Consider the following 576,716-nt stretch of genomic DNA (forward strand, 5'->3'; position numbering starts at 1 on the left):
GAATTGAGTGCAAAGTAAGCGGAAGTTGTGAAAAATGTTGGTAGGTGCCACCACAACTAACTTCTGCTGTTGAATATATGTAGCGCTTCACAGACTTGCTTTGCAGGCACAAAGATAAATACTGGCGCCAAAACCTCTGCGTCAGTAAATAAATTAAAAAAAAAAAAAAAAAAAGTGGAAGACGAGCTTTTTTCTCCGCGTCAAGTTTCAACCACTGCATTTTCATACATTATCCAACGAAGTAAATACAAATTCCGTATTGTTCATCTTTGAATGTAGCAGCATTTCAATGTACTACGAAAATCTGACTGGCAAGACTGATGGGGTTTTTGTCAATATGGCCAACTCTAAATTCTGAATTTTTTCCTACCTGTGAGAAGAGATGGTTGCTAATAGGAACTTTTATGCAGTATTCTCTTCACCATAAGAATAATACGAATACAAACATTTTGTCATGTATTCTTCCGTGTTTGCAGCTATCTCATTTAAATCCTGTCTGCCTAATAAACTACAAAACTAGAGTGAGACAACAGCAGATGCAGAAGAATATCCATATCATGTCATTTTTATATTTGTATTATTCTTATGCTCAGTAGTGATACAGTCAGAAATGAAGCACGGCAATTGACTAGATTTTTAAATCTGAGATGACTCTAATTTCTATGCAGAATGTAATGTACTAAAGAGGCGTCTGCAAAGATTTTCAAAGGGAGAAAAATTTTTGCTAAACTCTCATTCAGAACATCTTATATCAGACGCAGTCTATTATTTGGTTCTTGTTGATCATTATCAAAGAAATCAGCAGAGTAAGTAACAACAAATAGCAGTCTCTTGCCATTGTTTCGCTTAGGAGACAATTCCTCTTTTTCTTTTTTTCTTCTTTTCTTTTTTATTTTTCCGTGAGCGCCGACAGGCCGTAAACACTCAGTATCAGAATGCGACAAACAATGCACGACACAGTACAGTAATGCATTTTCAGCTTAGAGTGACGTAAACACCTATAACAAAGAGAATGGCACTTACGAGATCAAAGAAAAATAAGCAATCAATTCAAACCAGACGAAGCATGTGAAAAAGGGTACCTGTATAAATACGGACAGAGCGCCTAACGCATAGCAATGGCTACCTGTTAAAGCTTAACTGCTAAGCTTATGACTCAAACCAAACTACTGTAGCTGTATCATCATTCATTCGGCCTAAATTGGGTCTCATCATGGACCAACTTTGTTTCGATTTGGAGGTGCGGCCTAAAACTTTTCTCTCGCCTTGAATTTCGAGTCTCAAATTTCAGGTGTGGCTTAGATTCTAGTGCAGTTTTGATTCGAGTAAATACGGTATGCCACATATTTTGATACTCACAAACTCTGACATCAAAACCTACAGGGATTTCCTGTCAATCTATAGTCATGAAATTTTCCAAGAACTAAGGTTTTACTCTACAACCAAAGGAAAAAACCCAAAAATTGTTAATTTGTAATTAAATTAGGAGAAAAATTTTTCTTTGATTTGTTGTTAGACTGTCTGTCTGTCCATCTGTCGTTAAGACCCCTTTTTCTCTGGAATGGGTACAGGAACAGGTAGATGAATTAAATTTAAATTTATGTCACAACGTGGTCTTTTGGTGGTATGAAAATATTAGCTTCAATGTTGATGACAGGGAAGAACTGTCAAGATCCTCAATTCCTGGAATGTACGAACTGTCTGTATACATAATTAAGTTCGTACAGAATTCTCAACCCTACTCACACCTGGTCAAGTATTTTTACTGGACCGCATGCACACACATACACTCTCTCTCTCTCTCTCTCTCTCTCTCTCTCTCTCTCTCTCTGCATGTGTGTGTGGATGGGAGACGGGGGATGAATGGCCAGCTATCTTTCGGATGAATGGCCAGTTCTTTGAACTAGTTATTCATCCAAAAGCAAGTGAAGTTTTCAGTCTTGTTTATGTGCCTTCTGATTACTCAATGCCTCTATTATTTAGTTAGTTATTACCTTCATGCCTAAATTATTTATGTTCTGCCAGGGCATTGCATATCAGATCTAAGTCCACATTTTGTAGACCACACTCTAGATAAAAAATAAGATTTAGAATGTGTTCTGACATCTCAGCCATTTCATGTCATTGGTCAGATTGTGAAAAAGTTTTATAGCTTTAAATCACAGTCCTTTCTGTGACAATAGCTAGGCGATAATGATAACAACTACAATGACAACGACGATGATGATGATGATAACAATAATAATCCAGAATGAGATTTTCACTTGCAGCGGAGTGTGCGCTGATATGAAACTTCCTGGCAGATTAAAACTGTGCGCCTGACCGAGACTCGAACTCAGGACCTTTGCCTTTCGCGGGCAAGTGCTCTACCATCTGAGCTACCAAAGCACGACTCACGCCCGGTACTCACAGCTTTACTTCTGCCAGTATCTCGTCTCCTACCTTCCAAACTTTACAGAAGCTCTCCTGCGAACTTTGCAGAACTAGCACTCCTGAAATAAAGGATACTGTGGAGACATGGCTTAGCCACAGCCTGGGGGATGTTTCCAGAATGAGATTTTCACTCTGAAGAGGAGTGTGTGTTGATATGAAACTTCCTGGCAGATTAAAACTGTGTGCCCGACCGAGACTCGAACTCGGGACCTTTGCATTTCCCGGGCAAGTTTCTAGGAAAACCATTGTCTTGTTTCGGCCCAGCAGTAATTAAATTTTCTGATGAAACACTGTTCTGTGCTTATTTACATGGTTATTGTCTTGTATGTCGTACTATATTGGTGCAGATCACAGTTTATGTTTAGTTTTGTTGGTTTTACAAGCAGTATTCACTGGAGAGAAATGCAGATCACTTATCCTGCTGGTGTCGTATATGTGAATACTTCTGTTTCTGTCAAACTTACATGTTGTTGTTGTTGTTGTTGTTGTTGTTGTAGTCTTCAGACAGGTTTGATGCAGCTCTCCATGTTACTCTATCCTGTGCAAGCTTCTTCATCTCCCAATACCTAATACAGCCTACATCCTTCTGAATCTGCTTAGTGTATTCCTCTCTTGGTCTCCCTCTACGATTTTTACCTTCCACGCTGCCCTCCAATACTGAACTGGTGATCCCTTGATGCCTCAGAACATGTCCTACCAACCGGTCCCTTCTTCTTGTCAAGTTGTGCCACAAACTCCTATTATCGCCAATTCTATTCAATACCTCCTCATTAGTTATGTGATCTACCCATCTAATCTTCTGCATTCTTCTGTAGCACCACATTTCGAAAGCTTCTATTCTCTTCTTGTCCAAACTATTTATCGTCCATGTTTCACTTCCATACATGGCTACACTCCATACAAATACTTTCAGAAACGACTTCCTGACACTTAAATCAAAACTCGATGTTAACAAATTTCTCTTCTTCAGAAACGCTTTCTTTGCCATTGCCAGTCTACATTTTATATCCTACTTCGACCATCATCAGTTATTTTGCATCCCAAATAGCAAAACTCCTTTACTCATTTCTTAATCTAATTCCCTCAGCATCACCCAAGTTAAATCGACTACATTCCATTATCCTCGTTTTCCTTTTGTTGATGTTCATCTTATATCCTCCTTTCAAGACACTGTCCATTCCATTCAGCTGCTCTTCTAAGTCCTTTCGTGTGTCTGACAGAATTACAATGTCATCGGCGAACCTCAAAGTTTTTATTTCTTCTCCATGGATTTTAATACCTACTCCGAATTTTTCTTTTGTTTCCTTTATTGGTTGCTCAATATACATATTGAATAACATCGGGGATAGGCTACAACCCTGTCTCATTCCCTTCCCAACCACTGCTTCCCTTTCATGTCCCTCGACTCTTATAACTGCCATCTGCTTTCTGTACAAATTCTAAATAACCTTTCGCTCCCTGTATTTTACCCCTGCCACCTTCAGAATTTGAAAGAGAGTATTCCAATCAACATTGTCGAAAGCTTTCTCTAAGTCTACAAATGCTAGAAACATAGGTTTGCCTTTCCTTAATCTTTCTTCTAAGATAAGTCATAGGTATTGCCTCGCGTGTTCCAACATTTCTACAGAATCCAAACTGATGTTCCCCGAGATCAGCTTCTTTCAGTTTTTCTATTCGTCTGTAAAGAATTCACGTTTGTATTTTGCAGCCATGGCTTATTAAACTGATAGTTCGGTAATTTTCACATCTGTCAACACCTGCTTTCTTTGGGATTGGAATTATTATATCCTTCTTGAAGGCTGGCAGTATTTCGCCTGTCTCATACATCTTGCTCACCAGATGGTAGAGTTTTGTCAGGGCTGGCTCTCCCAAGGCCGTCAGTAGTTCTAACGGAATGTTGTCTGCTCCGGGGGACTTGTTTCGACTCAGGTCTTTCAGTGACAAACACAAAGGTGTGGCATTTTGTAACGTGATTCTTGATGCTATTGACAATGATAGCACTTTCGCACAACACATCGTTCCATGTTAGTGGTCAGGTAAACAAACACAGTGTTCAAATTTGAGGCCTACAGAACCCATATGCAGCCACTGAACATGTACGAGATTCACTCAAAGTCAATGTGTTTTGTGGGACATCCCAATAATCTGTTTACAGCCCATGCTTCTTTGATAGAAACACGGTTAACGGTCAGCAGTATCTCGCTATGTTACAAAACTGGTTGTTTCCAAGGCTGCACGAAGACAACTTCACTTTTGATAAAGACGGGGGCACCCCCTCATCGGAGTCGCCAAGTGCGTGAATATCTGAATGAAACTCTACCGAACCATCTGCTCCACGGTCACCAGATTTGACACCCTCTGACTTCTTTCTGTGGGGTTTTGTTAAAGACAGCGTTTGTGTACCACCATTCCCACAGAAACTCGAAGAGTTGAAGAACCGGATCCTTACTGCCGTAACATCAGTGACAAAGCACATGCTTGCCCAAGTATGGGAGGAATTTGAGTATTGTTCGTATCGCTGACGGAGGACATTTTGAACATCTGTAATCTGAACTTGGGATGTTCGTGAATATGTGTGTAAAGTTTCATATTCGTATGTCCTAAACTTTAATAAATATATGCATTCGAAATACATATATTCGTTTTGAAATGCCCTGTATTTTTGGGAGTGAACAGGAAAAATATTCAAGCTATATTCGGAGTTCAGGAATAGAAATACATATAATGATTAAAAGTGACAACACAGCTCACTGCCTTGAACTTTTTAAAATGCTGAAACAATAAATGTCCCTTGCGAAAACATTTTTTGTAGTGTTATGTATGTGAAAATATTGGCTACTATATTAAGAATTGTTTAGTACGTGATTTAGAAACTAAAAAAAAAACTATAATTTGCATATGGACATAAAAAAGTTAAAACTCCACAGAATTTATTCTACAATGCCACCAAATTATCTAATAAAATACCACAATACTGAACAACCAAACATTGCCCATTCTGAATTGCGTAGGTGGTAACTTTCCCTGCAATGCATCCTACGTTCCCATAACCCTTCTGGCCTCAACCTTCATTAGTCACTGTCCTCACCCATCTAGCCCCCTCCCCGTTCCCATTCCAGCACTACACAACCGTCTTTTCACCACCACACCCAGTCTTTTTATTTCTCTGCTTTTCCGCACTCCCTCCACCCTCTCCCCCTCCCCACCTCTCCCTTGCCCCCTGTCTAAACTGCAGCACTTCACTGTCCGCCACCCCCACCATACTATCCCTCCCCCTCCCCTCCCCAGCCTCCTCCTTACCCGCACCCAGTCGCCACTCCCGTCGTACACTGGTGCTGCAGCTCGCAGTGGGGTTTCAGTCGCCTGAGACTGCAGTCATGTGTGCGAGTCGCATTTGTGGGTGTGTGCTGTTGACAAAGGCCTTAATGACCGAAAGCTATAATTGTGAGAATCTTTTTGTTGTGCCTATCTGTGACTCAGCATTTCCGCTATATGATGATTAGAACTTTCCTTCTGTAATATTGTTACATTCAAACATTGCCCACTGCGAGATTAAATGCCGCCTGGTGGTGTTGTGAGTGTATAAATAGAGCAAAGGCGAATGAGGAACCATTCTAGCGACAATGTGGGAGGCAAATCTGCTGACATAAGTGACTTTAACACAGAGCAGATTGTCACGGCCCGACACTGGAAATGGTCATCCCGGAAAAGGGGAAGCCGGTCGACAGTTCTTGTGGCTGTATTGTGAATATCTATGCGAAGGGGTTGTAGGATGTTGAGACCACAAAAAGGCAGCAAGGCATCAGATGAGTACGTCTCGTCACATAACGTGGATGTCAGAGGCTTGTCTGATCCAAAAAGCAGGATACACAGTAATCTGTGGCAGTTCTGGTAATAGGGTACAATGCCGGTGCAGGCACAAGTGTTTCTCAGCACACACACTCGAACTAGGGGCCCGGCAGCAGATGTTTCCTACATGTTCCGACGTCGAGACAGTAACGTAGTCAGTTACGACTGTAGGGGACACGGGATCATCGAGATTCGAGCGTGGATCAACGGAAACGTATCGTCTGGTCTGACAAATCGCGTCTCCTGTTACACCAGGTCGACTGATGTGTCCAGATATACAGTAATCCAGGTGAAGGACTGTTCAAAATGTTTACTTCGTCACACATGCAGGCTGTCAGGGACAGCATTGTGCTGTAGAGGACATTCGCCTGGTCTTCCACCTATCCTGTGGTAGTAACCGAAGCACGACAGCTGTGGAACGTGTGAAGATTACAGCGGCTCTATCCCTTCGTGCCCGAAGTCCTCCCCAACAGCAATGACACCTACCAGCAGGGTAACTGTCAGCATCACAAAGCCAGAATCTGCTACAGAGGTTTGGTGAGTATTATAGTGAACTCACGTTCATGTATTTGCTACCGACTTCACCAAATTTGAATTTTATTTGGGACACTTAACAGGTGACAGCTGCCACAAACCATCTGGTGTGTAGGCATATGGCACCATACGCCTCCAGAAAACTATCGAAGACTTGTCGAATCCGAGTGACGCAGCACCACTATTGTATTGCATTCCTAGGGTGGAACATTAGGCTATTAAACAGGTGGTCATAATGTTTTAGCTCATTAGTGTAAAAGACATAGTTCAACTTCTCTTTCAAAACAAAACTAAAACATTATTTACAAAACAAAAGTTTTATACAGCGTACCGGAATTAAACGTGTTCCTAATTTAAGAAGTACTTTATTATAATACCTGTAAAAATAATAATTAGCTGAGATTACATCATCATCATCGGGTTGTCTGCCTTGCGACAGGTTTTGACTGCATAGCCCTCCGTGCTCCTCTGTCTTCTGTGTTCCTCTTCATTCTTTGGTACCCTCCTTGTGGTCTGCTGACATCATCCAACACCTGGAACCTTCTGCCCTTCCCTCTCTTTCCCGGAATGAAACCTTTAGTTGCCTCTACTAGAAGACAATCTCTTCTCAGATTGTGGCCTATCCAGTTTAGTTTCCTGTTCTTCGCCATCAGCAGCATCCTCCATTCTCCTCCAACTCTCCTCAGTACTACTTCATTCCTGACTTTATCAGCCCAGCTGATCTTCTCCATTCTACATCATATCCACATTTCACGAGCTTCAATTCTCTTCTTGTCCTGCTTTCTCAAAGTCCACATTTCTGCTCTGTACAAGGCCACACTCCATATTGAGCGCTTAACCAGTCCCTTCCTTAATTCCTTGCTTAAACAACTAGTTAGGGGTCTTCTCTGCTTTTGAAATGCCTCTTTTGCCAGAGCCATTTTCACTTTTATATCTTGTCGATCTGTGTCTTCTTTAATCCAACTTCCAAAATACTTACCTGTTCTATGATTTCTGACCCCAACTTAATTTTCACTTTTCTTTTATTTAGGCCTATCACCGTGTTTTTGGTTTTGTTTTTATTAATTTTCATACCATATGCTGCACAGGCTTCATTCAGGTCATTTAGCATTCGAGTCAGTGTCTCTTGAATTTCTGCGAGGATCGCCATGTCGTCTGCCAATCTTATACATTCAATTTTCCACCAACCTATCCCGATCCCTCTTGTCCCACCCAAACAGCTTTCCAGTACTTCCTCCAGATAGATGTCAAATAGGATCATCGAGAGACAACAGCCCTGTCTAACACCTCTCCCAATATTGCTGACTTCGGAGATCGCATTACCTACTCGTACCTGAGCGTTCTGATTCAGGTAAAGATTTTCCATCAGTCTTCTCTCCTTCCACTTTACTCCCTTCTTTTTCAAGATATCTAACAGCTTATCCCACTGCACTCTATCAAACGCCTTTTCGAGGTCTATACACTTCTTTGTCCTTTTCTATGTATTTTTTTCTGATGGTTCTTAGAAGTCCAATGGCATCTCATGTTCCCTTTCCCCTTATGAAACCATATTATTCTACACCAAGCGTTTCTTCCAGCATTTCATATAGCCTCTAATTCAGAATTTGAAGAACTACTTTTGCTGCCTGCGATATTAGGCTAATTGTCCTGTGGTCTTCACACTTTTTGGGATTATTAGTCTTTGGAATTAGGACTATTATACTTACGAGAAAGTCTTATGGCCATTCTCCTTTGGCATAGATGAAGTTGCAAAGAGAGGTCAACTCATTTTCACCTGTTTCTTTTAAACTCTTTAAGATTTCTGCCAGTCATTTACTGATTCTTCCATCTCAATCTGCAGATTGGAAGGTCTTTGATCCGCTTCATAGAGAGTTTCAGAATATTCTTTCCATCTATTCTGAACAGCGTGTGGGTCACTTAAAAGAGTTCCGTCTTTCCTTTCTATCTCCATATTTGTTTTGTTTTTCCTTCCCTGAAATACTATTTCCTTGGCTACTCAATTCATCTTTTCGTACTTGCCCTCTTTCTCCAGGGTCTCAGTTTCCGACCAGATTTCTTTCGTCCATTTTTCCCTGGTCTGATCAGTTACTCTTCTCAGCTCATTTTTCAGTATTGCCTTTTTCCTTCATCAGTTTGTGCATTTTTCCATTTTCTCCTTTCTGCCATCTTCAAGATCGTGTCATCGATAACGCACAGTGTCCTTGTCCGCTTGCACTTCACCAGACCAACAATGTCTTTACTGATTGCATTCAGGGTGTCTCTGATCTGGTTCCGCTGTTCATTTATGCCCTCTGTCTTTTCTCTAATTTTCCACTTGTCTCTGAACTCTTCTCCAAGCCTTTTGGTTATTACTTCTTCCTTCAGAACATCCAAGTTACATTTCTCTCTCACCTTACCTACCAACATTCTTTTCAATCTAACCTGCACGTCTACAGACAAATATACAAAACAAATGTAATTAGAGCAAAAGAAAATTCATTGTAAGAAATTAATTTAAAGCTGTTAAATTTTAATGTTTTGAATGATGAAACCTATAGAACGTAAATTTTTTCATGGATAAATAAAGAAATCAGTCAATCATTGTTAGTTCTTCTTGTGATATTTCATCTGATAATGCTGGAAGTTGTCTGAAGTCACTGAAGTTGCCGGCTGGTCACTCCGCATTGTATCTGCTGATTGTGTTTGCCCTCCAGCCTCTCCCCAAAGACGAGTTCGTCATCTGATAGTGCGTACATCAACTGTAGCATCTCTGTACACTTTCTTCGGCCTTTTGTGAATGTGATTGGACATTTCACTTTCTGCACTAAGGAATTCCATCACACAGTACACGATTGATGATGATATTTGGTTTGTGGGACGCTCAACTTCCCAGTTATCAGCACCTGTACAAATTCCCAATCTTTACACAGTCCATTCTTGTATCTTTCCCGAATGGTTATGAAATGATGAGGGCAACACAAACACCCAGCCCCCTGAGCGGAGAAAATCCTTGAGCTGGGAGGGAATCGAAACTGGGACCCCGTGATCCAGAGGACGCCGCACTAGCCAATACACCATGAGTTGCAGACCACAGAGTACAATCTCGTACATATGTACATCAGTGTTGGCCAGTTTCTAAACTTGCACTGTTGCCACCTGTTGATGTAGGGTACTGTTAATTTGCTGTGGGAGAAGCTTCACAGAAGTGTGGCGAATTTGTGATTATTACATGATCAATATAATGGGGGGCAAAAATAGGAAGCATTACTGACAGACCTGTCTACTTATATATTTGCAAGAAGTTATATCAGAATATTGTCCTGTACCACATCAAGGGGTGCCAACTTATAAAAAATATTGGGGGGGGGAGGGGGGTACTGAGGGTCTTGCCCCAGGAACTTTTCTTAATTGTACATGAAAAATAGTTTTTGTAAGCATTTTAGAGTCATATGATCAACATTAGAATTCCAAAAATCGGACTCTCGATAACTTGGCACTCTGAGAAACTCGACAAGCCTGACACAGTTTTTGGCTTTGAAAAAACCAACAAAACATCAACATGTACGGTATTTTTGTAAAAAAGTTAATTTAATTTACAGTAATAATCATGCTTATAGACTATTACAGAGCAGTGAATATATAGCTCTGAAAAGACTGAAATTATATTTAAATAAATCCTAAGCTATCATTAAAAGAATAAAACATAAAATATTACTGTCGCACAGTAAAAGCACTTTGATTAATAAGTTAAATAGCTAATTTAAGCTTACTTTGAATAAGGCTCAGCATTCATTAAATAAAAGCAATAACTCAAAGTTAATGCTTTAATAAAGTTAATACATTATGCCTAATACTTTCAGTCAAAAAGTATGTGAATAGTGGGTTTTAATTGTGCCTTACACCCTAAAAATATTTAAGTATTTGAAAATAACTAATACAGTACTATGGTGATATAGAGTAATACACTACTAAACTAGTACTAATATTTGGAAACTGAAAATTTAACATTATGTATGTATTTAATTCTCTATTTTATAAAGATTTTTCATGTTGCTTTAAATGCCATTATTAGGGCTAGAGTGTCTTTAGAAAGGTGCAAATGTCGACCGTCTGACTGCATTACTGAATATGAAGCCGTCAATGACTGGTCGGATATCCAATTCATCCAAAACATCTCAGGGGGCATGAAGAACAGCCAAGATGTTCAATCACGTCTGTCCCATTGTTGATCAGAGATATGACTTCAGATGTCTATGGGCGCTAAATGGCTGTTCTGCTGTTGCTGTAATGATTGAAACTACTTGGAGAAGCTTAATGTACTTCACTACTTCATATAACATTTTTCCAACTGCAGGCTCTTGTGTAATGTACTTTCTTACATCACACATTTTTTAAGACCAGTTCTTTTCTATTAGTGATATCGGGTAACATATTCAAGTGTAAGCACAGTCTCTCAATGTCTAGGTCATTTTTGAAAAGGTGTTGATTTTTCCAAATTTGTTTCCCCTCTGTTTACTAAAAGCAAGCACTCTTGTTTAACTGCAATGACCTGTGTGAGTCCAGTCGAAGCAAACCGCTCAGTAATGGAAGATTGCACCGTTTCACAAACTTCAATGTAAATAGCTTTGTAGTAATCCTTTGGGGTTTTGAAAGTGTGCAGTGATATCTGGCTTTGTTGTTTTCATACTTCTTTGGTATACTTCGATTCTGAGAAAGCGAAGGATCATCAACTTGTGAAGGTTTTTCTTTTAAACACAATTCCCAAAAATGTTTAAAACTATCACGCCTTCCATTCAATATACAAATCGAGCCCTCATATATTTTTTCCAGATCAGCAACATTTAGATGAGGGCATTGAATTTTTTCATTGACATCCTCTACTGGATTCATGAATGGCAATAAAGATGTAAAAAGAAATAAGTCTTGAATTGTAACATTGACTTAGCCTGCACGTTTGTAAGCTGCCTCTGTTTTGTCCTCTGCAGAAAACGTTTCAAAAAACTCTAGAATTTCTTCAAAGTTTTTCAATATTCTCAAGATACTAGGAGCTCCCATAGTCCATCGAGTCAGGCAAAGGGGTCATAGACCAGCTTGGTCATTGGCACTCACGTGGCGTATGCTTCTGAAAAGTCCCATTCATTTGTTGTATTACCTTACGGTGTTTATTAAGTCCTTGGCTAAAGCTATAATATCCCTCATAGACATGAGATGGCAGAGATTGTCTATAACTGCCAAGTCTAAACTGTGAGCAGTGCAGTGCATGTAAAGTGCTTTTGGTTGTATATCCAAAACTAACTTTTTCAGTCCTTAGAACTTACCTCTCATATTTGAGGCACCATCATAGCACTGTCCTCTTAAGTTATCCATCGACAAATGAAGACGAGCAAAAACGTCTTTTAAAATACTTAACAGAGTTTGTGATTCAGTGTTGGGGGTCTCGTTTAAGCCTATAAAGTCTTCGTTGATGAAACAGAAAAATGTTCAGTCTCCTTGATTGAAGTCAGTACCTTTCTCAACACAAACTTTCCTAGTAGATCAGTGATATCATTTTGAATATCTTGGGATAACCACTTATACGCCGAATGCCCTAACCAATCTTTAAACTCCGGTGTGCCAGTTCCAACAATTGAAAAACATTTGAGTTTACATCTTTGTGCCTTTTAATAGCTAGTCCTTGTCGGCATAGAAATTGCCCCAAGAGTTAAATGGCCTTTCTTCTTATCACTATCTAACTGTTCATTCAATTAGTGATAGAATTTAGTTCCGGAACACCTTCTTTATGTGTAAACCTATTTTCATGAAGACGGAATTTTTCCAAACCCTTTTTCCAGTTAGAAAACCCTACGGAAGTAGATGAATATTCCTTTTTTGAAGAAAATTGTAATAGATTTTTAGCATCTGCCTCTTTGCACGTTTTGTAAAAACTTTTTCGGTAGATGCTTTATATTTGATCAACCAAGACTTCTGAAATGATCTTCCCTTAGCGGATTGTCCAGGTTTCGGCTGTGAATGGTTCCTACCTGAAGACGACGAAGCAATTGATGACACAATAATTGTTGGAGGTTGACTTGCAGTATCATCAAGCACGCCTTTTTCGTAACAAATTTATCCATTGCGAACTTAATTCACAGTATACTAAGAGACTAAAGTAAACGAATAAAATATAGTCATATAAAATAGTCCACCAGACACTAAAGTCAGAACACTAAACATGTCCGCAGCATGCGCTGAATGAAACTATCCGCACTGAATGACTGTGACAGCTGGGTGTACTTTATATAGCCGCGCTGTTGTAATGTCTTGAAGCATCAAGGCGACATGAGGCAGAGGGTTCCAGGCGCTTCTGCTCCAGTCTTTTTGATGTCGCCACCGGCTCCAGACTTTACCCGAAGTTCGCGCTCTGGGACAAATTCTAAGCGTGCCCACAGCACCATAACACTATCATGATTCACACCACTTGTTTTCAGTTAACCTGCTTATTACCGTAATAATTATTTGTGTTAACTCATTACTGAATGTATTTTGAAAGGTAACTATCTACAAACAAGTAAAATAAAAAATTCCAACACAATTTTATGATTTTGCAAAGCATAATATAACTAATAATTTTCTTAAATTACTGGGGGGGGGGCAGAGGGGGGGGTTGCTTTGTCCCCCCTCCCCCCCCCCTCCAAACGAATTTTTGATGGGGCTCAGGCCTCATTGAGTCGGCATCTGTGACCACATCGTGAGTAAAAAATAAACTGCACCAAACTCCTCGGTAACTGGGGACTCAAAAACTATGGAGAATCGAATCCCGCAGAGAATCCGTAATTAAAGTACACAGTAATGTTTTAGGGTTGTTTAAAAACAAAAATTAATTTGTGTCATAATTAAAATGACTTAACCAGTGTTTATAATAAATTCTACTTTAATATCATGGCATGTTTGAAAATATGTCACTTACAATGAATACTATACAATCTAATTCCAAAATTGACATACCTGATAATTACTTTGGAAATTAAGGGCTGGCTTTGCTATATTCGATTAGAGCCAAATATATACTTTTAAGGATTCTAATGGTTGTTCCTCCAAAGGTTTATAATTAGTACAGAATTTATATTTGTTTGTAAGTCAGCATTAGAATTTAAGTTACGAAACAATTACTGATTTTACCCTGTAACAAAAGATATTAACTAGAAATAGTCTAAATAAATCAGGAAATTAATTACATGCACAAAGCTAGATCTGGTGCTACACTCCTGGAAATTGAAATAAGAACACCGTGAATTCATTGTCCCAGGAAGGGGAAACTTTATTGACACATTCCTGGGGTCAGATACATCACATGATCACACTGACAGAACCACAGGCACATAGACACAGGCAACAGAGCATGCACAATGTCGGCACTAGTACAGTGTATATCCACCTTTCGCAGCAATGCAGGCTGCTATTCTCCCACGGAGACGATCGTAGAGATGCTGGATGTAGTCCTGTGGAACGGCTTGCCATGCCATTTCCACCTGGCGCCTCAGTTGGACCAGCGTTCGTGCTGGACGTGCAGACCGCGTGAGACGACGCTTCATCCAGTCCCAAACATGCTCAATGGGGGACAGATCCGGAGATCTTGCTGGCCAGGGTAGTTGACTTACACCTTCTAGAGCACGTTGGGTGGCACGGGATACATGCGGACGTGCATTGTCCTGTTGGAACAGCAAGTTCCCTTGCCGGTCTAGGAATGGTAGATCGATGGGTTCGATGACGGTTTGGATGTACCGTGCACTATTCAGTGTCCCCTCGACGATCACCAGTGGTGTACGGCCAGTGTAGGAGATCGCTCCCCACACCATGATGCCGGGTGTTGGCCCTGTGTGCCTCGGTCGTATGCAGTCCTGATTGTGGCGCTCACCTGCACGGCGCCAAACACGCATACGACCATCATTGGCACCAAGGCAGAAGCGACTCTCATCGCTGAAGACGACACGTCTCCATTCGTCCCTCCATTCACGCCTGTCGCGACACCACTGGAGGCGGGCTGCACGATGTTGGGGCGTGAGCGGAAGATGGCCTAACGGTGTGCGGGACCGTAGCCCAGCTTCATGGAGACGGTTGCGAATGGTCCTCGCCGATACCCCAAGAGCAACAGTGTCCCTAATTTGCTGGGAAGTGGCGGTGCGGTCCCCTACGGCACTGCGTAGGATCCTACGGTCTTGGCGTGCATCCGTGCGTCGCTGCGGTCCGGTCCCAGGTCGACGGGCACGTGCACCTTCCGCCGACCACTGGCGACAACATCGATGTACTGTGGAGACCTCACGCCCCACGTGTTGAGCAATTCGGCGGTACGTCCACCCGGCCTCCCGCATGCCCACTATACGCCCTCGCTCAAAGTCCGTCAACTGCACATACGGTTCACGTCCACGCTGTCGCGGCATGCTACCAGTGTTAAAGACTGCGATGGAGCTCCGTATGCCACGGCAAACTGGCTGACACTGACGGCGGCGGTGCACAAATGCTGCGCAGCTAGCGCCATTTGACGGCCAACACCACGGTTCCTGGTGTGTCCGCTGTGCCGTGCGTGCGATCATTGCTTGTACAGCTCTCTCGCAGTGTCCGGAGCAAGTATGGTGGGTCTGACACACCGGTGTCAATGTGTTCTTTTTTCCATTTCCAGGAGTGTATATTCTTTAAGACTGAGGGCCAATCTTTCTCTTTTATGAAAATGCAGATTATACTCATTTATGTTATTGGTAATTAATCAAAAATAAAAAATGAGTTTAAGGAGGCATATGACAAAACAAGAGAGGAAGTAAAAAGATCCCAGCTTGCTTCGTACCAAGTCTACAAAAGAGATTGCTTACAAATCACTCGTATGACAGGTACTAGAATATTACTCAAGTGTGTGGGACACTTACCAGATAGGACTAACAGTGGATATTGAACATATACAGAAAAGGGCAATGCAAATGGTCACAGGTTTGTTTAATCCATAGGGAATACTGAAGCAACTGAAATGGCAGACTCTTTGACACAGACATAAAGTATCCCGAGAAAGTCTATTAACAAAGTTTGAAGAACTGGCATTAAACAATTACTCTAGGGATATATTACTTATTGCTCACACAGGGATCACGACGGTCAGAGTAGAGTAATTGCTGCACACACACAGGCACTGAATAAATCATTCTTCCCATGCTCTACATGTGAATGGAACGGTGGTTTGTAGAGTATAGATGTAGATGTATATCTCTAGCTACATGCCTACTCCACAGGCCAGCACACAATGAATGGCAGGGGTACCTTGCTCCTCTGCTGGTTGTTCCCTTTCCTGTTGCACTCACAAATGCAGCGAGGGAAAAACAGCTGTCCGTATGCCTCCATATCAACCCTACTTTCCTTTATCTCGTCTTTGCAGTTCTTACAGGAGACTTACACTGTTGGCAGATGCCATTGGTTTAAATTTTCTCAGTATCTTTTCAAAAAAATTGCCGTCTTCCCTCCGTGAATTACCATATGTGTCTGTGGAGCATTTGTGTAGTCCTTGTCAATCAAACCTGACAACACACCACTGAATTGCTTTGATGTCTTTCTGTAATCCGATCTGGTGGGGTTTCCAAATATTTGATCAGCACCTGACAATGTGTTACACAAGTGTTATATACGCAGTCTCATTTATAGATGAAGTGCACTGTCCTAGAACTCACCAAATAAACTGAAGTTGAACGTTTGCCTTCGCTACATGCTCGTTCCGTTTCGTATCAGTTTGAAACATCACACCTAGATGTTTAATCAGTGTTACTGTCTCTAACTGCACTACAATAATCCTATATTCGAACATTACAGGATTTTTTTTTCATACTCATCTGAATTAACTTACATTTCTGCACATTTAGAGCAAGCTGCCATACATTGCACCACCGGCTGCGGTGGCCAAGCCGTTCTAGGCGCTTCAGTCTGGAACCGCGCGACTGCTACGGTCGCAGGTTTGAATCCTGCTTCGGGCATGGATGTGTGTGATGTCCTTACGTTAGTTAGGTTTAAGTAGTTCTAAGTTCTAGGGGACTGATGACCTCAGATGTCAAGTCCCATAGTGCTCAGAGCCATTTGAAACATACATTGCACCAAACAGGAATTCTGTCCACGTCACCTGTATCCTTCTACAGTCACTCAACGATGACACCTTTCTGTGCACTTCAGCACTGTCAGCAAACAGTCACATCATTTATGTGTATAGAGAACGGGAGAAGTCCAATCTCATTTCCGTGGGATATTCTTGAGGAAATCTCACCGTAATGGACAATGTACTGTTTTTATTACTTACGAAGTATTCGAGTGACTCACATATCCTCAGACCTTCGATAACAGTCCACAGTGGGGCACTGTATCGAACACTTTCTGGAAATCTAGGAACTTGGAATCTGCCTTGTTAATCTTCATCCACAGTTGCACCGTGTAGCCACACATACAATAGATGAAAGAGTCAATTTTGCAGACAGTGAGGGTCCTGAACTTAAAGTGAAAGTATAATGGTGTTGGTCTGTTAAAGAACATGATCTCTATACATTGTAGAGGGGCCTGAAGATGGCGAACTGTACCACTGAAACCAGTTTTAAATAAATAGTAACTAATACATACAGCTGAAGGCATTATCATTACTGCACATAAACTTGTGTCAGTTTATATTTTTGTGTGTTTTTTGATGTATGAAGCCTGTAGTGTTAACACTTTCATGCTACAGACCCTTTTGCTGCTCTCCATATTGGTGTACAAAGCTTGTAGTGTTAACCCTTTTGCTGCTACAGACATGTACTTTGCATTCCGTGCTAGGCAGATTTTGTTATGGCTGTACTGCTCAGCCTGTGTGGATAGATGGCATTCTGGCTGATACGAAATACTTATTATTTGATTTTTCTAAAACTGTTCAGTGAAAAAGTTTTATTTTTGCACATTTTATAGCCTGATATCTTTGCCCGACAAAGGATTGAATTTCTTTTTGTTATACACTATAGTTAATGTGCTGGATCAAATTAACTAAAACATTGCGAGAATTTTTAAACATTTGTGTAAACTTTGCATATGGTTGATTTTAGCTCATACACTGCAGTCAATGAAATGTACATAAGATATCAAAATTTTACTTAAAATGGAAGCAGCAGGGATATCTCATTTTGTTCTCAAGTTATTGGGTCTTAAATCTGAAGGACGATGCGTCCATTCACGTCCTTGCACATCGTAAATGAAGTTCTCATAACAATATTCGTATCTCATAAACAATTCAAGATATCGAATGAGGTTTTTTTTGCAAATGATTGCACACAATGAGGCACATATATTGTATGATAAATACCACCTTAAAACTTTTTATTAACTGAGATATGGAAGTAACTTGTGCTCAGGATGCGTACTGAAGCCCACAGCAATGTAGGAAAACCCAAGCAGTGTGGATATACACATCCACAACACTTAAGGCACAGTATTGCAGAACATGTACACATGCCCACAGCAGTGAAACGGTTAAAGAGATGCCATTGAGAAGAACCTTCAAGGTTGAGAATGAGACGAGGTGTACATTAACAAAATAAAAGCAACTCTTAGAAATTTAATCTGTACAGTGTATTAACAATGCAAAATTACTATGTTACACTGTAGGAAATACCGCACCCAGCCACAAGTTTTTTTAGAAATGACTTTACTGTACCATTACCAGTTTCAGAGCCCATAGTCAGATGGTAGTGTTGATTTCTTGGCAAGGTTTACATGTGTGTTTTTATGAAAAGTTCTCCTCATAATATGTAAAGGAGAGCTTTTCATGAAGACACAAATGTAAACCTTGCCAAAAAATCGATGGTATCATCTGACGATGGACTCAGCCCCAAAACTAGCAATGGTACAGTACAGTAATTTCTAAAAAACTTGTGGCTGGTTGCAGTATTTCCTGCAGTATAATTTATGAAAACAGTTGTGGTGTTTCCCAACTGTAATGGATAAAATAATGACTACAGTGTTTAATAATATTTGAGCTTCTATTAGGTAAATCCCTATCCAGCCATCTAGATATAGATTTGCCACTATTTCCCTAAATCACTTAGGGCAAATGCTGGAAAGGTTCCTTTTAAATATGCACAATCGATTTCCTTCCCCATTCTTTTCTAATTTGAACTCTTCTCCATCTTTAATAACCTCAGTGTCAACGGGACGTTAAACTCTAATCTCGCTACTGTTACACAATGTACATTTGTAATGACAGAGGTGTGAAACAATACACTACTATTTGTTGTGCCTTATGGAATCACAAATACTTACTCAGTCACACGATTCAGTCAGAATTTTCTTGATGAACAATGGAAAGATGTTCACCAAAGGTAAACACTATTTGAAATATTTCCTGTAAATATCCAATCAACTCTATCAATTCAGTTTTCTTTAATGTGGCTCTGGGAGAACTACAGTAAAAACCATTGGAAGGATGACAAACTTTTGTGATCAAAATATCGTGTGCCAGACAGAAAGCTTTATTCAATGCAAAGAACTAGCTATAATGGAGCAATGTTCCACAATTCTTCCCTGCGTCATTGAAAGAGTTAAAGTTGTCGACTGTGGCCAAAAAAATTCAGAATTTCAAAAAGAAAGCAAAAACAGTTCAGAGCAGTGATCATCAAAATTTTTTGCTCAAGAGCCTATACTGATATTGTGGGGTGTCACCCTGAGCCACTTACATACTAATCTTACTGTTAATTAGTACGCTACATAAATTACAATAGAAAATTCTCAATTGCAAAACAATGATTACTGAATAATGTGTTTCATCCTTTCGGATCATCATCAGATTATGTAGTATTCTGCAAATTAGCATTCATCACAAGTTAGCGAGATAGGACGTTGACCTTAAATACACCAGCATCCGCAGATGTGTTTAAAGTCTTGACCTTAAATACACCAGCATCCACAGATGTGTTTAAAGTCTTGACCTTAATATTGACCATAAATACACCATCATCCACAGATGTGTTTAAAGTCTTGACCTTAAATATTGACCTTAAATACACCAGCTTTCGCAGATGCGTTTAAAGTCCACACCCTATGTCGCACATTTTTTGATGGATGCTTATTTGCAGAATACTAATAATCCGATGATGCTCTAAAAGGATGAAACGCTTTATTAAGTAATCATTATTTTGCAACCAAGACTGTTTTCTTTTTTAAATAATTTATAACTGTTGTACCTGCCATCCAATGGACTGGAAAGTATTTTACCTACATAAATTACGAGGAGGGATCAAATACAAATAGGATTTTTGTTCCTGAACATCAACAGTTGGTAGGACTGGCCCCATACTTCTGTTATGCTTAGGCGGGACCGTTAGAAGTGAGGAGTGCATGCTGTTAGATACTTCCTGCCATTTTGTCAGTAACGCTCACAAGGTCTGAGCAACAGGTGCACCCCTCCATTTCTTACTCACAAAAGGATTACAGCGGCGGAAATTTGCCAAAGATTGACTGCACTGTTCAGTGATAAAACATTATCAAGGATGCGTGTGTTTGCCTGGCATAAAAAGTTCAAGGAAGGACGAGAACGCTTGGAAAATCAGCAACACGATCACTCTCTTCAGACCGGCAGTACAGACAAAAACATTAGTGCAGTTAAAGACATTATTGACAGCGATCGATGAGCGATAGTATCAGAAATGGCACAAAAAGTTAGAATCATTTATGGGAGCTGTCAAGCAGTCACCACAAATGACCTACAGTTCTGTAAAGTGTGTTCCAGATCGGTCCCTAAACTTTTGACCAGAAATCTGAAGTTGAGACGTTTGGATGTCTGTCAAAGGCTTACAGAAAGGTTTGTGGTAGGTGATGCATTTTTGAGTCAGATCATCACCTGTGACGGAACTGGCTTCACCACTATACTCCAGAATCCAAACAAGCCAGCAAGGAGTGGTGGAGGGCACGGGAGGGAGCACTAGTGAAAGCAAAGAGTCGACTGTCAGCTGGCAAGGTTCTTCCAACTTTGCCGGCCGCTGGTGGCCGAGCGGTTCTAGACCTTTCAGTCTGGAACCGCACGACCTCTACGGTCGCAGGTTCGAATCCTGCCTCGGGATGTCCTTAGGTTAGTTAGGTTTAAGTAGTTCTAAGTTCTAGGGGACTGATTGGTCAGTGATTGAGTTTTTGCAAGAGCAATGCACAATCAATGCTGCTTACTACTGCACTACTGCAAAATGTTGAAGAAGGCGAGAGTTGCATATCGCCGCAAAAGATGAAAAGATGAGACCAATTGATTCGACTGGTCATCCTCCTCCACGACAATGTGTGACCCCGTACTGCAGCTCTAACTGTCTCCAAGCTACAGGAAATGCACTGGACTACACTCAATCACCACCCCCTTACATCCCGGACTTATCGCCCTGCGATTTCCATTTATTTGGACCGCTTACAGCAGCTCTAGGAGGATGACAATTTGAAGATGATGAGAGTGTGGAAGACTTCATGGCAACTGGCTGGTGTCACGACTCTGTTCTTTTTATGATGAGGGCATCAAAAAGCTGCCCATACTCTAGGACAAATGCATTTCCAAAGCAGGAGACTATGTGGAAAAATAAATTATAATTGCCTTGAGTTTTTCAATAAATGAATTTAAATAAAAAATAGAATCCCATTTTTATTTGATTTGCCCTTGTAGTATGTTATGAGCTACCAATAGACTAGCTTTAGTAATGGCTCAATAAATTGGCTACCGGCCCCAAGTACTGTTCTTTAAAAGTCAGCATCATGGGGAACACTGTGTGTCGAATATTCTGTGTTTTGTATTGCTGTCACTTCCTGTGACCCCAAAGTTGGGACTTGCAATTGGCTGATGAAGTATGGTAGAGAAGCTGAAGTAATTAATTAAAGTTTGTCTCCAGGAAAATGTAGTTCTATCAGATTAATAGACCACCTACACCTGAGGTACTGGCAGAATTTCCCCATTACGTACAAAGCTGGTGTGCTTTCCCAGTATCGGAGAGCCTCGGCAATACTGACAATTTAAGAAGGGGGAAAATCGTGATGAGCTGAGGGTGAAGTGAAGCTAGGGAGGGCATTAGACTGAAGTATTCTGTGAAGCTGTTTCAGCTAGAATGCCAGGGTGGCATCTGCGTAGTAGCAGGAGACTCAGGTACCATTCCTGGCCTTGGGGAAAACTTTAATTCATTACTTCAGCTTCTGTCCATGTCAAAGATAAAGGTTGAGATGCAAATGTCTCCAGGAAAATGTAATCCAGTTGCATCAACAATCACAAATGTTCACTAAATGTTCAAATGCCATTTTTCTTCTACTCATCAAAATGTATTATAACAGTCTTAATTTAATTTCATATTCCTTGTTACAGGTACGAGGTGCATTCAAGTTCTAAGGCCTCCGATTTTTTTTCTCCGGACTGGAAAGAGATAGAAACATGCGCATTGTTTTAAAATGAGGCCCCGTTCATTGTCAATACATCCCAGAGATGGCAGCACCGTACGGCAGATGGAATTTTACCGCCAGTGGCGAGAATCAGAACTGTTTTAAATACTTAAAATGGCGACGTTTTCCTTACTTGAACAGCGTGCAATCATTCGTTTTCTGAATTTGCGTGGTGTGAAACCAATTGAAATTCATCGACAGTTGAAGGAGACATGTGGTGATGGAGTTACGGATGTGTCGAAAGTGCGTTCGTGGGTGCGACAGTTTAATGAAGGCAGAACATTGTGTGACAACAAACCGAAATAACCTCGGGCTCGCACAAGCCGGTCTGACGACACGATCGAGAAAGTGGAGAGAATTGTTTTGGGGGATCGCCGAATGACTGTCGAACAGATCACCTCCAGAGTTGGCATTTCTGTGGGTTCTGTGCACACAGTCCTGCATGACGACCTGAAAATGCAAAAAGTGTCATCCAGGTGGGTGCCACGAATGCTGACGGACGACCACATGGCTGCCTGTGTGGCATGTTGCCAAGCAACGACAGCATGAATGGGACTTTCTTTTCGTCGGTTGTGACAATGGATGAGACGTGGATGCCATTTTTCAATCCAGAAATAAAGCGCCAGTCAGCTCAATAGAAGCACACAGATTCACCGCCACCAAAAAAATTTCAGGTAACTGCCAGTGCAGAAAAAATGATGGTGTCCATGTTCTGGGACAGCGAGGACGTAATCCTTACCCATTGCGTTCCAAAGGGCACTACGGTAACAGATGCATCCTACAAAAATGTTTTGAAGAACAAATTCCTTCCTGCACTGCAACAAAAACGTCTGGGAAAGGCTGCGCATATGCTGTTTCACCGAGACAACGCAACCACGCATCGAGCTAACGTTACGCAACAGTTTCTTCATGATAACAACTTTGAAGTGATTCCTCATGCTCCCTACTCACCTGACCTGGCTCCTACTGACTTTTGGCTTTTTCCAACAATGAAAGACACTCTCCGTGGCCACACATTCACCAGCCGTGCTGCTATTGCCTCAGCGATTTTCCAGTGGTCAAAACAGACTCCTAAAGAAGCCTTTGCCGCTGCCATGGAATCATGGCATCAGCGTTGTGAAAAATGTGTACGTCTGCAGGGCGATTACGTCGAGAAGTAACGCCAGTTTCATCGATTTTGAGTGAGTAGTTAATTAGAAAAAAAAATCAGAGGCCTTAGAACTTAAATGCACCTCATATGTATCACACTTGAGAATGACCATCTCTGTAATGCCCATCTACGCATCCATGTCATTACCTTTTAATTTATACCATAGTAGCTGATTGGTATGAGGCACACACACACCCTATGTAGTCAGTTCTGGAAGACAAACAATAATATATGCCCCCCCCCCCCCCTTCATTCATCTAACTCCACAGTGACCATATTACCTTACCACCCTCCCTATCCCTGATGGAAGTGGCAAGCTTACTTACCTCAAGGCTGAATTCACCACTGTCAATTAAAATTAAAAACATCTCAAAATATTATTGCCTCTTAAGTCTTTTTGTTTGTTACTGAGCAGGAAAGATACACCCGCCAGGGTAGCCGAGAGCACTAATGCACTGTTTCCTGGACTCAGGTAGGTGCGTCAGCCCCAGATCAAATCCACCTGGTGGATTAATGATGAGAGCCAGTCTGTCGGCCGGCATGGATGTGGTTTTTAGGTGGTTTTCCACATACCGCTAGGTGAATGCCGGGCTGGTCCCCACGTCCTGCCTCAGTTATGTGACTCACAGACATTTGCACTCTTTCATCGCTTACACCAGATGCAGACAGCTGGGATACACTGCTTACACCCTGGGGGGTTCAGGGTGGTGGCAGGAAGGGCATCTGGCCACCCTCTGCAACTGACACTGCCAAATCCGTAATAACCTGGCCGACCCCACTTTGACACAGGACAAAGGCCCAAAGAAACTGAGCAGAAAAGCTACATTCTTAAAAATCTCTTGTAACATTAGTTGATGTTTTAATCGTCTGTTAGTTGCTAGATGCTGATTATTATAACATATGACTGAGAACCGCAGGTTGTACTACTACTTTATTGGACTGCATGCCCACAGGCCACAGTTGATGATGACTGGTTTGGAGCATTATTAGTCACGAAACAAATTAACTAAGCAAGGCAAATGACATTAAAATTAATCACAACTGGCAGTCAGACATATGATATTAAATTCAAATTGATTGCTCACTACATGCAATTAACACTCCTTACAGTTGCCAAAAACAGAGGGACACAAAAAATCATTAAAACAAATCCATTAGATTTACTTAGAGAGGATTAGTTTAGTTATTTTCACTGTTCTGTGGCTCTTATTTGCCACATCTTGCTATGTTGTGGAATGTGTCACGAGGTTTACAAATGAAATACATGTTCTCTGTGAAAACACGGTTATGTGTTGGCCATTTACAAAACCTTATTCTTTTTTTAATTTGGTCTAGAACCAAATTAGATAAATGTAATACAACAACATACATAATACATATTCAGAAATCCCTCTACTGCATAGAACAGGTCACCAAGCAAAAATTATTTCAATTTGTTTACAAAACTTTTATCGTAAAAAGTCTTCACGGATTTGCCGCCGGATCACATTGTGCAAATTCCACAATATTTCCTCGGAGCAACTGTCCGACATCTTCAGGTGGTTCAACCTTGCTCGTGGATACATACAACTGACATTATCCGCACACTGACACCCCATTTTTCGAACATGCACGTGAAGAATGCACAGCCGTGAAAAATCGCGCATGCGCAGTGATTTGCCACATTCAGACTCCCACTGATGAAAATCGCAGAGCGGCTCTCCCGCACTTGTGCTGTACACTGCATTTGTCAAGTGAGGTCAGACATTACTCACCAAAATATGGCATGGTGCCATGTCATCAAGAATCGGAAGAGTCCTCGGGAGATACAGAATTAAGTGTGTTTTTCAGCCATCTGTGAAACAGAGAAACCTGTTGGGTTCGGTTAAGGATGACCTTGGACTGAGGAAATGTGGTGTGTACAAGATTCCCTGTCAGTGTGGGGCGGCGTATACAGGCCAGACATGCCGCACAGTACAAGAAGGCTGCGATTAACATCAGTATCGTACACACCTTCGTCAACCAGAAAAGTCAGCAGTTGTGGAACACTGCCTGAATACAGGACATCCTATGTGTTACGAAAAGATGGAAGTTTTATTCTCAGCATCATCTTTCTGGGACTGTGTCATTAAGGAAGCAATATACACTCCTGGAAATGGAAAAAAGAACACATTGACACCGGTGTGTCAGACCCACCATACTTGCTCCGGACACTGCGAGAGGGCTGTACAAGCAATGATCACACGCACGGCACAGCGGACACACCAGGAACCGTGGTGTTGGCCGTCGAATGGCGCTAGCTGCGCAGCATTTGTGCACCGCCGCCGTCAGTGTCAGCCAGTTTGCCGTGGCATACGGAGCTCCATCGCAGTCTTTAACACTGGTAGCATGCCGCGACAGCGTGGACGTGAACCGTATGTGCAGTTGACGGACTTTGAGTGAGGGCGTATAGTGGGCATGCGGGAGGCCGGGTGGACGTACCGCCGAATTGCTCAACACGTGGGGCGTGAGGTCTCCACAGTACATCGATGTTGTCGCCAGTGGTCGGCGGAAGGTGCACGTGCCCGTCGACCTGGGACCGGACCGCAGCGACGCACGGATAAACGCCAAGACCGTAGGATCCTACGCAGTGCCGTAGGGGACCGCGCCGCCACTTCCCAGCAAATTAGGGACACTGTTGCTCCTGGGGTATCGGCGAGGACCATTCGCAACCGTCTCCATGAAGCTGGGCTACGGTCCCGCACACCGTTAGGCCGTCTTCCGCTCACGCCCCAACATCGTGCAGCCCGCCTCCAGTGGTGTCGCGACAGGCGTGAATGGAGGGACGAATGGAGACGTGTCGTCTTCAGCGATGAGAGTCGCTTCTGCCTCGGTGCCAATGATGGTCGTATGCGTGTTTGGCGCCGTGCAGGTGAGCGCCACAATCAGGACTGCATACGACCGAGGCACACAGGGCCAACACCCGGCATCATGGTGTGGGGAGCGATCTCCTACACTGGCCGTACACCACTGGTGATCGTCGAGGGGACACTGAATAGTGCACGGTACATCCAAACCGTCATCGAACCCATCGTTTTACCATTCCTAGACCGGCAAGGGAACTTGCTGTTCCAACAGGACAATGCACGTCCGCATGTATCCCGTGCCACCCAACGTGCTCTAGAAGGTGTAAGTCAACTACCCTGGCCAGCAAGATCTCCGGATCTGTCCCCCATTGAGCATGTTTGGGACTGGATGAAGCATCGTCTCACGCGGTCTGCACGTCCAGCACGAACGCTGGTCCAACTGAGGCGCCAGGTGGAAATGGCATGGCAAGCCGTTCCACAGGACTACATCCAGCATCTCTACGATCGTCTCCATGGGAGAATAGCAGCCTGCATTGCTGCGAAAGGTGGATATACACTGTGCTAGTGCCGACATTGTGCATGCTCTGTTGCCTGTGTCTATGTGCCTGTGGTTCTGTCAGTGTGATCATGTGATGTATCTGACCCCAGGAATGTGTCAATAAAGTTTCCCCTTCCTGGGACAATGAATTCACGGTGTTCTTATTTCAATTTCCAGGAGTGTATATCTGTACAGCTGATAATCTCATCAACAAGGATACAGGATATCAACTGAGCACAGCCTGGAACCCTGCATTAGCTGCTATTAAATCAGAACGCGAAAATCAAGATTGTTCGGTAACAGGCCCGTCATAACACTGGCCTAGTACGGCCACTGGTGAGTAATGTCTGGCCGCACTAGACAAATGCAGTGTACAGCACAAGCACAGGAGAGCCGCTCTGCGATTTTTGTCAGCGGGAGTTTGAATATGGCAAATCACTGCGCATGCGAGATTTCCATGGCTGTGCATTCTTCACGTGCATGTTCAAAAAATGGGGTATCGGTGTGCAGATACTGTCAGTCGTACGTAGCCACGAGCAAGGTTGAACCGCCTGAAGATGTCGGACAGTTGCTCCGAGGAAATATTGTGGAATTTGCACAACGTGATCCAGCGGCAAACCCGTGAAGACTATTTACAACGCATCCACCGGGAAAGCTTGAAGAATCACAAATCTTTTATTATCTGACAGCATCTATAGTTCACAAGGTAGGAAATCAAATATGTTTATGAAAGCATGCCTTGCTCAGATCTGTGCAAGAGTGGAGGCTTTTTTTGTACCTAGTGCTGTACTTAAAGATTACTACTACTGTTTTCCAATTGTGTCTGTTTCTTTTTCTTTCATAAGAGAATAAATTAATTGTGATGCAGTTATTAGTACCACCACCTTGCAGCATTTCTCTCTTCAGCGAATTCTTTATGTCTGTGTGGTCTTGTTCCATAAATTTCTTCTATTTGACATCAGTGACTGAAAGTATAAAAAGTAAGCTAATTTTGTCATTGCAAAACTCAGCAATAACGTGCACAGCAAATGTTATTAAACTCAAGTGCTCGAGAAGGTTTGTGGAGTGTAACCGAACGGAACTGTGTAAACTGTTTTTTGAAAATAAGTGATATACCATCTGTCAAAAAACAATACTTCTGAATATTTCATTCACTGCTGCACCTATTGCTGCAGTTCTGTTATGCTTGATTACAATGCTTTAATTAGCAGCAAAGATCCACTGTCTACCTCATCAGTGTAAGAGGGAAAGTTATTTATACAGGACAATTCAGCTGCCCCTACCAGCATCGCTCTATGCAAACCACAATGTTACACATGACCTTCAAAAACCACACGTGAGATATTCATATTCTCTTGCTCAATATGCACAAACTATTAGTCCTACAGAAAAAATGAATACCACCTTTTGTAGAAAATTTAATGTAGTTAAGTTTTGTACTGGCATACGTTTTTTCTGGAGGCCGCGGTTTTCAAGTTATCAAGAAAAACATACGACAGTGATCCTCAAAACACAACTCCAGCCCACACTCATCCTTCATGTGTCAGGATTTCTAGTATGCTTTGTGTAGCACTCCCTCCTACCACCATACAAAAACTTCAGACTACATGAACTACTCCTGATATTTGACATTTTTTTGTTCTCTATTGATCGGGCTATTATGCTACCAGCACAGCCAGCTACTTAATTACCGTTATTAATTTAAATTTGCCTGTAATGAAAGAAAAACAACTTTTGAAAATGTTATGCTAAACTTGATTGCACTGACAATTCAATCCAAACTTAACTCTTAAAAGTACACTAGCTTCGCAGTCAGAAAGCCTGACAAATACAGTGATGTAACCATTTATTTTATGCTGCTGAAATTCACAAAACTGTTAGGTAAAATTTACACAGACATCAATTTCATAATTTGTAAGTGCTCCAATAAGACAGTGGCGTAATGAGACCAGTCAAGGATTACCAAATAAAGTCGCACGTAGGATAGACTTTGGGCAATCGCAAATTTTTGTGGAGCGGTAAGGAGGACTGCCGTGAACAACATACTAGAAATCCTGACCAGTTGGGGCTGAGTTTGGGAGTGGGGGTGAGTTTGACAGTCCCTTTTGTGCATTTTGCTTTAATAACTCAGAAATCATGGTCTCTAACAAAAACATTTCCAAGTACAAAATTTCCTACAAAAAGCTCCTATTTTTCCCCCCCAATAGGACTAATAGTCTGTGCATAGCGAGGGAGAGAGTACAAGAATCTTGCATACGGTTTTTGTAGGCTGCATATAATATTCCAGGTTGCATAAAAATGACAAGAAGCAGATCGTAGATGTCAGGCAGTTACCTTGGACCTCAGTCAACATAACCTCATTGAAACATTAGTCAATTTGTGTCTGCACCATAAAGTTGTTCTCGATTCAAAATGTCAGTTTATAAGCCTAATTCTCGTCATTTGTGGGAGGTGTTACTGTTTTGTATCAATACGAAGAAAACAGTGGCTGAGTCTCATCGAATGCTCTCAAATGCAAACGGTAAGGACGCTATTAGTAAAAGAACATGTCGTGAGTAGTTTCAACGCTTCAAGAATGGTGATTTTAATGTCTTAGACCGGCATAGTGGTGGAAGAGAGAATGTTTTCGAAGATGCAGAATTGGAGACATTGCTGAGTGAAGACTCCCGTCAAACTCAAGACAAATTGGCACGATTAGTGGGAGTGACACAGCAAGCCATTTAAAAATGTCTCAAGGCTAAGGGCATGATTCAGAAAGAAGGAACTTGGGCCCCGTGTAAGCTGAAACCAAGAGATGTTGAACGACATTTGTGTGTTCGTAAACAGTTGCTTCAGAGGCAAAAACAAAAGGGATTTCTGCAATGCATTGTGACTGTGGACAAAGAATGAGTTCATTATGATAACCCTAAATGCAAAAAATTGTGGGGATATCCCAGGCATGTTTCCACATTGATGGCCAAACTCCATGGCTCCGAGACATGCTCTGCATTTAATGGGACAGCTCTGCGTCGTGTACTATAAGGTGTTAAAAATGAGTGAAACAATCACAAGTACTCGTTTTCAAACACAAGTAATGCATTGAAGCAGAGCATTAAAAGACAAATGGCTGCAATACAGTGAGAGGCACGATAAAGTGATTTTGCAGCAAAACAATGCTTGACCCCATGTTGCAAAAGAGGTCAAAACATACTTGGAAACGTTAAAATGTGAACTCCTACCCCAACCACCGTATTCTCCACACATTCCTCCCTCTGACTATCACCTGTTTAGATCAATAGTGCATGGCCTGGCTGACCAACACTTCCAATCTCACGAAGAAGTCACAAATTGGATCGATTCGTGGTTCACTTCAAAGGATGGACAATTTTTTTGATGTGGGATTCATACACTGCCCGAAAGATGGGAGAATGTAGTGGCCAGCGATGGAAAATACACTACTGGCCAATAAGACTGCTACACCATGAAGATGACGGCTACAGACGCAAAATTTAACCGACAGATAGAAGATGCTGTGATATGCAAATGATTAGCTTTTCAGAGCATTCACACAAGGTTGGCGCCGGTGGTGACACCTACAACGTGCTGATATGAGGAAAGTTTCCAACCGATTTCTCATACACAAACAGCAGTTGACCAGCGTTTCCTGGTAAAACGTTGTTGTGATGCCTCGTGTAAGGAGGAGAAATGCATATCATCATGATTCCGACTTTGATAAAGGTCGGATTGTAGTCTATCGCGATTGCGGTTTACCGTATCGTGACGTTGCTGCTTGGGTTGGTTGAGATCCAGTGACTGTTAGCAGAATATGGAATCGGTGGGTTCAGGAGGGTAATACAGAACGCCGTGCTGGATCCCAATGGCCTCGTATGACTAGCAGTCGAGATGACAGGCATCTTATCTACATGGCTGTAACGGATTGTGCAGCCACGTCTCGATCCCTGAGTCAACAGATGGGGAGGTTTTGCCAGACAACAACCATCTGCACAAACAGTTTGATGACGTTTGCAGCAGCATGGACTATCGGTTCGGAGACTGTGGCTGCGGTTACCCTTGATGCTGCATCACAGACATGAGCACCTGCGATGTAGTCAACGTCAAACCTGGGTGCACGAATGGCAAAACATCATTTTTTTGGATGAATCTAGGTTTTGTTTACAGCATCATGATAGTCGCATCCGTGTTTGGTGACATTGTGGTGAACGCACATTGGAAGCATGTATTCATCATTGCCATACTGGCATATCACCCAGCGTGATGGTATGGGGTGCCATTGGTTACACATTTCGGTCACCTCTTGTTCGCATTGACGGCACTTTGAACAGTGGATGTTATATTTCAGATGTGTTACAACCTGTGGCTCTACCCTTCATTCAATCCCTGCAAAACCCTACATTTCAGCAGGACAATGCATGACCGCATGTCTGTCACCAATTGAAAACGTCTGGGCAATGGTGGCCGAGCAACTGGCTTGTCACAATACGCCAGTCACTACTCTTGATGAACTGTGGTATCGTGTTGAAGCTGCAATGGCAGCTGTACCTGTACACGCCATCCAAGCTCTGTTTGACTCAATGCCCAGGCATATCAAGGCTGTTATTATGGCCAGAGGTGGTTGTTGTGGGTACTGATTTCTCAGGATCTATGCACCCAAGAAAATGTAATCACATGTCAGTTGTAGTATAACATATTTGTCCAGTGAATACCCATGTATCATCTGCATTTCTTCTTGGAGTAGCAATTTTAATGGCCAGTAGTGTATTTTGAATGATTCATGTGTAACCAATTTGTTTCATTAAAGCCTCATATGTTGGGGGAAAATGGCAGAAGCAAAGTTGTACACCTTGTAGTTTACAACAGAATACTGAACCATCATTTTGAGACTAAATTTTTATCAACAGCTTCTCTGAAGAAAAAGTAATACATTAATTCTCAAACTCATCTCTAGTAGGGTTAAACAGGAAGTATTACCCTGTTGATATCTGTGATCTTGCCAAGGCCTTTGCTTGTGTATTTCGTAAAATTTGATAATAAATAATACAATGTCATAAAATTCTACTGATGTTGCTGTGGTCTTCAGTCCAGGCTGGTGTAATGCACCTTGAACTGTTTCTTCCTACTTTTCCTATTTTGGTGATAGGTGTTGATAAGTACAACAGTTCATTAGCCAATCTGTAGAACTTTTGTAGTTTAATCCTTCAAAGTACTTTCAATATATTTATCAGTCACCATATTTCTTGTGCTGAAAGGGCACCACTGATCAGTGCCCCTTTGACTGTGAATCAGCTCTTCTCAGCAGACTAGTACTGGTTTTGCATCGAAAGGTGCTGAAAGAGATTTCTATTGTTCGATGCATCCATTGGAATAACACATTGAGGTAGTTGGAACTCAATGTTTGCCTATAATATACAGTTAGAGATGATTGCAGATGGGCAACATATGGACGTATCCCAGTCAGACGAGATAATGTACGTGTGCCAGAGTTCATCGGGATAATAACAATTTGTACAAAAATATTTCAACACCATTCGCTCTCTGGCAAACATTTCTTTGGCGTCACAGTGATCACATTCCCTCTTTGCTCTTAACCTGTGGTACCACAGAGCAGATGACTCCACCCAGCAGGTAGAAGTGTCTGTTCACAGCCTACCTCCCCAATGGCACAGGATCAGTACAACTCCATAGAACACCTCCCAAAAGTATTTGCTTCCTATCAACTGCCTTACTAATTACCTTAACTCGTGAACACCTTTCATTGGCCAGTGGAAAGCGAGAAGTGGGGCATTCCTGAATGAAATGTCACACTTCATATCCCCCCAAGTGATGCAAAAGATGTCATCCTTCTAGACTTAATTTTATAAACATTTAACACATTCACAATAAGATGATTTTTAACAATTTTTTTAACATTTTATGTTTACAAAATATAATACTATGTGAGTTTTTGTCACCTTGTCACTCACATAAACACTCCTTTCAATTCAGTTACTATTTATGTGAATCCATTTACTAACAAAACATTTTCTTTTTCTACGAGGGTCACTCCAAAAGAAAGGCACACTAAATTTGTAAAAATACAGTTTTCATTCTGCACGTGTGAAAGTTTTACAGTTGTAGATACATCCTTCCCGATTGTTTTCAAACTTAGTTCAACCTGTTCCCATAAGTGGTGCCGTCACAGCATGTCTTCAAGATGGCTGCTACACTTGACATTCGTCAGAAGCAACGTGCTTTCATAGAATTCCTGTGCTGTGAAAACGAGATAGTGGAAAACATCCACAAGAGGTTGAAAAAGGTGTACAGAGATGCTGCTGTCAATCACAGTACAGTTAGTTGGTGGGCAAGCAGGTTACGTGACAAAAGCGGGCACAGGAATATTGAAGATTGTCCTTACAGCGACAGGCGTCGTACTGCACACACTCCAGACAATGTGCAGAGAGTTAACGAATTGGTGACTGCTGCCAGATGCATCACAGTGAACGAATTGTCATGCTACACTGGGATAGGGGAAGGAAGTGTTTGCAGAATACTGAAAGTGCTGGAGTTAAAAAAGGTTTGTGCTAGGTGGGTTCCCAGGATGTTGCCAGTGGCTCACAAAGAAACAAGAAAAACGGTATGCAATGAACTCTTGGAACAGTACGAGAATGGTGGAGATGAATTTCTTGGAAGAATTGTGACAGGTGATGAAACATGGCTCCATAATTTATCACCAGAGATGAAGAGGTGATCAAAGGAGTTGAGTCATACAAATTCACCCAACAAAAAAAAGTTCAAAACCACACCTTCTGCTGGAAAAGTTAAGGCTACGGTGATTTTCGATTCTGACGGACTCTTGCTTGTGGACATCATGCCAAGTGGAACCACCATAAATTCTGATGCATATGTGATAACACTGAAGAACTTCAAGCCCGACTGAGTCATGTTCAACCACATCGGCAAAAGCAGGATGTTTTGCTGTTGCACGACAGTGCAAAGCCACATGTCAGTCAAAAAACCATGGAAGCGATCACAAAACTCGGATGGATAACACTGAAACACCCGCCTTACAGTCCTGACCTGGCTCCGTGTGACTATCATCTCTTCATGGAACAAGGTTTGAAGATGATGACTCCCTTGTGCATGCTGCTAAGGCAGTTGAGAGGGATGGAAATTATGTGGAGAAATGACAATATTGTTCCTAAATTATGTATCTACACACTGTAAAACTTTCAAATATGTATGATAAAAGATGGATTAAATAAATAGTGTGCATTTCTTTTGGAATGACCCTCGTATATTTCTTATAATTGTCAATTATACTGTTCTATTTTGAATTCATTATATCTTTATACAACTTAAAATTATTCATTCATTCTTAATTATTTCTGTTTGTGTTCACCGTTTGAAGCTGTGTTCCCTACTCAAACATTGTATTTCAACATTTATCATCAGTTTCTTTATTTCCTCCATCATAATTCATTCAACCAAATATTTGTTTTAGCTGAGCAACATAGCTGGCACACATTTACTGTCAAAATTAATTTATTGTACATCTAGCTAAAGATGTCTTTTTTGTGCTCATTTACTACATAAACTGTTCCATCTGCTTCATTTATTTGCCTGAGGAGTTACTTCTGACATAGGAATCAACAATATGCTAATCTATATCCAATCTAACATACCTGAGTTTTTCAACCACAGTAGAAATGTACTCAAATAATGCAAATATAGTCAATCAGGTTCACAGCACATTGATTTGTTTGGGAGAATGCTTCTTCAATGTGAACATATTCCTTATACATGTTTATGTACACTCCATACTTTGGGTGGATACTCTGCAATTGCCTTTCCAAATGAGAGCACCCTTTTACCACTTGCCCTTCACTACAGTGATATGAGTCATTCCTCTTTCGGAACCAGCCAGCCTAAGGTGTAAGTTATCCTTTTCATAGTTCCACTTATCCTTTTTTACTAGTAAAAATCTGTACTGGTCATGCTATCCATTGATACACCTGACCTGGGCAGTCCTTTCTTTGGGTCCATTTACCCCCAAATTACTGTGTTGTATTGGATAGACTGCACTGTCATTTTTCCATTTCTATATGAACTATCTTACCCTACTCATAATATCACATTTAGAAGATGTTATTCTCCTCTGTCATTTACACTTTTTGGTTTATTACTATCTGTATGTGTACACCTTCCTCAGGTCTTCCATTACCACTTATGTCCCTTAGTATTTCTGTGCTGTGATTGCACTTAAATTATTAATTACCTTAGAATACTTTACACCAGTTGTGATACCTTCCATCAACAACTATGCTCTAACCTGTTACCCTATGATATTATTGTTTAATGTTATTTCTTCTTATCATGGGCGCTAAATACTACTTCCTTGACTTCATTCCTTCTTAAAATACTCGATATGCCCATGTTCACAGGTCACCTTCTTAACTGGCTTGCTACACATGCTGCAAAGTTCCTGTTCTCTACCCCACACAACATATGATATGTCCAACACGAGGCACGTAGACGAGCCACACACGTATGTCTCTCTCGCAGCAAGACTCGTAGCCTTACACTCAATTGTAAGATAGAATAGTAAGAGATTACAGGACAGAAAAGGAAGGTCGAAACTGTTTCACAGAAATTAAAGGGAAAAAAGATAATGTTAACTCAGTGTCTGGCGGACGTAACCCCATCGAACCTGCTCAGAGCGCAAGTTTACCTTAGGGTTTAAATTATTTTAACATGTTTACACAATATAGACTTTTATCTTGCTCTGTTTATAGGGTCTGCAGGATAGACAGCCTTTGGCTGTGGAACATAAATTATTTTGTATGGTCCTCAATATCTTGGTAAAAAAATTTCTTGTTTCTTTTTTGATATCTAAACTATAATGATGATCCTGAACTATAACTAATTCATCTATATTAAATTTTGGAGTATATGCATGTCTATTAAACATATGTACTCTTAAATTTGCATGTTTTTGTAAATGCTGTTCTAATGTCTTTAGTATTTCGCCTGAATCATCTTTGGGTGTAGGTAGCCATTTAAATAATTCTAATAATGGTTCCCCAATGAAGGATCTATCCATAATTTTAAAGGGAGATAATCTGTGGACACAGGAGGCAACTCATTTGTTATTACTTGAAATTCCAGAATCAGCTGCACCCACGATTTAAATAATTTGGATTGGGCTGTTCCCCTTTCAGCTGCATCTCCAATCGATTACCTAAGTGTAAAATCTATTTTTGTATGGTCTTTCTAGTACTTAAGCAAAGATTTTGTTTTACTACAAAAAGTAAGTAGGGTATACTTCATTGTCTGGCTTAAGACTTTGGAAATTGTTTTGACAAATTCATTCCTATCCTTCCAACATTTGCCTGGACCACTTGCACTAGTTACATTAGGTTTTTCTCGTGAAGTCTTGTTGTGGCTTTTCTGATTATCTCCATAATCTCTGTAACTCTTTCTGATTAGTAGGAGATTAATTTGTACCTTGGGTGTAATACTAGAGGAATCAGCTCTCTCCCATCCTCTTTGTTCTACAAATTCCTGCAATAGTTCTTCCAAACTAGGGAGTGTAGTAAGTGGACTCAATATTTCATTAAATGCCCCACCTCATTCTAATATATCTATCCTTTCCTTAGTATATGAGATTTATTTATTGATTATTTTTAAATCATTATGAATTTCATTGAGATTATTGTCTGCATCCTGAGGTACTAACTTACATTGCACATTTATTTCAGTTGATAAATCCTTAGGCAAGTTATTTATGACATTTTCTAAAGTAGTAATCCTAGTACCTTGTATCTTAATCACATTTATTGTTTCCTCTAGTTTATTACTTACTGTTTCCCCCTGTGCTTAAGGGTTTCCTCTAATTTTTTTATTATTCTTTTCCCCTCGTGCTTCGAGCATCCCTCTGAATTTCAAAAGTAGAACTGTCATATCAACTCCCTGTGCTTCAGTTGCCATTTTACGTGCAATGGTTGGCACAGTCTGTTAATAAAATTATAATCCTGAAATAAACACTACTTAACAATCAGCACTGAATTCCAGCTCTAGACACAATTTATCAATGTCACTTCTCAATAATGTTCACTGCTAACAAATCATAACATCTGTTGCAGACTGTGACCAGTACAGCTGACACTGACTTTGTGCCGCAGTGAACTGTTACAGATCTGGCAGCACACTGCAAATGTGTTCTGGAGATCATCTGTAGCAGGCTTGAGCTGAAACTGGTGTGGTGTAGCAGGCAGTAGGTAAACTGTGTGGAGCTGTAGACTGCATCCCGAGTTACACTTATGCCAACAGGTCCGTCAGCTGCTACATTATTTGTGTTAAAAAAAGTTTTTTAAAACTCTCCTTTTCTTCCCTTTCTTCGCACCTTTCACTAAGGTCACCAACTGAAATGTTTCCTATTTTGGTGAGAGCTATTGATAGGTAAAACAGTTCATTAACCAATCTGTAGAATTTTTGAAGTTTAATTCTTCAAAGTACACTACTGGCCATTAAAATTGCTACACCAAGAAGTAATGCAGATTATAAATGGGTATTCATTGGACAAATATATTATACTAGAACTGATGTGATTACATTTTCATGCAATTTGGGTGCATAGATCCTGAGAAATCAGTACCCACAACAACCACCTCTGGCCGTAATAACGGCCTTCATATGCCTGGGCATTGAGTCAAACAGAGCTTGGATGGCGTGTACAGGTACGGCTGCCCATGCAGCTTCAACACGATACCACAGTTCATCAAGAGTAGTGATGGCGTATTATGACGAGCCAGTTGCTTGGCCACCACTGACCAGACGTTTTCAATTGGTGAGAGATCTGGAGAATGTGCTGGCCAGGGCAGCAGTCAAACATTTCCTGTATCCAGAAAGGCCCTACAGGACCTGCAACATGCGGTCGTGCATTATCCTGCTGAAATGTAGGGTTTCTCAGGGATCGAATAAAGGGTAGAGCCATGGGTCGTAACACATCTGAAATGTAACGTCCACTGTTCAAAGTGCCGTCAATGCGAACACGAGGTGACCGAGACCTGTAAGCAGTGGCACCCCATACCATCATGCCGAGTGTTACGCCAGTATGGCGATGAAGAATACATGCCTATAATGTGCGTTCACCGCAATGTCGCCAAATATGGATGCAACCATCATGATGCTGTAAACAGAACCTGGATTCATCCAAAAAAATGACGTTTTGCCATTCGTGCACCGAGGTTTGTCATCGAGTACACCATCACTGGTGCTCCTGTCTGTGCTGCAGCATCAAGGGTAACCACAGCCACGGTCTCCGAGCTGATAGTCCGTGCTGCTGCAAATGTTGTCAAACTGTTTGTGCAGAAGGTTGTTGTCTTGCAAACGTCCCCATCTGTTGACTCATGGATCGAGACATGGCTGCACAATCTGTTACAGCCGTGCAGATAAGATGCCTGTCATCTCGATTGCTAGTGATACGAGGTCGTTGGGATCCAGAACGGCGTTCCGTATTACCCTCCTGAACCCACCGATTCCATATTCTGCTAACAGTCATTGGATCTCGACCAACATGAACAGCAATGTCATGATACGATAAACTGCAATCGCGATAGGCTACAATCTGACCTTTATCAAAGTCAGAAATGTGACGGTACGCATTTCTCCTCCTTACACGAGGCATCACAACAACGTTTCACCAGGCAATGCCAGTCAACTGCTGTTTGTGTATGAGAAATCGGTTGGAAACTTTCCTCATGTCAGCACGTTGTAGGTGTCGCCACCGGTGCCAACCTTGTGTGAATGCTCTGAAAAGCTAATCATTTGCATAGCACAGCATCTTCTTCCTGTCGGTTAAAATTCGCGTCTGTAGCACGTTATCATCGTGGTGTAACAATTTTAATGGCCAGTAGTGTACATTCAATATATTTATCAGTCGCTGTATTTCTTGTGCTGAAAGGGTGCTGCTAGTTAGTGACTCATAAACTGTGGATCAGCTCTTCCCAGCAGACTACTACCACTTTTGCGTCAAAAGGTGCTGAAAGTGATGTAGCCACTGGAATAACACACCGAGATAGTTTGAACTCAATGTATTGCCTATAATATGCAGTTATAGATGATAGGGGATCGACAGCAACTGCATGTATTCCAGACAGACAAAAGAATGTATGTCTTGTCAAAGTTCATGAAGACATAAATATTTCCATGTAATTTTCTCTCTGGCAAGCATTTCTTTGATGTGACAGATATCACGTTCTCTCAGTGCCCTCCAGCTACGGCACCACAGGGCAGACTCCACCCAACAGGAAGAAGTGTCCAGTGGAGATTTTCCCATACGAGCATTTCACAGCTGTACCATGAGTATCAGGAATCTGCTTAAACATCAAATCTCTGACATGGCTACAGCTGGAAAAAGATCCTGCAAGAATGGAACCAACGATGACTGAACAGAATCATTCAACATGACAGAAGTGCAACCCTTTCACACATTGCTGCAGATTTCAGTGCCGGACCATCAGTAAGCATCAGTGTGCAATCCATTTGACGAAACATCATCAATATGGACTTTTGGAGCCAAAGGCCCACTCGTGTATCCTCGATGACTGCACGACACAAAGCTTTACGTCTCGCCTGAGCCCGTATACACCGACATGGGAATGTTGATGACTGGAAACCTGTTTCCTGGTCGGACAAGTCTAGTTTCAAATTGTATCGAGTGAATGGACGTGTGTGCGTTTGGAGACAACCACATGAATCCGTGTCAGCAGGGGAGCGTTCAAGCTGGTGGAGGCTCTGTATTAGTGTGGGGAACGTATGCAGTTGGAGTGATACGGGAGCCCTGATACATCTAGATATGACTCTGACAGGTGACACATACATAAGCATGTTGTCTGATCACCTGCTTTCATTCACGTCCCTCGTGCATTCCAACGGACTTCGGCAATTCCAGCAGAACACTGCAACACCTCACACGTCCGGAATTGCTACAGAGTGACTCCACGAACACTTTTCCGCTGGCCACCAAACTCCCCAGACATGAACATGATTGAGCATATCTGGATGCCTTGCAATGTCTGTTCAGAAGAGATCTTCACCCCCTCATGCTGTTATGGATGTATGGATAGCTACACAGGATTCATGGTGTCAGTTCCCTCCTGCACTACTTCCGTCATTAGTCGAGTCCGTGCCACGTCGTGTTGCGGCACTTCTGTGTGCTCGTCGGGGCCCTACACGATATTAGGCAGGTGCACCAGCTTCTTTCACTCTTCAGTGTATAAATGTATGCTTTGTTCGTATCTACTTGCATTTACTGGAACTGTACTCTTGAAATAAGTTATTAAGATGTCTGATACTGAAAGGAGAAAAACACAAATGATCTCAATATGCCTTTATTGAACAATATAACATTGCAAAATGAAATATATAGAAAAAGCAAAAAACATATTTTTTAAACCAATGAACTAATACATAATTAGTTACATGTACCAAATCAATACTGTCTGCATTTGAGGATGACACCAAAGTTATAGAAAAACTATTGTCCTCGCTTTCTGGAGAGATGAAGTCCCTGAAATAACATGATACTGGAGATGGTTGGTTTTGGTTACTTCCAACAGTAGATGGCACAGACTGGTAAGATACAGGCATTTTTTGAAACCCCGAGTGATCGGTTGTTACAAGTTTTTGTTTTGTTTTAGGGCACAAAAACAACTAGGGCGATACGTGCCCATGTCAAAACTGTATAACACGATGACAAGGAGTTCAAAATGACTAAATGTGAATGCCAATTAACAGCTAAAAACAGGGGTGTGGAGAAAGGTCTATAAAATACGTCAGAGCGAAACGGAGGTCTTGAACGAGAGAGTAAATGTCCTTCACCGTATCGCTACAACGGATAAAAAGTAAAATGTGGTCGACAGCTCACGCACCGTTTGCTAAAATGGCTGGTAACTCAGACAGCAAACACAAATGAAGACGTAAGTGGTTAAAACAAAGGGCATGCTTTCAGGAAATGGCAGACCATCAAAGGTTCAGTGCAATGAGGCACAAAGCACCACTTAACAAATGGCCACGGCTTAAAAGACAGTTCCCGATACACAACCTAGCTCAAATGATCTCCTGGGCTGAGAGAAGACTGTCCAAGCCGCTGGGAAAGGATTAATTCCCTGGAGCTCATTCCCGTGAAGGGAGGATCGATGGGGATGCCAAAGTGACACCACTTGCTGACAGACGGCAACACAAAGATCATCAGAGGAAATATAAGTACTCGCGGGCTGAAGTACGAGGACTGCAGCCTTGGCAGCAGTGTCAGACTGACACGACCAGGAATCCACATAAACATCACAGTGGCTCCATCGAGAGCGAGCAAGTAACAGCTTTCCTGGACCTGTTGCACTAAGGAATGGATGGTGTACAGCACACAGAGGCTTTGAAGGGCACGGAGAGAGGCAGAGCAGATGACGCAATTGAAAATCCTGTGTCACCGGATGAACTGGTCAGCCTGATACAGGGCAAAGAGCTCTGCTGTGAAAAATAAGCAGTGTTCCGGAAGCCGATACTGAGAAACGTCAGTGCCAATGATGAAGGCCCACCCGAGACGAAAGTCAGTCCGTTAGCCATCAGCGTACAGTAGGGTACTATCGCGAAGTTCCGTGGGAAGGTCGTGAAACTTATGACAGCAGAGCGAGGTCGGAATAGTGTCCTTAGGAGGCAAATGAAAGCCGAGGTGAATACGGACCACCACACAAAGCTAAGGTGGTGAAGTGTTCACACACATTGGGAAAGTGGCAGGTAGCGTGAAGTTGTGCAGCCGGAGCAAGAGCCAAAAGCAAACTTCAGGAGGTAACAGAGAAGACAGGTGCGCCCCATACTGGTGATTGAAGGAGTCGTCAAAGAAGAAGGTATAGGATAGGTGGCCACGCGTGGCAGACAAAGGGCTCGCATATCTGCTGAGGAGAAAGTCACGGCAGTAGTTTGGCAACTTCTGCATACAAACTCTTAGCTGTGCTTGTTAAAAGGCGCCAGTGGCCAAGTGGATGCCACGATGATGGATAGTATTGAGAGGGTGTAAGAGGGACAGACATGTAGATGCATAAACAAAACGCCCATAGTCTAGTTTTGAATGGACAAAGGACCAGTATAAATGGAGGACAGTGGTTTGATCTGTGGTTCCCAGGAAGTACCACTGAGGACACATAGGAAACTGAGGAACCGCCTACAGCGGGCCACCAGGTAAGATACGTGGGAGGACCTTGAAAGTTTCCTATCGAGTATGAGCCCCAGGAATTTCGTAATTTCAATTAATGGAAGAGCAACAGGCCAAGATGTAAAGACAGTGGAAGACACCAATTGTGCCAACAGAAATACATACAAACGGTTTTGTCAGTGGAAAAGTGAAAGCCACTAACAATGCTACACAAGTAAAGACAATCGAGACATCACTGAAGATGCTGCTCAAGGAGACAGATGCATGGGGAACTGCAACAGATGGCAAAATTGTCAACAAAAAGGGAGCCGAAGATGCCCCGCAGCAGACAGGCCATTATAGAGTTAATGGCTATAGCAGAGAAGACGACAATCAGGATGGAATCCTGAGGCACACCGTTTTCCTAGGTAAAGGTGTCCGACAATGCAGAACACGCACATACCTCGAAAACTCGGTCTTTAAAAAATTCCTGAAGGAAACGGGGCATGCAGCCACGGAAGTGCCACGTGTAGAGAGTACAGATGATACGAGACCTCCAGCAGGTGTTGTAGGCCTTCTCCAAATCGAAAAACCCTGGCAGTCTGGGATTCCCACAGAAAACCATTCGTGAGACGGGTGGACAAAGTGACGAGATGGTCAACTGCAGAACGGCATGCTCGAAATCGACACTGTGCAGTGGTTAGTAAACTACGAGACTCGAGCCACCGTACCAGCTGGGCTCGAATCGTACGTTCCATCACCTTAGAAATGGGGCAGTAGCTAGAAGGAAGGTGTTCGTCTTTACTGGGCTTAGGTATGTGTATGACAATGGCTTCACGCCAGCGTCTGGGAAATGTGCCCTCTGCTCAGGTAAAGTGTTTGCCCGCAAGAAAAAGGTGCTACAACATCTGAATGTGAACATCATCTGGCCCTGGGGCGGGGGACTGGGATCAAGTGGGAGCATTATCTAGCTCCCTCATACTAAAGGTGGCGTTGTAGTACTCACTATCCTGAGAAGAGAAGGGTATCGCTTGAGCCTCCTCCACTCGTTTCCTACGGAGGAAGGCAGGGTGATAGTGGGGACGGCTCAAAATCTCTGCAAAATGGTGGCCCAATGTGCTGAAGATAACAATAGGGTCCACTATGACACAGTCAGATACTGTCAATTTGGAAATTTGGGAACAGACCTCGGTCCCTGAGAGACATCGGAGGTCGGCCCACGTGACGAAAGAGGGAGTGTGACAGTTAAAAGAACTAGTAAATGAAATACAGCTAGCTTTTTTTGCTATCCCTAAGAATGCAACGACATAGTGCAAACAACCATTTATAATGTATGCCGTTTGTCATCGTAGGATGACGGTTAAAAATGCGGAGAGCATTTTTCTGCAAGTGAACGGCAGTACAACACGCCTCAATCCACCGAGGGACCGGGACACGGCGACGTAAAGAAGAAGTGCAAGGAATGGAACATTCTGCAGCAGTAACGATAACATTTGTAAGATATTCTACCCGGTCATCGCAATTGTTGTTTGTCGAAGGTTGCCGGGGAGGGGTAAAGCCTCCAGTTGGACTTAGCAAGCTGTCATTTGCGTGTGTACATAGGCGGAGAAGGAGTCAGAAATCGGATGGCACACGAGAAATGGTCACTCGAGTACGTGTTAGACACAACAGACCACTCGAGATGATGAGTGCAGAAGGAGATGTCCAAATGGGAACAAGTGTGTGGAGGCTGAAAGGTACACGGGTGCTCCTGCGTTAAGGCAGAAGAGGTTAAGATAATTAAGGAGGTCACCCAAGAGGGCACCTCACTGAGAGGTTCTGGGTGAGCCCCAAAGGGGATGTTGCGCATTAAAGTCATTGAGCAGCAGGAAGGGGTCAGGGAGTTGCCCAATAAGCTGGAGGAAATCTGCGCTGGTGCCATTAAAAGATGGAGGGATGTAAGTGGTGCAAAGGGAAAAGGCCAATTGAGGAAGGAAAATGCTGACTGCAACAGCTTGGAGCCGGGTAGTCAGGGTGATGGGTTGACTGTGAATATCATCCCAGATGAGCAGCACGACTCCCCTACATCTACATCTACATTTATACTCTGCAAGCACCCAATGGTGTGTGGCGGAGGGCACTTTACGTGCCATTGTCATTACCTCCCTTTTCTGTTCCAGTCGCGTATGGTTCGTGGGAAGAACGACTGTCTGAAAGCCTCCGTGCGCGCTCGAATCTCTCTAATTTTACATTCGTGATCTCCTCGGGAGGTATAAGTAGGGAGAAGCAATATATTCGATACCTCATCCAGAAACGCACCCTCTCGAAACCTGGCGAGCAAGCTACACCGCGATGCAGAGCGCCTCTCTTGCAGAGTCTGCCACTCGAGTTTGCTAAACATCTCCATAACGCTATCACGGTTACCAAATAACCCTGTGACGAAACGCGCCGCTCTTCTTTGGATCTCCTCTATCTCTTCTGTCAACCCGATCTGGTACGGATCCCACACTGATGACCAATACTCAAGTACAGGTCGAACGAGTGTTTTGTAAGCCACCTCCTTTGTTGATGGACTACATTTTCTAAGGACTCTCCCAATGAATCTCAACCTGGTACCCACCTTACCAACAATTAATTTTATATGATCATTCCACTTCAAATCGTTCCGCACGCATACTCCCAGATATTTTACAGAAGTAACTGCTACCAGTGTTTGTTCCGCTATCATGTAATCATACAATAAAGGATCCTTCTTTCTATGTATTCGCAATACATTACATTTGTCTATGTTAAGGGTCAGTTGCCACGCACTGCACCAAGTGCCTATCCACTGCAGATCTTCCTGCATTTCGCTACAATTTTCTAATGCTGCAACTTCTCTGTATACTACAGCATCACCCGCGAAAAGCCGCACGGAACTTCCGACACTATCTACTAGGTCATTTATATATATATCGTGAAAAGTAATGGTCCCATAACACTCCCCTGTGGCACGCCAGAGGTTACTTTAATGTCTGTAGAGGTCTCTCCATTGATAACAACATGCTGTGTTCTGTTTGCTAAAAATTCTTCAATCCAGCCACACAGCTGGTCTGATATTCCGTAGGCTCTTACTTTGTTTATCAAGCGACAGTGTGGAACTGTATCGAACGCCTTTCGGAAGTCAAGGAAAATAGCAGCTACCTGGGAGCCTGTATCTAATATTTTGTGGGTCTCACGAACAAATAAAGCGAGTTGGGTCTTACACGATCGCTGTTTCTGGAATCCGTGTTGATTCCTACAGAGTAGATTCTGGGTTTCCAAAAACGACATGATACTCGAGCAAAAAACATGTTCCAAAATTCTACAACAGATCGACGTCAGAGATATAGGTCTATAGTTTTGCGCATCTGCTCGACGACCCTTCTTGAAGACTGGGACTACCTGTGCTCTTTTCCAATCATTTGGAACCTTCCGCTCCTCTAGAGACTTGAGGGACATGGCTGTTAGAAGGGGGGCAAGTTCTTTCACGTACTCTGTGTAGAATCGAATTGGTATCCCATCCAGTGGACTTTCCTACGAGATGGAATGCCATCCTCAGGGGGAAGGTCGAAGCGGACTGGGACGAAATGCGACAGCTCAAAGTGGTCGTGAGGACGCAATTTTGTTCCCTGGAGGCAGAGCATAAGCAGACACTACAATTCTGAGAGCAGCAGTAAGTCCAGTTTGTTGGATCTAAGGCCAGGGACATTCCATTGGAGGAGAGTCACAACGAGGAAAAAATCTAGGGGTTTCACATCAGCAGATCCTGAGTGGCAGCCTTTGAAGACGCGCTGCTACGAGGCACAGAGGCAGCAGGATCCTGCTGCACGAGGTCTACAGAGGCGTCGGCATTCTGTTTCTGTCGGTCTGCCGAGTCCATGGCGGAAAAAGGTTGACGGTGTGCACTGGTGACACGGAGATCGGCTGGGCGACGATATCACGTGCCGATACCGCCGAAGAGGATTTCCGAGTCGCAGAATGAGAAGACCGTTTCCCTTTGTTTGACTCCTTGGAGCCTTTCCGGTTGGCAGAGGAATGCAAAGGGAACTTCACAGCAAACATAAACATAGCCAAAGCCTTGCACACAAACAAAAATTACACGAAGTGAAATGTAGTGTGAGGAGGGCTATGCGAGAGGTGTTCAATGAATTCCAAAGTAAAGTTCTATGTACTGACTTGGCAGAAAATCCTAAGAAATTCTGGTCTTATGTCAAAGCGGTAGGTGGATCAAAACAAACTGTCCAGACACTCTGTGACCAAAATGGTACTGAAACAGAGGATGACAGACTAAAGGCCGAAATACTAAATGTCTTTTTCCAAAGTTGTTTCACAGAGGACGATTGCACTGTAGTTCCTTCTCTAGATTGTCGCACAGATGACAAAATGGTAGATCGAAATAGACGACAGAGGGATAGAGAAACAATTAAAATCGCTCAAAAGAGGAAAGGCCTCTGGACCTGATGGGATACCAGTTCGATTTTACACAGAGTATGCGAAGGAACTTGCCCCCCTTTTTGCAGCGGTGTACCGTAGGTCTCTAGAAGAGCGTAGCGTTCCAAACGATTGGAAAAGGGCACAGGTCATCCCCGTTATCAAGAAGGGACGTCGAACAGATGTGCAGAACTATAGACCTATATCTCTAACGTCGATCAGTTGTAGAATTTTGAAACACGTATTATGTTCGAGTATAATGACTTTTCTGGAGACTAGAAATCTACTCTGTAGGAATCAGCACGGGTTTCGAAAAAGACGATCGTGTGTAACCCAGCTCGCGCTATTCGTCCACGAGACTCAGAGGGCCACAGACACGGGTTCCCAGGTAGATGCCGTGTTTGTTAACTTCCGCAAGGCATTTGATACAGTTCCCCACAGTCGTTAATGCACAAAGTAAGAGCATATGGACTGTCAGACCAATTGTGTGATTGGATTGAAGAGTTCCTAGATAACAGGACGCAGCATGTCATTCTCAATGGAGAGAAGTCTTCCGAAGTAAGAGTGATTTCAGGTGTGCCACAGGGGAGTGCCATGGGACCGTTGCTGTTCACAATATACATAAATGACCTTGTGGATGACATCGGAAGTTCAGTGAGGCTTTTTGCAGATGATGCTGTGGTGTATTGAGAGGTTGTAACAATGGAAAATTGTACTGAAATGCAGGAGGATCTGCAGCGAATTGACGCATCGTGCAGGGAATGGCAATTGAATCTCAATGTAGACAAGTGTAATGTGCTGCGAATACAGAGAAAGATAGATCCCTTATCATTTAGCTACAAAATAGCAGGTCAGCAACTGGAAGCAGTTAATTCCATAAATTATCTGGGAGTACGCATTAGGAGTGATTTAAAATGGAATGATCGTATAAAGTTGATCGTCGGTAAAGCAGATGCCAGACTGAGATTCACTGGAAGAAACCTAAGGAAATGCAATCCGAAAACAAAGGAAGTAGGTTACAGTACGCTCGTTCACCCACTGCTTGAATACTGCTCAGCGGTGTGGGATCCGTACTAGATAGGGTCGATAGAAGAGATAGAGAAGATCCGACGGAGAGCAGCGCGCTTCGTTACAGGATCATTTAGTAATTGCGAAAGCGTTACGGAGATGATAGATAAACTCCAGTGGAAGACTCTGCAGGAGAGACGCTCAGTAGCTCGGTACGGGCTTTTGTCGAAGTTTCGAGAACATACCTTCACCGAAGAGTCCAGCAGTATATTGCTCCCTCCTACGTATATCTCGCGAAGAGATCGTGAGGATAAAATCAGAGAGAGATTAGAGTCCACACAGAAGCATACAGACAATCCTTCTTTCCACGAACAATACGAGACTGGAATAGAAGGGAGAACCGGTAGAGGTACTCAGGGTACCCTCCGCCACAAACCGTCAGGTGGCTTGTGGAGTATGGATGTAGATGTAGAATGTGCAGGGAGGAGACCCTCCCGAGAGGGATAATTGCTGATAAAATTTTATTAAACAGTTTTTCCATTCGTAATGTACGGCCGTAGCCGGCTCGGGCGTACTGTGGTGGAAGGTGTTGGCCGGAAGACCGTGGTCAGCATATTCGTGCCACGTGCTCCTCGGTCCCACGGGTCGGTCGCGCTGACGAGGGTACGCTACTAGCGTAGCGCGTCGGCAGAATCGACCCTCCGATCAGAGACTAGCCTTGCGATCACGTGGGGACGCGGCCAGGACTGGCGAGGGCAGCTCGGAAACAGCTCCGCACTCTCGCAGCTTCGGACCTTGGCCCCGAGTAGTCGCTCCTCTAGCCTCTGCCTCTCTCCTCAAACCTCCTGATGGACAGACGGCAACCCCTCTTGGGGCTGCTCGGCCCTACATAGGCACCTGTGTACCATCATTACATGAATAAACGGGGTCCGTTCCAACTTCATTACTTTTCATTTTCACAACGCCCACCACTCCTGACCTCTATCCTGACGAACAGGAAGACTCAGACGTTTGTTGGCTGGACGGACATAGGAAGTCTTCACAGGAGTATTCCTTCTGTCCTTTCTGGCCTGCCAGGTGCGAAGCAGGTGACTTCGCCCCGTGAGGCAAAAGTTTGGTGGTTTCTTGCACAGCTGCAGGAGGAGATGGGGACTGTGCCACGACGCTGGGCAATTTCACAAGTGCGGTGCTAAATTTGAGGTCGCATGTTTGCATGACTGTGTCCTTTGTGGCATGATATTTACCAAGAACAGTACTGCAGGTGCCAGATAGTAGAATGCAGGGTTTCTGGCTAGCCAACAACTTGCGAGCGACCAGGTAATGCACTTTTTCCTTCACCCCCATCTCTTGGACAACCTGCTCAGGAGGTGGTGTAGCAGCCCTTTTCCTGTTTTCGCTTTTTCGTCTAATACGTGAAAGTATGATTTTTTTTTTTACTGTCATTGAAGGGTTTTACTTTTATTTAATATTGTGCCGGCTAAGTATCAGTTTGAATACTTTTAAAACCCAATGTTAAACATGGGTCACTACACATATAGTTTTCCCAACTCTGAGAGAAAAAATCTTTAGTAGCTTTACTACCAATGTTTACAGACGATGATACTCTAACCTTTTGTTCAATTGTTTTAGTTACGAATCGCTACTTTGTTCTTGGCATAACCACGTAACCTTAACGTTTATTAATCTAAGTTAAATTAATGTTCAAGACTTAAATTATGTTTCAAATTAACAACGTCAGTTTATTGACAAGAATTATTAATAAATAGGTTCACTCATACGATCTCATTCAAAGAAGTTCTTTAATTAGATGTCTAAGTAGGATTCCCACTATCATCAGAGATGTTAGATAATATCCTGTCACTTTCAGTACATAAGTTATTTCTATTTAATATCTGCAAGCTGTCATTAACTGTGATCACTAGTCGCGTGAAATTAAAGTTTCCCACTATCACAATTCAAAGTCCGAATCCGGTTAAGATTCTCAATTCAGTAAGGCGTTTAAATATTCACACAAATTGACATTAAAGCCAAAGAGACTACTATTCACCTTCCCATTTATCTAATCTGATAAATGTCCAAATTAAAGTCTCGAATTGACTATCCTCAAAAACAATCTCGTCACGATCTATTGTCGATCCCCGTTTAATAAAATCCCAATTGTTGTTCTCTAAAGCTGTACGTCCTAAATAACTTCCGAACTAGAACAGACTAGAGACTGGAGTATCGTAATTACAACATATGGCTATTTATACTTTAATAAACTTTGGTGTCCCAGACCTACGTTCTATGACTATAATATTGATTTTCTTACGTATTGGAATAACTAATATTTTAATATTTTCTACTGTTTTTCCCATTTGCCATGTTTCTAAAATTTATAATTGAATTTTGCTTTTCTTTTCTTTTGCTTTCTATACTAGATTTTTCCCTCTATTTTGTTTTCTATTTATTGTTTGTAATTACTACTTGTAGAGGGACTTGGGTCATTTTGTGAATTGATATTTTAAGGACATGGGAGCTAATTTGGGAGCTATTTTTGTTTTTTCTTCACCGAGAGGCGCTGTAGGTGTTACAGTGGGATGGTTGCCATTGCAGAGGAGGAGGCCTCGTGAGGTTACACATTTGGCCGTGTGTCGACAGGACTCTCGGGTGTGATTGTAACAATGACAATGGTAGCAGCGTATCGGGTTCTGAATGTACGGTGGTACTGTGATAACTTCATAGCTTGCTCTGATCTTTGATGGAAGAATCACTCTATCGAAAGTGAGAAAAGGAGTGCGTGTGGGCACTAAGAATGCATTTACTTTTTTCATCGCCCGATGGACTGCAATGACACCCTGGTCAGAGAGGTACATTTGCATTTCTGCCTCAGTCAGACCATCAAGTAGCCTAGGTAGTGAAGGGAGACGAAAATTTAATAGTCATGGGTGACTGGAATTCGACAGTAGGAAAAGGGAGAGAAGGAAACATAGTAGGTGAATATGGATTGGGGCTAAGAAATGAAAGAGGAAGCCGTCTGGTAGAATTTTGCACAGAGCACAACTTAATCATAGTTAACACTTGGTTCAAGAATCATAAAAGAAGGCTGTATGCATGGAAGAGTCCTGGAGATACTAAAAGGTATCAGATAGATTATATAATGGTAAGACAGAGATTCAGGAACCAGGTTTTAAATTGAAAGACATTTCCAGGGCAGATGTGGAATCTTACCACAAGCTATTGGTTATGAACTGTAGATTAAAACTGAAGAAACTGCAAAAAGGTGGGAATTTAAGGAGATGGGACCTGGATAAACTGAAAGAACCAGAGGTTGTACAGAGTTTCAGGGAGAGCATAAGGGAACAATTGACAGAAATGGGGGAAAGAAATACAGTAGAAGACGAATGGGTAGCTCTGAGGGATGAAGTAGTGAAGGCAGCAGAGGATCAAGTAGGTAAAAAGACGAGGGCTAGTAGAAATCCTTGGGTAACAGAAGAAATATTGAATTTAATTGATGAAAGGAGAAAATATAAAAATGCAGTAAATGAAACAGGCAAAAAGGAATACAAACGTCTCAAAAATGAGATCAACAGGAAGTGCAAAATGGCTAAGCAGGCATGGCTAGAGGACAAATGTAAGGATGTAGAGGCTTATCTCACTAGGGGTAAGATAGATACAGCCTACAGGAAAATTAAAGAGACTTTTGGAGAAAAGACAGCCACTTGTATGAATATCAAGAGCTGAGATGGAAATCCAGTTCTAAGCAAAGAGGGGAAAGCAGAAAGGTGGTAGGAGTATATAGAGGGTCTATACAAGGGCGATGAACTTGAGGACAATCTTGATACTGCGTGAAGAGTTTGACAGAGCACTGAAAGACCTGAGTCGAAACAAGGCCCCCGGAGTAGACAACATTCCATTAGAACTACTCACGGCCTTGGGAGAGCCAGTCCTGACAAAACTCTACCATCTGGTGAGCAAGATGTATGAGACAGGCGAAATACCCTCAGACTTCAAGAAGAATATAATAATTCCAATCCCAAAGAAAGCAGGTGTTGACAGATGTGAAAATTACTGAACTATCAGTTTAATAAGCCACAGCTGCAAAATACTAACGTGAATTATTTACAGACGAATGGAAAAACTGGTAGACGTCGACCTCGGGGAAGATCAGTTTGGATTCCGTAGAAATGTTGGAACACGTGAGGCAATACTGACCCTACGACTTATCAGAAGAAAGATTAAGGAAAGGCAAACCTACGTTTCTAGCATTTGTAGACTTAGAGAAAGCTTTTGACAATGTTGAGTGGAATACTCTCTTTCAAATTCTAAAGGTGGCAGGGGTAAAATAGCCGCAGCGAAAGGCTATTTACAATTTGTACAGAAACCAGATGGCAGTTATAAGAGTCGAGGGACATGAAAGGGAAGCAGCGGTTGGGAAGGGAGTAAGACAGGGTTGTAGCCTCTCCCCGATGTTGTTCAACCTGTATATTGAGCAAGCAGTAAAGGAAACAAAAGAAAAATTTGGCGTAGGTTTTAAAATCCAGGGAGAAGAAATAAAAACTTTGAGGTTCACCGATGACATTGTAATTCTGTCACAGACAGCAAAGGACTTGGAAGAGCAGTTGAACGGAATGGACAGTGTCTTGAAAGGAAGATATAAGATGAACATCAACAAAAGTAAAACGAGGATAATGGAATGTGGTCGCATTAAGTCGGGTGATGCTGAGGGAATTAGATTAGGAAATGAGACACTTAAAGTAGTAAAGGAGTTTTGCTATTTGGGGATCAAAATAACTGATGATGGTTGAAGTAGAGAGGATATAAAATGTAGACTGGCAATGGCAAGGAAAGTGTTTCTGAAGAAGAGGAATTTGTTAACATCGAGTATAGATTTAAGTGTTAGGAAGTCGTTTCTGAAAGTATTTGTATGGAGTGTAGCCATGTGTGGAAGTGAAACATGGACAATAAGTAGTTTGGACAAGAAGAGAATAGAAGCTTTCGAAATGTGGTGCTACAGAAGAATGTTGAAGATTAGGTGGATAGATCACATAACTAATGAGGAGGTATTGAATAGGATTGGGGAGAAGAGACGTTTGTGGCCCAACTTGACTAGAAGAAGGGATCGGTTGGTAGGACACGCCCTGAGGCATCAAGGGATCACAAATTTAGCATTGGAGGGCAGCGTGAAGGGTAAAAATCGTAGAGGGAGACCAAGAGATGAATACACTAAGCAGATTCGGAAGGATGTAGGTTGCAGTAGGTACTGGGAGATGAAGGAGCTTGCACAGGATAGATTAGCATGGAGAGCTGCATCAAACCAGTGTCAGGACTGAAGACCACAACGACAACAGTGTAAATAATACCATGGGAAGAATTCAGTGTTCGATGGGCCTCGACAAGAACAGGATAGCTGTGGAGGAGTGAAGGGGCAAGCAGTTGCGATTGAGAATCAGTAGTAGTCTCAAAAACCAAAGTGCCATTTCGTAAACGAGAGCGGGATTTCACAGGGCCAGTAATTGCATCAATACCTTTCTGAATAATACACAATTTACCGTAGCAAAGGATTGACCATCTTAAGTACGTGAAACCACTAGGAACAGTGGTGCAACTGGGAGGGTCTTTGAATCGTTAGCCTCATTCCGTTTACATTTAATAAACATAGACTGAGAAGAAGATGTTTAGCTCATTGCAAGAAAATCCCCCACGATTTCCAGTGTCTGCGATGGCACGCTCCCTAAAAGTGGGGGCCCCATGCAGGAGGGGGTTCACTCGCCTTAGGTGATTGTTCACAACTCAGGTCACACCTCCCGAACACCTCACAGAGGGACCAATTGGCAATTTGGAAAGGTATCAGCTCAGGCTATCAACCCTCCCTGCGCCTGGGGATACGTGAGAACCTTCCTGTTGACCCAGCCTGGGCTGGCCTTCAGAAGAGCACAAGGAGGAAGAAGAAAAAGAGCAACCTCAAACACTGAAGCAGAGGAAGGATAGAAGGGGAACAAAAAAAGAAAGAAGGAACAACAGACAGTGGGAAGACTGCTCTGATATCGGTGACTGAATATGCGGAACACATTTCCAATAACATCCCAGACGTGTTCACCGAGGGAGGGGAAAAAGAAAAGCGAGAGGACAGAAATGCAGCTCGGAAGGTAAAAGATGCTACAAAGGCTATGTGGCCCCACAGTAGCCCAGCACGAACCGACCGAAGAGCGGTGAGCCCCCTGGGGGCTCTATTATCGGTTGTAGGCTGCTGAGATTGTTGAGGTATGGGGAGTTGGGTGGAAGGTTGAGGAATTTGGCCACGGATGTTTAATTGTTCACAGTAAAAAGGAGGTTGATTGAGGGTGTTGAGAAGTAGTTGGGAATTGAGTCTGCAGAAAATGCATTTGAGGATGACTGAAGAATTGGTGATTAGGAAAGTGGATGAGGCTGCATTCCTTTCTGTTTTTCTTTGATGTATCCTATGATGTTCAAAACTCCCTTCTGAATTTGCAGGAATTCGTCATCAGAAAAGCTTTGCGTATGAGGCAAAAGACTTTCTAAGAAAGCCATTTTACTACAAGATTTCTCTCATCCTATTGTTTTTCAAATTCTCAGCTCAATCCCATCAGATTTATGACGAGGTTGGTACACTTGATTTTTCAGTCACTGGAGCCGAAACACGCAAAATATCTGTGAAAGCTTGCAGTTGCAGTCCCGTGCCTCCTTTCCCTTCATTTTGTCGTTCCTTTCTCTGCTCCATACTATCAACAGTCTCCCGTTCATCATAGATTTTAGTTCAGAACTGCAGTTGCTCAAAATGGACATTTTTTTTCCAATTTTAACGTTTACGAGCCACTTGTCTTGTTGACCTCAATTTTTCTTCTTGTACACTGAAAACAAATCTCGAAGTTCAGTCCAACTCCTTACTACTTCTTCACCTGAAACAAAACAATAATTAAGGCTGTCTGTTCACTGTTGGTTAAATTTCAAAGTTTTGTATACAATTTTTCTTTTCTAGGTATCTTCCAAGTGGTTGTACTTTTACTGATCTACACTACAATTCTGGAACTGGAGTTTAAACAACAAATAAAATAGTACACGACATATGTAGAGCAATCTGGTCCATAATGACAGAGGATTGCCTTCCAGCACCACCGCCAAAGACGTGGAACTGTTAGCTTCTGGATCTGAAACTACAGCTAATTTCCCACGTTGCAGTTGATGGGAAATATACCTGTCTTACCTGCCTGTTTAACACAGAGTCAATGTATTTTAACTAATAAGAATTTAATTCTTTAATTTTAATGGCAATAGCATATTCCAAATAAATATTTATGTATGTCAATGTAGGAAGTTATGGTAAGGACTGCAAATCATCAATATCTAAGTCATCCAGTTTGTAGCAGTGAATAGAACATACAGAGCAAGAATTACTGGAAGAAAAATCTCTGCCAGGGACAGGAGGTCCAAATATAATTCACTTCTTTCTTGGGAAAGAACCATTTGGATTACATTGGTATTTGTTGACACCCTCTGGAGGATCAAATCTGACAGTGGAGAAAAGAATACTTAATTATTGGCTGTGCAGAGCAAGAAGCTATGTCAAGTGCGCCTTTGGAATCTTCACTTTTGAAAGAGACAGATATAGTGATGTAGATACAATGCATATCACAAACAGGTTTGTAAAAGTTACCACAAGACTGAACAGTAAGAGAAGGACCAACTGTAAACTATCTGAGAAATGTGTTTTGTAAATATTTTGTTTCTGATGTCAGAAGTGTGCCATGGCAAATATGTAAACTTAAATTAATAAAGTAAAATAAGCTTTAAAAAGCGTTTTTGTACAGTAGTTCTTTCTTTCAAGAATATAAATGCAAACCTATGAACAAATGATAGTACTAGTCAAAATTTACTTACCAGATATGTTTTTGTCCTCAGCAACAAGAGTACCAAATTCTGGGAGCAGCTGTACACAAAATTTATGCTGGGCACCTATTGTAGCATTTTTATCTCTCTAGATGTCAAGAAAATTGCCTGACAGCACAGATTGAGCTTCCGCAAGGGTAATCAAAACTTCTACATGATATTTTTGTTATTTAAACAACTAAAATAAATAACACACAATGAAAATGCAACTAAACACTCTCAAAGGCAACTGACTGCTGATCATACAGTTTAAAACCGTCAAATGTGAAAATGTATATTTGGCAATGTACACCACTACGTTATCGGTCACCGTGATTGCGGTGTTACTAGATGGTTCCTATACGGCACAGTTGCGGCATTTTGCTTTCACTGTGCAATGTGAAAGGGGCTAGACTCTTTTTCTCACCACGAAAAGACTGCTACCGTTCAGTACCCATATGGTCAAAACAATAAAGTGTGAAAAGAGCCTTCCTGTACTCTTCCCCCTACAACTTTTAACCACCACACTTCCCTCTATTACCAAATTAACAATTTTTTCATGTCTCTAGGTTTGTCCTTTCAACTGACCAATTTTTTAAAAGTTGTGCAATAAATTTCTTTTTACCCCAATTCATTTCGGTACCCACTCATTAGCTACTCAATCCATCTATCCAGTCTTCTTCATTCTTCTGTTATAGGCACATTTCAAAAGCTTTTATTCTCTTCTTGTTTAGACTGCTTATTGTCCACATCTCATTTCCAGCCAAGGCTGCACTCTGGGACAAATACCTTCAGAAAATACTTCTTAACATTTAAATCTAAGTTAGATGTTGAGAGGGAGGGAGAGACAGAGAGAGAGAGAGAGAGAGAGAGAGAGAGAGAGAGAGAGAGAGAGGGGGGGGTTCCATGATGTGAGTAGGATTTTGGGTACGGTATGCCTCATTGAAAGCCTCTATGAGGGAGAGGATTTGTCTGATGAGACAGAAGAAGAAACAGGAGTCAATTTAGAAGAGATAGGGGATCCAGTATTAGAATCAGAATTTAAAAGAGCTTTGGAGGACTTAAGATCAAATAAGGCAGGGATACATAACATTCCATCAGACTTTCTAAAATTATTGGGATAGTGGCAACAAAACGACTATTCATGTTGGTGTGTAGAATGTAAGAGTATGGCTGAATTTCAGAAAAATATTATCTACACAATCCTGAAGACTACAAGAGCTTACAAGTGTGCAAATTATTGCACAATCGGCTTAACAGCTCATGCGTCCCAAGTTGTTGACAAGAAAAATACACAGAAGAATGGAAAAGAAAATTGAGGATGTCTTAGATGACGAGCAGTTTGACTTTAGGAAAGGTAAAGGCACGAGAGAGGCAATTTTGACGTAGCGGTTAATAATGGAAGCAAAACTAAAGAAAAATTGACATGTCCATAGGATTTGTTGACTTGGAAAAGGCATTCGACAATGTAAAATGGCACAAGATGTTCGAAATTCTGAGAGAAGTTGGGTAAGCTATAGGGAGAGAAAGGTCATATACAATATGTACAACAGCCAAGAAGGAATAATAAGAATGTATTACCAAGAAAAAAGTGCTCATATTAAAAAGGGTGTAAGACAAGGATGTACCCTTTCGCCCCTACTGTTCAATCTGTACATTGAGGAAGCAATGATGGAAATAAAAGAAAGATTCAGGAGTGGAATTAAAATTCAAGGTGAAAGGATATCAATGATACGCTTCGCTGATGACATTGCTATCCTGAGTGAAAGGGAAGAAGAATTACATGATCTGCTGAACGGAATGAACAGTCCAATGAGTACAGAGTACGGACTGGAGAGTAAATTGAAGAAAGACGAAGGTAATGAGAAGTAGTGGAAATGAGAACAGCGAGACATCAGGACTGATGGTCACAAAGTAGATAAAGTTAAGGAATTCTGTTACCTAGGCAGTAAAATAACCAATGACGGACGGAGTAAGGGGGACATCAGACTAGCAATGACTAAAAGGGCATTCCTGGCCAAGAGAAGTCTACTAATATCAAATATCAACCTTAATTTGAGGAAGAAATTTCTGAGACTGTATGCCTGGAGTACAGCATTGAATGATAGTGAAACATGGACTGTGGGAAAACCAGAACAGAAGACAATCAAAGTATTTGAGATGTGGTGCTACAGAAGAACATTGAAAATTGGGTGGACTGATAAGGTAAGGAATGAGGAGGTTCTGTACAGGATTGGAGAGGAAAGGAATATGTGGAAAACACTGACAAGGAGAAGGAACAGAATGGTAGGACATCTATTAAGACATGAGGGAATGACTTTGATGGTACTAGAGGGAGCTGTAGAGGGCAAAAACTGTAGAGGAAGACAGAGGTTGGAATACATCCAGCAAATAATTGAAGATGTAGGTTGCAAGTGCTGCTCTGAGATGAAGAGGTTGGCACAGGAGAGGAATTTGTGGCAGGGCGCATCAAACCAGTCAAAAGACTGATGGAAAAAAAAAAAAAAAAAAGGCCGCATCTCTGGACACGACAAAAGGTAATTAAAACCCTGGCGGACCGAGTGAGGTGGCGCAGTGGCTAGCACACTGGACTTGCATTTGGGAGGATGACGGTTCAATCCCGCATCCGGCCATCCTGATTTAGGTTTTCCATGATTTCCCTAAATCGCTCCAGGCAAATGCCGGGATGGTTCCTTTGAAAGGGCACGGGCGACTTCCTTCCCTGTCCTTCCCTAATCCGATGAGACCGATGACCTCGCTGTCTGGTCTCCTTCCCCAAACAACCCAACCCAACAAAACCCTAGCGGAAGATGTGGCTGAGCTTTTGAAGGCCAGGGGGACACTGGGTAGTCAGAGGAGTGCTGGTCGGTGGCTGCTTTACAGGTGCCCGAGGAGGAGACGGCACAGATCTCTTCATAGATAAGCTAGATAGGATATCGTCTGTCAATAAAGGCACTGGTAAAGTTACATCTACATCTAAACTCTGCAAACCACCGTAAAGTGCACGGCAGAGGGTATGCCCCATTGTACCAGTTATTACGGTTTCCTCCCATTCCACTCACATATGGAGTGTGGAAAGAATAATTGTTTGAATGCCTCTGTGTGTCCTGTAATTATTCTGTTATCCTCACAATCTCCATGTCAGCAACAAATAAGCAGATTGTAAAGTAAAATATGATGTTTATTGTAATTATTATCGCAACAATTTTAATTATTCCTTTGGCAGACCCCAAGTGGGTGTCTGCTGTAAATGTGAACAGCTTGAACTCAAACTGAAAAGCCCACTTTTAAATGAAAGAGTCAAGCTTATCACCAGAGTGGAATTAAATGTTCATAAGCGTCGTAGTTCTAAATTTTACATCTCACCTCGGGATGCTAAGAGAAGAGCTCAATCTATTGATACTATGGGAGCCAATGTTTTTGATTATGTGCAAAACTTGCCATTTCCACATACATCTGTCCAAGAGATATTCTATCTGCTGTGTACTGTTTCAGCATACATGATTTGAAAAATGAACACTGCACTGGGTACTTGCACCATGAAGGCTCAGGAAGGATAGGTGCAAACAGAGTAGCATCTTTCGTTTCTGATTACATAAAAAATGATCACAGTAAAAATGTGACTGATCTTCTTTTGTTTTATGATGGCTGTGTCGGCCAGAACAAAAATCACTCCTTTATACACATTTGTATGGGCACAATTCAAGCAGGGATACTCAAGAGCATAATACACAATTTTCCAGAGAGAGGTCACTCATTCCTCCTGTATGATCGTGACCTTAGACAATATAAGAGGGAAATAAAAATTCATGACCGCATTTACACCCCTTATGTATACGCGGAACTGATAGTGAGCGGTAAAAGGGGTGTGACAGTAAAATTAGTTAATGGAGAGGAAATACCACATTTCAACAACTGGTGGCCAAAATATTTTAGAAAAAGTGTTGTTTCGTGTGAGACAGTGACAGAACAATGCAATAAAAAAAAATCTTCTTCACTCCGAGTAGCTTCAAAGAAATACAATATCTTGAGACCAGTGAGCCATGCGTGGCTCATGTTCCCGCCATCACGTATTTTACACAATGTTTTTAACGTGTTTCCATCTCACTACATTAATTTAAATTACTGCTGTCACTGAGTTGCTGCTTTGCATGACCGTGACTGGCACTCGCAGCGCGTATCGATATATCCCCTCTCGTAGTCTCTGCTCGACTGCTATTACTTCCCAGTCGTCGTCGGTCGTAAGCCAGTTCAGGTCGCGAGTTTGGGCTGCCAGTCAGTTGGAACGCGACTGTAGCACAGTCCGGGCCTGCCAGTCCGGGAGTTGCAGTGCGGCACTAGTGCAGTCGGGTTGGAGCAGCAGTGAGGTCTGCTGAACATGGCTTGCCCGACCATTGCCGCCACGCATCACTTGAGCCAGGCCACAGGCTTGGTGGATCGTTGGTCGGTTGTCCTACCAGACGATGCCACTGATGACTATGCTGTCGGCATTCTGAGGGCAGTTGGTCGGTTGCTGCGAACCAAGGAAGTTATCTCCACACACTGCAGTCAGCTGGGTCTGCTGGCGGTCCCTGCGCAGTGTCGGAGCGTGTGTGGAGCTGTCCGATTGCTACGAGCTTCGTGGTTCACCGACCCAGGACGTCAAAGTTGAGTAGTGGTCTCAAGTACCCAAGCCACGTCCATTCATGTTGTGTGGTTCGTTTCGATGGTTTGCTTTTGGTGAGGTTTTCCTGTGAACAACACTGAGTGTTTGTATTGCTGAAATTTAGCCGCCATGCTGTGGAATTAACTATATTGGTTGACTACAATTCAAGTGCACCAGCAGAATTTTCTGCCTTGTGGCCATTAATGTTCTGGTTACCTGCCCTGGCCACTAATGTAATTTCAGGCAGTGTCCTTTCCTCACCTGTTGTCACTGTCCAACACAGTGTGTAGGTTTGACAGCTTTATACATATACATATTTGATTGCAGATAATTAAGTCCGTAACATTTTGTGTTTGAGTTCTCATGTACCGATTGATGGCAACAAGTCGTTTGGTCAGTCGGTCTGTGGCTGACCCTCGGTTGGGTTCCAACGGATCAAGTGTAGTTGGGCTCACCACCTGTCTCACCTAAATGAACGAGGACAGACCGACCCCCTGGAGGCTTCTGAGTTCTGCTGTCTTTCCTGGCTTTCTCACCAGTGTTTAATTGTCTGTTTATAATCTATCGTAGTCAATGATAAAAGAAAAATTCTTGGTTTTACTGTGTTTTATGTAAGTAAGTTTGAATTCCAGCAGGTGGATATTTGCTGAAAGGTTATTGCCATTGTGTTGTCTTTTCTTTTAGTCTGATTTCGGCTAACTAAAACTTAAGGCTATACTTTTTTTTTAATTTTGGAAAATTAGTTGTGGGCTTTCAGACTTGGAACCTTATTCTTAAAATTACCTTTCAAGCTTAAACATTGCAGCTTGGAACCTTATTCTTAAAATTACCGTTTGAGCTTAAACATTGCGGCCTTCTGCCTTTGGAAGGGTATGGTAATTTATTTTAAAATCTTGAAAATTTTACTGTGGGCCTTCAGCCTAGCTTTTTATTTGTAATTGTAACTGCGTGTTTTCAGTTACTTGAAATTTACCTTTTTGATTTTTAAGATTTCTTGTTTGGAGGCCTTCAGCTGTGAAAGATTTGGAGTTTGAAACTCGTAGTTGAAAAGGTTTGGCTATGTGCCGCTTTGGTTGTAAACGTGTTACTAAACTACAATTTTAAGGTGAAACTGACCCCAACCTTATTTGGAATTTCCACAATCCTAATCACCTGTTCTGCCTAGAGGGGTTTAGTGGGCGCCTCGACAGGAAAGGTGGTTGGCCTTCGGTATATCGATGGTTTAATAAAACACATTTTTCACTTAAGAAAAAGACATGAGCCCATCATTCCAGGATTAATGGACAACATACCAATGGCCTACCCAACATAACAAGTACCTATTTCCAGAATGAAGATGGAAAATGTGAAGAAAGTCATTGAATATGTGCCTGCTGCAAAGAGATCATTCTATGAAGAAGTTATTTCTTGGCCTGTGATTGACTAAAATTATAGCTAATGTACAGTTAATCATGATAGCTCTTAAAATAATTCAGTCTGTTCTATTTTGTCAGACTATGCTAATGTATTATGAAGTGTTCACACAATTAAATCCTAAAAAAGCAAAAAAGTGTTTGTAAATTGTTGAAACCAAATAAGTCAAAAACTTTGAAATAATTAAATATCAAAATGATGTACTGTAAGTTAATTATTTCCCTCTCAATAAATGCAGAATGAAGTTACTTTCAGTTCTGAGAAATTCCAGTAACGTAGCAATAATACATAAGGCAGTATTCAGTTTTTAGTTTCCCCTGAAAAGTGTAAAAAAATGACTTATTTGGTTTCTACAAATGACAATTCAAATGTGTAATATGATTTTTTACAGTTAAATCAGTGATACTATATAAGACATTCACCACATACACACAACTGTTCAGTTGGGTCGGTGTACTGTCTATATGATAACTCCACGCCAAGGAATTTGACACAGCTTGTCCATGGAGCTTATTTCACTTAAACATTGTGTTGACTATTTCGAAAATGAACAGTTTCAGTTTTTGCAAAGCTTATTTTCACATTATTATTTTTGTCCCACGATGCCACTCCCCCAAGTGTCCACTCAATACGGTAGATTAAGTCTCCATAGATTTCACAGCAGACTATCGGTGTTGAGTCATCTGCATAAAGGATGTAATACAAAAACAGTAGTGGGCCTAATAATGATCCTTGAGGAACACCAAATTGTGTGTTTTGTGCCAGAAAGGGATTTATTGCCACTGTTATTAACAAATACTCTTTCTCTTCTGTTTGTCAATTATGACATTCAACTAAATGATTTTCCTTGAAAACCACAGCTACTCAGCTTCTGAAGAAGCAGGTTGCGATTTACAGTATCGAAGGCTTTGATAAGGTCACAAAAGATGTCTGTCACACACATTCAATTACCGAGACAACTGCTGATTTTTGTTACCAATTCATTTGTCGTGTGGACTGTGTTGCAGCCTTTCTCGAAATGATACTGATTGCACAAAATACTGGAGTCAGGATGAATTATAATTTTCTATTTGATCAGATGCAGCTCTTTCAAATACTTTAAAAAACAAAATAGGTGACAATGAGCTGAGCCTACAATTTCCTATTTCATCTCATTTTCCCTTTTCATGAACTGACCAAACTTCACCATATTTTAAGTGGTCTAGAAAACATCCCTCTTCAAAAGACTGGCTGATGAAGGAGAGTGGATGTGCAATACTATGACAAACTATTTTTATTATTCTATTTGGAACCTCATTCCAACCCACTGATATTATGATTGAATAGTGCCAAATCTTGAAATGGGGGAGAACTTAAAAAAACCCTTGCAGTTTGTCTCGGCCATGCTAGGATTTGTACTTGGTGGTGTGCAATCACCAGTTTTATTACAACTCATGAAGAAATTGCAGGCTTAATGCATAGCATGTGGATCTGTAACAGCTCTACTGTTTATCATTAGTCTAGAGAGAAATTTCACTCCATTTCACTGGCAACTTCACTTATTATAAAAGACCAAACAACTTTGGATTTGTTTTTGCATCTGAAATGAGTGTAGTGTTTGTAGTATGCTTATCTAGTTTAACTACTTGTCAAATGTTATTTTGTACGTGCTCACATATTTAACTTATTCAGGATTTCTATTAACTTCTGCCTCCATATGCAGTTTCCTCTTCTTGGTACTAGACTCTAATTCCTGCTACAAAAGGAAAGCATTCACTGAATATACTAATAAATTTAGTTGGAAAGTTATTGTTGTCATTTGTTGAACTGCATTGGCTGACTGACCATATGGTGAGGCTTAGTTTATTAATAAATATCTCCACATTTTCTTGACTCAATTTCCTACATCATTTTGTTGTGCAGCCTGTATTTAATTTTGATAGTCATACAAATAGTGCTGCTTGGTCTCCTCAGTCTAGAATAAATTTTTCTTTACACAGTAATTATAACTACTTACAATATTAGTACTACATGCTGCAGTACTTGCTGTAACTCTTGCGCTTTGGTCAAAATTCAGATTTTATATTTATTCCATTTGTGGCTATCAGGTGCTTTAGATTAAAATTTTGTTAATGGTAGGCGTGATAAGACATCCTGTGAAACTTTACTAAATGCCTTCTCTGAAAACTACCTAGAACAGATACTTAGGAACTGCACCACTCATGACAGAAATATATTGGACCTAATAGCAACAAATAGTCCTGACCTCTGTGGGGATGTCCACATCGAACTAGTATCAGTGACTATGATGCAGTTGTGGCAACAAATTGAAAAGAGTAGTTGACCACACACTGCATAGATATGTACCCAGTAGAACAGTTCATAATGGGAGGGAACCTTCATGGTATACAGTCACTGTAACGAAACTTCTAAAGAAACAGAGATTACTGTGTAATAGGTGCAAAACAGAGAGTAGGACTACAATCAAACAATGGAAAATCCAGGATGGAATGTAACAACATTATGAAAAGGAAAGTTGCCACTCACCATATAGCTGAGATGCTGAGTCACAGATAGGTACAACACAAATACTGTCACAAATAAGGCATCTCCGCTATATGGTGAGTGGCAACTTTCCTTTTCATAATATTGTTACACTCCATCCTGGATTTTCGATTATTTTATTTTTGGCTGACGGCTTTTCTTCAATCTTAACCCAGTGTTGTTTCCTTTGTTAGTATTTTCTAATGCGTCACTATACTCAATGTCTGTTCTTCTTTCTCTGCTTTTCTGTGAGAGCCATGCACGGCTCGTGTTCGTGCCATTTCTTGCTCGACAGCTTGACTTTACGGAACTGTCGCCTCGTTTCTTATTCGATTTATTGGCGTCGCTAAGTTGCTGGCTTGCCTGCCCGTGAGTGGCAGCAGCAGCGTGTATCAATAAGAGCACTGTAGTAGTACCTTTGAAGCGACCGCTAGTATTTCCGGCTCGTCGTGTGTCGTGAAGTCAGTCTGGATGGAGCTCTGTCAGGTCTGCACAGCCAGTACTTGGCCGACTGCTGGCGACACACGTGCACTGTCTGACGGAAGGTGACTTGAGCAGGGACGACTGTCGGTTGGTTGTTCAGTCGGTCGTCTCGTCAGGCGACGTGTATTTAGTCTTCCGACTGCTTCTGGGCCCCTCGAATTGGTCATCTTGTGGGGCGTGGGTCGCTTCCTTTTTTGTGCAGAGATGTCGGATGGCCAATGGGCAAGTGTTCCCTCTGCACGGTTGGGTCCGAGCCAGTGTCTCCGGATCGTCGTGTGTTCGAGTTGCAAAAGGACATCGAGGGAGTCGGGACGGAGCAGCAGTGAAGTCTGGACAGCCATGACTCGCCCGATCGTTGCTGACACATGATTCTAGTGTGGACGACCTCGGTTGGTCATTCGGTCAGTCATCTGACCGGACGATGTGTATTTGGTTGCCAATTTCATCTTTTACTGAGGAATGAACAAGTGTGCTATAGCCTGCATACCCGTTAGTTCTATAAAAGCTGGTGGCCAGTTTGTAGCTTGCAAGTTTATGCAGAAATTTATCCCCTCCTACAGTTACCCTTCAGTTTGCTTGTTCTTTTAGTAGTACCCAGAATACCACATAATTATGGAGACGTGTACGTGGGTACTACTAAAAGAATGGTTGAAAGACAACTAGAAGAACAGAAGGGCAACTGTGGAAGAAGAGAAACTGACACATCAGCTGTTGTAGAGCATGCTTTGCAGCCAGGTGATCACAGATTTCATTTGATAAGACTCCGGTACTGGCAGCTACAAGTGGATACTATGAAAGGCTATATAGAAGTAATATACTAACTTTCTAAATGCTCCAACAATTATAATCAGGAGGAGGAAAAAAAAGGGCTCTGAGCACTATGGGACTTATCAGCTGAGGTCATCAGTTCCCTAGAACTTAGAACTACTTAAATCTAACTAACCTAAGGATATCACACACATCCATGCCCGAAGCAGGATTCGAACCTGCGACCGTAGCAGTCGCGCGGTCCCAGACTGAAGTGCCTAGGAGGAGGAAGGTGTGAAACTAAATGGTATCTGTATTCTGGTGCTTGAGAAGATGTGTGCCAGTTCTCCACCAAGGAATGATAGCAATAGCAGATGATGAAAACTAACAACAGCCAATTGCGCTGTTTTCAAAATGGGTAAGTCATGTCTCTGCTCGGGAGCATGCAGAAATCGAATTTGCTTCAGTTAGTAGTGAGCCAGGATGTGCATCGGACATTCGAAAGAGCTAAGAGCCCTCTCGAAGACGTCCTCCGCTAATAGGGACAAACTGCCAGGTTTCAATAACAAAGCCATTCGAATGTGGCGTAAAAGTGTGGAACATTGAAGAGATTTCCGACTGTGAAGATTTACATTTTACAGTTACTGGACGGAACGTCAATCACTAGATTTCTGTTTAAATTGCAAGGAGGTGCAATTTCTTGGAGCGCCACTGCACAGCCCACATTACCCTATAAACTGCTGGGTCTGAATACCAGGCACACTGGCTGCAAAGTCTAGGAAGATAAATCTCTTCATTCTCAGAAAGTGGCCCACTTAAACTTTTCTGTGATAACAGTGATGTGACTGATTTATACAATGTAAGTAGTTACAGTAGACAAACCACATATCAACACTAGACATCATATTATTAAAGAAAAAAAAAATGGACTCTATTCGCATTGTAGTGAAAAAAAAAATCCAAGTGAACATACTTACTGGTACGTTGAGGAAATATGTCTCAACGATACAACATAATTGAGTGATTAAATAAGTTAAACAAAGTACAAACATCCTAGAGCCAAAGTCATTAAAAATGATAATACAAGTAGTCCACTTATTGTTGAAATAGTCAATGGGATATTTCAGTTAAATCTTGTTAACTATATGTGATAGGATAAAGAAATGAACAGAAACATGTACACGCTGAATTTTCTTTATTAAGATGCTTCGATTTCCACAACACTATAAGAGGTACCGAGCCTGACATGTTACTCTCTCTCTCTTTTTTTTTTTTTTTAATGGCAAGTTTCCCCAGTAGGCCTATAAACCGTGACAGACACACATGCATGCACAAGAATTGAGGACAGATAAAGTCAGTTTTTATTTATACAATAAGTGTGATCAGAACAACTATTACAGTATGTGTGATCAGAACAACTGATACAGTATGTATGGTCAGAATCAACATGCACAGTCAACACATCATTGTCAGATTGCATCATTAGATCTGCAACAATAGACTTCTCAGCAAGAGTTGGTTTTCTTATAATGCTCTTTATATGGATTTTAATCTGATCAGGTATTTCCTGCACTTTCACTTTTCCTTTGCTAACACAATGCGCACCTTCCCTACTGAAACCAGAATTAGTGCATGACAGCCAATGGTCCACTTCTTTTTCCAGTGTACCCACTGTTTCCATATCCAACGAATCAATGCGATTTACGAGGATCTGTAATTTAGTTTTTAACTGTGTTTTCTGGGGAGCAGTTTCATGAGAAGCAGTTTCCTCATCATTTTCTCTTTTAATAGGCGGCAAAATGACAGATGCCTCTCCAGTCACTGTAGTTTCCGTGTGGTATAACACCAGTTCCGTATGCTTCGGAATAACCCCACGATTTAACCTATGCCGAGAGAAGTTTACAAAATCGGCTTGGAAAAAATGATTTTCACACACAGAATAAGAGCCACAGTCAATGTCTTCAGCTATATTACAAATTAGTTTCCACTGTTTTAGCAGCTCACTCTTTGATGGAGCTGGGAATTTGTAAAAATGTCTATTTTGATGTTTTATGCTTGTGTTTATATTTGAAAAATAACCACTTCTACATCCAGGAAACTTACATGAGTATTTCAATCTTAAACCAGAATTTTTCTTTCCCATATGATCCATCTTCACTTGTCTGTTATTATAATCAAAAATTCTGAAAAAAAAGGAAAGCAAATTCAGACCACATGGATGACAAATTAATTTCACACAGTTTTCTTTAGTATACTTTCACAAATCAATTTAATTTTTGTTAAAATGTTGTGACTGTTCTGCTCCAGTTATTATTATGAAAGGCAAAACTTCTTTTAGGTATGATTTACCACCCTCTTTTCATATCTTAATGAAACAGTTTTTTGTACACATGGAAAAAGAATATGCCATGTAAAGATATATTGATCACTGAGATGGAAGAAATGGAATGCCGAGTTTTCTTTTTTTTAATTAGGGGAGTGGGAGCTGCGGAGAATGGTGATACATTTAAACTCATAAATTTCAGCAGTGGTGGAGGGTAGTAATGAACAGGTAGTGGAAAAGTGGTTATGTATTTATTTAATACTACCGCATCTTAACAATGAAGGTACATGCAACTCTCCCGTACTGAATTATATTGGTTATTGTCACTAAGTAGGCTTATGGCTCGTAATTTTGGTGACGTGCTATTGCTACAAAGCAAGGTGCAAAAATAATAAAAAAAATCTCATTTGTACTACATTTCTGTACATTCTGCTAATAATTACAGTGTGAGCACGCATTCAACATCACGGCATGTGGTTCCAGAACAGATCTGTAATGCAAATCCATTGAACAGCACTCCTCAAACAGTGGAATTTTAAAACACTGATAATTGTAATATTTAAGCAAATATCACTACATATCATGTTATAGACCAAATCCAAGTACATCTTATGATAAAAAGTTAGTGCTATAAATCTATATTTTAAACCATAATACTAGATTATGCCAAGCATTCCAGAGGGAGAAAATTTCAGTTGCTCTTAATATTACCACAATGTTATGTGTAAATGTCATTTGGGTTGAAGGACCTGTTTTGTGTTACTTATTGGCAGAAGGGAGAGGAGACGATCTAAATGTGCGCATTACAGAAGCATCCAATTCCACCCATCTGCTTTGACCCACGAGGTCCCAACATGGCAGACACCCGTACTTTCAGCATATCCAATATGGCGACCATAACATCACTGCATACACACGCGATCAAAAATAAAAACGACATGTGAATATTTCACCCCAGCAACACAATGAAGCTAATGGGACAACTATGGGAAGTAGGGTGCTTAGGAAGGCTACAATCTAAATATACAATTAAAAAAACAGCACCACCCGAAAACACATATTATCCACAAAGTCTAACAAACAATTTTCAAATATATCTGAAAACAAAGATGCTGTAACTTACCAAACGAAAGCGTTGGTATGTTGATAGACAATAAATATACAAATACACATACAAATTTCAAGCTTTCGACACCCACGGTTGCTTCATCAGGAAAGAGGGAAGGAGAGGGAAAGACGAAAGGATGTTTCCCTCTATTATATTCATATCATTAATTTGATTGTTTCCCTCTATTATATTCAAAGAATTTTCAAAGTACAACATAATGCTCAGAAACATAAAAAGCCACAGGAATTGCATATTCCACTTTATCTATATAGCTCAAACAAAATCGTAAATTTCACTTTACCTATACAGCTCAAACGAAGACCTCGAAACCAAAAAACCAATGTACACTACTGCAAAATATGATATCACTGACTTTACTACACAATATTGCTAACTTCACTAGACCTACATAACTCAAATGAAGTACTCAAACCGTAGAACCCAAAAATAAATAAAAAATCCAAGTACCACAGATTCCACATAACCTATGCAGCTTAAAAGCAACCAACGATACCAAAAACCAACACACAAATCGAGAAACCAGAACACCCATATTCATCAGACAAAGTAAAAAAGTTATAAAGCTAAAGCAAACAAAGAATAAAGGGGGCATTAAAATCAAAATAAAAAAATTACTTACTAACCAAAGCCATCAGCAAATAAAACTAGGTTGGTGTGAGCACTCACACACACATAATATCCTCCAAATACACCCCAGCCCTGAACCTACCTTCCTTAAACCAACTCTGTCCCACCCAACACCAGTCCTAATTAGAACACCCGCAAAAAAAAAAAAAAAAAAAAAAAAAAAAAAAAAAAAAAAAAAAAACCACCACACACACACACACACACACACACACACACACACAGTGGTCTTAAACACACACCATCTACCCAAAACCTGCCCCACTAACTCACAAACTATATGAACACCCACCCAAACCCCAACACCCCCCCCCCCCCCCCCCCCCCCCATTTTAACACCATTGACCTGTACATCCCATCCACTGCTACAAGCAATACTCATCTAAATGAGACTTCAAATAGGAACAGCATCTCTTCCCTCTCCCTATCACAGATCTCACGATCCCCAAAACCTCTCTATAGTATTTGTGCAAAATCCAGTGTCATAATCCTTAAACCTGGTATTATGATTTACCACCAGAAGGTCATACTCCATTTTCCCCAAACCACTCTAAGACAAAAATGCATCCGACATTGCAGCAGACCCCTCCTCAAAGCTTTCTTCAGTCAACCCCACTAGTTTCCAAACTCAGACTCGTCAATTTCCACTTCCTCCGCAGCTGCCCCCCCCCCCCCTCCCCAAACTTAATAAAAAATATACCCTGAACATGCCATTTTGTCATATGATGACATGGTTGGACACCATTGGCTGTTATTTGAAGACAAATGTCGATGGTGTAGAAACGGCAACCAGCTACAAATTTGTTTTAAATTCCTTTATTCAAAAGGTACCGTTATTGGTTTCGAATCATTACAATTCATCGTCAGTTGGCTTTTGTGCTTTCATTAGAACTTGTGGTGCATTTTTTACTGATTAGTTGTCATGATATGGCAGTTTGGAGTACTTGTTTTCATAGTTTTCATCCAGCAGACAACGTTCGTAGTTTTTACCACACTCCCATCATTGCACACATAAACTTGTATAATTGAACGCTTCTGATTTCCCATTGAATACATCTCCAGCCCATTCCTACCATTGCACACGTACATTTGTATCACTGAGCACTTCATATTAGTCGAAGAATAGACTTCTAACATGCACCGCATGTTTTGATAGATACAAAGTAAACACTTTGTATCTACAAATTAAACACTTTGTATCTATCAAAACACGTGGCGCAAGTCTGCTCTGTGACTAATACGAAGTGCTCAGTGATACAAATTTACATGTGCAACGGTAAGAATGTGGTGGAGATGTATTCAATGGCAAATCTGAAATGCTCAATTATACAAGTTTATGTGTGCAATGATGGGAATGTGGCGAAAACTACGAACACCGTCTGCTGGATGAAAACTCTGAAAGCAAGTACTGCAAACCGGCATTTCACAACAACTAATCAGTAAAAAATGCACCACACTTGTTAATGAAAGCCACCTGACAATGGACTGTAATGATTTGAAGCTGGTAACGGCACCTTTCGAATAAAGGACCTTAAAATAAATTTGTCGCCGGTTGCCGTCTCAACGCCATCAACATTACTTTCAACATATTTCCCTACAGCAAAAACCAATCTAACACACTCCCATAATAAGTCAGTAAAATTATCTCCCTCACGTCCTGCCTCTCGAAGTAGGTCCCACATTGAATTAATCTCCAAATATTTATCACGGCAACATCTCCACGTGTATAAGCCCGTGGCCCAAGAGCGTGGGACTCTATCAACTTCATACCCTCACCACAAAAATGACACATCACGTAATCTGCACTCAGTCTGTACAGTTGGAAGAATTCAATCATAATCATCATGTCATCGCCCAATGCAACACTGAGAGAATAACCATTGGATTTATCAGTCATATCCATTGCTAGTGAGAAACAAAAAACCACTACTACATTTTGTTCCGCAGAACACGCAAAACCAATCACATCTAATAAAAATAACGACTTATAAACCACAGAACAAATAAACTAAAATGGTGACAAAGCATTCTCTTCCGAAAACAAGTTTACACAATCATTACCCAGAGTCAAATGGCGACACAAATAACTTCAAATCTCAACTTCTACAACAAGAGTGCACCAACAAATACTACAACACAACATCACAAACACAGACAAATCCATAAACACCACACCAAAGTGACATCACACACCATACCACACCAGCATTACATCACGGATCAAAGCAGGTGGCTGGAATTGGACACTTCTCGTGACCCCAACTACAGGCTACCATATTGTTAATAATCAAAGAATTGAAATAGCCCTGAAATTGTACTATAGCATGTGCACTTCAATGTTAGGAAGGATTAAATAATTTAAAAGCAAACTATTCATTTAAAATAATTTATTTCGAAAAACATTACAAAAATGCCAAACTTTTTCTTGAGTCAAAATACAGTCTACCATCAAATTAAGAAGAAGAATTTAAAGCACAAGCTTTTTGGAATAATCACAAATGTAAATGTCAATGTCTACCCCCAAAAGCTCAGTATGCACCCACGTATGGCACTGGATACTTCAAATCCAAGTTTCTCCGCTGGTGTCCATTGAGAATGGGATGCCACCAGAATATGCACGTTCCACCTTATCCAGAAGGTGTACAGAAAACTTTGCTCATCATCTAGGGGAAGTCCATTATTGCATGATTCGACAGATGAAAACACTTTCTTCTTTTTACATAGATTTTTTATTTCTTTTGCCTTTTTTTACACGATTTTTCATTCTGCTTTACTTTTGGATCAGAAAAAAGCAGTGGTGTCATCGAGTATCTCGAGAAGTATCAACCACCGCAGTGATACTGCACACACAGCATGGTGGTATCACGAGGTCCCAATGAGATGCTAGGAAGAAGCCGTGCCTCTCGTAATTTTGAGGCACCACTGCCCTGAAGCTGCATCTCCAGAGGTCAGGAGGACAGTTCTGTTCAAGGTCAGATCTACATCTACATCCATACTCCGCAAGCCACCTGACGGTGTGTGGCGGATCATGCCCACTTCCAGGAAGCTCCTGTCAGAGTAACATCACCATGCTACCTAATCGCAGTGACACAGCCCGTTCGACCATCGGGAAGCGAAGAGACTCCCGTTTCCTGTGAATTGTGCCTATGCGCCAACACTATCAGAACTGTATCAACAAGTGTCTAGGAACTTGCATCTTCTAGTGGCTGTAGTGAAGCTCCAGTACGGCTAGTCTGAACTTGTGTCTATTCACCACTCAGTGATGGTGACTCATTTAGTGCATTCTCAACTGTGTCTAGGAACCTGCATCTTCTAGTGGCTGTAGTGTAGCTCCAGTACGGCTAGTCTGAACTTGTGTCTATTCACCACTCAGTGATGGTGACTCATTTAGTGCATTCTCAACTGTGTCTAGGAACTTGCATCTTCTAGTGGCTGTAGTGAAGCTCCAGTACGGCTAGTCTGAACTTGTGTCGATTCACCACTCAGTGATGGTGACTCATTTAGTGCATTCTCAACTGTGTCTAGGAACTTGCATCTTCTAGTGGCTGTAGTGAAGCTCCAGTACGGCTAGTCTGAACTTGTGTCTATTCACCACTCAGTGATGGCGACTCATTTAGTGCATTCTCAACTGTGTCTAGGAACTTGCATCTTCTAGTGGCTGTAGCGAAGCTCCAGTACGGCTAGTCTGAACTTGTGTCGATTCACCACTCAGTGATGGTGACTCATTTAGTGCATTCTCAACTGCAAGTCTACACATGCAGTTTCGTAGGCGCGGCCTGCAAGTTAACGAGCATTGCGCTCCCATTTAAATGTACAGCCGAAAGAGTCGTTCTACAGGAATTGTGAAATGAACCCTGTCATCCAGGACTGCGAGTCACAAAGGGCACAGATTCACCACCAGATGGGGAAATTCACGGGCGTCTATTGTCTACCGAGGCCTAAGTGCTGTTGTGTGCGAGTGAGACAGAAGAGAACCTACGTTGTAGGGTAACCCAGTAGAAGCCGTTTGTGGTCGAGGAGACGTAGCAGTGTTAAATATGGCGGACCTAAGGTCGGCTATAAATGGAAATACTTATGGAAACTATTTAATTCTATAGTAATGCAGGGAATTAAGCCACAGTTATTTTAATCCACCGTCCTTCACAAATTTTCATGGTGATCCCAATAAAACTTGAATGTTGATCATATCTATACTAGTTTAGGATTTACTGTTAAAGTAAAATTAGAAAGCTTTGGGGGGGGGGGGGGGGGGAAAAAAAAAAAAAAAAAAAACGCTGAATGCTAAAATCTGACTGCTTTGGTCGATCGTAACGATCGACATTTCGTATAGAAGCTCATCATTAACATGAAAAACATTGTAAATATCAACTCTGTAACTTTATTTGTTTAAAATTATCAGTATTTTCAGTTAAGCATCAGATCATCATTTCCCCCACAAAACACAATGAACGGCGACAGCATGACACCTTACTGAATCATTAGGTAGTAGAATATTTGTTGTAAGGTTTAGTGCATAATAGTTACTTTTGTTATTTATTTATTTATCAGAAAGCACATTGGTACAAGGCTACTAGTCGTGGCATTCAAAGCTAAGAAGTAAACTGTACTGGTTTTATGTAAAAGAATTTAACGTTATTATGTAATGGATATTATTGTTACTTTATTCAGAGCGTGAAAGTGGTCATGCTTTGATTATTCAAACATGTTAAAATGTAAAATAATGTAGAATAAGCTGTAGCCAATCAGATGGACGGCTTCAGGAAAGGGAACTGCCCTAGTCAGTTGAGCAAGGATATTCGGAGCACGGGAAACGCGGCTGGGAACGGGAAGAGGGAGTACTGGGGCAGACGCTAAAGCAGACAGTTCAGTTGGAGACACCAAAGGGTACAGTTTGTATGCAGATGCAAAAGCGGACCGTTGGACTTTAGGCAGATAGGAAGCGAAACGACAGAAAATTTCGCATTGTGTGGAATCACAGGACTTTGTCTCTGTGCAGTGAGCAGCCATGCGCCTGGTGTGAACTTTAACTTTCCATGTAGATAACTTGTATTTCGCAATGAGATTGTGAATGATCGAACTGTGTCAAATGGATATGCACTCGAATGTAACCGTAACTCTAAATACGACCACTTTCACTTTTAGTTTGCTTTCTGAATAAACATTTTTCTAACCAAATCGCAACTATCTACGTGGCCTACATCATTTATGGATCATTAATTTAGTTCCTGATATTATCATTACTGTTATTATATGTTATGTTAACCTTGTACACTCCTGGAAATTGAAATAAGAACACCGTGAATTCATTGTCCCAGGAAGGGGAAACTTTATTGACACATCCCTGGGGTCAGATACATCACATGATCACACTGACAGAACCACAGGCACATAGACACAGGCAACAGAGCATGCACAATGTCGGCACTAGTACAGTGTATATCCACCTTTCGCAGCAATGCAGGCTGCTATTCTCCCATGGAGACGATCGTAGAGATGCTGGATGTAGTCCTGTGGAACGGCTTGCCATGCCATTTCCACCTGGCGCCTCAGTTGGACCAGCGTTCGTGCTGGACGTGCAGACCGCGTGAGACGACGCTTCATCCAGTCCCAAACACGCTCAATGGGGGACAGATCCGGAGATCTTGCTGGCCAGGGTAGTTGACTTCCACCTTCTAGAGCACGTTGGGTGGCACGGGATACATGCGGACGTGCATTGTCCTGTTGGAACAGCAAGTTCCCTTGCCGGTCTAGGAATGGTAGAACGATGGGTTCGATGACGGTTTGGATGTACCGTGCACTATTCAGTGTCCCCTCGACGATCACCAGTGGTGTACGGCCAGTGTAGGAGATCGCTCCCCACACCATGATGCCGGGTGTTGGCCCTGTGTGCCTCGGTCGTATGCAGTCCTGATTGTGGCGCTCACCTGCACGGCGCCAAACACGGATACGACCATCATTGGCACCAAGGCAGAAGCGACTCTCATCGCTGAAGACGACACGTCTCCATTCGTCCCTCCATTCACGCCTGTCGCGATACCACTGGAGGCGGGCTGCACGATGTTGGGGCGTGAGCGGAAGACGGCCTAACGGTGTGCGGGACCGTAGCCCAGCTTCATGGAGACGGTTGCGAATGGTCCTCGCCGATACCCCAGGAGCAACAGTGTCCCTAATTTGCTGGGAAGTGGCGGTGCGGTCCCCTACGGCACTGCGTAGGATCCTGCGGTCTTGGCGTGCATCCGTGCGTCGCTGCGGTCCGGTCCCAGGTCGACGGGCACGTGCACCTTCTGCCGACCACTGGCGACAACATCGATGTACTGTGGAGACCTCACGCCCCATGTGTTGAGCAATTCGGCGGTACATCCACCCGGCTTCCCGCATGCCCACTATACGCCCTCGCTCAAAGTCCGTCAACTGCACATACGGTTCACGTCCACGCTGTCGCGGCATGCTACCAGTGTTAAAGACTGCGATGGAGCTCCGTATGCCACGGCAAACTGGCTGACACTGACGGTGGCGGTGCACAAATGCTGCGCAGCTAGCGCCATTCGACGGCCAACACCGCGGTTCCTGGTGTGTCCGCTGTGCCGTGCGTGTGATCATTGCTTGTACAGCCCTCTCGCAGTGTCCGGAGCAAGTATGGTGGGTCTGACACACCGGTGTCAATGTGTTCTTTTTTCCATTTCCAGGAGTGTATTTTGCAAACTTGCCATCAGCCAGACAATGTAACCAAAGGGCCACAAGTGTCCAATTTACAGCGTGCGTGTAATGCGACACGTGTGGTTCAACCCTTAGACGAGTTTGAGACAACACATTTCGACGAAGAGGAACCACATGTGAGCCCGAACATCTTTGGGATGTTAGCTCGCAGGCCAAGCCTGGCAAGCAAAGACAAGTTCCGTTGTAATTAATAAAGTATTATTTATTCGTAGTGATCTAATTAACTGTATTACTACTAGCCATCTCGAAGTCCGAGAAGTTGGACACACCATCTTCCTCTTCACTGGTCTATTCGATGAATGCGCGGATTGATTTACAGTGATCTTGTAATACGAGGTGCATTCAAGTTCTAAGGCCTCCGATGTTTTTTCTCCGGACTGGAAAGAGATAGAAACATGCGCATTGTTTTAAAATGAGGCCGCGTTCATTGTCAATATGTCCCAGAGATGGCAGCACCGTACGGCAGATGGAATTTTACCGCCAGCGGCGAGAATGACAACGGTTTTAAATACTTAAAATGGCATCGTTTTCCTTACTTGAGCAGCGTGCAATCATTCGTTTTCCGAATTTGCGTGGTGTGAAACCAATTGAAATTCATCGACAGTTGAAGGAGACATGTGGTGATGGAGTTACGGATGTGTCGAAAGTGCGTTCGTGGGTGCGACAGTTTAATGAAGGCAGAACATCGTGTGACAACAAACTGAAACAACCTCGGGCTCGCACAAGCCGGTCTGACGACACGATCGAGAAAGTGGAGAGAATTGTTTTGGGGGATCGCCGAATGACTGTTGTACAGATCGCCTCCAGAGTTGGCATTTCTGTGGGTTCTGTGCACACAGTCCTGCACGACGACCTGAAAATGCGAAAAGTGTCATCCAGGTGGGTGCCACGAATGCTGACGGACGACCACACGGGTGCCCATGTGGCACGTTGCTGAGCAATGTTGACGCGCAACAACAGCAGGAATGGGACTCTTTTCGTCGGTTGTGACAATAGATGAGACGTGGATGCCATTTTTCAATCTAGAAACAAAGCGCCAGTCAGCTCAATGGAAGCACACAGATTCACCGCCACCAAAAAAATTTCGGGTAACCGCCAGTGCTAAGAAAATGATGGTGTCCATGTTCTGGGACAGCGAGGGCGTAATCCTTACCCATTGCGTTCCAAAGGGCGCTACGGTAACAGGTGCATCCTACGAAAATGTTTTAAAGAACAAATTCCTTCCTGCACTGCAACAAAAACGTCCGGGAAGGGCTGCGCGTGTGCTGTTTCACCGAGACAACGCACCCGCACATCAAGCTAACGTTACGCAACAGTTTCTTCGTGATAACAACTTTGAAGTGATTCCTAATGCTCCCTACTCACCTGACCTGGCTCCTAGTGACTCTTGGCTTTTTCCAACAATGAAAGACACTCTCCGTGGCCGCACATTCACCAGCCGTGCTGCTATTGCCTCAGCGTTTTCCAGTGGTCAAAACAAATTCCTAAAGAAGCCTTCGCTGCTGCCACGGAATCATGGCGTCAGTGTTGTGAAAAATGTGTACGTCTGCAGAGCGATTACGTCGAGAAGTAACGCCAGTTTCATCGATTTCGGGTGAGTAGTTAACTAGAAAAAAAATTGGAGGCCTTAGAACTTGAATGCACCTCGTTGAACAAGTTTTTGCAGCTTTCCGGCCTCTGTCATACATTTTCTTTCTGATACAGCACAACTGCTTAAGTCTTTCCTGTCTGAGGAAAGGATAATTGTGAATACGGTGGGGCGCCTTGCTGCTAAAGGTCCTGGCTGATACGATAAAGTGAGAGAAGGCGCGTCAGCAGCATTTGACAGCACTTTGACAGAAAAAGGCAGTGAGCTTCCTGCACAGAAGCTAGAAAATCAGCATCAGTGAAAAGGTGTTCATTCAGTGGGTCAATACCTGTCGCTTTAAAACCACTTACTGCATCTGACCAGTTTGAAACTTTCAGATAAGCTTTCCTGAAAGTTCCATTACCTCATGTGGTATAAAAGTTTTCTTGCTTCCTCACTATAGTAGGCGTTAAATGATCCTAAGAAAGTTTCATCTAGGGGCTGGAGCTAGTTTTTTGGCAATGGCATTATGTAAATTTAGTTCATCCTGGCCTTATGAATCATTTCAGGGTTGTGAACAAGGCAGTAAAGCTAGTCTAAAATGAGGAGAATGGATGAATCTTTAATTGCCTTAACCATTTTGATGAAGTAGTCAGACCATTCTGGAAATATGTGAGTCTGAACCCAACCAAATGAGTGGGCTTGGCCAATACCTACAGGAGAAGCTCCTTTTATCAACCAGTCTGACATTCTGAACCTGGGAAAAATAATATAATAGGACTACAGTATCCTGATGCACTCATACAATCTACGAATGTGATAGCTGAACATCTTTCGGCAATGTAAGGGATGCAACTTGAAATGTTCCTTTTTTTTCGATTACTTGGTATGGTCTCCTTTGCACAATACTCAAAACCTGTCTCATCAATGTTATATATGTGATCTGGTGGATAGTGCTGTTTATTGTAAACCTCTTCTAATAGTTCATAAAAAGCTGTGACATTTTATTTGTTCAAACCCAATGCTCGTGAAAAATACATGCCACAGGACTTACAAATTGATAGGCTCAATGAACGGCGATTCAGAAACAGATCTGCCCAATTACTACCATCTTCGTTAGTGGTGAAAGGTGCATTAATGCTATTCTTCTCAGCTAAAACAAATGCCATTTGTTTTCAATCAGATAAAAAAAAAAGCTTTTCTTCCTCGATAAACACATATGGAACAAGTTCTTCCAGGCGTGATCACGAGTACGGGGGGGTTTCTATTGCTTAAAATTTGCAGAGTAGAGTGACATACACTACTAACATTTTTAGAGTTTAAGAGTTCCCATTTCATTTGCCCTCTCGGCAGTGATGGCTTCACCCATCTCAAAAGGGTCCCAATGTCTTCCTTTTGCCTTTGGATCGGTATTTATGCTTGGGATATGTCATTTCAAAACAATGAAAAGGGTGTTTTTTATTTATTTATATTTAAACTAAAATTATGGGATTGCAAATTGGTCCAAATATATGGGATTGTTCATAATTAGACTCATTATGGTAGCCAGATTTGTGCCACACTCCGATTCTCAGAAAATGGTCATGACAATCATTACAAAATGTTGGTAAGAAAGTGGCTAACAGCTAATTCAGATGTAAGTAAAACAGTTCTACGAACAAACTGTATGCAGACATAAGTAAAAAACTGAGTTTTTCAAATGTGAAAATCAACTGCACCCAAACAAATTACAAGTTCCATCTATTAACTGCTTATAGGCAATATGTACTGGTGGGACCGCAGGCCTCCTAGCTCATATTTAGATCAGCACCCATATTTGGACCTTCTCCTCCAACGTGTTACCGATTTTTTTAAGCATCATTTCAGCAGCAAGATGCACTTTTTAACTATAAATACGGTCATGCCATCTGCAGAATATCAAACAAGGGGAAAAAAGGACACAGTTTGGACACCATTGCAGATCAACTGAGCAGCATGTAACGACATTCAGTGAAACACAGTTCAGTTCCAACTTTCAAGTTCGCTAGCGTACTACCAACTTATCGTGCTCATGCAGTAGTGAATTATGTATAACTAAGAGTTTACTAAATGGAGAAGCATTCAGCATGGTGAAGCACGTCCACCAAGTACAAGCTTGCACCTTGATGTAGAATATGTCTGCTGTGCAATAGTTCCTGTCACAATAACTATTTATTTTATCATTAAGATAACACAGCATACTCAGTGGTGAAAAACGACGATATTCAATGCAGAGTTACATACTCATTCCGTGACAAGACGTAATAAAGTTGAATTCCAACTCTGTAAAACCTGCACACAGTTCTGCATTAAATTCAACAAAAACCGAAAATTTGGTGTTAACAATAATAATGCGTAATAACAGCAATATACTTACAACACAATTAATTCGAGAAATACACACAAAAGGTCTTCGTTACCAGGAACAAATACATGCGACTCCAAAAACGAAACAAACACAAACATGAGAGTTATTTACATCACTCAACATCGTGCATTTAAAAAATTAGCAGAATATCCGCAACACACTTAAAATGCAATTTAATTAAGACGATACACACAAGAAGCAGTTCACATTAACAAATTTGCCCCTGTCCGTGGTGTATAAACTGCTGTCAGCTGTTTTGAACGAAGCGAAAACAAATATTGAAATGCTTACAATCAACCAATAACAAATAGACATGATAAAACTTGCAGCGCCAGCGCTCCAAGTGGCGTGTGAGCAAATTTCAATTCCCTGCATGAAATGCTTTGGCCTCATTGGTAGCTATTTCCCATTAACATATGTTCTCAAAATTTCACTGCGCGTTACACACAAAGTGAGAACTGCTTCAACCGTGAGATTTTGTTTGACAAACTGGGCTGGTACATTTGCACGTTTGTTTGATAATCCCGTGGAAATCAGACGACGAATTTAACAAAGAAATTTTAACGTTTACACGGACCTTAAAAGACATTGTACTGTCGTACGCTTTCATATATTTTATAAAACGTCTTTTATGAAATAACTTTGAGGAAGTAATTCCTGGGAGGCCTACAAAAGAGTCACAGAAAACCACTTTGATTTGTATAGTAGAATATCTTTATGATGAAATGCATTGGAACGAATATTCGAGAACAAGAAGTAGGTCACTTGTAAGACGTAGGGACATTACTCATTAGGGAGAGAAAGGGAGTTGGAATTTCCTGGCTGCACTTTTGTGTATGGAATTTCTTAATATCTGCGAAGCGTCTGGTACTATCTTATAATGTTCAGCTAATGTTTTGATTGGGTTTCATTTAAATTTGAGTACGTTCCTAGAGATTTAAGTGTATAGATTACTTTAGTCAATACCGTCAGTTACTGACAAAAAGATGCCAGTGTGCTGTCCTTTACGCGTAGCCGTTATATGTTCGAGTAATATGAACAGAAGCATGGAAGCCCATGCGTTTTTGAGGTTTGTAATTTACAAATTAGGTATAATAGTAGCAAGATACGTCTCGTGATTTTGAGCCAATGTGTTCAATGGCGTCGATTGCGTAATAGTTCCTTTAAGGGATTTGAGGTTGAAATAAATTTATTAGAAAAATGTTTAGAGATGGATTTCCACAGGCTCTTAATTTCGTTGTTCATGTTTATGTTTAAATAGACTCTTTTTTTATGATATTGCTTTGATTTTGTACAGCAAAAAGGGCTTCTTGGTGAAATCGTTTGGCACTGGAGACAAAGTAAAGCTTCCTGGAACAGCCCCAGACAAACCTAATTGTTATGAATTCGGAGTGACATACGAAGAAATATATCAAGATCTTCTCCTCAAAGATAAATCTTTGTATCCTTTGACACCTGCTAATGAAATTAGGAGAAATGAATACCTCCTCGGATTTTTTTTTTTTTTTTAATTTCACTCATAAAATTTGACTGTGATGTGTACTATTTTCACGAGTGATTGGTGACTGATCGTATGTTTCCTTTGCTCTCGCTCACATGTTTTGTTTTATAGGTCAAGGCTGCTGAAATGCGGTGGCTGGTTCGTGGGAACTTCGACACCACATTGGCCACAGTCATCCAGCTGTTCTGGCAGACGTTATAATTAAGTTTACCTATTTCTATTTTAAAATTTTATTCTTAGTATAAATTTTTACTTAGTATAGCATTACATGAGATCATGTATTGCATCAATAAAAAAAAAGTCTGTGAATAATATCTTATAATTTATTTTACAGAACACCTGTACTGCATTAAGAGGGGTGGGTGACTGCTGGTTTGTATGATACTACATCAATACACATGGCAGAAATGTAGAGCTAAAAATTCCAAAGCGACATTTTCTGTTAACATATTTACACTGCGAAACACGTAATCTACCTGTGTATGCTCATGCATGAACTGTTTTCTTTGTGGGATTGGAATTAGGGTTTCTCACGTGAAGTGACTTGCTTTCATGGGAAAATGCTTAAGTTAAAGTGAGTAAACTTAAAACAGTTGAGCAAGAAGACATATAAAATTGGTAATCAATTGATATACGTAACAGCAAGGGAGAGTAATGTAATCTAAATGTGCACACACATTAAACAAGAAAATACTGCTTATATAAGTGTGAAGAGTATCAAACTTGGATACAAATCGATAATCGTGTCGGACATGTTTGAAATGCATCATTTAACTGGAATGCTAAAAACATAGGATTCTACAGTGTAATTAATTGAAGATGAAACTAGTTATGTAGAGCCTATATTCAGCAAACATATTAACACTTTTGGCGTTATTTTTCTCAGTGGTATGAACGGCAGAGAGAGAGAGTGTGAGTGAGTGTGTACGGACTACTATTAGTTATAAGGTAACGATATTTTATAATCGGTGGAGGCTTTCGCTGTCTTCAGTTATCTGTAGTAAGATAGGTGAGATGCTGATTAGAGAGATTTTGGTTTTTATTGATGCTGCTAAATCTGATTTGGGCAGAGTATACTGTATTGTGGACAACTCCCAGCAGGTGGTACATTAAAAACATAATTCAGCTGAATTCACCCACATGAACATGTTCTGCTTCTTGTGTTCATGTAGTCACTGCAAAGGATCAGATTGTGGTGCGTGAATGCATAAGGCATATTCCCAGTTTAGTTGCGTCCAAGAAAATCAATGTTTTGCTGTGGCAAGATTTAGTGCAAAACACAGGTATTGAAGCGAACACCGTAATTCAATTGACAAATATGAAAAGACCCACAGGGAGTTATTTTTGTTTATGGTACAGAGTGGCATGGCAGAAGAGTAGAAACTATTGGATTGAGATTTGTGTTAAATTACAGTATTGTATTCATGTGCAGGAAAGCATTTAACTGTAGTAGTAACACCTTGTTAAGAAGAGGTAGAGATCCAGGAGAAAGTATTGAAGCTAAAGTATTATTTTTAAAATCCAGGGTGTTCTAATAGAGAACTGTTTTGTTGTATGTGGGGATTAGATTTTATCATTTTAGGATAAAAATAAGCTATCTCAGTTCAAATGTATGAAAACTAGGTGCCATTATTTTGAAATATCTAGTGTATTCAAGGACATAGTTCATTGTTGCAAGGCAAAATTACTTTGTGGTATCTAGTGTCTCAAGACTTTTTAGTGGGCAGTTGAATCAGTGTCACTTTAGGTCTTGTATTTGGAGGGAGCAGGATGAAAGCAAATAATGTGTGCAGTTTATTTATTTATTTATTAGTAGTTTGACAATGGAAAAAAAATGTTAGCTTAAGGTAGAGGTGAAGATGGTCATTCTTTTAGACACAAGTGGGATCCATGGTCTCCTGAAATGTGTGAAGATAGCTGCTAGTCATTGAATAAAAGAAATATATTATTGTTAAAAGTGCTTATGACTTTATTGTGGATGTGGTTAATGAGAAGTTTCCGCATTTCTGGTAAAATGCAGTTGTAGCTGATGAGTGTGCAAGCAGTATGATTATATGAATTGCTCAAATTGAAATTAGGTTGAACAGTTTAAACTATTTAAGCATTGGAAATGCAGTGAAGCAGCTACAAGCAGTAATTGAAGAGGTGACACCCAACTGATACGTTATTTAGTGTTGTGCACTCGTCCAATATGCCATTGGTGGTGATAGTGCTAACTAACTTTGGGAAGATATTGTAAAAATGTTTTATCAAACATAGTTTTCTCTGTTTTGAAAAATTCTTAATTGTCAGTACTGTTGTTTCATCACTAGGCAGTGTATCAAAGATCAGATTTATATTACAACAACAACTCCTGATAAGTTTTGCAGAACCTGGTAGGACGTAGGCTATGAAAATAGAAAAACATTTTTATATTTTTGGGTATTAGATGCCCCTAAAAAATTGCTCATTTCAGGTTCTATATTGTGGTTATCAGTAACAATTGAATGGTTTAAAACATTGTTCAAAAAACTCAAAGCTGTAAAGGTGATTGTGCATTCCTCTCTCCCAATGAGAATTAAAAGCTGATAAACTTTGTTTTTAGTAGTTATGAAAATTGTTGGTTATGCAATTCGTCTACTGAGATGTGGAATATACGCTGTAATGGTTGACTGCCTTTTCACTCATACCATGGTGATTCCTTGAATCATCAGTGAGCCCAGTTAGTGAATGCAACACACACTTCATGTTGGTACCCCTTACAAACATATACTCCAGTGAAATATTTGCTGGTAGCTCTGTGGCTTGTTAAAATTCTTTGGTAATGCAATGAAAGCAACCATTTTGACATAAGATTAACGTAGTCCATAATTTAATGTGCAACAGTCTAATCAATGATATTAATCTGTTCTGAGATTCTTGTGTGAAAAGTACAGATTTAACTTTAAAAATATGCAAGTTATTTGAGAGGGAAAGCGAGGAAGTACCTCAGCTGTCAAGAGATGAATCTGAATGGAATTAAGTCAAAAGTAACAATATACAGTTGTGTATGAAATGAGTACTAACAATATACAGTTGTGTATGAAATGAGTACATGGATTAAGACAAGCAGAGAGGCAAGCAGCCTGAAATAAAGCAGGAGTAATGTCTGCATGAAATTTGGCTTTTATTTATATACAGTGAGGAAATGATGAGATTGTCATTTGCAGATAGTAATAGTGTTTAAAAAAAGATTGTTCTCAAAGCAAATTTGCTAAGGCACCCAACCCTTTCTCCTGTATGTTAGAAATAGGTGTAGACTTGACTGAAAAATGGTGTAACACTATATAGAAGACTTTTGGTTAAGCTTTTTAGAAAGTGGTTGTTATGAAGTATACTGCTGTATGGGAAATAGTTGCTGGAAATATGTTCACTAGGTTTAAGTGGTTACTGCAGTGCAGACAGAAATGTGTGTAATAACTTTCACACGAGAGGCGGACCAGCTAAAGAATGTGCAGAAGTATACCTGTCTTTCTGCATTAAAAGAAATGTGCCCTTTAGTGAGGTAGACTATTTGATTTTAGTGTTTCTGCTATAGATTTGGGAAAGGAAAGGGGGGGGGGGGGAGGCATGGCAATAAGTATCTCTTAGGTAAGAGTGAACCTGAAAACTCAGATGGATGTTGCTTTATTTGAAATATTGGGGGCCATTTACAAACTGATTAGATTAATATGTCGAAACTTTGTTGATGTGGTTGGAACAACTTTGGCAGCTCCATCCAGAATAGTGAGAGTTAGAGAATGCACCATAGCTATATAAATGAGAAATTATCACAGGTGATGCAGCTCCAGTGTTGGCACATCTAGGTTAATGATAAACAAACCTCAGTTCAGTGTGTGTGTGTGTGTGTGTGTGTGAGAGAGGGAGAGAGAGAGAGAGAGGTGGGCAGACTGACTAAATCATCCAAGGGCTGCAGTTTGAAGGGTTGTCTGAGTGGTGACTGCTGGAACATTCATGACTTGATAAAAGTGGAAAATTATTTGGTTAGAAAAGGTAGAGAGAACAGCAGTAAACGGGACTGTAGAGAGGAAATTGTTCATGTATTTTAACACAATAGCTCCCACGAGGCTGCCAGTAGTCTCTGCAGAACCTCACATCTGATGCCATGGCGTCTTGTGGTGATAAAATGTCCATAACTATCCATGCGGCAGTCAGTGTGTTAATCGTGTGGAGTGGGAGGCCGGGGGGGGGGGGGGGGCGGGGGGGGGGGGAGATCGTGATGGAAGTGGATGTGGGGCTGTATCATGTTGCATTTGAGAACATAGGAACTAGTCAACAAAAATGCAGTCTCAAGTGTAGAAATAGCAAACAACACAGATTCCCCAACTGATTCAGGTTTAACTAATGAATATAAAAGGTAAATGATGCTATATAGTGAAATGAGTTTTCAGAAGGATCAGGAACTTGAATTTTAATGGCAATTGGCTAATTTAATGAGACAAGGTTAAAGACCTCCCGAGGCATAAAGTAAAACTGTTAAGTACGATTGCTGATGGGAATAAGTGGACTAGAAGAGGAAAAGGAGTTAAATATTATTAAATTCTGTGGCTGTGAAGTAACAGTTATTACAAAGCATTAAACAAACCATGTAGAAAAGTTCGCCCAATGTAGCAACACATTTCAAGGTTATATTGAACTGTCAGCTTCTGAATCTCACGAAAACCACTAAAATTTCATAGCAGTTGTTGTATAAAGTATATTGATCAAGGTTTTTGAAGTGTTGGCAGAACAGCCAACACTGTGTTGCTAGAGGAGGCCAAAATGCACGCGTTTAATTACACACTGACTGGCGTGAGGTCTGGAACAGTTAGGGAATTAATAGTAGCAAGTAAAGTACGTAGTTGATATAATACTTAACTTTAATCCACAATTGGTGTACATCGCTCTTGACGGTACATGTTATAATCTCAATATCAAATGCTATGGTGCCTTGCTAGGTCGTAGCAAATGACGTAGCTGAAGGCTATGCTAACTATCGTCTTGGCAAATGAGAGCGTAGTTGTAGGCTATGCTAACTATCGTCTCGGCAAATGAGAGCGTAGTTGTCAGTGATCCATCTCTGGCTAAGTCGGCTGTACAACTGGGACGAGTGCTAGGACGTGTCTCTAGACCTGCCGTGTGGCGGCGCTCGGTCTGCAATCACTGACAGTGGCGACACGCGGGTCCGTTGTATACTAGCGGACTGCGGCCGATTTAAAAGCTACCACCTAGCAAGTGTGGTGTCTGGCGGCGACACCACAGTTTTCATGCTGTTGCCTGGTCCCACACAATTGACACTGAATATGACCTGCTGTAAGTGGTGGTGTAGCTTTGGTGAAATGAATGGGGGGTTGAGGGGGAGGCTTCAAAAATGTTGCTTTGTTATTGGGGGGGGGGGGCAGGGAGGTAGAGGGACTGAAACAGTCATGGTAGAAGGAACTGGCTTAAATACTAAACTTTTTAATGTGCTTTATATTTAGAGCTGGGTTAGCTACTTTTCAATATTTTGGTTGTGTTAGGGAACATGTAAACTTTCATTGCCCCCTCTTGTCCTAAAATTTCACAGATAATGTGACTTCTGTTGCTTCAAATGATGTAGATACTTAAATGACATGCTGTTAGTATTAACTATTTCTTGGTGAGATAAATAATCTGATCTCCTATCATTACAAGTGCCTGAGTAAGTTTTTAGAAATTGTACACATGAAATGGTTAGTTAGAGAGCAGCCTATCCATTGCGAACACTGACAAATACGAATGAAATAAGAGGATTGCAGTTTCAGAACCAAGGAATCCTTTTCTATTCCAATGAAGGAAAAAGCAGAGAGGGAAGGGAAATAAGTGATTATTTTAAAGCAAAAGCTAAACATTAGACTCGGTATGGAAAGAATGATTTGACAGAAGTGAAATTTGTAGTGGACTGCACAAGATAAGATTGAGAATGGGAGGGAGGGAAGGAAGGAAGGGGGGTGGGGGTGTCCAAACAGAATTCTTTGTGAGGTAACAATTAAGTTAGAGATAAGAATGGAGAAATTCTAAAAGGCATTCAACACTTAATAGGTGAATAATAACGAGGATGTGATCATACAGAATATTTTTCCACAAGTGGTAGTGTATCTTTGACTGACAGAACCAAACACACGGAATATTTAACAGAGACTGATGTAACAATGGGTATGCCTCAGGAAAGTGAAATATGGCAACATACATAAACAGTTCATGAGGTAGGGTCAACAGAAATGTCAGATTATGCACTAGCAATGCTGTTTACAGGACAGAACCATCCTCAGATGGTTGTAAGGTAATGCAGATATTTCCATTTGGTGTAGTCATTGTCAGCTGTCTTTAAATGTGGGTAAATGTAAGGTAATATCCGTGATTTTGAGTTAGAACCTGTCAAAATTCAGTTACTAGATTAATACTAAAGATCAGGTGGTATCGTGTTCTAAGTGGTATGGAATGAGCAACACACACAATTACCATGGGGAATGAGAATTGAAAGACTTAGGTTTATTGGACAGTACTGTACATTCATAAAGTAAATAGTATAGGGAAATTTAGTGTGGCCAATTTGAAAGTATTGGTGGTATGTTAAAAGTCCTTATCAAGTGGTGGTGATAGACATGGAACAAATTTGTAGATGCACTACTAAGATTGTGGCAGGTCAATATAGCTTCTGTGGGAGAGTATCAGAGATGCTCGGGGAACTTGAATGCAAGTTTTTAAATGAACACACTGCCACTCACCTGCATTGTACTTTAATTTTGATACAAGTTTCAGCCTTTTATGCCATTGTTTGTCACAAGCTCAATCACGTGAGAATGGCATAAAAGGCTGAACCTGGGTCATAATTAAATAAACAACAATACAGTCAAATAGCAGTGTGTTCATTAAAAAACTATTGTACGAGTGTTGCTCAGCAACATCAAAAATTGTTTACTGCAAGCCTTAGGGAGAAATATAATATTCTTGTGAAATCCTGTTTGGATAACTCGAGAGAATCAGTATTTTAGGAAGTGTGTGCAGCAGTTACTCTGCTATTGTATACCTCACAAGGATTTTCAGATAAAGATAGTATGGGACACACTGAGGCATTGAATAGGACGAAATCGCCTATACCGGTGTAAAGCACCTATCTCCAGGCACTGTACCATTGCTTATGGATTATATTTGTAGAAGTAGAAAATATAAGAAATACAGATGAGGTGGAAAATTGAAACATATCCAAACAGGAGCTGTGTCTAATGACCTCATTGTTGACAGTATGTTAAACCCTAATCCTTTTAGAGAAGGAAAAAGGAAAAAAAGGCTGTGGGGGGGAGTGCCAGAAATAGAATAATGAGGAGGGAACAAGATATTTGTCTTAGTTGGTAGGACACAGAGAAAAAGAGGGAAAGTGTGATCAGGTGAGGTATAAGCAAGAAAAATGAATTGCTGCAGTATTCAGATACGAAGCAGGAAATCTGTGTCCCTGCTGTTAAATAGTGGAGTGCATATATTTCCTAATACTGCATGCTTGTCAATTCCCTTGTACGAGCAGAGAACTTTACGGTCATTATGAAACACACAATGACTGAATGCAAGCAATGCGTAGTTACAGTGCGTTGTAGTGTGTGCCCTGTGGTAGAACAGTTGAAGTGAGTGCATCACGATACTAGGTGTCCGGACGATCACAGGTGAGAACTTGCTTCCCAGCATGGTTCGTACCTTTTAACATCTTGGTATTATCTTCTGAAGATCTCTCCACAATTGATACCACTGCTCAATGTTGACAGAGGTGTGTCAAGTTTCTTAGTGGACATACCAAGGTCACGCGTGAGAATGTGGACAAACTTTGAGAATGGTAACTGATTTTGCAAGGGCTAAAAATAATAAACTGTACTTAAAAGTACATCATATGACATTTGTAGATTGTACCTGCCATCAGAAATGTTTAATTTTGACAGTTTGGTGCCCAGGATGAGATTAAGAAAAAAAAGTACAGCAGTGATTTTGCTGACCAGCAATAGAGTTAGAGATAAGAATATAAGTATTTGAGGAACTGCGAGGAGAAGTAATAATAGGGTGACAAATTGAAACTGTGGGAGGAAAGGGGGTGATGGAAAAAAGAGGTAGCCAGAAAAAAAGGGATTTAACAAAAAGAGCAATAAGGCATTTTTATGCACAGTATACCAATACCATATGTGCATCGTGGGTAATTTAGTGGGTTTGATTATTTTAGGTGCTTATGGTTAGAAGACCTTAGTCTTCAACTTTTCCACTAGGAACACTTGATAATGACAAGGTGGGTTGAAATTCACTGTTTACATCAGGTAAAGAGAATAGCCTTAACAGAATGATGGATTCCCTCAACTTCATTTTTGCTTGTAGTGCACCCCCCCCCCCTCCCCCCCCCCCTCTCTCTCTCTCTCTCTCTCTCTCTCTCTCTCTCTCTCTCTCTCTCTCTCTCTCTCACACACACACACACACCACTCTCCCCCCCCCTCCCCTTTCCCCTCATTTTCCTTTCTATTCCTGTCTTTCTATTGCTTTGTATCTTATTTCCTTTTGACTTGATATTGCGCATGCAGTACACTATTCTGATGCCCATAGTTCCAAAATGATCTATGCCACTTTGATCAATCATATTTCAAAAAAATGAGGAAATAGAGAAAGGTGTGTTTTGTGGCATAATGTTAACAAACACCTCAAGTTTTAGTAGCTGCTCAGCTGTCTTCAACTTGTGCACCATCTGTAGCCTGCAGGATATCTACTTTATTTGTTGCACTTGTTCTGCATCTGCATTACTCTTGTTTACACACCCAAAACTCATCCTCATTTTGACAACTCCAGTTTTCTTGAACCTCCTGCATCACTGTCTGATTGTGGGAGGTGAAAGTGGCATGCTTCTGTAAAGTGTCCAGTATCTCTGCTATACATGGGTGTAAAATTTTCTCTCTATTAACCGTTTACAAATGGCACAATCTGCTGGGGAGAGGCCAGTTTTGTTGATCTACCCTGGAAAGAAAGAAAGAGAGAGAGAGAGAGAGAGAGAGAGAGAGAGAGTGAGTGTGCTAGCTTTAGATGTGTGATAATATTATGCTGCAAACACCACCTTTCTACCTATCCAATTTCTGAACTATATTGATCAAAGTTGTGAAGATCATTTTGGAACACCCTGTATTGCTTTGTTTTTCAATCCTATTTGTTGTGTTGACTGTAGAGAGAGAAAAATGGGGAGAACAGCACAATAGAAGTGGTGCTCTTGGAAAACTGAGAAAGGAGAGCTTTTATCCTGTTGACACATTTTTCACATTTTGCTTTAAATATATGATATATTGTTACGTTTCATTGTTCATTAGGTAATTCGTAATGTTCTGTCATTGTGTAATGGCTGATTTATTTTTGGTAGGAATTTTCAATTTTGAGTGAAAAAATTAAATTCATTTTTTTATGTCTGTCAGGTTAAAAAAATGAGGATCCAACGTGTCAAATAAACTGACATATCCTCACATAATTAAACCAGAAGTCAGTTTGCAGCACTAGTTTTTATTTTTATTCATATTTTATTTTGTTTTTTGTTCCTCTTCAAAGAAAAGATATCTTTTTGTGGCATAAGGTTCAGGAATATGTCTGTCTTAGAGTAATTGCCCCAATAATTGTAAGTGCTGAATGGAATTATATCTCAATGACAGACTGCTGCTCATCTTATTGCTCTTCAATGTAATTAAAGGCAGGAGTTAACTGAAACTTGATAGTGAGCAAGGTGATCCAGTGATGACACTTCTTTCTGCACACAGTCACGGTGAGGGAGGGGTGTGTGAACAAGAGAGGACCAATCAAAACTAATACTCTCTCTCTCTCTCTCTCTCTCTCTCTCTCTCTCTCTCTCTCTCTCTCTCTCTCTCTCTCTCTGTGTGTGTGTGTGTGTGTGTGTGTGTGTGTGTGTGTGTGTGTGTGTGTGTGTGTGTGTGTGTGTGTGTGTGTGTAGGGGGGGGGGGGGTTAAGTAAGATTAAGATTAGAATGGAATGAGTCGGGAAAGGAGAATAATGGTATGGGAGTGGATGAAGGATTGTTGCATGTTGGAATGTGCTGGATGGACACAATCGTCAGTCTGGAAACCTATGGATAGGTGACCCACAAGAGAGCTGTTAAATGTACTGAAAGGCAAAAATTCTTAATGTTTCAAGTATGCCCTTACTTTCAAATTTATTGTGGCCATTGATTGAGATGACTTGGTAATGTCACACATTGCCCTTCATTTGCTGGAGTGAGATTCAATCATTCATGATATCTTCAATAAGCTGTCTGACATGGTTATAACTCATGTTGAGTAGGCTTGATGTGAGGATGAAGTCTTTAAGTGGTGTGTCACACACAATGTGTGGTGATTTCTCCATCCAGAGTAGTGTTTCCCCTCCAGCCAATCTGTATGATACGCTGGCCATTTACCACCACTCCTGATCCCCATCCCACACTCTGTGGTCTTAAACACCAATGAGTTGCAGGGCACATTGTGCAGTGTTGCTCGCACATTGCACAGCTGCAACTGGCATGGGGGGGTACTCCAGTGCTATCTAGGTATTGCCAGATAAGAACTTGATGTTACTGAGCAATTCCTCCTGGGGGGCTGCAGTAATTGTGAGCACATACAGCCACATGATAATAGTGACTGCAATCTTGTTAAAGTGGTGAACAGCTTCATTAAAAGAAAATATGACACCCACACATGTTAAATATGCAAATAAACTTAAGACGTGGCTTTGTATGTCTCAAGTAGCTTACTGTAGAAAGTAGGACTGAGAAAGTGAATGGATCAGCCTGAAGATCAGCTTGAACACTACAGTGCTTTATGTACGTGGTCGTACTATAAAAGGTTCACCATTGCCTTCCTCCAATCTTTAAACTGACTTACCCGTGTAGTTATAGGTTAATCTACAGTTTAATATTGTCTCCAAACAGTGGCGAAATCATGCATTTATCACATAAATAGATCTTGTCAGAAGTGATAGGGGAATGACAGATAAGTCATAGTCTGCCGACCCACAATTTGAGTATGGCATCGATTAAATTAGTGTTTGTTTATTGAAGAAAAAAATACAGTGAATGACTGAAGGAAATATTTGTTCTCCTCATGTTATTGGGTTTGTTCCTTGTAAGCTCTGTAAAGCAAGTCCATAGGTTTTCATATGTCCTGCTTAACTTCTTAGGTTGTATTTCTCCATCAGTATGGAAGCATTAGTTTTTTATCTTGTCTGTGATGGATCTTGTACTTTTTCGTTTCTTTGTTGGACATGTCTTATTTATGAGTACAAAGTTGGTAATGAAGCACCACAAATAAACAACTGCTATCTGCATAAACTCAAAGTAGTAATGATGAAAGTCCACAGAAGTGAAGAGGTAATCGAGTCAGCTGGTCCCACAGGTGCAAAACATCATCTCATTTTTCATTGTTGAAAAGGAGCTAACAATTTTGGCACTTCTGTGCACTAGATGTGATACATGTCCCATACAGCATCTTCGTAAGCAAATCTCGTAGGAGTCAGCTTATACCAATTAAAGGATTGTGCGGACATGATATTGTCAACAATCATTGTGCAGCTTTTTAAATGAATGTGGTAACCAAGTTGGCTTCTCCATATGATAGCCAGTGCTATATGGTCACGAAGGATAAAGTTGGATGTGGCACTTAAGCAGTAGTATCAAACCCGGATTTTTCGATCTGCGTTTTAACTTGCCATTCACCTTTTAGTGCTGTGGAAATTAACTAGCACCACAGTTGGAGGGACATGCAAGTCAGCGAAGTAGAGTCCAAAAGTAATTTCTTTGACTACATCATCAGTGTGGCCAGTGGCATTTGCTTCATCACCACCTTTCCACAAAAACACAAATTTGCTAGGTTCATGACTAGCATGCCCATTTTTAATACTTTTATAGAAAGGCCAATTTAGGTGAAACGTTATTCTTAGCTTTAGGAATTGACGGTGTCTTCTTTAGGAAAGGAAAAAGGAATCTGTTATTCCTAAAACTTTGATGTAGTATTTGTATCAGCAATACTGGGAGTTGTACCTACAATAACAAATCTGCGTCTTTCCCTGACTTATAGGCCTTGTGTTCAGTTGTATGACCAATTTCCAATGGTGATATGATGTTGAGCATTGGTGCAGGAAAGTGAAGTACAAGTACTTTTAAAACAATGGAAAATCCAGGATGGAATGTAACAATATCATGAAAAGGAAAGCTGCTACTCACCGTATAGCGGAGATGCTGAGTTCCAGATAGGCAGGACAAAATAAATAAAGCTTTCAGCCATTAATGTCTTTGTCAAACACACACACACACACACACACACACACACACACACACACAGTGTGGTTTCAGTTGGCTGAGACTGCGGTCGTGTGTGTGTGTGTGTGTTTTTGACAAAGACCTTAATGGGTGAAAGCTTTATTTCTTTGTGACAGTCTTTTTTTTTGTGCCTATCTGCGACTCAGCATCTCCACAATTTGGTGAGTAGTCCTTTTCATATTGTTGTTACATGTACTTTTGAATGTCTGTGGGAACACATACACATGCACACCACCTCCCACAATTTCATTGTTCATCTCTTTCATCTTCTCTTTAGCTTAATTAATCAATATAGTTTCATGAGTTTCTTCATTTCCCTTTTTGTTTTGTACAAAGTTTGTTTGATGTTCTTCTCTGGGCCACAGATAATAGTTTCAACATATTAAAGTGGAAGATAGTGAAGTTCTGGAGTGATGTTGGCTTCTGTAAGTCATTAGTTATGTATTTCAAATTTTTTTATTGATAGAAATAACTTAATTTCATAACATAATGCGAGCCTTGGTAGGTGTTTTGTTTGCCATAATGTGACAGCCGGTAGATACTACGTTTGAAAATACCTTGTGGCTTTTGTAAATTTAATGTGAGTGTAGAATGACTCAGACTGCTATGAATAGGGTTGACAGTGTTAGAATTTTTTACCCTGAATCCCTAGACCTTTATAAGACTCCACATTCCCCCTTTAAAGCAAGATATTATGGAAGGAGCCAATGATAGTTCAGACCGCAGGAAAAAAGGCCCTATGAACATGTATTCGGAAATGGGTTTTTGCCATGTTAGATGACGCTGATGAAGGACTGTTCCTCTGACCATGTGCCGTGCGTACCTTGTGTGATTGATGCTGTGTACTGTAAGCAGCAAAATGAGACTGTATTCATGCTGGGAACAAGCCGAGGTGATGATTGTGTATGGCCAAGCAGATTAAGACTTGAGAGGCAGCACGGCTATACCAAAACAAGTACCTTCACACACATCACACAACATTTCAAGGTGTTTTTCGGCATTTGTGTGATCATGGGTCCCTTCAGACAGATTAACGTGCAGGGAGCAGCAGGATGTGCTTACACCAGATTTGGAAGACTGGGTTCTATAGGATATTGAGACAAACCCTAGTACAAGCTCCAGTCAGGTGTCCCGCCAACATGGTGTAAGCCAAAGTATGATTGTGTGTGTGCTGCATGACAATTCCTACTATCCCTATCACCTACAACAAGTGCAAGGACTATAGCAGTGGACTTCACTATACGGGAAGGATCTTGTTAATTGTTTTTGCACCAGACCATCAAATTTATGGGATTTCTGTCATCAGTCCTCTTTACCAACAAGGTAATCTTTATCAGAAATGGCATCCTCAATCCTCATCTGCATGATGATCATCTGAGGTCTGTTGACAGTCTTGGAGGAATGGTTGAGGTGTCTCACATACTTGGGCCAATTGTTATTCCACACGGCTCAATGGAGGACCATACCTGGACTTCCTGTGGAATACTCTCTGTGGGCTGCTTGAGAATGTGCCTTTGGTGATATGACAGGTTATGTGGTTTCAGCATGATGGAGCACCACCCCATTTCTGCATTACAGTTTACCAACAGCTCAACAACGTGTTCCCCGGACGTTGGATATGACGCAGAGGTCCTGAAGCATGGCCTGCTAGATCACCACACTTAAACCCCCTGAATTTTTACTTCTGGGGGCAACTGACAAGCATGGTGTATGCTGAATGGGTTTCTGACATGTAAACACTTCAACAGTGTGTTCACAACACTTGTGACACTATTCGGAGAGGGGCCAGAACGTGTGAAAGAGTGCGCCAATCCGTGATGCAACATGTGAACGCATGCATTGCATTGCATGAAGGCCACTTTGAACATCTGTTGTGACGTGGATGTGAGACAGGTCTGTACCGTGTTCCGGAATGATTTGTTGTTATTGCAAGCACACGGTCCATTTCCAGACACATGTTCATAGGACCTTTTTTCCTCCATTTCCAATCAGGAAACCAGCCCTGTAGTTTGTCAGTTTTAAAAACGTTCTCCCTAGGTGCCTGCGTGAATTAAATAAGTCAGAGTCGGCAGGGAGCAGTTAGTGAGAGGTAATTTTGAAAACTTGCGAAGCAAGATTTTTGGGAAATAGTTATCAGTTAACCAGAAACAAAAATAGTGTAGACCAGAAGTAAAACTGTAACTGTGGGAAAGTTGGGCAAAATGGTGGAGTATAGTGGAAAAACATTCTGGAGAAGAAATGGAAATAGTGCAGGCAAAACTTGTTTACTCGAGCAGGAGTCACACAATTGTTGCTCTGTAATTCTAGTTTCGGTCATGAACCATGTTATAATCGTATTACTGCCAATTGAATTAACATCTTTTTTAATAAAACCTCACATTTCAGTTTAGTTCATTATTGTGACAGAGTTGTGCTTTAAAATTATTTTTGTGCGGTGTCAATGTCTTCAGCAGTAGACCATCCTTAATATCATAAAAGTAAAGAACATTGCCTGCATTCAACTTTGTAGTAGTGCATGCTGACATTAAAAGCTAGACAGTAGCTGCATACCAGCTGGTATAAGTTGTGGGTACTCCCTTCATGCTCTGCCTTTGGTGTGTGTATTGCTAGTGATAAATCTGGATGAGGCAACCAAAGGCAAAACTGTAATGGAAGGTAAGAGGAGCACAACATGTGGGATGGATCTCATTTTGGTACATAACATTCTGAGATCACAGTTGTTGTGTGGAAGTCATTCTGTTCATTTATACTGATATGTTTTAAATTATTTCTCATCCTTGTTCTGGTAGTAGCTAAGATAGCATAGGAGGTTGTTTGTGTTCCCCCAGATCGAGTAATGGTAAGAAAGCAGGCAGAGTATCTGTGTAGCAAATAGGCATTGTATCCCACACGATTATGAAAAATGCCAATGCGATATGGATTCCTTTAGTAGGTCCAAATGGCAACTGTTGCAGTAATATTCTTTCTCAGTGGACAAGTACAAAATTATGGAGGGAGGTGCCATGTGACCCAAGAGGACCGAATGAAACAAGTTAGGTTGTTCCAGGAAATATCTACAGTGCTTTAAAAATCAGCGCTAGGCAAAATGTCAACAGTTTTAGATTTAGTAAAGTTCATCCCAAGCTGCATATGAGGGAATTAAGGAAAAGGCTGCTGCTGTGAAAGATAAAAATTATCGGTGAGAGGGAAATGGAGGCATAAGGGTAGGACTGCTTTTATGTTTGAGCTGATTGTGGTCTGTTCAGCCAAGACCAAGCCGTACAAGTGGAGAATGCAAAGGGTTTCACATAACTGCTGATTATCCAGATGAGAATGTGGTTGATACAAGTTTTGTCAGACTTGGCAGTGCTTTGCCATAAGAATACAGCTTTTGGAGAATGGGTTGCAGCTGTTATTTTGTCTAACCTGTGGCACATTGAGTTTGCACTTTGACTCCTCCATCGGTAAAGCAAACAACGCGGCTAGGTATGCTTATCTTCTGAATAGACTCAGTAGGAAGACATGTAGTAGTAGTAGTAGTAGTAGTAGTAGTAGTAGTAGTAGTAGTAAGTTGAGTGGATTCAGATGTGAGGTTCTGGAAGGAGCACATTAGTTTGAACCATAGAGACATACATGGTACTAGACTGCATTTTCAGAAGTGTCAGTTTTTCTACAAATTGTGATTGTTGAGTTGGATAACCGTGGTCCTTTTATCCAGTTGGAAAATATTAATTGTCAGCTCTGTTGTAATGCTTGCTTACAATTCAACAGTTATAGTTGACGTCATATTGTGTAGGTACCTGTGGAAAAAAGTGCAGGTATTCTCAAAAAAAAACACAATCCTGTAGTGTGTGTTAGGGCTGAAGGTAAAACAGTAGTTGTCTGGCTTCTTATTATGAATCCTCTAAAGTTGTTCATAAATGAAAGCAGTTTCTTAAAACTAACAATGGAAATTCCAGTTTGGAATATCAACAATATTAGCAAAAGGATAGATCGCTACACATCATAAAGGAGACATGTTGAGTTGTAGGCAGGTACAACAGGAAGACTGTTGCACATTATAGCATTGATCAGAGCCACCTTCATCAAAGACCACATTCACATAAGCAAGTGGAATTCCCATTGGAGCTGCTGTTCGTGTGTGTGATGTGTGGCTGGCTTGTGTGAATGTGTGCGTTTTTTCTTTGTTGAAGATGGTTTTGGCTGAAAGCTATAATGTGTAACAGTCTATTCATTGTGCCCATCTGCAACTCAGCGGTTATCTTTTTAGTGAGTAGCAATCTATCCTTTTCCAAGTAAAGCAGCTGCTTAGTTAGGTCAAAGACTGATTGAATTTAGGATTACAACTACCATTAATATCTTTAAGTTTTTTTCATATAGCAGATGTGGCTGAGCAAAATTGACCTCACATAAGGAGATTCTTCTAACTGTAATGTTAATGTTGCTTGCTCTTGCTTTGGAAATCTGATGAGTAGGCTTCTGTTTAGTTTTGCTGAAGTGGTGTGTAGGAAGAAGGAGTTGATGGGTTAGGCGGAAAACTGAACATGCTGAAACCTTCAGTCTGCTTTGACCCGTGTTAGCATCAAAGTGATGGATGTAAAGCCCTTGTCAGAATGTGATGTTTGTAAAAGTCTTGGCATAACAAGAATTGTAGTTATACTCATGACATTATTTTTATTGGCTTTACCATCTTACAGCCAAACTGTCACCATTTTTTCTGACCATATAGGTGGGCCACGCTACACATCAGTAAGTCATGGCAAGATTTCGTGTTGACATTCCTCAGCTTGTGCAAAACGCAGCAAAATTGTCCTATTCCAATCTAAGGTAAACATTGGGCTACACAACAGAAGAGTCTGTTACCGCATCCTACATTCCAGAAAATAATATACAGGCAAAAAATTATCAATGTTCTGTTCTTGTTTGCGCCTGTCTGGTCTTGCACACCACATCATTAAAGTTACAGGTCAAAGCTGATGTTTAATAGGTTCAACCTACTCAGTAACATCATTGATTAGGTAATCTATAAAGGCCTGCTACTTTTTTTCAAATAATATGTAATCTGTTGCTGTAATACGTATTTAGTTCACATGAAATGCAAACATAAGCATGATGAAGAAAATCATCTGTGTGAACAGTGGCATACAACATACACTCTTTGTAGCAGGTTGGGTGTGGACAGGTGAATTAGGTCCTTTGTCATTTGGAAAAAATGTAGAATGGGTTCATTCTAAATATGGTTGGTACTCCAAGAATGGGCAACTGCAGAGCAACAACATATGAGTGTAGCTACAGAAGTGGAAAACCATAATAGCAAAAGAAGTTAATGCATTATATAGTTAACTGTTGCAAGAAAGGGGAGAGACAGAAAGGTACAGTAGCAATTGCTGGCAAGAGTGGAAGGAATTTGGGAGTTATGTACTTGAGAGGAATTACATGCTTTTACAAGAGACAAAGTAGATTGAATTGACATGATAAACAACTGCAAACAACTGGAAAAAGTGGAAACAAAATTAAATTATCGGAAAGAGTCCATTCAACTTCATGTACCTGGCAGCTAGACTTACAAATGAATTTAACAATATGCAGATTAAACAGCAAACATGCAGAGTGGGTTTACAGTGACAGAACTAAAGCCGTGAAACCTTTGGAGGGATGAACTGACAGTAATGAGGGCACTGGATTCACACTGGTAGGACCGGGTTCTAATTGTTGGTCAGCCATTCCTAGTTAAACTTCCTGTGCTTTAAATCACTTTAAGTATCCATTAATTGAGGATAGTTTCCTTGAATAGACTGGCGAAAATCGTTATTGATTCTTGTTTGCATGAGTTAGGGCTCATTCTAATGAATATGCCAGATACAAGACAAACTGATCCCTTTTAAATTGAAGTACTTATATCAGTTGCAAGGGGTTTAAGATGAAGTATGTCTTCTACCATTCAAGTGACAGATGTATGACAAAACGTAACAAACTGACAGACACCCTTCACTTTTGTCATTTTAACCTGTGATAGTCCCCTTTAGAACCCTTTTATTGACACATTGTCACTTGTGGCAGCTGACTGACGGCAGTTGTTTTCCGAAATTGATGCGGCGGCCCTGGTGCCCGCACGGCTAAGTATGCTGTGCATCTTGCACCCGTGACCTGGCCCAGATCGAATATGTCACTATCGCACGTCTCACCCATCCACACTGGACTGTCAGTCCGGTGACCATTAAGAGATCAGATTTCGTCCCAGTTAAGTGACTTGTCCACCTGTTCCATTTGCCTTGGTGAGAGGACAACACAGTAGCTGTCTTTATACTGTTTGCAAGTGAAGTAAAGGTGGTAAAAGTTTTAGAAATGTTAGTTCAGTTTGCAACTTTGATAGATGAAAAATATACATTTGAAAGTTAAGCAGAGCACCATTTCAACTGTCAAATGTGTAATACCGATAGAACAAATCCAAACATTTGGAATCAATCATGGTACTTATTCTGAATAGTAGAAATGTCAGGTCACTGACAGGCACTCGGAAAAGAATAGAGACTTCAATAGCTTTAGACACATTCTTTAATGAGCAGTAGTACATGCCTGTTGACAATTCAGTACGTCTGCTATCCAGTGAGTTGTCTCCTTTACTTAAAAATTATTTACATTCTACCAGAATTCTCCTTATTGGGATTTTTCTGTTGCTTATTGCACCTCTATATTACCTGTTAATGTTACAAGTGGCATGCTGTACCCTGTTTAAGGCAAAGGTGGAGGAAGGCAAAGGTGTACCACCTCCAGTAGGACAGTATCTAGTAAAGACCTGCAGAGCCATCCTTCAGCTGGATAACAGGTTTAGTGTAGAAGTTTCCCCTGTGTACATTGTAGTGGTCAGAATGAGTAATTTTGTGGTTTATGCATAGAAAATAAAATTTTGTCCCAGCATGGAGTCCCATCTTGAACTTGGGGTATCTCAAACCTCTTTCAAATAAAGTTGTTTCTCTTCTGCCAAACTACAGAATTTTTCCGTTTTTTGGAGCTTGCATTTATATTTCTCAGTATTTTTCCATTCTCTCCCTCCCCCTCCCTCTTCTTTCCCAAGAGTATGCAAGAATTTAACATTTTTCTCTTGCTTGGACCAATCAGTCTTTTGGATATCCTGTATCTGATTTTTCCATGTTCAGTCTTACTTCTTTTCATAAAATTTTGATTCTACATAAATGTCATTTTGATATTAAATCCTCCTCAATGCCAGAGTTTACTACTGACAGGAATTTCTTATTGAAAGTAGTGGTTTTAGTACTCTTATTTAGTTCAAGGAGTAGCGTTCCCCCATTTTTGCTTTATTCCAATTTTTGTATGGTACAGATACCTAGTCAAATTTGGGTGAAAAGAAAATTACTGGAACAGTTTTATTAAACGAAGAATTGGCAGTACACTTCCTGAAGCATCAAGAAAATTATTTAATACTGAGGAGAGGGATGAAAATTAAATTATAATAGTATACCAAGCCTTGAATACTTTAAGCATGGTTGGTGGTTTAAAAGAGGGGGGAAGTGGCCAAACTGTGTAAGCATGTCATGTGGGTGTAGGATGCAGTAGGTATGGAAAATGAAATAGTTTGGAGAGGATAGTCACTTGGAGATTTGGAGCAAACTGTTTTTTGGACTGTTAACAGGCATGTTCTACGCTTATTTGTAGTTTTTCTGTCATGTAGCAAATAATTTTAAAATATACAAATGACAAATTCAGTTTTTAATTTGTATGTCAGTCGAATATGATAGTTGCATTTCAGCATATGGAATGTAAAGGTCACTGTGACAAATATTTTTGATTTATTTTTTATTACTATAATTTTAAATGTCTTGTTTGCTGTATGTAAGAAGACAGGCCTCTGCACACACATAGCTGGGACCTGTGGCTGAAACATAGGTTGATACACAGATCAGACAATCACTACGTATGTGTAATCTGTATATGCGCTCATGCTTCAGCTGCAGATGGATGGTTGCACGATGATATTTTTTGTATCTTGTTTCCATCCTAAAATTTCTGTTGTGTTATACCTTCCCCCCCTTTTCATATATGTTGTTGTATGGCCAGTTTGCTGTCATTTTCTTTGCAACTTTGTTGCTCCAAATTATCTATGCTGTTATAAATTCTTCACGAATTTCTTGCTGCATAAGATCACAGTGTGAGCATGACATTTTGGAAAGACTCCTCTTCCTTTCCGCTGTCAAGTGAAGTGCCAGTGTATCACAGATCATCTCCTTATCTAGATATCAACAGTGGGAATTTAAATCTTGCACTGTAGTGAAGAGCAGATGGCGAATGTGGATTGCCAACTTTGTAAACAGTCAGATGGGTCACTTTTAAAATGTTGTGGAGTGGCTCTTATGAGATTTAAATGACCACAGCCGATACATGGGTAAGGAAGCAGACTGTATTACACCAGTGCTTTGCCAGAAGATAGAAAGTGGGAGGAATCTTCCAGAAAATCAAACGGTCATTGTGATGTTATGTGATGAGAAACCCTTCAAGATTTTATTGCATTGACACACAGTGAAAACATTTAGGTACATTATCTGTGTGGTGTCCAAACTCAAAGTACTTCCCAATCAGTATCGGAAAATTTTATTGATGTGAAAAATGAGCTTTGAGGCTGTGTTAGTTTGGAGGAAGTCTGGTTGTAGGAGGAGCCACTGCCTGAAATGATTCAGGGTGGAATAACCAAACAAATTCATCTGATTCGATGGAAGATTGCCAGACTTAGATGTAGTGAAAGAATCTTCTAGGAAGTGTAATTCATAATTAACGTACAAGAGGTCACTTATGTAACCCTTGTTCATCACTCTAAGACATTTACCAAGTTGGATGAGTGGAAGAGACTGAAAAGATAGACAGAAGAGCTGTTAAATTCGTGATAGGTTTGTTTAATTAGCATGTATCACGTAGGTGCTCAGTGAACTTCAATGGGAGACACTACAAAAAGGAATGTTACATGTCATGCAGGGCTTTACTAAAAAATATTCACAGAGCCCAAATTGCAAAAATGAGTATAGAAATATACTATTTCCAGTAGGCACACATGTTGTGGGGTAGGGATTTGCATCAGTACATAGCTGATTTTCTGCGAATGACAGTACGCAGTGAAGAATGATGAATGAATGCTTTGGCCAGCTGACAACTTGTATCCGTGAGAACACGGCAGCTGTTGCTAAATTTATTTTCTTGTATGTTTCGCCTAGAGCAATTATGATTCCACAGGGACCGATAGTGTGTCATCGCCACAAATGTAATTGGTATACAGAATGCTGAATAGGCCAGACCCTAAGACCGAAAAAACCTCAGATTTCCAAAATCGTCAATAACAAGACTCTTCTTTGCATTAATATTAATGATTAGTGAAAAACAATGCCGCTGTCTTCATACATATTTAATGTGTTACGACTAGTTTCATTCTTTTAGAACTCCATCAGAATGCTTAGCCCAGCCAGTAATGAGCTATAAAAGGTCTGGCTATCATGTGTAACGTGACACACATGTTCTGGAAACAAAGACCACAGAAGTATTCTGTTGATGACTAAGTAGAATTAGGTGAGCAGTAAGTGCGTTCAGCACAGTATGCTGGGTGCACTAGAGCTTAGACCTTTGCTGTCTTGATATTAGTTCAACTCAGCATCCTGACGATGATCTAAAAAAAAAACTATGACATAATAAGTATGTGTTAATACAGCTGTGGTGGTTTTCATTAGTCATCAACATTAGTCTCAACCAGCTTTGGAGCTCAACACAATCAAGAATATTGCAATGTTTGCATTGTTTGGTAATAATTGCATTGTTCACAAAGAATTCGAGCCCTCACGAAGTATTGTTATTAAGGAATTATACCAACAAGTGTTAAAATGCTTATTTTGCTTGAATCAAATGAATATTCATTTTTTTTCTCTTCTCTCTCCATACCGTGCAGATATTCCATACATATCTCAGCAAAATTGTATTATCAGTTACTTTTCGAAAAGTAAGTTTGAACACGGTAGTGTCCACCTTATATACAAAATTTCTTATTTCCTCCTCCTGAAACTTAAAATGTAAAATTCCCTCGGTAAATTAGACTCAACTGAGGAGATCGAGAAGGCTGTCATCACCAAATTTTGTACAGTTTTGAAGAAAGACTGCTCGCAGTCTTGCGAAGAATTTGTTGTACAAGCCACAGTGGAAGTACAATGAGAGGAAAGGCAAACCAAAAAATACATAGTTTCATCTGGCGGAAATGTTATGGAAAGTGTTTTCTGTGATAGCAGAGAGCTTAATTTCCTAGCATATGATAGAACAGCAGCTGGTAAAAACTACCCAAATCTTCTGGACAAACTGAGTAAAAACATTTACACTGTGTTTTGGTGAAGTGAAAAGCATTTGTTATGAATAAAACTCTGCAAAATACATTAGTATGTGCATTTGGTTATCAATAACTTGTGAGAACGCGAAAGAAAAAGTCTCTGCCGCAGTAAAACATGATAGGCTACCATTACAGGATAATGTATAAATGGTCTAACATAACCGTGTAATGTAAAATTAAGAATTGAATCAAGGAAACCCACTTATGATGGCACAGATGTTGAAAAATGTTTGGGTTACATGAAGAAAAAAAAAAAAAAAAACAGTAGTTTGCATAATAGGCAAATCTTATATCCAATGAATTAAAAAGCTGTTCAGACGCCTAGATTTGGACAGAACAAATAAAGTAGCACATATTGAGAATTATGTGCCCATTCATTGGTAATGTGAAAATCCAGTGAAGAATATTAGATGTGAACGGCCATAATTGTGTTATTGGTTCGAGAAGTGTGGTGATAACTTATAAAAGTACTAACCTCCTCATTTTCACGTCAATCTTGGCTTCTCAGTCTTTCGATCTCTTTAAATAAGTCATTTTCATGCATAGGATGCTTTTCTTTTTAATTTTTTCCATGTGATGTAAATACCTTATTGGGAAGGATATTTGTGGATACGTTCCAAGTATTTTTGTGTAAGGGAAGGGTGATCTCCATTCCCTCATTACAGAGTAATGATGTAATTGTGATTTATTACATTTGTTTTTTTCAAAATACTTTCAAAACAGTAAAAAAGCCAATCAAAGACAGTGTGTTGCGGTCGTTATTGCGTTATTGCTGTGGGAACAGCTCCTGCCACTCTTCCGTTGCATTCGGTGAACCCTCACATGAGGTGCAAGTTGACCAGCTCTTCACCAGTTAATCAGTGTATACTGCCTTGTACTATTGGCAATGTATAACTAATACTATTGGGAAAAAAACCTAAGGCAGAACTGAGCAGTACTGAATGGAAGCTTGATGGCAAAGTGTAAATTGGGCATTACTGTCGTCAACAGCAAGTACCGTGTGCAACTGGAACAAGTTCGCTTGCTAACAAGACACATTGTGTATCATTGACATTTACACTCCTGTACAGGTAGTTTCAGTGCGATAGTCACAAAACTAAATGGGGATAAGAAATCAAATGACATGCAATTACTCAGTAATGAGCCAATGGAGACCACTGGCTCCTTATACGAAAATACTCTGAAAATATCCCCGAACAACTTTGGGTTCAACTGTTGTATATGTCTCTTGATTAAATAGCAATTCCTGTTCCTTGTGGTCTGTTGATCTCCGGTGCTACTTAATGGTTACTAGATAAGAACTTGTAAAACCCTCACTGCAATTAGTTGCACCGGTGTCCGTGGGAATGGGAAGGGGCGAGAGATGGAGCATTTGCCGCCTCCTGGAATGTGTGTATAGAATTTTTATTCATTACAGAATTTTTGCTCATGATTGCCTGTGACTTTACTAAACTTTGTTTAACATTGCTGTGTGCACTGTAAAATACTGTGACTTTACACTGGCATGACAAAAGTCACAGGATAGTGATATGTACATGTACAGATAGAGGTAATATGTACACAAGGTGTAAAAGGACAGTGTATTGGTGGAGCTGTCGTATGTATTCTGGTGATTCCTGTAAAATGGTTCCCGACACGATTATGGCTGCACAGTGGGAATTAAGACTTTTAATGCAGAATTTTACTTGGAGCTAGATGCATGGGACGTTCCATTTTGAAAATTGTTGGGCAATTTAGTGTTGCCGTTGATGTGCTGTTGATACCACATTTCAGGGGTTAACTCTCTCACCTATCACCAGAGCAGTGGCATTTGCATAGAGTTGTCAGTGCTAACAAACAAGCAACACTGCATGAAATAACTACATAAATCAATGTGTGACATACGGCAGACGCTTCCGTCAGGGCAGTGCTGTGAATTTTGGAATTAATGGCCTATGGCAGCAGATTACTGATGTGAATGCCTTTGCTAACAGCATAACATTGCGTGCAGCGCTTCTCCTGGGCTCGTGATAGTAAAGTTTGGACCTGAGACAACTGGAAAACTGTTGCTTAGTCAGATGAGTACCGATTTAAATAGGTAAGAGCTGGTGGTAGGGTTTGAGTGTGATGCAGGCAGACCCAGCGAAGCCATGGACCCAAGTTTTCGACAAGGTACTGTGCAAGATAGTAGTGGCTCCATAATTGTCTGGGCTGTGTTTACACGGAATGGATTGGGTCCTGGTTATGTTTGGCTACGTTGAGACCATTTTCAGCCATTCCAGAACATCATGTTCCCAAACAACAGTGGAATTTTTATGAGTGACAAGACCACAGTTGTTAGAGATTGATTTGGAGAATGTTCTGGACAGTTCGAGTGAATAGTTTGGCCACCCAAACCATCTGACATGAATCCCATCGAACAATTATGGGTCATAATTGAGAGGTCAGTTCGTGCCCAAAATTATGCACTGACAACACTGTCGCAATTGTGGACAGCTGTAGAGGGAGCATGGCTAAGTATTTCTGCAGGGGACTTATGACAACTTGGTGAGTCCATACCACTTTGTGTTGCTGCACTGTGCCAGGCAACAGGAGGTCCGACACAATATTAGAATGTACTTCACGACTTTTGTCACATTTGTGTGGCAGTCACTATATATTTTGGATTATATTTTTGCTGTGAAGCTGTTCATGGGAAATGGCACCAACTCCTTGGCCCAATGTTGGTTTTGGTGCTGTTCTGTGAACTTTCATAGAATTGGGCCAAAATAATGTTCTCAATATTTTCTGTGGCACTTCTTCAAAACACACATATCGAGCTGCAAAAATGGACCGATATGACACCATGATGTGGGGAACCCCAGCACAACTTGAATATGGCAACCATATTTGTGGCTGTAGTCTGCACCAATACCCTTAAGCAAAAAACGAAAAAGGGCTGGAAACAACACACTATATCCAGTAATGTGATCATCTGTGAAGTTCTGTAGGTAACAGTTTGTTGTAGGATGGCATTAAGAGTTTGACAAGTATCCACCCCCACCCCCCATCCCCGAGGAGTATCTTCTGTTGGCTATTTCTGTTAGTGTTCAACACTATTTTGTCATTCTTTGTCTTTTTGATGTTCAGCTGCAACCTAACTTTAAGAGGATATGAAAACATATTTTTTGTAATTATTTTCTAGTTGTTTTCATAACTTGTTGGATACTGTGGGTTTAATCATAATTGCAATTAATTTCAGGTTTTTTACACAAAAAAGTGACATCCATTTTCATATTAATAATAAAAAAGATGCACTTCATACATAGTGTCTAAGTACAGTTATTAACTGCTGGTGAGTCTTTCAGGTTGTATGGCTGAGCTCCACCAGAGTTGCACTGGCCGAAATGTTAGGAACAGAAATGTTTTATGGTTCACGGCCATACAATCTAGAAGACTCGCCAGCAGCTAAGACATCCAGTAATGAAAACATTAATTTTATGAGTACCTTTGTTGTTTGTGTATCAACGTAATTTACCACAAAATACTAAACGGATGTCATTCATTTGAGATGCAGTAGGATTTGTGCATGTATTTTCATATTTCGTGGGCATGACATGTTTGCAAACTGACCAAATCAGTCATGCCGAAATTGATGATTTTAGAATCTTTACTTCTCTTCGCAAAATTTTTATGGTTGTCCATAGTTAGTTGTACACATTTTGTGTGCCAACATGCAACTGTAATAATTTGGCTGGTCAGCACAGTTTTAAGACAACTTCGTTGGAAATACTGAAACTATTTGCGCAGCATGATAAAAAAAGGGGAAATGGAATAGATGTTATCCCTTATGACAAAACAGTGTTGTAATTCTAATTTGTGAATATAAATGTAGAGAAGTAATTTAGAGCCAGATGCCATGCATGTTAAGTCTTTAAGGCTGAAGCATCATGTGTGAGAAAGTTGACGACTGTTCATGTTCTTTTCACAGAAGTATGGCCTATCGAAAACTTAAGTCTTTGCGCTATTGCTCAATCCTTACCAAAGGATTTGCTTGCATTGTGATAATAGACTGCTTGTTGGGAAGAAGTGACTGAGTGACGGGCCGCATTGCTTAAGACTCTCTGTTCTTGTTGAAGAGGATGGTGATTCATATTTCTGTACCGTCATCAGGATTTAGGTTTCCCGTGGTTTTCCTAAAAGGCATAAGGCAAATGCCTGGGATAATTTCTCTGATATGCTTCCTTGATTTGAGTTTAGGCCCTGTCTAATGACCTCTTTGTTGATGTGGGAGATGTATACTCGCCATTTTGTTTCTGTTTTAGAAGTGGTGGTTTCTCACAGTGTTGAGCTGCAAAAGGGATTGCGAAAAAATTTCTGTACAGGCTTGCGTCCTTGTCTAGTATTGAGAATGTATTTTTGCATTCTGGTGCAGAACTCTATAAAAGGTTGCCAGTGGACATCAGGCAGGAAGTTGAACATTCACCAATATTTAAAAACCAAAGGAAGAGAATACCTCAGTAGCTCCTCCTACAATTTATCAGAATACTTGGATTGGAAAGTGTAATTTCTGTATAACTCATTATCTACATTTGCACGATTCCTCTGCAGTTCATGAGTAAATGCTTGGCAGAAGGCTCATCAAACTACCTTCAAGCTATTTCTGTACTGTACCACTCTCAAACAGCATGCAGGAGAAACAGACACTTAAATCTTTTCATGCGAGCTCTAATTTCTCGTATTTTATTATGATGATCATCGCCCCCTCCCTCCTATGTAGACGGGCACCAACAAAATATTTTAACACTCTAAGGAGAAAGATGGTGATTGGAATATCATGAGAATATCTTGCTGCAATCAAAAATGCCTTTGTTTTAATGATTGCCACCCCAATTTATGTATCATATCCACGGCACACTCTCCCTTGTTTCACTACAATACAGAATGAGCTGCTCTTATTTGAACTTCTTCGATGTCCTCTGTCAGTCCTATCTGAAGCAGCTCTCACGCTACACAGCAATATTCCAGAAACAGGTGGACAAGTGTAATGTAAGCAGTCTCTGTAGTAGCCATGTTGCATTTTCTAAGTGTTCTGCCAATAAATTACAGTCTGATTTGCTTTCTCCACAACATTATCCATGTGATTGTTCCAGTTTGTTATTTGTAATTATAATCCCTAAGTATTTAGTTGAATTTACAGCCTTTAGATTTGTTTTTTTTATCCTATAACCAAAATTTAGTGAATTACTTTCAGTAATCGTGTGGATGACTTTGCACTTTTCATTATTTAGCATCACAACCCACACAGACATCTGCAAACCATCTAAGAGTGCTGCTCAGGTTGTCTGCTAAACCATTTATGTAGATGAGGAACAACAAGGGCATATAACACTTCCTTGGGAATTGTCAGATATTGCTTCTGTTTTACTTAATGACTTCCTGTCTGTTACTACAAACTATGACCTTTTCGACAGAAAATCGTGAATCCAGTCAAATTGTGTGCCTACTCAAGAAAGCCAATTTTTGAGCCATATAATAACCTTCAAATTAAATTCTTTGATGAGAGTAATTGTATAAGTAATAAAAAGTATAGCTACTGAGTTCTGTGTAAGCTCTGTTTGCATTTGCATGTAGCAGTTATTACAAGACTTGGAAAAGTTACGTTGAAGCTACACTACAATTTTGTGAAAAACTTTTGGTTTATGATTTAAAGTGGTGAAAACCACAACTTTCTTTGGAAACTGTCATTCAACACAATTTACATTGCAGTGCTGTAATATGCCACTTCTGGTTTCTGTAAGCATCTGCCCAATGTTTCAAAAACAATACCAAAGAACGAAATTTGCTACTCACCATATAGTGGAGATGCTGAGTTGTGATACACACAACAAAAAGATTCGCACAATCATAGCTTTTGTGTGTGTGTGTGTGTGTGTGTGTGTGTGTGTGTGTGTGTCCACGCACGCGCGCTCATGTGCCTACTGCTGACAAAGGCCTTAATGGCCGAAAGCTATAATTGTGTGAATCTTTTTGTTGTGTCTTTCGCAACTCAGCATCTCCGCTATATGGTAAGTAGCAACTTTCCTTCTCTGGTATTGTTACAGTCCATCCTGGACTTTCCATTGTTTGATCAGTGTTTCAAAAATCTTTTTGTATGTATCAGTCCACAGTCACTGTAAATTTCTTAATAGTAGTAATTTTCTTTATTTTGAGAAATACACAATGGTTATCTGTTCAACATATTGACCACTGTGTGACCACCAGTGGCTACAGCATAACTGTACACGTGAAACAGTGTGTCCGCTAAAGGCCACAGCAGTCTCACAGCTAATGCCGTGTGCTTGGGCTGGCATGGCATTGAAACATCTGTTGCTAAGCATGTGGCAGTCCACGTATTAAAACACGATATGGGACATGTGATGTTAAATAACAGCAGTTAATTTTGTATAAGGCTTGATAAATCTATGATGATTGTAAGCAAACAATAAAAAGTTTAATTGCTATTTCGTACCGTGTAACCCATAGCGTAATCATGGAGGCTAGAAAAAAATAAGACTTCGTGCAAAGTGTTTGTGTCAAAATGGTGACATATTTGAAGAAAAGTAAATAATTTGGGTAAAATAACTATGAACAGGTCAAGAATGAAAAAAGGAGGCATCTTACCACCATTACAAGATGGCTCTTCTCAAAGTAATAAGCTAAAGTGTCTATAGCTAATGATGCTGCTGTTGCAGAGACAGGTGATGAAACAATTGGGCAATGACATAGTTGCCTGCAGTTTTCAATGAAGTGAGCACAGAACACAGCAAGCCCAGAACAGGTGCCCATGCATACACCAGTAGCCATGTAGAGATTAAGCTGCACCAACTTTTTTTAAATTTTTGTCCATGGGCTGCAGCTGTTTGCATACCGTAGTCGGTCAATATTAATGTTTCAGAGGCAGTTTTACAACTATTTTATCAGCCGATAGGGTTGTTGTATTAAGAAGGAGCTCCTTTTGAACAGTGACCCTTACCAACTGAAAAATGTCACTGATTAATGCTTCCTTCTTGGGGGTCGATGGCAAAGCAACTTTGTCTTGAGAAATTAGTGAACACATTTGTTAGATATTTCAGTTTGGCATTAACCAGTTATGTTCAAAAGTACCAATTTGATCAACATATAAAATTCAGAACGAATTTTCACTTCACAGCAGAGTGTGCACTTTGAAACATTGACTTATTAAAGCTCTGTTGGACCTGGACCTGAACCGAGAATGTTTGCTTTTTGTGGACAAATGCGGTACTGTGTGAGCTATCTAAGCTCGACTCACTCTCAGAACTGTCATTGCACCAGTAACTATCTCCTACCTTCCAAAGTTCTCATACATGCCTAGCAGGTCTAGTGCTTCTGGAAAAAGGATGTTTCAGAGAAATGGTTTACCCTCAATATAGGGAATTATTTCCAAAATTAATTTTCAGCCTGCAGCACAGAAACCACTCCAGAGCACAAAATTCAACATTTTGTGCTAATATAATTTTTTTTTTTTTTTTTTTTTTTTTTTTTTTTTTTTTTTTTTTTTTTTTTTTTTTTTTTGCAGAAATATTGTTCTTGCACTTTTCATCCTCCCAAAATGCTGTAAGCTCCATCTCTTAAGAAGTCATCCCCTCCCCCAGATGTGATCATCAAATGATAAATTGTTCTCACTTGCAGAGATGATTAATGGGTATCAGTATTTTGACTGATAAATTGTCATTATTTTGTAAAATAAAAATTGTTTGACCTACTTTTTGTTTTCAGAGATTGTATCTGGTAATTGAAATTGCTTTTGGATGTGATTTTTTTTTCCTTGTAGTTGTTTACATTTCTCCTTGACTCACGTACTACAGCTACACTCAGAATGGATTGCTCCACATGTTGGACCGTAACAGGAGAATCAAACCGAGGCCCGAGCGCTTCCAGACGTCTAAGGATAAGTTTGACATCCTCGTCACTTGCGAGGAACGGGTCTATGACCAAGTTATTGAAGGTGAGAACCAATCACAACTTGACACTGTAATTATTGGAAAGGAATTCTCTAAGTAAATATATTTTTTTACTTCATCTTGCAAATTTTATTCTAAGTTACATCATAGCAGTCTCTTTATACATTACACCAGTTACCATTATATGTGATTTATTATCTGATGTAATTGCATGATTTTATTTTGTCTTAAAATTTTTGTGTATGTCTTTTGGCTGGAGGGAAGTTCACATGTCACAAATTTTCTAATTTTAAATTCTGCGAGTTAAACATGAATTTACTTTCAAGTAAAATAGCGATTGAGAAGTAAAAGGCTTTCACCAAACCATCAGATATGGTTTTGAAGACAGAGATAATCATCAAATTCAGATTTTGTTAAGCAGTATACATTTTTTTGTCCTCTGGTAACAGACAGGAACATACATGGAAATAAAACATGTTAGTCACAGAGAAAAGTGTTACTAAAAACTCACATGTAGAATAGATTCATATGGAAGGGAGAACTGGAAAGTGAATATGATGTAAAATAGCAATAATTGGGAATCAATATAGTAAACTGCTCATGAAACTGAAGTGTGGCACCAATTCTGGCATATCATTCTCTCATAATTGTAATGAATTAGTTCTCTTCCATTATTTGAGTTGAATAATTTCCACTTTTTCAAATAACTACTATCATATTCACACTAACAGTTACGATGGTGGCAGCAGGGGGGGGGGGGGGGGGGGGACGAGAGGAGAGAATTTTGTCACTCGTCATATCAAAACTTCCTTTACATTTAGAATGACCCTTGTACATTGCGTAGCACTATATGCTTTACTGAGAACTACGTTACATTAAATAGACTGGCCTTTATTTATGTCCTGATTAGTTGGATGACACTTGTTGCCACTGCCCTGAAAGCCCTCACTTTCCTGTCACTTCATGGAGGATGTGATGTATCCTGCCAATGCCTGTTTCAGCACTGGAGAGCAGAACACCAACTGACAACTCAGCAGTCCACGTCATCAACATTGACATCCAGGACAATCACGAGGAGGCGACGATAGGGGCCTTCCTCGTTTGTGAGCTGATTACGATGGTGAGTTTCCGACCATAAGATCTTGTGGGTCACTGATTAATAACCTGTTGGTTCTGGTGAAATAAGTTTTGTTAGTGTTTTTTTTTTTTTTTCTTTCTTTAGCATTTACACTTCGTTAGTAACAGAGATTAGACCAAAGTTAATTTTCAACTGTTGGTAAATATGGGATCCTGATGTTTTGTAGCCACAGTTCAGGCTATAAGGAAAGAATAAGTCATGTACTACACGGGAAAATTGAATTCAAAGGCAAAGTAAAAGAGTACCTACTTAGTTACTCCCATGATTTATGAGACCATTTGGACTTTGAGATCTTATTTATCATAAGGCTTCGTGACACACACAAATATGTAGAATGTAGAGCAATATACATTATAAATACAATATAAAATCTTATAAATGAACATGTAGAGCATTTAAGCACTTCAGGGGTATCTGTTGAGAGGCCAGACAAATGTGAGATTCCTGAAGAGTGGCAGAAGCATTTTCAATATTTGCAGGGGTAGCAGTCTGGATAACTGACTGATCTGGCCTTGCAAGATCAACTGAATTGGTATTGCTGTGCTGGTACTGCAAACGGCTGAAAGCAAGGGAGAACTACAGCTGTAATTTTTTCCTGAGGGCACGTAGCCCTACTGTATGGTTAAATGATGACAGCTTCCTCTTAAATAAAGTATTCTAGAGGTGAAATAATTTCCCATTCAGTTCTCCAAGCAGGGTCTACTCATGAGAATGTTGTCATCAGGAGAAATAAAACCGGCATTCTACGGATTGGAATGTTAGATCTCTTAATCATGCAAGTGGGTTAGAAAATTTAAAAAGGGAAATGTATAGGTTGATGTTAGATATAGTGGGAATTAGTTAAGTTCAGTAGCAGAAGAAATAGTTCTTTTGGTCAGGTGAAAATACATGGTTATAAATACAAAATCTAACAGGGTCAATGCAGGAGTAGGTTTAATAGTGAAGAAGAAAATAGGAATGCAGGTAAACTACTAAGAACAGAATAGTGAACACGTAACCAAGCATAGTGAACGTGTAGCAAAGATAGACATAAATCCAACACCCACCACAGTAGCACAAGTTTATATGCCAACTAGCTATGTAAATGAAGAGTCTGAAGAAGTGTATGATGAGAAAGAAGAAATTATTCAGATAGTTAAGGAAGACAAAAATTTAATTGTGTTGGAGGACTGGAATTGATAATAGGGGAAGGGACAGAAGGAAAATTTTTAAGTGAATGTGGACTGGGGGAAAGGAATGAAAGAGATGCCGCTGGGTATAATTTTGTAAAGACCATAATTTAATCATTGCTGGTATTTGGTTTAACAATCATGAGAGAGACCTGGGGACACCAAAAGGTTTCAGATTGATTATGTAATGGTAAGACTGAGTCTGGAACCAGATTTTAAACTGTAGGACATTTCCAGGGGCAGTTGTGGGCTCTGACAACAATTTATTGGTTATGAACTGTAGATTTTTTAAAAAAGGTAGGAAATTAAGGAGATGGGACTGGGATAGGTTGAAAGAACCAGAAGTTGTTGATAGTTTCAGATAGAACTTAGGCAATGACTGACTAGGACAGGGGAAAGGAATACAGTAGACGAGAAATGGGAAGCTTTGAGACATGAAACAGTGAAGGCAGCAGAGGCCTTGGAAGAGCCAGAAATGACAAAATTCTTCCATTTAGCGTGCAACATGTATGAGACAGGTGAAAATACCCTCAGACTTCAAGCAGAATATAATAATTCAAAGTCCAAAGAAAGTAGATGCTGACATGTGAAAATTACCGAACTGTTAGTTTAATGCGTCACAGCTGCAAAATATTAACAAAAATTCTTTACAGGAGAATGGAAAAACTGGTAGAAGCTGACCTCGTGGAAAATCAGTTTGGTTTCTGAAGAAATGTAGGAACACGCGAGACATTTCCGACCCTGCGAGTTCTTGTAGAAGATGGGTTAAGGAAGGGCAAGTCTAAGTTTTTAACATTTGTAGACTTAGATAAAGCTTTTGACAGTGTTGACTGGAATACTCTCATTCAAATATTAAAAGTAGCAGGGGTAAAATATAGACAGTGAAAAGTTGTTTACAACCTGCACACAAACAAGATGGCAGTTATAAGACTTGAGGGGCTTGAAAGGGAAGCATTGGTTGCGAAGGGAGTGAGACCAAGGTTGGAGCCTATACACAATGTTATTCAATGTATAGATTGAGCAAGCAATAAAAGAAACAAAAGAAAAATTTGAAGTAGGAATTAAAGTTCAGGGAGAAGAAATAAAAACATTGAGGTTTGCTAATGACACTGTAATTCTGTCAGAGATAGCAAAGGACTTCGAGCAGTTGAATCGAATGGACAGTGTTTTGAAAGAAGGATATAAAATGAATGTCAACTAAAACAAAATGAGGATAATGGAATGTAGTCAAACTAAATCAGATGATGCTGAATTAGGAAAGGAAACATTTAAAGTAGTAGGTGAGTTTTACTATTTTGGCAGTAAAATAACTAATAATGGTGGAAGAAGGGAGGACAAAATGTAGACTGGCAATGGCAAGAGAAGTGTTTCAGAAGAGGTATTTGTTAACATTGAATGTAGATTTAAATGTTAGGGAGTCTCTTCTGAAAGTATTTGTATGGCGTGTAGCCATGTATGGAAATGAAACATGGATGATAAACAGTTTAGACAAGAAGAGAATAGAAGCTTTCATAATGTGGTGCTAGAAAATAATGCTGAAGATTTGGTGGGTAGATCACACAACTGATGAGGAGGTACTGAGTAGAATTGGGGAGAAAAGAAATTTTTTGTACCACCTGACTAGGGATCGGTTGATAGGACACATTCTGAGATATCAAGGGATCACCAGTTCAGTATTGGAGGTAAGTGTGGGGGATAAAAATTATAGAGGGAGACCAACAGAGGAATACAGTAAATAGTTTCAGAAGGATGTAAGTTGCAGTAGTTATTCGGGGATGAGAAGGCTTACACAGGATAGAGTAGCAAGGAGAGCTGCATCGAACCAGGCTTTGGGCTGAAGATCACACACAAACTTCGGAGTTGCGAGAAGAAAGTCTTCTGGTATATCATTGTGTGATCTTTTGGGCATTCGTCTGTGATGTGTCTGATGGTCTATGGTTTTCCACAGCCATAAAGTGGGGATGGTTGCGAACCCCATCTGTGAGAAGAAGAAGGGCGGGGGGGGGGGGGGGGGGGGGGAATTGCACATCTGCCATGTTGGACTCTGATTCTGTACAGCATTAATGATATTTTGTGTGACAAATCTAAACCTAATGGATTTTGTGTGGTACACAACATATTGGTATATTGTACTGTTGATTCTGGAGCCCATGCATTAGTAACTCATCTTCCACTGTGACCCTTGCTGTTATTGTTGGTGGTCTTCTAGAGTGGAATTGGTTATGGTTCATGTCATCAACATCTTGATGGCTTGGTAGATTTTTATTACCCATGATCTTCTTGTACACGTTTGTTAGAGCACTTAAGCAATGTAGGGGGAGGAATGTGGCTTATACTGGCAGCCATTTCATAAATATTGATTTAATAATCCCAGCAGTTATTCTCATGACCTTATTTAGTTGGGAATCTTGTCTTTCGTGCTTATTGGCTGTTTAGCCAAAGTGAGGCACAATATTCAGTGATAGAGAAGATAAAACCCATAGCAGAAGAATGTAAGGTAGATGCTCCAGGTTATAGCTTTTTAGTTATTGTTCCTCGTTTTCAGTTTTTTGCCTGTTTTTGTTAAATGCTCACAGAAAGATTTCTGTCAAGGTTTACACCCATGTATTTTGGTGTTTTATTAAGAGTGAATGTAATGTTTTCAAACTGTATGTCTACTTTTCTTCCAGCAAGTTTATTTTATTTAGATGGAAGCTCAAGACCTCTGTTATGGTAGCATTTAGTTGGAAGTCTCCATTTGCAAAATTACTTTACTGCTACTTCAAGGTTTTCCTTTATGGTTATCTACTGACTGGTTGATTTAGCTATGTCTTGTTGCAAGTACGTAGTCATCAGTGTAACCAAACTGCTTTGAATTTGTTTTTGGCATTTCTACAGTGTACAAGCTGAGAAGTGGAGCAAGGACTGATCCCTGTGGTAGACTATTTTTTAATTTACTGTGGGAACTGATGTTGGATGTTGTGTCTACTCGGAACTCAATCTTTTAGCATATTCTCAAGATTGGACAAAATTTTACATTATGCCCTTCTCTCCATACTGTGTCACAGCTGCAGTTTCAAGTTGCCACTTTTGAGGAAGCTTTTATACAATTGCTCACTCTCTTGGGGACCAACAAGAGATATAATGGTTTCCGTAGCCCTCTTGGTATAAACTTTATGGTGTTCCTAATTATGGCACTAGCAAATCTTTTGTAGTTTATGCTGGTAGGAATACCCAGCCTAAGCATTTGTCTAGTTCTATAGTGTGAGGGGCATACAAGATTAGAGGAATTTGTGTTCCTATTTTTGCTGGTCGATGCTGGTTAACACTTAACATTTATGTTACATAGATTCTTATAATACGGCGTATACAATGAGCCACAGTGGGTATCGGAAATTAGCAAAGTTACACAAATGCTTAGAACGAAGGAGTAGATAAAAAAGAACAGCTTAGTAGTATAAGAGAAGGAGCAGGGGGTTCTTATCAAAATAGCTGTTTTTCCGCTAATGTACATGTATATGAGGGCAGTCTAGAAATTGTTTCCCAATTTTAAAGAAAAAGCAATCATATTAAAAATTTTGTATGCAATAGATACAACAATGTTTGATCTGTTTAAGGATGTAATCACCACCTGAATTAAGACAGTTGTCATACCATGAGATGAGCTTCTGTATTTCTTTGTCATAGAAGCCTTGGGGAGGAGAGGGGACATTGTTCAGGGGACAATAAAGGCATTCTGCTTATTGACTTCCTGCCCAGAGGTGAAACAGTGAATGCTGGACCACAAATGTGAAATACTGTGGAAACTGCAATGGCTCATTTAGAATGAGAGGTGTGTAAAGCCTAGTGCATGTAATCTGCTGATCCGTGACAATACCTGCCCTATGTAAAACTGCACACAACCAATGTTCTGAAGGAGTTCGGCTGGGCTGTCTGATCATCCACCATACAGTTATGATCCTTGTTCTCAATCAAGACATTTTTGTCCTATACTCAGGGACTGTCACTGGCAGAGAGCTGGACTACCACAACTTATTCGATTCCCGTGCGGCAGACTTCTGTGACACGGGAATAGAAAAGTTGATCCCTTAATATAACAAGTACCTGAATTCTGGTGGTGATCGTGTCAATAAATAGCGCAAACATTACTGCATCTGAAGTCTATCAAGTTTTTCACATAACTACTACTTTCTGGTCTAATCTAGTGTCTTCACAAGGTCAGCATGACATTTGTGGGTTTGGCATTGTTAAAGGTGGAGGGGGGGTCGGATGCTCTTCACGTTGGCAGTTTAAACCAGTTGTCATATAATTCTTCTCTTACTGCCGCCAACCCCCAGCTGATCCCATGATGTGCAGGGTTTCTAATCTACCTGATACACAAGGGGTGATAAATCCTAAGAAACATTTCTTCCCACCTATGCCCCCTCCCATTCACAGCTACCTAAGAGTAAGCCAAGCCTAAATGGTAACTTATACCATTTTAATTATTTCTCTCTCTCTCTCTCTCTCTCTCTCTCTCTCTCTCTCTCTCTTTCTCTTACACCCACCCACACACCCACCCACACACCCACCCACCCACCCACACACACACACACATCACACACACACACACACACGCACAAAGGTCTTTCATAAGTTCCATCATCAAAGAGAGCTGTCAGGGTAGTGGAGCAAGTATAACAGGCAGAAGCAGCCACTCCAGGCAATTCTGTAAAGTACACTAACAGTGTATTATGACTACTGGTAATCTGCTCATACTGGTATTTATTGGAAATATTTCTAGAGTACGTCATTTATGCAGCTGTATACGAGGTTGGATCAAAAAGCAATGTCTCCTGTGTCGTGTAACAATGAACATGTAACAGTGGAATTACTCTGTCCAGTCCCATTAATGAGACCACATACTAAAAGTTAGTCTTTTGCAGCGCAGATCATTGAGAGACATGCGGGAAGAATGTCTGTGAGGCTCTGGTGAGTACTGACAGGGATATGGAGCCATGCCACCTCCACCTGTGCTATGTTTCTCAGTTGAGGATCCATGTCGCTTACACCTGATCGAGGTGGTCCTATAGATTATTGATTGGGTTTAAATCTGGCCAATTTGGTAGCCAGGGAGTACGGTATACTCCCTCTGGTGCCCTTTGAACCACACCCATAGACCGTGAGCAGTGTGACACGTTGCATTGTCCTGCTGGTAGATGCCACTGTGTTGAGGAAAAAGAAACTGCATGTAGGGGTGGACATGGCCCCTGAGAATAGAGTTGAGTCGATCCATTGTGCCTTCTAGAACGATTAGATCACCCGAGGAATGCCACGGAAACATTTCTTAGACCGTAACACTGCACCCCCAGACTGGATCCTTCTGACAGTTGTTGTGGGGTGTTTGCTCTGACGTTTCGTGCCGTACATGCCAACAGCCGTCTGTCCGAAGGAGCATAAAACGTGATTCATCTAAAAAGGCCGACTGCCACCACTCGGTGGATGTCCAGTTGAAGTATTGCAGTGCAAATTTCAGCCCTTGTCACCAATGAACAGCTGTCAGCACGGGTGCACAAAGCAGGTACCTGCTACGGAAGTGCATATGCAGAACATTTGCTGAACGGTCGTTGAGGAGATGCTGTCAGTAGCACCTCAGTTCATTTGGGCAGTCAGTTGCTCAACAGTTGTACATCCACATTAATTAAAACTTCTGGGCTGAATTGCCGTGGTCCCTATATAAAACTACTTCTCCTTCCTGACGTATCGTTGCCTACTGCGGGCAACATCTTCTGAGGTGAGTCTGCGACTGGCTACTAGGCGCTGGTGGTCCCACTTATATAGAGCGCTTAGATGGCGCCACCACTCGTCACGTGCTTTGGACTTTAAAACTATCTCTGGCTAGTGCCATCTCTCTCGATTACAGGTAATCGATTGTCACTTCGTCGGTACAAAGTCGACCGCCATATCTTGTCTAGTTTTAATCCTCCTTCTTTTCTATTAAAATTATTTCCGTGCTTGTAGATCTTTATAGCTTCTCTATACATGCGAGTATAATAATGTGAGGTCCTAGCTATCACGTTTGTCTCACTAAATTTTATTTCGTGATCACTGTCTTTGAAAACGTGTTCTGTTACAGCTGATTTGTCAATCTGTCCAAGTCTACAGTTCCTTTTGTGTTCTGTTAGGCGGGTATTAACACTCCTTTTAGTTGTTCCAATATAAACCGTGCCACAGCTACACGGAATTTTATACACACCTGGGGTAGCTAAGGGGTGTCATGCGTCTTTCACCGATCTTAAACTTTCACTAATTTTCTTGGTAAGTCGAAAGATTGTCTCCACTTGAAACTTGGCCAAAACTATACCAATACGGTCCGTGATGTTATGAATAAATGGGAGAAAAACTTTTCCAGCCGGCGGTTGTTGTCATGTATTTTCGGACACTTTTCTTCTAGGTTGGAATGCTCGATCTATTTCCTTGTCAGTGTACCCATTTCTCTTGAAAGCTGTTCGCAAATGGCTTAATTCATCTTGCAAGATACCATCACGGACCGTATTGGTAAAGTTTTGGCCAAGTTTCAAGTGGAGACAATCTTTCGACCTACCAAGAAAATTAGTGAAAGTTTTAAGATTGGTGAAAGATGCACGACACCACTTAGCTACCCCAGGTGTGTATAAAATTCTGTGTAGCTGTGGCACGGTTTATATTGGAACAACTAAAAGGAGTGGTCATACCCACCTAACAGAACACAAAAGGAGCTGTAGATTGGGACTGATCGACAAATCAGCTGTAGCGGAACACGTTTTCAAAGACAGTGATCACGAAATAAAATTCAATGAGACAAATGTGATAGCTAGGGCCTCGCATTATTATACTCACATGTATAGATAAGCTATAGAGATCTACAAGCACGGAAATAATTTTAATAGAAACGAAGAAGGATTAAAACTAGACAAGATATGGTGGTCGACTTTGTACCAATGAAGTGACAATCGATTACCTGTAATCGAGAGTGATGGCACTAGGCAGAGATAGTTTTAAAGTCCAAAGCACATGACGAGTGGTGGCGCCATCTAAGCGCTCTATATAAGTGGGACCACCAGCGCCTAGCAGCCAGTCGCCGACTCACCTCAGAAGATGTTGCCCACAGTAGGCAATGAAACGTCAGGAAGGAGAAGTAGTTTTATATATGGACCACAGCAATTCAGCCCGGAAGTTTTAATTAATGAAGACACCGGCCGTGAAAACTTACATGTTATGATGTTGTACATCTGTTCACCCCTGTCATATGTGGCCTGCAGTGCACTGCAGTTGCCTCGATGTCGGTTTTGGATAACACTGTTTTGTCACACACAGTATGCTTTAACCTTTGGAGCACACGAACAGTTTAAAAACTTAGCCATTTCGGAAATCCTTCCACCCCAGGCTCTTTTGGACGGCAGATAAATCGCTTTGTTTCTGCATTACAACAATGGCTGCACTATCTCCTGCATCCTCTGACACACTGTATATACCGTCAAGTGCTAGTACTGCCATCTGTTAGTGGTTCTTGCATGCTGATTTCGAACATAGGTGGCTGTAACATTAATTTGACTGGACTGTGTAGAACAGATAATAGCCTAAACTATCCATTCAGCACAGCCATTGTGCATTTGTGGGTTATGGGGCACTGTAATGGACAGCAGCAATCTATAGTGTTGGGTGAAGAAGTTTGCTAACAGAGAAACAGTCATTGGAGGTAAACCATGTAGCGGCCAGCCAACAACATCTGCCACAGGTGCCAGTTGAGGACAGGCTGATGAAGTGATTTGAAGAGACACACGTGCTAGATTTCACAAGCGTCAGTGAAACCTATGTAACTACACTTAAGAAACTTACAGAGATATTATTGACTATGTGGTTACAGATTTAGTGACTTGGGTGAGGTAAAAACAGCTTTAAGAATCATAGGTCAAGAAGTAAAAACTGAATTGTTTTCAAGCTGGCTGTGACGTCTGCATTCAATGGTTGTGCAAATTTGTACAACTGTGTAGTGACTGTTGAATGGTACTGTTGTGTAGAAGACCATTCGGACTGTGATCTGTACTAATTCTGGTGTTCCATGTTCATTATTTAATTTTTATGACACAAAAGGCACTACTTTTAGATCCACCCTTATACTAGGAGAAAACCTACTGCTTCAGAGGAAAGCTACTGCTCCTTCTCATTCACTATGCAGCTGCTATTTTCATCCATACTTCATCCAAATAAGCATTTATGTAGATTTAGATGGAGCACTGTCACTTGTTTATACAGACTATGTGATCAAAAGTATCTGGACACCCCCAAAAACATACGTTTGTGCTGTCACCTACTGCCAGGTACTCCATATCAGTGATCTCAGTAGTCATTAGACATCGTGAGAGAGCAGAATGGGGCACTCCACGGAACTCACGGATTTCAAACTTCGTCAGGTGATTGGGTGTCACTTGTGTCATACGTCTGTATGCGAGATTTCAACACTCCTAAACATCCCTAGGTCCACTGTTTGTGATGTGATAGTGAAGTGGAAACATGGAGGGACACTTACAGCACAAAACATACAGGCCAACCTCATCTGTTGACTGACAGAGACCGCCGACATTTGAACAGGGTCGTAATGCGTAATAGGCAGACATCTATCCAGACCGTCACACAGGAATTCCAAACTGCATCAGCATCCACTGCAAGTACCATGAGAGTTAGGCAGGAGGTGAGGAAACCTGGATTTCACGGTCGAGCGGCTGCTCATAAGCCACACATCACACAGGTAAATGCCAAAGGACGCCTCACTTGGTGTAAGGAGCGTAAACATTGGACAATTGAACAGTGGAAAAACAATGCGTGAAGTGACGAATCACGGTACACAATGTGGTGATCTGATGGCAGGATGTGAGTGTGGCGAATGCCCAGTGTTGAAGAGCAATTTGGGGATGGCGATTGCATCTTTCAATATGATTGAGCATCTGTTCACATTGCACGGCCTGTGGCGGAGTGGTTACATGACAATAACATCCCTGTAACTGGCCTGCACAGTCCTGACCTGAATCCTACAGAAAATCTTTGGGATGTTTTGGAACAGCAATTTCGTGCCAGGCCTCACCAACCGACATCGATATGTCTGCTCAGTGGAGCACTCCATGAAGAATGGGCTGCCATTCCCCAAGAGACCTTCCAGCACGTGACTCTACGTATTCCTGCAAGAGTGGAAGCTGTCAACAAGGCTAAGGGTGGGCCAACACCATATTGACTTTCAGCATTACCAATGGAGGGTGCCACGAACTTTTAAGTCATTTTCAGCCAGGTGTCTGGATACTCTTGATCACATAGTGTATTGGCAAAGTCAAAACCCATTTACTGTGAACATTAGAGTTGAGCAGAGTTAATGTCCATAAGTCCAAATATTCTGATAAATTATGGGAGTAGCGACTAATAAGATATTCTTTTACCTTGTCTTTGAGTGTCTGGGGATTTCAGATTTTCTGCCTTGTTTGGCATAATCTTTCATAGAATATAAAACTTCATTCTAAAATGTAGACAGGGACAATGTCAATCCTAAATTCAATCTTATTGTTACCTACAAATACTATTATACAACAAATGGGCTGTTTTGTAAGTATGAGAATCCTCAAGTGCATCTGGACTTCTCTGCATAGTACTTGGCTATCACCTTTACATTATTGTTATTATTGTGCATAAATTGTTGTTGTTGTTGTTGTGGTCTTCAGTCCTGAGACTGGTTTGATGCAGCTCTCCATGCTACTCTATCCTGTGCAAGCTTCTTCATCTCCCAGTACCTACTGCAACCTACATCCTTCTGAATCTGCTTGGTGTATTCATCTCTTGGTCTCCCTCTACGATTTTTACCCTCCACGCTGCCCTCCAATACTAAATTGGTGATCCCTTGATGCCTCAGAACATGTCCTACCAACCGATCCCTTCTTCTGGTCAAGCTGTGCCACAAACTTCTCTTCTCCCCAATCCTATTCAATACTTCCTCATTAGTTATGTGATCTACCCAGCATTCTTCTGTAGCACCACATTTCGAAAGCTTCTATTCTCTTCTTATCCAAACTATTTACCGTCCATGTTTCACTTCCATACATGGCTACACTCCATACAAATACTTTCAGAAATGACTTCCTGACACTTAAATCTATACTCGATGTTAACAAATTTCTCTTCTTCAGAAACGCTTTCCTTGCCATTGCCAGTCTACATTTTATATCCTCTCTACTTCGACCATCATCAGTTATTTTGCTCCCAAATAGCAGAACTCCTTTACTACTTTAAGTGCCTCATTTCCTAATCTAATTCCCTCAACATCACTCGACTTAATTCGACTACATTCCATTATCCTCGTTTTGTTTTTGTTGATGTTCATCTTATATCCTCCCTTCAAGACACCATCCATTCCGTTCAACTGCTCTTCCAAGTCCTTTGCTGTCTCTGACAGAATTACAATGTCATCAACAAACCTCGAAGATTTAATTTCTTCTCCATGGATTTTAATACCTACCCCGAATTTTTCTTTTGTTTCCTTTACTGCTTGCTCAATATACAGATCGAATAACATCGGGGAGAGGCTACAACCCTGTCTTACTCCCTTCCCAACCACTGCTTCCCTTTCATGTCCCTCGACTCTTATAACTGCCATCTGGTTTCTGTACAAATTGTAAATAGCCTTTCGCTCCCTGTATTTTACCCCTGCCACCTTTAGAATTTGAAAGAGAGTATTCCAGTCAACATTGTCAAAAGCTTTCTCTAAGTCTACAAATGCTAGAAACGTAGGTTTGCCTTTCCTTAATCTTTCTTCTAAGGTAAGTCGTAAGGTCAGTATTACCTCAGGTGTTCCAGTATTTCTACGGAATCCAAACTGATCTTCCCCGAGGTCGGCTTCTACTAGTTTTTCCATTCGTCTGTAAACAATTCGTGTTAGTATTTTGCAGCTGTGGCTTATTAAACTGATTGTTCGGTAATTTTCACATCTGTCAACACCTGCTTTCTTTGGGATTGGAATTATTATAGTCTTCTTGAAGTCTGAGGGTATTTCGCCTGTTTCATACATCTTGCTCACCAGATGGTAGAGTTTTGTCAGGACTGGCTCTCCCAAGGACGTCAGTAGTTCCAATGGAATGTTGTCTACTCCGGGGGCCTTGTTTCGACTCAGGGCTTTCAGTGCTCTGTCAAACTCTTCACGCAGTATCGTATCTCCCATTTCATCTTCATCTACATCCTCTTCCATTTCCATAATATTGTCCTCAAGTGCATCACCCTTGTATAGACCCTCTATATACTCCTTCCACCTTTCTGCTTTCCCTTCTTTGCTTAGAACTGGTTTCCATCTGAGCTCTTGATGTTCATACAAGTGGTTCTCTTTTCTCAAAAAGTCTCTTTAATTTTCCTGTAGGCAGTATCTATCTTACCCCTAGTGAGATACGCCTCTACATCCTTACATTTGTCCTCTAGCCATCCCTGCTTAGCCATTTTGCACTTCCTGTCGATCTCATTTTTGAGACGTTTGTATTCCTTTTTGCCTGCTTCATTTACTGCATTTTTATATTTTCTCCTTTCATCAATTAAATTCAATATTTCTTCTGTTACCCAAGGATTTCTAATAGCCCTCGTCTTTTTACCTACTTGATCCTCTGCTGCCTTCACTACTTCATCCCTCAAAGCTACCCATTCTTCTTCTACTGTATTTCTTTGCCCCATTCCCGTCAATTGTTCCCTTATGCTCTCCCTGAAACTCTGTACAACCTCTGGTTCTTTCAGTTTATCCAGGTCCCATCTCCTTAAGTTCCCACCTTTTTGCAGTTTCTTTAGTTTTAATCTACAGGTCATAACAAATAGATTGTGGTCAGAATCCACATCTGTCCCTGGAAATGTCTTACAATTTAAAACCTGATTCCTAAATCTCTGTCTTACCATTATATAATCTATCTGATACCTTTTAGTGTCTCCAGGGTTCTTCCATGTATACAACCTTCTTTGATGATTCTTAAACCAAGTGTTAACTATGATTAAGTTGTGCTCTGTGCACAGAGCTTCCTCTTTCATTTCTTAGCCCCAATCCATATTCACCTACAACGTTTCCTTCTCTCCCTTTTCCTACACTCGAATTCCAGTCACCAATGACTATTAAATTTTCGTCCCCCTTCACTGTCTGAATAATTTCTTTTATTTCATCATACATTTCTTCAATTTCTTCGTCATCTGCAGAGCTAGTTGGCATACAAACTTGTACTACTGTAGTAGGTGCGGGCTTCGTATCTATCTTGGCCACAATAATGCGTTCACTATGCTGTTTGTAGTAGCTTACCCGCATTCCTATTTTCCTATTCATTATTAAACCTACTCCTGCATTACCCCTATTTGACTTTGTGTTTATAACCCTGTAGTCACCTGACCAGAAGTCTTGTTCCTCCTGCCACCGAACTTCACTAATTTCCACTATATCTAACTTTAACCTATCCATTTCCCTTTTTAAATTTTCTAACCTACCTGCCCAATTAAGGGATCTGACATTCCACGCTCCGATCCTTAGAACGCCAGTTTTCTTTCTGCTGATAACGACATCCTCTTGAGTAGTCCCCGCCCGGAGATCCGAATGGGGGACTATTTTACCTCCGGATTATTTTACCCAAGAGGGTAAAAATAAATTAAGGGTAATTAAAAGCTACAAATACCAAATGTGTCTATGTGACGCATGACAATGAAGTTTTGGAATGTGATTTGTCCACAAATGGGGATGGACAAATCACTGGAAACACTCATTTTACTGCTACGTTACTTTTGTGGCAACACATCAATCTGTAGCATAACCCAAGGTCTAGATTATGTTGAAGTTGCTTTGAGAATTGAAACCAATGAATGTGATGTCATGAGAATAACTAAATTCTTGTTATATATATCCTTTATTTTATGCATACAAATAGTTTATATTATGGGTCAGAGCATACAGGTGGTCTCTGTATAATCTGTTGATAAACTGAAGATCGAACAGCACTTTTGGTGGGCAACTGGTCTTTCCTAGAAGAACGCTCTACCTGCTGTACAGAATTACAATGAATCAGTTTCCTCTTTAGCAGTACGGTGCAGTATGTGGCAAGCCACATAGTTTCTATTGTGAATTCTTGTGTTAGTTATATTAAATACTGATGTAGGTGTTCATGCATTTATTGAGAAATAAAATGTCAGGAATATTTGAACACAGCAGTCCGACTCATTTAAAAGGTGGGCTGTGGAAGGGCTGGCAAAACATCATCAAACAGCCTGGGGGTGGTCATCATAACATAGTTGGATAAAGACTGCGGGGACAGGCATGTTCACTCTTCAGTTTAGGGACCGACTGTAGATTCAGTATTTTCTAAATTAGGGGTATTTGTGAAGATACATGATTGGTACTATTCAAATTGAAACTAACATCCATTGTTCCACATACAACTGATTGTTCTTCAGCTGTAATTTTGGTAAATGTGCCATTCTGTTTCAGATGGCACAGAGTGAAGACCTGGATAATGACATCGATGAAATGCTCCACGAATTTGAGTCGAAGTGCCAGCGTCCCATCCTCCACTGTGTCCTGTTCTACTGATGGAGACTGCATGCTGCACGACCAGAGGACAGATAGAAGTTTCTACTGACATGCGCACGCACTTTGTGACGTCCGGTCCCTTGGTGAGGGGACGTGAGAGGAGCGGTGGTGTGCTCGCACACCGATGCGTTTGTCTGTACCTCACTTTCTGTGCGAACCGGCGAAGAAATTTCTCTTCTCTTAGCAGGTTACCTTCTGGTGCTCCAGAAATGAGTGATATTTGTTAAGTTAGTTCGGATTGAGGAAGTCAGAATTCCTCTTATAAGTCTATAAACAAAAAGCTTTAATAAAAACTGATTTCAACAGTGGCACTGGATGAATTGGCCACTACAGCATTTGTACTATGACATTTTTATTTTGTTACATTTTTAAGAAAGAAGGAAAGAAATAATGTTTTTCTTGCAGTTCTGTGTAGTTATAGCTAGCAGTGTGCAAATGCCGGCACATTAATCGGTTTCTGTATCCTCCAGCCTGTGTCGTACAGAATCGTAATTGGTTATTGGGGTCCGCGTATTCTGAGATGACTGCCACAACCTGTTGTGCGAAAGACTTACTGTAGAGATTGAGGCATAATACATAGCATATTTAACTCTCATTTAAGCAAGCAGCCAGTAAGATTTCTCCGGGTTACCTTTATGTCCACCTTTCATATTGAAAAGTAATTGTAATCCAATGACAGCTAAATGCAGATGCTCAAATTATTGTAGGAATAAGCTTTCCAATTGCTAAAAGGCTGGCAGATATATACCGATTTGTTTTAAAATGTTCGGGAAAGTTTATAGGGCACCAGGAACTGAAGTTATTTTCAGGATATTGATGGGGTAGGATATAACTTTGCAGCCATCAGTGCAAGAATTTCACGAGAGATTGAGCTCTCAATTCAGAATTGTACTGTTTGACAGTGCACAGTTGTCATCTCAGAATTGTGTTATTACTGTGTTGCTAAGTGTAGTGTCACTTATTTTTTTTTTTACTTTAATAGATTAAATGTAGCAAATATGAGATTATCTGGAACTATACTGATAACTGAATACCTTGTATGAATGTTCCTGTGTAGACATTGTCTGTCCCACATACTTGTAGTTGCAGTTATATGAACTGATGCTGGACATGTGCTAATAACAAATGGTCTTGTCATCCTTTTGTTCGCTCAGTAGTGTACTGTGTGTCCAGCAAATGCAGCACAAATTGCTGATATGTTTTAATATCTCCTTAGTTCTAGATATTTGAAAGTCCTTCAGTACATATGTTTATTGCACTATAAGGCTTACTGAGGAGAAGTTGAATGCATAGAAGATGGTAACAGCAGGGGCAAGAATGCAGTTGGGTGAAAATGATGCAGAGATGACACACCTGTGATAGATTCTGGCAACAGTTTCAATGAAGAAAAGATATTAGGTGAGAGTGTTGTGGAAGTTACAGTAAAGTGTTGTGGAAGTTACAGCATAGAGTGCTGTGGAAGTTACAGCGCCATGACTGCTACAGGAAGAAACTTTTGTAGCAGATTGAAGTATCTAAATCCCCTGCCCTACTTATGATCTGTATTTATTCATAGCATCTCAGGAATATTAATATGTATTAGGTGGCCTTCTGTGACTGATGCAATTTTGTGCTTGCTTACCAGGGTGCTCGGATATTTATTTCTGATTTTAATGGTACATGCTGTGCAAAATACACTTGTCATCATTTACTCACTGCTAGCAGTCCTACTCTGGAACAGTAGTGACTCTCAGTGGGTATTTTTACTGTTGGGCATGTGCCATGTAGCTGTTGTACAAGAATTCCAGTTTCACTCCCATCCTTTCTGGCAATCTGCTTATTATGCACTCGATGTCCGATTTTTCCTTACTCCCTTCTTCCTTATAAAAATAAAGTATGAAAGTGAAAATATAACTTTTGTCTCTCTTCTTAATCAGAAGATATAAATGGAAAAGAACTTCCCGACATACATTTCATTCAATTCTGCATGTGAGATGTATCTGTGTAATTTCTGCTATGAAGTATGACATAGCTGTTGTTTCTGTATCTGTAATTATCAGCAAATAGTGTAGTATAAACCTGAGGTAACAGTATCTGTTTATCTTACAATGCTCAATCAATTCTACATATAACCACAGTGCAGTTTTAGTATTAAGGAGAAATGTTGAAACTTTTGCTCAGTGCTTCCATAAAACAATCTCTCCTCCATTCTGATGTTGCGATATGTATGCATTGATAAACAGATTACATATATTAACATTTAGTATTTTACTTTTTGTAAACTATGTCAGTCTGAATGAAACTAAAATTGAAGCAATTACGGAGCTGTATTTGCACACTGCTAAATGTTTTCTGTTTTTTGTTATTCTATTTATATTGCAAAAGTATTATTTATGTCATGTGTTTAGAATTAATGTCAGATTTGTTCTGGAGGGATGAGGAAGAAGTGAACTGATTATTGTACTAGCATGTCTTTTGCTTGTCCCTCCGTTCTTAGATTTTTGCCAATTTTTTACCTCAAGCTGTGAGACTACTGGATTGTGTGCAATTGCCTGTGTTCCATATGGAGGAATCCATTAGTACCATGGGCGATATTGTGAGACATAACGATTATATATATATGTATACAAATAACTTTTTGTGCTTATAATTATAAATCATTATTTCTGTAAACTGTTCTGGTGTTATTTTATTGTATACAATACCTCAGGGGAAGGTACCAAAGTTTCCTTCCTTTTCCCAGCCGAACGCCTATTTTTCCATATTATAAATAAACGACTGTAATTGTAATATGGGAGGTGATTCAGGTTTGATAGCATCACTGCTTGTGATGGCATACAATTAGAAACAGTGCCTTGTGGTATAGCTCAGGCAGGCACACATTACTGTTGGACCGCAATTTGCTTCCTAGATACCGAGTGGCGTGGTATGGTATGTAAGACACTTCACTCGTTTTTGGGAAGAAAGTGCTTAGCACCCTGTTTGGCTATTCGAATCTAGGTTTTCTGTTTAGATAAATTGTTTAAAGCAAATGCTGAGATTTCCTTGTTCAGTCTTGAGCATGTGCTCTGTCTATAGTGATATCATTGTTGAGAGAGGATATTAAATCTTAATCTTCCTTATTCTGCCTTTGTGTCACTGGACATCTGTGGTTAGCAAACCACTCATTCAACCAGTAATGTTAATGCTCAAACCTGTGCATTGGCGCAGCCTCATTTGTATAATGTTGTTAGCTGAGAAGAGTTGGCAACAGAGTACATGGGATTTATTTAAACAAACACGAACAGTGTGACCTCCAGCCTCGGGATGCATGGAATTAACTGTATCATCACTGTAAAGTGGGTTAATTTTTCTTTTTTCTTCCTAGCTGGAACTACCAAATTAAAAAATTATTGAATGAAACATCTGTTATGTATTATAACTTTGAGTACACAGTCCTAGAAATTAAAGCACAGAAATAATCAGTATGCTAATTTTTCCATATTTACAGATCTCTCCCCCCCCCCCCCCCCCTCCCCTGTTATGCAAAAAAACCACACTTTTCATCAGTTAGTAATTAGTTAGTAAATACAGTCAATATTTTGTGGTTTTGATCACTTGCTCAAGTTTACTGTTATGACTGCTCAGTTCCCCACATGGTATTTCTACTATCCATAGAAAATTTCAATGTCCACAAAAAAATTCAAAATATCTAAGTGTCATCCAAGATTAGCCACAAACTGTTGTGGATCAATATGACTTGCCATAAAGTGTATTAACACTTCCTTAACAAAAGTGGTTAGCGCTCTGAGCTACACAACATTACATCACATGACCTAACCACAGACTCATTGAGACATTTGTAAAATAATCTCCATATACCAAAGCACAAGAAAGAACGCCGATTGTTTGAATAAAACAGTTGCCAAAAGGCCTCCTGTTTAACTCGTACACCACAGTAATCTTCCCTCTGATGAGTGCCATTAACAAAATCAATTTGCACATAAACTCATATTAATAAATTCCAAAAACCAAATAAAATGAACCCCATCTTTATTCGTATGAAGGACGAAAGTAAGCATTACATTACCGAGTACCGCCAAAACTGGGTACTTTACAACTGTCATATCCCCCCTTTCCACCATCTATGTGGACAATTTCAATCACTTGTACTTTACTTACAAGTCATGTTTATTAGTTGAGTACTGGGGAAGTGCAGTCAGTCTACAAAAGAGATTGCTTACAACTCACTCGTGTGACCAGTTCTGTAATATTGCCCAAGTGTGTGGGACTCATGCCAGACAGGACTAACGGGGGATAATCTGTGGGAGAGAGTCACAGATACACTGAAGGAACTGAACTGACAGACTCTTGAAGACGGAAGTAAACTATCCCGAGAGAGTCTATTAACAAAGTTTCAAGAACTGGCTTTAAATGACTACTCCTGGGATTTACTACAATGCCCTACATGTTGCTCTCACAGGGATAGTGACAATAAGATTAGAATAATTACTGCAAGCACAGAGGCATTCAAACAGTCATTCTTCCTGTGCTCCGTATGTGAATGGAAAGAAGCCCTAATAACTGGTACAATGGGATGTATCCTCTGCCATGCACATCACGGTGGCTCGCAGAGTATAGATCTAGATGTATATTCACACCCCTCCCCCATTCACTCAGGCAGAGCAACGAATGAAAGTAATAGTACAGTATCCAACTAATAAAAAATAGTGGTTGTCTGAAACTGAAAATATTGTGTGAATTTTAGCGTTTTAACCAAAATGCTGTTTAACACAGTGACTCCCACAGTCATAGTCACAGGCACACGGCATCAGATGTGAGGTTCTGCTGCGGCAGCCAGTGGGCACACGGTGTCAGACGTGAGGCTCTGCTGTTGTAGCTGGGTGGGCAAATGGCGTCAGATTTGAGGTTCTGCTGTGGCGGCTACTGAGCACAAGGTATCAGTTATGAGGCTCTGCGTCAACAGCTACTGGGCACACGGCATCAGACGTGAGGCTCTGCTGTGGTGGCTACGGGGCGCATGGCGTCAGACTTGAGGCTCTGCTGAGTTGGCTACAGGGCGCATGGCATCAGATGTGAGGCTCTGCTGTGGTCACTAGTGGGCACATGGCATCAAACGTAAGGCTCTGGTGGCTACTGGGCACATAGTGTCAGATGTGAGGCTCTGCTGTGGTGGCTACTGGGCACATAGTGTCAGATGTGACACACTGCTGTGGTGGCTACTGGGTGCATGGCATCAGATGTGAGGCTCTGCTGTAGTGGCTACTGGGCGCATGGCATCAGATGTGAGGCTCTGCTGTGATCCACTAGTGGGCACATGGCATCAGATGTGAGGCTCTGCTGTGGTGGCTACTGGGCGCATGGCATCAGATGTGAGGCTCTCCTGTGGTGGCTACTGGGCGCATGGCATCAGACGTGAGGCTCTGCTGTGGTGGCTACTGGGCGCATGGCATCAGACGTGAGGCTCTGCTGTGGTGGATAGTGGGCACACGGTGTTGGACATGAGGCTCTGCTGCAGCTACTAGCTGCCTTGTGGTAGTCGATGTGTTTGTAATTTAGTGATCAGTTATTTAGAAGAAGTTCTTAACTGACTTTTAAACAGTACATATTGGCATTTGGGGAAGGTATTTATCAAAGTCTTAATTTTGTTTTAGAAGAATTCAGTTATTTTGGAAGTTACTTCATGTATTAAATTGAAATTCACGCAGTGGTTAACTGTTGTCACTACAAAAGATTATACCAAGCTTCACATATCGGTTTGCTAGAAATTCCTTTAATAATCCACAGTGAGGCATGCGATATTTGTTAGCTGTACAATACACGCACACAGCTTGACTAGACGATCCAGCCGGCTCTCGGACATCATGCACCCGGGAGGAGAAGGCATTATCTTGGTCACCAAGTTATGGATTTTTCCAGAGATTCTGACAGATTCTCTATTGGCAATGCATGTTGCTGTACCTCTCTCAAGCCATAACTCCTCATTGTCCTTAAAGTTGAGGGCAACACATTTTAGTACTTCCAGCTCTGAAAGCCTGCACAGAAATAACTTTTGCTTGTCAGTGTAAAACATAACCAGCTTTGATGGCTACATTTCAATTACTTAACTTGCCGATTGTCGAAGAGGTGTCGAGGTGTGTGTAACTCAGTTTTAATATAGTTCTTCCATTTAAAATACTGTCTGGGCTCCTTTGCCAACTCTCACTCTCACCTAACGCCACCAGGTATCTGCCGTCTCCCATTGGAGGTCAAACACAAATCTCAATCTACACTGACAGTTGGGGATTCGTAGCCCATCGAGGTGTATCAATAACGTGAATGTGTTTTCGAAATGTATGAAAGGACTGGCACGATGCAAAACTTCAGTTGTGATACTTATTACATACATTGAAGGTGAAGGGGGGAGAAAGGAACTAACCATACTAGTTGCATCGGGACTTTTTGCGGACTCAGTGGTGACGAGCAAAAGTGTAACATTCAGGGCCGGGACTTGAACCCGGGATCTTCTGCTTAGTATGCTGTCGCATTAACCACTGCGCCTTTGGATACGGTGTTAATTGCAAATACACAGACTATCGTGGTGTGCTCCTCAGTCGACTCAATTTCACATAGTGCCACCGCTTATCCACCATCCCCTTCTACGTTCTCGGTGCTCACTAATTTTAGACACCCATTGGAGGTTGAACATAAAACGTGTACCCACATTGACGGTTGCAGATTTGTAGCCCATCGAGGTGTATCAATTATACGAATGCTCAGCATCTGTTCTTTTGGACGTGTCTGAAAGAACAGACACTGTTCGTAATCGGCACATTTTCACTTTTCTCCACTGATTCTGCATAAAGTCCTGACACAGCTGCTGTAATTAGTTCCTTCATTTTCCTTTCCTTTCGTCTACCTCCACCTTCCATTTACATAATATGTATCACTGCTGTGAAGCCCGCACTGTGTCTGTTCTTTCGGACACATCCGAAGGAACAGACACCGTGCATCCATTCATATAATTGATACACCTTGATGGGGTATGAATCCACAATGACCTGCACAGATGCACATTTACATTTGACCTCCAGTGGGAATATAAAATTTTCTAGCATGGAGGATATGGACAAGGACTGTGGGTAAGGTGGCACTAGGTGAAATTGTGAGTCAGCCAAGGAGTGTACTGAGACAGTCTGTGCATTTGCAATTAACACTGTGTCAGTGTGGTGCAGTGCTTAGTGCAGCTGCCTGGTAAGCAGATCAAGGGTTCGAGTTCTGGTCCAGCACATATTTTTACTTGTCACTGTTGATTCCACACAAAGTCCCAATGCAGCTGATATTAGTTCCTTCCCTTTCTCCCTCCTCCACTTTCGCTTTGCATAATATTTTTCATAGCTGCAGATTTCGTGGGGTGTCTCTTCTTTCGGACATGTCAAAAAAGAACGGACATCATGCATTCATATAAAAAATCTTGTTGCTTCAATGCAGCATTTTACTTATTTAAAAATCGTTATTTGAATATTTATTGCACATTTATAGCAGTTTGTTTGGTAGATGGCCAAAAGTTGGTTACTGTGGGGGAAATTTGTAATATTTTTAGTTACTTACTGTGAGAATTCAAAGAAAGAAGAGAGAGAGAGAGATGTTGGTTTATGGAATCATCATCTTCTTCTACAGTTTCCTGCCCCTCTTCCCCTGCCCTCCCATCACATTTTTCTTTTCTCTCTGCATTCCTTCATTCTGACAGTCCCTCAGGCTTCCTCTAGGTCTCTTGCCTCTGCCTACCATTTCATGAGCCTGTCTCAGTATCCCGCTAACTATGAAACTTTTGACATGCCCAGATAATTTTAATCTTGTCTTTTCTTTGGTCTTGTGGATGGGCTTTTCTCTCATTATTTCTCTCACCATCTAATTGCTTGCTCTATCCATTCTAGTAAGTCCCATTCTAATTCTCTGAAATTTCAACTCACAACCCTATATCCTGCCTTCCCTTCATGACTCTCATTTTTGATAATATGCTTGGCATAACATTTGCTTGCTTTCTGGTGGTACATCATTGAGCCATCCTGGCTTCTTACATTGTGCAGGAAACCGTGTTCTTGCCTTCTGCCTTTCAACAATCTGTTTCTCATTACATTATGCAGCAACTAATCTTTAAGAAAGTAAGTTTTCATAGCCCAAAACTGTTCAGCAAGACTAACATGCAGTACTCATATAGCAGAACAGCCCTGTACAAGACATGTCGTGGGGGTTTAGGTAGACACATGCTCGCTCACAGCTTTAGGATCGAATGTACACATGTGGGGGAGTGTGGTGGTGTTCAGTACAATGAAACTTCATTCATTACATTCTGTGTTCCTTAAATCCCCTCATTAAATTGCATTTTATGGGTGTGAAACAAGCCAAATACACATTAGTAGACAGAGATATCACTTAGCAGAATGCCCATGAAAAATTCATATCTGTCTGTTTTGCTATAGATGCATAGTATGTTTAAAAATTTTTCATTTACAGAAGTTAAACCATCAATTACATTACAATATTTTTCACATGGAGGGTTATGTGCTCTTAGAATGTAAATCTGATGTTCAAATATTTATGCCGGAAGAATCATATTACAAATCTGAACTGTACCTTTTGGATATGCATGCCAAGTATGCTCACATGTCCCCTATGAACTTAATGATTTTATACGTAGGATGTAGGAGTAGGCATGGCAGTTGATCTCAAGTGACTGAGATAGGTGCTAGATGAGTGTGTGATACATTTATTTTGTAACAATATATTGGGTATACTTTTATTTTTTTCTCTTTGTCTTGAACTTTTTAATTTTTATATTTAATAAAACTTTTTTGTTTTTTGCATTTTTAACTCTGATGATAACTCATAAGAGTTGAACCCGGTAGAAATCTACCAAATGTGATCGAGATAGTTTTGAATACAGTACTATGTTAACATAATTGTTTACACTTACAACATTTATAACATAAATTACATATTTAAAAAGAAGTGTATTCGCTAGAATAGTTTAGCCCAGGAGTGGGCAATGTCAGTTACATTCAGAGTGCCCAGAAGAGGTCCTTGAGACCACTGGATAGGACACTTGGGCAGGAATACGTATGTTAGGTTGTCTGTACCTCACCACAGTGTCACAGGTTAGACTGTAGAGGCTAAACACATTTTAGAAAATTTGTTTTAAAATCCTGTTCCTTTCTGCAGTCTGTCTGAGGAGTCTCGAGACATCCCATGAGGTATTTCTTAAGCCAGTCCCATCCAGCGACACTCTTATGAAGTTGACATCATCTCCACTTCAGTCTGAGTTTGGCATTTGTGCATCTCATTTGCTCTGAGATGTTCTCAGTTTCAGTTTTTGGGTAGCAAGTCAAATACCGTTTAATGGTTTCTGTACAGATGTAAGGACTTCATTCTTTCTTTGTAGCAGAATCTGACTGAATGCTCTCTTTAAAAAAACACAAAGTAATTCTGGTGATACATAAAGGCTGTCATTGGTGCTACAATTAGTGCCCAGACATTCATGGACAACACTGGAACTAAAATCGATGATAGCAAAGCTAAAACAGACATGTTTTACTCAATTTCCAAATGTTCCTCTACTAAGGTAGGTATAGAAGTACTGCCACAGGGTGAGTAGTATATAAGAGGGTGTTCAAAAAGAAATGAGCCGGAGGCATAGTTACAGAAACCAGTACCTGTATGTTACAAATATTGACCCTGGCTGTTGTGACACTTGTCCCACTGTGACACAAGGCAGTGAATGGCTGTCTCGTAAAATTCCTGGGGCTGCAATGTTAACCAGTTTCACTCGTACAGCTGGATGTCATCATCCGAGGTCAATCGTTTGCCCCTCAGAGCCTTTTTTAAGGGGACCAAAAATGGCGTAATCACAGTGAGAGAGGTTTGGAGTGTATGGATGGTGGCCGAGAACCTCCCATTTGAATTTCTGCAGGAGTGCGACGACTGTGTTGGCCGTATGAGGCTTTGCTTTGTTGTGGAGCAGAATGACCCCACGGGTGAGATTGCCCGGTCATTTCGGTTTGATCGCTTGGTGAAGGGTGCTCGAGGTTTGCGAGTAATGCTGGGCATTCACTGTTGTCCCATTCTGCAGGAAGTGAATCAGAAGGGGACCATTTTTGGTCCCCTTAAAAAGGCTCTGAGGGCCAAACGATTCACATCGGATGATGATGTCTCGCTGTACGTGTGGAACTGGTTAACATTGCAGCCCCGGGAATTTTATGATACAGCCATACACCGCCTTGTGTCACAGTGGGACAAGTGTCTCAACAGCCAGGATCAATACTTCTAACATACAGGTACTGGTTTCCGTAATTATTCCTCCAGCTCATTTTTTTTTTTGAACGCTCCTTATAGTTACTAGTGGCAGTTGCTCTGAGGAACAGTTGAAACCACTAAAATTCAACATGGCTCCAGGGCTCCACAGAGTTAAAATTTGTGGGAATATTAAATGGAATGATCACACAGGCTTAGTCATAGGTAATGTATATGGGAGATTTTGGTTCATCAGCAAGACACTATGAAAATGTAGTGGGACTGGTTACGTATCAATTGAGTGTCCCTTCTTAGAATATTGCTTAAGTGTGTGGGACCCATAACAGGTAGGACCAGCAGAGGACACGGAATGTGTACACAGAAGGGCAGCACAAATACTCACAGGTTTGTTTCAGTCACGGGAGAGTGTCACGGAGATGCTGAAACACATGCAACGGTAGACACAGTCACCTGACAGCTTCGAGAACTATTGTTAAGTGAGCTGTATAAGAATATACCACAGGATCTTACGAATTGCTACTGTAGGAACTGTGTGGACAAGGTTGGTCTAATTACAACATCACAGATGCAATTAGTCATTCTTCCTGCACTCCGTATGCAAATGAAGCAGGAAAAAATACTGTGAGGTACAATGGAAAATACCCACTGCCAGCCACTTTACAATGGTTTGCAGATTATGGAAGTAAATGTTAGTTCTCTTTCTTGACAAGATGTATGGTACACAATAAGTCACAGTGAGTGAGTGGAGGAAACATTACACATGAAAAAGATGCAAAATATCAAAGTGCAATTACTGTGTACCCTGATCAGCCACAACATTCTGACTGCTGATCTACTATCGATACAAAACCGTCCGTGCGATAGCAGCATCACCTGGTGAGGTATGACTGCTAGTCAAACACACGCACACTGCATGTAGTATTAGTGAGCACGCTGTCCGTGCGTAGAATGGTGAAGACGTGTGACCTATCTGAATCTGACTGAGGACACATTGTGATGGCACGGAGGCTCCGCATGAGCATTTTGGAAACTGCACGATTTGTCGGGTGTTGCAGTGGTGAGTGTCGTCAACATGTGGTGAACCCCAGGTGAAACCACGTCCAGATGATGTAGGATTTGGCAGCCATCCCTTGTTACAGATACGAGACATCGTAGGTTGGGCAGGCTGGTAAAACACGACAGGCGGTGAACTGTGGTGGAACTAACATCAGATTTTAATGCTGGGCAGAGTACAAGTGTGTCTGAACACACAGTGCACCGAACACTCCTAACGATGGGCCTCCACAGCTGGCAACCGTGCCTGTACCACTGTTAACATCACGACATCTTCCAGTGGAACAGCTGCTCAACACCTGTATTGTGAGACAGAGGCAAGCCGGTGGCGGTTCCATTGCGCTCTGAAGAACATTCACATTGGCATCTGTGCAAGGCACCGTGATGGCCGAGGAGTATCGTACACTGGTTGCAGATCACGTACATTCCTTTGTGACAATCACATTTCCCAATGTCAGTGGCATTTTTCAGCAATACAATGCACCATGTCATAAGGCCAAGAATGTGATACAGTAGTTTGAGAAACACAGTGGCAAGTTCCAATTGATGTGCTGGCCTCCAACTCTCCAGATCCGAACCCGATCGAACACATCTGGGATGCGACTGAACGTAGCATCAGAACTCATCACCCCCTCCCCGGAATTTACGGGGATTAGGTGACTTGTGCGTGTGCGCATATTTGTTGCCTCTTCCCTCCAGTGGCCTAGAAAGGTCTCATTGCTTTCATGCCGTGGCACCTCGGTGCTGTTATCTGTGCCAAAGGCGGACACACCTATTAGGTGGGTAGACATCATGTTCTGGCTGATCGGTGTAATTAGATACATAAAAAAATCTACTCACCGAGTGGTACCAGGAGAACACACATATAAAGGTATTTAAATCTGCAAGCTGTCAGAGCCAGTGGCTCCTCCTGGCTGTATGGTTGATGGGAAGGAAGAGGGGTGAAGCAGAAAGGACTGGTGAGGTTTAGGAAATGGGGAATATTTGGAAAAGCCACCCACAACCTTGCATCAGGGAAGATTTGTCAGATGGGATGAGACGGAAAGACTGACTGTTGGGGCAACTTTTCCAAAATATCGCCATTTCCTAAACCAAACCAACCCTTTTCTTTCACTGCTCCTCCTCCTGTTTCAACCCTTCTGCCAAAAGGAGGGAGCCACTGGCTCCAAAAGCTTGCGAATTTAAATATCTTTATAAGTGTGTTCTCCTTCTGCCACTAGGTGAGTAAATTTTTTTATCCATCCAATAACATTCTATTTTCAAAAAGTGCAAGTACTGATGGTAGTTGATGGACATAAAACAGAACTGGATAGAACAGAATATTTATTTGCCTTTAAACATGTCTACATGCAACTGGTGCCATCAAATAAAGTTTGTATACATCTATAACTACATTACAGTGTTCTTACATGGCTCATCGGCTACATGTAACATTAGACACAGGCATGAACCTAAGTTATTACTTTACTACAATGTACCTCAATTATAACTTTATAAAATATTACAACTTATAGTCATATATAGATAATTCAGAAAAAAATTTTAGGTCACCATTACATTCTTCAAATTCCTCCACCACATATAAAGCTTTACCTTTTACCAGTTTTTGTTACTATATTCTTCAGTTTATTCACAGGTACTGAAACAGCATTGTTAAGTAATGTGTGAGTGAGACCACACATTATAACTGTAGTGGACTTTTGCTAGATTGGCATATGGCTTATCAATTGCATGTTCATTTCTTGAGTTATGGTGGTGTACTGAGATCCTAAGATCAAAGTTAGCCAGGTTTCCTTTAGTATCTGCTAGAGAGCTATAAACATACATACTACGGCCTGTCATAATATTAATTTTGTTTAAAAAGTTACACGATTCCTACGATGATAGTCCTGCAACACATCTTATAGCTTTTTTGTCATTTAAACAGAGACTTTGATCCAGGGTGGTTTCCCCATAGCAGAATTCTGCAAGTCAGGTGGGAATTGAAGAAAGAAAACTAGGTGCACAGTACGAGAGTTTCAACAACACAGCGTCTAAACTTATACAGCAGATAAATCACACGTGAGAATCAGGTGTGCAATTTATTTATGCTTAGGTATTTCAGGTAATACACTCCTGGAAATTGAAATAAGAACACCGTGAATACATTGTCCCAGGAAGGGGAAACTTTATTGACACATTCCTGGGGTCAGATACATCATATGATCACACTGACAGAACCACAGGCACATAGACACAGGCAACAGAGCATGCACAATGTCGGCACTAGTACAGTGTATATCCACCTTTCGCAGCAATGCAGGCTGCTATTCTCCCATGGAGACGATCGTAGAGATGCTGGATGTAGTCCTGTGGAATGGCTTGCCATGCCATTTCCACCTGGCGCCTCAGTTGGACCAGCGTTCGTGCTGGACGTGCAGACCGCGTGAGACGACGCTTCATCCAGTCCCAAACATGCTCAATGGGGGACAGATCCGGAGATCTTGCTGGCCAGGGTAGTTGACTTACACCTTCTAGAGCATGTTGGGTGGCACGGGATACATGCGGACGTGCATTGTCCTGTTGGAACAGCAAGTTCCCTTGCCGGTCTAGGAATGGTAGAACGATGGGTTCGATGACGGTTTGGATGTACCGTGCACTATTCAGTGTCCCCTCGACGATCACCAGTGGTGTACGGCCAGTGTAGGAGATCGCTCCCCACACCATGATGCCGGGTGTTGGCCCTGTGTGCCTCGGTCGTATGCAGTCCTGATTGTGGTGCTCACCTGCACGGCGCCAAACACGCATACGACCATCATTGGCACCAAGGCAGAAACGACTCTCATTGCTGAAGACGACACGTCTCCATTCGTCCCTCCATTCACACCTGTCGCAACACCACTGGAGGCGGGCTGCACGATGTTGGGGCGTGAGCGGAAGACGGCCTAACGGTGTGCGGGACCATAGCCCAGCTTCATGGAGACGGTTGCGAATGGTCCTCGCCGATACCCCAGGAGCAACAGTGTCCCTAATTTGCTGGGAAGTGGCGGTGCGGTCCCCTACGGCACTGCGTAGGATCCTACGGTCTTGGCGTGCATCCGTGCGTCGCTGCGGTCCGGTCCCAGGTCGACGGGCACGTGCACCTTCCGCCGACCACTGGCGACAACATCGATGTACTGTGGAGACCTCATGCCCCATGTGTTGAGCAATTCGGCAGTACGTCCACCCGGCCTCCCGCATGCCCACTATACGCCCTCGCTCAAAGTCCGTCAACTGCACATACGGTTCACGTCCACACTGTCGCGGCATGCTACCAGTGTTAAAGACTGCGATGGAGCTCCGTATGCCACGGCAAACTGGCTGACACTGACGGCGGCGGTGCACAAATGCTGCGCAGCTAGCGCCATTCGACGGCCAACACCGCGGTTCCTGGTGTGTCCGCTGTGCCGTGCGTGTGATCATTGCTTGTACAGCCCTCTCGCAGTGTCCGGAGCAAGTATGGTGGGTCTGACACACCGGTGTCAATGTGTTCTTTTTTCCATTTCCAGGAGTGTACATTAAAATATGGAAGCTATTAGTTTCCTCTTTGGTTACATTTAACATAAATAAAATGTTTTATATTTTGCTATTTTTATGAGTTTGGATTAGCATGAAATGAGAAGATAGCCCACACCTACTTATTGCAACTGCTGCATTATTTTCTAACTCACCTAGGTTGGTATTCTCAGAAAATGAGTGTGGTGTCATCCGCATAGAGTACTGTCTCATCGGGCAATATGGAGGGTAGACAATTTATATGTGCCCAGAATGAAATTTTCACTCAGCAGCAGAGTGTGCGCTGATATGAAACTTCCTGGCAGATTAAAACTGTGTGCCGGACCGAGGCTCGAACTCGGGACCTTTGCCTTTTCGCAGGAGAGCTTCTGTTAAGTTTGGAAGGTAGGAGACGAGGTACTATCAGAAGTAAAGCTGTGAGGATGGGGCGTGAGCCGTGCTTGGGTAGCTCAGTTGGTAGAGCACTTGCCCGCGAAAGGCAAAGGTCCCGAGTGCGAGTCTCGGTCCGGCACACAGTTTTAATCTGCCAGGAAGATTCAGTTTATATGTGCATAATAAACGGAAAGGGTCCAAGGGATGGCACAGCTTTGCAAACAGGTAAGAGATTTTTTTTTTTTTTTTGCCTGGAGCGATTTAGGGAAATCACGGAAAACCTAAATCAGGATGGCCGGACGCGGGATTGAACCGTCGTCCTCCCGAATGCGAGTCCAGTGTACTACAAATTATTGGGACATGTGAAAAGCATTGATAATTGTCAGATGATTATGCATTATCTTCCTCATGGATACGCTTGATTACAGACAGTTTTAGGCATTCTGGATGGGCACCTTCATGTAATGTTTTGTTTATTATTTTTGTTAAAGACATTATTTTCTCTTTTGTCATGTGTTTAACAACACAATTAGAAAAGGCATATTAGTCTTTAGGTCGAGAATGAATGAGTTTGGCTATTAATATTATGAAAAGCATAGTTGCTACTCACCATATATGCCGAGTCACAGATAGGCGCAACAAAAAGACTGTCACAAAATAATATTTCGGCCAACAAGGCCTTCGTCAAAAATAGGCAACAGAAACACACGCACACTGATGCAAACGAAATGCACACACACATGATCACAGTCTCTGACAGCTGAAGCCAGAGACAGTTTGGCTTAGCTGCCCGAGAATGTGGTCATGTGTTTGTGAGAGTTGTGTTTGCATCAGTGAGTGTGTGTGTCTGTTGCCTATTTTTGACAAAATTCTTGTTGGCTGAAAGCTTATTTTGTGAGAGCCTTGTTGTTGTGCCTACCTGCAACTCAGCATCTCCACTATACGGTGAGTAGCAACAATCCTTTTCTTAATATTGTTACATTCCATCCTGGATTTTCCATTGTTTGAGTTTCGCAATTGCTTCACTGATCTTACATAACATGTATTGAGCTAAGGTACCAGCTATGAGTGAGAAGGACCTCAGTGTTTAGGAAGAAATGTATTAGATGTATGCTGAAGGTGAAAAAACTGCTACGGAAACTTTAGTAGTTGTGGCCCTTGTGCATTTGCTATGGTTCAACTAACATGAAATGATGGAAGACAGAAAATCACTGCAGGGAATGTATTTTTTCAGTGTTCACTGTTGTCCTGTATTTATTTTCCAAAAATGGAGATGAAATATCACAGGCAGGCTTACAACACATTCTGAGTAATGAAGGGACAGTCATTTTGCTCATGAAAACAAGTGTGGTGAATAAAAGTTGTACAGGGAGACTAATGGCTGAATACAGTAAGCAGATTTAGGTTCAAACTGGTGTAGATTGCAGTAGGCCTAGTTATTCAAAGATGAAAAGGATTGCACAAGATAGTGCAGAGAGCTGCATCAAGCCAGTCTTTGCACTGACAACAACAAAACAACAGCCTTACTGTGTGGCATACACTACACTTGAATTATTCTGGATAATCCAGATTACGTAAAACAAGATATCTGCACACTAGTTTTAAGACTAGATCCTCGTACATAGCAAACCAGTTTTATTTGTGCAGCACTACAATTAATTGTCTTTAACGTTATCTGACGTATGTTTGCTTTGTCAGTTGCAAATTTATTTATTTGTGAACATGAAATAGCATTCAAAACAAATTACATAAAGGATTACGACTCGCAATTTATTTTAACGTGGGCGTAAGGTAGAGCCAGTAACCCAATGCATTCGCCTTTGAATAAATTAGTAAAAAAATTACATGCGATGAGATAAATTATCAACTATTAGTGGAAATAATTAGCATTTCCTAGTTAATCATGACAATTACAATAGTTTAGTTTAAACGTGATTTCATTAGTACTCCTTCAAGTCGACTGTGGCGCAAATCCCAATGACAATTATTTTATTTCTAAAACTCTAACGTTGGCTCATGGCTTACGTCTATTGTATAAAGCGTAAGGCTATGTCAAACTAAGGTATTTCTGCCATAAGAACTAAAAATTTTTATACACTTTAAAAATAGGCGCACGAAATCATCCAGTGTTACTCAAAATAAACATCATACATCATTCTTACGGTTTTATTTGCCCACACGTGTAGTTTACGGGAAGTTCTGAATATTTATGTTATTGTGCGTAGATTATTTTATTTATGGTGATAAGCTTGTACAATACATTTCCATCTCTTCTTTCCGTTCATTATCCAAACATAAACACATACAATACGAAGGCGCTGCAGAACGCAGCAGTGTCAGTGTTTTGTCCTGTCAATCGATTAGTTTCCCGCAGCGAAGCTCTCGAACGTCCTCAACTCCTCATAAAAATGGCCGTCGTGGGGTCTGGTGCGGACCAACCTAACGTGATTTGTGCTCTGTAAGGCAGCTGACATGTAACAAATTCAGCTTTAGTATCAAAAATTGGAGCCGTCGTCCGAAACGACGTGGCCAAAATGGAGTTACACGACGATAATTCCGTTGTTAAGGATCGCATCTTGGAAGACATCAGGAAGGCGATCAAGTTGGTGCGTAATAGAGCAGAAAAACCACCTTCACATAAGCGCTTTCGTGTCCATTTTTGGATTTGTAAATTGTCATCAGAGTGCTTTTATTTTGGAAGATCGTTCTGTCTAAACCATTGTGAATCTGGCGTATTGCGTATTAGCTGTTATGAATGCGGTCGATTGAGGAAGGGAAAAGAGAGAGAGAAAAAGTGTGATGATGATAGCAGACAGGATGACGTCTTTGTTTGGCGCAGCTGATGCTAAGTTTCCGATGACTAATGCTCCAGTTGTGTCATGCTTAGCGTGGGTGGGGATCATCACTAGTTAGTCGCGGATTTGAAGTCTGCGTGTACTGTAAACCGATATTAATGAGAAGACATTCGCACCGACGCGATAAAGCAAAATACCGTTTGAAGGTGCAATCGGTAGTGAACGTAAATAGACTGGGATTTGACAAAGAAAAGTAAGATCATCTAAGAGGGGGATCCACTCGTTCATTGATCGAGACTGGGTGTTCTGTAAGTACACATAATGTTCATGCAATGGCTTTGCAGAGTTGAAATAGCTTCTCAGAAGTATTGACGTTGCGGGATGTCAGTAAATAGAATGGCTGTGTACCTGTTATATATTTTTATTTCGCCTGACTGCGTGTGTTAGCGTGAGCTGCCGAGAGTACAAACAGCACGACGAACCATCGTCTTAACAGATTACCAATGCTAGAATTACGTGTTGGCACAAACTTTAATCTCACGCATCCTTTGTTTTGACTGCAACTGTTGAATCAGTAAAACGCTCTTCCCAACAATAGCTTTCGTTTACACCTGATATGTTGCTCTTTTCAATATGTAAACCGTTGTCCTAGCATTTTAGTGCGGTTAAAACAGTTAAAAGCGTGTTTTGTTTATCGAAACAACAAATATGACATGCAGTTCTCAGCTGATATTGACTCAAGTCAGGTTATCTTCTCTCTGTTTTTTTCATTATGGTTAAGAATGTTGTGACTTCGCCTTATTGATGAGGTGCTTTAAGTTTTCGAGCCAAGTAGCTTTATTAAAATATGCTACTCTGCTGGAAATCTGAGAGCTTTCTGTCAGCAATATATCAAGGCAATACGAGATACAGTTACTTTGCCTTGTCTCCTCTTGTACCATATGTTTTAGATAGCTTGGAAGTACTGCATTGGGAGCAAGGCAGTTAAATTACGTGAACAATCACTGAACATAACAAACAAATAAAATGAGGGTATCATAGGCCTACATGAACAATCATAATTCAGTTATATAAATGCATACCAATTGCTAGTTTCATTCAGTTTCTTGTCCATATTTTTCACAGATGAGACTGGGTAGAAACTTGTGTGTACTGCACCATATGTTGTTCAGTTTTATTTATTGTATCATTTTGTTCTGTTTGCTATACATGGTGGATGAAAATAGAATTCAGAAAATGCTATTAAAAATTTACAATATGTGTGAGACTTCTTGATCCAGCAGAATCTGACAAATATTGACTCAAATGACATGCTCATATGAACTCTAATCCTGGATTCAGTAATCTGTTGGTTGTGACAAAAAAGTTAACATTTACCCCATGTGCTCACATTTATCGTATTAGGTCAGAGGTAAGTGGAAACTGCAATCTGTGTGTGGACTGGGTATGTATTTGCCAGCAGGTATAACCATAAACTAACATTGTTCTACGACTTATGAACTGCCAACTTGCAATGAAAAAATCCAAAATGAACCATTCCTGAAATGAATTTATTATCAAATAACATTAAAACTAAGATAGTTGGTACCATACTTCTTGTCAGCTGCAATTTGCACGAAAGTGCCATTTGGATGCAGATGTCTTGACCACACTTTTTTTATTATTTCCAGAATCGCCTTACACTTTCAACTGTTCCATCAATTTCAAAGGCTATAAAATACAGCACAAAACACATATCAAGAGATATGAAAATATGTTATGTTTCACCATTGATTAGAGACATAGTACAGTGAGTAGAATATAGTTTTTAGCTTGTCACTATTTCAGCAATTACAGAAAACTCTTCAGTAGGTACAGTGTATCTTGTCAACATTAGTAACTTAGAGAAAAGTGCAAACTGCTACAAAGGAACAAATTAGAAACAAACTGGACTAAACCACTAGGCAGTGCTAGATATGTGACCACATACGTACCAGCGCATGATGCATTTGTTTATTCACTGTTACCTTTTCTCATCATTACCTGGTATATAACAATTTCATCAGTAAACAATTCACAGAAATCATTTTACAAAGACTTACAAAGATGCATGTTTACAAAACAGTGCATAACTGTTTTAGATCAGTTGAAAATATCACAGTGGAACAGGCCACTGGGCAGTGCTAGTGTAGATAAGGCAAATTGTTAACAAGCAATTTTTGTTTTTTAATTTTTAAATTTTTTATTTTTACAACTTACAGAATATCATCAGTGAAACTTCATAAATGCTTTAAATACTTTACAAAACATAGAAATAGTTGAGGGACAAGTGGCTCCCACACATTTTCGTTTCCACAAATGGAACAAATGCATGAACGCCATATAGGAAATTCAAACACTGTGAGATGATGTACTTTTGAGTCACCATATGTCAGTGTCATCAATAGCGTACGCCAAGCATCCACATTGCCTTGCGTAATAAAACTACATAACCACCAAACATCAGATTAACTAAAACACAATCCGGAATTAAAATCATATAAAAACCACTCAAGTATTAGTGTTAATGGTACACTGGAAATTGTGCAACCTTACATTACTTGTTCCTATTTTCTCATATTGCATACCACATTTTCTTATGATTCCAATATAACTCTTACAGACATATAAAACTCTTAGAGACATATAAAATATAAGCTGTCATTGTACATATGATAAATTAATAAAAATAAAAATTAAAAGGAGGATGAGAAGGGGAATATATTTAGAATTGGCGATTCAAAATAAGGTTTACAACATCTTGGAAGGGGCTGTTACTATGGAATTGTTTTTCTGTAAATAACAAGCATTATTTCATTCATTTCATTTATTTATTCATCCAGAAATCTTGTTGTGTTATTACACATAGATGTAGGATAAGTTACATTTAAATTGCTTTGATACATATACTTATTTTGTAGGTAGGCAGTTACATGCATAAGTGTAGACATTCTTAAGATATACATCTATATAAATTATATGCTGTACATAGTGAATCATAGCTTTTTTGGTATGTTAGATACTGTCATGAAGAATGCTGAAGATTAGATGGGTAGTTCACGTAACTAATGAGGTGGTGTTGAATAGGATTGGGGAGAAGAGTAGTTTGTGGCACAACTTGACTAGAAGAAGGGATCAGTTGGTCGGACATGTTCTGAGGCATCAAGGGATCGCCAATTTAGTATTGGAGGGCAGCGTGGAGGGTAAAAATCGTAGAGGGAGACCAAGAGATGAATACACCAAGCAGATTCAGAAGGATGTAGGTTGCAGTAGGTACTGGGAGATGAAGAAGCTTGCACAGGATAGAGTAGCATGGAGAGCTGCATCAAACCAGTCTCAGGACTGAAGACGACAACAGCAACAACAACAACAACAACAACAACGACAACACATACTGTCATCAGAGAATGATTACAGAGTAACACTATTTACATTGTGTTATCATAAGTGCAGATGAGCCATAACAAGGAACAGTTATATCTGTGAATAGAGTCAAATAAGTCAGTTGAAAGTAATATTTTAACACATGCAGTAAAATACATTACAAAAATTGTTTTAGATTACTATTCATAAATTCTTCCACTGAATAGAAGCAGTGCTTCTGTAGGATTGACTTTATTTTGGATCTGAATCCTTTCTGGCAAGACCTGACATTTTCAGGTAGCTTCGTATACAGAAGTACTCCCCTGTGCCTTACACTACTGTGCCCTTAATGTAGCCTTTGATCACCTATAAATATGTCATTGGAATGACGAGTATTATGATAATGAACATCTCTATTTTTTTGTAAATATATGGAGATTTTCATGAATAAAACACACTGTTTCATGAATATAGATACAAGGCACTGGCAAAATACTGAGCTCCTTAAAGAGATGTTTTGTGGTGGAAGACAGGGGTACTTGTTTCATTGTCTTTATTATTCGCTTCTGCATAATAAATACATTCTTATGGGAGAAGCCCCAAAAAGGAATGCAGTATGTAATTATTGAGTGTACTAATGCAAAGTAGGCACATTTTAGTGTTTCGATATCACAGATTTTACTTAAAATACTTAAAGCATAGCACAAACTGTTCATTTTACTTAATAATTTATCTTTATGTATGTCCCACTGTAGTGTCATGAAGCAATTAAGACGGGGGGGGGGGGGAGATAGGAGCAAGGGGATGGGGTTAATGGAGGGAAGGGAGAGAGGGGTGGAGGAGTAAACAGGATTAATCTTTTAGAGATTTTTGTAAAAGTGTTTGTTGTCCTGTGCTACAAATGTTTTATATAATGATAACTTCAATTAAAATAACATGAAAGCTTTGGGGAACAGCTGTGGTAGTGCTGTTGTAAGGGAATTTTGGGAAAAAAAGGGTTGAAATTCTAGATGTTGTTATAGTTAAACTGTTTGAGTATGGAAGGGTTTTAATTAGATAAGGCCATCTGGCTGGGTGCCATATACAGTTGACGACACTGGAATGTGGCGTTTAGGCATTTTCTGCCATGCAAGGGCACCAGTAGAAAACTGTTCCGTAGATACGTTGTATCTTGTCAACATTCTTCAGAGACACACATGCGTAGCTGCCAAGGAACAAATTAGAAACCAAGTGGACTAAACCATTAGGCGGCGCTAGGCACATGGTACGCAATGCCTTTTTGTTAACAACAAGCTTTTAGATTATTACATTGTATATAATGCTCTCATCAGTAAACAATTTATGGAAATTATTTCAGTGTTTTACAGACACACATTTTTTTTTCTACAAAACAATGTGTAACTGTATTTTTGAATGTCCATGAGAACAATACATGGTACATGGAAGGGGCTGCTGGGTGGCGATGCACTTGTTAACAGACAATTTGCCTGATTTACACTAGTGTCACCAAGTGACCTCATCCACATATTGTTTTTGACCATTCAAAAATACAGTTGCACATTTTTTTAATGATTTCCAGGAATTGCTTACTGATGATGTGGTTTTATACAATCCAGTGATGAAAAAAGGTTGTTGCAAACAAACAAATGTATTGTATTCAACGTATCTAGCGCTGACCAACAGTTTAGTCTGTTTGGTTTCTAATTTGTTCCTTGGTAGTAGTTTGCACTTGTCTCATGGTAAAGAATGTTGATGAGATAAAATGTACCTATTGAACGGTTTTCTGTGATTGACATAACACTGGTAAGCTAAAAAAAATCTTCTTCTTCTCACAGTATTAATTCTCAAATAAATGGTGAAATGTAACACATTTTCATATCATTTGATACCACCTTTCTATTGTATTTTATAGACTTTGAAAGTGGTAGAATGTTGAAAACACGTAAGGCTATTTTGGAAATAAGAAAAATTTTGGTGGAGACATCTGAAAGTTGTTAAAAATACTCCTTATCAGAACACACAAATGTGTGGCTAAGATTTTTCTCGATTTGTTTGAGCAGGGTTAGACGCAAATTTGTCAAGAGAGTGTAGTCTTTCAGATAAAATACCTCTGCAAGCATACTGAATGAATATTATTTTGTACAGCTGTTTCCACTAATTGTAGATCGATATGGCTAGCATTTCCATCAAATATTAAAATCACACTTTGGCTATGTAATTGGTTATTGGTATGAGGGTATTGTATGTGAGGTATAAAAGCTGCAGTGAAGCACTGATAAAACTCAGGCTCCTCCAGCCACCCATTTGTTAAAGCAGCATAATGTCACTGTGTACACGTTATACAAAGCCAATAGGTCCCAGACCATTCCACCCTGATTTGTGATAAATGGTAGCAGTAAGAGTCATCTGCAGCAACACAGGACAAAACAGCTGTAATCTCCATACCTGATCCAGCAGAGACTTTTTTTCAGTGGCTTTTCATCTTCCGCGAGAGCTCTTACCCTACTTGAGTCACTGCAAAACACAGACTCATCTAAGTTGTGGACAAAGCACGATTTCTCATAGTCTTTTGGACCACATATTTAATACATATTATTAGTTCATGTAGAAGCTATAAACTGCAAATGGGTCTCGAGCGGTGTTTCGGGACTGTTGCAGGTGCTAAAGTTTCTTCAAAGAAATAAAGGGGTTCTGTTTCATAAAGGCCTGATACCAATCCCCACCAGGATGATCATCTTTAAATGGAGTTTTCAATGTTTTTTGTTTAACATTCTGTTGTGCCAATGACTTTAAGTACCTCTTTGTCACATGGATATACCATTTCTGCACCAGCAGTTAAACAGTTGGCCATTGTAGCTTCAATATGTGGAGGAAGAGCTTAAGGATGCCCAAGATCTGATTTATCCAGTGGTAACCCTCTCACCTGAAGGAATCAGAATAAAATGGTGCAAATCATATATAAATGATGATGATGATGATGATGTTTGGTTTGTGGGGCGCTCAACTGCGTGGGTATCAGCGCCCGTACAATTTCCCAACCTTTGCTCAGTCCAATTTCGCCACTTTCCTGGATGATGATGAAATGATAAGGACAACACAAACACCCAGTCATCTCGAGGCAGGTGAAAATCTCTGACCCCGCCGGGAATCGAACCCGGGACCCCGTGCTCGGGAAGCGAGAACGCTACCGCGAGACCACGAGCGGCGGACGCAAATCATATATAAAGGGTCAGATTTAATTTCTTCCTTTCATTCTGGACTCTCAGAAAAATATAGTTTCCATCCTTTAATTTGGTGGCATATGACTGATTTTGTGACACCTCAAGCTGCTGCTGCTTCTGTAAATAATTTAACTTTAATTTTATAACATTATGAGCATCCCTTGGCATATCATTTACAGCATAAGTGCTTTCTGCATACATTTTAATGTAGGTCTTTGGTGTTTTTTCAAAGCTTGATATGGAGAAACATAAATTATTTTGCAATTGTCACTCAGTTTCTGTACCCAGTTTGTAATTTTTTAGGGGGTTAATGTAAATATGCAGTGGTTATTATTTAGCTTGAAAGCAAGTAATTTCATTATTATAATCTCATTTGGAAAGGATAAAATACAGGGTGTAAACAGTATAAGGCGCCAAAATTGTACAGATGGTACATCTCGGTGTGCTTGACAAAAAAGTCTAATGACATTTCCTTGTATCATGTACTTTATTATTGTGTTATTAAAACGTAATGTTCGTAGGATAGATAGTATATGCATTTCTGTTTACATAGTCAACCGACAGTAAATGGCGTACCGAGCTTATCACCTACAATGGCGGATCGGCCAGAGAAAGGCAACGAGCCGACCAGAGGATTGAAATCATTAGACATATACGACGACGTGGTGTGATAATGAAGTGCTACCGAAAAAAGGAATGTAAACAGTTTTTGTGCTTCAAGAATGTGTAATTTGCTTTAGGTGAATTGAATACAACCAGTCTGTTTCTCAACAAGTCGATAACAAAGGTCGTAGTAGTAATGACAAGCTAATATCAAACACAATGTATTTCCATTAGTACAGATTCAATCAATCACCAAGTAGATAGTTGTGCATTAGTTACACTCACCTGTTTCACCTTTTTACGGCAAAGCCATAACGAATACGAAATTCACATTATTTTCCTTCTATACAATGACATCGTGACAAAAAGAAAACCCATTACTTCATTTCCTCTTACACCAATACTACAATAAATGTTCGAAATGACCACCATTCGTTTCTACACATGCTTCATTACGGCGAACCCAGTTTTGTCGCACTCGTTTACACACATGCACATTGGCCTTTATGGTATGGGCAACATCTAAAATCTTCTGTGTCAATTTGTCCACATTGTTTACTGGTTCAGCATAAACAAGTTCCTTCATATGGCCCCAAAAGTAAAAATCCGGTGGATTTAAATCAGGGCTGTGTGCTGGCCATCGATGTGGACTCAAACGCCCGATCCATCGCCCTGGAAATCGACTATCCAAAAATCTGCGTACGCTGTGAGAACGTGGGATGGAGCACCATATTATGACGTATGCCTAACGGAATGTCTTCTAACAATGTTGGTAACAATGTTTCCTCTAGAAACAGTTACCAGTCAAACATGCAGGTAAAACATAGGGCCCAATAATGTAATTATCGAGCATACCCACCCACACATTTACGGAAAATCGTCGCTGAAAATGTGTTGCCAGTACGTGGCGAGGATTGTGTACACTCCACGTGTGCATGTTATGGAAATTAGTTATTCTGTCGCGAGTGAAACACGCTTCATCTGTGAAGAGTATTTTGTTGACAAAATTATGCTGCGCACTGTGTAACAAAAACCACTCTGAGAATTCACGTTGTGGAGGGAAATCTTGGTCTTCCAATGCTTGTATGCGTCGAATGTGGTAAGGCCACAGACGCTCCTCTTGCAAAGTGCAATGAACGACAGTGTTCGGTATACGCACGTGGCGAGCGATGCTTCTAGTACTCTGAGAAGGATCCTCCTGGATGCGGTCCAGAATTCTTTCCTCAGCTTCCAATGTACGATCGGCGGGCTCCTGCCTTCTGGGCAGGGCAGTAAAGAGCCAGTATCTCTCAATCTAAGGAAATTAAATATGTACTCGTCAGTTGTATTTTGTCACGATGTAACAAAAACGAAAAGCATATCAGAACAGAAGATACGTTTCGCATACGGACGAAAATTTACAAAGGTGCAGATAACTACTGTATTTTATTAAGATGTAAATGCATAATAATCGCATACAAGTAGAGAATTACATTGGCACAAACCTTTGGTGCACGGAAGTCGTCGTTGTGGGAAGCGTTCACGATAAATTCGTACAGCTGCTCTCGCAACACCTTTTTCCTCACCATAAATTAAATGCATATCACATAGCTCAGCTATAGTAAATCTCCTTTCCATCGTAACTGTGAACAGAGTTGCAATAACATCTGCACAGGTTACTCGCCTACTGTCGTCACTCGGTGTATTAAAATGACACAGCCACTCAGGCCGGAGTTGCCTATGTGTTTACGGTTTACGCTCGAAATGTCAATACACGCAGCAGGCAATGACATGAACCGATTGCTTACGTACATACGTGCACGGCCCAGTATCTACTTTTCCAAAACCATTATCCTGAGACGAACCAGAATTGGCATCACAATTGGGCAAAGTTGCCGTGAGCTTTGAGGCAGTCATTTCGCTGATGCACCAGATTGTAGAGGCTGTGTGAAGAAGTCCGCAATTGCTGTTACACATCTTCGTCTGACAGGAATTTCCGACCCCTCGAGACCTTTAAGGGACCGAAGGTGTTGTAATCGTAGGGGGAGAGATGTGGGCGTGGGCAGGTGGTAGTGTGTCTCCCACTTGACTTGGTGTAACTTCTGCACCATGACATTTGTGATAACGGCTGTGTGTTATCACGAAGCATCACCATCCCTTGACACACCATTCTGTGATGATGGTTTCCAACAGACATGCTGCCCCGTACACATTCTTCATTCTGCAGTGGATGTCTCTCCCTCATCTGCCAAGAAAAGAATGATGGCATGTTGCTTCTGTTTGGTGGACCATTTGCTAATAACGTCACCGTAGTTTACATTTCCACATTTACTGTATGCACTTTCGAAACACACAAATGCCACAATAACCCCTTGACTGCATGTCTGTTTTTGTATACCCACATCGGAGTCATACAAAATTGCATATATGCTGAAGCAAATCCCCTCAGAGGGAAACTTTCGGATCGCTGCGTATAGCTTAATAAACCATAAATAGCGTGTTTAAGTTACCAATAAATAAAGGAAAAAAAAATTTCTTCCTTCCCAAATCTGGAGCTAGGTACATCAGTATAAAAAGCTGAACAGTGAACAAAATTGAACAATAAAGAGAGGCAAGTGGTGTAGAATAAAAAATCAAATGTCTCTCCAGAAAAGTTTTTTCCCTCTTGTTTCCAATTACCCCTATTTTACAAATACCTCACCTGACACTATATACAGAGTTATTACAAATGATTGAAGCGATTTCACAGCTCTACAATAACTTTATTATTTGAGATATTTTCACAATACTTTGTACACACATACAAAAACTCAAAGTTTTTTTAGGCATTCACAAATGTTCGATATGTGCCCCTTTAGTGATTCGGCAGACATCAAGCCGATAATCAAGTTCCTCCCACACTCGGTGCAGCATGTCCCTATCAATGAGTTCGACAGCATCGTTGATGCGAGCTCGCAGTTCTGGCATGTTTCTTGGTAGAGGAGGTTTAAACACTGAATCTTTCACATAACCCCACAGAAATAAATCACATGGGGTTAAGTCGGGAGAGCGTCGAGGCCATGACATGAATTGCTGATCGTGATCTCCACCACGACCGATCCATCGGTTTTCCAATCTCCTGTTTAAGAAATGCCGAACATCATGATGGAAGTGCGGTGGAGCACCATCCTGTTGAAAGATGAAGTCGGCGCCGTCGGTCTCCAGTTCTGGCATGAGCCAATTTCCGCGGGCTACGCGTGAAACTTGCCCGCACGCGTTCAACCGTTTCTTCGCTCACTGCAGGCCGACCCATTGATTTCCCCTTACAGAGGCATCCAGAAGCTTTAAACTGCGCATACCATCGCCGAATGGAGTTAGCAGTTGGTGGATCTTTGTTGAACTTCGTCCTGAAGTGTCGTTGCACTGTTATGACTGACTGATGTGAGTGCATTTCAAGCACGACATACGCTTTCTCGGCTCCTGTCGCCATTTTGTCTCACTGCGCTTTCGAGCGCTCTGACGGCAGAAACCTGAAGTGCGGCTTCAGCCGAACAAAACGTTATGAGTTTTTCTACGTATCTGTAGTGTATCGTGACCATATGTCAATGAATGGAGCTACAGTGAATTTATGAAATCGCTTCAATCATTTGTAATAGCCCTGTATACATTTTCTGCTTTTGCAGCAAGCAGAAAGTAATGTAAAATGAAAGTATTTGCTTCCAGTCGAACCCAGGATTGTTCTGTTACACTTTAGATTCTGCCTTCGGCACAAAGTCATTAATAATGGCTCTGTCTGGCCATCCTCATTTAGATTTTCAATTGTTCCCCTAAATTAGTCCAAGTAAAGGCTGGGACGGTTCCTGTATCCAGGACTTGGCTGGTCACCTGTCCAAACTTCATAAAACTCACTTATGTACTAATGAAGAAATCATTAATAACATTTCAACATGAAAAATAATGCAAATGTCCTGCATACATACGAGGGTCACTCCAAAAGAAATGCACACTATTTTTGTAAAAATACAGTTTTCATTCTGCGTATGTGAAAGGTTTACAGTGTGTAGATACATCCTTCCCGCTTGTTTTCAAACTTAGTTCAACCTGTTCCCGTTAGTGGCGCCATCACAGCATGTCTTTAAGATGGCTGCTACACTTGACATTCGTCAGAAGCAACATGCTATCCATAGAATTCCTGTGCTGTGAAAACAAGACAGTGGGATAAAATCCACGAGAGGTTGAAAAAAGTGTATGGAGATGCTGCTGTCGATCACAGTACAGTTAGTCAGTGGGCAAGCTGGTTACATGATGAAAGCAGGCGTGGCAATATTGAGGATTGTCCTCGCAACACAGTGAATGAATTGTCACACTACGTTGGGATAGGGGAGGAAGTGTTTGGAGAATACTGAAAGTGTTGGCGTTAAAGAAGGTTTGTGCCTAGTTGGTTCCAAGGATGTTGATGGTGGCTCACAAGGAAATGAGAAAAACTGTATGCAGCGAACTTTTGGAACAGTACGAGAATGGTGGAAATGAATTTCTTGGAAGAATTGTGACAGGTGATGAAACATGGCTCCATCATTTTTCACCAGAGACGAAGAGGCAATCAATGGAGTGGCATCATGAAAATTCACCAAAAAAAATTAAAAATTCAAAACCACATCTTCTGCTGGAAAAGTTATGGCTACGGTGTTTCTCGATTCCGAAGCACTCTCGCTTGTGGACATCGTGCCAAGTGGAACTACCATAAATTCTGATGCATATGTGACGACACTGAAGAAACTTCAAGCTCGACTGGGTCGTGTTGGACCACATTGGCAAAAGCAGGATGTTTTGCTGTTGCACGACAATGCACGGCCACATGTCAGTCAAAAAACCACGGAAGCGATCACAAAACTTGGATGGACAACACTGAAACACCTGCCTTACACCCATGACCTGGCTCCGCATGACTATCATCTCTTTGGGAAACTGAAAGACTCTCTTTGTGGAACAAGGTTTGAAGATGGTGACTCCCTTGTGCACGCTACCAAACAGTGGCTCCAGCAGGTCGGTCCAGAATTTTACCGTGCGGGTATACAGGCGCTGGTTCCAAGATGCCGTAAGGCAGTTGAGAGGGATGGAAATTATGTGGAGAAATGAAAATAATGTTCCTAAAGGATGCATCTACACACTGTAAAACTTTCAAACATGTAGAATAAAAGGTGGATTTAAAAAAATTGTGTGCATTTCTTTTGGAGTGACCCTCGTATATAAACAATAACATGAAACATAATCATGTGGCAAAAGCAGATTAATGGCATCCTATAATGTCATTAAAATAACGTGCATTTTTTAGCAGTTGGCTTCAGAGGAAGTAGTGTGTGACATTGTTGCCAGTATGTGCTGAGTGACTTGAATTCAACTGTTGTTCTCATAATCAGTTGCTTTGGGGGAGACTTCATGATCTGAACTGTCTACATCTACATACGTACTCCACAAGCCACTGCATGGTGCGTCGCAGAAGGTACCTTGTACCACTGACAGTCATTTCCTTTCCTGTTCCACTCACAAATACAGTAAGGGAAAATGGCTGTCTAGATGCCCATGTGCAAACCATAATTTCTCTGATCTTTGTGGTCCTTGTGTATAATGAACTTTGACAGAGAAGAATTGTTTGGAATCAGCTTCAAAACCTGGTTTTCTAAACTTTCTCAACAGCGTTCCTTGAAAAGAATGCCACTTACTCTTTGGGGATTCCCACGTGGGGTTCCCAAAGCATCTCAGTAATAACTTCGTGTGCTGATCCAGCGTACTGGTAATGAATCTAGCTGCCCGCCTCTGAATTGCCTCAATGTTTTCTCTTAATTTGATCTCGTTGGATCCTAAACGCTTGAGCAATACTCGAGACTAGGTCACTCTACTGTTCTATACATGCTCTCTTTTGCAGATGACCCACACTTAATACCTTTGTCTCTCGACGAACACTCGCTGTCGAGGACATTGTACTGGATTCTATTACTTAAAAAGTCTTTGAGCCACTCACATACCTAGGAATCTGTTCCATACACTTGTACATTTGTCAGCAGTGGGGTACTGCTTTATCGAAATCTAGGAGTGTGGAATCTGGCATGTTGCCCTTCATCCACAGTTCACAGGATATTGTGTGAGAGAAGGGCAAGGTGAGTTTTGCACGAGTAGTGACTTCTAGAATGTGTGCTGATCTGTGGACAAAAGCTTTTTCGTCTCAAGGAAATTTATTGTATTTGAATTGAGAATATTTGAAGAATTCTGCAGCATACTGATGTTAAGGATATTGGGCTGAGTTTTTCTAGGCCATTCTTGTATCTTTCGTATAGAGAGAAGTCACCTGCATTTTTTTTCCCAGTTGCTTAGGACTTCATGCTGGGTGGGAGACTTGCAATGAATGCAGGATTGGGGGGGGGGGGGGGGGTAGTGCTGTAGAGTGGTGGCTGGTGGTTTTAAAAATTTCAAAGGAGGCCAGCTGATTGTATTATCACTATGCTGGAGAGAGAATATTGTAAATATGCTAAGCAAATTGGGGCAACATTGATTCAAAAATGGGTTTCCCTTTGTAGTGAGATCTTTCCACAAAATTTCACTCGCCAGCTTTCTCCTCAGAATGAATGCTATTGTTGACAAGGGATTTCATATTTCTGGATTTCCGGAAGGCTTTTGACGCTGTACCACACAAGCGGTTTGTAGTGAAATTGCGTGCTTATGGAATATCGTCTCAGTTATGTGACTGGATTTGTGATTTCCTGTCAGAGAGGTCACAGTTCGTAGTAATTGATGGAAAGTCATCGAGTAAAATGGAAGTGATTTCTGGCATTCTCCAAGGTAGTGTTATAGGCCCTTTGCTGTTTTTTATATATATAAACAATTTGGGAGACAACCTGAGCAGCCGTCTTAGGTTGTTTGCTGATGACGCTGTTGTTTATCGACTAATAAAGTAATCAGAAGATCAAAATAATTTAGAAAAGATATCGGAATGGTGCGAAAATTGGCAGTTGTCCCTACATAATGAAAAGTGTGAGGTCATCCACATGAGTGAGTGTGAAAGGAATCTGTTAAATTTCAGTTACATGCTAAATCAGTCAAATCTAAAGCCCGTAAATTCAACTAAATACCTAGGAATTACAATTACAAACAACTTAAATTGGAAAAAACACACAGAAAATGTTGTGGGGAAGGCTAACCAAAGACTGTGTTTTATTGGCAGGACACTCAGAAAATGTAACAGATCTACTAAGGAGACTGCCTACACTATGCTTGTCCATCCTCTTTTAGAATACTGCTGCGCGGTGTGGGATCCTTACCAGACAGGACTGACGGAGTACATCGAAAAAGTTCAAAGAAGGGTAGCACGTTTTGTGTTATCGCGAAAGGTGGGAGAGAATGTCACTGAAATGATACAGGTTTTAGGGTGGACATCATTAAAAACAAAGGTGTTTTTCGTTGCAACGGAATCTTCTCACGAAATTCCACTCAACAACTTTCTCATCCGAGTGCGAAAATATTTTGTTGACACCGACCTACATAGGGAGAAATGTTCACCACGATAAAATAAGGGAAATCAGAACTCGTACAGAATGATATAGGTGTTCGTTCTTTCCATGAGCTATACGAGTTTGGAATAATAGAGAATTAGGAAGGTGGTTCGATGAATCCTCTGCCAGGCACTTAAATGTGATTTGCAGAGTATCCATGTAGATATATAAGTAGATGAATGTGGAAGTGTTTTGTTGACTTTAACCTACTTAGGCAGAGATGACCATTGTGAGAAAATAATGGAAATCAGAACTGACATGAAAAAGTTTAGGTGTTCATCTTTTCTCAAGTGCTAGTCCAGAGTGGAATGGTTAAGAAATAGTGTGAAGGTGGTTCTGTGAACTGTCTGCCAGACATTTAAATACGTATTGTGGGTAGACGCAGATGTCTGGCACACACTATATGATCTGCAGGTAGGTAGAGATGTCTAACAGCCCAAAATCGAGACCTTATGCAATGCTACAGGTCTGTCTGCCACCACAAACTCCAGGTGTGTGGATTCTCTTTGACCACCCACTTGACAGTCAGTCAGAACTGGCACAAACTGGTGGAATCAGTCTATGTAACTGAAAGAAAGCATATGATGGCTGTAATGTGTAGCACATTGTGGTTTTTGCCCAGTGATTTTGTAGCACGACAACGCTCGGCCCCACATTGCAAGAGAGTTCAAAACATACCTGGAAACATTAAAATGCAAAGTCCTACCCCACCAGCCATATTCTCCAGACATTACTCCCTCTGACTATCACCTGTTTAGACCAATGGCGTGTGGCCTGACTGACCGACACATCCGGTCTCAAGAAGAAGTCACAAATTGGATCGATTCGTGGATCGCTTCCTAAGATGAAAAATTTTTTTGACTTGGGATTCGTTCACTGCCTGAAAGATGGGAGAAAGTAGTGACCAGCGATGGAAAATACTTTGAATGAATGATACATGTGTAACCAATTTGTTTAATTAAAGCCTGAAATGTTGGCGAAAAAAACGGCAGAAGCAAAGTTGTACATCTTGTAGTACAGTGCTATTTGAAATCAGTGTTGCTGAGAGCAGTATTGTCATTTAAAGGCATAACTGGTGAAGTTTTAATTCTTACCCAGTGTGAGTTTACTTCGTTTTCTTCATACTGTTATTTTTTCATGTAAAGTTTCATTGTGGCTTCTCACATCCTTTCAGAGACATTGCCGACAATTTGTTTGAAATTTGAGACTTCTCTTTAAAAGTGTCACATTTCATTTGGTAAATTCTTTTCTCGTGTCTTCTCTGTACGTTTAAGATCATTGTTGTTTGCCGAAGTGTATTTGTTAAGTAATTGCTCGTGTCTCAGTAATCCCGAGAACAGACGACGAGAATAGTAATTTCCGTCGTCACGTGTGTCGCAGCTCCACCAGCAGGAGGTGCAGCAGCTGAAGCGGGACGCGGCGAGCCGCGCGCCGTGCCCTGCGAGTGCTGCGCTGGTGAGCCACCTGGACGCCGGTCTGCGGCACGGCCTGCGCGAGCAACGCCCCGGGTACTGGCCGTTCGTCGCGGACGTCTCGCACTCGGAAACCCGGCGCACTCTGGCCGGCATCTCCTCGCCTTCAGCCAGGGGTGCGTGTCTGGTATCGCTTCTCTGTGAGGCGAGATTCTTATCGGACTACAGCTGTCTTTTGCTATTTACCGACAAGTTGAGATGACACTACAAATAACTACACTGCCGGGGGAAAAAATTAGTACACTGTAAAATTACAGGAGTATGTGCAATATAGTCAGATCTACTTTGCGTCACGTGAGCTTATGGGAGTCGAAATGAGTAGTGACCTATGACGTCATATCAACTTGAGATTTTTTTATACGTGTAATTCATTTCTAAATTTTATTGATTAGTTACAGAGTAAAGAATTTAATTATGTACAACATTTAATAGATAATGAGTTTTAATAAGATAGTTATAAATATGTTTTGACTTAGCAAATCACCTTGTTGCATTATGCATGATATGTTTTCTCTTTGTAAAAACAAAAACTTCAGTGTTTGCTCGAGTGCGGGATCAAGTAGTCGTCGAATGTGGATCTGCTGTAACTTTCATGAATGGGCATAGAATTGTTAATTTACAACTGGCACCAAGGCTTCGGACAAAGTGTATATATACAAATTTTAATAATTACGTTCTTTTACGTTATTATGTTATTTCATGTTTGATGTTACAATTGCAATAAGTTAATCCAGCAAAAACTGACATTACAGGGTTTTAGAAGAACTTAAAACAAGTACATTGATAATGCATATTTCCGAAATTAACAATCTTTTACAAGTGCAATTTTGAAACATACGTACAGTTAACACCTAAGTTCTTGTTATTCAGTCCAGAACATATCTTTACATAATGTAATCAGTTATGCAATTTTATGAAACAGTTTTGGGCTGGTAATATTTCTAAATCATCAGAATTGCAATTCAAATGTTCAAAATGACTTTTTACAACATTTGAAGGCTAAAATGCGGAGTAATTACATACATCGCAAAATCTTTAAACCGTATTACAAAAAATTGATGAATCATTCTTCTAACATTATTTATGATACAAATTGTCTTTCTGAATCAGATTATGTCTCCAGTTTAAATAAACCTTCTCTAGTTTTCATAATGTGTGGATATTGCACTGAATTTCTGTATAGAATGTTCTAGGAACATTAATTAAGAGTTTAATTACAGATTTTTAGTTAGTGATTTCCATAAGAATATGTTGTTTTGACTTGCAAAGATACATAAATGTTAAGCTTTTCCAAAATTAATAGTTTACACAATTAATTTGCATTTTGGTAAACAGTGAATTTTACTAATTGAATTATAATTACAAAACTGAATGAAAAACTTTACTAACAAGTGGTCAAATGGCTCTGAGCACTACGGAACTTAACATCTGAGGTCATCAGTCCCCTAGAACTTAGAACTACTTAAACCTAACTAACCTAAGGACATCACTCACATCCATGCCTGAGGTAGGATTCGAACCTGCGAGCGTAGTGGTCGCGCTTTTCCAGACTGAAGCGCCTAGAACTGTCGGCCACAACAGCTGGATTGCTAACATTTATACACTATTAACACTGATTCCAGAACTTGTTCTTTCTCTTTAAAACATCCCGAAATTTGTATTAAAATGATAAGAACTTATCCCAACTGTACATTACTTTACCTTTACATTACCACCTGTGACACAGTTTAAAATTTTCATTACAACTGTTTCACACTGTTGCTCTAAGTGTCCTTATACACAACCCACATCTGTTTTAGCATGTATCGCATACTACAGAACCTGCTGTATCGGATACTCCACACGATCCATACAGCCTATATCATTACAATGTATAGGCAGTATTTGACAGTCTTGAGTGGATTACAATCTTTGAAATTCTGGGTATCGCAGGGATAAAGTACAGGGAAGAATAGGTTATCTATAATTTGCATAAAATCCCAGAAACCAGTTATTAGAGTCAAAGAACGTGAAAGGGAAGCAGTGGTCGAGTAGGGAATGAGACAGTGTTGTAGCTTATACCCAGTATTATTCCCTCTGTACATGGAGCAAGGAAACCGAGTAGAAACTTGGGAAGGAAATATAAATTCGTGGAGAATTTGTAAAAACTTCGAGCTGTGCTGAAGAGATTGTAATTTGGTCAGACTGCAAAGGACTTGGAGCAGCAGTTGCACTGTATGAATAGTATCTTGAGAACAAGTTATGTCTGGTGTTTGTTCTTTCAGACATGTCCGGAAGAACAGACATCACACAGATAAGTACATTGACTGGGGGGGGGGGGGGGGGGGGGGGGGGGGGAATGCTGCACTGAGGAGTTGTGCAACATAAACAAAAGTTGGTAGGCATGTTTCTACAGCTGGAAGATGGTGTCTATTGAAATTTCATGCCAGTTGTATAGTAGTAGCACTAGTAGTGGCACTATGAGGCTGCAAATCAGTTTTGCTTTAAATATAGATGGTAATGGTTGTGAGTCTTACAAGGGAACCTCCCCATCGCACCCCCCTCATATTTACGTATAAGTTGGCACAGGGATAGGCCTTGAAAAACTGAACACAGATCAATCGAGAAAACAGGAAGAAGTTGTGTGGAACTATGAAAAAAATAAGCAAAATATGCAAACTGAGTAGTCCATGCGCAAGGTAGGCAACATCTAGGAGAGGATCAGCTAATGAGCGCTGTGGTCCCGTGGTTAGCGTGAGCAGCTGTGGAACGAGAGGTCTTTGGTTCAAATCTTCTCTCGAGTGAAAAGTTTAATTTTTTATTTTCAGACAATTATTAAAGTTCAGGCACTCAAACATAATCAACTTCGCTCTCCAAAATTCCAGGACATGTTCAGATTTGCTGGGACATATGCAGGATTTGACGGTCTACACACGGAAACATTTGAAAACGTAAAAAACATATGTTTTGACAGAGCACAGGGAAAACTGTGAAACTGTTGCATTCATTTGTTGCAGTTTATGTGACAAACTCTTATGTTTTCATCAATTTTTTGGGAGTGATTATCACATCCACAAGGAAACCTAAATCGGGGAAGGTAGAAGAATCTTTTTACCCATTCGCCAAGTGTGCAAGTTAGGTGGGTCGACACCATATTCCTGTCATGTGGCGCAGATGCCGTCACCAGTGTCGTATAGAATATATCAGACGTGTTTTCCTGTGGAGGAATCGGTTGACCTATGACCTTGCGATCAAATGTTTTCGGTTCCTTTTGGAGAGGCACGTCCTTTCGTCTACTAATCGCACGGTTTTGCGGTGTGGTCGCAAAACACAGACACTAAACTTATTACAGTGAACAGAGACGTCAATGAACGAACGGACAGATCGTAACTTTGCGAAAATAAAGAAAGTAAAATTTTCACTCGAGGGAGGACTCGAACCGAGGACCTCCAGTTCCACATTTGCTCACTCTAACCACGGGAGCACGGCGCTCCTCAACTTTGATCGTCTTTGATGTTGCACATGGACTATTCAGTTTGCATATTTTGTTCATTTTTTCATAGTTCCACACAACTTCTTCCCGTTTTCTCGATTGATCTGTGTTCAGTTTTTCGAGGCCTATCCACTGCGTCAATTTATAACTAAATCTGAGAGGGGGTTGATGGGGAGGTTCCCTCGTTAGTTACTTTTGAGTTCTGATGTGGTGTGTTGATGTTAATCGAGAATTCCCTCGAGGCAACAGAGACACCGTTATCAACACCTGACTGGGTTTGAATAAAGTCGTCTCATAGGCCTATGAGAGGCAGGATGTTCCTTCTGTGATACTGCACAAAGTCTGGATAAGAATGTAGCCCCGGAAAGACTTGGTAGGAATGTAGGCACTGTACACGATGGTCGGCAGTGGTGGTCACGAGAATGTTTGGTGGCAAGAATACCGGGCTACCGAGAGGGAAGACCGTCGTGTTCGGCAAATCGCTCTTGTCACATTGCACTGCATCTGCAGCGGCAATTTGAGCAGCAGACAGCGCCAGTGTCACAGTGAACTGTTACATATCGGTTACTTCGAGGACAGCCCCGAGTGTACGTGTCACTGGCATGAAACCACTGCGATTTCCAACTTCAGTGGCGTCAAAGCGAGAGGTCATTGGAGGGCAGGGCAGATGTCTGTTGTTTTTTCTGATGAAAGCAGGTTCTGCATCGGTGTCAGTCACAGCCGTGCGTCGGTTAGGAAGAGACCAGTTGAGGACCTGCAACCGACATCTCTGCATGGTAGACACACTGGACCGATGCCTGGAATTATGGTTTGCGCTGCAAATTTGTACACGAATCTGACAATTCAAACTGTCGTGCTGCCAGAACAGCATTCCGGGGGGTATTTTCCGACAGGATAACACTTGTCCGTGTCCGACTATTGTAACCCAACGTGCTGTACGAGGTGTCGACACGTTGCCTCGGCCTACTCGATTACCAGATCTATCCCCAGTTGAGCACATATGGAACATCAGCACACTCGCATCATCCACAACCGGCATTAACCGTCCTTGTATTGACTGACAAAGTGTGGGCATAGAACTCCGCCCCACAAACTGTACGACACGATGCTTGCACTTTTGCACGCTTGCTTTCGACATTCTGGCAGCGACACTGGTTAATGTACCAGCATTTCACAATTGCAATGGCTCGTGTCGCATTTACAATAAGCTGTGAACTCACAATGTTAATCACTTAAATATGTTACCGTCACAAATGTGCCTCCGACAAATTTCATTACTCTGTTAGGAGTACAACTTTGCTTCAGCTGTTTGCCGATAGGTGGCGACAGTGGTAAGTAGCAGTCAAAAGAAACAGATTGCAGACGTCGGGCAGTTAGCTTGGACCTTGGTGAAAATAACCTCATTCGAACATTAGTCGATTTGTGTCTGCATCGTAAAGCTGTTCGTGATTGAAAATGTCAGTTTATGAGCCTAATTCTCGTCATTTGTGGGAGGTGTTACTGTTTTGTTTCAATATGAAGAAAACAGCAGCCGAGTCTCACCAAATGGTCTCAAGTAAATACGGTAAGGACACTATTAGTGAAAGAATGTGTCGTGAGTGGTTTCAACACTTCAAGAGTGGTGATTTTAATGTTGTAGACTGGCATAGTGGTGGAAGAGAGAGTGTTTTTGAAGATGCAGAATTGGAGACATTGCCGAGTGAAGACTCGCGTCAGACTCGAAGAATTGACACGATTAGTGGGAGTGACACAGCAAGCCATTTCGAAACGTCTCAATGCTATGGGCACGATTCAGAAAGAAGGAACTTGGGTCCCGTATGAGCTGAAATCCAGATACATTGAACGGCATATGTGTGTTTGTGAACAGTTGCTTCAGAGGCGAAAACGGAAGGGATTTGTGCATCATATCGTGACCGGGGATCAAAAACGGGTTCATTATGTAACCCTAAATGGAAAAAATTGTGGGGATGACCCGGCCATGCTTCCACGTTGACGGCCAAACTGAATATTCACAGCTCCAAGATCATGCTCTACATATGGTGGGACCAGCTCAGCGCTGTGTACTACGAGGTGTTAAAACAGAGTGAAACAATCAGAGGTGCTTGTTATCTAATGCATTTAACGCGTTTGAGCAGATCATTAAAAGAAAAACGGTTACAATACGGCGAGAGGCACGATAAAGTGATTTTGCAGTGTGACAACGCTCAACCCCACGTTGCAAAAGAGGCCAAAACATACTTGGAAACGTTAAAATGGGAAGTCCTACCCCACCCGCTGTATTCTCCAGATATTGCTCCCTATGTCACCTGTTTAGATCAACGACACATGGCCTGGCTGACCAACACTTCCGATCTCATGAAGAAGTCACAAATTGGTACGATTCGTGGATTGTTCAGACGGTGAACAATCTTTTGATGCGGGATTCGTACACTGCCCGAAAAATGGGAAAAAGTAGTGGCCGGCAATGGAAAATTCTTTGAATGATACATGTGTAACCATTTTGTTTCATTAAAACCTCAAATGTTGGGGGGAAAATGGCGGAAGCAAAGTTTTACACCTTGTAGTACAATTATTTTTTGGTGTTTTTCGTTTTTTCTGGCAGTATCTATGCTCCTTGATGGTAATTAAAGGTCGTTCAGTGCAGATGCATTCTTCTTCTCAACTCTTTCAGGAATCAATTTGAGGCTGCGAGCAATGGACAGTGGGTGGCCGCATGTGTAGTGTGCGACAAGTTGGGAGTTAGGGTTGAATGGGAAGTGTGCTCAGATATCTGAAGCAGTTAAAGCAACTGCTCCCATAAAGTGAAAAATCTGTGTATGAGTCCTGGTCTGGCACAAATTTTCACTTGTTGCCATTGAATTTATTTTGATGCCCGATTGGGGCTAATATTGGAATTTTGACATAGAACAGACATTATAGAATGTTATCAAATTATACACTCCTGGAAATGGAAAAAAGAACACATTGACACTGGTGTGTCAGACCCACCATACTTGCTCCGGACACTGCGAGAGGGCTGTACAAGCAATGATCACACGCACGGCACAGCGGACACACCAGGAACCGCGGTGTTGGCCGTCGAATGGCGCTAGCTGCGCAGCATTTGTGCACCGCCGCCGTCAGTATCAGCCAGTTTGCCGTGGCATACGGAGCTCCATCGCAATCTTTAACACTGGTAGCATGCCGCGACAGCGTGGACGTGAACCGTATGCGCAGTTGACGGACTTTGAGCGAGGGCGTATAGTGGGCATGCGGGAGGCCGGATGGACGTACCGCCGAATTGCTCAACACGTGGGGCGTGAGGTCTCCACAGTACATCGATGTTGTCGCTAGTGGTCGACGGAAGGTGCACGTGCCCGTCGACCTAGGACCGGACCGCAGCGACGCACGGATGCACGCCAAGACTGTAGGATCCTACGCAGTGCCGTAGGGGACCGCACCGCCACTTCCCAGCAAATTAGGGACACTGTTGCTCCTGGGGTATCGGCGAGGACCATTCGCAACCGTCTCCATGAAGCTGGGCTACGGGCCCGCACACCGTTAGGCCGTCTTCTGCTCACGCCCCAACATCGTGCAGCCCGCCTCCAGTGGTGTCGCGACAGGCGTGAATGGAGGGACGAATGGAGACGTGTCGTCTTCAGCGATGAGAGTCACTTCTGCCTTGGTGCCAATTATGGTCGTATGCGTGTTTGGCGCCGTGCAGGTGAGCGCCACAATCAGGACTGCATACGACCGAGGCACACAGGGCAAACACCCGGCATCATGGTGTGGGGAGCGATCTCCTACACTGGCCGTACACCACTGGTGATCGTCGAGGGGACACTGAATAGTGCACGGTACATCCAAACCGTCATCGAACCCATCGTTCTACCATTCCTAGACCGGCAAGGGAACTTGCTGTTCCAACAGGACAATGCACGTCCGCATGTATCCCGTGCCACCCAACATGCTCTAGAAGGTGTAAGTCAACTACCCTGGCCAGCAAGATCTCCGGATCTGTCCCCCATTGAGCATGTTTGGGACTGGATGAAGCGTCGTCTCACGCGGTCTGCACGTCCAGCACGAACACTGGTCCAACTGAGGCGCCAGGTGGAAATGGCATGGCAAGCCATTCCACAGGACTACATCCAGCATCTCTACGATCGTCTCCATGGGAGAATAGCAGCCTGCATTGCTGCGAAAGGTGGATATACACTGTACTAGTGCCGACATTGTGCATGCTCTGTTGCCTGTGTCTATGTGCCTGTGGTTCTGTCAGTGTGATCATATGATGTATCTGACCCCAGGAATGTGTCAATAAAGTTTCCCCTTCCTGGGACAATGAATTCACAGTGTTCTTATTTCAATTTCCAGGAGTGTATATTAGGCTATGTTGAGGAAAGTGATACACTGAAAGTAGTAGATGAGTTTTCCTATTTGGGAAAAAACAGTGATAAAGTGATGATGGCCAGAGTAGAGTGGATATAAAATGCAGACTTGCAAGAAATGTATTTGTTGAAAAGAAAAATAACAAATTTTAGCGTTAGGAAGTCTCTTCTGAAGGTAGTTGCCTGGAGTAGGCATGGCTCTTGTTTACAGGCTGGGGAAGGGTGCAATATTTTATCAATTGTAACTAACTGAGACATTGGACTACACTATATATCAGTGTCTCACCATAGCGGAGGCCAGGAGGGCGGTGGGGGGGAGGAGAGGGGGGGCAATATGCAATATCAGACTCTTAACCAGAATTTCAAATATTGTATATTCTTTCCTTTTCATAATCAACCACTAAATATGCCAGAAGTTAATTCGAAGATAAGATCTTTAGGTAGTGCATTTATCTGCTGATTTTGCATTTCCTGATGTTTTATCACAACAAATCATAATAAAAGATATGATTTGGAGAGATACTTAATACTGTGTATGTTATCTTTGTTGCATGCTTAAGGTTTTTTGTTTTTTCAATTCTAAACTTTGTAGTTGGTTTTGTGTGTGTTCACTCCAGGGCATTTGATTTGACCTGCTGAAATGATGATGTTTCTGTGGCATTGTGGGTCTTGTGCTGTGATTGTAAATTTTGGATGGGTAAATTAATACTGAAGATTTTGCAATCGACTCAAGCAATGTCATGGAAAACAATCTTGGGTTGCACGTTTGCACGTGTTCTCTGGCTTGTTGATGCAATGGAAGCACCGCTCTCCTGAGAACAAGAGCTCTTACACGTACATAACATCTAATATTACAGTAAATACTTCTATGAAGTTAATAAGAAACTCCCAGAATCTTTTATAAAATGGAAAAAAGAAGGAAAAAAAAATGGAAATAGGAGGACGCAAACTCGTGAACTATGATTTCATAACTCTGCAGTGCGTGACTATACCCACTACACATTTGTGACCTTCAGATATTTTTGTCTTGTAATATGTGACGTGTCATTAACTGACATTTGATTATAACAACTTGTACTGAGAACACACATTTTTGATACATCTTCAATGTGCCATTGCCTTGAAATGGCACCATTTTATTTTTGTATTTGAATTATCCTTTTGGAAGATACAGTAAATCAACTTTGTTTTGATCCTTTGTGTTAGATATTTGTTGCTCCCAGGCTTCCTTCATCCTTTGAGAGAGTCATTTCTTCTCTTTCTGTGTACACTTTCTTCCATTTGAAAACTTCATTCTTTCCCGAAATCCTGCCTTTTGTGTTGCTTCTTTGAAAGGTGTTCAGTTATCTATTATGCCAATTTTAATGCCTATGTTTTTCATATCTCTGTCAATTTCAGTGAACTGTGTGGGTTTTGATTTGTTGCTGTTCAGTAAGCTGAAGATTTGCTTGGTTGGTCTGTTGTTATCCATTTGGTGGGTGGGTTCCCATAAAACTACAGTCTTCTTTTCCTCATTACATCAGTTAGCATTTCCAATTTCAAACAAAGCTCTGATTTTAATTTGTATTCAATGTTACTATTATTTCTAAGTTCCAGTATTTTTCTTGGAATTCTTCTTTCAACTCTCTCCAGTTTTTCAAGATCCCCCAAATCTTGTTAGTGTAAGTGTTTCTGATGCATACAGTGTTTCAGGCCTTACCACTGTTTAAAAGATATTAGTTTTTGTTATAGATTTGTGTTCTGGGACAGTTTGTTCATTTTTCTTTTTGTCATTTGGAATGCCCTTATCATTTTATGCACTTTGTTTTCTTTCATTTTCCTTGTTATCCATCCTCCTATGTATTTAAAACAGGTTGTTTTAGGTATTGTGTTGTTATTAATTTTAAGATTATTAGGGGCGTCATTGATATTTATCATAAAATGTGTTCTTTTCAAATGATATTTTCAGTTTAGTTTTGTTTGCTTGTTTCTGTAGTTCTGTTTTTTTTTTTGACACTATCCAGTGAGTCGATAATTAATCCTTTGTCATCTGCAAATGCTAGACAATTGATGGTGATTTTTATTTGGGCTTCTTCATAGCTGAACACGCTTAGTATTGCTGGATTTTCTCCATTCTCTGACTACCTTCTCCAATGCGCAGTTAAAAAGTAGTCGTGGTACACAGACTCCCTGTCGCGTCCCAAGCGTGGGTATTGCGGGGGATTGAGCGACACGGTTCGTGGATGGGATTTTAGCCGGTTGACCGTAGTGAGAGGGAGACTTTGATCTGGCTAAGATGTAGAAATCCCTGGTTGTCACAAGGCTAGGAAGGCAGTGGAAATTAAAGTCGTGATAACTTTAACAATTTGCAGTTTATTCTATATGAGTACAGCTCGCCCTATATGACGGTGGTTGCATTCACAGGAAGGCCAAGTCCAATACAGAGACGGTGACTGACTCCACCGTTCCGACTGCCTACTAGAAGTTCTGCAATGTCTCTTTAACACCCTACGTTAGAGTCCCGCGGCTACGCCCTGACGCACTCCAGCGACTATCTCCGGCTGCCTGCCTACAGCCCGTTCCCCAGCCCAAGTCGGCTGCCGCTATCACTCTCTAACTTGACTACAAGAACCGCAAGACCAGACCCGACAAAACAACTTAGCTTAGCTCCTCAGAGCGGCGTGCTCTCGGGTTTTGTTAGTGTTTCCCCTCCGACCCCGCCAGCGCTTGGCATGACGTAGCGTCGAAGGCAACTTGCCCTTATTTGGTCTCGTTAAAGCATTGTTGTTGCTATTGTTCTTCAGTCTGAGTGGAGGGATAGAGGCGCCTCTCCCTATATGGTCACACACTGCGTCCTGAGCCCTTCATTGGCTCCTCATGACGTAGTGCTGTCCCCACCAAGGGCCCTCTTTCTTTCTCTCTCCACTCCCAGACCTCTCTCTCTAGCCAGGAGTGCTTTCTGTTTATACCCCTTACTTGATTGCTTATCATGAGCCCTGCACAGACTTTCGTTTGTCTCTGCTGGCTGTTTACTTTCTTATCGAGCACCCAGCTGCCCAGCGGTTTGAGTGCCGCCTCGGCTGGCCCTTCGGCCACGCCTGGCGTCCCACGCTACAACTTTTAACTTCTTCCTACGTGCTATTCTCAAGGTACTGCAATTAGACTTGGCTTGTTCCTGCGGTTACAACATCCCTGTCTTACTCGTGATTTTGTTCCAAAAGGTGTTGACAGGTCCCCCATGAAGTTTGCTTCTGATGTCGCATTTGTTAAAGTTTCGTCAGTTATTTCTGTTATTTTATTGTCGAGTCCAGATTCCCTTACAATGTTGATTAGCATATTTCTATCAATTGTGTGGTGTGCCTTTTTAAAATCAGCAGAAGTTATCACATATTTCAAATTTCTGATTCTCCTCATTTCTGTTGTGTTCTTTAGGTTTACTGTTTGCTCTGCACTACACCTTAACTTCCCAAAAGCTGCATGATACTGTCCTAGTTGTCGCTCGAGTATTATGTTGGCTCTTTTTAAAGTACCATGTACGAGATCTTATATGTCACTGGCAAGAGAGAGATCTCTCAGGATCAGTTTTTTTTCCCCCTTTATGGAGTGGATTTATTAATGCCAATGTCCATTGTGATGGTAAGCTGTTGTCCAAATTTCATTAACGATTTCTGTTAGACATAGAATAATGTTGTCACAGGAGTGTTGCCACAATTCATTAATTGTATTGTCATCTTCTGATGCTTTGTTATTTTTGTTTTAAGATTTCTCTGGTTTTGTCTATACTTTTATAAGATGCAAATTATGATCTCAAAACAATGGAATACAAAAATTATGTAACCATCATTAGGACAATTGTACAACAAATTGTACAAACAACAATGCATTTTCAAGAGCTGCTCAATGTGCTAGGGCTTTGAAACAGCATTTATTCGTACGACGTAAGTCCTACCGAATGTGGACTTCAGCAAAACCCCGTACGGCATCTGTTCTGCCTGCGATGTAGATCTGACGAGGGATGGCTAGACTGAAAGGACTGAGCCTTCAGGGGGACCATAAGAAGCTGTGCCCATATATGTCTACTGTGTAGAACTTGATTGGCATTTTGAGGTGCAGTTACTGCTACCTGTTCAAAACAGTCCGACGATATCGACAGTTCCAAAATTGACTGCCATTATGTAAATCTGTGTTGCAAACATTCAAAATGTGTCTTGATAATTTAAATTGTTTGATCCATTATTGAGAAATGCATTCCAGTCTATAAGGTGTGCGATTCTGCCTCGGAGCCTTTAACTACAACCTGTGCCTAGCTTGGACTGAAGCTATGTACAGAAGTGAGACGTGAACGATAAGCAGTTCAGCTGTCGAGAGAATAGAAGCTTTTGAAATGTGGTGCTACAGTAAATTTAGAAGGCTAGTTGTGTAGATCAGACAACTAATGAAGATGTATCAAATGAGACTGAGGAGGAAAGAGCAAGATAACTGCATCATTAAAGAGAAGCCTGTTGCTTTAATTGCTACGAGTTATCAAACTGTCAGTCTCGCATGTGCTAGAAAAAAAGTGTGCATTTTTATTGACAAACAGTCCATTAGAGCAATGCTGAAAACAGTATTGGTGGTCCTTTGTTGCTGCTTCACTCACTACCTATTAATGCCAATACAGTTAATTTGTTGGCGCATGGATATAATAAGAGTGAAAGGAGTCTCACTGTAAATGTTGGCAGTTGCCGTAGATTGGTTGAATCCTCATGTATTCGTAGTTCTTCAGTTTAATCTCAAATTATTTCAGATTACAGGCAAAGGAAGCAATATTGCATTTAGAGAATCTACATTTTTGTCACTTCTTGATGATAGTTACTGTTACTTGCAAGGCAATGAAAGTAAATGAGTTTTAATTTAGTTGTTTGTAATGTTATTAATTTATAGAACATAATAAACTGACAAACTCCACTTTGCAACAGCCACAGAGTTTTCATTAGGTAATAATCACAGTTATTCCTGCTCAAAGAGCAGACCTAAAAAAGGAAAGTACTTCCCATGGAGATTAACCCATAAGCACATATGTGTGTGTTTGTGACTTACATGTGTGAGATATTTTTTACCCCAGTCAGAAAAGACAAATATTTCAGGAAATTTGAATGTACATTTGTACATCAGAAGATCAGTGTGTTTTAAACACATAGTTAATGATTTTTTAAGATGTAAACACTCACTTCTCATAATAAAAAAAAAAAAAAAAAATTAAATCTCTCAAACTGGAAATTAATGTTCTTTGGATATTAACCTACAGTAAATCTTGCATGTAGTTCTAGTTTTATCTCTTCCCCCCCCCCCCCCCTCCCCCCACATCAACAAAGTTTTACTTTTTGTAATGATTGGCTTCTTAGTGCTGCAGCTTTAATTGAACTCTAGAACTCTATAAAGATAGTAAAACTGATCATAGTGGAGATTTTGCCATGCTGAAGAATATCCTGTGGCCAATTCTTGGAACTGTGAAGAACCTTCACTGGACTAACAGCCACGCTGTTGTGAACCACAAAAATTTTTTGCTCATACTGACCAGAATGTGATTGTCCGCAACTTCTAACATTCACTGTTGAACCAGTTTTATTGAACATTGCAAAAACTCTGCGATCTTTCAATTCATTTGGTGCTTCTTTGTGCCCTAGAATTGCACAAAATTGTCTCACTGTTGCTGCATAACTTTTCCATTCTCATAAAATATATTATGTGATCAAAAAGTGGCACACGCTTTGAAGAACCCTTTAAGTGGTCAGTTGTTGCGTTGCTCATTTGATTGTGTCACGTAAAGGACAGAAAATGAAATAACAGCTTGTATAGGTTAATTACTGTCTTTTGCAACTGTAGTAAACGTCTTAATAATATCAGATGCCTTTTGCTTTAATCTAAAGCATCAACAGTGGTCACCAACAGTATGGTGTTTTCTCTTACAATTTAGTGTGCTATGGTCATGAACAGTTCACTTGCTTTACTTAGTGATACAAACAATTTTTATTCTTTACATTACTCATGGTTTTTTTGTTGTTTATTTCTTGTTCTTCAAAGTTTGTGCGCTGCGTTTTTGCATGCAGCACTTTCACTGCACTAAACATGTCCACATGTCTTGTGTTCCGAAGTATCATTGTTCTGTTGCCATTTCATGTGTTTTGTTTTGGTATTGCAGGATGCATTTGTCTTTTGTTTGTTTGGTAGTGATGGGAGCATCTGCTATCGCTCAGTCAGTGTAATTTTTGACTGGAGGTGGGTGGGGACAGGGTGAGGGGAAGGTATTATTTTGTGGTGTCTAGGGAGTTGTTCTTTCTCAGTAGTATGTTTTATCAGTTTAAACAGTGTTTGGTTGCTAATGTTTGTCTGTCCATTTATTGTGTGTTTCTGCTCTATTATTGCTTTTTGAATTTGAAAGATCTCTTGTAGGTTTTAGAGATGTTTCTTGTCGCTGAATCTGACAACTATTTTCGTGTCCTTTTCTAACGTGGTAAGTGTTTTTTAAGTAAGTACCGTTTTGAAATTTTATGAAGACATACTAAGATATCTCAATAATTTTATTTTTACACGAAAGCCTGTACCTTAATCTACTTTTCTACATAGTTTCTGTCAATATTGACGCACTTATCATAATGATGTACCAGTTTTTGAATACCCTCCTCATAGAAGTCTGGTGCCTGACTTGTTAACCACTACATCACCACTGTTTTGACTTCGCACGCTTCTTGAAGACCCTGACCGCCCAGGTGTTCCTTCAAGTGCAGGAACAGATGGTAGTCACTGGGCGCAAGATTGGGGCTGTACGGAGGATGATTTCGAGTATTCCCATTGAAAAGATGTGATAAGATCTTTGGTCTGATTCACCACATGCGGACAGGCTTTGTGTTGCAGCAAAATGATGCCATTGCTCAACTTCCATGTTGATTCCGGTGTAACATAGGCCACCCATGTTTCATCGCCCATGACAATTTGGCTTAATAAATCATCACCGTCGTCGTGGTACCGCTCGAGGAAAGTCAATGCACTGTCTAAACATTTGGTTTTGTGCACATCCGTCAACAATTTTCAGTAATTCAAGTGCTTAGTCACAATGCCATACAAAACACTATGAGAAACAGTAGGATAGTTGTCCCGCAAGGAGGAAATCGTAAAGCGTCTGTTTTCTCTCACCTTATTGTCCAATACCTGCACCAAACTTTCATTAACGACCAAAGGACGCCATCTCCATTGTTCATCGTGCACATTTGTGTGGCCATCTTTAAATGCTCTCACCCACTTTCTTACCATTCCATCACTCATAATGTTTTCCCCGTAAACTGCACAGATTTCACGATGAATATCGAACGATTTTTGGCTTGTAGCTCTAAGAAATCTTATAACAGCCCGTACTTCACAGTCGGCGGGACTCACGATTATCGGAGACATCTTAAATGCTCTGTACACAACGTAAACAAGCAAGAATCAGACTGGAATGGCGTCAGTGCGTAGATTAAGATACAGGCTTTCACGTAAAAATAAAATTATTGAAGTATCTTAGCACATCTTTTTTTAATTTCAAAACTGTACTTACTTAAAAAACACACCTCGTATATCAGAAAGCCAGTTTGAAACTAGAGACCAAAATTTGTCACACACACTACAGTAAATCACTACTTTTCCTCATTTGTTAATTGAATAAAGAAGGCAAAACGACCACAAATACACTGCTGAGAGTTGCACAACACGTATAATGGCAAACTTCCAACTGTCGGCACTCCCGAATGTGTTAGCGACAGTAAAACGAGAATAAAAAGTCACCCGTTTGATAGTGGAGAAGGAATACCAGTAACAGGTGAGAGTTTTGGCTAGGGCACTCGAGTGTAAGGTTCTCGAGACGGCAAAACTTTGTGCTGAGGGTATAGTAAGACAGTGGAAGGTCACCACACGTGCTGAGGAACGTCTGCGTGTGCATTCACAGGGAAGGCTTGGGTGCAGCTGGCCGTGTCGGAGGGATCGCTGCGCAGCCACCTGCAGTGCGCGCTGTCGGACCGCGAGGCGCTGGCGCGCCACTACGGGGACCGCGCACTGCTGCGCGACCACGCGCGCTTGAAGCTGCTGCTGCAGCTGGTCGGGGTCGCGGACGCTGTCGCCGGGGGGCTGCTACGACAGGTGCGTCTCTACCCCCGCAGGGGCCACTGAATGTCACCCGGTAGCCCTCTGACTTTCTCTGTACTTGTACTGCGTAGAGCTCAGTGATTGGACACGAGTTGACAAGAGCAGTATGGCACATTTCTGTAAAAAGAAAACCTCAAAAAATTGTCCCAGAAAGTGTTTCCGGTGCTGTTTGCAAAGAACGTTTCAAGTAATTTAACTTCGAAGCTGTCTGTAATTGAGTATATAGCATATAAATGCTGTAGTTGCGGAGTTGCCAGTTTGATTCTTTCCTGTAGCAACTTGCTTTTTAATTTCATTTGAATTCTGTGTTTATTCTTAAATGGAAATGCTGACTGACAAATACTGAATCAGAATTTTAAATAAAAATAAAATTATCTTATTTTTAAGTACAACTCACCTGAAAACAAATTAAAATTTTATTGAAAGACGTGAAACATATTAAAGTGAAGAAAACCACACATACCAGCAATACTGTTCAGCATATATAAACAATAAAGTACTTTATTTCTTTATTTGGTGTTTCACATTTTTGAACCAAATTCTAATTAATTTTACATGCAATTAGTAATTAAAAATGTAAAATTTTTAGTTTTATTAAAAATAGTCAATATGTTAAATGTTAATTAGCATCCCATTGGGTAACTCTCCCCCAACTGAGAGTTCTCGGTGACTTTTCAGAACCGTCCCTATTTCCTAAATCTCGCCAGTCCTTTTCCTTCCCCTTCAATTCTTCTGCCAGTAGATAGTCATGGGCTCTGAAATCTTGCAGATTTTACTACCTATATATGTGTGTTCTCCTACCACTGTTAGGTAAGTAGATGTATGTTAACTAGTTCTGCACGTACATCTGGATGTGCTTCTTTGACCGAGATGCCCCCTTCTGATTCACTTTCTGCAGCACGGGACAACTTTGAAAGCTCAGCAAACCTTGGCCACCCGTTACCAAAGGATAAAATCAGAATGACGAGGCAATCTGACCCGTGGGGTCATTCTGCTTCACGACAATGCAAAGCCTAGTACGACCAACACAGTCGCGGAACTCCTGCAGAAATTCAAATGGGAGGTTCTCGCCCACCCTTCATACGGTCCGGATCTCTCTCTCTGTGATTACGCCATTTTTGGTTCCCTTAAAAAGGCTCTGAGAGGCAAACGATTCACCTCGGACGATGACGTCCAGCTGTACGTGCGGAACTGGTTAACATCGCAGCCCCGGGAATTTTGTGAGACAATCATTCACCACCTTGTGTTACAGTGGGACAAGTGTCTCAACAGCCAGGGTCAATACTTTTAACATACAGCTACTGGTTTCTGTAATTATGCCTTTGGCTCGTTTCTTTTTGAATGCCCCTTATACATTACATTTTCAAAAATTGATTATTTTTGTTGGTATTTTAACAAATATTAAGTCATAATAAAGTTATTACAAGTGAGAATCAAACTGACGACTTTGCACTTTCAAAACAATGTGCTGCACACTCAACTACAGCCTCGGCTTTGTGCAGAGGTCCGCATTCATCTCGGACTCAGTTCGCTTCCCGAGGACACTACTCTAGATTTGACCTATTGCTGCAAGTTTCTCAGACTTTGCATGCAACTTGGAGACAGTACCTTTGTCTGCACTGACAGTTCCAAGATCGACTGTGGTGTCAGACTCTCCTTTGTCTTTGGCAACAAACACTTCAAACACTGGGTTCTAGACCAGTGCTCAATTTTTACTGCAGAGCTTTCAGCCCTCTTATCAGGTCACCCAGTACTTCTGACGACACAGACTTCTCAAATGTGTATTATGTTCCGATTCACTTACAGCCGTACAGAACCCCTTTGTACTATACACATACCACCCATTAGTACAATGAATCCACAAATGCCTCCACTTGCTCACTGATTATGGAGCCAATAGGACATTCTTGTGGCGCTCTGGTCATGTTGCAGTGTTGGGAAATAAAGTTGCCAATGCTGCTATGCGGGCTGCAATCTGACACTTAGATCTTTTGGCTATTCTCTTCCTTCAGATGATCTCTGTGTTGCTGTGCTTAGGAACATCGTGTCCCTTTGGCACAAGGACTGATCTTCCGTATATGGGAACAAACTCTGGGGAATTAAACACCTTGCAATGGCTCGGACAACATCCTCTCGCCCTTCTTGTTGTGAGGAGATACTTTGAGCTCGACTTTGTATTGGACACTGTCATTTCAGTCACCGTCATTTGTCAAGTGAAGACTCCACACTGTACTGCTTACTACCAATGACCATTGACAGTGGGCCATTTCCTGATCCAGTGCCAATTTTATAACTGTTTACATTTTAAATGTACATTTGCCTACTGAATTATCAGATATTTTAGCAGATACAGCACAAGCTGTAGATCCATTGTACCTTTTATTTGTTGTAGTAATATGGTGGAGGAAATTAATTTTCAGCCATTTGAGCATCCACTTTAAAGGGGAAGTGATTATTTTTAGCTATCCCTCTACTCCAGTCAGTTAAGCCCCGAGTATTATCGACTTGGACTTTCGTCAGGTAATTGACCATTTAAAGTAATGTTATGATAGGGGCGATTATAGCCTCAGCAGCTTGGTACCCTAAAGCAATAACGACACAACTCAGCTATCAGTAGGCACACAGCATTAATAAATTAAAAATAAAATTGTACTGTTTTTACTTAATTTATTTAAAATAATATCTGTTTCTGGTGCTACACAATGTGCTTGTACCAAATATATCCCTTAACCTGAGGGACAGATTTCTCAGAATGTATGTTTCAAACAAAACATTGTATACTAGTGAATTGTGAACTGTGGAAAAACTGGAAAAGAAGAGAACTGAAGTGTTTGAGAGGTGGTGCTATTTAAGGGTGTCTAGACTTAAGTTAAAAGAAACTGCTGGGATATATAGAAGAAAAAATCTCTTCTTATTAATCAACAAAAATAATAAAATAGTTCTAGATAGCATTGAGAAGGAAGAGATATAGGAATACTACATTAAGGACCCCTTTTCAGATGACAGACCAAATGTTGAGATTTCTAGGAACAACAATTTAACAGGACCTCCATTCGTGAAAAAAGAAATTGAGAAAGCCATCAGAAACTCAAAAACCAATAAAGCACAGGGACTGATGAAATTCCAATCAAACTTATTAAACTCCTTGATGAAGAAGGTATCAAAGCCTTACACAAACTGTTTAACAAAATTTACAACACTGGTCATTACCCTGCCGAATGTCTATTATCAACTTTCATTCCCTTACCCAAGAAGAGGAATGCGAGAAGATGTGAAGATCACAGACTTGTTAGTCTTATGACCCATTCTCAGAAAATATTTCTGAGAGTCATCCATCAAAGGCTACACGAAAAATGTGAGAAATTCATTAGTGAGACACAGTTTGGATTTAGGAAAGGTTTAGGTACAAGAGAAGCAATAGTCGCCTAAAAGTTCTAGTACAAAACTGCTATGATCAGGGTAAAAATTTAGGCCTCTGTTTTATTGACTATGAAAAAGCATTCGATAGAGTACATCATCATAAACTCATGGAAATTCTCAAAAGAATTGATTTAGATGAGAAAGATATCTGCTGTATAGAGAATTTATGTTGGAATCATACAGCACAGGCTAAATTTGATAACAAGGTCACAGATTTGGTCAATATGTGTAGAGGAGTCCAACAAGGATGCGTACTGTCACCCTTGTTATTTAACTTATATTCTCAGAGTATTTTCAGGAGGCACTTGATGACATAGAAAAAGGCATAAAGGTTAACAGAGAGTATGTTAACAACTTTCACTATGCTGGTGACATGGTACTGATAGCTGATAATTTAGATGACCTCCAACAACTCGTCAACATAGTAGGAGATTACAACAGTACTCTAGGTCTGAATATTAACATCGAAAAGACTAATTTTATGAGTGTCACACGAGAGTCTGACTCATTTAAACATGCAGATCTAAGATTTCAAGGGTCTTTCATACAGAGAGTCAACAAGTTTAAATACCTCAGAACATGGCTTTTTGAAGACTGGGGAACAGACTTGGAAATAAAATGCCACATAGAGAACGCCTGAAATGCCTTCATAAAATTTAAGAATATTCTTGCAAGCCCAGACCTAGACCTAAACCTTAGAGTCAGATGTGTAAAATGTTACATCTGGTCCTTGCTTCTATTTGGCTCACTAAATATGACAACAACGAAGAAGTTAGAAGCCTTTGAAATGTGGATTTATCGCAGAATGCTTAAAATACCGTGGACTGCAAGAATAATAAACATCGAAGTACTGGAGCGAATGAACAAGCAGCGAGAAATGTTGACAGTGCTTAAAAGAAGAAAAACTGCATACCTGGGACATAAAGTACGAAACACCAAATATAGGAGGTGGAATCCAAAATTTTCGGGACTGGTGCTGCCATCTGGAAAATAGGAGTAGTAGATCTTTGCACAGCTAGGTGGTGAGAGCTGCATACCTGACGAGTCAGTGTGCGGAGTGACATTCAGCTGGGAGGATGTGTTGTGTGTCCACAGTGATTTCCGTAATACTCTATGTTAGGTGTGTGACGATTTTACGATGGATCCGTGAACAGAACAGTGGGTGTGCATCAAATTCTGTGTGGATCTCGGGGAAAGTGCTCACGTGTTATCACCGGTGAAGAGAGCCGGATTTACGGTTATGACACAGAGACAAAGCAACAATCATCTCGGTGGAAGAGCCTGGGCTCTCAAAGACCCAAAAAAGCGAGACAGGTGAAGAGCAAACTGAAGAGCATGACCATCATTTTCATTGATACCGAGGGAATTGTGCAGAAAGAATTCATCCCACCCAACCAAACAGGGAATTCCTCGTACTACGGTGACTTTTGCGACGGCTCCGCGAAACGTGTGGCTACAGCGGCCCGAACTTTGGCGTCAAGGGAACTGGCTGTTGCATCGTGACAATGCACCCTGTCACATGTCCTTGCTCATCGGGACCTTTTTGGCAACAAACAACACAGCGGTTGTACCACACCCACAGTACTCGCTAGATTTGGCACCTTGCGACTTCGCGCTATTCCCAAAACTGGAACTCAGTTTGAAAGGCCGTCGGTTTCGTCAAATAACAGGACTTCCAGAAAACGTTTGACCAGTGGCAGATGTGCTGGGCCAGTGTGTATGTGCGGATGGGAACTACTTCGAGGGTGATGGTGACCATTAGGCCAAAGGTAAGGTTTTCAACAGGTGGCAGTCCCGCAAATTTTGGATAGCGTTTCGTATGCTTCTGCAGTTAATAATAGAAGGGTAGATTTAAAGAAAAAGAAGACAAGAGCAAAGAACAACATCCTGGTTGGACAATGTAAAGCAGTGGACAGAAGTATGAAATGTAGACCAGCTATTACATACTGTGGTTCACAGAAGAAAGATGCAACATGTACCGTATTTACTCGAATCTAAGCCACATTCGAATCTAAGCCGCATCTGAAAAATGGGACTCGAAATTCAAGGTGAGAGAAAAGTTTTAGGCCGCACCTCCAAATTGAAACAAAGTTGGTCCATTATAATATGAGACATGATTTAGGTCGAATGAATAACGATACAGCTACAGTAATTTGGTTCGAGTCGTAAGCTTAGCAGTTAAGCTTTACCAGGTAGCCATTGCTATGCGTTAGGCGCTCCGTCCATATTTATACGGGTACCCTTCCTTTTTCACGTGCTTCGTCTGGTTTGTATTGACTGATTATTTTTCTTTGATCTGATAAGTGCCGTTCTCTTTGTTATAGGTGTTTACGTCACTCTAAGCTGAAAATGCATTACTGTATTGTGCCGTGCATTGTTTGTCGCTTTCTGATAATGAGTGTTTACGGCCTGTCGCCGCTCGCCGCGTGGCTTGCTTATGTGCACAGTATCGCCGTTTACAATTAAAAAAAGAAAAGAGGAATCGTCTCATTAGTGAAACAATGGCAAGAGACTGCTATTTGTTATTACTTACACTGCTGCTTTCTTTGATAATGATCAACAAGAACCAAATAATAGACTGCATATGATAGAAAATGTTCTGAACGAGAGTTTAGCGAAAATTTTTCTCCGTAAAAATCTTTGCAGACGTCTCTTTTGCTTCTTTACATTCTGCTCCGAAATTAGTCATTTTAGATTTAAAAATCTAGTCAAGTGCCGTGCTTCATTTCTGACTGTATCACTATTAGGCATACGAATAATACGAATATAAACATGACATGATATGTCTACTCTTCCACGTTTGCTGTTGTCTCACTCTAATTTCGTAGTTTATTAGGCAGACAGGATTTAAATGAGATAGCTGCAAACACGAAAGAATACATGACAAAATGTTTATATTCGTATTATTCTTATGGTGAAGAGAATAACGCATGTGATTCACAATTCATAAAAGTTCCTCATCTCTTCTCACAGGTAGGAAAAAATTCAAAACGTCGAGTTTCCCATATTGAGAAACATCCCAACAGCCGTGCCAGTCGGATTTTCATAGTACATTGAAATGCTGGTACATTCGAAGATGAACAATATGAAATTTTTTATCTCCTCCGTTGGATAATGTATGAAAACGCAGTGGTCGAAACTCGGGTGGAGAAAAGAGCTCGTCTTCCACCTTTTTTTTTAATTTATTTACTGACGCAGAGGTTTTGGTGCCAGTATTTATCTTTGTGCTTGCAAAGCATGCCTGTGTAGCGCTACATATATTTGATGGCAGAAGTTAGTTGTGGCGGCACCTACCAACATTTTTCAGAACTTCCGCTTACTTTGCACTCGATTCTAAGCCGCAGGCGGTTTTTTGGATTACAAAAAACAGAAAAAAGTGCGGGTTAGATTCGAGTAAATACGGTAGTCGCCAACATCCATTAATGGATAAGCAGAAGGAGAAGAAGAATTAGGTATACTGGTAAGCTAAGAAATGAAGAAGCTCTCAGCAGAATTGGAGAAGAAAGGAACCTATGGAAAATACTAATGAGGAGATGGGATGAGATAACAGGACATATGTTAAGACATCAGAGAATAACTCCCATCGTACCAGGGGGAGCTGTAAAGTGCAAGGCAATACAGAGATTGGAATACACCTGAAAAGTAATTGAGGAGGTAGGGTGCAAGTGCTACTCTGAGATGAGGAGATTGGCACAATTGAGGAGTTCTTGCTGAAGAGTGAAAATTTGTTTCAATTCTATGAACATGTCAGGTTCACATCTCAGGTTGCTTGCATCTTTCTTTATTTTTATTTTAATGTTGTTACAATTAAATTGATTTGCAAACTAAGATATTTGGCAAATTTGTGAGGCTCCCCTGTCATACACTGTAGCGGGCACTGGAACTGCGAAAACCGGCAGAAGAGGAATCTGGGAAAAGTACTCCGGGAGCAGGTGCGACGGGCCCCGACCCTCTGATGATGGCGTCGGTCACGTCGTCACTGGCATCGCCTGTAGACTCCGGGGTCGCCCTGCTGGATAGCGACAGCGAAGCGACCACGGCCAACGGGGAGCCGGACGACGGGTCAAGTCTGCGGGAGGTAGGTCGCTCGCCGAACTGAGGACGATGGTGACGATGTCTCGGTCTTACGGGGTAGTACAGCACACTGTCAAGATAAAACATCGATTTCTACTGTGTTGTGAAAGTAGCCTGTAGTCTCCTACTACAATACTGTGCTGTGTAAAATTTGTAGGAGATTATAAGAATTAAGTAGATTTTTTTTAGTTGTTGGAATTGCAACTGTAGAAAAAGGGGGCTGCTCAGGATTTGCTAAGGGATCTTACACACTGCCCTGTTTACTGTATTTGAAGGTCAGTGCTGGTACATTAGTTTCATAAACGGTGTCTCAAAATTGCGTGGAAAAATCCGCCTCAAACGTTTCTGATTGCTATTGAGTATGAAAAATTTTTTAAGATTTTAAGTGCACGTAGCTTACGAAGTAGAGTTCTAGTCTTGTATTTGCATGGTACCTGGTTCAATTATCATTTGAAGCAACTTTCTTTTCCTAATTTCAAAGACACTCTCTCCCTCTCTCTCATTTTTGTACAAAATTTTAAGTTGTCATGATTACCCACATTTTCATGTAATTAGTAATCAAAATAAAGATACTTTATTTTTGTTCTAAATTATCATTCAGTATATGTTATTTTCTGATAATTGTAGAGTTAAAGTAAAAGTTTAAATATTTGAGCTACTGGGGAGAATAGAGCCAGTGACCTTGTAGAACACTATCCACTAATATGTACAAAATACTTTATATTAGGGAAAGTAATGTCCTTTTTTTTATCCAAGTCAAACAGATAAATTGTTAACCAAGTTTTATTTTTAATCAGTGATATAATCACCCTTGTTACCGACAGCCTTTTGTACTGTAGTGTGCAAGTTTTCTATGCTGGATCAATAAAAATCAATTGGTTTTTGAGGAAAATATCTAGATATGGCATTTTATACATCATCCACATTTTCAAATTTTTTGCTCCTTAGTAAATGTTGTTGTGATCAGAAGGAATGACGGCACAAATTGGGCGAATATGGTGGATGAGGCAATACCCCCAACCCAATTAGTGGTTTTTTTTTTCCCCCTGAGTGAAGGTCCCCATTCACTGTTTCAGCGTTTCAAAATGAACAACCCTGTGAATACTCCACCAAACAAAAAAAATGTGCCTTTTTTTAGTGTAAACGTGGCTTAGCTGTATCGGTGATTATTCACTTGAAGAGAGCCACTGCCTTTCATGTTGTGTGTTATTATAGAGGTCTCATTTTTGAACTACAGTGATCAAATGATGTAATAATGCTTATGTATTGTGCTGGTGAAGCAGTAAGTCAAATGTGGTGGATTGGTTAGTTTTATTTGTGTTTACCAATCTGCTGCAGATGTTCCCAGATGATCGTCTGAGATCAGTTAAGTGTGTTTGACAATTCCTTGATTGTTTGACATGAATTTGTTTTAACTTCTGCCCTTAACATGTCATTGTCTGAAGTTCTTGATCAGTAAGAATTGGTAAGATCAAAGTTACTGGATTTGAAATTAGAAAACAATTTTTGACATTACAAATTTGTAATGCACTTGGATGAACATTGCAAATTTTTCTGGTGGCAATTGTTGCATTATTGCTCCTACAAAACTCAAAAACTGTGCAATGCCAGATTCATACCTCATCTGGTATAAAATACAGGTTGTTTCATAATGAATGCCCATGTTTTAAGGCTCTGTAGCATTTATTACATTCAACTTACAATTATAAACAATACATCAAATGAAAGAGCAACCCAAATGCTTGTGTTCCTATACCTGTGCGCAAAGGCAAGAGTATGGAATGACTGAGAATAACTGAAGAAAATGTAGAACGAGTGAGTCTTTGACGCATGGCCCCAAGAAATCAGTTCAGAAGGCTAGTCGTGATTTAGCAGTTGCAGTGAGTCCTGTGTGGAGACTTTTAAGGAGTTACTTACAACTACATCCTTACTGTCCACAGCTGTTACAAGTTCTGAAACCTACAGACTCCGGTTTAACACCAATTTTGCAAATGAAATGTTGCTCTAGGACGACGACGATTTTTCTGGGTAGCATTGTCTTCAGTGATGAATCGACATTTCACCTAAGTGGAAATCTGAACACACATAATGTGTGTGTCTGGGGGTCAGCAAATCTCAACTACAAGGTGTACAACTTTGCTTCCACTGTTTTCTCCCCAACATTTGAGGCTTTAATGAAACAAATTGGTCACACATGTATTTTCCATCACTGGCCACTACTTCCTACCATCTTTCGGGCAGTGTACGAATCCCCCGTCAAACAAATTGCTCACCTTTTGAAGCGATCCACGAATCGATCCAATTTGTGACTTATTCACGAGATAGGAAGTGTCGGTCAGCCAGGCAATGCGCCATTGATCTAAACAGGTATAGTCAGAGGGAGAAAATTCTGGAGAATACAGCGGGTGGGGTAGGACTTCCCATTTTAATGTTTCCGAGTACGTTTTGGCCTCTTTTTGCAACGTGGGGTCGAGCGTTGTCATGCTGCAAAATCACTTTATTGTGCCTCTCACTGTATTGCGGCCGTTTGTCTTTTAATGCTCTGATCGCTAACGAGCACCTGTGATTGTTTCACTCGGTTTTAACACCTCATAGTACATGATGCCGAGCTGGTTCCACCAAATGCAGAGCACGATCTTGGAACCGTGAATATTCGGTTTGGCCGTCGACGTGGAAGCGTGGCCGGGATATCCCCATGATTTTTTGCATTTAGGGTTATCGTAATGAACCCATTTTTCGTCCCCGGTCACAATGTGATGCAGAAATCCCTTCTGTTTTTGCCTCCGAAGCAACTGTTCACAAACACACACATGCCGTTCGACATCTCTTGGTTTGAGCTCACATGGGACCCAGGTTCCTTCTTTCTGAATCGTGCCCATAGCCTTGAGACGTTTTGAAATGGCTTGCTGTATCATTCCCACTAATTCTGCCAATTCTCCTTGAGTTTGACGTGAGTCTTCACTCTGCAATGTCTCCAATTCTGCATCTTCGAAAACACTCTTTTCCACCACTATGCCGGTCTATGACGTTAAAATCAGTGTTCTTAAAGCGTTGAAACCACTCACGACACTTTCTTTCACTAATAGCATCCTTACCATATGTACTTCAGAGCATTTGATAAGACTCAGCTGCTGTTTTCTTTGTATTGAAACAAAACAGTAACACCTCCCGCAAATGACGAGAATTAGGCTTGTAAACTGACATTTTCAGTCGAGAACAACTTTATGGTGCAGACACGAATTGACTAATGTTTGAATGAGGTTATGTTGACCGAGGTCCAAGCCAACTGCCTGACGTCTGCGATCTGTTTCTTTCGACCGCTACTTACCACTGTCGCCACCTCTCGGCAAATGGTGGAAGCGAAGTTGTACACCTTGTAGATGGTACGTTTACAAGAGAGACCCCTAAATTGAATGTTTTTTGTGTCATATCCTGGTGGAAAGTTTACTGGCATTTCTTTTTTGGTGAAGCAACTGTAAGTCGTGTTTCTTATCTTGATGTGCTAGAACTATGGACGTTTCTCAGCTGGAAGAAGCTGAACCACAGAACTTCATTTGTCAGAAAGATGGTGCACTGCCTCCCTGACGTAACTCAGTAAGGGATCGGTTAAACGACCTTGTACTCGACTGTTGGATTGGCGCAAGGGGCCGGACGACAAGAGCTCGTTTCCCGTGACCTCTAAGTTCACGCACTCTCCGATGCCGTGCGATTTTTGCCTTCAGGCGTCTATAAAGAATCAAGTGTATGTACCTCTGCTACAAACTGAACTACTTAACTTTAGAAACAGCGTTGTCGCGACAATTACTCCGGACACACTGATCAAAGTTTGGGAAGCCTATCGATTCGACGTGTGACGAATGCCGATCGCATTGAACACTTGTGGGAGAAAAACTGTTAGAGTTGCTCTTTAGTTTGATGTATTATTTGTAATTGTAAGTTGAATGGAACAAATGCAACCGAGTCTTAAAATGTGTATATTCATTTTGAAACACCCTGTATCTCTGACAAGACTTTGAGGTACACAATGAGCTGGTAAGTGACAAACAAATACTGACATGTGCAGAAACATTATGTTTCGGTTCTTCTAATACTCGAAACATTTCGAAGTCTTCAAAGTTGATATTTTCGTGCATTTTTAAGACGGGGGTCCTGACGTTTTGGGAAATCGATATCTGTGCGCCGAACTCGAAATCCTGTAAGTACGAAAACCCACTCCACTCCCTCCCCCAAAGATCCACACTGCGGGGCCCGAGAGTGGTTTTCGGCATAAAATGTAACGTCCGGACGCAGATACGTCTCGCGGTGTGCTCGAGTGGTGTACCGGTGTGCAGGTGGAAGCCGCATTCCACGACACGGAGGGCACCACACCCACGCCGTCTCTGGCCTGCCCGCCGCCCGCCGCCGTCGTGGAGAGCTGCGGCTCGCCCGCCGCGGAGACTCCTGTCGGCAGCGAGGGCTCGTGCGACGCGTTTGTGTACCCGAACTCGGACCCCGCGAACGTGCAGGACGCCGTGGAGAGACAGGTGCTGAACGAGATCGCGCGACGCTTCAAGGAGAGCAACTCCCCCAGGAGGAAGGTGAGTGTGAGCGTGTCACTTCTCAAGCCTGCAAAATGAGAACATCCTTGGAAACCAGCTGAATTTATTCTTTGCAAAAAAAAAAAAAAAGTACTTTGTGCCACTTTTTATTATGTCCTGCAGTTTGTGATAATCATTATCAGCCATTAGACATGCACTGTTGGAGAAGGTTTACTGTAGACTTAACAGTACATTACGGTCTGCACCAGAACACGTGCACGTTGTACGTACATGTTTTCTTATACGAACTCCTGTTAACCCTTTTGATGCTACAGACAAGGTCTTTGCAGTCTGCAGAGAGTCAGCCGTTGTTACGGCTGTACTGTTTGCCAAAATCTATATAAGTGACGTGGGTGACAATCTGAGCAGTTCTCTTAGGTTGTTCGCAGATGATGCTGTAATTTGCCGTCTAGTAAGGTCATCCGAAAACCAGTATCAGCTGCAAAGCGATTTAGAAAAGATTGCTGTATGGTGTGGCAGGTCGCAGTTGACGCTAAATAACGAAAAGCGCGAGGTGATCCACACGAGTTCCAAAAGAAATCCGTTGGAATTCGATTACTCGATAAATAGTACAATTCTCGAGGCTGTCAATTCAACTAAGTACCTGGGTGTTAAAATTACAAACAACTTCAGTTGGAAAGAACACGTAGATAATATTGTGGGGAAGGCGAGCCAAAGGTTGCGTTTCATTGGCAGGACACTTAGAAGATGCTACAAGTCCACTAAAGAGACAGCTTACACTACACTCGTTCGTCCTCTGTTAGAATATTGCAGCGCGGTGTGGGATCCTTACCAGGTGGGATTGACGGAGGACATCGAAAGGGTGCAAAAAAGGGCAGCTCGTTTTATATTATCACGTAATAGGGGAGAGAGTGTGGCAGATATGATAGGCGAATTGGGATGGAAGTCATTAAAGCAAAGACGTGTTTTGTCACGGCGAGATCTATTTACGAAATTTCAGTCACCAACTTTCTCTTCCGAATGCGAAAATATTTTGTTGAGCCCAGCCTACATAGGTAGGAATGATCATCAAAATAAAATCAAGAGAAATCAGAGCTCGAACAGAAAGGTTTAGGTGTTCGTTTCTCCCACGCGCTGTTCGGGAGTGGAATGGTAGAGAGATAGTATGATTGTGGTTTGATGAACCCTCTGCCAAGCACTTAAATGTGAATTGCAGAGTAGTCATGTAGATGTAGATGTAGAAAATCGGGTTCTTGTGCTGAGAATAGGTGGTGTGTCAGATATGAAATGATAGTCCTGTTTTTCGAAACTATTACGTCAAAAAAATTTATTTTTGCACATCTTACAGATGGATATCTGCGCTTGATAAAGTATTGATTTCTTTTCATTATCCTTCATACTTCATACGCTGCTTGAAATTAATTAAAACTTTTCACGAAATTTTAGAGTTTGCAGAGGTAATAACCACATTGTGTGAACTTCGCATATGGTTAATTTTAGCTTATACGTTGCAGTAAATTCAGATCAAAATTTTATTTAAAATTGAGAGCAGAAAAATACCTGATTTTGTTCTTAAGTTATTGGTTTTTGTATCCGAATGTCGCGGATGATGTGCCCATTTGCACCCCGTGCATAGTAAATTGTACGGTTAAAACAGTTGTCGAGATTTGAAGTAGTGAAATGAGGTTTTCTGCGAATGATAGAACACAAAGGGGCACATATTTTGTGTGATAAATATGTGAATTTTTTGTTTGTTTGACAAGATATGGGAATAACTAGTCTGCAGCAGTGAGAGGTCAGCATGTGTATGCCCGCCGCTGTGCAGGAAAATCCAAGTAGTGCTCATACACTATGTGATCAAAAGTTCCGAACACCTGGCTGAAAGTGACTTAGAAGTTTGTGGTGCCCTCCATCAGTAATGCTGGAATTCAGTACGGTGTTGGCCCACCCGTAGTGTTGATGACAGCTTCCACTCTCGCAGGCATACATTCAGTCAGGTGCTGGAAGGTTTCTTGGGGAATGGCAGGCCATTCTTCACAGAGTGCTGCACTGAGGAGAGGTGCTTGATTGTGCTGAAAGATGCAATCGCCATCCCCGAATTGCTCTTCAACAATAAGGTGCTTAAAACACCAATGTAGTCCTGTGCTGTGATAGTGCCACGCACAACACGACCACTCCATAATGCCACTGCCTCAGAGTTTTATGTTGGCACTAGCCGTGCTGGCAGATGATGTTCACCGGGCATTTGCCATACACGCACCCTGCCATCAGATCGCCACATCGTGTACCGTGATTCGTCATTCCACACAACGTTTTTCCACTGTTCAATCGTCCAACCAGCATGATGTGTGGCTTATGGGCAGCCGCTTGACCGTGAAATCCAAGTTTTCTCACCTCTCACCTAACTGTCATAGTACTTGCAGTGGATCCTGATAAAGTTGGGAATTCCTGTCTGATGGCCTGGATAGATTTCTGCCTATTACACATTACGACCCTCTTCAACTGTCGGCGGTCTCTGTCAACAGACTAGGTCGGTCTGTAAGCTTTTATGTTGTATGTGTCTCTTTACGTTTCCACTTCTCTATCACATCAGAAACAGTGGACCTAGGGATGTTTAGGAGTGTGGAAATCACGGGTACACGGGCGTATGACAGCCAATCACCTGACCACGTTCGAAGACCGTGAGTTCCGCGGAGTGCCTCATTTTGCTCTCACAATGTCCAATGACTACTGAGGATGCTGATGTGAAGTACCTGACAGTAGGTGGCAGCACAATGCACCAAATATGAAAAACATATGTTTTTGGGGGTGTGCGGATACTTTTGATCACATAGCATATACACCACCTTGGGAATTACGTACCCAGCCCTCAGCAGGAATGAGTTATGGGGCCCTCACAAACTCAGCAACATAGTCAAACCGTCAATATACTTGATGTTTCAGAATGAGTATTTGAAGGCTCTGTAGCAGTTACTGCATTCAGCTTACAATTATAAATAATACATCAAGTGAAAGAGCAGCTCAATAAGTTTTGTTTACAGGTGTTAAAAAATAGAAGTAGAAATGTGAATAAACATAACGTGTGCGTTTGGAGGTCAGCAAATTCCCACAAGATGTTCCAGCTGCACTGAGACTTCCATGAATTGAATGTTTTTGTGCCATTCCCCAGCAGAAAGTTATGGGCCTTTCTTTTTTATTGAAGCAGTTGTAAGTGGTCTTTTTTATCTTGATACACTAGGACTATGGCTCTTTACTCAACTGGAAGGACATTAATCACAGAACTTAGTTTGGGAGCAAGCTGGTGAGCCATCCCACTGGCACAACACAGTACGCAATGTTGTACTGGACTGCCGGATTGGTCGCAGGGAGTCATATGGTAGAACTCGATTCGCACGGCCTCCACATTCACCTGATCTGAATCCACTGATTTTTTACTTTGGGATCTCAGAAAGGATTGGGTGTATGTGCATCCAATACCAGCTGATCCACCACACTTAATATACACGACTGAAGCAGTTGTTGCAACAGTTGCTCCACACACACACACACACACACACACACACACACACACACACACACACACACAGATACAAGTCTGGGAAGGACTCGCCTGTCGACTCGACGTGTGCTGTTTGAGGGATTGTGTTCACATTGAACACTCATAGGAAAAACTATTTGAGTCGCTCTTTCATTTGATGTATCATTTATAATTGAGGGACTGGAACTGTAAAGGTCTAAGGTGAATTGTTGTCGAGTGTGAGATTGTAGCATTTATTTGTTTTTCTGACATCTGTCAATCTTATGGTGGTCAGGTTTATCTGTGGTGTAGGTCCACGTTGCCTATATGAACACTCACAAAAAGCCATCTCACTGATTTCTTTGATATTCGCTTAAGTGTGGGGTCGATGGTGGTGTGCTTTAGGCACACGGTTCTCATCACCTAAATTGTAAGTTGAAAGTTACAAATGCTAAATAGCTTGAATTTATTTATTTGTTTGTTTATTTATTTATTTATTTATTTACGCATCAAATTCTGTAGGACCAGATTGAGGAGCAAATCTCCAAGGTCATGGAACGTGTCAGTACATGAAATAACAACATAATAGTATGTTTGTTTGCTGTTGTGGTCTTCAGTCCTGAGACTGGTTTGATGCAGCTCTCCATGCTACTCTATCCTGTGCACGCTTCTTCATCTCCCAGTACCTACTGCAACCTACATCCTTCTGAATCTGCTTAGTGTATTCATCTCTTGGTCTCCCCCTACAATTTTTACCCTCCACGCTGCCCTCCAATACTAAATTGGTGATCCCTTGATGCCTCAGAACATGTCCTACCAACCGATCCCTTCTTCTGGTCAAGTTGTACCACAAACTTCTCTTCTCCCCAATCCTATTCAATACTTCCTCATTAGTTATGTGATCTACCCATCTAATCTTCAGCATTCTTCTGTAGCACCACATTTCGAAAGCTTCTATTCCCTTCTTGTCCAAACTATTTACCGTCCATGTTTCACTTCCATACATGGCTACACTCCATACAAATACTTTCAGAAATGACTTCCTGACACTTAACTCTATACTCGATGTTAACAAATTTCTCTTCTTCAGAAACGCTTTTCTTCCCATTGCCAGTCTACATCTTATATCCTCTCTACTTCGACCATCATCAGTTATTTTGCTCCCCAAATAGCAAAACTCATTTACTACTTTAAGTGTCTCATTTCCTAATCTAACACCCTCAGCATCACCCGACTTAATTCGACTACATTCCATTATCCTTGTTTTGCTTTTGTTGATGTTCGTCTTATATCCTCCTTTCAAGACACTGTCAATTCCGTTCAACTGCTCTTCCAAGTCCTTTGCCGTCTCTGACAGAATTACAATGTCATCGGTGAACCTCAAAGTTTTTATTTCTTCTCCATGGATTTTAATACGTACTCCGAATTGTTCTTTTGTTTCCCTCACTGCTTGCTCAATATACAGATTGAATAACATCGGGGAGAGGCTACAACCCTGTCTCAATCCCTTCCCAACCACTGCTACCTTTTCCTGCCCCTCAACTCTTATAACTGCCATTTGGTTTCTATACAAATTGTAAATAGCCTTTCGCTCCCTGTATTTTACCCCTGCCACCTTTAGAGTTTGAAAGAGAGTATTCCAGTCGACATTGTCAAAAGCTTTCTCTAAGTCTACAAATGCTAGAAACGTAGGTTTGCCTTTCCTTAATCTAGCTTGTAAGATAAGTCGTAGGGTCAGTATTGCTTCACGTGTTCCAATATTTCTACGGAATCCAAACTGATCTTCCTCTAGGTCGGCTTCTACCAGTTTTTCCATTCGTCTGTAAAGAATTTGTGTTAGTATTTTGCAGCAGTGACTTATTAAACTGATTGTTCGGTAATTTTCACATCTGTCAACACCTGCTTTCTTTGGGATTGGAATTATTATATCCTTCTTGAAGTCTGAGGGTATTTCGCCTGTCTCATACATCTAGAGTTTTGTCAGGACTGGCTCTCCCAAGGCCGTCAGTAGTTCTAATGGAATGTTGTCCACTCCCGGGGCCTCGTTTCGACTCAGGTCTTTCAGTGCTCTGTCAAACTCTTCATGCAGTATCGTATCTCCCATATCGTCTCCATCTACATCCTCTTCCATTTCCATAATATTGTCCTCAAGTACATCGCCCTTGTATTGACCCTCTATATACTCCTTCCACCTTTCTGCTTTCCCTTCTTTGCTTAGAACTGGGTTTCCATCTGAGCTCTTGATGTTCATACAAGTGGTTCTCTTATCTCCAAAGGTCTCTTTAATTTTCCTGTAGGCAGTATCGATCTTACCCCTAGTGAGATAAGCCTCTACATCCTTACATTTGTCCTCTAGCCATCCTTTCTTAGCCATTTTGCACTTCCTGTTGATCTCATTTTTGAGACGTTTGTATTCCTTTTTGCCTGCTTCATTTACTGCATTTTTATATTTTCTCCTTTCATCAATTAAATTCAATATTTCTTCTGTTACCCAAGGATTTCTACTAGCCCTCGTCTTTTTACCTACTTTATCCTCTGCTGCCTTCACTACTTCATCCCTCAAAGCTACCCATTCTTCTTCTACTGTATTTCTTTCCCCCATTCCTGTCAATTGTTCCCTTATGCTCTTCCTGAAACTCTGTACAACCTCTGGTTCTTTCAGTTTATCCAGGTCCCATCTCCTTAAATTCCCACCTTTTTGCAGTTTCTTCAGTTTTAATCTACAGGTCATAACCAATAGATTGTGGTCAGAGTCCACATCTGCCCCTGGAAATGTCTTACAATTTAAAACCTGGTTCATAAATCTCTGTCTTACCATTATACAATCTATCTGAAACCTTTTAGTATCTCCAGGGTTCTTCCATGTATACAACCTTCTTTTATGATTCTTGAACCAAGTGTTAGCTATGATTAAGTTGTGCTCTGTGCAAAATTCTACCAGGCGGCTTCCTCTTTCATTTCTTAGCCCCAATCCATATTCACCTACTACTTTCCTTCTCTCCCTTTTCCTACACTCGAATTCCAGTCACCCATGACTATTAAATTTTTGTCTCCCTTCACTATCTGAATAATTTCTTTTATTTCATCATACATTTCTTCAATTTCTTCGTCATCTGCAGAGCTAGTTGGCATATAAACTTGTACTACTGTAGTAGGTGTGGGCCTCGTATCTATCTTGGCCACAATAATGCGTTCACTATGCTGTTTGTAGTAGCTTACCCGCATTCCTATTTTCCTATTCATTATTAAACCTACTCCTGCATTACCCCTATTTGATTTTGTATTTATAACCCTGTATTCGCCTGACCAGAAGTCTTGTTCCTCCTGCCACCGAACTTCACTAATTCCCACTATATCTAACTTTAACCTATCCATTTCCCTTTTTAAATTTTCTAACCTACTTGCCCGATTAAGGGATCTGACATTCCACGCTCCGATCCGTAGAACGCCAGTTTTCTTTCTCCTGATAACGACATCCTCTTGAGTAGTCCCCACCCAGAGATCTGAATGGGGGACTATTTTACCTCCGGAATATTTTACCCAAGAGAACACCATCATCATTTAATCATACAGTAAAGCTGCATGCCCTCGGGAAAAATTACGGCCGTAGTTTCCCCTTGCTTTCAGCCGTTCGCAGTACCAGCACAGCAAGGCCGTTTTGGTTATTGTTACAAGGCCAGATCAGTCAATCATCCAGACTGTTGCCCTTGCAACTACTGAAAAGGCTGCTGCCCCTCTTCAGGAACCACACGTTTGTCTGGCCTCTCAACAGATACCGCTCCGTTGTGGTTGTACCTATGGTACGGCTATCTGTATCACTGAGGCACGTACTCGACGCAAGACGCTTGGTGACAGCCGTACTGTGCGGAGATCGTGTGCTGGACTGTGGGAGCGCGTACGGTACTGCACCAAACCTTAGGAACCCGCTTGCGGGAACAGTCGCTCGTTTGTCTGCGCTGAGGCCGGACATTTACGTGCACTGAGGCTTCCGAGCTCCTGATTTTATTAAATCGGGAGCGAAGTTGCAAGAAGATTCGGACACCAGGGGCTGTATTACAGACAGCCGTTGTGCAAATTGTCGGTGTTGGTTGTGGGCTGCGGGTTGGCGCGGTCTGGGGCATGCCTTCTTGCTGCCGTGTGCTGCCTTTCCGGCCGCATCGAGCGCCTAGCTGCTGCAGATACTCCATCAGCCCCCCCCCCCCCCCCCCTCGAGGCGTAGGGAATTTCCCAAGTCAGGGCCTGGTCGCTGGCCAGTCACCCGCGCTTGGTAGGACGATAGGGTTGGTGTTGTCGCCTGAGACGGATAACGGTGACAACGAAAGCGACTCCCGACACTCCCTGGCAGCTTTGACTCCCTTTCCGACGACGGACATGAAAATCATCGGGGCGAAAGCGAGAATTGTCCCTCAGCGGCGAGTGCAAACAGGGAGCCCTCAGCTCCAAAATCCCCCCTAGGGTTATCACCACCAACTAGAGCTCTTCCACCCCCATCACAGCTTCCACGTGCAAGCGCAACTAAAGACAGGAAAAACCCTACCGTACTGCGACTGCTACTTCCGAAAGGACAAGCGTCGCCTAAGCAAACAATGAAACAACCACGTAAGGAGACAACCCGAGAGGAGAGGGGTGAAACACCGGCTGTAGAGAGGGGAGAGGGGGGGAAAAACCGGCCGGACATATCAGTAGTCGAGGATACAAACGCAGCAAATGTGGATAACTCCGCAGACGCGGGAATGGACGCGGCTAGTAGTAGCTTAGATTTCCTCACAAGTCTGATACCAGGAAGGAACCAGGCTGCGACAGACGGGGCGGCTGTCCAGCAGGGGTGCTCAGAGGCGGCCTCTGAGAAGACACTCCCCCCAAAACAGACCGATTTAGGAGAGGGGAATGTCCCACAAAAAAGACCAACGGCAACTTCCCAGACAACATCCCCAGAAAGGCAAACCACCTCTAAAGGAAAAGCTCCCAGTTTGCAAACGTGCAAAAAGGCATCACAGGTAGGCACAAAGACCACAAAAGGAGTACAGCTAACCGAGGACAGCTTCCAAGTGCCGAAAAAGAGGCACACGGCCAGAGCAGCGGTGCCCAAACAAGTAGGACCACTTGACACCTCAAATAGGTACGTCACATTCACGGACAAGCAGGGGGAACCATCGGTAGGGGAACCCACTGAGGAACTGACACAGAGAACAGTTCAAATCCCCCCAATAGTCATTGTATGGACCGAGGACTTCAAAAGCCTCCAAATACTTTTGAAGGGTGTGACATCGTCCACACTATCATTCAAAGTGGCAGGCAGAGATACCTACAAGGTCCTCACAAAATCTAGAGAGGACTACGACAATATCATGAAGGTAGTGAAAGATAAACGGCTGCACTCATATACTCACAGCACGGAACCATTGAGGCTCCTGAAGGTAGTGTTCCGCAGACTCCCCTTTCAGATGGATCCTGACCATCTGAAAGAGGAACTTGAGGACCTAGGCTACGAAATAAGGGCGGTATCACGCATGAAGACGCCGAAGACAAATTGGCAAACGCCGTTGTTCATGGTCGTCCTGGTAGATAACGTAGAAAACAGGAAGATATTCCAGGTAACTAGGGTCGCGAACATTACGAACGTGCAAGTTGAGAAGTTCCACGGCAAAGGGCGCAGGGCACAGTGCTACTCCTGCCAAGGGCTAAACCACGTGGCAAGATATTGCACAATGCCCCCACGGTGTGTGAAATGCGCAGGGGAGCACCAAAGTAGAGACTGCCCCACACCAAGCACGAACATGCCCAAGTGCTGCAACTGTGGGCTCGCCCACGTAGCAAGCTACAGGGGGTGCGTGGTCTTCAGGAAGGCTGACAACAAACAGGCTAGGAACAACATACCGGCGAGAAAAAACACCACACCAGCCAGGAAAATCGAAAATGGCGTAAGTTACTCCAGCATTGCCAAGCCGCGAAAAGACGTGCAAGCAACAGCGGGTGGCAAGTGCACAGGCGCAAGAAGCGCGAACGCGCAAGCCACCGAGAACGCGGCTAACACGAACGAAACAGAGACGACCACAGAACGCACCAATGACGCGAATAACACCTCCACAAACATCGCTGAGGAACTCCGCGAGATGCGCCTTCTAATGACATCGGTAGCCGAAATGATGAAAACCCTACCACAGCTCCTAGTAGCTGCAATTACAACAGCCAACAAGGCCCAACAACAATCTGGAACCAATATAACCAATGAATAACGCCATTCGTGGATTAACAGTTTGCGCCTGGAACGCAGATGGCATACGTACCCAAGGAGGGGAATTCAGACAGTTTCTCCGGGACGAGGCAATAGATATATGCCTAGTTTCGGAAACTAAGCTAAAGCCAGGTATTTACGTGCGCGCGGCGAATTACACATGCCACCGCACAGATAGGTTAACACATGGAGGAGGCACCGCCATTTATATTAAAAACTGCCTCAAACACCACATCGTGCAACTGCCAAGACTTCGCACGGTTGAAGCCACAGCAGTTGTAGTACAAACATCGTCAGGCGAAACGACATTCGTTGCAACCTACCCACCACCAGGTAAACTACTGGACCCGGCGGACTTCGCGGCATTGTTGTCCATCCGCGGTAAAATCTTTATCAACGGGGACCTCAATGCCAAACACGCCGAATGGAACTCCAGAGTGACCAACACGAGTGGACGTCACCTGTTAAATGTGGTTCGACAGCACAACGCAGTCGCCCTGGGACCGTATGATCCCACCTCCTACCCTGCAATAGGCGGCCGTCCCGACGTGCTTGACATTGCACTGCTGAAGGGAGTCGGCAACCGCACAACTGCGACAACCCGAAACGCGCTCTCGTCGGATCACTTACCGGTAATATTCGACCTGGAGGTTCAAGGCGAGCTACTCCAGAGCCACCGAAGGCCACTAGGTAAAGTCAACTGGGAACAGTTTAGAGAGAGCCTGGAAGGTACCCTCAATGACTTCCCAGACCCAGCTGACATAGGTACAGATGAGGCAATCAGAAGACTTAATGCAGATACAATACAGGCTGTAGAAAATGCGTCCTCCAGAGGCCCACAAAAAATTAAAGACTTCTCATGCCAGCTCCCCCCAGAGCTAATAGACGCTATAGCCCGCAAAAATAGAGTCTTTCGGGAATGGCAAGTAACCAGAAATCCTGTCACCAGGCGTCTCCTCAACAGGCTCAGGAGAGAGTTGAAAGTGGCGGTGAAAGGCCATCGTAATAGGGAATGGGAAGGGAAAATAGCCAGCTTGCAGATAAATGATGGGTCAGCCCGGAAAACGACAAAGTACTTTTTGAGGAAAGGTCAAAGCATCCCTCCCCTACAAGTCAGGGGTGACGTGATATGCGAGCCTGACGCAAAGGCCAGTGCCTTGGCTGATGTCTTTGCGGAGAATTTCACTCCTGTAGAAGATCCCATTGATGAGGAGCACATTCGTCTAGTGCAGCAATGGCTCCCAGTCTTCCTTGAAAGTGATGCAGGAGCAGACATAGTAGACTTCTCAGAGGAGGAAGTACAGGCACAACTGAAGCAGTTAAACCCGAGGAAAGCGGGGGGGTGCGACCAGCTAGAAAATGCCATACTACTTCAGTTACCACAAGCAGCAATTCGCCCCATCACCGTGATATTCAGTCAAATCATGCAGACTGGCAACTTCCCCTCTGCATGGAAACATGCAGAGGTGGTTCATCATCATCATCATCATCATCATCATCATCATTTAAGACTGATTATGCCTTTCAGCGTTCAGTCTGGAGCATAGCCCCCCTTATACAGTTCCTCCATGATCCCCTATTCAGTGCTAACATTGGTGCCTCTTCTGATGTTAAACCTATTACTTCAAAATCATTCTTAACCGAATCCAGGCACCTTCTCCTCGGTCTGCCCCGACTCCTCCTACCCTCTACTGCTGAATCCATGAGTCTCTTGGGCAACCTTGCTTCTCCCATGCGTGTAACATGACCCCACCATCTAAGCCTGTTCGCCCTGACTGCTACATCTACAGAGTTCATTCCCAGTCTTTCTTTGATTTCCTCATTGTGGACACCCTCCTGCCATTGTTCCCATCTACTAGTACCTGCAATCATCCTAGCTACTTTCATATCTGTAACCTCAACCTTGTTGATAAGGTAACCTGAATCCACCCAGCTTTCGCTCCCATACAACAAAGTTGGTCGAAAGATTGAACGGTGCACAGATAACTTAGTCTCGGTACTGACTTCCTTCTTGCAGAAGAGAGTAGATCGTAGCTGAGCGCTCACTGCATTAGCTTTGCTACACCTCGCTTCCAGTTCTTTCACTATGTTGCCATCCTGTGAGAATATGCATCCTAAGTACTTGAAACCGTCCACCTGTTCTAACTTTGTTCCTCCTATTTGGCACTCAATCCGTTTATATTTCTTTCCCACTGACATTACTTTCGTTTTGGAGATGCTAATCTTCATACCATAGTCCTTACATTTCTGATCTAGCTCTGAAATATTACTTTGCAAACTTTCAATCGAATCTGCCATCACAACCAAGTCATCCGCATATGCAAGACTGCTTATTTTGTGTTCACATATCTTAATCTTACCCAGCCAGTCTATTGTTTTCAACATATGATCCATGAATAATATGAACAACAGTGGAGACAGGTTGCAGCCTTGTCTTACCCCTGAAACTACTCTGAACCATGAACTCAATTTACCGTCAACTCTAACTGCTGCCTGACTATCCATGTAAAGACATTTAATTGCTTGCAAAAGTTTGCCTCGTATTCCATAATCTTGTAGAACAGACAATAACTTCCTCCTAGGAACCCGGTCATATGCCTTTTCTAGATCTATAAAGCATAGATACAATTCCCTGTTCCACTCATAACACTTCTCCATTATTTGCCGTAAGCTAAAGATCTGGTCCTGACAACCTCTAAGAGGCCTAAACCCACACTGATTTTCATCCAATTGGTCCTCAACTAATACTCGCACTTTCCTTTCAACAATACCTGAGAAGATTTTGCCCACAACGCTGATTAAAGAGATACCTCTGTAGTTGTTACAATCTTTTCTGTTTCCATGTTTAAAGATTGGTGTGATTACTGCTTTTGTCCAGTCTGATGGAACCTGTCCCGACTCCCAGGCCATTTCAATTATCCTGTGTAGCCATTTAAGACCTGACATTCCACTGTATTTGATGAGTTCCGACTTAATTTCATCCACCCCAGCCGCTTTATAGCACTGCAATCTATTGACCATTTTTTCCACTTCCTCAAATGTGATCCTATTTCCATCATCATTCCTATCCCATTCTACCTTGAAATCTGAAACATTACTGATCGCATTTTCACCTACATTGAGCAACTCTTCAAAATATTCCCTCCATCTGCCCAAGGCATCCACAGGATTCACCAGCAGTTTTCCTGACCTGTCCAAAATACTTGTCATTTCCTTCTTACCTCCCTTTCGAAGACTGCTAATTACACTCCAGAATGGTTTTCCAGCAGCTTGACCCATAGTCTCCAACCTGTTTCCAAAGTCTTCCCACGATTTCTTCTTGGATGCTGCAATTATCTGTTTGGCTTTGTTTCTTTCTTCAACATAACTTTCTCTGTCTACCTGGGTTCTGGTATGTAGCCATTTTTGATACGCCTTCTTTTTCCTTTTACAGGCTGCCTTGACTGTATCATTCCACCAAGCTGTTTGCTTCATCCTACTTTTACACACTACTGTTCCAAGACATTCTTTAGCCACTTCTAGTACTGTGTCCCTATACCTTGTCCATTCCTTTTCCAATGACTGTAATTGACTACATTCAACTAACTGGTACCTTTCTGAGATCGCTGTTATGTACTTGTGCCTGATTTCCTTATCCTGAAGTTTCTCCACTCTTATCCTCCTACATATGGACCTGACCTCCTGCACTTTCGGCCTCACAATCCCAATTTCACTGCAGATTAAATAATGATCAGTGTCATCAAAGAATCCCCTGAATACACGTGTGTCCCTCACAGCCTTCCTGAATTCCTGATCTGTTATTATATAGTCAATGACAGATCTGGTTCCCCTGCCTTCCCAAGTATACCGGTGAATGTTCTTACGTTTAAAAAAGGAGTTTGTGATTACTAAGCCCATACTGGCACAGAAATCCAAGAGTTGTTTCCCGTTCCTGTTGGCCTCCATATCCTCTCCAAATTTACCCATAACCTTTTCATACCCTTCTGTTCGATTTCCAATCCTGGCGTTAAAATCACCCATGAGCAGAACACTGTCTTTGTCCTTTACTCTAACAACTACATCACTGAGTGCCTCATAAAAACTATCCATCTTATCTTGATCTGTCCCTTCACAATGCGAATATACTGACACAATCCTAATTTTCTTGCTAGACACTGTCAAATCTATCCACATCAGTCGTTCGTTTACATACCTTATTGCAACTACGCTGGGTTCCATTTCTTTCCTGATGTAAAGCCCTACACCCCATAGTGCTATTCCTGCTTTGACGCCTGACAGGTAGACCTTGTATTCTCCCAATTCCTCTTCTTTCTCACCCCTTACCCGAATGTCACTAACAGCTAAAACGTCCAGTCCCATCTTACTTGCAGCTTCTGCCAGCTCTACCTTCTTCCCAGAGTAGCCCCCATTGATATTAATAGCTCCCCATCTCATTACCATTTGTTTGCCAAGTCGTATCTTAGGAGTCCCTGGTTTGTCAGTTAGAGGTGGGACTCCGTCACCTCCAAAGGTCCGAGGCATTTTGCTCTGATTATTGCCAGCATCATATTTAGAGTACCAGGGAAGCAGGTTGCTAGCCTTACTTGCCCCGAGTCCCATTGGGGTTTACCCCTAACGGCTGAGGGACTAACCGGTGGATTTGGTAGTCTTTGCCGTATGAGCACAAAGGTGACCACGACTCAGAATATGTCCGAGATGCCCAGCCTTATTCCAAAGTAACTGGTATCCCGACTGTCGGGACCACTTACTTGGCCACTCATACGTTGCCCGTGGTTCATGAACTAGGACATGACTACAGGAACCCACACCATGAACCAGAGGTGGTTGCCATACCAAAACAGGGCAAAGACACCAGGCTTCCACAGAATTACAGGCCGATCAGCCTTTTACCAGCAATATCTAAGGTATTTGAGCGCCTGTACTCTAAAAGGCTAATGCTTCACGTAAATGCAGAGGAGCTGATCCCGCCGGAACAATTCGGCTTCCGACGTGGACATAGCACAGAGCAACAGCTGTTACGACTTGTGGAGGATGCGATGGGTGCCCTGGAGAGTCGACAGTACGCAGGGGTAGTGCTGCTCGATGTCTCTAGGGCCTTTGATTGTGTGTGGCACGAGGGCCTCCTCTGCAAACTGTTTGCATTGGGGGTACCTACGCCACATGTTCGACTCATCAAGTCTTACCTTAGTGGACGAACGTTCAATGTCCGTGCGGGAGCGGGTATATCCACAGCAAGGCCCATACAGGCGGGAGTGCCACAGGGTTCTGTCCTTGGCCCCCTGTTGTACTCCTTATATACCTCGGACACGCCAAAGGCTAACAGAGTCTCGCTCGCATTGTACGCCGACGACACCGCGTTGTATACCAGAAGTGCGGACGTGAACCTCATGCGCCGCCGCCTGCAGACGGCATGTGAAGCTCTAGGTACATGGGCCACAAAGTGGCACCTGAAATACAATGCCAGCAAAAGCCAGGCAATCATCATTACGAGGAAAAGAATCCCTATCGACCTACAACCGGTGCGGATCATGGGAGGCCCCATCACATGGAACCGCACTGCGAAATACCTTGGGGTGACCCTAGACAGGCGCCTCACGTGGGGTCCACACATAAGGGACATTGTGGGTAAAGCCTATGGCAGATTGAGAGCGCTATACCCAATCCTGAACCCGAAGACAACCCTACCCACACGCTGCGCCATTACGCTGTTTCTCGCCCTTATAAGGCCGGTGATGGAGTATGCGGCAGTAGTGTGGGGCAATGCGGCAGACTGCCACATCCGGAGATTACAGGGCCTCCAGGGTAGAGTACTTAGGATGATAATGAAACTACCGCGTGATTTTCCCACTAGAGAGTTGCATACCATCACTGGAGTGCAGCCAATAAAGGAAAGAATAAGACAGACCGCTCAATATCACTGCTAAGATTTTTGAATTCGAGTGGTAGCTTATTGAGAATGGATGCAGCAGTATACTGCACACCTTTCTGCACAAGTGTTACGGAAGTCCAATCCAAATGCTGGTTTGATTTTTGCCGAGTATTAATTATTCGTGTGTGTGTCTAATATATATATTCAAAGATGATGTGACTTACCAAACAAAAGCGCTGGCACGTCGATACACACAAACATACACACAAAATTCAAGCTTTCGCAACCCACGGTTGCTTTGTCAGGAAAGAGGGAAGGAGAGGGATGAAAGGATGTGGGTTTTAAGGGAGAGGGTAAGGAGTCATTCCAATCCTGGGAGCGGAAAGACTTACCTTAGGGGGAAAAAAGGACAGGTATACACTCGCGCACACACACCCATATCCAACCGCACATACACAGACACAAACAGACATTTGTAAAGGCCAAATGTACCAGGTCGAGAGGATATTTGCGGGATGCGAAAGCTGTTTTCAGGTTGTTGGTGTAATGGTTCAGGGATTCCGGACTGGAGCAGATTCATTTGCCACGAAGACCTAGGCTGTAGGGAAGGGACCGTTTGATGTGGACCGGGTGGCAGCTGTCATAATGGAGGTACTGTTGCTTGTTGGTGGGTTTGATGTGGATGGATGTGTGAAGCTGGCCATTGGACAGATGGAGGTCAACGTCAAGGAAAGTGGCATGGGATTTGGTGTAGGACCAGGTGAATCTGATGGAACCAAAGAGTTGAGGTTGGATAGGAAATTCTGGAGTTCTTCTTCACTGTGAGTTCAGATCGTGAAGATGTCATCAATAAATCTGTACCAAACTTTGGGTTGGCAGGCCTGGGTAACTGAGAAGGCTTCCTCTAAGCGCCCCATGAATAGGTTGGCATACGAGGGGGCCATCCTGGTACCCATGGCTGTTCCCTTTAATTGTTGGTATGTCTGGCCTTCGAAAGTGAAGAAGTTTTGAGTCAGGATGAAGCTGGCTAAGGTAATGAGGAAAGAGGTTTTAGGTAGGGTGGGAAGTGATCAGCGTGAAATGAAGTGCTCCATCGCAGCGAGGTCCTGGACGTGCAGAATATTTGTGTATGGGGAAGTGGCATCAGTGGCTACAAGGATGGTTTCCAAGGGTAACAGATTGGGTAAGGATTCCAGGCGTTCGAGAAAGTGGTTGATGTTTTTGATGAAGGATGGGAAACTGCATGTAATGGGTTGAAGGTGTTGATCTACGTAGGCAGAGATATGTTCTGTGGGGGCTTGGTAACCAGCTACAATGGGGCGGCCGGGATGATTGGGTTTGTGAATTTTAGTAAGTAAGTAGAAGGTAGGGGTGCGGGGTGTCGGTGGGGTCAGGAGGTTGATGGAGTCAGGTAAAAGGTTTTGTAGGGAGCCTAAGGTTCTGAGGATTCCTTGAAGCTCCGCCTGGACATCGGGAATGGGATTACCTTGGCAAAATTTGTATGTAGTGTTGTCTGAAAGCTGACGCAATCCCTCAGCCTCATACTCCTGACGATCAAGTACCACGGTCGTGGAACCCTTGTCCGCCGGAAGAATGACGATGGATCGGTCAGACTTCAGATCACGGATAGGCTGGGCTTCGTCAGTGGTGATGTTGGGAGTAGGATTAAGGTTTTTTAAGAAGGGTTGAGAGGCAAGGCTGGAAGTGAGAAATTCCGGGAAGGTTTGGAGAGGGTGATTTTGAGGAAGAGGAGGTGGGTCCCGCTGTGACGGAGGACGGAACTGTTCCAGGCAGGGTTCAATTTGGATAGTGTCTTGGGGAGTTGGATCATTAGGAGTAGGATTAGTATCATTTTTCTTCATGCAAAGTGATATTTCCAGCAGAGAGTACGAGTGTAGGACAGTAAATCTTTGACGAGGGCTGTTTGGTGGAATCTGGGAGTAGGGCTGAAGGTGAGGCCTTTGGATAGGACAGAGGTTTTGGATTATGAGAGTGGCTTGGAGGAAACATTAACTACTGAATTGGGATGTTGTGGTTCCAGAATGTGTTGATTAGAATCTTGAGGTTTTGGGGGGCGTGGAGCTGGAAGTGGGAGATTGAGTAGATGGGAGAGACTGGATCTGTGTGCAATGAGAGGAGGTTGAGGTTTGCTGGAAAGGTTGTAAAAGGTGAGTGAATTGCCTTTCCGGAGGTGGGAAACCAGGAGATTGGATAGTTTTTTGAGGTGGAGGGTGGCAAGCTGTTCTAATTTGCGGTTGGCCTGTAGGAGGATGCTCTGAACAGCCGGTGTGGATGTGGGAGAGGAAAGATTGAGGACTTTTATTAAGGATAGGAGTTGACGGGTGTGTTCATTGGCTGAGTTGATGTGTAGGTGAAGGATTAGGTGGGTGAGGGCAATGGATTGTTCAGTTTGGAACTGGTATAGGGACTGATGGAAAGAAGGGTTGCAGCCAGAGATGGGAACTTTAAGTGTGAGGCCTTTGGGGGTAATGCCAAATGTCAGACAAGCCTGAGTAAATAAAATATGGGAGCGTAATCTGGCTATGGCGAAGGCATGTTTGCGGAGGGAATGTAAATAAAACTTAATGGGTTTGTTGTGGGGATTGACATGGTATTAGAAGGTGGAAAGTGTAACATGAGGCTGAAATGAAAATGAAAATAAAAATATATGGGGAGAGGTAAAGGTGAACTAGAAAGCAACTGGAGATCTGGTGTGAAAAAAGTCGAAAAAGTGTTGGTTAAAGGTGAGCTATGTTGATCCTGTGGTGAACTTGGGTTGGTAAACAACAATGTGCACAAAGGTTAGGTGGTTGTGTTTTCTGTCAAAACACGTTAAAGGGTGGAGAAATTTGGGAAAATTTCAAAAAAACTGTGTGTAAATGTATTAAAACGAGTGGTTTTGTGGTGGCAGATTATGAAAATGAGGCTAACAATTGTCTGACGAGGAATGCCAAAATACACAGGCTCATGAACGCGGGTCGACAATAGGTTCATGAACTTAAACCATTTATTGCCCAAACCATCCGTTTGTGAGCCAAAAACATCCTTTTAGAATGGGAAGAGTTGTCACAAAATATTAATACCATATGACGTAAGTGAATGAAAATAATCAAAGTAGACTAATTTTTGTGTCGAACGATCACTCACCTCAGATACTGTTTGAATAGGAAAAATGGCTGCATTAAGTCTTTGAACAAGATCCTGAACGTGGGCTATTCACAACAGCTAACTATCTATCTGAGCAACTAAGAATTTGAACTGTTCAGTTTCACTAATCATATGCCCATTCTGTGAAATTAAAATGTCAGGTTTTGTTGAATTGTGTGTTAGAAACTGTAAAAACTGAGTCTTACTGTGATTTAATGTTAGTTTATTTTCTACAAGCCATGAACTTACTTCATGAACCAATGTTGCACACAACATCGCTTTACTACCAAGTGAGTGTCATCAGCAAACAGAAATATTTTAGAGTTACCCAGAATAATAGAGGGCATATCTTTTATATAAATAAGGAACAAGAGTGGCCCCAACACTGATCCTTGGGCACCCCACTCAGACCCCACATCACAGCCATTGTCAGCATTGTGAATAACAACCTTTTGCTGTCTGTTGCTAAAGTAAAAGGTGAACCAATTGTGAGCTACTCCCTGTATTCCGTAATGGTCCAGCTTTTGGAGCAATATTTTGTGATCAACACAATCAAACACCTTAGTTAAATCAAAAAAATATGCCTAGCATTCGAAACCTTTCGTTTATCCCATCCAGTACCTCAGAGAGAAAAGAGAATATAGCATTTGCAGGTGTTAAATGACTTCTAAAGCCGAACTGCACATTTGCTAGCAAATCGTGCGATATAAGATGATCAATTATCCTTACGTACACAGCCTTCTCAATAACTTTAGCAAACACTGATGGCGTAGAAATAAGTCTAAAATTGTCTACATTATCCCTTTCTCCCTTTTTATAAAGTGGCTTTACTATTGAATACTTTAATCGTTCAGGAAACTGATCCTTCGTAAAGGAAAAATTACAAATATGGCTAAATCTCCCCCTTGTCCGTATCACAGAGGAGTATTTCAGACATCAGTCTCGGAAAGGCGTTTGCCAAGGAAGCTGTACGATTCCCTGTAGAAACTAAATTTTTATTTAATTGAGCAGCAATGCTCAGAAAATTATTGTTGAATACTGTACATATATCTGATTTATCAGTATCAGAAATATTTTTACTACAAACTGACTTTATATTGTCGACCTTGTGCTGCTGACCAGAACTTATTTCAAAACTGATCATAAAGTTTTAATTTTATTGCATGAATTAGCCAGCATTCGATAGATCCCAACTTTTCCAGTACGTAGAGAGCTAATACGGTTTGCGTAAAGTTACGTAAATGCTTTGTTAAATTATTAGTTGAAACAGCAAGTGAATAATGTAGGAGAAGCAGTGTTTTCTGTCAAAATAGCTTTTTCTCCTCATGATGTACACATAGAGAGAACTCTAGAAGTAATTCCTATGATACCAGTATGAATAGATTACAGCTAGTTCTGATTTGTTGTCAGTATGTTATACAGAAGTTGCTAGCCATGGCTGTTATTTTGCAATGTGACTCATTCTGCACACCAGAAGGATCTCCTCTGTAATCCAATTCGTGGGACAAAAGATGTGAATGAGTGAGTGTTGTGTGACAAATTTGATCTCTCATCCTAGAACTGAGGAGGAGGCTGTAGTGTGGGAGGTCAGTATCAGCTGTGTAGCGTACTTGGCAGGTCGTCGATGTGAACGTGTACTCTTCTCTTCGAAGTGCGTCGTGTCGCTGTTTCGTATTTACATTAGGTGTATGTACAGGCCTGTGTACTTTCTGATAGAACACTCTCTATTTGTGATGATCTCTTCAGGGACACATCTTGCCTCAGCCCAAACATTTAGAAGTAAATAGCTCGACCAGAATAGGATACGGTGACACAGGTGTAGTCGGGTGGACAGTTTCATCCTTCTTCCCCCTGCCCCACACAGATTTGTCGGCTCGTTTGCCACCGTGTGATATCGAGGTACTAGGCTCGACAGTCGGAGCGGTTGACACTGCTGCTGTTGTTCGAACACTGCTCTGTCGAATGGATTGGCAGCTGGTTATGGGGTGGGTACTGTCTGTCTGGCATCTGAGCAGGGGAAGACCTGAAGTATTCGTTGCAATTTAACAACTTTCGGTAGCAGACGTATAAATTACAGCCACACGTTGGCTGATCTAGTGGGAAGTGGAGTTCAGTGCATGGGATCTGAAAGCTGTTTTGTTACAAAGCAGTCAGTATGCTTGGGGGTCAGAGAAGAGTGCGTATTCTGCCAATGGAGAGGGTATGTATTTTTTGGTGACCATTTACACTATTTTGTTCGCATTTATTTTTTTCGCTCATCGTTCTTCTCGCTAGTTCGATGTGGTAAGTCAGGAATTCCTCTCTTGTGGCTCCCTCTTCATCTCAAACTGGCACTTGCACCTTATGTCATCAGTTATTACTAGATTCTGAACGCGAGTCAATATTTTATTTGAGTATGAGATTTGTTAATGAACAAATGTCATATCAAATAAAATATTGACTCGCGTTCAGAATCGAGTAATCTTTTTTATAGTATCCATACACCTATGAGAACGTTAAGAGCTTGCAAGATGGTAGCATTACATTGTCTGTCCTCTTGTGTCTGGTGTTAAGCAGATCAATAGATTGTCATTGTGGTAGTCCACAGTTTCTCACATATTCCACACTCTAACACCGTGCGAGTCAAATGTCATCCGATCGATCGAATTAGGTCGCTATTGTATTGAGTGCCTCAGTGGATCAAGAAATCTCGAACCTTTTGAGTGTGAGTATCATTTGCCCTACCGTCCCTAAAGAATTCTTCAAAATTCTTCAAATGAAATTGACACGTGACCTCAATAGCCCAAGCTTCATCTGTAAATGTAAGACAACCCCTGTATCAATCTATTAAACAACATAAAACATTGACCTCAGCATCAGTTGTTTAATATGTGAAAGTAAGATGACCTCCTTCTTTTCAAATGATGAATTTGTGAAAAAAAAACCTTGTCTTATAATCTAGTAAATAACACGAAAGTGGGTCAGTGTTAAAAAGACATCAACACCTGTAACAATACCTGAATTAGCTCTTGGCTGAAGCAAGATTGCGTATCTTCTTCCACATATGAAGAAGTCTCTGTGCTTACAAATTTTGTCTGAATTCAAGACTGTGGAAGCTGAACTTCTCCCTTTGTCTTCCAGGTATTAAAAAAAAATTATGGCCATGTTTGTAACAAAGATAAAGTAGGCACGCAAACAAATGATTAATAATTTTGATCAAATTATCTATCAGTGTAAAACACTACATTTTGCAAAGTCAATATGTTCAATGTTTATAGAAAATTTGAGACAGGTTGGATTACGAGCTGCAGTATCACATGCACACAGTTTGAAAATACTCTCTATTGGGTTTAATACCTCCCTCAGCTTTTCCTTGCGGTGTATGTTTTCCCTATTTTTTGTTCGTTCCATTCATTTTCTTTTTAGGTGTGGTTTCCCATTCCTTTTCCCCCTTTTACTTTATCAAATGTACTTTGGGTGTTTTTGTACCTTGAGACGTGCTTATGTCAGGAAAAAGGGACTGATGACCCTGTAGTTTGGTCTCTTTATAACCCAAACCAACCAACCAACCAACCTATTGTCCAGTCTTGGTCTCCCTCAACAATTTTTAAATGCCCTTGCCCTCCGCCCCCAAAAACTCTCTCTCTCTCTCTCTCTCTCTCTCTCTCTCTCTCGCTTTTGTCGTATCGCTATCCCATTAATTTTACATCGCATTTTCATGGTGGTGTGGATTATTTACACTGAGGTGACAAATCGTGGAATAGCAATAAGCACATATGCAGAAGGTGGTAGTATTGTGTAAACGAGGTAAAAAGTGCAGTCATTGACAGAGCTGCCGTTTGTACTGAGCTGATTTGTGTGAAAAGGTTTCAGACACGATTATGGCTGCACAACAGGAATTAACAGGCCTCGAATGCAGAGTAGTTGGAGCTGGATGCAAGGGACACTATTCAGAAAATGTTAGGGAAAACAATAGTCAGAGATCCACAGTGTCAAGAGTGTGCCGAGAATACCAAGTTTACACGTTACTTCTCATCACTGATGACGCAGTGGCCGGCGGCCCTCACATAATGAGCGAGAGCGGCGTTGTTTGTGTAGAGTTGGGTCAGTACTAACAGACGAGCGACACTACATCACTGCGTGAAATAACTGCCATAATTAATGTGGAATGTGTGACAAATGTATCCGTTAGGACAGTGCAGCAAGATTTGGTGTTAATATGCTGCGGCAGCAGACGACTAACGTTAGTTCCTTTGAAACTTCCTGGCAGATCAAAACTGTGTGCCCGACCGAGACTCGAACTCGGGACCTTTGCCTTTCGTGGGCAAGTGCTCTACCATCTGAGCTACCGAAGCACGACTCACGCCCGGTCTCACAGCTCTACTTCTGCCAGTATCTCGTCTCCTACGTTCCAAACTTTACAGAAGCTCTCCTGCGACCCTTGCAGAACTAGCACTCCTGAAAGAAAGGATACTGCGGAGACATGGCTTAGCCACAGCCTGGGGGATGTTTCCAGAATGAGATTTTCACTCTGAAGCGGAGTGTGCGCTGATATGAAACTTCCTGGCAGATCAAAACTGTGTGCCCGACCGAGACTCGAACTCGGGACCTTTGCCTTTCGCGGGCAGGTGCTCTACCATCTGAGCTACCGAAGCACGACTCACGCCCGATCTCACAGCTCTACTTCTGCCAGTATCTCGTCTCCTACCTTCCAAACTTTACAGAAGCTCTCCTGCGAACCTTGCAGAACTAGCACTCCTGAAAGAAAGGATACTGCGGAGACATGGCTTAGCCATATCAGCGCACACTCCGCTGCAGAGTGAAAAGCTCATTCTGGTTAGTTCCTTTGCTAAGAATATGACATTGCATCTCTCTTCGGCTTGTAACCGTATCGGTTGCACCGTAGGTGACTGTGAAACTGTGGCCCGGTCAGACGAGTCCCGATTTCATTTGGTAAGAGCTGGTGGTAGAGTCAGTGTGTCGTGCAGACTGCACGAAGCCACGGGCCCAGGTCGTCAACGAGCTGGTGGTGGCTCCATAATGGTGTGGACTGTTCTCTGGTCCAGCTGAACCGTCATTGACTGGAAGTGGTTATGTTCAGCTAATTGTAGACCGTATGCAGCCAGTCGTGGACTTCGCGTTCCCAAACAACAGTGGAGTTTTCATTGACGACAGTGCGTCGCGTCACCGGGCCACTATTGTTCGCCATTGGTTTGTGGAACACACTGCACAGTTTGAGTGAACAATCTGGACACCCAGATCGCCAGACACGAATCCCGTCGAACATTTACGGGACGTAATCGAGAGGTCAGTTTGTGCACAGAATCCTGCACTGTCGACGCTTTTGCAGTTATGAACGGCTATAGAGACGCGTAGCTCAGTAGTTCTGCTAGGAACGTCCAGTGACTAGTTGAGTCCGTGCTGTGTCAAGTTGCTGCACTATACCGGGCAAAAGGAGGACCGACACAATATTAGGAGGTATAACTGAAAAACGTAACTCTTTTTAGTCAAACAAGTGTTCGAAGCTGGCGGTAAATACACAGTTTCAGTTCTTCAAACGTTTAATTCAGTTTTCCTGGAGACAACACTCACACATCGTGATACTGTGCAAGATTTGATTAACAAATTTCGAAGTACGGGTTCAGTGACAGATGCACTGAGAAATGGTCATCCTAGCACTTTGTCTGAGGATAAACTACTCGATATTTCCGATAAAATTTCTGAGAGTCCGAAAAAGTCGGTAATAAAAATCGTCCAGGAAATAGATATTAGTGTCGGAAGGGCCCACACAGCTGTAAGGAAAAAATTAGAACTTTTCCCATACGAAGTGACAGTCTTGCAAGAACTGAAAAATACTGATCGTGGCAAGAGACTGCATTATTGTCAAGGGTTCAAAAATTTCATTCAACAAAATGGGATATTCTTAATGAGACGGTTTACACTGATGAGGCGTGGTTTCAATTATCGGGATACGTGAACTCGAAAAATTCTTGTATGTGGATAACTGCAAATCCATTGTGTGTTCATGAGGAACGATTTCATTCTGTGAAAATAGGAGTTTGGATTGCATTTCTAGATGTCGGATTGTGGGTCCCATATTTTTCAACGAAACAATAAACGTGCAACGATACTGCAGTGATATTCTGTACCCATCCATAGGAGAACTTTTGTTAAGTGAAATACTGAACGGTTATTTTCAACAAGATGGTGCAACCGCGCATACAGCTCACGTGTCAGTGTCACTGCTTGCTGATGTTTTTGATGGTCACATAATTTCACAGGGACTTTGGCCTCCATAATCATCTGACCTGACACCACCTGACTTTTTCCTTCTGGGGTGCAGTGAAAGCAACTGTCTATAAAAACCTTCCAAAATCCATGGATGAATTGAAAACTGCAATATCCACTTTCACTGCTTCTGTTACAGAAGAAATGTTACAGTTTGTGATTAGACGAATTGAATTGTGTATTCAACAACTGGAGGGGGAGGGGGGGGTTTGGACACTCCAACATTAAATGTGAAAATTTGTAAGTAAAAATGAATATTCAATAAATTAATAACTTGTATTTCACTGAGTTTCATTTAGGAATATTCACTGTAGAGAGACTTTTTGAACACCTTGTATATGTGTGTGTCTCTTATTTATTTACACATTAAGTTCTGTAGGAGCAAAGTGAAGAGCTAATCTCCAAGGTCAGGGAATGTGTCAGTACATTAAATTACAACATAAAAGTAATAACAGATAAAAATAAAATGCTTATGAACCCAAAAAAAGTCAAGCCATAAGTTTAAGTAAATGCAGTCAACAATACAAGAATCGGCTTAATTTTTCAAGGAACTCCTCGACAGTAATATTGCACAAATTTTAACTAGTGTATTAACAACACTGACAAGTCACCTGTCTTTACCTCACAGTTGTTTATGACATTTCATTTGACAATAGAGAATCAATAAATTAATTTATCTTTCAGGTGGACAGTAGCACAAAAGCTGGTACAAACCAACCTGCTGACACAAATAAGATGAGCGAGCCTATCATTACGATGTGCAATGAAAAGAAGTACGAAATGGAGGAAAAGTCTGATCTCGTGAACAAGGAAGCCAGTGTAATGTGTGACAGCGAAGCCAAGAACAATGAGAAGAACCGCATCTACCACTCACCAGATAACAAGCAGCTAGAAGGTTAGTTATACCTGCTCTGTGAAAATGAATTCTGTTCGTGGTAATATATAGGCAAGAAATTAGTCAGTTTACTTTTACTGGTGACTTTAACACTCTCACTGGAGACTAAAACAAATTTCATTATTCGCTCTGGATGTTCTCTTTCCCCCTTTTGCTTGGCCTTTTCTTTGGAAAGGAGGACTATCTGAACTGCTTGAAACATTTATCTATCCTGTAAATGTTAATCTTATCTATGAGGACGAAAATGACAGTGTTTGTGGTATACATGGTGTTACAAAAAGGTATGGCCAAACTTTCAGGAAACATTCCTCACACACAAATAAAGAAAATACGTTATGTGAACATGGGTCCGGAAACGCTTAATTTGAAAGCTCTCGTCTACGCAACCCTGGTACCAAATGTAGAGACTCTTCGTGCTCGTATTGTGGATGGCTGTGATACAATACGCCATTCTCCAGGGCCGCATCAGCACATCAGGGATTCCGTGCGACGGAGGGTGGATGCACGTATCCTCGCTAACGGAGGACATTTTGAACATTTCCTGTAACAAAGTGTTTGAAGTCAGGCTGGTACGTTCTGTTGCTGTGTGTTTCCATTCCACGATTAATGTGATTTGAAGAGAAGTAATAAAATGAGCTCTTAACATGGAAAGTAAGCGTTTCCGGACACATGTCCACATAACATATTTTCTTTCTTTGTGTGTGAGGAATGTTTCCTGACAGTTTGGCTGTACCTTTTTGCAACACCCTGTATAGGCAAGAAATTAGTTACTTTACTTTTACTGGGGACTTTAACACACTCACTGGAGACTAAAACAAATTTCATTATTCACTCTGGATGTTCTCTTTCTCTCTTTGATTGGCTTTTCCTTTGGAAAGGAGGTCTATCTGAACTGCTTGAAATTTTTATCCTTCCTGTAAATGTTAATCTTATCTATGAGGATGAAAATGACAGTGTTTGTGGTATATAAAATGAATGCATGCACCGTTATTGTTATAGCAAGAACAGACATGTTGTATTGAACATAGTACATAATAGAGCAACACATAAGATACAGGTTGTGCATAGTACTGAACACATTGACTGGACAAAAATAATACAGCATAAAGAATAGGCTGAGTGCTTGTTTGCAATTGTATAAACCAGGGGTCTCCACAAAGTTTTTAGTCCGCGGGCCACATTGACTCCTCCACGAAGTCGTAAGGGCCGAGATCTACCTAGTGGGATTAAAGCACCCTAGCACACCACGATCGCCGTAATGTAAGGCTAAAGGAAAGATGAAATCGCAAAAATCTAAGGTTGTGAGAATAGCTAGCACTGAAACGAACTACGATTTTTATTTAATTACGTAATTTTGATCGGTGGACGTACCTGACCGAAATTCAGACGTATTTTATTCTGGCGAATTTCACCGACAAAAAAGTATGCCACTTCACATTCTGTATGTATTTTACAACGCAATCGAAAGAAAGTGAAACCTTGCTTAAGAAGCATCTTCCATAATGATTGATTACTGAGGGTAGTCGCCGAAGTGCCGTCCGTTCGAAAGGCTTGCACCAGACTTGTGAGTAGAATAAAATGCAAAGAATTTCTTTACTTAAAATGTTTTCGCCAAACTAGTCTGTTAACCGTTTTTTTTTTTTTCCCCCCTCTATCGCACGGAGAATGGTCTGTCTGTTTATTGCGATTAACCACAAGTTTAACCGTGACCTTCCGCTTTGTAAAGATAAGGCTCCGACAATGTCACGGTGTATCGGCCACGATAGGCCTCGAAACTCGATTCTTGCCAGTATAGGCACCACCTCAAATATTTGGCGGGCCGGATACCGGGGATGACCGGCCAGCTAACGCGGGCCGTTTTGCCGGCCTTCGCGGGCCGGTTTCGGTCCGTGGGCCGTAGTTTGGAGACCCCCGGTATAAACAGTGCTGTTTCTTTGGTGGCTCACCAGAGTGCACCACATGGTGGTCCCGGATAGTCTATAAGAAGACCTTTGAACTGTATGAATGCGTGCTCTCTGGCATTGTGTGCTTTGAGAATGGAGGCACATCATGTGGTATACACCACTTCTAACAAACACCGAACAACGCGCTCCAGTCCGCGGCCGCCAAATACATCGCTGGCCGCACTTCTCTGGGCGGCCCGCTGCTTCCATCGCTGGCCGTCTTCACACGCGTGCGTTTGTCAGCACACAGCAATTGGCTAAGCCAGGAAACATTGCGATTGGTTTTCCCTGGAAAACAGCAACCCCAGCCGACGACTCCATTAACTAGCAAGCCTTATATAAACCCGGCCGCCGCCGCAAACGGCAGTTCTCATCGGGAAGTGCAGTACGCCGTGTTCCAGCTGCTTGTGGATGACTCGCCGCACCACTCGAGGTTACCTGGCTGCTCGGCGGAAATCTTGCGACTTCACTAGGAGAGACTGAACTTCACTGGACTTGGGAATAATTACGGGACGTGCACCCCACCGTGCACATTTGGACGTTGGTATAGCCAAACTTTAATTATGCATTACTTCTGAGTGTGAGCCTGGGTAGACGCTTGGCTAACATAATTGTTAAAAAGTGATTTGTGATTTAATAAACCAGACTGAAGAGGTTATTGTGTTATTCCTGGATATAACACATCACTCCTCTCTTTTTGGGGGTGGGAAAAAAGATACAAACATAGATACATACATACAAGGTGGGGATCAAATATAAACAGAATTTTTGTTTCTGAACATCAACAGTTGGTAGGACTGGACCTGCACATCTGCTATGCTTAGGAGGGAGTTTTAGAAGTGAGGAGAGCGTGCTGTTAGATATTTCCCACTGTCTCGTCAGTAATCCCCACAATGTCTGAGCAGCGGCTGCACCCTTCCATTGCGCAGTGCATAATTATCAAATTTCTTGCTCACAAAGGAGTTACAGCGGTGAAAATTTGCCAGAGATTGACTGCACTGTTCGGTGATAAAACATTATCGAGGACGCATGTGTTTGTCTGGCGTAAAAAGTTTGAGGAGGGACAAGAATGTGTGGAAAATCGGCAACACGGTCGCCATCCTCGGACCTGCATTAAAGACAAAAACATTTGTCCGGTCAAAGACATTATTGACGACGATCAACAGAGGAGAGTATCAGAAATAGCACGAAAAGTCAGAATCGGGTATGGGAGCTGTCAAGCAATCGTCACAAATGAGCTACAGTTCCGTAAAGTGTGTTCCAGATGGGTCCTTAAACTTTTGACTGAAAATCTGAAGTTGAGACGTTTGGAGGTGTGTCAGAGGCGTACAGCAAGGTTTCCAGAAGAAGGTGATGCATTTTTGAGTCGGATCGTCACCTGCAATGAAACGTGGGTTCTCCACTGTACTCCAGAATCTAAACTAGCCACTAAGGAGTGGTGGAGGGGAGAGGAGGCAGCACTAGTGAAAGCGAAGGTTCGACTGTCAGCTGGCGAGGTTCTTTCAACCGTTTGTTTCGATCAGCGAGGCATTTTGCTGATTGACTTTTTTTGCACTAGCGATGCACAATCGATGCTGCTTACTACAGTGAACTGTCAAAGAAGGCGAGAGTTGCATATCGCCACAAAAGATGAGACCGATCGATTCCCCTGGTCATCCTCCTCCACGACAGTGTGCGACCCTATACTGCAGCTCTGTCTCCAAGCTATAGGAAATGCACTGGACTAGACTCGATCATCCTCCTTAGAGCCCAGACTCATTGCTTTGCAATTTCCATTTATTCCGTGTGCTTAAAGAAACTCTAGGAGGGCGACAATTTGAAGATGAGGAGAGTGTGGAAGCCTTCGTGTGCAACTGCCTGGTGACACGACCCAGTTCTTTTTATGATGAGGGCATCAAAAAGCTGCCCATACGCTGGGACAAAAGCATTTCCAAACCAGCAGACTATGTGGAAAAATAAATTATATTCACCTTGAGTTTTTCAATAAATGAATTTAAATAAAAAATAAAATTATATTTGATTTGGCCTTGTAAAAAAACACTGGGCACAGAAAAATGCACGATACGGAAAAAAAGCACCGGTAATGTGGGGAAAAAAGGCACTGATCTCACAGGGCACCGAGATTATGAGTTACAGAAAACACAGTGACGGTGCTGACGTCCATTTCATTGCCCGACAACAGTGGCTGTTGCAGCTTGTGGTGGACAGGCACTGGGGAGTAGGGGCAGAAGTGATGAGGGGGTTGGTTGGCCACTTACGAGAGGCCATAGGGGAGGACCGGATACGGCATCCACGTAGCGACATCAAGGTCAACAGTTGGTGCCGGAGGCATCAACGGGGGTGTCGGAGAAGAAGTGTCACAGAACCCAGCAACGGAGGTGGTGGTGGTGGTGGTGGTGGTGGTGGTGGTGGCAGCAGCAGGTGTAGCAGGGGCTGTACTGGCAGCAGCAGTTGACAAGGACAGTTTAAAGCAGCTTCAGGGGACCTGCCAGATATATACTCCTGAATCTCAGTTTTAAACATCTGAACTTTGCAACTCGGCAACAACCATATATTCATTTAAATACATCAGAATCAAACTCTTTTAAAAAAAATAATCTTCCATTAAGTTTAATAAGGAATGTTTGTCTTGCGAGATCCTTCCAGAATACATTGAAATTTCATGCAAATTTCAATTCTGTGTAGCTAAAATAGTGAAGCATAAATGCCAAAAATTATGGCTGCAAACTGAACGAAGACACCAAAATGGGTATTACACCAGCTTTGTTATTGGATTTGAGAGTTCATGGAAATAGAACACAGTATTTTATTTTTAACAGAAACCTGACCTGGAGGGAATGCCAGACACTAGAGTACAATTTTCAGTGAGGCTAAGAGCATGCTGCTGCCCCCCCCCCCCCCCTTTCACACACACACACACACACACACACACACACACACACACAAGGCGACCTTTTGATACAGCCTAAATATAAATGTATTGTGTCAGGGTAAATACATTTTTATGTAACTTACAGAGCAATCACTGCTGTCTCGAGACAATTGTAATGTGATTGTGGTATTTCATGAAGCAGAAGTATTTTGCTTTGCTGTCACTGAGTTGATACTGGACATGCTATCACATATGCACATATGTTAAGTTTAATTTTTCATTCTCAGTTTCAATACATTAAAAGAGCTGTTACAATAGGAGTTGTGATACTTGGAACTCCTTCAATTTGAATTTGCTTTAGATTTTTTACAATTCTCGGCATCGGATTTAGTTACGTTGTAGTAACTTTGCTTTGTCAACTTGTAAGTTATTTTTGTGTTGATTTACAGTGTTGTTCACAAAGTCAGATTATCTACATTTCATAAAATATCTGTGTGTATCTTTCTACTAATAACTCTTAATTGAAAAGAGTTTAGGTGCATATGTTTCCATACACACTGCTGTCATCTAGCCATCTTAGTTGTATGTGTACAGGATGTACATAAAGTCTGGAAACACTTTCAATTGTTTATTGCACAAGAACCAAATGTTGTACAGATATCATACATACGTCATTTTGAAGAGAAAATCTGAATGTTTTTTTTTTCACGTATACGGCCACAGCGTAGTTTGGTAATTTACCGATAGTCAGCGCTAGTCACAAACGTGCCCAGTTCAGATACGGAGCAAGCTTTTTGTGTGTGTGCTACAGCTGTGTGTAGTTTGACAAAAACAAATGTGCTACAGTTGTTCAACGGATGTTTAGAACCAAGTATGGTAAGAAGCCACGAACAAGGAAGGCCATTTACCACCTGCACAACCCCCCCCCTCCCCCCCATGTTTCCTTCCAGTACCTAATTGATGATCCCTTGATGTCTCACAATATGTTCTAACAACTGATTACTTCTTCTAGTCAGGTTGTGCCACAAATTTATTTGTTCCCCAATTCTACTCAGTGCTTCCTCGTTAGTTACGTGATCTACCCATCTTATCTTCGGCATTCTTCTGTGGCACCACATTTCAAAAGCTTCTATTCTCTTCTTGTCCAAACTGTTTATCATTCGTGTTTCACTTTCACACGTGGCTACACTCCATACAAATCTTTCAGAAAAGACTTCCTGGCGCTTAAATTGATACTCAATGTACACAGATTTCTCTTCTTTAGAGATGTCTTCCTTGGCATTGCCAGTCCGCATTTTATATCCTCTCCACTTTGACCATCATCACTTATTTTCCTGCCCAAATACCAAAACTCATCATCTGCTTTGGGTGTCTCATTTCCTAATCTGATTCCCTCATAATTCAACTAAATTCCATTATCTTGTTTTGCTTTTGTTGATGTTCATCTTATATCCTCCTTTCTGTTCAACTGCTCTTCCAAGTCCTTTGCTGTCTCTGACACAATTACAGTGTTATTGGCAAACCTCAAAGTTTTTATTTCTCCTCCCTGGACTTTAATTTGTACTCCAGATTTTTGATTTGTTTTGTTTACTGGTTGCTCAATGCACAGATTGAATAACATCAGGGATAGGCTGCAACCTCGTCACACTTCCTTCTCAACCACTGCTTCCCTTTCATGCCCCTCAACTTTTACAACTGCCCTCTGATTTCTGTACAGGTTGTAAATAGCCTTTTTGCTCGCTGTATTTTACCCCTGCCACCTTCAGAATTTGAAAGAATATTCTGGTCAACATTTTCAAAAACTTTCTGTAAGTCTACAAATACTATAAACATAGTTTTGCCTTTCCTTAACGAATCTTTTGTGGGAACTCGTAAGGTCAGTATTGCCTCGCGTGTTCCTACAGTTCTCCAGCATCCAAACTGGTCTTCCGTGAGATCGGCTTCTACCAGTTTTTCCATTCTCCTGTAAAAAATTTGTGTTAATATTTTTCAGCCGTGACTTATTAAACTGATAGTTCGGTAATTTTTGAGCCTGTCAACACTTCCTTTTTTTTTTCACCTGTCTCATATCCCAAGTAGAAGAGTTTTGTCATGGCTGGCTCTACCAAGGCTTGAAACATATTACCCGATAAAACATCTGCCCATAAAAACACCACTACCAGGATCTTTACAAACCATATCAGTAGCCACTGGTAGGCCACTAGAGAGTATTTCCCTTATTCAAAATTCCACCTGAGAGATTGATTCACTCACAGACTGTGAGACTTCATACAACAGAAGGTAAACAAAAATATCGTCTCTGTTCCCATTTTGTGTATAGGTCTCCACCCTTGCAGAGACTCTAAGGTGTCACCTTTTTTTTTTTTTTCCCAGCATATTGGATATTTTCCCAGTAATTTCTGGTGTTTGTTGTTTACTTGATTAGCAGCTTATTTTAAAGCATCTCACAGCTATATCTTTGAGCATTAGGCATAGTTTTAAAATTGCACACACCTAAAAGTACATCCTGTTGTTGTACTATGGCATTCTCTTATATAGTAAAGTAGCTGAGTACCTGGCATTGTCTGGGTATGTATTTATCCCTGTTGCCTGTTAGTCCATCTTCCATCTTCTCCCTCCCCCCCCCCCCCCTCCCTCTCTCCATCCCACACTCTGTTCACCTGCTTCTAGCCCCCTCTCTGTCCATCTCGTCACCTCTCTCTCTCTCTCTCTCTCTCTCTCTCTCTCTCTCTGCCCATTTCCCCTGCCCTTATCTGTATCTGTCTGTCTGTCTCCTCCTCCTCCTATCTGTGTCTATCTCCTTCTTCCCTCTTGCTGTCCGTTGTAATGGATCTGGGAGATGTGTGATTTTCTACTGGATTTGTCGATACCAAATCTAGTGCGGGAGGTTGTAAATGTTTTCTTATATTTTTGTCAGAATATTTTTTATGAATTGTAATTTGCCTTATTTTATGCTAATTTGCGTATATGTTCGAGAGTGACAGCATATTGATTAATATTAGTAGATGTGACGAATAATATCAAAGAGTGGTTACAAGTGGAAGCTTGTGTGTTGTGTGAAATGTCTTTGACGCCAGAGTCGTCTTGAACCGTAGTCGGTCAGCAGTGAACACTCGGTGTGTGACGGTGGAACAAGGTACAGGTCTCAGTTATAATAATTTGCAAGTGACCAGCAAAAATGAGTTATTCTACTACTTTTTTTTATATAAACATCAAGAAGGAAGCACATTAGGAAAAATGGTATTTGAAGCACTAAAAATGAGGCAAACTCATTGAACCGGGACATTTCCACAGCCGACGAAATGGCATTATGGAATCATACTTCCACTAGACGACTGAAGCCCACACAAAAATGTCAAATATCATCTTATAAACATCCACGGAAAAGTGAGTACTGTCACGAAATATGCTAAATTCAAGTATATGAAAATAGTGAGCATATTTCACTGTCCATCTCCTCGACCTCCCTTCTCTCTCCACATTATCACACTCGCCCTTAATAGCAGGCTGGTGGTTCATACCCCTACAGTATTTCTATCCAGGTCTTAACTGTGTACACAAAAAATATTTAAATTGTTCTAGGACTATAGGATGAGATTTTTACCTGAGGCTTTGTTCACATATATATGTGTCAAATATATTTCACGTATATTTAACATATTTCACGCATACTTGTACATACGAGGTGCATTCAAGTTCTAAGGCCTCCGATTCTTTTCTAATTAACTACTCATCCGAAATCGATGAAACTGGCGTTACTTCTTGACGTAATCGCCCTGCAGATGTACACATTTTTTCAGAACGCTGACACCATGATTCCATGGCAGCGGCGAAGGCTTCTTTAGGAGTCTGTTTTGACCACTGGAAAATCGCTGAGGCAATAGCAGCACGGCTGGTGAATGTGCGGCCACGGAGAGTGTCTTTCATTGTTGGAAAAAGCCAAAAGTCACTAGGAGCCAGGTCAGGTGAGTAGGGAGCATGAGGAATCACTTCAAAGTTGTTATCACGAAGAAACTGTTGCGTAACGTTAGCTCTATGTGCGGGTGCGTTGTCTTGGTGAAACAGCACACGCACAGCCCTTCCCGGATGTTTTTGTTGCAGTGCAGGAAGGAATTTGTTCTTCAAAACATTTTGGTAGGATGCACCTGTTACCGTAGTGCCCTTTGGAACGCAATGGGTAAGGATTACGCCCTCGCTGTCCCAGAACATGGACACCATCATTTTTTCAGCACTGGCGGTTACCCGAGATTTTTTTGGTGGCGGTGAATCTGTGTGCTTCCATTGAGCTGACTGGTGCTTTGTTTCTGGATTGAAAAATGGCATCCACGTCTCATCCATTGTCACAACCGACGAAAAGAAAGTCCCATTCATGCTGTTGTTGCGCGTCAACATTGCTCGGCAACGTGCCACACGGGCAGCCGTGTGGTCGTCCGTCAACATTCGTGGCACCCACCTGGATGACACTTTTCGCATTTTCAGGCCGTCATGCAAGGAAAACGTCGCAATTTTAAGTATTTAAAACAGTTCTCATTCTCGCCGCTGGCGGTAAAATTCCATCTGCCGTACGGTGCTGCCATCTCTGGGACGTATTGACAATGAACACGGCCTCATTTTAAAACAATGCGCATGTTTCTATCTCTTTCCAGTCCGGAGAAAAAAAATCGGAGGCCTTAGAACTTGAATGCACCTCGTATATTTCATCATTATCTAGTGAATTTCACTCTGCAGTTGTATTTTAATGCAGCTCCATGTTTGATGTCACACCTCATGAACTATGTTCTGTACAATGATATAATTTTGCAGGTATATTGCCTGGTATATATGCTGTCTGCAAAATGTGTTGTGGATAGAGGTAGTGGCAAAGAAGTAATAAATTAAAACACCGTGCACGATGTGGCAGTTTTGCACTGATCTCAGTATTTTATGTCCTGTCTCCCGAACTGTGTGTTATACAATGGTACCTTTTTGTGGGTGTATTCAGCAGCAGATGAGGGTGGTGTTTGCAAAATGTATCACGAATAAAGTTAATAGTGGCAAACTAATAAATTTAAATGTCTTTCAAAAGGCAGTAGTTTTTCACACATTCCGTGTTTGTGATGTCATATCTTCTGAACTAAGTATTGGAGAATAACCTAATTTTTCCAGTACATTCAGTGGTATATGCTAATAGTACCTGCAAAATATGTCACAAATATAGTTAGTACTAAAGGAGTAATGAATTGGAACATCGTGCTTCATGTGGCAGCTTTACTGCACGAACAGTGAAAAATCTAGTAAGCGATAAACTTTTTTTCTCATCATCATTTTGTGGAGTTCGTCAGCAAGAAAGTTTCGTATAGATTTTAAATTATTTGTTTGGTTTGTTGCAAGTCTCTGAATGCTCTCATTCTCAAATTCCAGGCGTCTAGAATACAGCTATTCTTGTGTTGCAGGCTACACTGCTTTCTCTCTTCCCTCCCCCCCCCCCCCCTTTTCTTGATAGGTGGATGGTTCTTACCCCCACAGTGATTCTTTCAAGACAGTAAATGTTTGTATCAAGTTTGGTTGTTGAAATCGGTCCAGTGGTTTAGGAGGAGATGTCAAACATATATACATCCATTTTTATCATTTGTGTGGATGTAACAGCACTGTGTAATTATAAAATCCACGAAACATTTGAAATAATTGGTGTAAGTTAAGAGGTAAACATAATGTAATAAGTGATATAATATCTGAAAGACTAATTCTTTAATAAGTTTTTTGAACGCTGTGCCAGCAAATTAGTTTGGAATATGCTGATAGGGGCACCACCAACTGCAATTGGTGGAAATAGTAGCGAAGTGGGCAGATTTTGTGTGTGTGTGTGTGTGTGTGTGTGTTTGTGTGTGTGTGTGTGTGTGTGTGTGTGTGTGTGTGTGTGTGTGTTTTAAACCGGGGACATAGAACCGACGGAGAGGCTTCGACCTGCCACAGCCCTCAGTGGTTCACAACCCAACAACAGGCCACAGCAGTCCACCCACCCCACCGCCGTTTCACACTGAACTCAGTGTTATTGTGCGGTTCGGCATCCAGTGGACATTTCCCCCCCCCCCCCCCCAACACACACACACACACACACACACACACACACACACACACACAGCTTTTCGTGGTAAGTTTGAGATGTCACCAGTTTACAACAGCACAGTGAAGTGGTATAAGACATTCGAGGAGCGTCGTCGGTGGTGTGCAGCGCAAAATGTTCAGGCTGTGACTGGGTGTGTCTGAACAGACCTTGGACAGTGTGAGGGATGTGATATTGCCAGGTCCCACAAGGTCTACCTCTAGAACTAGTGCAGATTGAACATGCCTCAGCCAAAATATAGAAAATGATGACACACCAAGCACAATTGAGGACATCTCGCCCACACGTGACCACCAATGTGGCAGCTTGTGCCAGAATGACCATGTGCACATGCAATATGCTTGCATGTGTGAATGAACGACCTGTGTGTTTCTTTTACTGACAAAGGCTATGGCCGAAAGCTTAAGGGTAAGTGTTCTGTGCCACGTCCAACAAGACAGTCAGCCGTTTGTTACGGACCCTTTGTCTTTGCTGCAATTTTGGTTCAGTCTGCAACTCGAAACATGTAGCAAGAAACTTGGTGACCCTCTACATTTCCATAATTGGATGCGAGATTTCCTGAATGTAATTTTGCCGTGTTTCACGGCCTCTAATCTGTGTGGTGTCCCATAACATTTCCACGGGAAGGCCGTGGCACACCGCTAGGCTCTCGGAAGTATGGAGGATAGCTGCGTGAACAAAATACAAAATTTATATACCCTGATAAGCCAAACCATTATGACAACTGCCCACCGAGACATTGGAAACCGCCAGGTGGTGTTGCGGACACGTGACGTAGTAACAAAAGTATGTAAGCGGAGCAGACACAGACGGGGGATCGCCCTAGCAGTGATATAGGCTGCAAATGGGGAGACCCATCGAGATAAGAGACTTCGACAAATGGCAGAGTATTATGGCACAGAGCCCGTGAACGAGTATCTCAAAAACGACGAAGCTGGTCCATTGTTCACATGCTACTGTCGTGAGCATCTACAGAAAGAGGTTCAGGGTGACACACGGAAGACGGACGGTTTTTAATGAAATAATACTCGGCCAACTTTAAAATTAATGCATGTTTATTTACACAAAATCAAAGGTCATTATTTGCCATTTTAGTTAACAAAGTTATTTGTGAAAAATAATGTCGTCAAGGTGATGTCCATCATTTCGAATGCAGGACTTGAGTCTCTTCTCAGAATCCTCCATCACACAGACTAAAATCTCTGCAGGGATGGTAGCAATTTCTGGAATGATTGCATTCTTCAAATCGTCCAAATTTCGTGGTTTGTGGCTATAGACACAGTTGTTAAGGTACCCCCACAGAAAAAAGTCACATACTGACAAGTCAGGAGACCTTGGAGGCCGAGGAACATTGCCAAAATGTGAAATAATCCGGCCAGGAAACATGCGTCTAAGAACTGTCATTGAAATGTTTGCGGTGTGTGATGTTGCCCCATCTTGCTGGAACCAAATGCATTTTAAAGGGATTCGTCTTCTTCTTAGTTCTGGTTTCAAGAATGTTTCAAGCATACGATTGTAACAAACAGAATTAACAGTAACTGTGGCCCCATTCTCGTCAAAAAAATAATGTCCAATAATGCCAACAGAGCCAAGAGTACACCAGGCTGTTACTTTTTCTGAGTGTAGAGGACGCTGGTGGATAAGGTGTGGATGCTCTGGAGCCCAGTAATGTAGGTTTTGCTTATTCACAGACCCGTTTAAATGAAAATGAACTTCATCACTCATAAATAAAATTTCATTTTCATTCGATCACAAAATCACTTGCATTCTGTAAGCGAAGTCTTTTCGTACAGCAAAATCAGTTTCCTTATGTTGTTGGACAATGAGCATTTTGTAGGGATGGAATTTTAATTCTTTATGCAAAAGTCGTCTAACCGATTCACGATTGATTCGTAACTCACTAGCACGACGTCTAGCTGGCTGTCCTGGGCTTCTGACTGCCGCTTGCCTTACCCTTTCAACATTTTCTGGTGTTGTTACTCTGCATCTCGGGCCAGGATGCTTCTTATCCAGTATGTTTCCGGTTGATCTGAAGTTTTCCACCAATCTGAGGATTGTTACGGCTCGGGAACAGCTCCATGTCGACCGACATTAAACCGCGCACGAAACAATCGCTAAGTAGCAATAATAGACTCACCACTTTTCACAAAACTGTCATAGACAAACACTCGACGTTGCAAGTCCCACTGCTACGTAGTGACTGAGTGAATGAAATGGCGTCTCGTGTGGATCAGAACTATCCCCACCACGACCACCTCCCACCACCGCGCCCTCAGTACTACGCAGTTCAAAACCGTCAGTCTCCTGTGTGTCACTCTGTAGGAGGACAGTAAAATTATCACTAGGTTGCACAACCGTGACTATTCACAGAACGTGGGGTTCGGAGACTTGTCTGCTCTGTAGAGTAGAGTAAACGATGATCTGTCCCATCTCTGCCGAAAAAGCACAATGCTGGTGCACACGCAAGTGTTTCGGAGCATACTGTTCGTCAAACACTGGAGCTCTGCAGAAGACCACTCCTGCACGTTCTCATGTTGACCCAGTGACATCAACAATTACAATTGCAGTGGGTGCAGAACCTTCGGGATTTGACGATTGGTAGGTGGAAACGTAAAATGTGCAACTCACCGCGGATGCAGGCTGGTGGAAGTAGTAGTATGCTGTGGGAGACAGTCTCCTGCGCTTGCACGGGACATGTCGTAGTAATCGAACCACCTGCATCCCTTCGTGCTTGCTCTCTTCCCCAACGGTGATATCATCTTTCAGCAGTATAATTGTCCGTGTCTCAGAGCGAGGAGCTTGCTACGGTGGTTTGAAGACCATTATAGTGAGCTCACGTCGGTGTCTCGGCGACCAAATTCACCTGACGTAGGTCCTACGGAACCTATCTGGGTCGCTGTCGGTCGCCATCACTGCTTACGCAAATCGGCAACCCGTTATTTTTGTGAATTACGTGATGTGCGTGGACATCTAATGCCACCTATACCTCCACAAACATACTAACAAACTTGTAGGATCCCTGATAAGCAGAATCAGTGATATATTTGTTCCAAAGATGGAGAAACAAGCTATTAAGCAGTGGTTATAATGCTTTGTCTCATCAGTGTATACCGTATACGGACTTCGTAAAAACTGTACGATGACAAAATATGTCTCCTTTTGAACGGAATCCAGTGAGATAAGGCGTTAGCTGTGTGCTTGCAGCCTGAGCAGTGAGCTGGCTTCACCACGTGTTGATGGAGTGCACTATCCTGTGCTGCCACCAGTTGAAGGTGCTCTGGAGGGGCCGCCATAGAATACGCGAGCAGACCGTTCGGAGATTGTCAGTAGTAGTAAAGACGCGAAGGAGACTTGTCGATTCTGGATGATAGTCGAGATTAAAAGTTATTGATTTATGGTTGTGAATTGTAATTGTGCAAGTTTCCGGAAGAAAATACATTGCTTAAAGCAAACTTGCTGCCAAAAATAATTTACACAGCTAAAGACGGCTGAAATGCCACATACTTTCAGTGAGGCATTCACACTTCAGAAAAGAAGCTACCGAGCACAGCAAATAGTCGAGCTGGAAGTGACTGGCAGGTCCAGCTCGTAACTATTATTAAAGGCGACCACTGATCTAGTGCTAACATATTGTACATTCAGCCATCCAAAGAGAAGGCAGTGTTACTCTTTAAGTACAGTAAAGCAGAACAGCACCAGGAAACACCATAAACACTGCACGCGGTGCTTCTCAAATGGCCACCACAGTTGCCAGACTTTACGCTTCACAATTTTTTCTTGCAGGGCTATTTAGAGGATAATGTATGTGTTCCACCTCTAGCACAGAACCGAAAAGACTTGTGACACTACATCAGAGCTTCTATTCTTACTGTCACTCCTGATATGCTGCGGCTGGTACAGGCAGAATTGGTCTACCAATTAGATGTGTGCCGTGTAATGAAGGGTGGACACACAGAACATTTGTGAACGTTGTTGTTGTTGTTGTTGTTTTTTTTTTTAAAGACTTTGAGAGCTTGTTTTCCACATACTGTGTCTTTTTTAATGCTCTTCTACCCGGACCGATTTTTTTGATGTTTTATGGACATTATAATTACCTTCTAAGTCAACTACGTTTGAGGTTGCTATGGTAAAGCTACTGGATGTATTTAAGTTTCAATAACTGTACCTCCATGTCTGAAGATGAAGCTTCAAAATCAAATGTTGATAAAGTAAACAACGGATACAGATGAATTAATATTTAGTGTGAAAATAGCCCATGTTCTCAGAAACAAACTAATTTACAGCTGAAGTCTGCACTATCCAGTGTAATGGAAAGAATAAGATCTTAACAGTGTGCCCAGTTATTGGACAGCTAGTGAGATGACCAGGTCGTCACTATTCCACAGCGGCAGTTGGCGACACGGACGGCATCGTCTTCCGGAGGCACCGTCGCCGCCGCAAGGGCAACGGCGACCCGGCGACCCCGAAGCGCGTCTCCTTCCACGGGGACGTGGGTGTGGGCGGGGCGACTGCCACGCACGCGCAGGGGCAGCAGTTCTCGGCGAGCTTCATGCCTGCCCACCCCGTCGTCAAGAAGGACGTCGTGCCCGGCAGGTCGGTGTGCACCCACTCTAGATTTTGCTACGATTCATTTCTTTTGAATAAACCAGTTCTGGTTAAAGCATTTCTTGTAAATAAGTTTCGTATTTGTTTGTCTGTTTCTTAGAATGCCAGCTATTGTTATGGATTTTCAATTTTTATTAAGATGGCTATGCAACACGTAACTGTGATACTAACATTTTCTGAATTACATATATCGAGCTTCTTTGAGGATTTAGTTTTTTCTTGTATTTTAACAAATATTAGGTTTTGCAAAAAAATATTAAAGTTCACTAAACCGACATAATTCTTTATAACCATTCTAGTCATAACAGTCTACTGTTCAACTTTCAGTAGTTGAAACCTATCGTACTAAAACAGTAATTTTAGATATTATTGCGCCTTATTTTCATATAGAATAAATTGTTTCGGTGTGATACATATTGACATGTGGTTCTTTGCTCCTGGACATTTTGCACTTGATTCATTTTACTGAATCTACAACAAGAAAAAAAAAGTATTTCATTGTTCAGATAGTGAAGAAACATGAGAACATAATGTAAAGCATTGTTTGAACAAGTGTTTTACAAAATACAAATGAGAAATACTAACTTGGATATGAACAGAAATTTTCTTGCACAAAGTCAGGGGATCATTTTCAGTATTGTCATTGTTACTGCCATTATCATCAAAACCTTGCTTTATTTCACACAAAATTTCATTCTCTAATATAACAACGAAAACAATCAATTATGGGAATTAGCACTACAACATGCCCTTGTTTCTGGCCACCCACCTGGCCTCAATTTACGTTAATTTCTTTTGTCTCGGCTTCTCTTCACTGCAACTACTCTCTGCTTCACTCTATTTCAGTTTTCTACATCTTTTGTTGTCTTTCTCGTCTATTTTTCACCATCCCCTCCCACCTCTGCTATGTACAATGCACTTAGCTTCTCACTCTTATTAACTCGTGCACAATGTTTTAGTACTTATCTCTGTCTCGCATATTACCCTGTCTTCCACCTTTAAGCTCTCAGGTTTTCAAATCTCGTCTGATGCAGTCCCCAACAGTCAGTCTTTCCTTCTCATCCCGTACAGTAAGTCTCCCCTTACCCACGGCTCTGGGTGACTTTCCCAAAATCTACCTCTTTTCCTAGACCTCTCCAGTCCTTTTCCTTCATCTGTCTTGCTTCCCCTTCAACCCTTCTGTCTCAAGAAGGAGCCACTGGCTCCAAAAGGTTGCCAATCACAACAGTCTTCTACGTGTGTGTTCCGCCGCCACTTGGTGAGTAGATTTTTTTTATCTAAATAAAATTTCATTCTCTGCAAGAAAACAAAACCGTGCCTTTTCATTTCTTTACATACTGAACAAACAGCTGTTGCCCTCTAGCAGCTTAATTCCTTATAACAGACAAGATCTACTAACTTATTTAGAAACTACATTTCAATGATCTGTTGCCTGTTATAGAAACTACAAGTCTCTGATAGCACAGTGAAGACTGATAGAGCCCGCCAGTATACGTGATTTTTGTATGTAAAAGGGGGAGAATTTGCATCCTGTCAAAGAACAAGTTTGGCTGTCTACTAGAATTTTTCTTTGTTTGTCAGCTGATGAGCTTGACAGTCAAAGAGCTAATATTTTCCTTCAATAAATATGATAATGATAATATATACAGTAAAATCCCTTTTTACACTTTTCAGCAGACTGACCAAAAGAAATTTAAAATACAGGAAAGCATAGGAAACGCAACAAGCAAAAATGAATAAATTACTTTTACTGTCTTTCTGTTTATGTTGTTCAAAATATGAAATTAAAGCAGATTCAATTTTAGCTATTTATAAAATCAGAAATAATCATTTTTGTTTCTTTGTAACAACAGTTAGCCCTACTTGTCTCTCCACAGTATGCAAAGCATCAATCACAAAGGCAGTGGCTGAGTGCTGACACACTGGGTTCCCCCTGTTTATTCTGACGATGTCCAATGGTGTAAATAAAACACATAAGCAAAAGTCTTTCATGAAGCCACATTAAAAAGACATTAGTGTTCTAACATGTGATAATCATTATAAAATTATGGTAAATAAGTGTTTACATATAATTGCTTAAAACACTATAGTTGCCAGTGTTTGTAAACAGAGAACAATAGGCACGAAATCTACAGTTTGTTGCCAACAAGGAGGTCACTCGACTCAGGGATGTCCAGGGTGAGCAAGAGGCCAGAAATTGTCATCCTGTTATGGAGCACCTTGACGAGGAATGTTTGTCTGACATGTCATGGTCTGTTGACACATAGCCAACACGGATTTACAAAACATCGTTCTTGTGAAACTCTTTACTCACACGAAGCGTTGACTGGGGGACACGTACAGTTACTTTGAAGCCATCTGGCATTTGAAGACAGTGCTATTTAGACACATGTACACTGTACTGCACTCTCTTTTTACAAACCTAAGTTCTGTGGTTATTTTGGATATGCAGAGAGAGCAACATTTGTAGCACATCATTATGAGTGAGTCGAGTCATACTAGCTTCGACAGAAGGTGATGGCCCGCAAACTTTGCTTTGATCTGTAGCACATAAAATGCAAAGATTTGTGGCAGCCTCACAATACAGTATTGTGTAGTGCTCTTCTGACCTGCAGATATGCACCTTTTTTCAAACAAAATCCAATACTCTGGGGCTGAACATAGCAGGGCAGATGGTTTACCATTGCCTCCTTCTGACCTTTTATGAAGTGTCACATATGTGTCTGTGTCCTGTGGGTGACTGATGAGTATGTGTATAGTGGGGTGTTGGATTTATCTTACAGACGAAGGGGAGGGACAGGGTCAAATACCGTGCTAGCACGCAGCATACTACTCTCGAATAGCATCGAGGGGGACACCGTGCTTTTAACATCCCTGTCTGATGCGCAGATTACTGTTCTGTGTTACAGGCTCTCACTTTGTGTGACCCCGCAGAGAGGTTTCGAATTTAATCTAGAACACTGGCAAAAAGACTGGTGTGAGGAACTTTATGCCATTATCTCTCCTCCCCGTGCTGGCCAAATACTGGCAGTGAACATTTCATCCACTGTCAGGATTTGAACTGACATATCTCCTAGTCAGGCGCCACTGCACGAGGGACCTCATCTACAGAGGCAGGCCACACGTTGTGTATTTACTCTCTAATTGAGATTAAATGTCATTTCCTATCCAACGATGACATGATCTACAGAATCTTTAATTTGCAAACTTGGCACGTATCTTGTCGTCGGTAGGATTCGGAGCTCTGGGCAGATTTGTGTGGATGCAGTGTCAGAAGTTAAATTAAAAATCCTTCATATACCTCACTGGATCTGCTAACTTACTATTAATGCTACAGAGAAACTGCATGGGGCTCTGTATGAAGGCTGTTTAAAAAGTATCAGACTGTTATTTACGAAACGAATCTCCATTCAGATGCAGTTGTTTGATGCTATTCACCTTCAAAACAGTCCCTCTCAGCTTCTACTGCACGCTTCTCCCAACTCCACTTCCACTGTCAGAAGCATCGCCAGAAAGCCTCTTGTAGTACGGTGCGCAGCTGCTCCGTCGAATTCTGCACAATGTCTTCCCTGTCCTGAATTACGGTCCCTTTCAGAGACTTTATCAGTTTATAGAAAAGCCGAAAGTTGCTAAGTGCTAGGTCAGAGGAATAGGGAGGTTGTGTTTTGCCAGAAAGCTCTGAAATAATTGAGAATAGTGAGCAGATACACTATTGTGGTGTAGGTGCCAACTGCACACAACCCAAATCTGGGTGTTTGCATCTCACTGCTTCACGAAGGTGACGCAGAAGTTCTCAGTGGTACTTCTTATTACTTTCACATTGCTACAGAACTGCCTCCATTTTTTTGGGTCTCGGGGATGACAGATGCTTCCGTCGGGACTGGAACTATATTTGTGGGTTGTATCCATAAATGGAGGACCCATCACCAGTGATTACTGTGTTAAGAAAGTTAGGATTGCTGTTGACAGTATCCAGCACATCCTGGGTGATCTTCAGACAAAGTAGCTTCTGCTCATTTGTTAGCATCTTCGGCACAAATTGTGCTGAAATCCTTCAGAGGTCCAAATGTTTGATTAAAATGAGATGAATTGATTCAGTACTAATTTTAACCTCATCCACAAGTTCTCTGATTGCGATTCATCCTTCCTACATCACCGTGCTCCTTACGTGATCGATAACGACCTCATTGTGGATATTGAGGACTCGCTTGATTGTGCTTCAACTTCACTCACAAGTGAAAATCTTTGAAGCGCTTGTACTGCTCCTTTAACTGTTTAGTACACTTGCTTCATCTCCAAACACTTGTCAGATCTTGCAGATCGTTTCAACTCGAGAACTGCCAAATTTAAAACAAAATTTAATGCAGTAACATCATTCCACTTCTTCTGTCATTTTTCCCCACTGCACATACTCCGATGACTACCACCTACACATTTTCACTTGTCAGGTGCTAACTAGTGACTGGTTGTTTCCGCAGTTGTGAAAAAAATCAGGCGTGTGCACTACATAACCTGCAAACATTATTTTAATCAGTTATCAGGTGCCACGCGCGTGTGGTGCTCGAACTGTATCAGAACAGTTCCAGTAGCATGTAGTTGTGTATCCAACCTTGTGATATCTTATCAGCTAAAAATGCCATTCTAACATAACAATGGAAAACCAAGCTGACTAGCTGAAAACCTCCATCTATTCAAGTAATGGATCAGGTAGCAGAAATACACTTTCACAGGTAGTGGTCAGCACATTCCAGCTTGGCTTTTCATTACCTGTTTATTTATTTTATTCCTTCCTTCCTAAAAATCTACCCTCCTGTGATTCTAAAACACGTCACACATTGTATTAAACAGGCTCTGCATAATACTTTTTTTTTCTTTTTCCTCCAAATTCTTAACTCTAATTATGCAGTACTAAAGATATTAATATATACTGTATAATTTAACAAATAGAATATATAAAAATCCCAATTAATTAGGAAGCTTGGTGGTTTATTTGGCTACATTATTGCCTTATTGAATTTTGATAAAATTTATTTTCTGTGCCATTAGCTAGTTTTTAAGCTCAAGCAGGCTCATTATAAAATGGGGGTGTTACAGAAACGTTGTCTAAACCATGCACAGCTAGAGGCTGTGTTCATGGTGCTGGCAGAAATAAAGGAAGTTTAGTTACCAGTAACAAAAATGTTATGAAACAAAAATATTATGTTTTACAATATTTAAACTGCACTGCTTCAAATAATCCATTGACAAATTTTTTCTGATAATGTACATTTCGCATGATTTATAGAACAGATAATGGATTTAAGTGAGCATTTCAAGCTGCAAGTTTGTTCTATGTTGCCAATGTATTTTGTAATATTGATCAAAATGTTACCCAAAACATAAATAAATGGAATAAAATATTTACTACATCATTATTAGAGCGAATGAATTACTACCATATGTGAAGCAGCCGTTCTTTGTGGGTCCGCGGTGTAGCGGGACTTTGAATTTCACCGCACTGCACTTGCTCCCTCAGATAAAAATTATACCGTCGCAGCGGTATGAGCGCTCGATGGCAGAGAAAATACTAAAATTGTAACTTTTTTTGTTTTTCTATCCGTTTCTTAATTGTCTCTCGAGAGCGGAAGCTTAATGCAGACGTGATCTGATTAAGACGAAAAAGCTTATTAATGTGTAGACATTGTGGAAGTTGTTATGAAATTCGGAGGATGGAGAGAAGCAACTAAAACAAATTGCATTTAATATCAAGACGGTTTTGTATACATTAGACATTCCTGGGCAATGAAACTTATTGCAAGATTTCGGAGCAGACTTTCCACGCAGAAATGAAGTAGGAGATTTTTGAAGACCTGGACACCGCACGAAAAAAGACATGTTAATCTGGTAAAGGATGAACTCTTATCTACGCCATTTTCCCCTGTCAGTTACATTTTGTTATTCTCTGTTCTTCTTCAATAATTTTTGTAGTGTAAATTGGTTTAACCTTTGCTCAAAAACGCCACAAGGACCATCCCAACAATAGCTTTTCCGAATCACAAAGTCCAATAGCTTTTCTGTTACATGAAGTCCGATTTGCTTTTCATTCTTTCCCTTTTTCATGGTCATTTACGATTTTAAAACCCCCTTTTCATTCACCATTCCTTCCCACCATTTTCAATCTTTTCTTCTATTTTCTTCTCTTTTTCTTTTTTATTAACCACTACAGCGGCAACATAAATAACACAAGGCAAAACATTTCTGAGTAATCAGTGACTGTCGTTAAATTAACAACAGAATAATAATTTATGCACAAGGACGACTTTTAAATAGGTTGTTTTGGTGTCAGGATCTCCTAGAAATTCTTGAAGAAAAAGTTCTGCATTGATTCAGTTTGTTCATTCAGGAGTTTTTGAGGTGACTCCAGCTTGTGGATGTAAGTCTTTAACTGTTCAAGGACAGCCATTGTAACCCTATGTCAGCAATGTACAGCACAGAAAAGTTATCACCAATTTCATGAATGGAGTATTCATCACAGGCATTGGGTGACACAAAGTTGGACTTCTTTAAGTGTTTAAGTTGGAGGGCATCCGTGCATTCTCGGAAGGGCGTTGTACAATTTCTCTGTGTTTGTCCTATATGGAAGCATAAATGGGAGCATGTGAGCATAGTTGCACATACATAATGGAATATACACAGCTATAAATGCTTACAAGTGTGCAAAACTTAAGAACAGAAATAACTTTTTCACGGTGTGTCACTGCCAAGTAACATACACTACTGCTCATTAATTTCAATACACCTAATAAATGACATCTAGTTCTCTGTAGATAAGGTCTAATACTGTAGGTACGGTTTAGGAAGCAAAGGAATAGTACAAAAGTTATACACATGTCATGATTTTTTTTGTGGTCATCAAGATACTATAGTATCCAACCAAGAATGTTGTGTACAGGGTTATTACAAATGATTGAAGCAATTTCACAGCTCTACAATAACTTTATTATTTGAGATATTTTCACAACACTTTGCACACACATACAAAAACTCAAAAAGTTTTTTTAGGTATTCACAAATGTTCGATGTGTGCCCCTTTAGTGATTCGGCAGACATCAAGCCGACAATCAAGTTCCTCCCACACTCGGCGCAGCATGTCCCCATCAATGAGTTCGAAAGCATCGTTGATGCGAGCTCACAGTTCTGGCACGTTTCTTGGTAGAGGTGGTTTAAACACTGAATCTTTCACATAACCCCACAGAAAGAAATCGCGTGGGGTTAAGTCGGGAGAGCGTGGAGGCCATGACATGAATTGCTGATCGTGATCTCCACCAGGACCAATCCATCGGTTTTCCAATCTCCTGTTTAAGAAATGCCGAACATCGTGATGGAAGTGCGGTGGAGCACCATCCTGTTGAAAGATGAAGTCGGCGCTGTCGGTCTCCAGTTGTGGCATGAGCCACTTTTCCAGCATGTCCTGCTACACGTGTCCTGTAACGTTTTTTTCGCAGAAGAAAAAGGGGCCGTACACTTTAAACCGTGAGATTGCACAAAACACGTTAACTTTTGGTGAACTGCGAATTTTCTGCATGAATGCGTGAGGATTCTCTACCTCCCATATTCGCACATTGTGTCTGTTCACTTCACCATTAAGAAAAAATGTTGCTTCATCACTGAAAACAAGTTTCGCACTGAACGCATCCTCTTCCATGAGCTGTTCAAACTGCGCCAAAAATTCAAAGCGTTTGACTTTGTCATCGGTTGTCAGAGCTTGTAGAAATTGTAAACGGTAAGGCTTCTGCTTTAGCCTTTTCCGTAAGATTTTCCAAACCGTCGGCTGTGGTACGTTTAGCTCCCTGCTTGCTTTATTCGTCGACTTCCGCAGGCTATGCGTGAAACTTGTCCGCACGCGTTCAACCGTTTCTTCGCTCACTGCAGGCCGACCCGTCGATTTCCCCTTACAGAGGCATCCAGAAGCTTTAAACTGTGCATACCATCGCCGAATGGAGTTAGCAGTTGGTGGATGTTTGTTGAACTTCGTCCTGAAGTGTCGTTGCACTGTTAATGACTGACTGATGTGAGTGCATTTCAAGCACGACATACGCTTTATCGGCTCCTGTCGCCATTTTGTCTCACTGCGCTCTCGAGCGCTCTGGCGGCAGAGTGCGACTTCAGCCGAACAAAACTTTATGAGTTTTTCTACGTATCTGTAGTGTGTCATGACCATATGTCAATGAATGGAGCTACAGTGAATTTATGAAATCGCTTCAATCATTTGTAATAGCCCTGTATATAAACGTTATGTACCTATCTGATATCTTTGTTTACCTATTTGCCGACAGAGGCCACATTTGGTGCACCTGTGTAGGGATGTAGTGATGTGGTGTATGCAGTGAATGGCAAGTGTTGCTGCGCTACATAACATTTAGTTCCTGCACGTCAGTTCTTCATGACATTGAAGTGTGCACATCGCTAGTATGCCTTCAGGAGTGGAGATAGCTATAAAAAAACTTGCTGCAATTGTAGCACTTAGCCAAGTAGGTTTATCTATTCACCAAATTGCGAAACAGTGTAGTGAGTGTACAGTGGGAGTGCAATACACCCTTAACCGCCAGAAGACAACAGGTTGCGATGAGGACATAGCATGACCAGGACAACCTCGTAAAATAACTAAAAGTGATGATAAATATATCAGAATTACCAGTAATACAGATACAAAACAGCACCCCAAATTCATTCAGAATTGGTAGAAATGCATATGACAACAATATCTGTTGCAACAGTAAAAAGGAGACTGACTGAAGCTGGCTTGAAAGGATGTATTACCGCAAGAAAACCCCTTCTAAGACCCATAAACAAACAGAAGATACTTGAACGGGCTAGAAAACATCGTAATTGGACATCGAAAGAGTGGATGAAGGTGGTGTTCACCGACAAATCGAAATTCGACTTTTTTGGAACCAGAATAAGACTATTTGTTTGCCAATTTGTAGGGGAAGGGGTAGCCCAGCAGGGTGTGCTACGTACAGTTAAAACACAGTGGAGGCTCTATTGAGGTTCGGGGATGTTTTGCCAGAGATAGAGTTGGTGACATTGTGAAAATAGAAGGATGTATGGATCAGAAGCAGTACCACCGCATACTTCAGTATTGTGCAAAACAAAGTGGATTGCACTTAATAGGAAAAGGGTTCACCTTACAACATGATAATGACACAAAATATCTGTCGGCATACTGAACGAACTGCATTGCATCAAAAGAAAAAACAAAGTAGTGAATGATATGGTACGGCTGTTCCAAAGCCCCGATTGCAATCCCATTGAAATGGGTCTGGGATGAAGTGGACAGACGCATCGGGGAAGTTCATATATCCAGCAGGGAACATCTCTGGAATATTGTTAAGGATGTGTGGAGTCATATAGATTCACAATACCTACAAAAACCGATTGACTGCATGCCTAGAGTTTGTGAGACACTCATTAAATCCAAAGGAGGATACTTTGATGAAAGTAAAATATAATGATTTTGATTGTATTATATACGAATAACATTGCAGTGGGCGTAGTTTGTGTAGTATGCTTTTCTACCACTAGGCGTGTATAGCCCAACTAGTTGCCAGTTCAGTGCCGCCTGTTTTGGCGACCTGGCTTGTTCTGCAGTGATTGTTTTTGCTAGTGTTCTTTTGTTGTTGTTTCATTTTTTATGATTGCAAGTTTAAGTGAACAATGTGCAGCTGTGAAATTTTGTTTTCTCTTCAGTAAAAATGCTGCTGAAACTATTTTAATGTCGAGAACAGTTTACCGAGATGACGCTAAGGAAAAAACTCGAGTGTGCGAGTGTTTTGCTCGATTTAAAAATGGTGACGTGTCGATTGCTGACAAACCTCATTCTGGACGTCCGTAGATGACCGAATAGATGAAAATACTGAAAAAAATTCGAGAGCTTGTTCTCACACTGTCAACAGACAGTAGATTGACTGCCAGAGATTAGTGGGTTAATTTGGCACGCAGTTCAGTGAATTTGTGGCAAACAGGAGACTGGTTCTTCCACAACGCACCTGCACACACAGCCATCTCTGTTAGACAGTTTTTGGCTAAAGATGGCACGGTTCTGCTGCCCTATGCACCTTACTCACCTGACCTAGCTCTGTGTGACTTTTTCTTATTTCCACACATGAAAAGGGACACGAAAGTGCACTAATTTGACAACATTGAATTTCAAAAATATCTTAAAAGGATGTCATTTTTAGACTCTGTAAAACATTCAAAAGAATCTGACAAGTTAAAGGCCCTACCAGTTGAAGCCTTTCAGCACTGCTACCGAGACTGGGTATGGTGAGTCCACCGCTGTGTAGTTACAAAGGGAACTACTTTGAAGAGAACAGAATTGTTGTTTGGCAAAAAAAAAAAAATCTATCTCATTTCTTTTCTGACACACCTCATATACCACTCAGTGTATCTTTTAAATTGTATGATTGTACAGTTCAGTAGATATGACATCATAAACATTGAGATGCATGGAAACTAGCTTTTCTTAAAATAGAGCTGTTTCGTAATGGGAGTTAAAATCATTAACAGAGTGACTGCTGTGTTACCGCCGTCAGCCACAGCAGAGCCTCACATCTAATACCACTTGCCAGGTCTGGCACGGCAGCAAAACACTCATCACTAAGTGTGCTGCAGTCAGCGTGTTAAAGGCATTCTGATACAAGCTATAGCAGTCCACACAGATTTCAAACACTTGTCACTCAATAACTATTGACCAATGTGACTAATAGTGGAAATAAAAAACATATTCGTAAGAGCAGCTCAGTTTGTGGTCAACATGTATGTTTAGTATGAGCAACTATTGCAGCACAATGTGGAATATGAATGATAGTAGTAGATGACTTGCTCTTCGCCAGTCATCATCTCTGCTGCCAACACTTTTGGTGGTAACTCTTTCATTCTGTCATTGAAATTTTGCTGTACTCCACATACGATAAGTACAGTGACAGATTAAAACATGCACTAACCTTTGGGATTTTTTAAATAAAATTCAGTTCACAATTGGAATATTTTATAGCACTGAAGCAGTTTTGCCACATCACTCTGTCATCTTTGGAAGTTCATTACCGACTTATAACTCAGATAAGCAGACGTCAGTACCTTCCTCATTTGGGTGTACATAAAGTCCGGAACACTTTCAATTATTTATTGCACAAGAACTAAATGTTGTACAGATGTGATACATATTGCATTTTGAAGAGAAAGTTTGAAAGGTTTTTTTTACAAACATTTGATATGCGAACCATGAGTGACCCGGCAGACATCAATACGGTAATCGAATTCTTGCCATACCCGTCCCAGCACGGCATCGCCGACTGTGGCAGTAGCTTCCTGTATTCTCTCCCGGAGTTCTGCTACATCACGTGGTAGAAGCGGTACATACACCAGATCATTAATGGGTTCCCACAGAAAAAAGTCACACGGAGTGAGATCTGGTGATCCGGGAGGCCATTTCAATTGTTTCAAATGCAAAGAAACTCAAAACGCTTGTCTTTGTCGCCGTCATTGAGCTTCTGCACTAGCTCCAATTTGAATGGTTTCATAGACAGCTTCTGCTGCAGGACTTCCCACACTGTCATTTTAGCCATTTCTAGTTTACGGGACGCACCAATTTCTTTGGACTCGTAATGAATGTCTCTCGTATGCGCTCCACATTCACTTCACTCACACTGGGACGTCCGCTTCTCTTTGCCGGGCACAAACAACCTGTCATAGCGAATTTGTTGTGCCAATGGTAAGTGGCCTTCCTTGTTGGTGACTTCTTACCGTACTTGGTTCTAAACATCCATTGAACAGCTGTACCACACTTGTTTTTGTCAAACTCCAACACACAGAAAGCTCGCTGCGCACCTGAACTTGCCATGTTTGCGACTAGCGCTGACTATCGGCAAATTACCAAACTACGCTGCGGTGGTATACATGGAAAAAAAACTTTCAGGGTTTCTCTTTAAAATGACATATGTATGATATCTGTACAATGTTTGGTTCTTGTGCAAGAATAGTTGAAAGTGTTCCCGGACTTTACGAGGGGGGACCCAAAAAAAACTGGACTTGGTGGGTGCTGCCACTCGTAGACGTTGTACAGGGTTGTCACGCTAGATGGTGTTAGTAGAGACCTTCGTGAAACAGCTGTGCAGACGGCGTCAGTGTAGAGCTGAATGTGCAAGTGTGGTATTGTGTTTCTCTGACTGTTGGCGGGCTACCTCTGCGAAGTCGTTATGGCAACTTTAAAAGAACAAAGAGTGTGTGTGAAATTTTGTTTCCTGTTTAAAAAAACTGCAATGGAGACAGACCAAATGCTTCAGGAAGCTTTCCAGGAGGACGCTATGAGCCGCACACAGGTTTTCGAGTGGTTTGGGCGCATTAAACGTGGTGAGATGTGTGTCGAAGACCGAGCTCGTTCTGGACGCCCTTCAACATTGCGAAATCAGGAGAACATTGAAAAGGTCCGCCAAAAGATCTGCAAGGATCATTGCCAAACGATCGACCAAATTTCAGCAGAGACAGGAATCAGTTGGAGCTCGTGCCAGCAGATTTTGAATGAGGATTTGCACACGAGATGTGTTGCTGCCAAATTTGTTCTGCGCCTTCTCAAACAGGAGCAAAAAAACATCCGCATGATTGAGTGTCAGGACTTGAAAACAGAGATTGCACGTGATCCAAACTTCTCGAACAAAGTCATTACAGGGGATGAGAATTGGTGTTACGGGTATGACCTAGAAACCAAGCAAGCGTCAAGCCAGTGGAGGACTCCCAACTTTCCCAATTTGAGCAGCAGTTGGCACCACAATGACACAATGAGCTGTTAAAAGTACTTTACTTCAAGGACAGCCAGATGCCCTGTAGTGTGAGTTCCACTGATGCCAAATCACCGCCATTTTTGACTTCAGTTGTGGCAAGTGAGAGCTCGTTGGCGTGCAGGGTGGAGGTCTGTTGCATTTCCTGATGAAAGTTGGTCCTGCCTCGGTGCCAGTGATGCCGTGTGCTGGTTAGGAGGAGGCTAGTCGAGGACCTACAACCGGCCTCTCTGCATGCTAGACACACCGGACCTACACCTGGGACTATGGTATGGGGTGTGGTTTCATTATGGCAGCAGAAGCACTGACTGCAGATTTGTATGTCAGTGTTGTGATTTGATCTGTTGTGCTGCCATTCACGAATTGAATTCCAGGTGGTGTTTTCCAAGAGGATAACGCTTGCCCACATACCACTGCTGTGACCCCAGATGCTGTACAGTGTGTCTACATGTTGCCTTGGCCTGCTCGATTACTAGATCTGTCTCCTGTCGAGCACGCAAGACAACTCCAGTGTCATTCACAACCGACATTAATCCTCCCTCTATTGTCCGACCGAGTGTAACAGGCGTGGACCTTCATCCCACAAACTGACATCTGGCAACTGTACAGCATAATCCATACTCGTTTGAATGCTTGCAATTGACATTCTGGCAGTTAAACTGGTTATTAATGTACCAGCATTTCACATTTGCAATGACTTATTTCATGCTTACATTAACCTGTGATCTTGTAGTGTTAGTCACTTAAATATGTTATCTAGACAAATCTATTCCCAAAATTTCATTACTGTACATTAATTTTTTTTTCTTTTCCATCAGTGTACATACCACAGTTGCTGAAAAAATCGGAAATCTTTGTGAATTATATAGCGTTTGAAGGAAATCGTAAATCTTTGTGAGCTGTATCTGATAATGGCTGAAATTTTTTTTCCCTAAATATTCTCACCGTTAAGATTCGATCGCTGTTCCCTGCAGGTACAGCTGGTGTGCCGAAGGTGACGCACCGTTTGTGGAGCGCCGAGACGGGGGAGCGGGAGGCACTCGCTCAGACGTGCTGCTGGCGTCTTCCACGTCTTCTGTGGCGACGACTGATACGACCGGGACGGAAGGTGCAAAAGATGCGGAGGTCAGGGCCTCGACTGACAGCCTCGAGGTATGTTTCCTGCTCTGAGCTTTACCTTATCTCGTCTCACAGCAACTTGGGAATTACTGATGTCAACTAACTGTTTAGTGAGGCATCCATTACCCCTCTTTGCTAACAGGATTAGCATTTTGTCGATATTAGACATTACACGATTTTCCAAAGGAGTGCACAGTTAATGTCAATTTATTACAGAATTGTGGAATGTGGCATATTCTTAGGTATTATGACAGGTTTGAAGCCCAAAAAATCTCTAGGAATAGCCACAAATACCACAAATGTGGTTCTCGCTAGACTCGACTTGCTCTTTGTGTCCTGTTCTGAGACACTTCTGTCATATTTGTCGTGTTATTACTGACAACCTCTTCTCAAGATTGGCAGCTATGTTAATCTTTGTAATGCTACTGTTTTACTGCACAAACTGTGGAAATGTAGTAAGCAATAAACCTTATTCCTTTCACCATTTTCGAAAAGGTTCAAAATTGTGTGTACAGGTCGTTGGAAGTCGCTAATGAGGTCCCCAGTCGTGGGCTCGTTTAAGATCCCAAGTATCACCCCTGCAGTCATTCCCCATGGTGAGCTACTATTTGCAAGTAATTGGGGAAAAAAATTGGATTTTGCGTGACCCTCAGTATTGTTAAAAAAAGTATTTTCTTGTAGACTGGTTGCATGATGTAATGTACAGTGTAAGGCTTTCTTGTGTGGACAGTCGTAGTTTCGAAACTTGTTGGGTACTTTACAGTTTTTTTTATTTTTTATTATTTTTAAATCTTTCTTATTATATTTCACTATAAAAATACAGCAACCAGCCACTTTTTAATGCGTTTTATTTATGCCAATATGCATTTCGGGTTTGCACCCATCTTCAGCTGGCAAATTACATGTATCTTCAGTTTCTACAGTGGTACAATCTCGACAGCAGTTTGGATGCTGCAGCTGGCCTGTGCAAAAGCAACGATTCCAATCAATTACTTCAATTTCGCGAGTTTAAAGTTACGCACTATCAGTTGTTCATTTTACTTACATTCTCCTCTCCTTGTTTTTTCTTGGCTTTTCTTCTTTTTTGCAACAACACAAACACTCTTTGTCACGTATTTTACACAGGCGCACTGCGTTATCCGCCATGTTGTTGACTGACAGTTTTTGTCCACATACAAGCGGTTTATCTATGGACAGAGTTATATTTTACGAAAGTTTTGAGGTTCTAGATACGCTCTTGTTTTCTAAACATTGGCTTGGGTGATAGAAGTATTCTAAGTATGATGTATACAATATTTTTTCTTAGGCCGTATTGAGGATAATAAACTAACATAACACATTTATACAAAGCAGTAACTCATACATTTACAATATAACAAAGATAGAATTAAGATTTTTATGTTGTATATTATTACATGCATTTGTTGGGTTTATATTAGATTATGTTATTTCTTGATTGTGCTTAGTAAGTGGTTTGATAAGTAGAGTGAGGAAGTTTTTCAGAAATATTCGGTTTGATAGCTCTGTTTGGTCGTTAAGTATGTCAGAAGGGGATGCATGTTTATGTGAATAAATTTCGATTTCTTCTTGGAGGTTCATTCTTTTTCCTTTGTCGGCTAGGTGGAGAACTTGTAGGTTATGGGATATGTCTGTTACTTGATGTTCTTCTGCTACATGTTGTGCAAATGTGGATTTATTTAAGTTTTTTAAACGAAGAGCATCCATGTGTTCTCGAAACCGTATGTTGAAGTTCCTCCCTGTTTGGCCTATGTATGTTTTTGGACATGAGTTGCAGTTAAGTTTGTATATTCCTGATTGACTGTACGGTTTGGTATTATTTTTAATGTTATGGATAGCTTTGTCCTTTATTTTGTTATTTGTATAGTAGCTGATTCTGATATCTGTTCCTTGGAACAGGTTTGCTATTTTATGACAGTTTTCCTACAAATGGCAAGCTTACATATTTTTCTTTTGGCTGTGTTGTGGTATTCTTTAATGCTGTTTTGTTATTGTATTTGGTTATGTGGGGATTTATTTTAGAGTTTAGTTCATCTATTAATTTTGGATTGTAACCATTATTGTAAGCAATTGCTTTGATGGTGTTTAGTTCTTCTATTTGGTCAGCTGGTTCTAGTGGTATTTTGTGCATTCTGTTTAGCATTGCTCTGTATGAAGCCATATTATGTTTATCCGTGTGGCAGGATGATCTATTAATTGTGTTATCTGTGTATGTTGGTTTCCTGTATACTTTAAATTTGTGTTTGTTGTTGTTGGATGTATATAAAACAAAGATGATGTACCCTACCAAACGAAAGCATTGGTTCGTTGATAGAGACACTAACAAACACAGACACACACACAAAATTCAAGCTTTCGCAACCCACGGTTGCTTCATCAGGAAAGATGGAAGGAGAGGGAAAGACGAAAGGATGTGGGTTTTAAGGGCGAGGGTTAGGAGTCAATCCAATCCCAGGAGCGGAAAGACTTACCTTAGGGGGAAAAAAGGATAGGTATACACTCTCTCTAGCGCGCGCGCACGCACACACACACACACACACACACACACACACACACATATCCATCCGCACATACACAGACACAAGCAGACATTTGTAAAGGCAAAGAGTTTGGGCAGAGATGTCAGTCGAGGCGGAAGTACAGAGGCAAAGATGTTGTTGAAAGACAGGTGAGGTATGAGCGGCGGCAACTTGAAATTAGCGGAGGTTGAGGCCTGGTGGATAACGAGAAGAGAGGATATATTGAAGGGCAAGTTCCCATCTCAGGAGTTCTGATAGGTTGGTGTCAGTGGGAAGTATCCAGATAACCCGGATGGTGTAACACTGTGCCAAGATGTGCTGGCCGTGCACCGAGGCATGTTTAGCCACAGGGTGATCCTCATTACCGACAAACGCTGTCTGCCTGTGTCCGTTCGTGCAAATGGACAGTTTTTTGCTGGTCGTTCCCACATAGAAGGCTTCACAGTGCAGGAATGTTAGTTGGTAAATCTCATGGGTGCCTTCACACGTGGCTTGCCTTTGATCGTGTACACCTTCCGGGTTACAGGACTGGAGTAGGTGGTGGTGGGAGGGTGCTTGGGACAGGTTTTACACCGGGGGTCCCATGCATCCTCCCACCACCACTTACTCCAGTCCTGTTACCCCAGGAAGGTGTACACGATCAAAGGCAGAGCCACGTGTGAAAGCACCCACGTGATTTACCAACTGACCTGGCTAAGGTGATGAGGAAAGAGGTTTTAGGTGGGGTGGCAGGTGATCAGCATGAAAGGAAGTGCTCCATCGCAGCGAGACCCTGGACGTGCGGAATATTTGTGTATAGGGAAGTGGCATCAATGGTTACAAGGATGGTTTCCGAGGGTAACAGATTGGGTAAGGATTCCAGGCGTTTGAGAAAGTGGTTGGTGTCTTTGATGAAGGATGGGAGACTGCATGTAATGGGTTGAAGGTGTTAATCTACGTAGGCAGAGATACGTTCTGTGGGGGGCTTCGTAACCAGCTACAATCGGGCGGCTGGGATGATTGGGTTTGTGAATTTTAGGAAGTAAGTAGAAGGTAGGGGTGCGGGGTGTCGGTGGGGTCAGGAGGTTGATGGAGTCAGGTGAAAGGTTTTGTAGGGGGCCTAAAGTTCTGAGGATTCCTTGAAGCTCCGCCTGGACATCAGGGATGGGATTACCTTGACAAACTTTGTATGTAGTGTTGTCTGAAAGCTGACGCAGTCCCTCAGCCACATACTCCCGATGATCAAGTACCACGTTCGTGGAACGATCTGAAGGCTTACCGATCCATCGTCATTCTTCCGGCGGACAAGGGTTCCATGACCGTGGTACTTGATGGGCTGCGAAAACTTGAAATTTGTGTGCGTGTTTGTGTGTTTTTTGTTGTGTCTATCTACCACCACTTTCTTGTTTGGTAAGTCACAGCATCTTTGTTTTTATATAAATTTTTCCTACGTAGAATCTTTCCCTCTATTATATTTATATATATATTTTGAGAGGCCAATGTCAAAATACCCAGACTAGTGAACAGGGATCGACAAGACATCATCATTTATTGTCTGAACCACTTGTTTCTGAGCCAAAAATATCTTTCAATATGGGAAGAGTTACCCCAGAAGCATAAGTGAATGAAAATAAGCAAAGTAGACTAATTTTTGTGTCAAACGATTACTTACTCCAGATACTATTCGAATAGTAAAAATGGCAGTATTAAGTCTTTGAATTAGGTCCTGAACGTGGGCTTTCCATGACAGTTGACTATCTAGCTGAACACCTAGAAGTATGAACTGTTCAGTTTCACTAATCATATGCCCATTCTGTGAAATTAAAACGTTGGGTTTTGTTAAATGATGTGTTAGAAACTGTAAAAACTGAGCCTCACTGTGATTTAGCGATAGTGTATTTTCTACAATCCATGGACTTACGTCATGAACTGCACTATTTGAAATCGAGCCAGTGTTGCACACAACATCCTTTACTAACAAGCTAGTGTCGCCAGCAAACAGAAATATTTTAGAGTTACCCATAATACTAGAGGGCATATCATCTATATAAATAAGGAACAGGAGTGGCTCCAACACTGATGCCCGGGGCACCCACATTTGACTGTTCTCCACTCAGACCCCAAATCACTACAAATCTTGTTCATTTATGTTCAAAATTAGTACAAGTGTCACTCAACAAAATTATTTGTTTCCAGACTTTGGCTTAAAAATATCTGGAAAATTTCATGTCCTAACACTCTTATAGAGGCTTACTAACAATCTAATGTAAAATCATTAAAGTATTTCTTGTCACTCCTTCACATTTAAATGTGACGTAAATAACATTATGAATAGTGATCATTGATATAGTCAATATCTAAATATAAGAATTAAATGAAGTTTTAATTAACATTTTAATTAAAGGTGTTTTAATGTTTGTTATGTTGACAAAATAGTTTGTTAGAGCTTAACTGTCATGACAAAACAAAGAATTAGAGTATTTCTAGAAAAATGTCATCTGTGTCGTGAAGTCATGTACTTAGAGTATTGTATACTATTATATGTACCAAATGAGCACTATTGGTCAGTTCCATTACAGTGGATACCTTCTTTCTCTACTACACTTTACGGGCTGCACAGGGAATCTGTCCTGTCTTCACGTATTGTCTGGTGATCCCTCCTTAAGTCTTCCAAAATCTTTTCTTCAGCTAGTTTGTAAGCTGAGGCTAGTTTTGGGAGGTGTTTACTGTCCATTTCTTGAAGAAGTTTGTACCAGTTTTTTTGGCATTTAGGTTATTCTGGTTTCAGTTGGTTCTACTTTTTGTTCTTGTCACACTCTTTCACTTTCATGTGGTCTGATCATGAGTAGCCTTTTGTTCTTAGAATTTTCATTTATGGATTTTTTATTTCTCCTAGTATTCTTTCTGTAGGTACCCAGCTGTCACTCCCACGAATGGAAGAGCCACAGTTTTCAAAAATTTACTCTTGTTTCTTGTCTGGTTTTAATTAAATACATTATGACATTATTACAAAAAGGAAAGATTGCTACACATATGCTTCCAGCCAGAAGGCCGCCTCCTGAAATAGCGCCCCCCCCCCCCCACACACACACACACACACACACACACACACACACACTCTCTCTGTCTCTGGCTGTTGGGACCAACAGCTCCTGTCACCAGCAGCCAGAAACAGTGTCGTGTGTGTGTGTTTTTTTTTTTTTTTTTACTGCTTCTGAAGACCACCTTCTGGCCCAAAGGTTATGTGTATAGTAGTCTTTTTGTTGTGCATGTCTGCGACTCATCATCTTCTCTGTACGGTAAGCAGTAATCTTTCCTTTTCATGTTTAAATACGTTATGAATGGTTGCCACATATATTTCAAAATCTAGCCAATTTTTCTTCTAGACCTTTGTCACTATCTATGCCAATTTTACACCCCCAGTAAGTGAAGGACGACACTAGTTCAATAATTCCAGTTTCTCTAATCATTTTGGATTGGACTGGATCCTTGGCTCAGAAAGCCATGTTCTTTAGTCTTGGTTTAAGAAATCTCATCATCATGTTGTTTGCAAAGGTAATTCAGGTGGTATGGTGCACATTGTAAGTGGTCTTTTTCTTGCAAATTTTCAAGACATCATCTGCATAAAGCAAAGAATATAAGGAGGTAGCTTTGATATTTTAATACTTTTTTGTATGTGTTGCTTCCAGTTTAGCTTACTGTCGGAAATTTGTATATTAAAAAGTGTGAGAGATATTGGACACCTCCTTCTTATACTCCTTATTTATTAAGTGTTTCATTCTTGTTTCATCTGTACGTATTATAATTTCTGATTCTTTGTATAGGCTTCCTCCTGGCTTTCGCTAACTTGCTGGTACACCATTTGCTTCCCATTATAGTCCAAATTTTGTTATGACTTTCATCCACTAGTAACTCTCTCTCAGAATTGTTGAGGCTGACCTTATTTTAATTGTTGTTTGTACATTTTCAGCCCTGCCCCCTGCTGTACCTCCCCCTTTCGCCCTCACTGTCACACGTGAGGTTGGGTGATTTTTCTGTTGTTTTCAAGGTTTTTATCTTTTCTGTCTTCAGTACCGGTTGACTGAATGAACGAATACCCTTTCTCATGTGGTTCTTTTTTCCCCCAAATTTCAAGATATTTTTTAATTCCAAATTTTATCTAAAGTTGTAGAGTTTTGCTGTAATACATTGTTTCTGATTTGATAACTGGGTTTGATGCTTGATTTTTGTATGTGTAGAGAGGCATTTTTTGTTGTGGATGTGCATTCTTCTGTAAGTGCCCTTCAGGTTCTGTAAACGAATTATCCTCCTCCTATTATTATTATTATTATTATATCATAACATTTATTATGAACATACATACTGAGCACTGTTGAAAAGATTGTTGTTTTGCATCAAGACTTGGGAACTTGCAGTGTATTTTGTGCTGTTCGGTGAAACAGATCCTCTTGTGTACAATACACTGGAAGCATTCAATGTGGGAGCACATGTTGAACATTCTGGTTTTCTTCACTGCCACGCTGTTAGATAGGTGACGACTAGTGTATGTCGTCCGACGCTCTGACACATCATCTGTGCAGGTGTCGGAGGAGCGTGGCATCCCCGAGGGGCGGGAAGACCCTCCGAGGCCGGCGGGGACTGACCGTGGCGGCTACCGGCCCTCTGGTGGTGGTGTCTCCAGCTGCGGCGCCCTGACGGCAGGAGCCGACGACAGTGCAATAGCGGCAGCAGCTGCCGCCGCCGGGTCTAGGGGAGGATGCTTTGTACTCAGCGCCTCTCTTGCAAAATTTGCCTCCATGGCTTCTTCCATAGACTGTAAGTAATAATGTCACTATATTATTAGAGTGAAAATGTATGAGGGTGGTTTGAAAAGTTCTCGGAATCACTACGAGAGGTCAGCACTAGCGCAAAGAGTTGTTCACGTGATATTCATTGGACTGTTGCCTGTAAACACGTACCACGTCAGTGCTCCCGAAGAGAGCTGTGGTGGTGACGTGGCCCTGTTGTTTTTCCCACATACTGATTTGCGAAGATGGAAAAAAATAGAGATTTGAGCTGTGATTAAGTACTTTTTAAAGAAAGGTATGAAAGCAAAGGACATTCGTGCAGATTTCCAGAATACACTGGGCAACTCTGCTCCTTCATATTCAACTGTTGCAAAGTGGACAAATGAATTTAAATTTTATCAGGAGAGCTTAGATGATGATCCATGCCGTGGTACACCGAGATGTCACTATTCCAGAAATCATTGAAAAAGTGCACAAAATCGTCACGGATGATCGCCGATTGAAAGTGCGTGAAATTGCTCACGCTTGCCAGATATCATCTGAAAAGATAAATCTGAACCTAAGAAATAGAAATGAAAAAATTATCTGCAAGACGGATGCCATGACTCTTGACGCTGGATCAAAAAACGCACGAGAACGGACATACAGGAACAATGTTTGGGCTGTTTTAGGAGAAACGAACAAGATTTTTTGTGCCGGTTTGTGACCACAGATTAAACTTGGGTGCACTACTATACCCAAAGACAAAACAACAGTCAAAGCAGTGGAAACATACTGATTCTCTGCCACCAATGAAAGTGAAGACAATCCCTTTGGTGGAAAAGGTCATGGCATCAGTATTCTGGAATGCAAAGGGGATTTTGTTTGTAGATTATCTCCCCACTGGGCAAACAAATACTGAACAATACTATGCTAACCTCTTGGACAAATTGCGACAGAAGATATGTGGAAAAAGGCCAGGTTTAGCAAGGAAGATTGTCATAGTCCATCAAGACAAAGCACGCCCGCACACGTGCCGTCGCCATGGCAAAATGACACGGACTAAGGTATGAATTGTTGCCACATCCACCTTATTCACCTTGTATGGCTCCGTCAGACTTCCGTCTCTTCCCAAAACCGAAAATTTTTCTTGGTGAACAAAGATTCACCTCAAACTAAGAATTGCTGGCTGAGTTGACAGCTATTTTGCAGGCTGGAGGAAACTCATTTCCGAGATGGGATCAAGGTGCTGGAACATCGTTGGACCAAGTGCATTAATCTACAAGGAGATTACATTGAAAAATAAAAAAAAAAGAGTTAGTGATGTGTTTTTTTTTTATTCCATTCTGAGAACTTTTCAAACCACCCTTGTAAATATAGTAATTGCAAATGAAATACCTGTTTCTCTTTCAAACGAAATCCCAGACAACATATTTAGCTGTGACTGATTCCAGCCAATGATGTTAAACAGGGTGATTCCGTGACAATTATACAAACTTTTGGGGATTATGGGTAAATGTATCAATTTGATGTAAGGGACCAAATCTGTAAATGACAGACCTGAAATTTATAGGCGAATATCATTATGATACCTCAGACAGTGGACAGCTTATACTGCAAACTCTTTGCATTCCATATTTTGATAGGAGGTAGTGTGGACCAAAACAAGAAAAAGATTTCAATTAAACATGAGTTCTAAGGCGCATACCATAAGAGCTATGAACACTTTTCATCTTTGCGCCTGTGAAACACATCTCCTCTACTGAATAAGTGCTCTGTACTACCTCCTCCCAAAATGTGGAAAGAAAAAGGCTTGCAGCAGAAGAGGTCCACTGTCAGATGTATCAGAATGTTTTTCACTCATAACTTTAGATTCTGTCATTTCCAGACCAGGGTATCTTACTAGAGATCAGAAATAGAGTAAGTTCTGGTCTAATGATGTCGGTTGCATACTTTACAAATCGAGGTGGCACTGTTACGTTAGTGCTATCTGCCTGCCTGCCTTCCACTGTAGTTCTGTGAGAATGTGGCAGCTTCATACTGATTCACTACTTTCACTGAAGTGTGCAGGAGTGTAAGGCTGATGGTGACATAGTACGGACATTGAGTACTCAGTCTTGCTGTTGTAAAGTAGCACTGACAAGGTGAAAACAGAGCAATTTTTGTGAGAATGTGGAAGGTTTAACACGAAAATTAAGTCGAGCAGTGTACGGAGTTCAGTGTGTTCAGACAAAACAGTACAGATTTTTGTCTAATGCAAACAGAGTGGTTGTATTTTTTATTGCAGCAGTCTTCGAAAAACTGTCATGTACATGCTTATATAAATATATGTACACATTTATGCAAATCTGTATAAATATATGCCCAACAGTTGTGTATGTAGCGGCAGTGCCACGAGTCGTCAGTTATACTTGTGTACTTGCTCTCATTTCTATGTAGATAGAGACACAAGTGATGGGTTTACAAGTAATATCTTCAACATTTCGCGGCCCTGTCAGCAACTGTATAAATATTAATTTTAATAATGAACAGCCTCAGTTGCACCGTTTACCTAGAAATTTACCTAGGTTTCAGTCGGGATAACCCGACCTTCTTCAGAATAACAGTGTCTATCATTTGTCTGTAGTGGACATGATCAAGCTAAAACTACAAATCTGTAAATTATCTTCAGAATGTAAAACTTATCTGGCACTGGCTCGGCCCCACTTCGCGACCACGATGCGGCATCCACGAGTGCTGGACTGGAGCTGACCGTAGCGTCAAGAGACCTGCCTAGGCGGACGCAATACCTCGCACTTGCGAATAAACTGTGTGATAGTTACTTGGTGGGACAAGATGTGAACTTAACTCCTCACCTTGAATTTACTAGTAAAGTGACATAGAAGGTATAGCTGAGGAAAAGGGCATATATGTTAACCTGTACAGAACGTACTTTGATTGACTGTCTTAACATTTATGAAGTATTCATTGGTGATGATATGAGGAAGACATCATGTGCTTACAAGGTATGGCTATGGCCTATCTAGGAAAATTTTTGTGCATAAGCATGAAGTTTAATCACCTAAAAAGAACTCAGGAGTCGGAAGGTTAATATAAAGCCAACATCGTCATTATTACGACTAGGTGTAGAAAATTTTTTAAAGACGTAATTGTTAAGCACTTACTTGGATGTGGTTACAACGCATGAACATCCTATTGACTTAGCACAAAAATGGTCACGATTGAACTTACGAACAAGTCTATATCTAATCTGTAACATCCGGCAATATGGACCGTATAAACTAGATGGTCATTATTCGAGATTAGTATATTTGACCTGAAATGGTCTAGAATCAAGTGAAAATCTAATGCATCTGCCTGATTGAGCTTCTTGGCAAAATTATGGTTATGAGTTACAGAAAACACTATAGTAGGGGATAATGTGGTGGCAAGGGGGTACTCAATTTGCCTTCATGGAGGTGATCCACACACGTACTGTAAAAACTGTGTGTGGACCACTGCCATCATAATTCGGCCTTGGAGACCACTGCCATTGGACTTAGGGAATGACAGCGGAACTATGCTTAAAGCTAAAGTGTACTGCTAATCAAACAGTCAACCCAGCTGGACAGCTTAAAGTATAGTTTTTCCAGTGACTCAAGAAAGCTCTGTGTATTCACATAATTACTCTATTTATTTTCGACAGACTGGTCATCAGATGAAGCGGATGGTGACGAGTCTGCCCTCACGGACAAGCGCCAGTCGGTGCTCTCTGTCGCGTCGTCAGCTCCGAGTCTGAAAGCTCGCATAAGCCAACGGCGACTGACAGCTCTCTCACAGAAGCCGTCAAAAGCTCCTCTCCTCCAAAGGTGAGTGTGAACCGTACTCACTACATAGGTTTTGTCCTTTGAGTGTAGACTGAGATACTGCGTGGCAAGCTGAAGTACCGCTTTGCTGAAATGAACCTTAGGCTGTGCTAAAATCAGTAAATTGGTGCTAAATATGCTTAAAAATCACACTTTCAGAATCACTGTAGAAAAGTGTTTGAGTTAATCAAAGATGATAAAAAGTGGAGTAATGTGAGAGTCAGTGGTGACTCCTCTCCTGTTTACTTTCGACATTAGTGTCTTTCTCGCAAAAACGTGTGCGCAGGCAGTGTGGCCGCCTACCGCCTACTCACTAGTTGCAGTCTTGTGGGTAAAGTTGAACTGCCGCGTCATCTGTTGGCAGTCACTACTTTGCCAGCTAAGCGTAGATGCCCGAGCTGACACACCTTCACGATCCTTACGAAGCTGGTATCTGTACAGGTATCATTGGTGATCTTGCAGCTCTCGAAGAATGAAGTTAAAATGAAACCTAGACCTTTCATTGCTTACAGGCGTTAATAAATATCAACGGGGACAGCAGGGGCACTACAAATGTAGTGTGTGGACAGAAAGTTGGAAAGTTTAGGTTTCACGGGGAGTGTGCCAGAGATAAGTCCCTGCAGTCACATTATCATCTGTGTCCTCGGTGGCTCAGTCAGATAGAGCATCTGCAGAGTAAGCAGGAGGTCCCGGGTTCGAGTCCCGGTCAGGGCACCCATTTTTCGACTGTCCCCACTGATATTTATAAATGTCTGTAAGCAGCTAAAGGTCTAGATTTCATTATAACTTCATTTAAGATCCTCGTCAGGAAGTGAGTGTGTTGGAAGAAACTGGAAACTAAAAGATGTTCTTATGGAAAGAAAAACTATGTGGAGGTCTTTTGACTGATTCGGTGTGGTCTACCACAACTTCCTTTACGTACCAATATCTTCATCTCAGACTAGCACTTGCACCTTACATTCTCAGTTATGTGTTGGATGTAAGAGTACTTTGAAAAGTTCTCAGAATAAAATAGAATGAAATGTCTTACCTGAGTGAAACTTCTTTCAATGTAGTATCCCTGTAAACTTGACCCAGCAATGTTCCGACGCCTCGATCCTGTCTCAAAAATTATACTCCTCTGAGCTTGCAAAAATGCCTATAAACTTCAGCTGTCAGTTCTCGACTTTCATGTATTTTTACCACAGCAATGAGATTTGTATGTGGGCATGCATTGTTTTGATGAAAACGACTTATTTCCATGACAGACCTGGCCTTGTTTTCATGTGTATCTCTTGCCATAGTCAGTCCAGGTGGTTAGCGTAGCATTTTCCCATAATTGTTTGACTGCTGGGAAGGTAATTTATCAGCAGAGTTTTTCACATTCCATAAAAGTGATGCCGTGACTTCTGGCTGACCATACAGCCTTTCTTTCTTTGTTGATGGTGAAACATGTTTCCACTGCTTTCTGGTTTTAGTAATGCATCCAGGTTTCATCTGTGGTCACAAACTAGTGCAAAAAATCGTGTCGATTGCTCTGAAAATGGGTCAAACATGTTCAGACATTTCCATTCTGACACATTTTTGATTGTGCGTTAAGAGGCACGGTATCTGCCGTGCCAATAGTTTCCTCATATCGAATTCCATTGTTAAAATATGATATTCCCATCCTGTTGACATTCCTACAGCTTCAATAATTTCTCACACTTTCATTTGACTATCCTCCGTGACTATTTTGTGCACTTTCACAATAATTTCTGGCGTAGTGGCACATCTCGCCCATCCACTATGCGGCTCGTCATCTGAGCTTTCCCAGTCAAATGTAAACTTGTTCGTTCACTTGTCAACAGTTGAATACAAAGGAGCCGAGTCTCCAAGTGCATCCTAAAAGTAAACCTGAATGTTCTTTGCTTTCATATCTTTCTTTACAAAGTGCTTAATCACTGCTTTACAAAGTGCTTAATCACTGCTTTGAATCTAGATTCCCCCCTCTCACATCACACAGGCAAATCACTACAGGGGAACAACAGTGAATACACTATGGATCTCTACACAGGGAACTGATGCATTATGAAGGAGCAGCTATTATTGCGTGGGAACCTCATTGTACTGGCACTGACATCTGATGGTGATTCCAGAAACTTTCCGAACTACCCTCATATTCGAACCTCTTTCTTCCCCTACAGTTTTTATCATCTACACCTCTTTCTTGTACTGTGGGAGTCATTCCTGGACGTCTAAACACATGTTCTGTCATTCTGCCCCCGTTTTCTTGTCAATTTTCTCTGCATGTTCATCTCCTCCCCAGTTCTTTGGAATACCTCATTTCTTACCTCAATAGTCCACCTAATTTTAAACAACCTTCTATAGCATCACGTCTCAGATGCTTCAAGCCCTTTCTATTTCTGGTTTTCCCACAATGTATGTTTCACTACCACACAATGCTGTGCTCAAAATGTATAAAAATAAATTTCTTCCTTAAATTGATGCCCATGTTTGATACTAGTAGACTTTTTTGGGCCAGGAATTCATGTACTGCCTGGACTGGTTTGCTTTTTATGCCCTCCTTGCTTTGTCTGCCATGTGGAATTGTGGTTTTTTAGTCTCATGACGTACATTTGCAGTTCGTTTAGTTTGTGTAATGAAGACATGTCAAAAATTTATAACACAGTTACAATGTATGCTATGTGATCCAAAGTATCCAGACACCCCCAAAAACATTTGTTTTTCATATTCGGTGCATTGTGCTGCTACCTACTGCCAGGTACTCCATATCAGCAACCTAAGTAGTCATTAGACATCGTGAGGGAGCAGAATAGGGCGTTCTGCGGAACTCATAGACTTCGAAGGCGGTCATATGATCGGGTGTCACTTTGTCATATGCCTGTACATGAGATTTTCACACTCCTAAACATCCCCAGGTCTACTGTGTCCGCTGAGATAGTGAAGTGGAAATGTGAAGGAACACGTAGAGCGCAAAAGCGTAGAGGCTGACCTCGTCTGTTGACTGACAGAGATCGCTGACAGTTGAAGAGGTTCATAGTGTGTAATAGGTAGACATCTATCCAGACTGTCACACAGTAATTCCAGACTGCATTACGATCCACAGCAAGTACTATGGCAGTTAGGCGGAAGGTGAGAAAACACGTCACACCAGTAAATCCCAAATGACACTTCACTTGGTGTAAGGAGCGTAGACATTGGACGGTTGAACAGTGAAAAAATGTTGTGTGGAGTGACGAATCACCGTTCACAGTGTGGCAATTCGGTGGCAGGGTGCGGGTACAGTGAGTGCCCAGTGAAAGTCATCTGCCAGCATGTGTAGTGCCAGCAGTAAAATTTGGAGGTGGTGATACAATAGTGTGGTCATGTTTTTCGTGGAGGGGGGCTTGCACACCTTGTTTTGCATGGCACTATCACAGCACAGGCCTACATTGGCGTTTTAAGCACCTTCTTGCTTCCTACTGTTGGGATGGCGATTGGATGTCTCAGCACGATCGAGTACCTTTTCATAATGCACGGCCTGTACCGGAGTGGTTATATGACGGTAACATTCCTGTAATGGACTGGCCTGCACAGAGATCTGACCTGAATCATTTAGAACACCTTTGGTATGTTTTGGAACGCCAACATCATACCAGGTTTCACTGACTTACATTAATACCTCTCCTCAGTGCAGCACTCCGTGAAGAATGGGCTGCCATTCCCCAAGAAGCCTCCAGCACGTGATTGAACGTATGCCTGCAAGAGTGGAAACTGTTATCAAGTCTAAGGGTGGGTAGCCCCATATTGAATTACACAAACACACACCTGCATTGCAAATATTATCAACTGCAACTGACACAGACATGCAAAAAGTAGCATATAGAAGCTAATTTGAATATATGGTATGTGCACTGCAAATAATAAAGAACAATTTCATTCAACATGTATATAATATGTACGTAGATATGTAGGCGGAGTTAATCTTTTTAATATTTAGTTTTCTAAATAATGGACAAAATAGTTCTTTGTGATTTGCAGTGCACATATCTTGAATGATTTTTTTTTTTCCGTATTTTTGGTGTCCAAGCTATGTTCGTTGAGTTACCCCGAAAAACAACACTTTACCTAATAATAGATTCAAAGTAGCTTGTATCTCCTACTTTTTGTGTGTCTGTGTCAATTGCAGTTGATAATATTTGCACTTCAGATGCAGAGCTGTTCAGTTTGCTAGGTACTCAATCTGTGCCTGCCAGCTCAGATTTTATCCACATTTAAACCTAAGGTTTTGACTGAGTCAGCTTCTTCTGTATTTTGCTCGTTGTGAACTATCTTAATCTGCTCACACTTTAAACGATTAATGGAAAATCTCATATAAAGATGTGAAACAAATACTAACAGAGAGATAGAGGGGCTGGCCAGTACTTACCTCAGCTCAGTACAGCCGATAGATACACATAAAACAGAACCGAAAATTTACATTCCTAGCTTTCAGAACAAATGTTCCTTCATCAGGGAGGAGAGAGGGGAAAGAAAGGCAAGAAGGGAAAGAAGGGAAAGGACATTCAGTTACTCACAACCCAGGCTATGAAGCAACAGGGAAAGGAAAATAGGGAGGGTAGCAAGGATGGAGGCATGGTTGTCAGAGGGAAGCCAAAGATATTCTACTGTAAGTACTGTGCCAGCTTCAAACCAAAGAGGATGCATACAGAAGTAAAGAGGTATATAGTATAAAGATAAACACAACTATGTAAGATGAAAAGATGCGTGAATGGCTAAAGAGGAAAGAGAAAGAGGAGAAGACTGAAGAGTAAATGGGAGTGAGGTTGTTTAACGTAGGTTCAGTCCAGGGGGATGGCGGGATGAAAGGATGTGTTGGAGTGCAAGTTCCCATCTCTGCAGTTCAGAGGGACTGGTGTTGGGTGGGAGAAGCCAAATGGCACATACGGTGTAGCAGGTTCCTAGGTCCCTAGAATTATGCTGGAGGGCATGCTCCGCTACTGGGTATTGGGCATCTCCTAGGCGGACAGTTCGTCTGTGTCCGTTCATGCGCTCAGCCAGTTTAGTTGTTGTCATGCCGATGTAAAAGGCTGTGCAGTGCAGGCATGTCAGTTGATAAATGACATGTATAGTTTCACACGTGGCCCTGCCTTGAATTGTGTATGTTTTACCAGTAGCGGGGCTGGAGTAGGTGGTTGTGGGGGGGATGCATGGAGCAGGTTTTGCAGCGGGGTCGGTTACAGGGGTAGGAACCGCTGGGTAGAGAAGGTAGTCTGGGAATATTGTAGGGTTTAACAAGGATGTTACGGAGGTTAGGGGGGCGACGAAAGGCAACTCTGGATGGTGTGGGGAGAATTTTGTCAAGGGATGATCTCATTTCAGGGGTTGACTTGAGAAAGTCATATCCCTGGCGGAGTAATTTGTTGATGTTTTCGAGGCCAGGATAATATTGGGTGACAAGGGGGATGCTTCTGTGTGGTCTGGGGGTAGGAACATTGTTGTTGGACGGGGAGGAATGTATTGCTCGGGAGATCTGTTTGTGGACAAGGTCTGCAGGATAGCTGCGGGAGAGGAAAGCACCGGTCAGGTTATTGGTGTAGTTGTTGAGGGATTCATCACTGGAGCAGATGCGTTTGCCACGAATACCTAGGCTGTAGGGAAGGGAGCGTTTGATGTGGAATGGATGGCAGCTATCGAAGTGAAGGTACTGTTGTTTGTTTGTGGGTCTGATATGGACAGAGGTGTGGATGTGAGCTTCAACAAGATGAAGGTCAACATCCAGGAAGACTGCTTGGGTTTTGGAGAAGGACCAGGTGAAATTCAGATTCGAAAAGGAGTTGAGGCTATGGAGGAAAGTAAGGAGTGTTTCTTCACCATGAGTCCAGACCACAAAGATGTCATCTATAAACCTATACCAGGCCAGGGGAAGCAGCTGTTGGGTCTTCAGGAAAGCCTCCTCCATGCGGCCCATGAAGAGGTTGGCATAGGACGGAGCCATCCTGGTTCCCATGGCCGTTCCCCTGATTTGTTTGTAGGTCTGGCCTTCAAAAGAGAAGTAGTTATGGGTGAGGATGAAGTTGGTAAGTGTGATAAGGAACGAGGTTTTTGGAAGATCTTCGGGTGGGCGTTGGGAGAGGTAGTGCTCAAGGGCAGAGAGACCATGGGTATGTGGGATGTTTGTGTCAAGGGATGTAGCATCTATGGTGACAAGAAAGGTTTCAGGTGGGAGAGGAGTGGGAATGGATTTGAGGTGTTCTAGGAAGTGGTTTGTGTCTTTGATGTAGGATGGGAGTCTGCGAGTGATAGGTTGGAGGTGCTGGTCTACCAGAGCTGAGATACGTTCGGTTGGGGCTTTGAAGCCTGCTACAATGGGACGGCCAGGATGGTTCTCTTTGTGGATTTTGGGTAATAGGTAGAAGGTAGGGGTACGTGGCTCAGGTGGAATGAGTAAGTCTATGGAAGCCGTTGTGAGGCCTTGTGAGGGTCCTTGGATTTTTAGGATTTTTTGCAGCTCAGTCTGGATGGAGGGAATGGGATCCTGGGTAACAGCTTTGTAGGTTGCCTTTCGTCGCCCCCCTAACCTCCGTAACATCCTTGTTAAACCCTACAATATTCCCAGACTACCTTCTCTACCCAGCGGTTCCTACCCCTGTAACCGACCCCGCTGCAAAACCTGCTCCATGCATCCCCCCCACAACCACCTACTCCAGCCCCGCTACTGGTAAAACATACACAATTCAAGGCAGGGCCACGTGTGAAACTACACATGTCATTTATCAACTGACATGCCTGCACTGCACAGCCTTTTACATCGGCATGACAACAACTAAACTGGCTGAGCGCATGAACGGACACAGACGAACTGTCCGCCTAGGAGATGCCCAATACCCAGTAGCGGAGCATGCCCTCCAGCATAATTCTAGGGACCTAGGATCCTGCTACACCGTATGTGCCATTTGGCTTCTCCCACCCAACACCAGTCCCTCTGAACTGCAGAGATGGGAACTTGCACTCCAACACATCCTTTCATCCCGCCATCCCCCTGGACTGAACCTACGTTAAACAACCTCACTCCCATTTATTCTTCAGTCTTCTCCTCTTTCCCTTTCCTCTTTAGCCATTCACGCATCTTTTCATCTTACATAGTTGTGTTTATCTTTATACTATATACCTCTTTACTTCTGTATGCATCCTCTTTGGTTTGAAGCTGGCACAGTGCTTACAGTAGAATATCTTTGGCTTCCCTCTGACAACCATGCCTCCATCCTTGCTACCCTCCCTATTTTCCTTTCCCTGTTGCTTCATAGCCTGGGTTGTGAGTAACTGAATGTCCTTTCCCTTCTTCCCTTTCTTTCCCCTCTCTCCTCCCTGATGAAGGAACATTTGTTCTGAAAGCTAGGAATGTAAATTTTCGGTTCTGTTTTATGTGTATCTATCGGCTGTACTGAGCTGAGGTAAGTACTGGCCAGCCCCTCTATCTCTCTGTTAGTATTTGTTTCTGCTCACACTTTGACTGTTTGGTTTTGAATTGCATCATGCGAGCCTTAGATATGTTTAGATTCAACCCATTTAGCTGAAACCAAGTTCCTAAGGTACTGATCAAAGATTTGGGAATTTTTTTTCGAATCCTGATTTTCAACTAAGAGAGAAGTGTCATCTGCAAACAGAACAGACAGGGAGCTGATATATAATGGTAAGTCATTAACATAGAAGAGAAATAGGGATAGGCCTAAAATGAAGCCTTTTGGAATACCCTGGGATATTTTTCTCCAGTCGTAAAAATAATTTGTGCCATTTAACGAGATACTATACTTTTCAATGAGCAATGCTTGGTTTAAAGAATCAAATGCCTTTGTGAGGTCGCAGAAAATTCCTGCCGCCTTATTGCTCTTATCTAATGAGGTACTTATTTTCTCAATGAAACTGTTCACTGCATCAGTGGTGTTTTTCCTAGTTGTAAACCAAATTGATTATTTAGAATGTGTGTTATTTTGCTTTCGAGGTAGCACAATTCCTTCAGTTTGTGGTCCCTAATTTTGAAGCTAAGTTTATCATTAATCTTTCTGCTACTCATTACTTTTCTCTTCTGCAGTTTATTCCCAAGCCATATTCTGTGCTAATTAAACCGTTCATTGCACAGACCGTTTCTCCATTGCTTCTTCAATGTATATATTGACCAATAGGGGTGAAAGACTGTAGTCCTGTCTTAACATTATTTTTCATCTGAGCATTTCGTTCTTTGTTTTCCATTCTTGTTGTTTCTTATTGCTTATCAACACATTTAAAAGTAAAGGAAGATACACATAAATTTCGGGCCATGTCTTGTAACAGTACTGCAAGAAACTCTCACAAAGAGATTGCTGTGTACAAATTTTATATCAATGTTTACTTCAAAGGACGCCCACCTAAATTTCTTTTTAAGTTACTGTGTATATAACAAAGGTCTGTTGCTGACAATTCCCATAAATTTCATTAACTTTCAACAAATGACTGCTACAATAGGTCAGTTTAAATAAAATGCTGCATTTCTGTGCCACGAAATAGTATAAACTGCTCAGGAAATAAGGTCGCAAAGGATCTATATCGACATCTGCATAGTGCTGTTAAATGCACAGTTTGTGTCCTAAATATCTATGCGTAATACTGTGTCACACTCTTATAGGATTGCTCCTTTAATAACTGAAGAAAAAATTAAAGCTTAAAACATCATCAGAAAGCTGACTAGAACAGGCTGGTTAGCACAAGCAGGCATTTCACGTACTCCGGCATAATAAATAGTGTGTTCTGCTGCGTAATACTGAGCCACTGTGTGGGCTACAAGCAGTCACATAAGCAAAATTGATGTCCAGCTAAACCCTACAGTGAGAATTGTCTCTGATATGCTAAAACTGACACAAATTCTGTGACTTTAAATCTTACTATATATGTCAAATACAACATCGAAAGCACATTTCTGTGCACCACTAACATGATGACTGCTGTCCACTTTGAAGCTGTTATTGGACATTCTAATTTTGTGCTGTCTCTTTCATAGCAGAATCCCACTGTTTTAGAAGTGAGGGGCAATATTACAGAGTCATCAGGCACAACACAGAAAAAGGAGGCAGTATAAATTAAAATGTATTATAACACTTACTTCCGGGCCAGTAGCTATAATGTGAATGGTGTGCAGAAGCTGCCTCTTGACATTGAGGAGATAGTGGTTCACCAAATTGTTTTTGCTCCTTCGGGAGCAGTGGCGCCACCAGTGCAGACGTTGACACGACATATTTGATGTGACGTAATGCTGATATACGCCATCCGATTAAAAGTTATGCGTGGGCTGTGAAAGATCACCATGCCAGCAGCCACTACTGTCAGTTGGTCTCAGTGAAGACCTCAGAGGTTACCGTCAAAAGCTTGACGTGGCTAAAAATTGAGAATGTCTTGTGGCAGTGAGTGCTCAAGCTTTCAAGTGGACTGGAATGGCCTCCAAAGGCTTCTCCTGAGACTAATGCTTCGTTAAGTTCACTGGAAGCAGAGTACTGATGTACTGTGATATTAACCACATAGTCCTGAATTATATGTTTTTCAAAATTAATTTATATCTTATATACATTCATTCACAAGGTTGTAAGGAAGAAAGTAAAAACAATTTTGAGTATTTATTTTTATTTAGTATTTCCAAAAATGGGCGTCCTTCCAGAAGGACGTCAGGACAATAAGGGAACGTGTTTTTAAAGTATATGACATTGCACAATTAACTTGTTTTGGTTTTTATACTTTCAAATAAACATAAATAAATTTGAATTATGGGCTAAAACAGCTAATAAATACAAAAAGCAAAGAAAATAACCTATACACATATTTTATGCACTAGTATGATAAGACAAAAAGCAACAAACATGAAGTGGTTCGTCACATTTTACGCACATAGTAGTAGTTTTTTTTGTGGCAACTTCGACATTTCAGCTGCTTCTTCTTTTTTGTTATCTCATCTGTTGCTAATTCAGCAATATAATGTTCTCTTCCATCAAATCTAGAATCTAGTTTTGCCCTCTTATTAGGACGTCCTCTGCTGGTAGTGACTCTTTTGTTACTTTCAAGAATTGTAGTGACAATTCGACAACTAAATGTCAGATGATCTATGGGTTCTTTGTTGTGCTTGTAAAGATCCCAGGCATTTTGCTCTGCAATGTCTATAAAATGTGCAATGATCTGGAAATACTTTTTCCCTCTTTTAGAGCATCTATATAGGGATACATTTTGGTCAGCTCGATCTATGCCTCCGTTATGAGTATTGTAGGAGTGTAATAAGTTAAGTTGAACCTCGCTAATCCTTTTCTTTTGTTCCCTGGAAAATCTTGCTACAGAGCATAGTGGTTGCACTCTGTCAAAGTTGGTGGCTACAGTAACAACATTGTTGTCATTCCAACATACAATGGAAATCCCGGATGCTGAGTCAGAACAAATTTCATATGATTCTCTATTTTCTTTTATCATTTTATCTACAGATGATAGAGTACAATTATTAACTCTGTTTCCTCTTATTGTTCCTGTTGCTTCCACACCCCTCACTTTTAGGTCATGTAGCGCAGTAGCATTGAGCTCACTTGCTGGTAATTTATCTACACTTGGATTTTCTTCAGCACCCGAATCTTCATCTGTTACATCACCAGTTGAATTTAGAGGAGGTGTAATGTTACATTCACACCAGTATTAGGTATTTCCTCGTCTTTTGATTCTAACATGTCCAAAAGTTCCATAAGTGTACATCGTTTTCTGTGAATACAAAATGACACATATTACCCTGACGTCCTTGTGGAAGGATGGTTGAAAACATTATTGAATTACAACTGACGAAAACTTTCAATCATAATATGAACCCATAAATAATATAGGTTAATTCTTTAAGATATTATATGACAAGTTTCAGAATTATTGACGCAATATGAAAGAAAATATACATACCCACCGATGACAAGGTCGGTCAGTTCGTCCATGGTAAAATTGGCCCTATTTTCAAGACACAGTTTCTCACTCACTATGAACGACAGTGTCAAATTGACTGTCGCAGTGCGCAACTGACTCTGCCTACTTCATATAACAATGTGTCACAGTCCATTGCAACAATGGGTTATTCGCAAAAATAAATAATTTCAACAGTGAGTTACGTCATCCTTCCAGAAGGACATCAGGGTTATCTGGGTTAATAACCTCCCTTACATCCACAAGCTATAATTTTATATTAGGTTATTGATATTTTTGTTGTATGTAGTCTTCTGTTTTGTGTGTGTCATATTTCGTGTAATTTAGCTGAAATATTAACTGTTATTATTATTATTATTATTATTATTATTGAGCCCCATTTTAAAGATATGTAATTGTGAAGTATGGGTAACATGATGTGAGAGTGTGTGCTATAGCTGCTATGAAGGATGATTGGTTGGATGGGTAGTATTAAACGGTTCTCCCACTAGTTGACTACACTATATACTGTTCGGATTCAGGTCATGCGTCCTGGGACACCAGTCATAATGTTTTGTGAAAAGGACTGCATTTATTTTTAAAAAAATCCAAAGTGTAACTGCTGGACGCATCCTGTGCACAGTTGACACTTGTGACGGAGTCACAAGATACAACTGTTTGGTATACGACTGCTACTCGACCGACAGTGGTCGGCATGCTGACCTCTGTCAGTTGAGTAGCGGTCGTGTACCAAATAGTTTTATCTTGTGACTTTGGTTTACATATCTTATGGAAAAGAATGGCCAGGAGAGCAGTCGTTTCTTAATTTTTGTGACAATGATTTTATATCAGCTGGTCTGCCTCATGTATCGTTATATACAAATGGTTTGTAAATGTTAGTCTGCATTCATATCCGATGATGGCACCTTTAGTGTGTTGAAATTGGTTATCCAGTAAACAGTATTTGAGCGATCTTGGCTTTTGAACTATTTCTGCGACAAAGTGATCGCCCCACTGTGCACTGTGTGTTCACTACAAAAAACAGGACTCCAGATATCATTTTGAAAGACCAAGATAATTGTAGCAGATCCATTGGTAATGAGGCACATAACAGTAAACAACAAGAAAGTAAAAATAGTGAAACAGTTTAAATATCTAGGAGAAGTTGTAACATACAAAATGATAAAATCTCAAAATTTAATATGTTCTACATACTATAAAAATATCTATTAAACTAAATTAAAACGATACAAGACAGTAGGTCAACGAGAGTTGTCATGCAGAAGGGAAACACTTTTGAAAGTTGCCCAGAAAAACGGAATCCTAAAAGTGGAGAGAAGAGTAGCTAGAACATGTGTAAATAATACATATCAAAGAGATGTATATTGGCAGATGGTGGTGTACAGCAAACTGGAGCCCATCGTGGAGCAACAAGTAGGATGGATAAAGGAAATCCAGGAGGATATGAAAAAGCTAGAATTGCTTCTGGATGATTTGCAAGCTAAAACAGAAAATGTAAGGAAACTGAAAACCCACAAAAGTAAGATTTAAAACAAAAATAGATAAACAATGAAAAGGAGATTTACACATGAGGAACAAAAGGGATCAGAACAAATGAAAAGATACTGGGCCATTTGGGAAGAAAACTATTGAAGGGATGACAGGAAACTGTAAAAAAAGAAGAAGAAGAAGAAGAAGAAGAAGAAGAAGAAGAAGAAGAGCATGTCAGACACTCAGTCAGCAAGTTTCTGAAAAAAACTTGATCCCTCTTCATGACAATTTGCTATCACTGCCCAGGAAACACCTCAAATCTAGAAGACCAGCATATGAAATGGGAGTCCAAATGCTATCCACAGGATTGGACCAGAACACAGAGTGGAAACGTGAGTGGCGAGCTACGAGAACCCGAAACCAACAGTTCCAGTTCCAGGCTTCCACCGACCGAGGGAGGTGGGGGTGCAGTTAAACAGATATGGGACTGAAGAGGGTAGGTGCAAATACGACATGCACAAGTGGGGATTTTCAAGTGACAGTGTGTGTGACTGTGGTGACACCCGAACAGCGAGCCACATTGTGAATGAATGTCCAATCAGACGCTTCCCTGGTGGCATTGAGAAGCTCCATCAAGCATCCCACTAGGCACTCTGATGGATTGAGTCCGTCAACAGCCGAGTATAGTCTGAGCTGTTTTAAAACTTGTGTACTGTATGTAATTTCACATGTTTATTTTTATATATATTTCTTTGTTTTGCTAAATGTGTATTACTGTAATTGATGCATATGATGATGATGATGATGATGATGATGATAAATGTTAAACTGTTGTCATTGCTGGTTCAGTATTCAGTCTGAAGGTGGATTTGATAGCTTTTCGTGTTAGTTTACGATGTGCGAGCCCCTTCATCTCTGCGTAACTACGACATCCTACATCTATTTCGACTTGCTTTCTGTATTTAAATCTTGGTGTCACTCTGCAATTTTTACCCCCCCTCCCCCACACACCCACACGCACACACCCACACACACTTACATTACCAAACTGATGATTCCTCGATACCTCCGGATGTATCCTATCGAACACTCCCTTCTTTTGGTCAGGTGCAACAAGTTTTTCTCCCAAATTTAATTCAGTATCTGTTCGTTAAGTATTTATCTGGCCGTATAAATCTCAGCTCTCTTTTGTGCATTTACTGACAGGTTCATGCGCTCACTGGCGGGTTCTGCGCCACGCCGGCCACTCCCGCAGTGGCGCCGCGGCCTGCCCGTCGCCGCCCCCGCTTCCCCCTTCCCGCGACTCCCCTGTCCCGTCCCCACTCCCCCCGTCTGTGCGACTGACTCGCCGGAGAGGGCTGTCGCCCTCGCGGCCGCCGACGCGACGTTCGCCGCGGAAATGCGCCAGCTTGCCGCGCAGAAGATTTCCGCCGCAGCTGCGGAGGCGGACTGCGGGCCTCCCGGCGATGTGGAGCTGGACCGTGAAATTGCACAGAAAGCGTTCTCTGCGACTGTCTTCTGTCGGCCTACTGAGACACTGTACAAGGTCAGTCAATGTGGTTTGTCGCTGATGGACTTTCTAAACCTAACTGTATACATTTGATGATGTAAAAATTTCACCCCAGTAACAAGTGTCTTATTTATACAGGGTGTTACAAAAAGGTACGGCCAAACTTTCAGGAAACATTCCTCACACACAAATAAAGAAAAGATGTTATGTGGACATGTGTCCGGAAACGCCTAATTTCCATGTTAGAGCTCATTTTAGTTTCATCAGTATGTACTGTACTTCCTCGATTCAGTGGAGCACGTTATCACGATTTCATACGGGATACTCTACCTGTGCTGCTAGAACATGTGCCTTTACAAGTACAACACAACATGTGGTTCGTGCACAATGGAGCTCCTGCACATTTCAGTCGAAGTGTTCGTAGGCTTCTCAACAACAGATTCAGTGACCGACGGATTGGTAGAGGCGGACCAATTCCGTGGCCTCCACGCTCTCCTGACCTCAACCCTCTTGACTTTCATTTATGGGGGCATTTGAAAGCTCTCGTCTACGCAACCCCGGTACCAAATGCAGAGACTCTTCATGCTCGTATTGTGGACGGCTGTGATACAATACGCCATTCTCCAGGGCCGCATCAGCGCATCAGGGATTCCATGCGACGGAGGGTGGATGCACGTATCCTCGCTAACAGAGGACATTTTGAAGATTTCCTGTAACAAAGTGTTTGAAGTCATGCTAGTACATTCTGTTGCTGTGTGTTTCCATTCCATGATTAATGTGATTTGAAGAGAAGTAATAAAATGAGCTCTAACATGGAAAGTAAGCATTTCCGGACACATGTCCACATAACATATTTTCTTTCTTTGGGTGTGAGGAATGTTTCCTGAAAGTTTTGCCGTACCTTTTTGTAACACCCTGTATTACCAAATGGAAACTCCTGGAATGACATAATACACGAAATAAATGGAAGGCAACCACTCACCATTAACTGATTGATGTGTGACGTATGGAAACACGCGACAGAAAATAGGGTGGTGGTATGCGATACTGTTTGAGGTAGCAACATGTCCTACTTCCTTTCTACAGTGCTGATGAAAGATGGTTGTGTAGAAACTGTAATCTGTGATAGTAGTGGTATAGGGAAAACGGCATTTCTCTACATGCATTTTTTTATTTATGTGCAAATATGTAATGCAAATGTAAGTGTAATACAGTTACGAGACACGATGTAAGGTGAGTATTGTACTGGTGGAAAGGAGCTGTTTACACTTTGACTTCACAGTGAAGTGTGCCGTGGACTCAAAAAATAAAAGGTCGGGACAAAAGTGGCTGTTCTTCCATAAGAAAAACATAGAAAGATCTATGGAATTTCTTTAATTGCTTACCTACTTCTCAACTTTAGGATACTAATAATCTGTCTGTCAATGAGTTTGGTTATTAAGAGTTTAAATGTTAATGTTTAATTGATATGTTGAAAGTGTCGTGTGAACTGTTAAATAGAGGAGGAGTTTGAAAAGAAGCAGTTATGTGATTTAGTAGCTAATGGGCAGCAAACATGATTTTCCGTTATCACAGCACTTTCCTGCAGATGTTGAAGATATAGCTACAGTTGGCTCTGCATAGCACGACCAGAACTTTGAGGATTGACATGACTGCAGAGTGAGAAAATTTAAAGGTAAAGGTAATTACGAACATACGATTGACAGTTCACGTTCGCAGAATTGTACTCTGCTTCACTACTTTCCACCAGCAATTTTCGGTAACATTTCAGTAGCATTCACTATAGTGTTAGAGCAGGTATGTATGTCTGTGAGGTTGTGTGTGTACTTGTGATAGAGAAAGAACAAGAGCTTGAAAGCTAGTGCTCTAGTGTAGTATTCTCTGCTGTATGTTCCTCTGAACCACACATCGGTCTGCTATAGGTGGGTGGTTGCCTTTTCTTCCTATTTTACATAGAATAATGAACACAGCTGAAGTTTTGGTTGTTTATGTAGCAGTTTTTGAAGTCAGTGAATGTTGATTGCAGTGTTATTTTCGAATTTTGTATTCTGCATACGGATTAATATTTGTTTTTATTCATTGATCCAGCCAGTTTTCGCAAATTTCGAAAAATGTATTATTTGTTTTCTTTTGATTTTGTAGTCTTCCCATTCCTAGTCGGCTTCACTCCACGCTGGAGCTGACTTAAGTACATGTGCTCCAATGATGTCATAAAATATAGAGATAAATAATTTGAAAATATAAAATGAATATTGTTAAAAAGTTGGTTTTCACTCAGTCAAATTAAATTTTGAATTTTTATTTGGTTATAGCAAATGTTTATAATAAGTAAAAGAGTTTATAAATCATTGCAACTTTACAACACAATAAAAAAATATAAAATGTTCATAGTGTATTTGGATGTGGCAGAACCAGAACATACAATCATTTGTTATCCAATCGTTACTGTAAACAATTCTACAACCATTAGTCTGGACCCTACATCATGAAAATAAGGCAATGAATTAATACTGTGTTGCAGCCGTAAATGAAGTGACTGATGCCTATTGAAATAAAATCAGATGGTCCCACAAACATTACAGCTTCAATATTGTGGAAAGAAAAGTTGCTACTCACCATATAGCGGAGGTGCTGAGTTGCAGATAGGCACAACGAAAGGACTGTAACAAATAAGCTTTTGGCCAGAAAGATCTTAATCAAAAATACACACACACACATACATACATACATACATACATATACACATTTGACTGCAGTCTCTGGCAACTTAAGTCTGGTGTGGCTTCAGTTGCCAGACTCTGCAGTCGTGTGGGGGGGGGGGGGGTCCGCTATATGGTGAGTAGCAAATTTCCTTTTCGTAATATTGTTACGTTCCATCCTGGATTTTATATTGTTTAACCATTACAGTTCATTGCATTTAGTATTACCCCAAACATCATTCTGCTGGAATTTACAACTGTTTTTGAATGTTCCTAATAACTTTGTAGCTGCAAAGTTACTGTCCAGGTTGCCTTCCAGTATTTGTCATTTGCACTGGATATGTGGTACTAGTCCGTGTGGGATACGGTGACCAATAATCATCCAGAGCGCTGGGCGAGTTCGTTAATTTGTTCAGAAGGGGAGGCTGACGGTGTTCGCTACCTTTCAGATGGTCGGCGATGACAGAATTGAGGCACATACCCTGCAATCTTTCTCAAATGATTTTACAACAACGTTCAGTAAAATACTTATAGCTTTATATGTTAGCTAAATTTCATGTGCAGCAACATATTATGTAATATGCACCAAATGCAAAATCATTGCAACTCCTATTTTTCACTGCACTGTGTCTTATTTCCTTGCAAATATCAAGTAACTACGACCATTAACGAAATGATGGGCACATGATGATGAAGCTGTTCATCAGGCTCCACCCATCATTTTGTTAATGGTCGTAGTTACTTGATATTTCAAAGTAAATAAGACACAGTGCAATGGAAAATGGGGGTTGCAATGATTTTGCATTTGTTGCAAGTTACATAATATGTTGCTGCATATGAAATTTAGCTAACCTATTGAATTTTTCTTTAGACTCGGGTGGAGGTCTGTCTGTCACTGATATCAAGAAAATTGGTCTGCCTTAGGACATTCATTTGCAATCGTACGTGCCAGAGATAAAGCTCAAGTGAAATATCAGCGACATTACTCTTATTTCATAAATGGTTTGATATACTGAAATGAGATTTTGCCATATCGTAGCGCACAAAGATGAGAGTATTTTTCTGTATGATTTTTATGCAGGACTTCATTACCTGCCATGTTATTCCACTACCTACATTACATGAGCTACTTTTCCTCTGTTCCTCAATTAAAAAATTAATAAACCACTGTTCCAAAATTCTCTTGTAATTGCATCTGCACGATGTGTTAGTGAGGTGACAGCGTCTAAACTCTGCTCTGTTTTGACAAAAGAAGAAAATTATAACACAACCAAAAAAGAAATGTGTAGGTATTACTCAAAATTCCCCACTCGTGAAGCTTATCTAAAAATTAGAAATGTATAACAAGGCAGAAGAAAATAAATTGCTGCTTTTGTTGCATTTTCAGCAGAATTCTTATTAGATACCAACCGAAGCAGAAGTGAGAGATCTTTTTGAGTGGTCACCATACAGGCATGGGCCCTGCTTAATATTTACAAAAAGTATGAGTGTAGGTTTAAATTTAGAATGGCACTTCCAGCCCTCGGCATTTCACCTACAGCTCCTGCCCACGACCCCCACAACTATCGCTCTCCCCACGCGTGCCCTGCTGATTGCACACACATTATTCTGTTTGGACGATACTAATGTTACTTATCTAAAAGCCTATAGATCAAAGCTCAGGAAATAATTCTGAATCAGTGCATTTCTTAATGATTTTGCTGCTATAGCTGTGCTCTTTCAGCATTCTGTGCTGAGGCTGCTTTTGTTATGTCTGAACTGCTCTGCTGAGAGACGGCGTTCTGACCAATTTTTTGAAAACTATTTTGTGGACAAAACTGATTTCTGCACATCTCAATAAAGAACTGAATTTCGTTTAGTTATCCATCTTACTTACCACACTGTGTCAAATTAAGTAAAACATTGCAAATTTTTTTAGCTTTCCAGGCTAAAAATGCATTGTGTAAACTTTGCATACGGTTGATTTCAGCTCGTCCATTACCGTGAATGAAAAGTAGAGAAGATATTGAAATTTAGTTTTAAATTGAGAGCAATATCTCGTGTCATTCTCGAATTATTGGGTTTTATATTCGAAGGGTCTTTGTGCCAGCATAAACCACATTAAAATCCATTATTTCACATTTCAAATAAAACCGCACAATTTAATGTATACGTCATGTGTATATATAGTGGTGATGGTACTACTACTTCACAATTGGAGGTGTATTGTTTTATCTCAACCTCAAGCCACAGAATGTACTGGGTGATCAAAAAGTCAGTATAAATTTGAAAACTGAATAAATCATGGAATAATGTAGATAGAGAGGTACAAATTGGCACACATGCTTGGAATGACATGGGGTTTTATTAGAACCAAAAAACTACAAAAGTTCAAAAATGTCCGACAGATGGCGCTTCATCTGATCAGAATAGCAATAATTAGCATAACAAAGTAAGACAAAGCAAAGATGATGTTCTTTACAGGAAATGCTCAATATGTTCACAATCATTCCTCAACAACAGCTGTAGTCGAGGAATAATGTTGTGAACAGCACTGTAAAGCATGTCCGGAGTTACGGTGAGGCATTGGCGTCGGATGTTGTCTTTCAGCATCCCTAGAGATGTCGGTCGATCACGATACACTTGCGATTTCAGGTAATCCCAAAGCCAATAATCGCACGGACTGAGGTCTGGGGCATGACGAAAGTGGCAGCTGAGCACACGATCATCGCCAAAGGACATGCGCAAGAGATCTTTCACGCGTCTAGCAATATGTGCTTTTTTTTTTTCCTCTCTCTCTCTCTAATAAAACCCCATGCCATTCCAAGCATGTGTGTCAATTTTTACCTCTCTATGTACATTATTCTGTGGTTTATTAAGTTTTCAAGTTTATACTGACTTTTTGATCACCCGGTACTTAATGAAAATGATGATACCAAGAACCGTGAAGTGTTGGAATAACTTTGTGTTTGTGGTGCATTTAGTATTTATTAATATTTCAGAATATAAAGTGGATACATTATTTTTTCATAAGAAATAGAGGATGTAGAGATTTGCTTAAAAAACTATTCAGACCTACAAGACTGGTAGTTTGCCTACAGATTTGATTTCCAGAAACACATTTTTTCTCAGAACTTTGTGTCTATGTTTTGGGCCCTTATGGTTCTCAGTGCCTCGTTTGTAATAACTGGGTCCATATTTCATGCTGAAGTCTGTGGTGACTCAACCACACATTGCAGTTATCACAAACAGATTGATTTTAGCCCCTTGCTCACGGGAACTTTTTTGCTTAGAGTATTGTCATATGTTTTCACCTGTGTCAGTTTCCGCTACTAACTACTATGATGCCCCCCCCCCCCCCTCTCCACACCCATCCCCCCAGCTTGGCTCCCAAAGTGGCCACTCATGTCGCTTGGGCTTTAACCCTTTCACTGCTGTGCTTCACCTTTCTCAAGGTACTGTGGACATGTGTATGCACACCGCTTGGGTTTTCATGAAGTGCTGCAGATGTCTGTCTGTCCTGAGCCGCCAATCTCTCATTGCTGTGGATGTTACTTCCGTATCTTGGCGAATAAAAATGTTTCGAGCATTTATTGTACAATGTATGTGCATCATTTGTGTAAAACCTCATTTCGGGATCTTGAATCCTTTGAGATATGACAATTATTATGACCACGATTTGCGATGCGTAAGGAGTGAAAGGGCTCATTGTGTGACTGTCGATTGGATATAAAACACAATAACTTGAGAATGAAATGAGATACCTGCTTAAGTGGTTCACGGGTATCACGTTGGATAATGTTGTGAAAGCTGCCCAATATTTCAATGAAACAGCTGCTTGTCACCTTCAGGTACTTACCAATGTGACGGTGCAGTGGCTCGCCAGTATATGCGTTGGATCTTTAGAAAAATGCAGGCAGTGAAGGGTGGGGCTGTAATGTCATCATAGAGGGATTGTACAGGGTGAAGACATACAATGCCCCTTCCAGAGAAATGGGCCAGGTCTTCACATGCCAAACCAACTCCCACTGACCTATGTTTAGAAGCTGCCATCATCCATTGCAACACAGTGGTGTATTACAGACTTGCTCAACAAGATGGGTACTCTGATAAATAGATTTGAAATGCATCTCAACCCACCCTCTCTAAATCTTGAGAAAAGCCGGAAGAAACGGAAAACTCCATGAGGATGGCTCTGAGTACTATGGGACTTAACTTCTGAGGTCATCAGTCCATGAGGATGGTTTTTGTATCCTATTTTGAAGGTATGTCCTTTAAGACTGGCAGGCTGTTCCAGAAACATCAAATAAAATGAGTCTTTCACCCTCGAGTGCGAATGCAAATAGTGCTGGGTTCTGTTAAGAAACCTAGGTCTAAGGAGAACAGCGATATACAAAATCCCATTCCAGTGTGGGAAATTGTATATTGCCCACACGTGTTGCACTGTTAGATAGATGCGCTGAACATGGACGTCACACCAGACTGGGTCAACCAGAAAAGTCTGCTGCTGCTGAACGGCCTTGACATGGGACATAGCATGAACTGTGGAGAGACAGAGATCCTTTTGCCCACCTTCGTGTACTGAGACTTCATCATTAAAGAAATAGTTGAAATACAGTATGTGATCAAAACTATCCAGACACCCCCAAAAACGTAAGTTTTTCATATTAGGTGCATTGTGCTGCCACCTACTGCCAGGTACTCCATATCAACGACCTCAGTTGTCATTAGACATCGTGAGAGAGCAGAATGGGGCGCTCCGCGGAACTCACGGACTTTGAACGTGGTCACTTGATTGGGTGTCACTTGTTTCATACACCTGTATGCGAGATTTCCACACTCCTAAACACCCCCAGGTCCGTGTGATAGTGAAGTGGGAACGTCAAGGGACACGTACAGCACAAACGTGTACACGCCGACCTCGTCTGTCAACTGACAGAGACCATCGACATTTGAAGAGGTTCGTGTGGGGTGCGTACTGTAAGACCTTCGGTACACACACCGTCAGATTATTTGACTTGTCGCTCTAGCAAAGTAGGCGAGTGTCGGCAATATGTCTCGTGGTCTTATCGTGGCGTGTTTATCTTCTGCCGTTAGGGCAGACGATAGAAATGTCACTTGCACGCTTAGAGTAACAGATTGACGGTGACCAACTTTAAACAGAACTTGATTAATTTTCACACACATTTATTAAAATAATAACAATCATAAACCTTACTTAACTTGATTCTGGATTTACAATTGACGATCTGAAGTTCCTTTGGTCTTGATACGTTAATCTTATTCTCACATATCTCTGATACTTGACAAAGTGTCTATTCATTTATCTTCATGGCTATGTACAGGAATATGGTAATCTTATTAGACGCAGACTGAAACTTGACTATAGACTGGTGCAGACTAATGCAGACTGACTAATCGGAGGTCTGTACACTCGTTATAATACCTCGCGCATTCAGGTATCACTGCGCGAGTGTGATCCGCGACGAAAAAAGGTTCTACGTTAGCAGCAATCTCATTGGCTGCATTACATATTAATACGCGGATCGGCGGAAGCAGAATTTGGTTTGTCTCTGAGGCAGCGCCATCTTGTAGTGCGGAGACGGATGGGCGCTGCGCCTGTGCTGTTATGCTTAGCGGGGCGCGCTCTAGTGGGAAAGTTGTGTACGCGCTGACTACGCGGCACTATGTACACAACAGTTCATAATGTGTAATCGGCAGACATCTATGCATACCATTACTCAGGAATTCTAAACTTCATCAGGATCCACTGCAAGTACTTTGACAGTTAGGAGGTAGGTGAGAAAAACTGTATTTTATGGTTGAGCGGCTGCTCATAAGCCACACATCATGCCAATAAATGCCAGACGACGCCTCACTTAGTGTAAGGAGCTTAAAAATTGGACGATTGAACAATGGAAAGACATTCTGTGGAGTGACTAATCATGGTATACAATGTGGCGATCCAGTGGCAGAGTATGGGTTTGGCGAATGTCCGGAGAAAGTCATCTACCAGTGTGTGTAGTGACAACAGTAAAATTCGGAGGTGGTGATGTTTAGTGCGGTCGTGTTTTTCACGGAGGGGGCTTGTACCCCTTGTTTTGCATGGCAGTATCACAGCACAGCCCTACATTGATGTTTTAAGTGCCTCCTTGATTGCCGCTGTTGAAGAGCAATTCGGGGACAGCTATTGCGTGTTTCAACACAATTGAGCACCTGTTCGTAATACACGGCTTGTGGTGGACTGGTTACACGACAATAACATCCCTATAATGGACTGGCCTGCACAGAGTCCTGCCTGATCTGAATCCTATAGAAAACCTGTGGAACGTTTTAGAATGCCAGCTTCATGCCAGGCCTCACCGACCGACATCGATACCTCTCCTCAGTGCAGCACTGCGTGAAGAATGGCCTGGCATTCCCCCAAGAAACCTTACAGCATCTGATTGATAGTATGCCTGTGAGAATGGAAGCTGTCATCGAGGCTAAGGGTGGGCCAACACCATATTGAATTCCAGCATTATTGATGGAGGGCACCACAAACTTGTGATTTTCGGCCAGGTGTCTGGATACTTTTGATCACATAGTGTAAGTATAAGAAATGACCTGATTAATAGACATAGGCAGCGAATCAGAGTTCGGAAACTTAACATGCCGTGATTTGCAGGCCCACTTTTCCAGTGTCGCGCGTTTGGAGACTGGCCTGTTTTTCTGGCAGGTGGCGCTGGATGTTGTCGTCCTCTACGATGGAGTTACAGTCCCACCCCATGGCACCTGCACTTTTACAGCGTGCCAGCACTTACATTAGTGAGCCACTACAGCAACAGGTCAATAAGCACCCAAAGTTGACAAGTAGCTGTGTCACTGAAGTATTGTGCATCTTTTACAACATTATCTGACGTGAGACATGTGAACCACTAAAACAGTTACTATATCAGGAAGCTCTCTAATGGCACGAATGAAATATCGTTTTGCTCTCAATTCTAAGTAAAATTTCAATATCTTATCTACATTTCATTCACTGCATTGTGTGAGCTCAATCGACCATGTGCGAAATTTACCCAGTGCATTTTACCTTTGCAAATTCTTAAAAATGTCATGCAGTGCGGTACAAATGATGGATAGCAAAAAGAAACTTGATTCTTTATTGAGTGAAGATATCAAACTGTAAGATTTGCTGAAATCATATTTTTCACGTAATTTGAAAGAATCGGACGATAAAGTATTTCATATCAGCCAGAATACCATCCCCCAGCAAAGGCACCGGCATTTGGTGAGGAGTATAGCCGTGACGAAAGCTACCTCGGTACGGAATGCAGAGAGCACGTCTGCAGTACATCTACATCTACATTCTACATTTATACTCTGCAAGCCACCCAACGATGTGTGGCAGAGGGCACTTTACGTGCCACTGTCATTACCTCCCTTTCCTGTTCCAGTCGCGTATGGTTCGCAGGAAGAACGACTGCCAGAAAACCTCCGTGCGTGCTCGAATCTCTCTAATTTTACATTCGTGATCCCTTTGGGAGGTATAACTATGGGGAAGCAATATATTAGATACCTCATCCAGAAACGCACCCTCTCGAAACCTGGACAGCAAGCTACACCGCGATGCAGAGCGCCTCTTTTGCTGAGTCTGCCACTCGAGTTTGCTAAACATCTCCGTAACGCTATCATGCTTACCAAATAGCCCTGCTACGAAACGCGCTGCTCTTCTTTGGATCTTCTCTATCTCCTCTGTCAACCCGACCTGGTACGGATCCCACACTGATGAGCAATACTCAAGTATAGGTCCAACGAGTGTTTTGTAAGCCACCTCCTTTGTTGACGGACTACGTTTTCTAAGGACTCTCCCAATGAATCTCAACCTGGCACCCGCCTTACCAACAATTAATTTTATATGATCATTCCACTTCAAATCGTTCCGCATGCATGGTTCCAGATATTTTACAGAAGTAACTGCTACCAGTGTTTGTTCCGCTATCATATAATCGTACAATAAAGTATCCTTCTTTCTATGTATTCGCAATACATTACATTTGTCTATGTTAAGGGTCAGTTGCCACTCCCTGCACCAAGTGCCTATCCGCTGCAGATCTTCCTGCATTTCGCTGCAATTTTCTAATGCTGCAACTTCTCTATATACTACAGCATCATCCGCAAAAAGCCACACGGAACTTCCGACACTATCTACTAGGTCATTTATATATACAGTAGAGCGTCAATTATCCGGACGTCAGTCAGCCGAACAACTGCTTAACCGAACTGTGTACTCGCTCGCACCTGTTACTCTCCCACCCTACTGTCCATCATCCCCCTCACTCCCAAACCGAGTTTCCCACAGTAGTCGCCGCACTGGGCCACCGCTGGCGGGACACTGCTTCTAATGGGGCCTTCACGAGGCGCTGCTGACTGGCCGAGCCGCCAGTCGCCGTGTTTCAACAGTCGGCACACTTCTGTCGGCTCGGCACTGGCAGTAGAAGTAGCGGCAGTGTCAGAGCTGTCCATAGCAACAGCTGCGCAATCTTGGAGTTGAGGCGTGCCGCTCCGCGCAGTTTGAAGGATTGCGCGCCCCCGAGAAGAGCAGACAGTCACCTTCTGTTCTCTGTTACGACCACTTGTGTGCTGCTGCGTGAAGAAGTGAACTTGACAATACAAAATGCTTAAACGTAAACGTGTCGTCCTTTCTGTGAGGGACAAGTACGAGATTATTAAAAGGTTAGAAGAAGGTGAATCTGCAACCACTTTATCCAATGAGTACAAGGTGGGGAAATCGACAATTACGGATATAAAAAAAACAAAAGAGATGCTTGTTTTTATGAATAAATTTAATGTACAGTACTTCTTTTTGGCAAATAAACATGTACAGTTCGATTATCCAAATAAACCAGTTTTTCAAACACCCGTGCCCCCAATTACTTCGGATAATCGATGCTCTACTGTATTGTGAAAATCAATGGTCCCGTAACACTGCCCTGTGGCACACCAGAGGTTACTTTAATGTCTGTAGACATCTCTCCATTGATAACAACATTCTGTGTTCTGTTTGCTAAAAACTCTTCAATCCAGCCACACAGCTGGTCTGATATTCCGAAGGCTCTTACTTTATCAGGCGACAGTGCGGAACTGTGTCGAATGCCTTCCGGAAGTCGAGGAAGTAGTGAAAGGTTTAAACTAGCTGCACTCCTACGCCAGCACGAGAGGTATACAATGTGTCGTATATTTGTTACTCGTACTGCCGGATGCGTTCCACCTGTAGTTTTTGTTTGCGAGCTGGCGGTGGTGCTTGCAGGTGTACAAGGTGAGCAGCTCCTACTGGTCCCCGGACGGGGCAGGCCCCCGCCCGCTGCTGCTGCTGCTCACCGACTGGGGCGTCTACGTGTGCGGCCTCAGAGCCAACCTGACCTACTGTGCTGTGCTTGCTCTCGCCTACAGGGACTTGCACACTGTCATTGTAAGTGCTTCAAATTGCCTCTTGTATTAGTATTTTAGCTTTATTCGACGTGTATTACTTTTCAATTTTACAGTCTATAATTACTGTGAAGTGCAACCATCTCGTACAGCTCGACGTGCTGTGTGCCTTCTTAACCCACTAGCATACAGTGGCTTGTAACAGATCACTTCAATAGGGCTCTGCTTTACCAGTTGCTCTAATCTTAGTTCACATGCATTGTCAATTTATAGCAGGAGCCGTTGTGAGTGGGCATTTGTTACAGTGCAAAGCTGGCTTTGTTTTCAATGTGTTAGTAGCATGTGTGGAGTCTTATCTGTATGAAACTGAAACAATACACCAGCTGCTTGAAGAAAGTGATTTAAATGTTAAATGATATTGGTGAAGAAATAGCTTTTGAAAACAGTTATTTTACATCTGCCTCTAGTGACAGATTTATCATATAAATGCGAATAATCCACACACATTTTTTCCCAAATTTACGGACAAAAAACTGGGGTGCGCAGATTAATTGTAGTAAGGTTGGTACTGCTCTGCCTCTGACATTAGCACCCACTATAGTATAGTGTTGTTGGGGCTCTGTGATATATCAGTAGCATGCTGAAAGTGAAGTATTAACCATGTGTTTGATTACAGCTACAAGTTCTCACTATCACTCTTACACAGCTAAAGAAAACGTTATTGAAGAAGCAGGAAACATTGGAAACTGTGCAGAAAGTACGGCAGTGAGGGTCATATTTGTGACTGGCGAAAAAACAAACTGCAGATTCAAGTATTGAATGGTAATCACCAGGAATTTTGGTGGACAAAAGGCAAAGCATCCAGAAAAAAAAAAGGCTCTGCTGTTATGCAGACGGGATGTGACAATACGGATGCACAGTGACTGATGAAACGTGCTAGCTCAAAGCATTGACTTTAGCCAAAGAACTGAGCATCACCGGTTTCAAAGCTAGCTGAGGCTGGCCATCAAGATTTTTCAGTCGGAATGGTTTAGGCTTCCAGAGGAAAACTACCATCCCTCAGCAGCCTTCAGACAATTGCAAAGAAAAATAGTGCATTTTTGTTTCTACGTGACATTAGTGGTGCAAACATTCCAATATATTATCACCCGTCGGGATCACACACCAGTCTATTTTGAGATGCCACTCGACACCACTGTGAACGGGAATGGGGAATCCAGTGTCACGGTACGAACGGGTGCCAGTGAGAAGCAAAGACGTACAGTGATGTGTGTAGCTGGGGATGGACAAAAGCCTTAGGAAAACTATTCCAAAAATACCAGTGAAAGGTGTATTGGTGAGCACAAATCCAAAAGAGTGGAAGGACATTGACCTTGTGGTTGACTGGGTGATGCCTTAGCAACATTGTCCTGTTGCAGTACTGAATTTATTTAACATGTTGGCCCTGGACAGCTTCTGCGGGCAAAACAATCTGGCAAAATGCCTGAGAAGTTAGAAAAATGGGAAACTAACTTGATCATTATTCCTGGAGCCCAAGAAAATCGGGAAATTAACTTGATCATTATCCCTGGAGGCCTAACATCCATCCTGCAACCACTAAATCTGTTTTTAAGTTGACCATTCAAAGCTGCACTTAGACAGCAATACACGCAATGGATGGCCGATGAAAACTTCAGCTTCACTTAGAGTGGAAAAATCGAGTGGCCAGATTTGTTCCATATTTGTGGGGGATGAAATGTGCTTGGGACTCCATTCTAATACCACTGGTGGAGAAATATTTTAAAAAATGTGATATCACAAATGTGGACCAAACAGAAGAAAATGCTCTGCGAAGATGGCATCAACAACAATGATTCTTCTGCTTTTGATGATGGTGAAAGTGATGATGAATAGAATCAGTATGTTAGAATAATTTTTGTTGTAAATAAAACACAAATTAAACACAACATATGTTTTTTTCCCTCACTTAATATTAGGATGCACACATTATTTTATATTGCTTATGATGATGATGGTACAAACAACAATGAAGGCAACTTAAGGGAGCCTGAAACAAGTCGCTGGCAACGACTGATCGTTTGAAGTGGAATAATGTTAGGAATTGCCTTCACATTAGCAACAGCAACAGTGAAGGCAACGCAATGGCTTGTGGAAGTCAGTAGTCAAGAAAATATATATGTTTGCAGTTGCAGTACATTTGAAGATATTGGAAATACTGAAGCACAAAAGAAAGGTTGATGAAGAGTACTGGTTAGCTATGACAATAGACGAGTTGCAGGCCAATTTTGCACTTTGTATTTTTATCTCTTAACTGAAAAAAATTCTTTACAAGATTGACAGATATCAGAGAGTATATAACCCTGGAAAAAATATTTGTGTTGGTGAAAGTCTGATGTTTAGGTACACACTACTGCAAGTGTAAAACAATCCTTCAAAAAGAGCAAGATATGGTTTGAAAGTATATGAATTATGCTCATAAGACACTGGTTGATGTTTAAAATTTATGCAGGTCTTGAGGGAGAACATTCTGTGAAAATTGTGGTCTCGTCTGAAACTTCACTGGATGAATTGAGAAATAGATACATGGATAACAGTTCCCCTACATCGTTTCTAAAACTATTGAAGAGAGACATCTGTGCTGTTGGAACCGTAAGACCAAACGGGAGGAACACACTGATCGAGCAGAAGAATGCAGTGCTCAAAAAAGGCCATCTGACTTCAGTATTGGAAAATATAATTTTAGCAATCAGATGAATCAACAAGAAACCAGTGCATATCCTGCCAACCATTCATTACAAGCCAGTCTGTGAAGTATAAAGAGAGAACGGAAAGTCTTCAACTAAAACCTAAGCGCATCACTGATTACAGAAGGGAATAGGTGGTTTTGATGCACATGATCAACATTGCCATCATATTCACTCGTTAGATGATATAAAAAATTATATTTTTGTATGTTAAACTAGGTAATTTTCAAGTCAAGTGTAATCCATATTAACATAATAAATGTAAAAGTAAATGGAAGGGGAGCAGGCATATTCTCCTCCTCCTCCTCCTCTCCTTCTTCTTCTTCTTCTTCTTCTTCTTCGGGTGGGGGGGCTGTATCTCGTTAAGGAGAAGTGAAAAGAACTGTTCCAGCAAACATTTCATACCCTTTCTTTTTTAATGTTAAAGGGACTGCTATAGCATAATATGTTCATCAGTTGGCATTAATGAGGGAAGAGTGGAAAGTGATGCACAATAAGTGTATTACCAAAAAGTTCAACATGTAACAAAACAAAAAAAATCACAAATGAATATTTTACCTACTTTTCTACATAGTCATCAACGGGAAGGGGGGGTGTACATGAACTAGATTGAATCCAATAGTCAGCTAATTTCTGACGCATGTTTAGATGAATTGTGGACTGGTTTCTAATGGTTTTTGTTTTAAACTGTGAGACACAAACTGTTTAGACTGTAAACACACAGCAAAGTTTACTCATAACAGAAGGAGCCTCTGTCCAAAAACACAAAATAAGATTTTTAAAAAGTGCAAGGTTGTGAAAATAAATCAAAGCCTATCCTGAGACCATATCACAACATTAGGATGAAGAAGAATTGCTGCAGTATGTGCCAATTGAAAAATATCACCTCTTACAAACATACTTTCATGTTTACAGAAAATAAATATAAATTGAGCATGTTTACAGCATATCATCAGAAATCCTATGCTGTCCAATTAAACCACCTATTTTGATGATTATTTCTTCACACCTTTATTTACCTGGAGGAAGGACTAAACGAACTGGTTTTCCACTTACGTGGTCTTGATAGAAAATCATTTTAACACTTTGACAGCTGAGTACACATAGACTTGCCGTGTCTTAGAATGCCAGCCATTTTTATGATTTTTTTTCAATATTTTATTTATTAAGAAGACTGGCCAAAATTTAACAGTGATACTGTTCTTTTATGAGAGTTTAAAGCTATTTCAAGATTCTTGGTATGTTTAGTATTTTTGTCATATATTTTTAATGGATGTTAGGTTTTGCAAAAAATGTTTACCAAATCCAAAATAATTTATATAACATATTTTTAGTAATGAAAAACTAAAAACCTGAAGCTATAATTATAAATTATTACACTTTTCTTTCACATAGTATAATTTTTTGTGTTCCTATCCCTTTTTATTGGCCTCCTTTCAGCAATGGCAGGACTGATAATTTTTGATTCTACATTCATTACAGAATCACTGTCTTTGGTTCCTGATCTTATAGCAAAAAAAAATTATAGCAAAAAAAAAAATTTGTTGCCAAGAAAATGAAGAAACACCAGAACAGAATGCAGACAGTTGTTTTGGCAAAGGCCATCCCATAATATTTCTCTTTAATGCAGCCACATTGCAGCATTGTTAACGACAAAAGTGTTGCAGTTGTACATATCTGTAAAATATGGAAATATGGCCTGTGTAAACACAGCTTAAAAACAGAGAGGTGGTGGAGAGACTGAAGTAGTAGAGAGGCCTTTGTACCAAGCAGACTCTGCAAATGATGAGAAACTGTGTACGACAGCAGTGACGACGATTTCAGCGGGTGTTTTTGTGAAATGAGAATAAATACTTATTTCAAGATATGAATATAATAGAGGGAAACATTCCACATGGGAAAAATATATCTAAAAACAAAGATGATGTGACTTACCAAACGAAAGCGCTGGCAGGTTGATAGACACACAAACACACACAAACATACACACAAAATTCAAGCCTTCACAACCAACGGTTGCTTCATCAGGAAAGGGGGAAGGAGTGGGAAAGACGAAAGGATGTGGGTTTTAAGGGAGAGGGTAAGGAGTCATTCCAATTCCGGGAGCGGAAAGACTTACCTTAGGGGGAAAAAAGGACAGGTATACACTCGCACTCGCACGCGCGCGCCACACACACACACACACACACACACACACACACACACACACACACACACACATCCATCCGCACTTACACAGACACAAGGAGACATTTGTAAAGGCAAAGATGTCAGTCTAGGCGGAAGTACAGAGGTAAAGATGTTGTCGAATGACAGGTGAGGTATGAGCGGCGGCAACTTGAAATTAGCGGAGGTCGAGGCCTGGTGGATAATGGGAAGAGAGGATATATTGAAGGGCAAGTTCCCATCTCCGGAGTTCTGATAGGTTGGTGTTAGTGGGAGGTACCCAGATAACCCGGACGGTGTACACTGTGCCAAGATGTGCTGGCCTTGCACCGAGGCATGTTTAGCCACAGGGTGATCCTCATTACCAACAAACACTGCCTGCCTGTGTCCATTCATGCGAATGGACAGTTTGTTGCTGGTCATTCCCACATAGAAAGCGTCACAGTGTAGGCAGGTCAGTTGGTAAATCACGTGGGTGCTTTCACACGTGGCTCTGCCTTTGATCGTGTACACCTTCCGGGTTACAGGACTGGAGTAGGTGGTGGTGGGAGGGTGCTTGGGACAGGTTTTACACCGGGGGTCCCATGCACCCTCCCACCACCACTTACTCCAGTCCTGTAACCCAGAAGGTGTACACGATCAAAGGCAGAGCCATGTGTGAAAGCACCCACGTGATTTACCAACTGACCTGCCTACACTGTGAAGCTTTCTATGTGGGAATGACCAGCAACAAACTGTCCATTCACACGAATGGACACAGGCAGACAGTGTTTGTTGTTAATGAGGATCACCCTGTGGTTAAACATGCCTTGGTGCAAGGCCAGCACATCTTGGCACAATGTTGGTTGGTTGGTTGGTTGGTTGTGTTGGGGAAGGAGACCAGACAGCGTGGTCATCGGTCTCATCGGATTAGGGAAGGATGGGGAAGGAAGTCGGCCGTGCCCTTTCAGAGGAACCATCCCGGCAATTGCCTGGAGTGATTTAGGGAAATCACGGAAAACCTAAATCAGGATGGCCGGACGTGGGATTGAACCGTTGTCCTCCCGAATGCGAGTCCAGTGTCTAACCACTGCGCCACCTCGCTCGGTGGCACAGTGTTACACCATCCGGGTTATCTAGATACTTCCCACTTACACCAACCTGCCAGTACTCCGGAGATGGGAACTTGCCCTTCAATATATCCTCTCTTCCCATTATCCACCAGGCCTCGACCTCCGCTAATTTCAAGTTGCCGCCGCTCATACCTCACCTGTCATTCGACAACATCTTTGCCTCTGTACTTCCGCCTCGACTGACATCTTTGCCCAAACTCTTTGCCTTTACAAATGTCTGCTTGTGTCTGTGTATGTGCAGATGGATATATATATGTGTGTGTGTGTGTGTGTGTGTGTGTGTGTGTGTGTGTGTGTGTGTGTGTGTACACCTGTCCTTTTTTCCCTCTAAGGTAAGTCTTTCCGCTCCCAGGATTGGAATGACTCCTTACCCTCTCCTGTAAAACCCACGTCCTTTCGTCTTTCCCTCTCCTTCCCTCTTTCCTGATGCAGCAACCGTTGGTTGCGAAAGCTTAAATTTTGCGTGTATGTTTGTGTTTGTTTGTGTGTCTATCAATCTGCCAGCGCTTTCGTTTGGTAAGTCACATCATCTTTGTTTTTAAATACTTACTTCTTAACAGTGGAACGTACATTACTGTTACAGCATTTCTAATTACGTACCGCAACAAAAATATGTTAATTATCTAATAATTATTCTTCTTAGACATAACATTACCATCTTTCTTAACATAATACATCAGAAAAGCAGTGTTATAGCCCGCTTGACATTTGCAGGCGGGCCCGCGTCTGCAGACGTTGATCCTGGTTCCGGATCCCGTGACACACCCATTGCCGCCACTGGCCCTGGCGACGCCAGACGGCGACTGCGCACGCTCACTGCTCTGCCACCTGGACGTGGCGGCGCGCAGGGCGTCCGCCTCGCAGAATGTCCCCGGCGGCCCGAGGGCGCGGCTGCTGCTCCCGGTGCGGGGCGGACCGACGGCTCCGGCAGTCGCGGAGGTGTCGGCGGACGACATGGCGCGCCTCAAGGCTCAGCTGGACGTGAGTGTCGTGGAGGCTCCCCGGCGCGTCACGGGTCGTCCCCGGTCGGAGGGTAGTGTGCGGAAAGTCCCGGAGAAAGGGATGGGCTCGGCAGATGAGGAGGCGGGCGCAAATGTGCCGCATCCGGATGGGGTGGCCGCATTCCGCGAGTACTGCCGCCGCTGCGTCGTGCTGTAGGTGCCAGGACAGGCCTGGGGGGGGTGGGTGGGGGGGGGGGTCTCGACTGCCAGTGTTGCGGAAAATGGCAGTTTTCGCGAAATGCCTGACAGGGCTCTGTGTGCACGGCGGGTAAAATCTGCCATCGTACTGGTGCGAGGTGCTCGTAAATCCAAATAGGGAATCTCAGTATGAATTTGCTGCCAATTTCATTTGTGTAGCGCTCTGTCTGTTCTGCTTTCTACAAGTTATTCAGCTGCTGTGCAGGGCTGGCTGTTTTTAGTATTTTGTCTTCGTATAATTTTTATGTGGAATCGGATCTGCAGGCTATTACAGTATTTGTGTATTTACTGCGTGCAGTATTGTCGTTGACCTGTCGTGTGGATAGATTCCACTTCCTCCCTCTTTGTCTTTTTTCTTGTGTCTAGTTTTGAGAAGAAAAGTCTGCTTATTACTTGTAGCATTTTTTATACCAAAGAGGCAGTATTATTTTGGCAATCTGACTTACTTGTTCCTCAATAATGGCAGTTAATATTCTATTGTTTGTAGTAATTGGTCTTTTGCTGACAAGCTGTTGGTTGAATGTTAAACTTTGTCCTCGTCTTTTAGTGTTACTAATTGGGAACTTGAACAGATGCCTCCAGTATTAGTTAATGGGTGATAATGGTGGACACCCCAGGATAAAATGAGCAAATTTTAGGACAGGCACTTTAAATGCATTGTCATTCATATAGTGGAATATTTACTTTTGGGACCCACTGAACGTATTGTGAGGTACTGTTGTCCCTTAATCGAGGAATTACCCAATTCTTTCCTACAGACTGAGAAAATGTCAACATGTGTTTACCATAGTGTAAAATACGTTGAAAGGTAATTCAAATGAAAACCATATTTATACTTTATCCAACGCTGTTAAACTGAAGTATAACAAGTACTAATTACACCACTCCCAAATATAACGTTTATTTTCAAGCTACATGCTCATCATTTTTAAACCCTGTGTTTAACGATTTTGGTGTTTCATAGCATCAGCACTCATTGTGTCTGCCTGATAAATCTTATCTATCACATTTAAATTCTTTCACATAGATTATTACAAATGACAGAAGTTGAAATCATATTTTAATTTTTTTTTTTTAATAACTATCATCCCATCCCTTCTCCCTACTAAAGGGTCCGTTGTGGGTAGGATGTCTCAATATGGGATTTTTCAGCTTCTTTTTTACTCCAATAACAAGGTCAGTATTTCTATTCTGCTGTATCAGACATTTTATTTTTGTGTTCAGTTAATATACAGTGAATTTCAAAGCTGTAATAGTCTCGTGGTCAAGTAACAGATGTGCCCAAAAAACTGAAGTGCCAACAGAACTATGAGTGTAAAAAATAAGACTTTTTGATGTTTTGGATAAGTGTCGTAGTTGTTGAAGATGTAGCATGATTAATACAACACTGAGGTTAATTTCCTGATGACAGTGTATTCTGGACAAACACTTGTGGCCTTTGACACTGGATTTCTGAGGCATATTTGGCAACTCGTCAAGAGATCATACACTCTTCAAATTGAGTTTACTTGAACTGAACATCCAAAATAAATTATGTGATACAGTGGTGTGGAGGAACTGACAGTTTTACTGGAATACCATACACTAATCACATTGTCACTAAATTGTCAAACCTGTGGTCTATGCTGCTTTTGATTATTAAACGGCCAGAAGTTGGAAATGCTAACGCACAAGAGCAAATTTTGAGTTGCTATGTATTATATGTTTGATTGAATTCAAAGAAAGGAACATAAATACAATAAACCAAAATACCTTATGTAAGAGCCAGCTCTTTCTAGTGGTACAGATATGTACTAAATTTCTGATGTACATCATCACCCAGAGCACACACTATCCCATTTGAAATTTCTTTACAGTCGCACAGTTTTCACTATTGAAAAGAGCTCACTTTAGCCCTCACTCGTCACAGTCTTTACTGTGACGTCTGAGCAGCTGAGATATCATTGGATAAATGAAGGTCCTTGTGTATTTCAGTTAAGATTCATGGAAATTTAAAATAGTTTGCCTCAAGGTAAATCCACATGACATTGTGCCATGTTTTCAATGTAGGATGAAGTACTCCACTTCTTGTGATTCATGACTACGGGGAAGCATAATAATATACTTCTCTTGCAGTGTCACCAGTTATTGCCAAGTTTTCGTGTTGTTCAGTTTCATTGTATTCTCTAAATGTGAACAATTCTTTAAATTTGTGCAGTTGTCAAGTTGACTGTAGTCAACATGGCACTCCTGCAAAAGTTATTGTTCTCAGTTTTGCTCTTGTGTTGTTAGTCAGATAAGAGACTGCTTCGAAGGTTTAGACAGACTGTCATTTAATTTGTGCGATACACTGACACTCGGGTAGCAATTTTTTCATTGAATTGTAGCATTTTATTTGTATTATTCCAGAAACACTGAAACTGCTGTCTGAACGGGGTAGGTGATCGTCATTGCCGGCACACGAACAAATCGTTCACTCCACAGTCGCACACGGTTACGAAACATATCGACACATTAAAACTGTGTGCCGGATTGTGATTGTGAACTAGTTTTCTGCCATCCCGGCACGACTTGCGACTCGGGCCCCGCAGACGATTTCCGCAGGCACGCTCTGGTCTTGCAGATGGCTCGGTCAGTAGCTGAACTTCCTACAAAATATGAGGTCTGGGTTTGAGTCACAGTCCAGTGTGCAGTAAACCTGCCGTACAGTACGTGTTCACTAGGCTTAATAATGTACATATGCCTGTTTTTGTTGTGCATTTTTTAGTGTTATCAATGGATTGGAAAGTAAAGATTTGACACACTGCTGTCATTGAAGATTAAATATTATGCTTGTTCTTTGGCCTCTTAACTGACTGTAGCCTCGTGTGTAGCAATTGGAGCCTTCACCTCTTTCTACATCTACATCCATACTCCGCAAGCCACCTGACGGCGTGTGGTGGAGGGTACCTTGAATACCTCTATCGGTTCTCCCTTCTATTCCATTCTCGTATTGTTTGTGGAAAGAAAGATTGTCGGTATGCCTTTGTGTGGGCTCTAATCTCTCTGACTTTATCCTCGTGGTCTCTTCGCGAGATGTATGTAGGAGGGAGCAATATACTGCTCAACTCCTCGGTGAAGGTATGTTCTCGAAACTTCAACATAAGCCCGTACTGAGCTACTGAGCATGTCTCTTGCAGAGTCTTCCACTGGAGTTTATCCATCATCTCCATAACGCTTTCGCGATTAATAAATGATCCTGTAACGAAGCACGCTGCTGTCCGTTGGATCTTCTCTCTCTCTCTCTCTCTCTCTCTCTCTCTCTCTCTCTCTCTCTCTCTCTCTCCCCCTCTCCCATCGACTCTACCTGCTGGAACAGATCCCACACCGGTGAGAAGTATTCAAGCAGTGGGCGAACAAGTGTACTGTAACATACTTCCTTTGTTTTCTGAATGCATTTCCTTAGGATTCTTCCAATGAATCTCAGTCTGGCATCTGCTTTACCGATGATTAATTTTATATGGCCAATCCATTTTAAATCACTCCTAATGCCTACTCCCAGATAATTTATGGAATTAACTGCTTCCATTTGCTTACCTGCTATATTGTAGCTAAATGATAAAGGATCTTTCTTTCTATGTATTCGCAGCACATTACATTTGTCTACATTGAGATTCAATTGCCATTCCCTGCACCATGCGTCAGTTCGTTGCAGATCCTCCTGCAATTCAGTACAATTTTCCATTGTTACAACCTCTCAATATACTACAGCATCATCTGCAAAAAGCCTCAGTGAACTTCCGATGTTATCCACAACGCCATTTATATATATTGTGAATAGCGACAGTGCTACGACACTCCCTCTTTACTGTACTCTTTATGGTGGAAGGAAAAGCAATAGAACAATTTCTACTTTTCTTCTGTAATTATTCTGGCACTTTTCGTATATACATTGGTGTGCAAAACGTTAGGAGAAAAGTAACTTTCACGTGCCGCGTCACTGCCGAGGAACGTAGCTCGATGAAACTTTGACTGTACGTAGAAAGAACTGCTCTGGTGTAGTCCAGAAGGCAACTGAAAGAAATACACAGTGAGTTGAACAGAACTGCAAAGACAGTAATTACACTGAAGTCACCTTGAACTGTGAAGATCCTGTAGACATTAAGATAGGTGGAATGTGATTGTTAATAGTGTTTGTAGTCACCACAGCTGCAGACGTATGCTTCGCACTGTACTTCCTTACTGGCCACAACGTCGGTAAGGCATTCTTGTGGTAGGCTGTTCTGTTCCCCCACCGGCACAGTAGGAAACGGCCGGGTGGCCGTCAGGTGATGTAGATGTAGATATAGAGGTGCGCGCGGAAGTGCCACAGTAAGTTTCCTCGAAACGTCCCACATGTACTCGGTGGGGCTAAGTCGGGAGAATGGGCGGGCCGGCCCATTTGCCAAATATCTTTTCGACCCGACAGCTACTCCACCTGCGCCATTGGTGTGGCTACTCATTGTCTGTAAACGCGAACTCGGGGCTGAACGGACCTGTGAAAAGATGTACAGAGTGTGACAGTAATATTGACTGGTGAGTGTATTGTGTTGACAGATTTGGAGGTCAGTACAGTTGCGCAACATTATGCCTCCCCACACTGTAGCATCTCGACCACCAAAATGATCGTATTTGACAGTGTTTCCAGATGTATTATGTACTCTCTTATGTTGAGAGGTCGGAATGTGGAATGCATCTAAGAATGTTGTCGAACATGATCATTTTGGTGGTCCAGAAGATACTGTACTCCATCCCCACTCGCGTCTTTTCGGCGGTGAATTTGGCCTCGACTTCATTTTAATGGATGACAGTGAGTGACTGTATCGAACTGCACGAATCGAGTAGTTCTCGGAAACGTGAGGGTATTCACCAATAGACTGGCTCGCCCGCTCCCCCAATTTAAATCCCATCGCGTACATTTGGGATGTATTGCGAAGATGTATTATGGTACGTCCACTTGTACCGACGACCGTCCCGTAGTCCTCGACAGCACTGGTGGAGGAATAGAATGTCCTAAGATGAGAACTTCTTACCACCTGCACGCGTGTCCAAAGGAACTTTGCTTCGTAATCAGAATAACATAGGCACTGCAATATTGTATCTTACCACCGTTGTGACCAACACACGGGCACATTGCAGAACGTGCATTGCTGTCTCTGCCAATTGCAAACCCTGTTAAGAATCACGTCCCGCCTTTTGTAATGTCTGGGGGACTCTCGCAAATCGCTGTGACCTCAGTATGTTTGTTGTCTTTGAATAAATGTCACTGTTCATATTTCTTTAGGTTGCCTCATGTACTAAACTGTAACAGTTCTTTCTATGTACAGTCAAAGTTCCATCAAGCTATGTTCCTTGGTAGTGACACATCGTGTAAAAGTTACTTTTAGCCTTAAGGTTTGTGCACCAGCGTATAGCCCATACACTGTTGAAAATGATTTATAGTGGCCATCAGATAACAAAAGCTTTTGATCATTGCATTTAACTCGGAAATACTTTGTGCGAGTGCAGAATTCAGAATGATAGAGTCATCTGTTTCAATACGAATTGTTGTATCTGTTCTGGGAACAACAAGCTTCTGTAACAAAGGACAATGATTCACGCAGCTTCTGAGCTCCAATATCGTGTCCTCGCAGGTATTTCCTCTCGTGAAATTATTACGATCGCCATCCCATCGGTCTGGTTCTCCGTGTGCTCGTAAAGGAATAAATTCACCCAATAGTTGTGTCCTCCTAGAAAGTAATTTGTTTTATCTTTCTTTCGTGTGAGAGTATTATTCGTCAGTATTGCATCCGTAGGGACACACGTAACTCTTCCAGAGTGATACGTAACACCACAATTTGGAGGCATTTCAGTTTTTAAAAAGTTCTGAAGTGACGGAACAGTGACAATTTCAGAATGGTGTGGAGCAGCACGTCTATCTCTGCCCGAAATCACAACAGCATAGATTATTGTTGTTGTACGCTTCTCCTAACTGCCTCGCTGCATTTGTGGCAGCTAGTACATTCGTCTTAATTGCTGTGGCACAACTATTTGTGGTCTAGATTTCATTTTTCCCTAGGATGAAAACTGAGATTCATATCAGCTGTTTAAGTCCTCAGGATTGGCTTCACAATTTTCTTTGGTCCCATTGTGCCATTGAACTGTCTGTTACTTTGGAATTGAAAATCTCTTGCAGGTCATATATTCGCAAGGCAGTAGGAATTAGCTTACTGACGGGCACAATGTGAGCCAGTGAGAGATGCTGACAGTTTCAACGCAGACAGCTTTACGAGTTGGAATGTAGGGACGACAAGTTTGTTCAGTTCACAATACGGTCACAGCAAAACATCTGAGTTCAGCTGTCACTGATGGCACACAAACAACATTTAACTTTTCCTCAATTTCAAAAGTTGGAAATGACTAGATAGACAATTCTAATACACCAAAACTGTGGATTGTTTTTCACAGATGTTTACTTACCTCTTCTGTGAAAAGGGAGAAGAGAAGAATTGTCCAGTTCAAAGAATCGTAATGGATGAAAAAGGTATTTGAGACACAGTAAGACTTCGTACATCACCCCTCCGTCTAGTATTAAATGTACCCACACTGCATTGTATGTAATTAAAGCACATTTGAGAAAAATTTGGTTAAAATGGCAGACAAATGCAAACTCGTGTGTTCAGTGCGGTTCCTTTTTTCCATTCAAAATCACAGGAAAGATGAGTGCTTACCTGTCCCTCCTGATTATTGTACATTCTAGCCTGGGATTTCCATTGTTATTTAGTCCAGCTCTGTAGGAATGAGTGATGCAGTGATAAGACAAGTCCTGTGACATTCCCTCTTACTGTATAGAAGATGCTGTGTTCAGGCTGTATCACTCAATATTGAGAGACAAACCTCTGTGTGAATAGTGTTTTGGTTTTGTATTTCTAGTGATGCACTGCTTTTTGTAAATATTTTCAGCTAAACTGTGTCGTGTTGCCAGTTTATTAATTCTTACATCTGCTGCAGATTTTTCTAATTCATTCCGTTTAATTTCTCAAAGATATTGGAATTTACTAACCCTTTCTATTTTATCTATTTTTATTTCTCTACATTTTGGTACATTATTTTAGGTGATGAATTCAGTTTTTTCAGCTGAAATTCTTCAGCAAGTTCCGTTAACAGTTTTCTCTTTAGGATTTGAATAATTGTCCATGTTAGATTTGCTGAAAGTATTGCAAAGTCATTTGCAAAAGCCAAGCAGTGGACTGTAATTCTGTTTGGTTTCCTCCCTATCTTCAGTTTTGTAACATTTTAAGCTCCTAATTCCAGATTTTTTAAAATTTTTCCTAAAAACATGGTTATGCAGTGAATGAGGCTATTATACTTATTGTTGTTCATAGAGGCTATTTTTTAGTGTTTTTAAGAATTTGAATACTTTTTCCTTTTGAAGAAAACTGACTAGATGCGGATTACAGTACCTGCCCACTGCACACATACCTTTCCTGAATGTTTTCGAGTGTGTCCGTTTTCCCTGTGGTTTCTGAAACCTGATTTCCAGATGGGGAAGTGCTTTGGAAAACAAATTGTGGGACCAGCCAGCAAGAGTAGTGCCTGGAAATTTGACTCGCAGAGTATTGTTTTGTTTGTTCTTGCAGCGAGGAAGCTGCTGGCATTTATATAGAGTTGTGATAGTTACCCGCTCTAGACTAGGAGGATGCGATTGGGAGCTCCGAGCACCCGGTTATAACGATAGTGTCTCCGCCTCTTTCGTGACCGAGTCACTGTAGCTGGAAAATTCAGTTTCTTGCCTTTTTTGTGTAAGCTAGTCAGGTAGTCTTTTGCTGTACATTTGAAATGTGATGATTTGATCTGTTTATCAAAACTGACTTGGGAAGCATTCACCAACTGGTGAACAATGTGTCCAGATTGATTCTCGTGTTCAGGTAACAGTTTGGAACAAACTGTTGCTACCAGTCATGGCATTTTGGGAACTAAATGCAGCGATGGAAAATTTGGAACGACATGGTAGAACTTAAATACCTGTGGTAGGAGTATGAGTGTACTGATTTTCCGGAAAAGTAAATTTTATGCATTTAAAATCTCCTCTCTCCTTTGAATCGGGGATAAACTAAACATTGCAACGGTCAGAGAGATGACAGCAGCAACATACCTCTACATGAACCTGCTTACTGTAGTGAGCTTTGCTCCTTTCCCCAGTGGCGGAAATATGTAGTTTAGGAACTGGGGTAGAGCTCTGTCGTTCCTCACCCTCGAGTCCCCACCAGCCCCGCAAGCACATCAAGTAATTCCTGCTTACACCTCAAATGCATGCAAACAGAAATTTCTATATTCTACTATAGCAGCTGTATTTTGCTCCAAATTGCTTTCAATTTTTAGGCAAATACTGCTTAGAGAAACACCCCCGAAATATAAGAAGTCACTCATCAACTGTCATCAAAGTGGCAGTAATATCAGAATGATTTTTTCTATTTACTTTCTTCAGCCTTGCCATGTTCAGGCTCAGAGAAACAGCTCACAGATTCATCGTCGTCATCACCATCATCGTTACTCACAAAGTAATTCCGAAAGTATTTTCAGGTATTATTGAATCAAGAATAAAGAAATCCCTTGGAACTTTCCTTATGACTAAGAGAAGAAGAGTTATACAGAAAAAATATTCGTAAATAGCTGTATTTACATATGTATAAATGAGCAAATGTTTCTTTTTTTGGGACTTCTGTGGACCAGTTCTTGCAGCAGAAAACGTATCCGTATTGGGCTGCACTTGATAATAGAATGCTTGTATCACGTCAGGATGCTCAGTAATTGCAGTTTAATCTGAAACAATGATCCCAATACATTCAAAACATTTAGACAGTGAAGGAAAATACATTGCTGTAAGAAGTTACAAAATAGGCAAAAGAAAATTCTCTTGGGCATTTTTGATCCAAAATAGGTGCTTATGTATTTGCATTACATAATTAAAAAATGTGAAACTGTTCTGGAAAGAGTGCTACATCCAAGAACACGCTGTTGCAGTTTCATGATTTTATAACAGGTGTAACAGTCATTTCCGTGTTGTAAACACATGTGACTGATTAGAGAACCCGATCATGACAGAAACTATAATTTAATACACTTAAATTGGTACATAAATTCAGCTACACATGTTGTGGATCTTTAATGAATCGGTGTTGGACCCTAAACAGTTATCGCCTCTATCCACTACCTCAAATTTTTAACAATCAAAGTACCTTTGATTGAATCCTCTCATGTTGAGAAATCAGGAGGAGCAATCTAGGTTTCACTCGGCAAAAAAACTATCAGTAGCATAAACTTTTCTTTATTTTGACTATCAGTTTTGACAGATATATCTGTCATCATCTGGTCTTCAAAAAATTTTCATTATAAAATGCATTTATTGTGCCACATTGTCATTATGGTGAATAAAAAATAGCGCATTATACAGAGGTTTGTCGTAAATAAAACATTTACAGTTAAAAAGGTTCTTGTGCACATGGCTATATCCACATGTTCAGCACTCACAAATGATTGTTGATTCTCAAAAATTACATTATACAGTAAAAAGCCTGTTCGCATTTACTGTATATTGTGATTTTTAAGAACTAAAGTCATTTGTGAGTGCTATATAAACACGGCCATGTGCACAAGATGCTTTTTGATTATAAATGTTTTATTTCTGACAAACCTTTGTATAATGTGATTTTTTTTATCCACCATAATGACAAAATGGAATGACGTTCTAAGTTACTATGAACACATTTTGTAATGAAAATTTTTTGAAGCCCAGAAGATGCCAGTTACATCTATCAAAATTAGTTATCAAAAACAAAACTGAATTTATAAGATCTTGTCTCTCAACAATTTTTGACAAAGTACCTTTGCTAAAAAAAGATCGATTTTCTTTATTTTGCGATCTCAAATTTGAACTTACCACACAAACTGAGAGAATGAAAACCCTCACAAAACAAGCAAATCATAAAAGCATTTCAATGACTTACAAGCTCCGCATCCACAGAAGTATATATCAGACTAAAATCATTGGCAACACTGTCACAACTACCCTGTGAGAATAATTTTTGTTTACAAACTATTTTAGTGAATAAATGCACATATGCGTGGTAAATGGTCAAGCCTAGACCATAAGCTGTCAATTGTGTGCCCACTCTTATAAGTGTCAGGGACAAATCTATGATGTGGTACCCAGTGTGGACTACAGATACCCCTCCTACTCCCGCATCCTGCCCTCCCACTTTCTTGTATTACCAAACAGGTGATTCCTTGAAGCACCAGATTGATTGTGTGCTGTCAGCTTATCCTCACTTTCTGTCAATTTGATCTATAAAGAGCTTTGTTGCACAATTCTATCCATTTCGTCTCCACTTGTTACTCATTCTGCACGTCTAACATTCAGAATTCCTGCATATCGCCACATTTCCCGAGTTCACATTCTCTTCACTGTATGCTGTTTATTGTCCATCTTTCATTGGTATGTAAGGCTACACTCCAGACTCTTGCTTTCATATAAGACTTCCTTGCACTTTAAATTTATGCTTTGTTTACAACTGCCTCTTTCAAGAAAGCTCTTGTTGCTGTTGCCAGTCTGCATTTTGTACCATCTTCACTTTTGCTGTCATCTCTTAGTTTGCTCCCATATTAGCAAAGTTCTTCTATTACTTAATAAATTTACAGAAGTAGTACTGTTACAGGTCCAGTATCTCAAACTCTGTTCATGCTGAGGCGTGTTTTAGACTATCACTCATTGTCTGTATTGATTAGAAAAAAGAATGTGTTGTTTAAAAATTGCTGTAAAGTAAAGAGGCTACGTTTAGGAAATCACATGTAAATTTTAAGGAGGCCATAGCATCTCTCTGACTGGACTTCGGCAGTGCTGTGACTGGTAGCAAAATTTGTTCCATTTCAACTAGTACCTCAAATATTTCAGCACGGCAATGAAACAGTGTCGGCTCCCCATCCATATACATTAACTTGTTTCTCAGTAATATCGACTCGGCTATAATTGTATTTCCTCACCCTTCGCCGTACGCCACAGTCGGTGTCGGGTCAGAAATCGTGTCGCACAGTTATTCGGAATGTGGCCGCAGTGGGGTTAAAATCCCTGCTGCTGGGCCAGGAAACAGTATTACTGCCTTTACACATTATTGTACCACAGTATATTCGTGTAGTGTGTAGGTCACACAATGAGGGAAGTTTCGTCTTCTACATTGTGTTGTGCAATATGTATATCGGTGTCATAGCTTTTGTGATTCTAGTACGTGTTACCTAGCTTGTCCCCTGTTGCTCAGTGTTTCCAGCTGTCTACGGTTGTGTAATCTGCAGATATCGCACACATATACCTGTTTACAGAATAGACTTCCTGCGGAAATAGAATCTCTCTTATATATATACAAATTTAAGACAGCCTCGGAATCCCTATATTTGTGCAGAGTTACCCCAGCTAAATAGCATAATTCAATGTTAATATCTACTGTACCCTTCAGAGTACATATTATATCGACGGAAAGTATTATCGGAGAGGCTTGCCCTTGACGTGTGTGCAATTTCGGTAAGCACAATTTAGAGTATATTCGTCAGTAATTGTGATTGTCTGTGCTCTTTTCATTCCTGAAGACAGGGTAAACCTTTCTCTTTGTGCGTGCAATAGCTGCCGATATAAGATATATATATGTATACATATATAATATATTTAACTATATATTGTACTGTAGTTTCTAATGTTACTTTAGTTGGTGTGTGTTTTATGCCTTATGCACAATTAGTCGGAGCACAACACTTAGAGCTGGCATAAATTCTGTACTAATCAGGCTGACCACTGTGATAAAAAAGAATGCTTTTTTTTTTAATAACTGCGGGGAGGAAAAGCATCAGTGTGGAGAACAAAAGTTAAAAAATAATAATACTCTTTTTGTTTATTTACGCTTAATGGAATTGTATTTAAATTTATTTATTTTGTTACTGTGTATTTGGTATATTTTATAAACAGAGAATTTACCTTGTGCAATGTAAAAAGAAAAAAAATCTGAGAATAAACTTTTATTTTCAGAATTCAGTTCTCTCTACTTATTTCTTTTCTTTGCTTCTTAATTTCACAACCACCCCCTCATCGAACTTTTCAATGACTAGTGCACTGTGACCAAAATAAGTTGTCAGATATGGCAGGATACGAATAGCTCGTCTCGGTAGATACCGGTCGTGGCAGCGGAGCGTTCCTTCACAATTTAAGGCTTCTGTAGGTGTCGGTATGCACAAAACTGTTCGGCACACGAATAACCGCAGTAGTTGCTTTCCCTCCTCGTTACGAAATAGAGTTGTCGGCTCGTAACGAACGATATCTGTCTAGCCGACAATTCGTAATTGGGCCAGGTGTATCTGTGGAAATGTCTGCTCTCAGTGTTATATGTGCTTGGATGAAACACAGACCAACAGTCTTTGCACAGTATGGTAGCTATCACCAACTAAATTGTGTGCTGCTAGACTATAATTTTTAAAGCTTCTGGTCTAGAGCCTGTTATGATACGATCCATAAAGTTGTAGTTAACTTCTGTTGCATTGCAGAATGATCGATAACTCCAGTTGACTGTCAGGAACTCGGTGTTAAAAAATCTATGACAGTCAACACTTGTGCTGTTCTGTGAACTAGAACAACACGGTGGATCGGTACATTATCAACCAAACTGTGCAGTTTATTATGTGTGATGTTATATGAGGCTCGCTTTTTTTGAGTAAGTACCATTTTAATATTAAAACCGTACGTGCATTTTTAAAACAGTTATGTTATTACATGAAAGTATAGATTTTAATATACTTTTCAATATAATTTCCACCAATATTCTGGCATTTACAAGTTGACCAGCTTTTGAATTCCATTCTCATAAAAATATGCCAACCACTGCCGAACAGCTATTTCGAAGTCGTCGTTTTTTGAAGTGGGGGGAACGAGTTGTAATCACTGAGTGCTGAATTGGGTTTGTACAGAGGTTAATAGAGCGGTTTACAGCCAAATAACGTTGTAAGGTCTTGCGCTCGTTGCCACGACTTTTATTTATGTACATGTTTTTATTTAAATTGTACTTGATGTTTTGTCTCACAGGGGAAGCATACATCCAATATGTCACAACCATGATATTGCTCACATTGTTTATTATATAAGGAGCAGTCAAATGAAAATGAGACAGGGGGAAAAAAGGTAAGTAAACTGCTTATTATTTCAAAAGTAATCATCATAACTGTTAACACATTTATCACACTGTGAGACAAGAAGGTCAATACCTTCACGGAAAAATATTGACGATTGCCTGCGCAACCACAATTGTACCCAGGTGTGCATCTCTTCGTATGAAGCAGATCCACGGTCACGGATGCCTTTCGACAAATTACCAGATGAAATAAAATGTCTGACGGACAGCAGTAATAGCTTCAAAAATAAATTGAAATCATATCTCCTTGACAACTTGCGGTGGCCCGGTGTAATGTTAAGCTCTCTCTATACAGCTTAAGCGTTTTCGTGGACTTACTTGTTGAAGAATGCTGGTTCTGCTTTCTTGCAGCGCCGATGTCTTCTCCTAGCACCGGACGCTTCTCTGAAGATTTCACTGCTAGGAAGGGGAAATTTTCTCTCTCTCTCTCTCTCTCTCTCTCTCTGTCTCTCTCTCTGTCTTTTTATTTTAAAAAATATGATACTCTTGGAATATCATTCAATGCACCAGAACATATTTATTTCGACTTTGTACAAAAAAAAAACAACTAAACTTTATGACGTAAGCCCACACATTACTGGGCACCCAGAATCAGTTAATTACACATTTTTGAACACAATTAATAAATAAGCTTTTATCGTGGCTGACTATTCACGTCCAGTGCACGTACTCTCAACAGCAGTTCAACATCTAATAAACAGTCACTATTTCGAGTCTCTCCATTTGTTTTTTAATAATACAATGCTACATTACTCTTTGCAGCCGGCCACGGAGCTTCCGGGCCGTATTTGATTATTCCTGACAGCTCGCGCTGAACACTTGCCAACGCCGACGAATTCTCCCCCTTCCAGTTTTGCCTGCACAAACAATAAATGGGTGCAGTATTCCATGCTCATCCTTACGCCCTGTTTTAAAATAACGCGTGTTCGAAACGGCTGGAACACAAGTGTCTCTAGACTTTCATAAAATTCTGGGGGCACTACAAACTACTCCTATACCATAGGTGAATTCTTGAATAGGAATAAATAAATCTCTAAATATAGTATATGCATTTTGTGTCATTTACGGGAATGGGGTAAATAATAGAAACATTAATCTTTAACTCTGTATTGTAATATGTATATATTAAAAAAATCTTCTTTCATATGTGCATTTCTTGTGCACTTGACACATTCCACATCATAACTGCTACCATACCATGTGATTGATCAAGGAACTCGCAACCAACTAACTAACTCTCTTCAGGACTCCAAAATATGGAAATCACATTGAGCTGTATGGTGGATGGGTAAGGGTTTCCCAGTGGCACTTCTGCAGCGTGGATGGTCCCACATGTCAGCAAGGTCGTTTAGAGTACGGTGCAGAGTTGTGCTCGGAAGCCCTTACACATCCTCCGTACAGTTCCTCTTTCTCCCCACGAAATTTCCATGTTTTTGGAGCCCTGAAGAAAGACATTTGTGGCCGTGGATTTGCTTCGAGCAAAGTAGTACGCGCCGGGGCACAATTGCGGTTCGGTAGACAACTGCAGACATTTTTAATAATAAATAAATAATAAATAAATGAAAAGCACCAGTTTGCTTTTGTTCTACAATATTTTTCGTGGAGGAATTGACTGTCTTGTCTCACAGTGGGATAAATATATTAACAGTTATGGCAATTATTTTTGAAATAATAAACAGTTTACTTACCTCCTTTCATCTGTGATATTTTTGTTTGGCTGCTCCTTACAGTGGTACATACGAGGGTGGATTGTAAAGTTCTCGGAACAGAATAGAAAAAAAGTACTTACATCACAGAAACGTTTTTTATTTTTCAATGTAATTTCCTTGTAGATTAATCCACTTGGTCCAACATTGTTCAGTGCCTTGATCCTGTCTCAAAATTTTTTCATTTCCAATTCTTCAGTTAAAATGTGATATACCCTTTCAGATGACATCTGGCAAGCGTGAGCAATTTCACTCACTTTCAATCGGAGATCCCCCGTGGCCATTTTGTACACTTTTGCAATGATTTCTGGAGTAGTGACACGTCTCAGCTGACCACTGAACGGATCATCATCTAAGCTCTCATGACCAAATTTAAATTCATGTGTCCACTTGGCAACAGTGGAATATGAAGGAGCAGAGTGCCCCAGTGTATTCTGGAAATTGGCACGTATGTCCTTTGCTTTCATACCCTTCTTTACGAAGTACTTAATCACTTCTTGAATCTTGATTCTCCCCCCCCCCTCCCCCCCCCCCCCCAACTTTGCAAATTACTACGCGGGAACAACAACAGAGCCATACCACCACAGGTTTCTTCCAAGAGCACTGACACGGCACGTGTTTACAGGCAACAGTCCAGTGAATATCACGTGAACAACCTGTTGCACTAACACTGACGTCTCGTGGTGATTCCGAGAACTTTTCGAACCACTCTCATATTTAGATGCAACAAATGGTGCCCTAGTATGATGCATTTCTCCAGTCTTCCTGAGAAATTGATGTTCCAAGTTTTAAGAATGTGTCGAAAGCTGTACAAGAGTGTCAGTCGTAGAAAGTAAGTGGCTAAGGTGGCAGACTAAAAGAATGACTGTGCCCTGCGTTAGTCTCATCATTTTCCACCAAACACTTGTACGGTTACAATGAATGAGGTTTCTTTAAAAAGGAACAATAGCAACAATTACATGAAAATTGAATATCAAAAGCAGTAAAGGAAACAAAAGAAAAGTTCGGAGTAGGAATTAAAAACTTTAAGGTTCCCCGATGACATTGTAATTCTGTCAGAGACAGCAAAGGACCTGTTAGAGCAGCTGAATGGAATGGACAGTGTCTTGAAAGGATGATATAACAAAAGCAAAACAAGGAGAATGAAATGTAGTCGAATTAAATTGGGTGATGCTGAGGGTATTAGATTAGGAAATGAGATGCTTAAAGTAGTAAATGAGTTTTGCTATTTGGGGATCAAAATAACTGATGGTGGTCAAAGTAGAGAGGATATAAAATGTAGACTGGCAATGGCAAGGAAAGCATTTCTGAAGAACAGAAATTTGTTAACATAGAGTATAAATTTAAATGTCAAGAAGTCGTTTCTGAAAGTAGTTTTATGGAATGTAGCCATGTATGGAAGTGAAATTTGAATGATAAATGGTTTAGACGAGAAGAGAATAGGAGCATTCGAAATGTGGTGCTACAGAAGAATGCTGAGGTTAGATGGGTAGATCACATAACTAATGAGGAGGTATTGGATAGAATTGGGGAGAAATTTGTGGCACACCTTGACTAGAAGAAGGGAGCAGTTGGTAGGACATGTTCTGAGGCACCAAGGGGTCACCAATTTTGGAGGGCGGTGTGGAGGGTAAAAATCGTAGAGGGTGACCGAGAAATGAATACACTAAGCAGATTCATAAAGCTGTAGGTTGCAGTAGGTACTGGGAGATGAAGAAGCTTGAACAGGATAGAGTAGCATGGAGAGCTGCATCAAACCAGTCTCTGGACTGAATACCACGACAGCAACAACGGCATTGTTGGCTGGGATATCCCACACGGCGAGGTCAGCCACCTATTCGGAAAGGGCGTTCTTCCTCCGAGCTCGTTTGCCCCCTTTCCTTGTGGATACGTGATAACAGTAATTTGGGTATTTGTCAATTATAGCTGAGTGTAGTGGATGTGGGTACTGAAGTGTCACGTCTGTGTTGCACAGTGTAGATGATGGGAGAAGGGAGAGGGTGAAACTTGGTGCCGACACACGGTCCAGTCTTCTCGAACAACACTGAGGGGGTGAGGGGGCAGCTGTGCTTAACAGCACCTTCCGACGGACGGATCACTGTCGACAGCGTCACTTGCCCGGGACAGTGGCGTTTGGCTACAGACGTGTATGTAATACAGTAGTTTGAAAAATGAACAAAATTGGTGACTCCCTGGGCATATGGTTCCTATATCAGAATTTTACAAAGAGGCAGAAAATCTGAGAGCAACACTTTGCGCCTCTCCCAAAATGCAGTGCACGCTATTTTTCAGGCTGAAAATGTTTTTGAAAATTTCTGTCTTTGGTGATGATAGGTGCCTCTATTCTTTGTATTGCTGTTTCATTTCAGGTGGAATGTCAGTCACCCGTGTTTCATTTTGAGTAACAATTTAGCTTACAAGTTTATCATTTTCATTAGTGTACTACTCGAGAAAATTGGAAGCGACGGCTACTCGATTAGTTTTTTGCATCTCTGTCAGCATTCTCGGTTTCCAGTGTGAGCACAAATTCTAATAGTTAAGTATTCCTTAAGAAATTTTTTAAACAATACTTAATGAAATTTGAGGAAACACGTTACATCAGGAACAAATTGTAAAACATCTGTTGTCTAGAGCTGTTGCAAAAACGTTCTACAACACATCTTCAGAGATTATTCACAATTACCCACATCATACTACCTCACAAATGTAAGTACTTCCATCTACAAATGCTTTAAAACATTTTTGTACCATTTCATCACTTAGTGTTTGTTCCATAAATTTCACTAATCTGCCAATTACTTTCACCTACTATCAGGCCTTTCACACCAGAAAGCTTATCACTTTGCATATTTCACACTAGATGGCAGGTCCAGTTAACTGTGGCAGATGGACTCCCGGATAAATGTTTTCATTGTGGTATCTTTGGATATGTAACAGGCACAGTAGTCGGGATGTGAGTGCAGGTTGTCACCACAGCAATGCAATGTGGCAATATTTATAAGTGGTACTTACTTGTAAACATGTCTCGTGCCTGCACAAGTTAGTTGTGCAGTTTGCATTATTGTTTACAGTCTCAGCGATTCCACAAGTGCCAAACTTAATGATGCAGTTTGTAAGGTATTACAAACAGTTGGTTCGGCATACCTCGAAGAAGCTTTAGCAGATGACTTGTACGGTAACTGTTAACAGGAAAGATGACACTGTTGGAGATAAATATTTAGAGCATCCTTCCTGATATGAGACACAGGAAATATTAATAATAGCTACAAAATTAGAAGGTGAGTAGCATTCAATTTAGAAATTGGTAAGTTGAAAATTATTGCACCTAACAAGCAATATCCAGCTTAAAAAAGATGGAAAAAAATTTTACAACTCAAAGATGATTTGTAGCTCCTTTTCGATAAATGATGCGAGAAGAAAGTGAGTTTTTCATGAGCTTCCCAAGTGAACAAATTAATTGCTGCAGCTTGCGAAGAGCTTTATCAAAATTGGTTTGTAATATGGTGCGTGACAGTTTGGAATACTTATTCCTTGTCCTCAAGTCAAGATTAATGAACTGACCACATACTTACAATGGAACTTTTTGAAGTCCCTTTGGAATGTGCACACTTGGAAAGCTGACAACTTCATCACGAAAATGGTATTGATCTCCTAAGGGATGGATTTTGTATCGGTCGTTGACACAAGTCGCTCTGTTTTAGACATTCTGTTCACAGTAACTATGACATACACAGCACCCTAAACTACAAGGTCATGTTATTGACAAGTGAGGTGATAGATAGTTCATCATTGTAGGAGAATATGGTAACAAAATTCCGACCAAATGAGACACACTTCACAGTACAGGGTGCCCAAACAGTTGCATCATTATACAGTGCAGACTCACTCTGGTGCCAACACCGGCATGTATTGTCACCTGCAAACAATAGTAAAGGTGCCGAATGGCATCCTTTGATAGATTGTCCAGAGCATCTTGTACGTTTTGTCGCAGCTTGGCGATGGTTGTTGTGGGCTCTGGAGAACGAATAAGTTTCTGCTGCACAGTGTTCCATTAGTATGAAGATAGTATCTGTTCATTCGTACATGTCCAAAGGAACAGACACCGTGGTGATTTTTCAGGTCTCTAAGAATGAAATTACAACGAAATCCAGACCATTTTAGCTTCTTACAGGCGTTGATAAATATCGACAGGGACAGTTGAAATTGTGTGCACGTGTGCCCTGACTGGGACTCGAACCCGGATATGTCTGAAAGAACAGACACCATGGTGATCTTGAAGCTCCTGAAGAATGAAATTTCAGTACACACACACACACACACACACACACACACACACACCTGTAAGCAGCTAAAATATATATATCATATCTCTCTCTCTCTCTCTCTTTCTCTCTCTCTCTCTCTCTCTCTCTCTCTCTCTGTGTGTGTGTGTGTGTGTGTGTGTGTGTGTGTGTGTGTGTGTGAGAGAGAGAGAGAGAGAAACAGCTTGACTGCCCTGCTAGTAGTTAAAAAGACTGCAAGAAAGAAAATGGAACTGCACATTTTCACAGCACAGCATCCCCCCCCTCTCACCCCTCGCCTTGCAGTTTAACACAAAACCTGTACATTGTTGTTTAAACAGAAATAGACTGTGTCTGTCTGAATGTGTATTAGTGTATCTTTCAAAAATTTGAAGTAGATAAGGTAATAACTCGTAGAGATCTATTTCATACAAATTCTATAAGTTTTATCATGATTTTGAGTCTCTTACCTTGAAAATGCGCAAAACTGAAATGCAGAGCTGAAATTTGTGTTCTGACACAATTCACAGGTATACAGCAGATTAGGATGTATATCTAATTCCCATACATATTTCACAGTTATGAAACATTACCAGGTTAACTAGTAGTTCTACTGTAAGCTTCCCACCCTCCCTTCTCTCTCTCTCTCTCTCTCTCTCTCTCTCTCACACACACACACACACACACACACACACACACACACACACACACAAATTGAACTGGTTGAATGGTAAGAGATTAAACTCACTCTCAGGACAGCAACACTTCAGATCCCAGGTCCCCATCTAGTCATCTGGAACCAAGTTTCTTGTGGTTTCTTGAAATTGTCTAAGGCAGATGTTGAGGTGGTTCATTCGAAAAGTACACAACTGATTATGTTCCCCAACCTTAGCTTATGATCAAGTTGGTTACAGGGAAATAGATTCTAATCTTCCTTTTGTAGGAGACACCATTTTTACGAATAGTTATGTAGTGCTTTGTGGTGGCACATGCTAAGAAACATTTGCTTGTCATTGACACAATGGAGCATATTCTCTGCAGGTATCAGCAGATGGGCTGAAGCAAGAAGTTACACAAAGACTATCGAGGCCCAGAGGAAATGAAACTATACAGGGTATATGTAGAAAAGATACCACAGCAGGGTGAGAGGATAATCAGGAAAAAAAAAAATCCTTTGTGAAAGCGTAATTTGTGAATTAAGAAGTTATATGTGGGTGGGATTGGGGGGAGAGGGTGTGGGGGGAGGGTGTGGGGGAGGAAAGGTCATTCGACGAGACAAGGATAAAGTGTGGACAGGAAATACAAGCAAAAATGTGCGATAGGTGTATACGACTAAGTTTGGAATACCTCGTCATCAGTTTTGTGCGATACGGAGGGGTCCAAAAAAAATGTATCCACTGTTTAAAAGTCCATAACTTGCAAACTAATTGACGGAGTTTTCTCATTTTTGGTGAAAGTGTAGCTTGAAGTCCAACTTAAAGATATCACTGTAGGTGTTCAAAATGGTCACCATTAACATCCACACACAAACGATGCCGCCGAACTGCAGCACGAACTACTGGCTGCAACGTGTTCAGTTGGATATTTGCACATGAATGTACGTTGGATTCTCGAAGTTCATCCAATGTGTGTGGCTTTTGTTGATAAACGACATCCTTAAGTGTTCCTGTCTCACAGACTTCTGTGGTGAGCGAGTGAATTGTTGTAACACATGACGGGAGTTAGCTGGACTTGTTAATGTTAATGATCATCCAGATCATTGTTTGTGTACTTCTTTAACACGGCCTTCGGCTTCAAATTTGTCTCGAATGTGACGAATCGTTAAACGTGTTGGTGGCTCTGTTTGATACTAATTTCGCCATTGCCGTTGAACCTCATTTATGTTTTCATACTTAAAATACCACTTCAAAACTGACTTCCTTTCATCGAATGTAAGCCTTGCGCCAGACACGTTTACTCGAGTAACTAGGTGCAACTAAGAACAAAACACTGACTATCTGGTGACTGTCATCTGACAAAACAAAACAACGCAATACAATGCTTGTGTGGCGATTGCCGGAACTACAAACTATTACACTACCAAAGATGAGACAACTCCGTCAATTAGTTAGCCAGTTATGGACTTTTAAACGGTGGATACATTTTTTTGGACCCCTCTGTATTACCAGATCCTTCACGTCAGCATTTCCTTCGGACCATTGCTTCCTTCTTAGTGCTGCTATGTGCTGCTGCTGTCTGATACATTATCCAGGATCTGAAATATTTCCTCACATCATCTTCCCTTCCACAAACCCCTCTAAGACTGTTTCTTATAAGCCCCTAATTCTTTCTTAATATAAGTCCAATCCAGGTTTTTTTCCTTTTATTTAAAATTATGTTCAGCAATTGTCTCTGTTCTTCCACTCTTCATTTTTCACTCTACCCATCCAACTTATCCTTTCCATCCTCCACCATGCCCACATCTCAAAAGTCTCCAGCCTTTCTTTCTCAGTGTCCACATTTCAGTACCATACAGGACACGCCATACAAAACATTTTATTAGTCTTTTCCTCAAATCTTTGATCATATTGCTACATAGAATTCTTCTCTGCTTATAAACTATAAGTGAAAAACACACACACACACACACACACACACACACACACACACACACACACACACACACACACACACAATGAAAGACTTATCCGAATGGGATGGAAATAGGTAGGTGTGATGTACATGTACAGACAAACAAACAAATACGATTTCAGAAAAATTGTTTCTTTTATTCAAGAGAAAGAGCTTCAAAAATTGAGCGAGTCAATAATGTGTTGGTCCACCCCTGGCTTTTATGCAAGCAGTTATTCAGCTTGGCGCTGATTGATAGTTCTTGGATGTCCTCCTGAGGGATATTGTGCCAAATCGTCAAACTAGCACAATGCATTGACAAAATCCCGAAGTGGTTGGAGGGCCTTGCCCATAATGCTCCAGACATTCTTTATTTGAGAGACCTGGTGACCTTGCTGGCCAAGGTGAAGTTTGGCAAGCATGAGGACAAGCAGTAGAAACACTCACGGCGAGCAGGCAGGCCTTATCTTGCTGAAATGTAAGCCGAGGCTGACTTACCATGAAGGACAACAAAACGGGACTTAGAATGTTTCCTCGCACCATCCTGACATCGCACGGTCCTGTGGCAGGCCGGAGCTGCTATGAACCGCCCAACTCACCTTCTGTGCACAGGTCATTTTGACTCACTCTGATTGCTGCCAGCGGCCGTAGGCATACAGGGTGGTCCATTGATAGTGGCTGGACCAAATATCTCACGAAATAAGCGTCAAACGAAAAAACTAAAAAGAAACGAAACTTGTCTAGCTTGAAGGGGGAAACCAGATGGTGCTATGGTTGGCCCGCTAGATGGTGCTGCCATAGGTCAAACGGATATCAACTGTGTTTTTTTAAAATAGAAACCCCCATTTTTTATTACATATTTGTGTAGTACATAAAGAAATATGAATGTTTTAGTTGGACCCCTTTTTTCGCTTTGTGACAAATGGTATTGTAATAGTCATAAGCGTATAAGTACGTGGTATCACGTAACATTCCGCCAGTGTGGACGGTAGTTGCTTCGTGATACATTACCCGTGTTAAAATGGACCGTTTACCAATTGCAGAAAAGGTTGATATCGTGTTGATATATGGCTATTGTGATAAAAATGCCCAACGGGTGTGTGCTATGTATGCTGCTCGGTATCCTGGATGACATCGTCCAAGTGTCTGGACTGTTCGTCGGATAGTTACGTTATTTAAGAAAACAGGAAGTGTTCAGCCACATGTGAAACGTCAACCACGACCTGCAACAAATGATGATGCCCAAGTAGGTGTTTTAGCTGCTGTCGTGGCTAATCCGCACATCAGTAACAGACAAATTGCGTGAGAATCGGGAATCTCAAAAACGTCGGTGTTGAGAATGCTACATCAACATCAATTGCACCCGTACCATATTTCTATGCACCAGGAATTGCATGGTGACGACTTTGAACGTCATATACAGTTCAGCCACTGGGCACAAGAGAAATTACTGGGCGATGACAGATTTTTTGCTCACATTCTATTTAGTGACGAAGCGTCATTCACCAACAGTGGCAATGTAAACTGGCATAATATGCGCTACTGGGCAATGTAAAATCCACGATGGCTGCAACAAGTGGAACATCGGCGACCTTGGCAGGTTAATGTATGGTGCGGCATTATGGGAGGAAGGATAACTGGCCCCCATTTTATCGATGGCAATCTAAATGGTGCAGTGTTTACTGATTTCCTATGTAATGTATTACCGATGTTACTACAATATGTTTCACTGCATGACAGAGTGGCTATGTACTTCTAACATGATGGATGTCTGGCACATAGCTAGCGTGCGGAAGCGGTATTGAATAGCATATTTCGTGACAGGTGGATTGGTCGTCGAAGCACCATACAGTGGCCCGCACGTTCACCGGATCTGACGTCCCTGGATTTCTTTCTGTGAGGAAAGTTGAAGGATACTTGCTATCATGATCCACTGACAACGCCTGACAAGATGTGTCAGCCCATTGTCATTGCACGTGCAAACATTACGGAAGGTGAACTACTTGCTGTTGAGAGGAATGTCATTACACGTATTGCCAAATGCATTGAGGTTGACAGACATCATTTTGAGCATTTATTGCATTAATGTGGTATTTGCAGGTAATCACGCTGTAACAGCATGCGTTCTCAGAAATGATAAGTTCACAAAGGTACATTTATCACATTGGAACAACCGAAATAAAATGTTCAAACGTACCTAGATTCTGTATTTTAATTTAAAAAACCCACCTGTTACCAACTGTTCGTATAAAATTGTGAGCCATATGTTTGTGACTATTACAGCGCCATCTATCACAAAGCGAAAAAAGTGCTCCAACTAAAACATTCATATTTCTTTACGTACTACATGAATATGTAATAAAAAATGGGGATTCCTATCTTAAAAAACGCCATTGATATCCGTTTGACCTATGGCAGCACCATCTAGGGGGCCAACCATAGCGCCATCTGGTTTCCCCCTTCAAGCTAGACAAGTTTCGTTCTTTGTAGTTTTTTAGTTTGACACTTATTTTGTGAGATATTTGGCCCGGTCACGATCAATGGACCACCCTGTATAATTGGGAAATAGTGCCAGTCCCGGCAGTCATTAGTTTTCCTCTTGACGATGATGGCAGAGCTAGCCATCGAAAGCTCGAGGGCGCTGATGACCTCGATGTTGAGTGCCCATAAACCCCAACACACACACACACACACACACACACACACACACACACACACACACACACACGAAAGCTTCAGAAATTTATTCGAATTGTCACGGCTCGAAAACCGAGAAGATTTTATTGGGACTTAGAATATCATTGACTACAGCTGTGCTGTAATAGTGCTGCAGATGGCAACCAAAAGGGTTCTACTATGAAAAGAAATGCATCTCAGACCATCACACCTAGTTCTCAGGCTGTATGGCAGGTGACAATCGGGTTGATATCCTATAGCTGTCCAGGGCGTCTCCAGACCATCTCCAGCCTGGGATCTCATTGACTGGAGTACAGCTGTCTTCAGTGATGAGTCCCACTTCGAACTGAGCTTCGATGACCGGCGGTCCGATGTGGTGGTGTCTCCACGTACCGCGGTTTCGGGTCAGACTGCGCTGATGCAGAGTCGAACTGTGGTCCACAAACTGCATTCTGGACAGTGCCTGAATGTCACAGCCACAGCTGTGTGGAATTGTGCAGTGTGGATTAAAGAGATACCATCAGTTTGGCTAAAGGTCTGAAATTCAGCAGATGTACACACATCAAAAAATGTTTTGCATCACCCCAGTTCCCAGAACTCCTAAAGATAGACATTGACTCTGGATATTGTATGACAGACACAGTCCCTTTGACTGTTCAGAGATGTCACTAAACCCACCCGAGGATGTAAACAACCGTGCACGAGCAGTGCCTATTAGACGGAGGGGATCTGACAGCCGATCAGTTCCAGCCGTTCTACCAGGAAGGAGGTACACGGTTCGTGTTGTCTGTAGTTCAACCGTGGCTAGACGGTGAATACCACAGTTCGATTGTATCTGCATTGTTACTTTGTGCCAGGAAGGAATCTCAACAAGGGAAGTGTCCAGTCATCTCAGAGTGAACCAAAGCGATGTTTTTCGGACATGTAGGAGATACAGAGAGACAGGAACTATTGATGGCATGCCTCGCTTAGGCCACCCGAGGGCTACTACTGCAGTGGATGATCTATCTGTGGATTATGGCTCGGAGGAACCCTGACTGCAATGCCACCATGTTGAATAATACTTTTCTTGTAGCCACAGGACATCATGTTAAGACTCAAACTGTACGCGATAGGTTGTATGATGTGCAACTTCACTCCCGACATTCTTGGCGAGGTCCATCTTTTGCAACCACGAGACCGTGCAGCACGGTACAGATGAGCCCGACAACATGCCGAATGGACCATCCAGGATTGGCATAGTGTTCTCTTCACCGATGAGTGTCACTTATGCCTTCAACTAGACAATTGTCAGAGACATGTTTGGAGGCAACCCGGTTAGGCTGAATGCCTTAGACATACTGCCCAGCGAGTGCAGCAAGATGGAGATTCCCTGCTGTTTCGGGGTGGCATTATGTGGAGTCGAATTATGCCCCTGGCGGTCACGGAAGGTGCCGTAATGCCTGTAAGATGCGTGAATGCCATCCTCCGACCACTAGTGCAACCGTATCGGCAGCATATTGGTGAGGCATTCATCTTCACGGATGACAATTCGCGCCACCATCTTGCACATCTTGTGAATGGCTTCCTTCACAATAATGACATCACTCGACTACAATGGTCAACATGTTCTCCAGACATGAACCCTATCAAACATGCCTGGGATAGATTGAAAAGGGCTGTTTATGGACGACATGACCCACCAACCACTCTGAGGGGTGTATGCCAAATCGCTGTTGATGAGTGGGACAATCTGGACCGACAGCGCCTTGATGAACTTGTGGATAGTATTCCACGACAAATACAGGCATACATCAATGCAAGAGGACATGCTACTGGATATTAGAGGTACCAATGTGTAAAACAATCTGGACCATCACCTCTGAAGGTCTCACTCTATTATGGCACAGCAAGCAATGTGTGATTTTCATGAGCAATAAAAAGGGCGGAAATGATGTTTAAGTTGATCTCTATTCCAATTTTCTGTATAGGTACGGGAACTCTCGGAAGTGAGGTGATGCAAAACTTTTTTTGATGTGTGTAAATTGTGGTCCACAGTCTGTGACAGTGGACTCGGAACCCCCTCAAGGGGAAAAATATCTGCGAATCCTCGGATAGTCAGAACTGAAGAACAAAGAGAATACAGTATGTGTGTCTACTGCGATAAGGCGAGTGGCTCCCAGGAAAGGGCCAGCAAAGTCGAGATGAATATGGGCCTGTGAGGTCGTGTTTAGAATATGATCTGAGCAATTCTTCAAAAGCCCTGATAACTGGTAAAAGAACATCCAGGGAATAGTCTTTCAACTTCAACAATCGTGTCATCGGGGGAATGAACTAACACCGTATGACGGACCAGAGCCGAGGCATAGGACTGCTTATGTACTTGATTGGTACACTAAAATCTGCCCTCCCTGAATAGTCCCTATAATCTCACAATCCTTTTTCGATATGATTCAAAAGTGAGTTCGTTGAATTTGAAGAACGTTTGATGGGCTGCCGCCATGTGGACTTGCGAGTCAAAATGTCACCTAGGCTAGACTTCAGGGTGACGTAGGTGATGCTGTGAGGCTTAGATTCCAAACAGAGCTGTCGGATTAGTTGGTAGATAGTGGGGCTAGCATCAGCCAGAAAGAACACACATTGCTCTGTGTCACCTGTGATGTCGTGGACTGGGAAGTGCCGTTCTGTGTGTGCAATGTAGCACGGCAGTGGTTACATCTTGCAGTCGAGTTGCTGAAAGGGTGTCACTGTCACCCTCATGTTGCGCACCGATGAGTCGATTTGGGGATGCGTGCTGTAATGTCTCGTGCCAAATGAGTGATTGCTGCGGGGTTAGGCAATCACCGGGTATGTGAGGTCCGAGGGTTCTATTGCCATGACCATTGCAAAAATCTGGACTGCAGAACAGAGGCTACTTGTAACAGTGCGTGATCAATACTTAAATCCTTGTCACCAGTGTTATATTGGACCCGGATGTAACTGGACTTAAAGACAGACAGCACTTGAAGGTCTTTATTAATAAAACACTGATACATGAACAAGGTTCATCAGTCAGTACACACAGAATAGTTGAAATGATATCATAGTGAACAATGCAGAGTTAGTAGTTAATTAAGTAAACCAAGAAAACAACAGTCCAGAAGTTCTTGGTGATGTAAAGGCAAAATGAATAACCATTTCTTTATCGATCAAACTGAATTATTACTGTAACTAAATGAAATAAAGTTCCATTCTGCAGTAACTCTCATTGGGCGGACTGAAAGGAGTGACAGTAAGAAGATATCGGAAGTCGGCAGTCAAAAGTTAATGTCAGGCTAGGTTGTTGTTGTTGTTGTTGTTGTTGTTGTTGTGGTCTTCAGTCCTGAGACTGGTTTGATGCAGCTCTCCATGCTACCCTATCCTGTGCAAGTTTCTTCATCTCCCACTACCTACTGCAACCTACAGCCTTCTCAATCTGCTTAGTGTATTCATCTCTTGGTCTCCCTCTACGATTTTTACCCTCCACGCTGCCCTTCCAATACTAAATTGGTGATCCCTTGATGTCTCAGAACATGTCCTACCAACCGGTCCTTTCTTCTAGTCAAGTTGTGCCACAAACTCCTCTTCTCCCCAATTCTATTCAATACCTCCTCATTAGTTATGTGATTTACCGATCTAATCTTCAGCATTCTTCTGTAGCATCACATTTCGAAAGCTTCTATTCTCTTCCTGTCCAAACTATTTATTGTCCACGTTTCACTTCCATACATGGCTACACTCCATACAAATACTTTCAGAAACGACTTCCTGACACTTAAATCTATACTCTATGTTAACAAATTTCTCTTCTTCAGAAACGCTTTCCTTGCCATTGCCAGTCTACATTTTATATCCTCTCTACTTTGACCATGATCAGTTGTTTTGCTCCCCAAATAGCAAAATTCCTTTACTACTTTAAGTGTCTCATTTCCTAATCTAATTCTCTCAGCATCACCCGACTTAATTCGACTACATTGCATTATCCTCGTTTTGCTTTTGTTGATGTTCATCTCATATCCTCCTTTCAAGACACTGTCCATTCCGTTCAACTGCTCTTCCAAGTCCTTTGCTGTCTCTGACAGAATTACAATGTCATCGGCGAACCTCAAAGTTTTTATTTCTTCTCCACGGATTTTAATAACTACCCCGAATTTTTCTTTTGTTTCCTTTACTGCTTGCTCAATATACATATTGAATAACATCGGGGAGAGGCTACAACCGTGTCTCACTCCCTTCCCAACCACTGCTTCCCTTTCATGCCCCTTGACTCTTATAACTGCCATCTGGTTTGTGTACAAATTGTAAATAGCCTTTCGCTCCCTGTATTTTACTCCTGCCACCTTTAGAATTTGAAAGAGAGTATTCCAGTCAACATTGTCAAAAGCTTTCTCTAAGTCTACAAATGCTAGAAATGTAGGTTTGCCTTTCCTTAATCTTTCTTCTAAGATAAGTCGTAAGGTCAATATTGCCTCACGTGTTCCACTATTTCTACAGAACCCAAACTGATCTTCCCTGAGGTCAGCTTCTACCAGGTCAGGCTAGGTAAATGACTGAAAAATTCTGAAGTCTGTCAAGCAGCCACACGCTAAATTATACTCTGTCTCGGTGGAAATCAGCACAGGAGTCGAACAGTGCACCGAAAGGAAGTCTCGTCCGGCGAGCTGTAGGTCGCAGCGACGACATCCCGGCGTGACGGTGGTGACGATTCCACGGATGCGGGCTGCAGTGTGAGTGCCGCCAAGAGCTGAGTCGAGGGCCTAAACGGTCGCTAGCTGTATTTCCGATTGTCCGCAGTCGTACCCTCGGAGGCCGGAAGCAGTGCGGGATGTTCGTGCTGCCAGTTTACGTGCACGCGTATAAGTGTGCCGGCCAGTCTGGGCCGACACAGTCTGTCTACCGAGATGCGGAGCTCGTACTGTGTTTGCCCGGCAGCTGCAGTGTTTCCACTGCTGCACGGCGTGTACCGGCTGGGCCGATGCCACGAGAGGTGCTGTTTGCATCGAGTAGCCTTTGCAGCACAGCACTCTGCAATGGGGTATTGTGTATTACCAGTATACACCGTCTGTCTGTGCATATTCGTCATAACTGATAACATCGCGCCCCCCTCAGATTTAGTTATAAGTTTGCACAGTGGATAGGTGTTGAAAAACTGAACACAGATCAATCGAGAAAACAGGAAGAAGTTGTGTGGAACTATGAAAAAAATAATCAAAATGTACAAACTGAGTAGTCCATGCGCAAGATAGGCAACATCAAGGAGAATGTGAGCTCAGGATTGTCGTGGTTAGCGTGAGCAGCTGCGGAACGAGAGGTCCTCGGTTCAAGTGTTCCCTCGACTGAAAATTTTACTTTCTTTATTTTCGCAAAGTTATGATCTGTCCGTTCGTTCATTGACGTCTCTGTTCACTGTAATAAGTTTAGTGTCTGTGTTTTGCGACCACACCGCAAAACCGTGCGATTAGTAGACGAAAGGACGTGCCTCTCCAATGGGAACCGAAAACATTTGATTGCAAGGTCATAGGTCAACCGATTCCTCTACAGGAAAACTCGTCTGATATATTCTGTACGACACTGGTGACGGCATGTGCGTCACATGACAGGAATATGTTGTCGACCCACCTAATTTGTACACTTAGCAAATGGGTGAAAAGATTCTGCTACCTTGCCCGATTTAGGTTTTCTTGTGGATGTGATAATCACTCCCAAAAATGTGATGAAATCATAAGAGTTTGTCACATAAACTGAAAATAAAAAATTAAACTTTTCACTCGAGGGAAGACTTGAACCTAGGACCTCTCGTTCTGTAGCTGCTCTCGCTAACCACGGGACCACGGCGCTCATTAACTTTCATTGTCCTTGATGTTGCCTATCTTGGCATGGACTACTCAATTTGTATATTTTACTTATTTTTTTCATACTTCCACACAACTTCTTCCTGTTTTCTCGATTGATCTGTGTTCAGTTTTTCAAGGCCTATCCACTGTGCCAACTTATAACTAAATCTGAGGGGGGTGCGATGGGGAGGTTCCCCTGTTAGTGTTAATTGAATCAATGTAGAAGGGTGAATGGTGTTTACATGACGTTTCGTTTTACAGGTGGGTCTCGCTTTGATAGCGTATGTGTTGCCATTTACTGGGCTGGTGTAGATGGTGGTAGGAGGGTGTGTCGGTAAAGTCTTACACCAGGGATGTCACGGAGGTAGTGTAGGGAAATGGGTGCAGGTGCAGCATAGGATGGGGCCAGGATATTGTGGAGATTTGGGCGGGGAGGTCAAGGGAAAACTATTGTAGGTGTGGTGGGCAAAATATCAGACAGAACGTACGTCATTTCGTGGAACAATTATAAGAAACGAAAACTTAGACCATTTGAAGTGGTTGATAAGTACACTCGAGACTAGTATAGTACTGAGTTACAATATGTGTCCTCTTGTACTCTTTTTTTGGAGGTATCAGCAGTACCAGGATTGAGTGGTATGGTCCAGGAAGTCTCCTTTTGATCTAGATTGGTGGGGTCATCCGTCCAATGAAGGCCGAGGTGAGAATGGTGATGTATTGCTGTAAAGAGTGTGCTTATGAACAGATATGTTTGCATTAAACACTAAGGCCGTATGGGAGGGAATGTTTGACGAGGAAAGTATGGCAACTGTCACAATCTAAGTGCTGCTGTTTGTTTGGTGAGGGTGAAATGAACATAGAGGGAAGCGACATGAGATTTAGAATAGAACTGTGTGAAGTGTAGTTGGGAGAATATATGAATGAGATTCCAAAAATTTCAATAGCTCAGCCTCACTGTGAGTTCGTATGGCAAAGACGTCATCAGTGTATCCTATCCAATCCAGGGGCCGAAAGCTTATGGAGCCCAAGAAAGCCCTCTCTAATCAGCCATGACAAATGTTGATTATTTTCCTTTACTGCTACACAAAAATTTGTGAGTATATTTCATCACATTATCACCAAAATTTGGCTCTAGAATTCATGGAACCCATTCATTTCTTCATCACATTCTGTACATCACATCAAGGATAACAACCTACAGGGATGTGAAGTGAGTGTACATTACAGAATGACAAGAAACATATAAACTTACTATTTAGATTGTATTGACAACATGCTGTCACTAGGTGCCATCCATGCTAAATTTAGTGAAGTAAATTAGAAAGGAAGCTGCTACTTACATAAACTGCTGCCTTTTCAGTTGTATTATAGTGGCGCAGTTTATGAACTACTGGGGATTTAAAATCTACTTCACATAATATGTGTTACTTGAAATAAAATAATTACTATATCTGTAAATACCAATCATGTTGACAGTGCATTACTCTTTGTCATGCAGCTTTACAATCAACACTGACATTTTTGATGTACCAAAGAGAACTTTTCTCTGTTTTGAATTAGGAAATTCAGAAAATTTTCTCAAAGAATGGCATATGAGGTACATTTTTAATTCTCTTTCGAATTTTTGGATGTTCCCTATCTCTTGCTGTAGACTGGAGCTTGTTGAGTATCTTAGCAGCAGAATAGAGAATAGATAACTCGATTCTGAACCTTAGACGAGGTGGCAAACTTACTTGACTTAATTCCTTTGGTCCCTATGGGGACGTAGGGTGTCCAGGAGAACTCGCCATCTGTCTATGTCTTTGGCCATTTGCCTCCGTTCTGCCCAGGTCTTTCCAACTCTTTTTGCTTCACCTTCCACATGCTCCTAGGTCTTCCTCTCTTCCTCATTCCAATGCTTTTTTCTCGATGGCTTCATCTGGTTTTCTCAATGTGTGCCCCAACCACCCCCACTTTCTCTCTTATATCTGGTCTTCTATAGGTATCTGGTTTTTTATTCACCAGAGCTCCTCATTACATATTTTTTCTGGTCACCAGATATTCATGATGTTTCGGAAACATCTATTTATGAAGCTTTGTAACTGGGATGTTATCTTTTTATCCATTTTCCAGCTTTCACTGGTGTGCATAAGGACAGCTTTCAAATTTGTATTAAAACCTTGGATTTTTATTTTGTACCTGATATTTCTATTTTTGTATATTGGATACAATCGTATGATGGCAGCATTTGCGGCTTTTCACGTCATCACCAGCTCCACCATCTTCCGTCACTATACTATGCAGATACAGGAATGAGTTGACTGTCTCCACCTGCTGCTCCCTATTGACAGTGGCACCTCCATGTTCCCTGAATTTACTCTCATTTCCTTTGTTTTGCCTATATTTATCCTGAGGCCCGCAGTCTCTGCTGCTTCTTTCAGTAAGTTTAATTTAGCCTGCATATCAGTCAGCCTTTGAGCTAATAAAACTATGTCATCTGCAAAATCCAAATCCTCCAGATGTTCGTGGATCCCCGATTGGATTTCTCGTACCCTGCATGCTCTAACTCTTCTCATAACTGAGTCTAGAACAAGGATGATAAAATGCAACCCTGCCGGACTCCAGTTGTTACTTTTATGTGCTCTGTTATATTTCCTTTGTGGAGTACGCAACATTTGTGGTCATCATGTAGATATTTTATGATGTTTAAGATCTTCTGTGGTATACCATACTTCCACAACATATGCCAGGGCACTGTATATTTCACGGAATCGAAGGCCTTTTGAAAATCAATGAATGCCAGGTACACGGTGGCTCTAAAATGATCCTAAAAGTAATAAAATTTTACATTAGTAAGGACTAATGTAAAATTGTAAGTACCAATCGTCGTTGTCATATTTCTGTAATGCAAGCGCTCTCTAATTTGTGTTAAAATGTATTCTTGGCTTAAGTTTCATACTTTTCTAATGTAAGCTATGATGTTCATTGTCCTTAGGCCACCTTCTGAAGAAGACAAATTTATATTTGTCGAAACCTAGGTAAAGAATTCTTTATCCATTGCAACTGGTCGGCTGATTATAATTTTATTATGTGGAACCGTTGCTGTTGTGCAGCTATGTTTAAATTATTGAAGATCCTAAGAGTGTTAGTAAGATCAACACAACTGTGTTGTGCTCTAAAACTGGCCTGTTCACGCAGTCGCTTTTCAAGAGACTCTTTAATTCTGTTGAGGACTTTACTGGGCACTGACAACAATGTAATACCGTGCCATTTGTTACAGTCTGACAAATCTCCCTTCTTTAGGAGCTTTACAACAAAACCATTTTTCCACTCCTTTTGAGATTTCTCTTCAAGTCAAATATGCTTCAGCAAGGGATGGAGCATTTTAAAAGTACTTTCGAGGCGGCAAAGTGTACGTGAAAGTTATTTTTGTGGCTTCAATTGGGACTGTCTAGGTCACAGTTTAAAGGAAACTGATTTGTATTGTCAACAACAAGAACAATTAAGGAAGTGACTGTAAGAAATTGAGCACCCTTAAAAATGCCTCTACAACGTTTACAGTTATTACTTTACACGATATGCTTCCTGCTTGCATCCATTGAATAAAGTATATTCACACTGTCCAGTCACATTAATGTGACAACCTGTCTAAAGCCTGAATAACCACCTTTTTCAGTGTGAGACATGTGGGAAGAGTGTCGGTGACGTTTTTGAAGGTGCCGACAGGAATGCCGAGTCGTACCGACTTCAGTTTCGTGGCCAGCTGAGCTAGATTCCTCAATTGTGGATCCGTAGTACGAACAGCTCGATCGAGGTGGTCCTGCAAATTCTTGATTGGATTTAAATCTGGAGAGTTTGCTGGGCAGGGGAATTCGATAAACTTATCCCAGTGCTCTTTGAATCACTGATGTAGGCTGCGAACTGTGTGGCACGTTGAACTATCCTGCAGGTAGATGCCGTGGTTGCCGAGGAGAAACAAACTGCACCTAAGGGTGGACACAGTCTGCAAGGATAGACGCGTACTTGTTTCAATCCTTTATGCCTTCCGGAATGACGAGGTCACCCAGGGAATGCTGTGAAAACGTCCCTCAGACAGTAACGTTCCGACGATTATTGCAGGGTGCCTGCTTTCAGACATTACACGCTCTGTGTGCCAGCGGCCGTCTGATGGATGGAGTGTAAAATGTGATTCGTCTGAAAAAAAACCATCTGTTGCCACTTTTGGGGAGAGCACAGCAAGTGCCATAACCCAATTTCCCAGAATTCCACTGAGGAAGAGGGGTCAAAATAAGTGTCTCGATTTACCATTTCTGAAAAAAATGGTGGTCACAGTTTTTGACGTACTTTATGTGCCTTTTGCTGTATAACAACCTCAGATGAAGTGGTGGCACATTATTTAGCATCACAGCTTCTTAATTTTGTGCCCCGTGTTCGAAACTTGATTATTACTTTTACTTTAGTTTTTCATTTATATACCTATGTCTGTAGAAGACTACTACAAGAATGTTTTCAAGTGTATATTGATGTAATGTTGTCCTTATTCGTCTAGGAATTGAATTGTCTGTCAGGTGAATGAATTTAAAAAAAAATTACTTGAAATTGTTTTCAGTGAAATTCCTGTAGTGTATCTCGATACATAATGAATAGGGTGTGCCAGTTTTCAGAAAAGTGATCAGTCATGTGTGGTTTGCTGTAAAATTATCTCCAATGTGTGAAATCTTCACCAATGTTAATGATGCTTCTTTCCAATGTGAGATTCATATGAAGAAAAGTCACTGTAGCAAACCAGCCTTTGCACAATACTCATGGTGTTTGGAACATCGGTGGTCCGAATGTTTCTACAAGCACTATCATCTGATGGAGTGCACCTAATCTTCCTGAAGAATAAACACTCGAATAAAATATAACAATTAATGTAAGAATTGTTATGAGAATGAAATATCAGACTGTGAGAATTTAAAAAGATTGTAATCCTTCAACATACCATACAAACACATATACTGTAGAGGAAATGTGGGACACTTATTGTGAAATCCGGTTGTAATTTTACAGTTAATATAACACCCTTGTATCCCCTAAGTTGATAAGAAACAATCATGTAGTAACCTTCTACAGATATGGATAGATAAAAAATAATAAATAAAAATGGTAAACGGGTTACGAACACAGGGTGCAAAATTAAGGAGCCACAATGCTAACAACTGAGCCACTATTTTGTCTGAGGACATTGCGCTATAAGAGGCATAATAAAGAACCTCGAAAATACCTCACAAACTGTGACTGTCAATTTTTGAGAAATATGAGGGTGATTTCAAAAGTTCTCGGGATCACCACAAGAGGTCAGTGTTAGCGCAATGAGGTTTTCACGTCATATTCATTCGACTGTTGCCTGCAAACACATGGCACATCAGTGCTCTTGAGGAGAGCTGTGGCGGTGACGTGGCTCTGTTGTTGTTCCCGCGTTGTGAGTTGCGAAGATGGAAAAAATCAAGATTCGAGCAGTGAGTAAGTACATCATAAAGAAAGGTATGAAAGCAAAGGACATTTGTGCTGATTTCCAGAATACACTGGGAAATCTGCTCCTTCATATTCAACTGTTGCCAAGTGGTCAAATCAATTTAAGTTTGGTCAGGAGAGCTTAGACGACAATCCGCGCAGTGGCCGGCCAAGTTGTGTCACTGCTTCAGAAATCATTGTGAAAGTACACAAAATGGTCACGGAGGACCGCCGATTGAAAGTACACGAAATTGCTCACGCTTTCCAGATGTCATCTGAAAGGGTTTATGAAAAAATTATCTGCAACACGGGTGCTGTGACTCTTGACGGTGGATCAAAAACATACGAGACTGGACATATCGGAACAATGTTTGGCCCATTTAGGAGAAACGAGCAAGATTTTTTGCACCGGTTTGTGACCACAGATGAAACTTGTGTGCCCTACTATACCCCAGAGACAAAACAACAGTCGAAGCAGTGGAAACATGCTGATTCTTCACTGCCAAAGAAAGCAAAGACAGTTCCTTCAGCAGGAAAGGTCATGGCATCAGTGTTCTGGGATGCAAAGGGGATTCTGTTTGTAGATTACCTCCCCACTGGGAAAACAATTAGTGGAGAATACTATGCTAACGTCCTGTGTCAATTGGCGAGTAGCAACTATCCTTTTCATAATATTGTTACATTCCATTCTGGATTTTCCAATGTGTGATTTTGCCATCTATATATTTGTTACACTTTTAGCTTTCCCTTCTTTGTTTGGCAATGGCTTGACATCTGAGCTCTTGATATTTATACAGCTACTTCTTTCCTCCAAAGGTGTCTTTAATTTTCAGGTAGGTGACATCCATATTTTGCATAATTATGCATATGTCTGCATCCTTGCATTTCTCATCTAGCCCTACTTGCTTTACCATTTTGTGTTACATATCAATCTCATTTTTTTTAGACATCTGTGTTTCCTTTCTCCTCTTTCATTTTTATATTTTCTTCTTTTGTGTATTAAATTTAATATTTCCTCTGTTGTTGAGTAATTTCTACTTGATATTGTTTTTCTGCATATTTGGTCCTCTGCTGCCTTCATAATTTCATGTCTAAAAGCTACCCATTTCTCTTCCATTGTACTACTTCCCTCTGTTTCATCCAGTTTTTGCCTAACCTCCACCTGAAACACTCAATGACCTCTCATTGTTTGCAACTTGTCTAGATCCTATTTCCTTAAATTGCTCCCTTGCTGCTAGTCCTTCTGTTTTTCCAGTTTTTGTGCAGTTTATAACCAGTAAATTGCATTCAGAGCCCAAATCTCCCGCTGGAAATGTCCTGAAACTGAAAATCTGTCTTACCATTACATTATAATACCAGGTGACCTAAAAGTCAGTATAAATTTGAAAACTGAATAAATCACGGAATACTGTAGATAGAGAAGTACAAATTGACACACGTTTGGAATGACATGGGGTTTTATTAGAAGCAAAAAAATACAAACATTCAAAAAATGTATGACAGATGGTGCTTTATTTGATCAGCATAGCAATAATTAGCATAATAAAGTAAGACAAAGCAAAGATTATGCTCTTTACAGGAAATGCTCAATATGTCCACCATCATTCCTCAACAATAGCTGTAGTCGAGGAATAATGTTGTGAACAGCACTGTAAAGCATGTCCGGAGTTAAGGTGAGGCATTGGCGTCGGATGTTGTCTTTCGGCATCCCTAGAGATGTCGGTGGATCACGATACACTTGCGACTTCAGGTAACCCCAAAGCCAATACCCGCACGGACTGAGGTCTGGGGACCTGGGGGGACAAGCCCGACGAAAGTGGCGGCTGAGCACACGATCATCACCAAACGACGCACATCTGTCGGACATTTTGTGAACTTTTTTTTTTTGTTCTAATAAAACCCCATGTCATTCAAAGTATGTGTGTCAATTTTTACCTGTCTATCTACGTTATTCCATGGTTTATTAAGGTTTCAAATTTATACTGACCTTTTGATCACCTGCTATTATGAAAAGGAAAGTTGCTACTCACCATATAGCAGAGATGCTGAGTTGCAGATAGGCACAAAAAAATGACTGTCACAAATAAAGCTTTATCAAAAACACACAAACATAACTCACCTACTCGACTGCAATCTCAGGCAACTGAGGCCTCAGTTGCCACAGTCATATGTATAAGTCGCATTTGCATGAGTGTGCGTGTGTGCGCACGTGTGTGTGTGTGTGTGTGTGTGTGTGTGTGTTTTGTCTATTTTTGACAAAGACCTTACTAGCTGATAGCTGTGCCTATCTGCAATGCAGCATCTCTGCCGTAGGATGAGTAGCAACTTTCCTTTTCATAATATTGTTACATTCCATCCTAGATTTTCCATTGTTTGATTTTTACGATTATATGAACTATGTGAAACCTTAGAGTGTCACCAGTTCTTTTCCAAGCATACAGTCTTCTTATTGATTCTTAAACCAAGTATTTATGATTATCAAATTAGTGCTGTGCAGAATTCACCCAGGCAGCATATTCATCTGTTCCTAGGCCATGTTGTAATATTTTCCTTCTCTTGCTACTCCTACTGTCAAATACCAGCCCTCCATCATAATTAAATTTTCATCTCCCAAAGCTATCTGAATAATTCCTTGTATCTCCTCATACATTTATTCAGTCTCATCATCATCATCATCATCTGTGGAGCAAGTTGGCACATAAACTTGTGCTCCTGTGATACTTGTGTGTTTTTTGTCCATCTCGGTTACAATAATGCATTCACTATGGTGATCATAGAGCCTTGACCACATTCCTATTTTCTTAATCTTTATTAGGCCTACTCCTGTATTACCTCTATCTATTTGATTTTCTATTTATAATCCTGTATTCACTTGACCATAAGTCCTATTCTTCCTGCCACTACACTTCATAATTCCCACTATATCTTACTTCAACCTCCCTGATAAATATCAGACAGGAAATTAAAAAATCCAATATTCAAAAACAAAGCCTGTCATTTTACATTTTATCAGAATATTTGAACTCAGGAGTGTAAATACCCCATGAGTCAAGTATTTGAATTGGCTACATTTTTCTTTGCCAGTACGTGGGTAGCTGACAGGTCTGTTTAAAGTTATGAAAATACATAGTTTGAAGTAAACGGCTCTGCAGTTTCCAACCACAACACTTTGCAGCCAAGTAATTTTCATATACTGTGCATTCCTCTATAGGATCCAATGTGGAATTTCATATTCTTGTGCAAAAGACTATGACAGGTTAACAGAAGATGACATGCAGGACATTAGAAGTTAGCAAATGGACTGTGGTTTCTAATTCTGTTGTTGTTCAAATTTGCCCAACTCTCTACTTCATCAAACTGCTCATTTATATCACATTCTTTTCCTTTTCTTCTTCTTCTTCCCAGAAATTCTCCATTCTAGCTCTGTGCTGTTCCCTTCTTTCTTCTGCCCATGACCCTCTTCTCTTCCTGCATGTTTTCTTTGGGAAATCCTTGATTTTTTCCTGCATTTAATTTCTGTCTGTTTTCTATGTCTTCCCCCCCCCCCCCCCCCCCCCCCAAACTCCCGTGCATGTTTATTAACTTTCATAAACCAGGAAAATTGGTTTCTTTTTATTTTTATCAAAGGAGTTTAATATTTTTTTCCATTATTTTTAAGTGGCTGTGAAATACAAGCTTCCAATTTCTCATTGTATCTATTATATCTTCAAACCTCATTGCTTTGCAGTTTCAAAATCCCAGTTTCATACTTTAGACCCATTTTTTAAAAATTATTATTCTTTCTTTCTTCTCTAAATTACTTAACTTTTTGGCTGTGGCAAATACAGTAAGCAGGTCAAAATGGATGTGTGTTACAGTATGTTATTAATAAACAGTAGGTTGTGGGCTACCCATGACTGTGACTCCTAAAGTAGGGATTGTTAATTACTAATATAACACCATCATTCAAAAATTTTATTTTCTGTTTGCTGTCCAACACATCTCAGAGCAACAACTCAATTTTCAATGACTGTATGGGTATACTGGATGTTACATCTGCTACAGTTTTCACCTGACAGTGACAAAATGACACAGTTGTTAGACTTAATAAGATAAAGTATACATCAGATAGGATTAATAAGGCGAAGTCAGAAAAATAAAGTCTAATAGCATATTATCTGAATTTGATCACAGGACTTTCGTCTTTTGCATTGGTGCAAAATTTCCACTTTTATGCTTAGAGAGGGTGAAACTCAGTGCTGGCACATCGCTTACTCATCTCGAATAGCTCAGAGGGTGCTGCTGAGCTTAATGTTCCTGTACAACAGACGTATTACCTTTGACGGTGTCACACACCTTCACTGGAAGAGACACAGTGGAGAGATTTGGAATTTAATCTGGGATGGTGACTGCGGAGACTGGCAGTGGAAATTTTCCGCAATCAGGATTTGAACTGGCTTACATCTGAGTCGAGTTCCACTGCACATATTCGCAGTAGCGACCTCGGCTGCAGGGGTCCAGCCTGTCTGTAGGAAAATATACTGTTGTGGAGGAAAAGCCACCTATTGGAAGGCCCACAGGGTGGCATGGAATCACTCCTAAGTATTTTTCATGAGCCTGACAGCTCCTAAGCTTTCCAAAAGAATGAGCAGTGACAGATATGACTCTTTTTGGCAGTCACACTCAATTCTGTTGCAGAGTGATTTTTTTATAAACTATAAAATCAGCAAAGCACCTTTAGGCTTAACTGTAGTGAAAAATAATTTAATTTTCAAGTATAAACATTTTTGGAACAATTAGAAATGTGCTACAAAAACATATTGTGAAAAAGAGACAGATGAAGTTTTACAAGTCACAGCAGTGGCTTTGCATCTGAGACCTGCTAAAGGATACAAACAGAACCCAGGCTGCGGAAATGAGATTTCTCTGTTGTGTTAAAGGATGCACCAGAGGAGGTCACTTCAGAAATGAAGAAATTAGAAGTGAATTAAAGGTTAACTCAGTGCCCAAGAAAATAGCTCCAAACAGAAACAGATTGTGGGATCATGTAGGTAATGTGCATGAAAATCGACTTCCAAAAAGTGTTCTTGATTGCAGAACTAGACAAGCAAGACGGTGGGTGGGTGCGTGCGTGGGTGGGTGGGTGGGTGGGTGGGTGGGTGGGTGGGTGGGTGGGTGAGTGAGTTGGTTGGTTGGTTGGTTGGTTGGTTGGGTGGGTGGGTGGGTGGGTGGTTGGTTGGTTGGTTGGTTGGCTGGCCAGTTGGTTGGTTTGTTGGTTGACTTGGGGGAGGAGATAAAACCAAAACAGAGGGAAGACCGTAGGAGAAATAGCTCGACCTTGTTGACTGGAACAGGTAAAGTCACCTAAGCCATAAAGGAAGAAGAAGAAGAAGTAGAAGAAGAATAAGAACGAGAAAAATAAATATAAACAATGATTTCATTGAATGAATGCTAAAACATTTAAAATTTCCACCATAGGCTATCCAATTCTTTATATAAGATGATCTTTGTTGCATCACTGGCAGATAATGAAATGTATTGCATGATGGAATAAAGGTCATCTTTTATAAAGAATTTGAATATTTAAAATACAACGGTCGATCAAAATGTTCCATTCAAAGACGGTACATTCCAGAGTCAGTGGGCCAATCAGTCAAAATTGCAATCAGCTTTGAGGCAATCGCTTTGATGCACTGAGTATAAGATATCCCTTTGGTAAAACACCATGTTCTGCTGCCCGTAACGGACTGCTGCACATGCTCATTTGACAGGAATTGTCGACATTAGATGACTAGAGGGGTGATAATAGCACAGGGAAAGATCCTGACTGTAGGATGGGTCTCCCACTCGAGTTAGCGTTACCACATCCGTGGTATGGGGACGTGCATTTTTGTAAAGCAGTAGCACCCTTTGGCGCGCCATTCCACAGCAGTGGTTTTTCATAAACGTGCTGTCCCGCATATTTTCTTCATTCTGCGATTGTTGTCTGTTGGTATTTGTCTGTCAGCAGCTGAGAAAACAATAACAGAATGTCAGTCCTGTTTGTATGCATTTTGTAATAATGCTACCACAGTTAACATTTCAGCATTTACTACAAGCACTTCAGGAAGTGGCAAGTGCACACTAATGAGCTGCCTGCATCCCAATGCTCGTATACCTCCATCGGAGTCACACTGTGTTGCATATACAGTGCAGCAGTGCTCTGAAACAGAAACTTTTGTTTGCCTGCCATAGCTTAAGAATTAAAAAACTATGCCAAGGGTGTAGGCTCAAGCATGAAGAAATTAATGGAAAGATTTTATTGATCGGTATATAGGATAAAAGTCTTTACAATCAAGAAATTGTGTATCTATTGTCTTATATTTCCTTTTTTTCTCATTTTATTTTTATTGTGACCTTCAGACATTATCCCCTCAGATAGCCTCCAGTACATGTCATTTTACAATTTAAAAGGTACATCCAACCGCACGCATCACACGTACATAGTCAAGACTCACATTGGAATGGAAATGAAGTCCCGTGTTTCTTTACAGTGTGTAGGGCAGGGCTTCACAACATACGTGCTCGCGGAGCAAGCTGTGAGCAGCAAGGCGCGAGCACGCTACCCCCACTACAGAACCAGAGCGGAGAGTGGGGAAAGTCACGTGGGGCACATAACAGCTGCTGCCAGTCAATGTAAATCCGTGGCCACCTGCAGGGATATCACTCACGAATTATTACTGCGACAAATGAAACAAATAAAGGAGAATGTACACGTGCCACATAATTTTATTAGCTTAGTGTATGCCTCTACATTCGCATTAATTTGTGAACTGTTACACAATAAAAGGTGTCACTGAAGTGTGGGATTCTCGGTTATCTTGCACTTTTTGCCCTTTACAATTGCGTCTATGTTCGGAGTAATTGTTCTTGTGCATTGTAGGCGTAGAGTGCAGTTTAAATTTCGATCAGACAATGCGTTTCTCAGACGCGTCTTGTTACATTTCATTGCAGAGAACAGTTGTTCACAAACATACGTGGAACTGAACATTGACATTATTGTAGCCGCCAGTTTGTGCAAACGAGGAAATCTATCCTGAGGGAAGTGTCTGTAGAATTCCAAAATGTTTTTCTTGTTCTGAAATTTGTCTCTGTATTCTCTGTCACACTGCAAGTCAATAATTTCTTGCTGCAGCTCAGGACGAATCTCTTAAATATTCGCTGAATATTGAGAGAACAGATCAAACTCACTGTCTAGTGCTGTCAGATCTTGAAAGTGCTGATCAACTAAACTATGTGAATAACGTTCACAGTCTTTGTGAACATCTTGCATGGATGATAATTTAGGAAAATGAGCTAGGTTTCCTGCTGACTCACCCAAAGTGTCAATTTCATTTTAAAAGCTCGTATTCGATCTATGAAATGAGTAATCAGCAGATCTTTACCTTGTAGTAAAATGTTCAAAGCATTCAGATGGCTAGTTAAATCTGCTAAGAACGCGAGATCACATTCAAACGTGTGCGCGCATTTCCCCCTCCCTCCCTACTCCACGACCTTGCACCTGCTCGCGAGCACGTGCCTGAGCAGACGCGAGTACTCGCGCACAAAACTGGCCAGTTTTTAAGCCCAGGTGTAGGGGAATGATGCGGGAGACCCGTACTGCCGTCCTAGGAAAGGTCCTAATGGAGGTGGTTTGCTGTTGCCTTCCTCCAACCGTAATGGGGATGAATGATGATGATGGTGAAGACAACACAAGAACACCCAGTCATCCCGGGGCAGGTGATAATCCCTGACCCCGCCAGGAATCTAACCCGGGACCCCGTGCTCGGGACGCGAGAACGCTACCGCGAGACTACTAGTGGCGGACGAGACTCACATTAAGGGTCTAATACAGCTCTTTCCTTGATGACACTTGTGCACATCAGTGAGGTGATCAGCTCTAGTCTCGAAGTACTGCCCTCGATTCCGTAACACTCTGATTTATGCAGCAGTAGGGGATTGTTCACACAGGTGTAAACCTTTGTAGGGCTACAGAAATCTCCTTTGACATTTTGGGATTTGACATGTCCAAAGGTATACAAATTTTCTGAATAAATTGGTTGATTATATTTTTCATACTTTTGCCTTCTGGAAGCTAAACTTATTTAATGGCATGATATATGTTTTTTCCATGAAATTTTTGTACAGGAGCTGCAACATTTTTTCCAAACACTTTTGAAAAGGGTGTAGGGAAGGCGTACTAGTTGATAGTTCCCTATATCTTCCTCTGAACTGCAATTCTATAATGTGTGTTAACCACTATGTACTTTAGATTGTCTGAGATATCATTCTTCTTCAATTGCCTGATTAATTATTATGGATAGGCTTCATGATATTATACTCGAAATTGTTTTATTTTCTCTGTTGGGTATTTCATCCCATCTAGCAGAAGTTTTATTTTTTAAGATAATGCTACTTATTTTCCATCCATAGCTGCAGTTCTTTCGAATTTAGTTAGAAATGCACCATTATCCTGATCAAAATTGGAGGGATGAATGTTTTTATAGGTAGACACTTACATCAGCATCTGATTTTGAAACATTAAAAAAAAAAGAAAAAAAATAATCGCAACATTCTCATATTTTTTCAAGAATTTACTATGGATCTGTCACCTAAGTTAATTTTGGAGGTTTGTGGACCCCCATCTGTGAGACCAAGTTGAGATTTTAAAGGTGACAGTATTGCCTGTGGATTATTTGTGTGTTTCTTAATGAATTTTGTGGGCCATTCTTTTGCTGCGTTTACAATTCTTCTAAATATAATGTACAGGTGTGCTCATCCCAAACTCTCAATTAACCACAATAAAACTTTTTAATGGAACATATGAGGGTCAGTCAGAAAGTAATATCTGCTATTTTCAAACATTGGAAACTCCAGGTAGGAATATCAAAAATTTAGGAAAAGACGGATTGCTACCTACTGTAAAGAAGACACGTCAAGTTGCAAATAGGCACAATTAAAAGATACTCAGATACAGCTTTCGGCCACACCCTTTGTCAGTAAAACACACACACACACACACACACACACACACACACACACACACACACACACACACAAACAAACAAACAAGAACAGCTCACACACACGACATCCAGCTCCATCATCCTGGGCGAGATGCCAGAGTTGGCGGCCCGAGATTCTGGAGTTGGCAGACGTGTGCATGAGGTGTGCTTGCTTTTGTGTGTGTGTGTGTGTGTGTGTGTGTGTGTGTGTGTGTGTGTGTTTTACTGATGAAGGCTGTGGCCGAAAGCTGTATCTGAGTGTCTTTTAATTGTGCTGTCTGCAACTTGATGTGTCTTGTTTACGGAAAGTAGCAATCTGTCCTACATTGTTGATATCTCCTATTTTTTTTTTAATTTCATATGCATTGGATACAGCTACATTGTTCACAATTTGTCACTTTCCAATATCATCATCTCCTTTTTCCACAGTTTTTTCCACCTCGAAAGGAGTACACACAAACCTTTGTGGTAAAAAATTGTGGTCTCACTTCCTCAGCCATGTCGCACAGAATTATTTGAGGTCTCTGCATCTTAAAAGTAATACAAGATGAGCTCATTTCAGTTGGCGAAACAGATGCATGTGCTGATGGATATGTGTGTGTGTGCGCGAGTGTATACCTGTCCTTTTTTTCCCCCTAAGGTAAGTCTCTTCGCTCCCGGGATTGGAATGACTCCTTTTGTGTTCGTTTGTGTGTCTGTCGACCTGCCAGCACTTTCATTTGGTAAGTCACATCATCTTTGTTTTCCTGTTGTCCTGTATGATGGTCCTGCCCAATTGTCATAGTACTTGCAGTGGATCCTGATGCAGTATGGAATTCCTGTATGATGGTCTGGATAGATGTCTGTCCATTATATATATATATATATATATATATATATACACCATGACTTACCAAATGGGAAAGCGCTTGTAGATAGGCACAATAAAAAACACACAAACACACACACAAAATTTCGAGCTTTCGCAACCCCCGGTTGCTGCATCAGGAAAGAGGGAAGGAGAGGGAAAGATGAAAGGATGTGGGTTTTAAGGGAGAGGGTAAGGAGTCATTCCAATCCCGGGAGCAGAAAGACTTACCTTCGGAGGAAAAAAGGACAGGTACACACACACACACACACACACACACACACACACACACACACACACACACACATATACAGACACAAGCAGACTTCACCTTGATGACAGCTTCCACTCTCGCAGGCATACGTTCAGTCACTTGCTGGAAGGTTGCTTGGAGACTGGCAGCCCATTCTTCACAGAGTGCTGCACTAAGGAGAGGTATTGATGTCGGTTGGTGATGCCTGGCATGAAGTCAGCATTCCAAAACATCCCAAAGGTGTTCTATAGGATTCAGATCAGGGCTCTGTGCAGGCCAGTCTAGTATAGGGATGTTATTGTCGTGTAACCACTCTGTCACAGGTCGTGCGTTATGAACAGGTGCTCGATCGTGTTGAAAGATGCAATCGCAATCCCCGAACTGCCCTTCAACAGTGGGAAGCGAGAAGGTGCTTACAACATCAATGTAGGCTTGTGCTGTGATAGTGCCATACAAAACAACAAGGGGTGTAAGCCCTTTCCATGAAAGACACGACCACACCATAACACCACCGCCTCCAAATTTTACTGTTGGCACTACACACACTGGCAGATGATGTTCACTGGGCATTTGCTGTATCCATACCCTACCATTGGATCGCCACATTGTGTACCATGATTTGTCACTCCACACAACATTTTTCCACTGTCCAATCATCCAATGTTTATGCTCCTTCCATCGAGTGAGGTGTCATTTGGCATTTACTGGCATGATGTGTGGCTTATGAACAGCCGCTCAATCATGAAATCCAAATTTTCTCATCACCTGCCCAATTGTCATCGTACTTGCAGTGGATCCTGATGCAGTATGGAATTCCTGTATGATGGTCTGGACAGATGTGTGTCCATTACACATTACGACCCACTTCAACTGTCGGTGGTCTCTGTCAGTCGACAGACGAGGTGTCCGCCCCCGGTAGCTGAGTGGTCAGTGCGACGGACTGTCAATCCTAAGGGCCTGGGTTCGATTCCCGGCTGGGTCGGAGATTTTTCTCCGCTCAGGGACATTGGTGTTGTGTTGTCCTAATCATCATCATTTCATCCCCATCGACACGCAAGTCGCCGAAGTGGCGTCAAATCGAAAGACTTGCACCAGGCGAGCAGTCTACCCGACGGGAGGCCATCGTCACACGACATTTCATTTCATTTCAACAGACAAGGTCAACTGTATGCTTTTGTGCTGTACGTGTCCCTTCACATTTTGACTTCACCATCACATCACAAACAGTGGATCTAGGATATTTATGAGAGTGGAAATTTCGCATACAGACATTTGACACAAGTGACACCCAATCACCTGACCACATTCGAAGTCTGCGAGTTCTGCGGAGTCCACCATTGTGCTGTCTCACAATGTCTAATGACTAATGAGGCTGCTGATATGGAGTACCTGGCAGTAGGTGGCAGCGCAATGCACCTAGTATGGAAAATATGGTTTTGAGGGTGTCTGGATACTTTTAATCACATAGTGTAGGTGAGGAAGAAGGTAGAATGAGGCAGTTGGTACCCCACTGTTCAGTCAGTCTTGTAATAGAGAGGAGCATATTTGCCTTTTTCGTGCTGCAATAGGAACATTTTCTGCCAGTTCCTGTCTTTCCACTGGTACAGCAGGACATGTTGCTTATATGAAAACAGCTTTGTGAGTCAGTAAAATTTTGATAGCTTTTACTTGTATGAAATTGAAAGAATGCAAAACTAATTCTACACCTCAGACTGAATTTTACATGCACAAAAAAAAATTTCCTGTGTTTCAGTACTACACCATGGGATGTTCAGAACCATTCCGATGAGAATGGAGACACTTTACAACATATTTCTCCATGCTGCATCACTTTATAAACAACATTTTCATTCACACTTTTTTTTTTTTACATGTAAATTCTACATGTGCAAGCAGGGTAACTCTGAAACTTTTTATCTCAGAAACTGACAAAGATATCAAGAAAATTTTCAACATTGTTAGATATTGGTGTCCTGGCAATATATTGTAAAAATTACAGCCACTTGCTGCAGATAGCTGTCTTGGAATCCAAGGCTTGGTCTTGGTATCCAAAAACCAGGTCTTTGAGGTGTTCTTGATAACAGATAAAGATTTTTGAAAAAAAATATTTAGAGATATATATTATCTCATTAAAATTTTAGCAATTTGGTGCAGTTATTTATTATTTAGATTTTGTCTCACATTGGAATTTACACACATATTTTATATGTACATGTAAGGTAATTTTGAACCTCTGCATCTCAGAGATGAATAAAGGTATCATTAAAACTTTCAAAGTTTCTGATTGGGATCTGAGGAATATATAATAAAAATTTCAGCTATTTGTTGTGTAAAGTTATCGTGGAATCCGCAGCTCAGTTTTGATACTCAAAAGCACGTTTACCAGGTTTCCTCAGGAACTACCCATGAACTAAATGGTGCCTCCGTGAGCTCCTTAAGGGGAACTGTGGACCACATCTAATGCAAAACAAACCAACTGATTTGCTTCATGTGCCTAAGCTAGAGGACATGAGTAATATTCAAAATTTGACCCTGTGTTGTAGGATAGTTACAGTAAGACAGTCCTTCTGTCAGACATACATATGGTCTCTCACCTGAGGACTTTTGACCCTGCCTTCCTGTCACCAATAGAACTTGAGGATGAGCCCCAGAAAAATCTTTTTTTTGGGTGGGGGGGGGGGGGCGGCAGTATTTCAGAATGTATTAGGTAGTGTATGCTGTCACACGCATACCGACTGTGAGACAGTTGCCTTTAGTATCAGCGGACCTCAAAAAGTAAGTTACACATCAGAAATGGCAGGCTAAGTAACCTGTGCTGAATTATGCACTACACTTCAAAGTAACAGAGATACACGGCACTATTTTTTGACATTGTCATGAAGTGTGTGTAAAGAGTTGTCGGAATGCTGTAGTGACTGTTCAACTTCTCGGGGATACAAGTGGAGTTCAATAACTAAGCCAATGCAACTTTTTTTCCTATGACAGTTTCAGCTGAATAACCACAGAGTTTGTTGTGGGATATTCCCAGTTCAGCCCCTATAGTTTCATGAATTTCCAACAAGTAGCTGCACTATACATAGTCTTCAAAATGATGTCTGTAACAGGAGTGCATTCCAAGCGGAGAGGTGTCATTGAATTTCATTTGGTGTAAAACCAGAGCATTACGGAGATTCATACATGCTTCCAGAATTTCTACAGAGACCTGACTGCGAACAAAGGAACAGTGAGTGGTTGGACGAGGATTCTGTCACCATTGCAATGAGGTCGTGCAAGCCTATCCGATCCCCCATGTACCAGCTGGCCACACACAGCTGTGACTCCTGGAAAGTTGGAATGAAAAGACAATATCAGGTGAGCTGATTGCCTAACAGAAGATCATAAAGAGCAACAGAGGACCTTCTGTGCAGTGTTGCTTGCACATTATGGGGCTGATCGTGACAATTTTCTATTGAATATTGTCACAGACATCTAAACATTGATTCATTATTTTGAACCAGAAACAAAACAGCAATCTAAAGTGTGCTGCCCCAAAACCTTCTCTCTGAAGAAAACAAAGAAAGCCACATCCTCAGATAATAAAGTTGTGGCGACAGCCATCTCGGCTTCTGAAGGGGTTATTCTGTTTGATGTCACCCCCTCACAATGCAACGATTCACTCGGAAGTGTATTGTGCTACCGTCAGGAAACTGAGAAATCAACTTCAGCGTGTTTGTCACCGTGAAATTGCGAATGAACTACTTCTCCTCCACGACAACACGAGGTCTCACACGAGTGTGCGCACCACAAAACTTCATCGGACAGTTTTCCTCGTCACCCCTACAACCCAGATCGTGTACCTTCCAACTTCCATCTGTTTGGCCCGACAAAGGACACACTCTGCGAGAAATGGCACACGGGCGGTAGAGAGGCTATCGATGCAGGAAGATGTCTGCTCCGACTTTGACCAGCGCAATGGTACCGTGTGAACATACAGACCCTCCCAGTTATGTGGTGTAAGGCTGTCACATTGGACAGAGATTATGTTGGAGAATAGTGTTTTTTAGTGAAAAGAATGAGGAATATTATGGTGTATAGGGGTCCTGACTAAACCACTTTCAGACCAAGAATTTGCCACATTACTTGTCGAATGCTCCTCGTAGATTGTTTTCCTTACACACCTGTCAGACCGCATTCTGCAGGATCCACGGAATACGATGTAATCTGATGTTGTATGACAGGTGTGTCCATTTTAACTTTTCCTGTCTTAGATGTAATAACTTGAGTTGTTATTTAAGTGATTGTAGTTGCATTGCAAATGAAGCTGTAATGCTTTGCTAATTATTTGCCAATAGAATAACTTTAAGGGCCACACGGCAGCATTTCCCTTGCTCGTACAGCTGTCAGAGTCAGTGTGTGTGCCGCAGGTGGAGGAGATGGTGCACTACGCGCTGGTGCGTGTCCAGGACGAGCAGCTGAGCCCGCCGTCGACCCCACTGGGGCCTCAGCGACAGGGATACCTGATGGCGCGCGCCTCCGAGGACGAGCCGTGGCGCCCTGCCTTCTTCATACTCAAGTGAGTCCCGTCTACTGGTCCTACAGTGTTTCTCTCAAAGCTGCTGGTGATGCTTATTGGGGCTCGTGTGCATTTATAGCCATCAGGTACCTAGATACCTTGATGAAGTTCCGCATGTCTGGAACTATTATGTAGTAATTTTATTAGGTTTTTACATTCATAAAAATACACACATAAAAAAAGTCCTAGAAGTCCTGAAGATAGACATTGACTTGTGAATATTGTATCACAGACACAGTCCCTTTGACTGTTCAGAGATGTCACTGAACCCACCCAAAGATGTAAACAACCCTGCACGAGCACCGCCTGTTAGACGGAAGCGGTCCGACAGCCGATCGATCCAGTCAGTCCGCCAGGAAGGAGGTACACAGCTCGTATTGTCTGTAGTTCAACCATGCCTAGATGGTCAACATCGCAGTTCAATCACATCCACATTGTTACTTTGTGCCAGGAAGGGCTCTCAACAAGGGAAGTGTCCAGGTGTCTCAGAGTGAACCCAAGCTATGTTGTTCAGACATGTAGGAGATACAGAGAGACAGGAACTGTCGATGCCATGCCTCACTCAGGCCGCCCGAGGGCTACTATTGCAGTGGATGACTGCTACCTGTGGATTATGGCTTGGAGGAACCCTGACAGCAATACCGCCTTGTTGAATAATGCTTTTCATGCAACCACGGGACATCATGTTATGACTCAAACTGTGCTATAGGGTGCACGATGCGCAACTTCACTCCTGACGTCCATGGCGAGGTCCATCTTTCCAACCACAACACCACGCAGCGCGGTACGGATAGGCACAACAACATGCCTAATCGCTCACTCAGGATTGGCATCACATTCTCTGCACCGATGAGTGTGGCATATGCCTTCAACCAGACGATCGCCGGAGATGAGTCTGGAGGCAACCAGGTCAGACTGAATGCCTTAGACACACTGTCCAGCGAGTGCAGCAAGGTGGAGGTTCCCTGGTGTTTTGGGGTGGCATTATGTGGAGCCGACATACACTGCTGGTGGTCATGGAAGGCTCCGTAACTCCTCTGCGATACGTGAGTACCATCCTGTGACCGACAGTGGAACCGTATCAGCAGCATATTGGCAAGGTGTTTGTCTTCATGGATGAAAATTCGTGCCCCATCGTGCACATCTTGTGAATGACTTCCTTCAGAATAACGGCATTGCTCGACTAGAGTGGCCAGCGTGTTCTCCAGACATGAACTCTATGAAACCTGCCTGGGATAGATTGAACATGTCTGTTAATGGACAGCGTGACCCACCAAACACTCTGAGGGATCTACGTTGAATCACCATTGAGGAGTGGGACAATCTGGACAACAGTGCCTTGATGAATATGTGGATAGTATTCCACAACAAATACAGCCATGCATCAGTGCAAGAGGATGTGCTACTGGGTATTAGAGATACCGGTGTGTACAGCAATCTGGACCACCACCTCTGAAGGTCTCGCTGTATGGTGGTACAAGATAAAATGTGTGGTTCTCATGAGCAATAAAAAGGGTGGAACTGATGTTTATGTTGATCTTTCTTCCAATTTTCTGTACAGGTTCCGGTGCTCTCATAACAAAGATGAAGCGGAAGTTTTTTTTGATGTGTTTGTATGCTTTCTTTGGATGTGACGTATCCTTCTAGTAAAAAATGTTCAGGTTCACTTGACAATTTTGAGTAAAGAACTGAGTTAATTAATTGCAATTTTAGAACCGTCCTCCAAAATTTTTTAGTCAGAGATGACTGTTGTTATTGATAACATACTCTACATTTGGCAGTATGTGAGAATAGTGCAGTGCTGGGAGAAATGTCACATCACTAAAAAGAAGGGAAAAAAGTAGAGTAATGATATTTTTGGAATGCATTTGTCTAGGAACCATATTTAAGTGATTAACATTACAAGATCACAGGTTAATACAAGCACAAGTTAAGAGACTGCAAATATGAAGTGCAGGTACATTAATAACAGGTGTAATCACCAGAATGTCGAATGTGAGCATGCAAACGTGCATGCGTTGTATCACATAGGTGCAGGATGGCAGCTTGTGGGATGGAGTTCAATGCTTGTTGTACTTGGTCAGTGGATACAGGGACTCCTAATGTTGTTTGTAGATGACACTGAAGTTGTCATCCGATAATGTCCCGTGTGTGTTTCATCTGAGACAGACTCGGTGATCGAGTAGACCGAGGCGACGTGTCGACACTCTGTACTGTACGACAGTAGTATGTGGGCGAGTGTTATCCAGTTGGAAAACACCTGTGGAATGCTGTTCACGGATGGCAGCACGACAGATCAAATCGCCAGATTGACGAACAAATTTTTTGTCAGAGTGTACGAGATAATCACAGATGCTCCTGCTATGTTATGAAGTCGCACCCCAGATCGTATCTTTAGGTGTAGGTCTGGTGTCATTGCTGGCCCTCAACTGCCCTCCTCCTAACCGACACACGGCCACAACTGGCACAGAGACAGAACCAGATTTCATCAGAGAGCACCACAGACCTCCACCCTGCGGTCCAATGAGCTATCGCTAGGCACCACCGAAGTTACAAGTGGCTGTAGTTTGGGGTCAGCGGATTGCACACTGCGATGTGTCGGGAGCTGACCCTGAAGCACCCGATCTGTAATAGTTCAATTTGTCACTGTGGTGCCAATTGCTGCTCAAATCTTTGCTGCAGATACAGTGCAATACACCAGAGCCCCACAGCAAATGTGACAGCCTTCCTCCTCGGTAATGCCACGTAGCTGCCTGGATCCCCATCTTCTCGTGACCGTACCTTGCCGTGACCACCGCTGCTGGCAGTCGTGTACAGTGGCTACATTTGTGTCAGGTCATTCTGCAGCATCACAAAAGGAACATCCAGCTTCTCATAGCCCTAGTACATGACCTTGTTCAAACTCGGTGAAATGTTTCTAGAATGATATTTTCACTCTACAGCGGAGTGTGCGCTGATATGAAACTTCCTGACAGATTAAAACTGTGCCGGACTGAGACTCGAACTCGGGACCTTTGCCTCTCGCGGGCAAGTGCTCTACCAACTGAGCTACCCAAGCACGACTCACGCCCCGTCCTCACAGCTTTACTTCTGCCAGTACCTCGTCTCCTACCTTCCAAACTTAACAGAAGCTCTCCTGCGAACCTTGCAGAACTGACACTCCTGAAAGAAAGGATATTGCGGAGACATGGCTTAGCCACAGCCTGGGGGATGTTTCTAGAATGATATTTTCACTCTACAGCAGAGTGTGTGCTGATATGAAACTTCCTGGCAGATTAAAACTGTGTGCCGGACCGAGACTCGAACTCTGGACCTTTGCCTCTCGCGGGCAAGTGCTCTACCGACTGAGCTACCCAAGCACGACTCACGCCCCGTTCTCACAGCTTTACTTTTGCCAGTACCTCGTTTCCTACCTTCCAAAATTAACAGAAGCTCTCCTGCAATAATGATAATGACATCTTTGTCACCTTAAGGCATTTTTGGCTGACATCAACTCACCACGTCCAATCTCGGAGGTAACTAATTCTTATGACCACTACAGTGTGTATTTAAAGCTAACTTGATTTGCATCCTTTCAGATGTCGCACAATTCTTTCCCGGTTTTCTTATGATTTTTTTTGTCGTCAGTTTATTTTCAGTCAACATGTGCGCATATTAAAAGTTCCCGCAGCACTTCCTGTCTGTGTTTGAGTAATCTCAGGAATTACTCTAAGTAATTTGGTACAGTTTTCACTATTTTATAGACTGATTCACAATGAATGTTTGAGTGTATACACTACTGCTCATTAATTTCAATACACCCTGTAAATGCCATCTAGTTCTCTGTAGGTAAGGTCTAATACAGTGGGTATGATCGAGGAAGCAAAGAATAGTGCAACAGTTGTGCATATGTCATTATTTTTGTTTGTAGTCATCAAGATACAATAGTATCCATAGTATCCAACAAATAGTGTTGTGTACATAAATGTTATGTATCTATTTGATATGTTTGTTTACCCATTTGCTGACGGATGCTGCATTTGGCGCATCTGTGTTGTTCCCTGTAGTGGTGTGATGTCCGCAGAGAACGGCAAGTATTGCTACGATACGTAACATGTGGTTTCTGCACATCGTGACATTGAAGTGTGCACATTGCTAGTATGGCTCCACGAGTGGAGATACCCATAGAAAAACGTGTTGCAATTGTAACACTTATCCGTGCAGGTTTATCTATTCTCCAAATTGCGAAACAGTGTAATGTGTCTGTAGTGGGAGTGCAATACACTCTTCACTGCCAGAAAACCGAGCGAGGTGGCGCAGTGGTTAGCACACTGGACTCGCATTCGGGAGGACGACGGTTCAATCCCACGTCCCGCCATGCTGATTTAGGTTTTCCGTGATTTCCCTAAATCTCTCCAGGCCAATGCCGGGATGGTTCCTTTGAAAGGGCACAGCCGACTTCCTTCCCCATCCTTCCCTAATCCGATGAGACTGATGACCTCACTGTTTGGTCTCTTCCCCCAAAACAACCCAACCCAAACCAACCCAAACCAACTGCCAGAAAACAACAGGTAGCAACAAGGACATACCACGACCAGGATGACCTCATAAAACAAATAATGATAAATATATCAGAATTACAAGTAAGAGAAATAGATTCAAAACAGCACTTCAAATTCGTGCAGAATTGGTAGAAATGAACATGACAACAATATCTGTTTCAACAGCAAAAAAGAGACTGACTGAAGCCGGCTGTGTCACTCCAAGAAAATCCCTTATAAGGCCCACAGATAAACAGAAGAGACCTGAATGGGCTAGGAAACATCGTAATTGGACATAATAAGAGTGGATGAAGGTGCTGTTCACTGATGAATTGAACTTCAAGATTTCTAGAACCAGAAGTACAATATTTGTTGTTGTAGGGGAAAGGGTAGCCCAGGAGTGTGTTCTACCTACAGTTAAACACGGGGGATCTTTTGCCAGAGATTGAGTTGGTGACATTGTGAAAGTAGAAGGACGTATGGATCAGAAGCAGTACTACCGCATACTTCAGTATCGTGCAATACAAAGTGGATTGTGCTTAATAGGGAAAGGATTCACCTTACAACAGGATAATGACCCAAAACGTTGGTTGGCATACTCTACAAACTACATTGCATCAAAGAAAAAACAGGAAGTACTGAATGATATGGTATGGCCATCCCAAAGCCCCAATTGTTATCCCATTGAAATGGTCTGGGATGAAGTAGACAGATGTATCAAGGAAGTTAATATATCCAGCAAGGAACATCTCTAGAATATTGTTAAGGATGTGTGGAATCATATAGATTCACGATACCTACAAAAACTGATTGAGTTTGTGAGGCAGTCTTTAAATCCAGAGGATACTTTGATGAAAGTAAAATATAATGATTGTAATTGTGTTATATATGTGGAGGTTAATATAATTATATTTTGTGAGAAACAATGTTTGATTTGTGTTTTGAATCTGAAATACCAGAATGTATTGAAATTAATGAGCAGTAGTGTAATTTATTCCCACTAAGTAATTTTGAGTACGTAATATGTTTATTATTATCTGTTTCTTATTTAATTGCCATCTGGACTGACATCTCACCAAAATGTTGGGATTTGTGAGCTAATCTGCTACAGAGGAGGACGTTTCTTGCAGGAAAAGCAGTAAAGTAAACCGCCACTGGGACTCCAGAGAGCAGCAAAGCTCGACCGGAAACTGTGTCGGGCCTGTCAGTTTGGTGGTAAAGCACGCGTCTGGAAACCAGCAGATCGCAGGATCGAACCCGATTTCTCGAGCTGCCTTCCAACTTAGCGCTCACCTCTCGATTATGTGAAGGTTTCCCAGAAATTACATGTGGTTTAAATTCCACATTAATCGCTAAGTTTGCTTTTCCTCTCCCTTATCGGATAATGGGGATACATTAGGGACATGCAAGTCACCACAGTGGTGTCCAATTGAAAGACTTGCATTTCACCATTGTATGATAAAGAGTATTATTATCTGAATCTATATATACCATCTTCTATATATAAATTCCCAATGTGTTTGTCTGCCTGTATCCTCAGGCTAATCTCAGGAACTACTGTGGGGATTTTGTTTCCGTAATCAATAGTCTGATTCGTGAGGAAGTTTTGTGTGTGTAATTTATTACAGCTATGGTAGACAAGTGGTCCAGCTAACCATTCAAAGCCGGGGAGGTCACTAGTATTTAACATGTTTGTTTAAACAACATTCCACTGATTTCTGATGCAGGGATCTGGAAATAAAATGCACATATGAAACTTCCTGGCAGATTAAGACTGTGTGCCAGACCGAGACTCGAACTCGAGACCTTTGCCTATTGGGGGCAAGTGCTCTACCAAGCACGACTCACGCCCGGTACTCACAGCTTTACTTCTGCCAGTACCTCGTCTCCTACCTTCCAAACTTTACAGAAGCTCTCCTGCGAACCCTGAAGAACTAGCACTCCTGAAAGAAAGGATATTGCGGAGACATGGCTTAGCCACAGCCTGGGGGATGTTTCCAGAATGAGATTTTCACTCTGCAGTGGAGTGTGCGCTGATATGAAACTTCCTGGCAGATTAAAACTGTGTGCCGGACCGAGACTCGAACTCAGGACCTTTGCCTTTCGCAGGCAGAGTGAAAATCTCATTCTGGAAACATCCCCCAGGCTGTGGCTAAGCCATGTCTCCGCAATATCCTTTCTTTCAGGAGTGCTAGTTCTGCAGGGTTCACAGGAGAGCTTCTGTAAAGTTTGGAAGGTAGGAGACGAGGTACTGGCAGAAGTAAAGCTGTGAGGACGGGGCGTGAGTCGTGCTTGGGTAGCTCAGTTAGTAGAGCACTTGCCCTGCGAAAGGTAAAGGTCCCGAGTTCGAGTCTCGGTCCGGCACACAGTTTTAATCTGCCAGGAAGTTTCATATCAGCGCACACTCTGCTGCACAGTGAAAATCTCATTCTAAAATGCACATAGTTGCCATATATTTTTTCTCTAATAAATCTTCTCAGATCGATGTTTATTGTCTGATACACAGTTAAATTCCTGTTAGACTCAGCACAGTACAAATATTATCTATGTGAAACCTATGACATCTCCCATTGACTAATTCGTAAAGGATACTAAACATTTTGTTACATCATTTAAAGGCTCAATTGAAAAGATTTTGATTTAAATTATTTTTCAATTAATGTAGTAGAGTATGATGAGGCTCTCGACAACACCGATCCCGTTTTCTTGCGAGCACTGTCTGTCTGTTAAAATGTTGCGGCAACCTGTGCTGCAAATTGCCACGTGCACAGAAGAGTACTGTGTTTCACTGTCACAATCTGATGAACTGCATGTGAAACAGGAAACAAACAAAGCTGTGCGAATATTTGGAAATCATTCTAACGTAAATACATTGAAGTGGGACATTATAAATATTTATGTAACACTGTTCAAGTGGGAAAGGCATCAGTATTGCCAGTAACACTTGTAACAGTCCATGCTGCTTTGATATCTTGTACACTGAAAAGGGAGTTTAGTTGAAGCTTGCTGGCAGACCAGAATTTGGGTTTCGACCCTTTCCTTCTGCAGTCAGCTCTCCTGTCATGGCACATCAACCGGTCGCGTTTGTAAAGGTTCCTGTAAACAGTGAAATCTGTTTGTCAAATTCATTGTATCCTATCTATAGGTTTGTCAAACTGGTGTGCAGATGGGCCAATAAAGGTTAACCTCTCTTCTGCAGGTACTGTCGCAAAGTATTTTTACTTTCTTGCATTGACTTCAGCTCTGCGTGAAGAAGAAAAAGGAAAAAAGAAACAATTAATATTGGGCATCCAAAGAGTTTCAGTGCTTTAACATTGATTTGGATATAAAATTAATTGTGCCTTCGATATTATATCTATACTTTTAGTGAACATTACTAATTTTACTGATTATGATGATAAACTATAAAATGGAACTTAATCATTAATATATATTGAATAATCTGCCAGGTTTTGGAGGAATACAGACACATTAATAACTTGAATACACAATATCCATATTCCACAATAATATTTAATTACAAACTGGCTTTCGACTTCTTAGGCCATATTCAGATAACTTAATACTAAACAGATAGTACACACAACTTCAGCGAGAATTGATAGCTGTAAAAGGTTGTATTACAACAGTGTGTGACATTTTATAACTGTAACGCTACGAAACATGAGCATAATGTAATATCTAAAGAGAGACTGAACAATTAAATCTTATATTACAGAATTTTCAGATGTTAAAACTATATGAATGTATAAGCCAATAATGTGTACAAGTGGGTGATGGTACAGGCTGTCCTCTCGCCATTAGATAATAAGCTTGTTGTAGCTGTTCCACAACAAAATTCCATAGACTTCTTTCTCCCTTACCCCCCCCCCCCCCCCCCCCCCAATTACACACACACTTTTTCAGTTTGTTCAACACATTCACCAGTTTATTCATATGACATAGCACTCACTTGTATAACATTTTGCGCTTATACATTTATGTAGTTTTAATATTTGAATATACTGTAATACAAGATTTATTTGTTCGTGTTACGTTTTGACACAGTCATAGATTGTTACATACCTTCGTACGAGGATCTTCATACAGTTACAAATTATCACTGAAGCTGTGTGGACTACCTTTTTATATTAAGTTGTCCCACAGAGGCCTGATAAGCCAAAAGCCAGTTTGTAATGAACTATTAAATAAATATTATTGTGCTACATCAATACTGTATATTGAAGCTAGTAGTTAATATCATCTTTAAATCACCAACCAAAAGTGTCAGTTGTCAACACACAATTATATGTCAATGGGAAATCCAAGTTACAGGGTAAAAAAGAGAAAAGAAAAAAAAAAAGAAAGAAACCGGGTTTCAAGATTCTCCATTAAACCTTCAGATTGAGTAGTATATTATAAGCTGTGTTAGACAGTTACATTCGAAAGCCTCTGGATTAGACTGTGCGGCTGAGCCGGTTTGCCACGTGCTGCGCAGGGCGGGCGTGCTGTACCAGTTTGCGGACCAGGCACAGCGCCTGCCTCTGAGCGCCCTCCTGCTGGGGGGCGGGCACTGCCTGGGGGCGCACCGCATCGCCGTCGCCCACGCGCGCCCCCACTCCTTCGAGCTGTGCACCGCGGCCGACGGGGACTGCTCCGGTGCGGTGGTGGAGGGCCGCGACAGGCGCGTGCTGCAGATGGCGGCCGCCGACGAGTACGAGGCCTCGGAGTGGCTGCAGGCGCTGGTCCAGGCTGCGTCCGGGGTGAGTGAGCAGGGGTAGGCGGTGGGGTATTGTCTTCTGACAGGCACTGCCTGGAGCTTGTTTTGAGGCTGAAGTTATCTGCAACTACACTTCTATTATAATGGTAACACTGCGAGGGGTAGCATCATCATCATCATCATCAGCATCAGCATCATCGACATCATCATCATCATGATCGACATCATCATCATCATCATGATTGACATCATCATCATCATGATCGATATCATCATCATCATGATCGACATCATCATTATCATCATCGTCTACATCATCGACATCATCATCATCATCATTGACATTATCATCATTGACATCATCATCATCGACATCATCATCATCATCATCATCATCGCATCACCATCATCATCGTCATTGACATCACCATCCTCATCATCATCATCGACATCATCATCATCATCGTCATCGTCTTCACCACCACCTCCACAACTCATTTCTTTCATTTAATGGTGTTGCCACACATCAAGTACATCTGCAACTCTTCTTCCTTGAGAATGATCTCGGCTGATATTCAGCCAGTTGACTCCAATGATCTCCCTCAGCTCTTCGTCATGTCAGTCTCTGGGTCTTCCTTGTTATCTGTCAGTTTCTCACTGTCTTGTGGGTTCCTTTCCAGCATTCCCTCTGTCCATTGCTCATGATTTCTTCCAGCAACCTGGCTGGCCCAGTGACATTTCACAGAGGCTAGAGTCTCTCCGGCATTCGTCGACGTCAGTAATCGATCTGATATCTTTTGGCCTTTTTCTCTCTTTTCCTGTAGAACCCTGCATAGACCTCTCAGTGCTTTGCTATGCAGTTCTAAGTTTCCATGTCATGTATTCGTTAAGTGTCTGTGTCTGTCTCACAGCCGTAAGTCAAAATGGGAGGAGGGAGGAAGGAGACACTGATAACACTCGATTCTTTTTGTCTTCGTACATCCATCTTTAGATTGGATGATGGTGGGACATCAGTTGGTATAATTTTTATTAAAAATGAAACTCCTCCAGATGTATTTAAGATTTTATTTTTATTTGGCTACTACTTTTGACGTTGCATCAACGCCATCTTCAGACCCGTACACTTTGATGATATCAATTGTGTGTGGCTGAGTACTAGAAGTCCACAGTGAGGCCAATACGGCTCCACATGGATCCACATGGAGCACATATTGGTCTCACTGCAGACTTCTAGTACTCAGCCACACACAATTGATATCATCAAAGTGTACGGGCCGGAAGAGGGCGTTGACACAACATCGAAACTAGTAGCCAAATAAACATAAAATCTTAAACACAGCTGGAGAAGTTTCATTTTTAATTAAAAAAACATTCTTTTTATGTTTTACTGCCATATTTGACCTGAAGATAGTTGAATATCTATGAATGCTCGCCAGCCCAGCTCGATGCATCGAAAGATTTCCGATCTCAGGTTTTCCACTGTAGTTGCGAGCTGTCTGAGATATATGTATTTTCTGACAGCATCCAGTAGTGTGTTTTTGGATTGTACATTTCCTATCTTGCTTCATTTATTAGACGAAACTTTTTGTCTTATAGATCTGATACCAATATCTGCTGTTTTTGAAAATCATTTGCCAATGGTAGAATGTCATTTGGAAATCTCAGATTTTTAAGTCCCATCCTGTTGATTCTAATTCGTTTTTCTTCTCAGTTCAATTTTGACATTGCCCTTCAGCAGACAACAGCTTAAAAGATGAGATCACCCCGTTTCACTCCTTTCTGAATTAGAAACTGTAACAGTTCATTCCTTGGCAGTAACAAAGGCTACGTAGTCTACCGTATCTTCCTTCGCCATCGGCGTTGTCGTTGTTACCGTGAGATACCGTTATACCAAGAGGAAAGGCGCGTCGATCTTAGAGCATGAGATATGATGACCTTAAGCCATTGACAACACACAACGGTCACGGTAGCACCTGATTCCAGAATAGCTGCAGTAGCTAAGAGCTACAAACTATCCCCTGTTGACCAGGTCCCCAAAACTTAACTCGTAACAAGATCCCTTCAAAGCAAATTGTCATAACGATCGTCTATAAAGGCTTCGTACAACGAGAAGAAATGTTACGGTTTATGGAATAATAACAGATACGACCAAACTGTCTTGTCTCTTCTGCTGTATTTAACATAACTTCGTTCACAGTTTCATTTCGCATTCACCACTCATTCACCGAAACCGTTTGATGAACAGTTTTGGTTGCTTAACACCAACAGTCAATGATAATGATACAGCTTTTCTCCTTTTTATAAATTGAAGCCCGCTCTCCGTGATATAATGAAAAAAAAACCGGTCTCAATACCGCATCCCTCGTGAGATGCGAATAGACTTATCCCGGAATTGACCGCCCTGTAGGTGTACTCAATTTAATGACCACACTTCGCTGTCTGCTATTACGCATAACTGAATGTCCATTTGTTAGTCTGATTATACACTGTAGCTATTTAAAATTCGCCCCTATATTTTTCACAACGCACAATTAGCACTTCGTTACTTATTTGTTTTTTTTTTTTTCTAAGAGTAAACGAAAAAAAAGACGCCGTATCATCGGCTTAGTCGACATAAAGCAAAACACCTTAATATGCCCAATTTCACCTCTTCTTATAGGATCGGCTACCTTACTCATTGTATTTACTACATATTGTTTCCAATAACACTAAACAGGTATTGCTGTTATATTTTAATTGTATTCAAAAGCATGTTACTACTATTATGACCAAACAAATCGTCACAAATCGCGCGGCGTGCGTTTTTAATGATAACTTTCCGCTATTCAATTTCCGTTACAGCTATCTTGACTCGTAATGTTACACGGCCCCCCAGACTGTGATGTCTTGAAGAGGGTTCCAGACAGAACAGGCTTTTTTTTTTTTGAACAGTGACAGGAGAGGGTATTTGTTTCGGCGAATACACTCACTCTCAGATTCACTCAACAAGTCAGTACATACATTCTACAATATTTAAGTTGAGTTAATGGGCCTAGACAAAATGCACTTAACTAAATTCCACATTTGTTTATAGGTTGTGTTAGAAACACTTCACACTAATCACTTCATATTCACACCACATTTTTTTTCTTGGATGAAGCCCTCAGTTCTTCAACCGACTGTGCAAGGCAGGGATCACAGCCGGGTTCGACGATTGGCATCCTAGGCCAAAACCCTTATTAGGCCACTTGTTTAACCAGAGAGGATTTGGTCCTTTTCTGTTCCTCTTAATTCCACTTTTAAATCATCCATCCTCGCTATTCGGTGAGAGGATAAATCATATTTCAGCGTCGACATTGTTGCTGATACCAAGAAGGTATCTCATGGAAATCGTCGGTACATTCTTTAATTTTCTTTGTAAGTTAGTATAAGTACGTATTTATCCACTGGTGCTTTTATTTAGTCCACTGAGTGTAGTCTTGGTATCATTCAGTGTTTCTTGAATCTATATTTTGCTCATTATTGATAATACTTCTTCAGGTCTATGTGAGGGAACAAGCCTTTAATTACATCAGTATCACAATCTGCCAGGAGGTAGCTCCCTTCATGAGGTATTTTCATTATTTTGTATGGACCTGTATATAAATATTGCCATTTCTTATTCAGTCTTTTCCTGGTTGATGCTTTTGGGTGATTTCTCAATAAAATTTCTTCCCCTACATCATATGTGACTACTTTCTTCACATTTTTATCAAAACGGGTTTTTCTCAATTGTGCTTGATGCTTCAGGTTTTCGTAGACCTTCTTCACCATATCTTCTTTCTTGGTAATCTTTTGTTCTATCGCAGGTAATTTCTTCATCCATTCTGGCACAATACTTTCACCAAATACTATTTGGTTAGGTGAATAACCAGTCGATAAGTGTGATAAGTCATTATACACTTTCTCAAATTCATAAATCCAATCGATCCATTTATAATGTTGTTTGGGTATGTACGTTCGTAAAAATCAGTTCAACTCTCGGAAGATTCTCTCAACCGGATTTCCACAAGGGTAAAATCTTGAGATGTAAATGTGCTGGATTCCTTGTTCTTTCATAGTGTCTCTCCATACTTTGCTTGTATAATAAGCAGCGTTGTCTGTCAAGACCATTATAGGTTTGCCAAGCTCAGTTATATAGTTGTTGTTAAATTTGCATAACATGGGTCGAACGTGGAGATTTTTCAAAGGATATAATTTCACATATTTTGAAAAGAGATCATAGAAAGCCAATACATATTTGAACCGTCCACGTGTCATGGGACATGGTCCACAGACATCACATGACACCAACATTAATGGTTGTTATGGGATGATAGGATGTAATTCTATCTTCCGACAATAGTTTATGGGTTTCGCCTTCTGACATATTTTGCACTTCTTAAGAATATTTGTAGCTATACGTCCCAAATTTGGATGATAGCAGTATTGTGCTATTTTGGCTGTACATTTAGGGGCACCAAAATGACCCCAATTCAAGTGAGTGTACCATACTAGTGATTCTAAATATTTATTTGGAACACAAACTTTCCAAACATCTTCTTCATCCTTCTTTCGATACAATATTCCGGATTTTAATTGATACTGTTCTTGAGAGTGACTTAGCGTTTTGCTTTCAACAGCATGCCTAATGGCTTTCCACGACTTATCATCTTCTTGCAGTTGTGGAAGACTTCGACATGCTGTGAAATCTGCCTCTCACAATATTGCCTTGATAAATTCATAACTTTAAAGTCAATAGTCCGTTCTTCACACTCGTCGTCATTCTTTCTTTTCGGTAGTCTTGAAAGAGCATCGGCTATGATGTTGTCTTTCTCTCTGATGTATTTGAGCGTAATATCATATTCTTGCAGTAGCAAGGCCCACCGGGTTAAACGTGAATGGAACATCCTTCCTGTTAAAATAAAAGATAAAGCTTTGTGGTCACAGAATACAATGATCTTCTTTCCATAGACAAAATAGCGAAACTTTCTAAGGGACCAGACCACGGCCAGTACTTCCAATTCAGTAGTACAATATGCGCGTTCACAGCTAGAGAGTGTTCTGCTGGCAAACCCAATTATTTTGATGGTACTGATATCTTCTGGATTGTCCATCTGGAAAAGAGTGGCACCCAATCCTGTTTCAGAAGCATCCGCAGCAATATAAAAATCTTGATCAAGTCTCGGATGATGTAACAGTGGAACATTAGTCAAAGCATTGCGGATGTTATCAAAACCTTGCGTGCATTCGGAGTTCCACTCCCACATGACATTTTTTCTTAACAGCCATAACAAACAGTCTTGGCTTCCTAACTGATTGGGTAAAAATCGTCGAAAAAATGAAACTAAGCCAATAAATGACTTTAATTCCGTCCTATTTTTTGGATAAGCACCTCTGTTAATTGCATCCATCTTTTTAGGATTTGGTTTTATCCCTTCAGAAGTGATTATATGTCCAAGAAATTTCAATTGGTTATGAGCAAACTTGGATTTGCTCAAATTTACAGTAACTCCGTATTCCAAAAATTTCACAAAAACTCTTCTTAATAAGTCCAAATGTTCCTCCCAAGTTTCAGAAGCAATTAGCAAATCATCCACATATAACGTAACTTCATTCAAAAGGTCTCTGCCCAGTACGGTATCTAATGCCGATATGAAAACACCACCGCTTATTTTCAACCCAAATGGCATGACGGTTATGAACTACGCATATCCAAAGAAGTTAAGAAGCGGGCACCATAAAACTTTTGTACTAACTCTTCTAGGTTCTCCGGTCGCATTTGTACAGGTATAATGATCTTATTGATCTCTCTGGCATCCAACACCAATCTGATGTCACCATTGGGTTTAATTACCGCCACAAGAGGGTTACAATATTCGGAATCTGAGGGCTCAATAATACCCCATTCTAACATTTTATTGATTTCCTTTCTGACTACTTCTTTCTTTGTCCATGGGATAGAATAGGAAGTACGACAAAAGGGTTTATGTGCATACGTCTTTATATGGAATTCAAAGTCTTTTATTATACCCGGACGTTTACTAAAAATCGACTGATATGCTTCCAGCAAGTAGTACAGTTCGTCCCTTTGGATAACAGATAAATATTCTGATTCTAACACCTTTTCCTGCAATGACATTTTATCAATCATTTCTTCAGAACATTCAATAAGGCATACATCATACACATTTTCATCATCAATACTGACATATTTTACCATTAGATTCATACACAACTGATTCGGAATTACTCGGCCCTTTCTCAGGGTGGCTGTCAAAACATTACCATTGGAATTAAATATACATTCACCTTTCTCTAAATTAATGATTGCACCGGTCTCACATAAAAAATCCAAACCCCAGATACATGGTACTGTCATTTTAGGAACAACCAGGATTGTACTTTCTATTTGAGCCCCCCGTATTGTAACGTCGACATGTACCTGTTTCACAACTTTTTGCATTTTTGCGCTGAACGCGCCAGACACGGTACATCCTGTGATAGGAAAAGTGGGTATTTTTACCCCTCGGCTTATCTGTTTTAAACAGTCCAGCGTCATGACACTAATAGTTGCTCCAGTATCAATTAATATTTCAACATCAACATTATTTATACTTGTTGGAATTATTGCCTGTAAAATTTGTCCACATTTATTAGAAACTTCAGGTTTTTCTTCAATTAATTCATTCCTTATATCCTGATCATTATTGTACCTTAATACTCTCAGTTCAAATTGATGCCTGCCTTCCTTCTCCTTTCCAGTCATCCTAGGAAGGCATTTGGTGACTGGTATTAGTTTAATCTATCTCGTTGAGTCATCGGTGGGGGTTCATGAACTTCCACAATCCGTACAGTGTGATCCGAGTTATGGTATTCACCCCATCGCACATTGGAGGCTCCTTCGCCCATTGGTATAACTCCTTGTGCTGGATGAGGACTCGAGGCATTTGTTCCATCCTGCCGATGAACATTATGCTTCGAATTATCTTCCCAAGGTCGAATACAATTGGGATCATCACTTGGGTACCTGTTACTCTTATTACTATCACTACTATGCACATTCGCGTCACCATATCGAGGTTTACCTCTAGCACAGTAAGTATCTCTTCTATAATTATTATAATCATTGTTTTTATTGCAACCATAGGATGAAGATTGTCCACACTCCTGTGATGCGGGTTTGACCTGGTTTTCGGTATTATTATTATCATACGTTAAATTATTATGATTATTATAATTATTCGTATTACTATGAGTGTGAGTCGACATTTGATTACTACTCATTTGTCTTGCGTCTTCCATAATCATATCTATAGAGTCAATCACCGACAAGAACTGTTCTACATTGTGATCAGGAACATTTATTAACTATTCACGTATATTTATGGGCAACCTTCCCTTCAAAATTCTGATCACTTCCTTGTGAGAAATTGGATCACTCCAATAACGTGTCTTATTTATGTACTTTTCAAAATATTGCCTTAAAGTACTCCTTTTACTGTTAAAATACTCAAGTTGGTAAACCTCTTTTCTTAATTTCTCTTGTTTACTCGACGACCAGTATTTAGCCAAAAAAAGTTGTTCAAACTCAGCGCAAGTATGGCAACTTTCACTTACTTCGGCGGCCCATAATGCGGCTTCTCCGGTAATTTTGGATACTATAAATTGAAGTCGGTTGTGTTCTGAACAGCTACGTGGAAATATTCTTTTGAAATTATTGATAAAGATTTTTGGATGCAGGTTGTTCTTTTCAGTGGAGAATGTTGGGAATTGTCTACTTTTAAAAATGCTGTTCTCCACCTTTAAAGAAGACAAATATCCTCGCTGACCAAAAGAATCATCATCTTTACCAACCGAATCATCAACTTCCCAATGCAAATATTCACCACAATTGTACTTCGTATTTTCACATGTTCGGTTGTTTTTCGACCTATTCTCCGAACGTTCGTCCTCTGTCAACAAATTTTGTGATGACTTTCGTTCTAACTCCGCCAATTTATGATTGGTTTCCTTTTGCCATTTAGGTAACTCATCAACTATTTTCTCTTTTATTTTCTGAATTTCGCTAGTGAAGAGCTTAATTAATTCATCATTTCTACTTAGGTGCTCATTGATATTTTCATTTGGCTGGGATCCAATAGTAGTCTTAACCTTGTCTACAATTTCATTTCCTTTTATTTCTATCCATTCAGATAGATTTTCGTCAAGTCTTTTAGTTTGATCTACTAAATACTTGTCAATCCCCTTACGAGCATCGGACTCAAACTCGACTATTTGTTTTGAAAGCTCTTCTATCTGTGCGCTAGCATTGAAACAGCTGCTTTCACACTTAACCATCCTATTGGACAGGCCATCATAACTCTTCAAAACTACCTCATATTTCTTTTCTACGTCTTGAAGTTTTCCCATTAAATTATTATATTGCCTTTCTAAGGTGTTAGAAAACTCTACATCTAGTTCTCCAAATTTCGCATTTAATTGAGTCTCCCAGTCTGCCTTTAATTGTTTCTTAGTATTTTCCAGTTTATAATCAAAGGTGTTCAGTTTGCTTTCCAAAGAATCCATTTTAACTTCTAATGAACCAAATTTGGCCTCAAATTTTTCGTTTAACTTTTGATTGTCCTCTTTTAATTGCTTATTATCTTTTTCTAGTGAACCAAGTCTTCCATTCATTACACCCATTTGAGTATTTATTGATACCAGCATATCAAACATTTTTTGATTAATATTTCCATTTTGAGGATCAACTTGCTGATCTACTTCTGAAACCTCAAGATCTTTATGTTCTCCCACACTGCTTACCTTACTTATCATTGTATTTGAATCTCCTAACGGCTCTAAATCAATAACTGTATTATTATCTGTACATGTCTCCTGTCCCAGATTGAGCTCATGGGATGCATCATCCATATCCTCTTCACTTTCCTCTCTCTCTCTACTCATTACTCTACTCAACTGCACATTATCATGTATTCTTTTCGTTCGTTTTGACATGATTATTCACTACCAAGACATACATTATTTTCACTATGTACTTATATATATTTATCTACCGAAATCACAAGTCTCAACTTCTTTTTTTTTTATAATTATACAGTTATTTTAATCATACCTGGTAGTATCGCTCACTTTTAGCGATTATTGAAGAATACCTCTTTCATTGGACAGACTCCCTGGCTGCTACAATATTTTCCAACTCTAGGGTTCGTGAATCCGGATGACACTCGACTCGATGCAGCAATCCTCCTCGATCGAGCCCCACGTTGTGGCGCCACTTCTACCGTATCTTCCTTCGCCGTCGGCGTTGTCGTTGTTACCGTGAGACACCGTTATACCAAGAGGAAAGGCGCGTCGATCTTAGAGCATGAGATATGATGACCTTAAGCCATTGACAACACACAACGGTCACGGTAGCACCTGATTCCAGAATAGCTGCAGTAGCTAAGAGCTACAAACTATCCCCTGTTGACCAGGTCCCCAAAACTTAACTCGTAACAAGATCCCTTCAAAGCAAATTGTCATAACGATCGTCTATAAAGGCTTCGTACAACGAGAAGAAATGTTACGGTTTATGGAATAATAACAGATACGACCAAACTGTCTTGTCTCTTCTGCTGTATTTAACATAACTTTGTTCACAGTTTCATTTCGCATTCACCACTCATTCACCGAAACCCTTTGATGAACAGTTTTGGTTGCTTAACACCAACAGTCAATGATAATGATACAGCTTTTCTCCTTTTTATAAATTGAAGGCCGCTCTCCGTGATATAATGAAAAAAAAACCGGTCTCAATACCGCGTCCCTCGTGAGATGCGAATAGACTTATCCCGGAAATGACCGCCCTGTAGGTGTACTCAATTTAATGACCACACTTCGCTGTCCGCTATTTCGCATAACTGAATGTCCATTTGTTAGTCTGATTATACACTGTAGCTATTTAAAATTCGCCCCTATATTTTTCACAATGCACAATTAGCACTTCGTTACTTATTTGTTTTTTTTTTTCCTAAGAGTAAACGAAAAAAAAGACGCCGTATCCTCGGCTTAGTCGACATAAAGCAAAACACCTTAATATGCCCAATTTCACCTCTTCTTATAGGATCGGCTACCTTACTCATTAATTTACTACATATTGTTTCCAATAACACTAAACAGGTATCGCTGTTATATTTTAATTGTATTCAAAAGCATGTTACTACTATTATGACCAAACAAATCGTCACAAATCGCGCGGCGTGCGTTTTCAATGATAACTTTCCGCTATTCAATTTCCGTTACAGCTATCTTGACTCGTAATGTTACAGTAGGTTTCATATGTATCATGCAGGATTGTAATATAGACCATCTTCGCCTCTTGCTCGGCAAGGGCTTGCATGACAGGATGGCTAACTAGGTCAGTGGTCTTTCCAGAATCTGCAAAAGCTATACATAGAGGCATCCGGTATTTGTTTTCTGTGCTTATCACTCCCAGGAAAACAAAAATAGGATCAAGGATGCCAAAGTTGCTGTAGACTCCAGACTGCTCAATGGGCTCAGCTGTATCAAAGAAGGGCCTCGTATGATTTATTTAGTTATTTATATTTCAAGTTCCGTAGGACCAAATTGAGGAGCAAATCTCCAAGGTCATGGAACGTGTCAGTACATGAAATTACGACGTAAAAGTAATAACAGATAAAAATAAAATATTTATGAACCCAAAAAAGTCAAGCCATAAGTTTAAGTAAATGAAATAAACTACACAACATAAGAGTCGCCTTAATTTTTCAAGGAACTCCTCGCCAGAATAAAAGGGGTGACCCATGAGGAAATTCTTCAATTTCGATTTGAATGTGCATGGATTACTGCTAAGATTTTTTTAATTCTTGTGGTAGCTTATTGAAAATGGATGGAGCAATATACTGCATACCTTTCTGCACAAGAGTTAAGGAAGTCTGATCCAATTGCAGGTTTGATTTCTGCCGAGTATTAACTGAGGGAAAGCTGCTTATTCTTGGGAATAAGCTGATATTGTTAAAATAAATGACAGTAAAGAATATATATATTGAGAGGCCAATGTCAAAATACCCAAACTAGTGAATGGGTTGACGAGAGGTTCGTGAACTTACACCTCTTAATGCCTGAACCACTTGTTTGTGAGCCAAAAATATCCTTTTAGAATGGGAAGAGTTACCTTAAAATAAAATACCTTATCACATAAGCGAATGAAAATAAGCAAAGTAGACTAATTTACATGTCAAATGATCACTTACCTCAGATACCGTTCAAATAGGAAAAATGTCAGAATTAAATCCCTGAACAAGATCCTGAACATGGACTTTCCACGACAGTTCGCTATCTATCTGAACACCTAGAAATTTGAACTGTTTGACATCAACAATAGGACAGCAAATAACAAAATATTACCTATTGTGCTTATACAGTATTGTAGGGAGAATACAGGATTACATTTGTAAATAATAATGAAATACGTTACACTGAGCTATCAGCTGTGGCGGCAACAGTGGTTATAAGCTGGCTGTGCATCGAGCTGAATTGAGCTCAAATGGCGGATAAGCATTAATGATCATTACACATAATTGGAGTGTCAGAGTGTGTGGAAATACGTGTAATGAGTTGGTATAATTAAACTGACGATGCTCAGAGTGTTGCCGTGTAGGCTGTATACGTTGCAAAATGCTAAAATGTTTTAGGTATGTTCATTAATAGGTGTGCTTGTGAAATGTGCTGAAAGAAAAAAGTAGTTCCACTTTCTGCCACTGGGTGAAAATATAGCACTATAAACTGTCAGACAGCAACAGTCTGGATGATTGACTGGTCTGGCCTTGTAACATCAACCGTAACAGCCTTGCCATGCTGGTACTGCGAACGGCTAAAAGCAAGGGAAAACTACAGCCGTAATTTATTCTGAGGGCATGCAGCTCTACTGTATGGTTAAATGATGATACTTGTGTTTGGGTAAAATATTCCAGAATATAGTCCCCCGACACCCCCCACCCCCCCCCCCCCCACCCCCCTCCCTCACCCCCCCCTTCGGATCACCAGGCAGAGACTACTCGGGAGGATGTTGTAATCGGGGGAAACAAAACTGGTGTTCTACAGATCGGAGTGCGGATTGTTAGATCTTTTAATCAGGCAGGTAGGTTAGAAAATTTAAAAAAGGAAATCTATAAGTTAAAGTTAGATAAAATGGGAATTAGTGAAGTTCAGTCGCAGGAGGAAAATGACTTCCGGTCAGATGAATACAGGGTTATAAATACAAAATCAAATAGTGATAAGGCAGGTGTAGGTTTAATAATGAATAAAAAATAGGAATGCTGGTAAACTGCTATGAACACCACAGCGAATGTATTATTGTAGCAAAGATAGACAGGAAGCTTACACCCACCACAGTAACACAAGTTTATATTCCAACGAGCTCTGCAGATGATGAATATATAAAAGGAATATATGACGAGATAAAAGAAATTGTTCAGATAGTTAAGGCAGATGAAAATTTAATTGTAATGGGAGACTGGAAGTTTATAGTAGGAAAAGGAAGAGAAGGAGAAATAGTAGGCGAATATGGACTGGGAGAAAGGAATAAAAAAGGAAGCCACATGGTGGAATTTCGCACAGCTAATCATAGCTAACACTTGGTTCAATAGTCATGATAGAAGGCTGTATACGTGGAAGAGGCCTGGAGACACTGGAAGGTTTCAGGTGGATTATATAATTGTAAGACATAGATTTAGGAACCAGGTTTTAAATTGTAAGACATTTCCGGGGGCAGATGTGGACTCTGACCACAATTTATTGGTTATAAACTGTAGATTAAAACAGAAGAAATTGCAAAAATATAGGAAATTAGAGAGATGGAACCTGGATAAAATGAAAGAACCAGAGGTTGTTGATAGTTTCAGAGGGAGCATTAGACAACATTGGGCATGAACAGGGGAAAGGAATCCAGTAGAAGAAGAATGGGAAGCTTTGAGAGATAAAGTAGTGAGGATAAAATATAAAAATGCAGTAAATGATGCAGGCGAAAGTGAATACAAACATCTAATAAATGCAAAAAAAGTGAAAAATTGGTAAGCAGGAATGGCGATAGGACAAATGCAAGGATTTAGAAGTGTATATCACTAGGTGAAAGATAGACAGAGCCTACAGGAAAATTAAAGAGGCATTTGGTGAAAAGAGAAGCAGCTGTATGGATGTAAAGAGCTCATATGGAAAACCAGTCCTAAGCAAGGAAGGGAAAGCTGAAAGGTGGAAGGAGTACATAGTGTGTCTACACAAGGAAGATGTACTTGAGGGCAGTATTAAAGAAATGGGAGAGGATATAGATGAAGATGAGATGTGAGATATGATACTGGGAAAAGAAAATGACAGCTTTCTGAAAGACATAAGTCGAAACAAGGCCCCGGGAGTAGATGACATTCTGTTAGAACTACTGATAACCTTGGGAGAGCCAACCATGACAAAACTGTTCCATATGGTGAACAAGACATAGGAAAAAGGCAAAATACCCTTAGACTTCAAAAAGAATATAATAATTCCAATTCCAAAGAAAGCAGGTGACAAATGGTGTGAACATTACCAAACTGTTAGTTTACTGTGTCATGGTTGCAAAATACTATCATGAATTCTTTACTGAAGAGTGGGAAAACTGGTAGAAGCTGGCCTCGCAGAAGATCAATTTGGATTCTGGAGAAATGTGGGAAATGTGAGGTAATACTGGCTCCTGTGACTTCTCATAGAAGACAGGTTAAGGAAAGGCAAACCTACATATATAGCATTTATAGACTTAGAAAAAGCTTTTGACAGTGTTGAGTGGGAATACTCTCTTTGAAATTATGAGGATAGCAGGGGCAGAATACAAGGAGCAAAGGGCTATTTACAACTTCTACAGAAATCAGACAGCAGTTGTAAGAGTCAAGGGGCATGAAAGGGAATGAATGGTTGAGAAGGGAGTGAGGTAGGGTTGTAGCCTCTCCCTGATGTTATTCAGTCTGTAGATTGAGCAAGCTGTAGAGGAAACAAAAGAAAAACTTAAGAGTAGGAATTAAAGCCCAAGGAGAAGAAGTAAAAACTTTGAGGGTTGCCGATGGCATTGTAATTCTCTCAGAGACAACAAAGAACTTGGAAGACCAGTTGAACGAAATGGACAGGGCGAATGTCAGCAAAAGCAAAATGAGGATAATGGAATGTAGTCAAATTAAATCAGGTGATGCTGAGGGAATTAGATTAGGAAATGAGACACTTAAAGTAGTAAAGGAGTTTTGCTATTTGGCGAGCAAAATAACTGACGATGGTCAAAGTAGAGAGGATATAAAATGTAGACTGGCAATGGCAAGAAAAGCGTTTTGAAAGAAGAGAAATTTGTTGCACATTTGAAATAGTTTTAAAAATATGACAACAACAGCCAGAATGTTAAAAACTGCCAGAACATTAAAAACTGCCCAATGTTGTGAGCTAAATGGAATTATCTGGTTGTTTTTGCATTGCCATAGCAACTAACACAGAAGGTCTATTCAGCTAACCAGAGATCATGTGTGATGCTGAATGGTTCTTTTGTGTTAGTCACTATGTCAACGCATAAACAACTGAATAGTTTGAGTGAGTCATGACAAAGGGCAGTCTTTAATGTTTGGCAGTGTTTGTTAGTTTGGCCGGTTTTATTGCTCTTTAAAAGCTATTTTAAATGAGCTATTTGACTTTTCAACAAAATTGTATTACAGTTTATGTAGCATATGATGTTTTCCTTTTTATACACATGTTGTTTGTGAATTTTAATCTTTTTACTGTGGATGACTTGAGGAATGGTAGGCAGAACTTCCTCCTTATAACATGCAGCCTTTGGCAGACAGACAGCAGTTGCAACAGGTACCCGTATGTATTATTTGGTGGCTCCATGAACTGGCTCCTGCTGTCATCTGGGTTACTCATCATTTTTATTTTATATTATAACTAATGTTGCTCATAAGTTAGCTCTTATTGTGGACAAGTTTTGTCATATGAGACCCATTGTAATTAATGTGCGTTCAGAGACTTTTGTCTGAGGGCTGGTTACTGGAATCAAAACTAAATAATTTATTGCAATGTTGACTGCTTTTTATTAAAATTGTAAGTAAATCACTGTAGTTTCACAATAATGTCTCAGCTATGTATTTTTTTGGCAATTCGAGGGTGAGTCAAATGAAAACCTTAAATATTTTTTTAAATATCACTTTTCAACATATCTCCCCCACATTCAATGCAAGTCCTCCAGCACTTACAAAGTGCATAAATTCCTTTAGAAAAAAATTCTTTTGGTAGTCCGCGCAACCACTGATGCACCGCATAGCGTACCTCTTCATCAGAATGGAACTTGTTTCCTACCATTGCGTCTTTGAGTGGTCCAAACATATGATAAATCACTTGGGGCAAGGTCTAGTGAGTATGGTGGATGAGAAAGACACTCAAAATGCAGGTCTGTCATTGTTGCAACTGTTGTACGGGCAGTGTGGGGCCTTACACTGTCACGTTGCAAAATGACACCTGCTGACAGCAATCCACGTCGCTTTGATTTGATTGCAGGCCTCAGATGATTTTTTAGGAGATCTGTGTAAGATGCACTGTTGACAGTGGTCCCTCTAGGCTCGTAATGCTCCAAAATGATGCCTTTATCGTCCCAAAAGAGAATCAGCATAACCTTCCCTGCTGATGGTTCTGTTCGAAACTTCTTTGGTTTTGGTGATGAGGAATGTCGCCATTCCTTGCTCGCTCTCTTCGATTCCGGTGGGTGGAAGTAAACCCAGGTTTCGTCCCCAGTAACAATTCTTGCAAGGAAGCCATCGCCTCCTCTTTCTTCACAAGCACCAACACGTCATTTCAGGAGTCAGCTGCCGTGCCACCCTTCTTGCAGACGCTTTGTGAAACTGGAGGACACAATGTGGTGTGCTGACCCATGACTAATCTGTAAACATGCTGCAATGTCATTCAGTGTCACTCGGCGGTTTTCCTTCACTATGGCTTCAACCGCTGCAATGTTCTGTGGAGTCACAACTCGTTGTGCCTGACCTGGACGAGGAGCATCTTCCACCGATGTCACACCATTTGCAAACTTCCTACTCCATTCGTAGAATTGCTACTGTGAGAAACGTGCATCACCATACTGAACCTTCATTCGTCGTTGAATTTCAATAGGTTTCACATGTTCACAACACAGAAACCGAATAACAGAACGCTGTTCTTCCCTGGTTCAAGTCGCAAGTGGGGAGGCCATCTTTATACTGATACTGCGACAGTATGTGTGCATCTGCACTATGCTGCCACCTACAGGCCATTCTGCATGCTGTTTGTAGCACACTTACCAACTTACAGGGTAACGGCACGAAATTTCGATTTGTTATTAGAAATTTTAGGTTTTCATTTGACTCACCCTTGTATGTGTGTTTTTCCTGTTTAATGCCTAGGCAAGGGGAAACTACAGCCATTTTTACCAATGGAATGCAGCTTTACTGTGTGGTTAAATGAAGATAGCATCTTGGGTAAAATATTCCAGAGGTAAAATACTCACCAATTCGGACCTCTGGGCAGGGACTACTCAGGAGGATGTTGTTATTAGGAGAAACAAAACTGGCGTTCTACCGATCAGGGCATGGAATGTCAGATCCCTTAATTGGGCAGCTAGGTCAGAAAATTTAAAAAGAAAATGGGTAGGTCAAAGATAGATATGGTGGGAATTAGTGAAGTACGGTGGCAGGAGGAACAAGACTTTTGATCAGGCCAATACAGGGTTATAAGTACAAAACCAAATAGGGGTAATGCAGGAGTAGGTTTAATAATGAATAAAAAATAGGAGTGCAGGTAAGCTAGTATGAACAGCTTAGTAAATGCATTATTGTAGCCAAGATAGACACGAAGCCCACGTTTGCCACAGCAGTACAAGTTATATGCGAACTAGCTCCACAGATGGTGAAGAGTTTGAAGAAATGTATGATGAGACGAAAGAAATCATTGAGGTAGTGAGAGGAGACAAAAATTTAATAGTCATGGGGGACTGGAATTCAACAGTAGGGTAAGGAGTAGGACGACAAGTAGTAGGTGAATATGAAATGGGGATAAGGAATGAAAGAGGAAGCCGACTGGTAGAATTTTGCACAGACCATAACATAATCATAGCTAACACTTGGTTTAAGAATCATCAAAGAAGGTTGTATACATGGAATAGACCTGGAGACACTGGAAGGTTTCGGATAGATTATATAATGGTAAGACAGAGATTTAGGAACCAGGTTTTAAATTGTAAGGCATTTCCAACGGCAGATGTGGACTCTGACCACAATCCATTGGTTATGAACTGTAGACTAAAACGGAAGAAACTGCAAACAGGTAGGAATTTAAGGAGATGAGAGCTGGATAAACTGAAAGAAGCAGAGGTCGTAGAGAGTTTCAGAAAGAGCATTAGGGAATGACTGACAAGAACAGGGGAAAGAAATATGGTAGAAGAAGAATAATAGGTAGCTTTGAGAGATGAAATAATGCAGGCAGTAGAAGATCAAGTAGATAAAAAGATGAGGCCTAGTAGAAATCCTTGGGTAACAGAAGAGATATTGAATTTAATTGATGGAAGGAGAAAATAGAAAAATGCAGTAAATGAAGCAGGCAACAAGGAATACAAGCGTTTGAAAAATGAGATCGACAGGAAGCGCAAAATCGCTAAGCAGGGATGGCTAGAGGACAGATGTAAGGATGTAGAGGCATATATCACTAGGGGTAAGATAGATACTGCCTACAGGAAAATTAAAGAGACCTTTGGCGAAAATAGAACCACTTGTATGAATATCAAGAGCTCAGATGGAAAACCAGTTGTAAGCAGAAAGGGGGAAGGAGTACATAGCGGGGCTATACAAGGGTGATGTACTGGAGGGCTGTATTACGGAAATGGAAGAGGACATAGGTGAAGATGAAATGGGAGATACGATACTGCGTGAGGAGTTTCACAGAGCCCCGTGACTTGACAGCATTCCATTACAACTACTGACAGCCTTGGGAGAGCCAGCCCTGACAAATCTCTACCATCTGGTAAGCAAGATGTATGAGAAAGGCGAAATACCCTCAGACTTCAAGAAGAATATAATAATTCCAATCCCAAAGAAAGCAGGTGGTGACAGATGTGAAAATTACCGAACTATCAGTTTAATAAGTCATGGCTGCAAAATACTAACAGATGTTCTTTAGAGATGAATGGAAAAACTGGTAGAAGCTGACCTTGGGAAAGATCAGTTTGGATTCCGTAGAAATGTAGGAACATGTGAGGCAATACTGACCCTACGACTTATCTTAGAAGATAGATTAAGGAGAAGCAAACCTACATTACTAGCATTTGTAGACTTAGAGAAAGCTTTTGACAATGTTGACAGTAATACTCTCTTTCAAATTCTGAAGGTGGCAGGGGTAAAATACAGGGAGCGAAAGGCTATTTACAATTTGTACAGAAAGCAGATGGCAGTTATAAGAATCGAGGGGCATGAAAGGAAAGCAGTGGTTGGGAAGGGAGTGAGACAGGGTTGTAGCGTATCCCCGATGTTATTCAATCTGTATATTGAACAAGCAGTAAAGGAAACAAAAGAAAAATTTGGAGAAGGAATTAAAATCCATGGAGAAGAAATTAAATTTTTGAGGTTTGTTGATGACATTGTAATTCTGTCAGAGACAGCAAAGGACTTGGAAGAGGAGTTGATCAGAATAGACAGTGTCATAATAGGGGGATATAATATGAATATCAACAAAAGCAAAATGATGATAATGGAATGTAGTGAAAATAAATCAGATGATGGAATGTAGTGAAAATAAATCAGATGATGCTGAGGGAATTAGATTAGGAAATGAGACACTTAAAGTAGTAAAGGAGTTTTGCTATTTGGGGAGCAAAATAACTGATGATGGTCGAAGGAGAGAGGTATAAAATGTAGAGTGGCAATGGCAAGGAAAGCGTTTCTGAAGAAGAGAAATTTGTTAACATCGAGTATACACTTGAGCATCAGGAAGTCTTTTCTGAATGAATTTGTATGGAGTGTAGTCATGTATGGAAGTGAAACGTGGACGATAAATAGTTTAGACAAGAAAAGAATAGAAGCTTTCAAAATGTGGTGCTACAGAAGAATGCTGAAGATTAGATGGGTAGATCATATAACTAATGAGGAGGTATTGACTAGAATTAGGGAGAATAGGAATTTGTGGCACAACTCAACTAGAAGAAGGGATCGGTTGGTAGGTCACTTTGTGAGGCATCAGGGGATCACCAGTTTAGTATTGGAGGATAGCGTGGAGGGTAAAATTGCAGAGGGAGACCGAGAGATGAATACACCAAGCAGATTCAGTAGGATGTAGGTTGCAGTAGGCACTGGGAGATGAAGAAGCTTGCACAGGATAGAGTAGCATGGAGAGCTGCATCAAACCAGACTCTGGTCTGAAGAACGTAACAACAATGTCCAGGCTCTGCCAGCTAGTTGCGAGAGATACCAATTGCTGTGACGGGGCTCAGAGTGCTGCAGCGTGACAGAGCAGCACTGCAAGTAGCCAAAACAGGGATTCTAGGGGCCACAATAGCCCTATTGAATGCCCGTAAATGGGCCTCGATGTATTATCCGGCACTGAATTTGAGACACGACGCGACCAGTGCCTGGCAGTCACAGATGACATGCTGACCTAGAGACTGCCACCAAATGAATCGAACATCGAGCATCTGGCTGTCCACTGCGAAGCAGTCTCACGGAACTCTGACACCGGGACTTTCATATTTACTGGCTTCTTATAGTGTTAGTACTGTCACACAGCTGTGCTAAAAACGGTGATCCTTTGCTGGATGTTGTAACATTCAGTGAACTTGTTAAGTTATGGACAGCTAATATAAACTGTTCATACACTACTCACAAGCAGACCACAGATTGTTACTGTGTCAGCAATTTGTTGTTGTGACTGCTTCTGGTGACTGAATTGTTTTATCGTTCCTTGTCTACCTGAGGGCGAGTTCTTGCATACTGAATGCTTGTGTGGATGTCACCAGTATATACAGGGTGACACAGAATAACGAAAATGTTTGACATGAGTGGTGGCACCCACGAACAGGTGGCAGCACTGCATGTTCGTGACAGTTAGCAAGTAAACAGTCCACCTTTTCAGTAATTGTGATCAGTGGAACGGACGACAGCATTCGTTAGCCAAAAAAATATTTTATAAAAAGAATGGTAGTTTGGTAGCGGTGGAGAGGGTGTTTCGACATTTTTATAATTTAGGACGTCATGATGCCGTTCCGTCAAAACGGGTGATAAAATTTTGGATTCATAACTTTGAAGAGACTGGACCTGCCGTCAAGAAGAAACTGACAGGATGACCAAAAAGGGTGCATTCTCCAGCAAACACTGAGTCCGTGTTACATAGCCCACGGTGTTCAATTCATGAGCGAGCAGGAGTGGTTGGAGTGTCTCGGGAGAATATTCGCAGCATTCTTCATCTCGATTTAAAATTTCATCCGTACAAACTACAGATGGTGCAACAATTGAAGGGCAATGGTTACCGGTTACGATTATGAGTCTGTCAACAAATGATAACAAAAATAAACAATGAAAATGGATTTCTGAACAAGTTGTGGATGTCAGATGAGGTACATTTTCATCTCACAGGCTATGTGAATTAACAGAACTACCGTTACTGGGCAAACACAAATCCTAAAGATGTTCGTGAGCACTCCTTACACGCTAGTAAAGCGGCAGTACGGTGTGGTATTTCATCACGTGGCATTATCGGAGCGTATTTTTTCACAAGTGTGCAGGGAAACCCAATAACTGTCAGTGTCGATTGTTACGTGGAGATGTTAAGAACTTTCCTTACACGTGCATTGAACAACTTTCCAAATGGTCAACAAGCCCGGTTTCGACAGGACAGCGACATCACACTCTGCACGGCAGTCAGTGGCGTATGTACGAGAATCGTTTGGCAACCGTGTGATCTCACGATTTGGTAAGATTCCCTAGCCCCCTAGATCACCAGATTTATCCGTTTTTGATTTTTTCTTGTGGGGCTACTTCAAGAGCAAAGTCTACATGTAGACCAAGAATCCTGCACGAGTTAAAACACAGAATTCGTAATGCAATTCGCATATCCCAGTTGAGATGTTGCAGTGGTCAATGAGGAATATCAACAACAGATTTCACGAATGTATTCGTACAGGACGACACCATCTAAAGGACGTAATTTAAAAAAAATGATAAATGCCATCTATGTTTCGTAAATGGCAAAGTTGTAAGGCTTCAATTACTATGAATGCAATTTCTTTCCTTCATCACTTCTAGTTTTATTGGATTGTGGAAATGTTCTCATTTTTCTGTGTTACCCTGTACTGCTCATTGGCACTGTGGGTTGGTTCCTCCCATCACCTAGATAACATGTCTCTTTTATTGTATGTCATAACTAATGTGTGATATGTCCTACATGACCCATTTTAAATGTTGTGTATTTCAGAGCCTCTGGCTTGAAGATAGTCTCATAAACCAAAACTGGTCACTGTAATCAAAAATAAATTATTCATTCTTTAAACTGTAATAGATTGTTGACTACAAACTACATCTATGAATAACTGTACTGTGATGTGGTTAATATTCCTGTATTGGTTCAACAGGTGCCTGTGAGTTATACATGTATGAACCCCATGCATAACTCTACTTTCTTCAACAACATGTCGTCAATTTGTGCAAAATGAGTTAATAGCTTCAGCAAAACCATCATTTACTGTTTTCATTGCTGCTGCTTCTTTGCTTGGGTCAACAATAATACTTGTACTTCCTTTTCAATAAAAAACAAAAAATAAAAATCTGCCTCCCGATTAAAAAGTATAATGAAAAAATGGCAGCAATGTATACCTCTATCAGTGCCACAGCAGAATTACAGCACACTGAACTCGTGTTGGCACTGCAGCTGTACGAGGTGGAGCGGGCGGAGACGGTGCCGTGCTCGGTGGTACTGACGCCGACGTCGGTGCTGACGTGCCGCGAGCACTGGTGGCCGCGCTGGGTGGGCGTCGGCAGCCCCGGGGGCGGCGCGGAGGGGCGGCACGGGCGGGCGGAGACCCTCGCCCGGGCGCCGCTCGCCGACATCACGTCCGTCACGGTCGCCACCGACAGCGACAGCTGGTGCATCCTGGTGAGTCCGGACTGCTCTGGGGTAGCCGTGGTACTTTAAAAAAAAATGCAATGTGAGGTGGATACAAAAGGCTGTTCAGTTTGTTACAAAAGCCTCTATTTAGCAGTCCGACAGTAGTTAAGTGGGATTTTCATAACTGGGTAAGCTGATCCACACGTCACACGTGTCTCGGTAATTTGCACCGTAATTTGGCACGCTAAATCGAATCGGGGTGTGCCACGAGATGTTGCGTCTCGTGACAGATCAAAATATTGCAGAGCAGAACACGACGTCACGAAACAGACGTAGTGTTCGGTGTAGCTACTACTTTGAGTGTGAGGTTGCTGTTAGATATGTATGAAAGAAGTTTAACTTGTACGTCTCACATTTTTGTTCTCGACTCGGCCCTCAAAGCTGCAATTACTACTTTAAATTATAAAACAATACTATTTCTTCTACACTGCATTTTAGTAATGAACTTTCCATGCCTGTCGTAAGTTAACATGTGATATATTTTCCTATCTTTCAAATCCGTCAGCAACTGCACTCCAGTGTTATGCTAATGTCTCAAGTTACAAGACTCTCTTCATTCTGAAAAGTTCTTGTAGCTCCATTTGCATTATTGGTAAACCCTCCGTCCTGTGCACAAGATGCATGTTGTCCCTCAATGTAACTTTACATGTGAACAACAACAACAAAAAAGCCAACACACAATATCTGAATATTTATGTTGGACATGTTTTAAAATAGTATTTTTTATTATATAAATTAGTTTTGTTGCAGTTCTCTTTCATTGTTAAGAAGGTGTACAGATATGACTCAATTCTGTAGAGTGTTTGTATCATTACAGGTGTCATGTTTATTGTAGTGACAAATGGTGGTGAGTTGTAAATAGACTTTTTTATTTACAGATGTAGGTACCATCTTTTTTTTTTTAAAAAAAAAAAAAAAAAGGGATGTAGTGGTAGTACAAATTAAATATTTAGTTAGCACGAGGAAATAAACTACAGATAAGTTATAAATCTAAAGAGGCAACAGCTTATTTCAGAGTGAAAGCCGTCTTTATAATATAATTGGTTAATGATAGCTGGCATAAGCGGTATTAGCATTAAGCGGTACTGTTATACTTCTTTAACAAAGTGTGCCCATACAGTTTCTGCAAGTTGCTTGTGTTTGGTTAATCATATCTTGCCTCATTCTGCACCCCACCAGCTAAATATGATAAATGAATTAACCAGTAAGTAAACAAATGAATCAACAGAAGGTAATAAAAAGCTTCCGTGTTCTACCGTCTACATTAGCTTCTGTGATACGAAAAATTTCCACAGGCTAATGTGATGAGCCGCTACAAAACATTTGATTGGATTATTTTAAACCACCTTCTCCATTTATTTATTAGGGTTCTGTACCTCAGTTGGTAAAAATGGAACCGTGGTAGTATCACTTTATTGTCCATCTGTCGGTCTCTGTTTGTCTGTGTGTCCAATTGTTAAAGCCCTTTTTTCTCGTGTATGGGCAGACATATCAAGCTGACACTTATTACACATACTGAGGTCTGTACTCCCTTGTCGGTGTAAAACAGTGAAGCTTCCAAGTCAATGCAACAAAAGATACGGCCATTGATGTTACGTATTTTGATACTCGCAAACTCGCTCATTGAAACCTATATGGTTCCTCTCGTTGACGTGTATCATGAAATTTGGCAAGAAGCAAGGTTTCACAGTACAAGTAAAGGAAAATATCTGAAAATTGTTAATTTGTAATTGTAATGCACGAAAAAATATTTCTTTTGTCGTTTGTTATCTGATGTGGAACTGAAATTGAAACAATCAGTAGTTCTGCATTCAAGCTGACTGGGTTGCAGTGGTAAAAGTCAAACATTAGGGGCAAGGAATGTCTTTATTGTTCTTATGATGTGTTTTGGAATTAATCTATCATTAGATGTCCAAGAACAGTTTCTGCACTTAGATATAGCATTTCGAGTTATATGTGAAACATTCCAAAACTACACACATCAAAAACATTTGCATCACCCCGGCTCCCAGAACCCCTGAAGACAGATGTTGACTGTGGATATTGTATCACAGACACAGTCTCTTTGACTGTTCAGAGATGTCACTAAACCCACCCGTAGATGTAAATAACCATGCACGAGCAACGCCTATTAGACGGAGAGGGACTGACAACTGATCAGTTCCAGTCATCCCACCAGGAAGGAGGTACACGGCTCATGTTGTCTGTAGTTCAACAATACCAAGATGGTTAACACTGCAGTTCGATCGCGTCCACATTGTTACTTTCATCCAGGAAGGGCTCTCAACAAGGGAAGTGGCCAGGCATCTCAGAGTGAACCAAAGCGATGTTGTTCGGACATGGAGGAGATGCAGAGAGACAGGAACTGTCGATGATATGCCTTGCTTAGGCCACCTGAAGGCTACTACTGTAGTGGATGACCGCTACCTATGGATTATGGCTTGGAGGAACCCTGACAGCAATGCCACCATGTTGAATAATGCTTTTTGTGCAACCACAGGACATCATGTTACAACTCAAAATTGTACGCAATAGGCTGCATGATGTCCATGGCGAGGTCCATCTTTGTAACCACGGTACAGATGGGCCCAACAACATGCTGAATGGACCGCTCAAGATTGGCATCACTTTCTCTTCATCGATGAGTGTCACATATGCCTTCAACCAGACAATTGTCTGAGACATGTTTGGAGTCCACCCTGTCAGGCTGAATGCCTTGGACACACTGTCCAGCAAGTGCAGTAAGGTGGAGGTTCCCTGCTGTTTTGGGGTGGCATTATGTGGGGCCAACGCACGCCGTTGGTTGTCACAGAAGGCACCATTACGGCTGTACGATACATGGATGCCATATTCCGACCGACAGTGGAACCGTATTGGCAGCATATTGGCGAGGCATTCGTCTTTGTGGACGAAAATTCGTGCCCCATCGTGCACATCTTGTGAACGACTTTCTTCAGGATAATGACATCGCTTGACTAGAGTGGCCAGCATGTTCTCCAGACATGAACCCTATCAAACCTGCCTGGGATAGATTGAAAAGGGCTGTGGATAGTATGCTATGACGAATAGAGGCATGCATCAATGCAAGAGGACATGCTACTGGGTATCAGGAGTACCAGTGTGTACATCAGTCTGGACCACCACCTCTCTAGGTCTCACTGCATGGTGGTACAACATGCAATGTGTGGTTTTCATGAGCAATAAAAAGGGCAGAAATGATGCTTATGTTGATCTCTATTCCATTTTCCTGTGCATGTTCCGGAACTCTCAAAACCGAGGTAATGCAAAACTTTTTTTGATGTACGCAGTAATCGCTCCTGGGTATCTGATGGATAAATTCTGAAACAGGGGATATAGGCATAAGATCATTTCTGGCCTGGTGTTTGACTTTTAGCATTGTGACCCAGTCAGCCTGTTCGGAGAATTGCTGGTTACTATAATAATAGTCTCATGCCACTTGCACGACTTTGTTACATTTGAGTTATTGAAGTTAAAACACTTTTGAAAATTTTGGAATCTCTGGGACCAATGGGTTAAGCCATTTTGTTTTGGCTTATCTAGCGTGGTGCTACGGTTCTATGGAGCACTCTGTAGGCATATACTTCCAAATAAAATTAGTTAGATTACTTTTTGGCCAGTATCAGTGTCAATAACAGGCAAAAATGGTAGAGATTCTTGATTCCCAGAAGGATGAACTGTCTATACATATAATTAAATTTGTAAAAAACCCTCAGTGCACGAGTCTTACTCACATCTGGCCAATTTTTTTTTTTTAAAGTAGCAGTATTTCCCCTCTTTTTTATTCTGTTCTCTCTCTCTCTCTCTCTCTCTCTCTCTCTGTGTGTGTGTGTGTGTGTGTGTGTGTGTGTGTGTGTGTGTGTGTGTGTCCGACTTCTTTTTCTCTTTCCCTCAGTCCGTCTTTACTTCCACTTTCTCTCTCTCTCTCTCTCTCTCTCTCTCTCTCTCTCTCTCTCTCTCTCTCTGTGTGTGTGTGTGTGTGTGTGTGTGTGTGTGTGTGTGTGTGCGTGTGCGCGTCCAACTTCTTTTTCTCTTTCCCTCAGTCCATCTTTACTTCACACTTTCTCCCTCCCTCCCTCTCTCTCTCTCTCTCTCTGTCTGTCTGTCTGTCTGTCTGTGTGTGTGTGTGTGTGTGTGTGTGTCCAACTTCTTTTTCTCTTTGCCTCAGTCCATCTTTACTTCTTACTTTCACCTTCTACACACATAAAAAAAAAGTTTTGCATCAACTCGGTTCTGAGAGATCCGTAACCTGTACAGAAAATTGGAATAGAGATCAACATAAAAGTCATTTCCACCCTTTTTATTGCTCATGAAAACCACACATTGCATGTTGTACCACCATACAGCGAGACCTTCAGATGTGGTGGTCCAGATTGATGTACGCACCGCTACCTCTGATACCCAGTAGCATGTCCTCTTGCGTTGATGCATGCCTCTATTCACCGTGGCATACTATCCACAAGTTCATTAAGGCATTGTTGGTCCAGATTGTCCCACTCCTCAATGGTGATTCAGGGTAGATCCCTCAGAGTGGTTGGTGGGTCACATCATCCATAAACAGCCCTTTTCAATCTATGCCAGGCATGTTCAATAAGGATCATGTCTGGAGAACATGCTGGCCACTTTAGTCCAGCGATGTCATTATCCTGAAGGAGGTCATGATGGGGACGCAAATTGTTGTCCATGAAGATGAATGCCTTGCCAACATGTTGCCAATATGGTTGCACTATTGTCGGATGGCATTCACGTATCGTACACCATTACGGCACCTTCCGTGACCACCAGCAGCGTACGTCAACCTCACATAATGCCTCCCGAAAACATCGGGGAACCAAAACATCATAACATGATGTCCTGTGGCTCTACAAAAAAGATTATTCAACACGGTGGAGTTGCTGTCAGGGTTCCTTCGAGCCATAATCCATAGGTAGCAGTCATCCACTGCAGTAGTAGCCCTTGGGCAGTCTGAGCGAGGCATGTCATTAACAGTTCGTGTCTCTCTCTATCTCCTCCATGACCAAACAACATTGCTTTGATTCACTGCGAGACGCCTGGACACTTCACTTGTTGAGAGCCCTTCCTAGCACAAAGTTGCAATGCAAACATTATCAAATCGCGGTATTGGCCATCTAGGCACGGTTGAACTACAGACAACATGAGCCGTGTACCTCCTTCCTGGTGGAATGACTGGAGCTGATCAGCTGTCGGACCCCCTCTGTCTAATAGGTGCTTTGCTCATGCACAGTTGTTGTTTGCATCATTGGGCGGGTTTAGTGACATCTCTGAACAGTCAAAGGGACTGTGTCTGTGATACAATATCCACAGTCAACATCTGTTTTCAGGAGTTCTGGAAAACGGGATGATGCAAAACTTTTTTTGATGTGTGTATCATCTCTGGACTGAATCTGGCACAGACTTCATATTGCTGGACAATAATGCCCGACCTCATACAGCACAGGTGGTTGATGTACTTTGGAAACAGAAGATATCAGACACATGGTGTGGCTTGCAGTAATTTGAATCCCATAGAGCATGTGTGAGATGCACTAGGGACACAGTTGCATCATGCCAGAATCCACCAACCACTCCCCAAGACTTGCGAGCAGCTCTGTGGGAAGAATGGGCGTTATTGCCTCAACGTGAGACCGATGACGTCATTCACTGCATGTCCTGTCGTTGTCAGGCCTGTATTGCTGCCAGAGGTGGTCACACCCCAATCTGAGTGCATTAACCAGTTGTCGGAATCTGTGTGTAACTCTGTTAAGGTGGAAAAAACAAAGAACATTTTTGTCTACAATTGTGCATGTTGCAGTTGTTTAAATTCTGTATTCTTTATAGTGTTTCTACTTTACTATCACACGACTATACTGTTTTGTGGCAAAATAAATGCAACCTTGCAAAATTTTGGTTTGTCGCTTTAATTTTGGACACCAATATAGATCCATTACATTCAACACAAAACAAAACGAATAAATTCCCTCCAATGAACTTCTCCTTAAAAATAAAAATAAAAAAAATAAAAATAAAAATGATTTTGTCAGTGCCAAGGCTCATGGTGACTGTCTTTTGCAATTCTTGAGCTGTGATATTTATAGATTGCTATTTTGCCCAACTTTTTTTCAATACATGACATCTGCAACTGTCACTGCTGGTAATATTGATATCAAGCACAGTTCTACAGTGAATTTATAACTACTTTAACTACCTTGCAAAGGGTAAATGGAACATTCTCATATTGTGCTACATCAGAATCAGTTCCACAATAATTTATTAAAAGCTCCAGTTGATGAAGCTAAGGGTTCTCTTTCACCAGGACAGTGTGCACAACCACAACCACACATCTGTTTTTCCATGGCAAAATTTATGGAATTAAGCTACGAGCTGCTACCTACCCACCACACTCTCCATATTTATCTTGGAGTGACTTCTGCATCCTCACAGACCTCAAACATTGACTCGGTCAGAAGAAATTTGTGGCCAGTGAAGACATAGTGCTTGAAACAAACTTCTATTTTCCCTACTTTGAAAAATAGTATTTCTTGGAAGGATTAAAAAAATGCATAACAGTTGAGATAGGTACTGAGCTGAAAGGATAGAATGTTGATAAAATAAAGTGTTTCTTTTATAACATTATTCTGTATACAAAAGTCACAGACTTATCAGTCTACCGTCGTAAGTAATGGCTATTCATTCTGCCTCCTGGTAACTTTATTTTACTTCGGTGACGGTACGTGTGCCCCTGTTGCAGGAGTTCTCGTGCCGCGAGGTGCACGCCACGAGCGGAGACTGGGTGCTGTACTTCGCGTCGCCGCGCGAGATGATCGCCTTCAGGGAGGCCCTGCGCACGCTCTGGCCTTCCGTGTCGAAGGTAGGTCGGCTGCTCGGCTGTGCTGGCAGTTCTCGTATTTTATGTCACTTCTGAATGGCAATTCTGAGTGTGCAGTGTCTGTCGTGCGACTGTGCTTCACGACATACTGCACGGGATGCAGAGTAGATTGCGGGCAGGACAGAACAGGTGATTGTGGCAGGGACGATATGGAAAGGAGAAATTGCTACTCGTCACACAGAGGAGACAGTCAGTCACGGAAGGGCATAATAAATAAGAATGCTATATATTATAATCTTTCTGTAGTTCAAGACCACAATCATATACATTAATACTGTTTAAATGAATGCTTTGCCATTTGACTGTATAGGTTGTTTGTGCAATAGAAAAAACAATCTATGCAATCAAATGGCAAACTTTCATTTGAACAATATTAGATATATTTTTGAATGAAGGCATGTCGCTTGAGGCTGTTAAAATATTATTTACTCCAATTGCAGTTTTGACAAATGGTCGTCATCAAGTGTTGTTAAAGCAGTCGGTTATCAAATAGAATACACTCTAGGTAGAAAATTATCAAATGTTTAAAAATAAAAATTTGACGTTAGTTATGTTAGGTGATGGGACTCACTCAACAACATAAGGTATCACAAGCTGGAACATAGTTCTCAGCAGTGTATGAGGTGCTACAAAAAAAATTTCCGAGAATTTCACTGTAAAAATTGGAAAACTATACTTACATCCTAATTTCCTCTGTCACCTTCAAAGAAGTCACATCAAAGAAGTCACATAAGGAATGATCCCAGTGTTGTTCCCATTTTTTGAAGCACCCCCGGTAGCACGCGGGATGAAGGGTGTTAGGGATGTGTTGTGATTCATCTCAGATGTTCTAAGTCGAGTCAAAATGTCACACTTTCGACAGAATTTTCATCTTCAGGGATAGGTAGAAGTAGGACGGTGCTAGGTCTGGAAAGTAGGGAGGGTGGGGAGTGTTCCCATGTTGGCCGGGAATTCCTTCACACCGAGCTAGGCATGCTCAGCTGCTTTGTCACGGCACACCGATTGACCTTTCTTTTTCCATAACTCTGGCCATTTGTGTCAAACATTATCCCTTAGTCACCTCAAAGGCATTCAGTAAAGTTGTCCGTTCATAGGCTGATCAAGTGGAACAAAATTATGCACTATTCCCCATATGTCAAAAAATACGATCGGCACCGACTTCGTATCACTGCGATCTTGTCGACCTCGCCCTTTTTTTGGCCTCAGAGAAGATGGCATTTTCCATTGTGATGACTGTGCGTTGTTTCAGTGTTGTAACCACAGACCCGAGATTCACCAACTGTTATGACTCTAGATAATGATTTTGGACACACTCGAACTCTTTGTTGCAGCTCAGTGCATATTCAAATCCTGAGGTTTCGTCAGTCGATTCTGTGAAGATGAGCGACATACCCTGCTGCAATTCGTCGTACATTCAGTTCCTCGGCTAGAATTTGTTGACACGTACCGTACGATTGCTCGAGTCTCACCGTGAATTGTCTGCCCTCAGTCTCTGTGAATCAGCTCGCGGACTTTCGTGATCGTTTCTGGTGTCGTACACATTGAGGGTGGAGCAGAATGTTTGTAGTCTGCCACAAATTGTCAGCCTTTGTCGAAGAGCTCGAACCACTCAAATTTTCTCGTTCGACTCGGTGTACTCTCACCGAATGCCTCTGTCAGCAAGCGTGGGTTTCAGCTGCAGTGTTGTTCAACTCAAAACAGAATTTGATGCGAATCTGTTGCTCCTTCACATTATCCATTTCACAATTCACAGTAGCACTGAAACACGTCCTGACGTGCACCACTACAACTCACAACTGCACGTGGAAAAAATTACACAACTTTTTGCCGCAGTAACTGACACTTGTATCTCGATGCATATAGTGGTGGAATGCCGTGCTGCTACCGGTTCGACAGTGAAATTCTCAGATATTTTGGGTAACATCTCATAAAACCAAATAACTTCCGTGGGAACTGCCGTCCACACACCACATGAAAAAGCAGATAAAATATCGGCAAACAGCTGTCACCACTGATGTCCAGTGTAAACACGAGTGTCAAAATCTCATGTAGGAGGCAGGTGGACCACTGTGACATCAAAGTGACAAAACTGCTCACCAAGTCCTTCATCTGACATAGAAAACTCTCTCTCTCTCTCTCTCTCTCTCTCTCTCTCTCTCTCTCTCTCACACACACACACACACACACACACACACACACACACACACACACACATGACCACTGTCATCTCTGGGACCCGAGGCCTCACAGTTCTTTGTCTGAGGTGAATAGCAGTCTTTGCTGGGGAGGGTAGTGGGGTGTAAATGTATACAGTGTTTGGGAAAGTGGGGAGACGGTTGTTACATATGCCTCATGACGACAGGGTGCAGGAGGTCGAGCAGTCAGGATTAGATAGTGGGCATCCAGGGCTGTCGTTAAATGACAAAACAGGAAATTAGTTACAATAAGGAGGATATATTTCAATGTGTGGTGTACGAGGGGCGCACCTAGGGTCGGAAGTTGCCAGGTTTAGGTCAGTGTAGGAGGTCGTAAATAACTGAAATGGGCAACAGAAGAGGAAGTGGTTCATGTTAACTTACGTTGGTGGCTGGTCGTGAAAAGCAGAGCCAGAGGCTCTGCCTTCCAAAAAGACGTCTGTTCTGCTCGACGTCTGGATTACAAGAGAGAGAAGCAACTGCAGAACACTCCAGCATCCACTCCCGAGTTCGAGTCTCGGTCGGGCACACAGTTTTAATCTGCCAGGAAGTTTCATATCAGTGCACACTCCACTGCAGAGTGAAAGTCTCATTCTGGAAACATCCCCCAGGCTGTGGCTAAGCTGTGTCTCCGCAATATCCTTTCTTTCAGGAATACTAGTTCTGCAAGGTTTGCAGGAGGGCTTCTGTAAAGTTTGGAAGGTAGGAGACGAGGTACTGGCAGAAGTAAAGCTGTGAGGACCGGGCGTGAGTCGTGCTTTGGTAGCTCAGATGGTAGAGCACTTGCCCGCGAAAGGCAAAGGTCCCGAGTTCGAGTCTCGGTCGGGCACACAGGGAGTTTCATCCACACACGTGATTGGTATCCTACGCACACTATTGGTTAAAACCAGAGGTGTGAATTCGCTGGCAGTTTCAGCAGAGGGCTCAAGGCATCTCTTGTCAGCAGCTTTAACTGGACAGAACTGCCTCGGTTTTGAAGCCACTTGTGTCACGTAGGCACGGCATAAGTTACTTGGGGGGAACACTTGTAAAGATCTGACTGGGCCTTTGAAATAAAATTTTTTGCACCAAATCCCAAAAATATTCCTTGACTGGCTGCCACCTTGTACAGGGGGTACAGAAGAGACGTGGGGTTGGGAGATGGGACAATAGCAGGGTAGGGGTGGGGGAATATGCTGTGCTGCCTGTGGCAGTGACAGGGCAGGGCTGCTAGCTGCTGTGGGATTTGGGTGGGTGGGGGGGGGGGGGGGGGGTTATGTGGGTTTGTCGGGCAGTTAGAAAGTGTGGGCTGGGAACAGGGCATAAGAAGTAGATGGACATGTTTGTTTTACAAAATGGGACCCTCGAGGAAAAACAAAGTTATAAGTGCCATTGTCATGGGGAACACAGGTGCCAAAAGTTAAAAAGATATTCAAAAGGACCAGGGCAGGAGTCAGAAAATGCAAACAACTAAGGAAGATGACCCAAGGCTGACACTGTCCCGTGTCTGTGTGTCTGTCTATACCCTCTTTCGTGCTTTGTGGCTGCTGGCAATATATACAGTATGATGCAGGAACTTCCTTATTTAAAAAAAAAAAAAAAAAATTGAAATGGAAAATATTGGAGATATCAGTTTTTCCTCCATTTTGCACAATGCATTTGGGGAGTCAGACTCTTAAATTTTGGTCTTTTTGTCGAGGCTGTCTCTGTTGGCTATAGCAACACGAATATTATTCTGCTTCTCACTTGGGTGCCTTAGGCGATTGGCATACACCGAGGATTTAAGATGATCCCTTAAGAAAAAGTCACAGGGGCTAAATCTGGTGAGCTTGCTGGCCACTGAAGATCTGCACTCAGAAAGATGAGATGGTAGGGGAAGTTTTTGCAGAAGGGAGTCATTGACAGTTTTACCACGTTAGCTGTGGCACCATCTTGTTGAAACCAGTCGTCCACCCACAGCCATTCCTTCAAGTTCGGGAAGAAAAAAACTCCTCATCATCTGGACATAACTCTCAGAAGTGACAGTAACTGTCCTATCGTTTTCTTCGAAAAACCGTTGGTCAGTAAATCCAAGTTTGGATATTGCACACCAAACAGTCTCACGTTCTGTATGCAGGGATGCTTGTGAAGTTCTCAGGGGTTTGTGCCATTCCAATATCACATGTTTTGTTTATTCACACATTGTAAAACTGAAATTTCAAGTCTTCATGAAGAATACCGGTGAGGTGGTGCAGTGGCTAGCACACTGGACTCTCATTTGGGAGGACCACAGTTCGAACACGCATCCGGCCATCCTGATTTAGGTTTTCCACGATTTTCCAAAATCGCTTCTGGCAAATGCTGAGATGGTTCCTTTGAAAGGGCATGACCAATTTCCTCTCCCATCCTTCATAATCCGATGGGACCAATGACCTCACTTTTCGGTCCCCTCCTCCAAACCATCCAACCAACCAACCGACATGAAGAATTCGCCTCACTGTGCAATTAAAAATTGCAATAGCATCTGCATGTTTGCATGCTCATTACTTGTGGGAATTGAGAATTGCCATCTGTACTTTCTCAACATTTTCTATTGTCCTGGAAGTTCTCGAGGGTTTCTTTTTCGGCACCCAATTAACGATTGATCTTTGAACAAGAACATAATCAGCAGACACAATATCAAACTGTTTTCCAAATTCTTACTAACTTGCAATCACCAGGCAGCCATTACAAAAGTAAGTTGCCACAGTAAATGCAAGCTCCTGTCTTGTCTAAAAATGTTATGTCCTGCTCAACACCACACAGCAATGAGTAAGGGTCACTGTTTGGTGCACGTTTCAAATTAGGAAGTTCCCACACAGCATCCTGCATTTCAAAACACAGACATCATTAAATGGTAGTCCCAAAATAATGTGGGCACACATTAATCCAAATCTTTTACAAAGGTTGAGTGCACCTCCTGATTTGCATCCACGCTGTATGACTGCTACTAGACAGGAGAGTCGGTTATCTCTTCATTTTTCTTTTGTCAGCAACAAGTGAAAGAAAAAAATCGTGTTCAGGTGAGCATCTAATAGGTCTACAAAATATATGAAACAAAACAATTAAAAATAAATATATACTTCTGCTTTCAAAATCACAAACTAAACATACTACATTATGCCTCAGCCAGTTACCAGATGGCTTATTTTGTTTTTATTAAGATAGCTACATAACGTGACAGCAATGACTAATATTAAATATGTCGCAATAGGTTATGTAATGTTTTGTCCTGTATATCTTGACAGAGGTATCTGATATGCCTGGGACACTAATATGATTGTATCTGATTAAGATGATGGCTTCCTAAGGACCTTAAATCATGTCACTTTTAAACTTAAAACCATTGAGTGATAATTTCTGAATGGCACTATGATAAATCACTGATATTATTATTACTTCTTTGATGAGGTATACTGAGTGCAATACATTTCATTCTATTTAAAATCATCAAAATTATTACCACCTCTGAATTCTTCCTATATGGGTGAATAGATTATAATTTTAACTTTAAGAATGTCTAATCTGACTTTCAATACTAACAAGTTTTAATGCTCTACTAGATGCCCGAGCTTTATCTTTGATTCAGAGATATCTCAGCATACTTTTTTGCTCAAAAAGGAATAATTTTTAGGTTTGATTGCAAAACAATATAAAATCCTTTGATTTATATGTTAAAACTTATTCATTTCTGACTGTTCTTTATTACTGGTGTTGCTTGATCGTTTTCTGATTTAAATTATTAATATATATATAATTCACATACAAAAATTGTCATGGGATACTGGTTATTTATTCTTCAAATTTTAATACACTGTTTGATGTGGTGTTGGGTTACAAAAAAATTTGACAATCCCACTAATAATCCAGCAATCTCCAGCCTATATTTTCTACACAAAGGTAAAAAAATGCAAATTGGAGTAAATGCTATACGACTCTACCACTTTTGCACTTACCAGGAAAAAAACAGACTTTTTAAACTTTCAGGCATTGCCTTCCAACCAGCATTCAACTCCTCCACTATAATTTTCCCTGAGGAGTAAACTGAAATTTTCTGAGGGGTAAAACCAAACAATTCAATTCTCTTTGCATGAAACAAAATTATTTTCAAAAGATCATGACTGTTATCACAATTTTGTAAGACTCTAATACTGATTATATAAGTTATCAATATCTATTTTTTCTCAGTTAGTTCAGTGGAGCTTACAGGTTCCTCACATAGTCCACCCATTGCAGACATATGTTGTGCTTTATCACCTACATCACTGATCATAAACGTGAGACACATATGTAACAAATGCTAAATTCACACATCAAAAAAAGTTTTGATCACTTCGGTTTCCAGAACTCATGAAGGTAGATGTTGACAATATTGTGTCGCAGACACAGTCCCTTTGACTGTTCAGAAATGTCACTAAATCCACCCAAAGATGTAAACAACCGTGCCTATTAAACGGAGGGGGTCCGACAGCCGATCAGTTCCAGTCATTCCACCAGGAAGGAGGCACACGGCTCGTGTTGTCTGTGGTTCAACCGTGACTAGACGGTCAATACCGTAGTCCGATCACGTTCGCATTGTTACCCTCGAGGGGAATCGTTTGCGTCATTCCACAATATGTGAATGACTGAGACTGGACTCACAATACACAACTTTCATCTGTCGATACATTTCACAGCCTCGAACTCCCTCCACCGTGAAAAATTGAATCATTCGTCATTGTTCCTGCTTCCTCGCCAGCAAGTTCGGCACTGGACAATAATTCGTGTGACCACCTTCTCTTCAGTGTGAAACCACACTGGCACTATGCAACATCAAACGGTGCACACACGTCAGTCTCTGTACCGATAGATGATGCCACTGTACCCGCAGTTCCGTGGTGCCACCTTACGTGTAAGGCAGAGGTAGGCGCACTGACCAGGTTTCATTTGAATGAATCTCATAGAATCTTAGAACATATTCTGAGCTCAGATGTAATTAGGTACCTTAAATAGAAAGACCTCCCTCACGCCAGCCAGCTCAGGTTCCAAAAATGTAGATCAAGTGAAATGCAACTCGCACTTTTTCACGTGACATCCCGAGAGCCACAGATCGAGGTAGTCGGGTATATTTGGTTCTTATTGACTTCTTAAAAGCGTTTGACTCAGTACCAGAGTTATGTTTATTAATTAACAGTACAGTAGTCACGGAATGGCACGTTATCTCGGACGGAGAGTCGTCATCAGATGTAGAAGTAACCTGAGGTGTGCAATGTGGACCTACGTTGGGTTGCTTGATATACAGGGTTATTACAAATGATTGAAGCGATTTCACAGCTCTACAATAACTTTATTATTTGAGATATTTTCACAATGCTTTGCACACACACACAAAAACTCAAAAAGTTTTTTTAGGCATTCACAAATGTTCGATATGTGCCCCTTTAGTGATTCGGCAGACATCAAGCCGATAATCAAGTTCGTCCCACACTCGGCACAGCATGTCCCCATCAATGAGTTAGATAGCATCGTTGATGTGAGCTCGCAGTTGTGGCACGTTTCTTGGTAGAGGAGGTTTAAACACTGAATCTTTCACATAACCCCACAGAAAGAAATCGCACGGGGTTAAGTCGGGAGAGCGTGGAGGCCATGACATGAATTGCCGATCATGATCTCCACCATGACCGATCCATCGGTTTTCCAATCTCCTGTTTAAGAAATGCCGAACATGATGATGTAAGTGCGGTGGAGCACCATCCTGTTGAAAGATGAAGTCAGCACTGTCGGTCTCCAGTTGTGGCATGAGCCAATTTTCCGCGGGCTACGCGTGAAACTCGCCCGCACGCATTCAACCGTTTCTTCGCTCACTGCAGGCCGACCTGTTGATTTCCCCTTACAGATGCATCAAAAAGCTTTAAACTGCGCGTACCATCGCTGAATGGAGTTAGCAGTTGGTGCATCTTTGTTGAACTTCGTCCTGAAGTGTCGTTGCACTGTTATGACTGACTGATGTGAGTGCATTTCAAGCACGACATACGCTTTCTCGGCTCCTGTCGCCTTTTGTCTCACTGCGCTCTCGAGCGCTCTGACGGCAGAAACCTGAAGTGCGGCTTCAGCCGAACAAAACTTTATGAGTTTTTCTATGTATCTGTAGTGTGTCGTGACCATATGTCAATGAATGGAGCTACAGTGAATTTATGAAATCGCTTCAATCATTTGTAATAGCCCTGTATATTAATCACCTTGTAGACAATATTGATAGTAACCTCAGACTTTTTGCAGATGATGCAGTTATCTGTAGTGTAGTACTGCCTGAAAAAAGCTGCACAAATATTCATTCAAAACTTAATAAGAACCTGAAATGGTGCAAAGATTGGCAACTTGGTTTAAATATTTTGAAATGTAAAATTCTGCAAAAAACAAATAAGATTTGGTATCCTACAATTACAGTATCAATAAGTTGGAGTTGGTCAACTAATACAAACGCCTGGTTATAAAAGCTTGTAGGGCTACGAAATGAAATGATGAGGTAGGCTCAGTTGTGAGTGATCCAGATGTCAGACTTCAATTCATTGGCGGAACACTAGGGAAATGAGTCCACAAAGAAAATTGCGTACAAAAATGCTGCATAACCTGACCTAGAATATTGCTCCGTTGTGTGAGACATGTACCAAATAGGAGTGATGGAAGATACTGAATGTACACGCAGAAGATTACAGGTTGTTTGACTCGTGGGAGTGCTTCACAGAGGTGTTGAAGAAGTTGAATTGGCAGACCGAAACAAACTATCTCAGGCAGGGCTACTTACAAAGTTGCAAGAACTACCATTAAATGACAATTCTTGGAATATACTATGATCCCCCTACACATCGCTCCCACGGGGTTTGTCAGAATGTGATTAGATTAATTACAGTGGATAAATAGGTATGTTGTTGTGGTCTTCAGTCCAGAGACTGGTTTGATGAAACTCTCCATGCTACTCTATCCTGTGCAAGCTTCTTCATCTCCCAGTACCTACTGCAGCCTACATCCTTCTGAATCGGTGTAGTGTACTCATCCCTTGGTCTCTCTCTATGATTTTTACCCTCCACGCTGCCCTCCAATACTAAATTGGCGATCCCTCGATGCCTCAGAATGTGCCCTACCAACTGATCCCTTCTTCTAGTCAAGTTGTACCACAAATTTCTCTTCTCCCCAATTCTATTCAATACCTCCTCATTAGTTATGCGATCTACTCATCTAATCTTCAGCATTCTTCTGTAGCACCACATTTTGAAAGCTTCTATTCTCTTCCTGTCTAAACTATTTATCATCCACGTTTCACTTCCATACATGGTACACTCCATACTAATTCTTTCAGAAACGACTTACTGACATTTAAATCTAAACTCAATGTTAACAAATCAGAAACACTTTCCTTGCCATTGCCAGTCTACATTTTATATCCTCTCTACTTCAACCATCATCAGTTATTTTGCTCCCCAAATAGCAAAACTTCTTTACTACTTTAACTGTCTCATTTCCTAATCTAATTCTGGCAGCATCACCCCATTTAATTCGACTACATTCCATTATCCTTGTTTTGCTTTTGTTGATGTTCATCTTATATCCTCCTTTCAAGACCCTGTCCATTCTGTTCAACTGCTCTTCCAGGTCCTTTGCTGTCTCTGACAGAATTACAGTGTCATCGGCGAACCTCAAAGTTTTATTTCTTCTCCATGGATTTTAATACCTGCTCCGAATTTTTCTTTTGTTTCCTTTACTGCTTGCTCAGTATACAGATTGAATAACATCGGGGAGAGGCTACAACCCTGTCTCACTCCCTTCCCAACCACTGCTTCCCTTTCATGTCCCTCGACTCTTATAACTGCTATCTGGTTTCTGTACAAATTGTAAATAGCCTTTCACTCCCTGTATATTACCCCTGCCACCTTTAGAATTTGAAAGAGAGTATTCCACTCAACATTGTCAAAAGCTTTCTCTAAGTCTACAAATGCTAGAAACGTAGGTTTGCCTTTCCTTAATCTTTCTTCTAAGATACGCCGTAGGGTCAGTATTGCCTCACGTGTTCCAATATTTCTACGGAATCCAAACTGATCTTCTCCGAGGTCAGCTTCTACCAGTTTTTCCATTCGTCTGTAAAGAATTCGCATTAGTATCTTGCAGCTGTGACCTATTAAACTGATAGTTCGATAATTGTCACATCTGACAACACTTGCTTTCTTTGGGATTGGAATTATTATATTCTTCTTGAAGTCTGAGGGTATTTTGCCTTTCTCATACATCTTGCTCACTAAATGGTAGAGTTTTGTTAGGCCTGACTCTCCCAAGGCTGTCATTAGTTCTAATGGGATGTTGTCTACTCTGGGGCCTTGTTTCGACTTAGATCTTTCAGTGCTCTGTCAAACTCTTCACGCAGTATCATATAGGTATATAAATTAATAATTCTTCCCACACTGCATATGGGAATGGAACAAGAGAAATCCCTAACAACTGATAAAGTTGGAAGTACCATCTGCCATGCATTTCACAGTGGTTTGCAGAGGTTGAATGTTGATGAGTATATGTACATGTGTATATGTAGGTGTAGATGTAAATATAAATACTACAAACAATACTACACTACTGGCCATTAAAATTGCTACACCACGAAGATGATGTGCTACAGACGCAAAATTTAACCGACAGGAAGAAGATGCTGTGATATGCAAATGATCAGCTTTTCAGAGCATTCACACAAGGTTGGCGCCGGTGGTAACACCTACAACGTGCTGACATGAGGAAAGTTTCCAACCGATTTCTCATACACAGACAGCAGTTGTCGGGCATTGCCTGGTGAAAAGTTGTTGTGATGCCTCGTGTAAGCAGGAGAAATGCATACCATCATGTTTCTGACTTTGATAAAGGCCGGGTTGTAGCCTATCGCGATTGCAGTTTATCGTATTGCGACATTGCTGCTCGCTTCAGTCGAGATCCAATGACTGTTAGCCGAATATGGAATTGGTGGTTTCAGGAGGGAAATACGGAACGCCGTGCTGGATCCCAACGGCCTCGTATCACTAGCAGTCGAGATGACAGGCATCTTATCTACACGGCTGTAACGGATCATGCAGCCACGTCTCAATCCCTGAGTCAACAGATGGGGACGTTTGCAAGGCAAAACGTCATTTTTTCTGATGAATCTAGGTTCTGTTTACAGCATCATGATGGTCACATCCGCGTGTGGCGACATCACGGTGAACGCACATCGGAAGCGTGTATCCGTCATCGCCATACTGGCGTATCACCCGGTGTAATGGTTATACGTCTCGGTCACGTCTTGTTGGCATTGACGGTACTTTGAATAGTGGACGTTACATTTCACACGTGCTATGACCCGTGGCTCTACCCTTCATTCAATCCCTGCGAAATCCTACATTTCAGCAGTATAATGCACGACCGCATGTTGCAGGTCCTGTACGGGCCTTTCTGGATACAGAAAATGTTCAACTGCTGCCCTGGCGAGCACATTCTCCAGATCTCTCACCAATTGGAAACGCCTGATCAATGGTGGCCGAGCAACTGGCTCATCACAATACGCCAATCAGTACTCTCGATGAACGGTACTTTGAATAGTGGACGTTACATTTCACACGTGCTATGACCTGTGGCTCTACCCTTCATTCAATCCCTGCGAAATCCTACATTTCAGCAGTATAATGCACGACCGCATGTTGCAGGTCCTGTACGGGCCTTTCTGGATACAGAAAATATTCGACTGCTGCCCTGGCCAGCACATTCTCCAGATCTCTCACCAATTGGAAACGCCTGATCAATGGTGGCCGAGCAACTGGCTCATCACAATACGCCAATCAGTACTCTCGATGAACTGTGGTATCGTGTTGAAGCTGCACGGGCAGCTGTACCTGAACACACCATCCAAGCCCTGTTTGACTCAACGCCCAGACATATCGAGGCCGTTATTACGGCCATAGGTGGTTGTTCTGGGTACTGATTTCTCAGGATCTATGCACCCAAATTGCATGAAAATGTAATGACATGTCAGTTCTAGTATAATATATATGTGCAATGAATACCCGTTTATCATCTGCATTTCTTCTTGGTGTAGCAATTTTAATGGCCAGTAGTGTATTTACATAAAATGTCCCATTGGCACATATTTGGGTAGTACTCTGAGGTGACAAAAGTCATTGGCTCCCTCTTCACATCGTGTTGCTCCTCCTTTTTCCCGGCATAGTGCAGCAGCTCGATGTGTCTGGGACACGACAACTCACTGCAAGTCCCGTGTAGAGTTATTGAGCTGTGTTGCCTGTAAGGCTGTGTGTAATTGCAAAAGTGTTGCCGGATTTTGTGCACGAATTGGTCCGTCGATAATGCCTTGTAAATGATTGACGGAATTTGTGTCCGGCAATCTGGGTGGCCAAATCGTTCACTCGAATTGTGAATGTTTTTCTTCTTTAGGGCCGGCAGTGTAATGTACGTCTGATAACAACACGATTGTTAGAGTACATACACCAAATAGCTGCTTACGATAAGTAATCTTTATTTACAACAGTCCGGACAGAGTTTCGGCTCAACCACCATTTTCAAGTATGTCTAGATTGATGTGACGTCCATTTTGCGTTGTTAGTGGACTGTTTTGTAACTGTCACTGCTTTATTAGGATCGTAAATAGTGTCGAGATCTTGAAATTAAATGTTAGTTGTGATGTGACAGCAGTGTGACAGTTCCTCTTACTTATTGTAAGCAGCTATTTGGTGTATGGACTCTAACAATCGTGTCCAGAAGGCAGGAGACGAGGTACTGGTGGAAGTAAAATTGTGAGGACGGGTCGTGAGTGGGTAGCCCAGTGGTAGAGCACTTCCCGCGAAAGGCAAAGGTCCCGAGTTCCAGTTTCGGTCCGGCACACAGTTTTACTCTACCAGGAAGTTTCATGTCCAGAATGTTTTTCAAACCGACTGAAAAACTGTGGCCCAGTGACACGGCATATTGTCACGGGAACATGAAGTCCACAAACGGTTGCAAATGGTCTCTGAGCAGCCGAACATAACCATTTCCAGTCAATAATCAGTTCTTTCGGGGACCCAATCTATTCCGTGCAAATACAGCCCACACTATTGTGGAATCACTGCCAGCTTGCTCAGTGCCTTGTTGACAATGTGGGTCCATAGGTTTGTGGGGTCTGCACCGTACTTGAACTGTATCAATTACCAATTGAAACTGGGACTCACCTGATGATGCCACAGTTTTCAGTCATCTAGTGTCCAACTGACAGAGTCACAAACCCAGGGGATGTGCTACGATTAATGTCGTCCTGGTAGGAAAGGCACTCGAGTTAATTGTCTGCTGCTGTACCCCATTAACGCCAGATGTCACGGATACATAAGAGGTGCAACAATAAAGTAATGAGACTGATGTGAAAAAAAATGTTGCTTACCATTTTAGTCAAGTTTAATGTTGTCACTTACAAAGTAGTTCCCTTCAGATTGCACACCCTTTTTCCAGCACTTCTGCCATTGATGGTAACATTTCTGGAACTCATCTTCTGCAATATCCTCCAAGACCCTCGGCACAGCTTTTTGAACATCTTGTGTTGTTTGAAAATGGTGTCCCTCGACCGCCATTTTGACTCTGGGAAATAGAAAAAAGTGGCACGGAGCGATATCTGGTGAATAAGGTGGCTGTGGTAGTACTGAAATTTGTTTTGAGGTTAAAAATTGCTGTACTGACAGAGCAGTACGGGATGGCACATTATTGTGATGCAGAATCCAATTATCAGCAATGTTGGCACGGACTCGAAGAACTCTTTTACGAAGTCTTTCTAAAATTTCTTTGCAGTAATATTGGTTAACTGTTTAACGATCAGATAGTACGGGTTCACGCACACTGGCCAAGTTGACATCTGACCCTCAGGTTGACAGTCATCCACTGCGGTCCCCGTCTTCAACATTTGTCCTGCCCACACTAAACATTTTATGCCAACAAAAAAACTTGAGCTCTTTACATAACCTTCTCTCCAAAAGCCTTCTGAAGCTTACCGTAAGTTGTCACCGCGTTTTCACCCAATTTAACACGAAAAGAAATGGCATAGCGTTGTACAATATTATGCGGTTCCATTTCCGTGACGAGAGGTACAAACACGTGTTAACTTATTACGGTACAACTCACGACTAAGCAGTTGCATCGATGTGCCACTCGGACTAGAAGCAGCTTATAGACCAGGTCAAAGATATTGTGCCTACGCAAGCCTGCAGGGTTGCCACATCTTGCAAAGAAAATCAGTCTCATTATTTTATTGTCGCACGTCGTTATGTGCTACACTGATTTCTGTAATTATATCACACAGACGAAATGCCCTCAGACTTTAAGAAGAATATAATAATTCCAATCCCAAAGAAATCAGGAGTTGACAGATGTGAAAATTATGGAACTATCAGTTTAATAAGTCACAGCTGCAAAGTACTAATGCAAATTCCTTACAGACGAATGGAAAAACCTGTAGAAGCCGACCTCGGGGAAGATCAGTTTGGATTGCGTAGAAATATTGGAACACGTGAGGCAATACTGACCCTACGACTTATCTTAGAAGAAAGATTAAGGAAAGGCAAACCTACGTTTCTAGCATTTGTAGACTTAGAGAAAGCTTTTGACAATGTTGACTGGAATACTCTCTTTCAAATTCTAAAGGTGGCAGGGTTAAAATACAGGGAGCGAAAGGCTACTTACAATTTGTACAGAAACCAGATGGCAGTTATAAGAGTTGAGGGGCACGAAAGGGAAGCAGTGGTTGGGAAGGGAGTGAGACAGGGTTGTAGCCTCTACCCGATGTTATTCAATCTGTATATTGAGCAAGCAGTGAAGGAAACAAAAGAAAAGTTCAGAGTAGGTATTAAAATCCATGGAGAAGAAATAAAAACTTTGAGGTTCGCCGATGACATTGTAATTCTGTCAGAGACAGCAAAGGACTTGGAAGAGCAGTTGAACGGAATGGATGGTGTCTTGAAGGGAGGATATAAGATGAACATCAACAAAAACAAAACGAGGATAATGGAATGTGGTCCAATTAAGTCGGGTGATGTTGAGGGTTTTAGATTAGGAAATGAGACACTTAAAGTAGTAAAGGAGTTTTGCTATGTGGGGAGCAAAATAACTGATGATGGTCGAAGTAGAGAGGATATAAAATGTAGACTGGCAATGGCAAGGAAAGTGTTTCTGAAGAAGAGAAATTTGTTAACATCGAGTATAGGTTTAAGTGTCAGGAAGTCATTTCTGAAAGTATTTGTATGGAGTGTAGCCATGTATGGAAGTGAAACATGGACGGTAAATAGTTTGGACAAGAAGAGAATAGAAGCTTTCGAAATGTGGTGCTACAGAAGAATGCTGAAGATTAGATGGGTAGATCACATAACTAATGAGAAGGTATTGAATAGGATTGGGGAGAAGAGGAGTTTGTGGCACAACTTGACTAGAAGAATGGATCAGTTGGTAGGGCATGTTCTGAGGCATCAAGGGATCACCAATTTAGTACTGGAGGGCAGTGTGGAGGGTAAAAATCGTAGAGGGAGACCAAGAGATGAATACACCAAGCAGATTCAGAAGGTTGTAGGCTGCAGTAGGTACTGGCAGGTGAAGAGGCTTACACAGGATAGAGTAGCATGGAGAGCTGCATCAAACCAGTCTCAGGACTGAAGACCACAACAACAACAACAACAACAACAACAACAATCACACAGTGTCACTCTTCTGTTAGCACTGACAACTTTATGCAAACAACACTGCTTCCAGCCATTAACTGAACGCTGTTGGCCACTGCGTTGTCCGTGATGAGAGGTAACGCCTGAAACTTAGTATTCTCGGCTCACTTTCAACCTGATGGATCCTGGATTATTGAATTCCCTAACAATTTCCGAAACAGAGTGTCCCACACGTCTGGATGAATTCCCACTGTTTGCTCACAATCACGTCAGAAACCTTTTCACATGAATACCTGAGTACAAATGACAGCTCGAGCAATGCACTGCCCTTTTATACCTCGTATACACAATATTATTGCCACCTGTATATGTGCGTATCTTGCCCTGTGACTTTTGTCACCTCAGTCTACAGGGTGTTACAAAAAGGTATGGCCAAACTTTCAGGAAACATTCCTCACACACAAATAAAGAAAAGATGTTATGTGGACATGTGTCCGGAAACGCTTAATTTCCATTTTAGAGCTCATTTTAGTTTCGTCAGTATGTACTGTACTTCCTCGATTCACCACCAGTTGGCCCAATTGAAGGAAGGTAATGTTGACTTCGGTGCTTGTGTTGACATGCGACTCATTGCTCTACAGTACTAGCATCGAGCACATCAGTATGCAGCATCGACAGGTTAGTGTTCATCACGAACGTGGTTTTGCAGTCAGTGCAATGTTTACAAATGCGGAGTTGGCAGATGCCCATTTGATGTATGGATTAGCACGGGGCAATAGCCGTGGTGCGGTACGTTTGTATGGAGACAGATTTCCAGAACGAAGGTGTCCCGACAGGAAGACGTTTGAAGCAATCGATCGGTGTCTTAGGGAGCACGGAACATTCCAGCCTACGACTCGCGACTGGGGAAGACCTAGAACGACGAGGACACCTGCAATGGATGAGGCAATTCATCATGCAGTTGACGATAACCCTAATGTCAGCGTCAGAGAAGTTGCTGCTGTAGAAGGTAACGTTGACCACGTCACTGTATGGAGAGTGCTACGGGAGAACCAGTTGTTTCCGTACCGTGTACAGCGTGTGCAGGCACTATCAGCAGCCGATTGGCCTCCACGGGTACACTTCTGCGAACAGTTCATCCGACAATGTGTCAATCCTCATTTCGGTGAAAATGTTCTCTTTATGGATGAGGCTTCATTCCGACGTGATCAAATTGTAATTTTTCACAGTCGAAATGTGTGGGCTGACGAGAATCCGCACGCAATTGTGCAATCACGTCATCAACACAGATTTTCTGTGAACGTTTGGGCAGGCATTGTCGGTGATGTCTGGATTGGGCCCCACGTTCTTCCACCTACGCTCAATGGAACACGTTACCACAATTTCAAACGAGATACTCTACCTGTGCTGCTAGAACGTGTGCCTTTACAAGTACGACACAACGTGTTGTTCATCCACGATGGAGCTCCTGCACATTTCAGTCGAAGTGTTTGTACGCTTCTCAACAACAGATTCGGTGACCAAGGTAGAGGTGGACCAATTCCGTGGCCTCCACGCTCTCCTGACCTTAACCCTCTCGACTTGCATTTATGGGGGCATTCGAAAGCTCTCGTCTACGCAATCCTGGTACCAAATGTAGAGACTCTTCGTGCTCGTATTGTGGACGGCTGTGATACAATATGCCATTCTCCAGGGCCGCATAAGGGATTCCGTGTGACGGAGGGTGGATGCACGTATCATCGCTAACGGAGGACATTTTGAACATTTCCTGTAACAAAGTGTTTGAAGCCACGCTGGTACGTTCTGTTGCTGTGTGTTTCCATTCCACGATTAATGTGATTTGAAGAGAAGTAATAAAATGAGTTCTAACATGGAAAGTAAGCGTTTCCGGACACAAGTCCACATAACGTATTTTCTTTCTTTGTGTGTGAGGAATGTTTCCTGAAAGTTTGGCAATACCTTTTGGTAACACCCTTTATGTGCGTATCTTGTCCTGTGACTTTTGTCACCTCAGTCTATATGTGAAAAGTATGTGCACATGTCATGCGCTAAATGTAACGGGAGACGTGTGTGTGCTCGCGCAGAGAGAGTTCCCGCTGCGCGGCCGGCTGGAGGAGGGCCTGCACCGGCGCTGTGTGGAGACGGCTCTGCAACTCGCTGCCGCCTGGGACCAGCTGCTGCCACTCGGCTAGCTGCGGTGAGTACCGTAAATGCTTACCTGTAATTGTCTAGGCTTTCCTGGCGATGTACTGACATCTCGAGGTATCGTTTGTTCCTCCGGGTACCGGTACTGACCGTGCACCATATTTTGATGACCCGATTCGTCGTCTCCGTCGAGAGACACAGCCGGTCGGGTGTGACGGGTTCGATATTTATGCCTACTGTCTTCCCCGTGCACAGTTCTAGGTCCTCCATCTGTGGTCAGTTCTCAGTACAATTCTCCTGAGATGATCTGTTTTTGGAATGTGCACCTGACAGCAATCTGGCATATTAGAATGAAATTTTCACTCTACAGCGGAGTGTGCGCTGATATGAAACTTCCTGGCAGATTAAAACTGTGTGCCGGACCGAGACTCGAACTCGGGACCCTTGCCGAGTTCGAGTCTCGGTCCGGCACACAGTTTTAATCTGCCAGGAAGTTTCATATCAGTGCACACTCCGCTGTAGAGTGAAAATTTCATTCTAGAAACATCCCCCAGGCTGTGGCTAAGCCAAGTCTCCACAGTATCCTTTCTTCCAGGAGTGCTAGTTCTGCAAGGTTCGCAGGAGAGCTTCTGTGAAGTTTGGAAGGTAGGAGACGAGGTACTGGCGGAATTAAAGCTTTGAGGGCGGGCTGTGAGTCGTGCTTGGGTAGCTCAGTCGGTAGAGCACTTGCCCGCGATAGGCAGAGGTCCCAAGTTCGAGTCTCGGTCCGGCACACATTTTTAATCTGCCAGGAAGTTTCATATCAGCGCACACTCCACTGTAGAGTTTATTCTCAGCACAGTGCATCTGGTGCTCTTTTTGGAGTCGGTTCCCATCATCTAAATTCTGACGTGTACTCAGTCCAGTCACAGAACTGAACCGGAATGACACGTTCCCTCGTGTGTAATATGTAATTTTTGGGATAAAACTGTATGATCGCTGTTATTTTTTACTGCTGTTCCGCTGTTTCTCAGTCTAACCTTATAGCAAAACCTTCAGTTATTGATGAAATTGGATAGTTAAAAAATCTACTCACCAAGCGGCAGCCTAACACACACCTAAAAGACTGTTGTGATTGGCAAGCTTTCGGAGTGAGGCTCCTTCTTCAGGGGGAAGGAAAAGGACTGGAGAGGTCTGGGAATGGAAAATTCACACAGAACTGCAGGTCAGGGGAGATTTACTGTACAGGATAAGAAGGTAAGACTGACTGAGTCCCTAACAGTCAGTCTTTCCTTCTCATCCCGTACAGTAAGTCTCCCCTGACCTGCGGTTCTGGGTGACTTACCCAAAATCTACCCCTTTTCCTAGACCTCTCCAGTCCCTTTTCTTCACCCTTTTTCCTTCCCCTTCTACCCTTCTGCTTCAAGAAGGAGCCACTGGCTTCGAAAGCTTCCCAATCACAACAGTCTTTTACGTGTGTGTTCTGCCACCGTTTGCTGAGTAGATTTTTTATCTATCCAATTTTATCACTTATAGCAAAACCATATCTTTTCTTAGTATGCCGACTCCATCTCCTCCACAACTTCTTCTGCACTGGAAACTGCAAAATCTTCACAAATCTAAAGTTGTACTACGTGATTAAAACTCTTCTCCAGAAAGCAGAGATGCTGGGTCACACACAGGCATGACAAAAAGACTACTAAACACATAAGCTTTTGGCCAGAAGGCCTTCTTCAGAAATTGACAACACCCACCCACCCATATATAAAAAAAAACAAAGATGATGTAACTTACCAGACGAAAGCGTTGGTATGTTGATAGAGACACTAACAAACACACTATATATATAATTTTCCAATCCCGGGAGCAGAAAGACTTACCTTGAGGGGAAAAAAGGACAGGTATACACTCACGCACGCGCACGCGCACACACACACACACACACACACACACACACACACACACACACACACACACACACATATCCATCCGCACATGTACAGACACAAGCAGACATATGTAAAGGCATAGAGTTTGGGCAGAGATGTCAGTCGAGGTGGAAGCACAGAGGCAAAGATTTTGATGAGTGACAAGTAATGTACGAGGGGCCTCAATTTCAAGTTGCCGCCCCTCGTACATCACTTGTCACTCATCAAAATCTTTGCCTCTGTGCTTCCACCTCGACTGACATCTCTGCCCAAACTCTATGCCTTTACATATGTCTGCTTGTGTCTGTATATGTGCGGATGGATATGTGTGTGTGTGCATGAGTGTATAGCTGTCCTTTTGTCCCTTTCCGCTCCCGGGATTGGAATGACTCCTTACCCTCCCCCTTAAAACCTACATCCTTTCGTCTTTCCCTCTCCTTCCCTCTTTCCTGATGAAGCAACCATGGATTGTGAAAGCTTGAAATTTTTGTGTGTGTTTGTCTGTTTTTCATTGTGTTTATCTACCAGTGCTTTCTCGTTTGGTAAGTCACAGCATCTTTGTTTTTTAATATATTTTTCCCATGTGGAAAAAATATATAGAGGGAAACATTCCACGTAGGAAAAATATATCTAAAAACAAAGATGATGTGACTTACCAAATGAAAGTGCTGGCAGATCGACAGACACACAAACGAACACAAACATACACACAAAATCCAAGCTTTCGCAACAAACTGTTGCCTCATCAGGAAAGAGGGAAGGAGAGGGAAAGACGAAAGGAGGTGGGTTTCAAGGGAGAGGGTAAGGAGTCATTCCAGTCCCGGGAGCGGAAAGACTTACCTTAGGGGGAAAAAATGACGGGTATACACTCGCGCACACACACACATATCCATCCACACATATACAGACACAAGCAGACATATTTAAATATGGATATGTGTGTGTGTGCGAGTGTATACCCGTCCTTTTTTCCCCCTAAGATAAGTCTTTCCGCTCCCGGGACTGGAATGACTCCTTACCCTCTCCCTTAAAAATCACATCCTTTCGTCTTTCCCTCTCCTTCCCTCTTTCCTGATGAGGCAACAGTTTGTTGCGAAAGCTTGGATTTTGTGTGTATGTTTAGATTCGGCATTGGTCGTTGAAGTAGAAATCTTTATTTCTGTAGCAGATCGATTTCGATCACTGCGTGACCGTCGTCAGTGCTGGTATTAAAGCCACGGGCACTCGTGAATATGATCAGTAAAATTGCAGTATCTGCACGTGCCACTGTAGAGTAGTTGGCAGACTGAAGTACACTTTGTTGACATATGCAGATACTGCAATTTTACTGCTCGTATTTCTGAGTCCTCGTGGCTTCAGTACTAACACTGGCGATGGTCACACAGTGATTGAAATTGATTTGCAACAAAAATAAAGATTTCTACTTCAATAACCAATGCTGAATCTTCTTTTGTTGTTAATATTATAACAGTTCACATCAATGCAGGTAATCTGTGTGAGGTGATAGATCTCTCTAGTCTCAGTGACAGTTCAGGTTCTTCTCTGGTCCTTCGTAACACTGTGCCGATTGTCACAGAACTTGTCCCTCTGTAGTGCGCAGCATATCTTTGAGCCGGGATGAGACTGCTCAGAATAAACCGCCCAAATTAGCGGTTACCACAGCTATCTTTCTCCTGCCTTGCAGAAATGTTGCAATCGTCTTCTCCAGTTTCTGCACACAAATGTGACAAAACTCCCAAACAGCATACAAGCCTCTAATGACTATCCAAACTAAAAAAAATATTTTCATGGGATAGTCATCATTCGTCAGTACTGTAGACATTGTGCAACACATCACTTCATCAGTTAATATCTTACACTACAACTCTCAGTTCTTTTTGTCGGTTTGTGCTGCTGTAACAGCCCCTTCAGGATACCAGGATTCACTGAGTTGGTAATCAGTGTCTCAGTTCATGAGGTATTCTGCCACGTTTCTCTCTGTTGACTCTCTTACAAGCCTGTCCCAGTACCTTGGGATTTGTGCCAGAACATTCATTTTTTTCATAGATCACAGTACAAATTAAGTTACAGACAGTGCTTGACGATGGCTGATACAGTTGCCTGCCTCGGCCAGGTCTTACTCGCAAATTCTTGGCATTTGATGTCTACTGTCCTAGTTGTTGGCCACTGTAAAACGTGCCACATTGGCAAGATATACTGTAAATTTCTGGTTTTTGTAGAGTGAGTTCATCTTTTGAATTTCACAGTAGTCCCCTTCTTTTATAAGAGTGTTAACAGAGATGGAGATAATAGAGATAAAGGTGGCAGAAAACATCACGAATTAACACTGGGCACAAAATTTGGGTTGTTCTGAAAATTCACCCACATAATTTGACAACCCCGTGTCATCCTCTGTGGGTCAAATTTTATTCCTGTAAAATATAATATAAAGCTTACGATTATTTATCTATTGTAGGTCAAAAAAGTATAACAATTGTGTTTGGTTTGTTTCCATTGCTTGTCTGAAAATTACATTGCTAGAGAAACTGTGTTATTATAGACTGGTTTCTGCGCCCTTTTTTACACTGTAATCTGAAAAATAGCCATGAAGAAAATTCTGTGTGTATTTCTGAAGTACTGTTTTGCAGGTAATGGCTGTGTACATTTTCTCTCCTTTTGCTTATCTCTGGTAGATAGCTCTTTCTGCTGCTATTGAGTACACTGCTATTTATAAAATTTCACTCACCACTTCACTTCACACATATTTTCCACAAAACATGATTTGAGCAGACACTTCTGTCTCCATACTCATTGAGGGGTGCTATATTGTTGTCACCTATCACTTGTTCATCATTTGGCACACACATCAAAACTAGTACCACATTAAACACAAGGCAAATGATGAACAAGTGAGAAGCGACAACAATATAGCACCTCTCAATGAGTATGGAGACAGAAGTGTGCTCAAATCATGTTTTATCACATTTTGTGAAAAATACATGTGAAGTAAACCTGTGAGCAAAATTTTATAAATAAACATTTTGGAAACAGTGTACTCGATAGCAGTAGAAAGAGATATGTTACCAGCAAAACCGACAAGTAATATACATAAATGCATGAAGAATTTTCTTCATGACTACTTTGCAGATGACATGCTGTCAAAACTGACAAAAAAGGGCACCAAAACCAATCTATAACAACAGAGTTTCATTAGCAATGTACAAGGGTCATTCGATAATTAAAGAGACAAATTGGTCAGGGGGAAAAACTGTTAGTAGGGCAAGTTTGGTACTTTTATGGCTCTAAGTTGGTGTCACTGGGATGAGTCTTGATCAGCTGTGCATCAACATTGTTTTGTTTATAACGTCAAAAATACATTTCAAGACAGTGAGTCCGCTTGAAACGTTCACATCAGTTGAACAAAGTTCTGTTATTCATTTTTTACTTACTGAAGATGAGAAACCAGTAAATATGTACTGTAGAATGTCTAAAGTTTATGGTGAAGGTTGTATGAATCATGCAAATTTTTACAAGTGGGTAGAGCAGTTATAAAATGGTCGCGACTCAGTGACTGGTGAACACCATTTTGGTCTACCAATTGCAGTTTCAACTCCCTCGCTAGAAAGTCAAACTGATGACATTACTCATGCCGATTACCATGTGACTGTGGAAATGATAGTTGATAAGGTTCAAGTTAGTACTGGTACAGTTCATAACATTATCTGTAACAAGCTGAAGTACCGCAAAACATGTGCAAGATGGGTCTCAAAGGAGTTGATGCAGCTACACAAGAAAACAAGGTCGAGAGTGTGCACAGAGCTAAAGGAATGTCATGAAAGAGAATGTGAGCACATCCTCATCAAAATTTTAACTTGTGATGAAACTTGGGTTCATTATTATGAACCAGATTCAAAAACACAAATCATGGAGTGAAAGCACACCAACTCACCTGTCAAGAAAAAATTCAAAACCCAAGTATCAGCAGAAAAAGTCATGTTGATGGTGTTTCGAGATACTGAAGGTCCAGTTTTTTGTGATTATCTTGAAGAGCAGCATACAATGAACAGCCAATACTACTCAGATTTGCTTTTAACCATATTGCTCAAATAACCCGTGAAACCATTGACAAAATGGGTTGGGATATACTGCCTCATCCCCCTTACAGTCCTGATTTAGCACCTAGTGATTTTCATTTTTTTGGTGCACTGAAGGAAGCATTATGTGGGAAGAGGTTCCAAGACAACGAGGACGTGAAAAAGTGGGTGTGAAATTGGTTGAAACATCAAGATAAAGAGTTCTTTGCAACCAGAATAAAAAAGCTTGTAGCCCGTTGGAACAAGTGCATAAATGTTCAAGGGGATTGAGTTGAAACATAGAAAAACTATTGTTTTGTAAAAATAAATGCTTTTTTCTACAGACCAAGTTGTCTCTTTAATTATTGAATTACTCTCATAATTTTCAAGTGAGCAATTGAAACAAACCAAACAGAATACACATTTTTAAGCCTACAACAGGTTGGTGATTATAAACTTTACGTTGTACTTTGCAGAAATAAAATTTGACCCACAGAATACGACATGGAAGTGTCGAAACACACCTGGGTGAAGAGAAAGAAGTAAATAGTGTTTGCATAATGTGGATTTTCAAAATGACCCAAACTGTAAATTACAAACACAGAAAAATGTCAAGTGGGGGGCGGCTTCAGACCTTACTAAGATGATTCACTGGGTACGAACTTAGCAAAACCTGGGATCCTGCACTGGATGACTGCAGCAGTATAACTCAACAAAAAGAAGTACTGAGAATGTTGACACAGACAGAACACCAGGTACACCGTACCGAGGATGGAATGCTGCTGGGCATGCTGGACTGAAACAGAATGTCTCCATACCAGTCTAGTGGGACTGCATAGAACTGGTCATGGAGAAAGAAGGTGTAAATACTGGACCCGTTCTACTCAACTAGCAGTCAGACAGATTGAGACAGCGAATTGTGTTGTCGAAATGTTGTGCGCAGTAGATATTGATATCTGGCAGGATACCCAATACCCTGACATGTCACTCGGTTACTCGATTATAAAATGTGCACATTGAGCCACTTCTTTAGGATTGGAAACAAGAAGGAATTGCAAGGAGCCAGATTCGGCAAATAGGGGGATAAAAAAAAATTACTGACACAGTGCGTGCTTTTTTACTGTGATAACTCTAAATCCAAGTGATGACACATTGTTGTGGTGAAACAACACTTTCTTGTTCATCAAATGGGGCCACGTTCCTTCAATTACTTGATGAAGTTGTTCAATATCTCACTGTAATATTGTCCAGTGAGAGTTTTTCTTTTTCTGAGAAGTCCGAGTACTGACACCTTCTGCATCCCAAAAGTTTGACCGTAACTTTTCTGGCCGACGGGACAGCCGTTGCCTTCATTGCAGCAAATTCGTCTGAAGCAGCTGATTGTTTTTGCTCGATTTCTGGGACATAAAGATGAATTCGTGAATTGTTGCCAGTGATAACTGGATGCAAAAAGTCCTTTGGATCTTGTTTAAATTGCTCCAAATGCATCATCTGTCTTGACAGCCATAGCCATTTGTTGTGCACCATCAGTAGTTTTAGCACCCATTGGGGAACATTTTTTTATCACTGTCCTTAAGATATTAATTACTCTTCCTGTCAACATACTTAGGGCTTGTACCTCTTCCCACACCTTTGTTCAATGATCAGTGACAATCATATCATTGACTTCGTTTTCAATGACTCTTGTTGGTAGCACATTTTTTACCGTATTTAAATTTGTCAAATCAACATGTGATTGTCAATATTGATTGATTGACTTCTTTATTAATCCATATAACAATTTACATTGTGTGGATTTCGTCAGCAAAATCATATACGATACAATACACCTACAATTTATACACACAAAATTAATATTTACACACATTTTTAAAGTATCTTACATTAGTTTTATATCCTTATGTAATTTTCTTATAGTACTGTACAATTCTGGATTTCATATTATAATTATTTCCTCATGTATTACAATGCAGGCTACTTTAATTACACTATATGTTTTTATTCAGATAGTCCGTTACTGCGTAATAACTTTTATTTAATAAAATTTTTTTTAATTTTGTTTTGAACTGTCCAATTGCGTCAATGTCTTTTATATTTTGGGGTAATTTATTATATAATTTAATGGCATTGTACAACAAGCTCTGCTGAGTTTTAACTTTATTTTTCCTCTCTAGATGCAGATTGTATTGGTTTCTAGTTTCATAGCTGTGTACTAAAGAATTTTTAACATAGCAGTCAATATTTATTTATTTATTTATTTTTTTTTTTACATAAATAATACTTTGAAAAATGTATTCACAGGAGACAGTTATGATTTCCAGCTTTTGGAAATGTTCAAGGCAGTGAGCCCTACTGCCACTCCTGGTTATTATATGAATTGCTCTTTTCTGTAATTTGAAAACTATTTTAATATTTTAACTGTTGACTCCCCAAAATATTATTCCATAGGTAATATACAGATCTGACACATGTAGTATCACACACTGCAGTCAGAATTCTAAGAGCATAGCATGCTGTAGCGAGTCTGTTAGTAAGTATTTTAATATGTTCTTCCCACTTTTAAGTGACTGTCAACATGCATTCCAAGAAATTTTGTGTAGTCTAGACATTCTATAGTTTCATTGTTTAACTTAAAGTTGTTATAGTGTGGTGTTTTGCAGACATAGAAGTTAACAACATTTGTTTTTTTTTTTAATTTGGTGTTAGTTTATTATTGGATGGTTAGTTTATTATTGGATGCACACTCACTTACACTGTTTAGTGTTTGTTCGGCTTTTTCTTTCAGTGCATCTGGTGATTTGTCACTGATTAGCACATTTGAGTCATCTGCAAACAATATTGTTTGTCCATGCTTGATTCTCTATGGGAAGTCATTTATGTAAATGAGGAATAGTATTGGGCCAAGAACACTACCCTGTGGGACACCTATATTTACATAATTTGGGTCTGAAGTATACTGTACAATGTAGTTTGAGCAACTTGAAATATGTGAATTTCAGTTCTCTGTCTTCTATTTTTTAGATATGACTGGAACAACTTTTTCACAAGTCCCCTTATGCCCAGTTCATGTTACTTATTTAACAATATGTTGTGGCCTACTGTATCAAACGTTTTAGTTAAATCAAAAAATATGCCTGTTGTGTAGTTCCCTTTATCTATTGCTTCTAGAATGTGTCTTGTGAGGTGTTCCTGGTTCTGTGCTTTCCCCTGATCGAAATCTAAACTGGTCATGTGAAGGGTCATCAAAATGACACTTTAATATAAAGCAGAGAAAAAAAGTTATTCACTGAGTGACGTGACAATATTTGATCTAAGTGAAATTCTCATTGCACAACTTCTTGATATAACTCTAGTAGCATCTAACAGAGGGCAGCATACAGAGGGAACTCCAAATTTTGTTACCAGTGACTTCTAATTTCTGACCACCTTCATGTTTTAATTTGTGTGAAATTGTGTAGTACTGGTCTTTGAGAGATTAAGAATTAGTGTTTTCTGTAATCACAACAGGCAGTTTGTTCATTAGTTACACATTGGATGGGTCACTTGCACGATATATCATAATTGTCGAGTCCTTGTCGCCAAATGTGGGATCCTGCTCACTCGTCTCGTGTAGGGTGCTTAAGGGAGGCTGCTTTCTTGGTATGCTATACAACAATTCAAGTGAATAACATTAGTAGTTCTATTTCAATAAAGCAGATTGACAGTACTCAACTTTGGAGTTCGGTGTTGCAAGTGATGGTTGTCGTGCAAACAGTGATATTCTTCACTATAGACAGAGTCCAAACAAGCAGTGGATATGGATCACTATTAACGGTTCTCGTGGCACTCTCTGCTAGGCTTTGCTAATACTCTGCGAATACTGTCCACTAATGTCCAGCCGGGGCTGGCAGGAGCGGCACATATATTCACTTCTTGCAGAGGTCACTCCTGTCGTGGCGCGGTCCTTGTCAGCAGGCTATTGGCTGGTGTCGCCTCACCGCCTTCTCTGGTCTTGCATTCCTCCTCTCTGTTCCGGCACTTGTGGTTAAGCCAAAACAATAATGAAGTGGAATTAGAGAATTTACAGGTTACTAAAGTAATTCCTATTTAACAGTTCGACTGCCGTGGATGAGTTAACTCGTTACGCTCCAGCACTCCCTAGGTGCCGAGGACATCTCTGAACGCAGCCTGTTGGTTTTTCTCAAGTGGTATTGACGTGTCTTCTGAATCTGTTACTGCTCCAGATGAATTACTTCCATATTTTGGTGAACAAAAAAGTTACAGGTACTTACTGTACAACATACATGCCACTCTGTGTGTTATCTTTTGCAAAAAAACTAGTTTCAGAATCTTGAATTATTTACAAATTGTGATAAATGTTTCAATCACACAATTCCCGATGCACACGGATGGAAATTGATGTGCTGTGCTTGACCGTCTGCCAGATATAAAACCATCTGCCAGATATAAAAACTTATCTACTGAGAATGAAATGAGATACTGTTGTGCTTTCAATATTAAGCAAAATTTTGATATGTTATCTACATTTTGTACATAGCAACCTCTGAGCTAAAATCAACCCTACACAAAGTCTATGCAGTGAGTTTTTACCTCTGCAGCTCATTAAAATTCCATGCAGTGTTTTACTTAATTTGATGCACCACAGTAACTATGATGAATACTTTACTTTACTTTACGTGTGGCAAGGGTCTTATCGACCATACACCTGCTCTGTGAGCCCCTTCCACTTCTGCCTGTCCAATTCACTGTTTGTCCAGTTGTTGTTGCTGTTCATCCTAGTTGTGTCCTCCCAAATGTTATCCCGCCATCTGATTCTGGCTCTCCCTCTTCCTCTCGTTCCATCTATTGTTCTAGTTAATGCCATTCTAGGTAGTCTATTCTCTGTCATTCTTGCTACATGGCCTGCCCAATTCGACCTCCTCCTCTTGAGCACTTCTACGATGTTACGGTGTTTGTACAACCCTCTTAATTCTTCATTTCTTCTTATTCTCCATTCCGTGTTATTTTCATCGTCTAGAGGTCGAAAAATTTTCCTTACTACTTTTCTTTTGAATATTAACAGTTTTTCTTCATCTTTCTTTCTAAATATTAATGTTTCACATCCATACAACATCACAGGTATAATGGTCAATTGATATAAGCGGTTTTTGAAGTTACTGCTAAGTGATCTTTTTCTCAGAATTTTGATGAAACTAAAAAGTGTCTTGTTTGCTGTTGATAAACGGGCATCTATTTCTATATCTGTTCTGTTGTTATTACTAAAAAGACTTCCTAGGTACTTGAAGTGGTCAACAGTCTTGAAATTGAATCCATCTACAGTCAGAGGTGCATCTTTTCTGGGGGCAGGTATTCTGTCTTTTCTTCATTAACATGTAATCCTGTTTTCTCAGCAATTTTGTAGTAATTTTGCATCATTCTGATTAATTCTCTTTTGGAACTACTTATTAGTGCTACATCATCTGCATAGGCAAGTCTTGTAATGTTCACATCCTGTAGCTGGATCCCTTGTGGACGGTCTTACAAAATTCTCTATCGATCATCTCTAGGACAAGGTTAAATAAAATAGGTGAAATGGCATCCTCTTGTCTCAGTCCAGTGTATTCCTTAAAATCTTCAGTTTCTCCTACTGGTGTCTTTATGCGACATAAAGTTTCACCTATACACATTTTAACTAATCTGATTAATTTTGATGGTATTTTAAATTCCTTCATTATATTTAGGAGTGTCTGTTGGTGTATGCTATCATAGGCTTTTTTAAAATCAATGAATAATATGTGGACATCTACATTGAATTCCCACACCTTCTCTGTTACTTGTCTTAGGGGGAATAGGTGATCTAACGTGAATCTGTTTCTGTAGAAACCCATTGGTAGTCCCCAATCAGTTCTTCTGTTTCCAGAATGAGATTTTCACTCTGCAGTGGAGTGTGCGCTGATATGAAACTTCCTGGCAGATTAAAACTGTGTGCCGGACCGAGACTCGAACTCGGGACCTTTGCCTTTCGCGGGCAAGTGCTCTACTAACTGAGCTACCCAAGCACGACTCACGCCCCGTCCTCACAGCTTTACTTCTGCCAGTACCTCGTCTCCTACCTCCCAAACTTTACAGAAGCTCTCCTGCGAACCTTGCAGAACTAGCACTCCTGAAAGAAAGGATATTGTGGAGACATGGCTTAGCCACAGCCTGGGGATGTTTCCAGAATGAGAGCTTCTGTAAAGTTTGGAAGGTAGGAGATGAGGTACTGGCAGAAGTAAAGCTGTGAGGACAGGACATGAGTCGTGCTTGGGTAGCTCAGTTGGTAGAGCACTTGCCCCCGAAAGGCAAAGGTCTCGAGTTTGAGTCTCGGTCCGGCACACAGTTTTAATATGCCAGGAAGTTTCATATCAGTGCACACTCCGCTGCAGAGTGAAAATCTCATTCTGGAGACATCCCCCAGGCTGTGGCTAAGTCATGTCTCCACGAGGTACTGGCAGAAGTAAAGCTGTGAGGACAGGGTGTGAGTCGTGCTTTGGTAGCTCAGTTGGTAGAGCACTTGCCTGCGAAAGGCAAAGGTCCCGAGTTCGAGTCTCGGTCTGGCACACATTTTTAATCTGCCAGGAAGTTTCAGTTCTTTTGTTATTGGTATCAGCCTGTTTAATAGGCAGCTCGATAAGATTTTGTAGGTGACATCCAGTAAGGCAATTCCTCTGTAGTTATCACAAACAAGTGGATCATTCTTCTTAAATATGGGGCACACAATTGCGGTTTTCCAATCTACAGGAATTGTTTCTGTCTCCCAAATTGTTTCTATTAACGCCTGTATTTCTAATTCCAGTTGTGGGCCTCCATTCTTTAATAAGTCAGTGTATATCTTGTCCTCGCCATAAGCCTTGTTATTCTTTAATATCTTTATTGCTTGCTGTATTTCATTTACTGGTGGGGTAGCAACTGTATCAGCTGTATCAATTGTATCAGATTCTTCCAATTTAAAGTAAGAGTGTGGCTCATTGCAGTTGAGAAATTGTGAAAAGTATGTCTTCCATCTTTTTCGTATGTCACTTTTGTTGGTCAATATTTTCCCATACTGATCCTTTATAAACTGTTCCCTTTTATGATGAATAACAAAAAGAAATTAAGTCCTTTGCCGAGCAAAGATATCAGATTGTATGATCTGCAAAACTCAAATTTATTTTATTTTTTTATTTATTTTTTTACTGTGTAGTTTTCAAATCAGATGACAAGTATTTCGTAGTAGTCTGAATGCCATGTCTCAGCAACAGTTAAAGGATTAAATACAGTTGCCTGTTAGCAATTTACAGATTAATTCACGTAACAGAGCGGAATATTTAGTTTTGTTAACAGGAGTAAATCTGTAATGCTTTTGTGCTAAATAAGCAAAAAGTTTGTAAATAAAAATTATACTGTGGAATAGGAATAGTTACCCAGAAGGAACTCTTTTTGAGCTACCTTTCAGCTTTACTTATGTTGTGCTGTGCTACTAGGCAATTAATGTCGTTGGGCAAGCGATCAAAAATTTTTATCACGGTGTTAGTCACTCCCTTTTTGTTATAAATTCAGTTTTAATTAAGGCTAATTCTTGTAGCACACTGCTTGAAAATTGCTAAGGAACAAAGACACTGTGGGACAGGAATAATCACAGGCAATGATGGATGACATGAAACACACAGTAAATAGACTATGTGATCAAAAGTATCCAGACACCTGGCTGAAACTGACTTACAAGCTCGTGGCGCCCTCCATCGGTAATGCTGGAATTCAATATGGTGTTGGCCCACCCTAAAGACTCTTCCAGGCATATGTTCAGTCAAGTGCTGGAAGCTTCCTGGCAGATTAAAACTGTGTGCCGGACCGAGACTCGAACTCAGGACCTTTGCCTTTTGGAAGGTAGGAGACGAGATACTGGCAGAAGTAAAGCTGTGAGGACGGGGCGTGAGTCGTGCTTGGGTAGCTCAGTTGGTAGAGCACTTGCCCGCGAAAGGCAAAGGTCCCGAGTTCGAGTCTCGGTCCGGCTTACAATTTTAATCTGCCAGGAAGTTTCATATCAGCTCACACTCTGCTGCAGAGTGAAAATCTCATTCAGGTGCTGGAAGGTTTCTTGGGGAATGGCAGCCCATTCTTCACTGAGTGCTGCACTGAGGAGAGGTATCGATGTCGGTCAGTGAGGCGTGGCATGAAGTCGGCATTCCAAACCATCCCACGGGTGTTTTATAGGATTCAGTAAGGAGTCTGTGCAGGCCAGTCCATTATGGGGATGTAATTGTCAAGTAATCAATTTACCACAGGCTGTGCATTATGAACAGATGCTCGATCGTGTTGAAAGAGGCAATCACCATCCCTGAATTGCTCTTCAACAGTGGAAGGCAAGATGGTGCTTAAAACATCAATGTAGGCCTGTGCTGTGATAGTGCCATGCAAAACAACAAGGGGTGCAAGCCCCCTCCATGAAAAACATGACTACACCATAACACCACTACCTCTGAATTTTACTGTTGGCACTTCACTTGCTGGCAGATGACATTCACTGGGCATTCGCCATACTCATACCCCGCCATCGGATCGCTACATTGTTTTCTGTGATTCGTTACTCCGCACAATGTTTTTCCACTGTTCAATCGTCCAATGTTTCTTCTCCTTACACCAAGCATGAGGCATCATTCAGCATTTACTGGCATGAAGTGTGGCTTATGAGCAGCAGCTCGACCATGAAATCCCAGTTTTCTCACCTCCCGCCTAACTGTCACAGTACTTGCAGTGGATCCTGATCCAGTTTCGAATTCCTGTGTGACGGTCTGGATAGATGTTTGCCTATTACACATTACAACCCTCTTCAACTGTCGGCGGTCTCTGTCGGTCAACAGATGAGGTCGACCTATACGCTTTTGTGTTGTACGTGTCCTTTCACATTTCCACTTCACCATCACATCAGAAACAGTGGACCCAGGGATGTTTAGGAGTGTGGAAATCTCGCGTACAGATATGTAAGTCCGTGAGTTCTGCTGCAGAGCACCCGTTTTGCTCTCTCACAGTGTCTCATGACTACTGAGGTCGTTGATATGAAGTACCTGGCAGTAGGTGACAGCAGAATCCACCTAATATGAAAAAATGTCGTTTTTGGGGTATCAAGATCAGTTTGGATTCTGTAGAAATACTGGAACACGTGAGGCAATACTGACCTTATGACTTATCTTAGAAGAAAGATTAAGGAAAGTCAAACCTACATTTCTAGCATTTGTAGACTTAGAGAAAGCTTTTGACAATGTTGATTGGAATACTCTCTTTCAAATTCTAAAGGTGGCAGGGGTAAAATACAGGGAGCGAAAGGCTATTTATAATTTGTACAGAAACCAGATGGCAATTATAAGAGTCGAGGGACACGAAAAGGAAGCAGTTGTTGGGAAGGGAGTGAGACAGGGTTGTAGCCTCTCCCCGATGTTATTCAATCTGCATATTGAGCAAGCAGTAAAGGAAACAAAAGAAAAATTCGGAGTAGGTATTAAAATCCGTGGAGAAGAAATAAAAACTTTGAGGTTCGCCGATGACATTGTAATTCTGTCAGAGACAGCAAAGTGCTTGGAAGAGCAGTTGAACGGAATGGACAGTGTCTTGAAAGGAGGATATAAGATGAACATCAACAAAAGCAAAACGAGGATAATGGAATGTAGTCGAATTAAGTCGAGTGATGCTGAGGGAATTAGATTAGGAAATGAGACACTTAAAGTAGTAAAGGAGTTTTGCTATGTGGGGAGCAAAATAACTGATGATGGTCGAAGTAGAGAGGATATAAAATGTAGACTGGCAATGGCAAGGAAAGTGTTTCTGAAGAAGAGAAATTTGTTAACATCGAGTATAGATTTAAGTGTCAGGAAGTCGTTTCTGAAAGTATTTGTATGGAGTGTAGCCATGTATGGAAGTGAAACATGGACGGTAAATAGTTTGGACAAGAAGAGAATAGAAGCTTTCGAAATGTGGTGCTACAGAAGAGTGCTGAAGATTAGATGGGTAGATCACGTAACTAATGAGGAGGTATTGAATAGGATTGGGGAGAAGAGAAGTTTGTGGCACAACTTGACCAGAAGAAGGGATCGGTTGGTAGGACATGTTCTGAGGCATCAAGGGATCACCAATTTAGTATTGGAGGGCAGTGTGGAGGGTAAAAATCGTAGAGGGAGACCAAGAGATGAATACACTAAGCAGATTCAGAAGGATGTAGGCTGCAGTAGGTACTGGGAGATGAAGAAGTTTGCACAGGATACAGTATCATGGAGAGCTGCATCAAAGCAGTCTCAGGACTGAAGACCACAACAACAGTAAGTAATATGCACTCCTTGGGCAGTAATGGCTGTTTTGCAGCTGTTATTTGTGCTGGTTACCAAACTGTTGAGGAGTCTTTGGGAGATATTGCCCCACTCTCCTCTCCAGGTGGTTTTCAGTTCTTGCACAGTTCAGGTAGGGGTTGTTCATTGAGAAATGCATCTGCTTAGGGTATTCCAGTCTTTCTCTATTGGGTTTATGTCCAGGAAGTAGGCAGACCATTCCATACATTCAGTATTTTACTTTACAGTGTGTCTGACATCTCAGCAGTGCTTTGTGATCATCCGTAAACAGAAAGTTGCGACCTGCCACATCCTTAAACTGGTGGACACAATTCAGAATAATCTCCTTGCAATACTGCTGTGCCATAATGTTACCTAGTGCAAAGATACGCAGAGGTGTTCAGCCATTGTGCATAAAGCCTGCACACACAGTAACGCCTAAGCCATACTGATGATGTTTGTGAACATGCTGTGGAATGTAACGTGTTGCCCTGTCTCTTCACACTAACTGGCAGCCTGAGTCACTCACCACAGCGAAGCGGGATTTGTCAGAGAATGTCTCTCTGGACCACTGTTCTTGACTCCAACCGAAATGCTCCCTACTCCAACAAAGTGTTTTTTGCTGATGGCACGGTTGAAGTCCGGTGCACTTAATGGGCTTCTGAGTGTACAAATCGGCTCAATTTATTCACCTCAGAATAGTTTTGGCAGAGAAGTGTGTAACGGTAGTGGTCACAAAGTCTGCAGCGATCAGCCTAAGAGTGGTAAGGCCACTAGGGCTACATATCGATTCTTTTGTGGTGTGGGGTCCGCAGCTTGTGGTCTAGTGGCTAGCTTTGCTGCTTCTGGATTATGGGGTGCCGGGTTCGATTCCTGGGTGGGTTGGGGATTTTCTCTGCCCAGGGACGAGGTATTTGTTTTGTGCTCATAATTTCAGCATCATCATCATCATCATCACATCATCATCATCACCACCATCACATCATCATCATCACCATCACCACGATCATCATCATTCGTAACAGTGGCTAGATTGGACAGTGTAAAATTTGGGACTTTGTACAGGTGCTGATGACTGCACAGTTGAGTGCCCCACAAACCGATCATCATCATCTCTTACGGTGTGGGGATCCATCAGTGACCACCGGCATGCTTTAGCAAGCATTTACACTATCAGTGGACTTTTTTAATTGTGAGATGACACTTTTCGACACACCCATTACTGTGGCTACATAAGTGACATTTTGACCTGTTTCGAGCCATCCGACTGCTCGTCCACGATTCTCAGCACTCGAATCGTGTCTTGCAGACGAGCTGCCGTGTGGTGTCTTGCAGACAAGCTGCTGTGCCACACGGAATGCCACACTAATCAGTTCCACAACTTTCATCAAACACTGTACTCCGCGAACTGTCGAATGCGTACAGAGTATTTATGCACAGGCTTCGCAGCAGTTAGCGTATAGTGCCCTCTGCATTCCCGCGTACTATCACCAATCGATTGTTCTGCAGCAATTGGTTTGATCTGTAGCAATTGGCAGTTGTTCCTTAGCGAGTGTTAATTGTTCCCTAGCAGTTGTCAAGCAGTATATTATAATCACAGACATAATTGTTCCTCCTCAACTTCGATGGATTATTTACACTAAATTTAAGTAGCTGCTTAAACAGTGGTGTACGAGATGATCGTGGGTGAGCACCAAAATGTTATAAGTAAGTTCAGCTATTATCTGGGTTGTATCAGGTATTGATGTGTGTGGGTCCTTTATCAGCATGTGTGTACCAGGAGCAAACATTTCAGTTTCAGACCTCTCCTCCAATGCCTTTATAAGATTATTTATGTAACTTGATTTTAGCAGTGAAACCAAACATATGCCTTGTAGTACTGCATATTTTCTGTTCCCACAGTCTGAATTTATTACCATCAGATTTTTCCTTCAACTTCTGTTGTGTATTTGTTACAGGATGAATGCTGGGCATTGGAAGGGTGTCTCTCTGTAATGTGGACAGGTGCGGTGCAGAACAGATGGTTGAGAAGCGGGAGTGTCTGCCAAAAACTGGGCCTCGGCCACTCCCCAGCTCTTCTGATCGCATTCCTAACCTTTTTCGCTACAGTTCCTGAGATTTGCCTCTTCTCTTCTGACCACGTATCAATAGTGCTATGCCAGTTAGCAGGAAAACAACTCTGCAGCCAACAAAATCGGTAATCCTAAAAGGAAAAGGGTATACTACAATACTAGCAAGAGCCTTATCTGTGACGTTTTGTCTTCTGCTCTGTATATAAGATATCTCAAAATCTGCTGTTTCTTTCTCTCATGTTAAAATTCTTATTTAGACACTCTGTGCTCATTCCCTACTGTTATCTTATTGTCATTGTTAGTAACTATATGCATGAAATTAACTAGGATTAATCATGTATGTAAAATTCATCGAAAGTATTGTACATAATTGTTACCAGCCGTTCTCAAAGCAGTGCAAACCAGAGTCAGTGCTATTGACAGGACTAAAATATGTATGTCCCATCAGTCTGAGCTTCTCGAACCAGAGTCTACTTTTACAGGAGTACAATACATTTGACCAGAGTGAGTACAATACGACAAATTAAAAAGAAACTCATAAAGGTTGGGATCGGAATTGGTGTTTAAAGATAGCTTATGTGATAGTTATATTTCAGAATTCAAACAGCATTGCTAACTGTTTGTTTTGCCATTTTTGCCCTCTTCTGGCAAGTTTTATATAAATTAACCGATTTCTGAAGTTCCAGAAGTGGCCATTCCATGTTACTCCTCCACACATGCACTATCTTTACCATGAGAAAGCACTCTCTTGTTCTGAAACATAAACACCTCCTGTGCTTGATATTTTTCATTAAAGCACAGTTTCTGCCACGTATTTGAAATTTTGATTTTCAGGTAACAGAAGTGAGAGGTGTACATGGGAGAGGTAAATGTTGCAAGAGGTCCCTCAATAGATGTTTAAAATGATACATTACACTTGAACTTGCATGCTAAACTTTCATTCTTTACTAATTACAAACAGATAACAACAGTTATAAATATAGTACAGGTGATGACTGAGTCATTCAGATTGACAGGAAGTAGCTGCATGAATGAGTATAATGGCATCACAGTGCCAGTATACAAAAAAACAGAGAAGTTATTTGCAAGTTAAAGAATACTAAAGGGGTTAGAGACAGAAGTTGAGACATGTAAAAGCAAAGTGTTACAGAAAGCTGGAGAAGGAGACATAATTAGGCAAGAAAGGAGCATATAAACAATCTGGCTATGAAAATAATGACAGTATTTGTTTCTATTGTCCGCCTAGCCTATACTTCTGTCCTATATTTCCTTCCCCTCTCTCTCCTCTCCCTCTCCCTCTCCCACTCTTTTTCTTCTTTCCTCCACTCTCTCTTCCTCCACTTTTCCATCCCCCTCCCCCCCACCCCCTATCTTTCTCCTCTTTCTTCCCTCTGCCCTCTGCTGTTTCATCACTACCCTTCTTATTCTTCCATCTCTACCCTTCTTATTCTTCCATCTCTACCCTTGTCATTCTTTCTTCTCTACCCTTGCCATTCTTTCATCACTAACCTTGTCATTCTTTCATCTCTACCCTTGTCATTCTTTCATCTCTACCCTTGTCATTCTTTCATCTCTACCCTTGTCATTCTTTCATCTCTACCCTTGCCATTCTTTCATCTCTACCCTTGCCATTCTTTCATCTCTACCTGTCTTCTTCTTCCTCTTACCTGCTTCCTTCCTCATGTTCCCCCCTCCTTCCACTACCTGAACCAGTTTTAGCCACACATTAGATACATTCTGTGTTGCTTTTGATCTTATTCCCAGTGCCAAACAACTTCATTTTCATTACTCTTTTCTGTCCATCCTTTACAGCTCCTAAAGAAGAGGTCTTTGGTTCTGGAAGCTCAATATTGATGATGATCACTTTTAATTTTATAAACAGTTGTATTGTTTTGGTATATGAATTTTTCCTAATTAACTACCTGTTTGCTTGCTTTAGATCGTATTATTTCTGCTTCCTTGTAGCTACTTTACATTTCACAGAATTGCTATTATAATGCTTGCTGATTTTTCCAGCAGGGAGATCTAATTCAGTGACAAAGTTCCCTTTTCATGCATGCCATGGGTATTCAATGAAATTAAAGTCAGTGTTTTGCAAAACATAATTATTGTGGACAGTGACTGGTAACAGAAAATTTCAGCAAACTATTGAAATATTAAATGCAGAGTATTGCCATTGAATTCAGTCTCCAAAGAACAGTGACAGTGTGAAATACCCTCTGATATTGTCAGTCTGTTTCTTTTAATACGAGCATGTGAACCACTTTTAATTAGCAAATTTAAATTTTTAGATGTACTTTTAATGTTTGAGCAGTTGTTAATGCATGATTGTTCTCATAACTCTTGTTTCCACTTCATGGTTGGTTTAGTAGTGTACAAGCACCACCAGAAATGTAAGAAATGTACAGAACTATGCATTTCATCATTGCTAGTAATGTACATACAAATGCTGTCTTTGATCATACTTTCTTCTTTTATGTCAGGTATGATGATGTTGAATATTGTGATAGTTCAATAAATAAATAACATTAATTGCAATAAAATATTCCCTTGCTGTCTTAGACTAACCACATTTCTTGTGGCAGCAGTATTAACAGTATGACCTAACACATCTGAAGTCAATACGAGAGGGCGCACATAATCTGCATAAGAAACTACAGTCCCTGTAGATAAACTCTCCAGCACTTCCCAAAAATTGAAAATATCTTTGTGACAGACTTAAAACAAAGAATGGAGGCAGTATTTGTAAGTACATTATCGGAATGTATTAGGGTGATGCTCTTAAGACTTCGTGAGTGACATTAAGTTTTTGCATTATTTGACAGTGCTCAAAATTCATTAATTTTAATACAGTACTGAAACAGTGTCATTAATTTGAACATATATACAGTCGGTTATTAACTGTCTCTTAGGATGTTATTGAAATAGTACGGAGAAAGAAAGCTAAAACTGTTCTTTGTCCACATTGTTGACTGTGGCCTCGTTGTTTTCTCTTCTGTTTCATTTGAAATTTTTGTTGCTCAAGAGTTGAATTTTCTCCTTAACGAGACTGGTATGTGCAATAGTTATTCTATACTCACAGTAAATTTGTGTAGAAAGGGGTAACTTAATTGTAGCATGTAGTTGCCCATTTACTGATGCTTTGCAATGAATGACATAATTTTTTTGTGCCATACGACTGATTGCAGGATTCCATTTGTATGTTATCTGGCATTAAGCTTGTAAATACTTTTTACTCCTTTTTATCAGTTTTTATTACTTTTTTAAAGTTATAAACTCATTTACTCATCCTTGTAAGTCCTATCAATGTGGGAATACAGCAAGAAAGGAATACAACAACAAAAATTTAATTTATTGTCCTCCAGTTAAGAAATACCACAGAGAATTGATCAAATTTGTTACACTTTATACTTTACTTTTATTTTGATTATTGCTATCTTTAAATGTAGTAAGCTGTTTTTTGTTGCTGTTTATATTGTCATTCTGTTGTTAATGGTGTTGCTATATTATAAAAATAATAATATTCAAATCTTCAGTTATTTAGTTCACAGGGAGCATGTTTGTCAATCACTATGTGCCATCATAAGAGTTAAAGTGACTTATCTGCTTTTATTATACAAGTAACATTTTTGTTTTTAACTATGTTGTCTTTTGGAATTTTTCTACCTTTTTTGCTACTGTTTATTACAGTCATCATCATTGTTTATTACTGTTAAGAAATTGTTACCACAGAAATAAGAAAATGAAAGTGTCTCAACTTGTGGCTGTTATTTTTTATTTTTGTTTATATTATTATTGAGAGTTTAAGAGAATGTCATATTGTGTTGAATACTATCATTGCAGCATACACGAATATCTCTGTCCTGAGGAAATGTTTTGACTGCAATTCAGTGATGACGTGTGAGGTGAATGACTGCCTCACATGTGGAATTTTTCGGCAATATTGTCTAATGTGAAGTAAGTGAAATATGTTGAATTTAAAAGCCAAGGTCACAGAATTCCATTATGTATGGTCTAGTCAGTAATGAGAATGAAGAAAGAACTGTTTGTGTACTCAATATTATTGTGATAAGATCTATTATAGTACTAAAATTATGTATAAATACACAAGTACACATGTCTATAATTATATAAAGGCTGTAATAATCTATAATATTGCATATTCACTGTGTAATAAACTGCAATATAGTTTCACTCTTTACAGTTACAGATGTGGCATCTCCAGGCACAATGAAATGCTAACATAATGGTTTATAAAATTGTAGCACTATAAAGTAACAATGCATTTATTGTAGTTGTGGTCATATTTAATACCCGAGAATGTGCAGTGTAATTTATATGTTATGTAATTGTATACATATGTAACACAGTTTGCAGGATTTCAGTATTTACCAGTAACACCAACAGTAGAATCTGTAAATGTGAATGTCAAGTTTCTCGTGCAAACATCTGATTACTCTAAAAATGTATTTAATGCTTCTGCCTGTAAAGTGCAATTTTGTTGTGGAACAAGTGTTTTGTAATGTGATATTTCATACTGTGCAATATGTGACGTTATGCAGCACAAGGAAGTTTGCTTCCCCATTGTTGTGAATTAGTCTGAAGTTCGTGCTATAGATGTTTGTATGTATTTTATTCATCTGACACCCCATGCCATTACAAACTCCATATAACTTGTGGAATTTTGTAGCAGCCTTTTGTTTGATGACTGTGAGGAATCTAAGTTGGCCGTGATGCAATCTTTAAATGAAACAAATTTTTGCCTCTTTATCGGTGTGTGTAATATTTTGAACATCAGAAGACAGATTTGGATTTGAACCTGGGATCTTACCTTTATGACTGGGTTAGCATTTGCAGTGTTTCCAGTAATATGCTTGTAAACCTTTACCACCTTCTTCTGTGCGTTTCAGATTGTTATTTTGTAAGCAACGAATAAAAGGGTGAGACGACCACTCACCTGATAACTGAAGAGATAAGTGGACAATAGACGCATAAATAGTAAAGATGACTGCTTTCTTACAGTTTTCACGTGTTCCTTTCCTTTGCGAATTTGAAGTGTAAAGAGAAATGTGAGTAGGTTTAAGATTGTGGGGAAGTGATGGGGGGAGGAATGAGATAGGGAAGGGGAATTAGGGGCATTCCACACACAAGAATGAGACCTGGGGTTCAGGGAAGGATCTTGGGCCACCTGTTGTTGTTGTTATTGTTGTTGTTGTTGTTGTTGGTAGTGGTGGTGGTGGTTTACAGTCCAGTGACTGGTTTGTTCATGGCACTTGTCTATCGGTGCAAGCCTCTCCGTCTCTCCATAACTACTGTAGCCTACATCCATTTGAACCTGCCTATTGTAATGAATCATCGGTCACCCTCTACAGTTTATAATCCCCACACTTCTCTTCATGTGAACTATTGCTCAGTGCTCCTAACAACCCACCCCATAACTCTCTCTTCTCCACAGTTAGAGTCAGCACATATTCATTAATCACAAATGTCACAGCCTGAGAAACTGAAGGCGTTAACTCGTTCAGCAGTTTTGTTTTCTAGAACGAATTAACATCTTAAGGGTTACAAGCCACGGATTCGTTTTATTTGTCGATGTGCTTAAATTGTGTCACTTTGCTATTTTATATAGCTCATATAATGCTTTCGGTAACTGCAACTAGAATCTGATTGTCAGCAAACAAAAATGTCTCGATAAATTTTTTTCCTTTGAAACTGCCCTATATAGTAATTTCATATTCCATTATTTCCATTCCCTCACAGCATCATATAAATATAAATTAAAAAGTATCCGTAAAATACAGGACTCGTGTGATATTTCTAGATTCTAGCTTTACAATTGTATGTTCCTCTATACATACATCAGATAAAGTCAACCACGTGTAGTGTTAGTTTTCTTTTTCAGGAAAGTTTTTCTTGCTATTGACAGTTTGCATTTTATATTTGCTGTATTTTTGGTGTCATCAGTAAATTTTCCTGTTGAAATAGTGAAGCTTGTCTGCTGCTGTTAGTGTCTGACCTCCTAATCTACTTCAATCAATCAGCATCACCTAATTTAATTTGACTGCAGTCCATCACTGTCATTTTACCTCTGTTGGTTTTCATCTTATATCCTCCAATTCAAGACACCATACATTCCATTTATGTGGCCTTTCAAGTCAGTTTCCATCTCTGACATAATTTCGGTGTCATCACCAAACTTTAAAGTATTTCACCCTATATTGCTGACACACTTTTTATGAAGTTTCCTCCTCTAAAGAAGATAGAGAATTAAAGAGTGAAAATTTCAGCTAGTAGTTGTGTGTGTTTCCTACTTTGCATCATACTTTACCCGCAATTTCACTAGTTGTCTGTTTGACAAATAATTTTTATATTTATTTCATAGTTTTCTGTTTTACATTGAGGTGAGGATATAAACTGAGTGATTAATTCCTTCTGTTTGTGTGTTATACAGTAGACCATAGCGAGGGGCCACGTGAGCATAGCAGACAATTATCTCCGTGTCATTTATGTTTAATGTACAAGCATGTGTGAATGATGTGTCTAGTCTTGTTAGTACAGCAATGCAGAAAGAGACAGGAAATATGCAATTTCATTTTCTCCACATCTGAAATTTGAAACTGAGAGTTCCTCACTAGAGTAAAAACCGACTTTGCACAAGCTGTATAGGAGAAGGTAAATATGATATTTTGATGTAAGCACGTTATGTGGAGCAGTTTGGCAAATGTAATTTTTTGCCCAGGTGCTTCTACTGCTGCGGTTGTGATAAGAGATGCCTTTGTGTGGTTCCACTGTCGAGTAGTTGGATCATTTGCTGTTACACTTTTGTTTGCTTCTTAACTACTGTGATTTTGTGGCAGCATTCACAAATGATATTATATAAGATTGTTGTGCAGTAGGTTGTAGCATTGTTTTAGCATATTTGTCACCAAACTGATATAGACAGACATGACGTGTTATTTTTTTCTTATAAAAAGGTGTAAATAAAATATGAATAGTGTGTTAAATGAAGGAAAAAGTACATGTGATAGTAAATTTATTTGTACATGGGATGGACAGGAGGTTTGTCATTCTGTGATAAGTGTTAATTCTCAGTACTCTCTAATATATTAATTTGCAGCTAACAGAATGAATAACTGCCAGTGGCAGGAAGAAGGTATCAGGCTGATTTTGTGAGCTAAAAGTTATGAAAACAAATGATGCTTGCTAATCTACAATTTTCTCATCAAACTGATCAATTATTTTTTAAATATGCTGTTATGTTTTGCTGTGGCAGTTCATTTATATCTATAGTTAATAACAGATGATACTTCATGCAGTGCTTGAGGTGTAAATATGTCACTGACCCGTATGCATTCATTCAGGATTTTAAAATGGACCGTGGCTTCGAAAATGTTAAGTCACTCTGCACAGTGTCATATCAAGTGTGCCACTGTGTACGAATCGCACTGTACTTTTTGGAATGCAATAGTCTTATGTCCATTAAACATCCAGTTTTGAAACTCTTCAGTTACAAGGGTAATTCAACTTAATATCAGGCCAATTTTTGCACAGTTCTGTTCTTCGTTTACTTAACTGCAGATGAATAACAAAAAATTGGAAAGTTTAATAAATTAATACAATTTATAGCTATTACCTGGAACAAATCTGCTCCTTTTTTCCTTCTTCCAGTTGCTTGCCTCTCTACAAAGTTGCAAGTAATGTCAGGCTAAAAATGACTTGGGATGTTTTTAATGTGAATAAGGAATTATTGATTTGGGAGGAGGGACTGTACTACTATTCCTCTCATTCTCTTCTCATGAAATCTTTTTCATTCTTCTGTAACCATTCTTACATCCCCTAGTCGTAGCTCTGTCCACAGTCCGTAGATTAATTTCTCCATTTTATTGCATTACCTTCCATAGGTCGTTTTCATCACTAACATTGGTGCATCGATACATTAGATATCGAGTCATTTAAGTGGTGAATCTATGCTAACTGCTGCTCCAGCCACACCTTTTTCTGTTACGTAAAATGCTACAGTTATTTTAATACCAAGTGTGACTACCTTTAAAAAGCAATGTAAAGGGTTATAAATTCCAATGTAATGACGATTTGTCTGAGCAATGATCAAAGGCATAATACATGAGTATTCTGAAAGAGACTGGTGACGGCACTTACATGTAATAATAATAATAATAATAATAATAGTAATAATCCAGTGGCTTAATAATTTAGACTGCATTTCATAAATAGTTTCCTTCACTTACTAGATAATCCATTATGTTAAGACCAGAGGGCCAGTCGGAAATTAACAATTATTTTTTCTGTCTCTCGAAGTAAATAATAAAACTATATGCAGGTTTAAAATTTGTCCCAATTCCTTTAACCTTTTTGTGTACCTAACGGTGAGTGACTACTGTATCAGTTCACAAATACTGCCACAGTGGTGTTTACAAAATGGCTGACCTCGGTGTGCAGTTAAAACACCTTCATGTAATTAAAAGTTTTACTGTGTTCAAGGGGAAAAAATCAAGATTTCCTTACCTGTGTGATTGTTGAATAAATTCCGCCTTGTAATATACAATAGATCTCTCTTGAATTTCGCCTCAGAATTGCAGCCATTCATCGTGCATAAACATTCGTATTACTCTAGATATCACTTATTGACATCTTATCTCCTGTATTATCGGAAAAAGTGAGCACAATTCAAGTGTTTTTACCTGACAATTGTCACACATACTGTTGGCAGTCACTTAGCTGTATGAATGACTGTACTGTTTTGCAGTGACAAATAACAGTTCCCCTCGTAAAAGTCCATAACGGTACATGCATCCTGTGTTAAGCCTCCGTAAACACACTGCAAATCTTTACAGGTGTAACTGGCCATTGTTTTTTGCAGCAGTGAATCCTATCGCAATATGCCTTTTCAACATTTGGTCTGTGTCGGGCATTTTGAACAGCACTGCAGTGGTGGCATTTGCGAGCTGATCGAGTAGTTGTTAACCCAGAGGTGTAAAAGGATGTTTAAGGGCAATACAGTTATAAATATTCTTTCATTGTGCAGGAGAGAGAGAGAGAGAGAGAGAGAAAATGCGAGGTATTATATTACGACTGCCCCCCCCCCAACACAAACCAAAGTTTGTCACGGTTAATTTCTTACAACACATTCCACCACAATATTACAGTTCGTGGCAAGATTTTACTGAGCACTATACCTTCTCCGTTACCTCATTTTTGAGCCACTCGAAATACTTTTAAATTCTGTTTCTTGTCGACAAGAGTAAAGAAGTGAATGTGAGAATTTTTTAGCTCGGCCTGGCTTTGAGGCTAGTAGCCTTCTTCCTGCCACTGCAATGGTAAACTGTGATTACAATTACATTGTGTGGTACATTACTGTTTTTTATTGTGTACTAAGCGTCTGAGATTAGCATTCCATGACCAGTGTGGTGACATTAGTGGTGGAGAGCTCTCTCCACACCTGTACATAAACTACACTTGTATTGTGATATGGTGTGATAGATTTGTATACTTGTAGGTTATATATCTGCTTAACTTTTTGTACGTAAGAAAAATGTGCTGCCAGTTTTGTTTTTATAACACCAGTTTACCTGTTTTCTGCAATATTTATTAGTAATGTTACAAAATATGTAAAATTGTGTAACAATGTGCAATACCTGTAACTGCTTTGTATAAGTGACTGTAAATAAAACAAGCTTTAGTGCTTTAAATAAGCCTTTCTCTGTTAAATAGCTAAAACACATACACTGTGTGATCAAAAGTATCCAGACATCCCCAAAAACATATGTTTTTCATATTAGGTACATTGTGCTGCCACCTACTGCCAGGTACTCCATATCAGCGACCTCAGTCGTCATTAAACATCGTGAGAGAGCAGAATAGGGTGCTCCGTGGAACTCACATACTTCGAACATGTAAAGTGATTGGGTGTCACTTGTGTCATACGTCTGTATGTGAGGTTTCCACACTCCTAAACATCCGTAGGTCCACTGTTTCCAATGGTATGGTGAAGTGGAAACACGTACAGCGCAAAAGCGTACAGGCCGACCTCGTCTGTTGGCAGACAGAGACCACCGACACTTGAAGAGGGTCGTAATGTGTAATGGGCAGACATCTATCCAGACCGTCACAGTTGAGCAGCTGCTCATGAACCACACATCACGCTGGTAAATGCCAAATCGCGCCTGCTTGGTTCGAGGAGCATAAACATTGGACAACTGAACAGTGAAAAAATGTTGCGGAGTGATGAATCGTGGTACACAACATGGTGATCCAATGGCAGGGTGTGGGTATACCGGATCCCTGGTGAATGTCATCTGCCAGTGTGTGTAGTGACCAAAAGTAAAATTCGGAGGCAGTGGTGTTATGTTGTGGTCGTGTTTTTCATGGAGGGGGCTTGCACCCCTTGTTGTTTTGTGTGGCACTATAACAGCACAGGCCTACATTGATGTTTTAAGCACCTTCTTGCTTCCCACTGTCAAAGAGCAGTTCGGAGATGGTGATTGCATCTTTCAACACAATCGAGCATCTGTTCGTAATGCACAGCCTGTGGCGGAGTGGTTACATGACAATAACATCCCTGTAATGGACTGGCCTGCACATAGTCCTGAACTGAATCCCGTAGAACACCTTTGGGATGTTTTGGAACACCGACTTCGCCCCAGGCCTCACCCACCGACATCGATACCTCTCCTCAGTGCAGCACTCGATGAAGAATGGGCTGCCATTCCCCAAGAAACCTTCCAGCATCTGGCATGTTCAATATGCCTGCGAGAGTGGCAGCTGTCATCAAGGCTAAGGGTGGGCCAACACCATATTGAATTCCAGCATTACGGATGGAGGGCGCCACAAACTTGTAAGTCATTTTCAGCCAGGTGTCTAGATACCTTTGATCACGTAGTGTATGTGCACTTTACAACAGCCAAATTACACTATCATTTCAGTATTCCTCTTGTTATCCTAACACAGCTTCCAGCTAAAACTGTTGCACTTGAAATCCATCAACTTATACAAATACCTGGGTCTAACAAACTGTAGGGGTATGAAATGGAATGATGACATAACCTTGGTTGTAGGTAAAGCATGTAGTAGTGTTCAGCTCATTGGCAGAAAGCTGGGAAAATACATCTGTCTTCAAATGAGAGTCGCTTACAAAATATTTGTATGACCCATTGTAGAATATTGGTCAAGTGTGTTGGACTGACTGTTATCTGTTAATACTATCAGGGGATATTGAATATATACAGAGAGGGGCAGCATGAATGTTCGCAGATGTGTTTGGCCCATGGGAAAGCATTGCAGTATAACATTATTTTTTAATTTTTTTTAGGAGAACCCCGAATACAATAACACAAGATAGTCTCATTTTGTTGCCGTGCTACGGTGAAAAGTACGGGGTGTCAATAATTAAAGTTCTAGTTTCAAAATGCTCTAAAGGAGGAACTGCTGCTCAAAATGACATCAAATTTGAACAGCATACTATTGAAGCTGTGAGAAACATCATGGAACAAAAAGATTTAATGAAAATTTTACCAATGGATGGCACTGTAAGCATCTTGACATAAATGGAGTGGGCTACAAATGACAGACGAATTGCAATGTGATGGCTACGGTTTAAGTTAAATATTACACCATTCGTGCTGTTTAGTTTGCACGGTTCCAAAAGTTTGGCAGTCAACAGTTGAGGCAACGTAAGTTAATAGGCCAATCCACCGTGGCAAGACTGTACAAAGACAATGGCTTCACTCTGTCATGAGGCTGGCACAAGACATTTTCAGTATGCTGTTCACTGTTTTCTGCCACAAGTTGAAATTGAGAAACGGCACGTGCCACAACACATCAGAGTGTCTCATGGGTCAAGTTCAGAATGTGATGCGCAATCTATGCCTTCAGTTCAGCTACATTTGTAATTGGAGCCATGAATACATCATCTTCCAGATAACCCTTTGCATAAAAATGACCCTACACACATATCCGGCCGGTTAAGGGTCAAAATGACGTTGGTGCGCAAAAGACACTCGTAGCATTTCCCAATGACGGTACAAATAACGGGACTCACAGGTCTCGTCTCCTCAGAAAAATACATCAACCTGCACTGCAGTCACCCTTCTGGAATGAAGTGGTACCAGCTAATGTGAGCGAATTTTCTGTTAGCCATATTCGGCAATTCTGTGTACTGATATGTTCTCGGAAATGGAAATGGGCTTCATTTGTTCACAGAATGTTCAGTCCTCATTCATTGTCCATTTCCGTGCCAGCAAGAAATTCCAGAGCAAATGTTCGTCTTGCTGGTCGGTCAGCAAGAGGCATTTTGTACGGATAGCAATGCAGAATGTTTCGCAGGATTTCATGAACCGTGCTGGCAGGCAAGTCTAGTGTTCGGACAATTCTCCGTGCACTGCACATTTCCACACCACTGCTTGACCCCTCCTACAATGCCGTGGCCACATTTACTAAAGATTTCAGATGACTGCTTTTTTCCTCCTGCCATTTTGCTCTTTAAGGGGCTCCGGAACGCCCTATACTTGCAATGTTAAAATAACGCTTATAAATTACATCTTTCCTCACAAAGTATTTGAGGTAGGAAGTTGAACTTTTTACAGATTATTTATTGGAATATGGGCTACAACTTAACACAGGGATTTTACAAAATTTTAGTTCAGTTATTAAAGATGATTTTTTTTCAATTGTAATGAAAATTCACAACATTTTTTTGCAATTTTTTATTTATATATTCAAAAATATACAGTTTTTTGGAAAAAGGCTGTGTTAAATTATGCAGAAGGTACTGTGTAACATTTACTGAAAGTTCGAAACAAATATGTTTGGAAGATCCTTAGAAAACATGTAATTAGTATGAGAAAATAAAAGTTTTGGGAATCGAGCGACAAAGATTGGATTAACTTTTTAGTGCATTCCAGGTCCATAGGATGGGTTATCTTCATCCTCTGCAAACTCCTCCTCCAGCTTCCTCTTGTTCCTCCTCCTGTTTACTCTTGCTTGTATTTCTAGACTCTTTAAAGCCCTGTCTGCAGCCCGAAGGCGTTCCTTGTCTAAAGCAAGCATCGCTCGTACCATCTTAGAACCTATCTTCATTCCCATATTTCTAAATACCTTGCACCTTACAATGTTGCCATCATTGAAAGTCGCAACAGCAACTTTACTTTTACTCATTATTATACTTCAACAAAACAGAGACTCAAGAAACAGAATTAATTACGAATATTTTCGAGATAACGACAGAGTAAATAAACATGAAACAATCGACAATCATACCAGCGATATATATTGAACCATCACAGGTTAGCCACAACACATACTTTATCTCACATCACTAAAATGTACCTGATGAACACGGACGTTAATAATAACACCATTTGACAGCAGTTTAACAGCGCCACAGTGGGTCACGCCCATGTAGAACACATTTCAAAAAAAATTTAAAAATAGTTGTAGTCTTCGGAATTGAATAAATTATATATCTATTAAAAGGTAATAGTCTGCAGATTCAGAAAACGCAAAAAAGTAAAAATTGAACTTTTCATGATTTTGAGCCTTTCCGGAGCCCCTTAAAAGAACCTGTCAACCAGAGCCACTTCCTCATCCCCTCAAACCCACAACCTCCCACAGAAGAACCCCAAAAGTGCCCCACTTGTGACAGGATACTTTCCGGGACTGGATCAGAATCTGAATGTGGCTCTCCAGCAGGGATACAACTTCCTCAAATCCTGCCCTGAAATGAGATCCGTCCTTCACAAAATGCTCCCCACTCCACCAAGAGTGTCTTTCTGCCGTCCACCTAACCTTCGTAACCTCTCGGTTCGTCCCTATGAAATCCCCGAACCACCTTCCCTACCCTCTGGCTCCTACCCTTGTAACTGCCCCCGGTGTAAAACCTGTCCCGTGCACCCTCCCATCACCACCTACTCCAGTGCTGTAACCAGGAAGGTGTACACAATCAAAGGCAGAGCCACATGTGAAAGCACCCACGTGATTTACCCACTGACCTGCCTATACTGTGAAGCTTTCTATGTGGGAATGACCAGCAACAAACTGTCCATTTGCATGAATGGACACAGACAGACAGTGTTTGTTGGTAATGACTCTGTGGCCAAACATGCATCGGTGCACGGCCAGCACATCTTGGCACAGTGTTACACCGTCCGGGTTATCTGCATACTTCCCACTGATGCCAACCTGTCGGAACTCCGGAGATGGGAACTTGCCCTTCAATATATTCTCTCTTCCCGTTACCCACCAGGCCTCAACCTCCGCTAATTTCAAGTTGCTGCCCCTCTTACATCACCTGTCATTCGACAACATCTTTGCCTCTGTACTTCAGCCTCAACTGACATCTCTGCCCAACCTCTTTGAATTTACATATGTCTGCCTGTGTCTGTATATGTGCGGATGGATACGTGTGTGTGTGTGTGTGTGTGTGTGTGTGTGTGCGAGTGTATACCTGTCCTTTTTCCCCCTAAGGTAAGTCTTTCTGCTCCCGGGATTGGAATGACTCCTTACCCTCTCCCTTAAAACCCACATCCTTTAGTCTTTCCCTCTCCTTCCCTCTGTCCTGATGAAGCAACCTTGGGTTGCGAAAGCTTGAAAACTGTGTGTGTGTTTGTGTGATTTTATTGTGTCTATCTACCAGCACTTTCTCATTTGGTAAGTCACAGCATCTTTGTTTTTTATATATATTTTATAATCATTTTCTTCAGACATTGGACCAGTGGCTTTTTTCGTATCCTGGTGTGTCTAGATCTTCTGCAGGGCTACTGGTACACAGTCACCATTGTTGTAAAAGATCTTTACCTGCAGCATGCGGTCCTTCACAGAGAGTCGTGTTGGCCATTTTGGACACAAACTGAGGAACAGCCGTGTGCCGCATGGTTGTTGGTGTGCATATTGTAATGCTTTCAGCATCATCTATAGGTCAAATTTTCATTAATTTTTTTTATTCTGTGCCATTTCCCCCTCTCTCATTAATATGCTGTTCAAATTTGTTGTCATTCTGAGCTGTAGATCCTTTTCTACAGCATTTTGAAAGTGGAACTGTAAGTATCGACACCCTGTATCTAAGCAGAGACGAAAGACCCAGAGAAGCAGAATAATAATTTTATAATTAGTAACAAGGAAACAATATCTTTGTTTTTTGTGGTGATGAAAGGAATAATGTCTATTTGATCTTATCTTATTCTTTTGTTGGATGTCACCCACATTAAACACGAGTTATATCTACTGTCATCTGAAATGAATAATAATCCATTTCAAGATTAATTGTGTTGGACAATTTATTCAAAATTACCTTTCATAAAACTAAATGGGAGAAGTAACAAAGTAATGTTAAATGTGGCTGTCTAAAACGGAACAGTATTGTGAAGCAAATGCCAAGAGTCTGGGACAGTATAACTAAGGAGTATATCAAAATAAAGATGCCAGAAAGACTAATACACGGGGATGGAGGTTTAATAATAATAATAATAATAATAATAATAATAATAATAATCATCATCATCATTTAAGACTGATTATGCCTTTCAGCGTTCAGTCTGGAGCATAGCCCCCCTTATACAGTTCCTCCATGATCCCCTATTCAGTGCTAACATTGGTGCCTCTTCTAATGTTAAACCTATTACTTCAAAGTCATTCTTAACCGAATCCAGGTACCTTCTCCTCGGTCTGCCCCGACTCCTCCTACCCTCTACTGCTGAATCCATGAGTCTCTTGGGTAACCTTGCTTCTCCCATGCGTGTAACATGACCCCACCATCTAAGCCTGTTTGCCCTGACTGCTACATCATGGAGCTTTAAATTCAAATAAATTCAGTTGTTAAAAGCTCGCCAACCGCCACATCTCACAGAGACAGAAAACACTGAGGGGATATCCATTTGATGGAGTATCAGTAGGTGCTCTGTAAAATGAGAGAGCATAAAAGGTTGCAACAGACGTCGGGAATCAGAAACCCGGCTATAAACAGTGGCGTGAGGCTGAAAGTGACTCACAGACTGGCCAGAGTGGAGGCAGCGATTAAACACAGTAGCAAACCTCACAGCACCTGAAGAAGATGGCTGGATCAGTCGTCAAAACTTTGAGCACGAAATTGAAACAACTTGGCTGAACACCCGGAAGCTAAGCTCACTATTAATCAGTCTCACCTAGGATACCTGAGAGTTATATTTAAATGCATAATGCAGTATCAGATGTGATCCCATTTGTTTACTAAAGGTTTTAAATGTCAGGTATCTTCCATTCTCTGCACTGTATTACAACAGCATTACTTTAATTTCATACATTCCCCCCCCCCCCTCCAAACACACACACACACACACACACACACACACACACACACACACACACACACACACTCTCTCTCTCTCTGTCTCTTTGTAGCACATCCTGTAACACCACACTGTCAGTTCTACTTACATCTCTGCCTGTGAGGTAACTTTGCTCACAAGGCAAGGTCATGATATTTTGTCACATAAATTACACTACTGGCCACTAAAATTGCTACCCCACGAAGATGATGTGCTACAGACGCGAAATTTAACCGACAGGAAGAAGATGCTGTGATATGCAAATGAATAGCTTTTCAGAGCATTCACACAAGGTTGGCGTTGGTGGTAACACCTACAATGTCCTGACCTGAGGAAAGTTTCCAACCGATTTCTCATAAACAAACAGCAGTTGACCGGCATTGCCTGGTGAAACGTTGTTGTGATGCCTCGTGTGAGGAGGAGAAATGTGTACCGTCACATTCCTGACTTTGATAAAGGTCGGACTGTAGCCTATCGCGATTGTGGTTTATCGTATTGCGACATTGCTGCTCGCGTCGGTCAAGATCCGATGACTGTTAGCAGAATATGGAATCAGTGGGTTCAGGAGGTGTAGTGTTACCTTTTTATTTTATTATCTCTTCTTCTCATTAACTATTGAAACATCATCACTTTGACATGTAATTTTAATTTTCACCAAAATCACATTCAACACAGCGGGAAAATATACGTCTTTCGTATCAAGACAAGAGAGAGAGAGAGTCCTCCTTTAGTTCTTAAAAACAAAAACTACGCAAAAAAAAGAACAAAATTATTTATAAAATCGGTCGCTGGCGCAGCGCTCTTCTGCGTGCGCGATCGTAAATTATAACTTTGCGGAAGTCAAAGTACCATTACAATGCCTCCTCTACTGACACGCTCCGCAAGCGAGCGTGGCAGTATAGAAAATTTACATAGATACATACATATATGAGAAAATAAGAAATTTACATATTACAAAAAATATTTCTGAGCATAATGCTCTTTGCGTATCAGTCTTTGTATACAGTCTTTTTGGTGTGTATTTTCTTTAGGAGTCGTAACATTAATGTCTTTGAATTGCAGCGTATTATCGTTGCTTAGCGCAGCGTTTGAATTCAGTTCACATGATTCGTGTTTACAATGGAATTAATTCGAACAATAAATGTTTCTTTTATATTGCTCCAATGTCTTTAAACGTAGTATCGGATTCTGAGTGTGTGTGTACTGCCTGGATCTCTTGCGTGTGACTTGAAGAAAATCCAAAGTTTGTTCAATGTGTCAACACGAAATTGTGATCTCCAGCAGTCGAATTTTGGTGGCGTCTACCGGGGTATAAATGGTCAATGAGGGCACAGGAAACACCTCACTGCCTACGACAGGTGATGAGCTTGTCTTTTACACCAACCTGAAGACCTGCCGGCTTCCACAACACCATACACTTCAAAGCATGTTGACACTACGTAAATATTGCTTGACCAGTGTTCCATCACGTTGGTTTCTTCTTTGCATTTTCAGTTCCATTTATATGAATCATGTGCTACATGCACAAGTCCTTTGCATCTCATTAACATCTCCTTAAAATACATTTCTCGATACAATAAGTACACGAATATACAAATATTTACAATTAATCATTACATGAGATACATTGTTGTCATATAGTACATATACAGAATTAAATGAAAAATATAGTCAATTTTTTTACGTTACATTCAATATCATTGTGCTGAAATGTGAATTACATTACATTCAGATTGAAATATACATTTTATTTGTTAGCTCATTCTCTCTCTCTCTCTTTTTTTTTTTTTTTTCTCGTTACACTTGCAACATTTGAAGATAATTGTGGCAACTCGCTAGAATATTCAACTTAAAATTCATCTTGCCTCCTGGAATAAAATTTACACATATTTCAAGCTTCAAGACAGCCCTCTGTAGGAGGATAGGTTCATGGGATGGTTGCTGACTACTTCATAAATACTAGTAAAGTGATCCCCTACAATGGACTACACAAAATAAAATATGATTAATAAAATACATGTTAACTTAATATAACGTAACAGTTCCTATACCTAATACCGTTTCTAAGTGTGGTGTCCCCACTATTGCTGTTTCTAAGAGTGGTACCCCTCTATTACCGTTTCTAAGAGTGGTGCCCCTCTAAATATCTTAGGATCCTACAAGTATGTACATCAGTGTGGTAAGTGAATATATATATATATATATATATATATATATATATATATATATATATATATATATATATATATATATATATATATATATATATATATATATATATATATATATATATATATATATATATATATATATATATATATATATATATATAATAGAGGGAAACATTCCACGTGGGAAAAATATATATATATATATAGTTCAAGTCAATTATGTTCCTATAAAGTTTGTGTAGTTCATCTCCTTCCTTTCATGAGTGTCAAGCAATATAAATAAATGTTTTACTTAATAAATAAATAAATCTTCTTAGATAATTGCTGCTGCGTTCCATGCTGTATATCCATTCTGTATTTACCTTGTGGTACCTGTAAAATTCTATTCATAAATAAATATTTGTGTATGTCTCTCCATACTGTCAGATAATCACGAATTATATAATGTCCAATATTTCATCAACATGTATAAATTTTTCTAAGGAAGGGATGAGAGTATGAGCCGCAACAGAGGACTGACGTTTTGTTTTCTCCTTATTCTCCTTTCTATTTAATGGTGCATCAGTTCAGTTCAGTAGATGAGCTTTAATTATGTCATTAGATGACTGCTAAATATGTTCTCTTAAATAATTCTTCCAATCTGAAGTGTCAAGCCTACATAACTCCAAAAATTTCATTACAAGTTCCCATTAGATTAGTGTTAAAGTGTTATAGATTTAAATCTTCTGGTATATTTCCAACAGTGGCTGCTGTAAATAATTCTTTTCACATAAATCTATACTTTCACCTTTAGTTATAAGAATATATAAGACACCACATAAGTTATTATCTCAGGCATACGAATCTTTCAATAAATAATATTCTTTCCATTACTTTCATTCTGTATTCCATGAGTACATGTGATATAGCGTTCAAATCTAGTTTCTCTCCTCTCAACATATTCTCAATTACTCATAACATTCTCACCTATCCATTATTCATTCTTCACAAAATAACATATACTTATTCCTCAGCATTATATATATATTTATTTTCCTCTTATTCATCACCACTTACTTTTTACTTCAACAACAACAACAATAATAATACCCTTTTCTCATCTTATATTCCATTTACCTCTCTCCATATTACTATTTATCCTCTTATTAAACTAAAATTACATTCACTCATCTCATTCAGTCACTCACATCACTCATATCAACATTACTATTATCACATGCCTCCTAAAGAAAATAATTCTGTTCAGTTCTCTGCCTCCTCTAATGTGTATATGCCTCCTCTAATGTGTATATGCCTCAATAGCAACTCCTCTTGTAACCAAATATCTTATTAGCTATTGGATGGTTCACATTGCTTTCTAGACTTACCTGCATTCATTAGATTGTAAGTATCTGTATAACTTAAATGTAGGCTCATCATACCTGTATATCATATTAATTATCTTCTCCTCAGTAGCTAACATTTTACTGTATGTATTTTTTCAAATGTCTGTGTGGATGTAGACCTCTGGGTTTATGTGTTAATGGATATTCTAATGAATAACAGCCAGGGTGTGGAATATTTGCAATTCGGTATGGTCCAGAGTATAAGATCTGCCATTTCCTGTTTAAATGTTTCAGTTTTGTGGGTTTAGGATGTGTTCTTAGTAAAACCAACTCATCAACTTGAAATTTTTGTGCTTTCCTGACACCTCTGTCATATTTCTGCTTTCTTTCCTTAGCTTTGTCACATAATGTTGTGTAAGCTTGTCTTACCTTTTCTTCTAAACTAACATGATTTGTTGTTGCTGTAAATTTAGGTAGAGGGTCTGTCCATTCATTTCTTTCTGTTTTATCCATAATTAATTCAGTTGGTGTGTATCCAGTAGAAATGTGAGTTAAATTGTTCACTATTTGTTCAAATGGTGCTAGGTATTCTACCCATTTTGTGTGCTTCTCTGGTGTGTGTGTTCTCATAAGCTGTCCAAATTCTCGAAATGTTCTTTCTATTGGGTTACCTGCTGCGTGAAATCTTGAAATTAAAATATGTTTAACATTCTGTTCTTCAATAAATGTCTTCCATTTTAAACTGGTAAAATATGCTGCATTATCCGTGATCATAACTTCAGGTTTTCCTATTCTTACAAAATAATCTGTTAATAGACGTCTGGTAATAGCAGTGGTAGAAACTGAACGTAAAGCATATAATTTTAAATACTTTGTGAAAACATCTAACACAGCAAGGATGTATTTCATTCCTCCACGTGCTTGTGGATAGGGTCCTGCAATATCTAAAGAAATTAGCTGTAATGGCCTCTTAGGTATGATTGGGTGCAATTCATTCATGCTTGTGCGATTAGAATATTTGGCTTTCTGACATATGATGCATTTCCTAATATTACTCAATACTCTTCGCCTTAAATTTGGAAAATAGCAATATTGTATAATCTTATCTGTACATTTGGTTACACCATAGTGTCCCCAAGTTCTGTGTGTAAATAAAATAAAATCATCAACATGAGCTTCAGGTAAGCAAACACACCAATGCTGTGATTCAGGGTTTCGTCGGTGAAATAATACTTCTTTGTGTAACGTGTAATATTTTTCAAGATGTGGGTCTGCTCCTGCACATAATTTATTCTTTATCTGGATCCACCTGGGATCATTGTCCTGCAATATGGCTAACTTCCTGCACATGTTTTTGTAGTAAGGTGCAAATGTACCATCATACATGAGTAAAATTTTTAAATCTTATGTTTGTTCTGTCACATCTGAAAATTCTTGTAGGCCTTGTGGCAAACGAGATAGAGCATCGGCTATAATGTTGGATTCTCCTTTTATATATATAATATCAAAATCATATTCTTGTAGTGATGCACACCAGCGTGCAAGACGTGGATGTAATAACTTGCATGATAGCAGGAAAGAAAGAGCTTGATGATCAGTATAAAGCTTAGTATGTTTTCCCCATAGAAAGTAGCGAAACGCCCATACTACGGCAAGTGTTTCGCGCTCGGTCACTGAATATGACTTTTCGCATTCAGTGAGAGTGCGGCTAGCAAAACTTATAGGTTTGATGACTGTTTGTTCATCTTCTACATGAATTTGGAATAAAAATGCTCCGAGCCCATAGGAACTTGCATCTGTTACTAGGCAAAAGTCTGACGTCATGTCAGGATGACATAACAACGGTGCATTAACTAAAGCATCCTTAATCGCTTCAAAATCTGTCTGACAGAACTCTGTCCATTCCCAAATATTATTTCTTTTGAGTAAAGATAGAAGATGTGGACTGTTAAGAAGGTGGTAGGGTACAAATTTCCTGAAGAATGAAGATAGACCAAGAAAGGCTTTGAGTTGTTTACGATTCTGTGGGGATGGAAAATTCTTTATTGCATCAATTTTTTTTGAGTCTGGATAAATGCCTTCAGTTGATATGATGTGACCAAGGAATTTGATTTCTCTCCTCCCTAATTTCGTCTTTGATAAATTGATAGTGACACCTGCGTCAGAAAATTTAGTCAGAAGTTGCTTCAAAAGATTTACATGTTCGTCCCAAGTAGTGGTGGCAATGACAATGTCGTCAACATAAACTGTGATTTGCGATAACAATTGTGGTCCAAGAACAGCATCTAAGGCTTCGATAAATACTCCAGCACTCACTCGTAGACCAAAGGGTAGAACACAAAATTGATAACTACATCCCTCACATAGAAATGCAGTGTATTTACGACTGTTTTTATGGAGGTTCACCTGCCAAAATGATGAGCGGAGGTCGATATTGGTTAAATACTGTACATTATGAAATTTTAAAAGTTGTTCTTCCAAATTAATAGGTCGTGTGTTGATTGGGATTATAACTTTGTTAATTTCTCATGCATCCAGCACTAACCTTACACTACCATCCTCTTTATTAACTGCTAGGATCGGACTGCAATATGGTGAATGTGACCTTTCAATGATACCCCAAGCTTGCATTTTTTCAATCTCTTTCAAAACTGCGAGTTTCTTTGACCAAGGAATATTATAATATGTTCTACAGTATGTTTTGTGTGGTTTAACATCCATCTCATAAGTATAGCCTCTAATAATTCCAGGTTTCTCCACAAATACCTCAGCAAATTGCTGCAAAACTTCAAGTAATTCAAGTTGTTGTTCCTTCGTCAGATATTCAGATTCTGTGCATTTCTCATATAAATCATTAGGTTTAATTCCCTGAGATACAGCTTCATTAAAAGTTAAATCACATATGTTTATTGCTGGTGGATACACAAAATGTAACTGTTCAAATTTACCTTGTTTACTGTTTAAGTTTTTACCCTGTGTTAACTCTATTGTCAGTTGTTGTTGGTTTACGGTTAAATGACATTTCCCTTTTCCTAAATCTATGACTGCTTGATATTCATTCAAAAAGTCAATTCCTAATATGCAGTGCATAACTAATTTGTCTACTACCAGAAAACTGTAATTGAGTGGTATATTTGAAAATGTGAAGTTAATTAGCACTTGAAATTTCACATTCTTTGATTTGTTACCGGTGGCACTTATAATGTGACAATTCTGTACTGGCAATGTTTGTATGTTCATTATTTGTTTGAGTTCATTATATAAGGACATTGAAATGACACTTGCTGCTGCTCCTGTATCTAACATTACTTCCACTTCATAACTACCAATCATAACTCGTGTTATAGCCTGAATAATCTTCTTTGTTTTACTGGTACTATTAAAATCTACATCCTGATATAATTCCTTTTCTATTTTCTTACTGTCATCATATCGGAGAAAACAAATCGTCGGTTCCGTTGCACTCTGCTCCCTACTGACCGTAACTCGAGCGCTTAGCTCGGTCGTCGTTCGTTTTCCGGCAAATTCGGTTGTTGCTGCGGGTTGGGTTCATTGCCCAACTCAATAATATTTACATTTCTGTCGCGTGTCACCCAAGTATCAGCTGTTTGGTTGTTGACATTACCCCGCGTCGCATTGGGAGTTCCGTTAGGTACAAATTGAGGGTTGCTGTATTGCATGTGTCGTGGCGGTTGTCCATTGTGATTACCCCATACATTATTTCACCCATGACTGTAACTGGTGTTGTCATTACTGTTATTCCTGCAATACATGTTTGGATGTTGTTGGATGTTGTTTCTCTGAAAATATCCTGGATGGTACCTGTTATCCTCTCTTTGATCTCTATAATTTCGGTTCCTTCTTCTGTTGTTGTTATTTTGAATATAACTGTTATTGTTCTGATTGTAATTATTGTTCGGATAACCATTATAGTAATAATTACTGTTTCCTTGCCAATGCTGCGAGTTGTTTCTCCTAATATTGAATGGATTTGTCCCAGTGTAGTGTGAATTGTTTCTTTGAGTGTTTTGTTGTGGTGTCGGAGGCGGATTCCAATAGCCTCTGTCATTTCTGTTGTGCGTACGCGAATTGCTTGGATGGATCGGATACAATTGATTGAAATTCCTGATCTCATCTCTGTAAACAACATCTATCTCATCAACATAACTGAAAAAATTCTTTATGTTGTCCTCGGACACTCCTATTAATTTATCACGGTAAGGAAATGGTAAGTGGCTTTTAAGTGTTCTAATTACATCTGGTAAATCTGCTGGTTTTGTCCAATATAATGTTTTGTCTAGGTAGCGTTCAAAGTATTGTCGTAAAGTCTCTTTCTTCGGGTTGTAAATTTCTGGATTGTATACTTCTCGTTTTAAACTTTGCTGTTCTGTGATCGACCAGAATTCCTCAAGAAATGCTTGTTCAAACTGTTCAAATGTTAAACATCGTCTTTTAATTGCTGCTCCCCACTTAGCTGCTCTTCCACGTAACAAATTTGTAACATATCGAATTTTGTCGGCTTCTAACCAATGTCTCGGGAAAATACCATCAAAAGAGCGGATGAAAACAATCGGATGCACTTTGTCTTTCTCATCACATGAAAATGTCTGAAAGTATCCATGTCGTACTAATGTTTCATCAGCTACTCCCGATGGTATTATGGGTCCTGTATTTTGTGTCAAACTGTGCATAGTATGTGGTGATGTCTGATAGTAATTTTGATCTTGTGGTAGCATTGAAAATGGCTCATTGGGATTTGTATCACTCATTGGTAATTCTATTTTCGGCTGTGTGCTGGGTCTAGCATTATTATGATTCTCATTTATGTTTTGGTTGTCTGTTATGGGTTTTGGTATCACTGACGAACTTGGTATTACATTCTCTTTAAGTTTACGTACCTCTTTCTGAATATTATCTGTTTCTCCCTTTACTTGTTCCTTTGTCTTATCTAAAATGATCTGTGTCATTGTCTCAAACTTCTCATCTAAATAATCATCACATAATTTGCATTCATGTACAAGTTTTTCTGCTAGAGTTGTGTCATTCTTTAAAGATGCTACATCTGCTCTGTCTTCAAGCTTTTCTAACTTTTCCTGTAAGGATTTCTGCTCCAATGTTACATCATTTAATCTGTCTGAAAGGTCAACTTGGGTACTGGTTTTCTGTTGTTCAAAAGCTACTGTTAACAATTTCTCATTACATCGTTGTAAGTCAGTTTTTGTCTCGTCACTGAATTCCACAAATACCTTTTCTTGTCTCGTAACCTTCTCTGATAAGTCAGTAAATTTCCTTCCAAGACTACTGGTGGTTTCTGTCAAGTCGGCAATTTGTCTCGATTGTTTTTCAAAATTTTGTTTTATGTCCCGTGTCAGTTCATCGAATTTAGTGTCAAATCTTTTGTCTAAAGTGTCAAATTTTCTGTTTTGGTCACCAAGTAACTTCAGAATCTGGTTGAGCATGTCAGAGTCCTGTGTCTTAGTTTCGTCATTTTTCCGTGTCTGATTGATGTCTGGTTCTGAAGTTGACGTTGTCAATGTCACGTTTTGTCGCGTAGTACTCACTCTCCACTCGCCTGTATATCTGTTTAAATATAGGGGTTGTTGTCTTAATCGATCCGGTAAAATTATATCTTGAACATCCTCCCTATTAAGTTCAATATTCATTTGACTGTCGGACATGTTTTGCAATGTGTCACTTTCACTAAGCTCGTCCGCGGAAACAATTTCTACGCGTCTAGCGTCCATCTTGCGATTTTCATAATTAATTGCAAATAAAATTTTCCAATGGTAAAAAAATTTTTTTTAAAATATGATATGTTGAAATCTGAAATTTCTCTTATGGAAATGGATATTGCTATATGATTTCTAATTAGAAATTGAATTATAAAATTGGCACTGAAACTTCCCTCTCACAAATAAATGACTGTGAATATGCGCTTCACTTATCATTTGCAATAATAGTAGTAAATCAGTTTTAACTACAAATTGAAAAAAATAATTTCGAAATAAATGGATCGGAATAAAGGAAGTACAGATGGCTGCTTGAAACTGGAAAAAATGTAAATTGCTGTACTCACCATTTTTTCTTTGTCAGTCTTATGTTGCAAATGTAGCGTCAAATATAGTTTTCAATCCAAAATTTTTCTTTCGCGTCCGTGCAAATTATTTTATGGAACGTTATCCTTTTCCCTTTTTTTTTTACTAAATTAATTTCCTCAGCATGAAAATGAAAATTAACACAAATTAATAACAGGGAAAAGAATATTGTTGTAAATTTCATGCACGTAACATTACAATTGAAATGAATGAGACTTAGTCCAAATTCATTTTCTGATGCTATTAATTGGTTAAAATTAGATAAAATGTCCAAAATTAATAATAACTGCACTTGTATCAAATCCAAACTGCACTTGTATCAAATCCTAACTGCACTTGTATCAAATCCGAAGATTGCACGTCCTGTCACCAGGACGCCAATTGTAGTGTTACCTTTTTATTTTATTATCTCTTCTTCTCATTAACTATTGAAACATCATCACTTTGACATGTAATTTTAATTTTCACCAAAATCACATTCAACACAGCGGGAAAATATACGTCTTTCGTATCAAGACAAGAGAGAGAGAGAGAGAGAGAGAGAGAGAGAGAGTCCTCCTTTAGTTCTTAAAAACAAAAACTACGCAAAAAAAATAACAAAATTATTTATAAAATCGGTCGCTGGCACAGCGCTCTTCTGCGTGCGCGATCGTAAATTATAACTTTGCGGAAGTCAAAGTACCATTACAGAGGGTAATACGGAATGCCGTTCTGGATCCCGACAGCCTCGTATCACTAGCAGGCGAGATGACAGGCATCTTATCCGCACGGCTGTAACAGATTGTGAGGCCACGTCTTGATCCGTGAGTCAACAGATGGGGATGTGTGCAATACAACCATCCGCACGAACAGTTCGACAATGTTTGCAGCAGCACGGACCATCAGCTCCGAGACCATGGCTGCGGTTACCCTTGATGCTGCACCACAGACAGGAGCACCTGCAATAGTGTACTCAACAACGAACCTGGGTGCACGAATGGCAAAACGTCACTTTTTCGGATGAATCGAGGTTGTGTTTACAGCATCACGATGGTCTCATCCGTGTTTGGCAACATCGCAGTGAACGCACATTGGAAGCAAGTATTAGTCATCGTCATACTGGTGTATCACCCTGTGTGGTGGTATGGGGTGCCATTCATTGCACATCTCGGTCACTTCTTGTTTGCATTGATGGCCTTTTGAACAGTGGACATTACATTTCAGATGTGTTACGACCCGTGGCTCTACCCTTCATTCCATCCCTGTGAAACCCCCCATTTCAGCAGGATAATGCACAACCACATGTTGTAGGTCCTGTATGGGCCTTTCTGGGTACAGAAAATGTTCGACTGCTGCCCTGGCCAGCACATTCTCCAGATCTCTCACCAAGTGAAAACATCTGGTCAATGGTGGCCGAGCAACTGGCTCGTCACAATACGCCAGTCACTACTCTCGATGAACTGTGGTATCGTGTTGAAGCTGCACGGGCAGCTGTACCTGAACATGCCATCCGAGCTCTGTTTGACTCAACGCCCAGACATATCGAGACCGTTATTACGGCCATAGGTGGTTGTTCTGGGTACTGATTTCTCAGTATGTATGCACCCAAATTGCGTGAAAATGTAATCACATGTCAGTTCTAGTATAATATATTTGTCGAATGATTACCCGTTTATCATCTGCATTTCTTCTTGGTGTAGCAATTTTGATGGCCAGTAATGTATATTCGTTCGTACCACAGTTAATAGAGCAACAAAATTTACACACACAATAAAAATTGTAGCTGCTGTGGCCTGTTAGAACGGGAGATATCAGTTGTCAAAGGTATGATGAGAATACTTAATTAATTATTTATTACACAAATAGATTATCTAAGATGAATAGTCAATAATATGACATAAAACACTCTATAACAGAGTTTACTTACTTGAGTACACTATCGGAGACAAAAAATATGCACATCAGTAGTAACAGCACAGTCAAAGCATAGACAGTTTGCAGTGTGCACACCTGATGAAAGCAGGTCACTCACAGTTCTCACGGGAACCCTCTTCCGTTAACCCTTCTTCGAAGCAGTATTCCGAGGATTTTTTAAATATACTGTGAAAGTCTTTGGCATAGCCGCATTGCAAAATGTGAATTTGATTAGGTTAGAGAACTGTACTACCGAACATTGGAAATTGGAAATACAAAAGCGACTGTAAGCATATGAAGTGGTCCCTGTGCCATGTGTTAATGTCATTGACAGAAGATACCATAATTGTATCTGTGATAAATCCCACAAAATTTTTGCACGTACTGAAGAAGAAATTGTCTTCCGGTTGCACAGTACGTGAATCAGGTTTTTAATGAATTTGACACCTTCAGGAACTCGAGAGTTTGTGGCGTTCGCTGTGTTATTCAGTGGTTTGGTATTTAACTAATTTGTAAATGAAAATGATAATCATATTGCATTACAGTGAGTAATTACTAAATAATTTTTTCTCCCATCTAAAGATTTGGTCAAGTTGCTAAAGAACTCCAAGTTAACGTTGTGTTAAAGTGTTGTCTGTGAGTTGTGTAAGTGTCACTAAATCACAGTTCATACAACAGATTCTATACAACTATTGATTATATTTAAAAAGAAAGATGATGAGACTTACCAAACAAAAGCGCTGGCAGGTCGATAGACACACAAACAAACACAAACATACACACAAAATTCTAGTTTTCGCAACCAACGGTTGCCTCGTCAGGAAAGAGGGAAGGAGAAGGTAAGGAGTCATTCCAATCCCGGGAGCGGAAAGACTTACCTTGATTATGATGGAAACAGTTATCTTCAGCAAAATGGTCATTAAAACCACCGAATATCTGCCGCGCACAACACTGACGTATGTTACCCAAAACAATATTCTTCGCAACTCGTGCGTAATTAATTTCGGCTAAATACATCGGCAAGAAAAGTTTGTTATATGGATCGTGCTATGAGCACTGTTTTTTAAAGAACCAATCTGATTCAAATTATTTTCATTAAAATGTGTTTGAGACCACCAGTGCACATTTATTTTTACACATTTTTATTACCTTTGGCATTTATGTCTGCAGAGTTGCGTAATTTGAATTTGCCGCTGAGATAATTGTTAAGATGGTGGCAGACAATTGATTGAGACTTTCTACTGTTAGAGTAACTTTCCTTTTAACAGGATAAGTATTTTAAATGCTTATTAAACTTTACTTCCATATTGTGCACTATTTACACTAATTTTCATCAAGCAAACCTTTGATTTTTTCCTAAGAAACAGGAGATAAAAACGCGATACAAATCGCTATCATCAATGGCTGCGCTCCTTGCAGCGGAAAGAAATAATTAACACAGATAATGCTTATTGAGAGAGGAATTAAAGTTACAAATAATTATTCACTCATTATTTATAATAATAATGAATTCTATTCTCAAGTAATAGTTAACAAATAATTACAATTTCTTAACAGACGTCAGTTTGATATGCGTCTTGCGTCCACAACCTACAAAAGCCAACCAACAAAAGGTAAAAACAAAGGAAGACAAACGCAGATCATAAAAGGAATTTACAATTATCATTGTCTTTGTATGATACACTTCGATATGTCCAATTACATCATAAAATATTATATAAATAATTAATATTTATCATCGTTTTCACTGTTTTTTCATGTTGGATAGATAATGTTTATAACTGTTAGAGGGATAATTTCCTCTCGTCACAATGTAGCTAAAATTTATCTTGTGGATGTTACAAGTTGTATAGTTAGACATCTCTATTGGCTGTCCAAGAGTCAAGCAAAGATGGCGTTAATTTGTTCCTGTATATGTGGTCACATCACTTGCTCCAGGAAGACTTTCAAATCCCTCTTTGTCATATTAGCAGATTTTCTAGCAAACTCCTTGATGTTCGGTAAATTTATATTCACATTTGCAGGAAAATGGCTAGTGGGCTGTGGTACGAGGTCATACAAATGGGGTAGCAGTGTACCATCCATCACAATCCTAGGCAATTAACATATAAGAGTGTGCGGTTGCGGCCACGGATCCATCCGCACCAGACATATGCATGCTTCCCTTCAACAAGAATCTGTCCAGATCGTAACTTTTTATCAAATCTGAATTTGCGGGCATTATTTATTTGATCTGGTGAGACATGTCTTCCCTGAATGAGAGATCTGATTTCTCTCACAAACTGATAAACTTTTTGTTGAATATCAGTATCCCGTTCAAACAACTGCTTGCTAACTTTGGGGGTTATTTTGTGACAGACAGTCTTATTCTTACGTTTAAATTGCTTTACCCAAGTGTTGGAAGCTTTGAACTGCAGTTAACTGTGAGAGTCAGTTCTTTATTTTTGGTGGCCAAAGTCTCAATGTGCAGTCATGTATTATTGCATTTTCCTGTCACTCTGCTGTAAAATGATCACATAATTCATGATTTATCGTATCCTTTAGAATTTTTGGGTTTTACCCTGTTTTCAAAGTTTTGTAACACAGTCTTGCTCTTTATTTTCCTTTCCTTTGCCAAACTGAGGCAATTTTCAGGTGCATTGTCACACCGATTGCTAATACAGGATGACACAGACAGGGAGGATCAACATTTTCCCTCAGTTATTTTGTCCATATCTTGTACCCATTGGCCAGATATCCTTCTGGAAACTTTGTTTTCTTCGAGATGATGGCTGATAAGATGAACTGCTGCTTTCCTGGAAATCTGTCACTGGTAAAATTGCTTCATCCCTCACTGCTGTGCCAGAATCATTTTTCTCATCTGATGCCTCTATTAAAAGCACAGTAACCTATGCTATTACAGCAGCCTCTTCTGTCAACTGTTGCTTTATTTGCTCATAAATAATACGCTCTTCTCCTGTGGGTTATGACGGTATTGGGCACTACACTCTGTAGCTTGAATAATTAGCTCGAGCCCCCACGTGCTACGGTACGAAAATATGTATATATTTGTTACACTCAGTTTAATTGAGCGCCCAGAGATGTGGCTGGTCTCAATGTTTGACTACGTTTTCCGTCACAGGATGGCAGCTCAACCCTGTCGCAAACTCAATTTTTAAGCTGAAATGAAATATAGAAAAACAATGCAGGCAGGTATTGCGGTGAAATTTAAAACATTTAGTCACTCTCATTGATTTATAATTTGAACAAGTAGTTTATTTCTATTTTTCCACGAGTAGCCTTCAATATGCTGACTAAAAATTTAAAATACAGCCTGAGGGGCTTTTACACAAAGCCAGCCCTTAATAACGGATGCTACAACACTTCACTATAAAATTCCTATGTCGCAATCATGGCACTTGACAGTCTGTTCACTATTCACAAGATACACTCTTGTCTGGTATCCTGCGCTCAACTGCCAATCTTACATCTGTCTGTGAGCTGTTTTTGAGACCATTTTCGGTTTCAGTTGAAAGCGCCCCTGCGCAAGTACAGATGTAGTTCAGTGTTCTAAACACAAATCCCTTTAATGTTAAAATTGACCAGGATGTTGTAATGGGACACTTTTTTCTAACATAACCTTTCTTTTAAAGAAGTAGCCAATACCAGGATTAATCCCAAATCTGGTACAGGTTAACATTCTCGGCTGATTTACTGAAAGAATTTCATTTGATTTTGTATACGATGTATTATATTTCAGGCTAAACTGTATAAAAAGAAATTAATTTGTTAGCACTCTGTACGTATGGTTAAAATTACTCTCCTTTTAAAAATATTTGAAACTACGCAAAGTATCAGACATATTTAAAATTCATATTATTAATTGCACAATCTAATGCTAATTATTAAATTATTTCTGGATTCATTTATAAAATAATGTTATATCTTGGTGATGATCCTTTTTTGTCACAAAAGTTTGTAAACTCTTTCACTTTGTAAACTCTTTGGAATATTGTGAGTACTGCAGAATGTGGGTAGTAGTGGGTATGCCTGTGATGGAGACAGACTTTTTTTTTATGATCAACACTAACAATGTAATTTGGAATATTAAGTGGAAATTGTAAAGATGGTGTGATATTGAAAAATGCGACAAAGAATAAAATTCAAGAAATATACAGGCAAATCTTCATCAATTATTTAGTCATCAGGAACCCACAATGTTAAATCAACATTTCAGCCACGAGAATGTACCCCTAGACACAAAAACTGCAGCCATTAACAAGAACATAAAATGAAGGTAAGTAAAAAGTTTTTCTTTTGTAAATCTTACACCTCTCAAAGCTTTTGAAACTAATGAAGACACTAAGAAAAATTTAATAGTGATATGTGGGAGGGTAAGATTACAATGTCCATATTTCTTTCCTCAGGTAGTTTTTCCATGTTTAGATAACAGGTTGCATAAGTGCTACAATATTCCAAGTAAAACATGTTTTTTTCAATTACGAAACTAAATAAATCATGCTGAGGTGGCAACTTGAGGGTGAAAATATGTGAAATTGTCTGCATCTGTCTGTATAGTAATACTGAAATTTTGTTTTGTTTGTGATCTATGTTGTTAATAAATATGAAATATAAAACTGAGTCTTACGACGTGTGACTACATCAGCATTTAAATGTGGCACGTTCGCAGTTTCTCCCTCGTCAAGCCCGGCCGACGTGTCACAGTGGTGGGAGAAGTGTGCGCCCGGGTCGAGTGCTACGGCGCGCGTGCCGGAGCACGGCCCGTGGGCTGAATTCTTGGCCACACCTGCTACAGAGAAATGAGGAACTGAGATGATAGCGTGATGGGAAGTGGAGAGGTGACATCACAATACATGCTGGGGTGACAAGGATGCGTGCAGCCGGAGACTGGAATGCACTGGGAAGTCTGCAGGAGATCTCTATGCAGTAATGGGTGTCAAACTGCTGATGACAATGAACAGATTTTCAGAACTTTTTTATGAACAGTCAGTCAGCATCCACTTCCAAATTGGAGAACCAATTTTCAGAAATGTAGGAGGGACACTATTAAAAAGGCAGGAGCATGTACAATATGCTTACTGTTTGGCTGAAATGCTAACTGACGTGGGTAACAGGCTGAATAAGCTGTCATTCCACTGCCTGTGAATAATTTTTCAGCATCCCTCCACAAATTACACTACTGCCCATTAAAATTGCTACACCATGAAGATGACGTGCTAAAGATGCAAAACTTAACCGACAGGAAGAAGGTGCTGTGATATTCAAATGATTAGCTTTTCAGAGCATTCACACATGGTTGGCGCCTGTGCCGACACCTACGACATGCTGACATGAGGAAAGTTTCCAACCGATTTCTCATATACAAACAGCAGTTGACTGGCGTTGCCCGGTGAAACGTTGTTGTGAAGCCTCGTGTAAGGAGGAGAAATGCGTACCATCACGTTCCTGACTTTGAGAAAGGTCTGATTGTAGCCTATCGCAATTGTGGTTTATTGTATCGCGACATTGCTGCTCGCGTCGGTCGAGATACAATGACTGTTAGCAGAATATGGAATCGGTGGGTTCAGGATGGAAATACGGAACGCCTTGCTGGATCCCAACGGCCTTGTATCACTAGCAATAGAGATGACAGGCATCGTATCCGCACGGCTGTAACGGATCGTGCAGCCACGTCTCGATCCCTGAGTCAACAGATGGGGACGTTTGCAACACAACAACCATCTGCATGAACAGTTTGATGACATTTGCAGCAGCACAGACTATCAGCTCGGAGACCGTGGCTGCAGTTACCCTTGACACTGCATCACAGACAGGAGCGCATGTGATGGTGTACTCGACGATGAACCTGGGTGCACAAATGCTAAAATGTCATTTTTTCAGATGAATCCAGGTTCTGTTTACAGCATCACAATGGTCACATCCGTGTTTGGCGACAACATGATGAATGCACATTGGAAGCATGTATTCGTCATCACCATACTGGCGTATCACGCGGCGTGATGGTATGGGGTACCATTGGTTACACGTCTCGGTCACCTCTTGTTTGCATTGACGGCACTTTAAACAGTGGACATTACATTTCAGATGTGTTATGACCCGTGGCTCTACCCTTCATTCGATCCCTGCGAAACCCTACATTTCAGCAGGATAATGCAAGACCGCATGTTGCAGGTCCTGTACGGGCCTTTCTGGATACGGAAAATGTTCGACTGCTGCCCTAGTCAGCACATTCTCCAGATCTCTCATGAATTGAAAACGTCTGGTCAATGGCTGCCAAGCAACCAACTCGTCACAATACACCAGTCACTACTCTTGATGAACTGTGGTATCGTGTTGAAGCTGCACGAGCAGCTGTACCTGTACACGCCATCCAAGCTCTGTTTGACTCAATGACCAGGCATATCAAGGCCGTTATTACGGCCAGAGGTGGTTGTTCAGGGTACTGATTTCTCAGGATGTATGCACCAAAATTGCGTGAAAATGTAACCACATGTCAGTTCTAGTATAGTGTTTGTCCTACGAATACCCGTTTATCATCTGCATTTCTTCTTGGTGGAGCAATTTTAATGGCCAGTAGTGTAAGATCTGGCACAGTGTGTAAATGTGCATCCACACTTCATCATTCAGCAAATCCAGTTTGCCGAGCCGACTACCAAATTTACGTGACAAATGTAAGGGCCCAAACTTAATATGTATACAGACAGTTCATCCAACCTGGAAATTGAGAATTTAGACAATTTTTTGCTATTATCAGTATCCATGCTGCTGAGATATCCATGTATGTGACGTAAATGGCCATGTCTCGATTGTATTGACAGAAGCTTAACATTTTTACACCACTGAGGTACCACAGATCTTAGTATTTGACATAAATTTCAACTCAATGTCTACCTGTTCGTGAGAAAATGGGTTGTTGACAGACAGAAAAAAAAAAGATCCTGTAATGGTTTCATTTTTACTGCCTGTGCTATGGTACCCTAAAAAGTAAGTAAACTTGTTTATTATTTCAAAAGTAATCATCACAACTTTTAATATGTTTACCCCTCTTTGAGATAACACAGTCAGTGCCTTCTCGGATTGTGACTGTATCCAGGCACGCACCATTTCGTCTCAAACAAATCGACAGCTGTGAAAGTCTTTCTTCGAGGCTCCAAAAATATGGAAATTGCGTGGGGAGAAATTGGGACTGTGTGGTGGAGGGTTTCCCAATGAAACTTCCGCAAAGTAGTCAGAACAACAGTCATATCACCTCTGCGAAAGTCATGATGACCTTTTTTCTTTATGTGCATTGCTGCTCATCGACTCCCTGGAAAGTGGCAGCACAATTTACACACTTTCTAAAAATTGGAGCACGCCAACAAGTTCAAACGCCCAGGAATGTTGAAGGACGGCATCATTCTGTTCTGTCCGCAGCTCACAGTCTAGGGGCTAGTGTTGCTGCCTCTGGATCACAGGGTCCCGGGATCGATTACCGGGGATTGTCTCTGCTCAGGGACTGGATGTTTGTGTTGTCCTCACCATTTCATCATAATTGTCATTTGCGAGAGTGACTGGAATGGATTGCGAAAAGAAAATGGACTGTGGAAAAATTGGGACTTCTTACTGGTGCTGATGACTGTGCAGTTGAGCGCCCCACAAACCAAATATCGTCATCATCATTCTTTTGCAGGATGATGCCCACCCACGTGTTGTCAACGTTGTTTCGACTGCGTTGCAGACGTTTCACTAGGAAGCCTTTACAAGTCCTCTGTACAGTCCCAATTTCTCTGTGCGCAACTTCCAGAGTTTCAGAGCCCTGAAGAAAGACGAGTATGGCTGCCAACTTGTTTCAGAGGAAGAGGTGCGTGGCCAGGTAGACAATAGTGGTGCCGCAGGCAGCCACAAACATTTTACCGTGGAAGCACTGACCATCTTGTCTTCCAGTGGAATAAATGTAGTAACAATAGTGGTGATAGCTTTTGAAATAATAAACAGTTTACTTACTTTTTCTCCACCCATCTCATTTTCATTTCGATGCCCTTTGTTTGTAAAAGGGTCATTCAACAAGTACGTTTCCCAATTTTATCAAAAGATATTACATGAAATCCATCATGCTGAAATAATTTTATTGACACAAGTTTTTCCAAACCCGTGTTGCACCAGGTTGGTCCTGTGTTTCTAACGAGCTGTTCATTATCAGTGTGTCTCGATAAAGTCACACCGACAATGAACTGCTGGTTTAAGTGCTTACCTCTGAGACAATATTTGAGTTACAGAAATACATAAAAATCACTCAGGGGCAATATATGGTTTAATTTGGAGCATGCGGTATAATGATGCCTCTTTTAGTGTCTTCTCCTTGTTTCTTGTTTATACTGGCTTCTTGAGATATCTTGTGAAGAGACATGTTACAACACATTCAGTAGTGGCATGGGACAATCAATGAAGTTACACAACAGTCAGTAATTTAACTTTTGAAACCGCCGGTTTATTGGTATTTCTGGAAATAAATTCACTCTCATGTGGTCGGCAAATTTCGTGTAACAGTTCGTATGTGTAATGGGACTTATTACATCACAAATCATTCTAACCAATCAATTAATCTGCATTACACTGTTGTTAAGCAATGTGATCAACAAGGTGACATGTGTCTCAATTAAAACAGAACCTTGATATTTTCAATAAACTTTCGTTTCATTTTTATCAAAATCAGCACTTGTCTCAAAATTAATTTCCAACTTCAAGCATTAAGTGCATTTGCAGCTGTCGTACACGATTCACTGGACAGCTCAATCGTGCACTAGCATGTAACGTATTTAAAATCGAGCATGCAGGTTTCAGTTTTCCCTAATGGGCTAAATGACACTTTTATAATAACGTGATGTGTCTATCTCACGTGAAGTCTAAATGAAACTGGATTTGTCTCCATTCGAGACTAAATCACAAAAAATAAAATTCGTAGCGCAGGTCAGTGAACTGTACATGCGCACTTTTTGCACTCTAAGTGATAACTTGTCTCGGAGCAAAAGCCGCATATAAATTCACACTTTTTCGTGCACATAAAATTCGAAACACCTTCATATTAAACATAAATTATGGCCTGCAATTACTAATTAATATTTCCCATTCTGAATAAACTTCAATAACTTTTATTTCATAATCAATAAAATTTTATCACCTGAAAGAAACTATTAGTTCGCTAATACGGATTCAGATTACAGTCAACTCGTGTCTAGACGATGACGTCACGAATCGATACTTGCTCGGAATGAATGAAATACCTGTACTGAAAAAATACTTTCTGTTGAGTAATTAACTGACTTTTATAACAAATTTGGTACCTCTCGCATCGCTACAGCGGGAAAACGTTTCTGCCGAATCTTTGCAGCATTGCCACGATGGAAGAGAATTTTGTGAGACAAAAGTCCGAGACATTTTCCCTTAATGGTAGCTCGCAGATTTCTCAACACATTACACTACCTCTCTGCATTCACTGTGGTGGTGTGAGGCACGTAGTGAATGGGAACACCCCCTGACAGTCTCACAAGATGGTTGGCATAACTGCCCCACTGAATGTGTGACCTTTGCCTTTCCTTGCAGCCCTTTCACCAGCCTCCTTCCACACTGTGCTCTGACATTTTATCTCAGCTGTCGAACAATGGACCTCCAGGTCTTCCTCCCTTTTTAACCCTTAACTCACAAGGTGTGCTCTCTCAGATTGCACGAATATTTTTGAACTCACTCTCCGAGGCCAGTTGTGGTGGAATGCTTCTATACTCCCCCTAATCTCCTTAAATCGCCAAGCCTACGATGTTTTGCTGGCGGTTGCGTTATCGCCTTCTGTGTTTATTGCTGACAACTGTTATTGATAGGTGTTGGAGTCTCCTAGACCACACCTCGTGAACTACGTACCTGTTTTCTTCATTACGGTTCTGTATAGCGCAAAACGTATTGGCACAAATATGTCATTTTTAACTTTCCCGAGTGTGATGAAATTGTTAGTCGGTCTATGAAGGAAGGTGTCAGTGATATAGATCAAGACATAAAAGAAAAATATGACTATTTTACATTAGCCAGTGATCACAGTTCTGCTATCGAACTAGAGTATCATTCGGAGGAAGAACTTCAGGAAAGTTGTGATGGGTATCTGTTTGTTTCTTCAATGAAATACTTAAACTGTCTGTTGAAAATGAATGTGTTCCGAGTGGTGAAAAGAAAAGTGTAGCTCCCAGCAATGAATGTCAATTTGACAGGCTCTTTTTGTACCTATCGGGTGGAATTTTTATGCACAAATTTAAACCCTGGAATTTAGTTTTATTTGGAAATTTTGTGATATATATAATTTTTCAGAATGTAAACTTCAATACTCTAACAGTTTATTTATGTTTACTATTTAAAAGAACCACACAAAATTACATGCTTTTGTGTATAAATAGCAAAATGCTGCAGGATTTTTTTAGTGCAACAAAATAAACTAGAAGCATTTAAACAACACTTAAATAATTGTAAAAATAAATGTTATACTGCATAAATTAAAAATTTCAAATGATTTTTGGCTTAAATCTCGGTTTAAACACAGGGGTCCCAGAGACCCCACCTTGTGGTATACGTTACAGAAAAGTCACCTCATGAGTTAAGGGTTAATTCTCATACAGCCTTCACCATAGACAGAGGCTAAGTCCCGACGGATATTGACAGCAGATATACTAGAACAAATAAGCCCTCGGTCACAAATATGAAGTCAAAATTGACCAGGTTTCGACGCTACTATGAGTGTTGTCTACAGAATTAGACCACCTGTTCTAAAACATATTAGGTATATAATACATTAATAAAATTAAAGTTCGTACTGACTGGAAAAGATGCAGTACTTACAAGTCACATATTAAAAAAGATCTAAGCCGGAAAGGCGACGTCATGAATAGTTGTGAGATGACGAGCTGCTAAGGTCTGCTCGTACTTTGAACAAGGGTTACAACGAGACTGAAGTGTCCACCTTAGAAAGTGTGGGCAAGTAAACATGGTGTTGCTATGAGCGCCATCTAGTAGCCACAGAAACAACTAGGCTACTGTACATTCAAAATTAGACACATGAAATTGTGATGCAGCTGATTCAGGCATGATGTAAGCACTAATAATAATAGGGTGAAGTTACATATTTATCTGCTTTAAATAGAGATACATTTTGTAATGTAAAAAACGTTAGTTATGACATACACGAAAACAGCAAAGATGTGACAGGAAAACAACACTTCGGTAAACTGCATGAGGAAATCTGAATCAAAGATCAAGCAATGGCTTTATATAGTCGAAAAAGTTTTTATTTCACAGCTGCAGATGTTCGTTGAGAATGAGGCCATCATGATGATATAGATGTTTGAAAATCTCCAATTCCTTTAAGACATCTAACCTACGCCCCTTCTTTTCAGTATTCAGAATATTGTTATCGCCTATGGCTTTAGGCACGTGTCCAGTAATTAAGAGATGATCGGCAAAGGATGAATGTAGGGGACTGGTGCCATTCTTTCTCAAAAGATGTTCTTTATATCTGATGGTGAAAGCACGTCTGGTTTGCCCTATGTAATAGGAGGAGCAGGTATCGCAGATGATCTTATAAACGCCAGAACTTTCTGTAGGGGAGCAAATGGATTTCAAATTATGAATGAAGTTCCTCTTTAGATTATTATTAGTAGAGAAGGCAACATGTGACAGCAGATAATAAATTCAGTTGGGGAAGGAATACCATAGAATTGATGATGTGCCTAAATGAGTCTGTATTTGCAATAGAAATTAAGTCAAATGCAGGAGATATACATTTTAAAAAATTGCTTACTGTACTTACTTTCATTCTATTATGTCATGTGGGATCATATTTTGGTGTAACTTGTCAAACCAAGCAAAAGCTTTTAGAGTGCAAAACTGTATAATAAGACTCATTTGCAGTGTAAGTTCAACAGTATCATGTAGAAATTGGTTCAAGGAATTGGGCATTATAACCACTCCTCCACATTTCCTTAATGAAATTTGTTGCAAATAATATGTGTCTGTTTCCAACCAATAGCTCAATACATAGTATCAATACTAGTAATACGAACGATCTATATAAAGACCTAAGATCACTGATGCTGGTCCAAAAAAGGTACACATATTTTCAATAAATTTCCAGCAACCATTAAAAACTTGGTTTCAGATAATGCACAGTTTAAAAACGAGTTTGTAAAACTTTCTGTAGGCAATTCCTTCTACTCTATAGATGAATGTCTTACTAGGAACTGTTAGATCAGCTTAAGTAAAAATGTCTGTCAGACACCAGTTTGACAGCACTTGGTCACAAGTGTCAAGATTAGCTATTTTGTCTATTATAAATGTATTAAAAGTGCATAACTATGTTTCAGTCTGACATTTTATTAATTCTATAAATATTAGCAGTTCCAGTTTACTGTAATGTATTCACAGACAGTGTGTTTGAAAAAGAGCTCTCTAGTTTTAATGTGTCCTGGAATCTGTACAAAGTGACATACGCTATTCTAGTTTGTGGTGCTTGATTCATCAACTCTTCAAGTTTGGCTCCCACGCAGTTGGCAGGCCTGCTTGACCTTGAGGTGGCACCAGTGCTGTTTTTTCCTCTGTTCCCTCAGTTCAGTCTGGGCATGTGTGTAGTGCAGCACAACTCCGCAACAGTACTCCGCAACAGAAAGCACAGTGTGTTATTTGGCTTGTGAAAACTTAAGAGGCGGGAAAGGGGCTTGTGTTTTTTCAACAAGATGGCGCCCCACCTCATTATGGTAACCACATGTGTGCAGCTCTTGACACTCGCTTTCCAGGAAGGTGGAAAGGCAGGGCTGGCCCAATACATTGGCCACCACGAAGCCCAGACTTAACCCTACTGGACTGTTTCTTTTGGGGCCACATAAAAAATGTTGTGTACAGTGAAAAGATCAGAGACATCAATCAATCATTTACGGGAGGAATTGTCGCAGCAGTTGCGACAGTTACACCTGAAATGTTGGTGAATATGTGGTGAGAAGTAGAGTACTGTCTCGACGTGTCCAGGGTAACAAATGGATCCAACGTTGAAATTTACTAACATTAAATAAAACTTGAAGGAATTCTCTTTCATGATATGTATTCATTGATGTAATTTTTCATTAATTTCCTCATTAAATTTATACTTAAAGCTGTTGTTGTTGTTGTTGTGGTGGTCTTCAGTCCAGAGACTGGTTTGATGCAGCTCTCCATGCCACTCTATCCTGTGCAAACTTCTTCATTTCCAAGTAACTATTGCACCCTACATCCTTCTGAATCTGCTTGCTGTATTCATCTATTGCTGTCCCTCTATGATGTTTACCCTCCACACTGAACTCCAATACCAAATTGGTGATCCCTTGATGCCTCAGAACGTGTCCTGCCAACTGGTCCCTTCTTCTAGTCAAGTTCTGCCACAAGCTCCCCTTCTCCCCAGTTCTATTCAATACCTCCTCATTAGTTATGTGATCTACCCATCTAATCTTCAGCATTCTTCTATAGCACCACATTTCAAAAGCTTCTATTCTCTTCTTGTCCAAACTATTTATCGACCACTTTTCACTTCCATACATGGCCAGACTCCACACAAATACTTTGAGAAATGACTTCCTGACACTTAAATCTATACTCGATGTTAACAAATTTCTCTTCTTCAGAAACGCTTTCCTTGCCATTGCCAGTCTACATTTTATATCCTCTATACTTCGACCATCATCAGTTATTTTGCTCCCCAAACAGCAAAACTCCTTTACTACTTTAAGTGTTCCATTTCCTAATCTAATTCCCTCAGCATCACCTGACTTAATTCTACTACATTCCATTATCCTCGTTTTGCTTTTGTTGATGTTCATCTTATATCTTCCTTTCAAGACACTGTCCATTCCGTTCAACTGCTCTTCCAAGTCCTTTGCTGTCTCTGACGGAATTACAATGTCATCGGCGAACCTCAAAGTTTTTATTTCTTCTCCATGGATTTTAATGCCTACTCCGAACTTTTCTTTTGTTTCCTTTACTGCTTGCTCAATATACAGATTGCATAACATCGGGGATAGGCTACAACCCTGTCTCACTCCCTTCCCAACAACTGCTTCCATTTCATGCCCCTCGACTCTTATAACTACCATCTGGTTTCTGTACAAATTGTAAATAGCCTTTCGCTCCCTGTATTTTACCCCTGCCACCTTTAGAATTTGAAAGAGAGTATTCCAGTCAACATTGTCAAAAGCTTACTTAAAACTAGAGTGTTCTTTCTCAAACACCCTGTATTTTGAGAGTCTCCTGAGAAATGATCAGGGAAGCGAGTATTATATTCAAATGTTCTATGTTTTTTTATGTTATACTTTCTGACATGTTTCACACCCATGAAAATCATCTCATCTTTGAGTCTACAGAAGGAAAACTGAGTCTAATCTAATAATGGGCACAGTTTATTTTCGAGGAAATAAAATAGGGAAACTTATTTATTGAATGATCCTGGTATCATAGAGTTGTAACATATGCTGATAATCTCTCACAAGTATTTCTGCAGTACTTGTCAGTGGAAATAAACCACATCACAGATGACAATGCTGGGTATGTCAGAACATTTGTAGAGATGGATCTAGATATAGAATGAGTTATTTTGTGAAGTATTTAATACCTCAAATACAATGGAAAATCCAGGATCGAATGTAACAACATTATGAGAAGGAAAGTTGCTACTCACCATATAGTGGAGACGCTGAGTTGCAGGTAGACACAACAAAAAGATTTTCACACTTAAAGCTTTCAGCCAATGGCCTTCATCAACAATACACACACACACACACACACACACACACACACACACACACACACATGAAAATGTGTTTGTGTGTTTAATACGAAAAAGGACATTAAAATTCTATGGACACATATGCAGGGTAAATAATGACAGAATAATTAAACAAATCTTTGACTTACTAAACAATTACAAATCCAAAAATCTCAAGGCTGAGAGAAGTAGGAAGAAATATCAAAAATGTGGGAGCTGACTTTGACACTATAAGAACCAAAATTCTTTTTTAAAGAAGTGACAGAAAAAAACCAAACCTGGAAGAAAATAGACACAAAATTAAGAACAACATTCTTGAAAAATGAAAGAAGTGTGGGCCCAATGGAAACGGCGGTTGAGAACAAAAAAGTACAATAATTTTTGATTTATCGTACCCTCCAGAAAGATTATTCAAAATTTAAAAAAAAAATAAAAATAAGTTGAGTTATAGTTAATGTGTTGATTGGTTGGATGATTATAGGGACCAAACTACTAGGTAATCAGTCCCTTTTTCCTACACACGTCTACTCGACTATAGATCAGAGATACCCTACCACACAAAACTCAGGGGAAGGAGGTCTGTGAAAGGTGAAAAATGTTGAGACATGGACAAAAAGAAGAAAGGGAGACAAAGGAAGGAAGGCATGCAAGGTGCCCCATCTAGGAAGCAGCTGGAGGCAGAGTGCAATGAGGGGATGTGTTCCCCAGCCCCCGACACTTACCGAAGGTACACCGTTCAGAAATTTCCAAGAAAAGACTAGCGACATGAACGTGGGAAGAGAAGCACACAGAGACAAAAGGTGGACAGAAGGTGGAAGAGTAAAATAGCAGGTAGAGTGAGGATCGGGCTGGACCACCGAGCCTGCACAGTTGCTGCACAGTCTGGTCATAGGAGGCAACAGAGTGTTCTCCCAACCCCTCAAAGGGGGAGGGGCAGGGGGATAAGGTTAAGCGGTTCTGCCTTAAAGAGAGTGGCGGAAGCCCCCTTCACAAATAAAGCACAAAAATAAGTCAGCCACTGAGGCATCGTCTCCCGACACCGGCGATAGTGAATCGGCGAGATTACGAGTCTGCCGCAGGGCGGCTGGGATGAGACAGTCCGGCAAAAAACGGACCACTGTCAAACGGTGCGGTGGATCCTTGCGACAGAGGAGACGACCACGAGTCGGCCAATGTGGAGCTGAAAAAGAACAGTAGAGTCCTCGTGAGAGTCCTGTGTGGAGGACCTTCAAAGATTCACAGTCTTCTTCATCACCCCTAGTTTGTTTGGTGCAGTCAGAACGAGCTAATCGGCGTTCCAGATTCCCAAAACTTGACGGCATAATATCGATCGGACATCTGTTCCCAGAATAGCAATCTCGAGAGTCTGTTTGGCCAGGCTATTAGCGAGTCCATTCCTCGGGATATCGACGTGGCCCAGAGTCCAAAGGTCACCGAGCGTCCACACTGTTCGAGAGCACACAGGAAATCCCGGACGGTGGCGATCGAAGAATGACGAGGGTAGTACAGGTCGACGGCTCCCAAGGTGCTCGAGGAGTCACTGCACGTAAAACAGGACCCGTCCACCAGTGCAGGAACAGATATGCCGAAGAGCACGACAGACGGCTACCAATGCCGCAGTGAAAACACTACAGCCGTCCGGCAAGGGATCCAGTTCAATACGTCCCGTGTGAATACGAGCAAAGCCCACACGACGAGAAGGCGTCGAGCCGTCGGTGTAGACTACTACCGAATCCTGGGATATGCCGAGAACGGAGAAAAACTGGTGGAAGAGGGCCTCGGGAGGGGCCGAGTCTTTCGGAGTTTGTGACAGGTCGAGACAAAGCTGTGGCCGACGGTCGCACCACAGAGGTGTACGTGAGTGAGGTTGAAGGAGAGGTGGAAGAGGAAATGACTGGAGTTCAGAGAGGAAGGACCGGATGTGGATTGGGATGGTAATCCCTGATGTGGGCCACCACAGCAGAAAACAGATTTCCGTGTTTGGAAAGAGGAGACAGTAGATCCAATACTTAGGGGAGCTGCGAATGTGGGTATCATAATTGACAAGCTGTTGCCGAGGACGCACCCTGGAGGTGTACGCGAGCTGATCGACAATGGTAGGACCCCATCCTCCACAAGAAAGCCGTTTACAGCGTTAGTTCGAAAGGCTCCCGTCTCAGGTTGAAACCTGTAGTGACGTATCAGATTCAGTATTCGAAATGCTGAGAATGGTGCTGAACCGTATACCAGACTCCGATAACCGAGACGGGATTGTATGGGGGCTTTGTAACAATGCAGAAAGGTAGTGTGATCTGCTCTCCAGATGGTGTTAACTCGGGCAGCCAAGTGTATTAAGGTGCAGCCAGCACTTCTGCTATCCTGGTGAAGGTGAGGAACCCACATCAACTGAGAATCGACAATTAGTCCTAACGAGCAATAAATCTCCACCACATTGAATAGTTACTGAGGTAAAGCTCTGGTTGGGGGCGAACGGTATGGTGTCGACAGCAGTGCACGACACGAGTCTCGGCAGCTGAAAACTGAAAGTCACGGGTGAGGACCCGAGCTGTGCCTTTTGTACGCTGACTTGCAGTCGACGTTCAGTGACACCCACACTAGAGGAGCAGTAGTAGAGGCAAAAGTCGTCAGCATACAAGGAGGGTGCTGCTGAGGACCTCACAGCTGCTGCTAGACCGCAAATAACTAGAAAGAAGGACACTCACTACAAAGCTTGCAGGACTCCATTCTCTTGGATATGGGGGGTACTGTGGGAGTAGCACCAACTCAAACCTGGAAAGTACTGTGTGACAGGAAGTTCTGGATAAAAATCGATACCCCATTCGTGTAAGGTAGTGAGAATGTGGTGTCACCATGTGGTGTCGTAAGTCTTTTGCGGGTCGAAGAAGACAGTTAGAAGGTGTTGACATCAGGCAAAAGCTGTTTGGATGGCAGACTCCAGGTAAACCAGGTTATCAGTGGTGGAATGGCCTTGTTGGAAACCACCCTAGGTTGGAGCCAGAAGAGCCCGAGACTAAAGGAGCCAATGCAGTCACTGGTTCACAGTGCGTTCAAGCGACGTACAGAGGACACTCATGAGACTAGTAAGGTGATAACTGTCGATCTTGGTTTCAGCACTGGGACAACGATGTTTTCTTGCCATTTCTATGGGAACTCGCCCTCACTCCAGATGTGGCTGAAGGTGGCAAGAATATGACGTTGACAATAGGTGCTTGAGCATTTGGGTGTGGTTGTAGTCCACCCCTGGGGCTGTATCGGGGCAATGGGCTACAACACTGATGACCACTGACTGAATGGAACTTTATATGGCTCCAGTTGACATGTAGTAAATGACAATTGCTTTTGCCCCACAAGTTGTTTTAGGAGACGATAATTCTCACTCACGGAGGCTCGAGCATAATGCAGAGCAAAATGTTCAGCAACTGCATCTGGGTCAGTGTACCATTCGGGGTAATACCAGGTGCGCCTGCAGGAGTCTGGTGTCTGTAGAGATGACTGATCTTTACCCAAGCCTGCATAGAGGAGGTTTGTAGCTCAACAGTTGAAACGTACCGTTCCCAGCATCCTTGTCCCATTGTTTTATTAGGTGGGAGGCCTGGGCACAAAGCTGTTTAAAGGCAAGGAGGTGCTCCACAGATGGATGCTGCTTATGTTGATGCAGAGCCCACCTACAATCTCTAATGGCCTCTGTGACTTCTGATGACAACCCAGGTATTGTATTCTGTCAAGGTGGATCGGAGTAACAGGGGATTGCCAAATCAGCTGCTGAAGAATGGCTGTAGTTGTATTCTGGACTGCCTCACCAATATCTCCACACAGCAGGGAGTAAAGGGCGACAGCAGAGGTGAAAGCACCCCTGTCAACACTGCTGGAGCCCATCTGGGGTGGCGTCCAGTAGAGTGACGCCGAGGAGGGACAGGAATGTCATGAAAAGGTAACTGCCACGCAAGTCATTGTGGGCTCTCCAATGGATCAATGGGAGAATGCAAGGGCTGCAAATGGAAAGGTCAATGGCCGAGAAAGTTCCTTGCGCCACACTGAAGTATATAGGGATACTATTATTCAAGAGGCAAATGTCGAGTTGTGCCAGTAAGTTTTCGTGACCTGTGATCGTGGTTCCACCCCATGAAGTGTTATGGGCGTTGAAATCACCCAAGATTAGGAAAGGGGGGGGGGGGGGGAAGAGGAGCTGAGAAACCAATCCAAGCAGTATGTTCTGAGACACTCCACAATCAGCAGGGAGGTAAAAATTCCTTAGGGTAATATCCTGAAATGCCCTTACCCAAACAGCCACAGCCTCCAAACGTGTATTAAAAAGCACAAATTCACCCTATAGAGTACCCAAGACATATGTATAAACTCTGCCTGACACCCTGTCGTATGTAGCACAGTTCTTAGAATATCCTCGATATCCACGAAGGCCAGGGGTCGGTGTTGCTGGAAACCAAGTCTCCAGACAGGCAATACAGAAAGCAGGGGAAGTGCTTAAAAGATCTCGTAGCTTAGCCAGGTGGTGGAAAAAACCGCTGCAGTTTCACTGGAGAATAATGTTGTCAACATATTGTAAGGCTATGAAGGGACCGAGGGGGCAGGATATGCTCTAGGGCCACCTGCTGCCACTGGTTGAGGGGTTACGGCATCAATACATGTAGGTCCGGGTTCTGTTCTATGATGCAGACTGGGGCCTCAGGGGCTGCTGGAATCTCTGCCTCAGCCAAAGAAGTGGAACAGGCAGGATCTGGAGGTGTGGGGGCCACTGGAATGTCCTCCACCTTGGAGGACTTTTTCTTATCTTTCCTCTCCTTAGAGGATTCTCTGAGTCAGTTTCAGGTAAAGATTATCACAAGGCTCTACAACCAGCAGCCTCTGGCTCCTTCATCCAATGGCTGGTGCCCAGTTGTAGACTGGCAGAAACATTGTAGTAATCCAGAGGAAGCTGATTTGTCTCCAGCTAGGGGATAGGGACCAATGTAGGAAACTATCAATCCCAAAGTAGGTGTGGGGGAAGCAGCAAGAGGGGAGCCTCCAACCATCCAACCATCAGGAAGGCAGGCATGGTTGAGTGGCTCTGATGGCCCACTGTAGGAGGTGTAACGGATAGGAGTACCCTCACCCAACGGGGCAAACTCATTACAGCTGAACACATGACACTATTTTAGATGCCGGCTGCAAACGCTTGCGCTCCTCCTTGTTCTTTTGATACGTTATTTTGTCCATCGTCTTCTATTATTGTATTTTCTTCTCTCCCTGGAAAACAGGACAATCTGATGAGCAAGGATAATGGTGCTTTCCACGGTTGGCACAGATGGGGGAGGGGCACAAGGAGCATTCACAAGCATCAACAATCTTTGCAGATGGGGCTAGTGAATCAACACAGAGGGGGGAAAACATATGGTTCCACATTGCATCTGTATACCATCACCTTGACCTTTCAGGCAAAGAATCGCCCTCAAAGGCCAAGATGAAGGCACCTGTGGTGACCCTATTGTCCTTTGGCCCCTATGTATGTGATGGAAAAAGTGTATACTCCCATCACTCTAAGTTGGCACATAGCTCATCATAAGAGTGCAAGAGCAGGTCTCACTCGAAAATGATGCCCTGGACCATATTTCAACTATTATGAGGAGTGACATTTACCAGTATGTCACTCAGCTTATTACAAGTCAGCAGCACCCATGACTGGGCCAGGGATGCTGTTTGGATCAAAACTGACCCACTTTTCATTTTAGAGATGGCTGCCACTTCCCCAAACTTGTTTCTAAGTTCTTCACAAACATTTTAGGGTCATATCTCTCTGCATTAAAAGGGCATTGCCCCTTCATAGATACTGCTGTGCCCATATGACCATCAGCAGGCAATAACTTCATCCGCTTCATTTGCGGCTCCTCCGTCACGGTGCACACAGCTTCGAACAGGGGCTCTCCCTGTGGGCACCACACAGCCTCAGCAATGGCTACCTAACAAGCAACCTGTTGCTCAGAGTCCCCGTGATCCAGTCACGAGGAACACATACTCCTTGGCATACAAGGGGAGTTTTCAGCTCACGCACCAACAGAGCGATCCCTACGTGGTCAGTGGCTACCACCGTGCAGGTACTTGACGTTGCCCCCTGCAACGGGACGGTTACCGTGCTGGATTCTGGGTGTATTACCAAATTGAAGGAAGGGTGCATAGATGGAAAGGCAGAAAAGTGGAGCATACACCACACTGAGTGACCTTTGCTGCACAATCTGCACTTCCAGAAAATTTTGAAATTTGGTGGCAGGTCAAACCCAACAATGGAGACTGTGTGTTTATTTAATAAAAAGTTGTAGAAAACACCAAAAGTGGAAACTCGAGACCCAATTGTAAAACTGGCCGGAACAGGGTCTGCACCAAGAAAATCATCCAATGGAGAGGCAGAGGGGGAAAAGGAGAGTGGAAGTATAAGCTTGCAGCACAGAAAGGAAGTAATGATGCGAACGCTGGGGCTCGGTGGTAACCGAGCACATACTCACACAAGAGTTACAAGCCCCCTGGGGGGAGCTAGTGTGTCAAACCAAGATTTGCTGGAAATATTTACAACCTGTAAATCATTGTCTTCTTAAAATAATGTGGTCTGCTTGTGTCTGTATATGTGCGGATGGATGTGTGTGTGTGTGTGTGTGTGTGTGTGTGTGTGTGTGTGTGTGTGTGTGTGTGTGTGTGTGTATGCGCATACGTGCGCTCGCGAGTGTATACCTGTCCCTTTGTAAGTCTTTCCGCTCCCAGGATTGGAATGACTCCTTACCCTCTCCCTTAAAACCCACATCCTTTCGTCTTTCCCTCTCCTTCCTCCTTTACTGACGAAGCAACTGTGGGTTGAAGCTTGAATTTTGTGTGTGTGTTTGTGTCTCTATCAACATACCAACACTTTCGTTTGGTAAGTTACATCATCTTTATTTTTTGAATATTAATTAACTTTATTTAACAAAGATGAGTACATGTTACTGCATATACTGAAAAATAAATAAAAAAGTCATTTTCCATACTATGTGATGGGTGTTTGTTTAAATCATTATTTTTTCTGTGTTACTACAGGTATTCAGTTTTCTTTGTTTTGCCCATTTAAATAGAGTGTTTCACCTTGTTAGGTCACTACAATCACTTTCATTTCTTCTTCTCTTCCCAAAATCTCTTCATGAATTCACCGTGTTGTTTCTTGCATTCCTCCCGTTTTCCAATGGCCGTTTCAGCTCTGTCTGCAAATGTGGGATCTACAACTTGGATTCTATAGTTTTTGTGTTCTCTTGTGGCACTTGGTGAGATGCTCATTTTTTCTGCTAACTTTCGTGTAATCTTTTACTTCTTTTGAATTTATTATACTAAGCAGTTTTTTAGTTAACCTAGCATTGTCCATTCTACAGATGTGATCACAGAGATTCAAGCATCTTCAGCAAGGGTGATCCTGTAAGTATCCGGCCTGACCGATAGATGGCAGTCGTTGTTGAAAAATATCTCTGGATTAGAAATTATATGATCTATGAAGCATAGAAGCAAGTTAGAAGAAGCCACATTGTTTAGTATTTGTTTGGCAGCCATCAGTAGTGAACACTGTGAGTGAACTTGTGAAAATGGAGAAAATTGGTCATCATTGTGTGATACAATTTTTTTAAGGATTCAGGGTAACCAATATTAAAGCTGAGCTAGATTCTACTTTGGGAGAGTCTGCCCCCCTTCATTGACAACAGTAAAATATTGAGTAGCTGAGTTTAAATGAGGCCATTCGAGCTGCCAAGTCATGGATGCTGTTCACTTGTAATAAGGTGAGTGACATAATGGTGACTGTCACTCCTCATAATAGTTTAAATATGGTTCAGGGCACAATTTTCGACTAAGACCTGCTCTTGTTGTCTTGTGATGAGCTATGTGGCAACTTAGAGTGATGGGGTGTACACTTTTTCCATCGCATACATAGGGGCCAAGGCGAGCATTGCAGTGGTTGACCAAATGAGGTGAAGACTCCAGAATTAGTGAAATAAATCCACAAAGCGGTACAGGATAATCGTCGACTGAAAGTGCCCGAGCTAGCAGATGTAGTAGGCATTTCAAAACGTGCAATACATCACATATTATCTGAAAATTTGGACATGAGAAAACTGTGTGCAGGGTTTGTGCCACGTCTGCTCACACTCGGGCAGAAACAGTGTCGTTTAGATGTTTAAATTGAGTGTTTAGCGAAGTTTTGCAGCAACAATGATTTTTTTGTGATATTTCATAACCCTGGATGAAACATAGGTCCACCACTTCACTCCCGAGACAAAAGAACAATCAAAACAATGGACACAAATTGCAGAACCAACTCCAAAGAAGGCGAAGACCATTTCATCTGCAGGCAAGGTCATGGCATCAGTTTTTTGGGATGCGTGTGGGACAAATTTCATTGACTACCTTGAAAAAGGTAAAACTATCAACGACAAGTGTTATGTGAACTTATTGGAACATCTAGGTGAAGAAATCAAGCATAAACGGCCGCATTTGGCCAAGAAGAAAGTGTTGTTACTTCAGAACAATGCACCAGCTCACAATTCCATTATTGCAATGGCCAAAATTAATGAATTAAATTTTGAATTGTTACCTCATGCACCCTATTCGCTAGATTTAGCCCCCTCAGATTATTTTTTGTTCCCAGACTTGAAAAAAAATGGCTTCAAGGAATGAAGACGTGATGTCAGCAGTTAATGGCTATTTTGAGGAGTTAGACAGTTGTCATTATGAAAAGGATATCGAACTTATTGAACATCGCTGGGAAAATTGTGTTGAGAAATAAATACTTTTTTTCCACAATTTTTGTGTTTTCTTTGTTGGTTGTGTACTTTTGGGACCACCCTCGTATGTGTGACTTGTCTGTTGCTGCGTTTTGGTCTATGTAGCATATGCCTTTTGTATTAAGGGGTCAAAAATTTTACTGAATATTTTTCATCCCTCCTTTTCAGCTTCATGAACTTTGAGTGATCTATTAGAGATGTAGTTTCTGAGGTGTAATGCTTTCATGCCGAAGTTTTTGTATTATGGGATATTAGTTGTTTATTGCGGTGATTTTTACATGCTTTCTTGAGTTAGGTAGCTCTTTCTAAATTGGGACCGTAAGATAATATAATTTCTCTGAGGTATTTAAAAGAAGAGACATAAGAAACTGTCCCACATTTTGTTTGTTGTGGAGATACTCTGATACATTTTTTGTAAATTTTCCATCAAATGAGTCTTTTTCATGGGGTATTTGGAGGATGTATTTGATGCTATCTCGTGTAACTTCTCTACAGCATACCCAGGTTTTTCATCAGCCTTAGTGAAGATAGACAGATCATCAGTAAAAGCTAGGCACTTCACTTTGATTCTCTGTACCAATGTTTCTTCTCTTGATTTCTCTACCCTACTCTCTGACTTTGAACACTACGTTAAACAGAAATGGGGAGAAGCCATCTCCTTATTGAACTCCTGAAGATACTACAAAAGGCTCAGATATTTCACCAAGAAACTTCATTTGAGGTGTTGTGTCTGTGAGAGTCTGGCAGATTACTTATCTAGTCTTCTGACCTCTTCTACAGTGTCCAAAACGGTCTGTCTGCCAACAGAGTTACACACATTCACAGAAGCCTGCAAAGGTGACAAATGTGTCCTTTTATACAGTCTCTGGCATCAAATCTGCTCAAAGCACGATATATCTTTCCTGAAGCCTGTTCGACACTCTTCAGTCAAATGATCCATTTGCTGTTCCGCTCTGTTTAAGAGTGTGTTGAATAATACCTCGTACTGGCAGGAGATAAAGTCCTCTGCTCTATAATTGTTTTCATTCAATGTATTATATCTTCCTTACATGCCTTTCAAATTGTTTCAGCTTTCCATATTTCTGATGAGAGCACATAAATTCTTCTTATGGTGTGATCAACTCCCATTTTGACATTTCTGCAGTTATGCCATCCTCCCTTGAACAATTCAAGCAATAATTTCACTATTTCATTTCATCACTGGACACTCTAGAAAGAGAAGAAAAGTTAACAGCAGGACGATCGGAATTATCATTACAATAAATGTATGTTTACATATTACTAGTCAGAAAACATTGTCAGAAAATGGAGCAATTAAAAATAAGAAGGAATCGAAATTTTGGGTGGCTGGATTACGTGTTATAACTCTGCACAGATAATACTCAAAAGCTTAAAGTTTTTTTGTGTGGTATATTTTGAAGCAGATCTCAAAGCACAAGTGTGCATTGTATATTTTGCAGACACAACTAATTCGAGCACTACTCCTCAGACACATGAAGTTATTTGAGTGTCCCAAACAACTGGAGATGTACACTACATTGTATGATCAAAAGTATCTGGACACCTGGCTGAAAATTACTTACAAGTTTGTGGCGCCGTCTATAGGTAATGCTGGAATTCAGTACGGTGTTGGCCCACCCTTAGCTTTGATAACAGCTTCCACTCTCACAGGACGTTGAATAGGGTGCTGGAAGGTTTCTTGGGGAATGGCAGCCCATTCTTCACGGAGTGCTGCACTGAGGAGAGGTATCGATGTCGGCCGGTGAGGCCTGGCACGAAGTCGTCGTTCAAAGTATCCCACAGGTGTTCTACACGATTCAGGTCAGGACACTGTGCAGGCCAGTCCATTACAGGGATATTATTTTCGTGTAACCATTCTGCCACAGGCTGTGCATTATGAACAGGTGCTCGATCATGTTGAAAGATGCAATCGCCATCCCTGAATTGCTCTTCAACGGTGGGAAGCAAGAAGGTGTGTAATACATCAATGTAGGCCTGTGGAAGTGCCACGCAAAACAAGGCGTGCAATCCACCTACATGAAAGAGACTGCCACACCATTACACCACCATCTCCGAATTTTACTATTGGCACTACACACGCTGGCAGATGATGTTTACTGGGCATTCGCCACACCCACACCCTGCCATCTCATCACCACATTGTGTACCATGATTCGTCACTCCACACAACATTTTTCCACAGTTCAATCGTCCATTGTTTATGCTCCTTAGACCGAGTGAGGCACCGTTTGGAATCTACCGGCACGATGTGTGGCTCACAAGCAGCCGCTCGACCACGAAGTCCAAGTTATTTCACCTCCCACCTAGCTATCATAGTACATGCAGTGGATCGTGATTCAGTATGGAATTCCTGTGTGACGGCCTGGATAGATGTCTGCCTATTACACATTACGACTCTTCAACTGTCGGCAGTCTCTGTCAAGTCAACAGACAAGGTCACCTGTACTATTTTGTGCTGTAGTGTCCCTTCACGTTTCCACTTCACTGCCACATCAGAAACAGTGGACCTAGGAATGTTCAGGAGTGCGAAAATCTCACATACAGACATATGACACAAGTAATACCCAATTACCTGACCACATTCGTAGTCTGTGAGTTCCGCAGAGAATTCCATTCGACTCTCTCACGATGTCTAATGACTACTGAGGTCGTTGATATGGAGTAACAGGCAGCAAGTGGCAGCACAATGCATGTAATATGACAAATGTCTGTTGTTGGGGGTGTCCGGATACTTTTTATCACATAGTGTATACGGACATCCCTACGTAATGTGGAATTGACCACTAAACGTCACGAGACGCACATCTGCCAGAGTATTGTGCTGTCAGTAAAAAAGCGGAAACAGCACAATAGGGCAGTCAGGAGAGCTTACTGACTTCGAATGTGTGCTATTCATCGACTAAGAAATTCGTCAGGGATATTTGAGCCCTGCGAAAAAGACCAGACAGACCTCACGTACGGACGGGGGTGCCGAGCACTGTGGAGGACAGTTATGAAAAATGCCACGTGAAATCGGCAGAAGGCGTCACTCGCGAGTTCCAAACTGCTACCGGCAGTCCAGCTCACAGAGGCACTGGGAGTTATACAAATGGGGTACGACGATCGATCAGTATCTGTAAGCGACACATTTCTGTAGTCGGTGCTCAGAAAATCTCGAGGTAGTGTAAAGCGTGAGGCCACTGGACGGTGGATGGCTGGAAATGAAATGAAATGAAATGAAATGATCGTACGACATTTATTGGCCGGGATATCCCCTTCGGGGTTCGGCCACGGTATCGCAAGTCTATTTAGTTGATGCCATTTTGGTGACTCGCTTGTCAGTAATGATGAAAATAATGACGAAGGACACACGACACCCAGTCCCCTGCCGGGGCAGTAATGCTACCGCTGCACTACGGGGGCTGACTTGATGACTGGAAACGAGTCATTTGGAACGATCAGTCGTGCTGTACACTGTGGGAATCTGACAGAAGAGCTCGGATTTGGTGAATGCCTGTAGACTGTTACCTGCCATTGTGTGTAGTGTTGACAGTGAAGAGGAAGAGGTGACGGTATGTTACGGGGGTTTTTTTCACGGTCGGAGTGCGTACGTCTTATTGCACTTAAGAAACCGCTAAATGCGGAAGGATGTGAACACACTTTACGGCACCGTGTGCTGTGTACAGTAGAGGAGCAGCTCCGAGATGGAAGTCATTTGTATCGGTATGAAAATGCATCCTGTCGTGATGCGGCATCTGTGCGGAAATGGTCTGTGGACGATAACATTTCCGAAACGGACCGGCCTTTCCACAGCCCCGGCCCGAACTGAGTAGAACACCTTCGGGACGAGTTATACCCTCAATTTTGTTCCAGATGCCAGTGTACAACATCACTAGCTTCTCCCGTTTCGACTCTCGAGGAAGAATGGGCTGCCGTTCCTTCGTAGACATTTGGGCACCTCACTGAAACTAATTGTAGCAAAGAGAAAGCTATCAGAGGCAAAGAGTGGACACACCCCATATTAACATCTACCAATAGGTGTCAAAAAAACTTTTGATCAGATGGTGCATATTTGTAAAGGAGACACTGCACATAACACAAGTATCGTACAGGTCACAAAATTCTCCACAGAACAATCAGCTAGCATGAAGGCGCAGCAGAAAGTGAAAGAAATGACTCTGGAGAACTATCTGCTGCCATCGTATACGGACCTCATACTGAGGCAGTGTTTGGTCTGTCATACGACGGATCCCACGCTAACCTACTTGCTAATAATGAGGAACATCCCAGAATTGGTTTGACAACTGTTTTTTTAAGCATCTCATCTCGTCATTAGTACATGTAGGTCCCTCTCATCCTGGGGTCTAGTAGTAACACAAAATTGTTGCATGTTAGTGTTTCTACTCCTGCTGCTGGTCCAATTACAGTTTACGTTTAATTTGACTATGATTTGTTTAATATATTTATCATATTCTTCCACAACAGTCTGGTCCTCGTTGTTTTTTATTTATTTATTTATTTTATTTTGTGTGACATGAGCGGAAACCACAGGCAAAAGACGCCGAGCGTTCAGTGAACTTTTGTTTTCATATATGTGTATTACCTTCATTCTCACTCTCTCTCAATATTTAGCGACAGGATGCTGAAGGAAAATTCTGAATGAGTAAAATTTTGCAACATATATACACTGCAAATAATTTGTCTCTTTATTGGTTGCTGCCACTGTCAATTATGCAAAGCCTTACAGTTTTTTCTTTTACTTTTTTTTTAACATTCAGGGAGGCGCACAACTACAGTCCACGCTTCCCAGTCTTCTTTACTACTCACCTAGCCTTTTTTGTCTTGCCAACAGCACGGGAATTATTCTCTTAACAAACAACAAGGCAATGGCAAACATAATCTGCAACTAGCCATATGAATGTTATATGTTTTGTGTGGTAATGAGATATTTAGGAAATAAATGATACACAAATGTGATTAAGATTTGCACAATGTTTTATTTTTTTAACAAACAAAATTAAAATTACAACAGACCACATACTTAAGTCAGTCACACTTTGCAGTGCTGTAAATATTATATTTGTTTCGGTTCAGCTATGTGAGCTACTTCATACAGAGAAACAATACAATTAAAATCATGAATGGGGAAAGAAAATTCATCTTCAGATAAAAATATAATTCTGTGTTATCTTTTTGATGTACAATTTGGTTACGTAATACACACATTTTGGTTCAGACTATAATTTGTATTGTCCTTAGAATAATATGCATAACAGTAGATTACTTTAAGTCACTTAACTGTGCCAAAATGAACGTAACAATTATCTCCGAGGAATCCATAGTTACATTTATTAAAAACAATAACAATTCATTCGATGTCAAATATGACAATGCACACGCAGTTCAAAAGTGTTTTTCAGAAATACATTATTTGTTTAACAGAGTTCTTAAGATTAATCAACAATTAATATAAAAATTTTGTTTCACTATATTTTTTACATATTTTACATTTTGGGTTATTTTTATATTAAGGATCCCTTTATGAGAAATATTATTAGTTTGCATGTAACTGTAATAACCGGATAGCAAGGAAAAATGTCCAGGTTCACTGCCAAGAGCTGCCGATAAAATGTAGAATGCCTATGTTTGTGATGTTAATGCTGGCTGTTTATATAATATTACTGAGAGTACTGTTTGGCACATTTTTACGACTGATTATGCAGTATTTTACTATTTGAGAACAGTGACAAACTCACAAATTTTATTATTTTGGTGACATTGGTTATATGGTCTACTGTGATGATGTAAACGCTGTTGGCGCCATTGATTATATGGTCTGCTGTGATGATGTAAATGCTGTTACGAATCTGATGATTGTCTGTGGACTGAAACTAGTTGGTCGATACAGAAATTTTAAGAACAGCTCTCGTTGGTAAATCGTGGCATTTTTCAAATGTTTACAAGCTGTGGGACACAACCTTCTCATAATATATTTGGGTAGCACGGGTTACTGTCATGTAAGTTTCTGAGATCAACATTTTTAACTTTAATGTGGGAAGAGTTAAAACAATTGGGTGTGTGGTTTTATTAATTCAGTTCCACACATTGTTATTCTGTGTCAAAATAATATGGTACTTCTCAATGATATGAATATAATAGAAGGAAACATTCCACGTGGGAAAAATATATATAAAAACAAAGATGCTGTAACACACCAAGCGAGAAAGCGTTGGCTTGTTGATAGAGACAATAAAACACACACACACACACACACACACACACACACACACACACACACACACACACACACACACACACACACACAAAATTTCAAGCTTTCGCAACCCAACATATGTAAATCATGTCTGCCTGTGACAGTATACGTGCGGATGGATATGAGTGTGTGTGTGCGTGCGAGTGTATACCTGTCCTTTTTTCCCCCTAAGGTAAGTCTTTCTGCTCCCGAGATTGGAATGACTCCTTACCCTCTCCCTTAAAACCCACATCCTTTCGTCTTTCCCTCTCCTTCCCTCTTTCCTGATGAAGCAACCTTGGGTTGCGAAAGCTTGAAATTTTGTGTGTGTGTACTTCTATTTTCAAGTACAATATCAGAGCAGATTAAAGCTTACAGTTTGCAATACACAGTCCAAAAGAATTAATATATATGTATTAATACCAGTTACAGGCACAATATGACTTTTACAAAAAGACACACTGGCAAGGCTGTTTTACATTAGCCCTGCACACAATTTGAACAGCTCTTTTCTGCCCACTTTAGTTGGGATCACCAGCTATTATATGCACAGAAAAATATAAGTAACACAAGTGTGTTATTTTGCTGACATCAGCAAGCGGAGATGAAAGGGGCTATTAACATGTTTACAGCCATTTCTCACAGACATACTTTATGTTGGCACAGGAGAGGACAATAAAACAAAGGAAAATACCAAGAGATGAAACATTACAAAATTTCAGTACCTGTTATTGTATCCCCACCCCTCCCGTTCCCTCATAAAAAAACCGACAATGGCATGTTGTAATCACTACAGTCAATTTGTGTCCATGACATTCTTGGAATCATGTTCTCTTCTATGCTATGGAGCAATCATGATACACATTCAACAAACAAACAGGAGAAATGTCACCACATGATCTTTCATATAACAAGGAAATTTGACGACGACAGTGAATGACACTGGAACTTGATGTATGAAACTATAAGAATATAAAACTTTGATCACAAAAATTTTCTTTTTTTTTGGTCTACACAATCATCACCAAATATGTCTGTGATCCTGAACATTTAAAAAGTCAACCAGACAAAATTATTAATGAAGAAATTGGTCTATACAACAGAAACTTTCTTGACGCCTTCTGCTAAATTCTGCCAATGCCCAATCAAAATTTATTTACATAATAAATGCCCCTTCTCACCTTATATTTTACAATTTTTAATTTTACTTTAAACGTCCACATAATTTTTATTTCTTCCTATTTATGAACTTTGTTCTACTACACACATACTCACAGTTATTTGAAATTATTAGCTTTACTCTTTGGCCAAAGTAATATCTAAGTAAACTTTGCACCTTATGAAAATGTTAAGCTGTCAAATTAACAAGAAAGCATATGTGTGAACCAAAACAGAACACATATATTTAAAGACCATGTTCTATTAATGCATATGGCACATTTTTATATGGTAGGTAATTATCTTTTTAATAAGTTACATTCGTATCATCATGTTTCTATTTGTGGAGGTAATGTAGTGTACTCTCTTTTATACAGAAAGTCATTTGAAAATGTCCTAGAAAGCAGAGACTCATTATGTAACAATAAAATAAATACAGCAGAAGTGGAAAAACATCACCTTCTTATAATCTATAAAACACGAACAAACTTTTAACCAAGATAGGCATTGTCAAAAGGCAAAATTTTTTTGAAAACATTATCAGTGATCTTATATTAATATGATAATTAAAAACCAGTCCTGATCGCAAATTTATTTTAATCAAAGTAACCAGTTTCAATCTTTAAGGATCATCTTCAGACTCCAGAATTGTAGGTTGACTTCCACGGAGCAGGCTGCACTGATCCACGTTGTGGACTGTTTTTTAATTATCATTATCAAAAGGTGTAAAAACATAACATGTAAAACTAAGGCAAACACAATTCACTCTTGTTGTAAGTTACAATCTGGTGAATTCGTGATCAAAGACAGTTTTACACTGTACAATTTCTTTCGCACAAGCTCGTGTACTTATAGAATACAATAACAACTAATGAGAAATAATGTTGATAAATTGCATCTAAAGGAAAATTCACTTGAGAAAACTATCAGGTTACGAGACAGATTTCCTTGGCAGTAGCTACCTCTGGAACGAGAAATTTTTAGTACTGCCAATTACAAACTATCGTAGCTTTCAGAACCATTAGTTCCCTCCCATGGGAGGAAAAAGGGATATGTTGGGGAAGTTTAAAAAAAGACTGGGAGGCTCGAAAGTCCAGAATAAAACATCTCCTCTCATCCTTACTATGGGAGGGTCCCTCTAATAGTAGTAGTCATAGATAAATACATAATTATTTCTTGTATCTATGCCACTGATTGACAAAGATCGACTGACGGCGAAGACCATTAACACTGAAGGTTCAGGTGCTCTCAAACAGTGGAAACTGCGCCAGAGGCAGCAAATTCTATCTTGAGGATGAAAATAACTTCAGAATGGGGGGTGGGGGTGGGGGTGGGGGTGGGGGGTGGTGGAAGAACTCATTGAGTGCCATAGGGGCCGTACTATTCCCTCTTGTTTATAACGTACATAAATGGTCTTCCAATGACAGACACCTTAATCTAAATAAAGGAAAATGTTAATGGTAATGTACAGGCTTTCTGTTAAAACTGACAACAAGAAACAAAACACTGTGTTGCCCCGTTTTCCTTCACACACTCAGTTTCAACTACGATAGCAGGGCAAGTAAATCAGTACACAGATTGCTTCCCCTAATACATATTCTTTCTCCTTATATAGAATTTCTAACAAAAGTTGCATATACAGCAATGTGTTGCTTTGATTTCTTCCTCACAGTTGATTTTAAGAAAACAGAAAATTTGTGATTATGGCTTATTGGCTTATGATTAGAATACCTTCCCCTCAGAAGATCATAGCTATGCAAAACAGCCTCACTAAAGCTACTGTCCTCACACATCTGGCAACAGGAGATGTCTCTTTCATACCCTGTAAGAAGATGATGCCATTCCTTTTAAGCGACTTCAATTACCAATCAAGGTTCCACATGCAACAACAATAAACAAGGCTTAAAGTGAGGGTGAGAGAGCATGGGCGTTGGGGAGGGAGGGGGAGAGGGACAGGGAGAGAGAGAGGGGGGAGGGAGAGGGGGGAGGGAGAGGGGGGAGGGAGAGGGGGGAGGGAGAGGGGGGAGGGAGAGGGGGGAGGGAGAGGGGGGAGGGAGAGGGGGGAGGGAGAGGGGGGAGGGAGAGGGGGGAGGGAGAGGGGTGAGGGAGAGGGGTGAGGGAGAGGGGTTAGGGAGAGGGGTTAGGGAGAGGGGTTAGGGAGAGGGGTTAGGGAGAGGGGTTAGGGAGAGGGGTTAGGGAGAGGGGTTAGGGAGAGGGGTTAGGGAGAGGGGTTAGGGAGAGGGGTTAGGGAGAGGGGTTAGGGAGAGGGGTTAGGGAGAGGGGTTAGGGAGAGGGGGGAGGGAGAGGGGGGAGGGAGAGGGGGGAGGGAGAGGGGGGAGGGGCGAGGGGTAGGGGCGAGGGGTAGGGGCAAGGGGTAGGGGCAAGGGGGAGGGGCAAGGGGGAGGGGCAAGGGGGAGGGGCAAGGGGGAAGGGCAAGGGGGAAGGGCAAGGGGGAGGGGCAAGGGGGAGGGGCAAGGGGGAGGGGCAAGGGGGAGGGGCAAGGGGGAGGGGCAAGGGGGAGGGGCAAGGGGGAGGGGCAAGGGGGAGGGGCAAGGGGGAGGGGGAGGGGGAGGGAGAGGGGCAAGGGGGAGGGAGAGGGGCAAGGGGGAGGGAGAGGGGCAAGGGGGAGGGGAGGGAGGGAGTGAGTGGGGGTGGGAGAGAGGGAGGGGGGAGGGAGAGAGGGAGGGGGAGGGAGAGAGGGAGGGAGGGGGGAGGGAGAGAGGGAGGGGGGAGGGAGGGAGGGAGGGGGAGGGAGGGAGGGAGGGGGAGGGAGAGAGGGAGGGGGGAGGGAGAGAGGGAGGGGGGAGGGAGAGAGGGAGGGGGGAGGGAGAGAGGGAGGGGGGAGGGAGAGAGGGAGGGGGGAGGGAGAGAGGGAGGGGGGAGGGAGAGAGGGAGGGGGGAGGGAGAGAGGGAGGGGGGAGGGAGAGAGGGAGGGGGGAGGGAGAGAGTCTAGGGCACACAGTCAGATAACAGCCTACACATGAGATCAGTATGTTCTGTGAAAATCTGAGGGGGTCACTCTACTACTGCCACACAGTGAGGATTTGGGCATCGGCAGGGGGCGGCTGCACCAGTGCGGAGGGTCCTGTGAGAGGACATATAAGGTAGAGGCACGTCATAGACAAGAGTTCAGTTAGTCTCAAGACAGTCTGACTCTGCGTACATCGAGCCTGGTACTGGGACTTACAATACATTGTGGCCCCGCTGCTCGATACCTAGTCCTACGTAAATCCCGTATGGTGACTTCGTAAACTGTACTGAGACAAATATTTACCTTTGAGCATTCACTCTGACGAACATTAAAAGTCATTAATCGAGCACTGCACTGTTTCTCCTATTTCCTCGACAGAGTTCCATAGTCTCAAAAACATTCAATTAACCGACAGTTAATCGGACGGACCTTTTCCTACATACTGTCGAGCAACATCTAGGTCACTTACCAAATGTGACATATATTTTTACGGTGTCAGGTGTGGAGTCGAAAGTGGATTAGTAGCTGTCAATTTGCAGTTTTACTATGCAGTATCTGCAAGCTACAATTTACTGGAATAGGTGAGCATTCCTTTTGAAATGTCCGATCAACTCGGCCCGATATTGAGGAAAAAGACGGAGTGTTTTTACAATCCTTTATGCTCAAGCAATACAGTTCACGGGCTGGCAGCCGGTGTAGAGTGAAAGACAGAGTTAGTAGAAGAAGATGGAATGAGCACTGCAGACAGACAGCATCTGTGGCCTAGGCAATCATCCCAGAAAGCAGCAACAACACCTGACACGTTGAGTGAAACGGTAGCAGTCACATCCACCACAGAGATAGTCGTTCATGTGATGACACTGACATCCAAGAGTCTGTTGTGAATGTAGTAAAAAATATACATTCTGTTGCTACAAAGTTGCATCACATTAACTGAAGGCACAAGTCACCACAGCACCCACAGTACTATTGTTACAAAGTTGCACTCGACACACTACCTAACGCGCGGCCGTCCCGACGTGCTCGACATCGCGATCGTGAAAGGGGCGGCACACAATGCGATCGCGACCACTCGCTGTGCCCTATCTTCCGATCACCTGCCAGTGATCTTTGACCTGGACACAGACGGAATGGCACCACCCAAGCATCGCAGCGCCTGCCCCGACACCGACTGGGCGCACTTTTGGCAGCACCTGGCAGAGATGGTCACAGCCACACCCGATCCTGACAAGGAGGGGGTGGATGCAGCACTAGCAGCATTCACCCACTACACACTCGAGGTGGCAGATGCAGCAGTGCCGCGAGGAGCACGGAAGCCGAAGGACAACTCCGAGCAGCTTCCGCCGGACATCCTGGAGTCGATCCGAGAGAAGAACCGGACTTTTTGTGAGTGGCAGATCACGCAAAACCCCGCCACCGAGCGGCTGCTAAACCACCTGCGCCGGGAGATTTCGGCGGCCGTCGGCCACCACCGAAATCGGGACTGGGCTGGCAAAATAGGCACACTCAGAATTGACGACGGAAGCGCCTGGGCCACGACCGGGAGCTTTCAGCACAAGGGTCAGCGCATCCCGCCGCTACAAGTCGGTCATGACGTAGCTGCAGAGCCAGATATGAAGACCAGCGTGTTCGCAGACACCTTCGCGGAGAACTTCACAACAGCGGATGACGTGATCGATGACGACACTATCCAGAAGATGCACGAGCGTCTTCCGCTGTGCCTAAACCGACAGGAGGCACACGACGTCATTGAACTGACCACTGAGGAAGCAGTGCAACACAACCTCGACATCCTACAGCCCAAGAAGGCAGGAGGACGCGACAAGATCGGCAACGCGCTATGAAGAAGCTGCCACCGGAATCAGTGCACGTCGTCACAGCGATCTTCAACACCATCCTTCGCACAGGCACCTATTCCGATTCGTGGAAACATGCAGAGATGGTCACCATTCCGAAGGCTGGCGCAGAACTATCGCCCAATAAGCCTCCTGCCTTCCCTCTCTAAGACCTTCGAGAGGGTATTCGCCAAACGGCTGCAGTGTCACGTCAGAGAAGAAGGCCTGCTTCCTGACGAGCAGTTTGGCTTCCGCAGTGGGTATTTGACGCAGCACCAGCTACTGCGACTGGTGGAGCAGGCGATGGGGGCCCTGGAGTGTCACGAGTACCTTGGGGTGGTACTCCTTGACGTCACCAAGGCCTTTGATAGTGTGTGCGATGGCACACGTTCCACGTGCGTGCCGACTGTGGCGTGTCAACGGAGCACCACATCTGTGCTGGAGTGCCGCAGGGGTCCGTCCTTGGCCCCCTGCTGTACTCCCTCTTCACTGCCGACGTCTCTAAGACGACGCCGAGCGATCAACTGGCACTCTACGCGGACACCGGGCTGTACACGCGCAGTATGAGCGCGCAGCTGATGCGCCGCCGCCTGCAGCTCGCCTGCAACGAGATTGGAGCACGGGCCACCAAATGGCGGCTCAAGTTCAACGCCGGGAAGAGCCTGGCGGTGGTATTTATGCGCTGCCGCATACCCGATGTGCTGCCACAAGTACGGATTGTGGGAGGCCCCATCCCGTGATCGCATACTGGAACGTACCTCGGCGTCACCCTGGTTCGCGCCTGACCTGGGGTCCACATATCGGGGAGCTGAGGGGCCGAGCGCTCTAACGGATGCACTCGCTGTACCACCTCCTCGACCCCACGACGACACTGCCCCCTCACTGCGGCCTCACACTCTATTTAGCACTCATCAGGCCGGTGCTAGAGTATGCGGCCGTGGTGTGGGGAAACGCTGCAGATACACAACTCGAGACGCTGCAACGAGTGCAAAACAAAGCCCATCGGCTGGCGCTCCACCTGCCAACGGATTACAACGCTCGTCATGGGAGTTCCGATGCTGAAGCACCGCTTCCGCGTGCTCGCAACGAACTTCTACGAGTCAGCGAGGATGTCAAGAAATCCGCTGGTCAGTGGACTGGGAAACCAAATCCACTGGCGACCAGATGGCCGGACCAGCTGCTGGAATAATTTCCGTGCAGCCAGAGAAGATGAACAGCACTAGTGACAATGAGAAGACGAACCACAAACAGAGGACCAACAACAACAGTGAATCTACGATGCAGGAACAGCAGTTGAACTGCTTAACCTGCTCCAAATCGTGCAGTGAATTGCACGCGAGTCACGCAAGCGAGCAAGCAAGTGATGCCACACAGGAGCCGGGAGCCACCAGGAGCGGACGTCTGAGCCACAGTGGACAGCAAGCGAGCAGCCGCCAGGAGAGCGGAGCACTCCCCACCCTCGCACCAGGCCCTCCCCCCTCCACCGCTCCACCAGCAGCAGCGGGCACCACAGGAAGACGCAGACGCCGCGCGGACGGCGCAGCGAGCAGAAGTACCGAGGACGGTGACGCGCCGAAACGAGACCTCCGACCACCAAAGAGTCTCCCGCACAGCCCGACAGATGACTACGCAATCTTGTCGTGTTATCCCCACCTGCCATTCAAAAGTGGTGGGTAAAGTGTCGTGCCCACAACGTAGTGTCGCTGGGAGTCAGACTGTCTCTCCTCTAAGTGTAGGGCAGACGCATACCCGGGCCTGTGGCACTGCCCAGTAACCCGCGTATGCCAGATTAGTCCGACTCGGGGCGTGGAAACGTATAACGGTGCCAACTGAGCGGTCCTGAGACAGACTCCCACAAGCGACCACACCTGACCCTACAAACGACCACCGTGTACTCCGACAAGGCTAGACTGCCCACCCCCTCCGACCGTCATCGAGCCCCTACCCCTCCTCCTCTGCCAGATCCCCGCAACCGGGCCCGTCGATCGAGAGCAGGGGCCGGCGCCTCCGACTCGAGGACCTCAGAACCGTTACGTATGAAGTACAGTTCCTTCCAGACGAAACATCAACAGAGAGGAAGCTAACTGTCTTCGTAAAACAGTACTTCAAACAGGAAATGAAAGATGCCATCGAGGACCTAAAGGTTAGATGAGGAGGTGTCGCCCTCTTCAAAACTGCAAAGCCAAGGAGAAGAAACGCATCTACAGAAAATATTTAGGCTCCATCTACACTCCAACACAGTAGTGCGACAACTCTGTCCACGAGAGCCAAGAGACAGACAACCCAGGCGTGAGCAAGGCAGGGACACAGAGGTGCAGAAACAACTTCAAAACCAAGGTCTCACTATTGAGAGGGCTGGGAGAATCAAATCACGAGCTAGGAATACCCACACCAAAATGATCCGAGTAATGACGAGGGACCAAGAGACCCTCCACAGAATACTGACTGAAAGGGTCGTCATCGACTACTCGAGAAAAAAAACCGAACCATCCAATTTCCCCCCACAACAACCCACCCAGTGTGGTCTACGCTAATCCTTCGAGCATCACACCAAAAACTGTGAGAACAAGCCAAAATGCCCCCAGTGCAGTGGAGACCACCCCCTCACCCAGTGCAACAGCCTTGGCGCAGAAAAATCTGCCAACTGCGAAGGTCCCCACTCAGCTCTCTCCTACCACCGCCCACTGCGTCCCGAGGAGGCTCCGAAGCCAGAGCTTCGAGCCCCCATCGAGCTGATTGACGAGCCGGCGCAGGTCCCAGTGGAGGACATCCGGCAGGATATAACAAAAGTAAAGTCATGGACTGATTTGGAGAATCAATGTAAATGTAAGAACAAATTGTTTCAAGGTGTCAATCCATTTTATTTGGGTTTGGAGATAGCTGGAGACGAGCCTGCTAAGAATGATGTTATTCAGAGTGAAGTAAAATATGTAACATTTGTAGTGAGAAACAGAGTGTATATGACGTTTTGTAAACGAAAAGGTACGGTTACATTTTAAATAAAGATTATTGTTTACAGCTAATGTCTGCGTTGGAATTTTTTTATGGAAATTGGGACCATATCAGAAACTATCCTGACGACCTGCGCCTGGCCTTCCTGGTTCCTACTTCACAGCAACGAATCGACGATTTAGCTTTAACAGTTTATGGAAACAAAATTAATTATTCAGCTGCTGTAATTGTTTTAGAAGAATTGTGGTACTATAAGCCTAATTTGCAACAACTCATCGCACAATTTAGGGATGCATACAGAGAGTTTGTTTTCATGCCTAATGGTATAAGGTGTGCTCATCGTTATTACGACTTTAGGCAAGGACGTTATAGGCCTTTATGGTACACGTATTAGAGCCTCAATAGTTTTCCACACAGTCCTTCTCAGACACACAGCCGTAGGCCATCCTAGAAAATGGCCTCACGTTCAGTGAGGTCTCCTTCTCAGGGTAAAAACAAATATAGGCTTGTGCACAAGTTGAGAAACGAATTCTTCCGCAACACAATATTCAAGTACGTTCCAGATAGCCAACACAGTGTTGATAAAGTGTTGTTTCCTGCCAACTGAATGAGAGTCAACTGTAATAAGAAACACTTCTCCGCGCCTTTTATACCGACCCCTGCTACTAGTGTTGCAAGAATCGGGAACATGTCCAAGCCGGTCAGGCACGTCTGAGCCTGCGCGCGGCCTTGAAACGGTTGCGTAATCGCGAAAACGCGTACTCGGCACACAAGTAATACTAGGTGGGCTCGAGTCACTTTCTAAAGGGGCCCCAGTGGGGGCGCACTCGCAGCGGATGATTCTCCAACTCCGAGTATGTGCGCTGGCAAGCTCGACAGCGGCACCTCCCATCCGTCATCAAACTCAGGTTGTGAAGGTTCTTCGACATTCCCATCTGTCTCTGCACTAGTATTTGTGTTATGTTCGTTGGTTTTGGTTTGTTCATCACGACGGGTAGCATCTTCATACACTCTTCTTGGGTATCCCAATGCGGAACGCAGGTGGTACGCCATCCTGCAATACCCAAAACATAAAAAAGCCTAGATAGCCATTTCCAGGAAACGGACTATATCTGGGACTTACGTTCAGAACTGTTAAATTTACCACAGAAAATAATCCTTAAGAGTGTTGCGCATCCGTCTTGCAGTTTGCCTTGTGGTAGTAGCGCCAGTGGTAACAAACCGATTGCAATAGAAGTAAGGAAAGAACATTTTAACAAACGTGAAATTCGTAGAAGAAGCCTAGAGACTTTAAAGAAGCTCTCACCACTGAAGAGGAATGCTGACAAGTATACATTTACAGATGAAGTTCTTTGTAGTGATCCACATAAAGTCACTTTACAGAATTCTGTAGCATCACTACAGAGGAGAAATGCTCACCTAAGGAACATGTGCATGAAATTGCGAGCACGTAATAAAGATTTTAGAGGTCAGCTGTCCTCAATGAAACGACATCTACACGAAGAAGAATTTAATAAAAAGGAACTTGTGTCTCGTGAAACTAATCGAATACCGGGCCAAATATTTTCACCCAATCAATTTAGAAGTTTGTTGCACGGGTCAAAACTGGTTCGATGGGGCAAAGAGGACATTTGTAAGTTTATTACTTTACGTGCTATTTCGCAGAAGAGTTACAATTTCCTCAGAGAAAAACTCGGGTATCCTCTACCTGCAGTGTCAATCTTGCGTTCTCGGATAAACTGCAGTTTCAGTTGCCAACCAGGAATTTTGAAGGATGTTTTAGTGATGATGAAAATGCAGGCTGCAACACTGACTGACAGGGAACGTATTTGTGTTTTGTGTTTTGTCATTTGATGAAATGAACATTGACAGTATAATTTGTTACGATCAGCAAGAAGACAGGATTCTTGGACCTCACACCAATGTCCTTGTTGTCATGGTCCGAGGCTTGTTTGCAACGTGGAAGCAGCCTATCTATTTCAATTTTGATGTTCAGATGACAGCAGCACTTTTGAACGAAGTAATTGTTTCCCTGGCCAGCATTTACTACAATGTTGTGGTTGCAGTAGCAGATATGGGTGCAAAGAATAGTTCTGTCTGGAAGGAGCTGGCGTTACTCATGAAAACACTTGTTTTCCACACCCGTGTGATTCTCTGAGACGTGTGTGGGTGTTTGCTGGCGTTCTTCATTTGCTCAAACTCTTAAGGAACCACTTGCTGGATCAAGGAATAATGTTGGAAAAGAAGGCTGCGACAAAAACTGTGTTCGAGAAACTGTTAGTTTTGGACAGTGGCGAGATGAAAATATGTCCTAAGTTATCTCAGCAACACATTACAGTGAAGGGCAGAGAGCGACAGCGAGTACGCTCAGCAGCTATCAAATACAACTGCACAGGCGATTCGGTATTTGATGCCTGAAGGAGGACACGCCAGTGATTTCATACAGACGGTGGACGAGACTTTTGATGTACTTAATTCGAGGACAAAAGGAAGTAATTAATCACTAGCCTGTGGATTTGGTGTCAATTTTCAAGCCCAAGCCTACGTAAATTTTATAAGTGTTGTGAGAAGATGCGTGTTGGCACCTCAAAGCATCTCTTAGCATTTCAGAAAGGATTTTTGAAAACTGTTCGGTCAGCATCTCATCAACAAAAATGAGGCAAAGTTTGCTATGAAGTCTTTCAGGGAGACTTTGGGAAAGTTTATGGACATTAAAGTGTTCGTAATAAGCATTACTACCTATGAGACATGATCTCGTGAAAACATCATGTGCAAACGTAGAAACAGAAGCAACTAACCGAAAGTTTGGGAAAATATGGAAGCTTTTCAGCAATGTAACATACATTAATATAAACAACCGAAAAAGGGAGGATTTCATTACCCATGAAATGCATAGAAACATGGGAGGCAAAGCAGCACTGTGTGATATAATTCTGAAACAAATTGAAATCAACCAGCCTTAGAGCAACCTCCAATTATAGCATCAGCAATGGAATCATCACTTTCAGCTGAAGAACCAAATACTCCAATGATTCCAGACAAAGCTGAAGCAGCAAGAAGAGGATCTCCATCAAGTTTAATTGCAGTGCCCCAAGTTACAACTTAAAAAATCAGATCGAAACGTCACATCACCACATATCAACTCGCCCCACATGCAACAGGAAAGTACCACAGCATTTTTCATGGTAAGTGATTCCAGAGAAATATTAAATTCAATACGTGAAACATCGCTCTGGAAAGAAAACTACGACAGCAAGGAATGCTAAGTCGTGTGCAGCTGTTAAACACAAGGTAGGCCTAAGCAACCAAATAAATAAGCCACCATCAAAATTTATGCTCCTTCACCAAAATGTGAAGTCCTCACTCCTTATCAAATAAAGTTAATGATATGGAAATATTTTTATCAGATGAATTAAAAGAGGTGTCAGTTATATGTGCTAATGAACACTGGTTAACAGAATATATGTTATAACTTACAAGGATAGAAGTCTTTACCCTTTCATCATTTTTGGTACAAAAGCCTCAACGCATGGAAGACCGTGCGTATTGTAACAACGACTCTGTACTATTGTACATATAAGTAATTCTTTTCATCTGATTTTATGATAAACTTGTGTAATTGATGTTCTAATTTCATTTCTTTTTGTTTCATGCCATTATGTTAAGAAAACTGTAAATAAGTTTCAATGTGAATATTAATGTTTATGTAAAATGTCAAGTAATATTGTAATAGAATTGAAATGTAACAAATGTTGAAACTGTTGTAAGATGTATAAAATTGTAACTGTGTGTCTGGTCCATAGGTAGGCAATGTGTTAGGATATGTAGAATGCAAAACCTCGGGTGAATACCCGGTCTGTCAGGGAGCGGTAAAAGGTGGATGGCAGGCGAGCGCGGGAAAACGCACGCGGGCACTGCACGGCACAACGGGCTCAGTAGTAGTTGGAGTTTGGCACTGGTTTGAGCAACACCCTCTGGAGCGAGGAGATTCTCCTGGAAGACACAGTTTCACTGAGCCTCGGGTATGCCGTTCCAACGCCCACACAGCAGCATGGCAAAATTCCGTAGGCTCTAAATGGAAAAGTATTGCGACGCTAAGAAGAATTAAAGTGCCAATACGTCAAGAGCCATAGCTGTGGTTGTATGTGTGCTCTGTGCCTCGCCATTTTGCCACCCGCCAAATCGATACTAGCAGGTTGAAACTTTTAGTACTGTATTTGTATGGATCAGAGAGTGAACTGTGTTTGTTTGGTGCAATAATAACCTAAATTTTACCAGAACTTTTCCATCATTTAACTATCCTCACAATCAATGTAGACAGGGTCCTTTCCAAACATTGTGCAATCCGAGTGTCCCGAAATGAAAATTAAAAATTGTGTTAATAATAATTATTTGCAGAACTAGCTATATTACAATGGTGTTTAAAGAAATGTTTTGTTAATGAAGCAGTAAATGAATAGCGAAGGTCTAACAAGTCGGAATATAACTTTAGTATTGATATAGTAATGAAGTTTATAATTTCGAGACAGATTTAAAGGCATTTAAATGAGCAGTAAATAAAATGAAAAGAGTAGTAACTTATATACTGGAAATCTTGAATGAATAATAAATTCAGTAATCATTTTTTTAAACACAGTGATCATAACAGTTTCAGGGTCCCCCCTTCATTCATTTGAATTCTGAAGTGTTCTAAATTAGTTTGACCAGCAAAAGTTAAAGTCAATATAAAAGTCAAAATTTATCAGTGTTTTATCTTTATCGAAACTGACACTTTGTGTGTGGTAAGAAAGTACAATTTCTAGGGTAACCTATGCCCAATTTTAATCAGATTAATAGACAGTATAAAGTTTTGTAGTAAACATTATAGTGTAGTGTTATGTATTCATGATTTTCCAGATCAGTACAGAACGTGAAACTATCAGTTCAACAGATTTTCTGGTTCTAAAATTCTACTGTATTACGCAGTGTTATGTGCTGTTTTGCATGAATATATAACAACTTGTACAGGGAAGAAACTCAGTTAATGCTAATTAGGCTGGCGACCGTATTATTGTCACATTGGTAGGATCTTCTGGTTTGCTTTTGATCCATCCTGACGTGTGATTGCATTTCGAACTTAATTGACGGATCATTGTTATTACAGAGTGGATGTAAGTCTGATTTGCCACCATTCAGGTACATGCGGTCGATATCTATGCGAAAATCCTTTCTCATAACTTGAATCCTGCTCACTTACCACAGCACAGGCTTTAACGAGTACTGTGTCAGGGATGTTCGAGAAGACATCAAAAACTGTTGCTTAAAGATCATTAATCAACTAGGGAAAGAATGCTTTCCCCTCGTATCAACATGTGATAAATACAATTCTGGTAATCTCGAGGTTTTCCTGAAAGCACTGGATAGTGTATTGGGGAAGCTAAGCAAGGGTGGCAATACAGTAAATATTATAATGTTAAGAGATTACACACTAAGCGACAGCCAAGAATGCAAAGGTTTACAAGACTGCATACGATCCTATGATATTAAAGATCTACTTGGTCATGTGCCCACTAGAATAACTGAGGCAAGCAGCAGTTCCATAGATCATGTAATGACCAATTATGAAAACATTGTGTCGGCACAGACTGTAAACGGGCACATAGCTGATCATCTAGGACAATTATTAGTGATTGGTTGTCTTAATAAACTTAAACAAAACAAAAAATATGAGAATAGAAGACTATTTTCTGAATACAACATCACCTTGCCAAAGAAAACTTTGGGTCAAGAATCTTGGGAATCAGTTTATAGAGAAAGGGGAGTTGACAGAGAATGGGAAGTATTTGTAAAAATACTAACTAGACATATAGATATTACTATCCCGGCAAAGATGATCAATGTAAATAAAAATAAACCACCAGTAGTCAAACTTGTGAAACTGGATAAAAAAACGAAAAGACTCAAAGAAGGAATGGAGTATATGTATAAGCTACACAGAGAAACCAGTCTTGATTTATACAGGGGGTTAGAAAAAGGTACGGCCTAACTTTCAGGAAACATTCCTCACACACAAATAAAGAAAAGAAGTTATGTGGACATGTGTCCGGAAACGCTTAATTTCCATGTTAGAGCTCATTTTAGTTTCGTCAGTACGTACTGTACTTCCTCGATTCACTGCCAGTTGGCCCAATTGAAGGAAGGTAATGTTGACTTCGGTGCTTGTGTTGACATGTGACTCATTGCTCTACAGTACTAGCATCAAGCACATCAGTACGTAGCATCAACAGGTTAGTGTTCATCACGAACATGGTTTTGCAGTCAGTGCAATGTTTACAAATGCGGAGTTGGCAGATGCCCATTTGATATACGGATTAGCACGGGGCAACAGCCGTGGCGCGGTACGTTTGTATCGAGACAGATTTCCAGAACGAAGGTGTCCCCACAGGAAGACATTCGAAGCAATCGATCGGCGTCTTAGGGAGCACGGAACATTCCAGCCTACGACTCCCGACTGGGGAAGACCTAGAACGACGAGGACATCTGCAATGGACGAGGCAATTCTTCGTGCAGTTGACGATAACCCTAATGTCAGCGTCAGAGAAGTTGCTGCTGTACAAGGTAACGTTGACCACGTCACTGTACGGAGAGTGCTACGGGAGAACCAGTTGTTTCTGTACCGTGTACAGCGTGTGCCGGCACACTATCAGAAGCGGATTGGACTCCACGGGTACACTTCTGCGAATGGTTCGTCCAACAATTTGTCAATCCTCATTTGAGTGCAAATGTTCTCTTTACAGATGAGGCTTCATTCCGACGTGTTCAAATTGTACATTTTCACAATCAAAACGTGTGGGCTGACGAGAATCTGAACGCAATTGTGCAATCATGTCATCAACACAGATTTTCTGTGAACATTTGGGCGGGCATTGTTGGTGATGTCTCGATTGGGCCCCACGTTCTTCCACCTACGCTCAATGGAGCACGTTATTGTGATTTCATACGGGATACTCTACCTGTGCTACTAGAACATGTGCCTTTACAAGTACGCACAGCATGTGGTTCATGCACGATGGAGCTCCTGCACATTTCAGTCGAAGTGTTCATAAACTTCTCAACAACAGATTCGGTGACTGACGGATTGGTAGAGGCGGACCAATTCCGTGGTCTCCACACTCTCCTGACCTCAACCCTCTCAACTTTCATTTATGGGGGCATTTGAAAGCTCTCGTCTACGCAACCCCAGTACCAAATGTAGAGACTCTTCGTGCTCGTATTGTGGACGGCTGTGATATAATACGCCATTCTCCAGGGCTGCATCAGCGCATCAGGGATTCCATGTGAAGGAGGGTGGATGCACGTATCCTCGCTAATGGAGGACAATTTGAACATTTCCTCTAACAAAGTGTTTGAAGTCATGCTGGTACGTTGTGTTGCTGTGTGTTTCCATTCCACGATTAATGTGATTCGAAGAGAAGTAATAAAATGAGCTCTAACATGGAAAGTAAGCGTTTCCGGACACATGTCCACATAACATATTTTCTTTCTTTGTGTGTGAGGAATGTTTCCTGAAAGTTTGGCCGTACCTTTTTGTAACACCCTGTATAAAGAGGCTTACAAAAAATATAAATATGAGTATCGCAAGGAAGTAAGGAGAAAGAAAGGAGAACATATTAGCAAACAGACCAGAAATTCTGATTGTGTCTCAAAGGTGTGCTGGGCATTAGTTAACGATATGAGGAACACTGATTCAAAAAATAAAATTAATAATGTACAGTTAAGTATACATAATGATAATTTTTCTGATCCTTATATAGTTAGCAATATATTTAATGATTATTTTATAAATGCTATTGAAAATGATACTTGCATGAAACAGGAGAGGCAGTTTAAATATGATAAGGAAAAGGAACGGGACTCTTGTAAGCTACCTACAGTAACCATCAAAGACGTAACACAGCTAATTGACAGTCCAAAAAATAAAAGATTAGCTGGATGGGATGAATTTTCTCCTTTTCTACTGAAAAAACGCAAGGGTGAGTTAGCCCCAGACCATTAGTCCATCTAATATATTGTGTACTGGAAGAAGGTGTGTTTCCGAAGAAACTGAAAGTTGCTATAGTTAAACCTTTACATAAAAAATGGGAAAGAAAGCAACCACAGAATTACAGACCAGTTGCCTTAACCACAGTGTTTGGTAAATTAATTGAAAAAATAATGCTAGAAATCTTAATCGAGCACTATAATAGGAATAACTCAATAGGAGATTTCCAACATGGCTTTAAAAGTGGTCGGAGCACCATATCTGCAGTTGTACAGTTTGTACACTGTCTGATAGAGAAAATAAATTAGGGTCACAAAACGGCAGGAGTGTTTTTAGATCCTTCCAAAGCATTTGACAGAGTCCATCATGGCGCTCTTTTAAGTAAACTTGCTTATAATGGTGTCAATGGGAAACTGTTGCTTTTAATAGAATCTTACCTTAAAGATAGACAACAATGCACAGAAGTTGTGTATGATAATGGAGAGGTAATCGAAAAAAGAAAACCAAAGATAAGAAATATAATTTTGGTGTGCCACAAGGCTCTAGCTTGGACCCCTTCTTGTTTATTTGCTACGTGCTACGTGAATGATTTCCCAAAAGTATTAGACACCAGTCATCGTATTACTGTGTACGCTGATGACACCTCTGGGGTTTGCTGGGCACGAAGTAATGATGGCCTAAATTCAGTGGTACAGAATTTTGTTGAAAAAGCCCAAACACATTTTGAAAAAAATAACTGAGGGTCAATATTAACAAAACTAATTTAATTTATTTTAAGACAAGTGGCTCAAATAAAAATACTGTTGTCAATGAGGACATTCAGGAAAATACCTGTTCAGAATGTAAATTTCTGGGGATACATATAGATGACAGACTTTCGTGGAATCAGCAAATAGATCATGTCTGAGGAGACAAGATACTGGCAGAAGTAAAGCTGTGAGTACCGGGCGTGAGTCGTGCTTCAGTAGCTCAGATGGTAGAGCACTTGCCCGCGAAAGGCAAAGGTCCCGAGTTCGAGTCTCGATCGGGCACACAGTTTTAATTTGCCAGGAAGTTTCAGATCATGTCTGTGGTAAAATAACATCTAGTCTGTACTTACTAAGGAGATTAGTTCAATATCTAGATACTGAAGCAATAAAAATAGTGTATCTATCTTATGAAATTGTACTGTGTGGTGGGCGTAGCCAATACAATATAAGAAGGTTATTTGTATTGCAGAAAAGAGTAATAAGCACTATGGCAAAAGTAAGACCCAGAACTTCATCCAAAAACCTGTTTATTAATTTTAATATTATGACTTTCTATGCAGTATATATGTTTCAATCAATATTATTAGTGAAAAAAGACAAAAAAGTGACAAACAGGAATATGGAAATCCATGATTACGATACAAGACACAAATCAGACTTTCATATGGTGAGCAGTAGATTGAATCTAACAACAAATACCCCATTCATTAAGGGAGCAATATTTTATAATTCTCTGCCACACAACCTGAAACAGCTTTCTGGTAGAATTTTTAAAAATGAGTTAAAAAATTGGCTTATATTGAAGTGCCCACACAGTATGGTGCCGACAGGATTTGACCTCAGGAATGCTATGTTAAATATACTTAAATGAACTTTTACTTAACAGCATGTAATCTACATATATTGTGTATCAATAATCTAAATGTAATTACTGTAACATTGCCCAAGCATGTTAAATACATGTTTCGAGCTGTAAGATAAATAAATAAATAAAAGACTTGGATTATGGAAGGTATCAGGATCTCTAGTACTAGAAAGAGGAAAATGCATAAGGAAGCGAAAACCAACCATGATACTGAATTTATCAGGTACAAAATCAAATACAAAAAAATATTTGATCAGGCAGTTAAACAAGCAAAACAAATGGCGAACAGTAAATATACAGCTAATGCCTCAAATAAATCAAAAGCAGTATGGCAGGTTGTCAAGAAAGAAACAGGTACTGAAGAAACAAAACATTTTAATTACAAACTAGAAATTGGTGGGAATACTGTTACTAACACTTGGCACATCTGTGAAGAATTTAATAAGTACTTCATAACCACAAACAAAATTCATAACTTCTTGCTTCCACAAATAAGACCTGATGCAGTACTGCAGGAATCAAGAGAGTTTAAATTTACTGCTTTATCATGTAAGGAAGTAGCTAACATCATACAATCCCTAAAAAATCTTAAAAATGTGGGCTGGGATGAAATTCCAACAAATATCATAAAGGCAGGAAGTGGCAGCATTGCACCTCAACTCTGTAAAATAATAAACCAATCATTTAATGAGGGCTGCTTTCCACACAGACAAAAATATGCTGAAGTTTGTCCAATCTACCAAAAGGGAAAACAAGATGATTTAGTAAATTTCCGCCCAGTGTCTATACTCCCAGTTTTCTCTAAAATAGTTAATGAATAGTGTGTAATCAATTAGAGAAGTACCATAAAGAAGGTAATATTATTCTCAATAACCAATATGGTACAGGAAAGACAAAACACTTTACAAGCTGTAAATGAACTAATCTCTAAAGTAAGTAAATGCCTCGACAACAAACAAAGTGTATCTGGTATTTTTCTCAAAGGCATTTGACAGAGTAAATCATATGCTACTGCTCCAAAAATTGGTATCTATGTCTTCAATGGAAAATCTATAAGATGGTTTTCATCTTATCTCAAAAACAGACACCAAAGGGTGGTGATACATCGAAAGGGTGAGAAAACTTGCTCTAGCTGGAAAGAAATACAAGCAGGAGTGCCCCAGGGCTCGATTACATAAATGACATGACTAGCAAAGTAAATACAGATACAATACTTTACGCAGATGACTCATCTGCTGTAGTCTGCTGCAAAAACACTGAAGAATTAGTATGGACCACGAAACAAAACTCTACAAGAACTTGAACAATGGATAAAAAATAGTGCTATGAAATTAAATCTTGAAAACCCAAATCATACACTTCAGGACCAAACAAACTGATGTGTATATCGGACATAGAATATTCGGGAAAAGAACTGACCACAGTTGATTCCGTAAAATTTCTTGGGATAACTTTAAATAAAAACTTGCAATGGACCAACCATGTGGACAGTTTACTGAAGAGATTAAATAGTTTAGTTTATGCAGTGAGGGTACTACACAAAGTAACGGATTTAACAGTGAAGAAAATTGTATACTACGCTTATTTCATAACAGTTATAAGATATGGAATAGTTTTTGGGGTGCTGAAAAGACAAACCTCCTTCGAATCTTCAAACTACAAAAAATAAAAATAAAAATTTAAAGAATCAGAGCAATGACAGGAACTAATAGTAGACATTCATGCAAACCACTATTCGAAAGCCTGGACTTCATGACAATCCCTTCCATCTTCATATATGAAATACTTCTCTTTGAACAGAAAAACTCTGCATCTGTTTGAAGGAAATACATTCACACATGCCTATGAAACTAGATATAAATTGAAAGACATGCTACCTTGTCACAGGCTCACATTATATGAAAATACTCCATATTACATGGCTCTGAAGATCAGAAATAAGATACGGTCAATATTTGGGGAAGCCACATTGGAAACCATTGGCACATACCTAAAAAGCAAATGTTATTATAGTCTAGAAAAATTTCTAAATGAATAAAAAGCAAATGTTATAGTTTAGAAGAATTTATAAATAGGAATAGGGAGTAAGGATTCAAGTACAAATGGTATACTTTCGAAGCCATATAGATACAAAGTATATACCTTCACTGTATATTCATGTTTATACATATCCCTCTATTATATTCATGTTTATATATAGAATTATAGTTTGAATGGCGGTTTGTATTCCGCTCAGTACATCCATACTTCATATAGGTGTGTGAAGTCTATGGTAATGATTTGATGAGTTAGATTTAAAATATAATGTTGTAGTTTTATTATAATAAGCAATGTATGTATTATGTATTCCTGTAGTATATGAAATACGTAACAACTTAGGTTAAAGACTGACGAGTCGCCAATGTTCTCATTCGAATGATTGTATAAAAACATGTTATGTGACAATAAAGTATCTTATCTTATCTTATCTTAAAGAGCACAATTGTAACATTTCTGCTACAGAATCGACTAAGTTAAGTATAACTGTTATTTGTATATACAGAAGCCCAAATGGAAACATAACTACTTTCCTTAAAATTCTTGAGAGGGCATTTAACAGTGTGGTGACTTTAACACAGATTTCAACAAGCACTCTAAACGCAGATAAAGTCTTGAGGCCCTATTAAAGACTTACACACACAACCATTAAACCCCCTACCAGTCACCAAGTCATCTAGCAATACAACAGATCAGACACTAATAATACAGGTAAATATTTTTACAAAACTGAAAATATGAATACAGGTTTCAGTGATCATTATGCACAAGTTACTGAATTCGCAATAGAGACAACTGGCAATAGTGAACCACAAACAACAAGAAAGGGTAGAGATTTTAGCATGCAAACATAGAACATTTTAGACACCTATTGGGATAAAACACGGAATGACATATACAACTGTGATGGCACATGTAAAAAATTTGACTTGTCTGTGGGAATATTTTCACATTATTTCAATATTTCTCTTCCAATTAAAAACCAAAAGTTCAAAACTAGTCTAATGGATCTGGGAGATGTTATTTTTTTACCGTATTTGTCGATACCGAATTGTAAATGTTTTCTTACATTTTTGTCAGGATTTATTATAATTTGTCTTATTATATGTTAATTTACTTCTGTTTTTGAGAGTAAAAGCATATTGATTACTATTAGAAAATGTATCGAAGAATAGCAAAGAGACTGATTACAAGTGGAAACTTGTGAATTGTGTAAAATATCTTTGACGTTGGAGTCGTCTGACTATAGTCAGTCGGCAATTAACTCTTGGTGTGTGTTGACGGTAGAACAATGTGAAGGTCGCCGTCATAAATAATTTTGAATTATGTTACTGTTTTTTTTGTATAAACTATAAAAAGAAACTACATTTGAAGAATTGGTATTTGAAACACCAAAATGAGGGAAACACGTTGAACCACGTCAATTCTGCAGCCGACAAAGATGCATTGTGGAATCATACTTAGACAACTGAAGCCAAGACTCATATCGCCTTGCAAACGTCTAACGGAAAAGGTACTGTCACGAAATATGGCAAATTTAAGTAAATAAAAAATAGTGAGCATAATTTCAACTTGTGTCGTAGCCGGGAAAACATATTTCAACTGGGGACTGTAGCCGGGATGCCATATATTTCACTAGCAAAATAAATTTTTCTTGGCTGGCAACAGGCATTAAAATATCTTGTGCTGAAAAGAAGAGACTTTATCAAATTCCAAAAACACGAAATGTTACTGAAGAATTTCTGGAGTATTTCAAGAATTGTAAGACAGTGCTTCACAAAGTCATAAAAGAAGCTAAGAATATGGCAAATGATCACCACATAATAATGGCCAGGAACAAAATGAAAGCCATGTGGAAAATAGTAAAACAGCAAGTAGGAAATGACTCCCCAAAATGTAAACCTTGAGATAGACCAAGAAGGCAAACAAATTAGAAGTGCAGAAGTACCCAGTGCCTTTAATACATATTTTTCAAATATTAGTGAACAATTACTCTGTGATATAAAATATTCTAACAGAAATACTACCCAATCACCAGACAAATCTAAATAGAAACCCTAACACTCTATTGCTGCCCCTAACTAACCCTAAAGAAACTGTACTATCAGTAAGTTATGAGCAAAATTTTCTACAGGCATGGATGAGATTTCGGATTAAGTCTTTAAAAATGCAGGTGACTTCACTGCAGTACTATCAGCCCATCTTCTCAACAGTTCATTCACAATAGGAATCTTTCCCTCCTGCTTACAGATTGCGAAACTCAAGCCACTGTTCAAAATGGATAGGAAAGAAGACATAGCCAATTATTACAGAGCTAATGCTTCGCCATCTGTATTTTCGAAAATACTAGAAAAAGTTTTTCATAAGAGGTTGTTAGATTTTCTAGAAAAGTACATGTTATCAACAGTCCAACATGGTTTCTGGAACAGCCAATCAACAGACAGTCAACTTGACAGTAAGGACCATTTACTATGCTAATATACATTCTGTTCTGAAGTATGGGATCACTTTGCGGGATAACTTGCCATCCTGTCTAAAACACTTTGGGATGCAAAAAAGGATAGTGGGAATCATGGCTCTAATAAAAAAGAACAAACCCTCCAGATCAATATTTGAAAGGATGGGGATTCTTCTCTTCTACATATTTGCACTTTTGAAATTGCAATATTTATTAAGAAATATCCAATAACACTTCCGAGTGTCCTCTTCAAAAATGAAAATCTTAACACATAACACAAGACAGAAAACTGACTTTTACATATTGCAAATAAAAACCAGTTTGTGCCAAAAAGAACATTATACTGTGATAAAAGTATTTACAATAAGTTGCCAAAAGGAATTAAAGTAATGAATGATATAAAAAAATTTAATGGGGAATTAAAGGAATATCTATTAATACATTGCTCCTATAGTCTGGATGAGTTCCTACAAAATCTTTGAGTGCCTAAGAAAGTTAATGTTGTGTGCAGAAGCCACATTATTCATCACTTACAAAAATATTGTGTAAATGTAACTACTTGTAGCACACAAGGCCTGTAATCATTAATATTTGTTTATACACATTTTCAATTGTAATTTTCTAGCCAAAGCTGTTTAATTATAAGTCAAAGATGGAAAAATGTATTCAATATCGCAAACATGTAGATATATCTCTCTTGACCTGTCCAATATCTCACGTCCTGTACTGTACATTTAAGATTTATTGGATAAAATAAATACAATACACCTTCTGCATATGATCATCAGTAAAATGACTTAGTAAGAAAACTGTTACTGGCTCCAATCCAGCACTAAACTGTTGCAGGAGCTTACGGGCAAACGGAAATAAGAACAGTACTATTACGGAGATTACAAGACTGGGAATGTGCAGTGGATATAATATTTCTTCGTACCATGAATGAAGAATTTCCGTGGTGTCAAAGGTATGTCTCCTGTTACTGCAAACATACTTCATAGTTTCTACTGTTCCTGCAGAACAGCAACTGCAGCATCAATGGGGAACTTTGTTACCAAAATTTTTGTTGTTGTCGCTTGCTTTGTAGGTTTTAACGCTCTGCTTTCTGTTTTTATATGTTTTTGTGTTGATTTTGTGTTCAAGATGTGCAGAGAAGAAACACTTTGAGTGAATGATTTACTAATCCTTTAAAGAATCTTTAGATAATGCAAAGGAAGTATCTGATAATGATTCTGATTATATAATGTCTGAAAACAGTGGTAAGATTATATTTGACTGCAGTTAAGTGGCTGTACATGCTTACTGTATTATTTTTGTGGATTGTGATGTTACGAATGATTCTCCTGTACGTCGGGAAATGAATCTGAGCATGCTTCATCTTCTACACTTATTCAAAATAAAAAATGTGTAAAGGTGACTCCTATGGTGACTGGGTAGACGCAGACAAAATTCCTGACATAAATGTATACCCAGGCTTCTGGGGCCTGAAACAGAATGCAGTGTTTGATAAATTAAGTGATCTGCTAGATTTATTCTTTCATTTCTGTGACAGTACCTTAATAACAGCCACAAAGGAACACACAGAATGCTACAAAAGGCAAGAAATTGCAAAGCTGCCTAATTTTAGGTTCAATCAATGGTAAACAGTAACAACAGTAGAACTAACAGAACAATACAGCTAACAAACTTTTATTTGTCTCACCGCGGACTTCTAGTACTCAGCCACACACAATTGATATCATCAAAGTGTACGGGCCTGAAGATGATGTAGACGCAAGTCCAAACTAGTAGCCAAATAAATATGAAATCTTAAGTGCAGCTGGAGGAGCTTCATTTTCAATAAAAAGAAAATTATACCAGCTGATGCCCCCACAATCATTCAACTTAAAAATAGATGTACGAAGAACAAACTTGGAAGATAACTGCTAACACTGATAAATATAGCCATACCAATGAAGGTCATTCTCACCTGATAGAATGGAATGGACTGCCACAACACTGCACAATTATTTCGAATGGTGGCATTTACATATGCCATGACCATCAATGGAATGAAACAGGACAGGACACCAAAGTCGGTGTTTCTTGGGAACGAACCTCAGACACTGACAGAGAGAGGTGGAGGAAGTGGGGAGGTGGGGTGGGATTTGCAGATTCATCATCTCCTATCATCTGAAATTACCCTATTTTCACTGCTGTCACACATGTAATAGTAATGCATTTCGTGCTTTTGTGACATTTTAGCCTTTACGTTACAATTTGTTTATGTGATAACGCAAATATTTCATGATAACTTGGTTATTTGTTGCTGCTCAGTGTTCTTTGCCACGAAAGGCCAGTTATCTGAAAATGAAAAATGATTTGGGTTTCAAAATACTTTGAGAGAGAAAAAAGCCTAAAATGTATGTAAACAAGAACAAACTGATAACACCATTTCTGTTACACAGTCTTTCTTAGCAGTGAACATGTCAGCTCTATTGAATGAAAAAGAGAGAATTTTTTGTGTTGTCTGGCATAAAAAATAAAAATACCCACAACAAATACGGTAAACAGGATCTAGTCTTGCTTTATAAATATTGTCTCATGTATTTGTATGTATATATTTTCAATAGCAAATAAATGTCAATGTCTTTAATGACTGGCCAATAGTTTTCCTGTTGTTCCACTTATCGGCAATTTACCAAACAATCTTTATCAAGGGCATCCATTATGAAGTGTGTTTCATTCATTAATAAACTTCATCATCATTGTATTTCCTTAATTCTGATAGCTTGTACTGATGTTTGGCATCACGTACAGTATCTCGTAATCTCACTTTCACCATCCAGTATCGGGTGAATGAAAGTACCGTTCAACTGATGTTCCACTTACATTTGACAGTGACTGCCTGCCACCCCGTTCTGTTGGCGCCTTTTGTGAATCGTCCTTTAATCTGGAATGTCTGTCAAACTGTAAATGTGGGACAGAAGCGTAGGAACTCCGGAATTAGACATACAGGCCATCTACCATATATTTGAAGTGAATATTTGATAAACAGTTATGACAAAGCATGCTAGAAAGCACAGCTTACATTCTCTATAAAGGCACAAAAATACAGAATCAACAAAATGTGTGGAGCAAAATATCAACTATACTGCGAACGTTAGACAGTCACGTAAACATCAATATGTGCTACTAACAATATAAATGAAATTACTGATGATGGCAAAACTTTGACATATTTTTGAGTGAGCCAAATGAGGTGAATTTGTGTTTGTCCAAAACAGGACCATATTTCAATAAAACATGGGACAAAAAAGAAGCTTCAATTACAAGATGAATATTTGAGACCATTAAAAAGTAACAGCACCCACTCAACTTTTGCAGACCGTTTATCTCACAGAATCACCAGCCATGGAAAGAATCAGGTCTAGAATTTATCATCCACCTTGGCAAAAATAGAAGGGCACGGCTACAAAGATTCTTTAAAGACTGCGCGTGCTTTTCCTTATGTAACCATACAATTGCCCCCACACTGTACGGCAACATGCAATGGAGGTGCACAGTGTTTTGTATACACTCGTACAGCTTAAATTTAAATTTTGGCGAAAGGTGGACAATGACCTTTATTTGTCGGCCTACTTTTCTTTGTATATTGGGTTGGAGGTGTCAGCTTGTCTTGCTTACACATTATCTTACAGGAAATACACAACTTACATACAGAATGATAATTCATTAAGTATTTACATGAGAGTGCTGCAAGAGGGGCCACTTGTCCTTTTGGAAACATTGCCAGTCTCTATGCGCATGCACACAAAATATATTTGTTGGCTGTGCAAGAACCATTAACGCTCCAAGTATTATTGTGTACAGTCGTTCACGCTTCCACTCTCACTTTTAGTGTCATTTTTACACCGAGTGTCGTACTATCCGTCGAATAATTTGCTGTGGTGTTGTTTTCATTGTGAGTACGGTGCATGTGCGTTTATTCGTCAAGAACCGATGTTGTGGCAGATAATTCACCTTTGATACGGCCTGGGAAGAAATCTTCTTCATTGTATCCGCACTTTCAGTGGAGCAAATACTGCACATCAATACCCGACATCGAGGTAAGTGATGCTTCCACAATTGTAGTTTATCAGACGTTGTGTAGCATAATATTGATCTAACACAAACAGATTCTAACTGTAATGAAGTACTGACAGTTTTTGATTATGATTTCAATTATTTTCCTGTTGTGAAGCTCAATTCTTTGTTTTAGTTTGAGAAATATTTTTGAGTGTCTCTTGAAGTATTTATTTCTTTTGTAGTGTTAATTAATGACCCTAGGGGGAGCCTGTAACCCCTAGAGGGCACGTCCTCAGGTGGGGGATAGGGGAATGCCTCCCAGATATGGGTGGTAGGAGCGAAATCAAATACCTCCCAAGGACTGACAGGAAAACTGCCATCCTGCAGTCGGGTGTTGGCTCATCGAGGACTAGGCCCACAGCTTAAAACTGTGGATCGGGTCAGACCCTCGTGACAGACCGGCCGATACACTTCCGTCATACCATCGTGGCTCACTGTCGAAATATAAAGGAATGAAAAAGGCTAGGGTGTCCCCTACAGACAATATGCATCATCCGGGCCCTAATGGTATGCGAAATGAGTGAGGGTTACAGACTTTTTCAGGTCGAGGTTAGCTAAGCAAGTGAGCTCTAGTAACAAAATTTGCCACTTTATGACAGGAAGAGCATGCAAAGTAGTGGCAGCATTTAAAAAGGTGCAAAATTGACATCTGCACAGTGCAGGAGACCAGGTAGAGTGCAACAAAATCACGATATATTGGTGAGGGATATAAAATCATCTATAATGGCAGCCCAAAATCAGTCAAAGGAGCTGGGATAATTGTTAGCTCGAAATTTTGGGACTATGTAGCAAAAGTAGAGCAATTCGACGACTGTTTGATGAAGTTGTTTTGCCTACGGACAAGAGGAACATCCATATATTCTCATGTTAAACTCCACAAACAGGCTGCACGCAAGAGACAAAAGATGACTTCTGGATGTTGCTTGATGATAAGATCTTAGAAGTGCCATCTGAAGATACTTTCAACATATTTGATGATTTCAATAGTCACGTTGGTTCAAATTCAGATGGATACAGATTGCCATGGTAGTAATGCGGCTGGACATAGAAATGTAGATGGGGAGAGAATACTGTACTTTGCAGAAACACACAAATTAGTCAGCACAAACACCTACTTCAAGAAGAGGATGTCCCACCTTTGGACTTACTACAGTGGTAACAACAGGAACCAGGTAGGTTTAATTCTTGTACAGTGACGAGACCTAACTACATTTTGGATGCAAAAGCAATTCCATACCAAACAGTTGCTACACAACACCGTCTGCTAGTTGTTAAATTACACATCAAACCTCCAAATCAAAGGAAGAGAGAATGCAAAGGCCCAGCACATACTAAATGGTGGCGACTCAAAGAAGCAGAAAGAGACATTATTTCACCCATCACACTTCCCCCTACTACTGACGTACGGAAACACGGGATGTCAAGAAAAACCGCGTCATAACAGCGACCCAGGAAAAATTCAGCACCACAAAACTAGGCAGACATAAAATTGATCGCCAAACATGGCTCTGGACTGAGGAGGTGAATAAAGCTAGCTGTGCACTTTAACTCTTTGAAGGGCAGGCAAAATTTTAACTAACCACATACGTAGACGGTTTCAATGGGCAGTGGTCACTGTGGCTAACCACATAATATTTTCCCCTTTACTGCTCAGGAGCCAGCAGTGTCTATGCCAACCACCTAATTGTTGCCTAAAATGCCGCTAGATGGCAGTGCAGGTCTTCTGCGCGAATTTTTGCCGCGTATTCAGAACAATAGTTCATACTACTTCATTGTTAGCACTGTTCTTGGAAGCGGCGTGCAGTATTCTCTGTAGTTCTTCTTTATACGACTATTTTTGGTAAGTAATTGCTACATAAATCTACGTGTAATGTAACTTTAAATTGAAATAGAATTTTCAATGTTTTACAGACAAATTTCTGTGTGGTTAGTGCTGCTAACCACCACCCTTTTGCTCCACCCACTATATTTTCTTTGTCTCCATCGAATATGTCTTGCCAAATAGGAATAACTGAGGACAAATGTTACCGAATTTTATTTGAAGAAATATCTTCTAGTGACAGCAGTGTTGACAGTAATGGCAGTGATGGAAATGACCCCACATGCACGACAAGCTGTGCAAGTTCTAGTCATGTGTGCAGTCGTGTGGTTTTAAATTTAACCAGTTGTCTTCATGGAAAGAATCATATTTTCGTGGACAATTATTTTACATCAGATGATCTGTTCAAGGACCTAAAATACAATGGTGAGTATGCTTGTGGAACAATAAATCCCAGAAGGAAATACATGCCAAAACTCGAGGAGGAAAAGGAACTGGAAAGAGGGGAATTTGATTACAAAATAAGCAAGGATGGCATAATAATCCATAGATGGAAAGATAACAGGGCAGTCAACTTGATTTCAACATGTCATTCACCATCAGATGTGTCCACAGTAACTCGAATAATGAAAGATGGAACAATAACCAATATCACGTGTCCAATTGTATTGTAAGACTACAATTCCAGTACGAACTATGTGGATAATTTTGATCGACTAATGTCAGAATATGCTATTGACAAAAAAAGCAAGAAATGGTGGATGAGATTGTTTCTTCACTTTTTAGACTGCAGTGTGACAAACACATTCATTATGCACAAAGAAATCGAAATGGAGCAGTTGTCCAATAAAGACTTCCGTCAAGAGTTGTACAAAATTTTGTTGGCTCCAAAAATAGTTTCAGTGGCAGCTAATTTTGCTTCTGTATCCCAAAGTAGTTTAGCAACCCAGATCAAATAACACAAACCCTACGTAGACGAAAGTACTCGCCACGAAAGCAGTAAACAACAACCGATTCACTTACCATGTAGAAGAATCGCAGTTTGCAGTTCAAAGAAAAATCCAGTGCAAACAGTGTGGATGTATTCAGTGTGCAAAGTACCTTTGTATCTGCCCCTCAAAGAGTTAAAAAGCAGCTATACCAACAGTTCCTTGCCTCTAAGACAGATGAAAACTGGAAGGATTACCATGAAGCTAGGAATGCAGCAGCCAAATCAGCCCAATTCAGCGAAGTCTGCAATAAACTAGGAACACCTACTGGAGAATGAGAAATTTATCGACTGGCAAAGCAGTGCAATAAACAAACTGCAGACATTGAAAAATTATGTGGAATCGATGATGAAGAAGGCAAACTTATCGCTAACAGAAAGAAAGTAGCAGAGTGATGGAGCAAATACTTTGAGGAAGTTGGCAATGAGGAGTTCCCACATGCTCCGATTCCAGTGTTAACTCCATTACAGGGTCCCATTGCACCAGTCACCAAGGATGAGGTTGTCTGAGCATTACACAAAATGAAAAATGGAAATCAAAACACTGGGGTTAAGCTGAATGGTTGACAGATTACCTTAAGATCATCGAGGAGGGAAAGATTCCAGCTGACTGGACATGTAGCGCAACAGTTCCAATTTGGAAGCAGAAGAGAAGTCCAGCCAAATGTAACAACTACCACCCAATACGCCTTCTGTCACACACCACGAAAGTATTCGAGCACGGCATCGATAAAAGGATCCGACAAATTATCAGTCACTCCACCAAACAACGTGGATTCGTGAAGGGCTGTGGGGTGACAGATGGTACCCGTGCAGCTTGCCTGCTTATCGAAAAGGACCTCGAGAAGTCTAAACGTCTACACTTTGCCTTTCTCGACCTCTGACCGAGTGGCACACGAGTTAATTTGTGCTCGCCCTGCAAGAGCACGGAGTACCTGAAGAGCTCATTAGGTGGGTCAGACTGCTCTACCAGAACCCAAAGATCCGGATACAGTCAGTTCCCTATCTCCTCGAGAGCTGATCGTGGGTGTGCTCTCTCATCGTTCCTATTTATCACTGTCACAGATACCGTCACAAGAAACCTGCAGAAAACCTCACCCTGGACGTTACTGAATGCTGATGTGCTACTGGCCAGTGAAGATAAGAATGATCTACAACTTCAATTACACGCCTGGAACGACCGCCTAGCTCGTGTAGGACTACAGCTCAATGTGTTGAACACATATTACCTTTCCACAGATTTAAATGGCTCTGTAACCATCAGAATCAATGTTTTGAAAAATCAGAGTAAGTGCAATGCCAAACGACCGTAGGTCATGAAATCAGCTATTCACTTCGCCAACAACATATGAGAAACCACCACAATATCAAAACTGTAAGTTACCACACAGAAAATGTGATATATACTCATTTCCGTTTGTAATTGCATAATAAACATAAAAATAAAAATTACATTTTGCTGTTTGCAGATGAGGAATTGTAGACTGTGCAGCAGAACAGCTAATAAAATAAATGTCCAATAGCATCATGTAAGGTATGTAAGTCATTGCATACATCCACTCTTTTTACTGCTTAACCTATAAATAGAACTTTGACATAATGTTACAAACAGCACACAGTGCATCAAGTCGTTAATACATATCTCAACTGTGAACTATGCACAAATAATGTATAATATTTTACAACAATTATTTATTCCCAATTGTAAATATTATGTACCAAAAGGTTCACTAAATGTTAATATGTAACAACAATTTTACAGTTAGAAAATAATCCACTGAGGATCTATACAAGAAGTGCTGAAACTTGTCTGAGTCAAACAGAACAGAAAGAAAGATGTCTTGCATAAGACAGAATTCCTCGTCCTATTTTCGTCGCAAGCAAGGATGTAACAAGAAGAACTGCAACAGCAGATGATGATTATTTCTAGGCCGAGCCAGGTATTTCCTTCGCAGCTGTTCAACAAATTCCAACACACCCATCAAACTTCAAAAACCCATACTCTACATAAAATTCAACAAAGTATGTTTGGCTTATAAAATAGTACCTAACTATGTAATGATAACTGTAAACAATATGTCATCAGCAGCACAGCAGACAAAATGTAAGGCTGAAATCAGGTGGATAAAGCAAGAAATCTGACACTGTATTCCAAAAAACAGGCTCTGTATATTGAACTATACAGTTTGCATATATAGAACTAGCAAATCACATAAAGTATCCTCTATTTTTTGAGGAATTAAAGTACAGGGCTAGGACATACACAGATACCATAATAGGCAGAAAACAGACAATCCAACAAAAGAAACTGACCAAAACGATAAACCACACAAACACCTAGCAATCCCACCACCAATACAACAAATACACCTTCACAAAAGACTGATTAATCTAACAGACTGATTTGATCCATTATAAATGGACACAAAATGGATTTACTTGAAGAACTGGAGATATATCCACATTACAGAAAATGTGAAGATAAAATAATAAATGAAAAACTTGAAAGTGAATCAGTGAATTTCTTAAGATGTTTCGATAATATACTTAAATAAAAATAGTAAAACATGGAAATAAGCATAATTGTAAAATAAATATAAGTAATTTATGAGCCAAATAGTTAAGATAAATAATCTCTGAACAAAAACATATAATCTGTGGAGGACCTATAATGTTATCTCTGTGGACTACCTGTAAGGAGATCTTTGTAACTGTTTTGTTTACATACAATATTTTCTATGTGTAAAGTGTACAACAAGTTGTGTGTGATGTTTAGGGTGTGTGAGACTCTGCACAAATGGACCATTAGAAAACTGTAAGTACGAATTCGTCTAAATTTCGGCACTAACTTCACAAAAAGAATTGATACCCAACTAAAAATTCGCACGTTTCTTATATATTGCAGTAAAAGTCAACGAAATGAAGCAGACTCACACACACACTGACATCATCAAAAGAAATGGCTTAATACACACAAAAAACGCACTTGAAAATGGGAATTATTTCTCGAAATGCGCCACACGAAAAGTAAAATAAAGAAAAATCGAGACTGGTAGCAGAAGATTTATTTATTAATAAACAAACCTATTATTAAATCTAACAGACACAAAATTATCTGAACAAGAAAGCAGCCTACTTGAAAAAGGTCCCAAACATAATATAAACACAATGGTATCACATAGGACAGTAGAAAAAATCATAACAGAAACCGATCACATCAAAGCAACAAGAAAAACTAAACACACCTGAATTCAGTGCAAATCTAACAAGAGCACTACTTGCTGAGGAAATAAGAAACACAATCAAAGAGAACAAAATCGCCAAAAAAGAAAATGAAAGGACTGCTGAAGAAAAAACCTATGGAAAACTACAGAACAAATTAACACAAGAAAATGCCATCATCACAAAGTCCGACAAGGGAAATTCAATAGCAGTCACAAACAAACAGGAATACATTGACAAAACATCAGAATTCATCCAAAGCAACAACATCACAGAATTAAGAAATGATCCAAAACTTATACCATAGTAAATTACAGAAAACCCTGAAAAACACAGAAACAATTTTCACAGAAACCCAGATTAAAAGAATGATACAGAAAAATCCCAAGGCCCCAATCCTAAAATCATTGCCTAAAGTTCACAAACCCAGAATACCTATACGTCCATTGATAAGCTTTATCAAAGCACCAACATACTACATAGCCGAACACACACACATTCTGCTACAGACAATATACAAATACACTGAAAACAGAAGTCTAAAGAACCCAAGTGACTTAATAAAAAAAATAAGAAATGAAAACATATCTAACACAGCAACATTGATCCCATGTGACATAATTTCCATGTAACCACACGTCTCAACAGAAGAAACCATCAACATCATAGAAAGAAACCTCCAACCACAAAGAAACATACCCACAACAAACATACAAGAAATATTAGCCATACTCTGCCTCATCACAGAGCAAAACTACTTCACATTCAACAACAGATTTTACTCTCAACAAGATTGACTAACCACAGGATCAGCAATCAGTGGCCTCCTAGCTGACATTGTCCTTAATCAGATAGAAAAAGAATCTTTGAGAAAATACCAAAACAGTACAAAATAATATATTGGTACAGATACATAGATGAAATAATTTGCTTAATAGATGAACCACAGCTTCACACAAAAGAAATTCATGACAACACAAACTCCATCCACCCACAAATACAATTCACCATTGAAACACAAACAGATGAGAAACAGTTTCTTAGATCTCACAATACACAAGAGAAACAACAAACATGAATTCACAATCTACAGAAAACCCACAATCACCAGCACCATTATTCATAACCAATCCAATCATCCCATACCTCACAAAGAAGCCAGCTTCAGATATTTACTACACCGACTGAACAAAATACCCATGAACAAACATGATTACACCCAAGAACTGAACAAAAGAAAACAAATTGCACAGGAGAATGGATATGATGGAAAGAGAGTAGACAAAATAAACCACAAAATACAAAAACGAACAACACATAACCATGAAACGCACGCACAAACAAATACAACACAACACATAACATATCAGCAAACAGTAAGCAATGAACAGCACATAATGACTTACAACGACAAAGTCACAAACGAGGGGAGGGGGAGGGGGGGGGTGTAAATATACTAAAGAAACAAGGACTCAACACAGTGTACAGAACCAACAACACAATACAAAGCAGACTTGGAAGAAATACCACCAAAACTGACAAATACAGCCAGTCCGGTATATACCAACTTACTTGCAACTGCTGTCAGTCTGTATATGTGGGCCAAACCTGGATAAATTTCAGAACCAGGTATACAGAACACCTCAGAGCACTGAAAAGCAGGAGAGAGAGAGGGGGGGGGGGGGGAGAGGGGGAGATGGAGGGAGGGAGAAGAATACTACACAACCACAACAACATGTAACGGTGGCGAAAACTCTGCCTATGTTTCGTAAAATCAGATAAAGTGCAGTGTCAAGCGACCATAGGTCACAAAATCAGCCTATTCACTACACCAACAACACATGAGAAAGCACCACAATATCAAAACCAAAAGTTACACACAAGAAACGTTACGCATACTCATTTCCATTTGTAAATGCGTAATAATTACATTTTTCTGTTTGCAGATGAGAAGTTGTAGACTGTGTAGCAGTCCAATAGCATCATGTAAGGTACGTAAACTAATGCATACATCCACTCTTCTTGCCAATGAAGCTATAAATAGAATTCTGACATAATTTTATAAACAACGCACAGTTTAACAGGTCATTGATACATATCTCAACTGTGAACTATGAACAAATGATGTATAATATTTTACAACAATTATTCACAATTGTAAATATTATGAACCACATGTTTTGCTATGTGTTAATATGAAACAACACTTTTACAGTTAGAAAATAAAAAATAACCCACTGGAGATAGCACAGAAAGTGAAACAAAACAGAAAAAAAGGTGTCTTGCATAAAGTGGAATTCCTCATTCTATTTTCGTATCAAGCACAGACATAAGAAGAAGAACTGCAACACCAAAATGATGATGAAGACAGCACAACATCCAGTCCCTGAGTGGAGAAAATCCTCAACCCAGCCGGGAATTGAACCCGGGCCTGTAGGACGGCAATCCATCACGCTGACCACTCAACTATCAGGCGGACAGTCTACAGAATATTCAAAGTGATCCTGTTCCTAGTTCTGCAAGACTGAATGTTCGAATTCTTGTTACACGTGTATCCCAGTTGTTCTTGGTGTGCATAAAGGTTTTGCATGGAGTGTTAGTCCGTAGAGATTACAGGCATCTAATAGCTCTACTACCCCCCCCCCCCCCCCCCCCCCCCAAATAAAGACCTTTTCAGCTCCAGCAGCACTGCATATCATAAATCTTCCATAATATTTTTGTCATGAGACATATATCACTAGGCGTAAGGTAGATGCTGCGTACAGGAAAATTAAAGAGATCTTTGGAGGAAAGAGAACCACTTGTATGAATATCAAGAGCTCAGATGGAAAACCAGTTCTAAGCAAAGAAGGGAAGGCAGAAAGGTGGAAGGAGTATAATAAGGGGTCTATACAAGAGCGATGTACTTGAGGGCAATATTATGGAAATGGGAGAGGACGTAGATGAAGATGAAGATGAAGTGGAGGTGGAAGATATGATACTGCGTAAAGAGTCTGACAGAGCACTGAAAGACCTGAGTCGAAGCAGGCAACAGCAGTTTACCTGAGAGCCTGCGGCCCACTGAATGTTGGCTGGGGTTAGGAAGCACGCTTCTTACATTTGAGCTAAGTACAGCTCTTGACACGATACACACGAACTGTTTATTTTACATTTTATGCGAGTCTTTCACACTTTTGGGCATTCTGTATTAATGTCGGACCACGCCTCTTGAGGCAGTTTGTAGTTTTAGTGCGTTCCAAAGAAGGCGTAGTTATCCGCGCCAAAACCTAAGTCAACATCCTGTTTCTACTTGCAATCGAGGTGGATTCTTTATAATCATTCAATTATTCACAATTGCTGACGCGCTGCAATGTTAAAAGTTCTCATGCTAAAAAAGCATTTTATTGGTATTGTGACATACGGTGCATCGACAATACTCGCATCTTACGAAGGCATAGCCTCCCTACTGCAAGGATTTAACTGTCAAGCACTGTATGAACCACAAAACGGAAAACTGAGTTATTGTGATCATTTCGTAGCTTCTGTTACTGCTAATAACTAGACACCAGTGCCTACGAGCTTTAATTTGTATGCTAAAGCACTGAAGATGATCATTATGTGATCGAAAATCGATTTTGCTGTTAATAAATCGTCAAAATTACGGCCAATGCTGACCTTCCTTCTAATTTTATTTATCATACGGTCACACAGCACTCTATGGAGTCGCCAGTCAATAAAATGGAACTAGCTGTCCACGATGTTACAAATGATGTAGCAGACGTATACCATATACAGGATTTTTTAAGATTCAGTGTATACTGTGTTTTCTCTAAGCCCCAAAAATGAGAGACTCCTTCAGGGCATTTCACAAGAATTACCCTCACAGCTATTAAAACTGGGCCATACTTTTCATGTACATTGGGTTGCTTTCTCATTTCATGCTGTTCCTCATTTGATGCTGTTCTCGGAAGTCACAGTTATCTTGTCAATTTTTTCGATACTGTGTCATGAAGGTAACAGATCAACTCACAAGACATCTAAATTTGAAGGTTTGCTAAAACATTTCACACTAGAACACCTCACAAAATGGTTGCTTATAATGGAATTCGTTGTGCTTTATGAGGCCCTAGAAATTCTGCAAGTATTAGCACTCTTTATGGAGAAGAGAAGGTCTTCAGACCTTAAAAGTGAAACAAGAAATTGATGTTGCTATAAAAACTCTTGAAAAAAAAAAAGAAAAAAAAAATTACTTGCCGCAAATGAGGATGATCGTACAAGAAATGGAGGAAAAGCACAAATTCAAAGGAGTATTAAAGAACAGTCTTCTAATGAATGTAACAAATATCAGACTTTTTTTCAGTCTTTGGTAGACAACATAAAAAACCGCCTAGGAGACTTAGGTTTCTTTTTGGATATAGTCGTATTAAATTCAGAAATAGGCCTTCAGAGGATTATGAATGTGTGTTTTATGGTAATACGTCAATTTGTCACTTATGTAAGAAAGTGGATTTTAAATTAAGTGAAACCAAGTGAGCATCACTAGACGGCTCAAGTTCCAGCACCAAAGCAGCCTTGGCATAACTGGCAAGCCCTCGAACCATCAGGAGCAGCCTCATTCATCTACATCTACATCCATACTCCGTAAGCCACCTGACTGTGTGTGGCGGAGGGTACCATCAGTACCTCTATCGGTTCTCCCTTCTATTCCAGTCGCCTATTGTTCGTGGAAAGAAGGATTGTCGGTATGCCTCTGTGTGGGCTCTAATCTCTCTGATTTTATCCTCATGGTCTCTTCGCGAGATATACGTAGGAGGGAGCAATATACTGCTTGACTCTTCGGTGAAGGTATGTTCTCAAAACTTTGACAAAAGCCCGTACCGAGCTACTGAGCGTCTCTCCTGCAGAGTCTTCCACTGGAGTTTATCTATCATCTCCGTAACGCTTTCGCGATTACTAAATGATCCTGTAACGAAGCGCGCTGCTCTCCGTTGGATCTTCTCTCTCTCTTCTATCAACCCTATCTGGTACGGATCCCACACTGCTGAGCAGTATTCAAGCAGTGGGCGAACATGCGTACTGTAACCTACTTCCTTTGTTTTCGGATTGCATTTCCTTAGGATTCTTCCAATGAATCTCAGTCTGGCATCTGCTTTACCGACGATCAACATTATATGGTCATTCCATTTTAAATCACTCCTAATGCGTACTCTCAGATAATTTATGGTATTAACTGCTTCCAGTTGCTGACCTGCTATTTTGTAGCTAAATGATAAAGGATCTATCTTTCTGTGTATTCGCAGCACATTACACTTGTCTACATTGAGATTCAATTGCCATTCCCTGCACCATGCGTCAATTCGCTGCAGATCCTCCTGCATTTCAGTACAACTTTCCATTGTTACAACCTCTCGATACACCACAGCATCATCTGCAAAAAGCCTCAGTGAACTTCCGATGTCATTCACCAGGTCATTTATGTATATTGTGAATAGCAACGGTCCTATGACACTCCCCTGCGGCACACCTGAAATCACTTCGGAAGACTTCTCTCCATTGAGAATAACATGCTGCGTCCTGTTATCTAGGAACTCCTCAATCCAATCACACAATTGGTCTGATAGTCCATATGCTCTTACTTTGTTTATTAAACGACTCATTGATCTCGTCTGTTCAACTAAACTGTGTATGTGTGTGTGGTAATTGTGAAAACAATAACTTTATAAAATAATAAAAAAAAGAAAGTCAATTAACCTTCACATTATTACTAAGGATACCCCTTCAGGGCTTAGCAGTTTCAGGAATAATAACTGAAATGCTCAATTCTGAGACGCAAAATAAATAGCTCAAAGTAGTATACAAATCGCCAGTTGCAGGTAACGGAGTGTTAATGTCAGCCGCACCTCTCCAGAAAATGCATTTCGCATAACAGTATTTCGCCTCGAGGTATGTGTTTCAGTTTCATAACCAAAGAATCAAACTCCTGCTGTGAGATTCTTGTTGAAATTTTCAAACAAAACTTCACTGTCATTTTGCATATCTCACAGTAAAGTACCTTCATTGTTTAGATGCTTTTTTTCCCAGTCGCCTTGGTGACTACTCATTCTGTTGCTTTTTTACCACAATAAACGCAGCACAAATTGCCGAGTGATGAAACGGATACGTAGCAGACAGCTGCAGCAAAGAGGCAACGTGTGGACAGGAGAGTGCACGGTGGAGCCATCTATCGGTAGAGAGACTGACGCGTGCGCACCGTTTGAAGTTGAACAGAGGAGGTGGTCACAAAAGTTATCATCCACTACCGAACACACAGTTGGAGGCCGTGAAACGTATCAACAGATGAAGGCTGTTTACGGTCAGTAGAGTCGATTGGTTCAAGTCTCGTGGAACGGTGCAAACAATTACTCGAGGGGCACGAGTCACCGGACAGGTTCATCGTATCATCGCACCAGAAATGGTTGCAGAAGTGAATGCTTTAGTCTCGGCCAACAGCAGAAACACCGTAGACGAGATCCGTCGGTTACTGGGTATTAGTCCGGGCACCGTACACACCGTAATGCGTCGACACTTGAACTTTCAAAAAATCTGTGCGCAGTGGATTCCCCACCGACTGACCACCGAACAGCGCAATACACTAAAGGCGCTGTCTTCGAGTCATCTGCAATGTTATCACGAGGAAGAATACGGCTTTCTGTTGGGAATTGTGACAGGTGACGAAACATGGTGTCACCATTTTGAAGCAAGAGTCAGAGCGAGCAGTGGAAACGTGCAACTTCACCACCTCCATAGAAATCGAAGGTCACGCACAACGGTTCTGGTAAGGTCACGGTGTCCTCCTTTTTTGACAACAAGGGTCCACTGCTTGTCGACTTCCTGGAACAGGGGACCGCCATCAATGTACAGCATTATCGAGCCACTTTACAGAACCTCAGATGAGCCATCAAGTTGAAACGCCGAGGCACGTTGTCCAATGGCATTATCCTCCCGCACGATAATGCCCACCCACACAGGGCCAATGCAGTGAAAACAACAAACAGTTTTGGCGGGAAACTGCTGGAACATCCACCGTACAGTCCTGATCTTTCACCGTGTCATTTTCATGTACCTGGACCTCTAAAACAAGCTATCTGTGGACATCGATTTGCAACAGACGACGAAGTGCGTGACTGGGTCCAGGCCTGGATTCGACAGCAGCCTACTGACTTCTTCGAGGATAGAATCGACTGGCCAGTGTTGCAATAGGATAAATGTGCCAACAGTTCTGGCGACTATTTTTGTATATGTGTACTCTGTATAATTACATTTTTGAGTTAATAAAATCACTACTGTTACTTTACACCAGTGACCAGGTTGCATTTGAATGTGTGTACGGTCCAAAAGTCCGGAAACACCCTGATAAAATCCAAATGGAGTATCAAACAAGGAAACAGAGTCCCTACACATGAGGAACGGGAAGGGGGAAACTTTATAGGCTATGCCACCAACATGGCGGCCATCTTGAAAGCCGCCATCTTGGATTCAACTCCAAAATTTCAAATGGGAATGTGGTCATGTGACATATCAAACAGATAGAGAATTTCACCAGAAAAATAATGCCATTGTTATTTTAAACATAGCTTTATTCATTCTCAGGTTACAGCAAATTACTTTGCGGCAGCAGTGGGACGCTCGGCAGCATGAGTATTACGTACTGAGAAGTCATAAAATGGAGTCTGAAACGGTGCAAAGTGACTATCCCATGCCTGATATGATACATGTGTTTAACTGTTAGTTAGCATTTACTCATGCTAACGTTTTAATCATTGTTTCCTTATTTACACGTTACAAAATGTCCTTAACACATGAAGAACGCATTGAAATCATCTTGATATCAGGAGAAAGAAGCACACAGGCCATTGCTGAGGATTTTCATGTGTCACCCAACCAGACAGGCCATCACTCACAGCGCAGTTGCCAAGCTTTTGGCCAAATTCCGAGCAACAGGTTCTGTCGCAGATAAACCTAAGGCTGGAAGACCAAAATCCGCCACCGATGAAGCAACAACAGTGAGTGTGTTGGCATTATAGCGTTTTGGAATTATTTAGCAAGAGTCCACAACGGAGTACTTGTCGCCTGTCACGAAGAATGTGGGGTTAGCTGTACCTCCGTATTGCGAATTTTATCGCAGCACAAATGACACCCGTACAAAATTCAGCTGCTCTAACACCTGAACGAGGACGATCCAGACCGTCAGGTACAGTTCACAGAATGGGTGACACAGCAGCTGCAGATAAACCCACGTTTCCCCTATCAGGTGCTGTTCAGTGATTAAGCCAATTTCTTTATCAATGGTGAAGTGAACAAGCAGAATCACAGATACTGGTCCGACACAAATCTGCACTGGATTGATGCTTTCAAAACGGTCGACTCACAAAAAGTGATGGTCTGGTGCGGTGTGTGGGATATCAAAGTCGTTGGACCTTTTTTATTGGTGGTACGTTAATACCCAACGCTTATCTGAGGTTATTGGATGAAGAAGTGTTTCCCTCATTGTTAACGGAGGATGGAACATTTCCGGAATTCTTCCAGCATGATGGAGCCCCACCAAATTATGGGCACAATGTGCGAGCGTACCTGGATGTGCAGTTCCCTCAGAAGTGGATTGGTCTTAGGGGTGCTGTGGAGTGGCCACCACATTCATCAGATTTGACTCCTTTGGATTTTTATATTTGGGGTCATGTCAAAGCACTGGTTTATTCTGTGAAAATACGGGATTTGCATCATCTAAAGCAGCGCATTGTTGATGCATGTGGTCAAATTCAGCCAGATGTGTTGGTCAAAGTTCATCAGGACTGGGTTCGGAGTATAGCATTAATAATCCAACATAACGGACAACATATCGAGCCATTTCTACGACTGTTGGTGGTCTCTCGAGACTGGGTAACATCGGTGTAATCTCTCTTCGGCACATAACACACGTGCTGCCGAGCGTCCCACCGCTGCTGGCTATAACCCGAGAATGAATAAAGCTATGTTAAAATAACAACGGCATTGTTTTTCTGGTGAAATTCTCTATCTGTTTGATATGTCACATGACCACATTCCCATTTGAAATTTTGGAGTTGAATCCAAGATGGCGGCTTTCAAGATGTCCACCATGCTGGTGGCATAGCCTATAAAGTTTCCCCCTTCCCGTTCCTTGTGTGTAGGGATTCTGTTTCCTTGTTTGCTACTCCATTTGAATTTTATGCGGGTGTTTCTGGACTTTGGGACCACTGTGTAAATATGAATACATTAAGTGGAAATGTTGATACCATACATCTCTGAAAGTAATTGACCGATTTACTTCAAATTTTTATATGATACTGTAATGAAGATTCAGATGGACATAGGCTATATATTACAGTAGTATATATGAATAAGAGATTATAGGGAGAGTGGTGGTGGGGGGGGGGGGCAGAAGGTGAAGAAAGAGAGGGGGAGGAGTTGGATATGGATGAAGACATAAGTTATATATTTTTATAATGTATATAACACAGAGTTCCAAGAGGTAACTTTTGAAATGGAGTGTACATATAGATAGTGAGTTTTCAGGAAATGCACAAATCGCACACAGATTCCCATTGAGGACTTATTTAATGTGGCCTTATCCTGGAATAAACATTACCACATGAAAAAGCAGTATTTGGCCAGAGACAGACAGCTGCAAGAAGAGTTGTGGAATGTATATTTGGATTGTCCTCATACATGTGCAGGATATGGCTGAAGGCAAGTGAGATGTGTGGATAATGCATTTGGCACTGTGAAGACAACTTTCATCCTACACAATGTTGTTACTGCCATGGAGAGCATTGGCATTTCATTGCCATTAGACAACTGTAAGTTAACAATGGACGGAAATTTAATTCCATCGGTAAGACAAAATTCCTCTCTGCAGTGAATATTGAGATGTTTTCAACATTACGAATGAAAGCACACACAACAATGGCATAATTTTCTGCAATATTTTTTATTTATTTCAGAAGACGGTTTTTGGATGTTCTGCCCTCATCAGGTACGAAGACAAATATGTGGCGTAGTGAAACTTTCTTGGATCAAAGATTTTAAACTAGTACATCTTCACAATTCTTCCATTTCCAGGGATGAAAATGTCAGGTTTAGGGACAAAATGAGAGGAATTATTTAAGTGGAAATACGATGCGAGATTATTTAACTAAGATAACATATGTGACACACATTAACTAATGAATTATACACAAATTAATACAATTGTTCATCGAAGAAAATAAATTTAACAAAGAACCTTCAACATCGCAGCGCGTCAACAATCGTTGGTTAATATATTAAAAAACTAAAAACCCGCCTCGATTGCAAAAAAAGCACCTAGTGTTAATTCCAGAGTCGCCGATTCTACTAATAATAGTTTACATAAGAATTTAATTCACTCCTTGCAGAGTAAGAGCGATAAACTTTCCCAATCAGGAGTATATAAAATTACATGTCGGGATTGTCCAAAATTTTACATTGGGCAAACAGGGGGAGCTCTGGGTCTCAGGTATAAAGAGCATATTCCTACTAGAAGCGGTGACGGTACTAAGGGCTCTACTTATGCGGAACACCTTGTGCAAACGGCTCATGTGCCGAGCCCTCCATTTAATATTGAGTTACTTCATGCCAAGGTTAAGGGCTTAAAACTGGATGTTTTGGAAGAAATGCAGATCTTTACGCATCTGCAACATGTTAAAGACAATATCCTTAATGACTAACTCCTACTAAGAAATAGAAAATTTTTTGAAGGTGTCGCGCCTTTACTTTGTTCTTCATACTTGTAAATCTGATGATCTGGGGATTATCACACGTGCGTGCTGATCGGCGAGTGCGGTTGGTCAAGCTGTTCATCTTCTTTCTTTTTATTCTCATTTTCCTTTTACGATGGAGGTGATTTTAGCCCATGGAACACCTCACGTTTTATCCCTATATCTTTATTACCACGACGTCTTAAGATTACGTACCCTCAGACCCCCCCCCCAGGCTAACTACTGGCTTTAGGTATAGTTTTTAAGAGTTTCTCCTGTTGTCATAGGTGGCTTCATATATAAGTTTCTTTACTGGCATAAGCAACCGTGTGTGGTTATTTTTAGGTTTCATCTCCTATTTAGCTCGTCTCTTGTTCTATCCATTTCATTTTTTGATATACGTTGATCCACAGTTGGGAATATACGGGCTATTTAGCCCCGATCCATGTATAAACTTTCTCGTATTCGTATGTGCATGCGCATTCAAGTAACTTCCCTTGTCTTGCGCATGTGCATAGATAGCGGGTCAGGCTTTTAAGTGAGTGACTCTTTGTAGCTGCAGTTTATGGTGGGTCATGGCCCATCGAACATAAGCCGGTGTGAGTGGAGCGTACATCATTAAGTAGTGGTTTCGGTTTTGACTTTGTACATATGTACTGTTTGTGTTTTCCTTTTCTTTTTCGTTTATAAATGTATAGCCGTGGTGTTCTTTTAATCATTGAAAAAGGTCTTCTTAGGCACTTGTGGGTTATATGGTTGTTCTGAAGAAGGTGTAGCTATCTGCACCTAAACCTGGGTTAACACTTAACACTAGGTGCTTTTTTCGCAATCGAGGCGGGTTTTTAGTTTTTTAATAATAAAAATTTGACACTTAAGTGACAAAATAATCTTGTCTTTAATAGGTCCTAATTACAAACTGATAAGATATACTGATCATCCAAAACATTACCACCACTGCCCAGCACGACGTGTGATGCCGCCTGGTGGCGCCACGGACACAGGCTGGCGAGAGCAGTATTTTGCTACGGGAGACATTCTCCTGCGCTTGCACGGGACCTGTGGTAGTAATCTAAGACACGCTGACAGCTGCGAACCACCTCCGTCCCATCGTGTTCGATGTCTTCCCTAACGACGATGCCATCTTTCACCGGTAAAACTGTCCGTGTCTCTGAGCTCGAACCGTGCTACAGTGGTTCGAGGAGCATTATAGTGAACTCACGCTGATGTCTAGGCGATCAAATTCGACTGACGTAAATCCTACAGAACCCATCTGGGTAACTACCGGGCATAATTAATGCGTACGCAAATCGGCAGCCCGTGAATTACGTGAGCTGCGTGTTCCTTATTCATGTGAATGACCTCCCACTTAATGTTCGGCAAGCGGAACTAGTACTTTTTGCAGATGACACAAGTTTTATAATAAATCCCATTCCAGAAAAAGCAGCTGAAGATACTGTTAAGGATGTCTTTCAAAGAATTATTAAGTGGTTCTCAGAAAATGGACTCACCCTTAATTTTGAAAAAAAATCACTATATCCAGTTCTGTACACCGAATAGGGTCATACTGACAATGAACAGGGCTCAGTTAACAGCGTAGATTTCTACAAACTTTTGGGTGTTCACACTAATGACAACTTTAACTGGAAGAAGCATATTACTGAGCTGCTCAAACAACTATGTTCAGCTTCTTTTGCTCTTCGTATAATCACTAGTCTAGGAAATAAACAGATCAGCCTCCTAACGTACTTTGCATATTTGCACTCGGTAATGTCTTATGGAATAGTTTTCTGGGGTAACTCACCACTTAGACATAAAGTATTGATTGCACAAAAGAGAACAGTGAGATTAATTAGTGGTGTTCACCCAAGGACGTCATGCAGTCACCTTTTCAAGGAGTTAGGTATTTTAACTGTACCATCAGAGTACATATGTTCGCTAATGAAATTTGTTACATATAGTCCATCTCAAATTGCGAACAACAGTGATGTTCTTACGTACAACACTACAGGGGAAAAATGACCTTTCCTATCAGTTATTGAAGCTGTCAGTTGCTCAAAATGGAGTACATTATTCAGCAACAAAAATCTTTGATCATTTGCGGAACAACATAAAGTGTCTGGCAGGTAGCAGATCAAGTTTTAAATCCAGCTTAAAATCATTTCGTTTGGACAACTCCTACTACTCTATGGACGAGTTTTTGTTTCAGAAATGGTAAATAAATAAATAAATAAATTGTACCTCTAAATGTAGTTGCATGTGTAGAAGTAAAAATTTCAGTAATATTAATATTTGTACTACTCACGTGTGTGTATATATATCTTGTAATCTGATTTCTTCCACATCATGTCAATAAAATAATCGGGAAAATGATCTACAGAACATGACATAACTAAAACTAAACTACACACTTAATGCCACATATCTCCAATAAACCTACCAACAAACTGTCAGATCCCTGACATGCAGAACCAGTGATGTATTTCATTCCAAAGACGAACAAACAAGCTATTCAGCAAGTGGTCACGTTTTGTCCCATCAGAGTATACTAGTGTGATTAAGCAGGTAAGTGAACCAACTATACAAAGTAAATTTTTTAACACAACAGAAATTATACAAACGGAACCAGCATTACAACTTCTCTTGTTCTGTTAAAAATGTTACTTTGTTTTCTAATTATTTCAACCAATCCAGTCTATAAGACATTCACTAATTACTCGAATGTTTTGACAGTAATTCCAGTCTAGCCAAACAATTCTGTGAGTTATCTCAGTTGAGAATGTAATTTCTCAGTGAAGGGCTCTCTCCTATAAATTTAACTCAAATTGTTTCTCTCAAAACTATGTTTTGTGTAGTACGTTACATGGAATAAATTACGTGTAGAACTAGAAAGAATACTATAATAGGAACCAAACAAATAAAGCAGTGCAGTTGTTAAGAGACTGATCTCATATTTGGGACGATGGAGTTCGCTCCGTGCAAGCATCTAGTGAAAAGGTGGGGTCACGTGTCTAACTCGCTAGGCCTACCCCGCAGGACAAAGCAACCTTCTCCGTCATATAATTTAATATTATCAGGTAACAATGATCATAAGTAGCATACTCATTCCAAAACAGTAACTGCCACCCACCCTACTCCACCTAATACTGAGAAAAACAGGACTATCCACAAGTGGCAAGAAACTAGGAACCCAGCCACAAAGTGTGTCAAAACAGCCCGCAGTGCGATATAGAGGCAGCACCACACTACCGATCGACGAGAAAAACAACAGATATCCTGACGCAGTGTGAGAAGTGCATCCGTCCCTTCCCTCCCACTCCGAGTGAGAAACGGCTTCACCAGTGATACAGATGCTAGGGCAAATGCCCCACTGACAGTGTCACCACCAGAGATGAATCCCTCCGTTTCCGCCCACATACGGATGGCGACAGACCGCCTGCCGAAATCCTCACGACAGGGGCAGACGACACTGTCGAACTTGTGTCGGCAGAAGAGGTATCGCTCGTGCCGTACCCGGTGATCGCGACGGGGTGTTTACGACAGCAGAATAGCCCCAAATGCGGTGTCTGACACCAGCATCGGGGTGCTGCAAGTGGCACCACAGCTTTCGTCAGTAACTCGCCACTAGCAACCGGCCATCTGCACTGCGACAGTCATCAAAACCCAGTTCAGAATTGCCAGCTTTCAGACTTTGATCCTGGATGTTGCCACTGTGTTTTTAGCAACTTCTGCTTCAGACTGCAATTTGTACATTTTTGGCAACTGTTGACAGCCTTGCTCATTTCTCTGTCTGTGACCCAACAATGTAATTCTGTTCTCTCTCATGGTGGAACTAGTTTAGTGCATTCTTATTGTGCATTTATGAGTTCCATAAATTCAGCCTACACTGATACATGGAGCAGCAGAATAAACACACATTTATTAACCCTTTCCACTCCAATGTCGAGTGCCACTCAACATCGCGAAATTTGTATTCCGCTCCGCGGTCGAGCCTCATTCGACACGACTTTTCGAAGCTCTCAGACGTATTTTGAGTCTACTAGGCATTATTGCTGCAGTGTGCTGCCATCTAGGAGAACTAGTGTTAACTCTGTGTTGAACAGTAGCAGCTGTGTTAAGTCAAAGATTGAAATTATTACGTTCAAGTCCACGCGCTCGAAACGGCTAGTTCTTCACGTACAGTCCTTTCTGAGGAAGAGATTTTTAGATCTTTTAGAGCAATCTCTAAGTGAAAACGAGAGTGAAAATGATTTTGATTATGATAGTGATTCATTTCAAAACAATTCGAGTAACAATGACGAAGAAAACAGTGACAATGTGCATGTTTCTAGTGATTCAGCAAAGGATTCGTGACGAATGTGGAGCGACACTGACACTGCCTTCACAGATTTTCCTTTTGATGAATCAAAGTGTGGTTTTATGACAGAAAGTTGTTCTGTTCCATCATCACCCGTCGGATTCTTTCAATTAATTTTTACCGGTAACCTATTTCAAGAAATAGCAGATGAAACAAATAGGTATGCTACATAAAAAATACGTAAAGTGACACCACTTCCACAACATTCTGCATGGTGGGACTGGAGAAATGTTACCATGGAAGAAATGAAACACTTCCATGGTGTGCTACTGAATATGGCATTACAGAAGTTTAAGAACTTGCAGGACTTTTTTCAAGTGAATGGTTACAATCATCCAACTTCTTTCCAGACTGTTTTATTCGCCGACGATCTATGCATATTTTCTGGGCACTTCACGTTTCTAATCCGACGAGTGCTACACGTGTCAACAGTCAGGTTCAGTCACGTCTGAGTAAAGTGACAAATGTACTGAATTACTTGTCTCGCACATTTCTCAAATTTTATCGACCATATCAGTATTTAGCTGCTGATGAATCTATGGTATCGTTCGAGGGTTGTGTATTATTCAAAATGTACAATCCTCAAAAACCAACAAAATGGGGACTCAGAGTTTATGTAATTTCGGAGTCATCAAATGGTTATATCTGCAGTTTGATACCCTATTTTGGCCCTGTAACAACTGAGTCATTGATTTGTCCACATTTGAATTTTTCTGAGAGAATAGTTCTTCACTTGCTGGCTAATATCAGAAATGCTACAGGGCAATCAGGGTATCATTCGTACACTGACCGTTTTTATACAAGTGTTGCATTAGCTGATGAGCTGTCGAAACAGAACACGCATCTCACAGGAACGATTCAGGCCAATCGCAAAAACCTTCCAGCTGCAATCGAGAAAGGAGCTCTGCGTCTAAGAAAGCACGAAATAAAATGCCTCCGCAACAACAAAATGGTGGTTCTGGCACGGCAAGATAAACGAATAGTTCTTGTGCTTTCTACAAAAGCCAATAACTCAGTGTCAGTTATAGAAAGGAGAAACAGAAAGGAAAGGGAAGAAATAAAGAGACCAAATGTGATTATTGATTATACTTCAAAGATGGGTGGAGTTGATCGATCTGACCATTTTATTTCCGGTTACGGTTTTCTAATCAAAAGTCTCAAGTGGTGGCGAAAGCTATACTAGTGGCTGCTGGAGATAGGACTTGTAAACAGCTATTTACTATACAAGAACCACTGTGAGAAAAACAACTTGACAATACCATCTCACAAAGCATTCCGTAAAAGTGTTATAAGAGGATTAGTTGCCGAAGAAAGAATTCGAGGACAGACACGAGGGCGTCGTTCAACTTCTGACGACGAGGGACGCTTGAATGGAAAGTTGCACATTATCAACAAGCTTCCTGAATAAGCATAAGGATTGTGCAGTGTGCTCAGACAGAAAAAAGAAAGGGGCAGGTGTGAAACTGCGTATTACTGCGAAACCCAGCTCTCCAGCCTGAAGAGTGTTTCAGAAAATACCACACAATGGAAAGTTTTGTACTGTAAAAGCTTACGTAAATATGTGAATGAAAGCACACATTTTGTTTTAATGTATACCCCAATTGTTGGCCAGCAGCCACATTGTTTCAACAAAGAGATCCGCCCAAATCTGTGTGGTGCACCGCCGCCCAAGCGGCAGCGATTTAAATAAGAGCGCGCGGAGCCACCCTGTGTCTGCCTTACGGAGTGCAAAGGGTTAAACCACTAGTACTCAGCGACGAGTGAGGGTAATAACCTCGAGTGCTCGTTGGCAGATAACTTGGACAATGCAGTTTGAGTCACTACAGAGTGTTTGAGTGTAGAGCATCACGTGTTTGCAGTTCGACATCTTTTCCGTCAAAAATTTAATGTCGGACGTCGAGATGCAATCCCAGATCATTGGAAAGGGGATACAGTTCTATCAAAACATCGTAGTTATGACTGCAGACAAATTCTCATCTGCAGCTTTGTACTGCTTCAAAATTATGGTTTAGTTATCACATTGAACATGAAAATGTAGAACAAAATTCAATTTAATATATAATTCTATTTCTACTTGCTGGGTGAAATGTATGACAACTACAATAACAGAGGGCAGCTTTAGCAAATTACACACTAAATTTATTGACTTCCAAACAAAAAATGAACACGATGGATTCCTTCAAAGCCTCATGGAAGTTGGGTGGATGAAACCAAAAGGATAGTCATATGTTTACTGGTAATCATGGTCTAAAGGTAAGATTCAGGATTGTAAAATTGCCTTTCAAATTATTTTGGTGTCAGCAGTGAGGGGCAGTGACTGAATGAGATGTCTGTGCAATTTACTGAAAGAAGGTAAACCTCCATGAGATAAGAAGGGAAAATGTCCTCGTTAAAATGCAAAACCAGTGGATTTAACAGTGCAAATAAAAATTTCAACTATTTCCAATCAAGAAAGCACATCATACCAATGAAGAATGGAATTATCTTCAACCTCAATTTAACACGAAGATTATGTGGCCGATTTTCTTAAACATTAAACCATATATTCATATTATCTACCAATTTTAATTTGAAACATTTCCACGGACTTTAAATTAAAATTTGGGAAATCACAAATGGACATGTGATGCCTATAAGAAGAGGTCACTGTAAAAATTGAAAACACGTTTCTCAATGATATTGCTAAAAGGGCAGTAATAGCCAAGTTAATAGTGCACAAGAGTCATGCTGATAAATTCTTCAAAAAATTACGCAGAGTTAAAGAGAAAACTGAAACAGATTCTACCATTGCAGGCCTCTTGTTTGATTTTATGCAGAAGCTGCAACTGCCTTAGATATCAAGACAGACATGTTTTACTTGTGTTTTCTTACAGTAAGTGCCTTTAATGTACATTATTTGCAGAATGAAAAACCAAGTCTTACCTCTTTTATGAAGGAATAGTACAAATAAGCCCCAATGAAGTCTTAATTTCTTTTTAATTTTGGTTATACAAATGAAAATGTTGGACATATGAAACACCTTTACTTGTTCTCTGACTCACGTGTAGGCCAATGACGAGGTTTTGCTTAATGCTTGTAGTACAGGGAATATTTCAGTTCATCACCCATTACTTTCCAATAAGAGGCCATTTTTACCTTTCATGTGATAAAGATTTTAGCATGGTAAAAAGGAAAATTAGGAAGATGCATAGGATATATTTGCTGAATGAATATGCAGAATTAATGACAGAGTCCAGCACACACATGAATTTTGAAATGAAAATACCATAAACAGAAGAGATGTTAAATTTTAAGGAATGGTGGCCAAAGTTCTACCAAAAGATTGCCATTCCTTTGAAACTCAAGGTAGGGCTACACAAAGACATAAACAGCACTTTCGTGTAACACAATTCGTGCGTTTCTGCTATTCACACAAACTTGACCTAGCCCTGTATGTTAGGTATACGAAAATTGTGAGCCTGTAAATGAGAAGAAATTGCACAACCTAAGGTAATTTCTACCATTTCTTCCAGAAGAAGAGATCATCCAGAACTTCTACTCTGACACATACAACTGGCCACCATGTGTCAAAGAATGAAGCATGTGTGGAGCAAATTGGCAAAGACAATGGAAAATAGGAGTAATTTGTTTGATTTTAGTCCATATCAGCAATAAAGAAAATGAGAAGAGTTGGGAAATATTCACCTGGAAACTAGAGCAGGATAGCGATTGCGGTTGCTGCTGCTGCTGTCTTAGCAAGCTATCAATAGTTTTTTCCCGTGTAATGTATACTTAAGCGAGGTATGCCGGAGCTAATTTACAGTCACTTGACGGACTCCACGCTGCACGAGACCACGTTGTTTGCTGTTCCAGTCGACGTAATCGTCATCTACGCTACATCACAAGGTATGAGTGACACTAGTGACAGTGATTCGGAAACTTTTAGTGACGGTGACATTTCAACTTTAAGTGAGACAAATGATGACGATTATATATTAGCTAACATAACTCGTTACCTAATTCCAGCAGACTTAACTCCAAATCAGAATTGGTTACGTAGTAGAAACTTAAATGACAAACACACGTGTTGAATTGCTGTTTAGTGACTTACCAATTCCACTGCATGCAGGTGACAAGCAAGGCATCAAAGACTTGTCTTTCATAAACAAACCTAGAGTATTGTGTACCAAACCAACATATTGACAGTGGGTAGAAAAACAACTTAATACTTGTGTTCACAAAATAGATATATACGAAAGTGAAATGATCAGAAATTACACAAATTCCTCACGTACACCACTTCACTATCCAGGTGTAACACAAAATATGATGAATCTTCCTCATGTAACAGCTACTAAAATGGACACAATGGAATTAGAATCTAATATTGAATGGGATTTAGCAAAGTATAGAAATTTTGATATAAACTTGTACACTTTGATTCCATCATAAAATCATGTATAGTACATAGTGAAAGTTGGTTACGACCGCGTCAAATAACAGCTGTGTGTCAAAATTGTTATCTAAATGAAATATCCTCAAATGATTGAACAAGTATTGCAATAACATCTCATGCTCATATAAATCAGTTTACATATGCAGCAAACAAATTTTTAACACCACCTTTGCAACAAAAATATGATCATTTCTTTAAAAACCTTTTTCCAGAACTCTATATTATTCCAAAGACTGTATGTGGAGTAATATACGACTAAAACCAATGTTCTCATGGAGAGCAGAAAATATATTAACTAAAGATATAACTCTAGCTACCACACAAGGTTCTAAAATTTATATGTAATATTTGCAGATGACTGGGTGTTCTCCAATCGATCCTGATTCGGAAGATCTCTTCTCTGACAATGAGGAAGAAATCAACAAACCAGGACCTTCTACTGTGATCACAAATGCTCCTAAAAAACGGAAGCCTGTCGCAGAAGAAATTGATTTGGAGAATATTCCATCTGCACAACAACCTAAAAAGGTAAAATTTAATGAAAAATGGACAACCGAATTCAAAAATTTTATAATAAGCCTACTCATGGAAATATGTATAGGTCTTGATAAAACTGCATTTCAAGAAAAGTTCCAAACATTTGTTCTAACTTTACCAAAAAACTTGAAGTCAACATTCTGGTTCATTTATCATGTTTTGATGACAGATTCAGATGAACAATTAATGAATGCTGTAATGCGAAATCAAGCCTTAATTTTACGCACCATGTATTCGATCGAGATTCCTTCCCTAGAAATCAAACAAGCTTTATTAGCTTTGCAAAATCGCTTTTCAACAGCAGGCCACGACGAGACAGATTATGGTGCATCTGCTTTGAAGACGCCGCCAGGCCGCATGTCCACATTGTCCACAACTGTAGCAGAGCCTACGGAACATGTCGATGCCTGTATGGGCGACAATTCGTGGCTCAATTGGGAAGACCCAAGTTTGTCACGGTTGCAAAAGGAAGTGACACTGAAAAAAGAACAAATCTCTTCCTCTATCTCAGTAATAAACACAAAGCAGAACACGCAATATACTTGGAGAGAGGAATTAACGAAACCGTTTCACTTCACATTACAGCTGCACAATGCGACGAAAATGGCGAAACTAACCAAACAGAGACAATGGACAGCAAAAATACGGGACATTCGGATGTATTGCAATCCGAACGACCCGACGGACACACTCGGCCAAGCAATCAAACAAATAGTCTCGCACTCCCAAACGACATTACAGCATTTATTAACCACGAACAAAGAGAACGTGGAAGTCGTAGAAAAAGTTTTCAAGAATTGGTACAGTTAATTTGCGAAAACTTGTGTTGTCCATTGAATAAAATCCAATGTACCAATATATGGTTGAGTGAACCTACCTTGTGTACTCTTAGTGAGATTCTGTTAATATGCTATATGGGTTTTTGAAAAGTAAAACATCTGACAGAGAAGACATAAAAGCGATTGAAACAGAGGATGGGGATATTATCAGGAACATGGAAGGTATCAGAGAAGAGATGAAGAATTATTTTGAAATCTTACTGAATGGGGGAGGTGCACAAGAGAGTGACACCGAAGTCACTGAATTAGAGGAGGAGCAGGATTCAATCTCTTGGTTAGAAACTGAGAATTCACTGAAACAGATGAAAAGTGAGAAGGCGGCCGGAGTAGATGAGCTGACAGCAGATACGGGGCTACAGCTGCCGTAACTTTTCTACATTCAGAATGCATCCAGCAGTGGTAGTGTGTCATCTGTGAAGTGTTAAACCTTGTGCTGCAATACAAAATCCCACCACTTCTGAGGTGTGTTCTGTGTCTAGGTTTTTGTTGGCAAAAAACTAAAAACAAATTGAAATCTATTGCGAACTTTGAGATGTGTACAGAAAAGCAATAATGAGCAAAAGGTGAGTGAGGCAATGGTGCACTGATTTTTAAAATGGCAGTACCAATGCTCACGACGAGGACTGCAGTGGCAGGCCTAGACTTGTGACTCGCGAAATGGCAATTACAATCGACAACAAAATTCATGAAAATCGTCTATTGACGGTTACAGAACTTCTGTAACATTTTCCTCAAGTTTCATGGAGTTTGGTGCACAAAACTGTAGCAGAAAAGGTTGGTTATCACAAATTTGTGCTAGGGATGTTCCCAAAATCCTAATGGAAGACCACAAAAAGCAAAGACTGGCTTCAGCACCGACCTTCCTCAAAGATTACGAGAAGAATAATAACAAAGTTATCAATCTCATCGTAATTGGGGAAGAGACTCGGGTGAAGCATCTCAATTGCAAATAAAAAATATGGTCGAAGGAATGGGGGGACAAAAATCCTCCCAAGAAACTGAGAAAGTGTTTGCAAAAACTGTCATCAAGAAAGCTCACGGCCCTACGGGAGCGATTGTTGTCAATTTTCTCAAAAGTGGCACAACAATCAACTCTGAGAGGTATTCTCAAATACTGATGAAGTTAAGGCGGATGATTCAAAACAACCTTCACGCAAAAATTTTCTTTTTTCACATCAACGCATATCCACATAAGGCCAATCGTACCCGAGAGCTCCGACCTGCTTTCGGATAGGACGTGTTTGACTGTCCACCATACAACCCAGATTCGGCAAACTGCGACTATCACCTCTTCCGGCAACAAAGACACGGTTCGCTACAGAGTGCTTCGATAGTGATGCCAAACTGCACGTTGTTATAAACCAGTTGTTGCAGTCGCAAGCAGCAGATTTCTACAGAAACAGAATCGAAAAACTTGTGTCACAGTATGACAAGTGCCTCAGTTTGAATGGTGATTATGTAGAAAAAATAGCTTAACAGTATAACAATAAAATGTGTATAATACAATTTGGTTTTTCCATACTGTTATTTTTTTTATTTCAAGACATCCTGAAGGATAGACCACGTACCTGCACAACATGTACATCGAATACACGACACAGGCGAGAAAGTACAAGGTAATAGTGTAGTAGAATCAATTAGTTAACAGACTCGTAAACATATGTCACAAACTGACACACAGCGGCATGTCATTCTGAAAACACAGTAATTGCAATTCGAGATCAGACGATTCAACTTCAATAAATTTACAATGTACTGACACGACACATTCTGACGTCGATTAGATGCGTCAGAAGTGACGGTGTCAAGAAAAGGGGAGTGTGTGAGGGTAGTTGCCTAGCGGGGGCAGTCAGCTCGGTGACAGGTTGCAAGGATACAAGTACGTTGCTTAATTTTTCAAGGGTTTTGTGGAACATCAGAAGCTTTAGCAGACACAACTGAGTAATCATTCATAACTAAGTTAACACTCTCAATGCCAATCCCACAGATTCTATGGGCCGCACACCGTTCTGAAAGAGCCCAGCCCGTAGATTCTACGGGAGAGAGTATTTTATCGATTAAAAAGCACTGCACGATGTTCTCACACTGCTGACTGCTGATATATGGTGTTTACACTGTTAGTTAATAGTTGCACAAATAGATAATATGAATGTGTGTCTCATTATCACCATATTTCATTTGTTACAATTCATCGTTTTTGTCTGCAAATAGAGCAAATTATTGGTATTCTGCATAAAAGAAATGGTGTGCCAGAAAGAAACTGCTGATTTAATGAATTCTGGAGACATGTCGATGCTCTGGATAGTGAAGACAGTGATCTGGATGACACAAATGCACTTTAAGATACATTTTTCAGTAAAATTCTACAATAATGCATATTTACAGTGTTTAGCAAATCGGAAAAACCACACTTACAAGTTTACAAAATCCCTTTTTTTAGTCGAAGAATCAGTTGAAAGTAGTTCATCAGAAAGCAACAGTGGTGATAATAACATTGTGTGTAGTCCTGGGGGAGTTGCTAGTCTCCTACCAGGCGCCTCCCCAGGTGGCGGATAGGGGAATGCTCACCAGATATGGTGGGTACCGGGGAAATAAAATACCCGGGGTGGACCAAAACTAGCAAACTAGGGCACGACGGTCCCACATGTCAGTGGCGGTTTCCCGACAGCGTCTGTTCCACATGTTAGTGGCGGCTGATTTGTGTTTCAAGGCTCCACAACCTTGATCCTACCAACTGGCACATGTCAGACCAAAACACAATTACAAGTAGAATCATGGTTCGTGTATGTAATAACAAAAGTACCCCAGGTGGTGAAATCCACCCACGTAGCAGAAAGGTGGCAACCGGTCTATCGGATTCTGGGGAGACCGGACCTACACGACTTGTGAGTGGATCGGAGCACTCTGGAAAACTTCCCAAAAATGAAGATTACATTGGAACAGTAAACATACGGACACTAATACAAACGGGAAAATTATACATATTAACAGAAGAATTAAAGAAGCTGAAAATCCAAATCCTAGCAGTACAAGAGACCAGATTTCCTAATAATCAAATCACTGACTACAATGGCTTCAGAATTTTCAAAAGTGGAACGGACAGAAAAATTGGTAAAGGGGCAAACATGCTTGGTATGGCCTTTATGGTCGAAAAATCCTCAGTTAAATTTGTAAAATCTGTAAAAACTATTAGCAATAGACTAATGTTTCTTAGGTTGAAACACAAGAATAAATATTACATCCTAATTAATGTTCACGCACCCTGCAACGTTGACAATAGAAAGGACCTAGACAATGTGGATAAATTTTGGGAACGATTAGAACTTGAAATGTCAAAGATACCGAGGAATGATGTCAAAATACTTCTTGGAGATTTCAATGCACAGATTGGCAGAGAAAAGAAATACAGGAAGACGGTTGGGCTATACCCAGCACACAAATTGACCAACCAAAATGGCATGCGACTAATCCAACTTTGTCAACAATTCAACATGAAAATCAGCTCAACGTCGTTCAATAAGAAACCAAGAAAACAGAAGACCTGGAGATCCCCTATAAGCCAATTGGGAGAATTTCAAATTGACCATGTGGCCATCTCATATAACTTCCAAAAAGAGATCAGAGATATCCAGGTTAGGAGAGGTGCAAATATTGACTCAGATCATTATCTCACAAGAGTTCGGGTCCAATTCACCCCAAGAAGGAAAACGCCAAGAATTCCATCAGCAATCCCAAAATTTGACCTACAAAAACTAACAGAATCAGAAACAATTAAAATATGGGAAAATTCTCCCGCAAACAACTGGGAAACATTCAAGGAAAAAATCACAAAAATAGCGAAGGAGCAAATACCATTGAAGAAGAAGCACAAACATCCATGGTGGAATATGGAATGCGAAAAGGCAATTCAAGTTCGTACAGAAGCCTTTGCGAAGTACAGTTCAAATAAAAATGAGAAAACTCTTCAAAACTTTTTAGAAACACGGAAACTTTCAAATAAACTTATTAGACAAGAGAAGAGAAAGTATGTAACTCAGCAACTGGAATCAATAGAAGCAGATTTTAAAAATTATAATACGCATGGATTCTACAAAACTTTTGCAAACCAAATTAAAGGGTATATCCCTCAAAATGTCTGTTTTCGGAAATCAGATGGGAATCTGGCACTAAGCGACGAAGAAAACTGTGAAGAATTAGCCAAATATTTTGAAACGCTACTAAACTGTCCAGAACCAACAGAAGCTCTTCCAACATCCAGCACTAAAGCCCCGCAACAGCAAGACTCTGTACCGCCAACTGAAGAAGAAATTATCAAACACATAAACAAACTCAAAAATAACAAAGCATCAGGAGAAGATGGAATTGTAGCCGAATTTCTCAAAAGTCTAGGGTCTAACTCAAGAAATGAGCTAGTTAAAATTATTCAAAACATATGGGTTACTGAAGAAATACCAGAAGATTGGAAATGTGCCCTAATACATCTGTTACATAAAAAAGGGGATAAATCGGATGTGAACAACTATAGAGGGATCTCCTTACTTGCCGTCACATACAAGATATTATCAGCTTGTCTTCTTGAAAGAACACAAAAACTGTTAGAACCCAAAATCTCAGATTTCCAAGCTGGTTTCAGACCAAACAGATCATGTCCAGAACAAATTTTAAACTTGAAATTGATTACAAGGATGAGACAAATGCGAAGGAAGCCTACAGTATATGTCTTTGTCGACTTTAAAAAGGCATATGATTCAATTCACAGACCCACACTATTTAAAATTCTTGAAGAACAAGGACTGGATAAGAAGACACGGAACATCATAGAGCAGACATTAACAAATACAAAATGCAAAGTGAAATTCATGGGAAAACTTTCAAAATCATTTGAGATAAAAACTGGGGTTAGACAAGGTGATGGATTATCACCTCTGTTATTTAACTTAGTTCTGGATAGAGTCATGGCAGAATGGGAAAAAGAACTCAAAAAAGAAAAGTACTGGAAACCAATATCACTGGGAACCAAAAAAGATGACCTACAAATCCCCTACTTAGCCTACGCAGACGATCTTGCAATAATGGCAGATTCTAGTGAAATGGCAGTCAAACAGATAGAAACCTTAAAAGAGTGTGCAGGAAAAGTTGGCCTACAAATATCTTTTGAGAAAACGGTGTTTACAACAACAAATCTAGAAATTTCTAAGTTACAAACCAAATATGGAGAAATTAAGAGGGTACCATACTTTAAATATTTAGGAGAGATAATTTCTGAAAAATACTCACAACAAGAAAGAATATTAAAAGCTCGTAGGGGTCTAGGGCTGGTCCAAAACATTTACAATAAAAAATGTCTATCTATAAATACAAAAATTAAACATTATAAGTCGGTAATTAAACCAATAATGCTATATGCCAGCGAAACCTTGACACTTAAAAGAAAAACAGATATGGAAAACCTGAAGAAAGAGGAAAGGAAAATCATTAGGAAAATTCTGGGACCAAGATGGACCAAAGAGGGGTATAGATTACAGAAAAATTCTAAAATTGAAGAATATTCTAACATAGAGCTAGACATGAGGAAGAGGCGTCTAAAATTCTATGGCCACATAATGAGACTTCCCGATCACAGACTTACAAAAAGACTAGTAAGATACGTAGCATCCCTTGTTAATGGAGGAGAATGGATCAAAAATGTAAAGAAAGATCTGGAATTAGCCAACATTACTACTGAAGACATGAACTAAAGAAACAATTTCAAACTTAAAGTTGACAAATGGGAGGTCAAACCAGAGACAAAAGCGCCGAGAACTGGAACAAAATGGAGCGAAGAAAGAAAAGCTGAATTCTCGCAAAGAATGAAGACCTGGTGGGCAAACAAGAAGAATAAGAAGCCCCAGAAGTGAACCATCTTTACTTAGCGTCTTCCATGTTGGGAGCTTTACGACTAATAATAATAACAACATTGTGTGTAGTGCTTCTATTCTTTCTGTGGCAGAAACTGGTGAATAGAGTGAATGTGACACTCCTCCTCCTTTGTATTAGTTTCAAGCAGACACTGAACTTAATGTCAAACTACCCCAGCTTAGATCTCAAGTTAAGATTCGCAAAGATGGAAAAACAGTTCGTCCAATTGTGAACAATATGTCATCACCACAACATGAATTAAATAAGTTCTTTAACGATAAACTTAAATCATTTTACACGTTCGATAATTATTTTGGGGTCAAAAACAGTTCAGAGCTAGCAAATACAATCACATATATACATCCTTGGATGTAAAAAACCTCTACAGTAATGTCCCAGTAAAAGACTATTGACATTATTAGATGTAATCTCCTATCCCATAACAAGATTAGTACTGTGGAGTGTATAGAACTAATTCAATTTCTAGAATATGTCTTAGATTACAACTTTTTTTTACCTTCAGTGACGAAATATATTATTAAAAAGATGGGCTTGGAATGGGCAATAGTCTATCTGGTACTTTAGCAGATATTTTTGTGAATGATTTAGAATGTAAATTTTTTGCCAAGTTTCCACAGCTAAAAGATAAAATGATTTATTATAAACGGCATATTGATGACATTTTATTACTGATAAAAGGTGACACCAGTGAGGTCAACGCATTTGCCCAAGCAATAGGTAGCATGCACCCAAAAATAAGTTTTACTACTGAATAACACCAATGACCTGAGCAGTGCTTTCCTCTCCCACAACTATCCTGCAGACCTTGTCCACAAACAGATCTCCCGAGCAATACATTCCTCCCCATCCAACAACAATGTTCCTACCCCCAGACCACACAGAAGCATCCCCCTCGTCACCCATTATTATCCTGGCCTCGAATACATCAACAAATTATTCTGCCAGGGATATGACTTTCTCAAGTCAAGCCCTGAAATGAGATCATCCCTTGACAATATTCTCCCCACACCACCCAGAGTTGCCTTTCGTTGCCCCCCTAACATCCTTGTAAAACCCTACAATATTCCCAGACCACCTTCTCTACCCAGCGGTTCCTACCCCTGTAACCGACCCCACTACAAAACCTGCCCCATGCATCCCCCCCCCCCCCCAACCACCTACTCCAGCCCCACTACTGGTAAAACATACACAATTCAAGGCAGGGCCACATGTGAAACAACACATGTCATTTATCAGCTGATATGCCTGCACTGCACAGCCTTTTACATCGGTATGACGACAACTAAACTGGCTGAGCGCATGAACGGGCACAGACGAACTGTCCGCCTAGGAGATGTCCAATACCCAGTGGCACAGTAGCAGAGCATGCCCTCCAGCATAATTCTAAGGACCTAGGAACCTGCTACACCGTATGTGCCATTTGGCTTGTCCCGCCCGACACCAGTCCCTCGGAACAGCGGAGATGGGAACTTGCACTCCAACACATCTTTTCATCCCGCCATCCCCCTGGACTGAACCTACATTAACCAACCTCACTGCCATTTACTCTTCAGTCTTCTCCTCTTTCCCTTTCCTCTTTAGCCACTCACGCATCTTTTCATTCTACATAGTTGTGTTTATCTTTATACTATATACCTCTTTACTTCTGTATGCATCCTCTTTGGTTTGAAGCTGGCACAGTGCTTACAGTAGAATATCTTTGGCTTCCCTCTGACAACCATGCCTCCATCCTTGCTACCCTCCCTATTTTCCTTTCCCTGTTGCTTCATAGCCTGGGTTGTGAGTAACTGAATGTCCTTTCCATTCTTCCTCTTTTTTTCCCCTCTCCCCTCCCTGACGAAGGAACAAAGTTCCGAAAGCTAGGATATGTAAATTTTCTGTTCTGTTTTATGTGTATCTATCGGCTGTACTGAGCTGAGGTAAGTACTGGCCAGCCCCTCTATCTCTTTGTTAGTATTTGTTGCTACATATCGAGTTTATTTGTGTACATAGCTTAATAATGCATGTTATAAGAAGCAATCTGATGTGAAAACCACAAGGCAGTGCACTCACCAGCACTGCATCTAGCTACACTTGGTCCACAACATAATGTTTCTGTAACACCTCCATCTGAAGACGAGCCTGCAGTGGCTCGAAAATATGTTCGTGGCTGAATAAACTGTAAAAAAGCGACCGGTTGCGTATTTATTACCAGATAAATGGCAGTTTGTGTCATACTCGTTCTTAAAAATCAAAGAAAGGAAGTGGGGAAAGGAACTCGCAAGTAGACACATTATCAGTGTGAACAGTGCTGTATGGGGTTGTGTGTCGAACCCTGTTTTAACCCCTCAAGCCGGGAGCCCGAGCACGTACTCGTGTGCTGCGAATGTCCGCACCGGCGGCATCCCGACCACGTACTCGCCAGTTGCAGTCTCGGAGGTAAAATTGGAGAGCCTGTATATGGAGAGAGTGGTCATAGGTGAAGTTGCCCGGGATTGGTTGATTAGGCTAGGCACCATTTTTCTGCCAAACGTCTCTCGTGCTTCCTATGTTCGCCGTGCTTTTGAGTTGAATTGAAGTTCAGAGGACTTTTGGAGACGATTGAAAGGTATTTGAATTATTGAGAGACTTGTTATGCATTGTGCATGCATATTCAATTTAGTTGTATATCGTTTTTAGTATGTAATTAGCGTTTGCGATCTTAAATACGAGTTGAAATAATGAAGCGTTTTGTGATGAAGTCAGTAGGCCTACATGTTTGAAGTTAACACATTAGTAATTGTACAGTATTGTTTTTGACATCTGTAATTCGTTCTGCAGATGTTCATAAACGATGCTAGGTTGCGCTGCATTTGGTTGTTCCAATAGAGCTAAAGGTGGATTTTGCAGGTCAGCATTTCCACGTAATGAAGAACGACGGAAGCAGTGGGCAGTCGCAGTCAACAGGGCCGACATAAATCAAACAGGAGCCTTGTGGAAACCACCCAAGTACTCTTATCTATGCGGAGTAAGTCGTTTTTGCTTTTTGGTACATATAAAACAACTTGCAATATACATAGTTAAATTTGAAAACAGACCTGTCAATTGTCTGTGTGAAAATTATTATAACACAATATTCTTATAAACATATAATTAAAAAGGGGGTTGTGTAACTCGTGTCTAAGAATTTTGCTAAGCTGCAGACATCATAATTACGTCCTTCAGTGTCATAAGGTGTTTTTTTTTTTTTTTTTTTTTTTTTTTTTTACAGTACTGTATTGAAGATTTCCACGAGTGTCATTTGATTTCTAGGCCACTGTTATTAATTCCAAGTAATCTGATTGTAGTTTTATAATTATTTCATTAATGCTGTTAGGGCAGGAAGTTTCCCAGATTTCTGATTTCTGTCTTCATTTTTTCTTTCTTTCTTTCTGTAGTAGCCTTATCACGTAAACACGTTATTCAAATCAAGTAATGACAATTATGTTCTTTTCCTTATAGAAACATTTCACTGATGACCAGTGGGAGAAAGTCAGGGTGGATGGCAAAAGAAAACTTAGGTCAACTGCCACACCAACCATTTTTCCCCACACTGCACCAAAGACAAAAAGAAGAAAACTGACACTACATCAACGGCAGTCTACTTCTGGAAATGAGTGCAGTAGCCCTTCAGTGGAATTAGTTGCAAAATTCCAGCAGCAGTGTGAAGAAGAGTCCATGTGTAGTGTGGATGAGCTTAAGGTTAAATTAAAGGAGCTAGAAGAATACAGGGCGTTTCAAAAAGAAAGAGCAGATTTCAAACATTTATTTCTCAAAAACTACAAATGATAGAAACACAATTCAAACGTTTCTTGTCAGAGAAAGGTTCAAAGTTTTTCAATGGTCCGCGCAGAAGTTCCATGCAAATCCGCAGTGGCGCTGGCGTTTGTTTGTAGGAAAATGGCGACGACACCACAGGAACGATCATTTTGTGTGCTGCAATTTGCAAAGTTAGAGTCCATTGTTGGTGTGCAACGTGCATTCCGCCGTCAATTCAACAAACAGCCGCCTCGTCATAAGCAAATTTATGAGTGGCATCACAGATTCGTAGAAGATGGTTGCATCTGCAAGCGAAAAAGCACGGGTCGTCCACGCACATCGGATGAAAATGTCGAGCGTGTCCGTGCAGCTTACGAAAGGAGCCCTAGAAAATCCACGACACGGGCAAGTCACGAACTAAACATGTCTAAAACAACGGTATGGCGCGTTCTGAGTAACCGTCTGCACATGAAGCCGTACAAACTGCAGTTATTGCAAGCATTGCGTCCTGACGACCACAACAAAAGGTTCGAATTTTCAACTGCAATTCTACAGGACATGGAAGAGGACAATTTTGCCGAACGATTAATTTTTTCAGATGAATCAACGTTTCACATTTCTGGTAAAGTTAATCGGCATAACGTACGAATTTGGGCGAGTGAAACTCCGAGGGACGTTATTCAACATGAAAGAGACTCACCAAAGGTTAACGTCTTTTGTGCAATTTCGGTAAACAAAGTTTATGGACCTTTCTTTTTCATGGAGAAAACTATCACAGGAACCATTTACCTGGACATGTTAGAAAACTGGCTATTTCCTCAACTTCAGGAAGATTCAAATCACTTCATCTTCATGCAAGATGGCGCCCCACCACACTTCTCTGAACCTGTACGACGGTACCTAAATAACACCATTCCAGGACGGTGGATTGGAAGAGCAGGAGCACAAGATCAATGTCATCGTCTGTGGCCTCCCAGGTCACCAGACCTTACTCCCTGCGATTTTTATTTGTGGGGGTACATAAAGGACTGTGTTTATGTCCCACCTATGCCCGCTACTCTTCAAGAGGTACGACATCGAATTGTTGCGGCCGTGAATTCGGTAACTAAAGACCAGTTGCGTCGTGTGTGGCAAGAAATGAGATACCGGTTTGATATTTGTCGTGTAACAAATGGTGCTCATATTGAGGTACAGTTTTGATATTTGTTGTGTAACATTTGGTACTCATATTGAGTGAAGGACCGTTGGAATTGTGTTTCTATCATTTGTAGTTTTTGAGAAATAAATGTTTGAAATCTGCTCTTTCTTTTTGAAACGCCCTGTATATTCAGGCACAGCAAAGACAAATATCAGTTCTTAAGGTCAGTGACCTTACTTTAAAGAATATCCATCTAAAAAAGAAACTTGGCAATATGTGCACCACTGTTCCACAAAAATTAAAAACATTAAATAATGTCAATCAAATGAACTCTTTACACCAGAAAAAAGTTAAGTGGACAGCTTGCAGTGTGAAAAAGGCTCTTGAGGTGAAATTTGCATGTGGTGGCAAAGGATTTGACTTTTTAATCAGTTCTGGTTTTCCATTTCCATCTCAGCGCACACTTCGAAGAAGGCTTCAAGATTTAAATTTCAGTTCAGGTATTCTTGACCAAGTATTTTCCCTTCTAAAGGAAAAGGTTCAGACTATGACGGAGAAAGAATGTGACTGTGTCTTACTGCTTGATGAAATGTCAATTACCCCAAGCAGGGAATTTGATGTCGGGACAGGTGAATTTACAGGTAATGTTACACTTCAATGTCATGAAGGTGTGGCCACACATGCTGGAGTTTTTCTTTTGGGTGGTATCACTTGCAGATGGAAACAGGTAGTGGCTCATCACTTTGCTGGAAGTAGTATAAATGGAAAAGTTTTGTGTGACATTATTTTACAAATCATTAAGTGTAGTGAAAATATAGAACTACATGTACATTGTGTGACATCAGATATGGGTGCTGCAAATCAAAGTATGTGGAGACAATTTGGAATTGTGTCTGGAAAAAACTGTCATTCAGAATTATATTGTAAACCCTGAAGATCCATCAAGAAAAATATATTTCATTACAGATGTGCCACACCTTTTAAAAAACAGTAGACAATGCTTGCAGTCAAACACTATTATCAACGTTCCAGAGAGGATAGGAGAAAAGTATAACCTGCCATCCACAGTTGATGACTAATCACATTAAGGATATACATCATTTTGATCAAGATAATGACTTGAAATTTGCTCCAAAACTAACAATGGATGTAATAGAACCAAATAAATTTAGTAAAATAAAGTTTCTGGGGCACGAAATTTTCTCAGTCATTAAACCAGTTGTGGTCTGAAGTTCATATCCTCAGAAACAGAAAAAGCAGATTACACAACAACAGCCTGGTTTGTGGAGATGGTTGATAAGTGGTTTTCCACAATGACTTCCAGACATCCAGTCACTGCCCTCAGCACATTCAACCCAGAAAAATATGAAGAGGCTATTACTTTGCTGAATGAAGTGATGATGAATTTGAGCATATGGCAATTGGAAAATATGGTCACTGGAAACCAGTTCAAAGTGGTGTAAGACAGTCCACACAAAGTGTACTTGATTTACAGGAACTCTTTTTGATCAACAAGGATTACAAATTTTTGCTTACTGCTAGATTTACACAAGATTGTCTCGAAAATTTGTTCTCGTGTGTTGGAAGCATGCAGAAGGTATCCACAGCACTGCAGTTCAAAGAAAACAATTTGAGTTGATAAGTATTTCTCAGATGTAAGGAAGGGTTCCTATGACAAGTGTGATTCTGTTTACGTTTCTAGTTTTCTGGACCAATATTCAGTTAAACACAACCAATCATCTGTTGTTCAGCCTCTGTTTAAGGTTCCAAAAGACTGGAATGAACATGTTATCAACTGTGAAGATGAACTAAGTAATGCTGAAAGAAATGTGTTATATCACATTGCTGGGTATGTTATAGGGAGGGCAAAGAAATTTGACAAGTCATGTGGTAACTGCCTGAATGCAGTAGCTTCTTGTAACAGGCAAAACAAAGACTATTGTAAATTTGTGAAAACAAAACAGTTCAGCCAAGGTAAAGACAGCCTTATCTATGCATCAGAGGATTGTTTCTTCTTTAAAAAAAAAAAAAAAAAAAAAGAAAAACGGAAGTGATTTTGAACTGCTTACAATTTGTTCTAGATAAATTCTGTAGTGATGATAACATCCAAAGAATTGAGTTTCCAGGCTGCCATAACATAAAGCTGAAGTTAATGAAACGATTTATCACGTTTCGTCTTAAGATATCCTGTATGAAAATGAAGAGGAATATGGCATTGAAATTTGGACATGAAATGGCCAGCAAAACCTCAGGTATGCATTCAATTTGTAGCAGGACTTTGAATTTCGCCGCGCTACACTCGTTCCCTCAGATATAAATTATACCGTCGCAGCTGTACAAGCGCTCGACGGCAGATAAAATATATAAGAAAATGAAGGAACTAAAATTTTAACTCTTTTTGTTTTTTCTACCCGCTTTTGTCTTTGAGAGTGGAAGCTTAACTTTCTTATTAGCTAGTCGTGGTCGGATTAAAACGAAAAAACTCATTCATGTGCAGACGTATTGTGGAAGGTGGTATGAAATTCGGAGGATGGAAGTGGCAACGTAAAATAAATTGTATTCAATGTCAAGATGGTTTTGATTTGTATAAATTAGTGATTCCTGGACGATTGCAAAATTTCGGAGCAGGTACGACTTTCCACGCAGAAATGAAACAGGAAATTTTTGGAGAACAAGACCTGGACATTGCACAAGAGAAGACATGTTAACACGTTCGCTGCGGCTGACGCTTATAAGCGTTTCCGCGATCAACACGCCAGAGCGGCTGACGCTCATAAGCGTTTCCGCGATCAACACGCCAGAGCGGCTGACGCTCATAAGCGTTGCCGCGATCAGCAAGCCAGTGCGGGTAACACTTATAAGCGGTGCGCTCGCTAGCTGAGTTCTCACTAGGGGAGGTCGCCAACTGGGACACGCCGATTTCGTCCGAATTGTTTCTAGAAAGAGGTGGGACTCCACATAACGTGCCCGAAATATTTCGCCTGAGTTGGCCATAGGAAAGGAGAACATGCTCTCGAAAGTTGTTCCGATAGCACTATAGGAGGCTATACCCTATTTAGCGCTCTGTTCGTCGTTATTGGCGTAGAGTCATGGTCAAGCGCATTGCTCACGAAACAGGCGCCTTGGGATCAATCCCAGGTCCGTCCTGATTTTGTTTTCTCATTTCTATTTTACTCCGTATCTTCAGAGTGTTCGGTTATTTACGGTAGATGTATATTTCTATCGTCAAGTCAAAAATCTAATTAAAAGATTACAAAGTGCCCCTGAATAACTCCAACAACAGCGAGAGGTATCATCAAGAGAAGATGCAATTAAAATACATTCGACCGTGCTGCATCAATTCAGTGCTCTTGTGGACACCCCTATGATCTAGTACGCTTGGTTTGCATCCAAACTATTAGAGGAAACACCTTAGTTTTAAAACTTGAATTAAGTGTGCTTTCCAATGAAGCATGTTGCAGAGAAATGTAACTGCTCAAACAATGCCTTCATAAAATGTGCCTAGAGTGAAACATATATGTTTCACATGTTTCTATGATATGTCACCATAAAAATGGCAAAACGTCTACTGTCGTAATGAATAAAAAGTAGCGCACGTAATCACAAGAATCGTTAAAATCTTTATTTTCATTAAACCTTTCGCCTAGTTATATAAATATACTACTTGAATGTATTTAAATTCTACGGTAAATAGTTGAACAATCTGACGAAACCAAGGAAAATAAGAATGACAACAATTGCAAAAAATTAGGAAGCACCTGGGATTGATTCCAGGTCGACTGTTTCGTGAGCAATGCGCTTGACCATTACGCTACGCCGTCAACATGTTCGCTGCGGCCGACGCATATAAGCGGCGCGTTCACTAGCAGAGTTCTCAGTTTAGTTTGTTCGGCTGTGCACTCGTGTTAGTTCAAGTAACCAACGACATATCACGTAACGTGTTCCTGTCTGCAGTTGTGTGTTTTCGTTTTTTGTCGTCTGTGTTGTGCATTGTTTGCAATGGCGGCGACTGAACCGACACCGGGGCCTTCGAACGCGAAAAAGTGTAGGAAGAGTGACCAATATACTGCCCATGAGTTACTACGTGTGTTAGAAGATAGTGATGTAGAGTTCAGAGAGGACGAACCAGATGAGGGTGACTGGCATTTGGAGACTGCAGAAACAGACCACAGTGATGACAGTGTGGAAGCAGAACTGTCCCGTATGTTTCGTGACAGTTCGGAATCGGACGATACGGGCGACGATGATGAGGAAATCGCCGACGATAAAGAACCAGCGCTCGCAGAGGTAAGCAAACCAGGTGTTACGTGGCATGAAGAACCACATGGGATGCAGTATCACCCGTTTACGAAAGCAGAATGTTTGCTGATGAAGCCTGCTGGCAATACGCCAATGGATTTCTTTAGGCTACTGGTTACAGATGACATACTGCAGCTCATAGTTGACGAAACAAATGATAACGCACGGAATATATTTGCGAGCGCAAATACACAAGAGGGCTCTAGAATTAGTAATTGGAAACCCGTAAGTATAGAAGAAATACGTGTCTTCCTGGGGATTTCATTACATATGGGTAATGTCAAATGTGCCCGACTACAAGACTACTGGAAGAGGGATCCGCTGTTCGAAAATAAAGGAATAACGATGAGTATGAGCAGAGACAGATATTTGCTGATCTTACGCGCATTGCATTTTGCAAAAAATCCAGAGTCAGGAGAACCGAAACCAAATGATCGACTGTATAAGATACGCCCTATATTGAATTATTTCAACAACAAAATGTGTAATGTGTATTATCCAGGTAGGGATCTCTCTTTAGATGAATCAATGATTCTTTGGAGGGGACGATTGTCATTTAGACAATACATAAAAAACAAACGAAATAAGTATGGCATCAAATTGTACATGCTAAATAACCCAGACGGCTTCATCAATAAATGCGCTGTGTACACGGGGATGCGTGGTGATATGGGGGGAAAAGGGCATGCTGAAAAGATAGTATTGCATTTGTTAGAAGAGAAGGTGAATGTTGGCCATCACATTTACATGGACAATTTTTACAACAGCTTTGCCTTAGCTAAAACCCTGTTGAATGCAAAAACACATTGCACCGGGACACTAAGGGTAAATAGGAAAAATACCCCTAAAGACGTGGTATGCGCCAAGCTGGGGAAAGGGGACACCATAGCACGATATTCGGACGGGGTAATGATCGGCAAATGGAAGGATAGACGAGAGGTCTCCTATATTTCCACAGAATACCCCAATACAATGGAACGTGTGCAGAATGCACGCCAGCAAATAGTCGCGAAACCACTGCCAATTATCAGATATAATAGTTGTATGTCTGGGACCGATAGGCAGGACCAGATGTTGTCTTATTATTTATGTGAACGAAAGACAATCCGCTGGCCAAAGAAACTATTCTTCCATGTAGTTGACATGCTAATGTTCAATGCACATTACCTATATAATAAATACTCAGGGCATAATATGACTTTGTATGATTATAGAATACAAATAATAAAGGGACTACTTCCACCAATGGACGTTACAAAAGGTGTGCGTAACAAATGTAAAGACACACATGTTGTGCAAAAGCGGGACGCAACGGAAGGGACGAAGCAAGTTATGCGGAAGCGATGTAAAACGTGCGCGGCACGGGGCAAGCGTACGGATACACCATACGTGTGTATAACGTGTCCAAACCAACCTGGATTCTGTTTGAACTGCTGCACAATTACACATCCATAATGTAATGGGACGTCGTATCTACAGAGGAAGATCTGTTTGTGTTTGATTTGTAAAGTGTTTGTTTTATTTGATAGCCATGTAAATATAGTTACATTGGTTGCTCAGAATATGATGTTTCTGTACAGTACCGTATGTGGACGTATTTGTGGTTTGCTATACAAACATCACCTCTACACCTTGAAAACGTATTTGTTACTAGCTGCAGTGCCCGGCGTTGCCCGGGTGTGTATTCATTCCTGTCTTATTTTAGTCCATCTGCTTCTTCTCTCTCTGTCCATCGCCTCCTGTTCTATCGCTATCTATTTTCCATTCATCTCAGTTCCGTTTTCACACAGGTCAATCTTCATGACATAATATTTCCTGTACTATGTGTCCCACAAGAATATAATTTTCCATGTTCCCCGGGAAGAATATTAGGAAACTGCAAAATGCGTTGCGAATAGAGTTGGTATTACAGACGTAATACATTACAACCACATGCATAGTGGGACGGATTTTCGTGCGTTTCATAGTTTTGACGTCATATCTCCTGTACTACGTGTCATACTATGATATAATTTCAAAGCTACATTTAGTGGTATATATGCATATCCTCTGCAAAATTCTTCGCGAATAGCTTTAGTAGTAATGACATAATAAATAGAAATCACAAACCTGATGTTGCGGTTATTCACGAACAGAATTGTTTATGACGTCATATCTCCTGAACTATATATCGTAAGTAGGTTTTGCTACCATAGCAAATGATTCATTACCTTAGAGAAGATTTGTACCAAATTTGATTGCAATCGGTGTACTAGTTTAGGAGCAGATGTGGAATATCGTCACATGATGCGGCCGTTTTTGACGAATTACATTGTTCATGACGTCATATCTCCTGACGTATGTGTCGTATGTGGTTCTTACCCCTACAGTGATAGTTTTCCGATAATAGGAATATGTGTACCAAGTTTCGTTGAAATCGGTCCAGTAGGAGGAGATGTGGAACATACATACATACACATACAGTCATTTCTAAAATATGTATATATTTGTGATTGGGTTTCCATAGCACCACATTGCAGACGAGTCCTGTTTCTTTTTCTTCGTTTTATACATCTTTTGGTGTTTTCCGACTAATTCTTTTTCAATGGAGTGGATTTGTCACTTGTGTGAATTGCATTTTCTGTCCAGTTAGCAATACAATAAATAAATAAGGGGCTTTGTTAGAATTGTTTGCAATAAATGCATGTAACGCTTATAAGCGACAGACAGCAGGCAGCATTTATCACATGATCGGCATGCAGCTAAAGTGTACTTGTATTTCTATATCTAGCACCTCTTCCGCAGACGTTATATTCGTTGCCAATATTACGTTCGTGCACAACATGAATTTGTCGCAAAACTAGACATTAGTCTTGCGATCAAAATTTAGGCGTGTTCATAATTTGTATTCAGCCAGGTATGGATTACGAAATATAAATTCCAGCAGTATCTTATTATAACTTGCAACTGCTGACTTCCCTTGCAGAACAAAGTTTTATTCATCCATAAGAATTATGAAACGATACAGTGGCGAGCTAAGTCGGTAACTATGTAAAGTTATTTCCTCGAAATAAAAATCATAGAAGGCCGTGCGGCTGCAAAGAGAAGTGATTGCAGCGCTCCTGGCAGCTGGCCCCGAACTGTTTTGACTGAGTGGAACGCTGCGCCTCTGGTAGCCAGCGTACGAACTCCAAACGAATCAGCTGGCGGCATCTAGTTTATTCGCCACAAACTTACAGGTTTCGCAGGGCTATGATTTCAGCTCTCAGCGCACGTGCGCTTACAAGCGTCCGCCTCGCGCGTTAGCGGCTCGCACTGGCGACCGCAGCGAACGTGTTAACATGGTAAAGAATGAACTCTTATCTACGCCATTTCCCCCTGTTAATCACATTTTGTTATTCTCTGTTCTGTTTCAAATAATTTTTGTAGTGGAAATTGGTTTGACTTTTGCTCAGAAACGCCACAAAGACCACCCCAACAACAGCTTTTCCGAATCACGAAGTCCGATAACTTTTCTGTAATACGAAGTCAGACTTGCATTTCATTCTTTCCCTTTGTCACTGTCATTAACGATTTTAAAAATCCCTTTTTATTCACGATTTCTTCACACATTTTCAACCTTTTCTTTTCTTCTCTTTTTTTCTTTTTTATTAACCACTACAAATTGCACAAAATGTTAAGTAGGCAAAGTGTTATTTCTTACCTTTCCTTTGACAGACAATACAGAGTAGCTGAATTAAATTACAAATTTATAACAATACCCTACTGTAGTTACGTAACATCAGTGTCTTTAATTACTGAATATATATGCAGTTGTGATGTAAATTTACGATTTCTGGGTAATATCATAGTCAGTGGGCGGCTGATCGGGCATCCTCTACCCAATTACCACCTTTTCTTTGACATAGTGTAAATGATGTGGTGCAGTAGCTTGAAGATCAGCTTATGTGTAAAGGTGTGCTAACACACACACACACACACACACACACACACACACACACACACACTCTCTTTAAATTTTTTCATTTGTTTAAGTCCTGTATACCACTGACCTTTTTGACATAGTGTATTTGATGTGGTGCACTAGTTCGAAGATCAACTTTGGTGTATAGGTGTGCTAACACACACACTCTTGTAAATATATTTTACTTTTCTTGGTTAGTTTAAGTCATGCGTATAGTGCACCGATTGACATAGTGTATGGCATCAGATGTGGTGCACTTGCTTGTAGATCTGCTTTTGTGTGGAGCTGTGCTGACATACCCTTCTCTAAATACAGGGTGTTACAAATAAGTACGGCCAAACTTTCAGGAAACATTCCTCACACACAAATAAAGAAAAGATGTTATGTGGACATGTGTCCGGAAACACTTGATTTCCATGTTAGAGCTCATTTTAGTTTCGTCAGTGTGTACTGTACTTCCTCTATTCACCGACAGTTGGCCCAATTGAAGGAAGGTAATGTTGACTTCGGTGCTTGTGTTGACATGCGACTCATTGCTCTACAGTACTAGCATCGAGCACATCAGTACGTAGCACCAACAGGTTAGTGTTCATCACGAACATGGTTTTGCAGTCAGTGCAATGTTTACAAAAGCGGAGTTGGCAGATGCCCATTTGATGTACGGATTAGCACAGGGCAATAGGCGTGGCGCGGTACGTTTGTATCGAGACAGATTTCCAGAACAAAGGTGTCCCGACAGAAAGACGTTCGAAGCAATCGATCGGCGTCTCAGGGAGCACGGAACATTCCAGCCTACGACTCGCGACTGGGGGAGACCTAGAATGATGAGGACACCTGCAATGGACGAGGCAATTCTTCGTGCAGTTGACGATAACCCTAATGTCGGCGTCAGAGAAGTTGCTGCTGTACAAGGTAACGTTGACCATGTCACTGTACAGAGAGTGCTACGGGAGAACCAGTTGTTTCCGTACCGTGTACAGCGTGTGCAGGCACTATCAGCAGCTGATTGCCCTCCACGGGTACACTTCTGCGAACGGTTCATCCGACAGTGTGTCAATCCTCATTTCAGTGCAAATGTTCTCTTTTCAGTTGAGGCTTCATTCCAACGTGATCAAATTGTACATTTTCACAATCAACACGTGTGGGCTGATGATAATCCGCACGCAATTGTGCAGTCACGTCATCAACACAGATTTTCTGTGAACGTTTGGGCAGGCATTGTCGGTGATGTCTCGATTGGGCCCCACGTTCTTCCACCTACACTCAATGGAGCATGTTATTGTGATTTCGTACGGGATACTCTACCTGTGCTGCTAGAACACGTGCCTTTACAAGTACAACACAACATGTGGTTCATGCACGATGGAGCTCCTGCACATTTCAGTCGAAGTGTTCGTACACTTCTCAACAACAGATTCGGTGACCGACGGATTGGTAGAGGCGGACCAATTCCGTGGCCTCCACGCTCTCCTGACCTCAACCCTCTCGACTTTCATTTATGGGGGCATTCGAAAGCTCTTGTCTACGCAACCCCGGTACCAAATGTAGAGATTCTTCGTGCTCGTATTGTGGATGGCTGTGATACAATACGCCATTCTCCAGGGCCGCATCAGCACATCAGGGATTCCGTTCGATGGAGGGTGGATACATGTATCCTCGCTAACGGAGGACATTTTGAACATTTCCTGTAACAAAGTGTTTGAAGTCACGCTGGTACATTCTGTTGCTGTGTGTTTCCATTCCACGATTAATGTGATTTGAAGTAACAAAATGAGCTCTAACATGGAAAGTAAGCGTTTCTGGACACATGTCCACATAACATATTTTCTTTCTTTGTGTGTGAGGAATGTTTCCTGAAAGTTTGGCCGTACCTTTTTGTAACACCCTGTATATCATGTGCCTTATTGACACATACTGATGTGTGGCACTGTATCTTGTAAACCACCTGTTGTAAAAACATTTTTTAATATGTATACACACATGTAAACAGTACCCCTCTGGTTTTTGGTAATATTATGTGTAGTTTAAGCCCTTTATATAATTCATCTTTTTGACATAGTGTTACTGGTATGGTGCACAAACTTGACGTGAGCTTTTGTGTATATGCGTTAACATATATTCACATTTTTTATTTTTTGTTGTGTAGGTCATGATATGTACTCTTATGTGGTGAACTAGCTTGTAAATTATCTTTTGTACAAAAGTGTGGTAATAACATACTTGATTATTGTAGCACTTTGTTTTGTGGTAATGTGTTGAATTTTGGAATTTTTTAATGACCATATTGCACAGAAATTTCTGACACTCATTTGTGTTTGGGGCAGTAGCATATGAATCACATTTTGTTGATTGACTACAGTTCTTTAATCCTCATTTTTATAGAATTTTATAGACATTATTTCATACGGGTACTGTTAATTGTGTGTTAATTGAAAATAAATTTAAGTTGTATCCAATAAATCTATTTTCTCTTATTTCCTGCATTGTTACTGATATGTGTCATGCTATATATAATTTTGTTTTAATGAAGTGACAAATTTGAGCCATTCTGTGTTCTTAATACTTGTAAGATTCATGTAATGTTTACAGGATTTTTTGTTGCCTCGGGTAACACTATTGCTGGACAGCACAATTAAGTATTTCAGGAAGTGCTCCATCACACACTATTTATGGGTGGAAGGACTTTTCTTTCTGGTGACAGGGAACTTTCCTTATCTGCTTTTTCTCCATGATGTGGGCCTATGGCCCAATGAAACTAATATATTTCAGTGCTTATGGAAAAGGCCATGTGTCTAGCAAATTATTTAAGAGACAAGAAGAGAGAGATGACCAAAATTCCAGGCCATCCTTAAGGTATTCAGTGCATTGATTGGATGCAGGCTGCAACTCATTACTGATATATTAACTTGAAACTCGACATTTCATATTTGTGAGAAACAGAGGTTCCAAATATCTACTGTACTAGAAACAAGAATATTTTGAATTTGGTAATCTTCGGCAAAATTTGTAACTTCTTGTTGCAGTCTGAAATGCCTAGTAGGGAAGGAATGTGTAACTCTTGTACAGGTACAACTTTCTTAATGGTATATATTATCCGAAATATTTATTTAGTTACACCTATAAAAAATATTTGGTTCTTCACTTTGTTCAGAGAACTCTGCTTTTAAGGTGTCCATTTTTTAAATATTTTTAGTCACGCAAAACAGGTAGGCCTACTACAATTTACTGCATTTTTAAGCTCTTATTTCTTTAACATTTCGTGCATACTGGTAGCATCACAAGCTTTTCTGAAGCTGTAATGGATCTGGGAGATGTGTTGTTTTTTACCTGATTTGTCGATACCAAATTTATTGAGGGAAGTTGTAAATGTTTTCTTATATTTTAGTCAGAATTTTTTTTAATTGTTATTTGCCTTATTTTATGCTAATTTACTTATTCTTTTTAGAGTGACAGCATATTGATTAACATTAGTAGATGTGACGAAGAATATCAAAGAGAGTGGTTACAAGTGGAAGCTTGTGTGTTGTGTAAAACGTCTTTGACGCTGGTGTTGTCTTTGACCGTAGTCAGTCGGCAGTGAACTCTTGGTGTGTGTTGACAAAGGAGCAATGTGCAGGTCGCCGTCATAATAAATTGTTAGTGAACAGGAAAAATGAATTGTGTTACTATTTTTTTATATAAACTTTAAGAAGAAACCACATTCGAAGAAATGGTATTTGAAGCACCAAAAATGAGGCAAATTCATTGAACCAGGTCATTTCTGCAGCCGACGAAACTGCATTGTGGAATCATACTCCCACTAGACGACTGAAGCCAAGACAAATATCGTCTTGTAAACATTTCACGGAAAAGGTACTGTCACGAAATATGCTAAATACAGTACATAAAAATAGTGAGCATATTTCAAAGCCAGTATCTGAAAGTCCTTGCTGGAAACGGAAAGTTCCTGTAATTGTTGTGCCACGCCCATTCGACTTTTTAGCGTCAAACTTTATTTCGTTACGAATCAGAACACTACGCATTATTTTGGTTTCAGTATTATTGCCTGACTACTGACGCAAGCAAGTTGTAAGCACATTTTCCGCAGTTGACATGGTTGCTGAAACATTATTTGTAGTAAATAATTGTAGGTACTCCTGAAGACAGTTTTTAATAGGCCTACTTACTGTGGTGTAGAAGGGATACGGTAGTTTCCTTGTTATGAAGACATGACAAGAAGTACTAATATGTCTCACACTTTTTGCATGTCACAAGTAAACAACTGCTTACGACTTTCATTCATTTGACGTAATACAGGCATGTTAAATCTCTAGCGTTATGCACTTCTGATACAAAACAAATGCTATACACTATATATTTTTTATTTATGTTACTTTCATTGCAATATGTCTAGTAAATGAACTTTAAAGGAGATAAATGCAAGTAACGAATAATTTTTACAGCCACTGTATCAAATTTTCCTGTGCTGTACATAGTAGGCTACTATGGGTATATTATAGCTGCAAAGAAAGGCATTTAACGGATGATTTCGCCATACTGTCTCGTGCTTTTGATTCGGTGAGTGTGTACTCCACTACTCCACTGCTAGCCATTCAAAAGTCCTGCCCGTAGTTTGAAAGAAAAATGGCCGCCGTATCGTCGTTTTGGCCACTCTCTCTCTATACAGGCTTTCTAGGTAAAACTGTATTGCTCTGGCACCTGTTGAAGACAGCCGATACTACTTTGTCAGCTAACTACAGACTTATCTGTGCCGCTCTGCTTCGAAGATCTTTGTCACGAAGTGAAGCAGTCGGGAGAAATAACGTGTCTTATCTTGCAGTCTGAGCGAGACTCTCGAACACAAAACGATGCAGCCAAACATTTCGTGCGGTCTTACTTCAGAGCAAATTCTCGCAATTCTCAATGAACTGACGAATGGTTTAGATAGTGTAAATGACAGCGGGAGTGATCCAGATGTTGACGATGAAAGTGATTTTGACTGTTTGGAAGAAACACCCGAAAGAAGTGAAGATGAAACGGCAGACAGTGACAATGACATCTAACGATGTGCACCGGTGAAACGTGCACAGAATGAAGAAGACTGGAAATGGCAAGAAGTTGACAGCTCTTATGTCTCTTTGAAAACACCACTCGTTGGTAAATGTGGACATGCGATACAGGTAAATTCTGCGGCTGAAGCGTTCGAGCTCTATTTCGGTGAAACCGTCGTAGAAACAATTGTGTGTGAAAGTAACCGTATGCTGCAGATTGTATACAAACACAGACTGTTCTACAACCTCGTTCTAGGCTACATAACTGGGTAGATACTGACAAAGATGAGCTCTGTGTGTTTTTCGCACTGCAGATGTTGATGGGAATTATTCCGAAGCCATCTATGAAGTCATATTACAGCAAGCATCCGCTTTTGAACACACCGATTTTTTACCAGAGTATGCAACAAGACAGGTTTGAGCTACTTTGCAGATTCCTTCATTTTGTAAACAATGGAGAACTGAATACATTTGAAGGCAATAAGAGACTCAAGTTGGGTTCTGTCATTCAGCACTTGAATGATACATTTATAAATACATAAAACACAGAAGAAAACATTTCTGTCGATGAATCTCTTACGTTATGGAAAGGAAGGCTGGCAATAAAAACCTATCTACCTCTAAAATCAGCAAAGTTTGGTATAAAGTCCTATGAGATCTGCAAATCTTTCCCAGGTTATTTATGGCAATTTGTTATTTATGGCAATTTGTTATTTATGCAAGAAGTTCCACAGAAATAGAAACAAAATTTCTTTCTGCAGATACCCTGAAAACCAGTCAGATTGCAGGGAAGCTTGTTGAGCCTCTTTTCAACTGAGGCCATACGTTCTGGATGGACAATTATTATAACCGCGTACTTTTGTGCCACTTTTTGAAAGAAAGGGGTACGAATGTAGCTGGCACACTTTGACCGAATACGAAGAATTTACCCGATGCCTTGAGACGTGCAAAACTGAAGAAAGGTGAACTCGCAGCATATCATTCACATGGCATAATGGTACTGAAATGGACGGATAAAATGCAGGTTGCCTTTATTTCTACATTTCATAACGATGCAGTTGTTATGGCAACCAAAAGGGGCAATGAGGTAAGAAAGCCTCATGCATAAAAGAGTACAACAGTTTTATGGGTGGTGTAGATTTGAAGGATCAGAAACCACAACCTTTTATCGTGGAAAGGAAGAAAGGTGTAAAGTGGTATATGAAAATGTTTAGAAGGCTGATGAATGTTGCAGTGCACAATGCTTTTATTGTTTACAATGCTAGTGAAAAAACAACACAAGAGATGCGTATAAATTTCAGACTTCTGATCACAACACAATTGCTGGAAATTCACGGGAAGAATGTAACTTCACCTCGATGTGGGCGACCTTCAAAAACTCCTGTGCCCGAAAGTCTCACAGCAAGGCATTTTATTGAGAAGCCTACAAAGAGATGTGCAGTTTGCTGCAAGAACACGGGGAAACAGAAGGAAACATCATTCTGATGCGAGGACTGTGGTGTAGGACTTTGTTTTGCAGATTGTTTCAAAATATACCACACTCAAAATTCATTTTAAGTGACAATGTATGTTTTAATCATAATAAATATGTATTGATACTAATTCCTGAAACGTTCGTAACATCTGAACAAGTAATTCCCACCCTAGAGCAATTTCACTGAAACGCAGCATTCTGGGGCCAGCCGGCCATATAAACTACTGCCACTAGGCTAGGCAAGCGCCTGGAAACTACAGACTTGAAGGGTTAAAACGGTCCGTACCAAAAAGCAGGCCGATTCCATGTCGAAAGTGCTATTGTATTTAAATTTGATATTCAACACTGATCATTATGTATTTATATATTTAACATCATTTTTTTTTTTTTTTTTTTTTGTCGACACAGATCTAAGAATGTAGAAGTAAGAAAAGACAAGAGTGATGACAAAAATCTGCCGGACGAGACGTTATAGTGAAACTACCTAGTTGTTATCCGAGTTGCACACTTACGTTTGAGTTGTGGCCTGGCCAATAAAATAGATTGTGCCCAGAGTACATAGCCTGTTGTTCTACATAGTAAAAGTAGCTGTACAGGAAGACAATTGGAGGTTCCGTCTCTGTCCGGTATAAGGTAAAAAGCATAATTCGAGACGGGAGAAACCGTCACAGGACCGCACAGCGGCTGGCACGGGTAGAACGGTAGCTCGAGTGTCTGATCGGCTGCATTAAGGAATCGTTTACAAAGTTGCAGAGATGTTTAAAGTCAGTGATGTTGCGAGTTACACTAAAGTGTGTACCAGATACAGCCAATGAACTAGACAATGTAAATGTTGGGAAATTACTAGTATTTTGTTGACTAATCTACATCCGTGTTGCGATGCACTTCTTCGGGTTCAACTCTTGTTCTTTTGCCTTGGAGGAACGTGCATTTAGGCTAATTTAAAATTTGACCGACAAACTAATAAAGAATATAAATGATCTTGCATGTCATCTATGTCTTTTTACGAACAGGTCTACTTCAGATGAAATTTTTGAGACTTTCAGCAAGACATTTCTGACTTACACTTTGTAATGTAATGGACTACTGAAACTACCGATACCACTGGCTGGCGAGGTGTGCGGTGCCGTCAACCAACTTGAAGAAGCAAGTGAACTTTAACTACGTAAACATAGACTGAAATATTATTATTCTGTTACAAAACTGTTAATATGAGGACAATCATGAGGTATATTGCCACAGAACTATATTATAGACACTTTTCATTTTTCATACTATGTTTTTCATATATGTACACGTGCAATGTGTAAAATATCCATATACAACCAAGGTTGGCGGTACTGCACAGTTCGTAAGCTCTGTAAACAGGAGCCGGTTGTTGGCGGGTGTAGAGACAATGGGCAGTTGGTGTTGAGACGTCTCTTAATACGCTTGCTTTGAGAAGGTCAAGGATAGAGGGAACGAAATGATGTATTGGAAAAGCTGTTACATTGAAAATTACTGAATACCATCATGATCAGCATTTATAAAATAAAAGTCGGAAGTTTAAACATGCGTCAGTTATTATGCAGCAGAATACACACCCTGAGCCTCAAATTGATTTAACAAACAGAGGATAGCGAGATTCATCACTGGACCACGAGTGTGCAATAACGACCAATAAAGGTAAGAAAGTTATATTACTTTAAATTCAAATTGTGATGATACCTTTCTTTCTCCGTGTCTTCAACCCTGTACATACTCTGTTGTTAGAGTGAACAGCGTGACTGAGACTTGTGGTCGACTTGGCACACCAGGGAGACCACACAGGTTTAAAATGATAATTTGTAGCTTAATATACTACTACTGATAATAATTAATATTTGTCCCCCGGAGAAAGAGGTGCATTACAACTTACAGAGTACAGGTGACTACAGCAGTGCACAAACACTTCTAAAGAGCCAGAGAATTAAGTGCTCTTACCCGTTTCATCAGCGATAGCAAGTTTAGTAACTTTGCTGTTCAATCCAGTGTATCACAACGCATTCTCATTCTTAAACCTTCCCCAACATACCAGTCTTTCCTTCTTGGCAGTGCTAAATATTTCACCTTTTGAAGGGAAGTTTTGGTCAGCATTTCTGCCTATACTGACACAGTGAATTTTCCTTTTTAAACTAACACTAATAAAATAACAACAGTCTCTAAAGAACAAAACAAAAGTATTACGTGCACAAGGAACTACTGACATCAGTAATACAAACAAATTATATACACAGTACTCCGATTCACAGATCTCGCTACGAGATCTAAGGACACCGGATACAGAAAAGTTAAACAGCTGCGTACACGAGAAATACCCTCGGTCCCAGCACACGTTAGGACCTCTCAAACCTGATTCCGAGGCACACCTTGCCCGTGGTCGACAGCTCCGACCGGTACAGGTAAGAGACGGGCGCGACGGCGCGGATGCGGCGCAAGTGCTCGTCACCCACCCACCAGCGACCGAGCAGGCACAGCTCGCGCAGCTGCGGCAGCACCCGCACCGCCGCGTCCAGCCGGTCCCCGACCGCCTGCACGTCGTCACACTTCAGCGTCAGAGAGCGCAGCCGCGGCAGCGAGCACGCGAACTCGTCGCACGGCGACAGGTGCAGCGAGACGAGCCCGCGGCACTGCGCCAGGAAAGACAGGTCGTGCGCCTTGCAGCCGCAGTGCACCGCCGCGTCCGGTCGGCGTAGTCGCTCGTTCAGACACGCCGCCATCTCGCTGAAGTCTTCGAAGGACAGCTTGCGGTCCAGCCGCAGGGTCCGCAACCTCGGCAGCCGGCAGAGCTGGGCCAGGCCTGCAATGCACACCACAATACTTAACGTACCTAAGACAGAAGCATTACTGCTTTGCTACGACACTGAATTTGTTTATTATTTATTATTATTATTATTCTTTCTTTTCTCAGACGTTATGTCTGGTCAAAAATGGACAGTGACGTGGACCTTGATCAAGCATGACTTCCTTTTAACTGTACGGTATATGTTACATTGTATTTAGGAACTTTCGGGTAATTGAACATGTATCAATAATTACAGATTTCTGTAGTTGTACATATAAGTTTGGATGTAGCTGTATTGTGTTAATGTACTGGTGGATATTGTATGGTATGACTCCTGTAGTTGATAGTATAATTGGTATAATGTCAACTTTATCCTGATGCCACATGTCCTTTACTTCCTCAGCCAGTTGGATGTATTTTTCAATTTTTTCTCCTGCTTTCTTCTGTATATTTGTTGTATTTGGTATGGGTATTTCAATTCGTTGTGTTAATTTCTTCTTTTTATTGGTGAGTATGATGTCAGGTTTGTTATGTGGTGGTGTTTTATCTGTTATAATGATTCTGTTCCAGTATAATTTGTATTCATCATTCTCCAGTACATTTTGTGGTGCATACTTGTATGTGGGAACGTGTTGCTTTATTAGTTTATGCCGTATGGCAAGTTGTTGATGAATTATTTTTGCTACATTGTCATGTCTTCTGGGGTATTCTGTATTTGCTAGTATTGTACACCTGCTTGTGATGTGATCTACTGTTTCTATTTGTTGTTTGCAAAGTCTGCATTTATCTGTTGTGGTGTTGGGATCTTTAATAATATGCTTGCTGTAATATCTGGTGTTTATTGTTTGATCCTGTATTGCAATCATGAATCCTTCTGTCTCACTGTATATATTGCCTTTTCTTAGCCATGTGTTGGATGCGTCTTGATCGATGTGTGGCTGTGTTAGATGATACGGGTGCTTGCCATGTAGTGTTTTCTTTTTCCAATTTACTTTCTTCGTATCTGTTGATGTTATGTGATCCAAAGGGTTGTAGAAGTGGTTATGAAATTGCAGTGGTGTAGCCGATGTATTTATATGAGTGATTGCTTTGTGTATTTTGCTAGTTTCTGCTCGTTCTATAAAGAATTTTCTTAAATTGTCTACCTGTCCATAATGTAGGTCTTTTATATCTATAAATCCCCTACCACCTTCCTTTCTGCTTAATGTGAATCTTTCTGTTGCTGAATGTATGTGATGTATTCTATATTTGTGGCATTGTGATCGTGTAAGTGTATTGAGTGCTTCTAGGTCTGTGTCACTCCATTTCACTACTCCAAATGAGTAGGTCAATACTGGTATAGCATAAGTATTTATAGCTTTTGTCTTGTTTCTTGCTGTCAATTCTGTTTTCAGTATTTTTGTTAGTCTTTGTCTATATTTTTCTTTCAGTTCTTCTTTAATATTTGTATTATCTATTCCTATTTTTTGTCTGTATCCTAGATATTTATAGGCATCTGTTTTTTCCATCGCTTCTATGCAGTCGCTGTGGTTATTATTATTATCATTATTATTATTTTCTTCTTTTCTTCCTCAGACCTTAGGTCTGGTTAAAAATGGAAAGTGACGTGGACCTTGATCAAGCATGACTTCCTTTTAACTGTACGGTATATGTTACATTGCATTTAGGAACTTTCGGGTAATTGAACATGTATCAATAATTACAGATTTCTGTGGTTGTATATATAAGTTTGGATGTAGCTGTATTGCGTTGATGTACTGGTGGATATTGTGTGGTATGACTCCTGTAGTTGATAGTATAATTGGTATAATGTCAACTTTATCCCGATGCCACATGTCCTTGACTTCCTCAGCCAGTTGGATGTATTTTTCAATTTTTTCTCCTGTTTTCTTCTGTATATTTGTTGTATTGGGTATGGATATTTCGATTATTTGTGTTGATTTCTTCTTTTTATTGGTGAGTATGATGTCAGGTTTGTTATGTGTTGTTGTTTTATCCGTTATAATTTCTGCAGCAGAGTGTGCACTGATTATTATTATTATTATTATTATTATTATTATTATGAGGGTACAATCATAGCTGGGTAAAGTTAATCAAAAAGTTAATTTTGCTAATTGTTAATCCGTTACTGGAAAAGTCACCTTTAAGCATTAGAGTGTTACTTTACATGAGATTTATCAGAAATAAAAATGTTTTCGAAGCCTCCTAGAGATTAAAACTGTGTGCCGGACCGAGACTCGAACTCGGGACCTAGATCAGTCGGTAGAGCACTTGCCCATGAAAGGCAAAGGTCCCGAGTTTGAGTCTCGGTCCGGCACACAGTTTTAATCTGCCAGGAAGTTTCATATCAGTGCACACTCCGCTGCAGAGTGAAAATCTCATTCTAAAAATGTTTTCACTGGGGAGGATCGAGTGGGACACTGCAGGTAAATAAATAAATAAATAAAAAGAGTTTAATCATTTACATTCATAATTATCTTGTTATCAATATTAAATCACACGAGAATCAAAATACAGGATAATCGGAGAATATCTCACACAATGTGCTTATTTCCACTCAAGAACATCAACCCACCTGAGAGCGAGGCTCGTTTAGAAGACGAAAACAAAAACGTGTGACTGGAGCACTTCTGGGCAAAGGGGGTTTAAAGTTTTTATCAGCTTCTCTAATGATTTCGATTCGACCACATGGGAATTTGTTTGTAATGAAACAATTTACCATGGACCGGTCCACTAGCTGAGACACACCACAGACAACTGCTGTAGTTTACAACCCTAAAGTATTTATTCTTCTGAATCGGATACAAAATTATTGTAATCACTTAAATATGGCCACCGATTTTCATCTCTTTTAAAGATAGAACAAATGCCACAATTTACCTTCCGCAGTGAAACAGCTAACAAAAAGTTGTACTTAATGTGAATGAACAATAATAAACATCTGATCACATTAAACACACATACTCCAGCGTAGCCGACCGCTTACATATCCTGAACTTGTCAGGAAACAAATTCCGCGGACAACACACTGTCATTTTTGTCATAGATAGTAGGTACCTAATTAATCTTAGCAGACGTAAAGAAAGTTGAAGAGCTGTTTATGTTTATTAAAATCAACTTAAACCTTAATATGTTACTCGAAATGAATTTGTGAGAATGGCCTCTGTTCCACTGAGAATGGTCACGCTGGCAAATGACAGCAGTCTCTCCCAAAAACATTTTATGTAGTGGGAACACCCCGATACATGATCTGTGCAGACAGTGCATACACAGTGACATAACACAGCAGGCACAAGATGCGGCACGGTGAGAGTTAAGCCGTCGGCACACGGACCGTGCGTCCGAACATTGAGCGTGTCGAGTTTCTGATGTCATAGGGTGGAATAGCATGTTCGGCAGTCTTTCTGAACGTGCAGAGCAATATCGGGCATGTCAGATATTCTGAGCGTGCCTCTGAGCATTGACCAATGAGATGGCATAACACCACCTACGTCACACGCACGCTGTCTCCCTTCAGTTCACAGTTGTGAGGTGCCATATTGGCAATAATTTCAAGCCTATATGTATATTTGCCATTTCTTAGCACCAGCAAATTGAGAATCACTGGAAGATGCATTGTTAACTGTGTGATTCGTTCCAATAAAATAATGAGAAATATCATTTTTGTGGTAGAAGAATTATTGTAACTTTTGTATTATGAGAGTAGGCTATTTGAAGGCAGCGACACACCGAAGATCCACCCAAAACGCATTGTTCTTGGTACAATTTGTTATAATTAAACTTCAATTAGTAACATATCTATGATTAAGGACCTTTACAGCCGCTCCCTTCAGCCACCACGCAGAGTGTCAACTTTGTTTGCACAACTATTACAAACACCTCAGATAAAACAGACATACTACTGTGTAAATGCTCAAGACAAACCTTGGATCTTAAATTGTGTTCAATGTGGCCAGACATATTGACTGATATGTGCGAGTTTACGAGTTGCTGATATTTGGATTCGTCTTCACAACTTATGTTAGATAGTTGGAACAATATAGAAGATTACCATTGAAGACGTGTTTGTCATTCAGTATCTGGCAGCTGTGAGGGGCACTTTTACAGCATCACTCTGCCTGGACACAGAGTCAAGAGGAAGAAGTTAGCACACAGCCATGGTACAGAGCAGCTGTGCCAAGACAACAAAACTAAAAGGCAACTGTATTGGAGACATAACAAACCACACGGAGATCCAACACAGTGTTCCCTGCTCATGGTGTTACTGCCACGTTGATACACACACACCACACACACCACACACACCACACACACCACACACACCACACACACCACACAAGTTTTTGTTGCAAAAAATTTTCCCTGTATAATCTACAACATCAAAAACACTCTTGAACCGCAACTTGGAGAATACCAAGGAATAATTTACCCACACAAAGCTGCCCAATACAAGTTCTCAGCCTGAACCGATAGCCTTCTCCTCGCAGTCGTTTGGCAGTTGAATGTTGCTTCTGGTTGGAGTAGGTCATGTTTAAAATGGCTGCGCCAATTCAGAATCCCGCCAAATGCGAAGTGTGCTCCATCATACATTTTCTCCATGGACAAGGTCAGCGACCAGCAGATATTCACAAAGAATTGTTTCTGTTTACGGGAACATTATGAATCGACAAAATGCAACAAAATGGTGTCGTCACTTCTCTGAAGGTAGGACATATGTTCGTGACGAACAAAGAAGTGGTCGGCCGTCTGTGATTTCTGATGCCCTTCTTCGGAGAACGGAGGAAGCAATTCGTGCGAATAGACGTCTCACATTGAAAGAATTGCATCAGATCATACCGGTCGTGCCAATGACAACTCTATGACGTCATGAGTGTCAAGTTCGGGTACAGGAAATTGTGTGCGCGCTGGGTTGCAAAACTGTTAATGGAAGAACATAAAAAGAAAAGGATGGGCTTTGCACTTGGCTTCCTCACACGCTATGCTGAAGCAGGTGATGAGTTCCTTGATCACACTGACAGGTGACGAGACGTGGGTTTATCACCATACACCTGAATCCTAGCAACAATCGATGCAATGGCGCCATATGAATTCACCAAAAGACAAGAAATGCAAAACGTCCATTTCAGCGAAGAAAATCGTGGCTTCTGCTTTTTGGACAGATAAGGCATTCTTCTGTTGGAATTTATGCATCCTGGAACGACAATTAATGCTGCTGCATATTGTCAGACTTTGAAACGTCTTCGAAGGGCAATTAAAAACAAACGCAGGGGAATGCTGACAAGTGGAGTCCGCTTGCTTCGTGACAATGCTCGGCCTCACACAGCGCTCGTAACCAAAGCACTACTCGAACAATTCAAATGAGACGTATTGGACCATCCGCCATAGAGCCCAGACCTTGCACCCACCAACTTTCATGTCTTCCGTTACCTGAAGTCACAGCTGGGTGGTAAATCATTCCACGACAATGAAGAGACCAAATATGACGTTGAAATGTCATTCCGACAACAGGTGGCAACCTTCTATGACAGTGGGATACAAAAGCTTGTGCACCGACTTAACAAATGTTTGCATAACGGGGGTGATTATGTCGAAAAATAACAAATAATCCATCTCTTGACATGTTAGAAGTTCCTGTCGACATCACCAATATAAAAAAAAATTGCATTAAAAATAAGATTCAAGTATCAACGGTCCTTCGCGAAAACTGAGGACGTGCCCATGAAACCCCTTGTGTATAAGTAAAGCCTTCATAATCAATCGAAAGATGTACACAGGTCTATAATTCCAAAAATATTTGCAAAATCAAAGCATAACATAAGTGAGAAAGAAACGTGGATAAACAAAACCAACGAAATGACAAAAGCTGAATTCACACACGGTCAATGTATAATATGAAATGCTGTTGACAGACACTAAGCTCCAACACTGTAAAGCCAGAACTCACCTGAAAGCCACTTGTGACTGCAAAACACTGCTCCAAATTACAAATTAAGGAAGAACTGATCAGCTGCTCCAAACTGAAAGAAGAATCATTGTAACTTGCATAAATAATAAACACCAGGTCAAAGGAGTCTGGAGACTCCTCCCCAATGAAATTTTCTATCAAGAAACTGACCCAATCGCCAGCACAATGAAGAAGAAAAAAATCTCTCATTTCTTTCTCATCCTGTGACTGCACTGAAACAGTATTTTACAACTCATGATGAGAGATCTTAGAAAGACGACAGACGACAATGGATCTGAGAAATTCAGCAAGACCTTAAAGTAGCTGGAATCCATATAACAGATAAAGAGAACAAAGATAAAATTAATACTGTTCTTACAAATCATAAACGACACACAGGAGGGCTACAGACGCTTCATAGGAAATGAGAAAATTACAGTCCGAAAGAATGAAAAGGTATGGGTGGGCAACAACCGAACACTGTAACACCTACATCTACATCACTACTCTGCAACTCACAATTTAGTGCTGGGAAGAGGGTTCATCAATCCACCTCAACCCTATTGCTTTATCATTTCACACTCTAACAGTGTGTGTGTGAAAAAGGAAGCTCTGATTTTCATTACAACGATAATTTCTCCCAATGTATGTGGGTGCTAAGAAATATTTTCACATTCAGAAGAGAAAGGATTGAAATTTCATGAAAAGATCTCACCACAATGATCAAACCTTTGTTTTAATGATTGCTACACTACTCGCATTCATATCCTTGACACTCTCTCCCAGATCTCAAGATAATACAAAACGAGCTGCCCTTTGAAAAACTTCAGTGTCCTACTTAAATCCTGTTTGATATAGATCCCACACCGCACAGCAATACTCCAAAAGAGAACAGACAAGTGTAGTGAAGGCAGTAGAGACCCGTTGCATCTTGTAAGTGTTCTGCCAATAAAACATCTGCCTTTGTATCGCTTTCCCCGTTACTCGCAATTGTAATTGCAAAGTATTTAGTTGAATCTACAGCCTTCAGATCTGTGTGATTTATTGTGTAGCCAAAATTTATCAGATTCCTTTTAGTAGTCGTGGATGACGTCATGCGCTTTTTATTTAGGTTCAATTGCCACTTTTTGGACTGTAAAGATATCTCGTCTAAATCATTTTGAAATTGGTTTTGATCATCTGATGACTTTATGAGATGGTAAATGATAGTATCATTGGCAAAAAAAATCTAGGAGCACAGGTCAGGTTGTCTCCTAAATCATTTATACACAGCAAAAACAGCACAGGGCCTATGACATTAACTAGGGGAATGCCGGTTATCACTTCTGTTTTACCTGACGACTTTCCGCCGATAGCATTCATTCATTACTTTATGTGAATAAAGAGTTAGTTGTGTCTGACCGTGATGTTAGTTTCCGAATTTGTGCGACTACTTGTCAATAAATAATTTTCTTCGAGGTAATTCATAAAGTTAAAACACAGTATGTGTTCCAAAATTCTACTGCAAATTGATGGCTGTGACACGGGTCTGTAATTCAGTGGATTACTTCTATTTCATTTGCTGAATACCGTTATGACCTGTGCAACTTTCCAGTCTTTAGGTAAGGATCTTCCACTGAGTGAGCAGTTGTATATGACTGCTAAGTACGGAGCTATTGGATTAGCGCACCCTGAAAGGAATATGACTGGTATACAGTACGGATCAGAGGCCTTGCCTTTAGTAAATGATTTAAGCTGCTTCACTACACCAAGGATATCTATTTGTATGTTACTCACGTTGCCAGCTGTTTTGGATTGGAATTCTGGAGTTCTTACATCATTTTCTCTGGAGAAGGAATTTTGGAAAACTGTGTTTAGTAACTCCAGTTTAGTGCACTGTCAACAGTAACATTATCACTGCTATCGGACAGAGAAGGTATTGATTGTGTCTTCCTGGCCATTAAAATTGCTACACCACGAAGATGACTGCTACAGACACGAAATTTAACCGACAGGAAGTAGATGCTGTGATATGCAAAGATTAACTTTTCAGAGCATTCACACAAGGTTGGCACCAGTAGCGACACCTACAACTTGCTGACACATGAGGAAAGTTTCCAACCGATTTCTCATACACAAACAGCAGTTGAGCGGCGTTGCCTGGTGAAACGTTGTTGTGATGCCTCTTGTAAGGAGGAGAAATGCGTTCCATCACGTTTCTGACTTTGATAAAGGTCGCGATTGTGGTTTATCATATTGCGACATTGCTGCTGGCGTTCATCGAGATCCAATGACTGTTAGCAAAATGTGGAAACAGTGGGTTCAGGTGGGTAATACGGAACGCCGTGCTGGATCCCAACGGCCTCGTATCACTAGTAGTCGAGATGAGAGGCATCTTATCTGCAGCCACGTCTCGATCCCTGAGTCAATAGATGGGGACATTTACAAGACAGCAACCATCTGCAAGAACAGTTCGACGACGTTTGCAGCAGCATGGACTATCAGCTCGGAGACCGTGGCTGCGGTTACCCTCGACGCTGCATCACAGACAGGAGCGCCTGCGATGGTATACTCGACAATAAAGCTGGGTGCACGAATGGCAAAATGTCATTTTTTCGGATGAATCCAGGTTCTCTTTACAGCATCATGATGGTCGCATCCGTGTTTGGTGACATCGCGGTGAACGCACATTGGAAGCATGTATTTATCATCGCCATATTGGTGTATCACCTGGCGTGTTGGTATGGGGTGCTATTGGTTACAGGTCTCTGTCACTTCTTGTTCGCATTGACGGCACTTTGAACAGTGGATGTTACATTTCAGGTGTGTTACGACCTGTGGCTCTACCCTTCATTCGATCCCTGCGAAACCCTACATTTCAGCAGGATAATGTACGACTGCATGTTGCAGGTCCTGTACGGGCCTTTCTGGATGCAGAAAATGTTTGACTGCTGCCCTGGCCAGCACATTCTCCAGATCTCTCACCAATTGAAAATGTCTGGTCAATGGTGGCCGAGCGACTGGCTCGTCACAATACGTCAGTTACTACTCTTGATGAACTGTGGTATCGTGTTGAAGCTGCACGGGCAGCTGTACCTGTACACGCCATCCAAGCTCTGTTTGACTCAATGCCCAGGCGTATCGAGGCCGTTATTACGGCCAGAGGTGGTGGTTCTGGGTACTGATTTCTCAGGATCTATGCATCCAAATTGCGTGAAAATGTAATCACATGTCAGTTCTAGTATAATATATTTGTCCAATGAATACCCGTTTATCATCTGCATTTCTTCTTGGTGTAGCAATTTTACTGGCCAGTAGTGTAGTTTGCACGTGACCAAAGTCTCATGAAATTTTTCTGCTGATTTTGAGATAGAATTTATATTCAAAAAAATAATATATTTTTTAATTAATGAAAACATCCTATAATGAAAGACATCACACACACACACACACACACAGAGACACACAGATCGCTTTTAAAGCTGAAAATAATGATAATGAGCTACAAAACTTTTGAAGATCACCAATAATAAAATCCCGCGTATACTCATACACTGACATTGGCTAAAATATCTTGAGCCCTGAAGCCCTAAAAATGTATTTCACAACTGTTTACTGTGAGCATAAATCTTGGAGGAGCTGACTGGAGCACAGTGGATGTATTTGTCTCGTACCACTGGCAAGCACTTGTCACATGACTGACTTTCAGTTGCTAATGAAGTAACATCACATTCTTTTTCATCTTCTGAGCCACTAAATTCAATGTCAAGGTCAGGATAACTAGTCATATTTTTTTGAAAGCACTGCTTAAACAACAATACAGGGGACACACTGAAAGCGTGCGTTTTGTTGTCGAATATCCAAAGCTGCACACAGTAAAGACAATATCTAGCGAAAACCACCTCAATCAAAACATGACAGCCAGGCTAAAATGTAGGACCTGATGCCCTCTAGCAGGTAAACACTTAGCTATCAGTGCTGAAACGGATATAAGCAGGATTTTTTTTTTAAAAAGTTCTGTTCTTAAGTTGCCCGAGTATACTTGTGATTTTAAGTTTCTGTGAAAATAATAAAAACAAGATAACTCAGGGTTTTACGTTATGGGGTTAAAGTTGACAATAAAGTTTATATTTATCGTGAAGGGTAGACAGGGTGAAACTGAATTCCAGCGACAAAAGTTTGGAAGTTGTTCATGGATATTTTTGGAGAATTTTGGTATACTGGACTTGGTGGCTTTTTAGAGTAAATTTACAATTTGTTTCATTTTTTATCAAAAAAATATTTGTCGTCGTACTGCAAGAAAACATCTGTACAACAGCGCAAGCGCTTACAGTGTGTGCCTCACTTGGAAACAGACCTGTTCTATTCACTTACCGTACTCGCTGTTGACAACACTAATGTTAAATTCACCCTCTGCCCTAAGGCTCGCAAGGTTTGGAACACTAATATACTGTGTGTGTCAGATATTCTATACTGATATATAGAAATATTTTTTCTATTTTTTATTGAGCCTCCTAATTTTGTTAATGATTAATTTGTTTTAATTTTAGGCAATTCTTTGCGAGTTTCATGTGAATTTTTAACCATTAATGTATATTTACTGGTCGATGCATATGATTTACCAATAAATCCCCAACCCTGATTTTTTCAGGAGTTGAATTTCCTTGTATAAAACAACTCCAGACGTCTGATTACTTCACAAATGAGTGTGCGCGCTCAGATATTTTAAGTTGTGCATAAAAACCTTTACGGTTAATGGCACAAAGCCTTAAATGTGTTGCTATTATTAGTTTTCACTGCAGGAGTCTAGTTTGGGTAATTTAGGGTCCATTTTACATGCAAAGATAAGTTTTTCATGCATCTCAATGTTTATGACATATCTAGAACTGTGTGTGGTACAATGATATAATTTTGCAGGTACATTCAATGGTATATGAGGATACTGTCCACAAAATATCTTGCATATAGAGTTTGTTTTAACTGAGTAATAAAAGTTGTGCTTCATGCTGAAGCTTTAGAGCGTGAACAGTGAAAAAGTAGTAAATGACAGACATTTTATATTTTATAAGGGTGTCAACGAGAAAAGTTCCAAAAACTTTTTGAATTGCATGTGATGTCTGTTTTGGAAGTCACTAGTGCCCTAGCTCTCAAATGCCTGACAAATATAGTCCGGGTAATTTGCGCGCCTTTAGCTACTCTGTCTCTAGACCTTAATACCTGACCTAGTGTGTGAAATCTTTAACACAATATTATACCCCTCAATAGTGCAAGTAATGAAACACTGAAGAAGGGAAACCAGAGGAGAGCTCATCTGCTTTCAGTAGGAGCAAAGGTGCCAAAGGAAAAGGTGGACAGCACAGCGTGCACCGAGCCAGTACAATTAGTAGAGTTGCGGCAAGATGACGACACACTGAGCTCCGAGGTTCGTTGTAAGATGTTGCGCTAACAAGAGGAACTAATATTTAGTGCAATAAAAGTGGTACTGGGAGCTAACAATGCAAAGAAGCCAAATGAAACAGGACAACTGCCCCAATTTAATCCTCGTAACACTGAAAAGGTGAATGAAATAAGTATTTGTGTCACTGGTGTTGAGAAGCAGCTGATATCAATAAAACTGAACAAAGCTCCAGGCCCTGATGGAATCCCTGACAGCTTCTATACTGAATTTGTGGCTGAGTTAGCCCCTCTTCTAACTGAAATCTATTGTACATCCCTCTCCTTGGAAAAAGGCACAGGTCACACCCGTCTACAACAAGGGTGGTAGAAGTGATCCACAAAACTAATGTCCAGTATCCTTGACATCAATTTGTTGTACAATCTATGAACATAGTCTGAGCTCAAACATAATGAGGTATTTTGAACACGATGACCTCCTCAAAGACTAACAGCACAGTTTTCGTAAACATCGATCGTTTGAAACCCATCTCTCACTTTTCTCATGTAACATACTGGAAGTTTGGTGTTCAGTTGTGCACAGGTCACATTCACAAGTGTTCGATGGTGATCCGCAGGGTGTCAGTTTTAGAGTGAACTGTCAAATGCTTCAGCATTACCTTCACTGAGAGAGACAGTGCACTCGCTTTGCCACAATGCGCAAACTCTTGTCGTAGTCATTTATTGTGGTTTGTTTTTTTGCAATGGTGGAGTGCCTCGATGGAAGTGTACCGGGTGATCAAAAAGACAGTATAAATTTGAAAACTGAATAAATCACAGAATAATGTAGATAGAGAGGTACAAATTAACACACACGCTTGGAATGACATGAGGTTTTATTAGAACCAAAAAAATACAAAAGTTCAAAAAATGTCCAACAGATGGCGCTTCATCTGATCAGAATAGCAGTAATTAGCATAACAAAGTAAGACAAAGCAAAGATGATGATCTTTACAGGAAATTCTCAATATGAGACTTCCTGGCAGATTAAAACTGTGTGCCCGACCGAGACTCGAACTCGAATCCCCCAGGCTGTGGCTAAGCCATGTCTCCGCTATATCCTTTCTTTCAGGAGTGCTAGTTCTGCAAGGTTCGCAGGAGAGCTTCTGTAAAGTTTGGAAGGTGGGAGACGAGATACTGGCAGAACTAAAGCTCTGAGTACCGGGCGTGAGTCGTGCTTCGGTAGCTCAGATGGTAGAGCACTTGCCTGCGAAAGGCAAAGGTCCCGAGTTCGAGTCTCGGTCGGGCACACAGTTTTAATCTGCCAGGAAGTTTCATATCAGCGCACACTCCGCTGCAGAGTGAAAATCTCATTCTGGAATTCTCAATATGTCTACCATCATTCCTCAACAATAGCTGTAGTCGAGGAATAATGTTGTGAACAGCACTGTAAAGCATGTCCGGAGTTATGGTGAGGCATTGGCGTCGAATGTTGTCTTTCAGCATCCCTATAGATGTTGGTCGATCACGACACACTTCGACTTCAGGTAACCCAAAGCCAATAATCGCACGGTCTGAGGTCTGGGGACCTGGGAGGCCAAGCTGACAAAAGTGTCAGCTGAGCACACAATCATCACCAAACGACATGCGCAAGAGATCTTTCACACGTCTAGCAATATGGGGTGGAGCGCCATCCTGCATAAACATCGTAAGTTTCAGCAGGTGTTTATCAGCCAGGCTGGGGATGATGCGATTCTGTAACATATCGGCGTACCTCTCACCCGTCACGGTAGCAGTTACAAAACCGGAATCATGCATTTCCTCGAAGAAAAAAGGCCCGATAATGATAGATGTAGCAAATCAAACCCATACTGTGACTTTCTTTTCATGCAATGGAGTTTCCACGACAGTTCTAGGATTTTCGGTAGAACAAATTCTGCAGTTGTGGGCGTTGACAGACCCTCGGAGTGCGAAATGAGCTTTGTCGGTCCACAACACATTACTCAACCAATCGTCATCCTCCGCCATCTTTTGTAACACCCACACTGCAAATGCCCTCTGCTTCACTAAATTGCCAGGTAACAGTTCACGATGCCAATGGATTTTGTACGGATAGCATCGGAGGATACACCTAAGTGCCAACCAAACAGTAGTGTACAGAAAGCCGGTGCGACGTGCGACTGCACGAGCGCTGACTTCCCCGTGCATAGACGAACCCGCTACAGTCTCCATTTCTTCCTGAACCGACTCAGCAGCATTACGCCTCGTGCTCGGTCGGCCACTACGAGGTCTGTCGTCTAAACAACCTGTGGCTTCGAACTTCGAAATCATTCTCGAAACAGGTGCATTCGTCAATGGACCTTTACCCGTTCGAATCCCCTTCCTACGGCAATAGGATCGTAACGCTGAACTAGCGCATTCCCCATTCTGAGAATACAGCTTCACTAAAAGTGCCTTTTCAGGTAACATCAACATGTTGCGACTGCTGGCGCATCTGATTCTCTCTCTCATTACAGCTCCTTTTACTCACGATTGTCGTGCGCAGTCACTGGCGTTTTGCTGTCCAGCGCCATCTGTCGGACATTTTGTGAACTTTTTTTCTTTTCTGTTTCTAATAAAACCCCATGTCATTCCAAACGTGTATCAATTTTTACCTCTCTATCTACATTATTCCGTGGTTTATTAAGTTTTCAAATTTATACTGACTTTTCGATCACCCGGTATTTCTGTTGATAGAAGTATGCAGATCCCACAGGTGCTTGTCGGATCCTAAAGATCCAAATTGCCAATATGCTGACTGTGCCAATAGAGCAAGTTAAGTTGTTCCGTGTAATTTCTATAAGCGAAATAAATGTCATCAAAATAAACACATAATGTAGATTAATGTAAAATAAAAATACACTAAAGACCTGGCCATTCTCATAGCCTACATCGAGAGTATCTGTCTTAATGTCACAGTTTGGTTACTATTTTATGAAATATTAATGCAGGAACAGAATACGAAGTCTGTTCAAAAAATTGACCACAAAATTTTTCTACGCTTACCATTTACTTATTGTGCACAGTCTCCTTCAAAATTGATACACCGCTCCCAATGCTGTCTCCACATTCGGAAACAGTCTCGGTACGCCTAAGTCTGCAGGGGCCAGGTTTGGAGAGTACAGAGGATGAGGCAGCACAACACTTTCATTTTTTCTGCAATAGTCACGCACCAACAGGGATGAAGGATGAATGCACGAGTGCGTTATTGTGAAGCAAGAGCTGTGAATCGTCTTGCCACATTTCGGGCTGTTTCCATCTCACTTTTTCTTGCAGAATGTTACATTCTTCTGCAATCTCTTAGGCAGTCAGTCTTCGATTGGGACACACAATTTCGATGACGTTCCCGATACGAACATTATCGGCAGATGTCGAAGTGTGTCCTGAACGAGGGTCATCTCTAACTTCTGTCTGGTATTTTTAAACTGTGTGAAGTGTTCACAACACCGATTACAGCTTAAGCACTCATCACTGTATGCTTCCTGCATCATTTAGTGTGTCTCTGTAAAGATTTTAATGATTTTCATGCAAAATTTAATACAGATACGTTTCTCCTGTAACTCTGCCATCTCAAAAACCACAAAATGTGCAACAACATTCTACCAAATACGGCACTGAACAATAACTAACAGACATTCAACAATGAAACTTCTCTGAGTTACACATTAAACACAGGCACGTGCAGGAATACCAACCTCATTTCGCTCAAACACACCATTGGTGTGAAATTACAAATGTTCCAGAATTTTCTGAACACCTCATGTAAGTGAAAATTGTTTTCCCCCACAAACATGTGCCTAATCGTTTGTATATTTTTATATTACATTACTCATTTTTAGTATCTCCCTCGCATTTACCTTTGTACAATCCTTGAGTGTTTTACATATCATACTACATACGTACAGAATTATTTGGGAAACAGATGCAGTTGACACACGACACAGATACTCAAGTCTAGTGTGTCACTTGTTGCTACAAATTGCAGTGTTAGTGCTACCCTCACTTGCCAATAAGTATGATCGACAATTTTGGTCTCACTTTGAAATCTTTGCTTCAGTCACATCTAAGAGAGGGTGAAAATCATCCATCAACATGCAGGTGAAGTTTCAGAATAAAGCAACCAACTTTGCAGTTGCAAATCACTGATCAGAGCCAAAATAACCACATCTTTCACGCCTCTGCATAAATTCAGACATTCGCATTTATACGTGTCAGCATTGTTGTGCTTTCATGACCAAAAGTGTGCTCGCTATACAAAGTAAACTGGTTGTATGTGTCTTTCCTCCATCACATTGTACTGAATATACATTAAGCAACTTATCCGCGACAATGTTTTAGAGACAAAATACAAAACACACTGTATGCTTTCTCTTCCGTTTGCTTATTTGGAGGTAGGAGACGACAACGGCATGCACAACCAAACCCCCGTGTGCAATGCTTGCAAATGCACATTCGCCTGTGTTCACTCGTTTTTGCTTCTGTGTAAAGAGGGCTTAAAACAGTGTTCTGTGATTGCATTCCTTATTACCAAAGGTGAGGCACCAGATCACAATCACAGAAAGCTGAAGGAAGTCTGTAGAGATGTTACAGTGGATGTAAACACCGTCAGACGATGGTTTCGCCACCGTAGAGAACCTGAAGGGCAAATACCATTTGCCGATATAACACGGAGGGGCTTGTGGCCGATGAAGTGACTTTACACGACATCTAGAGGACGTGCTTCCTCATTTTTTGGAAACTGGGTGAACAGACACTATCCACTAACAACCCCCTCAAGAAGTCTAAAGCACATCTTCAGCAAATTTGACCGGCAAAGGTTAAGGTGGATGTTGTTCTTTTGCAAGACAAATCAGAACCACACGAACTGCTAACAACAGCTTGATAAGCTTCAGACACCAACATCAAACTGTCAATGTCCTAAATAAAGGAAAGAAATAAGATTAATAAGCATTCAATTAGCAAAGTTTTCAACATGGCTGCATGGTCAGTGACCATTTACAAGTAAAATTCAATCAATAACAGCCCTCGGTCGCAAAAATTAAGTCTTTTGACCTGGTTTCAGCACTACTATGAGTGCCTTCATCAGAAGTAAAACATTCGAGCTGGCCTGTAACTTACGTACAAAAATTATGGGATTTTTTTTTTTTTTTTGCATAAGTGTAAGTACTGACTAACAGTACAAGAAAGAAACAGTACTTACATGTCACATATAAAATAAATATCAAGCAATACACCCTTAGTCACAAAATTTTTTAAGTAGCACAGATGGAAGGCAAGCCAATACGGTCTCCTCACACATGCCAAGTTACAGGTAGCATCAGACTGAGGCGCCCACGTTAGCAATTGCGGGCAGGTGAACATTACACCAAGAGTGCCATCTAGTAACCGCTAATACAAACTGGCTACTGAACATTCAAAATATAGACAGACAAATATAATGATGAACATTATTTAGTACATGAAGTAAAAGGCAATATTTTATCAGACGGCAGCAGACATGGTAACATTTTGTCTACATAAGAGCTTAGAAGTACAGTTTAAAGGCTGAAAATGCCCTTATAGAATTACAGAAGGGGCTGAATGACTCAGCGTGTAGAAAAACGATACAACATGAAATGATTTTGTGCTCCCTCATGTAGTTACCAAAACGTTTTTTCTATCTAAGTCGACTCATAATTGTTGTTCTTTTGCAAGACAATGCAGAACCACACACCAGGTAGTTCAATACCGGCAAAACTGAAAAAATTCACGGGGAAGTCTTGACCTCGTCACCTCGCAGCCACCAAAGAAGTGCAGACTTCAACAAATTCTGTGCACTAAAGTGCACGTCATTTATGACGGCAGCCGAGTTTAGGTTCGTTCTGCGCATCTGATGTCACAAAACACAGTCAGCCAATAAACAGAGAACGACATTGCCAGAGCTCGACTCAGTGCAGAGCACGGACGAGTGTCTTCAGTTTTAGAAACGTTCAGTCATAAATAAAGTAACTGAACGAAAGCAATGTCTTGATAGCAGAATTTATTTTATAGAAAGTTTGGAAAAAGCATTCTTTATAACAGTTGCTTCATAGTCTATTATTTAATTAAACCAAACAAGCAATAAGCCTCCTAATTCAGGCGATAGCAAGGAAAGGTGTTTGTATCATTCTCACTAACCACTTTTTCGCAATAAAGAACAGCGGTAATTGTTTATTTCCTATTGTACTTCGACAAAACATGAGTAATTCACAGTCATACCAACAGTGTTTGTCGGTATTTTGCGTGATACTTTAAAGTCCTCCGGGAGATGCATTGAATGACGAGCTGCGTAAGCGTAATGGTTAAAGTGTATGGCTGCTAAGCGAGAGGTTCTGAATTCAAATCTTGGTCAGTGCTTAATATTTTCTTTATTTAAAAACAATATCAAAGTGTCTTACTTCATGAATTTTATTCATTTGAATGTAATTTTTTGAAATTTCTAGTGGCAACTGAAATCAACCATACAGAAAGTATACGCTATGGACTTTTACTTCTGCAAACTCTTCAAAATTTCGTGCAGTGGTTTACTACATTTAATGCTACACAATAACTGCGTTGAACATCGAAACAAAATTAAGTCATTTATGGGGGGAAGGTATCAGTCAAGAAGATGTGTAAAAATAAAATTTTTGGGCCAAATAGTTTTTGTGAAATCAAATGATAAGTGTGTTAAAGCAGTGGGAACACCATGTGTCTGCACAGGCGAGCAGTGCAGTGATGACAACATCGCGCACAGCGCGGAATGCGGGGAGCACGACTCTGTAGCAGCGAAAGGGTTAATGCGGCCGTGGTGGCTTTACTTCTTAAACTGCGCGCTCCCCCCTAAACGTAAGTTTGCTTGGCGCGTGCAACTGGCAACGCAGCAATCTCCCACGTCTGGGCGGGCATGCGCGAACCGCCAAGATAAAAGAATTGAACTATAGTGGCTGAGAAAGCAAGACTACAATTTCTACTGCACACGTATATGTGCTCTCATTTCAAGGTGGAAAAAAACTGTGGACAAAATGAAACTGTGAATGTTATAGCTGGTATCCTTTGTATATGGCATTTACTTTTGTTGTAAAGAAAAAATAAAAATATTTGGTACTGCTTTCTGACTGACTCTCATACAACACAGTAACACAGCATACAATAGCTATATTTCACACTGTACTGCCAACTAGGTAATGCCGGAACAGCCAAAACTACACGACTACCGACCCGAGCCTTTCAACACCTAACTTCTACCGATTCGGCACTGAAGAGCTGTCGCAGACACGCCGTATACGAGACAGAAGGAAGGGAGGTTACCTACCGCCCGTGGCCGTCAGCCGATCCGCGGGGCAGCCTTCGAGGACAAGAGTTTCGAGCAGAGGGCAGTGCTCGCAGAGCACCCCCAGAGTCGCGTCGTCCACCACAGTACCGCACTGCGAGAGCGCGCGGAACGAAGTGAGGCGGCGGAAGGGCGCGACGAGCAGCAGCCGGTGCACCAGGCGCAGGTGGTGCTCCAGGTGGCCGGGACCCGCCACTGTCAGCTCCGTGAGGTCTGGCGACAGCCGCTCCACCACCTCCGCCAGTGTCGGCCGGAACGCCACCCACGCCAGCGGGGAGAGCGACACGAGGATCTCGCCCTGCGACATCGTCACGCCCGTGCCGTGGCACAGCTCCAGCGACAGGCTGTGGAAGCCGTGCGCCAGCTTCGTGATCTCGAACGCCTCCTTCAGCCTGTTCTCGCCTTTGCCCCGGTACCGTAAGTTCCTCCACAGACGGCTACAGTGCGTCACGCTCTGCCACCGCCTACTCACTCGGGAGCAAGTGACGATGTCCGAAAATGGTAAGTAAGTGAACACCTCCAGCAAAAGCTCCTCGGGAAGCTCTTCTATGCTAGTAGGTGCCATCAGGTTACCTGAAATTACGGATCGTCTTAAAAGAAGAAAATACTCTGATATACTTCAGACCAAAATTTATCATTTGAACTTAAATCCTTACATATTATGAAAACAGACATATATAAGGACGCGTGTGTGTTCGACAGTTCCCCCTAAAGCGTGGACAGATTTCAACCGAACTCTGTACGTGTACCACTTACTGTTCGGAAAGAATAACTGTGGGACTGACAACCGTCAGCCTACAAAAGGGGTGGGGGTGAAAAAATGAGTGCAGCCCACGACACAGGAATATCCGGACTTTAGTCGAGCAGTATTTGAGAATGCGAGCACTTAGTGACTTGCAATAAACTTTACTGAATTTTTTTTAACTGACAACCGCCACCTGACGATAAAAGGAAAAACGTTTCTGTTACTACGTTTTTGCTGCTCATAAGGCATTACGGCTTTTACTTACTTACTCCTAACTGTGTTTGTGGACGTGACACATTTTACAGATAGCATTTACATACACAACTGAATGTATCTGCAAAATTCTATCATTACATGACACACATTACAGGAGATACGGCATCATAAACAATGACATACACAAAAGACTGCAGCATCATGCATGAAAATGAAACTGCAGGGTGAAATTTGATAGATTAGATAAGTACTTGTTCCATAGATCATGAATATGACACTTCATAATGATGTGGAACGTGTCAGGTTAATAAAAGGTGTCTATACAAGATATTACATTACACAAAATATTACATGACACTTTTTTTTTTGGGGGGGGGGGGGTGTTGGGGAAATTACCCAATTACTATATCCAAAAATTCATCTAATGAGTAGGAGTTGCCATTAAGAAATTCTTTTAATGTATTTTTAAATGCTATATGGCTATCTGTCAGACTTTTGATGCTATTAGGTAAGTGACCAAAGACTTTTGTGCCAGCATAATTTACCCCCTTCTGAGCCAAAGTTAGATTTAACTTTGAGTAGTGAAGATCATCTTTTCTCCTAGTGTTGTAGCCATGTACACTGCTATTACTTTTGCATTCGTTCGGATTGTTAATAACAAATTTCGTAAGTGAATATATATATTGTGAGGCTACAGTGAAGATACCTAGCTCTTTAAATAAGAGTGTGCAGGATGATCTTGGATGAGCTCCAGCAATTATTCTGATTACACATTTTTGTGCAATGAACACTCTTTTACTCAATGATGAGTTTCCCCAGAATATGATGCCATACGAAAGCACAGAATGAAACTAGGTGTGGTAAGCTAATTTACTGAGATGTACACTCCTGGAAATTGAAATAAGAAAACCGTGAATTCATTGTCCCAGGAAGGGGAAACTTTATTGACACATTCCTGGAGTCAGATACATCACATGATCACACTGACAGAACCACAGGCACATAGACACAGGCAACAGAGCATGCACAATGTGGGCACTAGTACAGTGTATATCCACCTTTCGCAGCAATGCAGGCTGCTATTCTCCCATGGAGACGATCGTAGAGATGCTGGATGTAGTCCTGTGGAACCGCTTGCCATGCCATTTCCACCTGGCGCCTCAGTTGGACCAGCGTTCGTGCTGGACGTGCAGACCGCGTGAGACGACGCTTCATCCAGTCCCAAACATGCTCAATGGGAGATCTTGCTGGCCAGGGTAGTTGACTTACACCTTCTAGAGCACGTTGGGTGGCACGGGATACATGCGGACATGCATTGTCCTGTTGGAACAGCAAGTTCCCTTGCCGGTCTAGGAATGGTAGAACGACGGGTTCGATGACGGTTTGGATGTACCGTGCACTATTCAGTGTCCCCTCGACGATCACCAGTGGTGTACGGCCAGTGTAGGAGATCGCTCCCCACACCATGATGCCGGGTGTTGGCCCTGTGTGCCTCGGTCGTATGCAGTCCTGATTGTGGCGCTCACCTGCACGGCGCCAAACACGCATACAACCATCATTGGCACCAAGGCAGAAGCGACTCTCATCGCTGAAGACGACAAGTCACCATTCGTCCCTCCATTCACGCCTGTCACGACACCACTGGAGGCGGGCTGCACGATGTTGGGGCGTGAGCGGAAGACGGCCTAACGGTGTGCGGGACCGTAGCCCAGCTTCATGAAGACGGTTGCGAATGGTCCTCGCCGATACCCCAGGAGCAACAGTGTCCCTAATTTGCTGGGAAGTGGCGGTGCGGTCCCCTACGGCACTGCGTAGGATCCTACGGTCTTGGCGTGCATCCGTGCGTCGCTGCGGTCTGGTCCCAGGTCGACGGGCACGTGCACCTTCCGCCGACCACTGGCGACAACATCGATGTACTGTGGAGACCTCACGCCCCACGTGTTGAGCAATTCGGCGGTACGTCCACCCAGCCTCCCGCATGCCCACTATACGCCCTCGCTCAAAGTCCGTCAACTGCACATACGGTTCACGTCCACGCTGTCGCGGCATGCTACCAGTGTTAAAGACTGCGATGGAGCTCCGTATGCCACGGCAAACTGGCTGACACTGACGGCGGCGGTGCACAAATGCTGCGCAGCTAGCGCCATTCGACGGCCAACACCGCGGTTCCTGGTGTGTCCGCTGTGCCGTGCGTGTGATCATTGCTTGTACAGCCCTCTCGCAGTGTCCGGAGCAAGTATGGTGGGTCT

The 576,716-nt window shown here is 41.1% G+C and overlaps 3 protein-coding genes, 1 long non-coding RNA gene and 1 pseudogene across 8 annotated transcripts; 3 read left to right on the plus strand and 2 right to left on the minus strand.

The window, feature by feature from the left end:
- Positions 1-40,043: 40,043 nt before the first annotated feature.
- LOC126108284 (uncharacterized) lies at positions 40,044-55,654 on the minus strand (annotated as a pseudogene).
- A 2,828-nt stretch (positions 55,655-58,482) lies between these two features.
- Positions 58,483-80,366, minus strand: LOC126108962 (uncharacterized). Of its 5 annotated transcripts, none has more exons than XR_007523666.1 (3): positions 79,763-80,366; positions 67,111-67,190; positions 58,483-59,926 (listed from the first exon to the last, which is right to left on the minus strand). XR_007523666.1 is itself a non-coding variant. In XM_049914353.1 (3 exons), exons 1-3 carry the CDS (start codon positions 80,144-80,146, stop codon positions 66,362-66,364), a joined length of 1,077 nt encoding a protein of 358 aa, XP_049770310.1. In that variant the 5' UTR covers positions 80,147-80,366; the 3' UTR covers positions 66,271-66,361. The 5 variants fall into 5 exon arrangements, 3 of the variants coding, with proteins under 3 accessions (XP_049770310.1, XP_049770311.1, XP_049770312.1); XM_049914353.1 differs by lacking the exon at positions 58,483-59,926 and adding an exon at positions 79,630-79,677 and having other exon boundaries at positions 66,271-67,190; positions 79,947-80,366; XR_007523667.1 differs by lacking the exons at positions 58,483-59,926; positions 79,763-80,366 and adding an exon at positions 77,166-77,369 and having other exon boundaries at positions 66,271-67,190.
- Positions 80,367-80,507: 141 nt separating this feature from the next.
- Positions 80,508-130,385, plus strand: LOC126108963 (RNA polymerase II subunit A C-terminal domain phosphatase SSU72). Its single transcript, XM_049914356.1, has 5 exons — positions 80,508-80,822; positions 81,051-81,194; positions 111,757-111,896; positions 112,854-112,972; positions 127,631-130,385. Exons 1-5 carry the CDS (start codon positions 80,740-80,742, stop codon positions 127,730-127,732), a joined length of 588 nt encoding a protein of 195 aa, XP_049770313.1. The 5' UTR covers positions 80,508-80,739; the 3' UTR covers positions 127,733-130,385.
- Positions 130,386-143,301: 12,916 nt separating this feature from the next.
- Positions 143,302-378,850, plus strand: LOC126108285 (uncharacterized). The gene is made up of 20 exons (XM_049913509.1): positions 143,302-145,566; positions 161,843-162,050; positions 177,713-177,919; positions 184,764-184,789; positions 185,201-185,407; positions 189,735-189,980; positions 215,661-215,871; positions 231,175-231,382; positions 245,184-245,361; positions 252,425-252,659; positions 256,296-256,458; positions 270,061-270,400; positions 282,335-282,496; positions 289,190-289,629; positions 298,139-298,211; positions 339,885-340,105; positions 349,103-349,367; positions 371,264-371,488; positions 378,267-378,386; positions 378,845-378,850. The coding sequence occupies exons 1-20, from the start codon at positions 145,495-145,497 to the stop codon at positions 378,848-378,850; spliced, it is 3,813 nt and encodes a 1,270-aa protein (XP_049769466.1). The 5' UTR covers positions 143,302-145,494.
- Positions 378,851-396,345: 17,495 nt separating this feature from the next.
- Positions 396,346-415,641, plus strand: LOC126108439 (uncharacterized). The gene is made up of 2 exons (XR_007523520.1): positions 396,346-396,463; positions 414,642-415,641. It is a non-coding gene; the product is annotated as an uncharacterized LOC126108439 (long non-coding RNA).
- The last annotated feature ends 161,075 nt before the right edge of the window (positions 415,642-576,716 follow it).

This window comes from Schistocerca cancellata, chromosome 11, assembly GCF_023864275.1.
Source record: "Schistocerca cancellata isolate TAMUIC-IGC-003103 chromosome 11, iqSchCanc2.1, whole genome shotgun sequence".
Lineage (NCBI taxonomy): Eukaryota > Metazoa > Arthropoda > Insecta > Orthoptera > Acrididae > Schistocerca > Schistocerca cancellata.

Coding starts and splice junctions, on each gene's coding strand:
- LOC126108962 (XM_049914353.1), bottom strand. CDS start 80,146: ATGAGGCCAAAGCATTTCATGCAGGGAATTGAAATTTGCTCACACGCC. Junction 79,678..79,946: donor GTTAATGTGAACTGCTTCTT/GTGTGTATCGTC, acceptor AACTGTGTGCAG/GTTTTACAGAGTTGGAATTC. Junction 67,191..79,629: donor TACGTCTTGTCACGGAATGA/GTATGTAACTCT, acceptor CTTTTTTTTCAG/AATTTTTGATTATAATAACA.
- LOC126108963 (XM_049914356.1), top strand. CDS start 80,740: ATGCCAGTGTGCTGTCCTTTACGCGTAGCCGTTATATGTTCGAGTAAT. Junction 80,823..81,050: donor GAAGCCCATGCGTTTTTGAG/GTTTGTAATTTA, acceptor GATTTTGTACAG/CAAAAAGGGCTTCTTGGTGA. Junction 111,897..112,853: donor CTATGACCAAGTTATTGAAG/GTGAGAACCAAT, acceptor TGCCTGTTTCAG/CACTGGAGAGCAGAACACCA.
- LOC126108285 (XM_049913509.1), top strand. CDS start 145,495: ATGGAGTTACACGACGATAATTCCGTTGTTAAGGATCGCATCTTGGAA. Junction 231,383..245,183: donor AAGGACGTCGTGCCCGGCAG/GTCGGTGTGCAC, acceptor TGTTCCCTGCAG/GTACAGCTGGTGTGCCGAAG. Junction 245,362..252,424: donor CCTCGACTGACAGCCTCGAG/GTATGTTTCCTG, acceptor TCATCTGTGCAG/GTGTCGGAGGAGCGTGGCAT.